A 481,018-nucleotide genomic window follows, 5' to 3' on the forward strand; every position below is an offset into this window, starting at 1 on the left:
AAAAAAAAAAAAAAAAAAAAAAAATGCAGAAAATGCAAAGTGTAGGGTCGGGCACAGTGGCTCATGCCTGTAATCCCAGCACTTTGGGAGGCCAAGGCGGGCGGATCATGAGGTCAGGAGATCGAAACCATCCTGGCTAACACAGCGAAACTCCATTTCTACTAAAAATACAAGAATTAACCAGGTGTGGTGGCGGGCACCTGTAGTCCCAGCTACTTGGGAGGCTGAGACAGAATGGTGTGAACCCGGGAGGCAGAGCTTGCAGTGAGCCGAGTTTGCTCCACTGCACTCCAGCCTAGGCGACAGAGCAAGACTCCGTCTCAAACAAAAAAACAAAAACAAACCAACAAAAAAACAAAGTGTGGTGACTCACACCTGTATTCTCAGCACTTTGGGAGGCTGAGGCAGGCAGATCACTTAAGCCCTGGAGTTCGAGACCAGCCTGGGCAACATGGCAAAATCCTGTCTCTACAAAAGACACAGAAATTAGCTGAGCATGGTAACGCATTTTTGTAGTCCCAGCTACTCAGGAGGCTGATGTGGGAGGATGGCTTGTGCCCAGGAGGTCAAGGCTGCAGTGAGCTGTGATTACACCACTGCACTCCAGCCTGGGTGACAAAATGAGACCCTGTCTCAATAATAATAATAATAACAGTTTTATATTGATTACATGTTAACATTATAATATTTGAGGCATATTGGGCTAAATAAAATATCTTATAAAAATTAATTTCACCTGTTTCTTTTTAATGTGGCTACTAGAAAATGTTTCATTAAATATATGGTTCACAGTCTATGTCTATTGCACAGCTCTGCTTTCTGCTTTCTGTTTTTTGTTGTTTTTCTTTTTTTGAGATGGAGTCTTGCTCTGTCACCCAGGCTGGAGTGCAGTGGCACGATCTCGGCTCACTGCAAGCTCTGCCTCCTAGGTTCATGCCATTCTCCTGTCTCAGCCTCCCGAGTAGCTGGGACTATAGGCACCTGCCACCACGCCCGGCTAATTTTTTGTATTTTTAGTAGAGACGGGGTTTCACCGTGTTAGCCAGGAAGGTCTCGATCTCCTGACCTCATGATCCGCCTGCCTCAGCCTCCCAAAGTGCTGGGATTACAGGCGTGAGCCACCGTGCCCAGCCCTGCCTTCTGTTTTTGAGTCAGTTATTAATATATCTATATACCATGTAGATGTATTAACATCTACATACTCCCTACTCTACATACCATGGCTATGTGAGAGCTAGAATCCAAATAGGATTTATATCTACTATTTATTGGCACTTACTATATACTAGGCACTATGTTTTTTTTTGTTTTTTTTTAATCAAGGCCTAACTCTGTCACCCAGGTTGGAGTGCAGTGGCTCAATTATAGCTCATTGCAGCCTCGAACTCCTGGGCTCAAGCAATCTTCCCACCTCAGCCTCTCAAGTAGGTGAGATTACAGGCACGAGCCACTCCAGCCAGCTATACACTACTTTTTTTTTTTTTTTTTTTTTTGAGACAGAGTCTCCCTCTGTTGCCCAGGCTGGAGTGCAGCAGTGAGATCTTGGCTCACTGCAACCTCTGCTTCCCAGGTTCAAGCACTTCTCCTGCCTCAGCCTCCAGAGTAGCTGGGATTGCAGGCGTGTGCCACCACACCCGGCTAATTTCTGTATTTTTAGTAGAGACGGGGTTTCACCATGTTGGTCAGGCTGGTCTCAAACTCCTGACCTTGTGATCCGCCCACCTTGGCATCCCCAAGTGCTGGGATTACAGGCGTGAGCCACTGCGCCTGGCTTGCACTACGTTTTTAAATGTAATAGCATTTCACAATGTAATCCTTATTGTAACAGGCAGCATATTAAAGAATATGGGCTTTGAAGAAACACACAGGGCCAGGCACAGTGGCTCACACCTGTAATCCTAGCTTTTTGGGAGGCCGAGGAGGGATGATTGCTTGAGGCCTGGAGTTTGAGACCAGCCTGGGCAACGTAGTGAGACCCCATTTCCAAAAATTTAAAACTCAACCGAGTGTGGTGGCACACACCTGTAGTTCCAGGTACTCAGGAGGCTGAGGCAGGACAATCACTTGAACCTAGGAATTTGAGGCTGCAGTGAGCCGAGATCACGCCACTGCACTCCACCCTGGGCAACAGAGCAAGACTTTGTCTCGAAAAAGAAAAAGGAAAAGAAACACACAGTGTTTGTATCAACTCCACCACCTTCACCAGGCAGTGCTTTCAGTCTGAGCCTCTATAAAACGGGTGTGTTTAGCACACCTCTCAGGCTTTGTGTGGCTGAGACAAGCATATGCAATGCCCACCCTGGGCACATAGCATGGCACAAAGTATGAAACTCACTAACTCGGGTTTCTGCCCTTGCAACCCCATGGTTCCTAGCACAGTCCCTGGGACATGAAAGGTGTCAGATCGACGTTTGCTCCAGGAAGGAAGCTGGGGGTGGGAGGCGGGACAGGCAGAGACTGGAGCCCAGCTGGGTTTCAGAACAGGTGAGCGAGCTCACAGACGCTGCACACAGCCAGGATCTGGCCTAGAATAGAGACCGCCTGCTCTGGCTGGATTGGAGCCCCTTCTCGGAGTGACGGGTGACAGGTGCATGCCGTTTGCTCGGCAGGTGCTTGTGGTTGGCAGTGACAACAGAGGCCCAGAGTTGTTGGTTACAAACCCCAGGGAAGGTTCTAAAAACCTTCTCTTCCTCTCCATTGTCCCTGCATTGCACCAGAGGCCTGGAGAAGACCCCATCTAGGACTATCTAATAGCCACTTTTTCTTGAGCATTTATTATGCCTCAGACACTACATCCCACCTGCAGACAACCCCAAGAGGGAGGGACTGTCTCTCTTCCCATGTTACAGATGGGAGAACTGAGGCTCAGAAAGGGGATATTCGTTGCCCAGTCCTATCTGACTCCAGTCTCCTTAGGTTGATCCCTGGGCTGTACTCCACCATGACTCAACTCCCCTATCTATCACCCATATGCCATCACATGGACTCTTTCCCTCCCCCACCAACTCTGACAGAAGCAGAAGAGACTAGTAAGAAACCACACAGGGAGGGGCCCAGGGGAAGTTGGAGGTACCAGTGAGAACTCCTTTACTGACTTTACAGAAATTCAGCTCAATCCAACTTACATCAAAATGTAAATGTATTGGTGCCATTAACAAAAATGTGCAGGAGTTGTGGTTTCAGGTCCAGCTGGATCCAGGTGCTCAACTAACATTGTAAGAAATCTATCTCTCTCTAGGTAGGGTGCGGCAGCTCACACTTGTAATCCCAGCACTTTGGGAGGCCGAGGTGGGCGGATCACCTGAGGTCAGGAGTTTGAGACCAGCCTGACCAACATAGTGAAATCCCATCTCTGCTAAAAATACAAAAACTAGCCAGGCATGATGGCGGGTACCTGTAATTCCAGCTACTTGGAAGACTGAGGCAGGAGAATGGCTTGAACCTGGGAGGTGGAGGTTGCAGTGAGCTGAGATTGTGCCACTGCACTCCAGCCTGGGTGATAAAGCAAGACTGTCAGAAAAAAAAGAAAGAAAAGAACGAAGGAAGGAAGGAAGGGAGGGAGGGAGGGAAAGAAAGAAAAGGAAAGAAGGAAGGAAGGAAGGAAGGAAGGAAGGAAGGAAGGAAGGAAGGAAGGAAGGAAGAAGGAAGGAAGGAAGGAAGACTGGCGCGGTGGCTCACACTTGTAATCCCAGCACTTTGGGAGGCCAAGGCGGGCGGATCACGAGGTCAGGAGATTGAGAACATCCTGGCTAACAAGGTGAAGCCCCGTCTCTTCAAAAAAATAAAAAAATAAATAAATAAAATAAAAAAATTAGCCGGGCGTGGTGGCAGGCAACTGTAGTCCCAGCTACTTGGGAGGCTGAGGCAGGAGAATGGCATGAACCCGGGAGGTGGAGCTTGCAGTGAGCCAAGACCATGCCATTGCACTATAGCCTGGGTGACAGAGCCAGACTCCATCTAACAGAAAAAGAAGGAGGGAAGGAAGGAAGGAGGGAAGGAAGGAAGGAAGGAAGGAAGGAAGGAAGGAAGGAAGGAAGGAAGGAAGGAAGGAAGGAAAGAAGGAAGGAAGGAAGAGAGAGAGAGAGAAAGAAAAAGAAAGAAAGAAAGAAAGAGAGGGAGGGAAGGAAGGAAGGCAGGGAAGGAGAAAGAAAGAGAGAAAGAGAAAGAAAGAAAAGAAAAGAGGAAATTTTCCTACCACCAGCACATTGAGGGCGGGGGATCGTCAGAAGTTCACAGATCAGAGGACTGGATTCTGTCTTTGCCTTGAACCTGGCAAAGTGAGGTAGAGAAAAATAAAATAGGCCCCCAGCCTTCCATGCCTGCATGTCTTGAAGTTTGTGGTCAAGATCACAGCCAAAGACTCACACCAGCTAAGTCACAAAGTTTTGCTCAGCCTGGGGCTTCCTGGAAACCACTAAGCTGAAGAGGTTCGTGAGGTCCCCACAGTTCATTTATAATTCACAACCTTCTCCTATGACATTTTTGTTTCTAACATAGATCTCCCCTAAGGAAAGGGATAGAGCTGCCACAGAGAACAAAATGCTCTTCAGCCCTGAGTTCATCAGTTCTTGCTGTACATAAACGCCTTTTTCCCCCCTGTAACACAGGAAATGCAGGAAACCAGCACCAGCTGATAAAAAAAAAAAGACCCCTCCCCCCACCACCCACACCCACACACCCACCCACACACACACACACACACACACACACAAACAAGCTTTCCAACTTGTCCAGAAAGTTGCCCACAGCACTTCTGGCCACGCTGGGCTGGGCCATTGTGACGTCAGGCCAGCAGTCAGCCAATGGATGAATGGTTCTGACTTTCTCATTTGCATATTGCGGTGGCATTGGTTCAGATTTCAGGGCCATTTGTATTGTGGTGGTTTCTTTATGTTCAAGGTTATCCACACCAGGCAGAGGACAAACGCCACTCCTGGCCTTCCTGCCCAGCTAGATTTAAGGATTGTAACCAGGACAGTGAGTCCCTTCTGGGAAAGGGACCTCGTGGAGGTTATGAAATCCAGCAGGTCATGGAAGGAGAAACGATTGGCAATCCAGACGGGATGGAGGCAGGAGTTGGCTCAGTAACCCCATCTTTCCTATCCACCAGCACTCCCCTGCGCTTCCCAAGTGATTTAATTATCCATTCTTTAACTGCAACTCGGTTAGCCCTGAAATTTGGGTGAAGAGAAATCAGACACAGGTTACTTGAATTACTATGCTTGGTTTTATCTTGTAGACGAATAACTCAGGCATGTGAATTGAACATGCAAATGTGTGCAAAACAACATGCGTAATTTAAGATTCTCAAATTAACAGAGAAGAAACAATTGAGTAACCTCACTGCTTTCTCTGAAGCACAGTTTTCTAAGAATATTGTAACCATTTTTTTTTTTTAGCTGTCTGACAGAAGGGATTGGAAAATAGAAGGAATTTAAAGCAAAAGGGTAGATGTAGCTATCAGTGGCAAGAAAAATGCAGGGAGATTGCAATATTAAAATAGAGTCAAATTTCACCTACTCGGATATCACTGAGTTTGGATTTGGTGTAAATCACCTCAAACTTCCGTTTACTTTGATGCTAACTATAAATACGGTATTGGTGTGTATTAGAGCTCTGGTTCTCACCTCCAAGGTTTGATTAAATAAGTCTGGGTAGAAATAAGGAAATTATAACAAGTGTCTCAAATATTTCTGTCAACAGGGGACTACCACTGAGAAACTCTGCCTTGATTTTCCAAGCCACTTTTAATTTTAAACGTTTATTTCCCCGTGGTCTTCACAAACCATTGAAATATCTCAGCAACTGAAATATTCCAGGATGCAAACTTGATCTCTTCGATTGCCTACCACACCCAAAAGCTGTGCAGAAAGCCCCCTAGCACGTACACTGATTTGGACTGGAAACTGGAGCCGCCATCGCTGTGAAGAGATGTGAAGTGACCAGACTTCCTTGTGTGATGATTAACTTTATGTGTCTACTGGACTAGGTTAAGGGATGCCCAGATGGCTGGTAAAACATTATTTCTGGGTACGTCCGTGAGGGTATTTCCAGAAGAGATTAGCATTCGAATCGGTAGACTGAATAATGTTTGCCTTCACCAATCCAGGTGAGCATCATGCCATCCATTGAGAGCTCAAATAGAACAAAAAGGTTTAGGAAGTGGGAATTCGCTGTCTCTGCTTGAGCTGGAACATCATCTTCTCTTGCCCTCAGGCATCAGCACTCCTGGTTTTGGGGACTTAGAATTCAGACTGGGACCTATGCCATTGGTTTTGCTGGTCCTCAGGCCTCTGGGCTTCGTTGGACTGGAACTACACTACCAGTTTTCCTGGGTCTTCAGCTTGCAGATGGCAGATTGTGGGACTCCTCAGTCTTCATAATTGTATGAGCCAATCCCCCATAATAAATCTCTTTCTCTACATCTACACATTTCCTATTGGTTCTGTTTCTCTGGAGAACGCTGAGTAATACAGCCTATAATAGACCAAGGGCCCCAGACGCTGGCACTGCCATCCCAATTCTGCAGCTCTCGGCCAGCAACTGAGCACATCAGACACACTAAGGCAGCCTGTTCATGGGAGGTGCAGGGCTCCTCCAGTGGTGACTTGAGCTTGAGAATTCTCCAGGGGCCTTCCCAAACCTTCCTTAGACTGCATGGGAGTCCAGGACACTGCCACCCAAATTTCTTCTTTTAAAAAAAAATTTGGTTTTACCCATCATAAACTAGATCCTAACCAACTTTCCCTTCCCTCCCCTCCCCTCCCCTCCCCTCTCCTCCCCTCTCCTCCCCTTCCCTCTTTCTTTTTTATAAGACAGTCTCACTCTGACACCCAGGCTGGAGTGCCGTGGCATGATCTCAGCTCACTGCAACCTCTGCCTCCAAGGTTCAAGCAATTCTCCTGCCTCAGCCTCCCAAGTAGCTGGGATGACAGACCTGCGCCACCACACCTGGCAGATTTTTGTATTTTTAGTAGAGACGGGGGTTTCTCCATGTTGGCCAGGCTGGTCTCGAACTCCTAGCCTCAAGTGATCCACTCACCTTGGCCTCCCAAAGTGCTGGGATTACAGGTGTGAGCCACTGTTCCAGGCCTCCACTCAACTTCCTTTCCTCTCCCCTTCATTTGGGATTGTGTGGCCCTCTTCACTTTCTCTGTCTCCCTCCCTGCTTCTCCCACAGACCTTTCTTCTAATAAATCCTTTCTGCTTTAAATTTCTTTTTAGTCTCTGCTTCTAGAAGAACCATGGCTAACACAAAAGGTTTTGACAAAGAAATAAACAACATACCAAGTATTATAAAGATCATATTTTTGGACCTTCTTTTTTTTTATTTATTTGGAGACAGAGTCTCACTCTATTGCCCAGGCTGAAGTGCAGTGGTACAGTCACAACTCACTGCAGCCTCCACCCCCTGGCTCAATCAATCCTCCCATCTCAGCCTCCCAAATAGTTGGAACTACAGGCATGTGACACCATGTCCGGCTAATTTTTGTATTTTTTGTAGAGACGGGGTCTCGCCATGTTGCCAGGCTGGTCTCAAAATCCTTAGCTCAAGTGATCGGCCCTCCTTGGCCTCCCAAGGTGCTAGGATTACAGGCGTGAGCCACTGCGACCAGCCTTGGACCTTCCTTGATTGGTAAGCCCGTCTCTTGCTTTGTGCCTTGTTCAGCTTGTGTTCTGAGGGAATGTCACCTCCAGAAAGCGAGTATATGGTACAGGGGAGCCTAATCAGACAGCAAGAGGAAGGAAAAGCACTTTCTTGAGGACGTTAGGCATGATTTTCGTAAAACGATTATGTTCTCTTCTCCAGTAAGCCTCATCTATTCATTAAAATAGATCCCTCCACCACTCCTGACACTACTTCCTTTGCTATTATACTTTTGTCCAAGTAATTAAATAATTAATTACTTGGATAATTAATTCATTTAGTAATTAAATAATTCTTTCCAAATACATTCTTTTTTTTTTTTTTTTTTTCTGAGATGGGAGTCTCGCTCTGTTACCTAGACTGGAGTGCAATGGTATCATCTTGGCTCACTGCAACCTCCGCCTCCCGGGTTCAAGAGATTCTCCTGCTTTCAGTCTCCCAAGTAGCTGGGATTACAGGTGCCCACCACCACACCCGGCGAATTTTGTATTTTTATTAGAGACGGGGTTTCACCATGTTGGCCAGGCTGGTCTTGAACTCTTGACCTCAGGTGATCCGTCCGCCTTGGCCTCCCAAAGTGCTGGAATTGCAGGTGTGAGCCATCACACCTGGCCCAAATAAATTCTTGAAAAACATTTTTTAAGTATATGTAATATCTTTGAACAAATAAATTCTATCATTTGGACAGAATGACAAAGTCTTTTAGATTTTCTCTTCTCCCACAGTTCAAACGGGTGAGGTCATTTTTCTGGGTATCATAACCTGAGTGTGAGCTGTGAGCAGTGATGGGGGAGGAGAAGGGAACGAACCTTCATGTTAATTCGTGTCACCTGCTTTCCTCTTGACTCTGATGCTGCTTTGCTCCAGGACTTCTTTGCTATCTGTGTCTTGATTTTTCACCTTATCTCATAGAGATGACGGCTTCCTTCTAATTCTTTCTTAGAATCAGGGAGTTCTTCGAAAGTCCTTTCTGCATTATCTTGGGCGAGACTTTGCAGTCATGGTGTGTTCAGTAATTCCTCCAACTCTCCTCTGGGGTAGGAACAGGGCATTCACTTTGGAGCAATCCTTCTCCTTTCAAGTGGTGAGGCTTGAAAAGGTCTTCCTGTGTGCCAAGGTAGCTGCGGAGAGTGCCTGGCTGGCCATCCATAGTTGATTATCAGCTCAGCTCATGTGGCACTTATGAATGGTAAAGACAGGGGAAGACCTGGGCTATCAGTGCCTCTTCCCCCACAAACCCCCGCCAACCCCCGACCCCCCACCCAGAGGAGGAAGTGGGTTTGGTTTCCCGAGAGGAAACTCAGGGACAACAATTCCCTAGGCCTTCTAGTCGGAAACCATTTGGTATTTGGCATCAATTTCATCTTCCTTATTCCATTTCTGACTTTGCCTTCCTGGGAGGTGCTGTGCTGGTTCATACAGCTCAGGTACTTCTCTTCTGGCTTTAACTTGCTACATTGCACTTGCTGTTTACATGTGTGTCTCTCCAATGGGGTTCAGTGTAATGACTGCTTATGTTCAGGTCACCATTAAATCCCTAGTGCCCAGCACAGCGCTGGACATGCAGTCAGTATTTAGTCAATGTTTGATGAATGACAGTTGCCAAGAGAGATCGGGGAACCTGGTGTTAAGGTTCCAAGCCAATTCATTGGTATGAACATCCTGCTCTATTTCCTGAGGCCAGGTAGACCCAGGAGAGAGAAGGCTACAAGATGCTGTGGATATAGGGTCCTGGATTCGGCCAGTGTTAATCAAAAGCAGCTGTGGGTGATGTACTCAAAGAAATTGCCGTAGGCCGGGCGCGGTGGCTCACGCTTGTAATCCCAGCACTGTGGGAGGCCGAGGCGGGTGGATCACGAGGTCAGGAGATCAAGACCATGGTGAAACCCCGTCTCTACTAAAAATACAAAAAAAATTAGCCGGGCGTGGTGGTGGGCGCCTGTAGTCCCAGCTACTCGGAGAGGCTGAGGCAGGAGAATGGCGTGAACCCAGGAGGCGGAGCTTGCAGTGAGCCGAGATTGAGTCACTGCACTCCAGCCTGGGCGACAGAGCGAGACTCCGTCTCAAAAAAAAAAAAAAAAAAAAAAATTGCCGTGAACCATCATCGAGGAGCAAAGGCAGAGCCCAGTGACACAATTGTGGGTTAGGAAGTGAGGTGTGACCCACTGTCCAGGAGGGAACCACGAGATCACAGCCAACGGTGTGGAATCATAAATCAGTTCAGGGGTTAATATAGGGGTGGGAGCCAAGATACCTAGAAGGCAGTAGGAACAAAAGCCAAGCTAGCTATGTCGAAGCGAATGGTTCAGGACAAAGACTATGAATGAATCGAGTATCAGTGGTTCATTTGTACTGAATGCTGGCTGTGCAGCTGGGGTGAGACCTGCCAGCTTAAAGGCACATGGCCAGGCCAGGCCAGGCCCCATCGACATCTAAACATTAGAACAAGACCAGGAACCAGCCATCCCAGGCCCTGGCACATAAGGCCTAAAATCTCCACCCAGATTGGGAGCTTGGGATTCTTTCCAGGGCAAAGTAGAGCCCGTTAATCAAGATCCAGGTGAACTTCAGACCCAGCCCTAACAGAAGGTTCAATCAGTGAAGATCCAGGTGGGTGGATGGTACAAGAGTCAATAAACAGCATTCATTTCTAAAGAACTGAGATTCGAGACTGGGAACCTGTTGCATAAAGAGGTCATCCACCCATCCATCCACCCATCCAGGCATCCATCCATCCAACCATTCATTCATTCTTTTATGCATTGGGCAAGCGGAGGGAGAATGCAGTATCCCTGTACTCAGGATACTCACCTGGGAACCTAGTTGCTAGCATTGAGATCCTGAAGTGTGAGCAAGGCCAGGTGTAAATCTAATTCAATGCTGGGCCTTTAAAGCCATGGGCTACCATGTCACTCTCAGAACAGTGGCAGGACAGGCCAGAAAGCCTAAGCCAAGACCAAGCTGGTAGGCAGGGTTTTTATGGGACTCAGTTTCCACAGACTGGCTAATGCAGAAGCGAGACACCAGGCCCACACATACACACACGCGCCACCCCTGCTTCAAATATCAGTCTAGTTGACCTTCCCAATATAGACAACTCTTGACTGCCAATGTATGGATTAGCCACCTAATGATCCCACCTAGCAAACCTCCCCCCACCATCACTCAATCTGTGCAAATTAAGTTCTGTGTTAGTCAAAGAAGAACATAATTAGGAAGGTAAATTTGCAGAATTCAAATTACATAATGCATTCCAAAGTCAAATAGAAATTATTATGGATTAGCACAGATAGTGAGAGGGTGGAATCTGCAGGATATGCTCGTTCATGCATTCAGTCACCCGCTCAGCAAATGTTTATGCACGGAGAGGGTGACCAGGGAGAAGGGGCTACAGCCTCTTGGAGTTTTAAGCTTGCTGCCCTATCAGCTTTCTACCTTATTCTGAGCCACAAGTGGACAAAGGGAGGTTGTAAAAATAAGGCCTCATGAGAAAGAATCAGAGGAACAACACACTACAATCTGTTGCGGAAACAAGTGGGCAGGACATGCAGTGGAGTGAAAACCCCAGATCTAGCCAGATGTCAGGGAGTTTGAGCCCTTCTTGTGCCTGCTGGAGACCCATTCCTCTGTCCCCAACATGCCCCAGCCTATTAGGTTGGATGGAGGCACTTCCTCCTCCTCCAAACTCATCTTCCATGTTTCTGGCTGAGCAATGGGACTCAGCACCCCTGTATTCCAGTCCTTGCCTCACTGCAAGGACTTGGGTTCTAAGTTCCTGAGCTTGCCTGGTAACCTGACTCTAGACCCCAGATACCCATGACTTGATGCATTGTTTGGTGCTCACGGCTCTGAACAATCTATGATCAACCCTGCTCAACCAGTCAGGATTACATTTGACTGCCTATAACCAAAACCATTACAGTGGCTAAACACCTAGGGATCTATCTTCTCTCTCAACAGGCATTGTCCTATTGGTTGAGTGGCCTGGTCATATCAGGACCACTGTCTCAGATTTCACCATTTACTTATGATCACACAGTGGCCGCCACAGCTCCAGTCACCTTCCCAACTCAAGGCAGTAAGAGGGTGGCAGAGACAATGCCAGCTGTGAACTCATTTGTCAAAAAAGCAGAAGCTTTCTACATAGATCTCATTGGCCAAAACTGGGTCACATGGCCAGATTGCTTAAATCCATCTTGATCCAACCTCTGAGGCTGGCACATTGCTACTCCAAGCAAAATTGCATTCTGTTAGCAAAGTCGAATGAGGGAATGAATACTGGGTAACTAACTAACAGGATCTATACAATGGTCAAAGCAGCTAAAAGGCAGGCATCAGCTTCTTCTCCAAAGATATCAATTAATAAATCAGTGGTGCTATAGATGAAACAAAGAACTTTTTTTTTAGGGACTACGTAGCATCTATCTCGCCTTCTTTTGCCTGTGGGTGGGGATTAGGCAGGAGGTGGCAAGTTGGCAAGGATAAACATACATGACAATATCTAGCTTTTACTGCCTCCAAATGCTTTCAGTATGTTGTTTCATTTTATTCTGTTAACACCCCCGTGGAGTTGTCTTTATTATCTCCATTTTTCAGATGTAGAAACTGAAGCACAGGTTGCTTCATTGCATCCACATTCCACACAGCCAAGGCTCAGAACCTCCATGATGTAGACATGGTGGGTTTATGAAAAAAGTTGGGAGCCCAGCAAGCCTTTTAAATTATGTTTAAGAACAAGCTTCTGGTATAACAGCATGTTCGAAACACTTCCAGGAACATCTGTGCTATTCCCTTGTACTGGGATAGGGAGGCCCGAGCCCCTCTCAGCATCTGGGCCACTCCCATTTATCCTGCCAGCGAGCTCAAGCTGTTCCTCCAGGAAACTTCAGGAGCTGTACCTTTTGCCTGGACTGATTCATCTTTCTTTCCTGCAAGCTCCTTGGGCCCGGCTCCCCTTCTAAACCTGTTTTTGTTTTTGTTTTTGTTTTTGTTTTTTGAGACGGAGTCTCGCTCTGTCGCCCAGGCTAGAATGCAGTGGCGCGATCTCAGCTCACTGCAAGCTCCGCCTCCCGGGTTCATGCCATTCTCCTGCCTCAGCTTCCGGACCTAGCTGGGACTACAGGCACCCGCCACCACACCCAGCTAATTTTTTGTATTTTTAGTAGAGACAGGGTTTCACCATATTATCCAGGATGGTCTCGATCTCCTGACCTCGTGATCCGCCCGCCTTGGCCTCCCAAGTGCTGGGATTAGAGGCGTGAGCCACCACGCCCGGCCTTTTTTTTTTGTTTGTGAGATGCAGTCTTACACTGTCGCCCAGGCTGGAGTGCAGCGGCGCGGTCTCTGCTCACTGCAACCTCCACCTCTCAGGTTCAAGCGATCCTCCTGCCTCAGCCTCCAGAGTTGTGGGATTACAGGTACCCACCAGCACGCCTGGCAAATTTTTGTATTTTTAGTAGAGACAGGGTTTCACCATGTTGGTCAGGCTGGTCTTGAACTCCTGACCTCAGGTGATCTGCCTGCCTTGGCCTTCCAAAGTGCTGGGGTTACAGGCCACCATGCCCAGCCTCCCCTTCTAAATTTTGTTAAGTTCCCTGAGGACAGGAACCATGTTACTCTTGTTCTCTGCTTAATCCCCACTGTCTAGAATGGTGCTTGGAGCTTAGTAGATGTTCAGTTACATGGCTTCAATAAGTTTATTTTTGTAAATTACTTTAAAACATCAGTGCCTCCAATGCCTACAGAAGTGTCCAAATTACTTAATGTGATACACAAGCTCCTTGCTGTTATTTATTTTTTTAACTCTATTTTATTTTATATATTTATTTTTAGAGTCAGGCTTTTCCTTGGTCACCCAGGCTGGAGTGCAATGGCACCATCACAGCTCACTGCAACCTCCAACTTCTCATCTCAAACGATCCTCTGGCCTCACCTCAGCCTCCTGAGTTGCTGGGATTACAGTCAAGAGCCACCGCACCCAGTCCCCTCAACTGATGCATGAATGGATGAATGAGTTGATTATGAACCGTTTTGGTAAGGCAAGATGATCATTGCATTTTGGGTAACAACATTTGACCTGTAGATAGTCTGCAGTCCCAGAAATTATGACATGCCTGCAAATACTTGGCATTGTTATTTAAGACATCTATTGACAGGGTACTAAGAGTTATTGACCAAGCACCCACCTTGGGTCAGGCACCAAGCTGGATCCTTCATGTATTTTACCTTGTTTAATCTTCCAACAAGCCTATGATCAAGGAAGGCATTTTGCCTTCTGGTGGTCTGATGCAACAGAGTGAAGTGGAAGGATTGGGGGCCGTGAAAGACTTAGACTAGAGAAGAGAGGGAGGGATAAGAAAAGAGTGTTCAAAGATGAAGGTGGGGGCTGGGCATGGTGGCTCACACCTATAATCCCAGAGCTTTGGGAGGCCCAGGCAGAAGGATCACTTGAAACCAGGAATTCAAGATCAGCCTGGGCAACATACTGAGACGTCGTCTCTACAATTTTTTTTCTTTTTTTTTTTTTGAGACAGAGTCTCACTCTGTCTCCCAGGCTGGAGTACAGTGGCATGATCTTGGCTCATTGCAACCTCTGCCTCCCGGGTTCAAGTGATTCTCATGCCTCGGCCTCCCGAGTAGCTGGAACTATAGGCACCCACCACCACACCCGGCTAACTTTTGGATTTTTAGTAGAGACGGGGTTTCACCATGTTGGCCAGGCTGGTCTCGAACTCCTGAACTCAGGTAATCTGCCCACTTCATCCACCCAAAGTGCTGGGATTATAGGCATAAGCCACCACGTCCGGCCTACAATTTTTTTTTTTTTTTAATTTGCTGGGTGTGCTGGCACATGCCTGTAGTTCCAGCTATTCAGGAGGCTGAGGTGGGAGAATTGCTTGAGCCCAGGAGGTCAAGGCTGCAGTGAGCTATGATTGGGCCACTGCACTGCAGCCTGGGTGACAAAATCAGGCCCTGTCTCTAAAAAAAAAAAAAAAATGAAAGTGAGTGAGGGTGAATTATGAAAGCTGGAAGGCTGGCGATGTGGGGCGGTCGCTACTTGGAGGGAACAGGCGGGTGAAACAGGAGCTCTGAGGGTGGAGATTTTCAGGAACACTTCAGTGAGAGCCACTGAGGCACAGCCCAGTTGGCTTTCACTGAGTCAGGGGCTTTCGGTCACAGATGAGGCATCTGTTGTCCAATATTTGTTTTTATTTCCCTGCATGGTTAATTATTGTAGACAGTGGCTGATAAGGCAGCAGCCCTCCTGCCCAGAGAGCCAGGGTTATCTGCAGTTTTATAGCCCTGTCACACAGTAATGAAGCAGATAAACTCCTAGGTGGTGGCTGCTTGGACAGTAATTAAAAACTCTGCTGAAAAATATGAGCAAGAAGTGGGGAATATCTATGGCAGAAAGAGACCAAAGAGATGTAGGAACAGAACTGGGGATTGGAGCTGGTTCAGTGACCCCTGTGCTTCCAGAGCAAGCTGCCTGGGTGGTAGCTTGGCTCCTCTGCCCCTGGAAATGTGAACCCTGCAAAGGTAGAGGCTTCTGCACAGGTGCTCAGCCCACATTTCCTCAAAACAACCCCAAGTGGCAGGTATTCACCTATCCTGCCTCTGAGAAACAGCCTCAAGAGGCCAGTTGACTCCTTTGTAAGCCTAAATTGATGCAAGTCAGGTTCTGTGTTAAGTTATTTCCCATGTTTTAACTCAGGGGTCAGCTGTAATTTAAATTTTGTGTCATTTTCATGTATCACAAAATATTATTCTTCTTTTGATTTTTTCCCTACCATTTATAAGTTTAAAGATCATTCTTAACTCGTAGGCTACACAAAACATGCAAGCAGGCAGAGTGTGGTGGCTCACGCCTGTAAAGCCAATTCTTTGAGAGGCGGAGGTGAAAGGATTGCTTCCACGAGTTCAAGAACAGCCTGGCCAACATAGCAAGACCGTGTCCCTACAAACAATTTTAAAACTTAGGCCAGGTATGGTGGCTCACACCTGCAATTCCAGCACTTTGTCAGGCTGAAGCGAGAGGATGACTTAGGCTCAGGAGTTCAAGACCAGCCTAGTAACACAGTGAGCCCCCCAACTGTACAAAACTTTCTAAAAATTAGCCAGGGGTAGTGGTACATGCCTATAGTCCCAGCTGCTTGAGAGGCTGAGGTGGGAGGAATGCTTGAGTCCAGGAGGTCGAGGCTATGGTGAGCTGTGATCACACCACTGCACTCCAGCCTGGGCAACAGGCCATGACCTGTCTCAAAAAATTTTTAAAAACAGGTAACAGACTTGCCGTCTTTTTGTAATACATAAAAATAACACAAAATTCAAATTTTCATATCCACAAATAAAGTTTTAAACAGATTTGTAGAGGTATAATTTATATACCATAGATTTCTCTTGAAAAGGTCCAATTCAATGATTTTTTAGTATATTTAAGGGAGTGCCAAAAGGCTCAGTATCAAGATAAGTAGTATTTTATTACAATATTTTTTAAAATAAAAATTAATGCCAAAAATTCATGGTGAACAAAGCATCAAGGTCTTAAACAGAGACAGACTCAGTAAAAGTGCCGTGCCAAGGCATACTGGAGACAGAGGAAAATGGAAAAATCCATAACACTGATCCTGTCTTTATTAAAAATTTTAATATTTTGTTCATCATGAATTTTCCCATTAATTTTGATTTTTTTTAATATGGCATTAAAATGTTTATCTTGATTGCTGAGTCTTTTGGCATCACCTTAAATTTTGCAGCCAAAGCGAGTCCTGGGCCTGTGTCTGAGAGCCAGAGGCTGGAGGCAGAGGCATTTAAGGTGAAGGCAGTGAAAAGACAGAGAGGGGAGGGCACAGCAAATTCCTAGAGCCTTGGCTTCCTTGCCAATGACAAATTTTTAAGTTTTCAGTTGAGTTTTTTTTAATTATAAAGATAATAAGTGGTCATTTGAGAAAAATATAAACCATCAAATAGTAAAAATAAAATTCACCCCAAATTCCATCACTCAGAGATAATTACTGCAAACATATTTGGTATTTGCCCTTCTAGATTGTTCTCTATGCATACACACAGAAATTGATCAGTATTCAATTTATATAAATGAGAACACACTGAGCATGCTGTTCTGTAATGTTCCTTTTTATTTGACAATATGTCATCAGCATCTTTCTATTTCAGTAAATGCAGACCCAAAGCATCATTTTTAATGGCTGCATAGTACTCCATCATAAGGATGCCACATTTAGAAAATAAACTCCCTACCCTTGAGCATCTGAGCTGTTTCTGATAAGAAGGGATTTTAAGAGTAATAACTTACTTCAAATCACTCCCAAACAACAGATTTCATCTTCGCCTTCTCTTCCTGCATACACAGGACAGCTTTTTAAATGGTTGATATCATAATGAAATTCCATTCTATATTTTGCAATGCTTCATGTATGGTAAACATTTTTCTATGCTGTTCTATAATCTTTATCCATTTTTTTCTTATTCTAGAGGTCAGCTAACTTTACTTTTTTTGTTGTTCATGTTAGTATTCTTCTAAAAAAAGCCTTTAAAGAAAAAACATTCTTAACTCGCTGGCCATACTTCACATTTTTTTTGTTGTTCATGTTAATATTCTTTTAAAAAGGCTTTAAAGAAAAAACATTCTTAGCTGGCTGGCCATACAAAAACAGGCCTCTGGCAGAATTTGGCCCATGAGTTTGCTAGCCTACATATGAGTCTGCTAGCCTACATATGAGTCATTTTGACACTCTTCTCTCTATGCTGCAGTGAAGGTCTCTGTATACAGCTCTTCCTTCTTTGGAATCATTTCCTTTGGACAACTTCCCAGGAATGAGATTACAAAATCAATGGACAGCATCGTTTTAAATGATCCCTAATATATATTGCTGTATTATAAAATTGTGCCACCCAGCAACTTGTGAACATCAGGTTTCTTTCAGCCTCACCAGCATTTGGTAGTTAAAATTTTTTTTAATGTATCAGTTTAAATTTTATGCTAATTTAGCAGGTATAAAATAATATCTTGTTATCATTGCTATCTCTGTTCTCAAAGTAGGGGATGTTTTCATGTGTTCGACTGCGCTTTATTGAGAATCAACTAAAAAGAAGTGATCTTGAACCCCCAGTTCAAAGATCAGACCCTCCTTTGGCTCTAACACGAGTCTGCATGTAACCCTGCTGTTGCATTCAAATGACAGAGAGAAGCCCATTGCGGCCTTATCGCTCTGTGGCAGAAAAAAAAAAAAAAAAAACACTGGAAAGTAGGTCGAGGAATTAATCCTGCTGGTTCCAGTAATTAGAGTAGACAATGGGGTCGAAAGTTCAGGCTGAGCCTGGAATGCTGCCTGAGTGTCTCTTGCAAGATCTGGACACGTTGCCCCCTGCTCTCTTCTTTATCATGGGCAGTTCCTAAGTGCATTTTCTTTTTCCCCTCTTCTAGTTTAGGGGGACATTTCTGGCTTTTCCTCCCATGTGAAGTCAGATGGACCAGAGGTGGAAATGATCCCACTGAGAAACCTCTTTGCTTCTAAAGGGAACTCTCAAGGGTCTCCTCCTGCTTGTCTTTGGCAACAGGTAAGAAGTGTCAGTTCCTCTCCTTAGATGAGTCCAACACAACACGAGATGCTGCCTTTACTTCCAATGCGGGTTTGCACATCACTCTTTATTTAGCACATTCGACGCATCAAAATGATAGCATCTAATAAGGCTCATAGGGTGGGACTCTGGTAGAAGTATGAGATTTCAAATGTAAGATAAGGGTTAAACTTAATGATAGGGCCTTTCTAACCCTTTCCTAGAAAGCCTGTAACCAGGCTTTTTACATAAAGCACAGATGACAAACTCAACTGGCTAAAGAACTAGACCATTAGAATCCAACTAAGTGGAGGAAGCCATTGGGAGGACAATAGGGAGTCGTGGGGACTGTGGCGAACAGAGAACTGCATTCTTGTCTTCAAAGCATTTACACTCAGCATTTTTTAAAGACATGGTTTCAGCCCAACAAAACATGTTTGCAAGGCTGAATTGGGTCCCCAAGGACCCCAGCTTGTGAATTCTGGAAGAGCCATCAGCCTCTTCCATCTTTTTCACAGCCTCTAACTCCTTGTTTCTCTCTCTCTACTTTCCCACCTTTTCTCAGCATCTCTTTGCTAGGTTCATCTTCACTCCATTGTAAAAAGAGCCAAATCTTCTGCTCTTTTTACAATGAGGGTTGGGGTTGGCAGGCATCACTTCTCCAAATAATCTTATTATGATCTCCACCAGATGACAGCTACGGGCAAAACTGGGGACAGGTGGGCTCGTCTGAACATCTCGAGTTGTAAGGAACAGAGATCCAATCAGGTTCACCTGAGCAAGACAGGATTTATTTCAAAGACACAACTTTCTCAGAAACAAGGGTGAGAAATAAGTAACTGAGAGGTCTCCTGAGAAACTGAGTGACTGGGGTGTGAGAACGGGGAGGCACTGCAGGGCTGTGACAGAGTAGAACTTGAGGGCAGGGAGGTATACGAAAATGAGCCTGTTTCACAGGATTTGGGAGCAAGTATATCATTCATTTAATATACATGAGATTTGGACTGTTTTAGACCGAGTATCCCAGGAGTGCCCACCAGGAATACAACCTACCCCTGAAACTCAGAGAGACACATTCACCCACCTGTTTTCCCAACCTACATGTGGAATTCAACTTTCCACCAAGGCATCAGAGATGAGTTGATGATGCCTCATTAATTAAGTTTAACAAGCTGTGTGACCACCAATTAAGAAATGTGGAAGGATTTCTGCTTCCCTAGTGCTGAATTGGAATACCACAAAATGAGCCTGGGGAGTGAAATGAAACCACCCCCTTGTCTGATGCCTGGCCTTGTGTTTCCAGACTGGGTTCTGGCTGGACCCAGTTCCTGGGATCAGGGCTGGGATGGGCAACCCCAAATAGTGAAGAGTGGAATGAGCCAGAGATGAGAGCAAGCTGAGTCCTTAGAGAGACGAATGATCAGGGACAGTGAAGCTGAGTTGGAACAGCAAGTCCACGGAGAAGAGAGTAGCACTAGAAACAGAAGTCCAAGCTAAAAGAGCTGAAAACAGGAAGAATGGGAACAGAGGAAAGTCATGCTGACATCGGTTTCTTAAAAATGCCAAGCATGGGCCGGGCGTGGTGGCTCATGCCTGTAATCCCAGCACTTTGGGAGGCCAAGATGGGTGGATCACCTGAGGTCAAGAGTTTGAGACCAACCTGGCCAACTTGAGGAAACTGTGCCTCTACCAAAAAACACAAATATTAGTCAGGCATGGCGGTGCATGTCTGCAACCCTAGCTACTCAGGAGGCTGAGGTGGGAGAATTGCTGGAACCCAGGAGGCAGATGTTGCAGTGAGCCGAGATCGCGCCACTGCACTCCAGCCTGGGTGACAGAGCGAGACTCCGTCTCAAAAAAAAAAAAAAAAAATGCCAAGCACGGCCGGGTACAATGGCTCATTCCTGTAAACCCAGCACTTTGGAAGGCCAAGGCGGGAGGAGCGCTTGAGCCCAGGAGTTCGAGACTAGCCTTGGCAACAGAGCAAGACCTTGTCTTTACTAAAAATAAAAATGAGCCAGATGTGGTGGCATGTAACCGTAGTCCCAGCTACTCAGGAGACTGAGGAGGGAGGATCACTCGGGCCCAGGAGGTCAAAGCTGCAGTGAGCCATGATCACGCCATTGCATTCCAGGCTAGGTGACAAAGTAATACCCTGTCTTAAAAAAATAAAATGCCAAGCACTTTCCTGGTTCAGATCTTTGAGTATGTGATTCCCTGACCTAGAATACTCTTCACCTGATTATCTGCATGGCTGATCACTGTGCATGCTTGAGACCCCAGCTTTATTGCCATGTTCTCAGTAAGGGCTTCCATAGTGGATACCATTAATTTTGCATGCTTAACATCCATACTAGTTTTGGAGGTAACAGGATCATTTTCAGTGTATTGGTCAGCTTTGATGCAGTGACAAACAACCCCAAGGTTAGTGGCTTCCAAGAACGAACATTTATTTCATGTTTGTTACCTTTCAGCTGCTACAGCTCCATGCATCTCTCATTCTGGGACACAGTCTAAAGGAACAGCCCCTATTTGGGACCAGCTGTCCGTATGGCAGATGGAAAACAGCAGGTGACAGAACTGAATCACACAATCTCTCTTAAAGCTTCTGGTCAGACTTGGCATTTGTCATATCTGCTCACAGTTCATTGATCAAAACAAGTTGTGGCCAGGCACAGTGGCTCCTGTCTGTGATCTCAGCACTTTGGGAGGCTGACGTGGGCAGGTCAGGAGTTTGAGACCGGCTTGGCTGATATGGTAAAACCCCATCTCTACCAAAAAATATTAAAATTCACCAGGTGTGGTGGCGTGTGCCTGTAGTCCCAGCTACTCAGGAGGCTGAAGTGGGAGAATCGCTTGAACCCGGGGGGCGGAGGTTGCAGTGAGCCGAGATCACCACCCCACACTCCAGCCTGGGCGATGGAGTGAGACCTTGTCTCAAAAAGCAAACAAACGAACAAACAAAAAACAAGTTGTCTCCAAGTCTGTCAGGGTGGGAAAGGATATACCACCTCTGGGAGGCACTGAAATTTACATGACAATGGACAGGGATGTATAATCTCATTACAGGAAGGGGAGCAAACAGTTGGGAACAATAATACAATCTACCACAATTACCTAAAAATATGTTTGGCTGCAAGTAACAGAAGACCACCTGATAAACAATGATTTTAAAAAATAAGGATTTGTTTTTCTCACAAAACAAGAGATCTAGCTCAGGTAATTCCAGAGTTGGTTCAACCCAGCAATACCAAAGTCTGTATCTCCGTGAGTCGCTTGCATTTTCTGTTGTGGTTGCAAGAAAGCTGATGACTGTCATTCCAAGGTTTATGGCCATGTTGAAAACAAGAAGAAGTGAGAAGTGGTGGTACTGGCGACAACTATCCCTTTTATTCAAAAACAAAACTTTTTCCGGAACACCTTCTTCCATCCACAGCAGCTTGTCTCACTGGCCAGACCTGTATAATACACCCATCCCTTGCTGCAAGGGAGGCTAGGAAGGCAAATATCTCGCTTTTTCTAGTCTTGACAATGGAAATTGGCAGAGGGAATGAGGTAGAAATGCATGTTGGTTTGGCCAGCCAGTGGAGTCCATCATGGAACCCCTATTTTCTTCCTGCATTCTACATGGCCTTGGAGCAACTGTCAATCAAGGTTTCCTGCCCTGCCCTTCCCTCCATGCCAAATGAATGAGCCCTTGACCCAAATGAACCAAAGACAGACAATGGCTGACATTGATACGTCATGTTCGTGAGACACTTAAGAGACACTCCATTCATTCTTGCTCCCTACATCCCTAGAATTTGTCTGGTTCTGGACATTCCTTCACCAGGTCCAGTTTTTCCATGGCTTCTGCGAGTCTTCCACATCTTTCCAATAAATTTCCAGCATCATTTTCTGTTGCTTACAATCACAGAACCCTGGTTGATACATCTTTTGCTATGGTTTGGATGTTTGTCCCCCTAAACTTCATGTTGAAATTTGATCCTGCCGGGTGCGGTGGCTCAAGCCTGTAATCCCAGCACTTTGGGAGGCCGAGGTGGGGGGATCACAAGGTCAGGAGATGGACACCATCCTGGCTGACATGGTGAAACCCTGTCTCTACTAAAAATACAAAAAAAAAAAAAAATGACTGTGTCGCAGTGGTTCAAGCCTGTAATCCCAGTACTTTGGGAGGCTGAGGCGGGTGGATCACGAGGTCAGGAGATGGAGACCATCCTGGCTAACACAGTGAAACCCCGTCTCTACTAAAAATACAAAAAAATTAGCCAGGCGTGGTGGCAGGCGGCTGTAGTCCCAGCTACTCGGGAGGCTGAGGCAGGAGAATGCTGTGAACCCGGGAGGCGGAGCTGGCAGTGAGCCGAGATTGCATCACTGCACTCCAGCCTGGGCGACAGAGCGAGACTCCATCTCAAAAAAAAAAAAAAAAGGCCGGGCGCAGTGGCTCATGCCTGTAATCCCAGCACTTTGGGAGGCTGAGGCGGGCAGATTACCTGAGGTCGGGAGTTTGAGACCAGTCTGACCAACATGGAGAAACCCCGTCTCTTCCAAAAATACAAAATTAGTTGGGCATGGTGGCACATACCTGTAATCTCAGCTATGAGGAAGGCTGAGGCAGGAGAATCGCTTGAACCTGGGAGGCTGAGGTTGTGGTGAGCTGAGATCACGCCATTGCACTTCAGCCTGGGCAACAAGAGCGAAACTCCATCTCAAAAAAAAAAAAAAAGAAAAAAAGAAATTTGATCCCAATGTTGGAGGTGGGGCCTAATGGCACAGATTAATATACAGATTAATGCCCTCCCTTGTGGAGAGTCCTCACTCTATTGGTTCCCTTGAGAGTCTGGTATGTCTCTCCTCTCTCTTTCGCCCTCTTCCGCCGTGCAATCTTTGCACACACCAGTTCCTATTTATCTCCCTTTGGGTGGAAGCAGCACGAGGCACTCACTAGAAGCCAATGCTGGCACCATGCTTTTTGTATAGCCTGTGACAGTGTGCACCAAAAAAACTTATTTACAAATTACCTAGCCTTAGGTATTCCTGTATAGCAACATAAAACGGACTAAGACATCTTTCCTGACCACTGTGTTTAAACAGGGACTCCCACGCCACTCTCTACCTCAATACTTTTTTTCTGGAGACAGAGTTTTGCTCTGTTGCCCAGGCTAGAGTGCAGTGGTACAATCTCGGCTCACTGCAACCTCTGCCTCCCAGGTTCAAAATGATTCTTGTGCCTCAGCCTCCTCAGTAGCTGGGATTACCGACATGCGCCACTACGCTTGGCTAATTTTTTGTACTTTTTGTAGAGACGGGGTTTCCCCATGTTGTTCAGGCTGGTCTCAAACTTCTGACCTCAAATGATCCCCCCCCATCAGCCTCCCAAAGTGCTGGGATTATAGGCATGAGCCACTGCACCCAGCCTCTACCTCGATACTTTATTTTTTTAAGCACATGAAATGTTATTGCTTCATTTATTTATATAGTGTCTTTTTCTGAACCAGACCATAAGTTCCATGCAAACAGGGAATGCAACAGTCTTGATGACTACTACATGCCCTGGATCTAATATATGCCTGAATATATTTGAGTATTATTGAATATTTATTAACTGAATGAAGGTCGGCTTAGGCATTTAGAAGTCAGAACTGGAATTTGAATGTTATTTATGATATCAGTTGTTTAAAGCATGCTTTATAGGTAACTTATGGTGGTCTAAAGGTATAAGTTGGGAATGACGTTAAAAGTAGCTGGAAATGTCCGGGATATCGAGATGGGGGACTAAAGCACCCCAGAGAGTAGATTACTGAATTTCCAGATCCTAGAACAGTGGCTCTCAAATGCTTTTGATCTTTGGCTCACCTAGGCAAGGCCAAAGACCCTTCCTCCCATCTGCAGCCACCAGTTCCTGCTTTGTGACTCGTGCAGTAGGAGTTTTGCAGTATTGAAAAGCATCATGCAGGAGCCAGGCTTCCAGAAGAACCCTGTGGCTGAGTTCTCGGCAATTCCCAGTAACACTCTAATTTTAGTTATGACTAGTCAATTGTAGTAACTCACTTAGTAGGTTCCTAGAAAGTGTCACTTAGTCATGCATCAAGCTGGAAATCAACGGGTATATGTGTAACTTGTTCATAAGAACCAGAGGAAGAATGTGACCTTTTGGGATCAGTTGATGGCCTGTAGAAAGGAGCTTAGACCCACTCAGTGGGCTGCAGGCCACATACCAAGAACTGCACCACTAGAACCCAAGGGCTGTAGAGGTGTTGGGGGTTGGGCTCCAGAGTCATACAGCAAGAGTCTGCATACCCAAAGTGCGGATGGAATGGTCCATAGAATGAATAAACAATACCTCCCACGTATAGACACATGAATAATTTTTCAGCACTAGTGCAATTTTTAAAAATTCTTTAAAAGTACATACTAATTCACAGTGGCTTTTGTTGTTATGCCTTTTCTCATGAGAAAACACTCAAGTGCAGGTTGGTGATATTTTTGAAGATTTTGAAAAGGGTATCCTGGCCGGGCACAGTGGCTCACATCTGTAATCCCAGCACTTTGGGAGGCTGAGGCAGGAGGATCACTTGAGCTCAAGAGTTCGAGACCAGCCTGGACAACATAGCGAGACCTCATTTCTACAAAAAATTTAAAAATTAGCTGGATGTGCTGGTGTGGCGTGCCTGTAGTCTCAACTACTCAGAAGCCCAGGTGGTAGGATCACTTGAGCCTAGCAGTTGGAGGCTACAGTGAGCCATGATCACGCCACTGCACTCCAGTCTGGGCAACAGAGAAAGACCCTGTCTCTAAATAAATAAATACATAAATAAATAATAAAAAGGACATCCTGCTACTAAGCATTGGGATAAAGTTGGGAACCACTGGTTTTGTGCCTTCCTCAGCTACAGAAGCCAGGAAAGGAGTTCAGACCTCCACAACCCATTTGGATTGGCACTCAGGCCTCCTCCCTGGCCCTTTGGTTCTGGAGGATTATACCCACTTCCTCATTACCAAGGCAAACATGCAGAGTTGGATTTGCATGAGTTAAATACATGTCTGGTACAACCCCATGTAAATAAGTATTTAGTGTTATATTTTAAAGTTGCATTACAGGCCGGGCGCAGTGGCTCATGCCTGTAACCCCAGCACTCTGGGAAGCTGAGGCAGGCAGATCACTTGAAGTCAGGAATTCAAGACCAGCCTGGCCAACATGGTGAAACCTCATCTCTACTAAAAATACAAAAATTAGCTGGGCATGGTGGCGCACGCCTGTAATCCCAGCTACTTGGGAGGCTGAGGCAGGAGAATTGCTTGAACCCAGTGGCAGAGGTTGCAGTGAGCCGAGATCATGCCACTGCACTCCAACCCAGATGACAGAGCGAGACTCGGGAAAAAAAAAAAAGAAAAAAAAAAGAAAAGAAAAAAAGTTGCATTACAAAAAAAAAAAAGTCACCAGGAGTCCCTCCCTGTCCTCCTCTCTGTTGCTCGGCCTTCTTTGGGCTGGCTTTGTTTGCAGGCAGGGCCTCCCACAGATGGCTGCTAGCAGCTCTAGGCTCACATTCTACCAGTTTAGTAACCCTACCGAGAAAAGAAAGCCTCTCTCCCCACGGTTTCCGCCAAAAAATAGCTGCCATTCATTGAGTGCTTCTTCAGAGCCAAGCCCACCTCCTGGGCACGTTTCTCAATCCTCTCAATTATTCCTCACAATGGCTCTCAGATGTTGTCGCTATTATTATCCCACTTTAAAGTGAGGAGACTGAGGTTACATAAACTTACCCAAGGTCACAGGGCTACTAAATGACAGAACTAGAGCTGATGCTCTTAATTGTCACACTATACTGCCCACCATGACCACGGACTTTCCTGCAGTTATTCCCCAAATCTCTGGGATGGGGCAGGGCTCATATTTAACAAAAGACACTGAGTGGCAGCTCTGCTCCAGCTACTTTATGGGTGTTATCTCACTTTTATCCCCATTTCACAGCTAAGGAAACTGAGGCTTAGGGCTGGGCACAGTGGCTCACGGCTATAATCCCAGCACTCTGGGAGGCAGAGGCAGGCGGATCACTTGAGGCTAGGAGTTGGAGACCAGCCTGGCCAACGTGGTGACACCATGTCTCTACTAAAAATGCAAAAATAAGCTGGGCGTGGTTGTGGGCACCTGTAATCCCAGCTACTTGGGAGGCTGAGGTAGAAGAACTGCTTGAACCCAGGAGGCAGAGGTTGCAGTGAGCCAAAATCTCGCCACTGCACTCCAGCCTGGGCAACACAGTGAGACTCTGTCAAAACAAAACAAAACAAAACAAAAAACAGAAAAGCGGACATCCAGGGAAGGGAAAGAAGCCAAGGAGGAGTGTGAGCATAGAAGCAGAAAAGGACTCTAGTGTCACATCATGGGGAGCCTCAAGAGCTGAGGATATTACACTTCTTAATTCAGGTGGTTCAGGTAGAGAGTGTCAATCCATATGGAGTGAACCTCTGTTTCCCATTTCTTCAGGAACCTGCCTTCCCCCTGCTATAATTACATTTTAGAATTACAATTAGAATTCCCCTAGCTAGAATTAACATTCTAGGCAGGCTCCCAAAGGAATGTGGATGCTGCTACCAGAAGGGGGAGGCACCCTGGACAGAGAAAGAAGAGAGAGGTCGGCTATCATCAAATCCTTCCGCTCATTCATTCAACAACAAATACGTATTGAACATCAACAGTGGGCCAAGCCTGTGCTTGACATAGAGTCATAAACTCTTGGACTACGGAATCTGCCCTTCAATTTCCTCCTTTCCACTACTGGATTCAGCTACCCCCTGCTTGCCTTCAATTGTTTCAGTTCTTCAAGTTTGAATTTCTGAAAGAGGCCGGATGTGGTGGCTCACGCCTGTAATCCCAGCACTTTGAGAGGCTGAGGCTAAGGCAGGCAGATCACTTGATGCCAGGAGTTCAAGACCAGCCAGAGTAACACGTTGAAACCCCGTTTCTACAAAAAAAATACAAAAATTAGCCAGGCGTGGTAGCGCATGCCTGTGGTCCCAGCTACTCGAGAGGCTAAGGTGGGAAGGTCAGTTGGACCCAGGAGGTTGAGGCTTCCGTGAGCCATGACCATGCCACTGCACTCCAGCCCGGGTGAGAGAGCGAGACTCTCTCTCAAAAGTAAATGAATTAATAAATAAATTTCTCAGAGAGGTCTGATTCTCTTGTGTTTTGAGTCTGACTACACAGTAGGTCATGAGCCCAGTCCAATTAGACAGAAAACAGCTGACCATGGCTCCTCATAGCAGAGCACTGCAGGCAGGGGAATTCCCATACAAAAGGAAGCTGGGTGTGACAGACTCCATGTCAACATAACCACCTACAGTCAGAGGGTCATTGCAGCAGATCAGCCACGTCATCATCCTTTACTGAAGCCAGCACATCACTCCCACTAGCAACAGATTCATACCCAGAGTTATCTTTTTTTTTTTTTTTTTTTTGAGACGGAGTCTCACTCTGTTGCCCTGGCTGGAGTGCAGGGGCGCGATCTCGGCTCACTGCAAGCACCACCTCTCGGGTCCACGCCATTCTCCTGCCTCAGCCTCCTCAGCAGCTGGGACTACAGGTGCCCGCCTCCACGCCTGGCTAATTTTTTGTATTTTTAGTAGAGACGGGGTTTCACTGTGTTAGCCAGGATGGTCTCAATCTCCTGACCTCATGATCCGCCCACCTTGGCCTCCTAAAGTGCTGGGATTACAGGCGTGAGCCACCGCGCCCGGCCCGTACCCAGAGTTATCTTGATGGTGCTGACTATAATCCTATACTCAGGACATTGGTTCAGTCACAAAGGTGTGGAAAAATGATTATAAACTCTCCTGATGCAGACAGTGATGATGGTTGGGATGCAAATTATCACTGAGCAATTTTTTTTTTTTACCACTGCATTTGCATTAAACCATTTGAATACTACTGAATGATTTATATGTTGAAAGAGACTCTATTCCCCATTGCAGGAGATGAGAGGCACAATTAGCTCATAATTAGTCATCTCTGAACAAGAGGCATAATGGGCCCAAGTGGGAAAGTAGAAATTCACAGGTTCACCAGGCACGGTGGTGCACGCCTGGAGTCCCAGCTATTTGGGAGGCTGAGATGAGAGGATCTCCTGAGATGGGAGTTCAAAGCCAACTTGGGCAATATAGCGAGACCCTGTCTCAAGAAAGAGAATGGAAGGAAGAAAGGAAGGAAGGAAGGGAGGGAGGGAGGGAAGTTATCTTAGGATTGCACATTGGGTCTGCCTTTCTAAAGAACAATTTGGCAATAGCTATTAAACACTAAATATACAAAGTCTTTTTGATCCAGTAATTCTAGGAATTTGTGGTAAGAACATAATCAGAGTTGTATTGGAAAATATTTCTCCAAGGTGGTTCACTGCAGCATTAATATAATACTAAGCCAGGCGTGGTGGCTCACGCCTGTAATCCCAGCACTTTGGGAGGCCAAGGTGGGTGGATCACGAGGTCAGGAGCTTGAGACCAGCCTGACCAAAATGGTGAAACCCCGTCTCTACTAAAAATACAAAAATTAGCTGGGCATGGTGGCGCGCGCCTGTAATCCCAGCTACTCAGGAGACTGAGGCAGGAGAATCACTTGAACCCAGGAGGCAGAGGTTACAGTGAGCCGAGATCACATCACTGTACTCCAGCCTGAGCAACAGAGTGAGACTCCATCTAAGAAAAAAAAAAACATATATATGTGTGTATATATATAATATATATTGTATATGTGTGTGTGTATATATAGTATATATGTGTATATATGTATGTATATATATTACTAAAAAAATTTGGCCAGTCTCAGTGGCTCATGCCTGAGCCCATCACTTTGGGAGGCTGAAACAGGTAGATCACTTGAGGTCAGGAGTTGGAAACCAGCCTGGCCAGCATGGTGAAACCCTGTCTGTACTAAAAACACAAATTTAGCTGGGTGTGGTGGTGCACACCTGTAGTTCCAGCTACTTGGGTGGCTGAGGCATGAGAATTGCTTGAATCCAGGAGGCAGAGGTTGCAGTGAGCTGAGATAGCGCCACTGCCCTCCAGCCTGGGGCAACAGAGTGAGACTCCGTCTCAAAAATAAATAAATAAATAAATGTTTTAAAAAAAATTAGGAGCAACCTAAATGTCCAATAATTGAGGATTCGCTAAGTAAATTATGGTGTGCCCATGTGACAGACTCAGTGGAGTCCAAAAGAAATTATGTGAAAGAGTATTAAATGACATGAGAAAATGTGGTATTTTAAAAAGCAAGCTGGCCGGGCGCAGTGGCTCTCACCTGTAATCCCAACACTTTGGGAGACCGAGGCGGGTGGATCACGAGGTCAGGAGTTCAAGACCAGCCTGGCCAAGATGGTGAAACCCCGTCTCTACTAAAACTACAAAAAATTGGCCGGGCATGGTGGCAGGTGCCTGTAATCCCAGCTACTTGGGAGGCTGAGGCAGAGAACTGCTTGAACCCGGGAGGCGGAGGTTGCAGTGAGCCAAGATCGTGCCACTGCATTCCAGCCTGGGTGACACAGTGAGACTACAACTCAAAAAAAAAAAAAAAAAAAAGAGCAAGTTATAAAACATTATGAACAATACACCATTTCTGTAAGGTTAGTTTTGAAAATCTTTGGGCGACAGGGTAGAGTGGAGGAATAATATAGTGATTAAGGCCGAGGCTTTGTGCTTAGACAGATAAAAGTTGAATTCTTAGCCCTGGTACTTAACAGCTTGAATACTGTGAGCCTCAGCTTCCCCATCTGTGGAATGGGACCAGGACAGCGACTATCTAACACCTAGGGCATGACACTTATTACACAGATGTTCCTAACTAGAATGGTGGGCAATGAACTGTATGTATGTGTGTGTGTGTGTGTGTGTGTGTGTGTGTGTGTGTGTGTCTGTATGTTAGCTCACTGTGGGTGCTTTCTTGATACATTCAATTCTTTCTGAATTAGGCAGGTATTGCTATTGTAATTACGAACAAAGTCATTAACATAAAAAATAAAAGGCATAATAGTTTAGAGAGGAACCCCAAGAATATTATTCAACATCAGAAATGTCATCAGGACAGAAGGAATGTCAACTGTGTGCTAATTTGCCACGCAAATTTTGCTCTCGGAGTCGTCTGTTTCAAATCATGTTGTGGCATTTCTGTTCCTCTTTTTCTTAAGGACTTGTTCCAAGAATTAAAAAAATTTTTTTTCTTTAATAAAAGAAAAAAGGAAAACCCCCAAACTTCAAGCCATGTGGGTGAGTGCAATTTGCAGAAAATATTTCCAAAATGTTGTAGCCAACATAGGCCATGTTTTAAACCTCATATATCTAAGCAAACATCTAAGTTTTGCTTATAAACCATATGAAGTTTGGTATCACCTTGCTTGTTGGAAATTATCTGGAGGGAAGCTTCCAGGGACATTCATTGGTTTTGCCTGCCAAGTCTCCAATCCCCCTCACCTCCCAATCCCATCATCTGGCATCTGAACCTGGATATTTATCTGGGAAACTACCTCCTTCCATCTAGAACCATGTGATTCAATGGGGCCCACCCATGTCTTGGTTTGACTCAGTTCTGACCAATAAAACTATTACATTGTTCTGGCCACCAGGATTGGCTCAAGGGTGGGCATGTAACCCAAGCTAAGGCAATCAGAGTCAAGGAATCTTAGCCCTGGGATTTTTGCTAGAATTACTGACAAGTAGATGCTCTCTTTCCACTGGGGTGCTAGGTAATGGTGTATGAGGCTGAAACTGCTAGAAACAGTTTTAACACTATTTGGAGAAAGCCTGCTTAAGAATGGAACAAACACAAAGGAAGAAAAGCCAAGAAATGGACACAGTCAGATTCCTGCTGATAGCCTTTAAGCACAGAGATTCAGCCATGCCTAATGCTCGTAAACACTCCTCTCTGTGTAAGCCAATTTGAATTGGTTTTCTGTTGCTTACAACTGAAAACGTCCTGACTACTACAGAAGATCAGTCTGAAGTGGCAAAAACATTAATTCCATTATATGTTCCAAGAGCCGACAGTGTGTATAGTATTTCAGGTGCTAATGACTCATTCAGTGTCTCTTAAGTGGGGCTCCTCCAGAACTGGCTTCAGAGGACACCTAAGAGCCCTTTGTACTTAGCTCATTAAAGGATCTCTGGCAAAGTGGTTGTCAACTTGCTTGAAAACAGCCCAAATGGCTGGGCGCGGTGGCTCACACATTTAATCCCAGTACTTTGGGAGGCCGAGGCGGGTGGATCACCTGAGGCCAGGAGTTCAAGGCCAGCCTGGCCAACATGGTGAAATCCCATCTCTACCATAAATACAAAAACAAATTAGCTGGGTGTGGTGGTGCATGCCTGTAGCCCCAGCTACTCAGGAGGCTGAGGCAGGAGAATTGCTTGAACCCTGGGGGTGGAGGTTGCAGCGATCCAGGATCACGCCACTGCACTCCAGCCTGGGTGACAGAGGGAGACTGTCTCAAAAACAAAAAACAAAAAACAAAACACAGTCATCTTGAGTAGGCTAAGCCTTTCCCTTGCTACCTCGAATATATGATATGGCTTTGCAAAACATTTTTCAGTGTTAGGACAAATATAGGCCTACATTCAACCTCTGGCCCAATTAATACAATTCTCACTAAAATGTTTAACCCTTTATTTGTAATCCTTTTACCCGAACAGAAACAAAACACTGCAAAGAGGTTGTATTTTATAGAGAGTGAGGGAGACCAGCCACTGTTATGCTTCATAATGGGTTCTACGGATAATGGTGAAGCTATTTATATTTCATTTTATTATCCTGTTTCCACTCCTTTTGCTGTGTTTAAGAAGCTATAGATTGCCTCCAAATGCTGAGTTCCTGGGCAGTTGTTCTTTTTCCTTTGTCAAAGTGTTTTAAAGGATAGTCAACAATTGAAGAAGTCAATTCAAGTTGAAACGAGCCTATTGAATTCCCAGTGATCACAGGTCAGGGCCAGACCTGGGGAAGATGAAAAGATGAGGAACCCTAATTCAAGTTTCCTGGAGATCACTGTCTGGTTGGGGAGATAGGAATGTGGTTTAGTGTGGTAGGCCGAGTCTATCTGCATTCAAATCATGGTTCTGTCACTCTAGCCAGGTCCTTGGGCAAGTTCCTGAATCTCTCTGTGCCTCTGTTGCTTCATCTGTGAAATGGGAAGAATAATGATAGTACCTACCTAACGGACATGTTCTGATGACTAAATGAGTTAGTATACAGGAACTTCACAGAAGAATGTCTAGCACTCAAAAAAATGTTGAAATTGTCTTTCTTTCTTATTTTAATCTGTGTCTGGTTTTGATGTTTCCCCAGTACTTCTCAGGTAGACCTTGGGATTAAAACTCAGCATGGTGATTTTTGGCGATGGTCACTGTGATGGTTAATATTAATTCTCAACTTGATTGGATTGAAGGATGCAAAGCATTATGCCTCGGTGTGTCTGTTAACATCTGACTGGGAGAGGCAGACTCACCCTCAAACTGGGTGGGCACCATCTAATCAGCTGCCAGCACGGCTAGGATAAAAGCAGCCAGAAGAACATGGAAAGACTAGACTGGCTGAGTCTTCCAGCCTCATCTTTCTCCTGTGCTGGATGATTCCTGCCCTGGAACATCAGACTCCAAGTTCTTCAGCTTTTGGACTCTTGGACTTACACCAGTGGTTTACCAGGGGCTCTCAGACTTCTGACCATAGACTGAAGGCTGTACTACTGGCTTCCCTACTTTTGAGGTTTTGGGATTCGGACTGGCTTCCTGGCCCCTCAGCTTGCAGACGGCCTCTTGTGGGACCTCACCTTGTGATCGTGTGAGTCAATACTCCTTAATAAGCTCCCCTTTATATATACATCTATCCTATTAGTCTTGTCCTGCTAGAGAACCCTAATACAGTTACATATATCCCAAAATTCCCTCACAAATCCCACAGGAAGCAGCCACACTGGCCATCCATAGATCATCTCTAAATACAGTAAGTCCTGCCCAGCCAGTTGATCCCACGTTATTATTTGGTTGGGAACCAGATGAAGCTGTTTCCTTGTATTTAGAAGTCAAATTGTAGGAGAAATGTTACTCTTTCAATATTGTAAAAACATGTATAAACACTGGACTCCTACTCAGGGCAGCAAAGGGCCACATGGGAAAAGAAGCTGGTGATTCCTGAGACTGGTGAAGGATCAGCCATCTGCAGCTGCCACCCTAACCTCACCCTGGACATGCCCCCATTCCACAGCCTGCAGAAGCAAACTGCCAGTACTCATTATATTATTCTCGCTTTCTCTTCACAAGCAGACATGACTGAGTCCATGTACATTAAAGCCTTATGGCAATTTTCTGTGTTTGTTTGTTTGTTTGTTTGTTTGTTTGTTTTTTGGAGACAGAGTCTCACTCTGTCCCCTCAGGCTGGAGTGCAGTGGTGCCATCACGGCTTACTGCAACCTCTGCCTCCCCGGTTCAAGCAATTCTTGTGCCTCAGCCTGGAATTACAGGCACGCACCACGCCCGGCTAATTTTTTGTATTTTAGTAGAGACAGGGTTCCATCAGGTTGCCCAGGCTGGTCTCAAACTCCTGAGCTCAGGCAGTCCACCCGCCTCGGCCTCCCAAAGTGCTAGGATTACAGGCGTGAGCCAATGAACCCGGCCCAATTCCCTATATTTAATTCTGCTTCTTATTAATACAGTTTGGAAATGGTAGACATCAGGCCACATTTGGCATCTGGGGTTCCCAACCCACTTTTACCTGGTAAAAATGTTAAAAAATATGAGAGCTGGAGTTCCAAGCATGAGACTTGACTCCAAAGCCTGGAACCACAGTTTACCAGGGGGTGACCCAGGGCTGGTCACTTCATCTCCTTCAGCGTTAGTCTCTTCCTATGAAAAAGAGGATCTTGAAAATATTCACCACCGACAGTTGCTGAGAGATGAAGATTAAGTGCACATAATTGTTAGATTTTAAGTGCATTCATAGCCAGGTGTGGTGTCTCACACCTGTAATCCCAACACTTTGGGAGTCTGAGGTGGGAGGAGCCTTGAGGTCAGGAGTTTGAGACCAGCCTGGGCAACATAGTGAGAACCCATCTCTACAAAAAATAAATTAAAAAAAAAACTAGAGGCTGGGCGCGGTGGCTCACACCTGTAATCCCAGCACTTTGGGAGGCATAGGCGGGCAGATCACGAGGTTGGGAGATCAAGACCATCCTGGCTAACACGGTGAAACCCCGTCTCTACTAAAAAATACAAAAAAAAATTAGCCGGGCGTGGTGGCAGGTGCCTGTAGTCCCAGCTACTTGGGAGGTTGAGGCAGGAGAATGGCGTGAACCCGGGAGGCGGAGCTTGCAGTGAGCCGAGATCACGCCACTGCACTCCAGCTTGGGCGACAGAGCAAGACTTCATCTCAAAACAAACAAACAAACAAACTAGAATCGGCAGGGAGTAGTGGCTCACGCCTGCTATCCCAGCACTTTGGAAGGCCTAGATGGGCAGATCACCTGAGTTCGGGAGTTCGAGACCAGTCTGACCAATATGGAGAAACCCCGTCTCTATGAAAAATACAAAATACAAAATTAGGCATGGTGTTGTGCGCCTGCTACTAGGGAGTCCCAGCTACTAGGGAGGCTGAGGGAGGAGAATTGCTTCAACCCGGGAGGCAGCGGTTTCAGTGAGCCGAGATTGTGCCATTGCACTCTAGCCTGGGCAACAGGCTAAAACCACGCCTCAAAAAAAAAAAAAAGACTAGAAAGTGCATTCATGTATTATTTAGTATCTCGACAAACTTAGCATGGTACCAAGGTCTAAGTGAGTCTAAGAGACTAAGTCTGAGGGTTTAAGTCAGTCCCTGACCCCAAGAAGCACCCAGCTATATGGAGATGGTGTCATAGCAAATGCATAATGCCACTATGGTGTGGCAAGCATGATCACCATTATTTCAGAGTACCTGCCAATACTCCAGTCTTTCTGTAACTTCAAATAAAATGATCTGTTTTGTTTTGACAGTTAGTTAATACATGTTTGGACAGCTTCTGTTATATATTTTGGAAGAGAAACACAATTTGGGTTATATATACACTCTGAATATCCATATCCTTCCTAGCCATCATATTAGGAGGATTGACCAGTACAATTAGTCTTTTTAAAAAAATACTTATTTTTTTTAACGTTTTCTTTAGGTTTAGGGGTACATGTGCAGAGTTGTTGTATAGGTACATTGCATGTCATGGGGATTTACTGTACGGATTATTTCATCACCCAGGTAATAAACATAGTACCCAACAGGTAGTTTTTCTATCCTTTCCCTCCTCCCATCCTCTACCCACAAGTAGGCCCTGGTGTCTGTTGTTCCCTTCTTTGTGTCCATGGGTGCTCAATGTTTAGCTCCCACTTATAAGTAAGAGCATGCGGTATTTGGTTTCCTGTTCCTCCGTTGTCTCATTTTGCAGCTCCATCCATGTTGCTGCAAAGGACATGATCTCACTCTTTTTTATGGATGAGTAGTATTCTATAGTGTATATGTACCACAGTTTCTTTATTCAGTCTACCGTTGATGGGCATTTAGGTTGATTCCATGACTTTGCAATTATGAATAGTGTCATGATAAATATATCTATGCATGCAATGAATATATACATGCAATGAATATATACATGCATATGTCTTTATGATGGAACAGTTTATATTCCTTGGGGTATATACCCAGAAATGAGATTGCTGGGTCGAATGGTAATTCTGTTTTAATTTCTTTGAGAAATTGCCATACTGCTTCCCACAATGGCTGAACTAATTTACATTCCTACCAGCAGTGTATAAGTGTTCCCTTTATTCTACAACCTTGCCAGCATCTGTTATTTTTTGACTTATTAATAATAGCCATTCTGACTGGTGTGGATGCTATCTCATTGTGGTTTGGATTTGCATTTCTCTAATGATTAGTGATGTTGAGCATTCTTCTATATGCTTTCTTGGCCACATGCATGTCTTCTTTTGAAAAGTGTCTGTTCATGTCCTTTGCCCACTTTTTTAATGGAACTGTCTATTGTTTTGTTTGTTAATTTAAGCTCCTTATAGATTCTGGATATTGGACATTTGTCAGATGCATAATTTGTGAATATTTTCTCCCATTCTGTAGGTTGTCTGTTTACTCTTGTTGATTTTCTTTTGCTGTGCAGAAGCTCTGTAGTTTAATTAGATCCCATTTGTCAATTTTTGTTTTTGTTGCAATTTGCTTTTGACATCTTCATTATGAAATCTTAGCCAGGGTCCATGTCCAGAACATTATTTCCTAGGTTATCTTCCAGGGTTTTTACAAGTTTTAGGCTTTATATTTAAGTCTTTAATCCATCTTGAGTTGATTTTTGTATGTGGGGTAAGGAAGGGGTCCAGCTTCGATCTCTTCTGGAATAGCTAGCCAGGTATTCCAGCACCATTTATTGAACAAGGAATCCTTTCCTCATTGCTTTTTTTGGTCAACTTTTTCAAAGATCAGACAGTTGTTAGTATGTGGTTTTATTACTAGGCTCTCTATTCTGTCCCATTGGTGTTTGTGTCTGTTTTTGTACCAGTACCATGCTGTTTTGGTTATTGTAGCCTTATAGAACAGTTTGAAGTCAGGTAATGTGATGCCTCCAGCTTTGTTCTTGTTGCTTAGGATTGCCTCACTATTTGGGCTGTGTTTTTTTTCTTTTTGTTCCATATGAACTTTAGAATAGTTTTTCCTAATTCAGTGAAAAATGCCATTAGTTTGATAGGGATAGCCGTGAATCTGTAGATTCCTCTGGGCAGTATGACCATTTTAACAATATTGATTATTCCTGATCATGAAATATTTTTCCATTTGTTTGTGTCATCTCTGATTTCTTCAAGCAGTGTTTTATAATTTTCATCATAGAGATCTTTCACCTTCCTGGTTAGCTGTATTCCTAGATATTTTATTCCTTTTGTGGCTATTGTGAATGGGATTGTGTTCATGATTTGGCTCTCAGCTTGGACGTTGTTGGTGTACAGAAATGCTAATGATTTTTGTACATTGATTTTGTACCCTGAAACTTTGTTCAATCAGTTTTTTTTTTGGTTCGGGAAAATAATTTTGAATGACTGTTCATGATTAAATCAAACAGATTTGTTTTCCACTAGTAAATAATAGTTCATCATTATTGAGTGCATGCTGTGCATATTTTCTATTGAAAAGCGGTCCAGCTTGGCATCAAATGGGCTCTAGCATTTATTAGCCTCAGGGTCTCCTCTGAAAAATGGGCAGGAATAGCAGCTACCTGATAGTGTCAATGTGAGGATTCAGTAGGGTGGCTCGGTACCACAGGAAGTATTCAATAAGGGCAACAATCACCACTATCCTTGCAGAAGAAGCCTGGGCAGGAGAGAGAATTTTTGTGCTGAAAAGACCTTTGTGACTGCTCTGAGCTCTTCAGGGAGACCAGTGGCGTCCAATTTAAAATAGGGGTTATGGCCAGGTGCAGTGGTTCATGCCTCTAATCCCAGCACTTTGGGAGGCTGAAGCAGGTGGATCACTTGAAGTTAGGAGTTCAAGACCAGCCTGACCAACATGGCGAAAGCCTGTCTCTACTAAAAATACAAAAATTAGCCAGGCATGGCAGCGTGTGCCTGTAATCCCAGCAACTTGGGAGGCTGAGGCATGAGAATTGCTTGAAACTGGGAAGTGGAGGTTGCAGTAGGCCGAGATTGTGCCATTGCACCCTAGCCTGGGCAACAGAGTAAGACTCCATCTCAAACACACACTCACACACACACACAACACACACCAACAAAAGAGAGGTTAGATTCTCATGTCAGCATCTAAGGCAAAAATGAATGGGGTTAAATTACCCTTGAAAATTCTCTTCCCATAAAGTAGGGTGTATATGATATTGTTTATAGCACATTCAGGTTAGAGAACCACTGAGTCAGACCATTGAAGGGAGTGAAAGATATGTTTACCTACAGCTGCCTGGGCATTGCAACCATTCTGTCTCTAAGGAAGTAAGTCTCAAGTAGGGGCAATTTTTGTCCCCTGGAGGACATGTGACAATGTCTTGAGACACTTTGATTGTCATTCCTAGAGCAAGGTATGCTATTGGCATCTAGTAGGTAGAGGCCAGCGATGCTGCTCAACATCCTACAGTGTACAGGACAGCCCCCAAGAACAAATATCCAACCTGAATGCCAGTAGTGCTAAGGTTGAAAAGCTCTGCCCTACTATCAAGCCACACTTAGGAATGAGGGATGGGTAGAGTCTGCTAGGATGTTTCTGTTTGTCCTGGGGTTTAATTAGATGCCATATATAAGAGCCCTTAGCACAGGGCCTGGCACACAGTAGGTGCTTAATAAATATCTGCTGGGTTTGAGGTTAAAGCTTGCTTGATGGGGCCTACTACATACACTCTGTTTTTGAAATGTGGTGGAGAAGAACTCACCACCTGCTTCCTGTCTTTCCAAGCAAAGCACTTTCTGTTTCACCCTGTTCACCAATGATCGTTCTCATGGTGGCATCTTCCATGAGAGGCTCTGAAGCCAGAACCAAAATCAGGTGTGATTCTACTGTATCACTAGTACCAAAACTTTCTTGTTTGTTTGTTTTTCGTTTTGTTTTGTTTTTTAAGAGAAGGGTCTCACATCTGTCTCCCAGGCTGGAGTGCAGTGGTGTGATATTATGACTCACTGCAGTCTCAAACTCCTGGACTCAAGAGATCCTCCTGTCTTAGCCTCCCAGGTAGCTAGGACTACAGGTACGTGCCACTACACACCACTAATTTTTTTTTTAATTTTTGTAGAGATAAGTCTCACTATGTTGCCCAGGCTGCTCTCTAACTCCTGGCTTCAAGTGATCCTCCAACCTTGGCTTCCCAAAGTGCTAGGATTACAGGTGTGAGCCACCATGCCCAGCCCTAGTGCAGAAACTTTCTAATTTGGATTCAAAACTAACAACTGTTCAGCTCTGTATGAACAATCTTCTCTTGCACCACATGATTTCTGCAAAAGGAACTGTCACAAACACAAACTCCACTTCCTTCTAACAGGCTGGATCTGAAATGGGAGTTCATGAGTCCAAGGCAAGGGAGTTGGAGGGTGGTTGGCCTGCACAGCCTAGAAAACTCTCAAGGCCCACGAAAGCAAGAAAATTGCTTTTAAATGAAAGAAAGATTTCCATTTCACTTCAATCCCTAATGCTTCACATAACTCTAACATCATTCCTGGTCCAACTGAAATATTTGAATCCAAATAGTCCTTAAGTCATTTGGACCCTATTCAAATGTGAATTCATGTCTTTAATCACTCTTCCTCTTATTTTTGAAATAAAGACTAATATTGAAAGTTAAGAGTCTACTTGTTAATTTTTTTATTTAAGATTTTTTAATATAGGTTTGGTCACCATTGCTTTCTTCCCCATCATTACTTTCTCATCATTGTCTTGAAGTTCCTAAACTTGTCTTTTTCTATTTTTAAAATTTCCCTTCATTTAAGTATTGTGGACAGCAGGCAGACTGAATAATGATGAATATGATTAATATTCAGACTTAATAAGTCTTATGAAAAGACCTTTTTATTCCAAGGGAAGGGATGTGATGTTTTGGCAGCATATAGTGTCACAATGACAGAGTCAAATGTAGAGTAACCCAATGAAGGGACATAGCATGTCTTAGCCATACTTACCCTGAGAGGGAGTCACACATATAACAGCCTATTTAGATATGTCCAGAGAAGGAAAGGGATTTTCCCACAATGGCGTCTTTCTGTCTCACATCTGTCTTGGGAGCTTTCGTGAATTGAAATGCTGACTTGGTGTATCTGTATGAAATGGAGTGAGACACATTATACTCAGAAGCACAGCACCTCCTCCTTGAAGTTCTCCTCCTACTAGAACAGCTATGACAGAAGAGAAGACTATACCAGGATCCAGGAATGGCAAATACACAGACCATCCACCACTCTCCATGGCCCTCCTCACGGCAGACATTACCAGTCAATCACAGCACCCTTCCCCTCCCCACATAGAGAACCGAGACTTGGAGTCACAATATTTGCCCAGAACCGTTCAGGCAGTCACTGACAAGTGATGTCAGGGTAAGCATGCAAAATAGAAATGATTTTTAACCTCTATTAGGTAAAGAAGGATATACTTAGACGAGCACGGAAAGGTTGCCACCACCGTGTTCTTCTCCAGAAAGCTTTTCAGTGCTCCAAATCTCATTCAACTGCCCTGAGTAATTGAGAGCTCGGCCTGCTCATTTGCCCAAAGGTTTGGAAGGGAAGAGGGAGAAGTTGGCTTTGCTTTCTACATGGCAATTTGGTTTGAAAACTTGCCTTGGAGTTACTGAGTGTGTGGAAACATATACATTGAGTGAATTCACCTTTTTTTTTTTTTTTTTTGAGATAGGGGATGGCTTTCGCTCTGTTGCCCAGGCTGGAGTGCAGTGGCACAATCTCGGCTCACTGTAACCTCCACCTGCCAGGTTCAAGCGATCTTCCCACCTCAACCTCCCAAGTAGCTGAGACTACAGGCATGCACCACCACGCCCAGATAATTTTTGTATTTTTTGTAGAGACGGGGTTTTGCTATGTTGCTCAGGCTGGTCTCAAATTTCTGAGCTCAAGTGACTCACCTACCTTGGCCTCCCAAAGTGCTAGAATTACAGGTGTGAGCCACCATGCTTGGTTTAATCGTATTTTTTAATACAGTCTGAATCCATAATTTTAAGCAAAATGTAGATTTTATTTATATGTAATTTTCCTCTTGAAATCATATAAGATACGCCCCTAAATAAAACAAATCAAAAACCCTGCGACTACTGTTTTTCCTCCTTGAATTTCCAGTGTTACTACTATAGGGATTTTTTTTTTTCCAAATAAGTCCCTAGTACCACTTTATCCATGAGGCCTCAGTCTGAGGTGGAGCTTTAAAAACAATCTAGAACTAAAATCAATTTTAACATTTTATAATTTGCTCAGTAAGATGGGGGGAAAAAAGTATATGATTTTCAAGTACTTTCTACATTCTTGACTAAAAACGGCAGTTTTTTTTTTCTTTAAGCAAATGCAATTCTCTGGGTACTTACTGTAAGAGGATTTTAGTCATTGGAGACATTTAAAAAAGATCTCAAGTGAGAATTTTTCTTCACATTTTTTTCAAAGGGATATTTACCCTGGAAAATGCTACATTTAGAAAAATTGTGCCTTAGATGACAACAAGCCCACTGATTTGAGGTTGGGGGGAGGAGAGTGGGGTGGAGGAGGTTGGAGGCTGTGTGAAGAGAATTCTATTTACCCATGAGCCAAGCATGATTTTGGAGTTCATTTTCATTCATTTATTTTCATTTATTCATTCATTCATTCAATCAATCAACAAACACATATTGAGGGTCTGCCATATGCAGAGTGCTGTGCTAGGCAATAGAATTATAGCCATGAACAAAACACTATCTTCAACTTCCCAACCCCTCTCAACCTGGTACTGCCAGAGAATGACACCCTAACGTGTTAAGATGGTAGTTCTCAATGGGGGGGCAACATTGCCCCCCAGGGGACTTGGACAATGTCAGGAAACATTTTTTGGTTGTCACAACTTGGGGATGGTGCTGCTGGCATTTAGTTGGTAGAGGCCAGGGGTGCTGCCAAACATCCTACAATGCACAGGACAGCCCCCGCCATAAAGAATTCTCCAGCCCAAATGTCAGTAGTAAGGACCCTGCCCAGGCCAGGCGCAGAGACTCACACCTATAATCCCATCACTTTGGGTGGCTGAGGCAGGAGGATCGCTTGAGTTCAGGAGTTCAAGACCAGCTTGGGCAACATAGCAAGACCCCATCTCTAACAAAAATTAAAAAATAAAAAATTAGCCATGCATGGTTAAGTTCACCGGTAGTCCCAGCTACTTGGGAGGTTGAGATGGGAGGATTGCTTGAGCCCAGGAGTTGGAAGTCGTAGGGAGCTATGATCACACCACTGCACTCCAGCTCCAGCCTGGGGGGCAGAGTGAGACTTTGTCTCTAAAAGAATAAAAATTAAAACAAACAAATAAAACCACCTACCCTAAGGCATGTAAGGTATGTAATGAATTAATTTCTAGCTAATGGCTCTAGTTAAGCACCATTCTTAGGTGAACAGAGAGAGTAGTAGCTCAATTCATTTTCAGTCAGTCAGGCTTTAATTTGTCATGGCACCCTGAGAAAGGTTGGTACCGTGGCTACTCAGAGCGTGGTCCACGGACCAGCAGCATCAGCATCCCCTGGGAACTTGTTAGAAATGCAGAGTTGGCCAGGCATGGTGGCTCACGCCTATAATCCCAGCACTTTGGGAGGTCGAGGTGGGTGGATCACTTGAGGTCAGAAGTTCGAGACCAGCCTGGCCAACATGATGAAACCTCATCTCTACAAAAAATACAAAAATTAGCCGGGTGTGGTGGTGGGCACCTATAGTCCCAGCTACTCAGAAAGCTGAGGCAAGAGAATCGCCTGAGCCTGGGAGACAGAGGTTGCTGAGCCAAGATTGGGCCACTGCACTCCAACCTGGGCAACTGATTGAGACTCTGTCTAAAAAAAAAAAAAAAAAGAAGATGCTTTGTGTCTGGAGTTCAGCGAGTGAAGAGTGATCAGAGCTGAGAATGATGAGGCCAGCAGGACATGAGGGACTTTATTCTAGGAGCAAGTGGGAACGATTCTGCTGGGCTTGATCCCCAGCCCCTTATCTGGTGTGGCACAGGCAGGGATGCTATTTGTGACCATGGGACAGGGTGAGGCTGTTCTAAGCAGCTGAGAGAACTGGTCAGACCAGGGTCAGAATCCCATGAATGGTAATTGTCCCAGGTGACCCAAGTCTGCCGTGAGACAGAGCAAGAACAATGCTGGTGGGGCCACATGGCTCCCCCACCCCTCTGACTTAAGGCTACAGAGTCATTATGTCAATATATTTTTGTACAGATTTTGTAGTTTATGACACATTCTGGCAACGTTTAGATGCAATTTCAATGAGCCAGAATGTAGTACTGTAAACCCAAAACTGGATATCCCTTAAAGCTGTTAGAATCTGGCAGGAGACCTGCTCCCAATTATAAGCACAGTTTCCAACTTCACTATTCCCATCCTCAAAGCACTGAAAACAAAATCCATTTTTAATGAGGGATTACCAAACACTTTGCATTCTATTAATGTCCCCTTTGGGCTTCCAAGCACCAGCATACCTTACACACAAGGACTGACCCCTGCTAACTGATTACCAGGGCAAGGGACCTTCTGCAGGTTTCCCTCACCAGCACAAATATGACGACTGACTGAATGGGCATTAAGTCATTCTGTTGTCATCTTCTTCAATGTCTATCAGCACATGGATGGCCTATGGGGCCGGGTGGGGATTCAGGTTCAAAAGAAGTCATTTGCTCACACAGACAGTATACATTCAGCTGCCTGTCTCCCTAGCATACGACTCATCTTACAAACCATCCATTATCCACTCGGCAACTGGCAAATGTGAACTTGGCCAATGTCGAAGCAGAACGAAGAGATTCAAGTTAGAAGAAGTGGGAGAAAGTGGGAAAGTACAAAGAGGAACCAGACGGTTTTCCAACCTGTAAGAACATGTTGTATTTACCAGGCCCGGTACAAAAGCCAAACTCTGTTCCTGTTGTTTGTCTTCTGCTCGGGGGCCTGGGTTATGTTTGGTGCAAATAGGACAGTGCACCCCCTCACTTCCATCTGATGATTGGCGTATTGTTTAGAGACGATGAGGGGTAATCTTGTGCTCTGGAGGAAGTTGGCAAGAAAGTTTAATTCTATAAAAAGAAACGCGCGGTCAGGATTCGGTTTCCTATTCTGAGTCAAGGCAGAGAAGAGAGTCAGAAATTCCAACCCAGAGGGTCAGGACGGGCTCCAGGACCTCTTGAATCACATCTGAAACATGTTCCCCCTGCTCCTTTCTCCTCCCTGTTCTTACAACTGGCCAACTGGGATTACACAACTTGCACTAATTTTATCCCACATGCGGCTGTTTCTTATTAGGAGCCTCTACCTTTTTTTTTTTTTTTTTTTTTCCTGTGCCATGTCATCTCTCTTCAATCAGGTGAGTAACTCCACTTCTTAACAGGGAGATTCTGTTCGTTATCTTGGCTGGACTCAAGAAATGTGCACTTAACTTTTTCTTAAAGTGTGAACCTTCATGTTTTTAACCCCGTCATCTGCCTTTCTCTCGCCTAAGTCTTGCTTTCCCCATTCTGAAAACCAGCAACCAACGGAAAAGTGAACATTGGGTGTCAATGAACGAATGTTTTTGGTCACCCAATACCCAACAACTGTTTCTAGAGGGTTTTGTTTTCTCCCCCACCAAACTGGTGCCTTTTTTTTTTTTTAACTGAACTCACCAGATGTTTTGGCAGCGCATAAAACCTGGCTTTCCTGTCTTCCAAGTGGATGAAATTGGATCCAAATCACAGCACGTTGCCTCCGCTTCACCAACCAAGTACTTAATGGTTCTCGAGAATAATGCAAAGATTGAGATCAGTTTTTCTTTAGGCGTTGGGACTATCGGATCCAGGTGTTAGCATTTTCTGGCCTTCAGGGCCTTGCAGTGTTTCTAGGGAAACCCCAGATCCACGAGTATGAGTGGGTTTCCCTACTGTTACCTTTCTTCATCATTTCGATTTTTCTGGCTGTGTTTCAGAAACTGCAAAACCGCACCCCAAAACCCCTCTGTGGAGGGTGAAATGCAACAGTGGAACACGCGCGATTCAGTCACATCTGGAGGAAAACTGCTATGCAATTCCAATTCCGTCTTTGCAACTCCAGGCCTCCCGGAGCCAGAGGGAGAAGCAGGACTCCTTCGTCGGCCTCCAGTCCCCTCTCCCCCATGCCCTGTTTGGCTTAGCACAAGCCTGAGCGTGCCATGCCACCTCGCCAGACCTTGCCAAAATCCGTGAATGGCACAGAACGCACATTAAACAGATGGAATGCAACATACATGTAAAGAAATAAGAGCTTTGCCAGGAAAGTTGGCAGCGGCTCCAGAATGCTTTAAACACTGTGGGGAGGGGGGGTAGGGAGAGGGAGCCCGGAGTCGGCGAGGCTGCCTCCTTCTCCAGAGCTGTTTCTTTTACAGCCATGACCTGTTTTGCCAGTCAAGAAAAATACCGTGTTAAATGCTCCCTTTTACTGGCTCCTAGTACCTTGGCAATGCAGTCTGAAATATGACCTGCTCTCATTGGAAAAATGTCCCTTTAAGTGAGTGGAAAGGAGGTACTCCTAACCAGTTAAGTAGGAAGGTTGTGGATGGCAGAGCATTCTGAACACAGACACACTCGGGAAGTAGATGGAACCGCCATGGAGTCAGTACTGCTCGTTTATAAGCCACTGCCTTTAGAAAGTTCGTCGTAGCCGGGCGCGGTGGCTCACGCCTGTAATCCCAGCACTTTGGGAGGCCGAGGCGGGTGGATCACGAGGTCAGGAGATCGAGACCATCCTGGCTAACACAGTGAAACCCCGTCTCTACTAAAAAATACAAAAAATTAGCCGGGCGTGGTGGCGGGCGCCTGTAGTCCCAGCTACTCGGGAGGCTGAGGCAGGAGAATGGCGTGAATCCGAGAGGTGGAGCTTGCAGCGAGCCGAGATGGCGCCACTGCACTCCAGCCTGGGAGACAGAACGAGACTCCGTCTCAAAAAAAAAAAAAAGAAAAGAAAAAAAAGAAAGTTCGTCGTAGACATAGAGTCACGACTGGGGAGCGCGGAGCTCAATGTCAAGGCTTTTCTGGCACCTTTGGCTTCAGCAGGAACAGTGAAAGGGCAGCCCAGGATGGCTGGCTATTTCACAAGGCACTTCGGGATAGCCACGCCTTTCCTTCAGAAGAAGAAAAAGAACGGTGCTAACCAGGTGCGGCCACAGTTCAACCCACTCAGGCCATTTAGCTTTGCCGGTCCCCACAGTCACAGGACGGTCGTAAACACGGCAGCCACTTGCCGCACGCGTGAGAAGCTAGATGGATCTGCCCAAAAGGTTTGCCGTCACAGCAGACGTTCATGAAACAATTTCTTCATGCCAGGCACATACCAGGCATAGCTAATGAATCATCCCCCTATCTCCCGAGGTAGGCAAAGCACTATTCCTGTTTTCCATACGAAGAACCTGAGGCTCAGAGAGGTTGAGTAACTTGTCCAAGATTTCACAGCTATTCAAGGGGAAGCTGGAATTTGAACACAAGTCTGTCTAGTTGGCTGGGCGTGGTGGCTCATGCCTATAATCCCAGCACTTTGGGAGGCCAAGGCAGGAAGATCACTTGAGGTCAGGAGTTCGAGACCAGCCTGGCCAACATGGTAAAACCTCGTCTCTACTAAAAATACAAAAATTAGTGGGTGTGATGGAGTGTGCCTGTAATCCCAGCTACTTGGGAGGCTGAGAAGGAGAATCGCTTGAATCCGGGAGGCAGGGGTTGCAGTGAGCCAAGATGGAGCCACTGCACTTAAGCCTGAGCAAGAGAATGAGATTGCGTCTCAGGAAAAAAAAAAAAGTCTGTCTACTGTAAATGATTAGACTGTCAGGGCCCCATGCTGGCTTCTACCAAAATGCTCAAGGCACACATGTTGCAGAATCATCTTCTTTATCCTTAGAACTGCCCAGTATAAGCAAGTGGTTGCATTCCCCATTAAAAATGCTATAGGATGTATCAGTTTCCTGGGGCTTCTATCACAAATTATCACAAACTAGGTGGCTTAAAACAACAGACATTTATTCTCTCACAGCTCTGGAAGCCAGAAGTCTAAAATCAAGGCATCAGCATGGCCGTTCTCCCTCCAAAAGGTCTGGAAGAAGCCTTCCTTGCCTCTTCCAGCTTTGGTGGTTGCTGGCTTCTTTGATTTGTGGCTGCATCTCTCTCATCTCTGCCTCCATGGCCTTCGCCTATGTGTGTGTCTTCCCCCCTTATAGTCTCTTATAAAGGCATCTCTATTGGATTTAAGGCTGATCTTAATCCAAGATGGTCTCATCTCAAGCTCCTTAATTAATCATACCTGTAAATATTGTTTTCCTTTCCTTTTGTTTTAGAGATGGGGTCTTGCTCTGTCATCTGGGCTGGAGTGCAGTGGTGCCATCAAGGCTCATTGCAGTCTCGACCTCCCAGGATCAAGCTATCCTCCTGCTTCAGCCTCCTGAGTAGCCAGGACCACAGGCATGCACCACCATGCCCAGCTAACCTTTTTATTTTTTGTAGGAATGGGTTCTCCTTATGTTCCCCAGGCTGGTCTCAAACTCCTGGCCTCAAGCAGTCCTCCTGCCTCAGTCTCCCAAAGTGCTGGGATTGCAGGTGTGAGCCACCATGTTTGGCCTCTTTTTTCTAAATAAGGTCACATCCCCAGGTTCTAGGAATTTGAACCTGAATCTTTTGGGAGGTCATTTTTCAGCCTACCATGCAGAAAGATGCCAGTGGCACATGAGGTGATTCATTCAGTAAGAGTCTTTCCAATTTTGCAGTTCTGCAGGGATCATTACGGAATTAAAAAAAATATTTCCACCATTCCATATCCTTTTTTGAAGCCAAAGAGTATCATAAACAATATTTAAGAAACTCTCACCAAATCTTTCCACTTAGTAAGATCACGTAGTCCTCACAGGTACCCTGAAACAGAGATACTATTCTTCCTGCCGGGCGCAGTGGCTCAAGCCTGTAATCCCAGCACTTTGGGAGGCCGAGGCGGGTGGATCACGAGGTCAGGAGATCGAGACCATCCTGGCTAACACGGTGAAACCCCGTCTCTACTAAAAATACAAAAAATTAGCCGGGCGAGGTGACAGGCGCCTATAGTCCCAGCTACTCGGGAGGCTGAGGCAGGAAAATGGCGTGAACCCGGGAGGTGGAGCTTGCAGTGAGCCGAGATCGCGCCACTGCACTCCAGCCTGGGGGACAGAGCAAGACTCCGTCTCAAAAAAAAAAAAAAAAAAAAAGAGATACTGTTCTTCCTCACTGGACAGGGGAAGAAAATAAAACTAAGAGAGGTTAAGAGCCTTGCCTAAGATCTCACAGCCAGGAATGGGTAAATGTGGGATTAAACGTTCAATCTTTCAGGCTCTGGAGTCTTGAGTTTTTATGCAGGATGCTAAAATGCCTTTTCTTGGAAATGTAGGACTTGGTTAAGAAGCTGAGGTTTGGAAGGAAGTGGAGGTCTGGGGTGATGGGACAATTTATGCTATGTTTAGCCAAGAATTATTCCTGCACAGAACTTCCAGAAAGGCTGAAAGCAGGGTTTTGATTGGGAAGGTAATCCACAAGTTGGTTCACCTGATCACCTGATGAAGCTGAGGATCACTCCCCTCAGTGCTCGTTGTCTGTCTCTCTCTCTGTCTCCCTCTCTCTCTCTCATGGCTGAAACTGGTACCTTCCGGCAGAGACACCAGGAAGTTGGAGGCAAATGAGAAAATATCCATTTTCACTGTCTCACAGATTTCAGTTCAGTAACATCTGCCAATCATATATTCTTATCGCAGGGATATTTCATTTTTGCTGTGCAATCATCTGACTCAAGAGACTGGGTAGATGGAAGGTAAAAACCAAAGATGCTTACTTGAGGACGGCTGCAAATGGCAGGTGACTTCTCCTGGCATCTGGCGACCACATCCACCGATTCAGGCTCCATGGTGAACAAGATACAATTTCTCTTACAGTCAGAGCTGCTGAGGGCTAAGTGCTTAGAGCTTCTCAGCAACCCTGTGAAGTCAGATCAATAATGACCTGATCTGGTACTCAGGGAGGCCAAGTCACACACCCAGAACTGACGAACGGCAAGCGCTAGAATCCCTCCAGGTTGCCTGAGTTCGGAGTCTGAGATCTCAGACTGCAGTATAGTTGCTGCAATACTCTCTCTCCAAGCCCATGTCTCAAGAATTGCCACTGTTTCAATGAAAGCAAATATAGATAAAGGAAATAAGAAAATCACTCATTCATCCATTCATTCATCCATTTCTATAGTGTCTGCGCTATGTGCCAGGAAGGCCAACAGGAAAATCCCTTCATCCATGTGTGTGCCCCTGAGTGTGTGTGTGCCAGGCACCTTTCCTAACTCATAGTCCCTACCTTCCAGAGATTAAGACTGGAATGTATATCAATTAATCCAGGACAGTATGGCAAATGCAAGAGAGAACAAGAAAGAGACGGGGCCACCAAGGATTCCTAGAGAAGACACTTGAGTTGAGATGTGAAGGAAGAGGTAGATGTCAGCCAGAGAAGGAAGGGCTGGCCACATTTTATTTATTTATTGAGACAGAGTCTCACTCTGTTGTTCAGGCTGGAGTGCAGTGGCGTGACCTCAGCTCACTGCAACCTCTACCTCCCGGGTTTAAGAAATCCTCCCACCTCAGCCTCTCAAGTAGCTGGGACTGCAGGCATGCACCACCACACCTAGCTAATTTTTTTATTTTTAGTAGAGACGGGGTTTCACCATGTTGGCCAGGCTTGTCTCGATCTCCTGACCTCAGGTGAGCTGCCCGCCTCAGCCTCCCAAAGTGCTGAGATTATAGGCGTGAGCCACTGCGCCTGGCCTGGCCCATATTTTAGGTGGTGGGTTGATGTTCAGCAGGCTCACGCCAATGTGACTACGCCAGGTTAAATATTTGATTACCTCCATATTGATTGGTAAACAGTGAGGGCCCAGAGCCCACGGAATGGCCCCCTCCCTACCTCCTCTGTCTTGGATCTCTGCCCACTTCACCACGATGCAGACACTAAAGGGTTAACATTTGGCACAGCAAGAAGCTCTGGGACTCTGCCCCATTCCTGCTCTTTAGTCCCTTTCAGTTGGTGCTGGTGCCCTACAGGGTGACACGTATTTTGATTTTTTTAACTCCTGGGCTGGGGAGCAGTTGAGTAAGACGGCACGTAGGCCTGGGACATGCTGGCAGTCACCATGGCTGGAAAACAGGAAGCCACAGAAGTGCTGGAGGTGAGGCTGCAAAGACTCAGAATGAGCCCCTGGGGAAGGACCTTGTGTGACATATGAGGGAGAATAGACTACCTTGAGGATAATGTGGAGACATTGGGGTTTTTGTAAGCATGCTATTTTTTATTGGTGTATAATTATACATAGTATAACAGACTCTTCTTAAGTCTACAGTTTGATGAGTCTTGACAGGTGTATACCCCCGTGTGGCCACCACCCCTCCACAGGTGTAGGTATAGAACATTTCTGTTCCTCCAGAAACTTCCCTCTGCTCCTTCCATGGGAGATTTCAAGCAGAGGAGTGGCATGGCTACACTTTGCGTTTTTCAAGTTTGCATTTGGAAAATTGTTTTGCCCACTTCTTGAGCCCCTCTGGCGTGCTGCACACTGTTCTAGCTGTAGAGAAGAGGGATGGGGCACATTCTGGTGGAGGAGCCCCCTTTTGGGGAAAGGACAAAGGCAGTCAACGGTGTGCAGAACCAGCTTGATGGGCACGCACCCTGTGCAATCACAGGGGCCCCCAGGCTTGGTTTAATGTTCTGCCATCGCCATGTTTAAATTCTTAATAGTTTTTGAACGAGGGGCTCTGTGTTTTTATGTTGCACTGGGCCCCATGAACAAAGCAGCTGGGCCTGATGTTCCAAAGGAAATTAACAGGAGCCAAGAGAAAGAGAGGATATAGACGGTCTTAAAGAGAAGACCCTCTAGGGAAGAACGAGGAAAGAAGTCAGCCAGGTGAAGAGTGAAGGTTGCCAGAAGGATTCGCTTCCCTCAAATTCTCTGTTTAGTGATAAGCATAAGATAGTGGAGACATTTCAGATCTGCTGCTGTTCTTATAACTCTACCCACAGCCCCAGTAAATGTATATGGGCTCAATTAATTACAATGACTAACGCATCTGACAAGCCAAATATTAGCTCGCGAGAACTGAGTACACTTATAAGTATTAAGTACAGATACAAATAATTAACAATAAGCTCTCTGGCGTTATTATCTTCTAATTAACTGTAGAAAAAAATTCAAACCTTAATCCAGAGCAAAATGAAAACAAAAGGAAAGCGAGACCTCTGTCAGCTTTCGAAACGGAGGCGGTGTAAGGAAGAGAGATGGGGCTCGGTGGATTTTCATCTGCGCTGATGATGAATTTCATCAGCCTTCCTTTGCTGACGTCAAAGCCAAAATAAGTGCCTTGGTCTGTGTTTCTCCCTGCTGGGGCCAGATGTCCAATGGGAAGAGTTTGGCAGAAGATAAACTGGAGGTCTGATTACTAGAGGCAGGAGGAGCAAGGTTGGCATTGTCCTGGAGAAATCCATCTCTATCATCCTCAGACAGACCGCTTGTCGCTGGAATTTGGAACAAAGAGAAGTTGAGTTGAAAGGAATCCAATCGTCTCTTGGCAATTGGGTCTTCTTCCTGAAAGGGATCCTGAAGTTGGGCAGTTCAACTAAAAACCCGAAACTAAATGCCTGAGCTGCCATGATATTATTGCCAGTAAATATTTCTAAAGCCAGGGAATCTAGAAACAGTTTTCCTGACTGATGTTGCTTTCCATATACTATTAGGCTGGTGCAAAAGCGACTGCAGTTTTGCCATTACCTTTAATGCAAAACTGCAATTGCTTTTGTACCAACCTAACACACAAAGAAAAGAAGTATTTGCAATTATCCGAAAAACTTGTTTCTAAAGTCTCTAGTTTGGTCTAAATGATGTAGCTTTGCTGCTTTCGGCTCCCTAGTTCTCTGGATACTGTGGAAGCCCTTTTCAGCATTGTGTGAAAGTCTTGTTACCTTTGATGGCCTTTGTAACTCACTGCAAACCACATGGGAACCTTAATAGCTTCTCCCTTGCTCAGTTTCTTTTTAGCTCCTGATCCGCTCCTACAGGGGAACACACTATACCCACCTTGATCATAATTGTGGCTGCCATTATTCTGTACTATCTACATACAGGCTCTGTGCGCAGAGCTCTGCCCCTCTTATCTTATTTAATCCTCCCAACAGGAAACTGTGTTGGCTCCACCTGCAGAATGTATTCAGAACCCGACCACTTCTCAGCACCTCCATGCCACCTTACTGGTCCAAGCTCTCCCATCTTCTCTCACCTGGATGATTGCAGGAGGCTCCTCACTGGCCTCCCTGCTGCTGCCCTTGTCTGTCTGTGGTCTATTTTTCAACACAGCAGACTGAATGATGCATATGAAATACAAGTCAGCTCAGGTCATAAACCTCCGAGGGCTCCCCATCTGGCTCAAAGTTGAATCCAAAACTCCTCCTCTCGCCTTTGCGCACTCTGGTCCAGGCACTCTGGTCTCTTTGCGTTTTCATGAACAGGGCCAAACACTCCTGCCTCAGGGCCTGTGGACTCCCTGTTCCTTCCCCACAAGATACCCACGTGACTTATGCCCTCTCTTCCTCCAGGCTTTGTTCAAATGTCACCATCTTAGTGGAGCCTATCGTGACCGTGCTATTCAAACTTCAGTCTTTAGGCCAGGCGCGGTGGTTCACACCTGTCATCCCAGCACTCTGGGAGGCCAAAGCAGGAGGATCACTTGAGCCCAGGAGTTCAAGACCACCTTCAGCAGCATGGCAAAACCCCATCTCTACCATAAATAAATAAATAGCTGGGTATGGTGGCACACACCAAGACCCCATCTTTACAATAAATAAATAAATAAATAGATAGCTGAGCATGATGGCACATCCCAAGACCCCATCTCTACCATAAACAAATAAATAGCTGGGCATAGTGGTACACACCAAGACCCCATCTCTACCATCAATAAATTAATAAATCCATAAATAAATCAATAAATCCATAAGTAAAATAAAATAAATAGCTGGGCATGGTGGCACATGCCAAGACCCCATCTCTACCATAAATAAATAAATAAATAAATAAATAAATAAATAAATAAATAAATAGCTGGGCATGGTAGCACACACCTGTAATCCCAGCTACAGTCAGGGGATCCCTTGAGCCCAGGAGTTCATGCAGTGAGCGGTGATTGTGCTACTGCACTCCAGCCTGGGCAACAGAGCAAGACCCTGTCTCTAAAAAATAAATAAATGAGAAAATCCAGCCTTTCTCTTGGCCCTCCTGTTCTACCTTTTCTTATAAAACATAACACCATCTGTCTTATAATTACTTATCATGTTTACTGTTGTTTGTTTTATTAAATGCTAAGAATAGCATGGGGCACACCATAGGTATACAATAAATATTTACTGAATGAATGAATAAATGAATGACCCATGAAGTATGTCCTATAATCAGTTCCGCATTACAGAGGAAGAAACTGAGGGCTCATAAGGGTGTACCTAACCCTTTACCTTTCCCAAGGTAAGTTAGTTGCTAGAGTTGGGCTTCAGCCCAGGTCCTACATCCAAAGCAACTTACCTGCTATGTTTGCAGCAATTACAAGTCAGGCCCACTCTTTATCATAGGTTGCTGATCAGTAAAAGCCCATTTCAAGACCCTGCTTACCTTGCAAGACCTGGTCTGACATTCGACCAATTCAGTGTTAATGCCCATTTTGCTAGGAATCATCAGAAGTGTTGATTTTCCACAAGTGAAAAACAGGATTTTTACATGAGAAATTCTGAATTAATCATTTAATTAATGTATTTTGTTTATTGATTTATTTTGTTTGAGACAGGGTCTCACTTTGTCATTCAGGCTGGAGTGCAGTGGTGCAATCATGGCTCACTGCAGCCTCAAACTCCCATGCTCAGGTGGTCCTCCTACCTCAGCCTCCTGAGGAGCTGGAGTACAGGCATGCACCTTCATGCCCAGCTAAGTTTTGTACTTTTTGTAGAGACAGGGTCTTGTCACATTGCCCAGGCTGGTCTCAAACTCCTGGACTCAAGTGATCTGCCCACCTTAGCCACCAAAAGTGCTGGGATTACAGGCGTGAGACACTGCACCCAGCCCTAATTAATATATTTTCACTAACAGCTTCCCCAAATTCACATGTAATAGAAATATTTGGTGCTCTGGGACAAATAGGTGATAGAGGGGAAAAAATGGAAATATTTGGAATACTCTAAAAGAAGTGGAATTTTAGCAGATGATTTTTTAAGTATAGATAAGGTAATTACATAGTAATGATCTTCATCTATGTACTTAACTGCCTAGACTCAGGGGACAGAATCGAGAAACTCAGGGGAAGTTTTTCCCACTCACTGCATGTCCTCTATGGTCAGGAGACGAGGCTTCTGGAACTTTAAAGGCAAATCTTAATAAATTACACATAAAATTACCATAGAACCTCACAGTTCCACTCCTCCATATACACCCCAAAGAACTGAAAACAGGTGTTCAAACAAAAACTCATACAGGAATATTCATAGCAGAATTATTCATGGTAACTAAAAGATAAAAACATCAAAAATGTCCATCACATGATGAATGGATCAGCAAATTGTGGTCTATCCATGCAATGGAATATTATTCAGCCATAAAAAGGAATGAAGTGCAGATACAAGCTACAGCATGGATGAGGCTTGAAAACATGGTGCTGAGTGAAAGAAGCCAGACACAAAAGGCCACATGTTATATAATTTCATTTATATGAAATGTCCATGACAGCCCAAACCATAGAGACAGACAGCAGTTTAGTGATTTTCAGCGGCTGCAGTACGGAAGGATTGGGGAGTGACTGCTTAATGGTCACAAGGTTTCTGTTTGGGGTGATGAGAATGTCCTGGAATGAGATAGTGCTTATGGTTGCTCAACATTGCCAATGTACTGAATGCTAATAAATCACATAATTTAAAGTGGTACATTTTATTTTATGTGTATTTTCCCAATTTTTTAAAAAAGTAAATCTTTAAATTCCGGCCTTGGCCCCAGGACGTTTGAACTTGGTTCTGATTTGGTAGGCAGGTAGCTAAGGATTAAGTCCCTTCATGGCGATTATTGACTAGGAAGAGCTATAAAGTATCAGACTAGGCTGTGTAACAGACTTGCATGTGTGGCTAGATCATATTGCCAGCCCTGTGGAGTCAAGGCCTGATCCTCCCTTTCCTCAGAAACAGTGGTACATCTAGTACAATGCTATTCTGACAAGCTGAACAGCCAATTTCTTCCTTTCTTTTTTTTTATTACCAAAGCCATATACCCTGTTGTAAAACATCTAAACAATATAGAAGGGACATCTCCCCTCTTACCATTTCTAACCTTGGGTTTAATCACCACCATCTACAGCCTGGTGTGTATCCTTTCAGACCTTTCTCTACTCATGTACGAAGATCTACATACAAATGTGCATATCATTGTTGAAGTTTTGGGGTTTCTTACAAAAACGAACTCATACTATATATAGTGCTACAACTACATATACTCTATATACTATATATATATATATATACATATACATATATGTATATGCTTTTTTTAAAACTCAATACCATATCAGAAAAAGCTTTCCACAGGAATACGTATAGATTATCTCTTTCTTCTTAATGGCTACAAAGCATGGATATATGACCATTTATTTAACCAGTCCACTCTTGTCAGATAATTATCTTGCCTCCAATTTTTCACCATCACAAGCCAGGCTGTGAGGAACACCCTGTTCGTATATTCTTGCATACTGGTGGGAGTTTTTCTGTGGGAGTGATTCCTAGAAGTGAAATTGCTGGGCTGAAGTAAAATTCTTTCTTTTCTTTGACTTTTTAACAGCACGTCAGTTCGGGACACAAACGTATATTGTCTCTGGCCTCAGGACAAAAAAGCTAGAACTTTGAGCTTGACATGGGGCTTTGCTTAACTCGGCATTCACCCTGCATCCTGCAACCATAGCTATTTTCATTCATTTTATAAGTTTGTTGTCTCCAGATTGACTCCAGCAGAGGGAAAAGAAATCAGGTCCTTCTGTGCCATTCTTCAAACATTTAGAGGAAATTGATTTTCCACATGGGCTGTAGCCAAGCGAGGGATGCACCGGCACAGAAGTCCCCGTGACAGGCTATTACTACTAACACTTGCAACAATTAGGCTCAACCCAACTTGAGATATTTTATTAGTGAGCATAATTCCTCATCAGGCTAATATTGCAAATTGCCAAAATCAGCAGCAATTCTAAAATAGGATTTCCTTCATAATCCCTTTTAAAGGGACCTTGTGGAGCCTTGAAGTGCTTGGAAAAAGAAAGCTTTTATTCTCCAAGCAAGGACAAAAGCCTGCTGGTCCAAGAAGCTGATAGCTTGCCTTACCTTTCTGCTCTTACCTTTCTTACGTGCTTTCTCATGGCATCCAAGGGGATGCTTTCATCTGCAAAGAGCAGAAATGCAGTTTCAAACTGGCTTCAATAATACAGTAATGTCATGTGCCCCTTTAACCTAGAAGTCTAAAGGTGAGGTGGGTTTAGGGTTGGTTGACTCGACGTCTCAACAGTGACACTGGGGATTGGGTTTTTTCCCAAAGTGATTAAGAACACTGGTTCCAAAGCCGGTATGATATTGAATAGCTAACCTCTTGATAGCTATGTGACTTTGAACAAATTGCATAACGTCTCTGAGCCTCAGCTTTCTCATTTGTGAAAAACAGGATAATAATGACACAACAACTTACATGGTTTTTGTGAGTATGTTCAAGGCTCGCTGCAGCCTTGAACTCCTGGGCTGACATGATCCTCCCGCCTCAGCCTCCAAAGTAGCTGGGATGACCACACCCAGATGATTTTTTATTTTAATGCAGAGACAGGGTCTCACTATGTTGCCCAGGCTGGTCTCATACTCTTGGGCTCAAGCGGTCCTCTCTCCTTGGCCTCCCAAAGTTGCTGGGATTACAGGTATGAGCCACCACGATGGCCAGACTGATTTTTATCTAACCATTTAAAAAATGCAAAAACTAGTTAATGGGCCATGAAAACAGGCAGGGCCATCTCCTGAACTAAAGGAAATCAGACATTTAGAATACTCTCTGACAAGTTCTAAATGCTCAGTAAGTGTTTGTGGCTTTTGTTATTACTACCATCACCATCATCCACTCTGCACTTCCTCTCTCCGTATTGGCTTCATTACCAGTCTGGTAGCAAGACTATCAGACTGCAGCTGCAGCACTTTAAGGAGTGACATCCAGAGAAAGGAGCACTGGAGTGGCATCCAGAGAAAGTGGCATCTGGAGAAAGGAGTAAAAACCTCGGCCGGGTGCAGTGGCTCACGCCTGTTATCCCAGCACTTTGAGAGGCCAAGGTGGGTGGATCACTTGAGGTCAGGAGTTCGAGACCAGCCTGGCCAATATAGTGAAACTCCGTCTTTACTAAAAATACAAAAAGTAGCTGGGTGTAGTGGCACACGCTTGTAATCCCAGCTACTCTGGAGGCTGAGGCAGGAGAATCACTTGAACCTGGGAGACAGAGGTTGCAGTGAGCCGAGATCACACCACTGCCCTCCAACCTGGGTGACAGAGTGAAATTCTGCCTCAAAAAAGTAAAGTGTATATATATATATAGAGAGAGAGAGAGAGAGAGAGAGAGAAAGAGAGATCTATCTCTCTGTCTATATATATATCTTCCAGGGGTACTTCATTAGGAACCAGATCGCTCCCTATCTGCCACAAGTCCCCCATCTCAGTGACCAGAATGGGTCACATGACCTCTACCAGAACCAATCACTAGCAAGGGGAGGGATTATTTTTGACCAATCAGGCCCACTCCTGCAACTGAGGGCAGAGTCAGTTTGCCCTGAGTCCCATTCTGAATGGGGACTGGGTGAATGCCTGACCCAAACAGGGTTTTCGTTTGTTTAGTTGGGTTTTAATTTTTAGGATCTTGCTCTGTCACCCAGGCTGGAGTGCAATGGTGTGATCATGGCTTACTGCAGCCTCAACTTTCTGGGCTCTATTGATCCTCCTACTTTGGCCTCCCAAAGTCCTGGGATTACAGGCATGAGCTGAAGTGTCTGGCTCCAAACAGGGTTTCTGTTAGGACAGGGAGTGGTAAGGCATGGATGCTGGATGGGCAGCTAGCAAGCCAGGTCCACCCACTCTCTCAAACCCCCAAGGATTTATTGTAAGCAAAGGACCCGCTAATCCAGTTTATATATATCATCTCATAACAAGAGCAAGCCTTTTGAGGATTTGGGCTGGGGATCGTTGGCTCTGCTGACCTTTAAGTCTTCTTAAATAACCTCTGTGGTCATAACTCATTGGATTGTAGGAATTCCAAGCAACTTTATAGCACTTTTGAGTTTACTACACACTCTCCCCATCTGATCTTTTATTTGACTTTCACTGTTCTCGGAGGCAAGGACTATCGTCTTCATTCTGCAGAGAAGATGAGATGTGATTTGTCTAAGGGCACATAGTTAAGTCTTTGAACCTTGATTTCTGACCTCCAGATTCTGGGCCCTTTTCCACCCTACTTCCTGGTTGCAGTGGAAGGGACAGTGGCAGCAGTTGCATCCTGGGAAGAGTTAGTGGCTGTGAAGCTAGGTGACAAGGCAACCAAGGGGATTTTACTGAGAGTCAACACAGCCTTAAAAACTGTGCTTGGGCTGGGCGCCGTGGCTCATGCTTGTAATCCCAGCACTTTGGGAGGCGAGGTGAGCAGATCACTTGAGGTCAGGAGTTCTAGACCAGCCTGGAAAACATGGTGAAACCCCGTCTCTACTAAAAACACAAAAATTGGCCAGGCATGGTTGCGCACATCTGTAATCTCAGCTACTTGGGAGGCCGAGGCACAAGAATCACTTGAACCCAAGAGGCAAAGGTGGCAGTGAGCCGAGATCCCACCAGTGCACTCCAGCCTGGGCAACAGAGCAAGGCTCCATCTCAAAACAAAACAAAACAAAACTGTGTTTGGCCAGGTGCAGTGGCTCACACCTGTAATCCCAGCACTTTCGCAGGCCAAGGCAGGAGGAGCCCCTGTGGCCAGGAGTTTGAGGCTAGCCTGGGCAACATAGTGAGACCCCACCTCTAAAAAAAAAAGGAAGCTGGGTGCAGTGGCTCACACCTGTAATCCCAGCACTCTGGGAGGCTGAGGTAGGCAGATCACCTGAGGTCAAGAGTTTGAGGCTAGCCTGGCCAACATGGCAAAACCTTGTCTCTACTAAAAATACAAAAATTAGCTGGGCGTGGTGGCATGCGCCTGTAATCCCAGCTACTCAGGAGGCTGAGGCAAGAGAATCGCTTGAACCCAGGAGGTGGAGGTTGCAGTGAGCCAAGAGGGCACTACTGCACTCCAGCCTGGGTGATTGAGCGAGACTCTATCTTAAAAAAAAAAAAAAAAAAGAAAGAAAGAAAGAAAAGAAACCAAAATGCTAACAGAATTGCTTCTGGGTAGAGAGGTCATGATTTGTCTTTCTACCAGCTTCTTTATCTTTTTTCTCTACTTTCCATTCTTTCTATAATACTCATTTTATAATCAAAGAAAAACATACGGTAAAAGCCAGAAGGGAATTGAGTAGTTTTGCAGGCTAAGGTTTCTTACTATATAGACAGATTCTGGCAATGAAGGACTAAGTGAGGCATAGCAGGGCTGTTTGCAGAGTGAGGGAAGGAAAACCACATCCTGAAGGATCTTCCATCTCTCAAGGTGGCTGTGCAGCCTCAGCACAGCTGACAAGTAGCAAATAGTTGGAGTCCTCCAGGTATACAGTGGGAAGCTCACAAGCTATGTGGTTTTGAGCAAATTAACCACTCTGACCTTCAATGTCTTCATCTGTTACATGAGGATAATAATGCCTCATAATACCTCATACTGAATTTTAAATTTTATTTAATTTGCATTGATTTCGATGTCTCATAACATAGGATTCAAATTCTTTAAATCGTATGACAAATTGACCTAGGGGGCTAGAGATGCAACAGTGACCTAAGAGACAAGATCCCTGATCTTCGACATATTTCATTCTAGTAGAGGGTTAGGGTGGGGAGCTGAGTTGCCAGTCGGAGGAACAGCAAGTGCAAAGGCCCTGGGGCAGACAAAGCTTGGTGCTTTACACCAGAGAGGGGTCTTACGTGCCTGGAGCTTGATGAGTAGGTAGAGAATGGGAACATTTGTAGGCTGGGGTCAGGCCTTGCAGGCCTGGGCAAGGAACTTGGATTTTATTCTAAGTACAATGTGAAGCCACCTAAGGGGTTTCAGCAGCAGACTAGCATGATCTGATTTAGGGTTTATGTCTTAAAAGGGCCACTCTAGCTGCTGTGCAGAGAATAGATTGTAGGAGTATGTGAGACGATCAATACGCAAAAGCACTTAACTTTGGGTCTGGCACAAAGTGTCTTAATAAGTGGTAACTGTTTTTCATTATTATCCTCATTATCCTTATGATTATTACTACTCTTTTGTCTGCCTAGAGCTGGTTTGGGGTTCTTAGACATTTTGCTTCACATGATATTGACAAAGCATTAAAACTAACCAGTGAATTTTTCAAATTTGCTTTTCAGGTGTTTTTATGTCCTCAGAGAGGTGATGGTTAAAAGCCAAAAACAAGCAAAACCTGCAGCCAAAAAGAACAGTAGACAAATTCCTGAATCCAATATGGTTTCATCCTTCAGGGGTAAGTGCTGGTTATCTTGTAGCTCAAAGAGGACTCTGGCTCTTGATTACAAGTTTCAATCTCCACCAAAGTCCTGGCTGAGCATGGACCCTGTTGTGAAATCCAACATATTTGGACATATTTAAAAATACCTGCCTTCCTCTCCTACCAACCCCTCCTTCCTGCAGACTCAGATCAGAGATGACTGTCTCTGGGAAGCCTCCTGTGATCCCAGGCCACACTCCACACCAGAGCTGTGTCCTCCTATGTTCTTGGCGTTTGAACAGGGCCACATAGCATAACCTCACCACCTCAGTGAAGGTGAATTTCCTCCACTAGACTCTGAGTTCCTAGAGCTAGGCTGTTCAATATGCTGGCAGTAGCCATGTGTGGCTATTTAAATCTATGTTGAAATTAGTACAAATGAAATGAAATTTAAAATTCATTTTCTCTATCACGTTAGCTTCATTTCAAGTCCTCGGTAGCTACCAACAGTGGGTACCATATTGGACAGTGCAGATATGGAATATTTCTATGATAGCAGAAAGTTCTAGTGGACAGTGGTGCCCCAGGCAGCAGGAATCATGTTTTGTTTATTAGTTTTGGACTAGCAAGGTGCTTACCACATAGACCTGGGCAGTAGGCACACCTGGGTTTAAATGCCAGCTCCTAATCTTACTAGCTGTGTGACATGGCCATGATCAACTTCTTTGTACCTACCTCACCATGTGGTTGTGATGCTTATATAAATTAAGACATATGGAGGGTTTAAAACAGAGCCTAACAGGGGCCGAGTGTGGCGGCTCATGCCTGTAATCCCAGCACTTTCGGAGGATTGTTTGAGCTCCTGAGTTTGAGACCAGCCTGGGCAATATAGTAAGACCTCATTTCTATAAAAAGTCAGAGAAGATTAGCTAAGCATGGTGGTGTGTGCCTGTAGTCCAGCTACTTATGAGGCTGAGGTGGGAGGATTGCTTTAGCCAGACAGGTTGAGACTGCAGTGAGCTATGATTGCATCAGTACACTCCAGCCTGGGTGACAGAGTGAGACTCTGTCTCAAAAAATAAAAATAAAACAGAGCCTAACACGTAGCAAGCGTTAGCTACTATTAATATCAAATTCATTAAAGTCACCAACACACAGTAGGCCCTGTTAAATGTTTATTGATTGCCTGAACAAATGAATGAAAAAAATGACTGAAAGAATGGCCTTTATTTTTGGCTTTAATGAAAACAGAATATCTCTTTTGAAACCAAATATGATTGCTATTAATAGTAGCTTCTACTTGTTCAGCACTTACTGTATACCAGGCACTGTGCTGACTGCTTTCTACAAATTTCTCCCAACAGCCTGATAAAGGAGGAAGGAGGTTTTGTTGTTAACCACCCCTTTTCACAGATGAGGAAACTGACGCTCAGAGAAATGAAGCAATTTCCCTCCCCAGGGAGAAGCCCAGAATTTGAAGCTATGCCTCTCTGACTTGGCGGAGTTACTATTGCATCTAGATTACTGGCGGCCAGGATTGCTTCTAGAAGTGATCTTGCCTTTCTGGCTCTCTCTAGTTCTTCAGTCTCCAAGGAGTGGGAGGATTGGGGGTGAATACAGGCAGCCGCTGTGATGCGCTCCTTCCTCCCTGACCTTTGGGAAGGGCCTGTGGCTCCCCCATTGTGAGCACACACCTGCAAGGAGGAAGGCAGGCTGCTCAGTTTTCTTTCCTGTTCACAGAAAGACTTTTGACCCTGGTTTCGCGGATTCTTTTCTTCCCCTATCCATCCCCAGGGCACCAGCCCCTCTCCCCGTGCCCACCCCTCTCCACCTCCCCACGCACACCACGGAGCAATGGCGGAGCAGCAGACAAGGGCGCCTTTCTTCAAAGTGGTTCGCCTTCATCTCATAAATTCTCAGCCCCGGCTTGATTGGCTGCACGAAAGGGAGCTAGGCCCCCACTCTGCTCCTCAGATACAAAGTGAGTTGTGTGCAGTCTGCCCACGTGAGGTCAATCACAGGGGCCCGCTCCTCTCAGAAATCCCAAAGGACAAAACACCAAAGAGCCTGGTCACAGGATCAAAATTATCTATGGCAAGACAAAGGAAAGCAGATAGCCGAGAAAATCAAGACAATGAAGAGGCAATGTGAACGAGATCTCCCCCTCATTCCTAACCTGAGGACTTGAAAGATGCTTAACCCTTTCCCCCGCCTAACCTTTTAGCTTCCAGCCAAATAGAGTCTACCCACAGATGAAGACTGTGCCCAAACCTTGAGGGAATGGTCCCAAATTCAACCATTCCTGGTGTTTCCTTTTGCCACTTTCAAGAACTTGCATTTCCCATAGAGCATGATTCCAATGTTTCCAATTTTTAGGCACTAAAATTAGTCCAACTGTGTCTTCTAATTCTGTAGACACAACCCAGCTTGTGCAAATGTCCCTGTCTTCCATTTCTGGGTGGATTTTTGCATATTACAGACTGCCAATTTTGTCGAGTGTTCTTGGGGGAAGATAGAAGTTTAAAATCATCTAGCTGCTTACCGTGAATCAAATACTGTGGGGCCCAAAGTTCTGGTTTAGAGAGAATGCTGCACATAGCACCATCACGAAAAAGAAAAACACAGACAAATGTCCTACATACATCACCACTGCACACATGGTAAGAATATGAACTGTAATGTATTGAACACTTACTATGGACCTAAGCATTTCCCCGGCTTTTCTTTATTTGGCAGAATTTTATTTGATCCTCACAGCAATCCTCCCTCTGAGGCAGATAACATTTTTATCACCATTTCATAGAATAAGAAACCCAGACTCCTCAAAGTTAGGTCATTTGCCCAAAGACGCAATGAGAAATGAATCCTACTGAGATTTGAACCCAGATCCCTCTGACTACAAAGGCTCTGAATTAAGCACTGAATTTCGGTATTAATAAGTAGTAGTTGTTATTATTATCACAAAATACAACATATTATCTGTAAAAATGGAAAGGTATAAATTCAGGCAACAAAATTGCATGTCATCTGTGGTACTTTTTAAAAAAGGATAAGCAGGCTAGGCACGGTGGCTCACACCTGTAATCCCAGCACTTTGGGAGGTTGAGGCAGGCAGATCACTTGAGGTCATGAGTTTGAGACCAGCCTGGCCGACATGGTGAAACCTCATCTCTGCCAAAAATACAAAAATTAGCTCGGTGTGTTGGGACATGCCTGTAGTCCCAGCTCCTCAGGAGGCTGAGGCAGGAGAATCGCTTGAAACTGGGAGGCAGAGGTTGCAGTGAGCCAGGATCTAGCCATTGCACTCCAGCCTGGCCAACAGAGCGAGACTCTGTCTCAAAATAATAATAATAATAATAATAAAATAAAAATAGAGGATAGGTAGAGGATAGCTGGATAGGAGGAAACATGTTAGAACAATCTTTGTCAAAATGTCTAGTGATTTTCTCTTGTGATTTTTTTGCTTTCCAGCTCCTTCCCCACCCCCACCCCCGCTTGGTGCTTTCCTTTGCTTTCCAAGTGTTCTCCATGAAGCATGTACAACTTGTACCATTAGGAAAGAAATGTGTGTGTGTGTGTATGCATGTGTGTGCACACACAATGCATGTGTTCTTTAAAAGAAAAAGGGAATAGAGAAAATGGCAAAACTAGGCCAAAGAAAGCTGGAATCTCAGTTATGTAAATCCTGCCCAAAATGGCAATTTGGGGAAATGTAAAGTCATCCCAAGCCCTGATGAATCAAAAGTCCTAAGCCATCTGCCTCCTAGACCAAGTGCAGCCAGGTGCCGGCAATGTGAGAAAACCCTTTAAACAATGCTCTAGAGAGTGTGCGTTTCCCTAGAGGGGGAAAACAGAGAATGGTAGAGCTCACCTGAGCAAAGAAAAAGGTTTCCTTCCTAACAGACCCTCCCAGGCTATTGCGTTTGCTGCTCAGATCCAGGCAGCCCCAACTTTATCAAGAAACACCAGAGCAGTCAGAGAAGGGGCAGAAAACCTTCAGCCTGGCCCCCAAGACAAACCCCTAAAAGTCTGGCAGGAGGCAGCCTCTCTGATTCCAAGCCTATATTTTTCATTTCTTGTTTTAACAGTCATAAACGCCTTCCGATGCCAAAGCAGAACATGACTTTAATCCAGATAAAATAAAATTCCTAAACCCTGAAAACTATACGGAGATTTACAGGCCAATTTTAAAAAGCGAGAGCCTCAGTCGCTTCCAAGAGCGGCACATTCCACATAGCCGGCCCTGGGCGCAGCCCCGTGGCCCTGCCTCCTGGGGATGAGGTCCCAGGACTTGCCACTCAGCCCTGAAATCCACAGTCTCTTGGCAGAGAGACAGCAAGCAAATGCTGTTGTGTGTGTGGACTCTTCTCAGATTCCCGGGCTCTGGGGTCTCTTGGCTCTCAAGAGTCCTAATATGTTCCAGCTCCCCTCTCTCTGCCTCCCCTCACCCCCAGCTGTTGCAGAAAACCACAGTCAACCTCATCTGGCTCTAAGCAGCCAAGTTTTCTCTAAGTAAACACAGAATGCAGGAGAAGATCAGCTCTGTTCCATTCCCAGCACTGTGGGTTGGGTCAAGGCTGGCCAGGCAGCAACCCTGAGAATCTAGCTAGGGTTGGTTCCAGGGTAACCATGGGCTGCTGCCACTTAGGGGAGCCTTACTATGTGCTAGATGCTTTATTAACATGATCTCATTGATTACTCAGGAGTTGCTATTAATCCCATGAGATTGGACCTTTACCTATTGAATTTAATCTTTTCGCCCCTCTAGGTTCACTCATCCTTTTGTCCTCCTGCTCTAAGCCTTTGGGGCTGAGCTGTTCCAGTTGGCTCCCATGCCCTCTGGCCCCTAGGTGGGTTTGTCTAAGGAGAGAAGAGGCACTGACAGGAGATCGGAGGAAGGAAGACAATGAGTTTGGGACACTTGTCCCCCACACTTCTCCTTTCTATGTTGCCGTGGGCTGGCTGTGCCTCTTCCAAAAGCCACATTTCCTGTTGGGTGACCTTCTTCATACAGCTCCGCCTTTCCAGGTTCGGCAGCTGACCCGTCTAGTCCTGGCAAGCCGAGGGGTAGTAACAGCGCCTCCCTTTGCCAACCCAGGTATCGCACTCTACCCTGTTGATAGTCCTAAATTCTGCCCACACCTGTGCAAATAATCTCTATGTTAAACTCTCCTCAAATTACTCAGTTTGCGCGTGGCCTCTGTTTCCTTCCAGGCTCCTAACCAATGCATGTGTATCGTCTTCAGGTTATAGATGAGGAGATGAAACTCAGAGAATTTAAGTCACCTGCTCAAAGTCGATTTTCTGGGATTTGAATTTGGGTTGGCCTGACTCCAGAGTCCCAGCTCTTAATCTCTTAAATACTGTATAAAAAAATAAAATAAACTATTATTCAGTGCCTACCATGTGCCACACAGTTTGCTAAGCACTCTGTACCTTTATTTCACGATGTCTCGCAAACACCTTATTGTAGGTACTACTTACTATCCCCATTTTACAGATGAGAAAACTGAGGCTCAGAAAGGGGGCTTCACCTGCCAAGTCCACAAAGTTAAAAAGGATCAGAGTCAGGCCAGGCATGGCGGCTCACACCTATAATCCCAACACTTTGAGAGGCTGAAGTGGGAGGATCACTTGAACCCAGGAGTTTGAGACCAGCCTGGGTAACATAGTGAGACCCCATCTCTATAAAAAATAAAAACAAAAAATTAGCTGGGCATGATGGCACATGCCTGTGGTCACAGCTACTCAGGAGGCTGGGGTGGCAGGATCGCTTGAGTCCAGGAGGTTGAGGCTGCAGTAAGCCATGATCATGCCCCTACACTCCCTCCTGGATGACAGAGTGACATCCTGTCTCAAAAAACAAACAAAAAGGATCAGAGCTAGTACACGAACCCAGGGCTGCCCCAGCCTTTTAACCACTTCAAGTTCTGTATTGCAGAGGGGTCAAAAACAGATCTATGCTGCGGCTGGGAAATTAGTATGGGCTGGGACTCCGGTCTTAGCCTTGCCCATCTCCTCAACCCTAGAAGCCATCTTATCAGGGCTGCCCTCTAAAAACACCCCTCTGCACTGTGGTATCCCACAGAAATCCACAGTATACTCTCTGCCTTTCTCCCCAGGCCCCAACCCAACTGTTCCTAAATCACTCGGCTGGGTCCCCTTTCTTCTCCCCTTCACGTTAAAAGGCCACTCCCATCTGTCTGCCTATCATCATCTACTTTATTAGCTTTATTAAGGTATAATAGACATGCAATAGTCTGCACGTGTTTAAAGTGTACAGTTTAATAGTTTTAACTTATGTGTACCCCTGTGACACTATCAGCACAATCAAGATCATTAATATTGGATCACTCCTAAAAATGGCCTCATGCCCCTTTGTCATCCCTCTCTCCTGTCCCACATCCCAGTACCCAGGCAACTACTGGTCTGCTTTCATTCTAGAATTTTGTAGAAATGGAAACATACAAAAGTTTCTTTCATTCGTGTAATTAATTTTAGATTCATCCATGTTTTATGTATCAATATTTCATTCCTTTTTGTGAATGAGTAGTATTGTGTTGTATAGATATACCACAGATTTTCTTCCTTCCTTCCTTCCCTCCTTCCTTCCTTTCTCTTTCTTTCTTTCTTTTTCTCTCTCTGTTTCTTTTTTCTTTCTTCCTTCTCCTTTCTTTCTTATTTCTCTCTTCCTTCTCCTTTCTTTCTTATTTCTCTGTCTTCATTCATCTACCTACCTTTCACTTTTTAGAAGTAAGCCTATTTGGAAAGATGTCCATCACAGTGTCTATATTTAATAGCAAAAATAGATCTAATGACCTACATCTCAGCCTAAGGGGAAAGGAGTAAATAAAGTTTGTTTACACTCACACAATGGAACACTATACAGCCATCAAAAAGAATGAGGTAGTTTTATGTGATATCAGACTACAATGAGCCAAATTGTGGCCAGTCTCAACCAAAGAATCACATACCAAAGAATCACCGTCCTGAATCCACAAAGCATTGGAAAATAATTGACATCTGAATTGAAGCCTCTTTAAGCAATCTGTACGATCCTCAAGTCTCCCTCATTGTAACAGCTACTTCCTTAAATGCTTCTCATTTCCTCCCAATTTCAATGTGGGCTATTATATTCTTTTCTTCAGGCACTCTTTCCTTATGAATTCATCCACTCCTCCCCACTTTTTTTTTTTTTTTTTAATTGTAAGAGACAGGGTCTTGTATGGCCCAGCCTGGAGTACAGTGGTGCCATCATACCTCGCTGCAACCTGGAACTCCTGGGCTCACACTTCAGCCTCCTGAGAAGCTAGGACCACAATCAGGTGCCACCATGCCTAATTTTTTTTTTTTAAATTTTTGTAACGATCACGGTCTTGCTCTGTTGTCCAGGCTGGAGTGCAGTGACACCATCATAGCTCACTGCAAGCTCAAACTCCTGGGCTCAAGTGATCCTTCTCCCTCAGCCTCCCAAAGAGTTGGGATTACAGGCATGAGCCATCATACCTGGCCTTACTCCCTTTTTGATCTACTCTGTTCTACCCCAGGTGGCTTCAGGTCCTTCCTTGTGCAAATTGCAAGTCAATGTACTCACTCTTAGCTTCTCCAGTCCTTGATGGGGCCAACAAAAGGTCTAAGGATTAGGGAGGCAAAGGCAGAATCTTCTTTAGAAGAAAGAATAGGTGAAAAGCTGATAAATAGTAATATTTTCATCCCTGATATATGCATACACACACACACACACACACACACACACACACACGAAGATGCCTATGACACGTTGTTGAGTGCAGAAAACAAGTTGCAAAACACTCATCACACTTATAATACCTCATCTGTTTCCTTCAGAAGCTTGTGAAGTCCCGAAGGACAAACATTGTCCCCTGTAATCCAGTGCCTGGAGCATGGTAGATCTTTAAATATACTGTTTTTATTGCTTCATTAGATATTTTTCAACGTGTTAGCAGTGCATATCACGGAATGATGGAATTGTAGGTCATTTTCACTTGCTCATTAATATTCTTCCATATTGTTTGAATATTTAATGGAGAGCTTGCGTTTCTTTTCCTCTTGCTCTCTCATTTTATCTTATTTATTTACTTGTTAATGTTATTTTTATAATCTGATAAAGCAGAAAGCTTTTTGAATTAAAAAAATGTGAATGGAATGGTGAGAATTTAAGGCATTTCCTTCTAGTAGGGAAGAGAGTTTTGGAGACGTTTGGCACCCATTAAATTACATGCATTAAGTAATACTGTGGGCAGGAAAACAAAACTCAAGTATCACAGTATCAAACCAATCCTTCAAGTTAGCAGAACCTCTGTGTTTACTTGGTGCATGCAGCCGCCACACTGACCCTTTCTCCAGCTTCCCTAACAGACTGGGATCTAGTCTGCTTCAGCTCCTCCTGTTGGTTTCTTACAGCCTTTGGACCTCAACTGATGAACACTAGATACAGAGTCCACTGCGATAGCCAGAAGGGCTGTGCCATTCTTGTTTCATAGATATCCAATGTGCCCTGCCACTGTCCTGGATTCAATGGAAAACTGAAGAAATGGAAAGAAAAATTACTCACTGACACCTGGATAGTATGTTTAAAGTTTCTTTGCTTTGAATAGTTCTGTCTGCCCATCCATCCATCCATTCATCCATCCATCATTCATCTACCCATTCATCCATTCATCCATCCTTTCATCCATCCATCCATCCATCATCTGTCCATCCATCCATCCATCCATCATCCATCCATCCACTCATCCTTCATCCTCTCATCCTTCATCCTCCATCCACTCATCCTTCGTCCTCCATCCCTCCATCATCCATCTTCCATCCTCCATCCATCTACCCATCCATCCATTTTCCATCATTTATTCATCCATTCATCCGATCTCCATCATCCATCCATCTCTCTTCACCTACTGTCTATCTACTCTTCCATCCATCTGTCTATCATCTATTATCTATTTCTTTATACATAGGTTCATTCTTTTCCTTTGACAATCTTTTCCTTGGCCATTGATGCCAATGAGGCCAGTGGATGTTAATATTCTGGTATAGCTGGAAAAAGATACAGATTAATAGTAAATATGATTCTCTGCTAAGAATCTGTTGGTAACCAGGCACCAGTCACAATGTAAAGAAATCAGAAAGTGCTAAGCTCATGGCCTGACACATACAAGTGGGAAAAAACATTCCTTTGAGTTCATTCCCTTGTTAGTGCTTGTAATTACAGATCTTTGCTACTGCTTCAATGAAGCCTCATGCGTTCATAACAACTGGTGTGAAGGGCAGGTTAAGAGGTCTTTCTGTATTAAAGAGACTGTTTAGAATCCTTAAACAAAATGAACCTTTATTCCTTTTGAGTACAGAGGAGACCCTGACAAAGAAAGGGTTTCCAAGTAGTAGTACTTTTCTTCTGCTCTAATCAACATTTAAAACTCATCTGGATTTGGCAGGAATTTATTTGGGTAAGAGTGAGGTGCTAAAAGCCTTACGGCAATTTACTCTTTTGAAGACATGAAACGCACCCTGTACAATCTTCTTGACACGGTTACTGTGGTAAACTTTTCTTCACAGGTAGACTAAAGGTAAACTACAGCCTAGGCCAGGTTGAACTATAACAAATGCCATTATTAGCACAGTTCAAATTAATGAGATTTTCCTTTACTTTAGTTTCAAAAGAGGCTAAAAGCCACTTAGTAACTCGATACCTCTTGTGAATCTCATTACTACAACAGTTTTTAAAACACAGTTTGGTCTTCGGTTACCATAGGAAATTGAAAAGGTCCAATGACTATGTTCCATTTCGGATCCAAGTTTTATGTCCAGGAATTCATTTAAGCTTTGATGATTTTTTAATTTAAAAAATCCCCCACCAATGCTGGAAAAAAAATCTATTAACACACAGTGAACACATGAAAGGGATACTGACCAGTCAAGTCTGTATAAGCTGAAGAAGGGATAGTGACCAGTTTATTGTCTGAGTGCTATGCAAAACCAAAGATGAAAAGTAAACAAAACTTTCAAACTTTACCGTGTTTCTCTCCAAGCTCCTACTGGCCACAGAGGCAAAAGTTTTTCCTTGTATTTTATGTCTGGCAACCTCTTAAATTAAGTTGGATTTGTCCCAAGAACCAAATAACAAAATTAATTCATGAACTAGGGCCCTCCAGAACGTCTTTTTCTTTCATTTTGTTTAGTTACTTTTATAGTCCTTTCTTTCTTGGAAGTAATTTGGATTTGATTGCTTCTTCGTGAAATTCTAATGTCAAGACTGTGTCTAATTTCTGTTTTATGAAGAAATCTGGAAACTATACAAAGGAATGAATTGAGATGCAGAGTCAAATAAAATCTGTAATGTGATAACTCTATCAACTCTGCCTGGAAAGATACTGTATTTCAATTAGATCTTGAGACATGTTCTTACGTAAACTGACAGCATCTGATTGACAGTGTTCATCTTCCTGGAAAACACAATTTACAAGGACAAGGTGGTGAGCTTGGTTCTGTATTCCAAAGGTACATTGGGTTCCTTGCCTCACCTAAGCCAGAATTGAAGTACGACGTAGCAGACAGGCTTGCTCGCACATTAAATCCAATTGCAAACGTATTAAAAATCCCCACCAAAAAAAAAGGTATTTAAAATGTAAAGTAATAATAATGATACTTAGCATTTAAACAGTACTTTACATCTTCAAAGCACTCCATAAACATCGGTTCCAATTCTCCAGGCGTGCGAGTGGTCTTTGATGTGGAGAAGAGCTCCGTGCACAGTGGGGGAGATAAAGCTATATCCAGAAGAACTGGGCCCAATTAGCTAATTGTAACACTTTCATTTCTTTCCCCTGTTCAGTTTCATTTTTTTTCCAACTACCTTTTGTTCTCATTTAGAGCCCTCACAGGGTCACCTATGCAGGCCTACTGGTAGTGACTAGGCTTCTATCCAAACCCATCCACAAGCCCCTTGCCACATTCTTTTCTCCAGTTCACAGTGAAATAGTAATAACATAATAATAATAAAGCAAAGTTCAAATGTATTACAATTTGATTTCTTTTATTCTCGGAGTTTGCCTTTCCAATTTTTCAATGGAGTAAAATGTCCTTTTATTTATAAGATGAGAGAAAGTACTGTGTTTTAAAGATAATAGATTTGGTTTTATTTTGATTTTCGATTCTTTCTTAGCAAGACAAGAAGTTGTCAATCCTGTATCAGTTTCCACAATTCTCTCAGGAGACTGGATGCCTGTAACAAATCCATAATTAGGGAGGCGCTGGTCTTGCTGATTCTGAGCCCCTCAGCAACATGGATTTGATATTCGTCTCCATCAGTAATACTCAATGCAGGCAGGGCTGTGGTGAAGCAAGGACTCCTCTGAAGCAGGTAACCTCCCCCACTCTTGGTGGAAGTATAAATCAGTATCACCTTTTGCAAAAACCTACCAAAATTGCAATCTTTCATGTCTTTTGACCCACAATTCTACTTCTGGAAGTTTGTTTTAATGAAAAACTCATGCAAGTTTGCAAATAAATATGCAAGCTCATGGATGTAGCCTTGTTTGTAGTAGTGAAAAACAGAGGAGCACCAAGGACCCACTAATAAGGAAATGGTGGGGTCAAGTGAGACACACCCAGTAGTGGAATCCATGATGCTGTCACTTGCGGGTTAATGACATGTATCTACTTGCCCTCACGTGGAGGAAGGTCCGTGGGGCTCATTCATCCAACACACATTTATTTTCTTTTTCTTTTATTTGTTTTGCTTTTTCTTTTTTTTTTTTTTTTTTTGAGACAGAATCTTGCTCTGTCACCCAGCCTGGAGTGCAGTGGTGCAATCTTGGTTCACTGTAGCCTCCATCTCCCGGGTTCAAGCAATTCTTGTCCCTCAGCCTCCCAAGTAGCTGGGATTACAGGTACGTGCCACCACGCCTGGCAAATTTTTGTATTTTTTTTTTTTTTAGTAGAGACCAGGTTTCACCCTGTTAGCCAGGCTGACCTCAGGCTATCCGCGTTTCTCGGCCTTGCAAAGTGCTGGGATTCCAGGAATGAGCCACCACGCCAGGCCCCCAACACACATTTCTTGAGCACATACTATGTGCAGGGAATTGTTCTAGGTTAAAAAAAAGATGCAATGGTGAACAAAGGAGACCATGTCCTTACATTCTAGTGGGAAAGATTTCACAAGCAAATAAATACATATTATCAGGCAATATATATTTCTTAGGTTAGGAAATAAAAAGCAAGAGGCAGGGGAGAAACACTTTGGAAAACAGTTTCGTAGTTTCTTATAAATATATATACTTACTCTATGACCCAGCAATCTCACTTCTGGGTATTTAGCCAAGAGAAATGACAAAAAGGTATTTAAAATGTAAAGAAAGGGCCGGGCACAGTGGCTCACACCTGTAATCCCAGCACTTTGGGAGGCCGAAGTGGGCGGATCACGAAGTCAGGAATTCAAGACCAGCCTGGCCAATATGGTGAAACTCCATCTCTACTAAAAATACAAAAATTAGCTAGGCGTGGTGGCATGCACCTGTAGTCCCAGCTACTCCGGAGGCTGAGGCAGGAGAATCACTTAAACCCGGGAGGTGGAGGTTGTAGTGAGCCAAAATCGCCCCACTGACTCCAGCCTAGGTGACAGAGGGAGACTCCATCTCAAAAAAAAAAAAGTAAAGTAATAATAATGACTTAGCATTTAAACAATAAAACTAAACTAACACTAAAACTTGTATGTAGATGTTCATAGTAGCTTTATCTGAAACGTACCAAAACTAGAAACAACCCTAATGTCCTTCAACTGGTCAATGGATAAACAAACTGTGATACATCCATACAATGAAATATTATACAGCAGTAAAAAGGAATGAACCACTGATCCATGCAACAATGTGGATGGGCCTCACATGTATTATGTGAAAGAAACCAGATACAAATGGCTCTGTGCCTTATGATTTCGTTTACATGACATTATGGGAAAGAAAAATTGGACAGAAAATAGAGTAATCATTGCCAGGAGCTAAGGATGAGGAAAGTGATTGATTACGAAGAAGCAGGAGGGAATTTGGGGTGGGGAAGGTGTTAATGGAGCTGTTCTAAACCTTGATTATGGTAATGCTTATATGACTATAGATATTTTGTCAAAACTCAGAGAACTACACTAAAAATGGTGGGTTTTACTGCACGTAAATTACATCCCAATAAACTTAAGGAAAAACAAGGTGCAAAAGGAACATAAAAGATGATTCCACTTTTGTAAGTAATAATAGTAATAACACATGTTAGAATATGTTTAGGAAAAAAATTTAGATTAATATCCTGAATACCAAATTGTTAATAATAGCTATCTGGGTTGGGAAAAGGGGTGTTTCATTTTCTAAATTACATATTTCTTTGATGTTTGAATATTTTATGGAGCATGTATACTTTCAAAATTATAGAGAAAATCAGATTATTATACAAAATTTAATTCCCAGTGCTAGCCAGGTTGCTGTGGTGGGGGCACAGAACTTACTAGAGATACTCAGACTATGATTTGACCCTAATTCTGGCTCGGGAAGCAGTTGTCTGCTTGAGGTGCTGAAGATACAGTTTGACCCTTGCAGCTCCTCAAGAAACCTACGAAACTCCCTCCTCTGTGGTCTGGTGACCCCCAACCTCACCCCAGGTCAAGCGGCAAAGTGCTACTGTCCCCTCTCAGCTGCTGGTGGGAGGTACTGGCCCTCCTGCTCCCACAGAAGTGAGTTTTTCTGGACAGAGGTAGAGTGAGGCTTGGAGTCGACAGGGCCCTCGTCTTCCTGCCAAGGAGAAGAGCTGCCTGTGGCCCGAGGTGGTTTAACACCTCTGATGATAACAGCTTAGCATTTATTGACACTTACTTTATGCCAAGCTCTGGTGGGGGCTTACTGTATAGTACTGGATTATTGTGTATTCCTTCGTTCAGCAAATATTTGTTAAATGCCAGCAACGTTATAGGCATTGTGGATATGGCAGTAAACAAACGGGAAAAACCCCTCAAGACCCTGCCCTCACGGGGTTTACATTCTAATAGATGGAGCAGAAGACAGGCAAAAATATATAAAGATAAATGTATGATATGTTAAGTGACTTTAATCGTCTCTCCATTTTTTAAAATTTTTATTTATTTATTTATCTTTTTTTTTTTTTTTTTTCTGAGACAGCCACCCAGGCTGGAGTGCAGGGGCGTGATCTCGGCTCACTGCAAACTCTGCCTCCTGGATTCAAGGGATTCTCCTGCCTCAGCCTCCCGAGTAGGTGGCACTACAGGTGCCCACCACCACGCCTGGCTAATTTTTTTGTATTTTTAGTAGAGACGGGGTTTCACCATGTTAGCCAGGATAGTCTCGATCTCCTGACCTTGTGATCCGCTTGCCTCGGCCTCTCAAAGTGCTGGGATTACAGGAGTGAGCCGACCACATCCGGCTTATTTTTTATTTTTGAGACTGAGTCTCACTCTGTTGCCCAGGCTGGAGTGCAGTGGCGTGATCTCAGCTCACTGCAAGCTCCACCTTCTGGGTTTAAGCGATTCTTCTGCTCAGCCTCCCGAGTAGCTGGGATTACAGGCACCCACCACCATGCCTGGCTAATTTTTGTATTTTTAGTAGAGACGGGGTTTCTCCATGTTGGTCAGGCTGGTCTCAAACTCCTGACCTCAGGTGATCTGCTCGCCTTGGCCTCCCAAAATGCTGGGATTACAGGTGTGAGCCACCGTGCCCAGCCTAACATTTTTTTCTTTTTTTGAGACAGAGTCCCACTCTGTCACCCAGGCTGAAGTGCATTGGTGTGATCACTGCTCACCGCAGCCTCAATTGCCCAGGCTCAAGTGATCCTCCAACTTCAGCCTCCTGAGTAGCTGGCACCACCAGCATGCACCACCAAGCCTGGCCTTTTTTTTTTTTAATTTTTCTGTCACATGTAAAAACCCATTAAATTTTTTGTATTTTTTGCAGAGACAGGGTCTCACTATGTTGCCCAGGCTGGTCTGGAACACCTGGCCTCAAGCTATCCTCCCACCTTGGCCTCCCAAAATACTAGGATTATAGATGTGAGCCAGTCAGGTGACTCTAGATGCCAAGAGAAAAGTAAACATAGTGCGGGGTGTGAGAGGGAGGGGCATGATGTTTTCAGTGCAGTGGTCTAAGAGGGCTTCTGACATGGGGACATCTGACCCAACAAAGTGAGGAAGGGAGCTGTATGAATGCCCTGGGGAAAAGGGCTCTGCAAGGGACCTGAGTGTGTGAAACAGCCAAGGGGCAATCAGCATGCCTGTAGCAGGGTGTGCACTGGGAAGGCTGGAAAAAATGAGGTCTGAGGGCCAGAGCACAAGGCCTGTTTCCATAGGACCCTGCAGGCCATGGTGACATGTCTGAGTGAGATGGGAGCCATGGAAGAATTTAGAGCAGTGGAGTGACATGATAGGACTTAGGTTTGAACAGGATCCCGCTGGTTGCCATGTGGAGAATAGAACTTAGGAGGGCTGGGGGCAGAAGGAGTGACAGCAACAAAGGGACTGTGGCTTGGGTTTGGGTGGTGGCACATTCTGGATATTTCATTTTGTCCTTCAGTTTGCCCATCTATAAAGAGGGATCATAATAGTATCTACTTCGAAGGGGTGTTGGGAGGATTCAGTAAGACCATGGTGCAAAGTACCTGGCTCAGTACCCAGCACATTTGAAGATCTTAGTAAACATGCCCGTGCTTATCATTATTACTGACTTTCCCGTGAGGTCCATATAATTACGCCCACATTATGGATGAGAAAATGGAGTCTCCGAATGGTAAGGCCACTTAAGAGCGAGTGGCTGCTAAGTGGCCCAGCTGTATTGCTGCAGGCCCCTGTAAGACAACTGGGTGGGGGGTCATACCTGGCTGGTAAAAAAGGCGGAGAACTCAGAACAAGGGGCAGAGAGTGTCTGAAGCACTGGGGGCAGGGGAGTTCTCTCAGCTTCATCTTAGTACAGGAGGTCGTAGTGGCCAAAGTTCATGCTCTGCCTTGTACTTCCAGGGCGTGTGCCCTCGGGCAAATCACTTCATCTCTCTGGGCCTCAGTTATCTCATCTGTAAAATGGGTTCTGGGATAGGACTTATCTCCAAGATAGTTGGGAAGATTAGATGCCTAGCATAAAATGAGCCTGATAAACACACTCAGAAAAGAGCCTCCTGGAAAGATGGCATGATAAGGAGTAGTATAACTGGGTGTGTCTTGGCTAACTAGCTCTGCCAGGAGGTGGGAGAAGAAAGTCTTTCTTCTGTTAGAATTTTGAATAGTGACTGATTAGATTATAATGGACAGGCTCATCAGAAATGCACATGCTAAGTAAACAGTGAACTCCTCATAAAACCACAAATACAGAACAACCCTAAATGTGTTTCGAGTAGTTGCATGGTTAACATGAAATAAAATCTACTCATTGGGAAATCATTTTAGGGGTCTATATTTTTTTGTAAGTGAGGGGAATATTTACCGAGCCTTTTTTTTTTTTTTTTTTTTTTTTTTGGTAGAATAAAGAAGGGGTTTATATGTTCAGTAACCGTTGTGAAACGCCGGTAGCAAATCCCCATAACACAGCTCGCTAACATTTACAGAAGCTGTTGTGATTAAGTGGGAAGCAAGTTACCGAAAAATCTACAACAAGAAGTCAGCAAAGTAAGATCAAGAGACTATAAAGTAAACAATATATAGAGAATGAAATGTAATTTATTTCCTTGGGGAAGCGATCTGTACCGACAGCAGCAACAGAGTGACTCTATACACAAACTCCATTTCCATCCACGATAGACTCTTGCAGTCCGCGCATCTGAAAATAGAGAAATTGTGTTCGCAATTTAAAAAACCAATTGATGATGACTCTCCAACATCCTAAGAGTTTGGCAGTCCACTTTTTTTTTTTTTTTGAGATGGAGTCTCACTCTGTCGCCCAGGCTGGAGTGCAGTGGCACGATCTCGGCTCACTGCAACTTCTGCCTCTCAGGTTCAAGCAATTCTCCTGCCTCAGCCTCCTAAGTAGCTGGGATTACAGGCGCTCGCCACCACGCCCAGCTAATTTTTGTATTTTTAGTAGAGATGGGGTTTCACCACATTGGTCAGGCTGGTCTCAAACCCCTGACCTCGTGATCCACCCGCCTCATCCTCCCAAGGTGCTGGGATTATAGGCGTGAGCCACCGCACCCGGCTTGGCAGTCCATTTTAAGAAGGGAAAACTGAGACCCAAGCAGCAGAGGTGAGCTCCCCTGCTTGCATCACCTTTGATGAGAATTTAGTACCCAAGTGACTAGAGAAGCCCAAGGAACCTGTCACTGGGGCAAAGGGAAGACAAAGGGATGACTTGAGTTTCACGTGTGGTGTTTTGTTTTTCTTTTATTGTTTTTCGAGATAGAATCTCGCTCTGTTGCCCAGGCTGGAGTGCAGTGGTACAATCTCGGCTCAGCAACCTCTGCCTCCTGGGTTCAATGCCTCAGCCCCCGGAGGAGCTGGAATTATAGGCATGTGCCACCACACCCGGCTAATTTTTGTATTTTTAGTAGAGATGGGGTTTCACCATGTTGGCCAGACTGGTCTTGAACTCCTGGCCTCAAGTGATCCACTCGACTCAGCCTCCCAAAGTGCTGAGATTACAGGTGTGAGCCACTGTGCCTGGGCAGGCGTGCTTTTAAATAAAAGATCTGTTGCAGAAAGCAAGATCGGGCCCCGGGGGCAGGGACCCAGCCAGCAGGAAGCCAGTACACCTGTGCTTGAGAACAAGCAATGTCTTCTCGGCCGGGCGTAGTGGCTCAGCCTGTAATCCCAGCACTTTGGGAGGCTGAGGCGGGCGGATCACGAGGTCAGGAGATTGAGACCATCCTGTGAATGATGAAACCCCGTCTCTACTAAAAATACAAAAAAAAAAAAAAAATTAGCCGGGCGTGGTGGCGGGTGCCTGTGGTCCCCGCTACTCGGGAGGCTGAGGCGGGAGAATGCCGTGAACCCGGGAGGTGGAGCTTGCAGTGAGCCGAGATTGTGCCACTGCACTGCAGCCTGGGCGACAGAGTGAGACTCCGTTTCAAAAAAAAAAAAAAAAAAAGAAATGTCTTCTCAGGCCTGAGGACTCAAGGTGCCAGAGAGTTTGGAGGAACTGAGTGTGATCCCTGGAGCATGGTGGCCTTTGTCTAACATGCCAGGACCTGGATGTGGGTACTCAAAGAGGAGTATCGCCAGTGTAGGGTGGCTAGATCAGTTGCCTTCTTACCCATCCGGACCTTGCTGAAGTCCCTAATTAAGGCCACCGTTAAAGAGACATTTGTCTTCCTCATAAAGCCCCTCCAGGAGCCTGGGTGCTTGGACCTGGCCTGGAGCATAGAAAACAGAAAGGGTGAGATGTTCTGACAGAGTTGGCAGAGAAGTTGGCATCTTCCCTACCAGAGTGAGACCCGGCTCAGGGCCACCTGGACAGCCCCTTACTTTCATGAGCCTTGAACTCACACTTACACACCCCTGGAGAAAAAAAGTTAGAGAATCCACACCTCATGAACATTCTCTTTTCTTTTCTTACTTCCTTTCTTTCTTTAAAGACAGAGTCTCATTCTGTAACCCAGGCTGTAGTGCTGTGGCACGATCTCACTCTCTTTTCTTAAAAATGATTTTGTTTCCCTAAAACCTGAGTTGGCTGTTGTACATTGGGACCATTCAGGTTTCTGGTGTGTGTATGCGTGCATGTGTATATATATATGTCTGTCCAGAGAAAGCAGAATTTAGTTCCAGGTGACACATTTCACCACCTGTGATGGCCATAGCCTGCAATGTGTAAGAAACTTTGTGGAGGCCAAAAAAATTATAAATATAGAAATATAGTTCACCCCTTTTTTGGTCAAGCAGCAGCAGTGTCATCAAAGAAAAATATCAGGGGACACTGTTCACAACTTCCTCAGGCTTTATGATGGGCTATTTGAAAGCAGTTCACTGTGGGCTACTAGAATCAGCATTACCCGAGGCAAAGAGGCCTTCTTAAGTGTACAGAAGGTGTAGGCAAAATGCCACTAAATGCAGTTAAATTAATCTCATTGGAACTTCTAACAACTCAAATCATTGCTTAAATTACTTTTTTGGTGGTGTTTCTTGGAGTTCGGCCTCCTCCTTTGTTTTATAAAACGAGCTCTGGAGGTTAATGATAAAGCTAACATGTATTAACACTTACTACGTATCAGGCAGGTACCAAGTGCTTTGTGTACAGTAACTCACTGAATGGCCACAAGAGTTCTAGGAGGCTGGTATGAACATGAACTTGCTTTAGGGATGAGAAAAGCCAGGTACAGAGGTTTAAATCACAGCCCAAGGTGGTCAGAAGAGTAATGGCAGAGCTGGGATTTGAACCAGGTCTTGTCCAATTCTAAAGCACTTGCTCTTACTCATGCCTCAACCAGTGACCTGCAGACACTACCTCTCCAAATCAGCGATAACTGCTGTTGTTTTTACTTCATCCTCTGTACTGTCTTAGGGGAGAGGTTGGAACAATTAGGAAATCCTTAGTGGTTATGAGCAAAACTGTTATTGCCCAAGACAGCATAGCTCGATTGGTATAAAACCATTTAAGAGGAGACTTGAAATGTCTCAAGTTAAAAATTGAATTATGAAAGGGAATGAAAAGTATCAGCCTACCGCATGAAAGATGTTCAGAAAATCTTTATGCAATTGTGGAATGAATTATCTTGTCCATGCCAGGGGAGAGTGACCAAAGACCAGGTTCTGTCATTGTGGCAAGCTTCTTATTGGTCTCATTGGAACTGAACTTGGTTCTCTTTTGTTTGAAGCTGCTAACAGCAAACAACTCAAGAGGAAATGCAAATGGTTGTGATGCCTAAGAGAAGATCAACCTCACTAGAGTTTCAGGGAAAGCAAATGCAGGCTGGGCACGGTGGCTCACGTCAGTAATCCCAGAACTTTGGGAGGCCGAGGCGGGCAGATCACTTGAGGTCAGGAGTTTGAAACCAGCCTGGCCAATATGGCGAAGCCCCCTCTCTACTAAAACAACAAAAATTAGTCGAGCGTAGTGGTGCACGCCTGTAATCCCAGCTACTCGGGAGGCTTAGGTAGGAGAATCTCTTGAAGCCGGGAGGTGGAGGTTGCAGTGACCCAAGATCACATCAGGGCACTCCAGCCTGGGTGACAGAGTGAGATTCTGTCTCAAAAAAAAAAAAAAAAGCAAACAAACGATACCATTTTTTCACCTATTAGGTTGGCAACAATTTCAAAAGATTAGGCAACATCCAAATGCTGGCAAAATTGTAAGGAAGTGTACACTCTTCCTGTATAGCTCCAGGGACTGTGAAATGTGAATTGCTGCAACCTTTGGGGGAAAGTCTTCTGGCTGTATTTATTAACAATAAAAACACACATTTATTAACAATAAAAAAGCAATCCTATTTTGGGGATTTTATTCTACGGGAATAAAACTGTCAGTACATAAGGATATATGGATAAGGCTATTTATTGCACCCTTATTTAAAGTAGGAAAACACTGGAAAATCCCTGAATGTTCAGGAATAGGGGAATAATTGATAAATTATGGCACAGGTGTTCTATGAAACATTATACAACTAATAAAAGAATGAGTTAGATGCAGATATATAGGCCTAGAGGTGTATTTGTGATAAACTATTAAGTGGAAAAAGCAGATTGCAAAGTAATATATGTGACACGATCCCATTTTCATACAAAGTAAAAAAAAAAATTCCCTTAGAAATGTGTCTTTAAGTTGTGTTGGTTGGTATGAGTCTAGAGGAAAGAGAGTGGTTATCTACAACCACGTGTGAAATTTGGTTATCTCAGTGGGGTAGAGGGAAGAGTATTCCCCTTTTCTTGGTATATTTCTATAGCTGGCATTCTGTACTTTTGTCATTTGCAATGAAATAAATTCAATAAAGTTTAGGTTATACAGGGAAAAACTCTTCATGTGATATGACTGGGTGATGCTCTTTCCCGTACAAGAATGCACAAGTGGCTGTGAGGGTTATAATGTATTGATCATCACCTTTGGAGTCAGGCACTGTGCTAAGAACTTTCCCTGAGCTATCGCTCTGGGAGGTCAATGCACAGGAAGAAATGAGGGTCACAGGGGTTAAATGACCTGCTCGAGGCCTCACAGCTAGAGCACAACAGAGCAGAGATTGGAACCCAGGTGTCTCTTATTCTGAAGCGACATTCTTAACTCCTACAAAATGCTCCCACACTGCAGCTGTGGCAGCTTCCTGCGGTCTTTCTAATAGATGGTTCCTCCTCTGGTCATATTTTTGCTTCCATTTTCTCTCTGCCATTACATTTAGTAACCATGAAAGGGAACTAACCTGTCGTTCTAAAACCTGGGACTTCAGTTTCCCGCTGGGCAGCAGGCAGTCTCACAAATGGGGAAACCAAGTCATGAGGATGGTTATCAGGTGCCTTCCACAGAAGGAACTGGACTGCGACATCTGTGAGCCTTGTTCCTTTCTGCTTCCTGTTAGTCAGTTGATGGTTTTGTTTTGTTTTCTTTTAATCTTATCTCCTGAGATTTCTCATCAACTCCCATTGCTTTCTCTATTGAGTGAGAATTCTGTGGATCTTTAGCAGTAATTTCAACTGTGCAGTGTCAAAGAATTTCATTGCTAGAAACGATCTGAAAGATCACCCGAGTTGCTGTTTTCACACACGAGGAAACTGAGGCCCTGAAAGCTTGACTGGCTTGTCCAGGATCATAGGCTGCTCCGTAGTGCATTTGAGACTGCAACTGGCTGCCCTTGGGTTCCCATTCTGTATTCATGGTGTCAGCACAACTACAAGCAGCACTTCTAGTGTTTTCTCTTCTTTGGGGTCTCTGACAGCCAAGAAAATCTTCGTGGATGAGGGTATTTTTCTTTCTTCTTTTTTGTTTTGTTTTCTCTACTTGCTTTTACTTTTATGATGCTATTTGATTGATTACCTTGTTTTCAATTTTATTTATTGATTTTTGTTGTTTATAACTTACTGCACTGAATGGTTATATATTCATTTGGTTATTTTATTTATTTATTTTTGAGACAGAGGCTCACTCCATCGCCCAGGTTAGAGTTTAGAGTGCAGTGGCATAAGCTTGGCTCACTGCAACCTCCACCTGCGGGGTTCAAGCAATCTACTGCCTCAGCCACCCAAATAGCTGGGATTATAGGCGTGCATCACCATGCCTGCCTAATTTCTGTATTTTTAGTAGGGATGGGGTTTCACCATGTTGGTCGGGCTAGTCTCGAACTCCTGACCTCAAATTATCCACTCACCTTGTCCTCCCAGTTCTAGGATTCTAGGATTACAGGCGTGAGCCACAGCACCCGGCCAACATTTGGTTCTTTTAAACAAAGGAAAAAAGAAAATGCAAACAGTACAGTAAAAAGTAATCCCACTCCAACTCCCAGTCCCCCTAGTTCCCCTCCTTAGAGGCAACTAATGTTACTACTAGTTTCTTGTTACCCTTCCTGAGGTATCTCAATAAATAATCTATTTTTGAGATTATTCCATATTAGTGCAGATAGCACTAACTCATTATTTTTAATGGCTGCATGGGGTTAAATTATATTGTTAACTATTCCCCAAATGATGGACATGTTTCTAGTTTGTACCCTACAAACAATGCTATAGTTCATATCCCTGCACTGCATGTCTTTATACACTCGTACAAGTATCTTTGTTGGATAAACTTCTAGAAGTCGAACAGCTGGGTCAAAGGGTGTGTGCATTATAGATTTTGATGCTAGTTGAATGGATATCCAAAGCTACGGTGTTAATTTATATTCCCACCAGCAGTGTATGAGAGTCCTACTTCTCTCTACATTTGTCTAAGCTTTTAAAATACTGTCAATATTTCTTGTGGCTTTAATTTCTGCTTTTTCTTATGATGAGTGTGTTAGTTGGCTCCAGCTGCTATAACAAATTACCATAGACTGGGTGGCTTTAAACAACAGACATTTATTTCACACAGTTCTGGAGGCTGGAAAGTCCACGATCAGGTGCTGGCCATTTCAGTTCCTGGTAAGGACCCTCTTCTTGGTTATGTCTTCACACAGCAGAGAGAGAGAAGCAAACTCCCTTGTGTCTCATCCTATAAGGGCACTAATTCCATCACGAGGGCTCCACCCTTATGCTAATTACCTCCCAAGGGCTCCACCTTCAAATATCTTTACAGTGGTGAGTAGAGTTTCAACATATGAAGTTTGGGGAGGACACAAACATTCAGCCAATAACGAGTGAGGTTGAGTATCATTTTATATACAATCAAGTGTCAATGATGGGGATGCGTTCTGAGAAATGTAACATTGGTGATTTCCTCATTGTACAAACATCATAAAGTGCACTTGCACAAACCTAGGTGAGATAGTCTACTACACACGTAGGCTAAATGGTATAGCCTATTGCTCCTAGGCTACAAACCTGTATGGCATGTTACTGTACTGAATACTGTAGGCAGTTGTAATATAATGGTGTTTGTGTATCTAAACACATCTAAGCTTAGAAAAAGTACAGTACAAGTATGGTATTATAATCTTATGGGACCATTGTCATATATGTGGTCCATTGTTGCCCAAAATGCAGTACATGACTGCATTTAAAAGGTGGTCTTCTCTATTCTGTAAACTGTCCAAGTCCTTTGTTCATGTTTCTATTAGGCTTTGCTCTGAAAGATTTATCATTATTATTTGAGTTTTCGAGAGAGGGTGTCTGTCACACAGGCTGAAGTGCAGTGACAAGATCATGGCTCACTGTAGCCTCAAATTCCTAGGCTCAAGCGATCCTCCTATCTCAGCCTCCCGGGTAGCTGGGACTACAGGTGAGCACCCAGCTAATTTTTTTGTAGAGACGAGAGTTTGTCAGGTTGCCTTGGCTAGTCTTGAATTCCTGGACTCAAGCGATCCACTGGCCTTGGCCTCCCAAAGTGCTGGGACTACAGGTGTGAGCCACTGCACCTGGCCTATTACTATTTCTACTTAAACCTAAACCTGCTGAAGAATGACAATTTGGTCACCGGGTGAGTAGGATAAAACCACCTTCACCTCTGATGTAAATATATGGAATCTGATATGACGGGCATTATACCCTTGAATTGCCCAGGCCTAAGTAACACGGTGTACGTTGACAGAGTGGTTTTTTTTTTTTTACTTTTATCGACAGTATCTTTATTTATTTATTTATTTTATTTTATTTTATTTTTTTTATGGAGTCTCGCTCTGTCACCCAGGCTGGTGTGTAGTGGCGCAATCTCTGTTCACTGCAACCTCTGCTTCCTGGGTTCAAACAATTCTCTTGTCTCAGCCTCTCAAGTAGCTGGGACTACAGGCACATGCCACCACACCCGGCTAATTTTCGTATTTTTAGTATTTTTAGTAGAGACAGGGTTTCATCATGTTGGCCAAGGTGGTCTCGAGCTCTTCACCTCAGGTGGTCTGCCTGACTTCGCCTTCTAAAGTGCACGGATTACAGGCGTGAGCCACTGCACCCGACCATCAACAGTATCTTAACAGAAATTCTCAATATTGGCCTGAGGTCATTGGGTCAGCAATCAGGATCAATTTTTGAAATTAGGAAATGAGGCTCAAAGAGTTAAACTATGTTGGTCAAAGTAATGCAATTAGAGGGATGGCAAAGCCAGCCAGAGGCATCTTTCTAAGGAGCCTCCTGAATTCATGCTCGGGCTCTGGAGTCAGATGGACCTGAGTTTGAGCCATGCACTAACTGAGAGATTGGGGATGTCACTGCACACCTCTGAGTTTTACCTAATTACAGCCTAAGAATAATAACAATATCTACTTTGGGTGGTTGTTCTGCGGATTATGTGAAATAATGTAGGTAAGGACATTTATTGTAACAATATGTTGCATGATAATACACATTATAACATGTTGCTCATGAGTTTTGCTTTAGCAGTATTTGTGGTAGTTCCAAAACTCAATTCACGTGTTTAAGACTTCTCTCCTTTTATTATACACTCTCATCTCTTCCCTGCTTTCTACTCTTCCTCTTTTTTTTTTTTTTTTGAGACAGGGCCTCTCTCTGTCACTCAGGCTGGAGTACGGTGATGCGATCTCGGCTCACTGGGCTCTCTGCAGCCTCTGCCTCCAGGGCTCAAGTTATCCTCCCACCTCAGCCTCTCTAGTAGCTAGGGCTACAGGCACATGCCATACTACGCCTGGCTAATTTTTGTATTTTTTTTTTTTTTTTTGTCGTGACGGGGGGTCTTGCCACATTGCTCAGGCTGGTCTTAAACCTCCGCTAGGATTACCGGCGTGAGCCACTGTGCCAGCCATCGACTCTTCCTCTTTTAGCTTAGTTTAATCTACCTGAAACAGCTGGCTGTTCCATGTTTGGAGGCTTATTAGTGAAGACATTGTTTTCTCCTCCCCCTTTTCGGGGATCCGTTTCTTGAGGACTGGGAGAGCCTCTCTTCATAGCAGCACTCCTCTGGACTCCCAGGCCATATACTCTCAGGAAATGTTGGTTATTGAATGAATGACGCCAGGAGAAAGGGTCTGCTCCCAACACAGCCTTAGCACAGTGCCTGGAAGTTATAACAGATTCTGGCACACAGCAGGAGCTCAGGAAACATTTATGTGATGAATGAATGAATGAATGAGTGCACACAGTAAACTAGGAGTAAGGGCTCAATAAACATTTCTGTATTAAACGCACAGTGCCTGGAACACAGTAAGCGCTCCCTCTATGGCAGCCATGAATATCCCTGGGCGAAGCCTGTGAAACCTTGTCCAAGAGCTTGGCTTCACTGTGCGCGGGTTCGAATCATAACTCCTCTTCCCAAGTGTGCGACCTCGGGCAAGTGACTTAATCCCTTTGTGCTTCAGTTTTCTCCTCTGTAAAAGGCGGACGGCAGCGCGAGCCTCCGAGGACACACTCACCAGAGCACTCGGACCCGCTGCGTGGCTCACATCGCGGCCGCCGCGCCACGCCAGCCGACCTGGGCTGCGAGGGCACAGGCCGGGGGTCCTGCGCCCTCCTCCGCGGCCACCACGGGCGTGCCCAGGACCCACGGTCCCGCCCCGCCACGATCAGTGCACCGCGAGGGGGCGGGGCGGCCACGAGGGGCAGCCCACGGCAGCCACGGGCCGGCAGTCCGCCGCCCGCCGGGGAGCCCGGCCGCCCGCACTTCTTTCTCTCCCTCTCCGCCACCCTCTCTCCCTCTTCCCGGCCCGAGAACCCGGCCGCGCTCGGCTCAGCAGCGCCTCCCGCGAGCCGCCACCGCCGCCGCCGCCGCCGCCGCCACCACTCCGGACCCCTCCCCCGCCCGCCCCTCGCTCCCCCCGCGCGGCCGGCGCCCGTCACGTGACCAGGCGCCAGCCAATGGCGGGCCGAGCCGCGGTCGGCGGCCGCCATTGCTGTCAGAGCAAGCGAGCCCGGGGAGGGAGGAGAAGCGAGGCTGACTGGGGAGGAGGGGGGGGTGGGGGAGGAAGAGGAAGGAGGGGACGTCGCTCGGCTGCCGGGGTCGCCCGCTGGCTTCGTCCGCACCCCCCCCTTCGCGAGTTCGCGCTCCGCGGCGGCGGCGGCTCCGAGGCGGCGGCGGCGGCTCCGGGGCTCGCCTCCCCTCGCGCGCCGGCGGGGGCCGAGGGGGAGTCGGTGGCTGGAGATAAACAAGGCGGCGGCAGCAGCGGCGGCGGCGGCGGCTGAGGAGCAGGGAAGGCGGAGGCGGCGGCCGGCCCGCAGCGCCGGCCCGGGAGGCAGCGGCGGCCCTGAGAGGCGGGGAGGGCGCCGGGCCGCACGGACAGCGCCCCCCGCCGCCCCCCCCCCGACAGAAGGACCCCGGTCCCCGGACCCCCCACAGCCGGCCCGGCGTCCCCGGCCGCCGCCTCCCCCCGGCCCTCCTCCCTCGGCGGGGGGCCCGGCCCCCCCCCCCGGTGGCCCCCCCCGGCCGGCGACTCCGACATCCCCCCTGGCGGCCGGGTCGGAGGATCACGAGGCAGGCGAGCCTGGAGGATTGTCACTCCAACCTCTTTTCGCTGGTGAGTAGCTGGGCTGCGGGGAGGGGGCTGTGCCGGGGAAGGGGGGGGTCCCCGACCTCCGCCGCCGACCAACTTTCTCCTCCCGCCGCCGGGACTTCGCCCCTCCCTCGCGTCTCCCCGCCGTTCGCCTCTCGCCGATTCTCCCCCTTTTGGATCGTCTCTCTCTCGCCTTGGATCCCATCCAGTGTTTATTTGGCTCTTTAAAAATCATTTGTGAGCGCGGCGCTCGGCGTGGAATTTGCATGTGGAAGTCTCGGAGCTGCGGATTCTGGGTCGCACTTCGAACGCCCACCCTCTGTTGCAATCGCACTCCCCTTCTCCTCCCCTTTCCCCCCTTTTTTCCCCCCGTAAATGTGGAAGGCTTTGCCTTGTGCTGCCGCGCCTCCGATCGGCAACCTCTTCTCCCGTTGTCGGATCGGCTGCCTGCCCGCCCGCCTGCATTTTGAATTTTTTTTAAATTCCATAATGACACCTGCAATTTCGCCCTAAAATAGTTGATTGAATGCGATTGTGTCACGAAAGGACTCTTGCACCCGAAGCTCCCGCGATTGTAAACATCGACAGCCGCCTGCCTCTCGGGGCTTACTACGCTGGAGAGCCGTAAAGCCATTGCACCGAGCCGACGGAAGGTGGAGAAAGCTTTTTCTTCTTTCTCTCCTCCTATGTCTTTTAAAAACTGTTTTCTCTATCCTAACAACGACTACACACACACACACACACACACACACACACACACAAAAGCAACAAGCTGGTCGGTTTGATAACATCGCTTTTATCTGCCTTCGCCCCTCTCGCTCTCTCTCTGTCTGATAATTGACAACTTTTCTTCGGATTTGAATCGCCTGCCTTAATCTTGAAGCAGTTAGGGTGTCAATTGTTCTCGTGGAAGCCTGGCACTCGCCGACGGCGTCTAGATTCATCGAAATTAAAAATGTATAGGGCTCCAGCAACTCTTTTCCTGGCGGTGGCAGTGACATTTGGTGGTAAATGCCATCTTTGCTTTTTATTGGGTCGTATTACCTACCTCCGAAAACATTCACGTTGTTAAACCTGGCGTTTAGGCTAATAATTGCAGTGCGTGGTCTTTAAATATGTGCTTTGTGCATGAGTTACTGTATGTATAGCTATGTGCCCAGGAGAGTACGAATTTGTTTAAATATTGAGCAAAGATTTGTAAACAGATGTAAGGCAATTACGTTTCAAGCGTAGAATATAATTGGAAAATTGGCTGAACGGTTTATTTAATTTAGCCTTAAAAACACCCACCTTATTTTAAGTTGTGTACCCTGTTTTTTTTTTAGGGGGTGGTGAGTCCCTTTTGGAGAGCATGCATTTTGGAAATTATTTTCTGTAACCCCCGCTGTAGATAGAAGCATTATTTCCCTCTTAATCCTTGTTTACACTGGATAAATAATTTAGTGTTCAAATTGTAATTAGTTACATTTAATTATGGGTGGCATAGATGCCTTTTTGCTATGAGACTAATGGAGAAATGCAAATTCTCGCCAACTTTTCAAATGAAAGTGTTACTTTATTAAATGTGTTACAATGCAGACCAAAAAATCGACACGTGATTTTTACCTACAAAGACATAGTATCATTGCTCTCACTCTAGTAAAATCAGGTAAATTTTTTTAAATGAAATATTTTAATCCAGATATTTAGTCTTAAAATTCATTTATAAGTTGGAATTCTTTCTCTTAGTATTGTGATAATTTTCCCTTGATTTTTTGGTGTGTGGGAGTAAAACCCCCTTTTGCCTCTTCTTTTTCCCTCCTCAGTCTTATCATTTAGTATCAGTCAGGTTCAGGGACTTTCATAGATTAGCAAACATACTGATCAAGGGGTATTTAAAATGGTTTTTGTGTGGTTACTGGTGACCACATTGACACTTACAGGTAATTAAAATAACCAAGTAGAGCGATCTCCCAAATTATCATATATTATGCTGACTGGTAATGGCTGTGTATATACGGATTCTGTAGACAAATGAAAGTATATGTATAGCCAGTCTTTAGGGTATATCATTTCTTTTGTCTTTTTTTTTTTTTTTTTTAAAAAAAGCTTAAGTAAGGATGATAACGTTACAGAGATAAAATGCTTGAGATTCTTTTGGAGAAGCAATTTTGTAGGAGAGGATTCTGTACTTTGATAACTAACTAAAGGTTTGTGTTTGCGATATTTCTCCCCTAAACCTCTTTAAACCAAGGGATTGATTTTTGAATATGCTTTTTTAAAAAGAATTATTTTTTAAGTAGCAACTTCGAACTAGAGAACCGTAGTAATGCTTAGTTGATTTTTTTTTTAAAGGAACGTAGAATGTCTTCGTTCTCTTGTACATGGAGTGTGGATAAGGTGCTATTGAGGAAATCTAAATTAATGAAACTGCTGACTTGTACATTTTTCTGATTCCAAATTGAGATTTTTTTTTTTTTTGAAAATGCTATACAGCAGCAGCAACCTGGAATATTAAAAATATGTTGCCCAAAGTACATTGTATATCATAGTTATTTCTGAAGGAGATGTAATCCCTTGTTCAAAATCATGTTTTTTATAAGAGCGCTTTATGGTTTAATAATAGCATGCATTTTTTTCTTTTGGCCTGCAGGGTTTTTTTGTTTTTTGGTTTTTTGCAGAGAAAAGTATTTATAAAGAATTTACCTAGATACTCTCATTAGTTAGATTGAAATAAGAGATTAAAGTTCTTTACCATGGTAATACCCACCCAGTTTCCATTACCTTGAGGTGTTCATTATGGCTTACCAAAAGTTGATTGTGCAATCAATGAGACACTTTAAGATTTCTGCTAGTCTTTTACTTATTTTCTGATTTTTTACTGCACGGAATTAACAAACAAATTCGTACTCTCCTGGGCACATAGCTATACATATTAATTTCTTTAATTTTTCAGCATCCATTCCCTTTTCCGAACGTGTGAAAAATGCCATTGTGTATATATGATATGGGTCATTGTATGAGTTTCTTATTCTAACTGCTGTGAGACTTGTAGCTGCTGCATGAAGTGCATGCCTGGCTGTGCCTTTCTGACTCAAAACTATTTTCTTATGCTGTCCATCACATTTCTGGGTGACTTTTTATATATTCACTCAGTTAATCATTCAGTTAAGTGTGTTAAATCTGCCTTTTTGAAAAGTGTAACAGTGCACCCTATGGTATGTGAACTCATTCTTGTGAGAAGATGTAATTTCTGGATGTTAAGTAGATATTTATTTTTCTCGATTGAGTTAATATGGAGAAACTGATTTTGTGCCCTTTAACTAGATTTAAATATGTTCTCTTCGATATGAGGCAGTGATCTCTAATTCTTAGATATTTATGGTCCACTTTCATGTTTTATTTGCTTAGAATCTTCCTGACTATGGATAATTGGGTGATAATCTCAAATTCTTGCTGAATTGAGACACTCGTACACCCGTTAGTACGTAATTCCTATTGAAGACCATTAATTCTGTATTTGAAGTTTTTAAGATAATCTATTGTTGACCTACTTTCTTTTTGTCTTAAGGGGTTTTTTTTTTGCAGAAAGGGAAGATAGTTGTAAATGTAGAAACTCTAAAATTATTATTATTATTTTTTGCCCTAGAACAAAATAGGGTGGACTATGAAATGGAAATTAGGAAAAGGGAATGATTTCTCTAATTTTCAAAGTGCCAAAATACACAAGGTATTTTTTTGTACCAGTTCATTGTGATTTTATAATTTATGTTTAAAGCATTTTTTTCTATGATGGTTCATTTTCTTTGTTTTTATTTTTTATGTTTTTGAGACGGAGTTTCACCTTGTTGCTCAGGCTGGAGTGCAAAGGTGCCATCTCAGTTCACCGCAACCTCTGCCTCCCAGGTTCTAGCGATTCTCCTCCCTCAGCCTCCCGAATACCTGGGATTACAGGCATGCGCCACCACACCCGGCTAATTTTGTATTTTTAGTAGAGACGGGGTTTCTTCATGTTGGTCAGGCTGGTCTCGAACTCCCGACCTTAGGTGATCCACCTGGCTCGGCCTCCCAAAGTGCTGGGATTACAGGCATGAGCCACTGCGCCTGGCTGTCATTTTCTGTAATGAAAATATTTACAATTTGTTAATGTATGTTTTCGGTTTAGCATTTTGTTGTTAGTAGCACATGGTGTTACAGTATTTATATATTTTTAATAGCAATAATTGCCACCCGGTAATAGTTGCCATATTAACCTCCAATTGCTAGTAAATATTTTTAAGTACATAATAGACAGCAATTTAAGGCATAGTGTAGCAGTTTACTGGACCGTTTTAAAGAGCCATTTGTACGTGTGATGAGTTCATAATTTTAAAGAGACAGTAATGTACCTTAGGCCTGTATGCTACAAATATTTTGCTGTGGATGTTGCTTGAAGTACTCATTGGGAAGAAGTTAGGTAGGGCCTATTCTTTGTGAGAAGAATGGGCAAGGGGGTGCGTTTAGGATAGTATGTTTTTATTGAGTTTATGCCAGGTGCTTATATAGCTTATCATTTTTTTTGTTTGTTTGTTTTGGTTTTTTTTTTTGAGACCGGAGTCCCACTCTGTCACCCAGGCTGGAGTGCAGTGGCGAAGTCTCGGCTCACTGCAACATTCAACTCCCGGGTTCAAGGGATTCTCTTGCCTCAGCCTCCCAGCAGCTGGGATTACAGGCGCCTGCCACCATGCCTGTCTAATTTATTTGTGTTTTTAGTAGAAATGGGGTTTTGCCATGTTGGTCAGGCTGGTCTGGAACTCCTGACCTTGTGTTCCGCCTGCCTCGGCCTCTCAAAGTGCTGGGATTACAGGCGTGAGCCACCGCGCCCGGCCAGCCTGGTTTTTAATTGTATTCCTTAACACTTCCAGAGATCTCTCTCACCAGTTTGTACTAGTGCTGTAAATTGTGATAACCAAGTTAATTTTGTTCCATAATTATTTTTGCCTAATAATTTAAAATTGAGATGAAATTCTTATCTCAATGAAAATATGTAAATATTACCATTTACATATTTATAAAATGAGAAACTGTTAGACAACAGAAAAATTGTTAATTTTTTATGAACAGTTAATTCAGCTCTCTCTCAACTTTGAATCAAAGAGTAGATTTTTTTTTGGAACATTCGACTTATTTTTGATTGAAGAAAATAACAATAATAACAATGTTCCCTTTCTTTAAAGCTAGTAGTAAGAGTACTGATTTGTGTGTGTGTGTGTGTGTGTGTGTGTGTTTTTGGAAGTGAATGATACATTTATTTCACAGGAGCTAACCAGTTAGCGAGATTAGACAAATTTTATGAGAATTAGTAGTATGGTTGAATATTAGGTATTACTATTATTATTGAACTGTGCATTGCAACTGTAGAAATGAAAAAAATACATGCAACGTTGTTATTAGTGTCATTTATTTCAGATGTATTTTGTACAGATCTGCTTTACAAACTGTTGTGTGATGTTGGCCACCAGAATTTGTGTTTCGTTGTAACGTTTCTTTTTTTTTTTTTTTTTTGAGATGGAGTCTTGCTCTGTGGCCCAGGCTGGCGTGCAGTGGCGCGATCGCGGCTCACTGCAAGCTCTGCCTCCCAGGTTCACGCCATCCTCCTGCCTCAGCCTCCCGAGTAGCTGGAACTACAGGCGCCCGCCACCATGCCTGGCTAATTTTTTTTTTGTATTTTTAGTAGAAACGGGGTTTCACCGTGTTAGCCAGGATGGTCTCGATCTCCTGACCTCGTGATCTGCCCGCCTCGGCCTCCCAAAGTGCTGGGATTACAGGCGTGAGCCACCGCACCTGGCCTGTCATAACATTTCTATTTTAAGAAATTACATTTAATGTATTTCAAAGTGAGGTAGTTAGGTAGCCTAAAAGTCTGTATAATATGGTAGCACGCGCGCACACACGTATTTGTTTCATAGGACTCGCTTAGAGTTTCAGAATTAGCGAATCAGTATTTGTATGTGTTCTTGGAATGTAGGACATTTTTCCCCCTCTTGAGTCATTTAACTTCTTTCTGAGCTTGTTCAGATAATTTCCTTCCTTCCTTCCTTCCTTCCTTCCTTCCTTCCTTCCTTCCGTCCGTCCGTCCGTCCGTCCGTCTGTCCGATGGAGTCTCGCTCTGTCTCCAGGCTGGAGTGCAGTGGTGCGAAGTCGCCTCGCTGCAACCTCCGCCTCCCGGGTTCAAGCGATTTTCCTGCCTCAGCCTCCCGAGTAGCTGGGACTGCAGGCGCGCGCCACTATGCCCAGCTAATTTTTGTATTTTTTTAGTAGAGATGGGGTTTCACCATGTTGGCCAGGATGGTCTCTATCTCTTGACCTTGTGATCCGCCCGCCTCGGCCCTCCAAAGTGCTGGGATTACAGGCTTGAGCCACCGCGCCCGGCTGATAATTTTCTTTTATAGTATATACTTTCATTGTTTATTTGAAAGATTTAAAGGTGTTAGCTTTGTTGTGTTGGGGGAATTCACTTCATTACATAGGGGAGATGATATTAATCTTAGTAAATATTAACATAAACGAATTCCAAATTCAGACTCATTTGCATGAATGAAATATGTATGCTTGCCCAGTTTTTGTTTAGTATGGAGTCACTTATGTACATCAGCGTTTTCTGTCTTTGCTTTAGTTGATAAAACAATGGAGTAAAGGAACACGAATTTTAAACTATTTTTCTATTACTGAACTTTAAGATTATCTAGCTGGGCATGGTGGCTCAAGCCTGTAATCCCATCACTTTTGTGGGGAGGCCAAGGCGGGCAGATCACGAGGTCAGGAGATTGAGACCATCCTGGCCAACATGGTGAAACCCCGTCTCTACTAAAAATAGAAAAAAATCAGCTGGGTGTGGTGGTGCGCGTCTGTAATCCCAGCTACTTGGGAGGCTGAGGCAGGGGAATCGCTTCATTCCAGGAGGCAGAGGTTTCAGTGAACCGAGATGGTGCCACTGCACTCCAGCCTGGCGACAGAGCGAGACTCTGTCTCAAAAAAAAAAAAAAAAAAAATTATCTGTGGTATAGAATAGATTTTATCCTCACATATTGGCTGTAATAATCCTCCTTTAGGAACTCCTGTTTTTCTTGCATTTATATTAGCATGTTTTAGTTATCTTTGTTGGAGTAGAGTTGTCCTCCTTTTTTTAAGTTAATAAAGTGTTTTTTTAGAATATATTTTGATTCTAGTTTGAAAAAAAAAGAAAAATGCCTTGTATTTTTTCATTGACCTCTTTCTAGGTGACAGGAGAGTCAGTTGTGTCCAAGGCAAAATGTTATTTCATTGAGATTTCCATACTCTGGTTTACTGTGTATATTTCTGAGTGTTTATTTCTCATTCTAGATGAATTGTGGTGTAGAATCTAATTAAGACTGTATTTCTACTACTTTGAAATAGCGCAGAGCCTTGGCTGACAGCTTTCTACATTTTGTACTGTTTTTCAGTATAGTAAAATTCCATTACTGCTTTTCTTTTTTGTCTGTTTTGTTTTGTTTTGTTTTTGAGACAGTCTCCCTGTGTCACTCAGGCTGGAGTGCAGTGAGTTCAAGCAGTCCTCCCACCTCAGCCTCCCCAGATGTTGGGATTATCGGCGTGAGCCGCTGCTCCCCGCCTCCATTACTGTTAAAGGATCCTCTTCAGTTGATTGCATCAGAATTTCATTTGTGTCTTTTTTTTTTTTTTTGCATATTTTAAATTTGTGGCTTTAACTTTAAAAGTAGATTGGGGGGGGTGGGGAGGAGGGAGAGCATCAGGAAGAATAGTTAATGGATGCTGGGCTTAATACCTAGATGATAGGCCGTTGCGGTGCGGTGCTCAGGCCTGTAATCCCAGCACTTTGGGAGGTCGAGGCTGGCCGATCAGGAGGTCAGGAGATCGAGACCATCCTGGCCAACATGGTGAAACCTTGTCTCTACTAAAAATACAAAAAGTAGCTGGGCGTGGTGGTGTGTGCCTGTAATCCCAGCCACTCGGGAGGCTGAGACAGAATCGCTTGAACTAGGGAGCTGGAGGTTTCGGTGAGCTGAGATTGCTCCACTGCACTCCAGCCTGGCGACAGAGCGAGACTGTCTCTAACAAAACAAAACAAAAAACAACAACAAAAAACCTAGGTGATGGGTTAATCTGTGCAGCGAATCACCATGGCACATGGTTACCTATGTAACAAAACCTGCACATGTACCCCAGAATTTAAAATAAAAGTTGATGGGGAAAAAAAATTGATAGAAGAAAAAGCAGGAAAATATTTAAGTCTTCATTAGATCTTTTTACTTAATAAGTCTTAATTTGTATTAAGTCACTGAGTTGAATGTATTTAAGACATTTGATATTAAAATTAAATTGGAGTAACAGACTTGTTTCAAATAAAATATGTAATTGTAAACAAGTTTTATGATATTGAGTAGAAATTTCAAAAATTGGTAATCTAAAAGGATATTAAACTGAATAAGAATTATTGTGATCTTTTTTTTCTCCATTAAAGAACGTTGACAAATTTATGAAGAAGTTTGTTTTTTTTTTGCTGGAGGCAGGGGAGATAGGGTCTCACTATGTTGCTCAGGCGGTTTCAAACTCCTGGCCTCAAATGATCCTCCCGCCTTGGCCTCCCAAAGTACTGGGATTACAGGTGTGAGTATGAGGAAGTATTTTTGAGTATAATACAGGAGGCTTCCTCGTATTTCAGTATTATTAAGTAAGAAGGATGATTAAATCTATCTGAACTTAATATGAGCGCTAATAAGGTATTCAAAAGAGTATAGTTGGTTTGGCAAAACATTTTATGTTGACAATTCTGACTATTGAATTTTCATGTCTTAAAGAGAAATAAGGAAAAACATGCATATATCTAACTCTGGAACATTTGGAAGTAGCTCCTAGTATTTGTGCCTGCGTATAAGCCTGGCACAATCCTACTTAAGTTCAAATGTTACCTCCTCTCACTACCACAGGCAGAACTAGTTACCCTGGCTCCTGATATGTACCTCCCTCTGTGTACCTCTGAAAATCAGATGAGCTTCTGCAGGAGAGTGACCCTGTCGAAATCATCTTTGCTAGGTGCTCATTAACTATCTGTTAAGTGATTGAATTCCTGGACGATTATTCTCCATTCCTCAAGGGAGCTCTTACTGACCATTTGGGTCTTGATCACAAGTATGCTGTTTTTATTTCAGCTTATTTTGATGATTAACTCTGTGTTCTGAATATATTTTATCTAGACTTTATGTACTGTGGCTTGGTAATATTTTAGATGAAGTCTAGAAATTCCTTATTAAAGACAATTCCAACTGATCATGAGACATGTTCTTACTCCTCAAAGGAATAGGAATTCATTTAGTATTTAGATTTTCTGTAACATAGTAGACAACCCATAGATTTTTGAGCCTTCTGGGGATTTTGTTTGGGGGCTTGATCCAGAATTCCTTTACTTTCATTCTTTAAGCTGTATAGCAGGGTTTTTGTTCAACGTTCAAAAGATTATTTTCTATGAGCCCAGTAAAATGGGAAATAAACTGGTAGTAGGGAAACTTGAGTTGTATTAAACATTTTTACTAGTGACTCGCCAGCTTGATCACGTAATAGTTCTGTGCCTCAGTTTCTCCTGTAAACTTGGTGTTAATTTGGAGGGCAGGAGGCGTGAAAAATCGTTTTGAGTACCTTTTAAGGAAAGCACTTTGGATGACTAGATGATGTTCTTTAATAGGAAAAGACCTTTAGTAAATTACAACTAAAGTTATAGAGTAGCCCAAGGCAGTTAACCAGGACATTGAAATGGTAAAATGACTTGTTTTAAGTATAGCGTTTATGTTGTGTTTGTGTTTTTTTCTAGGGAGCGAGGATTAAATTGTTCTTCTGTCTTTCCTCATAAATAAGCCAAGATTGAGCAGAAAAACTTGAAATTCATCTTTAGTTTTTAACAGTTTTTCGTTACAACCATGTATGATTCACAGTTGCACGGTGTGCCTTTAATGCGCTAGGTGATTTTGCTGTACCAACTCTGAGCTATAGCTGGCTGAGATTGGGAATTGAACTGTGGCTCTTATTTGGTAGTTTAAGCTATTAATTCCTTGGCAGCTCTGGAGTGCTCTTTGAACTTTAAATAGCAGTTCTATTAACATTTTGAGATTTGTCTCAGGGAATGTCAGGAATAGTACTTAATAAATATATTTTTCTTCTTAAAGACTAAATCATGTTTTAGTTTGACACGCATGTCACAACCCTTACTGTGTTTTGAACAGAGAGAACTCAGCTACTGGCTAATTTCTATTTTCTGTTTAATAATGTGGCAGTATCTAAAAATATTGTTTAGCCTTGTTGAAGGAAGGAAAGCCCTCCCACAAATCTGTAGCGTTTGTATTAGTCATGTTGAATACGAATAGTGTTTTAAGTTGTATCTAGAGGTTTAGAATTTTACATGTAGGTGGTCTCCTGTGTTCTAAAGTATTAGAAAAAGTTAATTTGTAAGTTTGTTTTCACGAAAAAACTCCTTTCTCTTGCTACAAATGATGGTTAGCCTATTTACCTTGTATATTGTACTTAATTAGGTGTGTTATAAAACTCAAATGCTATTTATGGCAGCATTTTTATGGGAATAAACTTACACTTAGTGTTCTCATGTAGATTGTCAGGAGCACCTTTTCTGAAACTGGCTTAACAGTCCTGGCAGTCAGAGCAGACACTTCTCTGCTGCAGGCAGTGGGAGCTATAGCCCCTCTTCTAGGCCAAGGAGAGGATTGCTGTGTGGAAGAGTGTGGAGAGGTGAGGATGGCGCCCTGTGGGAAGAGCAGCAGTTTTGAAGGCAGATTTTCCTTTCCCTGCTTGTGGGCACCCACTGCTGCTTTCTCTTTGCTGATACTAGTGGCAGGTTCTGTGATGTCATCAGGAAAAGATGCTGTATTTCTTTGCATTTTAGCACTTCCCTTCTCTTTCCTCTCCTCCTTCACTCAGCCCTGGAGACAAGCTTTCTGCTGGCTGTTACATTTGCTAAATGAGGACTTCTGAGATCCAATGAGATGAAAAGGGTATTAGGGCTGAGATTGGATAGGGTAGCCAGTAAACAAATACTTAGAAATGTTAATGTTTTGTATGCCATGTTTGAGAAATTTGAGACGTGTATTTTGGAATAATGTGCATCAGAAATTATTAAAATCTAGCTTGGGTTAACAAAAGGGCTAGACTGAATGCGGAAAAAAGATCTGCATGCACTATTTAATTTCTGCAGAGGGAGAGTGACATGGACCACATAATATTTGATAATACTTTGTAGCCAGAGAAACCCGAAAGGGGAGTTATAAAACTGGATGTTGAAGGAATGGATGGATGTAGCTTGCTAGAGAAGAAGGGGAAGGGCATTCTTTGGAACCTTGACAATTCTTAGTCTTTATTCTTGAGGATCTTTATTGAGGTGGTATGTAGGAGAACACTTCTAATTTATGGTCCTGGTTCTTGGCCTTCTTTTAAAAAACAGTACAAAGACTTATTGAAATTGAATTTTTATTAGGTGGAAAATTTGAAGTGTGGGCAGGCCAATTTAGATTAAGAAATGATGTTAAAATAATTTTCAGTTTTCTAAAATCAGTTCTGAACTTTAAAAAAGTGCTATATTACGCAAAATGCTAATGACTAAAGTGACAAATATTTCAGAAACTGGACAGACGTGAATCTTAAATGAGCAGATGGGATATGAAACTAAAACGGGAGATAATCCAAGACGATATAGAAACTATTATGAGAAGTGAATTGAGGAAAAACAAGTGTGTTAAATGGTATTACATTTAATAATGTGTTTAAAAGCCTTTCTAGGACTGCTCTCTTACACAGACGAATTAGAATTGTTGAACTGTGTAACCCTTCATTGTTTAAATTCTGTGCATTGAAAACAAATTCGATTTTGGTTTAGGATTACTTCTCATGAAGCCTAGGCTTTTAAGTTGTGAAGGTATGGGTTATATGTGCTTTAAATAGACAATCTAATTTGCTTTCTCTGACATAAAAGTAAAGAAATGAAATAATGGTGATTTTCAGAGACAATTGTGGTGAACCTTGAAGGAGAGAGGTGTAAGGAGTGAAAGAGAGGGAAGATTTGCTATTTGGGCAGCTTGGTAGTTCAAATAATTGTATTTGACTGTTGAGAGTAGAATCTCAGATAAGTGGGTTGAGGAATGAATGAATGGCAAGATAAGCCAGTACAGACACTTTTCAGTTCTATCTGTCTGTCTAATCACTCTAGAGATGGGGGTTGGATGGGCAGTGGGATCTTGCTGTGTTACCTAGGCTGGACTTGAACTCCGGGACTCAAGTAATCCTCTTGCCTCAGCCTCTGGAGTAGCTGGAACTTCAGGCGTGCACCATTGTGTGCAGCTTACTTTTAAGTTTGATTCAGAAGGTTGCTTGTGAAGCAAGCAGGAATGGGGGAGTAGGGGAGGGTAAGAGCCTGAAAGGTAGATCTGTGTTTGTTGACTTTGGAGCAACAATAGTGGAAAGACAGAAGGAAAGATGGAAGATACAAGGAAAGTTGATAAAACAAGCCTGGCTGGAGGATGGTTATCAAAAACCCAGCCGGTAGTGTTAGTGCTAGAAAAGATTAAGACACCTCTTAGAAATACAAGATGTGATGATCTAAGAAAGGAATAAGTGTGAAGGAAGTGGGAAACAATCTCAATCTTATAACTTGAGTGTTTTTTGAGTTCAAGGATTAAAAGTAGTGAGCTTGAGCCCGAATAAACAAAATCAATTATTAAAAATTTTAGCTAGAAATTTTCCATTTTGTTAGTTGATTGCAGCAATCATTTTATTTTTGTTACCTTCCTTTAAAGGTTTTAAAGAGTTTTACAGTTTCGCAAGTATAAAACTGATTTTGAACTAGACATATCAGAACTGACACATATCTGCTGAAATGAGAAGTATTGTTCAAAGTAGGCCCCCTTGAAATGGATCAAATAATGTTGCCATTGTTTATAAATTTTTTTGTACTTTTCCTTTGGAATTGCTTTTAGAGACAGTTTAGTTGGCTGCCCCGGAAAATCTTATTTTAAGATTTGCCTCTTTAGTCAGTGTCTTCTCTCTTTGCAGTTTATTATTTTAGTTCTGCTTTTTGCTCTAAACTGCGCCTAAGAGTTAACAGTTTAGTACCCTTCTGATGAGAGCCTTGCTGCTGATGAGTGAAAGCCCAGGGAAAGCTCCATTTTGGGTATATTGGCATACATACGTTGTGGATGTATGCCAGGAATTCCAGCCTTGCTTGAACCTCTGCCTTCTCAGGTTCTCAGTCTAGCGGTTCAATGTACTTTGTTTTCATACAGCTTCAGTGGAGGTGGGTTTAGCAATCCGTTGATTGGCAAGACAGGATATTGGGACCAATTAAGTGGTGGTGGTATTTTTGCTTTTTGAGGATCAAGGCAAATTATCCTAAGGGTAGAGTAGAATTCTATGTTGTGTCTTCTCTCTGTCTGACTAGCAAGAGTCAGACATCAAATTGAGGCTCATTTTAGAGCCTTGGGATAAATAAATAAATGTATCCTGTTGAGATAATCTCTTAAGGTTTAAACTGAAGTTTGGTTTGTGTGATACCCAACTTCTTACCTTTGACCACTTGGGTTGCTTTATTCATTGGAGACTGCCTAGTAAGATAGCTAATAGCTAGCCCACACATGTTGTCTCAGTAATTTCTTCCACAGTTGGAGATTAGCACAATAGAATTTAGAATTATACTTTATAGTAGTCTGCCTGAATAGTTAGTGTGGGAGGAGGTGCAGAGGACCCTTTACCTGTAGTAGGGATGTCTCTACTAGTTGTTTAGATTACAAGTTGCAGTGGCAAGTATTATTTCTGTTTTTCAATTCAGAAATGTAATGAGATTTTTAGACCTTTTCTCAGTCAGTTTTACTTTTTTTGGTCTTCAGATTACATAGTTTAATTTATAATTCTTTTTTAGTTTTTTTACATAATACAAGAGAATGGAAATCCTATCAGAAAGTGTTGTGATGTAATCCTAGAGCTATAGATATTTTAGGAAAATTTAGCTACATAATAGTTATTCTAAACAAATAAGAAAAGGTACTTGAGAAATTTTCAGATTTATGACACCTGAGCCGTTTAGCATTTAGAATTTATATCAGAGCATGAATCTTCATCTTAGCAACTAAAAAGCACAAATATTTGCCTCCTGAGATACAAGTTCTTAACTAACATTTAAGTTACTAAAAACACAGTTTTCAAGGTATGTCACTTTAACCTGCAAAGTGTAATCATCTGCACAGATTGAATCAGGTTTCATGATCCCAAATAGACTACATTCATTAGTTGTCTATAAAATTACTTGAGAGAGATATGTATGAAAATGATATTTTGTTGCTGTCTGGTGATAAGGTTGTGAAACTGAGCTTTGCAACCCAGACAGATGGTGCTATTCTTGAATCTGCAAGATCCTATAACATTTAATTAAACAGTGGAATGATTTTCATGAGAATCCATAGTTTGTTGTATATAAGCTAATAAGCTGGCTTTAGTAAATTGTATAAATTTGATTTGAAGTAGAAGAATTACCTATTCTAGGAAACTTTTCTAATAAATGTTAAGATGAATAGCTTGTGTTAGTGGTTTATATGGTAAACTCAAGGAATATTCCAGATGGAAAAACAAGTGGGACTCACTAAGGTAGGCGTTTATCTTCTAAAGTAACTTTGATTTTGTTGCCCAACTTTCTCATATGGTAGGTGTGATATGCTGTTAAGAACCCACAGAGCTGACTTGAACAATTTCCAGAAAGCTGTGAGAAATTTAGTTATATATGTTAACACCCATTTTAGAAAATATCTATTGATTTAGATTCCTTGTGATCTATCTTATATTTTAATTTTGGAATCGAAAATAGAAATAAGTAAAACAGCCCAGTCTAGTTTTAATATGTTATGTGAACATAACGCTTTAGCCATTTGTAAAAGTTTGAGTTTGGTGGTAATATTATATGACGGAGATGAATGATTTTTTAGTTATATAAATAATTATGTAAATGCTGCAATAATAGACCATACAACATTTTTAGACATAATTGCAAATATTCTTTTATTAAATTTACCTTTTCTTTAATACCTATTTTTTAATAGGTAGAAGATAATGTAATGATTGATGGCCAGATTGAAGGACATGAAGGAGTTGGGAGTTAATTCTGTATGCACAGAGGAATGCCTGAACTGTTTTAAAGAGGATAATGGCATGATCAGATTTATGTTTTAGAGAGAAAACCCATGTGGGCCCTGTGGAGTATGGATTGTCATAGAAAAAAAACCAAAGGCAGGAAGAAGCTCTTAGAACAGTCTAGGTGTGAGAAATAATGCAGGGGCAGTAGGAATGGAGAGAAGGAAATGGATCGAGTAATATTTTGGAGGTAGAGTTGACAGGCTTTGGTGATCAATTATAAATATGCCATAGAACAGGAATCAAGTGATAAATAGATGTTCTTGGTTTTATGGCATTTGCATTCTTGTGTATACAAAACGGGGAGGAACAGTTGGCAACATCTATCTGCTGAAGTTGTTAAGCAGTAGACTTAAGCTTTGATCACAAGTCTGTATATAAGAAAGTATTCATTGAGCCTGGGTTCTTGCTGTTAAACCCTACAGAAATCAAAGTTTTAAAGCAGGGAGTGGTGAAAAGAAAGTGAAAACAAACGTTGTCATTTATAATCTTCCTGTTTCCAGAGGTTTTTTTTTTTTTTTTTTTTTTTGAGACCGAGTCTGTGTTGCCCAGGCTGGAGTACAGTGGCACAATCTCGGCTCACTGCAACTGCCGCCTCCCAGGTTCAAGTGATTCTTCCGCCTCAGCCTCCTGAGTAGCTGGGACTACAGGCACCCACGACCATGCCCGGCTAATTTTTGTATTTTTGTAGAGACACGGGGTTTCACTGTGTTGCCTACGCTGGTCTTGAACTCTTGACCTGAAGTGATCCACTTGCCTTGGCGTCCCAAAGTGCTGGGATTACAGGCATGAGCCACCATGCCCGGCCTACAGAAAATATTTTAGACAATGAGAGTAGGTTTTATAAGGGAAGGGGGGCAGAGAAAAAAGGTGGGGAAGATAGGAGAAGGCAAGTCTGCTGCGATGGGTAGAGTGGGGCCTTTGGCAGGTCGTGGGTGGAGACGGTAGTGATTGGAGGTGTGAATTTTGGCAGGGGAAGATTCATGCAAGTTTAGTTATAAGAAATGGGCATGGAAAAGTCCTAATAGGAAGAAAGAAAAGGTGGGCAGGGGAAGGGTAACCTAACAGCAGTTGGCTCTGTATCAGCCTTTGTTACCTAGAGCATCTACTTTTGATAGTGGTAAGCTCAGAAAGCAGATGCATTTTCCTCCTGCAGATCGCTTTGGGATATTCTTGTTTAATTTTTTTACATGAAGGTTTTGTTTATATTAATTTCAAATCAGCAATATTTTTGCTAAGAGGGTGAAATAGACATTCCCCCTGTTTTCCTTCATGCCTTTGTGGAAATGGCCAGATTTGGGGAACCAGTGGATAGAATAGCGGGGGCATTTGTAGAGACCACAAACCAGTGTTTATCATTGGTATTTATTCCTTACTTTGATTTTGATTTCTTTCAAATTTTTGTTCCTATCATTCTATTCTTTGTTTCTTAGGCACTTAGCTTTCTGAGTGCACAATTTTTTTTTTTGTTATTGAGAGCGTAATTATTATGCCATGTTGTATTTTTGCCTCACATGTTGGAGACATTTTTCCTTCCTCGTTCCACGCCTCTCTCTCCATACCCCCTTTTCCTTTTTTCAGCACATTCCTGGGCTCCTTGTGTTCAGGAGTGCAACCCCATCTGTTGGACTTTTATGTGCATCACCAGTGCTCAGTTAAGCGCTAAAATGGACATAGGCACTTCAGAACGTTTTGATGTAATCTCCTTGGTGTGGTGGGGACCGTTTCCAGTCGTTCTGGGTGCACTTATTGGCACAGCGTGTACTATCCATTGTAGATTGGCTGTAAATTAATTCAGCCTTCATATGTGGGGAGGTTTTTCACTTGGCTACCCTGAAGGTAAAGAGTTGGCTTTCCTGCAGTTGTCATTTTTCTTTACTTTCTCTCCAAGTGAGGTAGTACTAATGAAATACAAAATATTTCCAAGAAATACAACTTCCAAGAAATGAAAACTGTAAAACATTTGCCTGTGTTCCAGCCGCTCCATTAGATCAGATTTACCCCAATTCTTCTTCTGTTCTTGTTAATGTGCACATTTTTGTACATAGATGTAGTCACAGTGTAAATAGAATTCTTTATTCAGCTGTACTCACTAACATATTTTGCATGTGCTTATAATTTTCATAATTACAATTTTAGTAGAAAAGTAATTTCTTTTAAAAATTTAATACAATTTTATGTAATTAGTGTGAGCTTCAAACAGTATGGAAGTGTCTAACACAAAACATGAAAGATCCCTCCCCTCACCTTCAGGAAGGTAACTTCCAGAGGTTTAATTTGTATTATTCCAGATTTTTTTTCTTGCTTTTGTATGTGTCAAAATTGTTTTATTAGATATTGAATAGATAAGAAGAGCATGTGTAAATCACACATAAGGTAGAAAGATTCATGGTACAGTGAACACCCATGTACCTAATACCCAGTTTAAGAGAAAGAACTTTTCACCATTTATGGAGTCCTGTCTGTGCTCTTCCTCTCCCATTCTCTTTTCTCTCCCTTTTGAAGTAACTCTTACTTCAATTTCATGTGTATCATTCTTTAATTTTTAAAGTTTTAATCACATATGTATTTATATGTATACTTTTACATGTTTTTGGACTTTTAATATTGAATCATATTCTTTTGCAAACTGCCTTTAATGTTACGTTCCCACAATTCTACAGTTGTAGTTCTCCCAGTTTATGCATTCTGTTGGTGATGGACAGATTTGTACTTAAAAAAATTACAGATAAGAAATAATTCTCCACCTTTTCCTGCAGTGTGCTTTTTCCGCTTAACATTGTCTTCAAGTATTTTTATGTCAGTAAATTTAGATGTAGTTTACTCATTTTTATTATGTTTTTGAGCAGTTATATCCTGTTTCATAAGATGGATGTACTATTGTTTGTTTAACCATCAACTATGAGAAACGTTAAGATTCTTTCAATTTTTTGCTGTGTAGTACAGTTATACATTAAAATTGGAAAGTTATAGCCATAAACAGTTTAAAAAGATGTGTCAGTTTACATTTCTATGGATAATATATAATGCCTATTTTTTTCTGTCCCTGCCTGTAATGGAACTTACTCATTTTAACTTCTGCCTCTGCAAAAAAAAAAAAAAACCCTCAATATTTAAATTTTCAATTTTTGGATTTCTCGTGAGATTATGAGCATCTTTTCATCTGTATGGGTATCCAGATTTCTTCTGTGAGTTTATTTTTCAAGTGTTTAATCTCTAAAAAGCCTTTCGTTGTTTTTTTTTTTCCTGAGATGGAGTCTCGCTCTGTCGCCCAGGCTGGAGTGCAGTGGCATAATCTCGCTCAGTGCAACCTCCGCCTCCCGGGTTCAAGTGATTCTCCCACCTCAGCCTCCTACGTAGCTGGGACTACAAGTGCGTGCCACCATGCCAGGCTAATTTTTGTATTTTTAGTAGAGACGGAGGTTTCACCATGTTGGCCAGGCTGGTCTCCAACTCCTGATCTGAGGTGGTCCGCCCACCTCGGCCTCCCAAAGTGCTGGGATTACAGGTGTGGGCTATGGCGTCCGGCCGTTCTTTTTCTTTTTATAATAAAGTTTCCAACCACTCACTAAAAGGAATCTGTATTTCAAGTCAGACCTTTACACGTTCTCACCTCAGAGCTTTTGCTGTTTGTAAAGAGTGCTTGCTGCAGGCCTCGCACTGCTTAACTACCAGCTACATGCATTTTCTCATGCTCACAAGGTCCTTTTGAGGTAGATTCTACTATTCTCATTTTTCAGATAAGAAAACTGAAGCAAGAAATTTAAGTAGCTTTTCCAAGGTCACACAGGAGCTGAATCTCTTGATTCAGAGCCTGAACTTCTAACCAGTAGTACATTTGTATTTTATGTTTTTCTTTCTTCTATCTAAATTCTTTTAGGACTTCAATGAAGCTCCTCCTAGCTATTCCAAACATTATTGGTCTCTTTCTTTTTTGAGCCTTTTAAAAGTTAACAGTGTAGACCATATAATTTAGTACAAGTGCTAAGGTAGAAATCACTGGAGCATATAGATTTGTCTGAGATTAATGGAGTGATAATACAGTTTACATTTTTTTAAAGTTTCATCAGAGATTAATGGAGTAATATACAGCCTATAGTTTCTTCCCAGAGATAGGGAAATAGATTTTTTTTTTCTCTTAGACTGTTCCAAATTGAGGAATCATTTGGAAAATGAAAAATTATAAAGATAGTTTATTGTTTTGATTGATGACTGGGGCAAGGTTAAAAAACCTACATAACCATGTGATCTAAAAAATAAAAATGATCACCTCGATAAAAGTCTTTTAGTTTTTTTAAAAGTAAAAGCCAGTTATTAAAATATCAAAATGATTTAGTATCACAATCATATGCTTATTTAAAAATAGACAAATAGCTTAAAAAGTAATCTCTTTTTCTGTACAGGCAGCTTGGAGGCATGCATTTTACAACTGATTTGGTTATCAAGGGATCTGGGCTCTTTCTGTCTTGTTACTACACTGTTCTTAGTTTATGCCATTAGTAGCATATAGTTCAAGATGGCTATTCAGACTCCAGTCATCAGGGTTGCATTCTAGGTTAGGAGGAGGTGGAAATGTGGGAAGGACACACCATCCTTTAAGGAAACCTGCAGGAAGTTGCCTATAACACTTCTGGCCATACTTCAAGGCCTTACTTAACTTCAGGGAGGCTGGGAGATGTAATTCTTTAAGTGGGCATGTTGTTATCCACAGCAGTGTAAAGTGTATGTTACTATGGGGGAAGGAGCCATTCATGTTTGTGTAGACAGTGCCTGCCTCATAAATAATATACGTTTCTGTTTATAGTCTGTTACTGCAGCTGAGAAGCAAACCATCTTAATATCACTAATGAACTTCATTAAATAGTTCAATTCCCAGAAATTTCACAAGAATTCTCTTATAGTTAAGGTTAACAAATACAAATCATTTAACCAGTGTCCTGAAGTAGTCAGACATGAAAATAATTTATTTGAAAATATTGTGTATACTTTCTAAAAGATTTACACTTAACAGGAGATGTGCAAGACGATAATTTGGTTTTATTAAAAGTAGTTTGTTTCGGGCTGGGCATGGTGGCTCGCCTGTAATCCCAGCACTTTGGGAAGCCAAGGTGGGCGGTCAAGAAATTGAGACCATCTTGGCCAACATGGTGAAACCTTGTCTGTACTAAAAATACAAAAATTAGCTGGGCAAGGTGGCGCACGTCTGTAGTCCCAGCTACTCTGGAGGCTGAGGCGGGAGAATCGCTTGAACCCAGGAGGCGGAGGTTGCAGTGAGCTGAGATCAATCCACTGCACTCCAGCCTGGCGACAGAGCAAGATTCCATCTCAAAAAAAAAAAAAAAAAAAGTAGTTTGTTTCCTTTGAGAGATTGTTTACATGGATTCTTCCCATTAATACATACATTTTTTATTATATTTATTGAGGTATACTTTACATCCAATAAAATATACTCACTTTAAGTGTACGGTTTCATAAGTTTGACAAATGTGTACATCTGTGAAACCACTGAAATCAAAGTAGAGAACATTTTTATGATGCAAAAAAGTTCATACATGTCCTTTTGCAGTCAGGGTCTCCCCCTTACCCCTCAGCCTTCGTCCCCTCCAGGCAACTACTAGTTTGCTGTTACTGTAGAATCATTTTGCCCTTTCTAGAATTTTTAATAAATGGAATCATATAGTATGTAATCCTTATTTCTGGTTTCATATTATTGCTTAAGTAGGTTTTTTTTTTTTTTTTTTGCTAAATAGTAGTCTCTTTTTTGGATATGCCACAATTTGCTGTTGGCTGTGAAAATCAATGTACTGCTTTTTGTGTGGGACATATGTTTTTATTTCTGTAAATAACTAGGAGTTTCACTTTATAAAGAACTGCCAAACTTGCAAAAAATGTTTGTATCATTTAATATCCCATGAGTTTTATAGGAGTTCTAATTGCTCTGCATTCTTGCAGCATGTAGTACAATGAATTTTAAAAAATTTCAGCCATCCTTGTGGTGTGTAGTACATGTTGTGAATCTTTTATCTAAAATGCTTGGAACCACAAGTGCTTTGGAGTTTGGATTTTTTCAGATTTGGGCATATTTGCATTATACTGGTTGATCATCCCTACTCTGAAAATCTAAAATTTGGAATTTCCTTTATGTGTCGTGTTGGCATGCAAAAAGTTTTGATTTTGGAGCATTTTGGATTTTTGAATTAGGGATGTGCAGTATGTAGTAACTTATTTCAGTTTGTAATTTTTTTAGAACAAATGAAGTTTAACATCATTGCATGTGCATATTAAGTCATTCGTATATCTTTTGGGAAATGTCTCTTCACATCTTTTGCCCAATTTAAAAATTAGGTTGTTTTCTTATTGAATTGGAAGAATTCTTGGAATATCCTGGATACAAGTTCATTGGCAGACAGACGTATTACAAATGTATTCTCCTACTTTGTGGTGTGCCTTTTCATTTTCTCACTGTCTTCTTTGAAGAACAAAAGTTTTAAATTTTGATTAAGTTCATTACTACTTTTATAAATCTATACTTTTCATGTCCTGAGACATCTTTGCCATCCCAAAGTAAGAAAGTTTTTTTCTTATTTCTTCCAGAAGTTTTACAGCATTAGTTAATTAGGTTTAGGCTTGCAATCCAGTACTTATTTTAAGTTAATTTATATGGTGTAAGATAAGGATTGAAGTTCTGGTTTTGTTTTGCATATGTATAGCAAATTATTTAAACATCATTTGTTGAAGACTTTTCTTATTGAATGACCTTAGAATCTTTGTTAAAAATTAATGGAATGTATATGTGCATTGCTTTTTTCTGGGCTCTATATTCTGTTCCTTTGATCTACATGTCATGCCAGTACTACCCTATGATGATTACTGAAATTTTATGTCTTGAAATTAGTTAGGATAAATTCTCTGACTTTGTTCTTTTACAAATTGTTTTGATTCTTCTGGGTGTTTTGCATTTCAATATAAGTTTTAGGATCAGCCTGTCAATTCAATTTTTTTTTTTCTGTGGGGATTTGTTTGTGATTGTATTGAATCTGTAGATCAAATTGGGAAAATTGACATTTCAACAATTTTAAATCTTTCAGTTCATGAACATGGTCTGGCTGTTCATTTCTCTAGATATTTAATTTTCTCTAGATATTTAATTTCTCTCAACATTGTTCCGTAGTTCTTAGTATATAGATTTGGAACATATTTTTATCAGATATATTCCTAAGTAGGTTGTGTTTTTCAATGCCGTTTTAATGGCTATTATTTTAGAGTATTCCCCCCGACCCGCTTTGGACACAGAGTCTCACTCTGTCACCCAGGCTGGGTGCAGTGGTGCGATCTTAGCTGACTGTAACCTCCGCCTCTCCAGTTCAAGCAGTTCCCCTGCCTCAGCCAGGAGAATCCCGGTAGCTGGGATTACAGGTGTGTGCCACCATGCCTGGCTAATTTGTTTGTATTTTTAGTAGAGACAGAGTTTCGCCATGTTGACCAGGGTGGTCTTGAACTCCTGACCTAAAGTGATCTGTCTGCCTTGGCTTCCCAAAGTGCTAGGATTACAGGTGTGAGCCACTGCACCAGGCCATTTGAGAGTATTTTACTGTTAGTTTATAGAAATGCCATTAATTTTTGGATGTTGATTCTGTACACTGCAACTTTCCTAAGCTTTATTAGTTGTAGTAGCTTTTTTGTAAATCCTTGGATTTTAAAAAATGTACGTGATGATGTTATCTGCAATTATAGATGGGTTTATATCTTTCTTTGTAATTTGTATCTTACTACTTTTTCTTGCTTCATTGCATTGATTAGGACCTACAGGGCAGTATTGAATAGAAGTAGTAAGAGTATACATCCTTACCTTGTTCCTATTCTTGGGCAGAAAATATTCACTCTTCTCATTGTTGACATTAGCTTTGAATTTTCTGATGTCCCCGTAAGGTTGAGAAAGTTCTCTTTAATTCTTAGTTTTTAAAATACCATGAAAGTGGCTGGGCTCACACCTGTAATCCCAGCAATTTGGGAGGCCGAGGTGAGTGGATAACTTGAGGTCAGGGGTTCGAGACCAGCCTGGCCAATGTGGTGAAACCCTGTCTCTACTAAAAATACAAAAAATTAGCCTGGCATGGTGGCAGACGCCTGTAATCTCAGCTACTCAGGAGGCTGAGGCACGAGAATCTCTTGAACCCAGGAGGCAAATGCTGCAGCAAGCGGGTATTGCGCCACTGCACTCCAGCCTGGGTGACAGAGTGAGACTGTCTAAAAAAAAAAGAAAAGCCATGAAGGTGGGTGTTGATTTTTGTTAAATGTTTTTTCTGCATCTATTGAGATGATCATAGGTTTTGGTCTTTTAATGTGGTGAATTATACTGATGGGCTTCTAAATGTTGAACTAAGCTTGAATTCCACAACAAACCTTACTTAAGCTCATGGTATTATTATTATGTGTTGTTAGATTTGATGTGCTAATATTTCATTAATGGTTTTTTCATCTGTGTTTATGAAGGATATTGGCATGTACATTTCTTATAATCTCTGCTTTTGGTATCATGGGTAATGTTGGAGTCACAAAATAGTTTGGGAAATAGTCCCTCCTTTGTTTCCTGAAAGAGTTTGTGCAGGACTAGTGATATTTTTTCCTTAGATGTTCGATAGAATTCACCAGTGAAGCTATATTGCCTTGGAGATTTTCTTGTGGGAAGGTTTGAAACCATGAATTCCATGTCCTTTTTTTTTTTTTTTTTTGAGATGGAGTTTTGCTGTTATTGCCCTGGCTAGAGTGCAACGGCACCATCTTGGCTCAGTGCAACCTCCGCCCCCTCCCCCACCCAGGTTCAAGATATTCTCCTGCCTCAGCCTCCCAAGTAGCTGTGATTACAGGTGCACGCCAACACATCTGGCTAGTTTTTGTATTTTTAGTAGAGATGGGGTTTCGCCACCTTGGCCAGGCTGGTCTTGAACTCCTGACCTTAGGTGATCCACCTGCCTCGGCCTCCCAAAGTGTTAGGATTACAGGCGTGAGCCATCACGCCTAGCCCTCCATGTCTTTAATAGATACAGAGTTGTTCAGATTTTCTGTTTCTTTGTTAATTTGGTAAGGGAATTTTGTTCATTTAACCTGAGTTTTATTTATTGGCACAAAAATTGTCTATAATAATTCCCCTATCGTTTTAGTGTTTTTAGAATGTGTGGTAATGCCTCCCCTTTTGTTCCTGGTATTGGTAGTGTGTCTGTTCTTTCCCTCTTGATTAGCCTAGTGAGCGTTTGTTAATTTTACTAATCTTTTTAAAGAACCAGCTTTTTGTTTTCTTTTTTTCTGTATTATCAAATTTGTTTTATGTCTTATCTATTAATATTTCTTCTCTTTTCCACATTATTTCCTTTCTTCTATTTACTTTTGGTTTAATTTCTTCTTCCTTTTATAGCTTCTGAAGGTAGATGCTTAGACCACTGATTTTATGCCCTTTTATTATTATTATTTTTTGAGACACATTGTCAGTCTGTCACCCAGGCTGGTGTGCAGTGGAGCAGTCACATCTCACTGCAAATCACATCTCACTGCAACCTCAGTGTCCTGGGCTCAAGTGATCCTCTCACCTCAGACACCTGAGTAGCTGGGACCACAGGCATGTGCCACCACACCTGGCTAATTTTTTTTTTTTTTTTTTTTAGTAGAGACAAAGTTTTGTCATGTTGGCCATGCTGGATTTTATGCCTTTCTAATACAAATATTTAGAGCCACAGATTTCTCCTTGAACACTGTTTTATGGACTAGCATATGGTTTTTCTCAGTGAATGTTCCATGTGCATTTGGAAAACAAGTATTTTGCTGCTGTTGGTGTAATGTTTTATAAATGTCTATTTGGTTATTTTGGTTGATAGTGTTGTTCATGTTTTTTTTTTTTTCCTTATTAATTTTATGTCTACTTGTTCTATTGCTGAGAGGAGGCCTATTGAAGTCTCCAGTTATAATTTTGGATTTCTCTTTTTCTTTTTCACATATTTTTCCTTTATATATTTTGAAGCTCTGTTATTAGGTGCCTAGACATTTGAGATTTTTTTATGTTTTCTTGAAGAATTGACATTTTTATCATTACAATTCTTTTTCCTTATTGCTAGTAATAGTACTTCTTTTGGTGTCAACTTTGATATTAATGTTGCCCCTTCAGCTCTCCATAATTTGCACAGTATATGTTTTTTCTGTTATTTCACTCTTAACCTAAATGTGTCTTTATATATGTAAGGTGCATTTCTTGTAGGTAACATGTAGTTGGGTCTTCCTTTTTTTCTTTTTCTTTTTTTTGAGACAGAGTCTTGCTCTGTCTCTCAGGCTGGAGTGCTGTGGCACGATCTTGGCTCGCTGCAAGCTGCGCCTCCTGGGTTCACGCCATTCTCCTGCCTCAGCCTCCTGAGTAGCTGGGACTACGGGCACCTGTCACCACGTCGGCTAATTTTTTGTATTTTTTTTAGTAGAGGCGGAGTTTCACTGTGTTAGCTAGGATGGTCTCGAGCTCCTGACCTCGTGATCCACCCGTCTCGGCCTCCCAAAGTGCTGGGATTACAGGCATGAGCCATCTCGCCTGGCCAGTTGGGCCTTACTTTTAAAAAAAAGGATCCCTCACACCTGTAATCCCAGCACTTTGGGAGGCCGAGGCGGGCGGATCATGAGGTCAGGAGATGGAGACCATCCTGGCTAACACAGTGAAACCCTGTTTCTAGTAAAATACAAAAAAAAAAAAAAAAAAAAAAAAGGATCCATGATGAGAATCTCTGCCTTCTAATTGTAATATTTAGAGAATTTATATTTAATATAATTATGTTGATTTAGTTGGGTTTAAGTACACTTCTTGTTTTGTTTTTGTTTTCCTCCCTATTGGTCCCATCTGTTCTTAGTTCCTTTCATCCTCTGCCTTTTTTTTTTTTTTTAACCCACTTTGGATTATTTTGAGTATTTTTTATGGCTCCGTTTGTTATTTATCCAATAATTGGCTTATTAGATATACCTCTTTCCTTTACTTTTTAGGGATTGATCAAGGGTTTATAATGTACGTCTTTTACTTACCACAGCTTACCTTCAAATAATATTAAACTTCTTTATAATGTAAAAACCTCCCATTTTCTCCTTCTGGCCTTTGTGCTATTGTTGTCATACTTTTTTTTTTCTTTCTATATCTGACATGTAGTCTACAAGGCATTATCATTTTTGCTGTAAACAGTTAATAAGCCTTTAAAGAAATTTAAAGATGAGAAAACAAATTTTTTTTTTTTTTTTTTGAGAAGGAGTCTCGCTCTGTCACTCAGGCTGTAGTGCAGTGGTGCGATCTTGGCTCACTGCAACCTCTGCCTTCCGGGTTCAAGCGATTCTTCTGCCTCAGCCTCCTGAGTAGCTGGGACTACAGGAGCGTGCCACCACTCCCAGCTAATTTTTTTTTTTTTTTGGTAGTTTTAGTAGAGATGGAGTTTCCCCATTTTGGTCAGGCTGGTCTTGAACTCCTGACCTCAGGTGATCCACCTGCCTCAGCCTCCTGAAGTGCTGGGATTACAGGTGTGAGCCACCACGCTCCGCCGAGAAAAAAAAAAAATTTTATATTTATGTGTTACCTATTCCTGGTAATTATTCTTCTTTTGTATACATCCAGGTTTCTATCTTGTGTCGTGTTCCTCGTACCTGAAGAAATAAAAAAAAAAGAAATTATTCTAGTTACATTTATTTTACTGCAGGTCTGTTGGCTTCTGTTCATCTAAAAATGTCTGTATTTTACCTTAATTTTTGAGGGCTATTCGTCTTTGATCTAAAAGTCTAGATTTGGGGACTGTTTTTTTCTTTGAGCATATTTCTCCATTGTTTTTGGCCTGCATATTTTCAGATGAGAAGTCTGTAGTTAATATTATCTTTGTTTTTTCTTACGTAATGTATCTTTTTTTCCTCTGCCAACTTTTAATATTTTCCTTTTTATCACTGGTTTTTACAAATTTTATTTTGATGTATTTTGGTGTTTTTGTTTTTAGTTTATGCTGCATTAGGGTTCACTGAACTCTTTAGATTATAGGTTTATTGATTGCATGAAACTTGGAGACAGTGTGGTCCTTATTCTGAAATTATTTTTGTCCCCCTTCTCTCCCACATTCTGAGACGCTAATGGCATGTATGTTAGATTGCCTGATACTGTGCTGACTGCAGAAGTCACTTTGGCTTGTTTATTATGTTTTGTTTTACAAATTATTTGTTTTTCAGCTTGGATAGTTAATACCGTATGTTTTAAAGCCCTGACCCTTTTTTTTTTTTTTTTTTTTTTTTGGGTAGGTGCTTAATCTGCTGTTAAACCCACAGCAAATTTTTCATTTTATATTTTGCATATTTGAACTGTGGAAATTTTACTTAGTTAAAAAAGATCCCCCATTTCTGTCCTTATGTTTGTGTTTTTCTTTAAATTCTTGACCATATTTATAATAGCTGCTTTAATTGGCTTGTCTGTTAATTTCATCATTACTTTCATTTCTGGGTCTGTTTTTGTTAAGTGACTTTTCTTACAGTCATGAGTCCCATTTTTCTACTTTTTGAATGTCTGGTATTTTTTATTGGTTGCTGGACATTGTGAATGTTGTTGAAAGTCTGGATTTTATTTCCTTCCTTTAAAGAGTTGAATTTTGTATTGGCTAGTAGTTAAGTTACTGGCAGTTAATAAGATCAGCCTATTATTAGTAGTATACTTTTTTCTGAGGCTTGATTATTAGCGTGGGTTAGAATAGACTTTATGCTAGCACTGGTTTCCTCCTTAGGAGGTATGGTCATTTTAGGGTCTCTATTCAGTGCCCAAGGTGTTTAACAATGTTTTTTCTCTCTGGCTGTTCAGAACTTGACTGCCTCCCAGCTTTAGGTGAACTCTTGGAATGATAGCTCCCAGTAGTTCTCTGCCTGACCTTGTTGAATTTTACTGTTTGAATGTGCAGCTTAGTACTTAGGAACAGTTTCAAAAGAGCCTCTGTCAGATCTTTGGAGCTTTTTTCCTGAATATTCTTCTTTCTGGTGATCTGCCTCCACAAATTCCAGCTGTCTTGGCCTTTGTAGGGCCCACCTCATTTGTATGCCTTCTCTCAGGGAGTCTAGCTCTGTACTGCCTGTTGTCTAGTGTCTGAAAACAGTAATTTTATATATTCTGTCCAGTTTTCTGGTTGTTTATAGTTGGAGAACAATTTGGTGCTTATTTATATTTTAAATGTCACATTTGTCTGTGTATGTTATCCTAGCTCAGGTATCAGCAGACTTTTTCTTATAGAAGCAGATTAGTTATTTCAGGCTCTGGGCCATGTAGCCCCACTTGCAACTCTGTGGTTGTAGTTTGAAAGCAGCCACAGACAATATGCAAATAAATGGGATAGTTGTGTACTGATAAAACTTTATTTACAAAAACAGGTGGTTAGCCCCCAGACCACACAGTTTGCTAGCCCCTGAGTTAGTTGACTGAAATACAAATGATATTAGAATTATGAAATCTTATTGTTGGATAGAATCCTTGAGACCCTTATTTCAGGTGTGAAAGGAACCCTTTAAGTCATATTGTTCAATTAGCCCTTTGATATTTGAAGCCACTCTGCAGTGTCCTAATCTAGTATTGACCAGCTTCTCCTTAACCCCCCATATCTATGATTAACTCTCAGTCAGGGATTTATTTCTTGAGGGAGCTCTCACTGTTGTTGCTTTAATCATCAGTTTTTCCATTTGGTTCTGTTGCTACCACTTGGGACTATGCTGAGCAAATGTAATTAATCTTCTACATATCAGCCTTCCATATAATAGAAGACTAAATAACTTCAGAATCATTTTAACTATATATTAAGTTCATTCAGCTGTGTTATTTTTATCACATGGCTTTATTCTTCTGTTTTATTCTTGTTGCCATGTTAATTTGCTTGAAAGGATTGAATGTGCAGCTAGATAGCCTCTAGCCATATGACATGTTTAGATTTCCTCACCAGCCTAGTCTTTCATCTCTTCATTTGTTGCATTTTACCTAGATTCTTCTTAAAGTATGGAGCTAGGAGCTGAAAGCAGTACTGAATAATGACTGATAATTTAGATCTGTTGAATAGGATCAAGATTTTCTACCTTTATTAATGTAGCTTAAGATGGCAGCTACTTTTTAAATATCTACTTCACATTGTTTAATTGTAGTAAACTTATTGTCAAATAAAACCTCTGAGCCCTTATGCTATAAACCAACTTTTAAAAAATCTTTATACTTTTTAGTTAATATTGGTAAACTGAGCAGTGAAAAGAAAATGACACTTGAGGAAAACAGTTATGAATCAGCACATATGCATATGTGTGTGTATATATATGTTAGAAAGCATCTTTTATATATGACCTCATTGTATGGAGGAATACCACATTGTATTTCTCACAACACGGAAATAACCAGTCAGATGGGAGGCCCAGTGTCTCGTCAGCAGCCCATCTACACAGGGAATCCTTGGCCAGCAGCATAGCTATGGCTGAGAAGAATTTGAGCAGAGCCAGATGGGATGGAGCATGCAGCTGGAAAGATGTCTCTGTCCAGCTGGGTTTTAATAGTCTAAAATGGAGAAAAGAAACAGTCAACAACAACACATTATTTTAACACATGGTTAAATAACCTTTTGGCTTTTGCAGCACAATTTATGGGATATTAAATTGTTCTTCAGTTTAGGAATTTGTCTAGAATAAGTCTATAAAGTAGTATAAGTGAGTTCTCAATATTAGTAGCTTTACATTTTATTACCCCATTTTGATTAATTTTGTTTAAATTTCCTTTTTTTTTTTTAAAGCAGAGTTATATACTCTTACAGAATTCAATTAAAGAATCAGATAGTTCTACAAGGTTTATAAGAACAGTATTCTGCTCCTGCCCCTATTTTACCTTCTTTAGAGGCAAACACTCACCCTCTTTTGTTGATTATCTTGGTTCTTACTTAAATGTTTCTAAATACTGAGGTCATAGTTACTTTTAGATTTTTCAATTCTAGATCTTCCACTATCGAAGAGGAGGGTTTAACTCATTCTTTCTGCCTCCTACAAAGCAGATGCCCTTTTAAAAATTTCCTCTCTCCCTCCCTCCCTTCCTTCCTTTCTTCCCTCCCCTCCTCTCCCCATCTCCCCTCCTCCCCCCATCTCCCCTCCTCCCCCCATCTCCCCTCCTCCCCACCTCCCTCCCCTCCTCTCCTCACCTCCCCCACCTCCCTCCCCTCCCCACTTCATTCCCCTCCCCACCTCCCTCCCCTCCCCTCCTCTCCCTTCCCCGCCCCACCTTCCCCTCCCCACCCCTCCACCACCTCTAACTCCTTAGCTCAGATGATCCTTCTGCTTGAGCCTCCTGAGTAGCTGGGACTACATATGTGTGCCACAATGCTTCAGCTATGTCTGTCAGTCTGTATATAGAGACAAGGTCTTGCTGTGTTGCCCAGGCTGGTCTCAAATAGGTCAAGTCATCCTTCTGCCTTGGCCTCCTAAAGTGCTGGCATTACAGACATGAGCCACAGGGCCCAGCCTGCTTACTTTTCTAAAACTTAACTCATCCCCAAAGTTTTTGCCTATTGTATGAAACCCCTTTAAGACTCTCAGATGTATCAGGTGTTTTATTAGTTTCACCTTCCTGAAGAAGTCTTTACGGACCTGTCATAATCTGGATTGGTTGCCCTCTGCACTGGTGTATAGTTGGCAACCTGGAGTCATCATTCGCTGTGATTTTAGGGATTTATTTTATTCCCTCTCATGTTAGGTCTGTTTCCTGAATCTTGCGACTTCTTGGTTTATTCCCTCCTTTTGGTAAGTACACACCTAGTAGCTTCCTGAGAAAGGGTGCTTTTTTTTTTTTTTTTTTGCATGTCTAAAAATGCATTTATTCTCATTTATTTGATAGAAAGTTTAGCCTGGCATAGCCATTTAATATTTAGTTTGGAAATAATTCTTTAGAATTTTGGAGTTATTGCACCTTTGCCTTCTTGCTTGTGGTATTGCTGTTGAGTAGTTAGAAATCCTGATTTTGGATATGTGACCTCTTTTTACTGTATGGAAACTTGGAGGATCTTCTCTTAGTCTGCAGTGTGCTGAAAGTTTACAGTGATATGCCTTCCGCAAGTCTCTCTTAATCAATTGTTCTGAGCACTCAGAGAGCTCTTTCAATCTAGAAATTCACATTCTGTTTTTCTGGGAAATTGTTATGAATTGTTTTATTGGTCATTTCCTCTTTATTTTCTGTATTTTCTCTTTCTGAAAGCTCTTGTATTTGGATTTCAGCTTCCTCGTATTTGGATTTTCAGCTTTCCCCCATTTTTCATTTTTGTTTATTTGTTTCACTTTCTGGGAGATTTCCTGAACTTTATCTTCTAAACATTTTACTAAGTTTTATCATTTCTGGAATCATTATTTAAAAATTTCCAAGAGCTTTTAAAAAATTCTCTCCTGAAATAGCATCCTGTTGTTTTTAAATGGTTGCACCATTTTATTTTTTTGAGAATATTCTTGGTGTTTTTAAAGTTTTCTTCTCCCAATGTTGTCTTTCCTTCTAGTTGCTTTTTCATTTGTTTTTGTTTCCGTAATTCCTCAGTGGTTTTCCTCAATTATTTAGCAATTCTCGGTTGTATGTTCATGTTTAGGAATGGTGGACTAAGAATCTGCTTGGAATTTCTGAGCATGTGACCGACATTTGCTTAACTGTGCACTTCACTGATCCAGGTGGGCTCTTTAGTTGGGGAACCTCTGATCTCAGTATCTTGAGGTCTTTTCTGTGGAGCTAAGATTTCTCAGAGAAGACTTTCCCAAATTCCTTTCTGAGGGATGAAGACTGGCTGCTGGTTTTCTGGGTGCTTAGAGGGCAATGATAGGGAGGGGGTGGTCCTTGGCCTTCATCCTATATATTTCACCTAATGCCCTGTTTTCACTCTGGTTCCCTGCCTTCAGTTTGCCTGTGTCCTCCAGTCCAGGTACCCTGTGTTTACTGTCTCCAGAGAATACATTTGCATTTATTTACTGGGGTGAAGAAGGGACAATAGTTCAGCTCTGTGCAGTAGGGAGGGTACCTGGGCATCTGAGTGCCTTATTTTATTTTCTTTTATTTTAATTTTATTTTGAGATTGGGTCTCACTCTATTGCCCAGGCTGGAGTACAGTGGTGTGATCACAGCTCACTGCAGCCTCAGCCTCCCAGGCTCAAGAGACCTGCTCACTTTAGTCTCCCTAGTAGCTGGGACTACAGGCAAGCAGCGCCATGGCTGGCTTATTTTTTAATTTTTTGTAGAGTTGAGGTCTCACTATGTTGCTTAGGCTGGTCTAGAACTTCTGAGTTCAAGTGATCCTCCTGCTGTGGGCCTGCCAAAGTGTTGGAATTATAGGCGTGAGCCACTGCACCCAGCTGAACGCCTTTTAAGCAGGCTTTTAACCAGTTGTTCTTATTTAATCTCCTCTCTCCCTTTCAACCCTACTTCCAAAATACCTGTATTTAATTCCTGAGGCTGAGGGGGATTCTGTGTCAATTGGGTTGTATCTCTTTCTTCATGTTTAGGATTCAGTTTTCTTAGGTATTGTAAATCTCCTTATCAGAGCATCTGCTTCTTAGCCTTCAGAATTTTGATGCTTTATCCTCTCTTGTTCTACCTGCCATTGTAATTATATAATGAAATAAAACAATTAAACAAATGTTTTTCTTGATGTCTTACAGGGGTTTAGGAGAGAGCAAAAGCAGATGTGTATGTTTATTTTGCTGTCTTTACAGGGAGTTGATTAGTTATGTTTTAACAGAAGTTTTCTATTACATGTGACTTTTTTCCTTCCTCTGAGTTGAGAGGTGACTTAATATGTTTACTGTATTAACCTGCTCTACTGGAGTAGTAACCCTATCATAGGAGGAAGTGAGGTGAGGCCGACTTGGAATCTTCTAATGCATGCTTGTCAGCCTCAAACGATCACAGCTGCCTTTTCTATACACCAGCCTAGAATCCTGCCCAGGATTGATACGTTAAACTAATTGGTTTGTACTTTGAGGACTCTTTCAATAGTTTCCTGAAATGTTGACTATCTTCTGGCAGCTTTTCTGTTCTTGATGGGTAATAAGGGTTCCATCTCATTTACAAGTTGCTTTTATGAGTGGGATGTAATTAGCCTGGGCCAGGAGACTTGAACTCATTTATAGTATCTAGGTCAACACTATCACTTTATAAGTCCTCAATCTGAGGTGCCTTGAGGTACAGTAGATTTCCTAACATCACATAGGTAAATGGTTGAAAAACCAGGCCTTAGAACCTAGACCTCCTAATTTCCAGTCAGTGTTCTTTCCATGATACTACACCATGGGTTCATTCTAATCAACGTCTCTTGATTTTACTGTGTTCCTTGACCACTCAGTGTGGTTTTAACTTTGAGGGGCCATATTGCAAGTATATGCTGTTGGTCACAAGGGATCTAGTTGCTGTGGGTCACTGCAAATAAATAATCTCATTTCCTATATATTGTATGTGAAGAATAGGACACTAGGAATCAATATAAATTTTCTTTGAATCACATTCATGTCAGTTAGGAAGTGCATTTATCCTTGTTTTGTTGTAATCTATTTAATTAGAACTGTTTGGAACTGACTGTAGTGGCCTTTTGGTTAGGCCAGGGGAGTATCTGCCACTTAACCCATTTATGCCTAATGTTCCATTATTGGAACACTAAACTTGTGGGAGTTATTTATATCCTACTGCTCAAGGTCATCGCCAAGGTCTGATTTTTCACAAAAAAATTTGCATCCTCCTGCATAAATAGGTTAAGTTCAATTTTCTGAGAACCTTAATTACCCCTATACCACATGCCAGCCATTGCTGAACAGATTTTCTTCCAGCCTCTCTTGCTATCAGAATAGTGATTTTGTTGGTTCGTTATACGTATTATCTAAGAATTAGTTTATGTAGATACCATCTTATAGTGATAACATGTAAAAGAAGGCATATAATTATCTGAGTGAAATAAAAGTCTATTCTATTCATGGGATGATATGTGGGCACTCTTATACAAGTTTTCTTAATACCTCAGGAAGACTAAAGAAAGATTTATGAACTTTCTTAAATTAGAAAGTGTGGCCATGAGCTCTAGTCATTGCTAAATTGAGTTGATGACAGTTTCTTTGTACTATTTTATAATCCTCTAGGGCTAATTTTTACCATTTGCCTTATAAAGCAGCATGGCAGAATGGAAAGAATTTATACTTTAAATTCAGTTACAGCTTAAATCTAGTTATATTTGGGATCTGCCATTTGCTACCTTTGTGGCTCTGGGAGAATTATTCAACCTTTCTGAGTCCTAATTTCTTTAGCTGTCTGTTGTGAAGTTTATAAATTATATATGAAGTCACTAGTATGGTGCTCGGTATTAGAAATAATATATGAAAACTCTAGTATGGTGCCTGGTATTAAGTAGATGCTTGGTAAATAATGATGTTGGTGGTTATTATACGTAATGTGCATATGGGTTTCCTTCTTTGTATATTTTAATTTCATCGTTTTGGTTCTGTATTTTAGAAACCATGTAGTTTAAAACTTAGATTTAATTAAGGATTATCTTTTTGACAGTGAGAAATAATTGTGTTTGGGGATAATTTTGAATCTAGAATTATTTTAAAGGTTTGCTTTAAAATTTTGAAATCATTAGGTAAAGAATTTTGTGTCGTAGAGAGAAACATTAGTCAGAAATTGAGACAGTATGGCTGGGCGCAATGGCTCACGCCTGTAATCCCAGCACTTTGGGAGGCCAAGGCGAGCGTATCACCTGAGCTCAGGAGTTCTAGCCCGGCCTGGCCAACATGGTGAAACCCCATCTCTACTAAAAATAGAAAAATTAGCTGGGTGTGGTGGCGGGCACCTGTAATCCCACCTACTTGGGAGGCTGAGGCAGGAGAATGGCTTGCATCTGGGAGGGGGAGGTTGCAGTGAGCCAAGATCATACCACTTCACTCCAGCCTGGGCAACAGAGCAAGACTCCATCTCAAAAAAAAAAAAAAAAAAAGGCAATAGAACTTGGAGTGCACTTGATTTTTAAACTATAAATATGATCATGGTCTATGAAGACATTTTACTCTTAATTGAATAAACATCCCTGATTGGATTTTTTTTTTCTTGGACAAACTATTTCAGTATCATTAAGCTGTCTTTTCTCTTACCAAACATTAATTCAAAATTTAAAGCTAAATCTTCGAACACCCATTTTATGCTTAGTTATCTCTTTTAGGCTTGATTAGTGTTTCATTGTAACCTTTTCCGATGAAGACCAGTATAATGATATTTAGTTTTTAACTTTAAAGGAACTGTTTTACTTGAATTAGTTACGAGGTGTTTTAAGTTTGTAGCCTTGCTGTTGTGTCACTTGCATTTGTAAGAAAGATATCACTTGCTAGAACAACTTTGTAAAAAACAGAGCAGTTGGTAGCAGCTTCCCTTTGCCACTGAGAGCATAGATGTACTGATAGGAAGTTAGTGGAAGTACTAGGATTAGGAAACCATTCTGAAACAATGCCAAATATTTTGTCTGCTCTACTGCCGGATATTACAGGTGAAAGTGTTGTAGTGAGTAAATTACTGTGCATAGATTTTCATGGGGACTGACTCATCTGATGTTTAAAGCTCTGATATTAATTTTCTAACCCTTTAAATAAGGTTAGTGTTATTAGATGTTATTAGTGATTCATATTTATTGTGTGTGTGTGTGTGTTTCTTTTTTTTTTTTTTTTTTTTTTTTGAAACGGAGCCTCACTGTGTTGCCAGGCTGGAGTGCAGTGGCTCGATTTCGGCTCACTACAACCTCTGCCTCCCGGGTTCAAGCGATTCTCCTGCCTCAGCCTCCCAAGTAGCTGGGAATACAGGCGCACTACTACGCCCCACTAATTTTTCTGTTTTTAGTAGAGACGGGATTTCACCACGTTGGCCAGGATGGTCTCCATCTTTTGACCTTGTGATCCGCCCACCTCTGCCTCCCAAAATGCTGGGATTACAGGCATGAGCCACTGCGCCCGGCCTATTGGTGTGTTTTTATTACCTTCTTTCTCTTCCCTCATCCACAAGGCTCTTAGGCACAGAATGCTTTCTTTATCTTAGGTGATAAAAGAAGTTAGTCTTCTGCTTTTTGGATTTCAACTTCTTTTTATTTTTGTTTCCTTCTTTGATGTTTAAAGATTGATGTTAGGGTTTCTGATTAAAACATACACATTGCTGTCCGGGCGCGTGGCTGACGCCTGTCCCAGTACTTTGGGAGGCAGAGGTGGGCGGATCACGAGATCAGGAGATCCAGACCATCCTGGCTAACACGGTGAAACCCCGTCTCTACTAAAAATACAAAAAATTAGCCGGGCGCCGTGGTGGGCGCCTGTAGTCAGTCCCAGCTACTTGGGAGGCTGAGGCAGGAGAATGGTGTGAACCCGGGAGGCGGAGCTTGCTGTGAGCCGAGATCGCGCCACTGCACCCCAGCCTGGACGACAGAGCGAGATTCTGTCTCAAAAAAAAAAAAAAAAAGTCTTCTGCTTACCTTTCTGGATTTCAGCTTCTTTTTATTTTTGTTTCCTTCTTTGATGTTTAAAGATTGATGTTAGGGTTTCTGATTAAAACATACACATTGCTTTTATTTGAAGAAACGAAGGAACTTGGCCAGGCGCAGTGGCTCGTGCCTGTATAATCCCAGCACTTTGGGAGGCCGAGTTGGGTGGATCGCTTGAGGTTAGGAGTTTGAGACCAGCCTGGCCAGCATGGTGAAACCCTGTTTCTACTAAAAATACAAAAATTAGCCGGATGTGGTGGTGCACAGATGTAGTCCCAGCTACTCAGGAGTCTGAGGCACGAGAATTGCCTGAACCTGGAGGCCAAGATCATGCTACTGCACTCCAGCCTGGGCGACAGCGAGGCTCCATCTCAGAAAAAAAAAAAAGGAACTTGTAAGATAGAAAAATGGACAAAGGGTGTGAACAGACAACTCAAAGTGAAAGAAATAGTACTACTACTAGTGGTATAATGAAAATATCATTTACGGTTTTTGCTATGTCCCAGACACTGTCTCTTATAAATGCTTCATATGTATACTGACTCATTTAACCAATGAGTTAGTGCAGAGCTGGGATTCAAACCCAGGAATGGTGGCCCCATCTGATCAAAGATGTGATATTGCATACTGATTTCCTCCTAGCAGAACAAGGACTATGTATTAATACAAGTACATACTCTTCGATTCAATTGGCAGATATTTTAAAAGATATGCAATTTGGGAGGTGGCTGTTTGTATTGGGGAGACTATTAATTGAACAGTAATGTGGTAGCACTCATCATGAGTCTTGATATATTCATATTCTTTGGTAATTCAGTATCAAGCAATCTCTTTAAAGGAAATAATCAGGAAAATAACAGTGTTCAAGGATGTTAACCAATTATAGTAATTACAATAGTGGAGATAAAATGGAAGATTGTCCAGTTGTTATGGGATGGCTAAATTATATTTTTTTCCAATGAATAGAATATTATGCAAACATTAAAAGTGTATTTTGAAGAATAATTAGTAATATATAAAAATAAGTGAAAAAAGATATAAATCATGCAATATGGTTCCAACTTTAAAAAGTATATGTACAGAAAAAGAGGAAGGACATATATAGTAGGATGCTAATGATTATTATAATGTGATTATGGTGTATTACTTCTGAACTTTTTATATTGGCCACGTAGTGCTTTTATATTTAGAGGAAACCAAGTAACATATAGGGAAACCCTAAATAATGCCAGTGCCAGCTTTTTACTAAACATATTCATTAAAAATTTAGATTTGCATATCTCAGTGTAAAATATAAGTTACTGAGTTTTAGATATTTTTAGTTCGTATATTATCTTTGTATCTTTTTTGAAGCAAAACCTTTTTTTTGGTTGTTGTTTCTTTTTGTTTTTTGAAACAGAGTCTCGCTCTGTCACCCTGGCTGGAGTGCTGTGGCATGTCACCCTGGCTGGAGTGCTGTGGCATGTCACCCTGGCTGGAGTGCTGTGGCATGTCACCCAGGCTGGAGTGCCATGGCACGATCTCGGCTCACTGCAACCTCCGCCTTCCGAGTTCAGGCGAATTCTCGTGCCTTAGCCTCCTGAGTAGCTGGGATTACAGGCACGTGCCACCACACTCGGCTAATTTTGGTATTTTTAGTGGAGACGGGGTTTCATGATGTTGGTCAGGCTGGTCTCGAGCTCCTGACCTCATGATCTGCCCCCCTAGGCCTCCCAAAGTGCTGGGATTACAGGCGTGAACCACCGTGCTCAGCCTGAAGCAAAACCTTTTTAATTTGGATTAAATGAAAGGTGATTTTTCTTTTTCTTAAATGTGGTCATTATAGTGATTGATTGCTTTAGGACTTTTAATATGTTTCAGTTATGTTAGTAGAAGATACGGCTGTTTTCTACCTAGTGGTACATGTTTTTTTTTGTAAACAACTTGCTAACAAAAATAATTGACCTTGTGGGGAAGGAGATGCATGAGTAAGGATTCAATGCACTGGCCACCTGGGCTGTTTGGTACAGAATTAAATTATGAATCTGTTTTACGATTAGTTTTCAATATGTAGATGTAGTTTATAACTGTTTAAGAAATCTAGCTTTCACTTGTGTTGAAACCTCTTTGAAGTTTAGCTCTTTAAATTTAAGATTTAAGAAATCTTGAAATACAAACGTATGTAATGGAACAAAGATACAGTATCTGTTCTCTGCTGGTTGCAAGTTCTCATGTTTTACAATGTGTGTAAAAAATAAAAGACCAAACTACATTAGGGAATTGTTATAGAAGCAAAGCTTTACTGTTTGCTACATGTTAAAAAACACGAATAAATTGCTGATAACTCTGTATCAGTTTTCTTAATTGCTTCTACCTAAATAGACTTTTGGCATTCATGATGAAACACTCTCGTACTTCATGCAAACTGCTTCCCTAATTAAAAAAGGACTTAAACTGTAGCTTGTGGATGGGAAGAAATTATTTGAAAGAAATTATTTCATATATGCAAACTTATTTTTAGAATCTTGATTTCTAAATATAATTTGTGAGTTGAATATTGAATGATAGCATAGAAAATAGTTTTCTATATAGGCACGTTAGAGTAAATGTTTAGACAAATTAAATGATTCAACAGGAAATAATGATTATCAGCTTGTTTTATTTTAGTATTTAATGTAAAGAGCTATGTAGAAATCTTGATAGAAACTTTCTCCCACCTTAAAATTCAAGAAGATTTGACATACATTCTTCACTGGGAGGAATCTTACGATATGAAGTTTCGTGTAAATATTTATTTTAGCACAATTGCTTTTCTGTATGGAAGACTATTTTTAGTGGTCTGTAAGTAAAATGAGAAAACGATTACAATTTTTTGTCTTTTTCCAGGCTGAACTCACGGGAATCAAATGGCGTAGGTACAATTTTGGAGGGCATGGGGACTGTGGACCCATAATTTCAGCCCCAGCCCAAGATGATCCAATTCTGTTAAGTTTCATCCGCTGTCTGCAAGCTAACCTGCTTTGTGTATGGCGTCGTGATGTCAAACCAGATTGCAAAGAGTTATGGATATTCTGGTGGGGAGACGAACCCAACCTAGTGGGTGTAATACATCATGAACTGCAGGGTAAGGTTTCTGTTTTTTTCTTAAAAATTATTTGCATCATATTTTTTTGAACATTGGTAAATTTCAAACAGATTATTAAGACTTGTCTAAAAGAACGATCTTAAGTATTTCATGGATGTCTCTCTCAAAAGGAACATTCTCACCCCTCTTCCTCCCATCCCTGTTTTTTTTTTTTTTTTTTTTTCTGACTCTTGTCCTTTTCCAGTTATGCTGAGAATCAGAACCTTGTGAACCACTGCTATTAAATGAGAGTATTGTGTCTCCTGGGTGCGGTGGGGTGGAAACCAGGCTAAGATCCACTGTTTTTAAATGATAGTGAATTGTGAGTAACTAACAAGACAGTGAATTGAACAGTTACTGTTTTTTTTCCTTGGACTGTGGTTGTTACAGTTCATTGCCAGCTGAACTCTTTGGTGGAGAATTGGAGAGTGATATAGAAATTTAGTTTTGAGCCTAATTGGACAAAATTGTGAGATTACATTGAATAGTATTTTGAGGAAAGATGAATATACAGGATCTGGTCTGAATTGGGTGTAGCAAATTTTCTTTTGCTTTTATTTCTGCTTTTCATGTAATTTGGTGATTCCAGGAAACATTGGCTCCAGTGTTGCCTGATTTTTAGCTTCAGATTGCATCTGATATCTGGAAACTGAGTTACTATAAGAGTTTCATTTTTCTAAGCTGCTTTATATATTTACCACAGTTCTATAAGCAGGAACTTTTATCAGTTGTCTTTGAATTTCTGGTAAAAATTTTTACCTTTCTATCTAAGTGTTTCTATTTAGTATGCCAAGGGATTTTCTAAAGCAAGACTAATTCTAATCTTTAGTTAGTGTATTAACTCTTTTTGACTTAGTCTCTTAGAGCCATCTTTTATTATCTCCAAACTATATTGTGTTAATCTGTGGCTAAAAAATTTCAGATCGTGTTTGAAATGTTTTGTTACTTGATGTTTTTAAATGCTTTTTTTTTTAAAGGAAGGAGTAAAACTAACATTAATGTATGTTCGAGGCTCTGTTCTAAAGCTTTTACATTTGTCTGAAGGATTTCCTGCCAACTTTTGCTTGACACCTTGCTAGTTTTTCTTGGCAGCCATTTTTTATCTGTGATATCTCCTGCCACAGCAGCCAGAGGGCGGTAAACCACAATGGACTAATTGAACTGTTTACTTTATGGTCCATTTGTCTGTTCCGCTCAAACCTTTATCCTGATATTTTTTAGGGTATTTGGTTTATAAATAAGAGAACCCATTGTGGGTGACATTGCTTGCTTAGCTGGGTAATCAGCAAAATCCCAGAACTTAATGTTCATCTCAAAGCCTGTTCTATGTAGCTAGCAGTTAACTTAGGTAAAATTAGAGTTTCAGAACATCTGGATTCTGTTTATCAGAATTTTAAAAATAAGATGTCACCTAGAAGATAATTGCAACATGTTTGTTTGTCCATTAAAATCTGAAAACATGTTTTTACTTTTTTCCCCATGTAGTAGAGAGGTATAAAGCTTTTTAAAAAAGTGTCTTTCTTATTTTTCATGATTGTTTCTGTCATCTTCTGTTTCTCTGTATTAATCTCTTACATTTTAGCTTTTTGGTCTGCTCTTTGTTAGTGTGGTACATATCATTTTGTAATGATGAGGAAACCAAACCCAACTGCTAATTAGGCTTATTTAGTTGATAATATAGAATAAAATTATTTATCTATGCCAACAAAGAAAATCGTCAGTGTTCTTAGAAATAGCTTATTAAATTATTGTGTTTTCATGGGCTTTGTTACTGAGTTAACAAAAAGGGGTAGGGCGTTTAAATTTTGGGATAGTTGCTTTAGATTGCATGTGTAAATTAATATCTTAAGTATTTTTTGGTAAAGAGTTAAGCAAAGATTGAATTATTTTTTAGATGTTTTTAAAATTGCAGAAACACTACATTTAAGTTAGAAAATTAGGAAAACAGAATCATCATATGGAGAAAACAAAGAAATAAAAATACTGAAGTCTGAAAGAGTTTTAGATGTTTTATGTATAAGTGAAATTGGTACCATACAGTTTTTCTAATTTTCTAATTAAATGTAGTATTGTGAGTATTTTCTCTTGGGAATGATTACTTTTCTTTGGAGTTTGAAAGTGGTATAAACTGTTTATATTTTGTATTGTACCGGGAAAGTATTACAGTAACGGAATAATTATAATTTCATTGAGTGCGTCTCCTCTTTTTAATATGAATTTTGAGCAAGTTTTTAGATCCATTTATATGAAGTGTCCATTTTTGTAGGTAAAAGTAGTTGAAAAAGGTAATATATGGTTCAAGCTAATAACAGAAAATATCTAGCCTTAATTAGAAAAATAAGTCATAAAGACAACTTTGTTTCAAATAAGGGGAGATACAATAGCAGTCATGAAAAACTGAAGGATACAAAGAGAATATTTTAATTGGTGGCCATACAAAGTGGAGATATTTTAGAATCTATTTCATTCTCTAATATATTTGAGTCATTTTATTTTGGGTAAAATAAATTATAGGCCGAGCATGGTGGCTCACGCCGGTTATCCCAACACTTTGGAACGCTGAGGGGGCCTGATTGCTTGAGGCCAGGAATTTGAGACCAGCCTGACCAATATGGTGAAACCTTGTGTTTACAAAAAATAAAAAAAAAATTAGCCAGGTGTGGTAACGTGCGCCTTTAATTCCAGTTACTCGGGTGACTGAGGTTGGAGGATCGCTTAAACCTAGGAGGCCAAGGTTGCAGTGAGCAGAGATAATGCCACTGCACTCCATCCTGGGCAACAGAGTGACACCTGTCTCAAAAAAATAAAATAAATAAATAGTAGCAGAATCCTGTTAGCAGGCTTTAATATTAAGCATGAGATTACCATTATTTGTAACATTTTTAAAATAGGGACATTTTACTGTTTCTTACATTGCTTCTTATTTATGTTATTTGGCATTTCCTGGCTGGTCATGGTGGCTCATGCCTGTAATCCCTGCACTTTGGGAGGCCTAGGCAGGAGGATCACCTGAGTTCAGGAGTTGGAGACCAGCCTGGCCAACATAGTGAAACCCCCTCTCTAGTAAAAATAAACAAAAATTAGCTGGGCATGGTGGTGGGTGACTGTAATCCCAGCTACTGGGGAGGCTGAGATAGGACAGTCGCTGGAAACCGGGAGGCAGAGGTTACAGTGAGCTGAGATCACGCCATAGCACTCCGCTGGGCAACACAGCAAGACTCCATCTCAATAAATAAATAAATAAATAAATAGCAGAATCCTGTTAGCCAGCTTAAATTAAGCATGACATTACCATTATTTGTAACATTTTTTAAATAGGGGCATTTTACTGTTTTTTAAATTGCTTTTTAGTTATGTTATTTGGCATTTCCCTTTGTCTTCATAGTGTACTCCAAATAGCATACTACCAAGAAACCTCACAGTGAAATATAATACCAGAGCAACCATCTTGGGTTTAAATGTATAAAGTATCCCATAAAATGAGAATAATCCTATAGCGTACACACACAAGTTAGTTTTATGATATTATACTTTTTGTTTAATTGCTTGACATATCTCAAATAGTCTGAGAGAAGACTATAACACGTTTATAGTCTGTCCTTGTCACTTGGATAAACACTTTTGGGTTCCTGTCTCGGGAATTGTTAATGCGTGTGGTGTAGTGATTCAGAGCACGGGCTCTGGGTTGCTTGGGTTTGAATGCTTGCATAGTCCCTAGCTGTGTATGCTTGATCTAATTATTTAACTTAAACTGTGCCTCAGTTTTCTCACTGTTAATTAGGTTATGAGGTTAAGAAAAATTAAAAGTACTTAGAGCAGCATATATAGCAGTTAATCTGTAATTGTAACTATTGCTACTGCTACTGTGCAAAGACCTACAGGCTGCAAATGAATTGTGGCAAGAACAGGTTACCTGGGGCTTAGGGTGGGAGTGAAATAGTCTCCCCTCTAAAAGGCTGAGTAGGTGGGTCATAGTGTGGAGTACACAGAACCAAGGATAAGACATTTGGACTTAATTTGATAGATGTTGAGGAATTGAAGGTTTCTGATCAGGAAAGAGATATAATTAGGAAGATTAACTTAGTAATATACGGGATTAATGTGTACAGGAAAACCATAATATTGTGATTTTAAAATTCTAAATTGGAATATAAACTTAAATATTCTGTTCAGGATACAGATGTGTTTAAATTAAAAATACTAATGATTATATACTATAATTCATATTAATAGTCTTTAACAATTTTATTATACCTTTGCTGTTTTGGCTTGACTAAATTCTGCATTTTAATTTAAGTTTTAGAGATTAATACAGTGTGCTGAGTGGACTTCTCCTAATCTACCAAACGAATACTTCTTCCTTTTTTTTTCCCCCCCTTTAGACGGAGTCTTGCTCTGTTGCCCAGGCTGGAGTGCAGTGATGCAATCTTGGCTCACTGCAGCCTCTGCCTCCTGGGTTCAAGCGATTGTCCTGCCTCAGCCTCCTGAGTAGCTGGGATTGCAGGTGTGTGCCACCACGCCTCGCTAATTTTTGTATTTTTAGTAGAGATGGGGTTTCACCATGTTGGCCAGGTTGGTCTCAAACTCCCGACCTCAAGCGATCCGCCCGCCTCGGCCTCCCAAAGTGCTGGGATCACAGGCGTGAGCCACCGCGCCTGGCAACAAATACTTTTTAAATAAACACAATATTCTGGCCAATTCACTGCCTGTTAGTTAGTGGTGGGAAAGACATGCAATCTGGAAAACCCAAAATAGTACAGAGAGCAAGCACATAACTGCCGATTGCTTGCCCCAAAGCATTACAAATCTCTGGTCCAGAAGGAGAAGTATCAGATTCAGCCTAGTCTGTGCTTAAGAATGTTTGTTGAATCAGTTAATGAAACTTATTTTATGAGGTTCTAATGTAGTGCAGTATTGCACTCCCAGAAGATTGACTTATAATAAATGTGTGAAAATTTTTAATGATTTGATAATGCGAGGATATTGAAGCCTAGTTAAAGCATATTATTTCTGGTTTTAATTCCCAAGGGGGTAGACATAGCCAATTTTTTGGGTATATTTTCTACCACAAATATTTAGCACTAAATATGGACTGTCTACAATTTTAAAATTTATGTTGTCTCTTTTTTTGATTATTAGACATATAAATTAAGACTACATCTGTACAACTCTAAAAATGATCGTCCCTATAACAGTATCAGAAGTCTTCTGAATTCGTTTTATTGTCAGTACAGGGGTAGATTGGCAGTTATTACCCTTTGTTGTGAATTTAGAGACATAAATATTGCTTTTTCTATTTTTAAGAGTGCTGCCACCTGTGCCAGGAGGTGTGGGCGATTGTAAAAACGTTAGACATAAGAAAGCCTGGAAAAATGGATCTGTTTTCTGACAGGGACCATGGTGTAAGATAATTTAAGATACTAGTACCGTTGTTTATTAAACTGATTGCAAGTGGACATTTTGTAGGAGTGTGGGAAGGCTGAATCTTTTTAGTTTTATAATCTGTATCTGTAGATTACAGTCTACAATTCTAAATGGTGGGATTCATAAAACCTTTGTTTAGATAACTCCAAGCAAGAACCTAACTTCTCCACTCCTCCTAGCTTTTTATTTTTAAATAAATATATTTACACACTTATATGCATATGCCTCTTTTTTCCACCTAAACAATTTGAGGCAATTTTCAGACTTCACTGACCCTTGCCCCTAAATACTTCAGCATTTAAGTCCTATGAGAATGTGAAACACTTTTTTACATAACCAGAGCACTTTTGTCATGCTCAAGAAATTTAATATCGATATAATTAAATTATCTAATATTTAATCCATATTCAAATTTCCCAGTTTTCCTAGCAATACCTTTTATAGTTTTCTCTCTCTCTGATCCAGAATGCAATCAGGATCACACATTTTTAGATGGCTTGTGTCCTCTCATTTAGAATATTCCTGAAGTTGTCTTGGGGATCAATGATATTGATGTTATTTGAAGGGAGCACTTTAGTTGTTCTGTAAAATATTCCACATTTTGAATTTGTCTAATTGTTTTCTAACAATTAGAGTCAGGATAAACATTTTTGGCAAGAATATTGAGTAGGTGATGTTGTGTACTTTCCACGGCATCACATCAGAAACACGTCATGTCAGTTTGTCTCAATATTGATGATGCTGAGTTTGATCCCTTGATTAAGGTAGTGTCTGCCAGATATCTCCAGTGTAAAGATATCCTTTCCTTTTGTAATTGTTAAGTAAATTTGGGATGAAACTTTGAGATTGTGTGAATATCTCTTTCCTCAAAAGAGCCTAATTTTGAGCCTGTTTAAACCAACCAAAAATTTCCGGAATCACCTGCTTTTAGAAAATCAGTTGAGATCAGATGAAGACTGCATTCTTAAGTCACAGCAGAGTTCAAGAGGAGAAGAGAATAAAAATATTGAAGATCTACCAAAGGCAAATTATAATGGCAATGTCACACTATGAAAATGAATAGCCCCTATTGCTTAGCATACCTAAAAAGAGAAGTGTTGACATTGAGTTTTCCAAAATCATAGACAATAATGTATGTAGGAATATATTACTGTATATCTTAGAGTCTGTGAACTTTCAATTGATTTTTGATGGTTTCTGGTTATCCTTAACTAAATGGTAAAAATAATTTCATCAATATTATATATGAATTTATTATCAGTTGAAATTAAAAAATTGCTTTCTGGAAAAGTCATGACAATTTTATATATAAAATTGACAGGAATAAAATTATTTCTTGTCATTCATTTTGAAAATTTCAAGGAGAAAATCTGATCTTTGACTCATTTTCACTCTGTTTTTCTATCTTTTTTTTTTTAGTGGTATTAAATTTGTGAGTCATTGAAATTAATCCCTGACTGAATTGGAAAGGAATTGTATTTACAGTATTTGGATTTATTTATTTTTCAAGTATGGAATTCTGGTGATTTTGAAAACATGAATGATACCATTTTGCAGCAGCATTGTAGATTTGTAGTATTTTAGATTGGTATCACAGTGCACCTGAAAAAGTAAATTTCATTTTACTTTTTTTTGTTGTTGTTGAGACGGAGTCTCACTTTGTCGCCCAGACTGGAGTGCAGTGGTGTGATCTTGGCTCATGGCAGCCTCCGCCTCCCTGGTTCAAGCGATTCTCCTGCCTCAGCCTCCCGAGTAGCTGGGACTATAGGTGCTTGCCACCATGCCCAGCTAATTTTTTTTTTTTTTTTTTTGAGTAGGGCTGCATGTTGGCCAGGCTGGTCTTGAACTCCTGACCTCAAGTGATCCTCCTGCCTTGGCCTCCCAAAGTGCTGGGATTACAGGTGTGAGTCACCACGCCCAGCTACTTTACCTTTCATATTTGTCATTATTTTGTGGATAATAATGAAGAATACATTTGTACTTCATGAGAAACAAGTACTTTCAGGAAAAACACATATCCAGTGATAAATGGTAGCTAGGTCTAAGTAGTTTATAAAGTATACTTTTATTTTTCTTGGATCTGAATTATTCAAGTTTTGATGTAAATTTCCTGATTCTTTAAATAATTATATTACTGTTCTGTTTTTCTGTTTTATTTGAAAGAATGAGTTTGCCAAAGCTATAAAGTAGTAAATTTTTCATTGTGTGATTATCTGAATGGTTCTAGTGCATACTTATTAAATATTAGACTCAATATGTAATTATATACTTGAAAGAAAAAGTAACATACTTATTGAGACTTTGGTAAATAATACATTCATATTGTGAAATTATGGTAAGATCGTAATCTCTTTCAGATGAAGAATTGAGAAAGATCTAGTGAATTAGATAAAATTAAGGTAAATATGCTTGAAATTGAGAGAACAAGCTAAAGTCTAACTTTTGAGTGTAAGTAAAATCGATGTGTTACCACAGGCAACTTACTGAACCATGTAATTAGTTTTTTTCTATGAAAAATGAGACATTTATACTGAGATTGTGGTAAAATAGCATATAAAGGGCTTATGTTCTAATGATATGAAAATTAAATAATTGGTAAAAAAATTATAATTTTCAGTTTGTTGGTAAGTATAGTTATTGTGGCCTAATGTTTTGCGTTGATATGAAATCACCTACTTATATAAAGTAAACCTGAGTAAAATCCCCTTAAATGAGATGTTAGAGTCACCATTGGAAGAAATAGTGTTGAAAATTGTCTTAACACTAGATTAACTGTTATTTGGTAGATTATATTCTTTTTTAAAATGTGAGTAATTTTTATGATTAATATATTGTGACTGGTAGATAAGTGTTTATGAGTCTAACATTTTTAAGTGTCGCCATGTTTGATGCCCCCCTCACCACTTGTGTATATTTTATTTCAAAAGCTTGTACTTTCATAGAAAACCTTAAGATTTAGAAGAGGTTGTTGTGGCCTGGTGCGATGGCTCATGCCTGTAATCCCAGCACTTTGGGAGGCTGAGGAGGGAGGATCGCTTGAGCCCAGAACTTTGAGACCAGCCTAGGAAACATAGTGAGATCCCATCTCTGTTAAAAAAAATTTTAAAAAGAGGTTGTTGAACGTTAAGATGGCATAGTGATATAGGTAAAGGGTTTTTTTGTTTGTTTAGCAAAATATTTTCTTAGTTTTATTTCTTAGGGAGGCTGAGGTAAGAATCTGAATGTGAAAAATTGAAGAAAAGGTTTAAATATTGGTAGAATTTAGGGCCTAAATAATTCAAGAAAGAATTGTATATTAGAACATTAAAATTGAATGGAGTAGAGCTACACATTTATAGAGAATAACACCTTCTGCTTATAAGAAATTCATTGCGCACGAATATAAATGGCATTAGGTTGGTCGTACTGTTGACATTATTTTATATAGGAGATGAAATAAAAATTCCGTAAAATAAAACTAGGGTTTTCTTAGGAAAGAGGAAGTGGGGAATGGATCTTGGTGGGTCATGAACGAGTGTCCTCTTCTGCAGTGGGACCCTGTCTCTGCAGAAAAGAAAAACAGTAGTTGGGCATGGTTGGTGTTCGCCTTGTAGTTCCAGCTACTTGGGAGGCTAAGGTGGGAGGATTACTTGAGCCCAAGAGTTCAGGGTTACAGTGAGCTATGATTGTGCCACTGCAGTCCAGCCTGAGTGACACAGTAAGACCCTATCTCTAGAAAAGAAAAAAATAAAACCTGTTGTTTAATGTAGCCACCTCATTAATGATCTTAGCAAGATCTTCTGCATAGAGAAGCTGCAGCTTCTTCATCAGCACTTGCTGCTTCTCCTTGTGCCTTTATGTAATGGAGATAGAATCTTTCCTTAATCTTCATGAACCAACCTCTGCTAGCTCCCAGGTTTGCTTCCTCACCTCTCCCTGTCTTGGTGGAATTGAAGAGAGTTTGTGCCTTGTTCTGGATTAGACTTTGACTTAAGGGAATATGGTGGCTGGTGTGATCTTTCAGACCATCCAGACTTTCTCCATATCAACAATAAGCCGGTTTCACTTTCTTATCATTCATGTGTTCACTGGAGTAGCACTTGTAATTTCCTTCAAGATTTTTTTTTTTTTTTTTTTTGCCATTCACAGCTTGGCTTCTTGGCGCAAAAGCACTAGCTTTCAGCCTGTCTTGGCTTTCAACATGACTTCTTCACTAAGCTTAATCATTTCTCACTTTTGATATAAAGTAAGAGATGGGCAGTTCTTCCTTTTCACTTGAACATTAGTGGCCATTGCAGGGTTATTAATTGGCCTAATTTTAATATTGTTTCTAGCAAATAGGCTTGAGGAGAATAAGAGAGATGAGGAAGAGCCAGTCCTGGAGCAGTCAGAACACATACAATAGTGATCAATTGGTTCAGTTCGCAGTTTTATACGGGTGTGGTTTGTGATGCCCCTGAACAATATAATAGTAACATCAAATATCACTGATCACAGATCCACCGTAACAGATATTATAATAATGAAAATGTTTGAAATATTGCAAGAATTACCAAAATGTGACACAGACACAAGAATTGAGCACATGCTTTTTGAAAAATGGCGCTGATAGGCTTGCTCGACACGGGGTTGCTACACACCTTAAATTTGTAAAAAATGCAGCATCTGTGAAGCGAAATAATGTGAAGTGCAATAAAATGAGATATTCCTGTCTCTTATTGAGGTAGTTGATAAGTTGGAATTAAATATCTGCTATCATTAGAGATCTTCTTTCCCCCTTATTTTTTCTTTGTAGAGATCTGTTGTCATAGCCCAGATATTGAAAAATCAGAGATAAATATTAGCAAAAGAATGGGAAAACTATTGGTGAAGCAGGAGGCTACCTTTGAGTTGTTTTATGGTCTCTGGATCTGCTTAAAGTATAATAAACTAAACTGATGTATAGATCTCTCTGCTTAACTTTCTGTGAATAATTGTTTGAAAATGTAATTACAGATGGTTTCCACTTGGTATTGTTTTATGATGGCTGAGCAAATGGAAATTAAAACTTGATATACTCAGCCATAAGTATCATTGGGCTTAAGGTTAAAAAAAAATACCTTAATGGTAGAAATAACAGGTAAATATTTTTTTCGTCTTAAAAAACCCAGATAGTGTAGACATCTGTGGGGTTTTTTTTGAGATGGAGTCTCACTCTGTTTCCCAGGCTGGAGTATGGTGGTGCAATCTCTGCTCACTGCAACCTCCACCTCCGGAGTTCAAGCAGTTCCCCTGCCTCAGCATCCCAAGTAGCTGGGATTAAAGGTGTGTGTCACCACACCTGGCTAATTTTTGTATTTTTAGTAGAGATGGGGTTTCACCATGTTGGCCAGGCCGGTCTCGAACTCCTGACCTCAAGTGATCTGCCCTCCTGGGTCTCCCAAAGTGCTGGGATTATAGGCATGAGCCACTGCTCCTGGCGGAAATCTGTTTTAAGTACTAGAACATCATGAAATTGGATTCTGTTGCTTTAAGCATTTCATGACTGAGCTGCTGTCCGGATGCTACCTGAAGAGATTCTCATTGAATATCATTATGGCCAGTAAGTGTTCCATAATTTTCTTTAAGCTCCATCTATGTAAATATTTTTGAACAATTTTCCACAAGTACAGGGTCACATACCTATTTCTTATAAACCCGACGTTGATAAAATGCACTCTTTGTATAATTGGGTCTTGTTTTGATCCTGGCACTTTCATATTGGGATTTGGCAGTGAGTTCAACAGAATAAGCATTATCCTCTTGAGGCCCATCTAGGATTGAACTAAAGGGCTTCTACAATATCCACATGATCATACAATTAGTTCCCTCTCTCCCTCTCTTTTTTTTGTGCTGTGATAGTGTAACTGAATATGAGCTGGTTGCCAGGGTATTGTGGTAGAATAATACCCTGCAGTAAACAGTTAATCATGCAGCAGAACTGGCTTGATTTAAAAAAAAAAAAAAGAATAAGATAAAAATTAGAAAAAGCTGAAGTGGCTTTGTGTTGAAAAAGATTATATGTATATGATGGTAAAAGGAAGGTTAGAGTGTTCATAAATCTGTCGTCGTTAGTCTTTTCTTCATATTTATATAATGTCATATGCAAAATATTTTCCTTTTTAAAAATTACTTTTATTTTTGACTTTGCTAGCACTTGGGGGAAGTAAGACTTTTGGCTAATCTTGAAGGCTTACTTTCTGACACAAGAGAAAAAAAGTAAATACTTGTGGAAAGACTGCTTGAATAAGGGAAGTGTGAACCTATTCAACATGAGGTCTCTTCATTAAGAGTGTTTTATTTTTCACAGGTGATCTTGAACTTGTTTAAATGTAAGCTGTTTTGGTGTTTGCTACTTTTAATAAGGCATGTTATTCACTTTGAAATATATTTAGTCTAAAGGAGAAAAATTTAGTTACTCTCAGTTAAATTTCAAGCACTATATTTTTTAGCTTACCTTAAAAGTAGCCTAGTAGATATTTATAATGAAAAGATTGCCTGCCTTGGCATCCTTGGACAAATTACATACAACTCTGATTGTTTAGGGAGGTAATAGCATTTGTTGACAATAACTCCTATTTTGGAAACATTTGTCATGCCATTTATTGGTTTCATGAAGGGTATAACAAAGGGGCTCTTGATTTGGGTAGCAGAGGTGGCTGGGAGCAGTTATCCTCATCGCTATGGTAAAGGCTTTATTAACTAGAACTCAGTTGGAGCCCTGAAACAGATTTAAAAGTACCCCCTCATCCCCAGTAAGCACATATCATTTTGTGAAAAAAAGAAGGTTAAATGACTTAAATACAGCAATATCAGTGATTGGTCCCAATATACACAGATATCTATTTGATTCCCGGTATGGTTGAGAAAATGTGCTAACTTAGCAGATAGCAAAAACACTTTAATGGGATGTCCTGGGGTCAGTACTGATTCAGCTCGGTTGCCCACACATTTAGAATTATAGTGTTATGTCCTAACAATCAAATGGTGTACGAGAGGTTGCTTTAAAAGCACTCTTTAAGCTTTATACATGTAAGGTGTGCTGGACTTGGTGGCTCACGCCTGTAATCCCAGCACTTTCGGAGGCTGAGGTGGGAGGATCGCTTGAGGCCAGAGTATCACTTGAGCCCAGGTGTTGGAGACCAGCCTGGGCAACATAGTGAAGCCTTATCTCTACAAAAAATAAAAAAAATAGCTGGACATAGTGGCATGTGCCTGCAGTCCCAGCTACTTGGGAGGCTGATGTGGGAGGATCAGCTAGGCTTCGGAGGTCAAGGCTACAGTGAGCCAAGATTGTGCCACTGCACTCCAGCCTGGGTGACAGATTGAGACCCTGTCTCAAAAATAGAACAAAACAATAACAACAACAAACCCCAAATGGTAAGGTGTTACCATTGTTTTTTTTTGTTTTGTTTTTTTTGTTTTGTTTTTTTTTGTTGTTTTTTTTAATTAATTTTTTTTGCACACAAAAACAATAAACATTTTCTAATAATACATACAAACAAAAAGATGCGTATCAAACATATTAGGAAGGTTGCACATGGGAAGTCGGGGAATAGAAATGGGGGGTGGGAGTTAAAATAAATGAGAGAGGGACTTTATATGGATCAGTGATAATGACTCAATCCTCTATTTGACAAAGAAGAGGGAGAAGGAAGAGGAAGAAAAAGAAAGTGGGATAAAGGATCAGAAAGGGAGGAAAATAGAAAAAATTAGAGTATGACTCCAGGGTAGACCTGTTTTGTTGTCACTGAGTTGGTTGGTTAGTTTGTCTGTTGTATTTTTCATGTTTTGCCATGTTGGCCAGACTGGTCACGAACTCCTAGCCCGAAGTGATCAACCCGCCTCGCCCCCCAGAGTGCCGGGACCACAGGCGTGAGCCACCACGTCCAGCCCCCACATTGCTTCTGGCCTCCGTGGTAGACCTCCGAGACGGAGCGGCCGCCGGGCAGAGGCGCTCCTCACTTCCCAGACGGGGTGGCCAGGCAGAGACGCTCCTCACTTCTTCCCAGACGATAGGTGGCTGGGCAGAGGCGCTCCTCACTTCCCAGACGATGGGTGGCCGGGCAGAGGCGCTCCTCACTTCCCAGAAGATGGGCGGCCGGGCAGAGGGGCTCCTCACTTCCCAGACGATGGGTGGCCAGGCAGAGGCGCTCCTCACTTCCCAGACGGGGCGGTCGGGCAGAGGCGCTCCTCACTTCCCAGACGATGGGTGGCCGGGCAGAGGCGCTCCTCACTTCTTCCCGGACGGGGCGGCCGGGCAGAGGCGCTCCTCACTTCTTCCCGGACGGGGCGGCCGGGCAGAGGCGCTCCTCACTTCCCAGACGGGGCGGCCGGGCAGAGGCGCTCCTCACTTCTTCCCGGATGGGGTGGCCGGGCAGAGGCGCTCCTCACTTCTCAGACGGGGCGGCCGGGCAGAGGCGCTCCTCACTTCTTCCCAGACTAGGCGGCCAGGCAGAGGCGCTCCTCACTTCCCAGACGGGGCGGCCGGGCAGAGGCGCTCCTCACTTCTTCCCGGACAGGGCGGCCGGGCAGAGGCGCTCCTCACTTCTTCCCGGACGGGGCGGCCGGGCAGAGGCGCTCCTCACTTCTTCCCGGACGGGGCGGCCAGGCAGAGGCGCTCCTCACTTCCCAGACGGGGCGGTCGGGCAGAGGTAGGTGTTACCATTGTTAAATGATCTCTTATATTTAGAATTACCACCATTTATTTGAGCCTATATTATGTTGGGTGCTATGTAGAATACAGAAATGAATCAGAAACATTTTTGCGTTTCAGGGGCTCAGAACCTAGTAGAAGAGATAGTATATACACACAGAGCATTGTTAAAGGGTAGAAAGTAAAGTCTCCTATGTGGGGCCCATGGTATTCCTGGAGTTTTATGTAAGAGGCTGAGCCTTGAGGATGAGTTGATTTTTGGGCATAATAACCTTAAAGGGTAGATAGAATTTGGATATATGGCTATGTCAGGGCAAGCATGTGCGTGTAACTGCACATTCAAGGATCTAGAGTAGGGAAGTTTGAGATGTGTATTGGGGAAGAGTTAAAGATGAGAAATTGATTGAAAATGAACATTTGGGCCTGTTGGAGCTTAAACACTAGGCTGAGTAGTTTGGGCTTCATAGGTAGTTGGGATCTTAGAGGGTTTTTGAATAGGACTTAGATAGAAGCTCCTAGCAGATTATAAACTGTATGGGGGTAGGACCTGCATTGCCTTTTGCCCATCATTGTAATTCCAGGACCATCGTAATGCCTGGTACATGTGCTTGCTTTGGCAGCACACATACTAAAATTGGAATGTAATGCCTGGTACGTATTTGTTGAGTAAACCAGTGAGCAGATTTAATGAATGTAATAGAAGTTTGTGTAAAGATTATCAGTCTGGCACCATTGCATGCTAGGAAGACTTCCTGGTGTCCTGTAACACATAGGAAAACATGATGACATGATGTTGTTATAGGATATTGTTTTAAAGAGAGATGTAGTCACATTTGAAAGATTTTCTTGATACATTGAATTCTTTTTTAACTGCATTTTGAAAAAACAGTGATACAATTTTCTTCTCTTTTTGCAGTATCTTATTTTTTATTTTATTTTTGAGATGGAGTTTTGCTTTTGTCACCCAGGCTGGAGTGCAATGGTGTGATCTCTGCTCACCGCAACCTCCACCTCCCAGGTTCAGGTGATTCTCCTGCCTCAGCCTCCTGAGCCGCTGGGACTACAGGCACGTACCGCCATGCTCGGCTAATTTTGTATTTTTAGTAAAGACGGGATTTTGCCATGTTCGGCTGGTTCTGAACTCCTGACCTCAAGGTGATCTGCCCAACCCAGCCTCCCAAAGCTGGGATTGCAAGCGTGAGCCATCACGCTGGGCCTGCAGTATCTTATTTTATAGTCTGTAGTTGAATTTTTTAAATGGAAATTTAAAAAGTTTTTTTAAAATTGAATAATTCTTCATATTTTTTTTAGTATTGTAGATAGCAAGTAGTTTGAGCATTTGACCAAAATCATATTTTGTAATTGTCCCATAGAACAGATGGCTGTGGAAGAGCACTATTTATTGGTTTAAAATGCTTAATAATATTTATGTGTCAGAATCCTTATAAATACATTAACTTATAAATACATCATGGATTGAATGACATTGACTGTCTTATGTAAGTTGTAAATTGCCAGTCCAACACTGGAGTTGGTATTTGCTGCATGGCAATGACAAGTAATATGGCTTAGCTGAGGCTCTCTCTGAGAAAGTCCTGAATGTTTTACTATAGAATCAAATTGACAATAGCTTTCATTGAGCTTTCTATCTTTCACTCTGGAATCCTGAGTTAATTACTAGCTTCTGTAAGTGTCATGGCAACAGACTACATGATAAAATGAGATTATACGATTTAGGCAAACATTTTCAGTGAAATCTTTAATAGTTTTTAGTGTCATTGTACATATTTTGTCCAGTTGTTTATCAAAATAGCCTTTGGGTTGCATCTCCTTTCTAAATATTTAAGATAGCAAGTTAGTACATTGCAAGTTGTATGATTTTAAAGTGGCATTTTTCAAAGATTATTAACAAGGTACATGTTAAACAAGGTGCATCTCCTCCAATGATGCTTGCAAACACACTCACACACATATCTGGAGTTGCTTGAATTCCCTATATTAGTTGAAGTTTTGGTTTGGCAACACCTGAAATGCCGCCATGTTTCCCGGAAGATGCTCAAAGAGTACTTGTATCATTAGTGAGTCAGACTTCCTTGGCCAGGAGCCATCTCTCATTCTCTTTTTCTGTTTGTGAACATAGCTCAGCTGGCATTACAGCATAAGTCGTGGATTTTGGATTACTCCCTTCTATTCACCCTCACATATCCAAAATGGAACAGAGGCCAGGAAGAAATAAATCTATCATTCTTTTGTTATCCTTCGCCTATGGAGAGGTAGAGGTCATAAAATTAAGTGTAGAAAGTAAAAATAAGGAATGGAGTGTTCATACAATGCCACTTCTGTGACGTGTCACTGCAGACAAGACATTTAAATTTGCTTGTCTTCATTCTTGTCTGTACTATGGAAATTATGTCTTTATGGTACAACATGAAGTGAATATGAAAAGCAGCTAGATTTAACTGTTGTGTAAATGCATTTTACAGCTATATATTTTTAAATGAACTCTACTGTCAGAATACTAAAATCTTCATGATTTTAGATGCTAAATAAGGATATAATTTTGCTTTTCATAGTTTTGGCCATACTTTCTACCTGTATAAAATTTGAGTTGTTTTCCACCTAGCATTGTCAATAATAGTCTTAGTTAAATTATATATGGGCATTGGATGTTTTAAAATGTGGCCTTTTATAACTACTTTCTGTCTTTGGCTGTGCAAGAATGATTATAATATTTATGCCCTTGCTCCTTATGGGGATTTGAATAAAAAATAATTTTTCATATTATTTTAAATAGGGATTGTGATCTAATCCCTTGAAAATTAGTTTGATGTCTCTTAATTATCGGTTGATCAGGGTGTTTTTAAACTTTTTATTAGTATCACATAGAATAAGCAAGAATATTTGATTAACAAAGATTATTGTTCCAGATTCATGCTGCGTGATATATAATAAACCTATTTCCTTTTCCACATTTGATTTTTTTGTTTATAGAATAATTTTTATTTGTGCTTGTTGTGCCTAATTTTATAGTACCAATAAACTAGGAATGAATGAAGCTTTGAAAGAATTATATATGAAAATTGGGAACCAGAAAATAATCAAATATTTATGGTTAGTTCATAGGTATTAGGCATTGTGGTAGGTGCTTGGTAATCAATCTTGCAGTGTAAAGTAGTTTTGGATTTATTCTTTCTTTTTGAATATTAACTTGAATGATTTACAGGGAAAATTTTGATACTACTGGTTTTTGTTTTTTTTTTTTTAAAGACGGGTCTTACCCTGTCACCCAAGCTGTAGTGCAGTGGTACGATCACGGCTTCACGGCTCACTGCAGTCTAGACTTCCTGGCTTAGGTGATCCTCCCACCTCAGCCTCGTGGGTAGCTGAGACTATAGGCATGTACGACCACACATTGCCAATTTTTGTATTTTTTATAGAGGTGGGGTTTCACTGTGTTGTCCAGGTTGGTCTTGAACTCCTGGGCTCAAGCCATCCACCCGCCTCAGCCTCCCATAGGGTTGGGATTACATGCATGAGCAACCACTCCCAGCTGCTAATTTGTTTTTGTACTTTCTTTTGTGTTTATTAAACTCATTTTTATTTAATATGTAGGATACAGTTAGTAGTTATCAAATAAGTGGCAGCTTTTACCATATTGAGATTGTTAATTTAACCTAGTTGAACACTAGAGGGACTGCAAACTAATCACTGAAGTTTGAATTCAGTAGTATATGCTTTGTTTAGAAGTGCAGAACCACACAGTGTTTTCCCCCAACTCTGTGGTTTTCATAAGACTAAGTATTATGCCTAAAATTTTACCTGGTAACTTATTTGGTTAATTAATTCTCAGGTTAATAGACCATATATAAAATGTAACCTCTGCCAATATAGGTATATCAAAGCAAAAAACTTTTGTTTATGGCCCCTTTGTTTTGAGACAGAGTCTCGCTCTGTTGCCCAGGCTGGAGTGCAGTGGCACAATCTCGGCTCACTGCAACCTCCAACTCCCGGGATCAAGTGGTTCTCCTGCCTCAGCCTCCCAAGTAGCTGGGATTACAAATGCGCACCACCATGCCTGGCAAATTTTTGTATTTTTAGTAGAGATGGGGTTTTGCCATAATGGCCAGGCTGGTCTTGAACTTCTGACCTCAAGTGACTGCCCGCCTCGGCCTCCCAAAGTGTTGGGATTATAGGCATGAGCCACCACGTCTGGCCCTATGTCCTCTTTTAAAATCCAGCATGTGTATTTTGATGGCCTAAGAGAAGTGGGAATCTGCAAGTTGGCTATGTAAATAATAGTTTTCTCTTAGAAATCTCTGAGTAAGAGGCAATAGAGTTTAGAAGAAGTAAATCTTAATTTAAATAGTAATTCAGATTATTATTTTATGGAGATTTTAATTGATCCCATGATTATTTGGTATGTTTTGTGAAAAGATTAGTTTATAACGGCATTAACAGCTTAAGCTAGTCTGTTACAGCTTTAGTTCATTTAGGCAATGTTACGGATAGTTTTGCTATTTCATTTTAAAAACCGGTAGGCCGGGCGCGGTGGCTCACACCTGTAATCCCAGCACTTTGGGAGGCCGAGGTGGGTGGATCACGAGGTCAGGAGTTCAAGACCAGCCTGGCCAAGATGGTGAAACCCTGTCTCTACCAAAAATACAAAAATTAGCTGGGCATGGTGGTACACACCTGTAATATCAGCTACTTGGGAGGCTGAGGCAGAGAATTGCTTGAACCCAGGAGGCAGAGGTTGCAGTGAGCCGAGATCATGCCACTGCACTCCATCCTGGGTAACAGAGCGAGACTCCGTCTTAAAAAACAAACAAAACAAAACAAAAAAAAAACTGGCAGTTGAACTTACTTTGGTAAGAACTTCTTTAAAAATGGCTTTTGGCATTAAAAGCTTGAATACTTTCTAAATAGGACTTTGGTTCAGTTTTGACATTTCACTCTCAAAATAATTTGGTTTGGAAGTGCTGTATATTTTAAATTTCAAACATTTAAATTAATATGGGTACAATAAATGAATGCTTCGAAAGTTAGGTTTGATGGTGATCCAGGGATTTTAGTGTCCACATTGTGGACATAAACAATGAATTAATCTTTATATTCACATCTCTTTGTAAAGAAATCTTAAAAATCACTTAAGACTAATAAAATTAATGAATTGAGTATAGATGTCTTCATTTTCTTCAGGAATAAATTTATTTTTATGTTTGTAATGCTGATCTAGCTTTAGTTAAAATACTGGAACACTGGTGAAAATAGGCATCTGCCTATCTTTACCTTTAACAGTATGCTAATTAGATTTTTTAAAATGTGGAAATACATACTAATAGCATGAATATAATTTAAATTCTTTATGTTTACAAGTATTCCTCTTTATTTCACTTTCCTTGATTAGATGTTCATAAAATTCCCTATATAAGTTAAGATAAGTCCAGTTATGTACAGAAAAATAAAATTTAAAAAGCTTGTCTCTTTATTATTGACATTCTATCAGCTTCCAAAATTTTTTGAACTGACTAGAATGATGTATATAATTGGTTTTTTTTACCTTGACACTTTTCATTCTAACTTGTAAGAATTTCGGTATAGGCCAGGCGTGGTGGCTCACACCTGTAATCCCAGCACTTTGGGAGGCCAAGGTGGGCGGATTACTTGAGGTCAGGAGTTTGAGAGCAGCCTGGGCAATATGGCGAAATCCTGTCTCTACAAAAATACAAAAAAAATTAGCCAGGTGTGGTGGCACATGCCTGTAATTCCAGCTGCTGAGGTGGCTCAGGCTGGAGGATCACTTGAGACCTAGAGGCAGAGGCTGCAGTGAGCCGAGATTGCACCACTGCACTCTAGCCTGGGCCACAGAGCAAGACCTTGTCTCCAAAAAAAAAAAAATTTACTGCTTGCCTTAAATTGCCTTAAATGCTTTGCTTAATGCTGATAAGCCCTCCTGTTAAATTACAGATTTTGTGTTGGGTTATTTGGAGAAGAAATTTGAAAATGGAGAGCCATTTACAACTTCTTTATCTTTTTTTGAAAAGTTTGATGTTAGTGTCAAAAAAAAAAAAAAATGGTGGTTAAAATTTTTCCCTGAAGACCGAATTTCTGGAGAATGCCAAAAAGTACATAGAGTACTGAACTGTGAGTCTCAGAGGTAGGGTGAAGGGATGTTAGGTATAAAAAGCATGTTTTTGTTGTAAATGTTGGCTGGTTGACATAATTTTAATTGTTGGCATTGCAGGAATCTTTGAGTGTCTGTTGTTTTGAACATAGTTAAAAACTGACCTTGACTTTGTTATATTTAGAAGGAGTGGGCAGTAATTGCCAGTGTGTTAAATATTAGATTTGAAGGTTATTGGATATTCTTCAGAGCTATAAAAAAATCCCATTTTATTATCTTTTATTCTATGTTTTGGCTTTTGCAGAAAGTATTATACGAAGTAAACTTGATCATTGAATGCCTCTGGGTTAAAAAAAATTACGTACTTTGGAAAATGACTTGACAAAAGTTTAATTAGAGAAAGGCTGATTAGATAGTTATGCTATTGAATATGTTATTGAATCTCTTATACTTGGAGGAGGAGGGGAAGTGTATAATTCAGTTCAACAAGCATGTGTTGAATGCTAGACACAACTATGTTGTGTGCTGGGAAAGACATGGTTAGTTACTTCCAGGAGACTGAGGTATATAACTAGTTGCTCATTTTTTCCAGAAACTTAATTAATGCATTTTGAATTTAAGGCACCTTATTTTGGTAAAATTCTCAGGATGCTTATGAGGTTTTAGTGGGTTCTCTTTACTCTTGCTGTGTGTTTTTGTTTATTTAATAATCAGATATTACTACCCTTCAAATAAGGGCCAGGTAATGTGTTAGGTATTGGGCATTCACTGTTGAACTGTGTCACTCAGTTCTTCATCTCACAGAGTTTATCCTTTAATGGGACAATTAGATAAGTAAGCAGGATGGTACAATACAGTGTGATAAAAGCTGTGATAGGGGAAGTACTTAGGATTGGCACAGGTCTGGATGTGGGCTTGGGTCACCAGGCTGCAGTAGAACAGCAGGCTTATTCTCCTGACCTGTCCTCCCCATGCCGTGTTTCACTTGGTCCCTGTGTTCCCACACACCTGCCAGTACCACTTGCATCACTGTTTCCTGCAGATTTTGAAAGTCAGAAAAAAAATATTTATAAAAGCAGTTCTTGTTCCTGCTGCAACATCAGCAGTTTGTTTGTCTTGTTTAAAATGTTTAGCCAATTTTTTTTGACTTTTGTAAGATGTCGTCATTTTGGGATGATACAAACATGGGCCGACATGAACTGTTTTTGTGGGTGTGGGAGGAGGCGGATAGGACTTTTACTAATCTTGTTTGAAACTCAAAGGGATGTAGTTATGGCTCAAGACAGCCAAATTTGCAGGTCTGAAATACAGTTTTTTTTAAAAAATGTGATCAGTCATTTATCTCTGCCAGCTTCCCAAAATTAAGTTTTGCCATGTTGCACCCTTGAATACCACCAGATAGCTGCTTATAAAAAACTTGACTTTGCTCACATTGGGCTCCTGTTTCATTCCCTCATAGGTTGTTATCTTTATCAACGTGGGCGGGTGCTCAAGCACCCTGTTGGTCATGCTCATGTGTCATGCTGCCTGTCTTTCCTGGGTAGAGGTAACTGTCACAGGAGAGAGCACACGTTCCAGCACAATTGGGTTAGGGTCTTCAGTTGATAATTCTATCAAGGTAAAGGGAAAGACTTCCCAAATTACACCAAAGCATTAAAAAAGTCAAAGTATTCAGCAGAACATAAAAAAAGTCAAAGTATTAAAACTTTTTCTTTCTTGAGGACAACAGTAGATTTTTGCTTAAAGTTTTCTGTCCTTAATAACTTTGCTGCCATATATTACTGTGGGGTATTTTTATACATTGATATGAGATTTTCTTGCTAGTTAGATACATCTTTGTTGGAGATTTTCAGTGTCAAATCAAATACAGTAATTTATTAGTCTTTGCTACAGTAGCTAGTTTTCAAACCACCAAATTTCTCTTGAGGAGAATCCCCTATATTGAATAGAATGTTTGTGAATATGGTACACGAGAAAGTGGATTTAATTTCCCACATGGCTTTATGCTTCTTACATTGATCAGTAAAGTGACCTTTCACAGTTTTCCCCCCCGCAGTCAGTACATGTTTAAACTAAACTTGGTGTTCTCTGTGAGCAGCCGTCACTTTGGTTTTCACTTTTTCCAACCACTGTTGGACCTTTGTATACATTTCTTCCAGAAGCATCTATGTCCCCTTCTTTCTTGAGGCAAGCATTGATTCTTGAAGGTTTAGATGCTAGTAGGAGTGATAACTATCAGAAACAGGATGTACTATACTTGTAGTAGGCACAGTAATAGAGCTACAGATAAAGTCCTCTGGGAATTGGGAAGAGTAGAGGTGACCTGTAGATACCAGGATTAAGCAAGTCTTATGGAGGAAGTAGCAGTAAAAATAATGCTTCAGGCCAGGTTTGGTGGCTCATGCCTGTAATCCCAGCACTCTGGGAGGCCAAGGCTGGAGGATCAGTTGAACCCAGGAGTTTGAGACCAGCCTGGGCAACACAGTGAGACCCTGTCTCTAAATAAATAAATAAATAAAATAAATAAATAAATAAATAAATAAATAAATAAATAAAGCAAGCTTCAGAGAGTAAATTAGGACATGTGGGTTTCAGGGGTGGAAGAGAGGAAAGATAGCTCAGTAAAAGTGTCACAAGAGCAGAGACGCAGTGGACAAGTGTAGGTCATAGCTAGAATTTCATCTTGTCTGTTGTAATAAAGAAAAGAGAAGAAGAAGAAAAAAGTTTGAAAAGGTAATTTAATCAGATCGTGGGAGACCTTGAATACTGGGTTAATACATTACCACCATTCAGTAGACCATTAGTGGATCTCTTGAGAGTCTTGAGAAGAGAATTAGGTGAACAGTTGGGAGGATTAATCTGGGCTACAATATGTTAAATAAATTGGGGCTGGGACATTGATGGTGAGGAGAGTATTAAGAGGTGGTTCCATCATTCTTGGGAAGATGCAGTGAGGACCATTAAATTGGTATTTTGTGTATTTTTAATCACATCTGGTGTTTTGATCCTTAAATATTGCACTTTTGTGTGAAAGGAGAGCTTTAATTTATTGGTATTAAAATTAATCAACTTCAGTGTAGGGAAAGGGGCTTGGCTTCATTTTATCTGTTAAACATACATTGAACAATTACTCTTTCCTAGATACTGCGCTAGGCATTATGGATGTAGAAGTAAGGAAGATACGATCCCAGCACTTTAGGTTTTTGTATTTTAGCACAATAGGAGATATTGAATTGGAATCTTAGTAACTCCTTGTGTTCAGAGTTTATAAGATATCAGCTGTGAGAGAGGCAGGTTAAGAGGATGTTTGATGCTGGAAAGATAGAGAGGAACCACACTGTGTAACACTTCTTTGGCTTAATTCCTTAGACAATGGACAAAGCCTTTGAAGGTTCTATGGAATATGTAGTAACGGATTTCTCCAAGACTTCTGAGAAAAATAGGATGTAATATGGTTTTGTCACTTGCGAAGGAAACAAGGAATGTTCACCTAGAGGAGTAGAGGAAGTACGGATTGTCAGACTACTTCATTTGTGGGTGAAAAAGCACAAAGATCATATTATGTTATGCTGGGTTATTGATGGTAACTAAAGCAAAAATAAGATATTTTAGACTGCCACTTCCAAAAAACAAACCTCTTTATTGGAACATTTAAAAGGAATTAACCTACTGCTAGTTTAATTTATGCATATATGATGATATCCTTTGGAATTTTAATGTAGATTTTGATAATTTGTAAATTTAAGGGTGCCCTGAACATTAAGATATATTAGTTGATAGTAGTGATGTGAGACCAGATTGATAGGCTTACATTCTTAAATAGGGTGTCCTGAATTTATCAGTCCAATAAAAGTGCATGTCTGTGAGGCAACAAAGATTATTATGTTTGAGAATTTTTTTTTGGCGATAAAATAGTGCAGAACTAACCAAATACGTTTATTGACCATATGATAGAAACTGCAGTGAGTTTAGGTAGAAGGTTTTTAGTTACAGTGTGAACTGTACTGTTTTTTTGCTTCTGAGCATGTTGAGTGAAGTGATTTTGAGCCAGTCATTCTTACCCCTGTCTGAATTGTTTAAAGGAGATCAAGAGGAAAAAAGCTATTATTGAAAAACTATATTTTCCTTAGACATTGCTGGTGAATAGTGGGAAATTTTGGTATTACATATATTTTATGCAAATTTAGGAAGAATATATAAATATAGTATTAAAATTTTGATTTTGTATTTGATTAGGTTCTTGGTTTATATTTTGAAAATATTCGATTCAGCCTTTGAAATAGGTGTTCTGAAGCTTTTTTTTTTTGAAACAGAGTCTTGCTCTTTCGCCCAGACCGGAGTGCAGTGGCGCTATCTCGTTTCACTGCAAGCTCTGCCTCCTGGGTTCATGCCATTCTCCTGCCTCAGCCTCCCGAGTAGCTGGGACTACAGGTGCCTGCCACCGTGCCCGGCTAATTTTTTTTTGTATTTTTAGTAGAGACGGGGTTTCACCGTGTTAGCCAGGATGGTCTTGATCTCCTGACCTCGTGATCCACCCACCTTGGCCTCCCAAAGTGCTGGGATTACAGGCGTGAGCCACCGCGCCCGGCCCTGAAGCTTTTTTTTTAAACCTTTTTGTCTAAGGGAAGAGAGAAGGTTTCTTAGAAAAGAATTCCAGTTTCACTGAATGGCTCTTGACTTCAAGAACTGAGTTACTGCATAACAAGATGAGTCAGATGGTCCAAGAAGCAGTTTACAATTTTTGTTACCATGACTACAACATATTGGTAGAAGAATGTTATATTTTATAGTTACTGTTTAACCCAAGTTGTCGATGAAAAAGTGAAAAGTTTTAGAACTTTGTATCCAGTGGATTTATTTATATTACTAAGGAATCCTAATTTACTGTGACCTTTTTTTTTTTTTTTTAAGTGAAAGCAAAGCAAGTTTATTAGAGCAGCAGAGTACAGGAAAATGGCTGCACCATGGACAGAGCAGGGCTACCCCACAGGCAGAGTGGCTGTGACTTAAATTGTACTTTTAAAGATACTTCACAGTTTTTCAAGGGGTGCGTGTGTGTTTGTGTGTGTTTTAAGGGAAATCTATACAAGATGGATGTAACACTGTGTTTGCTAGGTATGAACTTTAAATTCTGGGCTGATGAGCAAAGATTTCAGAAAGCATTTCTCAGCTTTTTCTAACTGGTAGCTGAATAATTCTCTATAAGGATATTATACCCCTTGAAATAAAAGGATTCCATATTTGGTAGTGATCAGTATGTGTAGGTAAATTAGAAGCCTCAGATAGGAATTTGGGATAATGAATTACAAAGTGGTAAAAATAAAAAAGAGCTTTTGCTGGATGCGGTGGCTCACGCCTGTAATCCCAGCACTTTGGGAGTCCGAGGTGGGTGGATCACCTGAGGTCAGGAGTTTGAGACCAGCCTGACCAACATGGTGAAACCCTGTCTCTACTAAAAATACAAAATTAGCTGGGCATGGTGGCACATGCCTGTTGCAATCCCAGCTACTTGGGAGGCTGAGGCAGGAGAATTGCTTGAACCTGGAGGCAGAGGTTGCAGTGAGCTGAGATTGCGCCATTGCACTCCAGCCTGGGCAACAAGAGCAAAACTGCATCTCAAAAAACAAACAAACAAACAAACTTTTGCACTCCAGAAGAAACTTGCAAATAATTTTAGTAGTATTATTTTTTACTTCAAAACACTTGCCCTTCCATGCTTGCTTTTGTCTTTGATTTGCAAGCAGTTCAAAAGTAAAAATTTCTGTTACGTTTTTATGCAGCAGGGAGATCCTCCTTCCTTCTTGTTTTCCCTCCCTCCCCTCTTTCTTGTTCACCTTTTCTCCCCACTCCTTCTCATTCCCTCCCTCCCTGTGAAAGGGAATTGGTGGAGAAGGAAACCTTGGTTTATTGGAAGAGTGTGAGAGTTGAAGTTTAAGTTGTAAAAGTTCATCAAGCCGTGCAAATTGGGAGCAGTAGGCTTTATGCTTCATTTATAAGTGGCTTTTCTTCGAGCATAAGACTTTTTAGATGCTAGTATTGAGACTGTAATTGACAGTAGTAGTTTTTTTTCTTTTTAGGCTAGCCATCTGATTGCATAGCAGCATCACAGAAGATAGTCTGCCTTATCTAATGGCAGCATGTCAAGGAGTTACCTTGAGCATAACTCTCCACTTTCTTTTTAGTTTCAAAAGATGATTAATATGTGTTGTAATTCTCTCTGTGTTATTTCTGTTGTAGTTTTGTTGTCAGTAAGGACTATGTATATTTAGGGATCACTTGAGATTCCTGATAGTATTTTAAGCCTGTTGTTTTATATAATTTGATTATTAAGGGTGAACTTGATTTTGTTTTCTATACATGTGTTTTACTCAGAATGTAGGTTAAAGTTTTGTTGTTTTGTTATGTGAGCTGCAGGAGATTAACTTTTAATACTGTATTAGGTTGGAGAAGCATATTTTATTTAACTTGCTCCATATGTGCTGTATTTATGGAACGATTTTAACTATCTGTAATTGTTTGGGCTTAAAAAAATCTTTCTAGTAAAAGGGGATTGTTTATAAGATAGTGTTATAGTATACTAGCTGAAAATAAAATTGTGGGATTGAATTCTCTGATGCTCAGAAGATTTTTTGATTTCATGTGAGAGAGGCTGTTATTCTTGAGTTACTTTTATTCAAATAGGAAAATAATAATACTATCAACCCTTACCATTTATGAAAATTAACTTAATTATCATTGTTAATAGTTAACAACTTAATCTCACGGGTTTGTTTCTAAGAGGATATTATACACTAACTTAAAATTTTAATTACAAAGGTATACAGTGAAACTGTGACTTTAAGTGAAATGACATATAGCAGGTTCTTGAATAATGTCCTTTCCTTCAATGTTGTTCTGTTGTAACATCGATGAGGAAAAAACCCTGATTTTGTTATATGTTATTTCACTTAAAGTTGCAGTTTTCAAAAACCTATCAACAGTATTGAGGACTTACTGTAATATGATTATTTGGTGGATTTGGTTTTCTCAGAAAAAAATGCGATATATGTAGTTTAATAACTATTTCAAAATGTTTTTTTCATTATTTCAACTTATTTTAATAGTTATTTATTAAACTACAGTACTATATGCCTACTCTCATGTTGCTTTACAGCCTTAGTAATATGTCACAATGCTATGAGAAAGTGCTACCCAGCAGAGACATATCTAACAAAAGTGTTAAATGGAATGGAATCAAGGATTAAAATGATACAGGCAGGAGTATACTTCAGAAGTAGACAGCTTTACAAATGTAGAGAGAGGTGTTTGGGACTCGTGATGAGTAGTTGCTTTTATTTATAAGGAAATTTAAGCAAAATCTTTGAACTTTCTAGGTTTATTTTTCCATCCCGTTTTTTTGTCACTTACATTTATCTTGGATATTATAAAAATTATTTCTGACTCCCAAATTCAGCTGCCCTAAAGTATAAATCAGGCAGTTTCAGGATATATCTTCTAGTATTTAGGAGCCTTGTAGGCCGATACTTAGTTTAGAAATGCCCTTGAAGAAAGGTTTGCGTTGTTTTGTTTTCTCTTGAGTTCAGGCCCCTCTGAGGCAGAATCAGCCACCGTTCTGTCTTAAAGGTACATTTTTTTTTTTGTCAGCAAAACTGCCTTCAGTAATAAAATATCAGGGACTTTGACTCTCAAGTTGCAGTATTCAGTATGGTAGCCACTTATCACATGTGGCTATTTAAGTTAATTAAAATTAAATAAAATGAAAATTCAGATCGCTGGTGTCAGAACACATTTCAGGTGCTCAGTAGCTACATATGGCTAGAGGCTGCCTTGTTGGACAGTGCTGGTCTAGGTTTCAGCAATGGTTGGAAAGGTCCGAAAGGCCGTTTTGGGCACCATCTTAAGGAAAGGGACTAAAGGTCTTCTAACAGAAGATCATTGAGCAGAAGTGCAGTGGGAAGTTTTCTTCTGGCTAGTGGCATAATTAGAGTGTCACGAAGTTTCCCTAGATCTCTTTGTAGTCCTTTCCTCCCTCTCTTCGTCTCCTTTCTTCCTTTTTGATATGGTGGTGAATTTATTCATTGTGGTTGGAAACTACTTTTGTTCCTTTTTGCAGGCTTTTCAAGTTGATAGCTTCAGGTGGTAAACCACGAGAGTGCTTTTCAGCATCTCCTGGTGAGCTTTCATTTATAAATGCTGCTCCACTTTCATTAGCTTTATTTGGAAGTTTCTTTATTCATTATCATGCCAGTTTACTACTTACATTTTCACTAAACTCAGGCAGCCTTATTTTGGCACATTTCTGCTTGTGTGCTAAAATAAGAGTGATAGATTAATTATACCAGTTTTGGATTTTGGAATTCTTCATTTGCTTTTGTGTAGTGTATTTGTAGGATTAATGTTAGATGCTGTACAGATCATAACGCATTTTCCCCGAAGGCATGTGGTTGGATTTTAGGGCTCTCTGATACCACTATAGAAATATATGTATATATTGGTTACATTCTAAGGTTGCTTTTGGGTTGGGTTTTTTTCTTTCAAATTTTAGGGAGGTGTTAAACAGAATGCTTATGAGATAGCATATGTATTCCACGAAATAAGGCAATTCATTCAACAAACATTTATTAAATGCTGTCAGAGGTTTGAGAGAAGTAACAATATTATGCATACCATTTGCTCAGTGGTTTTTCTGATTTCCTTTAAGAATGTAATTGTGGCAACATTTCAAAGCAGTTGACTTTCCTTGAATGTAGCTGCAGATCCAGATGTATAGTCCAGTTTATACTCTGTCCTGCAATGATTTCACTGAAGATTCAGATCCTCTGAATATAGTTTAGAGAATATCTGTGTATTATTGTAGTGATAAGAAATTATTTCAAGGTGCCTCTGCTAACTGTGAGTATAACCATTAAGACTTTTCTGAATAGTCCTGCCTTCCCCCTTCCTACAGTGTTGTATCTCATGTCATATGTAAGTTGCAGTGGGAAGGGAGGGCAGCTGAATTGGTCTTGAATTGTTTTCCCTTAAATGAGCTTAGTCTAGTTGGTGTGAATTGACTGCCCAAAACATTAGAAAAATTTAGGGGAGAAATGATTAAGTTTCTTAGAACTTTTAGTAGAATATTTCAAGAGGAAGCCCAATTTTGGTTAAGCCATGATTAAATCTTGAATCCTAACTTATTCTAGGTTAGGACCGCTTGGAAGAATAGGGTAAGACAGAGTAGAGTAGGACCACTTGGAAGTCTTCTGGGCTTTACCAAAGTTTGAGGGCTCTGTATCATTTGAGAAAGTGTCATCTTGGTTTATTTTTGCCTGGGGACTTCCAAGTAGTTCTGAAACAGATCTCACTGTGGTAGAGGGTTGGGCTCTAATAGTTATCTGACCACTCCCTCAGCATTTGGTAGGAAGCAATAAAGAATAATAAGGAAAATACTTAGGAAGGAAAGCATAGAAGAGGATAGATGGGTTAGAATATGTAAACTGAGTGAAAAGCCATGATTTTCGCGGCATTGCTTCAGAGAAGTGTGGAATAGTAATGGTTACTGGGTCAAGGCATCAGAAAGGGCCAGAGATTGAGAATGTGGCACAGTTGTAATAGTCATCTATTTTAAAAAACAAAGGCATGAAGGGATATATGTTCTAGCACGTGTGATTTTTCTGGATACAATTTAAAAGTATTTCCTCACTGTGGCCCTAGGGGTCTCATTTAATCCAAAGTGGAAATTCTTTTAAGGATGTTGAATACTGAGGTACACCTCCTTGTTTTTTAGTTTTTCCTTCAGAATCAAACGTCATAGCTAGCTCTCTCTGTAATGTACGTGCAACATTTAAAGTCCACAGGTAGTGGTACCTAAACTGTTGGCAATTTAAAAAACCATTAGGCTCTGAGCATGCCTCATAATCATTGATGATTTTTGCATAGGTGCATTTTATTTCATCAAAATATATTTATAAAGATATATTAATTGGAATGCACAAAATACAAATGAAGACTTGATGGGGGGCTTTAACATTTCCATTTTTTACCTCGTACTTTGAATCAGGTAATACTATTTCCTTTTTTTTCCCTGATGCTTTATTTATTTTTTCTTAGAGACAGGATCTTGCTCTGTCACCCAGGCTGGAGTACAGTGGCACAGTCATAGCTTACTGTGACATCTCAAACTCTGGGGCTCAAGTGATCCTCACATCTCAGCCTCCGAAGTAGCTAGGACCACAGGTGCACACCACCATGCATGGCTAATTAAAAAAATGATTTTTGGTAGGGACAGGATCTTGCTATGTTGCCAAGGCTGGTTTTGAACCCCAGCATCAAGCAATGTTCCTGCCTCAGCCCCCCAAAGCGTTGGGATTATAGACATGAACGACTGTACCCAGCCAGATGCTTTTTTCTTTATATAGAATATTTGAATTAGTTTTATCTTCTTTCTGCTGTGAGTAGAACAGTTGAATCTTACTTGAGTTATTGAAATGACAGGTGTGATTTAAATAGCATTTGAAGAAAGGTTTTCAGAGAGATGTATCTATGTTAACTTTCCCCTGTGGGGTGATAGTTAACTGTTGCTCCAAAGATGACCTGTGAGTTCCTATTTTTGAATATTATCATGAACCCATGGATTAAAACAAACTGTTTCAATTTATTGTAGTTGTTATCCTTTTTTTTTTGAGACGGAGTTTTGGTCTTGTTGCCCAAGCTGGAGTGCAGTGGCACGATCTCAGCTCACTGCAACCTTCACCTCCTGAGTTCGTGATTCTCCTGTCTCAGCCTCCAGAGTAGCTGGGGTTACAGGTGCCCACCACCATGCCCTGCCAATTTTTTTGTATTTTTAGTAGAAACTGGGTTTCACCGTGTTAGCCAGGCTGGTCTCAAACTCCTGAACCCAGGTGATCCGCCTGTCTCGGCCTCCCAAAGTGCTGGGAGTACAGGAGTGAGCCACCGCGTTCAGCCTGTTATCCTTCTTGATGTTTAAATTTTCCTATCTTTGTCCAGTGGAAACCTATTCAAGGTGACCTCCGAGTAGTTTTGACGTGACTCTTAACTAGTCACTGATACCCTCCTTGCTTTTTGGTGTGACAACATGTTCCCTGCTTATCTTGAACATTTTATGCTCCAGATTTGGAATTAGCCATTTTGATAAGGAATTATGTTTCCTTTAGTTGGGGCATAGTATGTAGAGACCACAATCTGAGCACTGAGGATTCCTATTGCTACTAACTTAGTCATTCTTTTTAGGCCTTTTCAGTGAACAGATCTAGACGCATGTCTTTTTTTTTTTTTTTTTTTTTTTCTTTTTTTAAAACATAAATTACATAGTAATTCATACTGGTACTTGGCAATTCAAGTTTAGGACTATAAAGTTTTTACTTAATATCGTTCTTATATCTGTCTGTATCTTCTTTTTTCCATGCCCAAACTGCTCATTCTCAACATAATTTTTTTATTCACTTTATCCCATGGTATAAATACAGCACTCTTAGAATAACAACACTGCCGTCAATATTACTAGAAATGCTAACTCTTTTTTTGTTGTTGTCTGTTATTGAAATACAGCAATGTGTCGCTTAATGCCTCTGAGAAGTGTCTCTTTAGGTGATGTCATCATTGTGTGAACAACAGAGTTTGCTTACACAAACACAGACAGTATAGCCTACGATATACATCTGGGCTTTATGTAGCTCATAGGCTACAGCATGTTATTGCACTGAATTCTGTAGGCAAGTGTAACACAATGGTAAGTATTTGTGTTTCTGAACATACCTAAACATAGAAAAAGCAAGGAACGGTGGCTCACATGTGTAATCCCAGCACTTTGCGAGGGTGAGGCAGGAGAATCTTTCTAGCCCATGAGTTTGAGACCAGTATGGGCAACATGGGGAGACCCCATCTCTATAAAAGATCTTACCAAAAAAAAAAAAAAAAAGGTGCAGTAAAAATTCAGTTTTATTATCTTATGGGACCACCATCATCTGTGTGGTCCATCTGTTGCCTGAAACGTCATCATGTGGCATATGACTGTATTCGTATACTTAGAGATTTTCTTTGTTCTTAGTGTATAGTTCATTATGAATGTGCCTTTACTGTGCTTTGAAGTCACTCAGAATAATTCCTCTCTGTGGTTTTTGTCACCAACTGGTTACACAGTGAGGTGCTTTTGTTTCATCTTACTTTGGAGTTTTGGGGGGATATGTAAAAAAAATTTGATCGTTTTGTAATTATGAAGTGTAGTTCCAAAGTCAAATCTACAAAACAAGGCATAAAGAAGTTTAATGTTTTCTTATTTAACTTGTAAACAGTGAACTCTGTAGAGAATGCAGATTTATTTTAGCGTTTTATCTTCTTTCAGTATGTTTAAATAGAAACAGATACTCAGTTGTAAATCAGTGCTTTGGTAACTTTTTAATGCTGTGGATCCCTAGATTTAATAATAAGAGGAGGCCAAGTGTTTTAAAAAAAAAAAAGGCTACTTGCTGTTTTTCCCCAACAGGCCCTTTGGCTTACTAATTTTGTATATTGTTACCTTTTATTCCCCCATCTGTAACTTTTCTTTATCCTTCTTCACTGATAGATGTTCATTCATGAAACTGATGGTTCTTAAATGTATTGGTGTAAATAACTTTGCTTCCGGCTCACATTTGAAGTATCATTCCTTCACTGGAAGGAATTAGTAACAGTTTGGCTTTGTTAGCTTATGCTTAAGGTAAGGTTTTAGATGTTCCTATGGTTTGACAACTTCTGAAATATAATAATACCTAAGTGGATCACCTGAGGTCAGGAGTTCGAGTCTAGCCTGGCCAACATGGTGAAACTCCGTCTCTACTAAAAATACAAAAATTAGCTGGGTGTGGAGGTGCATGCCTGTAGTCCTAGCTACTCAGGAGGCTGAGGCAGGAGAATTGCTTGAACCCAGGAGGAGGAGGTTGCAGTGAGCCAAGATCACGCCACTGTACTCCAGCCTGGATGACAGAGTGGGACTCCATCTCAAAAAAAAAAAAAAAAAAAGTAGCTAACAATACTTAAGTATCTCTATACCTGCTGAAGTTAATCCCCAAAAGTTTGGTAGGTTTCTTAGTTTTGTCCAATTTATCATTGCCACTTTGTTTTCTTTATACAAAGGAAGCAAAAAAAAAAAAGTTTTTAGTTATGCAGTGCATTGTAAAGTTTTCACAGCAGAAATCGCTGTATTTGTATTAAATATATTTTAATGAAGAAGTTAATATGTATGGTTATGATTATCGCAGTGGTGAGGAGGCTTTCATTTCCTCAGAGCAGGAAGTTTTATTGCTTTCTCAAGCTCCAGGAATGGCAGAAGATAGATCTGAATGAAAGGATAAGGTAGGAAAATAATTGGAATCATTCAAATGGGTTAGATTGGTGGCCGTTTACCAAAATATACCTTTTTTTATCATTCTGTTTGTAACCCATTTTCTTCTGAATGGACTGGTAGTTCAGAGTTTCTCCCTCCCTCTGGCCAAAAACAGGAGGGAGGAAGAGGACTTAGCTCTTCTTTTTAAAAGACTTTCCCCCCCCCTTTTTTTTCCCTCTTCCTTTTTTTTTAAATGGTAGAACAGTTGAGAAGGTGATTATTGTAGGGAGTGGACCATTGTGCTTCTTTTATGGGGTGGCGAGGGAAGGAATCTTCTATTAAGAACTTATGTCTTTAGTCCCAAGTAGCTGGTGAGAAGAGGACTAGTTCTGTTTGAGTCTCATTGAGTGTAAAAAAGCTAGGAAAAACATTTAAAAAAAATGACTTGAAAAAAATTTGTATTACAGTACCTCTTTTTGAAGTGCCATCTCATTTATCCTGTATTGTTGAAATACATAGTTGAATAGTGTTTTGAAGTGCTTTTGCCATCAGAGCTCCTGGAGCAAATGGATGAGGATAAAATCTGACTTCTCTTTCTCTTTAATAGGCACCATTTTTGTTCACCATTTTCTGAGTTCTGGTTAGGATTTGGCAACAATATGAAGATGAATTTGTGTGTCCCAGAAGGCAAACCACATGAGTAGTTGAGTAAGTAGGAGGCCATGTACAGTTGGAAGAAAGGGTTTATAGTGTTCTAGGTAGCCACCAGAGGAGACAGCAAAGAAGCAGTATTTGTCCCAGCTGTGATCACCACTGACACTACACTGCTGCTTTTTCTTGGCAGTGATTCTATTATTCTTTTATATTAGCCATTTTATAAATTCTGAAAGGGAACACATCTTATTCTTTGCCAATTCTGAAAACTCTGGCCGGGTTAGCTTAAGAAAATAAGATAATAATAATACCTAAGTATCTCTGTATCTACAGATAGGGATCTACAGACAAGACAAGGAAGGTTTAGGATAAAGGGCAGAAGCCAGGTCTAGGGAATACAGTGGGTCAGAACAAGATAGGGGTAGACCAAAGGAGGACACATATAATGAAGAGTGAGATCAAGAATGACCAGATAGCAACTGGAGGAACTTAACAGTGGGGAATGAGACAAGGCATTATATTAAAAGTCATGACAGCAAACACCAGAACACATACTAGAAGAAAGGCAGTTGGTGAAAGGTTTATAATTTAGGAATTAGAACATCCATCTACACTGAAAAATAGGATTGTTTGAAGAATTGCCATGAACTGGCTACAACATGGGTGCTGAGACAGCAGTCTTTTGCTAGCCAGGAAAGTTCTTACAAGTTCTTCCTGGGTAGTAGCTGCTCCTAGCTGATAACAGTCATGGAGTACAGCAGTTCAGTTTACGTCTGGCAGCTCCTGACTCCTGAGCAGCTGGTCTAAATCACTGGAGTTTTATGGCAGGCTAGGTTCTGATAAATTTTGGTCTCTCTCAAAGTGGAAAGATTGCTAGATTGTGGTCTGTAAAACCTTAATCCATATTCGTGTGCAGAAACTTGGAGTTAGGTTGACTTTTGGAAGCAGATCAGTAGCTATTGTGGTATGCCCACCACTGGCATTTCAAGGAAATGCACATTGAAGCCTTCTGAAAGTCCCACTTTTGCAGATACCATTGCGACATGTAATTTTCTTCCATAAAATAAAATTTTTGCTCTGGCTGGCCTATTCATCAAAAATATTTGTGCAATGGGTTTTTATTGTTTCTTGCTAAGCGTATGGTTAACTGATTCAATTCGTAAGTCTGAGTGATTCCTCAATGACTTTTCACCCTTGTCTTTTGTTTTTTTTTTTTTTTTTGGAGATGGAGTCTCACTCTGTTGCCCAGGCTTGAGTGCAGTGGCGCGATCTCGGCTCACTGCAACCTCTGCCTCCCGGGTTCAAGCAATTCTCCCTGCCTCAATCTCCTGAGTAGCTGGGACTACAGGTGCCTGCCACCATGCCCGGATAATTTTTGTATTTTTAGTAGAGATGGGGTTTCGCCGTGTTGGCCAGGCTGGTCTCGAACTTCTGACCTCAGGTGATTTGCCCACCTCGGTCTCCCAAAGTGCTTGGATTACAGGTGTGAGCCACTGCGCCCAGCCTCACTCTTGTCTTTTGGGGTAACTTACACTAGTCTTTCCTTATATGTCTTCACTTTTACCACCAGCTCTAGCACTGGACTGTTGTTTTTTTTTTTATTTTTATGTTTATTTCAAAAAAAAATCAAAACAAAACATCTTGTAAAACAAAAGCTTCAGAAAAGTTACTGTGTTTCTAGCATCAAGTAGAGAAAAATAAACACCACCACAAAGTGATGGTATTACATGTACAGAATGTTACAAGTTTAAGGCCTATTTATTTTGTAAACATTTGCAAGCCTTTTATAAGCAAATCTTGTAAAACCGAATCTTACATGGAACCCTCATATAGAAAACTGTTAACATTCCTGCCTGAAGATGGTGTGGAGACATTTGTCCTGAGGTCTCTGAGGCACTTTGATGAAACTTGAGAGTTCAGAGGAATACAATTTGAAGAACGCTGATTTAATTTGGTCCCGCTGTTTTCGTAGATGAGGAAACTCAGACTAAAAGGTCCTGTGTTGGTTTCTGTGGCAAGCAAGCATAAAATAAATCTGAAAAGTTTTAGCAAAGCCCATTCATCTGCCTTCCAGGTATTGAGTCCTGGTAAGAACAGGAGTGCTTTTGTAAAACTGTGTGATTTCTCTTGTATTCTTCATTTGCCAGATTTTCTTACATTTTTGAGATTCTTCTGACTTTACATTTTCTCCTAAGCCTTTTGTGAGAAGCAGTTTTTAATTTTTCTGAAGCCTTATTGAATAGGAGGACTTGAGTGAATCTGTGGGGAGATGCTGACTGTGAAGAACCCCAGAGGCTGGCAGGGGAAGGAGGTTAAGGGTGGATTTTAGAGGGGAGTTCCTTGTGCATCACAGCCACAGGAGATTTAAAAGTGTGTCAACTGAGGCATGGGGCGATGAAGTAACTTGCTCAGTGTCAGACAGCTTGGTGGTGATGCAGTTAGAATTGCAATTCTAACTGATCTCTAATAAGGCGGTGCTTTTTCAACCATTTCCATTGTACTCTCTTGCCTCTAACTGTTGTCTGGATAGCTATAATATTTGAGTAGATATAGTGTTATATTTCTCAAGCTGATGACATTTCATCCTTAAATTCAAGACTTAGGTCCTATAAATTGCTGTTTTTCTTTATCTTTTAAAAAATCTTAAGTTCTGTAAAATGATTCTGCTTTGAACGAAGGGTACTTATATCTGCCAAAATCATTATTGAGCTTCTCTAGTCATTTATTTTCTTGAAATTGAAATGAAACTTTCTGAACACAGCCTTACTGAATATGGATTTCAGAGCCATAATAATGCTTCTTGCCTCTGCAGATTCTGAATTGATCTGAGTTTGGCAGTGAATTATGTATGTGTTATTTCAGGAATTTTGCACATGCCCTGCTTTAAACCACTGATTATTTTTGTAAAATGCTGTTGTGTGGATTTGGCTCATTCCATTGACGCTGAACTCATCAGATGGCTATATTGTCTTCTAGGAATGTGACTTGAATTGATTAAATGGCATAGGCAGCAACATCTGTTTTGTAAAGCTAGTTTAGTTCCTAAAACTTTAAATTTTCAAATTTACAGCTTACAAAGAGAATGAAGCATATTTCTTTAATGCCATAAAAAGACTTTCATGGAGTTTTGATGATAGCTTGTTTTAACTTTGCCTTTAACTTAATTCTTTTTAGAACTCATTTTCTTACTGTATTATATTGCTCATTTTCAAGGAAAAGACATATTTGTAATGTTGGAAACTTTATAGTCTTATATGGATGGCTCTTAGGTTTTTCAGGTCATTCATCCATTTGAAGACCTGCAGAGAGCTTTGGATGGTCTCCTAGAAAAAAAGCACCCATACACGTGCTCCTAAAACTCTGTACAATTGTGGGAGGTAAAGCTCACCTGTACAGATCCCCCTGAAGCCTCCTGCCTCCTTGATGTCCTTTGCTTCACATGTGCTATTAAATGCATTAGTAATACTGCTGACTGTGCACATAACTTACCTTTCTTTATACACAGGTTATAGATTTGTTGAATATTTGGATCACCATTTTTAAAATCAAATGTTTTATGATGTTGATCTACATGTATCGTTTTTATTTCTCGGGGTTAATGTCTATTTTTATTCATTTTCTCTCATCCTTGTAATTTCTTTTTTAGTTAAGGAAATGTATCCATCTCAGGGTTTCTTCATTTATTATTACAACCCTTATTTGGATGAACTTAGTGACCAAAATTTATATGGTATTACAGTACATAGGTTTACCTGATCTAATCTTGTAGAAGACTTTTCCTGTGTACTTCTTCGTGTAACATTTTCAAATAATATTTTCAATTTGGGATAGAGGACTTTAAACAAAGTTAAGACTTGGGTAAAGATAGATACTCTCATATGACAACCCATGGGCGCTTTTTAAAATTATACTAGTAGATGTTATTTTTATATTCAGTTGATCCTAGTCTTTGTACAGTCAGTTTTCTTTTACAATCTGGAATTTTGCCTATGGTTTCAAGGCCAGCATGGGTATTTACTAAGTAATCTTCAGGATGACTGTTCTTATTTTGTAACCTCCTCTCTCCAGATCTGATCTTTATCTGTTTTAACCCAGAAGATGTGCCCTTTTGCTCACACCATCCCTCTTGTTTTAAGTTAAAAAGACAAAAGCTACCTGATCTACTATGTCATAGGAATTATTATGATATTCTCTACCTCTCCAGCCTTGTATTAAAAAAATTTAACTTGCTGTGTAGTGTTTTTATTTTATAAACTTTTTAATCTTTAAAAAATTCATATTTATTGATTAAAATATAAGTGGAGGCACAGTGAGTCTTTGAAGTCTTTGAAGTGCCCTTAGTATAGACTGAGTGTACTACTGCAGGTTTCATGCACCAGAACACTTTGCTTGTTGTGTTCTTTCTCTCCTTGTGGGCTATAGGCTCATTGAGGACAGTTTACGTACATATTCTTCTGTTAGCACTTTTAACATACTCCTTGTCAAGTAATTCAACAATAGTTGAACAGTTGCTTGGAACCAACCCAAATGTCCAACAACGATAGACTGGATTAAGAAAATGTGGCACATATACACCATGGAATACTATGCAGCCATAAAAAATGATGAGTTCGTGTCCTTTGTAGGGACATGGATGAAACTGGAAAACATCATTCTCAGTAAACTATCGCAAGGACAAAAAACCAAACACCGCATGTTCTCACTCATAGGTGGGAATTGAACAATGAGAACTCATGGACACAGGAAGGGGAACATCACACTCCGGGGACTGTTGTGGGGTTGGGGGAGGGGGGAGGGACAGCATTAGGAGATACACCTAATGCTAAATGATGAGTTAATGGGTGCAGGAAATCAACATGGCACATGGATACATATGTAACAAACCTGCACATTGTGCACATGTACCCTAAAACCCTAAAGTATAATAAAAAAAAATTATGGAAAAAAAAAATAGTTGAACAGTTGCTAATTGAATGAATTCAGAAAGTTTCACAAATTAGACCTGAAAGGAAAGATGATTTTTCTTCACCTGTTTTTCTTGAAGTTTCAAATTATTTTGAACTACAAATGGTGTTTTATTAGTTAAGTGTGAAAATTTATTGTGAATATAATTAATGTCTTGCAATGTGTGATGAGAAAGGTAGCTATATAGTACACTAGATTGTTAACATTGTACACAGTACAAAAGTGCTTTTGAAATGTTGAATGACTGCAGTGTGGCCATTATGACTTTTTTCCTGGTGTAAGAAGGAAATGCGATGATTAAAAAAAAGGCAGGGGATTGGTGGCACTTTATTAAAGAAATCTTATGTTGCTAAGATAATTTAGTCATGTAATTTTTTTAAAAATAGGCTATTTAAAATATGTTTGCTTTCTCCTCCTCCTCCTTTTTTTTTTTTTGAAAAGCATCCTCCTGCCTTGGCCACTCAAAGTGCTAGGATTACAGGCACGAGCCATGACGCCTGGACTTCTCCTCCTTTTATTTCAACCATGACAATGTATTTTGGCTCTCTGCTGATTTAAATCATATTTCCTAGAAAACAGTATAATGTCCAAAACGCTCATATAACCTTGAACTCGAAATTATTTTCCTGAGAAAATTTGTCCTTCTGATTGATGCTCTTTAGTGTATAAAGGTATTAGTTGTAATTGATTGGCTTCTTAAATGTTGGAAGTATGATGTTAAGGCAGATAGATTTCTTTATTTCTTGAGGGGTGGAGATTAGATTTTGATACTGGACCAAAAAATGATTTTTCCTGGTATCGGTTTGAATTAAAAAAAAAGTAGTATTTAAAAAGTATGGATTCCTGGTGTTAACATTTGATGACTGTTTAACCACATGGCAACTGTTTTCCTGAAAGTGCTTTAGGGCAATCAGTGCTAATGCTTTTACATGCTTACTGAAAGAAGAAACCTAGGCATTTGATCAGAGTATTTTCTAAGAGATAGAAAATGTTTAAAGGTTGGATGATAAGCTTGCATAAGCCTCAAGGGTGACACAATTTAGTATTCCTAAATAAGGACTTAGTGTTTCTTGCAGATGAGGATATTGCAGTAGGAAGCTATTTGACATAAAAATAAAGCGTGCGTGAAGTGTGCTGTGTCACTTTTCTGTAAACTCTCTTCTTGATTTTCTTAAGCAGAAATGGCTGAGATTGGATTTACAAAGTCTATTAAAATCAAAGCTTGCTTTACTGCATAGAATAAAATGTGTTTCTCTGACTGACTAGTACTGTATAAAACAGCCCAGCTCTCTCATGCAAAAGCTGATACCGGACAGAAGATGGAAGAGACAAGATAAAAAAATGGGACCAGAATGGAAAGGGAATCACAGAGGTGGCTAGTATTAGATTCCCAGAGCAAGGAGAAAGAACAAGCAAATAACATGGTAACTTTTTCTCTAAATGGATCAGATAGTAACCTCTACTTTATAGTCCCTAATCATTGTGCCCACCTGTAGACATAGAAACTTTAGTGGTTCCTAGGGGCAGAGAGGGTGGGAATCAGGTCTTAAAGAGAGGCAGTAGGAGACATTAACTTTGTGTAATTGCACTCTGATATACTAAGACTTAATGACTTAGGTTCCTTAGCATCTGTATCTTTTTCCAAAGCTGCAGCTGTAATTCATTTTACTATTTCTCCTAAAGAGTGTCCATTCAGTGTTGTTATTATTCATCAAATAGGTTTTGCATGCTTACTATGTGGAGGGCAAGTCATAAGATCTTTAACTGTAAGAGTGATTTCTTGGATCCCTTTCTTTACGGCACTCGTAGTCTAGGGGAGGTGTTAGAGGCAGGATGATGGACACTAAGAAAGATGTAATTATAAAACTGTTAAGTTATGGCAACATTAACTGATAGTCAGGATGCAGTGCTTCCCAGGAGAAACACTGTGCCCCTTTGACCCCATGAATGGAGTTGTCAGAGAAGTCTCAGTGAAGAGGCACGTCTAAACTTCTGTAGGGGGTCAGAGAAGAGAAAGCAATTTATTCAATTTGGGATTGATGAAAATATTGCAAATGTAGGCGGCACTACTGCCTTTAAAGAAGAGTTAGATTTCACCAGGAAAGAAGGAAGGAAAAGGTACTCTAAGCAGGAAACACAAGAAAGGCATGAAAAAAAATTTTTTTTAAAGTATGTGATATGTGTGTGGGATATGTTGAATACCTTTCGGTTGCTTGAAATAGAATTTTGTGTCAGCAGGGGAGAAAAAGGTAGGTTGAGGACAGCTTGTGATACAAGATGGATGGTACAGTTGAGACCTAAGCAAAAGGAAAAGGTGAAATATTTTAAAAAGAATTTTTTTTTTACATTGTAGTTCTCTGGTACTTAAAATATGTATATATGCAGTAAAAATTACTGGGTTCTTGGTGTGTGGAAGGGAAGTAACAACTAACATATCATGTTTTGGTTATCTGCCGTACATAAGCACTATTGATGGTATTTCTTGTCGTTAATGACTGTGCATTCATAGGTGTTTGCTAAATAAGTGTTCTCTGTAAAAATTTCTTTTCAATGGAAATTCTTGCTTTTATATGAGCACGTTAAAATTCTTTTGGCTTTCTATAAAAGAAATGGATTGCTGGGTGATAAATGCCAATTTAAAATGTTACACTACTTTGATTAAAAAATCATAAAGAGTTGCTTTCTGATTTTCATGATTTTTAGCTAGCAGCTGGTGAGTAACTGCTTTTTTTTTCCTTTTTTTCTTTTCTTGAGACGGAGTTTCGCTCTTATTGCCCAGGCTGGAGTGCAGTGGCACAATCTCTGCTCACCACAACCTCCGAATCCTGGGTTCAATGATTCTCCTCCCTCAGCCTCCTGAGTAGCTGGAATTACAGGCATGTGCCACCACATCCGGCTAATTTTGTATTTTTAGTAGAGATGGAGTTTCTCCGTGTTGGTCGGGCTGGTCTTGAATTCCTGACCTCAGGTGATCCGCCCGCCTCGGCCTCCCAAAGTGCTGGGATTACAGGGGTGAGCCACCACGCCTGGCCAAGTAACTGCTTTTGAAGCAGTTGGAGCTCCCATTTGTGTCCCAGAAGAATATCTTACTGATGAAAATAGAGTAGTGGTTGTGCTAAATGACTGAAGAATGGACAGAGATAAAGCAGAGAACAGAGGTAGAGTTCCTTATGGCAGTGGGCCAGAGTCCTACTGACATTTACAGATAACTAAAGAAAGCGTGTGGTGTATATCTTGTGCTGTTAGATAGATGCTGACTGAACCGTGCTAGTTAGGGAGACCAGCCCTTCAGCTGAGTACACGGTTTCATTTTTGCAGTTAGGCTGCAGGACTGCTGCTGTATTTTCATCCACCGGAGCGTAATATAATTTTAAGGATTATGTGGGTGGAGGCTTAGACTAAAGTGAGTGTGCTATTTATCACCAGCAAAGAGTATGCTTTGTCTTGAGAGAGAGACACTGAACTGATGTTCTGTCTTATTGTTTGTGTTTTCAGACTTAATACGGTTACTGTTCAAACTACTATATATCTTTGAAAGATTCCCATTGATATGTATTCCCATCAAAAAGAATTACTAAGTAGATAACTAGATATAAATGCCTTCAAATTTTGAAGACATGTCTGCCTAATGCTAAAATTAATGCAGTTTTATTAATCTGATAGTGCCCCTAAAATACAAAAAACTTTAACCAGCTGTATGTCTTAACTAGTTTAGATAAAACCATCAGATTCTTAAGCTATGTAGCACAGCTGGACCACCAAAAAGAGAGTTAAAATTTTATAATGTAAATGCAGCCTAAATATTTATCAGCATTATTACTTTTCTGACTTTATTTTAAATTTGGAGAGAAAGGTTAAGAGATACTTCTGATTGAATAAATTGTGTTGATGGCAGTAGGTTTGCTTTTTGTTTGTATATTTGGTTTTAGTTAAGAAATACTGTTACTCAATTCTGCAGTCTACTATTCTAGTACTCTTCTACCCCAATCACAGGTTTTATTGCCACAGTTTTGGAAAGAAAGCATTCTTATCTCATGCCTCATTTCTCTGGGTGTTAGAAACTGAATTTAAAGGACTATTAAGTTGCAGCCGAAGCCAAAGACTGGGCCAGTCAGACTTTTTTTGTTTGTTTTTTGTTAATTGCACCTTATTTATTGGCCCTGTTTTCAATTTTGCTCTGTGGAAACACCCAGAGGACCTCTGTGGTGTTCTTGGGTAGCATGTATTCTGTACACAATTTGGCCCTCTAAAGTGAGGTCAACAGTAAAAAATATAATTTAAAAATTAGGCTAGATGAGTTCAACTGGTAATTTTTTTTCTTGCTACTTGAAAGTTAGATTATTCATTAGGTCATAATTTTCTTTGTTATGTTGTTGATCTGGATAATACATGATCCAGTGTAATTTTTTCTTTTCTCTTCTCATTGCCTCTTTGCTTGTTCTGAAACTGCTGTTAAACATATCGTCGAACCTTGTTTTCTGGCCTCCATAATATATCTTTAAAACTTCTTTGCCTCTGCAACTTTCTAGTTAAATTCTTCATTATTATTCTTTAGTTTATTAACTCCTTTTCAATTTTTACTGTTTACATTTTATCTCTTACTCAGTTTTCCATTGCTTATTTTAAAATTATTTAAAACTTACTTTAAGTTAAAATATTCATTCTTTAGCTTTTAAATTCTTTTTCATTTCCACCTAGCCTTGTTTCACTTCTGCTTGTTTTGTGATTTTTTTTTCCCTTTATAAAAGAAATTTTACTCTTTTATAAAAAAGAGTAAAAGAGTGGCTCACGCCTGTAATCCCAGCACTTTGGGAGGCTGAGGTGGGTGGATCGCTTGAGGTCAGGAGTTCAAGACCAGCCTGGCCAACATGGCAAAATCCTGTCTCTACTAAAAATACAAAAATTAGCTGGTGTGGTAGCGCACACCTGTAATCTCAGCTACTTGGGAAGCTGAGGCAGGAGAATCGCTTTGAACCTGGGAAGGCGGAGGTTGCAGTGAGCCGAGATTGTGCTACCCTAGCCTGGGTGACAGAGCCAGACTCCATCTCAGAAAACGAAAAGAGAGATTTTAAGCATACTATTTTCAGGCTTTTCTGTTTCTGTTTTGTTTGAAGGGATTTTGTATTTCAGTTGCTGTGTTTTTATTCATTTTCTTTATGGCATGGTACAGCTTTGACTGGGAAGTCCGCACACTCCCTTCTAGTGGTTTTGCACGTATTCTTAACTGCTTCTCCCTGTTGCCCCCGCCCCCACCAAGGTCTTACATTGGCAGCAGAGGGCACTTGTCTCCCACTGATGGTAGATACACCTGCATCTTTGTTCCAGTTGGCCAGGCAGTAGCAGAGTGTGGCTGAAGCTCTAGTATTCTCACTTTCCTAGGCACTCAGTTTCTGAGAAGACATACTTCCTGAAAGCCCACACAGCTTACTTACCCCCAGGCAGCTGTTAGTAGGGGTTTATTTTCAGCCCCATTTCAGCCTCAGTCCCTTATCTTAGGTGGGCCACTTTTATTACTGTTTCTACAGGATCTGAAACCTAGGCCTCCACTGGTTCCTTCTGAAACCGGAGCCTAGCAGCCCTATACCTTCTGCGCCCTCTCTGTTACGTATTTCTGTTTCATGGTGATGCTGGTCTTTTTTAGTTAGGTAGGTCTTTAAAATTTCTTCTCCGGGATTTTGCCTGTCGTTGCTTTGTATTTGAAACAGGGTGGGTTTTCAGAGCAATTTATGATGCCATCTTGATTGGAAGTTCAAGTAAATTAAAAATTTATTTCTAGCTTATTATATTTCAGTCATACTTTATTTTTAACAAGCTTTTGATTTTTTTAAACAATCTTGTGAATCTTTTCATATTCTCTAGAACATATATATGTTTCCCTTTATGCAGTTCAGCCAAAGTTTATTTAGCATTGTGGGCTTAATATTTTTGTGATGCTTTTGAATGTGGTTAAGGTGAATTTGATCAGATGGATTGAGGATTTGTAGATGAAGTAGTCCTGAATGATTTTTACTATGATTAGGAAATACCCTGTACTTAAAAAGAAGTAGGGGTGGCTGGGAGTGGTGGCTCACGCCTGTAATCCCAGCCCTTTGGGAGGCCGAGGTGGGTGGATCACCTGAGGTTGGGAGTTTGAGACCAGCCTGACCAACATGGAGAAACCCTGTCTCTACTAAAAATACAAAATTAGCTGGGTGTGGTGGTGCATGCCTGTAATCCCAGCTACTCAGGAGGCTGAGGCAGGAGAATCGCTTAAACCCAGGAGGTGGAGGTTGCGACGAGCCGAGATTGCACCATTGCACTCCAGGTTGGGCAAAAAGAGCGAAACTCCTTCTCAAAAAGAAAAAAAAAAAAAGAAAAAAAGAAATAGGGGTGTGGGTATAGACAGGGTTGTTTTTTTGTTTGTTTTTTGTTTTAAATACCCTTCCGTCATCTTCCCTTCTTTTGTCATTTACATCTACCTCTTTTAAAAATGGAGATAGGAAAGATTCTGATTAAGTAAACTTATTTACGTTGCTGGTAAAGTTTTGTAAATTGTTGAAAGGCTGGAAAGTTAATTGGAGCTTTTTAATAGTGAAATTGATCTATGTTAATGTCTTTTTGCTAATTACTTTGATCAGCTTTAACCTTTGACTAGCTTCTCATTGAGTTCATTCATAAAGGTATTTCTTAGGAGACTGATGTCCAGTGATCAGTTTACTTGTGAGTTGCATTCTTTGGACTGGATGCGATTCTTGATTGTGACTCCTACTATTCCCATATGATTTCCTTTCTCTAGAGAAGCAGATATGTGGTTTTCATTTCTTCGTGCTTTTTCTTCTGATTTTGGGAACTCTGATTATTAGTAATTAGAAATTCTTACCTTTTTTTTAAACAAAAATAGCAAGGTGTTAGTGATTATTAGGAGATTTTTTTTTTTTTTCTGAGAGATTTCTACTTTACACTAAATCTTCATCTTGACTAGATTTGACAATGCATTTAGATAAACTACTTGAAAATATTTTTTTGGAAATACTGAAAAATAATTAGATGACTCACATTTCAAGTACTTCTAAAACAATAAGTTAATATGTAGACCTACTCTCAGTTGATATTTGTGCTTGAGTTTAAAGTTTAGATTTTTTGTCCCTAAGACAAAGCATGGACAATGTAGTACTTTTATTACATTGAAAAATATTTTTATTTCTAAAATAAATAAGCTTAAGGTTAAAAACTTAAAATTATTAAAGACAGGATTTTGCTTTGTTGTCCAAGCTGTAGTGCAGTGGCATGATCGTAGCTCACTGCAGTTGCAAACTCCTGGGCTCACGCCATCCTCCCACTTCAGCCTCCCGAGTAGCTGTGACTACAGGAGTGAGCTACCATGCCTGCCTAATTTTTTTTTGTTGTTTGTTTGTTTGTTTATTTTTGAGATGGCGTCTTGCTCTGTCGCCCAGGCTGGAGTGCAGTGGCACGATCTCGGCTCACTGCGACCTTGGCCTCCCCGGTTCAAGCCATTTTCCTCCGTCAGCCTCCTGAGTAGCTGGGACTACAGGCACATGCCACCACGCCTAAGTTTTTGTATTTTTAGTAGAGACGCGGTTTCACCGTGTTAGCCAGGATGGTCTTGATTTCCTGACCTCGTGATCTGCCCGCCTGAGCCTCCTAAAGTGCTGGGATTACAGGCTTGAGCCACGGCGCCCCCTATGCCCGCCTAATTTTTAAGTTTTTTGTAGAGACAGGGTCTGCCTGTGTACAGCCCAGGCTGGTCTTGAACTCCTGAACTAAAGCAGTCTTCCCGCTTTAGCCTCCCAAAGTGCTGGGATTATTGGAATATTAGAAATAAAGTTCAGTGTTTTTTTTATTATTCCTTAAATTGTTCTTGTTATTGTCCTGGAAGTGGAAGAGTCTTGAACTGTCCTGCTTCCTGAGCAGGTTGGTATAAAGACTTTGACGTATTTATGTTTCCGGTATATCTAATGTGACTTAAGGATGCACTGCATCCCTAGAATAAGTCCTGTGATGTTACAGAGAATAAAACCTTTATACTAATAAAGTATATATTGTTAACTGAGATTTTATTTCTCTCTTATTAAATGTGTTTAAGTGAGATTTTAAGTTTCATTTCTTATTAGTTTTGTTTTTGCATTTATATTCATATTATTTTCTCCTTTGTTTACTCTCTTAGATTAAGCAGGTAGAAATCGTGTTACATGTTTCTTCAAAACAAATATAACTAACAGATATTAGACAGTTAAATTTTCTCCAACTATGTTGGCAGTTTTTAAATGTTGAAATACATGCCATGACATTTGGGAGGCAAGAGAATGCTTGGCTATGTAAGGGATGGGGTCTGTTCATGGAAAGGGAGATGTGGATCCAGGGCACTGGTTGTACAAAGGCAAAAGCCACCACCCTTCCGTTGCCCCGAAAGTTTATTTTATTGCTCTCTTTTAATTGTTTTAGTGGGCATTAAATCTTTAAAAAATTTAACTATTATCTGCTTTCCTAGCATTTGGATATTAATATTTTAGCACACTCATTTTAACTACATTCTATCTGTTGTGATTAACTAAGATAATTAATACCATTTTAGGTAGAATAAAAATTATTAATAGTTTGTGTGCATTCTCTTCTTTGCCTTCCCTTTGATAGTTCCTCGGTGATTTGAAAATAATTTGCCTTTTTTACTTTTGATGCTGTAGTACTTTTTAATTAAATGTAGATTTTAAATTAATTAATGAATTAGGGATGGAGTCCCACTGTGTTGCCCAGGCTGGTCTCCAACTCCTGGGCTCAAGTGATCCTCCCATCTTGGCCTCCCAAAGTGCTGAGATTATAGGTGTGAGCCACCGTGCCTGGCAAAATGCATATTTCTGTGCTCTTAAAAAATTCCAATTTTTAAATTTGATAGTGAAAAAGAGATACATGTGTCTGGGTGCTGTGGCTCATGCCTGTAATCCCAGCGCTTTGGGAGGCTGAGGCGGGTGGATTGCTTGAGGTCAGGAGTTTGAGACCAGCCTGGCCAACATGGTGAAACCCCATCTCTACTAAAATACAAAAATTACCTGGGCGTGGTGGTGGGCGCCTGTAATCCCAGCCACTAGGTAGACTGAGGCAGGAGAATTGTTTGAACCCAGGGGGTGGAGGTTGCAGTAAGCCAAGATTGCGCCGCTTCACTCCAGCCTGGGTGACAGAGTGAGACTTTGCCTCAAAAACAAAAACAAAAAATAGATAGATGCATGTTTAAATTCAAAGTTGGATTATTGTTACCCAATACTGATCCTTGAGAGCACCAATGTACTTAATAAACTGTAAATAAATAATAGTTAGAAGGTAGAATTTTGTTTGAAGTATTTGACATTACTGTTACATTCCAAATACTGAGGTATTTGTAAATTACTGTTTCTTGACTGAACCAAGCAGTGATTTTCTTTTCTTTTTCTTTCTTTCTTTCTTTTTTTTTTTTGAGACAGAGTCTCGCTCTTTTGCCCAGACTGGAGTGCAGTGGTGGGATCTCAGCTCACTGCAACCTCCACCTCCTGGGTTCAAGCACTTCTTCTGTCTCAGCCTCCCAAGTAGCTGGGACTACAGGCATGCACCACCACGTCCGACTAATTTTTGTAGTTTTAGTAGAGACAGGGTTTCACCATATTGCTCAGGCTGGTCTCGAACTTCAGACCTCAGGTGATCCACCTGCCTCGGCCTCCCACGGTGCTGGGATTACAGGTGTGAGCCACTGTGCACAGCTCCAATCTTCAAGGTAAGCAACAGAAACATCTCAGGATAGGAAAGTCTCATACTTTCATTGACAAGGTCAAATTGTATTGTTTTCACGTTTTTTAAACAGTACTTGTACATCACAATTTATACTGTAATTAAAACAAGTAAACCTTTAAAAGCATGAAATGCAAAGGAGTACTTAGTTTTGATTAATTGATTTAACAAAAAGTATGAGATTGTTTGACAAGTTGCCTAAATGATAGTGTTTTGGATTGCTTCCTGAAAAAAATAGGGCTTGAAGCTGTTGATGTAAGGCATATGTTGCATAATAAGGAGGAATGTGTTTTAATTCAGATTTGATATAGTGAGCAATTTTTCTATATTCACAAGCTCCATACTTAACAAAAATGCACCTAATTCACAAGCTCCATACTTAACAAAAATGCACCAAAGCAATACTTCATTAATTTCCTTTGCAAATTTTGACAAAATCAAGTTCAGACATCAAACATAATAATCCATTGATGATTATCAAGCATAATCATCCATTCGTGATTTTAAAAACTCTCAGAAAAATTGTAGTGGGAGAACTTGATAAACTTGTATCTATAAAACTTGATAAAGAGCATCTACAAAAATCCTATAGCTAAGATTATTCTTAATGGTGAAAAACTGAAAAAGTTTCTCCCTAAGATCAGGAACAGGACAAGAATGTCCACTCTTGCCATTTTTATTAAATATAATACCAAAATTCTAGCCAGTGCGGTAAGGCGTAAAAAAGAAATAAAAGACGTACAGATCAGAAAGAAAGAAAACTGTCCCAATTTCCAGATAACATGACTGTTCTACATGGAAAATTCCAAGGAATCTATTTAAACTCCTCCCCTCCCCCCCAAAAAACACCTAGAACTAATGAGTGAGTTCAGCAAGGTCACAGGGTACAACAAAATAAACACACAAAAATCAATTGAATTTCTATATGCTAGCAATGACCATATGTACACAAAAATTAAAAATATAGTAACATTTATAATTGCTCAAAAAACCGCTTAGGTTTAAATCTGACAAAGGTCTTATAACTCTCAAAACTACATACAGCTTTTCAACCATTGCTGTTGGAGTGGTTGCACATCCATAGTCCAATGTCTCCTAACCTGTCTCAAACTTTTTGCAAAAGTTTATTCAAAACAAATCACAGACTGAATGGAATAAGTAAACTATAAAACTTTTGGGAAAAAAAAAATCTTTGGGATCTAGGATTATAGTTCTTAGAACTGATACCAAAAGTACAATCCATAAAAAGATAAATTGGACTTTATCAAAATTTAAAGCTTTTGTTCTGCAAGAAACCCCTGTGGGAGGATGAAAAGATAGGCTACAGAGTGGGAAAAAATATTTGCAGACCGCATGTCTGACAGAGAGCTAGTACTTGTATATATAGAGATTTCTCAACGCAAAGTATTAAAAAAAAAATCCAAGTAGTCCAATTAGAAGATGGGCAAAAGACGTGAAGAGATATGTACACATGGCAAGTAAGCACATAAAAAGATGTTCAGCATCATTAGTTTTTACCAAAATGCCATTTAAAACTACAATGAACTATCATTACACACCTGACAGAATGACTAAAATGAAAAATTAGTGACAACACCAAGTGATGGAGAGGATGTTGCTGGAGGGTCTATAAAAACTGTTTGGAGTTTCTTAAAAAACAAAACATGCCAACTATTATTTAGCAGTTGTACTCCTGAATATTTATCCTAGAGAAGTGAAAACGTATGTTTGCGCAGAAACCTATGCATAATGTTCATAGCAGCTTTATTTGTAAAAGCCTAAACTGGAAACAGCTCAGGTCTCCTTCAGCAGATGAAAGGTCAAACAAACGTATATCCATACAATATAATAATACTGGGTAACAAAAGGAACAAATTCTTGATACACGGTAACCTGGATAAATCTCCAGAAAATGATGCTGAGTGGAAAGTAAAATCTCAAAGGTTATATAGTGTGCGATTCCATTTATGTAACATTCTTGAAATGACAAAGATACAGCAAAATTAGTGGTTGTCGGGGTTTAGGAGGGGTGGAAGTGGGAGGAAAGTTGGTGAAACTATAAAAGGGGAACATGAGGCATCCTTGTGATGGAAATGGTCTGTGTCTTGACCATATCAGTGTCAATATGCTGGTTGTGATACTGTACTGTGGTTTTGGAAGAGTTAGCATTGGGAAAACTGGGTTAAGGGTACACTGAATCTTTTGGTATTATTTCTGACAGTTACATGTGAGTCTGTGATTATCTTACACAAGCTAAAACTTAATTGAAAATTAATGTAAGTGAAATTACTTTTCCCCTTACTAGCTAGGGACTCATTTGCTATTTTACCTAGCTTCTTGGCATTTGTATATATTGCTAGGTATGTAAAATTTGAACTGAGATCACCGTCTGTTTCTGTGACTGTTTCCATTCTTTGTAAGTTGTTGAAAATTGAGGATCTTTGAACAATGTATCCTTTAATTTTGGTGTAGATTTCTTTCCCTGTACTTTTTTACATGAATAGTTATGCTCAAACTATTCAAAAACATGGTTTTAGAAATGTAAAATTGGTCTTGTTAGCCATAATATAATTAACTTATTCCTTTATGTTTATAATTTCTTTTCAGGATTAATAATAGCAGCTGTGACATGACAGTGATTTTTTTTTTAATAATTTGTTAATTATGTTATGTAAAATGTAATACTGGTGAGGAGCCTGTAATGTTGCACAGATTATCATAGTCCTGAAAAACCACAAACGAATCCAATGAATGAGTGAGAAAAGTGACACTATTGTTGGCACTCTGGAATTCTGCAGGGACTTACATTGTGGCTAAAATCAACCTTACCTTCTTGCTGTGTTCAAGAGGCTTTTCATTGATTTCTGTTGACAGGAAAAGCCTTTTTTTTTTTTTTTTTTAAACTTATAAAAGAAGAAGAAAAAAAGCAATACTCTCCAGGCCCTGTGTATTATTAAGATCTTTCAGTAGCGAGTTGCTCTTTCTCTGGGAAATTGGCTGTTAAAGTCAGAGGGAGCTCTTAGTAGTTTGTATGGTGTTTGATGAAATGGAACAGTTGGATCAGTACAGATTCCAGATTTAATAGAGCAGAGATTCACTTCTATACATCCCCTATGATTAGCATAGTTATGTCTTCTATATTATAGAAATATAATTTTAGGATATACTTCTATACATTATAAAATAAGCATGTTAGAGAAAACCTGATAAATTGAACTTTTGTGGGGAAAGACTTAAAAATATAACTTCTACATAAAACAGTATGTGTCTCTCATTGTGGGATAGTTTATAGTTCTGAAGTGATCTATTAAACCATGATGCTGGAAGAAATGACAATGATAGACACTGACATAGGAGCATTATTTGGGTGTCAGGCTTTGTTCAAAGCACTTTTTATGTATGAACTCATTTTATCATTACTATGAGGTAGGGACTATACTATGATTTCCTGCTGATTGACAGGAAACTGAAGCATGGAGAGGTCAAGTAATCTCTCAAACCAAAGAACACGTACGTGAGAGAGGAGGGGCTCTGGCTCCATAGTCCTTGGTCTTAACCGCTATTTTGTATTGACTTCCATAGAGAAAATAGACCACATTATAGCTGTAATAAAATGCAAAATTTAACTTTATAGGTAATAGCCTGGAATCGGTGAGCTGGAGTTACTAAGGCAGTTCGGCCAAAACAAAAAACACGGGGGCAAGTGTGGGTAGGAAAGTGCTAGCTGTCTGAGTACAAAGCATTGGGTATTAATAAACATGCTGTGTACGGCATAGCAGGAAGCAGCTGTTTGGAGCTGAAGGTTTGTTTGGGAGAGCAGTAGAAAAGATGGGCTTGATTAGTTATAGAAAGAATTTTGAATGGAAAAGTGTGGACTTGGGAACACATTTTCTAGGTTGCTGTTGAGAGGAACAACAGTGGTACATTAAATATGGACTTTTAGAACTAGAGGAAATTATAAAGGTTATTATTGGATCTGTGCTCTTTAGTGTGTCTGTGTCTACCCTGTTTTGTATTTTAGGTTTTGACCTTTTACTCTGGGTTGTCTAGAGACAGGGTGGTATAGTGAAACAAAAGCAGTAAACCAAGTATCACAAAGCTTGGACTTTAATACCAGCTTTTGCACTTTCCTTACTGTAAAGATGTTGTATGGGTTACTTAACCAGTTGGGGTTTAATTTCCTTGGCTGTATAGTGGACTTAGTGTCACATGCCTACCATGGGATTTCTGTGACAATTAAATATTATATTTTAAGGCTTCTAACTTACTGGATCTAAATTAATTATTCCTAGAAAAAAAAAGTTTGCTGTGTAATAAAGCCCCTAAACAGGAGTGAAAAAGCAGGTATAGAACTTGAGGTGTTTTGTCACTCTCCCTTCCCCAGTGGTGTGTGTAGGAAGACTTTGCTTCTTTCTGTAAATCTGATGTCTGATCTCTTCTGACTTTATGTTCAATCAGTTGATCATTTTCATTCAGCAGATGTGATCGGTTCGCAGGGTTCTCAGTCAAGTAGGATAGAGAAAACATATACAACTAAATAAAATGCTATATATAAAGTGATGTTTTATGAAATAATTATAGCTATGCTATGTTAATTCAACAATTATTGCTGCTTTGGGGAAATGAGAAGGCTTTGAGGAGGAGGTAGTATTTCAAAATGATGAGGTTTGAAAGAAGTATATGATAAAATGTAGAAACGAAGAGGTAGCATATTTGTTTCAGGAGAAGGGAATAGAATGAATAAAAGCATGGAGAAAGGAAAGCATGTGATGGGCTGGGCCCGTGGCTCTCACCTGTAATCCCAGCACTTTGGGAGGCCGAAGTGGGCAGCTCACGAGGTCAGGAGTTTGAGACCAGCCTGAGCAACATGGTGAAGCCCGGAGTCTACTAAAAATACAAAAAAATTAGCTGGGCGTGGTGGTGCATGCTTGTAATCCCAGCTACTCAGGAGGCTGAGGCAGGAGAACCGCTTGAAGGGAGGCGGAAGTTGCAGTGAGCCTAGATTGCTCCACTGCACTCCAGCCTAGGTGACAGAGCAAGACTCTTATCTCAAAAAAAAAAAAAAAAAAAAAAAAAAAGAAAAGCATATGATGAAAAAAATTGATATTTTTCTAATAAATTAAATGTGCCATAACAGGAAATAGATCAGTAAGGTGAAATGAGGCCAGATTACCGAGGGCTTTGAGTAGCATGCTAAGGAATTTTGGATTCTGCATGTTGTTAATGTCATGGTCAGCAGTCTTGTTGATTTTCATCAGGTATTACCTAATAGCAGTTATAGTCTTACAAAGATCTTTTAGAGTCTTGTAAAATTTTGTGCTGGAAATTATACTTCAAGAGTGAATTCGTGTCCTCTCTGAAATGCAGATTAAAAAAAAAAAAGAATGAACTTGTGTTATAGTGATCAAGTAAGTCTTGGTATTCATATTCTAATTAGTATATATTTTTAAAAATAAGAAAGGTGTTTCTTTTTGGTTTTCTTTTGGTTATCCGATAATATTGGTTTCTACTGACCACTTTGTAGGTGAGTAAAGATTTTGTGGTCTTTCAAACCTTGATTAAATAAATCCTGATTTTTACTAGTTACGAATTTTTATCAAATGAGGCACTTCGAGAATAAAGATGTTTGTTAAAATTTCTTGGTGTACATCTTGGATATAATATATGTGGTTTGCTGCCTGTTGCTGTATGAAACAAACATTTTAGATGGTTGGATTTTCTTAGAACGTGTATGATTCATTAACACAGACACTTCCTGTGAATATATTTCTAAATGTATTCTTTTGAAACCCGAACACTGGATCCTTGTGAAAAATTCCACCACCATGCACAATACTATTTCCAACAGACATAGGTCATAAATATTTGGTAGTGATTGTCAAATAAGCCATACACTATATTGAAACTTTAATAGAAATGACTTTTAGTTCTCTTGTAAAACTGAGAATGCCAATTCAAGTGATAAATAGTTAATGGTTTTTAGATATGTGATTTAAATCAAAATAATGGCTTTTATTGATTTTTTAAAATTTATTTTAGTGGAGTGAATATTTGACATCAGAAAAGTAGTTGAAACCTGCAACTTAGAGATCTGGTATAGTTGACATCTCCGTAAACTGTTCACATTCCAGGTTGGATAAATGATTTATTGTTACCTTACTGGCATTTTGAGGATTTGCCACAAAATTTTTTCTTAAGCTATGTTTCTTTGAACAAGCCTAAAGTTTTTTTATTCCTATTGTTTCCTGGAAAACCTCATTTCAGTGACAGATTTGATTTTAAGTGAGACATTGTCTAGTTGCCACTTAGCTAAACATGTCCCTGTCTTCATTGTTGTACAAACTCCACATTTCCTGAAACTATAGTCTCCATTTATGCACTTAAAAAACTTTATTTTGGATACTATCCATGTTGTGTAACCGCTAGTTTACTTCTGCTTTATTTATTTAATATTGTAATAGAATATCATCCACTGAATTTACTGCAGATTGATCGTATTATCCTAAAGTTTAAGGTTTAACTAAAGATTGTGGCAAATTTACCAGAGGGTTTCTGCCTTTCTGAAGTAGGCTTCTTCATTGTGTTCTCTGTAGCTAATGAATAGTATGTTTGTTGAAACCCCATGTTTGTTTAAAATCAGTTCATTGGATTCACCACTGAAACAGTGGCACAGTGAGGATGGATTGTAGGTGGTAATCCTTCTTAAATGAGGCTTAAGGGAAGTTGGCATGGTGGTTTGTAAACTGTATTTGGAGCTTTGCTGGCTTCCACTAAATGTAATGTACAAACCTCAGAATTTCATCGTAACCTGATTATCTCAAAGACAATCATCTATTTGTCAAGGAAGCCACTATCTATATATACACACATTTTTTAAATCTCATTTTACACACACACACACACACACACACACACACACACACCATTTTTTCTACACAAGAATTTATGACTCACTTAGGGAAATAATCTGATGTTGATTTTTTCCCCTCTTGCCTCTAAAAATGCAGTGCTACCTAATTTCATTGAATTCTGTGAAATTTTAAAAATAAACAGATATTGTGAGCATGTTGAAATATTTGTCCTTGAAAAATGACATTTCACCTTAAAGGGTTTTGCTTGTGATACAAAGTTTATTTAACAGTCTTAGTATCAAAATACATGTTTGTTTATAGATGCTAAGAATTGTCAGTTTAGGATTTTATAAGGAGATATTCAGAAATTTGAAATTTGACATTTTAAAACCAGATGTCATTCTTGGTAATTCTAGTCATTTTACTTTGATATGTTTTATAATACTCTTTCATACCTTAACTCAGTTATACAGATTGACATTATAAATTTGTTTCTTTCAAAGTGTAGCTGATGAGTCTGATATTTGAGCGTCACTGAACTGAAGAAGTTGCTCATAGGTGATGTTCTAATTGAAAACTGTATTGTTTATTTAGCCACAGCATGGTTTGTGTAAAACTCAAGTTTTGGCACACATACAATCTGCAGAGTAGCTTTAACCACTATGAATTTATTTCCTAGTATTTTAGACTCAGGTAAGGAGTTGTTATAAACTGCTGTCAGTTCTGGACTTCTGTTGTTTTCAAATTTCTTTCTGATCCTTTTAAAATGTGGCTTTGGTACATTTAAATCAGCTTTTCTCGAAGCAATTTTTGGTCATTTTTTTTTTTTTCAAATTTGTAAACTCTTAAGAAATACATGCAAAAATACATTCATTCTTTCTTTTGATTAACATTCACTGCCTGTCTGCTGTGTGGTTACTAAAAGAGTCTTTAACCTCAAGTAGCTTAAAATCTCAAGAGGGGAGATAAGCTGCATACCTTTGTGTAGTACATGAAGAGCATCGTGTTAGCAGGGTGATCAAAGTGCTCTGAAAGTGTCCTGCAGAAACTTCAGGTGGGAGGTGGGAGGGAAGACTTTGGGTGGAGGGGCATCCTTGAATTGTGGCTAGGATTTTGGGGTGGGGAGAGTAAACATGTAATATATGTTAGAGTCCGTTAGTTTCCAAATTGTGTTTTTTAGGTCTCCGAGTTTATCACCCTTCTAATTTTTCACTTGTTTTCTGTTGGTATTGATATAGTGGAGAGTGAGAAATTGACATGTCAGAGAGAGAGAGAGTGAGAGAGAGTAGAATTGCTGGAGCAGTGTTCTTCAGTAAGCTGTAGGAAATGGGAAACAGTACAGAAGTGTAAGGCATTGGCAACAGGCAACAGCAAGGATATATCTTCTCTAGTATAACAGAAAAGAGAGTATGGAGTACAGAGGCTGATAGGTGGTAGATGTGGAATGTGGAATTTCTCTTTCAGTGGTTTCTGTCATTGAAAAAGGAAGGAAGGTCATCAGTTGAGACCAAAGATAGGAGAAGAAGTGTCAGAGGTTTGTGGAGAATGCCTAAGAAAATGGTTAGTCTTGGAGGAGAGTGGCTAAGGGAAGGGCTTAGGGAAGTGTGATTTGATTTCTGCACAATGTCAAGAGCCCACTTGAGTTGTGGTTATTAAAGTAAGACCAGTTTGAATGGGTTTGGGTTTTTTTCTAACCATATTCAACAGCACAGGTTCTGGCATAGATTAGGTTGTGAGTTGGATTTAGATGAGAGAGGGTCAAGGAAGGTGGGGTCATGTGCACAGGAGTGATTATAATAACTGACAATAGAATTGAAAGAGGGAGAAGTCATGAGGCAAGTGGAGAATAGTGAAAGGTGGTTGGACCTGTGGAGTTTTCCAGTTCCACAGACTTCGCTATGGAAACAGCAGTTTGCAATATGATTTTAGGTCTCAGCATTGGAAGTTGGAGTATATTTAAGCAAGCAATCAAAAGAAAATTTTGTTGTGAGATTCTTGTAGTGCTCCAATTTTAAACAAAATCATAGTTTCAAGAAGTGTAATCTTAAGGTTTCTCCCATTTTGTTCCAACTCACAATCATTAGTTAAAACTTTGATTCATGGCAGGGCGTGGTGGCTCACGCCTGTAATCCCAGGACTTTGGGAGGCTGAGGTGGGCAGATCACCTGAGGTCAGGAGTTCGAAACCAGCCTGACCAATATGATGAAACCCTGTCTCTACTAAAACTACAGAAAAAATTAGCCGGGCATGGTGGCATGTAATCCTAGCTGCTCCGGAGGCTAAGACAGGAGAATTGCTTAAACCCGGGAGGCGGAGGTTGCGGTGAGCCGAGATCACACCATTTCACTCCAGCCTGGGCAACAAGAGCAAAATGCCGTCTCAAAACAAAACAAAACAAAACAAAAAAACAAACTTTGATTCACTTTAAAGAAATTATTGAGATGATAGTAAAAAGTGTTATGTATTCCTGTTGAGTAACTTGCCAGTACCAGATTCCAGTTGGCTGGTATGCAAAGGAAATTTAGGTTTGGTGACGTCCTGTGTGTTCTTGAACAGAAGATTAAATGCTTGAATGATAATTGTTTCTTTTGTAAAACTTGGATTGCCGACTTTTTTTTTTTTTTTAAAGATGATTTATAAATGATGTGTACAGGTTAGATTTCGAGGGGACTGTTTTCTGTTTAAGAAATAACTCATTTTGCTGGGTGTGGTGGCTCACGCCTGTACTTTGGGAGGCCGAGGCAGGCAGATCACCAGGTCAGGAGTTTGAGACCAGCCTGACCAACATGGTGAAACCCCATCTCTACTGAAAATACAAAAATTAGCCTGGCATGGTGGCATACGCCTGTAATCCCAGCTACTCAGGAGGCTGAGGCAGGAGAATTGCTTGAACCTGGGAGGCGGAGGTTGCAGTGAGCTGAGATCATGCCACTGCATGACAGGGCAAGACTGCATTTCAGAAAAAGAAAAAAGAGAAATAACTCATTTTCAAGTTCCTCGGAAATTTCTATCACATATAAACAATGTAATTATATAGTAAGGAAGAACTGTTACAACTTTGACTAGCCATTTAGATTTAATTGATACTTTAGATATCTTACAATATGTATCACTTTAAATAAAAATCTATTGAAACCACTTAATCAAGATTCTACCTTTTTTGTAGACAAGTAGATGCATTAATGAGCAGTTAGAATTGCAGGAACTGTGGCTTTTAGTAGTTGAGGGGGGCAGGATCTCGTGTAGATCTGGAGGGACTTAAGAGCATGGATACTTCATCTCTGCCAGAGTTTCTTAATTCTGGCACTACAAGTTAAGTGTCCCCTATTTGAAATGCTTGGGACCAGAAGTGTTTGGGACTTTGGATTTTTTCAGATTTTGGAATATTTGCATATACATAATGAGGTGTCTTGGGGATGGAACTCAAGTCAAAACATGTAATTTATTTATGTTTCATATGCACCTTATACATACAACCTGAAGTTAATTTTATGCAACATCTTAAATAATTGTATGCATGAAACAGTTTTGACTACTGCAGCCTGTCATAGGAGGTCAAGAGTGGAATTTTTCGCTTGTGGTATCATGTTGGCCCTCAAAAAGTTTTGGGTTTTGGAGCACTTTGGATTTCAGATTTTTGTATTAGGAATGCTCAACCTGTATTGACATTTGGGCTGGATGTTGTTTGTGGCGCTGTCTGTTCTGTGTATTGTAGGTTGTTCAGCATCATCTCTGGCCCCTGCCATTGGATGCCAGCAGTACCAAGACAGTGCCACCGAGCCACAGTGATTAAGGTGAAGTCTTTTCACCTTTTCCTCGTAGCTTAATTAATTGCAACAATTTTGAAATGCAAAACACCACAAAGTAAGTCACTTGGATTGTAGAGATACTCAAATAAAGGAAATTCACATTTATGAGATGTGACCAGCATCTTACTGGTGTTATTTGTATGTCATTGGAATCTTTTACAGTTCTTTCAGGTAGTTACTTACACTCCTTTTAATAGACATGGTCACAGACTCAGAATATAGCTGATTGTATTTGGGCAAACAACTACTAATTATCTAATGAGGCACTGTCCCATAGAGAATGGCCATATCCATCCATGTAGGGTTGTATGTAAGACTTTGCCCTCATCTCTTTAGTTCTCCTCCCTTCTCTTTTTTTCTTTCTTCTATTCTTTTCTCTTGTAACCTATATAAAAAAAAAAAGGTTATTCACTGCTCAGGTACCTGAATGTCCCCATTTTCTGACACCACTATTTGACTTTGAAATACCTTCATAGAGTGTTTGTTTTTGGAGACAGTCTTGTATGTCGTCCAGGCTGGAGTGCAGTGGCATGATCATAGCTCACTGCAGTCTCTGTTTTCTCGGTTCAAGTGCTTCTCCGGCCTCAGCCTCCCAAGTAGCTGGGACTACAGACTACAAGTGTGCACCACCATGCCTGATAATTTTTTTGATTTTTAGTAGAGATGAGGTGTCACTATATTGCCCAGGCTGGTCTCAAACTATTGAGCTTAAGTGATCCTCCTGCCTTGGCCTCCAAAAGTTCTGGGGTTACAGACGTGAGCCACTGTGCCTGGCCCAGATTTTATATTGTAACGTTAATTAAGGAAGAAAAAGATAATCTCTTGTATTTATTGACACCAAAATATTCCCCTTTAAAAAAATTGTGTACATATACACACACACCCAGGTAAATTGTTGAATTTTTAATTATTTTGTGGTAAGAAGTTCTTAACTTTGGGTTTAATTCATTAAGAAGTATAGCCAGAGCTATTCAGTACCTTTCCAGTTTGAATAACTATTCTGCTTTCACTGTTTCCTATTTACTTTTGTTTTATACAGAAGTTATATTTGTGAATATATTTTCAAAATGCAGCTTCAGTGGAGAAAATTAGAATACACTATTTAAAATGGGTAGGGGAAACATGAATTCGTGGCACAAATTCATTCTAATACACTTTGATTTGCTAACAGTGTAACTGTATAATCTTTAATACATTCTTTATATTCAGAGTGTGCTTAAAAAGATGTTAGATTAATTTCTCATGTCAAACTGTCTTGCAAACTCTAAGCAGTCACAATATTTTAGAAGCGAATGAATATTCAGTTCAATTCAGCAAAAATATTTTGGAATTCCTAATATGTGCTGGATACTGCTTAAGTCGATTAAGACACTGTCCTTTGTCAAGAGGCTAGTGGGAGGAAAATAAAGACAGACCTAATTCTTTACTGTGAGGTGAAGACAAGGCAAGTGGGTTGTAAGAACAGTGCAGAAGTATCACAGGATTAGAGTGTCCATTTTGCTTCTAATGAAGATATATTCATGTTCTTCTGTTTGTATGTTGGATACTTTTAACACGAGTAGGGAAATTGCTGTTTTTCATTTTAAATGATTATGCATAGCTTTTCATAGTTATGCAGTTGAACTAAGCTCCAAAATTGACTTTAATTTTCAGAATTGTCTGGTACATAGCTTTCCAGTTCAATTCAAAGAAGAGTTTGCTCCGCAAGTCCTTAGGACTCTGGCTTCTCCCAATTATGAAAAAATTGGAATTATTTGCCAAAGAGTACGAACAGATTTCTGCAAATATTTCAGTATAAAAAATACTTTTACCAGTCTTTGGTTGAGTATCAAAGAGTACTCTCATAGCTAACCATCATATACATAATACATATCTATGGAACTGATGCTGAGAATTCTGTGACTTCTATTAACAGTTGTATCTGGGAGGCTAGGCATGATGTAATCTCAGCACTCTTTGGGAGGCTGAGACAGTCAAATTGAGCCCATGGGTTCGAGAGCAGACTGGGCAACATGGTGAAACCCAGTCTCTACCAAAACAAACAAAAAAAAAAGCAGGGTATTGTGATGTGCACCTATAATCCCAGCTACTTGAGAGGCTGACAGGGGAGCGTCACCTGAGCCCGGGAGGTTGAGGCTGCAATGAGCCGTGATTGTGCCACTGTACACTCCAACCTGGGCAACAGAGTGAGATTCTGTCTTTAAAAAAAAAAATTGTTTCTTGGGAATTCCAAAGAAGGAATTGATATTACAGATTTAAGATTGTTGTTACTAAATACTTTTCCTTACACTGACTTTTTTCTGAGTATGACAGTGAACTCTTTTAATGTGTTACCTTTTTCCTCATAGGTCAGATTTACCTTTTTGTATGTTTTTAATAACAGAATTAACTATTCAGGTAGATAATCATTAATGAAAGAGGCCCATCTTAAAAACAGTTAAGAATAGTATGATTAGGTACCAAGTAAATAATATCAATGTAAAGTGTAATTTTAAAGTTATATAAATAGCATTATTATTTGAGAAACTTTCATGTGAAATGACTGAGATTTAAGGCAAAGTGATGTTTCTTGGTTTACTTAGGGACAGAGGAAAGTATTTCATTGGGGAGACACAGATGAGTAATGGTCAAAATGGACATAAATTATGTGAAATTTGTTTTTACCTAAGAATATTTCTGAGACAGAGACTGAATGCTTAGCTTTGGAAAGATTTTGAATTGCTATGATGGTATTGAGGATTGCTTCTTTGCAAGTGGTATTCTGATTTCTTTTGTATAAAGTTTAGACACAGGCAAAACTAACTTAGGAAAACAGAAGTCAGGATCGTGTATACACTTACTGTGGAGTAGTGCCTGGGAGGGGTCATGAGGGAGGTGACTTAGGGTTCTAGGAAGTTGATTTTGTTTCAAGATTCGGTGTTGGTGGGTGGGGGAGGGGGTACTCGTTACATAGGTGTGTTCTCTTTGTGAAAATTAATTGAACTGTACCCTTAACATACCTGTGCTTTTTTCATATGTGTGTTTTTGGATACTTAGATAAAAATTTACCCAATTAACAAAAATGCAATAGAAGCTAATTTAACCAAGTTATTGCAGTATTTAAGAATTTGAGGATGAGAGAGTGTATATGGAATGGCTATCTTATATTATACTCCAGGCACATAAACAAATTAAGGAAATTTACCTTTTTTTTTTTTTTTTTGGCTGAGTTCTCGATTCTGCATATGTACCACAGGCCAGAGCCATTGAGTTAACTGGTTCCCTCCCCTTCCTCCCCCTTGCCTTTTCTCAATTCCTTCGTGACTTTGTTTTATCTGTTTTCTATTTTTCTTGCCCACTGGCTTCTTTCTCTTGATCCATACCCTTTTGGTCCTTCAGCTGAATTTTTTTCTTTGCCTTTGCTCCTTAAGGCTCTATCGTGTTTCCGTTTGGTTTTCAGAATTCTCCAGAGGTAACTTTTGTTGTTGCCTCTGCTTATCCTCAACCCTTGGCAAGCTCACTTTTATCCTTGCTAACCTACTGAGACTACAGTCAAAGGCCCTGTCCAAGGCCAGTTCTTAGCCTTCATCAAATTCAGCTTACATTCTTCATATCTTCTTGTTCACCTTTTTTCTTTGGTACTCTTCTGTTTCTCTGCCTTTTACTGTTCTTTTTTGATGATGATGATGGGAGCTCATATTTATTGAGCCTTAGTGTAAGTCAGACACTGTTATATGTACTTTACATGTGAGCCTTAGTTTCTGTGATGTTTTACATGTGGGTTACATGAAGACAAAATGACTTAATTCAACAACATTGTACAGGATGGTCTGCTATTATCCCTGTTCTACATGTGAAAAAACCAAAGCACGAAAAGCTTAAGGAACTTGTCCAAGTGCCTTAAGTGGTAGATCTGGGATTCCTTTCCAGGTAGTCTAGCTTTCTTTCTGTTACACAGGTAGTGAGTCCTTATCCAGTTTTGTTCCTGATCCACTTTTTTCTCCTCTCACTCCACTTGATTTTTCAATAGTCTCTTCCACTCCCATAGCTTCCCTGGTTGCCTGTCTGGGATCGAGACTTTTGATACCATCTCTAGCCAGACTGTTTTCTTGAGCTCCATTCTGATACTTTCGATAGTATGTTGGACTCTTCCGTATGAATTTTTCACCATCTCATATTTGAAATGATTTTGTTAATCATCTGCATTTATTAACAACCCTCCTATTATTATTACGCATTACTGTGTTTCCTGTCAAGGTTTAACGGCATCATTTCTCAGTGATTTACCCATGTTTGAATTCCTCCTCCTTTCTTCGCTTGTAATTGTAGTCACTTAAAGTTCTGTCAGTTCTCCTTCTCTAATGTTTAGTATGCTGCTCTGTTTCCTTCTCATATCTGCTTTTCTGGGTCCTCATCAAGGACGTCCTAACTCGTCTCCTTGTTTTTAAGCCTTTTCTGTCTCTAATCTGCATCTTTCAGGTAACCTGAAGAGTTAACGTTTCTTAAAAGTTAAGGTCTCAATATTCCTGGGTTCAGAAACTGTTATACCCCATTTTATTTAGAAAAGTAGAAACTTCTCAGCATGCCGTTTAAATTTTTCTCTTTGTTGCATATTCATATACAGTGTCTTAGTTTGTGTTACCTCTACCTAAAATACTCTTTTTTTAGTCAGAATTAAGCTTTTTAAGAATGTTTTTAGGGTCAGGGAAGGGGGTGTGGGTGTGTTTCCCCTGTGGAGTGATTATACCTTTATAAAAAACCTCACATAGTAGGGGACTCAGGAAATATTTGTTAATATGTATTGAAATTATTTCAAATGGAATTTAATCATGACACAAATCTTGCTTGATTTAAATCTTAACACTTTTGGCGGGAAGGTGCTGGTGTTCTTGGGGTCAATTATATAAACTCTATGGAGTCTTAATACTCTTTTTTTTCTTTAATTATTTTCTGGCAGAGGCAGCAGCTAACATCTTTGTGTGTGAATATATTTATGTATTTTCTTCTCTTTTTTTTTTGGAGACAAGATCTCATTCTGTTGCTCAGGCTGGAGTGCAGTGGTGTGATCATGGTTCACTGCAGTCTCGAACTCCTGGGCTCAAGTGATCCTCCTGCCTCAGCCTTCTGAGACTGCAGGCTCGCATCGCTGCTCCCGCCTAATTTTTAGTTTTCTATAGAGATGAGGTCCCACTGTGCTATGTTGCGCAGGCTGGTCTCCAACTCCTGGGCTTAAGTGATCTTCCCTCTGTGGTGGCCTCCCAAAATGTTGGGATAACAGGCGTGAACCACTGTGCCTGGCTGTGTTTTCATACATATAAGTTTACACATGCATTTTATTTTACATGATAGACCAACATTCACTTAGAAAACTCTAGAAGCTAAATTTGTAATCTGTTCAGATAGGTGTTGGCAGCTAGTAACAACTATCCCATAGAGTTATCCCATAGGTATCAATATTTTAACCAAAATCTGGATTGGAGAAACTTAGTCATGATGGGGCCTATCTGTTAGCAAAATTGAATGGTCAGATATGCTTTGACCTTAGGTTCCTTTAGCCAAACCATTTTTGTTTTTCCCAGTAAAAAAAAAATAACGAGTTCGTAAATACCGTATCTAGTTCTTTTTAGATGTAGCTCTAGCTTTTACTTAGAAAATGGATAGCTTTAATCATTTAAATGAATCAGTGTCTCTCTACCTATTACTCTTTCAGGTGTTTGTGTCTTAGAATTATCATTTACCCTTGGGCAGTTAAATTGAATTTCTTTTAATTTGTTCATCTTATCTATCCAAAAGAAGCCTTACATCTTATATTATGTGATGGCTTCTAATTTCTACAGTTGTGACTGGTACTTTCTCTGCTTAGTCACTAAAGAAACCTTCATCTCTTTCAGTTACTGCATTTTAAAATGTGTAGTACTTCTGTAAACTTTTGCCTGAAAATTTGGGCTTAAGTTTTTGAGTTTTTATTTTTATTAATTGATAGACACAGGGTCTTGCTCTGTAACCCAGACTAGAGTGCAGTGGCATGATCATAGCTCATTGCAGCCTTGGACTCTTGGATTCAAACATCCTCTTGCCTCAGCCTCCCAAGTAGTTGGGACTACAGTGCTACCACAGTGGGCTAGTTTTTACTTTTTTGTAGGGATGGGTGTCTTGTTATGTTGCCCAGGCTGGTCTCAAACTCCTGGCCTCAAGGTGTCCTCTCGCCTTGGCCTCCCAAAGCTCAGATTTAATATACATATTTGCACTGGGTTATCCTGGCTTTTCCATTCTTCTGTTTCTCCTTTATGGTGTAATATGAGAATATTTACCCAGTCGACATTTTATATGGATAGTCCTTTGTCCTCCTGATTCCTTATAAATTAAGGCAACTTATGTGATAGTATAGTGTGATAGTGAATTTTATTAATTTGGTGAGGTGCAAATGAAAACAAAATTGGTTGAATGGATATTTTGTCAGTTGTTGCATGAACTTTTAGAAAATAATCATGCATCTCATATTTCTTGTTTTGTTACTGAGCAAATGCATGCTCTGTAAGGCAGTTGAGGAAAGGAATTGCAGTATGTTAAACATCTCGGATTGAAATGCTTTTACTACCACTGTTGCAAGGAAAGAAGGAGACAAGTTTAATAGAACTATAAAATAAAAATGTATAATTATTTTTCATTATAACACATTTTTCTTATGCTATAAAGTGTCCGTTTTATTGATTTATATACTACCATCTTAAAACAAGACAGTCCTATGCCTTATTAAAATACAGTAAGTCCTGTCTATGTTCTTACCTTTGTCTCTGGGTCACTGCAACATAGTTTCTTGAGTTTGTCTCTGTAGTGGTTTTATTGATACATGGGATAGTTTCATTTGAAGAAAACCTACAGTGCCATACCTGGTCAAGTTATATTTAGCCATAGAAGTTTTTATTTTAAAGTCGTAATGTCATTTTTTAAACATGAGAAAGGAGTTTTTGATTGAAAATATTTTATTCTTAAACCTATACTTTATGTCTTTTTTTCCACGAGTGATAGTTTTTTTAGATTGATGATATAGAATCACCAATTTGGCAGAGTTTTTTTTTTTTCCTGAGTTCTTCTAGTGTGCTGTGCACTTGTATCCTAAAATAAGCAAGGTGTATTTTCTGATCTGTTATTTCACAGTATGTAATATCTTCTGTGACACATCTTAGCTCCTGGACTGGGAGTGACAACTTTTATCTGTTGCATAACACGGAATAGTACTTGTTTTTTTTTGTTTTTTGTTTTCTTTTTTTGTCTTACATGGGTTGGAAGGGAGCATAATGCTACAATGTGGGAGTGCTTATTCCTTGCAAGACACTGTGGCAGGAAGGATGGAAACTAATCGGTATTGAGGACTTTGCTTGTACCAACCAGGTTATGAGGTTATTTTCATATATATAATCTCGATTATTATTCACAGTAATGTTATGAAATATGCAGTTTTCTGAGTCTGTCGCGATTCCCACAAATTGACAGATCTTAAGTCATGCAGATGCAAAGTGAAAGCGTAAGGTCACTCTTTTTTAAGTGGTGAAGAAGCTAGAACTCCAGGACTTTTTGCCTTCAAAGCTTTCCACTATGCTGTGTTGCCTGGAGGTACATGCTTTTAGCATTCCCGATGAAGTAACTAATGTGGAATAGAAAGAGACTTAAGTTGTATAAAATATACTTGCATTTTCTGTAACCATTTACAGAAAACAGGAAGTTTCTCATTTCTAGAGAGTGAAACCTGGAAGAGGCAGTCCTTTCAGATAGTCTGAGATATATGGCCAAAAAAATATCTGCGGCAGTGACATAGCAGGCTACCTGGAATAATGCAGTGGCAGTTTGACATGGCCTTTCTCAGTATAGCTGGCTGGGGTGAATCATATGCTAGTGTTCTCATGTGGTTGAATTTTTTACATCCGGAAATGTGATTCTTTCATTTTATAAAAGAACTCCTGTGTTCTTTTTTAGAGCCATTGGTTAGAAGTAAGCAGTTATGTAGAATTGTAACTTATATGAAATAGGAGTAGGGGATTATATACCTAAGTGGATCTTCATTGAGTTGTTTGAACCAGAATGATGAGCTGCAGTTTTGGGTCACTGGGCTCTCCCTGTAGTTTTATCTCACTCAATACTTGCTGATTAGAAGCAATAACAAAAGTCTTAGATAACGAGAAGTCATTTATAAAATCTTCATGAAGTTGATTAAAAAAATAAAGCTGAGAGGGACAGCGAGTATTTATGGTAGACCCAAATTTCCAAAAGATTATCATTAGTCTGTGTATGTCAGAAACTGGGCAGAATTTAATAGGAATACATGTGAAGTCCTGCATTGAGGTTTTTAAAAAAATTGATTGGTAGATATTGAAGGGGGAAATAGGGCTTCTCAGTACTGTGAGTGCAAAAGAGCTGGATGTTTTGGTATGTGACTAATAAAGCTAACATGGTATCGAGGCTATGTTACAGAAGGATTGTACCCAGATCAGGAAAATTAATGGTTTCAGTTCCCTTTATCTTCATCAGAGATATCTGGAGTGTTGTGCTCATTTTAGAAAGCTTTGTTTTAAGAAGGACTTAAAAAACTGGAGCCATTACAAGAGGAAGGTGGTTGGGATGGGGCTAAATCGGAGGATTCTGTAAATGAGGAATGGTTAAAGCAACTGGATTTGTTTAGCCTAGAGAGGAAAAAAGTGTTGGAGGAAAAAAAAATAGTTTCCACTGTAGGCAGAAATTTATTTCATGTTATTCCATAAGAAGAAGATGTAAGTTATAGGTGAAGTATTTAACTCCGTATAAAGATTTTGAGCTGGCTCCATAAATCCATTGCCCCTATCTTTGTAGCTGAAAGAAATCTCTGTGATGAAAAAGCCGTGTGGCTGTTCCAGGCGTGGCTTTCCAGTGGGCAGATTTCTGTTTGTTTGATAGTCCCTTGACAAACGTTAGGCCAAACAACAACAACAACAACAAAAAACAAAGTATGGTCTGCAACCATCAAGGGAGTGGGGTTGTGGGATGGGTCTTTTAGACCCTTTCGGGAGATCCCACAAGTCAAAAAAAACTTTTTATATAATATGAAGACATTATTTGCCTTTTTCAACTTTGTTGACATTTGTACTGATGATGCAAAAGCAATTAGGGATAAAACTGCTGGTGGTGCCTTAGCACGAATCAAGGCAGTAACACCAAACAACTCTGGTAGTTGTATTCTTCAGAAAACAAAACCTTAGATTTTCCTTAAGAATGTCTGTGATGAAAGAGTAAAAATTTGCCGGCTGCTGCAGCTCATGCCCTGTAATCCCAGCACTCTGGGAGGCTGAGGCATGTGGATCAGTTGAGGTCAGGAGTTCGAGACCATCCTGGCTAACATGCTGAAACCCCATCTGTAATAAAAATACAAAAATTAGCCAGGCGTGGTGGCGGGCACCCGTAATCCCAGCTACTCAGGAGGCTTAGGCACAAGAATTACTTGAAACTGGGAGGTGGAGGTTGCAGTGAGCCAAGATCACACCACTGTACCCTAGCCTGGGCAACAGAGTGACTCTCTAAGAAAAAAAAAAGTAAAAATTATTAGTTGTATGAAATTTTGACCCTTTAATACATGTCTTTTTAATGTTCTATGAGAGAAAATGGCAGGTATACATGAAGCACTTCCCTTGTGTCAAGGGAAAGCTTTCGTGCAATTATTTGAGTTTTGCATTGACCAGCTACTTCTTAAGATGGAGCATCATACTTGAGAGAATGACTGATAAACTGTGATTAATCAGATTCAGGCATTTGGTAGGTGTTTTCTCCAAAATGAATGGTAAGTTTGTCAAGGAAAACCGACAGTATTTGTTGCTTATGATAAAATTTGTGATTTCGTGCAAAAATGAGAGTTTTGGGAAACTTGGCCACTGTGAGCTGATAACTTCTCAATACTTAAAGATCTTTCTGCTGAGATTATTGGTGGCATTAATAATTGTCATTTTTTGATAGTGTTTGGTAAAATGTGTCAACATATAGAATCTGTGTGTAAGTCAGTTAACCAGTGTTTTCCAAATGACCAATGCTTGATAATCAAAGTGTATGATAGATTGTTGGGTTTTAATGTGACAGAATATAGGAAGTTCATTGATATGATTTTTTGTTTGTTTATTTATTTATTTCTTTATGAGGCGGGGTCTCACTCTGCTGCTCAGACAGGAGTGCAATGGAGTGATCATAGCTCACCGCAGCTTCGAACTCCTGGGCTCAAGCAATCCTTCCACCTTAGCCTCCCAAGTAGCTGGGAGCACAGGTGCATGCCATATGCCCTGGTGATTTTTGTTAAAAAAAAAATTTTTGTAGAGATGGAGTCACGTTATGTTGCTCAGGCTGGTCTTGAACTTCTGGCCTTCAAGTGATCCTCCTGCCTTGGATTCCCAAAGCACTGAAATTACAAGCACGGGCCAACACACTTGGCTTGATAGTTTTAGGTTCCGTACTTCAACTAACCTTTTAGCAAATAACCATTTGTTTAGTTTTGGTATAGTGTTAGAGAAAGATATCTGCAATTAACTGAAAAGGTTATTAATGTGCACCTCCCTTCTCCAACTACATACTTATGTGATGCCAGATTTTCTTTGTATACTTCAACCAAAACAACATATTGTTATATATTGAATACAGAAGTAGATATGACGATATGATTGTCTTCTGTTAAGGCAGATGTAAAAGAGATTTGCGAAAATGAAAATCACTGTACCTCTTCTCACTAAATTTATATATGTTATATTAGTTATATTTCCAGAAATCGTTTGATGATTACAGAAGCTTATTTAGCAAAAAATTTAATATGAAAATGTACATGACCTGATTTTTGCCTCATAGTAAAACAGATCACTTGGAGAGGGAACATGGATTTTTCTGCTGAGCAGCCATTATTTATCCTCATTCCTAGACTTCTAATATGATGTTACTATTTGCCTGTATTACCACCATTTCAGTACTGGTTGTGTTGTCCACTAGTTGCCATCTCCACACATACATCACAAAATTCCTAAATGGATCAAATCCTCACAATATTCCTTGGACATATCTGCCATCATTTAGTCTCAGTAACTTCCTGTCTGTAATTTTTTGGACTTAAGAGGATGAGCTTTGCTCATAATGTCTACTCTGTGGGCTCAGAGATATCTTGAAACAGAATTTGTGGCCTCCTTCATACTCCTGCAGTAGGCCTGGTGCTTTGCCTTCCTGAAAATGTTATGTTGCTGTGTAATGGGCTTATTACTGTGTTTAAATGAATTAATAAGTAGATATTAAATTTTTTATTAGTTTTAATTTCCAATATAATAAATGCTGGTAAGTAAACCCATGTGAACAAAAACTTTTTGGAGTCCTCCATAATTTTTAAGAGTTATAAAGGGATCCCAAAACCAAGGAGTTTGAGACCACTTCTTTAGACTAGCATCTTCAACTTTGTAGTTTCATCCATTTGCCCTGGTTTGATCCCGCTCTGGGGACCTGAACCAGTTATCATATTCAGAAGTTGATTTGTATCCACAATGCTTGTTAATGGACAGTGGGGTGGCTATATTTTTTCATTGATTAGAATACTCATTACTTTCCAATACCTCTTTTTCATGGTGTCTTGGTACCTAAGAAGCTAAGCTAGGAGTCAAAAAGTCGCTTGGTGAACACAGGATCAGAGGAATCAGCTCTATCTTCAGAAGCTTTTACTCAGGTTATAAGAAGGCCTGTTAGTGTATTCACGGTAGTGAATTTCTGTGATACCTCTCTCTATTATCTAGTGTTGTGTTTGACAGTTAATAGCCTTTCATCGCCTTGTACCTCTTGTACCTTTTTTTTTTTTTTGCCAGAAAAATGTTTATTAAGCACAAGACACTATTTGTGGAGTTAAATAAAAGGCGTGTTACTTCTATTTAATGCTCTTATCTGTTTGTTCTCATTATTAATTTAGTCTTTCGTAACATATAGTGTTTATAAATAAAAATTTCTTTTGTTTTTTGAACTTTGAAAGGTATATTCATGTGACTCTTTGTTTCATACTTCTGGTAGTCTATAGTACACAGGATTAGATTGGTTCAGTAGGCGATGGTGTTAGGATTGGCACATGTGGCTTAGCTATCTATGAAAATAAAGTGTTTAGGAAAATTGCATGTGGCGAATCACTATAAAGTGTTAAAATGATTTTTTTTTTTTAAAGCTAGCATTTTATCTTCAATATTTCAAATGTGAAAAGTGCTGTCTAGAAAATGTCATTCCTTTGAATAAACATCATTAAATAAACTTGTTTGTCGATTCATATAGATTTGTATTAAATAAAGTCCATCAATTCTAGGCACAAAAGGCCATGTTATAGCTATTAGCATGATCAATACATGTCAAAAGGAAATGTTAGCAATTAAGCAATAATGAAAAAGTCAAGAAAATAAAAATCTAGGTGAAGAAAGACTACACTGGAATATCTACATGGCAGTAGCAGTCTTTCTTAGGGTAGCTAAACTTAAATGGCTACCATTTGAGAATTATAGTTAGGTCTCTCCACAGCACTCATGTCCTAATGGAGTATAGTACACAGAATGTGATGAATTGATTTTTTTGACACCTCAAAGTGATCTCCACATAAAATAAATACTTATACGTGATGGCCCTTACTGAAAGAACAAGATATTTTTAAAGTACAGATATTGTGGGGAAACGTTAAACCTCCAAGTCTGTAAGTCAACATAGCTCTAAAGAGGAAAAATGAATGTTACACAGCATCTACTGGCCTGTCAATTGTTACATTTCTTAAAATAGAGCATTGTATACTTAATAGACTGGCATCAAATCTTTTGTACCCCCATATTTTTTGATCAAACAGTTGTTTAAACTGCTTGTATTTGAGGGATCCTTTTCATTTGTAAAAATAATATTAATCTTGCCAACAATTCCATACCCTAGTATCTTTTTATTGTAACAATAAAATATATTCTTCTCTATAAAACATTTATGCTCTTTGAAGAGTTTCTTTTCTGCCTGAGATTTCTTTTTAATCAATTTTTCTCTCTCTTTATCTTTACAAACTCATCTTTAATCTTTTGTTTCTTTAAAACACAGTCTGGTTTTTAAAGATTTTAGTTTTGAACATCGAGTTTTGTGATATAAATTTATGGGGTCATGTATGAAGAATTTTATCTTCATACTTGAAGTCAAAGGATGAAAAATTTGATCCCTAAAGAGTTCTTTTCACAATTTTTAAATTTCAATAAAATAAAGAATGGTAGGACTGTGATTGAAAAATGTGATACCGGATTTTTCTATTGAATGATGCATATTAATTTTTAAAATCCTTCTCTGTACTTATTCATTCAACAAGTATTTATTAAGTGCTCAGTTTGTGCCAGCCACTGTAGTAAGCACTGGGGAGTAAAAACAAACTTGGTCTGTGCAATCTTTGGATTTAGGTTATTGGCAGGGTAGGAGGCAGGTATTAATAAAATAACACAAATAAAACTGCAATGAAGACAAGTACGATTATGAGCAGTATGGTGCTGTATAGATAATATGGTGATTTCACTTAAGAGGCCAGAAAAATTGTTTATTTATGTATTAATTAATTACAGAGTCTCGCTCTGTTGCCTAGGCTGGAATGCAGCGTTGCAATCTTGGCTCACTGCAACCTCTGCCTCCCAGGCTCAAGTGATTCTCATGCTTTAGCCTCCCGAGTAGTTGGGACTACACGGGCCAGCGCCTGGCTAATTTTTGTATTTTTAGTAGAGATGGGTGTATTAGTCAGGATTCTCTTAGAGGGACAGAACTTCTGCCTGCTATATATTTGCTGGAAGCTGATGAGATTGTGCCCACCAGATTAAGGGTGGATCTGCTTTCCCCAGCCCACTGACTCAAATGTTAATCTCTTTTGGCAATACCCACACAGACACACCCAGGATTAATACTTTGTGTCCCTCAATCCAGTCAAGTTGACATTCAGTATTAGCCATCACAATGAGGTTTTACCATGTTGCCCAGGCTGTTCTTCACCTCCTGGCCTCAAGTGATTCTCCTGCCTCAGCTTCCCAAGGTGCTGGAATTACAGGCATGAGCCACTGCGCCTGACCAGAAGAGTGGTTTACCTGATAAAGTGGCATTTGAACTGAGATCTGAAAGTAGAATATACTTGAAGTAGATGAAGAGAGGAATGACAATATTTTATAGCAGAAAGGACAGCAGCCCTTGGTGGCAGGAGGCATGTTGTATTCCAGGAATGAAAGACCAGTGTAGCTGTAGTGGAGAGAATACCTGAGAGCATGCGATCAGATGAGGCCCACCTGAGGGCAGATGGGGATGGACTAGGCATAGTGTAGCTACAAAAGGGCTTTCAGTTAGCGATAAGGATTTGGGTCTTTATCTTAAAAAGACAAGGAGAATCCATGTTACATATTTTAAGCAGGAATTGAAGGTGGGGTCTTGAGGAAGGTGAATGGTTGGGGAACGAGGCAGGAATGGTGAAACTCTGTTAGTCTACAATGTGCAAGGTGGCAGAAGTGCATGCCAAAAGTGAACATAGGCAGGCCGGGTGCAGTGGCTCACGCCTGTACACCCAGCACTTTGGGAGGCCGAGGTAGGGGGGGGATCACGAGGTAAGGAGATAGAGACCATCTGGCTAACACAGTGAAACCCCGTCTCTACTAAAAATACAAAAAATTAGCTGGGCTTGGTGGTGGGCACCTATAGTCCTAGCTGCTTGGGAGGCTGAGGCAGGAGAATGGCGTGAACTCGGGAGGTGGAGGTTGCAGTGAGCTAAGATCGTGCCACTGAACTCCAGCCTGGGTGACAGAGTGAGACTGTGTCTCAAAACAAACAAACAAACAAAAAAAAGTGGATATAGGCATTCTAGTCAGAAAGTTTGTCTAGTAGTCCAAAAAAAAAAAAAAAAAAAAAAAAAAAGATGGTGCTTTTTTCATTGCCTTAAGCCCATTCTGTCTTGGACAGAACCTCAGAGGGGCCCAGATCTTTTCTTGGAGACAGATTCTATCATGTTTTTGTGTCAGGAGTCTGAATGTCAGTTCTTCCAAAGTTTTCCTGCAGCACTAGTGCTGAAGACTGCTGTACTTCTTTGGATGATTAATACTGACTCATAATCCAAAAGCAGGTACATGAAGACTATAATATTCTTAACCATGTATTGCAGATATGCTTTTGGAAGCTGATTCAAAAAACTTACATGAGTACAAGGTGATCTTTAATTGGTTTATACTCCAGCTACACTTTTTGCTCGTTATTGCTGTGGCAGTGAAAATTCTGACATGAACAAAAGACTGAAAGTAAACATAACTTGAAATATTTATTAGTATAGAGTGGTTCTTGAATTGTATATTTTCTATAGCCTACATTTCAGGCTAAAATTCATTCTATACCTAGGCTTTAACGTCTGTTTCTTGGTGCGTTCTTTGTAACTAGCAATACTCTTAAAAGACAGTGTGACATCGGTTAGCAGTTACATCACCAGTCTGTGATGTGGTGTGTGTAATTGTCAGCGGTCAATCTGTGGTCCTGTGTGAAATTATACTGAAGCTATAGTGGAAAACTAGTGTCCTCTTTCTTGGCAACTGTGACCAAGTGTGGGAGATAAGCCTGAAGCCTTTAACTGAATAGCCATCTGTTTAAAGCGTCTGGTTTTAAATGTAGCAACTCATGTCACATCAGTCAGAAAAGGCTCCTGCAGCTGCAGCAGCCTCTGTTTCGGTTAAATAAATAAATAAAATGTGTTTCTTTTTTGTATTTTGTTATTATGTTCCTAAGTCTCCTTTTTTGTTGTTGGTTTTTTCTTTCATACTTACGGGATTTTGGTTGAGGAAGTTGAATTGTTGATAGGTGGGGTCATCTCATGAGTTAATTATTTGAGATTGTTTAAATACATTTTTATATCTGTCTCTGAAATAACAAAAGTGAAGCTTTGTGGTAAGAAACTATTCAGTTTTTTTATTTGATGTGCACTTTCATGTGTCTTGGTGCGTAGTGCTGATGGGAAAAGAATGAAATATATGATCAAATACTGTGGTCGAAGAGCAGCAAGGATTGAACCCAGTCATAGCTCGTGAACTTGTGAATGGACCTGTTTCTTTTTAAGTATGTGAAAATTTCTGATAAATATTCTGATGAATTTTACATAGGTCATCTCTTACCATTGAACTTAAAATATTTCCCCTTTTCTCCCAAAAAGAACATTTTCAGTTTTACTTCTTTTGTCCTGTGCTGCCTTCAGTGAATGAAGAAAATTACTGCTTTATTCATTTGATATTATGGCATTGAAGTATACCATTATTGTGAATTTGATTTCTTTAGTATAGGCCTAGCAATTTGAAGATATTACTGGGAGATTGGTTTATATTAGGAAATAGTCTCCTTTATAAAAAAAATTCAAAAATGCAATTTCAGCTTAATTCATCTCTAAGCAGTTATTATGCATGATATGTGTACTTCTCTATTTAGAAGGGCTTTACTATGAATTTTTGTAAATACCCTTTTCAATACACTTACAAATTCTTCACCTTGGCCGGGCGCAATGTAATCCCAGCACTTTGGGAGGCCGAGGCAGGTGGATCATGAGGTCAGGAGTTCGAGACCAGCCTGACCAACATGGTGAAACCCTGTCTCTACTAAAAATACAGAAATTAGCTGGGTGTGGTGGTGCACACCTGTAATCCCAGCTACTCAGGAGGCTGAGGCAGGAGAATCACTTGGATCTGGGAGGCAGAGGTTACAGTGAGCCGAGATCGTGCCATTGCCCTCCAGTGTGGGTGACAGAGCGAGACTCTGTCAAAAAAAAAAAAAAAAAAAAAAAAATTCTTCACCTTATAAACAGTGCAATTATTCATGAATTTTTATTATATAAAGAGATATATTTAATGTCATATACTTGATAGGGCTTTTTAACTAATAAGGGTGATAGTGCATTAGCTTATTGATTTGTAAATACCTGCCTCTGGTGTCTTCTGTCATACCTAAAGCTTTGTTTTGATTCACGAATATATTAGGCAGTTTTGTTTGTATTTTGTAACTATTTGAGAAGAAATAGTTTAAGCAAAAGTAAACTTCAGTTTTGCCATTGTCCCAAGTCTTAAAAAATTCTGAAATAATTGTATTTGCATTAAAAATGTCTTGATTTAAACTCGGCATGGTAGCCTGAGTTGTAGTCCCAGCTACTCTCAAGACTGAGGTGGGAGGATCACTTGAGCCCAGGAGTTTGAATCTAGTCTAGCCTAGACAATATAACAAGACCTTGTCTCTTTATTTATTTTTTATCTTTATTTTTAAAAGTCTTAATTTAATAAGACTTTAATGATCAGTTCAACTTGAATTTTTACCAATTAAAATGTTAAGACGTAGTAAAAGAGAAAAATAGGAAAAGTCACTTGACATAAAAGTGTAACTTGCGAGGAATTGTATATACAAATTAGTGGTCAAGGTAACAGATTCATCATATTATATTATTTTCCAAATAGGTTTATTTGGAGATATATGAATTTTATTGTTTCTGAAGTAATTTTATAGTTTCTGTCTAGTACTTAATTCTTCTCAAAACATTGATTAAATAATTTCTAGGTTAAGTTGGGAACATGTGATAACATTAAAAAATTTAAAATGTCTTTGGGCCTGAAAGATTATGCCTTTACGCTCAATATGAAATCCGTGGATGGAGTTTATATAAATAACCATGTAGGCTTACCAGTCCTTAACCCTGTTGTATTAAACCATACTCACATGGATATTTCCATATCCACTTTTACTCTTGTGTCAAAAGACAAAATTAAAACTCATTTAGTTATGTATCTAATTGGCTTTTATTCTTGATTCATGAATTGGTGCAGCCTCCATTCTAGTAGATTCAGAGCTTCCACTGGGCAATGGCAGACTATTGGGTTTTGTGAGGTGGGAATGAGGAAACAGAACAGTGGGGAAAAGAAGCTGATTAGTTAACAATAGATTACTTCAGTTTACTTTTTTTTGTAAGGGTTAAAGCAGAGGGACTTTCTTATTCTGACTCAGGTAGGCTAGAATCTCCTGTTTTTAGGAAAAACTCGTCTGTTTTGGGATCTGCTTTCTTGCAGTTTGATTATATGGCATTTGGCACGAGTGACTCCATTTTGTTAACACTTGAAAGGTTGTTACTCTCATATGGAGTATTCACATGGATGTAGCCATTGTCAGTTATACAAGATCGTATTTCTTTTCTTCCCCCGCCGTCACCTAAGAACTTGTTAGTTATTCCATTTCTTTAAAAAAAAAAAAAAAAGATACAGTGAGTAAAGGGGATAGAGAGCATATGGATAAATAGTGAAGAAGGTTGATGAGGGGAGTGGTTAGGTTAGAAACACAAGGGCATTTACTCAGATTAAAACACTGTCATTTTATATTCAAGCCAATATATATTTGTTTTGTTATCGTTGACGTAATTTTTGCTGAGAAGGCTTTCCTGACCTCTGGTTTGAGTAAGCAGCTCCTCCTATGTGTTTTAGCCAGCACCCTTGGCTTAATCCATAGTAACTTTTGCTTGTTTGCATTGTAGTTGGTTATATCTGTCTCCTATAGCTTGTGGGCTCACTTTGAGGGGGAGAGGCTTTGTTCTATTCATCATTAATCCTCAGGATCTAGCACCTAGTAAATACTCAGTAAATATTTATTAAATGTAATCGCTTTATCTGATTTCTTATTGATATTTTTTGGAGCAGCAGTGTTGTGGGAGGTCATGTTAATTTAATCAAAGTAAAAAGAATTTGGGGGTTAGTACTGGAAGGTGGTTGGGAAGTGTATATATATGTACGTATATATACGTATATACGTATATATATATATATATATATACACACACACACACACATACATATATATATATACACACACACATATATATTTCCAAACTCTTTAGATTTTCAAACTTTGTTCCCCTGAGGACTTAGCCACTTCCAGAACTGTTTTAGGAGCTGCTGTGGGAGAAGGAGGTCAGTGCAGGTCCACTTACGTGGTTTGAATGTGTCCTCCAAAGTTCGTGTGTTAGAAACTTAATCCGTGGTGCAACAGTGTTGGGAGTTGGGGCATATTAGGTGATTCAGTCATGAGGGGTCTGCCCCTATGAATGGATTACTGTCTTTACTTGGGAGTGGGTTAGTTGTAAAGGAGTGTGCACCGTCTCTTGCTCTTCTGCCCTCTACCCTGGGATGATGTAAAATGAAGTCCCTTATCAGATGCAGGCCTCATGATCTTGGACTTCTCAGCCAGAACTCTAAGAAATATGTTTATTTTCTTCATAAATTATCCAGTCTCAGATATTCTGTTATAGCAGCATAAAATAAATTAAGACATCTACTTTTGCCCATTTATACTGGAGGCTTTAGCCAGAATTCTGTTTATAAAGTTTGCAGGCCAGGCACGGTGGCTCACGCCTATAATCTTAGCACATTCGGAGGCTGAGGTAAGAGGATCGTTTGAGACCCTGTCTCTCCAAAAAAAAAAAAAAAAAAAAAAAAACCTGGGTTGTGGTCGTGTGTGCCTGCAGTCCCGCTACTCAGGAGGCTGAGGTAGGAGAATGGCTTGAGCCCAGGAGTTCGAGGCTACAGGGAGCTCTGATCATGCCACCGCACTCAAGCCTGGTGACAGGGTGAGGCACTTTTTTTTTTTTTTTTTTTTTTTTAAAGTTTGGATCCAGTCCAGCCTCTTCCTACAGATCAGAGCCAAGGCCCAAAGGAGCTGAGTGGCTTGTCCAGTTTTGTATGACTTGTCCAGTTCCCATAGTAGAGGCAGATCCAGGTTTCCTGCTACATCGTGCTTCTTCTCCCGTGACTATTGCAGGGCTCTCCAGAGAGTTGGCCACTATCATGATGCATCGTGGCTCACCTAAATGGTTTTGTTTGGACTAAGTTTGTTTATTCAGTAGTGTTGAAATGTATGTTGCGAAAAACAACAAAAAAAAAACGTAGCAGTTAAAAGACCTTATTGCTCAAGAATTATTTACTATTTTTAAAGTGTCAGTTAATTGAATGAACGTTATTTGGGACTTTAAATTCCTTTGTGAAAAAATTTAAATATCTGTCTGTTTCATTGTAATGGAATTTAACCTGACAATATGTTGATAGTTTGAATTGTAGCAGAATTATTGGAAAACTCAGCTGTAAACATGGTATAAATTATTTTTTAGTTTATATTATTTTGTTCCTGTGCAAGTAGTGAAGTAATCTTCATGGAGAAGAAATCACAGGGTCTGCGTAACAGATTCCATATGGCCAGAAGCATGTAGTGAGTCCTTAAATGGGACAAAGAGATGAAATTTTAATGAAATGTACAGTAATCATTGGGACCACATTAGTTAGCTCTTTATTATTTTGTGCTGCTGCTTTGAAATAAAGAGCAGAATGTGGCACATTTATAATTCCTTTCTCTTGAGAATCAGTTATTGTAAAGTTGAAGATTTAATTTAAAAAGCAAGAGAAGCTGTTATGGAATTAAATATGTAGATGTGGCTGATATGATCTGTAAATAACTTTATTCACAAACACAGTGCCACCTTTTTAATTCCATACATTTACATATATCCTTTCATATCTTTTTAATATTAAATCATTTTGACAAATTGTTAGCTTACAAAAACAAGGTATTAGTAGTGATACTTGAATGCTTTTTTCTTAAGATCTCTAAAATTCAATTAAAATGTAAGTTGAAAGTATATAGGAATGTGAACTGTAAGTTAGAGTGATAAGTGAATTATGGTAGATTTTTCTTTTAATTACCTGCTCACCTTTCTAAGTCTAATTATATATAAAAGTAATGAGAGGAAATTGTATTCTGGTGTTATTTAGACTTTAGTAGATAAAAAATAGTGTTCAAATCCATCTGCTTCTTTTTCTGTCCACTTGGTTAAAATGTATTCTGGCATTCTCTGGGCAGACAGCCAGTTCTAAAATAACCACTTCTATTGAAACAGTTTTTGTGATGTCTACATAAACTCTGAGATTGCGACCTTCATTTGTTGGACATAATAATCTCAGAGGCTTTACTTTGATCCTGTAGTATTCAGTGGCACAAAATAGAGAATTCATTTATTTATTTTAAGAGGCTTCTAAATAAATAGAATACTGTTGATCTTTAAGTCTTAATGTTGCCCTTGTTTTAAAACTTAGAAAAACTCAGAAAATCCTTTCCTAGAAAGTTGTGGTGGTGATTTTTTGTTTGTTGAAGTTGTTGTTGAAGGAAGGTAGGATTGAACATATTTTTCAGTTTCCCTAGAGAATAAGATGTTAAGAACTATTGGTTGACTGTTGACATGAGCCATTTCTTTTTAAATTTCTGGATTTGTTACAGAATAGAAAAATATCTAAATACAGTTGAACTGCTCACTAGTCATGTGAGGTTACTTTAGCTTTCTGTGCTTTACTGCCATCTGTAGAATGGGGGATATTAATTGTACCTATCTTGTAAGGTTACAGAAATTAAATGAGATAATATAGAAATTAAGTGAGATAAAATTAAGTGACTGACGTAGTAAATTCCACTATTTGAAAATTATCAACATTACCACAATGCTAGTCACACGAGCATTAATTTTGATTCCTCATCGCCTCTTTTCCTTATTTCATTTTATCCCTAATTTTTGTCTGTCACTTTGTTGGTAGATTTATTTGCAGATACTAAATCTTTTGTGGATATAATCTCACTGGAGTGCATCATATACTGTTTTTCTCTTCTTTCAGATTCTTAGAGTTAATACCATGTATTTTTTAAATATCACCAAATCAGACTTATCTTTGCCTATTACTTCTACAGACGTACACATATACTCCACTACTGTCACCAGCAGCAAATAGGACCATGCTGAGATTGGCTCTGAATTTAAATAGTTGGATTTCTGAAATAGGATATTTTCTTTGAATACTAATTCTGAAGAACCGATCTTCATCCAGAATTCTAATAATTAGTTCATTACTGATAATGTCAAAGTAGATTTCAAATGCCTCAAATGTCCCATCCCATGTTCCCTTCACCTTCCCCTTCATTTCCAGTTGAAGTCATCCTAGGTTTTGAGATAAGCTCTGGCCTTGTCTTACAGTATGTAGAATAAGAGATGACCACAATCTGTTTCTCGATTTTTTTTTTTTTTTTCCCTTGAATTTCTGCTCTGACCTGCGTTCATCTGTTTCCTGTTTGGGTTCTGGATCTTTGCAGCTTGCATCCCTAGACTCCTCATCTGCTGCTTACCTTTCAGTATCCAATTTAATTGTTTTGTTTTTACTCTAGACTGTCTTCTATTCAGAAAATACCAGTGGGCTGTGGCAACCAGTATTCTTATCCTGCCAGGTCTCACCTCCATCTTATATATAATCATTGCCTCTTTGCTCCTACTTGTTGCTGGTGCAAGGGACTTGCCTCACATTGACTTTATGCTTGGGCACTACGGGCTCAGTACTGATAGCTTATCTTTTAAAACACACTGGGATTTTCACCCCTTTCTCCAGAAGTACAGTTTGAAGTTTGAAGAGAATAAAAGTTTGTCTTTGTGGGAACCACAAAAGCACCATAATAATGTAATGTTTGCATTATAAGACTAAATATTGTGGGAGAATGTTGGTGTATTCACGTTTGTGAGAAACAACTTCACCATTCAACAGGTATTTGTGTGCTTTCTGTAAAACGGGGAGGTAGTAGGATGCATAGTGCTCTTGCACTCAAGTAGTTCAGTTATGTTGAGAAGAGGAGACTTAGACAAAAGCGTTGCCAAAGAAAGGAGTAGTGTGTATACTACTGATAGACTTGTATATGGCATTAAGCATAGATTCTTGAGGAGTTTACGGAAGAGGGAGATTAACAAAGGCTGGGGTGCTGAAGGATTCGTGTAATTTGTTCTGTTTTTCAGATATATAGTAGGCACTGTGCTGGTGCTGGGGATACAGCTGTGAAGATAGACATGGTCCCTGTCCTCAGACAGTTTATTTTTTGGGAGATAAGTATATTAAGTAAATCAAGTAAATTCTAGTATAGTGAACTATACTTGGGGGATAAGTATATTAAGTAAATATTAGTGTAGTATACTAGTATAGTGAATATTATGAAAGGCATAGCATAGGGTAGTTAATGAAGGGAAGAATATTTAAATATGGGAAATACGACAATAAAGATGAAAAAGTTTTTTGATTTATGTTTTGGTGGCAAGTGTTGAGGCTGTGCAATCTGGATTTTTAGGATACAGCTTGACTGCTATAGTACAAGTCCTAAAATAACAGCAGTGAATACCAGTTTCTCTCCTTCTCTCTTGCTCTCTCTCTCAATATCCTGAGAGCAAAAGCCCAGGACTATTATGGTAGTTTTATCATGGTGTCAAGAATCTGGGCTCCTTCTGTCTAGTTGTTCTTTCATCCTCAGTGTGCAGCTTCTGTCTTGTACTCCAGCCTTGGAGCCACATTGTGTGTCCACATCACAGAAAAAGGCAAAAGGAGATATTTTGCTCTGCTCTGCAGTTTATGACCTAGGCATAATGGGCACCCCTACTTTAGGGAGGGCTGATAAGAAGTCGGTACTTGTTAGTTATATATCCTCTAATTTGAGGGAACACTTCAGATAAAATATATTGCATTTTCAGAGCTCTGAACTTAAATATTCTTACAAAATAAGGTACACAAAACCTCTTCTGAACTTAAACATTTTCTTTTAAAACTTTGCTTAGTAGTTTATACCTTTGATGCATACTTGTGTGTAAGGAGGAGGTTGGTACTTGGAAACTTGGCCTGCAACGTGCAACATCTTTTCCTTAACTTGCCACTGATGCTAGACTTTGAAATGAACACCCCTGCCTCCCCATCAGATGTATTGAACTTTATTTTGGACTATAAAAGTTTTTTTTTTTTTTTTAAATCGGAGACTTTACATTTATACTGTGCTACCTACAATTCAGTATTCCTTCATTTGTTAATTTGGAGTTAAAAATGGAATCCTAATGGATGTACTCATATCTTATAAGATATGCTTCAGTGGAAAGTTGTAAGTTATAACTTGCTGGAGACATTCATCATATGGTTGGAAAGATATTTATACTACTGCAAAAATAAAAAAAGTTGATGAACTTGAACCTTAACATATTGCTAATAATATTATAAGCTTAAAGAATTTCGTGTTTTTGTAGAAATAAAAACATGATCGTTATTTATGATAATAGCATGAAGTAAAATAAGAGGTTTAAGAAAAACCATTCTAGAGTGAATTGTCTGTAGAAACATGAAAGTAATTGTGCAGAAATTTTTCCTTTATTAAGAAAAATGGAGTATAAATTTATGTACACAATAATGGAAATGATATTTTCTACCCTCCACCTTACTATTTCTAATATCAAAATACATACTGGTCCTATAATTATGTATCTGATTATTTTATTACAATGGAAGAGTGAATAAATACTTGGGACCTAGAATCAATATGTTTAGTTTTTTGTGTTTTGAAGAACAGACACAATTTTTATGAATAACAACAGCAAAGAATAGTTAATATATTAACAGTTTCAAGGTTTTTTTTTTCCCCTTAAATCTTGTTTATAGAAAAGTGTGAACCATACACTCTTTGTTGAAGACTGTGTGGCAAAACGTAACTTCAGCAGTGAAATGAACTCTAGCACTGCCCACAGCGCTAATAGGCTTGGATCAAAAGGTATTATTTTAGTGTTGTAAATGTTTTCATGAGAAAACATGAAATACATATTGTGTGACCAAATTGTGGTATGTTTGCTGTGTCAAGACTGTTGACCTTTCATCGTTAAATTTAATTGATTTAAAAGAAATTTGGCATTTGGAAGTATTCAGAACATTAAAGAGAATATCTTTTTTTTGAGACAGAGTCTCGCTCTGTCACTCAAGTTGGAGTGCAGTAGCATGATCATGGCTCACTGCAATCTGGAACCTCTGGGCTTAAGCAATCCTCCCACCTCAGTTTCCCAAGTAGCTGGGACTTTGGGTGTGCACCACCCACACCTGGCTAATTTTTAAATTTTTTGTAGAGACAGGGTTTTTCTGTGTTGCCTAGGCTGATCTTGAACTCCTGAACTCAAGTAATCCTCCCACCTTGGCCTCCCAAAGTGCTGTGATTACAGGCATGAGACCCTGTGCCTGACCATAAGAGACTATCTTGGCCGGGCGTGGTGGCTCATGCCTGTAATCCCAACACTTACGGAGGTCAAAGCAGGTGGATCACTTGAGGTTAAGAGTTTGAAGACCAGCCTGGCCAACATGGTGAAACCCCATCTCTACTAAAAATACAGAAATTAGCCAGGTGTAGTGGTGCGTGCCTGAAGTCCCAGCTGCTTGGGAGGCTGAGGCAGGAGAAGTGCTTAAACCTGGGAGGCAGAGGTTGCAGTGAGCCGAGATTGTGCCAACTGCACTCCAGCCTGGGTGACAGAGTGAGACTCTTTTTCAAAAACAAAAACAAAAACACCACCACCATCAACACACAATTAAATAAAAAGAATATCTTTATCCAAAAATATTGCTTTAAAAAGTTCAATACTTATTTTCTGTGGTTGGATTTAATACCTAACTTTTCATAGATTTTAAAAAGTTAAGAATATGTGTCTTTTATGCTATGTTGGTACTTGACATTTTATTAAGTTACTAATGTGTCTCTTAAGCACTACTGCCACAAATTTTTCATTCTTAAGTAATAATTATCTGGAACCCTCAGAGAATGTCATTCTGAAACGAGTTTCCTGGAGAAGGTGAGTTTGATCGCACAACATGGGAAAAACAAATCGTTTGCATGGAATTATTTCTTTAAAATAGTAGAGTTTTCCTTTCTTAAAAGTATGCTGACTAGAAATAACTTAATTATTTATTGGGTGGTGGGAAGTTGAATCTATGTTTTCATTGTTAGTGCCACTAATTGCTCTTGGTAACAACAGAGTTCCAACTCCAGGCTTATTGCAGGTGTGTGTGAGGATCCATTCAAGAGAAGCGATGTAGTTCAGTAATTAATAGGACAGGATTTTGGAGTCAGGCATGGGTTAAAATCCTCTCTGTCTCCTGGGTACTTGCTGTTTGACTTTTGTTTTGGCAAACTACCACATTTCATTTTCTTCATTTGCAAAGTGGGGAATTAAGAGTCATAATACTTCATTGAGTGTGAGGATTACATGAGTTAACACATGGAAATCAGTTAGCACAGCATTTCACTCATAGAAAATTCAGTAAGTATAAACTGTTGTTAATGTTACTGCTGTTTCTGCTATTGCTACAAGAGCAGTGCTTCGGGCAGCTGTGATTTTTATTGTTGTTATGCCTACTACTGAGTAGTTCTCCTTTCACCGACATTGATTTGTGTATATGCATTAAGGCCATTTCTGTTTTTAATGAAGGAGTTATTTGTTCTTTTTATCTGAATGTTGTCAGTTTGGGGATGAGAAGAACTTGTGAGGCCATGGTGTCAATAAGCCTTCCGAGTGCTTATCGGAAAACATATTCTCAGCACAAAGGGAGCATTAAACCAGATACACTGTTTGCATATTAAAGTTAGAAGGATTTTCTGTTTGGTTTCAAAATTTCCTGCAGTAAGGGGGAATGGGTTAAAATAGAAGCAAGTGTGTATATATTTGTGTCTAGTCTGTGTCTTTCAAAAGGAATCATTTACTTCCTGTAAGGAGTTGCCATAGGAATACTAGCTATTATTTCTTCCAGGAGCGTGAATTTAACTTGCTTTTGGCCTTTAAGGGGGCACAACACTTAAACTTTAATTCTTTATTGTGTGTGGTTAAAACTGATTTTTGTTGTTAATGACATGTATCTGGTTATTGCTGTTACAGAAATTGCTTCCTGTTCTCTTCTCTGCAACTATTTGTGGTGGTGGGATGGAGATTTGTGGTAGCTATCAGAATGTGCTCTCTGCCTTCTCTTGCTAATGGAGGTGGCACTCTGGCTTCCTTCTTTTGTTCCACATTTTCGCTTTTAGCTGCCACCATAATCTCTTGGCAAATAGACTGAGAAAGGTGAGCAATCTTTTCTTCCAGTTAAACACTCCGCTCCCCTCAGTAAGTTCTGTGTATCGTGACAGAGACTCTTTACCCAGGTCATTCCACCTTCCAGCACGAATGTGGATAGTAATAATAGCTAACATTTATTGTATAGTTACATGTGATGTCATTGCCCTAATTATGTTACACACTAATTTAATTATTGGAGAATTCTGAGCCACACATTACTGTCATTGGATGCAGAACAAGGCTCGGAGAGGTTTAGTAACTTATCTCTGCTCTTACATGTCCTACCTGGTGTGTGTTCTACCTGGGACTGGACTCCAGATCTCACAGACTCAGAATTTTTTTTTTTTCTGCTCTTTTTAACTTCTATTATGAAAAATGTCAAATATATGAAAATCTAGATAGAATATTATACTGAACTCACGTTTACATTTCACCTGTATTTAATACTAGTTAATATTTTATAATATTTACTTTGTCTACTTTTTCTTGAAAGTTTTAAAGCAAGTCTCATAAACCATAACCTATCATACTTTAGCATGCATTTTTAAAAAATAAGGGCATTTTCTTATTAATCATACTGCAATACTCACATTTCATTTAATTATTTCTCCTAAATTTGTTTTCCAATGTTGAACAGTCCTTCTCTCCTTGGTTGCTTTTCCCCCCACACCATTGGGTTTTTGTGAAGACTGAGTCCTGTGATTCCAAATCTTTACCTCTATGCCCCTCTGGTCTTCTGACAGTGCGGGGAAGGTGGCAAGCCGCAGGTGAGTAGGAAATCCCCCAAGGATGATGTGAAATGTACCAGACTGTGGCTTGCATTCTTTGCATGGTAGACATATTCTTGAAGTTGAAGAAACTTTAGCTGCAGACAAAACTTGACACTTTAATCACCTATGTCCAAGCAAAGCAAAAAACCGCCAACAATATCTTATTACCTCTTGTTAGCAGGATATGAACCATTGGCTGCTGTTAAAGTTTATTTAGAAATGGAAACAGTAATATAATTATGGTATAATGAAATTATGCTGAAAATAATTTCAGACTTTAGAAAAACTACTTATTATTCCTCTTTGATTTGGCAGGCATTTACTGAGTATTTACTTTTTCACAGCCCTTTGGGGGCTTTATACAGAGATTCTATCCACAAGGAGTTTATAATCCAGCAGGGGAGAGAGAACCTGTATGAAGCAAATATATTTCCATATAGGATAGAGCCTGCAAATACTAAAAGACAGGATCAGTGAAAATGCTTAGGAGATTATGAAGGGAGAGGGACCACTTTTCGTTGAATGTATAGTGGAAAAGGAAGAGGTTGTATTTGAGGGGTCCAGATAAGTAGGATTTGGCATTCAGAAATTTGTATTTGAGAATCTTGGACAAACCAGAGAAAACATACAGAAGTATAAAGGTGAGAAAGGATAGGGAGTAGAAGTTGAGTGTTGATGTATCTGAATGTCCTTAGATTTAGGAAATGTATTTTTAAAAGACCTACTTTACCTTTTGCCCCTCTGTCTCTGTTCTTTCACTTGGTGACTTTCACCCTTAGGAAGGTTAAAAATAAGGCACTCATTAGTCTGTATGGTTCCCATAGCTGCTATAGGCAGACGGCATCATTTTATTTTTGCACATTATGGCTAATTTTGATTTTCCAAAACTTGCTGTAGATTTATTCCTGCCTTTAGGTCCATTGTAATGTGACTTCTTATTGCTTAGTTTCAACCACTCTGTAGGATCCTTCACATCTGCATTTTTCTAAAGGCCATATGTAATATAGTTTGTGCTGTGTTTTATTCTAAAATCACTGTAACAAAGGAGTTTTATTGTATGCGTTTATTGTTAAATCTCTGTCCTAACACCTTGCTAATGGAGTTTCTTGGTGATACCTTTTAAAATAATTTTCTTTTTCATTGAGGAGGCAATTTGAAGGTAGGATGTGAAGAAACATTTTCACTTAAAGCATTTAACAGTTCTGACATTTCTATAGTAACTTAAGACGTCTTTGATCTCAGCCAATTATATATGAAAATTGACTTCTTTATGAAGACCTCTTATACACATTTATTTTCAATAACAGAAATTCATAACTAAATATCTCCCTCCCCACCCCCAAGAGATTTTGCTTGCTAAAAGCCTAGTTAAGATGAAATTTATGAGACTAGTTTATTCTCTGTAGTTTTCTCATTTCCCCCCCTTAATCTTCTGGTCCTCTGAAGTTTTCCCATTTTGTAACAATAAGATGTTGTGATAGACCTCTGGGGAGTAGGTTGGAGTCGGAGACAAAGTTGAACGGTAGTGGTGGCATCCACGCCAGTCCCTACTGTGGGCCTAGTGTAGTGCTAGGTGCTTTACGTACCATAGCTCTAGTTCTCAGAACATCTGGTAGCGATATATTATAGGTTGCATTTACAAAAGAAGAAACTTAGATTGAGAAAATTAAATGACCTACCTAAGGCCACACACCCAGGAAGTACCATATGTGGGTTTCAAATCTAGACTAAACTAATTTCAAAGCTTGTATCTTTCCATAATTCTAGGTTGCCCATAAATAAAAATAAGTTTTCACTATTTTCTGGCTTAGAGCTGTACAAACAGATAATAATAAGAATGAGGAAATGCCAGATGTGAGAGTGGTGTGCCTCAATTCTGTGGGAGGTCAGAGAAACATAGGTTATCCTAAGTGTCAGAGGAGCTTGCATAGGAACACTTAGTGAAGTTGAGTGGCAGGTGCGGTGGAGGAGTAGTGGAACATGAGACCAGAATCAAGCTCAGACCTGGTTGTAGGAGGTTTAGAATGCCAGCCTGGGGCACTGAGTCTTTCCCACTTCATTGATTATAGAAGTTTAATTTACTAAATTATGACAAGATCTAGATGTTAACAAGAAGAGTAGAAATGACTTATTTTTTGCCTTCTTGGATTTGCTTTCCAAGACTTTTTTTTTTTTGAGACGGAGTCTTGCTCTGTCTCCCGGACTGGAGTGCAGTGGCGCGATCTCGGCTCACTGCAAGCTCCGCCTCCCGGGTTTACGCCATTCTCCTGCCTCAGCCTCCCGAGTAGCTGGGACTACAGGCACCCACCACCACGCCCAGCTAATTTTTTGTATTTTTTTTAGTAGAGACGGGGTTTCACCGTGGTCTCGATCTCCTGACCTCGTGATCCGCCCGCCTAGGCCTCCCAAAGTGCTGGGATTACAAGCGTGAGCCACTGCGCCCGGCCGCTTTCCAAGACTTTGTTGTAATAAAATTTGAGTACGTTGATAAGCTGGCACCACTGTAAGGGAAGGTAGGCTCTGGCCTTAGGCAGACACAAGAGAACTAGACACTTGGTGGCTTGTTACATGTTGTGTGAAGTTAATGTCCAGTGACACAGCCTGCATGGTCAGCCAGAAAAGAGATCTGGCTTAGGGCCATGCTGGTATCTCAGCGATCTCAGCGTCAGCTCTGATTCCAATTAGGTCTTTACAGAGATTCTTGCATTTAGAGCCACTCTTTCGACAACTAAATCTGTCCATGTGTGCATTTATTAAATGTGCATACTTGGGTCTAATTTTGTATTTGATCCACTTCAAGATAAATGAATTTATTCATTCATTAAAAATGGATACATTAAAAAAATGTAACTATCGGAGGGCAAAGTGAAAGAAATATCACACCCTTCTTTTGCTGTCTTCCATTTCTTCCTCAGCCCTTATATGTTATTTTATCATTCATTTATTAAACATTTTTTATTGCCAGCTAAGCTGCAGGCACTATGGGGGCATATGAAAGGAACTTAATGTCCACTTACTCATCTCTAGCCAAACCATTCTCAATGCCTCTTATTTTCTGTGTTTTTATTCATGTTGTTTCTTCTGCTTAGGTCATCTGTATCAGCATCTTTCCTTAATCTCCCTGTTTACTTATTCTAAATGTTACCCACCCTTTAAGGTCTGATTTAATATTGTTGAGAGATTTGGCATTTAGGTGAAATGTAAAACTCTTCTTTCACAAATACCGGATACTGTTTTTTAAGTAACTTGCTTGTTACTAATCGTTTGACTTTTTGGGCATAGCCTGAGCTGTTCTTTTTAAAGCCAGCCTTCTTTGTCAAATGAGAATTAAAAAAGAAAAATGCGGGAAGCATGTTTCACAGGTGGAAGATGAGGTGAATCAATCAAATATATTATCTAAACCATGCAGAATTCCTTTCTAGGGTTGTTGGGGGAATATATTTAACAATAGGTCATGACAGCTGAGCTCTAGACAATTCCTTCTGATAAGACTTTAATCTAGTGGGGTATAAGACTTAACTATATAGCTAACTATAATATATGACAAAATACGAGAAGTTCTAGAATATAAACATAATCGAGAATGCCTTTAGTCAGGAAAGAGGGAAGTTAGTCTACTTGGAGGGAGATGAGGCAAGTCTTAAGGAAAACATGACATAGTAATAAGCAGAGATGGGAGCAGGGTAGCCTATTCTGGGCACATGGTACGGTGCATGAGCAAAGATATGAATACTGGATGTGATCAAAGTATCTCAAACAATGAGTTGATAGTGGATAGGAAATAGAAGGAAGTATACAGAGAAACTGAACAAATAGGTGGGACAAAAATAGTACAGTTATAAGATCATTAGACTATTTTTAGTTAGTGAGTTTAAAAACATGATCAGAGCCATGCTTTAGTAAGGTGACAGAAAGTGGTGAGAAGAATGGATCAAAGGCAATACTGAGGAACAGATCTACATGGCTAATTGAAGACAAGTGAAAGATTTCAAAGTGTGGTTATTGATTGGTTAGATAAGAGTATTACATTCCCCATCTTCTTAAAGTAAAGCCTCCTTTCTTAGGAGGTAACCTAAATTCCAATTATTTCTCGTTTCTTTTATGCTCCTCTTTCCCAAAATAACAAAATCAAGATAAACTACTTATATCTATATCTATATATCTATATATCTATATCTATATATGGAGATATAAATATAAAACAAGCAAAGAAGTTTTTAGTATGGATTGTCAACTTGACATCACTTTTTCAGTGATTTTATCTTTAGCTGGTTGCTATATAAAACACTTCTTTGTCATTGACATGAAAGTTTTTCAAACTTAATTTTTCTCTTTTTCCTTTTTGAGCCACTTGCAGTAGCACTCCTCATTTTGTGGGAGAGAAGTATAATCCCATTTATAAGGTTCACCATCAATAATTATATAAGTAATTTTAATATATGGCTTTGCGTAGTTCCACAAAAATTATTTAATATTGGCTCTTTTTTAAAAGCAAAATATAATTGTAGGAGAGAGAGTTGAGTTATCTGCACACTAAGTGAGAAATTCAGGAAATACTTGAATTTTATTAATCTTCTGAACTAAGTAAATGTCTGTGTATATGTGTATGTTTATATACATGAATGAATGGAAATGAATGACTTTAATACCAAATCAGTCCTAGCTGCTTGAACCACCGCCCCCCTCCACTCCCGCCCCCCTCTTTTTTTTTTTTTTTTTTTGAGATGATATCTCGCTCTGTAGCCCAAGCTGGAGTGCAGTGGCACGATTTTGGCTCACTGCAACCTCCTGCCTCCCAGGCTAGGAGAAGTGATTCTCCTGCCTAAGCCTCCCAAGTAGCTGGGATTACAGGTGCACGCCACCAGGCCCGGCTAATTTTTTTGTTAAAAAAAACCTCATCTTTTAACAGTATATATGATAATTACATGTTAATAATATTATGGGTAGTTTTTTTAATTAGCTTTTTTTAGGATTATGATATTAGCACATGTTCACTGTATAAAAATATTTGAACAATATAAGGATGAATGTTGTAAAAAGTGTAAATACCCAACCGTTCTTCTTGTAAGGTAGAAAAATTACAGTTTGGTATATTAAAGATAGGTTCTTTGAAAACCTGGAAAGAAATCTTTAGCACATCGTGCTGTCAGGATGTCTTTAGCAGAGTTGTTAATACAAGATTACCTTCAGGTTGCTTGTAAGTTAAAGACTGCTCTGTTGCCTGGAGTCACGTTTATAGGTATGGACATATTTCACCATACTTTTTACAGAGGTTGTATTTGGCAAGGATAACAGTAACAGTAAAACAGTTTTGTTTTACTTTTTGTTGCAGCTGATAAAAATTACTCATGATGTGAAGAGTCTGATACTGTAGAACTATCTGGTTATTTCTATAAGTTTTAAATTGAAATTTATAGCCATACCATGAAGAATATGAAATTCTTAGATGCAGTATAATGTTGCCAAATTATACAAGCATAGTGAAGTCAGGTGTTAATATTTTTTTTTTTTACTATTTGAAATGATAAATGATATCAGAGTTTTAGGACATGGTATCCCTGTCATTTGTAATAGGAAAAGCTAAGTAGCTTGACTATCTTTTCATAGTTTGACTGCAGTGTACACTGGATTAGCCACTCTTATAAGCACAGTTTGCACAATAAATATTTGTTGAATATTGGTTAAATGGATATATGTGTTATCTTCTCTGAGGCAATGGGCCCTGGACTATATTTATTATTCCTATATCTCAGTAGTACCTTCTTATGCATAGTAGAGCCACCATAAATATTTGAGAAGTAGTTGTTTTTGTTTTACTACATAAATATTTGATAGTTTTTTTGTGTATACTTAAACTCTTCATGATGAGTTGAGGCTATTTAGAGATTGTTGTTTTTTTATTATTCTTATTATTTTTGAGACAGAGCCTTGCTCTGTTGCCCAGGCTGGAGTGCAGTGGTGTGATCTTGGCTCACTGCAACTTTCGCCTCCTGGGTTCAAGCAATTTTTGTGCCTCAGCCTCCCAAGAAGCTGTGATTATAGGTGTGAACCACCATGCTCAACTAAGTTTTGTATTTTTTAGTAGAGATGGGGGTTTCTTCAGGTTGGCCAGGCTGGTCTCGAATTCCTGGCCTCAAGCAATCCCCCCTGCTTTGGTCTCCCAAAGTGCTGGGATTACAAGCGTGAGTCACCATGGTCGGCTATTTAGGGAATTTAATCAAGATTTAAAGCAGGGTGTCCAATCTTTTGGTTTCTGTAGGCCGTACTGAAAGGAGAATTGTCTTGGGCCACATGTAACATACACGAACTCTAAGGATAACTGATGAGCTTAAAAAAAAAACCCAAAAAAACAAAAAACAAACTCGGCTGGGTGTGGTGGCTGACGCCTGTAATCCCAACACTTTGGGAGGCCGAGGCTGGCAGATCACAAGGTCAGGAGATCGAGACCATTTTGGCCAACATGGTGAAAGCCCATCTCTACTAAAAACACAAAAGTTAGCTGGGCATGGTGGCACACACCCGTAGTCCCAGCTACTTGGGAGGCTGAGGCAGGAGAATCGCTTGAACCCAGGAGGTGGAGGTTGCAGTGAACCGAGGTTGCGCCACTGCATTCCAGCCTGGTGACAGAGCAAGACTCCATCTCAAAAAAACCAACAAAAACAAAAAAACCTCAAAAAAGCTCATAATGTTTTAAGAAAGTTTACAAATTTGTGTTGGGCTGCATTCAAAGCCGTTCTGGGCCTCATGTGGCCCACGGGCTGTGGGTTCGACAAGCTTGATTTAAAGTCTATTTGCTAGTGAATTTTAAAAACTTTTTGGGGGTCACAAATAGAAAAGAATTAAATTTTTCTCGTTTGGTTTATTTATTGCAGAGAACCTGGAACAGTTGCATGCCCCTATGTGTGGGGATTTTTTTTTTTTTAAACTTCATCAGGCTTAGACTAAAAATGTACTTGAGGCCAGGCACAGTGGCTCTCACCTAGATTTAGTTCCAGCACTTGGGGAGACCAAGGCAGGAGAATTGCTTGAGGCCAGGAGTTCAAGACCAGCCAAGGCTACTTAGCAAGACTCTACAAAAATTTTTTAAAAAAATAAATAATAAAAAGAGTTGAGTGTGGTGGCATGTGCCTGTAGTCCTAGCTACTTGGAGACTGAGTTTGGAGGATCACTTGAGCCCAGGAGTTTGAGGCTGTAGTGAGCTATAATGGCACCACTGCACTCCAGCCTGAGTGACAGAGTGAGACCTTGTCTCAAAGAGAAAAGAAAAAAAAGCACTTGAGGCAACTGCTGAGGAACTGTATGCCATTTATTTTAACAACTGTATACAAGCAGGAAAGCCTAGAATTTTAGTACTGGGAGGGACTTTTTAGATGAGCTAGGCCAAGGATCCGCCTCCCCTGGACTCGGTTCCAGAATACCTGTTCTAGGTTGCTTTTCAGCCTGTGATGAGGAAATCTTTGTATGCACACCATGGAGTCCTTTTCGTAAGGATATGTAGTGATGTGCATAGAGATTGAGTATCAGGATTCCTTGTTAAAGATTTCCATCTGCCATTTAGTACTATTATTGGTTTGGTTGACATTGGCATTGCCTTATCAAACAATAGATGGTAGAAGTTTCGCCACCCTATTTGGTATGAGGCAGATATTAATTTGTTGTTCTGAAGGAGATGATGTTGGATAAGCCAGTTTTATTTAAATGGCCATATGAAGAAAATAGGATCATAATGTGAAGACAGTGTACTGACAACAGAGTATGTGCCTATTTTGTGAGATGCACAGATACATGTAATTACCTTATAAGTGGTATGGGATGAATTAAGTGGAGTAACCATGGGAAAGAAACAGTACAGTGGTGCAGTGAAGTGCAACTTGAAGTGGTGTTGTAGCATAAATTTTGATTATTAGATAGCAGACAAGTTAAATTCCTTAGATACGGTAATGTACAGCAGCCAGAGAGAGGTTATTTCATATTGCTAATTGCATATCAGATTCAGTGCCCAGATGACTTACCTTTTGGGAAAACAAAACCCACTCACTTTTATGGAACATACTCTCTGCTAGAGACACTATTTTAAGCACCTTTATATGTTATCTTAGTTAATCTTTAAAAAAGTTTGCATAAAGTAGTTGGAGTTTCAGAAAATGTACTCTGAATTCATAGTAAAAACTACAGTAGGTCAGCTATTGGTTGTATTAGCCACATCGATTAACCACAAACATGGAGAACTTATATGGAGCATGCTTTGAGCAAAGATTTTATGTTTTGGGGTGTGCTTTTTCTTTAGGGAATTTTTTTGTGAGGAAATAGATTTGGGACAAAGATTCTCAGACCAAACTCAGTTTTGGAATCACCCAGAATTTCAGAAATGGGATCTCAGTTCACTATCAGGGTCGAATTGTTGGGAGCTGGGCCCTTTGGGACAGTGAAGGACAAGAGATGGGGGAAATTTGAGGAGTAGTTGGGCACCACCCTTACTTCTCATCCAAAATGAGGATGTGGACTTTATCGGTGATGGCTAAGTTTCATTTAGTAATGAGGAAAGGTTTTTGTGAAACATTCTTTTAAATGGAATCACATGAGTTAATGGTGTGAGTATTTCAGGGCTGTGAATTAAGCTGTTGGGGCAGTGAAATAGGAATTTCTCAGCTCAGTCAGAATCCTTCCTTGTGTGCTGTGTATGGAACACAGGGGCGAAGGAAAGGCCAAGCAAAGAGAAGCTGCCTGTGTGCCTGTTCTGTGGCTCTGGGTAATTACCTGGCTTCTATTAAGTTCTGTAGCATTGGTGAAATAATTGGGGATTTAAAGGAGGTGAACCAGTGTGTGGTCTCTTTTAGCCAATCCGTAACCTTTAAGGTACAAATTGCTCTGATTTTCTTCTTACTTGGAAGTAGTTTTTGTATATTCATTTTACATGATTTAGGATTTGTAACTTTAATATCCTGTCTATGAATATGAACAACCTAGTGAGGTCCATCCTTCTCTAGAGATGTAAGTAATCTCAATTATTCTTCCTTTCTTGCCTTGCCCTGCAGTTTGTTCTCATAGTGACATGTAGCAAGTAGGATCATTGTTTATATCCGTTAGGCCACAAAAGTCATTTAATGGAAAATTTGATGGAAACATTTTAGAAGGGAGTCCCAGAGAATAATGGAAATGAGTCAGCTCTGAGAGGAAGTATAAATTAATGTGATACCAGCTGCTGTGGACAAGCCGGGAACCTAGCTAATGTACTTAATGTTGTTCCTGTAGGACAACAACTTTCTGGATTCCAAATTGTTGACTTACGAGTGAAACTTCGGGACACACCCATTATGAATTGGGATCTTTCTAAGTAGACTTTCAAGAAGCAGGAGCATGCTAAATTTCTGTGGCTTTGGTAATCATTCATTCATTCTTTTCTTTTTCCCACTTTCCCTCTCCTTTTTTTTTTTTTTTTTTTTTGGAGACAAGGTGTTGCTGTGTCTCCTGGGCTCAAGTGATCACCCCTGCCCCGCCTCGGCCTCCCTGAGTGCTGGGATTACAGGCCTGAGCCACTGTGCCTGGCAGGTGTACCATATTTTGAAAATTTCTTGGGGTCCTTTAGTATCTGTATTTCTTGCCCAAATGTTTATTCTACAGTATGTAAACAGTAAAGAAAATAAACCAAATCTGGGCATTTTATAATCAGTGGTTAGCTACTGATGTAGTTCAGAATTAAGCAATCAACACCGATTATAGAGTCATTTGGCTGAAAGCAAACCTGTAATCCTTTCTTTTTTTTTTTTTTTTTTTTTTTGAGACGGAGTCTCTCTCTGTCGCCCAGGCTGGAGTGCAGTGGCGCAATCTCGGCTCACTGCAAACTCCGCCTCCCGGGTTCACGCCATTCTCCTGCCTCAGCCTCTCTGAGTAGCTGGGACTACAGGCGCCCGCCACCACGCCCGGCTAATTTTTTGTATTTTTTAGTAGAGACGGGGTTTCACCGAATCCTTTCTTTCTGAAGCCAGCAGAGCCTGAGCCCATGAAGCTTGTCAGTAGATAAGATAAAACAAAAGTCAGTTTTGAGTTCACCTGTTTGATTTGAATATAAGGAAGAGCTTGGTTGCTTGGAGTTCTAATAATTAACTACACTGTAAGAATAGTTTTAAATTTTAAACGTATAATTCCATCATATTAACATGGTCAATTTAACAAATTTGACTTAACATTGCTTTTAAATTGTGTGTAATATAAAAGTGTCACTTTATTTTTATGCACACATACATCAATTGTGCATACTTGAACTTAGTAGTAAATAAAGTGAAGTTTTTTTTTTCTTTTTTTTTTTTTTTTTTTGGTGACTGGGTCTCACTCTTGTCGCCCAGGCTGGAGTGCAGTGGCGCAATATCGGTCTGCTGCAACCTCTGCCACCCCGGTTCAAGTGATTCTCCTGCCTCAGCCTCCTGAGTAGCTGGGATTACAGGTGTGCACCACTATGCCTGGCTAATTTTTGTATTTTTAGTAGCGATGGGGTTTCACTATGTTGGCCAGGCTGGTCTCGAACTCCTGCCCTCAGGTGAGCCACCTGCTTTGGCCTCCCAAAATGCTAGGATTACAGGCGTGAGCCACTGAGTCTGGCTTTTAATGTCTTTTGTCTTGGATAGAGAACAGCTATAGGACTATTACTATATGCTTATTTGATAAGAGAAATTAGTTGTTCACAAGTATTTGAGTGCTACTATTTGCCAGGCACTGTTTGAGGCTTTGAGAATAAAGTAGTGAAGAAAACAGACTAAAATCTTGGTTCCTGTGGATTTTTAGCTCTGGTAGAGAAGATAGTAAAGAAGTAAACACACAAAATATACCAGATGATGCTGATTAGTGATATGGAGGAAAATGAAGCAGTGAAGGAGGATGGTTGCTATTTTAAGTAGGGTAGTCAGAGAAAGTCTGATTGGGTGGCATATGAGGTGAGACCTGAAAAAGGTGTGGGGATGGATATCTGTCAGAAGAGCATTTCAGGGAGAGAGAACAGTAAATACAAAGGTCATCGGGTAGAGTGTAATTGGTCTGATGAAGGACCAGTATGGCTCAAGTGGTGTGAGCAAGGGGAAGAGTAGCGGGCGTGAAGCTGGGGTAGGGTGTGGGGGACAATTTATGAAGGATGCCAAAGACCAGAGTAGAACCTCTCTCAGAGTTGAGAAGCCATTGAAGGGTTCTGAGCAGACCCAGTTAGCTCATGAGTGAGCTAACTTAACCATTTTAAGGGATTCCTCTAGCTACCACATGGAGAAGACACTGGATTGGGGAGAGCCAGCACAGAAGCAGAGTTCCCACAGGAGGCTATTGTCATGATCCAGGTTGATGATGGGGACGGCTTCCACCAGAGTCCCTGTGGTGAGGGTGGTGAGAAGTGCTCACGTTCTAGATATCATTCTGAAGGTAGAGCTGGCAACTTGGATGTAGACTGTCAAGAGAGTTAGGATAAAGCAAAAATTTCAATACATTTATAGAAAACTGCCAACACTTTTACACTGCTCAATTATTTTATTTATAGAAATAATAATTAAAAAAATCTGGATACAAAGGAATAATTGTATTTGCATATTTTGTTACTGTGTTTTCAGTTCGTTTTGTATATTTTATATATGAAGCTATTTGTGTAACCCTATTTCTGGGTCAGATTTCTATATATGAAAAAAATCAACTTCAGGATTATAATACAGTGTACTGCTGCTGCCACCTAATGTTTGTAGCCCTTCATTTAGATAATTACAATAACTAGTTATGCATAGCTTTAATATTGGTTCGAATACAGAATGTTAACAGATTAATTGTGGCTTATTTAATTGCCTTCATATTAGGTACCTTGTGTGGATATTTAATATGATAACTGAATTGCCTTGTCATAAGGTTGTGGTTTGAAGGTTAATTTTATTGGCATCTTGATCTCTGTGTTGAATTCAGTTCAACACGTATTTATTTGTTGTGCTCAGCCCCGTGTGTCTCTTTGCTCTCACGATTAGAGACAGATTTAAAAAAATCCACACATTTAAACAAATAATGAAATAATTAGCAGTTGAAGGAAACAAACAGCACAACAGACATAGCTGCCCCTTTGGACAAGGAATTTATAGTCTAACAAAGCAGATAAGTATGTAAAAATTAATTAGATTAAATGCGATGACTATCATTTCAGCCACTTTTCCTACAAAGTAGGATGGACTTTAGTTAGAAGCCTCCCTAAGATAACTTCAGTTGTTGCAAGACCTGATGTTAGTAATGCGATGATTTGTAAGTCTGTGCTGAATCCGTTTCTGCCCCAGAGAGATTTATGTTTAGGGATGACTGATTGTTGTTGAAGGTTTTGTTTTTAAACCAGTTTTTGTAATTACCTACTTTTCTGGGTCCTTTTTGTGGTTAGACTTGGATGTGATGATTTGCTTTCTCTAACATATTCCTTTCCCAGTAGCTGCTGTGTTTACGCCTTAGAGATAGCAACATTTCATGAGAGATGAAATAATTTTTGTTTGTATCTATATATGTGTGTGCATACACATACATGCACATATCTGTAAAACATCCTCATTTGTCACTGTGTAACTAGAGCTCTAAAAATACTGCTAGAACAAACGGTAACACTGGTAATGAATCCTGAAGATAGATTCAATAGTCATTGAATGTTAATGTATCCCAGGACACACATTTTGTGAACTGAGGATATAACCTTGAAACAAAACAGGCAAATCTTTACCTTCATTAAGCTTACACTCTAATTGGGAATGGGGTGAGGAGGTAGACAGTAATCACGCATAAATATTAAGTATGTTACATGGTGGTAAATGCTCTGGAAGAAAGTAAAGCAGGAGAATGAGAATAGAGCATGCTGGGAAAGGGGAGGGAGTATGTTTTTGCTCACTTTATGCAGATTTTTCTTTGTGATAATTTTGTTCCTAGGTGAGTTATAAAAAGAAAGTATACTCTTAAAATAGTTTTAAAGGTCCTGTCTGCCTTTGGAAACTGTATTAGTTGGCATTCATCTATTTATCGAGCAATTTTTTTTTTTTGAGATGGAGTTTTGGTTTTGTTGCCCAGGCTGGAGTGCAGTGGCACAATCTCAGCTCACTGCAACCTCCGCCTCCCTGGTTCAAGTGATTCTCTTGCCTCAGTCTCCTGAGTAGCTGGGATTATAGGTGTGTGCCGCCACGCCTGGCTAAGTTTTGTATTTTTAGTAGAGATGGGGGTTTCACCATGTTGGCCAGGCTGGCTTCGAACTCCTGACCTCAGGAGTACTGGCATTACAGGCGTGAGCCACCACATGCGGCCTATCCAGCAAATATTTAAAGCACACTCAGCAAGCATATTGTTAATACCTTTTGCTAGGTACTATATGCAACAAAAGAGATAAATGACATATTCTCTACCCTTAAGGAGTTTAAAATCAGATTGGGAAAATATTTTTTATAATAATATTTTATGGTAACTGTAAGAGGGTCACTTATCCTTTTTCTTAAATGAAGGTAAGTGTAAAACATTTTTAAAGCTTTGATGTTAGGTGACAAAACGTTTCAATTTTGAACTGGGATCACTTGGTGGATTTATAATACTGACCCCTGAAAGGCAATATTTTCTCTAGAGAATGTGATACCCTTCTTTGAAAAAGGAAGAATCTGCATTATAGTGCATTGTTTCCAGGTGAGTGTAATTTAGCGAACCTATGAAGTTTTCATCAATCATCATTGAATTGCTGTGTGTTTTATCTTTTAGTTTATGCAACAGTAACATATAGGACACTGTATAAAGTTTACTTTTTTCAAACCGTGAAATGTTGGCATAGTTAAGATTTAAGAAGCATGCTTTGTGATGTTCTTGACTCAGGGGGTCTTTGCTTAGCAGTGTGAGGGCCTTGCATATAAGTGCATTTATGTTTTTCTGAAATGAAAGCTCAGTGAAAAGCTCAGTGTCTCATCTACAGTCCAGTCTCTTCTTGACCACTTTTATTAAAACAAAGGTGGTAATCATCGTGGATTCAGAAATTCCAGAAATATGTCTCAACTATGTTAGGTTTCGTGGTGTCCTTCATTAACCAAATGTGCGAATCACCCTGAATTTCAGCAGTTAACTAGTCAAATAGGCACTTAAGGGTGGTTTGATTTGAAATCACTTTTTTCTTCCCTTTCGTCTTAAATACTAAAGAGAACATCCAAAGTCAGAGATTTTAGTTATCTTAAAACACCTTGAACTTTACTGGCTTAGAATGATTGGTTAAACAAAATGAAACAAAAAATGCTGCAGAATAAAGTGTTCACACCTTTCACTGTCAATGACTAACGTTTGCTTAGAATTTTCTGTTAGGTCACAATATTGCAGATGCTTTTTGAGGAATTATGACTTGACCAAGGTCAGACATGTGTTAATTGAGCTTCCCCAGATTTGTCCTGATGGCCACAAACAAGTCTGTGGGAAGACAGCAGCAGCTTAATTTACCACCCACCTTACTGAATCATAAAACTCTAGAGCTAGATGGAACCCATAAAACGACGCTGTAGCTTTGTGAGCATTCCAGCTTGGCCTCTGCTTTGCTTGCAGAAAAGAACATTGAGAGAGAATTCCAGGGACCACCCAAGAGGTCTTCAGTTCTTTCACTTTCTTTACAGCTTCAATGTTGTTACCATCCTTCCCTGTCCTGTACTCCAGTCTCTGTACCTAACAACAACAAACCCTGATGTGTAAAAAGTCCTTGAAAATTATTGAAATTACAATTTTTTTTCTCCTAAGTCTAGGCTTTAAATACCTAAAGAATAGGGCTATGTTTTATAAAATTTATTTTGTAGAATATTTAGATCCTTCTAGATTTTAACAAATATAGAATTGAAATAATGGGTTTTAAAAATTTATGTCAGGCCGGGCGTGGTGGCTCACGCCTGCAATCCCAGCACCTTGGGAGGCTGAGGCGGGCGGATTGCCTGAGGTCAGGAGTTCAAGACCAGCCTGGCCAACATGGTAAAATCCCGTCTCTACTAAAAATACAAAATTAGCCGGGTGTAGTGGCAGGCGCCTGTAATCCCAGCTACTCGGGAGGCTGAGGCAGGAGAATTGCTTGAACCTGGGAGGCGGGCAGAGGTTGCAGTGAGCTGAGATTGCACCATTGCACTCCAGCCTGGGCAACAAGAGCGAAACTCCATCTCAAAAAAAAAAAAAAAAAAAAAAAAAAAAATTACATTATTATAAAGGTATAAAAGTAACAAGCATTAATTGAGCTCTTACTGTTTCCAAGGTACAACACCGTATTTTTTAGACAAGTTTATACAAGTTGTCTGTATTCTCAGAAATACCATAGTCTAGATGGAGGCAAAATAACACTGTGGGTGCAGTCTGCTGCTTAATCTTCAATATAAGAATATACTTGGAAAGCTTGTTAATAGATTCCAAAGCCTGTTTCCCTGGGATTTTAATGTCATTTGGAGTACTTCGTAATTTATGAGTACTTCAAAATTATGAGTACCTCATAATTTTTACCCAGCTTTCACATCCTCTGTGATTCTGAAACCCCCTGAGTTTTCAAAGGCCCATACTTTGTTTAATACTAGTGTTACAAAGCAGACGAGAGTTTTCTATTTCTACCTCATTCATTTGTTATCTTTTTGGCCTTGAGAAAATTACATCCTGTTACTTGATTTCTATATCTGTAAAGTGGAGATTATATTTATCTACCTCATAAGAGTATTATGGAGGTGAATTATGTTATTGGAACATAAATTATCACTGAGTAATCGATAGCTGCTGCCATTGTTGTCCTCATCTTTATCATACCACCACCACTACTTCCATTATCACCACATCATCATTCATCTTAGCGACAAGAAGGATGCACAAAATAGCGAACAGTGTCAAGCAGCAGGTGTAAGAATGGCATAGACAATATCTGGGAGTTTAGAGATGCTCAAAATTTGGGCTGCAGTGGCCTGAGATGTTCATACAGGGAATGAAGAATGAAAAGGATTTAGCCATGTAAAGACAAAGTTGTAAGGAGAAGACTATTCCAACACAGAATTATTTCAAAATAACTTATTTTTGGTTTTTAAATTTTTACTGATGGTTTACCTCAATTGTCTTCTGTTTATGTTAACTTAAAATAATTGCTATGGTTCACCTAGTATCTCAAGTTTATTCAGGAAAATCAAATGCTCATGAAAATGTGCATGTAATGTGTTACTATGTTGTGAAGGTCACCAATTTATGTTTACTCTTATTAATGTAAACACTTGATTATATTATGCTTCTAGCTACTATATGATTATAAAACTGAAATGGTTTTATAGGTTAAATATAATCAAAACTCTAACTGATAAAAATACAGATTAAGAGCATAATATTATATGCCACCTGATGTTTACTTGAATGCAGGTTTCTGTTCATAGCAAAAATGTGGTACTGACTTCTTAGAAACAAATCTGTTTAATTTTGGCTTGCCTGTTCTGTGGATGGTGTGATGACTGAAGTCTTCCACCATTTCATCTTGTTTGAAATGCTGTAAAACTTCAGCATAACTTACTGTGGCTTCATTTGGCGTGAATGCATTATTCTTTCTCTCTCTCTCTCTCCCTCTCTGTCATACACACACACATACATACTTATTTTTTGGTCTGTGTTCTCTTCTCATTAGCCTTTGAGTGGGAACTATACATACACACACCGGCATTGAGATTGTATGGTGATACTCAGTTATGAGAAGATCATTCTGATGAGCACAGATAAGCATTAATTTTAAGCTTAAGGATTTTCTAGAGCCCCAATTTGAGAAACACTTATTTGCGTGGTAGATATGAAGGGACCATAGCACTTAGTTCAGTTTCCTCATTAAACATCAGGAGACACACAACAGCCAAAATAATCTTTGAGGCCGGGTGCAGTGGCTCACACCTGTAATCCCAGCACTTTGGGAGGCCGAGGCAGGTGGATCATGAGGTCAGAAATTCAAGACCAGCCTGGCCAAGATGGTGAAACTCCATCTCTACTAAAAATACAAAAATTAGCCGGGCATGGTAGCGGGTGCCTGTAATCCCAGCTACTCGGAAGGCTGAGGCAGAGAATTGGTTGAACCCGGGAGGCGGAGGTTGCAGTGAGCTGAGCTCATGCCACTGCACTCCAGCCTGGACAACAGAGTGAGACTCTGTCTCCAAAAAAAAAAAAAAAAGAATCTTTGAAAAACAGCCCCACTTGAAGCAGCACAGTGGCTTCTGTGTATACTGAACATAATTTCTGGATAACTCATCAAGGATCACAAAACTGATCAGCTAGCCTTTGTGTATCTGATTGACTTATACGAAAGTTTCTTCCTGCTTTAGGGACATGTACTTGCTCCTCTCCCTATTTGAATAGCTATTCCTTCATCTCACGAGCCTGGCTCCTTGATAGCATTAGGTCTCAGAACAAATACTACTTCCTTATATTATAGTGTGATCTTACCACTTGCTCCAGTTATCCATTGCTGTGTAACAAAGCACCCCAAATTTGGTGGCATAAAATGGCAACCATTTCATTATGTTCACAGGTTCTTTAGGTCAAGAATTTGGAAAGGGCATAGTAGATATGGTTTGTTTCAGCACTGTGATGTCTTGACCTTCAGCTGGCAAAGCTAGTATAATTGAATGGCTGGGTGCCAAGATCATCTGGAGGCCTTTTTATTCACATATGTGACTCATGTGAGGGCATGGATGAGCTAGGATTGTTGACTGGAGTCCCTACAAGTAGCCTTTCCATGTAACTTAGGCTTCCTTTCAGCATAGGGGCCTCAGAGGAGTTAGATTTATTACCTCAGGACTTTCAGAGCGAGTGTTCCACTGAATGAGATGGAAGCTTGCATGGCTTGTCTAACCTACCCATAGAGATTATGTGTTGTCACTTGCTTTTTTGTTTGTTTGAGACGGGGTCTCTCTCTGTTGCCTAGGCTGGAGTACAGTGGCACGATCTCAGCTCACTGCAACCTCTGCCTCCCAGGCTTAAGGGATTCTCCTGTCTCAGCCTCCCGAGTAGCTGGGACTACAGGCACATGTCACCACACCCGGATAATTTTTTGTATTTTTAGTAGAGACGGGGTTTCACCATGTTAGCCAGGATGGTCTCCATCTCCTGACCTCGTGATCCGCCTGCCTCAGCCTCCCAAAGTGCTGGGGTTACAGGTGTGAGCCACCGCGCCCGGCCACATGGTGTCTCTTTCATCCTACTCCTTCTTTGAAGCAACCATAAATCCTGTTTTTTAAGGTAAAGAAATACAGGCCTTACCTCTCAATGGGAGGAGTGTCAGACACTTGGGGTCTTGTTTTAAAACTGGCGTATCATCATAAGTAGCATAACATGGTTAACATGCGTTAAAAGACATGTTGTCTTTTAGGTATAAGGTAAAAGACTTAATTGCATTTAACTTGCATTTATCAGGGGTTTGAATAATTTTATATAAGTAAAATTATTACTCTCTGCCTCTCTCAACTAAAATGAAAGTTTTATGAAAAATCTGTTCACTGCTGAATTTTCAGCCCCTACAGTAGTGCCTAAGATATCATATCCATTCACTTGCTGAATGAATAGATACATGAATTAAAATTCAGCCACATAGCCAGTTTGCTTCACTGCTGAGACCATCCTAGAACCCTGTTATATCACCAGGGTTCTTATAAAAATTTTCTTATTAATATGTAATATAAATTGTAAATTCAGCATTTCATTTCACTGAATCTGTATCTTTGTTCATAATGTGCTTACTAAAATGAAATCGGGTGCCTTTGAAATTTAGTTCATCTCTCAGTATACTACTTCTACCTTAATGATTTATCATCCAACACTAATCATCCAGATTATGCTACTGCAAAACTAGTGTGAAGTACTGTAATTTTGTTTTTGTGAATGAGTTATGAATCTACTCTGCCTGGGACAGTGGTTGCACTGGATGTGTATCATCTAATATCAAAACTCAGTAGCAAAAAAACAGTTTATTTTATTATGCCTATGGACTCTGTGGGTCAGAACTTAAGACAGGGCACAATAGGGACCAATAGTTTTTGCTCCAGAATGTCTGAGGGCTCCACTGGAAAGGCTCCAAGAATGCAGTCTTTCTATCAGGCTGGGGCCTGATTGCCTCGGGAGGTGTTTTTATTCACATAGCTGGTAGTTGATGCTGGTTTTTGGCTGGGATGTCAGCTGAGACAGTTGGCCAGAAGAACCACATGTGGCTGCTCCGTGTGGACTAGGTTTCCTTACAGCAGGGTGGTTGCACTCCAAAAGTGATCTTCCTGAGTGCAGATATGGAGACTATCAGTTTCTTACGCTCTGGACTTGGAGACTAAGGTACAGTCACTTCGGCCATATTTTGTTTGTTGAGGCAGTTACAAAGAGCTACCCAGATCCAGGGGAGGGAATATTGATCCTACCACTTGACAGGAAGACTGATAGTGTCACACTGTAAGAAAAGGCATGCAATATAGGATATATTGTGAGCTATCTTTGGAAAATATTGTTTGTCAGACGGGCTGAACTGTGGCCTCAGGGGCCTGTCTGCCTATATCTAGAGGCCTCACATGAGTTACCATGATCCTAGAGCCCGTTAAGACCAGCTTCTGAGCAGAACCAAGAGTTACAGTACCAGCCTGGTCTCCTGTCATGCTGGATTGAGCTCTTCTTCAGGCATAGGCAGTTTCCAGATTGTTAGCACTTCCTGTTGCTCCTCTTACTTACATTAAGAGTCCTACAGGTAGAAGAAAACTCAATATTGGACTTTTAGGCAATGTTGACTGGCAGGGAAAGTGTTGCAAGAGAAAGTACTATGTTTTGTGGGTACAGTTCGGAAATTTTAAACTCAAGTCGGCTCACATAGTAAAAAGAAAACAAACTCTGGTAAAATTGGTTCTCATTTTTTTGAACAGCGCTATTGGCTTTTACTAGTTGGAGATAATTGTGCCCATTCACGCATTTTCCTTCTATCGAATGATCAAAGATTCTTCTCTTTATGCCTGGTGTTATCAGTAGTAAATCAAACTTATAGTTTTCAATTTTTTTTTTTTTTTTTGAGACGGAGTCTCGCTCTTTCACCCAGGCTGGAGTGCAGTGGCGCGATCTCGGCTCACTGCAGGCTCTGCCCCCCGGGGTTCACCCCATTCTCCTGCCTCAGCCTCCCAGGTAGCTGGGACTACAGGCGTCCGCCACCTCACCTGGCTAATTTTTTTTTTTTTTCTTTTTTCATTATTAGTAGAGACGGAGTTTCACCGTGTTAGCCAGGATGGTCTCGATCTCCTGACCTCGTGATCTGCCCGCCTCGGCCTCCCAAAGTGCTGGGATTACAGGCGTGAGCCACTGTGCCTGGCCCAAGTATTATTAGTTTTGATTTTTCCTAACAAGAGAATTGCAACTGTGCAGCAAGTGATACCGTTTCATTCCCTGCAGTTAGTCTGTTTTTCCTCTTTCTTCCTTTCCTCCTTTTCCCCTTCCTTTTGTTTGTTTTTTTTTTTTTTTTGAGACAGAGTCTCTCTTTGTCACCCAGGCTGGAGTGCAGTGTCGGCTCACTCAGCCTCTGCCTCCCTGTTTCAAGTGATTCTCCTGCCTCAGTCTCCCGAATAACTGGGATTACAGGCACACACCACCACACCCGGCTAATTTTTGTATTTTTAGTAGAGACGGGGTTTCGCCATGTTGGCCGGGCTGGTCTCGAACTCCTGACCCCAAAGATCCACTCACCTCGGCCTCCGAAAGTGTTGGGATTACAGACATGAGCCACCACACCCGGCCTGTTTCTTCCCTTTCTTTTTAACCTTGTAGCTCAGAATTAGCATGTAGTGAAATTGCAAGGGGGAAAAAAAAAGCAAGTAGAAAAGAGAAGAAAATCACATTTCCATGTGGAAATAGCATACTTAGTTTGAGTGTAGGACATTTACTCCAAATGCTAATGTTTTGTGGTATCCAATAATAATATTTTAAAAGAGATTTTGTGCTTTAGACTTAGAAAATGGTATTACAGTAGAGTTGCTGCAAAAATGACAAACTAATCCTCCTCTGCCCCATAATTTGAGTACATGTGGCAGGTTCCAGAGATGTGCCAGTAAAATAATGTGGTAGTATTTAATTTGGTACTGATTTTTTTTTTTTTTTTTTGAGACGAAGGCTCGCTCTCTTTCCCAGGCTGGAGTGCAATGCCACAATCTCGGCTCACTGCAGTCTCTGCCTCTCAGGTTCAAGTGATTCTTCCACCTCAGCCTCCTGAGTAGCTGGGATTACTGGCACCTGTTGTCATGCCCTGCTAATTTTTTTTGTACTTTTGTAGAGACTAGGTTTCACTATGTTGGCCAGGCTGATCTCGAACTCCTGACCTCAGGTGATTCGCCCGCCTCGGCCTCCCACAGTGTTGGGATTACTGGCATGAGCCACCGCACCCGGCGTTTTTCTTTTTTTGAGATGGGGTTGTGCTCTGCCACCCAGGTTGGAGTGCAGTGGCGTGATCTCGGCTCACTGCAATCTCTGGCCACCCAGGCTCAAGTGATTCTCCCACCTCAGCCTTCTGAGTAGCTGAGACTACAGGTGTGTGCCACCACTCCAGGCTAATTTTTTTGTATTTCTGGTAGAGATAAGGTTTTGCCATGTTGCCCAGGCTGGTCTTGAACTCCTGAGCTGAAGTGATCTGCCTGCCTTGGCCTCCCAAAGTGCTGGGATTACAGGTGTGCCCAGCCTTGGTACTGCTGTTTCTAAAATGTGATTGCAGTGGGATTTTGAATGATACATGCACACAAACACATATGTATATACATAAATGTGAAGGTTCTTTTTTAACCAGAACCTAAAACCTAGAGAGTTTCATCATAGCATCTGTTAAAGATGACAGGACATTGTGCCCAGCGTAATGCAGAGTTTATTTGATGAGGATTTGTGAAGGAAGTACCTTTAGTATCATTTGTACGCAGTGTTGTGGCAGAGCTGTGAATTTTTTCCTGTTTTGCAAAGAAAAGTAAGCATACTTCTTATGCTGGTTAATGGAAGTTGCCTTTCCAATTTGCTGTGCAACCTGGTGAACAGTTTGCGTGCTGAATCTTTATATAGCCTTTCCTCTCTTTAGTATTATAATATGTGCTTAGCTGGCACATACAATATGGATTATGTTTGATTATTTTGTGTATAATTTCCATAAATAAACAATCTCCTTTCCTTATAATCCCTCCTTTCCCTCCAAAATAAGCATTAGAATTGAACTAGTGGAACTTTAGACTGTCTTCTTCAGTGGTTCTCAACAGGAGAGATTTTCTTCCCCCAGAGGACGTTTGGCAATGGTTGGAGACATTTTTTGGTTGTTGTAACTTCAGATTGTGAAGCCTGAAAACCAAGCCCACAATGTATACTTTTAAAATATACATGCATTTTTCTATATTAACCTGCTTATAAAACTTTAATAAAACATACATTGTTCAAAGGTTTTTCATGTGTGTTTAAGTGAAAATGTCACTTTGAGTATGATATACTTGTTCCTTCCTGTTTATTTTTCTAGTTAATTCTTAGCTTGCTCAGTTTTAAGGTTTTTTGTTTTTTTTTTTAATGGCTTAGATACTTGTTCAGAGCTTATATTATACAATAATCCACATATATTCAACACCTACAGGCTGTTAGAGGACTGCATGCAGCTACTTACTGAATGCCAGTATTGCTTGCATTGTCTGTTGTAGAACTTCTAAATTATCAGTCCCCATACAGTACATCAAAGGAAGTTGGCAGATACAATGATCCATCTGTTATCACACCCATCAAGTGCATTGGCTCGGAGGGAAAAGGCTGCAGATTGGAGCTCAGTGTGTGAGAGAAGTGAGATTCCAAGATGCTTATCATTCTTTCCAGAAAGTCCTTTTTGGCCTTTTGACAAGCTTGACTTGCTCATTTCTAAAACAGCCTTTCAGTTTATGATACCATTACCTTTTCATTAATATTTTTGGAAAAACTAGACATGTTGTCAGAGATACTTATTTTTCTGAGAATGAGGTTTTAGGGTATCAGCTTTTCTTTCTCCCTCCTAGCGGGTGGCTGTGGGGAATTCTTGGTCAGATTGTCATAGAAAATGAGCAGTGGAAAATTGAAACTGCACAATCTGGAGAGTTTTATTTTTAAAATAGTCGTTCTTAACCTGAACTAAAGTAAAGCAAGTATAAAACATTTTTATGTTATTCCAGTGTGGCCAAGATTTTTTTTCTTAAATTTATACGAGTATGATCACTTTCAAAGAAGAGTATGATTTTCATAGTTAATCAAAAATGTTGAGGCAGTTTTTTGTGAGTTTAAGAAACCTATTGGTTTCCTGGAAAGTCATGAATGTTTATGATGTCAAGGGTCCGTTATAGAGCCTCTGAGATCTTTTAGACAAAAGCATTGATGCTGTTCTTAATGGCACTTTGAAGTTTTGGTGACTACCCTCGAGGTAAATGGGTATGTGCTGATCATTTCCTTCTTTCTTTCTTTTTCTTTCTTTCCTTCTTCCTTCCTGCCTCCCTCCCTCTTTTCTCTTTTCGTTTCGTTTCTCTTCTCTCCTCTTCTCGTCTCGTCTCGTCTCTTCTTTCTTTTCTCCTTTCCTTTCCTTTCCTTTCCTTTCCTTTCCTTTCCTTTCCTTTCCTTTCCTTTCCTTTCCTTTCCTTTTTTCTTTTTTCTTTTCTTTCTTTCTTTTTTAGACAGAGTCTCACTCTGTTGCCCAGGCTGGAGTGCCGTGGCACAGTCTCGGCTCACTACAACCTCCACCTCCCTGTTTCAAGTGATTCTCCTGCCTCAGCCTCCAGAGTAGCTGAGACTACAGGCACGTGCCACCATGTCCAGCTAAGTTTTGTATTTTTAGTAGAGATGGGGTTTCACTATGTTGGCCAGGCTGGTCTTGAACTCCTGACCTTGGGTGATCCGCCCACCTTGGCCTCCCAGAGTGCTGGGATTACAGGCGTGAGCCACCATGCCCGGCCTGTGCTGATCATTTCTATCTTGTGAATAGTCTTATTTATACAGAGTTGCTCCCTTGTCAAGGCGTAATGTCTGGTTTGGGTAGGCAAAAATCCACTCCCAAATTAGTGTCTGTGTATTATATGTCTTTGATTTAATTTACGTTCACCTCCAGAGGGGCAAAATGGTTAGAGAAAAAATAAACAGGACAATGTATGACTATTTGAAAGTTAAAAATGGCCTTGCTTTTTCCAGACTGAAGGATACAAAATGAAGACGAATAGTGAATAGTTGTCTAGCTGATTTAAAAGAGCCATTGTATTTCAGTTTCTTCTCTCTTCACCTTCATTTTAATAACTCTCCTGAAAATGGGATTTTTAGTCATCTATCTCAGAGTATAATATTTATTTCATCCTCTAAATATTTCATCTATTTATAAATAAATATTTATTTCATCCTCAAATAGATGAAATAAATATTTTCATCCGCCTGCCTCGGCCTCCCAAAGTGCTGGAATTACAGGCGTGAGCCACCATGGCCGGCCTTGAGTTATACTTTATTAAAAATAATTCTGTTTTAAAAATTGGTGAGAAACAATCACAAAAATGTGATGTATGAATAAGCCAGAGGTACTTGAGAATAATTATATGGAAGCTGATTTTCCAGGAAGAAAATAATAGAAAATAGAAAATCACTAAAACTTCCACAAAAATGCTTCTACAGCATTTTTCCACTTTTTTTGTTTTTTGCATTATGTTCCCCCTCATTCTTGAAGAGAAAATAAAAGATTCCTCAACCTTTGTAGATGTGGCTTATGATAAATACTATAGGGACCTTAGCTCATTGTACCTAATAGAATGGAACGTGGAACACATATGCCTTATTCTTGTTTACATGCACCACATCAATATGTAATACGAATTTAATTTAATATCACTCCCTTTAACTGTGTATTTTGTTATTTCAGATATAATGAACATGACTGATAGAACATTGTAAATTTATAGTGATTAAGAGCCATCATCTGTAATAATAGCCTATAGAGTTGATAAGTAGAATGAATTATGCATAGGAAAGAGAATAAAGAGAGAATTCCATTTCTAAATGTTTCTTATTGGGATAGAAGTTTTATAATTTAAAGTTGCCTGATTTTAAAACATTAAACTCTTAGGAGACCCACTTCATGACAGTAACTACTTTACATTGTGAGTTTATTGTGGTATTTTAATTTATTTTCTTGATTTTTTTTTCCTCAAGAATACCCTTCATTAATCATTCTAATCTTGTTGATTATCAAGGGTTCAAGTAAGAGCCTTCAATTGTCAGTAGGAAGAAAAGCTAAGCCTTTTATAAACGTGTCTGTCTATTTTGCATAGTATAAAAATCCTTAGAATCATATTAGGTTGCATTTTGCTCCACTTTGAATGTTTTCCTCAGGGTCACAATGTTTTTCTCTGTGGAAGGTTCTTTGCAGTATAGTAAGCACACAAGGATTGACATTGCCCTTGTACATGTCGTGCTGACATTCTTCTTTGTGGGTGAGAATACAAGTAGTAAATGAGTAATTTCTTACCGTTGTCTGCTACAAAGCAGTAGATGAGAAAGTGACTGAGTAGGACAGGACTACTTTACATTAGAGGGTCAGGTAGGGAATGCCTCTTGGAGGAGACAGCCAGATACAGGAAAAGGAAGTCACATGTCTTGAGCTCACTTTGTTGGAAAAAAGAAGGCCAGTGTTGTTGAAATGGGTACACAGAGGGAGTTGCAAGAGGTAGACAGAGGTGAGATCAGGTGGAGCCTTGTAGGCCATGGTAAGGAGCTTATTAAATAGATTATTAATTCCATGAGAAGCCGTTAAAATAAGGCTTTAAGAGGCAGGATGCTACGATGTGACTTAAGGTTTGAAAAAGATTACTTTGGCTCTCATGAATAATGGACTTCAGGTGCTTTGAGTGAAAGCAGGGAGACTAAAAAGCTTTGCTTCTTGATGAAGCTGGATTGTAAAAGAAACGGGATGACAATTTCTGTACTTTACAAAGTGTTAGTATATCTTCTGTCCAAACAACTGTTGTATGTTTACTGTGTTTCTTTAGGTTATTTTCTTTATCATCTGAACTGCTGAGTCATTCTGAGTGGGTAATATTGCCTTTGAATATATGTATATTTTAGTTAGAGTGGTAACTGTTTAATGGACTACATAGGGGTACTTATATTTAAAATTTAGTATAAAAAGTTTGGGTAAAGATTTATAGTAATTATAATTTTTGTTTATTCCATTACAGATATTTAAGCACACATCCTAAAAGTTGAGATCATGGTGTATATACAGTTGAACTTTTAACCTATTATCTCTTACATATTTTTTGTTTTTGAATTGGAGTTGAAAAAATGTTTTTAAATTATGAGTTATAACAAACAGAAAATTTCATACAAAAGAAATGAATTATTATATAACAGATCTAATACAGCTCCCAAGAAATACTACAGGCAACCAAAAATCTTTCTGAGAGCTCCATCACTATCAAAACTCTTTTAAAGTGATAAAGTAACTTTTATTGTTGTACTTTTTAACAGCTAGTATTTAAACTATGGAAAGCAGAATTAATATAATCAAGCACCAGTTGACAAACTATTGATAGCCTATATTTCAAAAGATAATTTGTAAGTTAATTATTTGGAAAAAATATATATTTTTTTAACCTATGAAAAATCTATTCTGAATGGTGGGTAGATTCTAAGGCCTGCCTATCAAAACTGATTTAGTCTGTAATGCTTGACCAGTGTTGGTTTGGGTCCTGGGTTTTGTAACTAGAAGGGGTAGGTTGGTTAGGACTTCACTTTATAAACATTTAAAATCCTCAGAATCTATCTTGGAAGGCTTTCCCACATTCTAGTGCAGTTTGTTAGAATTACGCACTTTGGGAAAGAATCTCAAAGAAAGTAAAGATAACTGTAAAAGAAGCAACAGAGCCAGTGAAGTGTTAGCATTGTCCAGTGGCTCAGGCTTTTTGGGTTTTTGGTTTGATTTATTCTTTCAACTTTTCTGGTAATTTGCAAATTCTATCCTCTTTGCAAATTCTTTGTATTTATTTGTAATACCTTTTCAAGTGAACTCTCTGTAGAACTTCCTAAGTTATAATGGCTAAAACTACAACTGGATAAAACTGCAGCTGTCCCAGTTGACTGGAGATGGAAAGGGCCAGAGGGACTCACTGGGGCTCTTGTACAGGACTCTAGTACTCCAAGGACCACAGGAAGAAACCACTGCACCTTGTGTTATGGGAGCCGCCCAGGCCTGCCCTACTCCAGACTGTGCCCTATCCAAAACAACAGTGTCACTTAACTTTCCAACCAAAATGCCATTCTAGCCAAATTTCGGAAGAACATAGGATTGAACTCATTCACACCACTGTGACTGTAAATAACTGACCTTTATTTCCTAAAGGACTTGCAGTTTTCATATTGACTCATTAATGCAAAGGAATCTTGTAGTGTTGAAACACCAACATGAAGTAAAAATATTGGTAGTGTTGGTGTATGTAGGTCATTTATAAATTTTTTGCTTATGAGTTGGAAACTTCTTGGCTTAAGTTTTGGATAATGACATCTTTTCCTGGATATATTTTAACTTAAGTTTTGAAAAACTTTTATTGCTTTCCAATAGGTTGTTTTTGCATTCATAAACAAATTAATTCTGAAGACATGAGGGGAGAATTGTACATTCTGTCTTTTAAAAGTTGAGAATAATAATTTGTGATTCTATTAAGAGCCAGATAATTGTAATGGAAATTCATATGTAAACCATAGTTGTTTATGAAAGTAAAATGTTCTGATTACTAAGAATACATTTAAACTGAAATGTTTTTAAAATAAAAATTTTTAATGTGTAGTGACATGTTTTATACTGATGATTAACTTTGTCTTTTCCAAAAAGAAGACAAGCAGGGAAAGTATGCAGAAGTAATTTGATTAGTTTTGGGGGAGTCATGACTTTACATAGTACAGAAAACCAAAATAAGAGAGACATGGATTGCCGGGCACCGACAGTAGAAATTGTATAGATGTTATCTTCTGTAATAAGACTCATTGTTTGATTTCAGATGATGAAAATTTTAAGCTTGTGTAATTCTAAAATTGTGCGGGACACATAAAAACTTCTCTTCAAAATACACTGTGTTTAAGTGCACACTAGAGTTCAGTGGTCCATTTATAGACATATTAGAGTTAGGCTACACATTTTCTAGTTTCTAACCTGCTGTGGTAGCACAGGTCAGAAAACTCTAAAATCCTACTATTTAAAATTGTTCAAGCATTTTGCTGTTTTACAAAAATTTGTTTGTGGTATGTACATAACTGTTTGCATTGATTGATTGTTTGAGATGGGATCACACTATAGTGCCCAGGCTGGCCTTGAATTTCCGGGCTCGTGTGTCCTCCCACGTCAGCAGCCTGATAGCTGGGATTATGGGCTCCTTCCACATTGCCTGGCTACATAATTATTTTTTGAAAAGCTATTACAGGTTTCAAAGTTTTGTGAACCAGACTTAACTTTTTTTATTATTGGTTAGTTTTGTTTCTTTTCTGTCTTAACAAATTTTCACATGTGCAAATTGTTTTATTTTGTAGCACATTCTTAGTGTAAAAATCAATAGTGTCGTAGAAAGCTTAAAAAAGAGAGTGTTTTTAATTGCTTAATTGTACAGACTCTGCTAACTTTGAAAAAGTATTTTCCAATATTTTGGTTTAACTATGATCTTTCAATTCATGACAAATATTTTTTTTCCTGTCAACTACCAAATTCTCTATAAACTACAACCCAGCAACACACATGTGTAAACCAACAGAAGATTGCATTTGTGTGTATGGAAAGGTGGTTCACTTTTTGAAATTCCTTAAGAAAACTGACTTTATATGTTGTCAGTATAATGTGGCTTATGACCTTTTTCTAATTTAAATTAGGGCCTTTATATTTACAGTTAAAACCTTCACCAGGTGCAGGGATTGATGGGCGTTGAGTGAAATGATAGACTGATTTAATTATTCTACCTTCTTGTTTTTAATCAAAGTTACATTTTAAAAACTGGTATAGTAGAAAGCAGTTTTTTTTCTGTCTTGGAGTAGCATTTTATATTAAGGAAAACAAATTATTATCTAGTAAAAGTAGATAACATAGTGAAGAGAACAAATTATTTTGTTGTAAGATAATGGAAAAAAAGGATACTACTGTTGAATTTTCTAGTCCTATGGTGAAAGAAGTGGAAAGAAGGTAGATCAATAGTCATTACAGTTTCAGTGACAAAAATAATTTTGTAATTTCTGCCTCCAAAAAATTGGATGTATAGAATGAATTTCTGTAAGAGTCTCTTCTGTAATATTTGCCATAGACCGTCAAGCTGAAATAAAAGCCAAGGTACCTATCAGGTCAGGTCTCAAGGAGATGGCACTGAGTTTGGTCTAAAGAAACCTTTGTGCACCAAGTCTTCACAGTAGTCAGTCAGTCTCTCTCTTTCTCTCTCTCTCTGCAGATGTTATTTTTGCTACATTTGCTATTTTAACCTGTCAGTTAAAAAATAATTACTATGTCAGTATGGCTGGCGGCTCGTATAGGAAAAATATGCTGTCTCTTAATCAAAGGTGATTACAGTTTTCCCCTGTCTATAAATGTGCTTGTTGTGTAACGAGAATGCATTAGTCTCAGCCTGATGTACGAAATGAAAGGCAGTAAGAAGCAGCACCATTGTTACCACTCCAGGCGTGTCTAATGAATCGTGTTTCCATGTTCTCTCGGTCACGCCGTAGAGTGCCCTCAGCCAGGGCTAAGCCTCCTGTAAAATGCTCTTTAAGATTATTGTAGCAAGAACAGAAATGCTGGATGACTGGGGGTGGGGAGAGAATGCCAACGAGACAGCTGCATTTCAAACAGTTACAGCTGCAAGGATTACTCATAGTAATAGCAGTGACAGACAACTGTTTGAGCTTCAGTGTAAAAGGCAATTTGGGGACTTGCCCTGTCAGAATTTTAGTAGCAAGCTTCTGTGTGCACGTGTGTGTGCATGTGCGTGTGTTTTTTATTCAAATTAGTTTGTGTCTGAAGAGTGGAAGGAAATATTTTAAATTTTTACTGCTCAATTGTGGTAATGTTGAAATCAATAGTTGAGTCATCTTTATTAAAATCATTGTCCTAGAGGAAGTTTATAAAATGTTTATTTGTAGCATTGATGAATTTAAATGTATATGTTCTAACTGAATCACATGTCTGCTTTTCCGTCTCAAAATTTATCTTGTGATGATTCCTTGTTTTAAAAATATTGGTTTTCCTTGTAATTTCTGAACATACAGCCTTGTTTAATGTAGTAGCCTTATTTTAAAAATTTATTTCAAATATGATGTAAGCTTATAAAAGTAATGCCTGTCATGAAATCTGGAAAATACTCAAAGAGGTAAAGGAGAAAACAATCATTATTCTAGCAGAGATAACTGTTAATTTTAATCCTTCTAGACCCTTGTTTATGCATTCTAGAGAATATTAAGAGCATGTTAATCGTTTTAAAGATTTAAAATGGTAATCATTTTTTAAAATATTTGAAAGAAGTAGCAAATGGGGACAAATTTGGTTTTGAGAAGTCAATAACAGCCATTGTGCAAGATTTCTTTTTCAGTGTGCAGCTATTAAAGTAACATTGCAGCCTGTTTTCTGTAGCAGTTGTCTTTTGAAGACCTTGTACAGTTTATCTCGAAATTTAGTTTTATGGTTTCCTTCAATTTAAAGTTTGCTGGCTTTACAGGGAGTCTTGTGATCCATTGAAATGCTAACTTGGGTCGTGTCTCAACTGCTACAATGCTGTGTAGAAACTGTCATTAAAATTCTGGTTATCCTGCAACTGGCAGAGAACCCATGCTGATTCCTTAGGAAGATACTACACTGTTAAAATTTTGAATCGCAATTGTGCTTCTGTCTGCCAAATATTATCAATATTTGTAATCACTTAAGGTGGCAAATAGTTTGAAATAAATGGAACGTTTTAGTATATATCTTCTATCCATGATTCGTATTTGTTTGATGAATTGACATCGGGAAGGTTGCAATCCATTTCCAACATAGATTTGTTAAGTGATACCGAATATTTTACACTCATGAGCATTCAAGAAATCAGAGCTCTAAATAGGTTGAAGTTGATATAAATAATAAGTCCATTTAGTTATTAATGACTTCAAATATAGATTCTACCAGGCAACTGATGGCAGCATAAATTGATCAGTCAGTGGTGGTGTAGTGTTGTAAGTCATTGGATTTTTTTATGTGTGAAGTGCTATATTTCATAATTAATGTAGCATTGTGCTCCTTTGTTACTCAGTTTCTTTGGTAAGTCAGTTTTTAAGAAAGCAGATACTTCAAAATCGTTTATTTATCTTGGTATCCTTCATTTGCTGCAGTTAGATTAAGTGGATACATGTTTTCTTGTTGTAATATCTGATTAGTGTAGTTTTTGGAAGTAGATTTAATAATTCAGAAGATTTTTTTTTTTTTTTACACTACAATGCGTTTTATATGTTTAAGGTAGAAATTGAAAACAAAGGCAGTGGGCAAATGATAAACCTTGGATTCAGAGCTATGCTGTCTTTAGCCGTGAGTTGCTGAAATCTAACTGGGAAACAATGTCCTTGTTTCCTGTGCCTTCCTTTACTTGTATTTTTGGAGTTTTGAGTGAAATTTGATTTTCAACAATTTTAACGGCTGAATAAGGAGTGCCATCCCTGAAAGTGCCCCTCCCCCACCTCCAATATTTGCAGTGGCCAATGCAGTTGCTGAACTCAATGTTCTGGATAATAGGTTTCATTAGTTTTGATGCCTGAGGTAAAAAAGCAGTAGGTGGGAATAAGAAGTGTTTTTGATGTCTAGACGTTCATTTCAGCTGTTGCTGCAATATGATACATTAAAAGGAAATATGTATCATAGCTCAGAGGAAATATGTATTCTTTGAAAGTAATTCTACTTTTAAACTGTGTAAGGCTGGGTGACCTGAATTCTAAAAGCATGAGCTTGAATTTCTTCAAGGTTTCACAATCTTTATGCCCCTCCCTACCCTATTCCATTCTCTCTCCTCCCATTTTTTTTCCCCTTCAAGTAAAGTATGTCAGTTTCATTTATGGAATTGGAAGGGATATCTTTCCAAGATCTCTGCTGGGAAACACAAAATCATTGAAGTATATGCTGCTTTGATATTTTGCCGTATTGACTTTTTTCCCCCTGAACCTTTTATATGTTTTTTCTTTCAAATAAGCTTATTAATTCTGTAAGGAGCCATGTTTTGTGAAGTTGAAAGAAGTTATATTGCAATTGATGGGGATTTTGAAAAATTATTTGGGCACTAAGCAGTAATTACTACTATTTAAAACTTTTCCTTTATAAACACTCTTTTCTGTTAAAAAACATTTATATACTACTTTTGCAGTTTAAATATTTGATTATGAGGATAACTGTAATAAAAAAGGTTGAATAACAGCAATGTAAACACATTCTGATTATAGCTTTTATAATTTAAGTGAGATAACTTTAGTGCCAAAATAGTTTTTCTTTGTAAATAGGCAGCTGTAGTAGTACTTCATTTTAGTTTTTAATCTGGCTGTAATAGACAAAATAACAGCAGGAGAATGTTTTAATTTAGAAATTCCTTGTTTTGATTGATTGTTGTCACTCATTTATTTTACATGCATTTTAGATCTGTTGGTTCTTTCTCTTTTGAGACCAACAAAATTTTAGGAAAATTCTCCCATTATGCATAATTAGACTCATAAACATAGTCTATAGAGATAGTCTTATTGCTACTTTATATTCTTAAGGTATTATAAGCATTTAAATAGAAACTGGAAAGATCAAAGGAATTAGAAAGGCTTTTTTTCCTTTTTTTTTTTTTTTTTTCTTTTGGAATGGAGACAGCATGCCATGGAGAGATTGTAGGTTTCATAAAGATAGGGTCTTCTTGTAGACTTTCTGGTAGTCGTTTTTCTTCAGTCTACCTTGAAAGGGAGAATGCATTTCATTTGTAGAAACGTAGGCTAACTGCTCTGTCCCTCTTTATGTATTTTCCCCTGAAGAAAATCTTACTCGTGTGTGTGTGTGTGTGTGTGTGTGAGAGAGAGAGAGAGAGAGATTATTTAAAAAAAGCCAAAATGTGGTTTTGTCTGACTTAGCCTTTGAAAAAGTTAACATGTAACTAGAACACATTAATTTTAGGTCCAAATTTTGGAACCAAAGGAAAATTTAACTTCAGTGTTAACATTGCCTTTCTACCCAGTGCTAAGAATAAAAGAATGGTTAAAGAAGGGTTGAGTGAGTGGATTTGCTTAACACTAAGTGTTGTATAGTGGAAAGAGCATGGGTGTCAGAGTCAGAACATTTGGATTTGAATCCCATCTGTACCACTAATCCTCTTTAAGTAGATGTGAGGAAATTTTAGATTGGTGCTAATTTCAATGACATTTTGAAATATACATAATCAAGTCAACTCTATGCATGTTTATGAATATCCAAGAAGTTCTAGCCACAGCAGCTTTGAAAATAAATTGCTTCCCCTTGAGGAATTCAGTTAATGGAATGATTAATATATTTATTATTTGTAACAGTAGGTGTAAAAGCATTTGATCCCTGTATGCTGCTGACTGTAGCTCAGTTTGACTACAAATTCTTAAGACTTCTTAGTTATGTGACTTTGGACAAGTTTTATATATATATATATATATATATATTTATAATTTTTTTTTTTTTTAAGATATGGGGTCCTTCTCTCTTGCCTAGGCTGGAGTACAGGGGCATGCCATCATAGCTTACTGCAGCCTCAAACTCTTTGACTCAAGTGAGCCTTCTGCCTCAGCCTCCCCCTCCCAGGAAGCTAGGACTACAGGCCTGTGCCACCACATTCAGCTAAGTTTTTAAAGTTTTTTTTTTAGAGATGGAGTCTTGCAATCCTATCACTTGATCTTCCAAAGTCGTAGGATTACAGGTGTAAGGCACTGTGCCTTCTTAAGATTGTTAGTTTTCTCATTTATAAAATGGAGCTTAGAATCAACTGTATTCATCAGAGTTCTTAGCTTCAAACTAAGAAAAGGAGTTGATTAAAAGAATATTGGATATCCAACTACTTGGCACTTTTACGATCAGCACAACAGAACTGGTTCAATGAAAAAGCTACTGCTAGCTACCACCAAGCACTAGATGCTGTGGTACATCTGCTACTTTAGCACCAAAAACTTGATATTGAAGCCTCTGTTTCTAGAGCTGTCAGAAAGATATCTCCATCGACTTTCTTTTTGTCCCTGGATTCAGAGTCAAAGGTGTGGACCAAGAGCATCTGGTAGGGGTTAGAATGTATGTCCTTGTCCACATTGTAGGGGAGGATGGAAAAGAGAGAATCAGTATTTTTAGTTTCTGTTAGGGGTGATTATATTTGATCCCAACTAGGACTCTTAATGATAGTGAAAATGAAGAAGCCCGACACTGAGTGACAGAAGTGTGCCAGATGTCTGTTACTCTGTCTCGTAGTGTTGCGGTGAGTAGTCTCCCCACCTCCCCATTTATATGTAGTGCCTAATTCAAAGCTTGGCACATAAAATAAGAACGATTGTTTTCTGGATAGAAAACCAACCCTGATTATATGTTATTTAATTGTTAATTTAAAATATAAGACATTTTATGCTAGTAGCTGTTTTGCAAAGTATTCAAAATAGTTTTTGCTTCCCGGTGGTTTGCACATACATGTGTTAGCTTTTTGAGAGCATTCCTAGTTCTTAGCTTGGTGCTTGACACATAACACGGTCAAGAACTGTTGTCTAGTTAATGTTGATCAAATTGTCTGTTATTAGATTCTAAGCATGTCTTTGCAGATTTAACTTATTTTGAAATTTTAGAGATTTATTGAAACATATGCTGCTCCTATATTTCTGGAAACTCTGATCATGAGAAAAAAAGGATGGTCTGATTTACATTCTGTTTGACAAATGCATGTTAGTGATAGTAAATTGAAAGGGTCAGCAAATTAATGCATTATCCTTAATTTTATAGCCTAAATTGATGGTATTTATTAGAGTGGTTATTGGCTTATAATTTTTTATGATAAATTGAATCTTCAGTATGTAATTTTCAATGCAGTATCTAAGACATAGGAAATTTAAATCCAAACACTGTATGCTTTTTAAATTATCTCTACTGATTTCTATTTAAATTTTGTTTGTTATAATTTATAATTTTCTATTGTTTTCTAAGCTTTAGTATACTTTCCTTAGACAAGGGCTTAATGTAGTATGATTTGTTTTATTTTGTGTTACTACTTTCCTATTTTATATTAACTTAGTGCCCAAACTTTATGTTAATTTATATGTTATATACTTATAGAATATAAAAGAACAGATAAGAATGACCATATAATTATTTTTCAAAATAATTTTTAGCATTTAAAAAATAAAAATTTTGACTGGGTGCAGTGGCTGACGCCTGTAATCCCAGCACTTTGGGAGTCTGAGGCAGAAGGATCACTTGAGCTCAGGGATTCAAGAACAGCCTGGGCAACATGGTAAGACCCCATCTCTACAAAAAAAATAAAAAAGTAACTGGGCATGGTGGCCTATGCCTGTAACTCCCAGCAAGTGGGGAGACTGAGGTAGGAGGATTGCTTGAGGCTGGGAGGTGGAGGCTGCAGTGAGCTGTGATCATGTAACTGCACTCTAACCTGGGTGAAAGAGCGAGACCCTGTCTCAAAAAATTAAAAAAATGCCTTAAGATGTTTGTATTTTGTTACATTTGCATTATATACAGTGTTTGATATGAAGTGAAGAATATAACTGGTACATTGGGCTCTAGGAACAGTTACTTCAGTCTGAATTTCCTTGTTAATTACTCCTTTCTTTTTTGCTTTTAATACTTTATGAATGGAGGTTAATCACATAAATACCATATCTTTTGGATTTAGAAAATGCTTTTTATATATAAATTTAGAGTAGGAGTCCTTTTAATTACCACACTAAGAAGATAAAGAGGTCAATAGTAGCATATTCATGATGGCTTAAGTCTAGAAACTTGGCCCAATGGTAAAATGAGTTTTCGTAATTTAGAACAGTAAAAGATTGTGAGTAAAGTTTACCGTATTTAGTAAATAATACCTTATTTAGTAAATAATATTTCTGTGTGTTTGCATAAATGTATGCAGGTATGTAACTACCACTATAATCAAGATATAGAGTGGTTCCATCACCCCTCAAATTTCCAGTGTCCCTTCGGTATCAACCTGTCTCACCACCTCCATCCCTGGAAACCATTGAGAAGTTTACAGTACCTTAAATTTGCCTTTTGTGAGAATGTCATATGAATGAATCATACAGCACATAGTCTTTTGAGTATGGCTTCTTTTTACTTAGCATAATGAGATTCATCCATATTTTTTCTTGTATTGGAAATTCCTTTTTATTTCTGAGTAGTAGCCCATTGTATAGATATTTCATTGTTTTTCCCACTGTTGAGAGACATTTGGATGGTTTCCAGTTTTTGGCATTTACAAATACAACTACTATATACATTTGCTGTAGTTTGTTTTGTGTTGTGAGAGTACAGTAGGAGAAAAAGAGTTTGTTTTTTCCTAGAACCTTACATCCTCCAAACTTGAGTATATACCTAGAAGGATGTAAGGTTCTAGGGAAAAACAAACTCTTTTTCTCCTACTGTACTCTCACAACACAAAACACTTCTGTGACCAAATGTTGCAGAGGTGGAGAGCAGGTGTTTCCCCTCCATCAGGTAATCAATCAGTTCTGCAGGGGACACCAGCTGGGTGTCCTCTAATTCAATTCAATTCTGATGCTGTCTACCTGGAGATAGCATCCCATCTTACAGGTTGAGGGCTTAGTCCCACAGGACTGTGGGACTTGAGATGCCAGGAGTAAGTCTGGACCTCCAAAGCTTCTGACCAATTGGCTATAAATCTGGGGTTCCTACAGCCCCCTCCTTGGGTTCTGTTAATTTGCTAGAATGGCTCACAGAACTCAGGGGAAAACTTTACTTATGTTTACTGGTTTATTACAAAGGGTACAGAGAACAGCCAAATGGAAGAGACGCATAGGGCAGGTTATGTAGGGAGGGGCAGGAGCTTCCATGCCTTCTCTGAGTGCGCCACCCTCCAAGAACCTCCATGTGTCCAGTTATTTCGAAGCTCTCAGAACTCAGTCTTTTTGGGTTTTTATGAAAGCTTCATTATATAATCATGTAGGTTTGATTCATTAAATCATTGTTAATTGTCCATTAGTGATCAACTCAACTTTCAGCCCTTCTCCCTAGAAGTCAGGGTGGGGGTTGGGGAATAGGGGGCTGAGATAGAAAGTTCTAACCCTCTGGTCACATGATTATTTCCCTGATAATCAGCCCTCATCCTGAGGCTATCTAGGCCACCTGTCATTTCTTTAGCGACTAGTGTACGAAAAACATTCTTAGCGGTCTAGAGATTTCAAGGATTTTAGGAGCTGAATGTCAGGAAACAGGACCAAATATATGTTTCACAATATTACAACGGGATATTGCTGGGTTGTATGGTAAGTGTATGTTTAACTTTACAAAATATCGCCAAAGGCAACTTTTCCAAAGTGGCTGTGCTGTTTTTGCATTCCAACCAGCAGTATATGACAGCTCTGGTTACTGTATTCTGTATGTTAATCAGCACGTAGAATTGTCAGTTTTTCTTTTAAGCCATTTTAATGGATAATGAAATCTTATTGTGATTTTAATTTACATTTCCCTAATGACTAATGAGGTGTCGAGCACTTTTTCGTATACCTACTTGCCATTCATCTAGTCTTATTTGGTGAACCGTCTGTTCAAATCTTTTGCCCATTTAAAAAATTGTTTTTTTTTTTTTGGTAGTTAAGTTTTGAGATTAAAAAAAAAAAAAAAAGAACGTATTCTGAATACAAGTCCTTGTCAGATATGTGATTTGTAACTGTTTATTCCCCATCTGTGGCATGTCTTTTCCATAGCTTAACATAACTTTCCCATATTTTTTGAAGAGCCGAAGTTCTTCATTTTGATGAAACTCTGTTTATCAGTTTTTCTTTTATGGATCATGCTTTTGGTGTCATATCTAAGAAATCTTTGCCTACCCGAAGCTCCCAAAATTTATCTCCTATGTATTTTTTTTTGAAATACTAGATTTAGGTTTTGCATTCAGGTCTGTGAACTCATTTTGAGTTACTTTTTCTATATGGTTTGAGGTTCTTTTTCTTTTCTTCCTTTACTGAATTGACTGAATTGCCTTGGCACCTTTGTTGAATTAAAAAAAAGTGAATTTGTGGCTCAGTTTTTGAACTCAGTTCTATTGATGTGTATCCTTTCTACAGTACTGTGCTGGCTTGCTTACTCTATCCTAATTCATAGTTAACCTAGAACTCAGTTGACGTAAGTACTTCTGTATTTTTCTTTTACCACATTGTTCTGGTGGTTCTAGTTCCTTTGTCTTTTCATATAAATATATAGACTCAGCTCATCTATTTCTATAAAACATCCTGCAGGGATTTTTATTAGAATTGAGTTGATTCTATAGTTTGGTTTGAGAAGAATTGGCACCAAGAATTTTTCTAGTTTGTGGTCAATTTATTTATCTTTTTTATTTCTTTTGTTAGTATTACAGTTTTAGCATATTTTGTAAGATTTATACCCAAGGATTTTATGGGTTTTGGTGCTACTGTAAATGGTACTTTAAAAAATTTCAGTTTCTAATTATTTATTCCTAAATATAGAAATGCGATAGTTTTTTGTCTATTGACCTCGTATTCAGTGATTTGGCTAAACTCAGTTTTAGTTCTAGTAGATTTTTTCTGTTGAATCTTTAGGATTTTCTAATAGACAGTCGTGTCATATGTAAATAGAGACAATTATTTCTTCTTTCTTGCCCTATTGTATTGGATGAAATTCAGGTATAATGTGGAATAGGAGTAGTGAGAGCAGACATCCTTACCGTTCGTTCAGTCTTCTGCCACTATGTATGATATTAATTGTAGGTTTTGGTTACTCTCTTAGGTTTTTTTGTTGTTGTTTGTTTGAAGAAAAAGTCTCTTCTGGGTTCTATTTTAAAATTGTAGAAATCAGGATAAAATTTTAATGGTATATTAAAATTGTGTCAGCTATACAGCAGTTGTGGTAAAGTTGGCATTGCCTGTGCATGCTCATTAATTGTTCAGTGTTCCACAGCGCATGCCTGGAGAGCTGTAACACCTCCGTATTTCAGTTGACAAAGTATTTGAGAATAATTGGAGGGAGTTTGTTGTTTGTATACTTTCCTTTTGACATCCTCTGACAAGGCCAAGGTAACACCAACATTAAAACTTGTAAAATGATGATATCATGAGGAAGGAATTAGATGTGAATATGAGATACTAAGACAGATAACCTGGTTTCTTCACCAAGTCAACTGCATGTTAAAAAAAAAAAAAAAGAAATGGGCTGTCCTTGATCAAAGAAGACTTAAGAGAGAATTGGCAGACCTTGCTTAGAATATGATTTGATGCACACTGAAGTATTTAGGAGTGGGATTTGCCATAAAGTATATCAAAATAAACAAAAAGGGTGGTTGCAGCAAGAGACATAATGTTGATTATTTGGCTTAGGATTGGGACTTGTTATTCTATTTTCTTCTCCCTTCTTTCTCTCTCTCCCCCTTCTGTCTCCCTCTCCCCCCTCCTCTCTCTCTTCTTCCCCCCCTCCCTCCCCTCTCCCTCTTCCCCTCTTCCTCCCTCACTCTCTTTCTCCCTCCCTTCCTCCTTCTTATTTTTTTTGAGACAGGCTTTCACTCTGTCACGCAGGCTGGAGTGCACTGGTGGCATGATCATGGCTTGCCGCAACCTTGACCCTGCTGGGCTGAAGCAGTACTCTCGCCTCAGCCTCTAGAGTAGTTGGGACAACAGGCGTGCCCAACTACACCTGGCTAATTTTATATATATATATATATATATATATATATATTTTTTTTTTTTTTGAATTGTTGAGATGGGGATTGGCTGTGTTGCCCAGGCTGGTCTTGATCTGCTGGGCTCAAGCAATCCTTCTGCCTCAGCCTTGCAAAATGTTGGGATTACAGCTGTGAGCTACCACATCCAGCCCCCTATTTTCAAGTATATTTGGAGATTTGACTATCAGAAGTTTTAAACAGTGTGCCGAATAGGTGTTACCAGTGGAAGAAAATTATGGAAATAAAAGTGGCACACTCTTCACAAGTGCTGCATCACCAGCACTCTTTATGGGACAGAGGATGATTATGTAGGAAGATACTGCACCAGTGACTGGGTTGAAGAGTGATTCGGAAGAGGTAGACTTGGAATATTGATGTAGTTAGGAATTTTTAACTAATTTATTTTGCTTATATTGTCTGTTTTATATATGCATAATAGTGGAATATGATGAACAGGACTCAATAAGTTTAAAGGAGCTCTTTGAATCATTGGAAAGTAAAAACTGTAAGTGATAGGAATGATGTTATAGTTTGTCACCTTCCCCTCTTCTCCTGGTGGTTTGCAAAATAATGGTGTATCTTAAACTTGATGGTGCCTTAGGGTCAGTGAAACACATTAGGAAATAAAAACAAATTAATGTGGGGTGTTCTTTCTATTGAGATATTAGCTCTCTTTCAAACCTAGAAAAGTTCTACCCAAAGGATAAATGTGTCAGAGGGAACATAGATTCATGATACCTGCAGAGCATTGTTGGAAATTTTGGAATGTTCTGTCTTAAGCAAAGACTATCAGTTGTTAGCAGGAATGCTTTTCTGTTTGCTGTACTTTATTTCTCTTGCTATAAATAACATAACTGTTTTAGACAGAGATTGCTTTGGGAAAATTTGGTAAATCAGGATAAGCCACATAGGCAGGAAGACAAAAAGTTATTTGACATAACCAAGAAAAAAAAATTCAGCTTTGTAATTTTCAGAAAGTCTAATAGATAAAAGGCCTGAATGTGTAGTTTTTCAAATGCTGTCTGATTTGAGAATATGGAGATGCATTTTGGTATGTCTACTAGTGTGGTAAAAGCATTAAACATGCCTTGTGGATATCATTTGTGTTTTAATTCTGTCAGAATTTTCTCCTCTGAGTGCTTTTGTCAAGATAACAAGTAAAAGAGAGGAAATTTTCTTCTGTAAATGTTGTTTTCATCCTTCCAATTTTTTGCTACCTTGCATTGAACTAGTGTAATTTAAAAGGAAATTAACTGTCTTCTCTAGGACATTTTGTATCTGTTTATATATTTATGAAAATAAAAGGAATTTTAGGAATGCATGGGGCATTGTTAATACGTGGGATTCTTTTGGTGTTGGAGTTACTTGTGGCTCAATGCTATAACATATTTCAGAGGCAAACAAGATACTTCCCAAAATGTCAAACATTAACAAAATTATAAATTCAGGAAATAAATTTGATGTCCTGGGAAGATGTAATTTCCTGACAGTCTCTAAAATCATGTCCTTTAGACCTTCAAAACATGTAAAGACATTTGTGTAAATCTGACACTTTTGGAATTATTTTCCTCTTGATTTTCCCTCTAAAAAACATAACTTTGCTATTAATTTGTGACATTCTTTTTACCTTTAAATAGAACTTTAACAAAATTAGTCTTTGCGATACTCTTAAATAGATTAATTTGAGAATTTTAAATGATTTTAAACTTTGAAGAAGCAGATTGTAAAGACATTTATGGGAGGAGTGTTGCACCATGCCTCATATTTCAGACTTTAAAACCAAGACACATTACTTTTTTTTGTACGTAAGTATTTTCTAACTTTGGGCAAATACTTAAATTCTACTCTCTGTTTCAGTGTGAGATTATTTAAGTCATTTAAATTAACTCATGAACTTTGCTTTAGAAAAATATTTTAAAAGTTTCTTTTTATTTGGATGTCCTTTTTACTGGTTCTTTTTTTTTCTTTTTTCTTTTTTTTTTTCAGTTGTGGAAGAAGGACTCTGGGAAAATGGCCTTTCCTATGAATGTAGGACGCTGCTCTTCAAAGCTATCCACAATCTGTTAGAAAGGTAAGAGAAGGAACAGCAGACAGTGGTTTGCAGACAACCAAGTATTTTGCTAGATACTGAGCGTTTCCTGTAATTTTCAAAAACTTTTCACTTGCAGTGATTTATTGCTAGCATGAAAATTACATAAATCTTTAGTTTCTCTTTCTATTGATATAATTTGAAATTTAGAGAAGTTTTGGGAACGGTACAAAGAACTCCCATATTCCCTGCTCTTCAACGGTACTTTTTATTTTTGAAATTTATTCCCTAAATCATTTGCATGTTTGTAAACTCAAGATTGATGTTCTTTTTTACCCTTAAGTATTTGGTGTATATTTCCTAAGGACAAAGGTGTATTAGCACAGTATCATAATAAAAATTAGGAAATTTAACATTGATAAAATGCCATTATCTAACCCGTAGTTCAATTCAGATGTCATTGGTTGTCCCAGTTATATCCATTATAGCTTAACCTCCTAAGATTCAATCCATGATCATACATTATATTTAGTTTTCATGTCTCTTTAAATCCAGAGCAGTTCTTTAGCCTTTTTTTCTTTCTTGACATTGGTATTTTTGATGAGTTCAAACCTTATATTGACTTTCAGTTTGAGATAGTTTTCTCATGCTTAAATTCAGGTTATGCTTTTTATTAGTAGTAGGAATAGCATAGAAGTGATGTTGTGTTTTCAGTAGGCTCATATCGTCAGTGTCCCATTATTAGTGATGTTAACATGTTCTGTCAATTGACTGAGGTAATGTTCTGTCAAGTTTCTCCACTATAAACTAATAAGTATTTTGTTAACCATTATCTTTGTCAATTTTGCATTTGTAATTAATATGTAATTTGTGGCCAGATACAATGAGATTGTATAATTATCCTATTTCTCATCAAATTTTCATTTATTTGTTTTAGCCTATATTGGTAGTCCTTGCTTAAATCATTTATTACCATTATGGTTGTAATGTTAATTTTCAAATGCCACCATTCTTTCTACTTTTTATTAGTCAGCATCCTGTTGTAAGGAAGAGCTTTTTCGTTTTCTTCCATTTTATTTCCCTATTTATTTATTTATCTTGCTATGTAAGTTGGGACCCATGGATTGTTATTTTATTCAGTGGATTATGGTTGATTTTTACCATCATTTATTTTGATGCTGAAATTCTTCCAGATTTGGTCAGAGGAAGCCCCTTTGTGATGGCTCGCTCCTATGTCCTTTTGACATGATCCCATCGTTGAAGCATCCCCTTACTTTCTGGCATAACAATATGTTCCAGGCTCTGAATAGTGTTTTGAGGGGAGAAGTAGATGAGAAGAATGGGTTCATTAAGAGCTTGTATGAGAAAAACTTTTTACTTCTCTTCCTGAGTCTATATGTAGTACTTTTGGTAATCAAAGCTGTAAGGACTTTCCAGTTTCTTATCCAAGCTGTTGGCTAGGGTGGTTACCACTATAATACAACTGCTTAGGATACTTGAGCTACAGTTGATATGTTATTTAAGTTACTCAGAAAGACTTTTTTCACTGAAGATTTCTCTATTTCTCATTCTCAACTTTAGCTCCTCTGAGTGCTCCTCCAAATCTGTCTTTTGGAGTAGACCTAGAAATCATCTGTTACTAAGGCGTACTATGCATGTGGAACCATTGATTTAAGAGTTAAGTACTCTTAAGTCTTCCAAATAGTTGGTAATTCTGTTTCCCACTGTAAAACAAAACAAACACAAACTCTATCCAAGAAAATGTGGAAAACTTACTGTTGCCATAATCCTGTACCAGAATAAAGCTCTTGATATCTCTGCAATAATTAACGCACGTTTAAGCACAATTCTTTTTATACAAAGTTACAAGGTATGTGAACAAAGTATATTTTAAAATTGTAGCTCATTGTGTTTTTTTTTTTAATATCATGATTTATTCCTTTCAGAAGAATACGAACAAATGCGAAGATGAATTACATTCTTTTAAGTTTTGTACTGGCAATGGTAGCATGTTTCTTTGTCGAGAGACAATTAGAAGAGCAGAAAAACTGGGAGGGAGGGGAAATGCAGGTAATTCATTTATTTTTGGCTCATGAATTCAGAATTTTTGTTGGAAATTGAAGTCAGGTCAAATTAAACTGTTATTCATAAGAAAATTGTCAGCCTGGGCAACATGGTGAGACCATGTCTCTACAAAAATCTTAAAAGTTAGCCGAGCATGATGGTGTGCTCCTGTGGTCACAGCTGCTTGGGAGGTTGAGGTGAGAAGATTGCTTGAGCCCAGGAGGTTGAGGCTGCATTGAGTTGTGTTCATGCCACCACACTCTAGCCTGGGTGACAGAGTGAGACCCTGTTTCAAAAAAAAAAGGAAATTAATTATGACATATAAAGTTTGGGATAGTTCTAAAGAATTTTGGGTTATTCCTTGGCTTTATTTCAGTGTCTGTTACTTGGACAGTTTACCCTAATCTCACTAAGCCTTAGTTAACATTTAAGTACAGGACACCATGTACCTTGAGCTTTTGCTTGATGATAGATATATATCATGTGTGCCACATAATGCCTCACATACCGTTAATGTCAGTAATTATTTTCACCATAAATTTATTATTTTACATACTTTGATTTGTATTCTTTCAAATTTCATTAAAGTAGTTCCAGAATGCTCTATTTGAGCCCTCCTACAGGAGTTAATTTTGAAACAAATAAAACATCTTTTCTATTAGAAAATAATGATCAAACACAAACCATCTTCATATAGTTTATATGGATGACTTCAGATTCTTTTGAAAAATGGTACTAATCCTGTTGTTCTTTAAGATAATAATTTTCTCCTATCAAACTTAATGTAACTTTGTTCTGTGAATGAAAATTACCCTGTTCATGAGATAGGGAAGCACATTTAAAGATTGTTGTTGGCTCCGTTTATTCATTGTCAACAGAAGTTGGAAGGGCTAACATATGCTTGCTTATCTGTGGTGGTGGATATCATGAAAATTACACATAGCTCCCCCCCCCCCCCCCCTTTTTTTTAAAGCTCAGCTATTGTTAGTGTTAGAGTGTATTTTATGTGTGGCCTACTACAGTTCTTCCAGTGAGACCCAGGGAAGCCAAAATGTTGGATACCTGTACAACCATTTGTTGTAGTCTTTGAAAAACCTGTTTACGATATGAATTTATTGAGAATTTATTTACCATCTTATTCCTTGCAATTTTCTGTTATTCCTTTTCATTTCTATTCAGATAAGATGTGGATTTTGTTTCTGGCTTGAAAGCTAGAACTGAGGAGTTTTTTTGTTTGTTTGTTTTGAGATGGAGTCTCCCTCTGTTGCCCAGACTGGAGTGCAGTGGCACGATCTCGGCTCACTGCAACCTCCGCCTCCCAGGTTCAAGCAATTCTCCTGCCTCAGCCTCCTAAGCAGCTGGGACTACAGGTGTGTGCCACCATGCCCAGCTAATTTTTGTATTTTTAGTAGAGATGGGGTTTCACCATATTGGCTAGGCTAGTCTTGAACTCCTAACCTCGTGATCCACCCGCCTCGGCCTCCCAAAGAGTTGGGATTACAGGCACGAGCCACGACGCCCGGCCAAACTGAGGATATTAAAACAGATCATCAAGGACTTTATCACTTGGAGAGTGTTTGTGTCTTCCTAGCCGTTTTTTCCTTAGTTTGCATGTTAACAAAGTTTGTATTGTGATCTATTATTTCTGCTTTTTATTTTTTAAGCATAAGATAGGTTTAATTAAAAGGGAATTTCATTTACTACCTTAAGAATCTCTCACAGCTAAGCAGGAGCCATATAAATTGACCTTCTTTCCAAAAGGCTGCAATTTCTATTGTATGCAGAATAATGTCGCTGAAGTGAGTTATTGAAAAACAATTTTACTATAGAAATTAAGGAAATTTCTCACAGAATAATACAATTTCATTTGTCATTGCTATTGATTGGTGCCGAGGCAATCTTATATTGATGCTGTGTAGAATATTTTAAATTCTATGGTAATGTGACTTCAAATATTTTCACCTTTCACTTAATTCTCCTGTAACTCTTCAGTATTTGTTGAAACTACATTGTATATATGTAGCTAGGGTCATCTGTCCATTAAAAACACCGAAAAGATCACTGCTACTTACTCAAGAGCATTTTCCGTAACGATATCAGACAGAAGATAACATAGTTAGCTTTAATTTTATGTCTCTTTTTGGGGGTACAGGTTCGTTTAAGTCCTTTTCTTCACTTCCTTCAGAGATAAGAGATATTTTGGGTCTCAGTTCTGCCAGTTAACTGTGTGACACATGCCAGTGACTAAAGCCTGCTGAGCTCCTGTTCCTTCACCAGTAACATGGTGAAGGGTTCTTTGGCTCAGCACAGTACCTTTCTCATTGTAAGAGCTCAATAAATGGTTAACTGTTATTGATACTAGCTAACAGAAGTATTGATATTACCTTTTCAGAGTTGGAGACAAACATTAAAAGTCACATAGTCAATTTACCCAGCTAATTCTGGAATCCCTTTCTATAATATCTTTTTTTTTTCTTTTTTTGAGACAGAGTCTCGCTCCGTTGCTTGGGCTGGAGTGCAGTGGTGCGATCTTGGCTCACTGCAATCTCTGCCTCCCGGTTTCAAGCGATTCTCCTTCCTCAGCCTCCCCAGTAGCTGGGATTACAGGTACCCACCACCACTCCTGGCTAATTTTTGTATTTTTAGTAGAGTTGGGGTATCACCATGTTGGCCAGGCTGGCCTCCAATTCCTGACCTCAAGTGATCTGCCCACCTCGGCCTCCCACAGTGCTGGGACTACAGGCGTGAGCCACTGCACCCAGCCTTATGATATCTTTTTTACTGAATATATACTTTTGGTTAAGTAAGCACAGTTTTCCAAAGAGTTCTTTTTATCTTTAAAGAGTGCTTAGTATTACAAAGTCTTACACTGAGCAGAAATCTGTCCTCCTCTAACTTTCATTTCATTGTTAACTCTGTTCTTTGGGATCATTTATAACACAACCAGTTGTGCTTCCATGTGATGGCCTTTATTGATATCTCGACCCTCCTGAATTTTTCTTTTTTTGTTTGTGATTCTTAATATATAATATTGAATTCCCCACCTTTTCTTGCCAGCCTTCCAGAAGTCCATCCAGTTGGTCCCATTCTCTTCATTTTGGCCTGCTTCAAGATACCATAAGTGTTTTTATGAAGTATTCAGTCAGCTTAGGCTCAGTTATGCTGTAGTAACAGAAGACCTCAAAGATCTTACTAGCTCATCCAATAGAAGTTTATTTCGTGCTCATGTTGCATGTTCATTGTGAGTAATTGGTTATAGTACTATATCGTCTTCCCTCCAGAACTCATGTTGGCAGGGCACCCTCCTGGGTACGACTTGGTGGGCCCATGATAGAGAGCACAGAGCAGTGGCGGAGCACATGGTCGCCCATTAATGCTGTTGCTCGGAAATGGTATATCCCATTTCTGCTCACATTTCATTGGCCAAGACATTCAGCACCAACCTTAAAATCTAATGCATGACAAGGTATCAACTTTCAGTAGGAAGATACCCAAGGTACATGGCCAAGCTTGATATCAGTGGGACAGGAAGGGATAGCATTTATTTATATAGTATACACATTGGGATAGCGTACCTTTGTGAAAAGAATTTATCTACCATACCTGTTAATTGAGTTATCTTCCCCTTCTGTTACTGTAATCTGTCTTCCAGACAGCTGGCCAGTTATGTTACTGAAACATATGTTTCTGAAACATACCTATGGCTATATTTATACATGGTTTTTAAAACTTTGAGTCTTATTGGCTTCTTTTGGTACATTTTTTATTTGTAATTTGTCAGAATTTCAGTATCTGAGAGTATACATTCTGAATTTTATAGTTTTAGATCATGCAATTACACTTATTTTTCCTTGCTTTTGAAAAAGTAAATGTGCTTCCTATTTTCTTAATGATCAGTTACCTTTTTTTGTTTGAAAAATGAGCAGAATGATAAAATGTAGAAAAATGTGCAGAATGATAAAATGTAGTTTTTACTTATGTAGAGTCTCTGCTGGTCCCCTCTACTTCTTTCCATCCTTCCTCCCTTTCTAATAATGCACCAGTTGAGATTGTTCTTCATCAGTCCTCAATTTTGGGAAATTTTGTTAGGTATTTATGATGAACTTCTCAAAGGTTACACTTTGTGTTTTAAGTTCAGACTGCCTTACACTCCTTAGGAAAAAGTACTTTGGCTATCAATAGATGATGGGAAAAAAATATGCAATCATTTTTCAAGAGTTTCTTCATTTGGCATTTTTAGTATTGCAGCTCTAATGGCTGTTACTTTGTTAGGATAGTTAGTATAAGTTTTCATAATACACCATATCCTTTTCACCTAACTGTCAAAATAAAGTGAAATATTGGATGTAAAAGGTTTTAAAAAGCCAGAAAATATGTGCAGTTCAAAAACTTAAAAGAGTTTTTCTTATTGCTTCAGTGATTTGTACCACATATAGGACTTAGGAAAATCTTGCATTTCTAGCTATGTAGAAATACTTAAAAGGTCTGACACAGTGCTGTTAAATTGGCATTATGTGTAGTAGTATACTTTAAATTTTCTTAACTTTTTAGAGTAAAATATATAAGTTAATTTCAATAGAAAGCTCATTTTTTTCTCTAAAATGCAGATGATTGCTTTGCATAGAAGAGAAGATTACTTGGGTCTTTTGAAGCTGTTATGCTTAATCATGTCCATACTTACTTAGGGAGACTTTAATCTGTGGATATCTGACATTTGTAAAACATAATGGCTCTTCAGAGCAGTCAACTGGTGCTGCTGTACTAATGGGTTGTCAGCATATTTACCCCATGGTAGTTTATAACACAACTGTAAAATTGCCTTTGGCCCAGAGCTGCTCTGTTTGCCAAGATTCAGTGTTTAGAGTTAAGATATTTTACTTGGAATATACCATGAAAATAATGTAGGGAAAATTGGAATTATAATTATGATAACAATAGCATTATATTTGTCTATTCCTATCTTTCAATGTGTTGTGTTATTGTAATAGAGGTGATGCAATAGAGGTGATTATCAAAGGGCAAATGAGGCTGCACACATGGCTCACGCCTGTAGTCACAGCACTTTGGGAGGCCGAGACAGCTGGATCACCTGAGGTCAGGAGTTTGAGACCACCCTGACCAACATGATGAAACTCTGACTCTACTAAAAATGCAAAATTAGACAGGTGTGGTGGCACATGCCTGTAATCCCAGCTGCTCGGGAGACTGAGGCAGGAGAATCACTTGAACCTGGGAGGCGGAGGTTGCAGTGAGCCGAGATCACGCCATTGCACTCCAGTCTGGGCGACGAGAGTGAAACTCCGTCTCGAAAAAAAAAAAAAAAAGCAAATGAGCAATGCCCTCCCATGTGGTGGTGAGGGGATTTCAAAGTACCATATTCACTGGAACATGGTGGGATGTACCGCCCTAGTTGAAGAAATCGTGATGTAACATTGTAACATTGAGAGTTGTTGGGTATAATGTGATAACAGGAGCAAGAAATGAGTAATCAATAAATACCAATTTTATTGAAATAACAGTGTTTATTTCTCTAAAGGAAGTAGGAGAATGAGTCTTTAGACTTAAGGAGCATATACTTTAATGAAAGAGACAGTACAAATATCATAGAACAAGTGCCTGAAAGCACATGTCTATTTGTAAATGTGTAGAAAGAAACATTCACCCGGAGACTAATCAGTCTGTGTAGCTATTTAGTGAATATTTTTTGGTCAAGGGAAGGCATTAAGACTTTAAATTAAAAAAACAAAATTGATCTGGGAGCAGCAGCTTGTGCCTCTAAGCCCAGCTCCTCAGCAGGCTGAGTCAGGAGGATTGCTTGAGGCCAGGAGTTTGAGACCAGGCTGGGCAACAAAGTGAGACCCCCATCTCTAAATAAAAATACAAGTAAATTAAAACTAAAGAAATAAAAAATAAAAATTAGCTGATTGTGGTGACGTGCACTTGTAGTCCCAGCTATTTGCGGGGCCAAGGCAGGAGGATGGCTTCAGCCCAGGAGTTTGAGGCTGTAGTGAGCTCTGGTCTGCCACAGCACTCCAGCCTGGGCAACAGAGTGAGACGCTGTCTCTAAACATAAATAAATAAGTACATAATTTTATTTGGTAGTTGGAGAATGAGATTAGACATTAAAAGTTTAAAACTAGAGGAGAGATAAAGTTTTTGGAATTACATTAGAATGGACATTTCAGGTGAGGCTAGGCCTGTAAAAGAGGCTAACCAGACAGGCATGTTAGAAAGGATGTGATTAATAGGGCTTTCCTGGCAAGAGGAGACTATCCACGAGGGCACAGTAGTAGCCTAAAGTAATGAAAATATAGGGATCGCCTGGCGTGATGTCTCACACCTTTTCTCCAAGCACTTTGGGAGGCTGAGGCAGGCGGATCACAAGGTCAGGAGTTCAAGACCAACCTGACCAATGTGGTGAAACCCCGTCTCTACTAAAAATACAAAAATTAGGCGTGGTGGGGCGCGTCTGTAATCCCAGCTACTCAGGAGGCTGAGGCAGGAGAATCGCCTGAACCTGGGAGGCAGAGGTTGCAGTGAGCCAAGATCATGCCACTGCACTCCAGCCTGGGTGACAGAGTGAGACTCCGTCTAAAAAAAGAAAAAAAAAAGAAAGAAAAAAATATAGGGATCACTTGGGAAAGGTTTCTTCAGCCCCTCGATTATGTGGGTTTATTTTATTTGGTTAGGGATCGGGAGCATTGTAGTTTCTAGGAAGGAGACTTCTTTGCATATATATTTGATTTGGATTGGAATGGTGAGCAAAAGGCTTTGAGGCTGGTGGAGATACTCTAGTATGAAGTAATGTAAAATTTAGCCTATGTGAGATGCTCTGTAACTCGATGATTAACAGAAGATGTAATTTTGTTGAGGTTATGGTAGGGAAATCTGTGAAAACTGTCATACTTAAATAATTTGAAGGGCACAGAAAAGAACAGAGCTAGTGGTGGGCTGCCTTCTATACCTCCCAACTGTCTCATCTGGGAAATGGCTTCCCGAGCTAGGCTGTAGCTGCTCTGGTGACATTTGTAATCTTACGTCAGGTCTGCCTGTGGCTTTGGGATTAGAGTTTGGGGTGCCAACTTTGGAATCAGGCTGCATTTGCGCTTAATTATTCAGAGCCATATGGCATGACATAGAAACATTAGGTACACACATATACACAGGCTGATTTCATTTTCATTTTTCGGCAGCTGTTTTCTTTTTGAAACAGTGATTTTGGGGAGGTGGTGGGGGTTGGGAACAGAAATAATTTCCTAGTACTATTGCTTAAAGACCATTTTATAAATCTGGCATCACAATGATCTTGCCAGATAATATTGTACTACTTTACAGCATTATATCATATTTGGATAGTGAAGTCATTTAGAAAATCTGAATAATAGTGACTGAGATTACTGAGTAGAGAACCAGGGTTAATTGATATATAGTCTTAGCACTATTTATGATGATATTGATTTGAAACAGTTTTTGCCTGTTGGAGTATGTCTGCTTGATTTATTTATTTGCAAAGTTAAGTATAAATTTTGATCCTCAAAGCTTGATAGAGTGTAAAAAAGGGGAAATTAGATTTCTGATGTAACTTTTATATCTTAGAATTATCTGTCATTAAAAGATTTGCAATTATGTTCTTTAAAATACATTAAAGCATTTGAGCAGCAGTGCTGGTCATACTAAACATTTTTTAGTGTCTATGAATCTACTATGATTTTAATCTTCAGTGGGATATGATGGGCTATAAAGAATTGAAATATGTAGACTTTTTCCCCTCAAACACCACTGTTGCATTAGTGAGAAGACATACACATAAGAAAATTCAAATAACAGTACAAGACCACCCATGATTAGTGATTATAAACAAGAAAAATGCCAGCATTACATTATGAATAGGAAAATACTCTATGGCATATGTCATTCATTTCTCATATATTTATTGAGCACCTCCCAATATAGAGCATACATTTAAGCATGTTACATAGTGGACACTTAAATATTTGTTTTTTGTTTTTTTTTTTTTTTCCTTGGAACAGTTTTTTTTTTTTTTTTTATTATACTTTAGGGTTTTAGGGTACATGTGCACAATGTGCAGGTTTGTTACATATGTATCCATGTGCCATGTTGATTTCCTGCACCCATTAACTCGTCATTTAGCATTAGGTGTATCTCCTAATGCTGTCCCTCCCCCCTCCCCCCACCCCACAACAGTCCCCGGAGTGTGATGTTCCCCTTCCTGTGTCCATGAGTTCTCATTGTTCAATTCCCACCTATGAGTGAGAACATGCAGTGTTTGGTTTTTTGTCCTTGCGATAGTTTACTGAGAATGATGTTTTCCAGTTTCATCCATGTCCCTACAAAGGACACGAACTCATCATTTTTTATGGCTGCATAGTATTCCATGGTGTATATGTGCCACATTTTCTTAATCCAGTCTATCGTTGTTGGACATTTGGGTTGGTTCCAACTCTTTGCTATTGTGAATAGTGCTGCAATAAACATACGTGTGCATGTGTCTTTATAGCAGCATGATTTATAGTCCTTTGGGTATATACCCAGTAATGGGATGGCTGGGTCAAATGGTATTTCTAGTTCTAGATCCCTGAGGAATCGCCACACTGACTTCCACAATGGTTGAACTAGTTTACAGTCCCACCAACAGTGTAAAAGTGTTCCTATTTCTCCACATCCTCTCCAGCACCTATTGTTTCCTGATTTTTTAATGATGGCCATTCTAACTGGTGTGAGATGGTATCTCACTGTGGTTTTGATTTGCATTTCTCTGATGGCCAGTGATGATGAGCATTTCTTCATGTGTTTTTTGGCTGCATAAATGTCTTCTTTTGAGAAGTGTCTGTTCATGTCCTCTGCCCACTTTTTGATGGGGTTGTTTGTTTTTTTCTTGTAAATTTGTTTGAGTTCATCGTAGATTCTGGATATTAGCCCTTTGTCAGATGAGTAGGTTGCAAAAATTTTCTCCCATTCTGTAGGTGCCTGTTCACTCTGATGATAGGAAAGATCCAAAATTGACACCCTAACATCACAATTAAAAGAACTAGAAAAGCAAGAGCAAACACATTCAAAAGCTAGCAGAAGGCTAGAAATAACTAAAATCAGAGCAGAACTGAAGGAAATAGAGACACAAAAAACCCTTCAAAAAATTAATGAATCCAGGAGCTGGTTTTTTGAAAAGATCAACAAAATTGATGGACCGCTAGCAAGACTAATAAAGAAGAAAAGAGAGAAGAATCAAATAGATGCAATAAAAAACGAAAAAGGGGATATCACCACCGATCCCACAGAAATACAATCTACCATCAGAGAATACTACAAACACCTCTATGCAAATAAACTAGAAAATCTAGAAGAAATGGATAAATTCCTTGACAAATACACCCTCCCAAGACTAAACCAGGAAGAAGTTGAATCTCTGAATAGACCAATAACAGGTTCTGAAATTGTGGCAATAATCAATAGCTTACCAACCAAAAAGAGTCCAGGACCTGATGGATTCACAGCTGAATTCTACCAGAGGTACAAGGAGGAACTGGTACCATTCCTTCTGAAACTATTCCAATCGATAGAAAAAGAGGGAATCCTCCCTAACACATTTTATGAAGCCAGCATCGTCCTGATACCAAAACCTGGCAGAGACATAACCAAAAAAGAGAATTTCAGACCAATATCCTTGATGAACATTGATGCAAAAATCCTCAATAAAATACTGGCAAACCGAATCCAGCAGCACATCAAAAAGCTTATCCACCATGATCAAGTGGGCTTCATCCCTGGGATGCAAGGCTGGTTCAACATACGCAAATCAATAAATGTAATCCAGCATATAAACAGAACCAAAGACAAAAACCACATGATTATCTCAATAGATGCAGAAAAGGCCTTTGACAAAATTCAACAACCCTTCATGCTAAAAACTCTCAATAAATTAGGTATTGATGGGACGTATCTCAAAATAATAAGAGCTATCTATGACAAACCCACAGCCAATATCATACTGAATGGGCAAAAACTGGAAGCATTCCCTCTGAAAACTGGCACAAGACAGGGATGCCCTCTCTCACCGCTCCTATTCAACATAGTCCTGGAAGTTCTGGCCAGAGCAATCAGGCAGGAGAAGGAAATAAAGGGTATTCAACTAGGAAAAGAGGAAGTCAAATTGTCACTGTTTGCAGATGACATGATTGTATATCTAGAAAACCCCATTGTCTCAGCCCAAAATCTCCTTAAGCTGATTAGCAACTTCAGCAAAGTCTCAGGATACAAAATTAATGTACAAAAATCACAAGCATTCTTGTACACCAATCACAGACAAACAGAGAGCCAAATCATGAGTGAACTCCCATTCACAATTGCTTCAAAGAGAATAAAATACCTAGGAATCCAACTTACAAGGGATGTGAAGGACCTCTTCAAGGAGAACTACAAACCACTGCTCAATGAAATAAAAGAGGATACAAACAAATGGAAGAACATTCCATGCTCATGGGTTGGAAGAACCAATATCGTGAAAATGGCCATACTGCCCAAGGTCATTTATAGATTCAATGCCATCCCCATCAAGCTACCAATGACTTTCTTCACAGAATTGGAAAAAACTACTTTAAAGTTCACATGGAACCAAAAAAGAGCCCGCATCGCCAAGTCAATCCTAAGCCAAAAGAACAAAGCTGGAGGCATCACGCTACCTGACTTTAAACTATACTACAAGGCTACAGTAACCAAAACAGCATGGTACTGGTACCACAACAGAGACATAGATCAATGGAACAGAACAGAGCCCTCAGAAATGATGCCGCATAGCTACAACTATCTGATCTTTGACAAACCTGACAAAAACAAGAAATGGGGAAAGGATTCCCTATTTAATAAATGGTGCTGGGAAAACTGGCTAGCCATATGTAGAAAGCTGAAACTGGATCCCTTCCTTACACCTTATACAAAAATTAATTCAAGATGGATTAAAGACTTATATGTTAGACCTAAAACCATTAAAATCCTACAAGAAAACCTAGGCAATACCATTCAGGACATAGGCGTGGGCAAGGACTTCATGTCTAAAACACCAAAAGCAATGGCAACAAAAGCAAAAATTGACAAATGGGATCTCATTAAACTAAAGAGCTTCTGCACAGCAAATATTTGTTGAATATTGTCAGTGAATAAGACAGACACACACCGTCTGTACTCCCAAAGAACTGATAGTTTTATCGGGGAATAAAGCTGTAGAACTTAATCATTACAACTCAGTGGTGAAAGTGCTGATTTGTAGATGTTAGAGTAGTGTGCAGGCTTGATCTGGGACAGAAAGAATGAATAGAATTCAAATTAGAGGAGAAGGGAGAAGAAAGAGATTTCGGGCCAAAGCACGGTTAATAGACATTAGTGTTAGTATTTAATACAGAAATTCAGAGCCAAGGACACGCTTCGTAGTTTACCAACCCTGTGTAATTGTGTGCGATGTTTTGCTCTTCCACACATTTTTTCTGAGGACAGAATTTATAGTGGCTTTCATTAATTTTTGTTGTTGTTGTTTTGTTTTTGAGACAGGATCTCACTCTGTCACCCAGGCTGGGGTGCAGGGGTGCCATCACAGCTCATTGCAGCCTTGACCTCCTGGGCTCCAGTGATCTGTCCACTTCAGCTCCCTGAGTCCTGAGTAGCTGGGACTACAGGTGTGCATGACCGCACCCAGCTAATTTTTGTATTTTTTTTGTAGATACAGGGTTCCACTATGTTGTCTGGTGTTAAACTCCTGGCCTCAAGCTGTTCTTCCACTTTGGCCCCCCAGAGTGCTGGGATTACAGGCCTGAGCCACCATGCCTGGCTCATTAAATTTTTTTTTTTTTTTTTTTGAGATGGAGTCTCTTTCTTCACCCAGGCCAGAATGCAGTGATGTGATCTTGGCTCACTGCTGTCTCTACCTCCTGGGTTCAAGCGATTCTCTTGCTCCGGCCTCCCGAGGAGCTGGGATTACAGGTGCCCACCACAACACCCGGGTACTTTTTGTATTTTTAGTAGAGATGGGGCTTTACCATGTTGGCCAGGCTGGTCTCAAACTCCTGACCTCAGGTGATCCACCCGTGTCGGCCTCCCAAAATGCTGGGATTACAGGGGTGAGCCACTGTGCCCAGCCTATTTTTTTTTTTTTAAAGCTATAGATCCATGACCCCAAAACGTTTGAGAACCAAGGACTTTGTGCCTCTATATAGGCTACTGTTGAGCCAGCATATTCCCTTGTATCAATTAGGTCTTCCTTAGCAAAGGCACACCTTCTGTCTCATTTCCTCTTATAACCATGTGGAAATACTTCTATACTGCCTAATCTTGGAGGGACTGTGTGTGTATCTCCCATCTCTGCCCCAGTGCTTAAAAAACTGAGTAAAAACACTACTTCATGCAATTCTCTGCTGTCATGTTTTCCTTTCATTGTGTGGGAAATCATTGATCACAGAGAAACTCATTAGCAAATGAAAAATCATGTAAGTTATTTGTGACTGTCATTTGGAAACACATGGTTTCAGATTGAAGCATCAGTATTTTCCATGGCTGTTTTGTGTATAACAACCTTTTGTTAACATTGCCTGACGAAGAAATATGACCTGCAGTGGGAACTCAAGAAGCTCTCTTCACACAGTGCTGGACTCTCAGCGTTTTCATAATCCTTTTTGCCTTTTGCTTTTGTCCTTGAGTGGTCTTGACTGTGCACTGCTCTTTTACCCTCAGACCTTGTTTGTTTTTTCTGGAATGAAGTCCAGTATATAGAATTTGTGACTTTTACTTGATAGAAGAACAAATAAACTTTCACACATTGTCCTTTTTAGTCACAGATATTTTATCTGCTTTTATTTCATATTATACTGTCTATAGCCTTGGGTTTTTCTTTCTGTACACTGTAAATTTATGATTTGTTACTGAATAAATGGTTCTTTTGAATTCTGACCTTCAGGACATGAGGAAATGAATATTTTTTAAAACAGTATTTACTAAATGAGGATGTGTGTTACTGGAAGACTGTTCAGTGTTTGACATGACTCCATACCTGTTACGTGCCTTATTGCTTTTATTCTCAGCATTATCAATTTTAAGATATACCTTCAATTGAACAATGGCTTTTGGAGAATAAAGAAACATTATCACGTTAAATAGACCTGTAATTTACAAGGTACATTTGGACTTGAGAAATAAGGAAAGGATTGGGAAAATCTGACAGCATGACAGTTGGTGTATGCTAATTATTAAATGTCCTGGCTCTGTGATCAGATATACCTGGGCTTGTGTGCAGCTCTGCTGTTTATTATCTGGATGACATTCTCACTGTGCCTCAGCTTCTTCATCTATAAAAATTGCCATTGTAACACTTATCTTTTATTACTATTACAAGAGTTAAATGAGGTACTGTGCCTGGTAATCAACCAGGTAGTGGTGGTATAGTGATTCTGGTAGCAGTTATTGATAATATTATTGCAGAAACTTGGTATCAAACACTAGAGTTCTAGTGGAAATATGTTGATATGTACTCTAATAAAAATATAGTTAAGTCTGTTAGCTAGTGAATAAACTGTGGAGATACTTTTTCAGTTTTGCTTCTTGAATACTTCCTCCTTGGGTGGGTGTGCCATATTTCCTATTCTAAATTTAATGGAGTCACAGTCCTTAACCCTGAAAAGCATTTTTTTTTTTTAAACTTATAAGCTTAGGAAAGCAGATTTGGTTACTCTTTCTTCATTGTGAACAACGAAGATCGCAGTAGAAATTTATTTTCAAAGTAAAACCAGTGGAGCCCAGTGACTTTTTGGTACATTGGTTCTCCGAATTGACTCTGCCCAAAAGGAGTTCCATTGTGGTTATCAGAAACTATTACCATTTACTAACCCATCTAACATGTAATGAGTTGGGTGAGGGCTTGAATTGTTTCCATCCTCTTTGATGGTGTGGAAATTACAGAGGCAAAAGCCATGTGCAGAATTGCCTCAATATGGAATAAAGAATTGCTATATAACTCTTTTGCTGGTAGGTAGGACCTTGTATAGAAGAATTACATTCAGTGTTCTGACGTCTTTTCTTACCGAATATGTAGAATTTTATTGAATACTGTTAGCGATAACTGTATTTCACTAGTTCCAAATGTGCATATTTCCCCCATTTCCCCCCACATTTTTATGTTTTTATTTGTTTTTATTTTTATATTTATTTATTTTTTTTGAGATGGAGTTTCGCTCTTGTTGCCCAGGCTGGAGTGCAATGGCGTGATCTCAGATCACTGCAACCTCTGCCTCCCGGGTTCAAGTGATTCTCCTGCCTCAGCCTCCCGAGTAGCTGGGATTACAGGCGTGCACCACCACACCCAGCTAATTTTTTGTATTTTTTGTAGAAACGGGGTTTCACCATATTAGCCAGGCTGGTCTCGAACTCCTGACCTCAGGTGATCTGCCTGCCTCGGCTTCCCAAAGTGCTGGGATTACCAGCATGAGCCACTGCACCCAGCCTCATTTTTATGTTTTTAAAATCAGTTATACTCCTTACAATCCATGACATCCACAGTTGGCCAGGTGGCAGTTAAGATACAGTTGTCATTTGCCTGCACATGAGTGAACTTGGTCATAACTCTCTGTGTTGTCAGTTCAGCTGAATTGTATATGTTATTGTTGTTACAAGAGTTGGGTTCACTTGCCATTTAACATGTCTTCAAAAAGACATGTTAGAATACCTTGTGATTTGACATTAAAATGACATACACAAGTGGCATGGAAACAAGTGGGCCACTGCTTGTATATGAATAAAGCAGATATTCATTATAGAAGACACAATTGCAATTCCTTGTTTCTCACAAAGCCATAATCAAGTGCTTTATTGTGCCTACAAAAAGAAAATACCTAAGATAAAGCTGTGCTGTATTTTTGTCACTGAGATCCTTGTCACGTAAAAAGTATTGCCTATCACATGGAAAGCCAAAAAAAAGAAAAAATTTAAAAAGCCAGCATTAAAACTTGCAAGATGGGCTGGGCACGATGGCTCACACCTGTAATCCCAGCACTTTGGGAGGCCGAGGCGGGCGGATCACGAGGTCAAGAGATCGAGACCATCCTGGCTAACACGGTGAAACCCCGTCTCTACTAAAAATACAAAAAATTAGCCGGGCGTGGTGGCGGGCGCCTGTAGTCCCAGCTACTCAGAGAGGCTGAGGCAGGAGAATGGCGTGAACCCGGGAGGCGGAGCTTGCAGTGAGCCGAGATCGCGCCACTGCACTCCAGCCTGGGTGACAGAGCAAGACTCCGTCTCAAAAAAGAGAAGTTCTGCAAAAAAAAAAAGTACAAAAATTAGCCAGACATGGTGATGCACGCCCATAATCCCAGCTACCTGGGAGATTGAGACAGGAGAATCACTTGAACCTGGGAGGTGGCAGTTGCAGTGAGCCAAGATTGTACCACTGCCCTCCAGCCTAGGCAACAGAGACTCTGTCTTAAAAAAAAAAAAAACAAAAAACAAAACAAAACAAAAAAACTTGAAAGATGGGTGTCAGTGGCTTGGACGAATATCTCTGAAGTTCTCTTAAGAAATGCTGTATTCCTAACATTCTTGATGATGCAAGAATTGAAATTATGCAGAAGTGTGATTTTATTTGAAGTAATTCTGAAGTGTAAGATGTTTTAGAAATACATCAATCAATTTATTTTGCTTACTTTTGTTTACATTTTCTTTCTTACATGGGCATAAGAATCTGTGCCCAGTGTCTGAGAGTTCTTTCAGAAAGTATAACGTAAAAATTTTAAGTGATAAAACATTTTGATAGTTTAATTGGTGTTGTTTTTATTTTTGGTGATGTATCTCATCTGGTGTATTGCTTCAGCGACTTACTAATTTGTTACTGATACTATAAAAGTAATTCTTGATGTAATTATTTTAGGTGCCTAATGGATAAGAACTTCGTTAGGATTGGGAAATGGTTTGTCCGACCCTACGAAAAGGATGAAAAGCCAGTCAACAAGAGGTGAGCCTTTATAATGCTCTTGGCTTTTTGGTTTCTTTGGCCTTGTGGGTGGGAGAACAGCTTATTGATTTATTTATTTCCTAATAATGTTAGTAGTTTAGATATACTCAAATAGATTCCTGGATCACAGTGTTCTTAAATACTATATTATTAAATTTATATTCAATATTAAAGATTGATTAGAAAGGTGATTGCCAATATACTCATGTTCAAGCCACATATTACTATACTATTTGGAATTAAGATACTCTGTTTTGTTATTTTCCATTTTCCTTCCTCATCTTTGACTTTTTTTCCTTTTTTTTTTTTGGAGGCTGTGTCTCACTCTGTCACCCAGGCTGGAGTACAGTGGCGCCATCTTGGCTCACTGCAGCCTCGACTTCCCAGGCTCAGGTGATCCTCCCAAGTAGCTGGTACCACAAGTGTATGCCACCACACTGGCTAATTTTTTGTATTTTTGGTAGAGATGGGATTTTGCTGTGTTGCCCAGGCTGGTCTCAAACTCCTGAACTCAAGCCATCCGCCCACCTTGGCCTCCCAAACTGCTGGGATTATAGGTGCGAGCCATTGCGCCCGGCGTCATCATTAATTTTTTAAAAGTGTTATATGGAGTAAGTTTAAAACCAGTGAAGAGATGGTGACAATTTTTGTGGAATTCTTTGGTGCCCCTTAAAGAAGATCAACACATCTTTGACGATTGTAAAACCAGAACTGTGAATTACTTTCCTAAACAATCCTAAACTTTTAGCCATCATATGTGTGTGTTTAAATGCAGTCCTTGATACTGTACAGACATGGAATTTTAGATCAGTCACACCAGAATCGGAAAACAAAACCCTCAAAATTTAAAATTTACTTTGGCTACCTCTGAATGTAGCATACACATAATTGGAATCATAAGTTGATGGTGAATATTCATTATTGATGAGCATGGTATTCAATTTAGATTTTGTTTTATTATCAGTGTACTTGCCCTAAGTGTCCCAGGTACTGGGTGCAGATTAGAGCCCTTGAAGCCTTACATAGTAGTTTTAAGATTAGGCCTTTTCTTTTGGTTGCAAAATTTCAGCTGGAAACTCCTGCCTCATTAGAAACCTTTGCTTGCTTAACTTTCCTAGTTTCTAGCAGAGACTTAATTAGTAGTCTTCTCACTCAACCTGTCTGCCTTAAATCTTTAATGAAATGGTTGTGGAATCTTCTCATTAACCAAACATAATTTATGAAAATTTTCAAATCAGATAAATTAGGGACCGGAAGTTTTCTTTGTCAAATCACCATAAACTTCTTTGAAGCATTTTCCTTTTCATTACATTCAAAATCCTTTAAAAAGTAGCAATGTGTATGGGTGTGTAAAGGTTTGATTCTGTTTACAGATACTTTGACTGATGAAAGGGGATTTTTTTTCCCTTATATATATGTACGTATAGACTCGGCTTAACTAATGTGTTTCATGGGTTTTTACTTTTATTTATTTTTACTTTTTTAATTTTTTGAGACAGGGTCTTGCTTTGTTACCCAGGCAGGAGTGCCAGTGGCGTGATCTTGGCTCACTGCAACCTCTGCCTCCCGGGTTCAAGCAATCCTCCCACTTTAGCCTCCCAAAATAGTTGGGACTGTAGGCACACACCACCACACCCAGCTCATTTTTAAATTTTTTGTAAAGACAGGGTTTTGCCAAGGCTGGTCTTGAACTCCCGAGATCAAAGCAGTCCACCCACCTTGGCCTCCCAAAGTTCTGGGATTACAGGTGCGAGCCCCTGTGCCTGGCCTTTGGTTTTTACTTTTAATCTTAGCATTCTCCTTAAGTTTACAGAGGACTTAAATTTAACTTTTCTGAGTGGTTTAAATTTGGCTTTTATGTTTATGACTCTGCAGAGTTAAATATGGAGTGCTTTATCCCAGTGACCTTCTTTATCATTCTGAGTACGTCTGTCCATGCCTAACATGAATTGTGTCACTGGTCACTGGTGAGTTAAATGAGCTAATCATAAAATAGCTTTAGATCATAAAATACAGGATGATTTGACAGCCACTTGGGGATGAAGAGGAAATGTAGATATAAAGTAGGGATTGAAGGAGTAGCAATTAGTATGTTAATAGTAAAAAATAATGTTAAAAAGTCAAATATAGTTGTCAGCCTATTTTATATAGAGTTTGTATATCTTTATATCTTTATATACAAACTCTATCTTTATATACAAACAAATGAGCTCATAACTTTAGCAAGCCTGATGTAAATAATGCATGTAATGTATTTGGGAATTTGATTCAGTAGAAATGGGAGGCTGCTGATATCTGAGCACTGTAATTGAATGGATTTTAGACTTTATGTTCATGATTGAATATGGGACTTTGTTTTCCTTCAGTGCAGAAATGTAAATTATTTTGAAACAGTATTTCAGAAAAGCTTAACAATTAGAAAACATTTAAACCAAAGATGAATTTAAAAATTGGCGTTTGCTTTAATAAAACTATATTAGGTATGATGACTTTCCCTCCTTTTATTCTCTGAGTGGAAAATAGAGCCTCTTGGTAGATGTTGAAATAGGATCTCAGTAGTCATGCCTGAGATGGACAGTTTTAAATGGACAGTCATGCTGTGGAGGAGAGCATTTAGCATTAGAAGAGAATTGGGTTCACATCTTATTCTTCTACTTGCAAGTTAGATTTTGGACAAACTGTTTATCTCAGCTGAATTTTTATTATTATTGAGTTGAAAATCATAATGTCTTAGAGGGTTATAGTGATGATTAAATTAGATAATTTATGTGGCAATTTATAATTTAGTTGAGAGAAAGAAATAAGTTAATTTTTCTTAAGTTTAATTGTGTCTTTTTTGGTACATTGGTACAGATCCACTGAGTGACTAATGGAGAGGAAAACCTGTTGCCCAGTGCTAAACAAATTAAATGTACAAATTTACATTTTAGAAAAGCTCTTATTTCTCAGTATAGTATAATACTAGCATATAGTATCTATATATAATGTCTATAATCCTAGCATATAGATAGTATATGTTAGGATTACTAGCATTACTGATTATTAGTATTACTGATTTGTCATAGTGCATATTTTAGATATTCTAATCGTGGTGAAAAAATACTGATGAATGAGTTCTCCCTGTTAGAATAATAGCATATGATTTTTTGTACTGTAATTTCTTTCTGTACTCCTTTAAAGTTCTTGTGCTATGATTTCAGTTACTAATGGACTCCTAAAAGAGTTCTTAACGTTTGATATGAGTTGATGTTCAGGAGAATTCTAAAATAGATTATTTACATATTATATATTAAATATATGTATTTGATTAGGTAGTTTTAGAAACATAGAAATTTATTCAATATAATTTTTTTGTCTATATTGACATCTTTTGTTATTCATATCCTTGGGAAAAGAATAAGTAGAAAAGACAACTTTGGGTTTGCCCAAAAGTTTAGTGGTGACAACTAAAATCAAACATACAAAATTTCCGTTTTCTAAGGTCTAGGTTGAACTTGAAAAAAAGCTTTTGCATTCAGAATATGTTTTAAAACAAACCAGTGAAAATCATTTGGAAATTATTGCAATCATTCAGGTTCTCTCTCTTGGGAAGGCATTTGTTTTCTAATTTAATCTCAATCCACATTTTATTACTGGAGAATTTGAAATCTATACACTTTAGTCTTTGAATGTCATTTTTAGGAAACAGTTTATTGCCCTCAATAACAGTGGGCCTTTGATCTTTTCTGGTATCAGGTATACAGAAGCTAAGTTAACAAAAATAGCAACTTGCTAATTCATTTTCTGGGTTAATTTGCTGTCACTGACTCTTGGGCAAATCTACTCTGAGCTTGGGTGATACTCCAGAGAGCATCACATGTTTTCAGATATTCTAATTACTTTTGTATGTGCTGATAGCACATGTGCACACACCCCCCCACCACACATATACCCATACACACTGAAAGTATATTACTTTCACTATGGTTTTTGTCTTCTCTTCTCTTAACTTCAGACTTTTTGAAACTTCTTTTTTATTTTCTTACATTAGCTAACATACATATTTAAGAAATGTAAATATTTTTTTTGGTTTAATAGCAAAGCGTGTATTTTGTGTAACTACATTATTAGCTCATACCAGAAATGTTTTGATGTGGGAGAACCATATTTAGCATTTTGAAACTTTCCCTTCCTTTCCTTTCTTCATCCTCCCCTTTATCTCGTCAAAGATAACAACCTGCTCCTCCATTTTCTGAATTAATTTGCTATCACTGACTCATGGGCAAACCTGCCCTATTCTTGAGTGGTGTGCCTTCTCTCCATCCTCCTCTTTTTGCCCAGACTCTGTTAGAGCCCATTCATCTGTGTTATTTAGTTTGTAGAGATGCCCAGATAAGAAGGCAGAGAAGGGATCCCTAGTGTAGAAGGTGAGCAGACACTTCAAGTGTGAACGGTAAAGCAAGCCTCTTTTTAGTGTCCAGAAAAATGAGATCAGTAGCTATCTATATTTTTTTCTGTTTTACTCATAAATTTACTTTGCACATGTGGTGCCTATCTGTTAATAAGGGCTTGCTGATGGGAAATCCATAGATAAATATTAATGGGACAATTTGGACTTACATAATCATGCATAATAGTTTTACAGCTTTTTTTTTGTAGTTCTATAAAATATTTAGTCATTTTTTGAGAGTCTATCTGAGGGAGTTACAGTATTCTGCCATTTGAATATATTTGGGGATTGTGTGAAAAGTGAGAAGAGGTATGAAGTTAGAGTTTTGGGGATCATCAACATTTGTAGAATGGGTAGAGAAACAAGAATACATAAAGGAGACTGAAGAGTCAACTGGAAATGAGAACCAAGAGAGACTGGTGTTACCAGAACCATGGGATTTTAAAGTTTAAAGATTGATCAGCTGTGTCTGCCATAGAGGCATGTAAAACATGTACTATAAAGACTATTAGATTTGGCAATTATGTAGTCATGGTGACTATAACATTGGCAGTTTCAAGTGGTGAAATTCAGATTGCAGTAGCTTGCGTTATAAATGGGAGTTGAAGTGAAGATACTGAATGTAGAGCTCTTGCCATATTTTTTACAAGTAGCTTTAAAACACAAAACTGTTGATTCCAGGAAGGGAGCAGACAAACACTTAATAAGGGCATGTGATAAAGCTTAATAGTAGTAGCTATAATTTTAAAAAGTATCTTCCATGTACCAGGTACTTTGCTCTGTAGTTTCATAAACATATATAGGGGAATGTTAAATTGAAAGACCACTTCAACCAGAGGTGATGATAAATACAGCATTTGCTTTCTATCTAACTGTTCTAGTTTTTTCTTTTTTTCTTAATAACTTAAAAGAAGTTATGACTGTTACTTTTTATTTTTCATTTGTGCTATTAGTGGTCTAAACAGTATATGTCAACAATAATTATTGATTTTTACACTTTAAAGTAAAATATATTTAAATATGTGCTATTTTCGAGAAGGATTGAAAATACCTTATAGTAAAAGATATACCTTGTTTTTTTAATTCTTTTTGATAGTTGAAGATATACCTTGTTTTTTAATTCTTTTTTTTTTTTTTTTTTTTTTTTTTGAGACAGAGTTCTGCTCTGTCGCCCAGGCTGGAGTGCACAGGCGTGATGTCAGCTCACTGCAGCATCCCCCAGGTTCAAGTAATTCTTCTGCCTCAGCTCCCAAGTAGCTGGGATCACAGGCATGCACCACCACACCTGGCTAATTTTGTATTTTTAGTAGAGACGGGATTTCACCATGTTGGCCAGGCTGGTCTCGAACTCTTGACCTCAGGTGATCCACCTGCCTTGGCCTCCCAAAGTGCTGGTATTACAGGCATCAGCCACTGCGCCTGACCTATACCTTGTTTTTTAATATACTGGAGAGGTCGAGAGAATACCATTATTGTAATTCCTTTTTAAATTCCTGCTAAATAACTGAAACTAAGCTCGAAACAAATCTCTCCTTGTTCAGTAGACCGTTCATCCGGAAATGTAGATGATCTTCCATTAACTATTTGACCTTGGGGAACTTAGCGAATCCTTTGGGACTTCAGTGTTAGCATTTATTTCTAAATTGTCTTTTAGCTTTCTGATTCTCTAAGTGAAGTAAAGTTGGTGAAGTCTGGACATGTCCTGTCTATGTATGTCTCTGTATATATCCATATCTTTCATTCTTTTTTTCTCTACCACTCAGAGTATGTTTTCATTGTATTTAGTTCTGCTGTAAGCAGAAAGTAACTCTTGTATTCACCACTGCAAGAGATTTGATATAATTCTTCCCAAGAGTTGGAAAATTTTAAAAGAACATGTTTGTAGAGAGGGAAGGATTATGTTAACTTGAGTAACGATACTCATAATCAGATCAAGAAATGGGAGGAGAAATTGTAGGTACCAAATGGGAGTTGAGGTGTTAATTTCAGTTTTTATTACAGAGGTGACCACCTATTCACCTTTGCTTAAGGTGTCTTGGCCGAAAGCCACTTTCCATGTTGGAAACAAAGTCGGTTGAAGCTTCAGAGCATGAATGAATAAAGGTTCAAAGTTTAACCTTTTGGTAGCATGAGGGAAGTACTGTTCGGTTTACTCATATCTCAGCCTCATTTAGGATATTGTTCATGGTATGTTTTTCTGACCAAATAATAGACTAAGCCTAAGTACCATAGAATGATATTGCAGTATATCAACTAGATCATTCTCATAGATTAATGAAATGGATTACTCTAGAATTTGACTACATTTAAAAAGGAATGTTTTATCCTCTGCTTTGTAAATGTAGCTAAATTCGGCATACTTTGCTGAAGTATTTAGAATTTAGAGAAAGTGTAAAAATGAATATGCTGGAAGGTTGTTTCCATTCTTTTTTCATGGCATCTCAGTAACATAGGGGAAATTTTATGGCAAGTTAAAAACAGACTTGTCTGAGGGAAGTGACTGCTCCTATTTTTATGCTATTACTATATTTTTTCATTTCCACATTTATTTTGTATTTACAAAATGAGAAAACAGTTCATCTGTGTAGGCGAGAGGGGAATGTTGTCTTAATTTGGAAAATTTCAGCTGTAGTAAGTATAAATTAATTTTCCAGTGTGGCTTAAAAATTTAAGAATCTTGAGATTATTACTTATGAATTCCTGTTATAGTCTACCATATATTTCTGCCACCTCTATTATTAATCCTAAAAGGATACTGTAATACTTATGGTATGTTTTCAGACTGAACCCATTGGTTTAATAATATCAAATGTTTGTTTAGATGATATCATCCTTTTCATTTCCATTTAGTTTCTGGTTTATATTATTATAGTCAAGATTTAGTGAAAATCACTGGGTGCTGTGGCATAGGCATATAGTCCTAGCTAGTTGAGAGACTGAGGCAGGAGGATTGCTTGAGCCCAGGAGTTCAGGAGTCCAAGTCTGGCCTGGGCAACACAGTGAGATCCCATCTTTATAGAAAAGAATTTAGTGAACATTACTATGGTGTGGACATAAAAGAAGGCAGATTTTAAAAAAAGATTTAAATAACTGGAAAGTGTATATTTTATTTTCGATATTGTCATTTTCAGTTCCATAATTTCCATTGGACCTTTTTTTTATCATTTCCATTTCTCAGCTGTCATTTTGTATTTGTTTATTCATTGTCAGCACATTTTCCTTTATGTCCTTAAGCTGCTTACAATAATTGCTTACAGATTTTTTGCTACTAAAAAAAATCTGGATTTTCTCCATTGGTTGTGTTTTCTCTTGAATATGGGTTAGATTTTTCTTGTTTTTTCATATGTTGAATAATTTTGAATTATATTCTGAACAATGATATAGTGTGGAGACTCTGGATTCTGTTATCTTTGAACGCGTTGTTGTTTTGGCCTTTTCTTTTCTCCTTTTTTTTTTTCTTTTTTAAGCAAGGAGTTAATTTTGGCTGAATTTTGATCCCACCTCCCCTCCCCTCTCCTCTTTTCTTTTCTTTCTTTTTTAAGCAAGGAGTTAACTTTGGCTGAATTCAGACTCCCAACTATTGTCTCTTTTGTGGTGGGCAGAAGCTGAAATTTCTTTACTTCTTTTATCCTAGGGTTTCTCGGCCTTGGCACTGTTGATTCATGGGCTGGATAATTGTGAGAGCTGTCCTGTGCATTGTAGGATTTTCAGCAGCATCCCTGATCTCTCCCTACCTGATGCCAGTCACACCCTCATCCCTCAGTCGTGACAACCCAAAATGTCTCCAGATAGTGCCAGATTTTCCCTGGGAGGGCAAGTCATCCCTGGTTGAAAACCACTGTTTTAGCCTTCCGAGGGCTGTTGAGAGCCTGCACCATGCACATAATTTAGGAATTGGCCAGAGATTTGAGCAGGGTTTGTGTCTCTGATTCTCTTCTTTCCAGAATTTCTATTCTCATTTTCGGCAGCTGTGGTCTGTTTAACTCAGTCCTCTGGTTCTTCGCCTCTAAGAATCAAGGTCGGGTTTCTGTTCAGTTTTAGCTATTGTGGTTCAGTCTGCCCTATGCTACAAACTGTTTAAAAACAGGGGTGGAGGGGTAGGTGGACAACTGTGATGAGAATGAGGATGATTGATTCAGTGCCATTTCCTCCTTCTGGTGGTAAACTCTTGCCCCTCCCCCAGGATCTGCCTGCATTTGGTAACTCAGGTTTTTGCAGATTTTAATATCTTCTTCATAATTTATAGTTGTTATTTAAAGGGAGTGTCATGTTGGAATGGAAGGAACTACTTTGTACTACTGGGAGGGGAACCTGATATGTATTTTAGGATGTAAAACTTGACATTGCGTGCCATCCTTTGTCAAGGAGGGTACCATCTTTTAAAAAATGTATAGACATAAAAGATCTTTATTATATACTTGGAGTTAACATTTATATAAAACCTATTCATGATGCACTTTTAGTGCTCTATACAAATGTTTCTTAACAGCCCTTATGAACTTTTTTTGCAGAATGAGGTGGGATGATGAGAAATGAGACAGACCAGTAAGAGGAAGGAGGGTCTGGGAGGTGACCAAACAAGGATGAAAGGCAGATGATAGGATTGTAAGGGGAATGGAGGTGATTGAGGGATGGCTGCCTGTTTGATTCGTAGTGTGCTGTTAGTAAATGGGGTCCTTTCTTTGAAAAGTGTGATCACGCTTGGTAAAATTTTCTGACTGTGGCATCTGTGTAGCAACTTGGCAGCAGGGGGAAAGCATTATAGATTAGAGTTAGATTTCAGAACATTTCTCTTTCGACAAGAATATTCATTTCTGAAAAGATGGTTAAGAATACAGTTTCATATTTTTGCTTTTGGTTGACTTTACACTTTTTTTCTAACATTTTTTTCCTCATTAGTTTAAGGAAACAATTTAAAATGTTAAGAAACAGATTATATAAATAAATTCTATTAAAATTACTTAAGATTGCCTTTTTTTGTAGATGAATTTTATGGGATTGAATAAGATAGCATAAATAAAGTAGCTAATACAGAACCTAACGTCTGGTTATTGTGTAATGGTAGCTGTTTGCTATTAGTAGTGAAACTGGTGGTAGTAATATTTAGAAAAAATAAGGATAATTTTTTATGATTTTGGTAATTTCTTGTACTAGAGAAAGCTTGCCAATCAAATATTTATGAATCAGTTTTTATATACACAATTTGCATTAAATAAGGTAGGTGTTTCTATTATAAATCTTTCTGCATAATGGCAATATAAGAAATGTCATATTCTATACTGATTTTTACCCCTAAAATGACATCAGCTGTTTTCTAATTTTAAAGAAGTAGTCTTACCAAATGTTTGAAATCACCATGATTTTGGTATGAATTTGAAAATACGGTGTTTACTAGCATTGTGGTTCTGTTGCTATCCTTTTATGGAGTCAAAGGAAAAAATTTTGAAAATGCATAATGTATGTTATAACAATATGACTATTTGTTGTGGAGTGTTAAAGGATATTATAAAAATAAAGCTTTTAAGTATGGTTCGTAGAAATTATTAGATCTGTCTCTGAGAACCTGTTAAGTGTGGCTTGCATGCTTCATTTAGGATTTTATTAACAGTTGTACAAGATTGAAGTGTAATAGCTTGATATTTATGGTTAAAGAATATCATGGGCCGGGCACAGTAGTTCACGCCTATAATCTTAGCACTTTGGGAGGCCGAGACAGGCAGATCATTTGAGGTCGGGAGTTTGAGACCAGCCTGACCAACATGGAGAAACTCCGTCTCTACTAAAAATACAAAATTAGCTGGGCGTGGTGGTGCAAGCCTGTAATCCCAGCTAGTCAGGAGGCTGAGGCAGGAGAATCACTTGAACCCAGGAGGCAGAGGTTGCAGTGAGCTGAGATCGCACCGTTGCACTCAAGCCTGGGCAACAAGAGCGAGACTTTGTTTCAAAAAAAAAAAAAAAAAAGAATATCATGGAAAACTGCTAAATTAAAATACTAAATTTTACGGAAACTATGGAGCTGCCTCCTTGATAGAATGTCAGGTCTGTTTTTGTTGTCTTCTGCCTGTCTCTCTTGACTTGTAGTTTCTTTTGTCTCAGATCACTCTGCCCTTGTATATACTTTGGTTAGACTGCTTTTGGTGAAGCACTCTCCAACAGAAGAACATAATGTGGTGTCAATTGTGTAGGGATCGCCCAAGCGTTGTCTAGCATTTCTGCTCCCCAGCAGAAGCCATTTTATCCAGCAAGAGTTGCCCTTCACAGTTCTAGCATAGTCTAAACTCATTTTCTCTTTGTTTGTATTCTTTCTCTCCCACCCACTCTGTCTTCCCTGGCAATTCAAGTTAAATTCCATCTCTCTTCTTTGAGTTGCTCCCCTGAAGTAACATTTATGTTTCTTCTGGCATTTTACCTCTAAATTTATCAATAGCATGTTTATTCTGCTGTTCTTAATGTCGTGTGTGTCTGTGTGTGTGTGTGTGTATGATTTTAATCTTCTCTTGAATTCATACTATAGAAGATGAGAATTTAGTCTTTCTCCTTTCCCCATTCCTACATTACTCCTAAATTGAATCTTTAATATAAAATCATTTATTTTAGTTTCCAGTGTACATCATAATTTTACCTTTTTTTTCTACTCAAGATCTATAATTCTCAGCACAAAAGGTTGGGTTAAACTGAATAGGACATACTTTTCCTTTGTAAATGTATTTCATGTGCTTTAGGATCAAAATGGTAAATGAGGTTTGAAAAGTAATCTAACATAAAACAAAAATTGAGTTATGTCATTAAAATAGAAATAGTCTCTTCACGATTCTTGATGTTGAAAGATGATCTTTTAAACTATTTTATAATTGGGTTAAGATCTTTGATTCTTATAATTACTGGTTTTGTATGGTTATTTATCCGTGTTATTGATTATTGAGTGGTTTGTTCAAGTCTGAGCAATTAGGCTGTTTGTGACCCTTATTTTAGTATGAGTATTTTTTAATAGAAAGCCTACAGTACTTTTGGACTTTGTCCCGTCATGCTGGATTGTGAATTGCAATTCTTGTAGTAGAAATAGCCTCAACACATTTTGAGATCTTAAACGTGCTTCATATATAAAGTAGGAATTTGCACACAGAGGACCCTAGAGGGAACATTGTTAGGCAACATTTCAGGGATAATTATGTACTCCTGAAATTGAGTAGTATTGTTTCTTTAGTGTTAACTGTTATTGAGAATGTAGAAAAATAAACGGACATAGCAGTATATATAATTGAAAACAGTTGGCTAAAAGTATGTCCATGTTAACTGAGATTTTAAAAAAGTGACTACATATATAGGGGGTACTTATCACTAAAAGAGAATTGGGCTGTTGGCTGGTAAATTTTGGGATTTGTCTCTGTGATTTAAAACATCAATTTCAGTGTAGCATGTCATCTCCACACCTTCATTTCTTTTTCTTCTTCTTCTTTTTTTTTTTTTTTTTTTTTTTTTTGGCAACAGAGTCCTGCTCTGTCACCCAGGCTGGATGCTGGCAGCTCACTGCAACCTCCGCCTCTTGGGTTCAAGCAATTGTCCTGTTTCAGCCTCCTGAGTAGCTGGGATTACAGGTGCATGCCACCACGCCCGGCTAATTTTTGTATTTTAGAATTTAAGCTTTATATCAGAAAATAGTTCACCTCTTTCAAATAACTTTTTTCTGCTAATGATTTGTTGTGTTCTTGAATAAATAATATTTTTGGGCTTTAATTTCACTATTGAAATATCCCACTCAACTAGAATTCTTTAGTGAAAGAAACAAGACATTATGATATCTCTTAACAATATGTGAAAATAGAAAAATTGGGATTGTATATACTTTTACATTTTCAACTTTACCTGCAGCCCTCCATTTACCCCTTCTCTGAGAGCATATACTACTATATATGACTTGAACTATATACTGACTTGAACACGAGTATGCTCAGGTAGTAGAATGAATATGTACTGTCGTGCATTATTCCTTGATCATTTCAAGCATGTTTTGTGGGTTCAAAAAGGTAAGTTACCAAAGGACACTTTAAGAGTGGAAAGGCTCACCCTTTTCCCCAAGCCTTAGAAGCACATGGTGCTAAAAATACACAGTAAAAAATTGATAAAATCATTCAGTACATTTCAAACTAGAGGATTCTTCCTTTGAGGAATATTACACTGGTAAGTTTGAACATGGCTCAGTGTTTGAAGTACAATACAAGGTATGCTCTACAGATGATGCAGAACCAAGAGTTCTGTATTTGTGCTTTGACTTGCTATAAAATTCAATCATTACATGTTTCAGAACTCTTGTAATTCTTCTGGCTACATCATTGTGTAGTCTTCATTTGAGACATTGGCATCCTGTATATATGATCTCCTTTAACTAAGGAGGAATGCAGTACCACTTGTAACTCCTTTAAACACGTCAGGCATTTTCAGAATCAGTTGAAGGTACTGAGGGACCAAGTTATAACTGAGGCTAGGGTGATGCCAGGTAAAGGGAGGCAGAGGAACAGGGGCCAGTTGTCCTGACCCACACGATAAATACTCAGAATTCTAAATTATTAGCTCAAGAATTATGACTTTTTGTATGTGCAGCATTTTCAGGAAGTGATGAACATATGCATTATTACGAGTTTTCCTGATAGATCTGAATTTGCCAACCAGTAGCCTGCTCCTCTGAAAATAAATGACAGAAGTTTCAGACTTTATTATAAATCCCATTCTTAATTATGCCCTTAGTGTGCATAATCAAACTGGTCTACTCACCATATGCTATGTTTCTGCTTCTGTGCTTTTCGTTTCTAAACCCTACTGAATAGGAATGATGTCCACTTTGTTGCGCAGGTTTTTCTTTTTTTTCTCTCTTCCTTGAGACAGTCTTGCTCTGTCTTCCAGGCTGAAGTGCAGTGACGCGATTTTGACTCACTGCAACCTCCATTCCGGGTTCAAGTGATCCTCATGCCTCAGCCTCCTGAGTAGCTGGGCTTATAGGCATGTACCACCACGCCTGGCTAATTTTTGTATTTTAGTAGAGATGGTTTCGCCAGATGGCCAGGCTGGTCTCGAACTCCTGGCCTCAAGTGATCCACCCAACTTGGCCTCCGAAAGTGCTGGGATTACAGATATGAGCCACCACGCCTGGCCTGCACAAGATTAAATGAGATAATAAATGTAAATGACTGAATGAATGACTAGATAAATCTTTGAAAGCCTGTTTCATAAATTTTTCTTGGTTCTCGTAGTACCTTATGCAGTTTTATGAATCAAACTTGTCAACTTGTCAAAATTAAATGATCCTAATTTGGGGATAGTAGTGTGTAACATTTTATTATTCCTCTTTCAAATCATTTGATGTTGTTTACATATATTCAGGTCCATTGTTCTATAAATCATTCATTAAAAGCAGATGCTGGAACTCCCATAACATTCCCTCCCTTAGACCAAATGTTTTCAGAGGTTTGACTTTGGTCTTATATTCATATGTAGTTGTAAAGAGGCCTTTTGACTATTAGGACCCACTACAAGTGTGGTAGTCCATTTTCAATATTTCACACATAATATGGAGTTCTTTTTTATTTTTTTCTTTTTATAATTTTAAAAATGTGGATTGCTTCATGAATTTGCATGTCATCGTTGTGCAGGGGCCATGTTAATCTTTTCTGTAGGGTTCCAATTTTTGTGTATATGCTTCTGAAGCGAACAAGAGGAAGTTCTAAGTAGTGCTGAGCCAAGTATCTTTAATAGTAAGATGAGAGAGCAACTCTGGGTAATAAAGGAGGCAGCTTAGGTGAAAAGCGACCCAGACAGAAGTGGATCCAGAGTCAGTTATCAGGTGAGGAAAGAAGCAAGTTCCTTACAAACCACCAATACAAACCACCAACAGTTCTATATATTTTTTCTCATTTGGATGGACATGATTCAACACATGTAGAGACATATTTACTCATTTGCTTTTTGCTTTGCTTGCTCCTCACATGTTCCTCATAAGTATACCCCCAAAAGTGAAAGTTTTTCCCCTTCTTAGGCACTTGTCACTTCTGTAGCTTGAAATGAAAAGAGTGATCTAGATAAGCATGTTTGACATGAAGTAAAGAAAATTAGAAAGAATAAGTGGAAAATTGAGAGTAAAATAAGTTATTATCTCTATATTTAGTTTACTGACATAGTCTGTCATTGGAAGTAACTAATTATACAAATATTGCCATTTATTCTTTTGTCCTTAGCCCTCTATTTAATGAAGTCCTAAAATGTTTCTTTGGAGGGAATTTAATTCTATATCACTCACTCATTCACTTTTTTAAACTTTCATTAATAGCACTTTTTAAAAAAGAATGTATTCATAGATCATCCCCAACATTTAAACAAGTCTATTGTGTATTTTTCTGATTATAAAAGGATTGAATGTATTTATTATTTTTTTGAGACAGGATCTCATTCTGCTGCCCAGGCTAGAGTGCAGTGGCAGGATCACAGCTCACTGCAGCCTCAACTTCCTGGGCTCAGGTGATCCTCCCACCTCAGTCACCCTAGTAGCTGGGTCTATAGGCATGTGCCACCATGCCTGGCTAATTTTTGTATTTTTTGTAGAGACAGGGTCTCATTATGTTTTCTGGGCTGATCTCAAACTCAAGTGCCTCAGCCTTCCAAAATGCTGGGATTACAGATGTGTGCCACTGTGCCCAGCCTGAATATATTTATTAAATGTTAGAAAATGTTGAAAACCACATGGACTTATAAGATAGTTGAATTATATTCTAACATATAGATATATCCACTATTTTAATACAGGAGTATGTATACAATCTTTTTTTATGCTATATATATTCTTATACATACATTCCTCCAAAGTACTTGGTAATTAGTGAAATCTTTAAATTTTGGCTTTTAAAAATAGTTATTTCTAGATATACTAGAAAAGGACTTCAGCATCCTAAAGTACAGTTTACAAAAAGACAAAATTAGCATCATAATGCAAATATAAAACAAATAATTGCCAAGCATTTTCATAACTCATTAATTAGTGAGGGAACAGGTATGATGTTAAAAGCAGTTTAAGGAGCATTAGACTAGTTAGGACTTTATGGAAAATTTATAAAAGGATATAAGGATAAGATTGCTGAGTTAGTTACAAATGTGGTTAATGTCCTGAGGAGTACCAAGCTGTAATAGGGGCTCTCTCTTTGTCAGGACAGAAACTGTTTCTACTGTCCACAAATCTACAAATTAATGTAAAACCTCACTAAATTTGTGACCTTTAAAGAACAGTGAAATGTGGATTGTGCAAACTATGTTCCCTTAAATCAGAAGTTCCTGAACTTTATTGTTTTTATAGTGCCCTAGGAATACCTTGGTATTCCTGTAGGCCAAAAGAAATACCTAACAGTTCTAGTTACTAAGTACAAATAATAAGTATTTATGTACTGATAACTTAGTAACTGTTTCAACAAATAATGCACATACTGCAGTGAAACAATAAAATTTATTCTTAAATAGCTGCAGTTGCTTGTTAACAGCTTATATATGCCTGTTGAGCACTGCACAACTCAAACCAAAGAATCAGGTTGGAAATCACTACTCTTATTTTCTATCTGCATTGATTTTACTTTGTATCACAGCTACCACCAAAAAACTAGTTTCACAAATATTTGACTTTATTGAAGGTAAGGCAGTACAGTCTAATACTGAAACTGTGAACTTGAGCTAGTAGTTTGCATGTTCTCTGACAAGTGTTACTTTGATTTCCTAAAAAATTTAGAATGTCCTATAGTACCCTTGTGAATTTGCTGCAGTGTTCTAGTGTGCTTTGGTACATGGTTTGGGAACCTGAGGGCTAGATGATCCTCAGATGTGCCTTTCTCTCTATATGGCATTGAAAGGACAAGCTGTCCTCCTTTCACCTTATTTCAAACTTTTGAATAAAATTTCTTAAGTATCTTGGGGAACTTCTAATTGCTATAGTTATTTTTGTCAGATTTTTATTTTAAATTGCATGCTGGATGGTGTTAGTCTCACTGATTGTCCAAGTATGTTCTCTACTCTGTTTATCCAAACCCTGCCAAGTATATAAAGAAGGTCAGCCCCCTGTGCCCAATTGTTCTCGTTGACTAATTGATCATGCCACTGTGTTGCACTCAAGTTATAATATAGCACAAGGATGTCCAACCTTTTGGCTTCCCTGGGCCATATTGGAAGAAGAATTGTCTTGGGCCATACATGAAATACACTAGCACTAATGGTAGCTAATGAGCTAGAAAAAAATACACATCTCAAATGTTTTAAGAAAGTTTATGAATTTGTGTTGGGCTGCATTCAAAGCTGTTCTGGACCACATGCGGCCCATGGTTTATGGGTTGGACAAGCTTGGTATAGCTTATTCTATAACTTTTGGATCTCAGAACACCTGTTAACAAAATTGAGGACCCCAGAATGTTTTGTTTATGTGGATTCTTAGCAATATTTATGATAAAATATTCAAATGGAGGAAATTTGGAAGGCTGAGGCTGTTAAATCGCTTGAGCCCAGGAATTCGAGACCAGCCTAGGCAACATGGTAAAACCCTGTCTCTACAAAAAAAAAATACCAATATTAGCCGTGGTGGTACACGCTTGTAGTCCCAGTTACTTGGGGAGCTGAGGCAGGAGGATCGCTTGAGCCCATGAGGTCAAGGCTGCAATGAGCCGTGATCACGCCACTGTACTCCAGCCTGGGTGACAGAGACCCTGTCGCAAAAAAATAAATAATAATAATAAAATGAATAAAAAGGCTGGGTGTGGCAGCCCATGCTCGTAATCTGAGCCCTTTGGGAGGCCAGGGCAGGAGAATCCCTTGAGCCTAGGAGTTCGAGACCAGCCTGAGCAATATAGTGAGACCCCCCCCATCTCTACAAAAGGTTTAAAAAAGTTAGCTGGGCATGGTGGTATGTGCCTGTAGTCCCAGCTACTGGGGAGGCTGAGGTGGGAGGACTGCTTGAGCCTGGGAGATTGAGGCTGCAGTGAGCTGTAATTATTACCACTGCCAGTCTGGGTGACAGAGCGAAGACCGTCTCAAAAAAACCCACCACCACCACCACCAGATAAAACTGAGAAAAGTTGTGTCTGACTTTTAAAATAATAATAATAAACCCACTGCATGTTAACATAAATAATTATATTTTAACTAAATTAACTATATTTTAAAACAAAATGTAGTAAGAATGACGGCACTGTTTTTGCAAATTTCTTTAATATCTGGCTTAAGTTAATACAGCTGTGTTGTAGTCTTCTACACTTGGAGAAAGAGTGAAAAAGATAAATAATGGCTTGATGTCATTCTGAAATAGTTTTGACCTGCTGCCTGCTTGGAGTGGAGTTTTATATTCTTTTTTAAATTTTTATTCTTTTTTATTCTTTTTTCTTTTGCTGTAGGATACATATCGTGAGATTTTATATTCTTAGACAATTTCAAAGTAGATGTGGTTTGTATGCATTTTACTTTTAGGAGGGGCAGGTGAACTTTTATTGTAAAGGACCAGATAATTAGTATTTTTGGCTTTGTGGGGTACATGGGCTCTGTCAAATCTAGTCAGGTCTCACGTTGTACTGAGAAAGCAGCCATAGATGATATGTAAGCAAAGAGGCATAGATTGTTCCAATAAAGCTTTATTTACAAGAAATGGGTGGCAGGATGTAATTTGCCTTGGGGTTATAATTTGCTGAACTCTGCTCTTAAGAGGGCTATTAGTGTTCAGACAAGTTAAGTCATAAGCTGAGAACCACACATCTACAAAGTCTAGAATCTTGGATTTAAATTCAGGCCTTTCTAGGTTCATAACCACTATTTTTTCAGTTATTTATTCTGCTTTCACTAATAAAGTTAATGTTTATAAATTATATGTAGAAATGATTATGAATTATAAAGTGTTAAAATAATTTATCTCTTTACAAAATTGCATAGAGGCTGGCGTTTAGTATTGCCCAAGAAATGATTGAATGAATGTTTGAGTCTTTATCATAATAATTCATATGCACAGCAGAGCATTTTAATTGTTTTTCTTCCTTTCTTTTTTTCTTTTTTTTTTTTTTTTGAGACAGAGTTTTACTCTGTCGCCCAGGCTGGAGTGCAGTGGTGTGATCTCAGCTCACTGCAACCTCTGACTCCTGGGTTCAAGCAATTCTTGTGCCTCAGCCTCCCGAGTAGCTGGGATTACAGTTAGGTGCCACCATGCCCGGCTAATGTTTTATATTTTTAGTAGAGACCATCTTGGCCAGGCTGGTCTTGAGCTCCTGACCATAAGTGATCCACACGCCTCGGCCTCCCAAAGTGTTGGGACTACAGGCGTGAGCCACAGTGCCCGGCCAATTATTTTATTAATTTACTAAAATATGTATACCTAAAAAATGTTTTCCTTTCAGTAGATAAGCTCTCTGTTTTATCCTATTTGTTATTTGGAATTGAAAATACATGTATATGGTACAAAATTTAGCAGCACAAAACGGTATAGGGTGAGAAAGTAAGTCTTCTGTATCCACTGCCTGGCCACCCAGTTTTTCTTCTAGTGTTAATCCCTATTACCAGTTCATTTCCATCCTTTCAGAGATCAGTCTGTGCATATGTACACAAATGTGTATGTATATATTCCCTTTCTTATACAGATAGTATATCCAGTGGTATACATAACTCTGCCCATTGTTCCATTCCTTTATTTTTACTTAACAGTTACGACATTCAGTCCAAGTATATGTATATATGACTGTCAACTGAAAGCAAGAAGATACTTTATATTCACTGTAAATACTTGTTCTACCTTATTTACTAATTTCCTAATATATTTGTTTTGTTACCTATATTCTATGAGTAGCTCTTCTTACGGTAGTTTTTCACAAAGAAAAACAATCTTGCTTTGGCCATTAGTGGGCATGAGTAAAATAACTTTACGAAGTCCTGCCGAGGAACTCAGTATTATTATGAAGATAAGACGTAAGCATTTAAAGCCATTAGAGGCAAGACACTGTTATAATTAGTATCCTGATTTGTTAAATAGATGATAAGAAGTAAAGGTGAAAACAGGTAGATACTGATATGGGCTGTAGTAAAGAAGAGATATTTATGAAGTTAAAGTGGGCTTTGACACGCCTGTAAGGTTTGGATGCCTTGGGGTGGAATCAAGAGGAGGGAAGCAGCAGTAAGACAGACACATGTCACCATGGTGTCTCAAGGAAAGACTGCACTGACTGGAGAGGAAAGTGCTTGCTTAGCAGCCATGGAAGATAAGAAGAGGTTGCCCTAAAAATAGGACTCCTGAGACCCAGAGAGTAGCAGAGACATTATTTTATGTCCATGTGTGCTCTGCCCTTTGGGCCCAAGATGTATAAAAGATGGTGAATTGCTTTCCCGAATTGGCAGTAATGACTGAAAAATTGGGATAGTTGCTTGTTAGAATTGTGTGATTCCAGGGCTACAGATAAACATGGTTTTGATACTTAAAGATTAAAAAAGTAGCTTTAAAAAACCCTCAAAAACAAGCCTTCTTTTGAGGGCTTAGTTCAGACGTGGCACAATATTATGGTGATTCATACATAACTTCTCCCAATTGCTCTTGACCCCTTGCTTCTGCAGCATTCATCAGTGTGCCTTGGGACTGTTTTTAGTGAGGGCGTTTTGTAGTTTTCGGTTTTTGTTTTGTTTTGTTTGTAAGACAAAGCCTTGCTCTGTCACCCAGGCTGGAGTGCAGTAGTGTGATGATAGCTCACTGCGGCCTCCAGCTCCTGGGCTCGAGCAGTCCTCCTGCCTCAGCCTCCTGAGCAACAGAGACTGCAGGTGTTTGCCACTGTGCCCAGCTAATTTGTGTATTTATTGTAGAGATAGAGTCTTACTATGTTGTCCAGGCCAGTGTTGAATTCCTGGTCTCAAGCAGTCCTCTGTCCTCAGCCTCTCAATGTGCTGGGATTACAGGCATGAGCCACCATGCTTGGCCCCCATTAAGTGCCTTTTGTATTATTTTATTTTGTCCCCTGCCAAGGATTTTAGCACTTAAAATCTTCCGGCTCCTATGGCTCCTGTTAATTTTTTGAGGCTAGAGTGTATCTCTCACTACTGCAATTGAGAAACACCTGAAACCTATTATAGCATATTCTTTATGGTACTATCTGGTGCCACTGTAGCTTCTCTGGATGGATTAAATTACTTGGCATCTTCTTCAAACTTTAAGGGAAGGGGCCAACAGAAGGGAAGTCTATTTCCTGGAGCTTGCAGGTCTAGATGTGTACTCAAAGACAAATTGAAATGGCAGGATCAAAAGCTACAACGTGAAGGTGTTCAGTAGCACAGCTTCAAGTTGGAAGGAAAAGGAACTATTCTTTGTAAGTCAGGACTAGCATTTTTTGAGATACTGTGCTAACAAATGCTTTACATAAATTATTTCCAGTGTTCACTACATACCTGGTGCTTTGTGTTATTTTCTTTGGTTTTACAGCTGAGGAAATGGAGTCCTAGGGAATCATATTACACAGATATAGAAAGTGCTGAGAACACATTTTAAAGGAGAAAGGCAGGACATTTATGCAAACTACTTGTACAGTCTTTATGTCTTGTTATCCCCCACAGTAGCCTTGTGAGATTAAGTGGTAGTAGTAGTGATACTCCTAATTTTAGTTAAAGGAATTGAGATACATGGGGATAAATAACTTGACTAAGGTCACACTGCAAAGGGGCAGCTGCTAGAACAGTCTGATTCCAAGTTTCTTGCACTTAGTCTTAGCAAAGAAATAATAAATACCGTATTTCCCCCAAAAATGAAAAAGGTAAGATATAGTGGTTTAATGTTAAGTGTGAAATATTAAAGAAGAAACAAAAAACAATGGTGATTCTTTTTTTTAGCCTCTGGGTTAGAAAGTTTAATGGCAAACAGTGGAAAAACTATTTGTGGAGACGAGACACTGTAGAGCCTTCTAGGCTTCGAAGAAGATTCCTAATCTTGTTTTTGTTTTAAATGAACCTTGCTTGCACAATGAAGCTCCGGAAGCAGGGTATTTAAATACATATTTGGGAAGAGGAAAATGGTTTCCATCCTTACACATTCTCTGAATTTATATGCAGGGGTCTGCATACTTGCCCAAAGGGGCTAAGCTGGATGCTGTTCTGTCAAGGGCGCCCTTGTGGTAGTCACATGGTCTGTGCCTTCCTCTAGAGCTGTCAAACTGAAAATTTTTAGTATAGTAGGTGTGTCCAATCAATTTGAATCTTAGGGTCAAAAGGATAGAGAACAGGAGTATGGAATGGTGAGGCTTTCTGTCTGCCTCTTGAAGGTTTGCCTGAATATTCAGTGACTGGTGCTTAACAGTAAATTAGAAGATACAATTTGCTTTGGAGGACAGATACATTTCTTTGTAACATTTAGCCAAACTTAGAGTTATGGAAGAAAAAATGTCATTTTTTCCCCTCCTTTATTCATTTTGTCTATTAGGTGACATGAAAGAAAAAGTATTCTTTTAAAACTTAAAAGTTGGGCATATTTTAAATGTTAAAGAAAACTTTGAGTTTTTTATTGTAGTTGTTTTGAGGCAGAGTCTCACTCTGTCACCCAGGCTAGAGTGCAGTGGCAAGATCTTGGCTTATGCAACCTCTGCTTCCTGGGTTCAAGGAATTCTCCTGCCTCAGCCTCCCAAGTAGCTGGGACTACAGACTTGCACCACTACCCCCGGCTAATTTTTGTGTTTTTAGTAGAGACCGGGTTTTGCCATGTTGGCCAGGTTGGTCTCGAACTCCTGAGCTCAACTGATCCACTCGCCTTGGCGTCCCAAAGTGCTGGGATTACAGGCATGAGCCACCATGCCCAGCCAGACTTCAAGTTTTAATGTTTAACAGTATGTTTTATTTAAGGTATGGGATTGGGGAGAAAACTACAATAGAGAAGTACATATTAATAATAAATCGTGAGAAAACGGCTTTGATAACCACATGACCCTGTTAGCAGTCACATAAAGCTGTGAAGAAAAATGCAGCGATACATCTTATTCTTCTCTGATGCAGGATGAATCTTAAGTTGAAAAGAGTTTATTTCATGCATTCAGATCCATCATTAGGGAGATCAGTAATTGAATTCGTATTTAGAGAAAGAAGGTATGATCCATCACTCATTTAGGAAACAGAAGATAGTATCATCCCTCCTACTAGAGGTGTAATTTATGTGTTTTAGAAGATTTCAAAAATTTAATTACTGACATATGTTTGGAAAGCATTCTAATAAAGTCACGTCAAGGGCTGAACATGTATTTATTTACCTTCCTCAATAATAGATTTTGGGTTTTCACCAAGTTTATCTTTTATCTGTTCTCTCCTTTTCTTTAGCAAATTAAACATTTCCAGAACTCTGACAGTTTTTTTTACTATCAATTATTTTGATTACAGAGAAATTAATTTCTACACTCTTTTACATTCATTTAGTTCTTGCTCTTCTTTCAGTGTTTGATGAATGCGCTGAACAATTGAATGAGAGAATAGTAACCTAAGACCAGTAATATAACATTGAGTCCATTGGGATGGTGGCAACAGTGTAGTTTCATTCTTGTTTTCATAAGAGAGCTAGCATGTTGGAACTCAAATAGACTTCCCAAGCTTACAGAGCTAACTGGAGCCAGACTAGAAGGAAGTCTTTTCTGTCCTTTTCTAGTCCAGTAGAAAGAACTTCCTGCTATATTGCATTGCCTTCCATGATTTAAGTACTTTTTTTTAAAATTAGAGTTTAAAAATTATAAAAATAATACATACCCGTGGAAGAATTAGGCAGTGTAAGAGACTGCACATTGAGAAACACAAGTCCCATTCTTTACTTTCTGTTTCCCCTTTTCACCAGACATATTCACAATGAATGGTCTCTAATATATTCTTTCAGAATATTCTCACATTTTATCCATATACAAGTAATTTTACTTATAATCTACCATAATATTAAGCAGAATTAAATACTTATAATTTTAATTCAAATTCCTAGTATCCAAGTGTGGACTTTCAAATGAATGCTATTTTTTAACAAACAAACCTAATTTGTTTTGTTACTGGAGTTAGAAGGACTTGTGAGGTAACATTGCCCATCTATAATAAGTAAGAGGTTGAATGATTTGCGTAAAGCACCATAGTATTTAATTCACTAAGTGATTCCAGTGCTTGGATTTCTGTTCTTCCCACGAATCTGTACTGCCTCTCAGTTAATTTTATTGACTTAAAAGGGAACTGTGGGCCTGGCACGGTGGCTTATCAAGGAGTTCGAGACCAGCCTGACCAACATGGTGAAACCCTGTCTCTACTAAAAATACAAAAATTAGCCGGTCATCGTGGCATGCGCCTGTAGTCCCAGCTACTCAGGAGGTTGAGGCAGGAGAATTGCTTGAACCCGGGAGGCGGAGCTTGCAGTGAGCCGAGATTGCGTCACTGCACTCCAGCCTGGGCGGCAGAGCGAGACTGCATCTCAAAACAAACAAACAAAAAGACAAAATAAAAAAACCTGTGTATTGTAAACAGGCTTGTTTCATGTGTATACTAAAGAAGTTTCTTTAGAAAATTCAATTTGTGAACTAATACATAGCACATAGCAGGCACATGAATATTTGGATTGAAATTAGTCTAATTCTTTACCATTGTTCATCAAGAAAACAAGGGGTTTGGACCGGATCATTTTAAAGGACCTTTCCTACAATAAATGCTTATGACAGTCCGAGATTCAAGCTGTTTTATCTTTGGACTCAAAAAGCAATTGTGTTCAGTGGCTGGTCCTGACTGTATTTCCCTACAGGCCTGTGTCTACTTGTGTACTGTGTTATTTGGTGAACTATAGTGCCAGGTTTCCTATTAATCCTTTTCTCCAGTTGCTTGTTGCAGTTAAAGGGAAGTTTTGCAAATGTGGGAAGTTGCAAAATAGAGCCAGGATTGTTTAGGCAACATCCAATGTGAATAAAAATCTAATCCCATGCATTTTAAATCAGATGACAACTTCTGTATACTTCAGTGAGCTAATTTATAAGCCCATAGTACTTATACCAGGGTAGTATGGCTGGAAATAGGGATATGGAGCAGAAAGGGAATTTAAGTAGTGGTGCTGATGTTGTAATAGTAGTTTGAAGGAGATAGAGCAAGGCCCATATAAAATAATGTTTACTGGCCCAGACTGGATGTGTAGTATGCTAATCAGTTTTGGTGCGCATACATATGTAATGTTTCTGGGAACTCCAAGGTTTTATAAAATTCCTCTAAGTAATGCTTGTTTTGTTTAATCACTAATCATGTAATATGATGAAAATATTCCTTGAGGTTTAGCACTGTAGTTGAACGTAGTGCATAAAGGGTCTTTAACAAGAGTGTCTGCAGAATGAGAAGCCTGCTTGTTCTTTGGATGGCAAATAAAAAACTTGCTTAGAAAACCATTTAAGCATATAATAAAAACTAGTTCTAGCTTGATTAATATTAAGTCAAATAAGGTGTAGAAGCTGAAGACTTTTTCAGGTTAAATTGCCTGAGATATAAGGAGCTATCTCCAGACTGATTCTGAACACTGAGTTACCACAGTATTGGAGTGCTTTTTACTAGTCTGATTGATTTGAGCTCACTCATGATTCAAAATGACAATAAAAGATGTTTAAAGGATCATTTGAAACATTAAGTGTTAATTGTTACTAGTTTAGAACATTGAAAGGTGCAGAAATAGCCTTATCTGCCCTATAAATTAGAGTAAAATAAAGTAATATTAAATCAGCCTTTAGCTTCGATGGTAGGACCTAGAAAGACTTTATAATACTATCAGTGTTTGCCAATTGAACAGGGCTTGAGGGGAAGGGAGAAAGGGGCAGTTTACTTGATTACTTTGTATTTTCCTTGCCTTTTATTGGCTGATGCAAGGCTTAGATTTTGAGATTGGCCTTTGGGGACAGGGGCAAAATTAATGCTGATATAATGTGTTGAAAGTGTAGATGTCTTCTAAATATGTGTTAATGTAAATAGTATTGGTTCTCCCTGAAAGTTTGTTTTCATAAGAGGACTCCATATTTAGAAGCTAAAACATGTTATGGTTGGGTAATGCCTATTGAGTGATTTGGCCTTATCTGTACTGTGGAAGAGAATGAACTTTAATTCCAAGTTTTGTCATTATTTAGTAATCAGTTTGTAAATATATGACTCATTTTAGAAAGTTTAAGTTTTTAAAAACATTTTAGTTGAATTTAGTCAAACGTCATCTGACTGAACTTAGTTTACGTTAAGCATAAGAAGTGGGCCGGGCGCAGTGGCTCACACCTGTAATCTCTACACTTTGGGAGGCCGAGGTGGGCAGATCACCTGAGGTTGGGAGTTTGAGACCAGCCTGACCAACATGGAGAAACCCTGTCTCTACTAAAAATACAAAATTAGCTGGGCATGGTGGCACATGCCTGTAGTCCCAGCTACTCGCGAGGCTGAGGCAGGAAAATCACTTGAATTCCGGAGGCGGAGGTTGTGGTGAGCTGAGATTGCGCCATTGCACTCCAGCCTGGGCAACAAGAGTGAAACTCTGTCTCAAACAAAACAAAACAAAAACAACAACAACAAAAGCAAGTGGAGAAAATTATTTATTATTTTAAAACAATTTTATGTGGAATTAATGTTTCACTTGTTTGAAGCACATTTCTTTCTTGAAACACCTTGACAGTGATTATTTCGGTTCATGAAGTTTCATTAGTTTCCAAAATTGAAATAAAGAAGTCATTTATCTTAAAATGTAATGTCTCAAACTACATTGAAAAGTAAAGCCGATACTGAACTGCTGGTGGTGATGTCATCTTCTCTGTATCCTGGTATTTTTCAGTTTTCTTCAATGAACATTTATTACTTTATTAATTAAAAATACTGATATTTTGAAAATAATAGTAAATTTTATTCTCTTCTGAATCTTTGTATTAGAGTACACTTGAATATTTTCTTTCAAAAATTAATATAATAAGTTTATAATTGAAATTGAGTGCTAAATACTGATAGGACCAAAATATTAGCTGCCAATTATTTGTAAGATTCATTTAACAATGTTAAGAGAAAATCTAGGCACTCATGCTGGGAAACAGCGATTTTTGAAATAGTATGTTGATGATTTCTTCTAAATTCCTAAAGTGGTAGCATTAATTTGTATCTTTAAAGATTTCTGTGCTATGTAAATGTAATCTAGATGTATTTGTGTACTTTATATGCTGTCTCAATCAAGACCATCTTGAAGGGCCTCTAGGGTGCAGCATGCTTGTATATTATTCTGGGCACTGTGTGGTTTATCATAATTCTCATCATTATGTTAGGTGCTAGGCAAGTGTTTTAGATCCTTAATGTGGTGCTAAAGAGCCTGAACTTTGAGGCCAGACTGCCTGCATTCAAATCTTGACTTTGCTGCTTTATACCTTAGAGAAGTAAAAGTTATTTAACCTCTCTGTTTTAGTTCATCTGTAAACGAGAGAATTTAGGATTATGGAGATGAAATGAGTTAATATTAAAAAGTGCTTAGGAGAGTTCCTTGACCTAGTTCATAAGTATCTGCTAATTAAATACCTCATTTAATCCTCCTAACAACCTTGAGAGATAAATGATAGCATTCCCATTTTACAGATGTTAAAAGTAAAGCTCAGAGATTATGTGACTTGCTAAAAGGTCAGATAGCTATTAATGTGGATTTGGGATTTAAATTCTGGGCTTTCAGACTCCAAAATGTGTGTTGGGATTATAGTTAGTTGCCTGTCTTATAATAGGTCCTGCCCTTGGACGTGACCCCTGGCAGTTAATTTATCTATTTTAGCCCTTAATGAATCATGCCAATTGTGAGAGATATTTACACTTTGTAAAACTTGAATGTAATTATAACTGCATTTTGGTGGTTTAATTAAAAATTTTTAAAAAGTACTACTCTTTATCCAAAATGCTTGGAACCAGGAGTGTTTCAAATTTTGGATTTTTTTGGATTTTGAAATACTTGCAAATATATCTTGGGAACATGACCCAGGTCTAAACATTCATTTGCATTTCCTATACATCTTATTCATGTAGCCTGAAGGTAGTTTTATACAATATTTTTAGTGATTTTTGTGCATGAAACAGTTTGGACTGTTTTGGTAATGACCCATTACGTGAGGTCAAGTATGGAATTTTTCATTCGTGGTGTCATGTTGGTGCTCAAAAAGTTTTGGATTTCGGACTATTTTGGATTTGGAGTGCACTACCTGTATTAAAGAGAAAAGCAATAGACTGGTCATGGTAAATACATCAAATACTATGTTCACAAAATACTACAAATGAACACATTCATTAGACCCTAATCTGTGCAAGTAATTGATAGCTAAAAAGTCAGTACCAAAGAATACTCAGTTTCAACCAGTCTTTACAAGAAACTTTATAAGAAAAGCATTCATCTGCCTAATACTTAAATGCAAAGGAAAGCAAATGGAAAGTACAAATTAGCTTTATTAATGAAGCAAAAATAAATAAAATGAGAAAACCAAGGGTTGGTGATACTTAAAGGTACCCACATACTTACCTACCCATTGTTAATACATGTCAGTAAATCTCATCTTCCTAAACAGTGATATGTAAAGGAAATTGACTAGATAGCATCTACTAGGGAAATGGACAAAAGTTAGAATTGTTCTTAATGGGAAGTGAGTTCAGCCAGCCAAGTCTTGGTTCGACGTATCATCTTTAATAGGGCTGCTCATGATTCTTTTGGCATTACCTTCCATTTCTATTCCTGTTTCTGGCGTATAGACTGCTTTTATGGTCTGTTGTGGGGGAGAAGATGTCCACATTGAATGAGATAGAGGCTCTGCGTTCCTTGGGGCTTGAGTTTTCTCAGACACTTTAAGGGAGGCAGTGCCTTTATCATTCTCATGGCACTCGGTAATGACGTTAGTGCTGCATTCTCTTGACTACCTTGACTCTTGGATCCAGTTCATTGCTCAGGTTATAACCAGAGTTCTCAAGTTTTGAACCTTAAATGAGGGACATGCACGCGCCCCCCCCACCCCCACCCCCCACATTAAATGTTAAGGGTGATGCCAGTGGTAGTGTATGGTTGTACACAACAAGAACAGACAGATATTACTACAGGTTAGAATCTTAACAGTTTCAGGGAGAGTACAGATTGGAGTCCTTAAAATATAAATTAAAGGTTCAAATTTAAAACACTGACATTCTGAAAAGCACATGTAGAAAGTCAATTCAAGTTAGTAGGTGGAATTCAGATTTCTTATTCTGAGAATAGCTGTTTCCAATCCTAGGGCAGTAAACAGAGGCAGCAGAGGTCAGAAAGCACATGTATCGGCCAGTTATTCTACCATCCTGTTTCCCACAATCCGTGTCAAGATTTTGCCATCCATACTTCGGTTTGTGCCCAATATTCCTTTAGTTGATCACTTTGGAAATCCTAAACAATATATCAGGAGTGTTTTTATTTAAGAAGTGGTAGTGTTTGATAAATGATAATTAGCAAAATATAGCTCTACAGATCATATTATCAATAAATTCGTATTTAATTGGCATTTGTTTTAAAAGCTGTTATTAAGAAAACTGTCCTGTTGAAATGAGGCTTGCTGTTGTGGAGATTCTTCTGGCCTGTGTTGTTCACAGTGTGCTTTGTTGTCCCATTAGTATCGTCAGCTGTCAGATCCATCTGAGGCTGATTACGGCAGGCACATAGAACTTTCCAGTGCTAGATTCACGAAGAGCCCCTGTACCCTGAAGCTTATGTTAGATAAAGAGGCCAGTATGCTTGCTCATTGTTGGTGCGTTTCCTGTATTTACTCAAATCTATAAGCAGAAATGGGCTTTGGTCTGAGGGTTCATACTGTATTTGTGTCAGCAATTGTGGTATCTAAAAGTGACTTAAGTGAATTAGACTGGTTAAAGTCAAACCCCTTCACATATCATCTTTCTATCTAACACTTTGGATAAGCTAGTGTAATTAAACAGATGAAATAAATTGCCATGAATAATCTCTTTGTTGTCCTTTATTGAGTCTTGTTGTGTTCCGAACATTTGCTGCAAGCTTTGTATATGTGCTTACTCACAGTTCATCCTTGTTTTCGTTCTGCGAAGTAAGGATTGTTATGTTCATTCTATAAATAAGAATACGCAAGTGTCTGGTGCTTTTAATAGTTACTGGCATAGACAGCCATGCTACAAATCCAAGTTGGTCTGACTCTAAAATCTATGCCTTTCACTCCTACAGCATCATTACTCTAATGAATAACTTTGGGGGGATACTTTGTAAGAAATATTTGTTTCATGCTTTTTTGCTTGTTTTGTCAGGTTTATCACAGATGATGATATCCAATGTATAATAAATGTAATAGGGGAGATGAGGCATCTATTTTTCAGTAACATTTATTGAGATCTAACATCTACCATTTTATTTATTTCATCCTGTATTCTGATTGGAGATCTCCAAACTGTTGTGCAAAAGGTCTGTTAAAGTGCAGGGAGAAGAATATTAGAATCTCTGTATCTCTTGTTTGTTTCCTTTGAAAATTCCAGCTTCGTATATGCTTTATAACGTATATAATACATTAGTCAAATACCATACTTCATTGGTTCTAATATGTCTACAGTTGATGTATTTCTTAGATTGAATGAAATACAGAGGTACACATAGAAAATTAGAAAAATAAATATACAAATATTGTGGATGTATTTTTTAATTGATAGGAGTGTATAATAAAAAGTTTTTACATATTTCATTTTCTCTGTTTATAATTCTCTATCTTATAGCTTTTTTTGATCTCTTGTTGATTATTTTTGATTGTGTGTCAGTATATTTCCAGCGTTGCAGGGTTCACTTTGTCCTCCACAGTTATTTCCACTCGCAAAAACATTCATCATTTTCTCATCACCTTCAGTTGTTAAAATCTCTTACTTTGTTGTGGTTGGTTGTACATTTCTTATTTGTAATGCTTTTGTTTGTTAAACTTAATAGAGTCAGTTATTTAAAACTTCATGAAACCAAGCATGAACCTGTCCAACTGTAGAAGATGAAGTAGCAGGTAGTGTTTGAGTGGCTGCATGTGACTGCTTTCACCCGCTGTTGGTAGCTGGTAGAGGTGATGTGCTTTTTCTCTAGAGGTTTTTATTATACAGTTTTGAAAGTTGAAAATTCAGAAGTTAGGGGTCCTCTGTATTTTGTTACAGATAAAAACTCTTATGAGATTCTGTAATTAAATATAAAGTTCTTACATTGTTTATAATCATAGTGTTACAGGATTCTCATACTTTGAAAAATTTAACAGTATAGAAGTATACATTAGATTGGTGCAAAAGTAATTGCGGTTTTTGACGTTGAAAATAGATAAAATGCCCACACAATACCTTAAAGTAGCACAATAATGAAGTTTGAGTAGTGTTTAGAAGAACGTATGATATTTAACAGCATTTTTCAAGCAAGGCTAAAGATGTGAGTCCAATTTCATTCTCTTAATCCCATGAAAGTAAATCACTCCTTCTTGCTGTTTACCTGTACAAGGTGTGATACAAATGAGTTTTCTTTGCATAGAAAGTAAGTTGTTTTCTTCTCTCACAGGCCACATTAAAGAAGTATCACTCTTTATTTTTGTCTTAGCATCCTCATTGAAAAATATTAATGTTCCTCTCAATGAAAACTATTTACCTTTTTTACTTTTGTGTGTCCAGAGTGCACATGCTTTTCACTGTAGCTGCTCCTCAGTCTTATTATTTAGAAGAAAATGGAACTCTGTGTGTGTGCACACATGTGTGTGTGTATGTGTGTGAGAGAGTCAAAGACAAAGACTGAATCTGACTTGATAGCTTTTACAAACGCATTTACAGTCTATCACCTTTGTCCTACTTGTGCATTTACACACAGATTCTGCAGAGTTATGTGCTTGTACAGCTCCTTCTCACACAAGGCAGAGTACTCTACTTAAGCAGAAAAACTACAACTGTTGTACTGTTTTCTTTACTGCATTTGTCCAGTGCTACAGTAGAGCAGCTGTCATTGTTTTGCACAGTTCTGCTTTTCTTCCAAAACTGCCTGTGGCAATTTGTACTCATTCTTTATTACCCAAGGGTTTTGCAAGCAATAAAATAATCTATCTGACTACTTAATGGCCTAATGTGATTCCCTCTTCAGAGAAACAGCAAAGTAGAAGACTTCTTTGATTTTTCCTCTTCGCTGACCATGCAGTATTAGGCCTCTTGGGACATGTCTTTTGAGGTGCTGCCAGAATGCAGTTAGAGATCTTACTGTATTGCAGTCATATTTTCTTCAGAATCTTATAAACTGTTTATAAGTAAAGCTCGGATCTGGTCAGAAGGAATATTAAATGGTCTACATGTAATCTTGCCTTGGAGGGAAATTTACTAATGTGATATTTAATATTTTACATAATTTCTTCAAATTATCTTCAGATCATATTGTAAAAAATCAGTATGACACTGTGTGGTGAAAGTGAAGTGGTAAAATACTTTTCTTTATTTTTGCCATCTATTTATTATACTCAGCATATATATGCATATGTGTGTGTGTATTATTTTTGCTATCCTCCCAGTCCTTATTTAAGAGCATACCATACATGTAAATATTATTTTCAAACACATATACACACACGTACACACTGCATAATGACACCTCAGCCTACTATGGACTGCATATATGACATAGTCCCAAAAGATTGTAGTGCAGCATATGTAGAAACCGGATGTATGGCACTTGATATTGGCATTGCAGATCAAGTAAGAGATATGATTAATATTTAATAATGTTGCTGGGACATTTGATTTTCCCTATAAAATTTTATATAAATAAAAAATATATACCATCTATGTTTGTCTAGGTACACTCTGTGTTGTTTGTACAGCAATGAAATCACCTAGTGATGCTTTTCTTAGAAGGTACTTCCATTGTTGCTTGACTGTGTATACATATAGACACATATATTTATTTTAAAGCTGACTATATGCCACACATTGTGCTAGATGCTGGGGATGTAACAGTGGACAAAATGGATGGGGCCTTGTCCTCACACCATTTATAGTTGAGTAGTGCTCTACAATGTGGAGATCGGGTACATAATGGTGTGACGGGTCTCAGTGCTGTACCAGTGTCAGATGGAAGAGCTGTAAGGAGAAGCTGCTCTTTTGGCAGTATAGTACCGTAGAAGGCTTAGTTGCTTTGTTGTGTGTTTAAGCAGTCTTCCTTGTCTGCCTTCACCAAAGTAGCTCACTGTTAGACTTGCTGAGTATTAATGAGACCCTGGGAACTCCCTTCTCCAGCTGAGACATCAAGTAAGCTGTTGTCAAAGCTTCTTGCTTTCGGTCATGCTTTCTTCCCCAGGCATCTGGGGCCCCAGATTCCAAATTTTTTAGAAACAGAGAAGCTTAATCAAATTGACCTCTTTTCATAGGAAATAAGTATAGCTGGCCCTCCATATCGGTGGGTTCTGCCTCCAAGGATTCAGCCAACTACAGATTGAAAATATTTTTAAAAAGTACGTCTGTACATACTCGGCTGGCTAAGTCTGAGTATGTACAGACTTTTTTCTTGTAATTATTCCCCCAGTAATACAGTCTACTATTTACATAGCATCTACATTGTATTCAGTATTGTAAGTAATTTAGAGATGATTTGAAGTATGCAGGGGGATGTGTGTAGGTCATATGCAAATACTAGACTGTTTTTTTTGAGACGGGGTCTTGTTCTGTCACCCAGGCTGGAGTGCAGTGGCACATTCGTGGCTCACTGCAGACTCAACCTCAAGGTTCAAGTGACCCTCCTACCTCAGCCTCCTGAGTAGCTGGGACTACAGGCATGTGCCACCACACCTGGCTAATTTTTTTTGTTTTTTATTTTTTGTGAAGGTTGGGTTTTGCCACATTGCCCAGGCTGGTCTCCAACTCCTAGAGTCAAGCAATCCGGCCACCTCACCATCTCAAAGTGCTGGGATTATAGGCACAAACCACTGCACCCAGCCCAGACCATTTTATATAAGGCACTTAAGCATCTATGGATTTTGGTATCTATAGGGGGGGCCCTGGAACCAATCCCCCGTAGATACAATGGGATGACTCTACCACTGTTTATATTTTTGTGTTAGTAATATCACAACAGTACCATAATGATACTAAGTATTAGAACAATTTTGAAGGTGTATTTTTTGATAAACAGTTTTTTTCCTTGGAGGTGGTGGGGGTTAAAAAAGGCTTTTGCCTGATGAGTCTTAAGGCTTATAATAACCATTTATCTAGATCAGTGAGAGTCAGTTTTGGAGGTACATAAAACTAGATTATTAATACTCGAAGGAAATAGTGGCTTAGATATCCAAACAATGCTTTTTGATTTTGTTTGTTTGTTTGTTTGTTTGAGACGGGGTCTTGTTCTGTCGCCCAGGCTAAAGTGCAGTGGCACGATCATAGCTCACTGTAGCTTGGATCTCCTGGGTTCAAGGAATCCTCCCACCTCAGCCACCCAAGTGGCTGGGACTAGAGGCACAGGCTACTATGCCCAGCTAATTATTTTTATTTTTATTTTTAGTGGAAATGAGGGCTCCCTATGTTGCCCAAGCTGGTCTTGAACTCCTGAGTTTAAGGGATCCTCTGCACTGGCCCAAAACAATGTTTAATTTTTTTCCTCCCTCAAGCCAGTTATATATGTATTATCTACTATCAGTACAAAAAAGTGGTCTTCTGGGCTGCCCAGGGGCTAACACAGACCTTTCTATTGTGGATGCGACTAGGTGGGGAAAGAAGACAGAAATGCCCTAAATTGGATATCAGATAGCCAGCTGCTGTGCGAAGGACCTGGGTCGGCATTGCAGAGTAAGATTGTTTTGGGCTGTGCTGAGCCTTCAAGAATGATCTTCAACTTATTTTGAGGAATAAAGTAGACAAAAAGGAGGAAGAGCCAGTATTTTGGAAGAAAGCAGCAAAGACACAAAAGCATCTCCACTTGGGTACAGGACATCTTGCACTCTACAGATTTGATTGGCATAGAGAAAGCAGCTTTCAGCCAAGGTCTGAAGACCTCTGGGACTCCATGTTGTGTGCTGGTCTGTGAGGCCATCTCAGTGAAAAAAGCTTTCACTCCAACCTGAGCCACTTTGGTTTTTTCCCCCTCTGTTTTAAAAATATATTGAGGCTGGGTGAGTTGGTCGGATCACAAGGTCAAGAGATCGAGACCATCCTGGGCAACATGGTGAAACCCTGTCTCTACTAAAAATACAAAAATTAGCTTGGTGTGGTGGCGCATGCCTGTAGTACCAGCTACTCAGGAGGATGAGACAGGAGAATCACTTGAACCCAGGAGGTGGAGGTTGCAGTGAGCCAAGATCACGCCACTGCGCTCCAGCCTGGCAACAGAGCGAGTCTCCATCTCAAAAAAAAAAAAAAGCACATACAGAGAGAGAGAGCGAGAGACTATTCATTTCCTATGAAGATAATATTGTTCAATAGAAAACCAATAGAGGGAGGTTGAGGTGGGCAGATTGCTTGAGCTCAGGAGTTCAAGACAAGCCTGGCCACCATGGTGAAACACTGTCTCTACCAAAAATACAAACTATTAGCTGGTCTTGGTGATTCATGCGTATGTTCCCAGCTACTCTGTAGGTTGAGGTGGAAGGATCACTTGAGCCTGGGAGGTGGAGGTTGCAGTGAGCTGAGATTGCTCCACTGCACTCCAGCCTGGGTGTCAGAGCAAAACCCCATCTCAAAAAAAAACAAAAAACTGCACCACAGGCACTACAGGCATGCACCACCACACCCAGAAAAAAGAAAATCAATAGAAGAGAATTGATTCAAGGTATTAATGTTAGCATGTGACTGTAATAGTTTATAATTTGGATTTCGGATTGAATTTTCCTTCCTTTTTTTTTTTTTTTTTTTTTTTGGATGCAGAGTCTCGCTCTTTCTCCCAGGCTGGAGTGTAGCAGCGTGAACTCGGCTTACTGCAAGCTCCACCTCCCGGGTTCACGCCATTCTCCTGCCTCAGCCTCCCGAGTAGCTGGGACTACATGTGCCCGCCACCACGCCCGGCTAATTTTTTGTATTTTTAAGTAGAGATGGGGTTTCACCGTGTTAGCCAGGTTGGTCTCGATCTCCTGACCTCGTGATCCGCCTGCCTTGGCCTCCCAGACCTCGTGATCCGCCTGCCTTGGCCTCCCAAAGTGCTGGGATTACAGGCGTGAGCCACTATGCCTGGCCTTGAATTTTCCTTTCTGATATGTTTTGTAACATGCTTATTTGAACTGTAAAGTTTAAAATCTATTCCCAAACTCACATAAGGTAATTTGGGATGTGCATTGATGAGGGGATGATTTCATTCTGATTTGTGGTGGAGACTGTAATTAATTTTAGTAACTATCATGTCCTGAAGGTTATCACTTATTTTATCTTATTTTATGTTTATATATTTATGCGGTAGGCATTATTATCTTACTTTGTAGCATTGAAAACTGAAATACCGAGAAGTTAATTGACTTGAGGCAGCTTATAATAGGTAAGATGTAAACTCAGTTCTGCCTAATTGTATAACCCTCTGACGTTGCCTTTCCTAGTGTTGAGAAATTGAGAATTTATTGTATACCTTAAAAATAAGAGATACATATTATTTGTAACTACTCTATATTTAAAAATAAAAATGCATCTGATTTAAATACAACAATTTTATAATATGGAATTTTAAAAAAACAGTTAATGAATGTTTATCTTTGAAAATAAATGAGTCTCATGACTTAAAAAAGAAAGTTAAATCTCGTCCTCTACCCACCCAGTTGCTTTAAAATAACTTAGAATGTTCTCACTTAAAGATGAGAAAAATAAATAATCTGTAGTCTTACTAAGTTAGTTTCCTGAGACCTCATAGAGAAGCCTTTAACTTAATGATCAGCTTGTTTATTGGCATGAGTGGAGTCTCAGAGATGGGAGGAGAAGAAGGCAGGAGATAGAAAATAAAAGAAGACACAAATGCCCACATGCCACCATCTCGAGCTTTCAATTTCTCATTTTAAAGATGATGCCATGTATGTGTCATAACTTCCTTCTTATCTTATTGTTTTCACTTCCATTTATCTTTAGTGAATTAATTTGGCAAAAGTCAAAGCTCTGTACAGCAAGTATCGTGTGTGTGTGTGTGTGTGTGTGTGCACTTAAGATAATAGTTGAACCTAAAATTTCCTTCCACAATACAGTCTAATAATTGGCATACATACTGTTGCTCTTAACATCTGAGACCTTAAAATATTTCTCCAATTTTTAATACTAAGTGTTTTTAACCCAAAGTAGTACTTTCACTTAATTGTAATGTGAAAAAAATGTATAGAATCATTGTCTTTTGCGAATTTTTAGTTTTGTTGTTTTTTTTTTTCTTCCCGGAGTCTCACTCTGTCGCCCAGGCTGGAGTTCAGTGGCATGATCTCGGCTCACTGCAACCTTCACCTCTTGGGTTCAAGCACTTCTCCTGCCTCAGCCTCCCGAGTAGCTGGGACTACAGGCACCCACCACAGTGTCCAGCTAATTTTTTGTATGTTAATGGAGATGGGGTTTTACCATGTTGCCCAGGTGATCTGACCTTAAGTGATCTGCCTGCCTCAGCCTCCCAAAGTGATAGTATTACAGGCGTGAGTTACCACGCCTGGCCTGTTTTTGTGAATTTTTCAAAATCAACTTTTTTTTTTTTTTAATTTGAGGCTTATTAGAAATGTGTCTAATTCGAATAGAGTGGCAACTACTTGAGACAGTTTTAATGATCCAGAGAATGCTTCAGGCCCACAGAATGATTAGAGTGTCCTGGGCAGTGTATTGTGATCCCTCCAGGAGCAATCTTGCGCTTAGTTTGCATTCCTCTCACAGTGTACACAGTCCAGCAGTGAAACTGCGTACTGCACCTCTGGTATTACAGAGTTTTTTTGCCCTGCAGTGTAGAAAAGACAAAGATTTTCCTAGCATTTTCTTTAAGGGGTTGTATATCACAATGATTTACGTTTTGTTTCTTATATATTTCAGTTTGTATTATGTAAAAAGTAATAGTGTATAAATCAGATTTAAATAATAATTTACAGCCTTTTTCTCCGTGCCTCCTTTATGTTTTTTACTCTTGATCCATTTTTCTTTTCCATTATTCTTCAAATATTAATTAAATTTAATAATTTATCTAAAAGCATATGTATTTAAAAATATATTTAAAAGCATAAAATACTTTTCAATGTAAAAGAATTATGTAGGGTGGGCGTGGTGGCTCACACCTGTAATCCCAGCACTTCAGGAGGCTGAGGCAGGCGGATCACCTGAGGTCGGGAGTTCGAGACCAGCCTGGCCAGCCTGGTGAAACCCCGTCTCTATTAAAAACACAAAAATTAGCTGGGCATGGTGGCAGGCGTCTGTAATCCCAGCTACTTGGGAGACTGACACAGGAGAATCACTTGAACCCGGGAGGTGGAGGTTGCAGTGAGCCAAGATCGCACCCACTGCACTCCTGCCAAGGTGGTAAGAGGGAAACTCCTTCTCACCAAAAAAAAAAAAAAAAAAGTATAATTTTTTACTGGAGGGTTATTGACAGTGAAATCAAGCTTGTTTAAGCAGGCCAGGCATGGTGGCTCATGCCTGTAATCCCAAAACTTTGGGAGGCCTAGGCAGGAGGATAGCTTGAGCCCAGGAGTTCAAGACCAGCCTGAGCAACACAATGAGACCCCATCTCTACAAAAAATGAGCTGGGTGTGTTGGCACATGCCTGTAGTCCCAACCACTTGGGAGGCTTAGGTGGGAGGATTGCTTGAGTCTGGGAAGTTGAGGCTGCAGTGAGCCATGATTGCATAACTGCACGCCATCCTGGGTGACAAGAGTGAGACCCTGGTCTTAACAAAAACAGAAAAATGTGTTGAAGCAGACTTGTTGTACAGATTGTAAACTTTCATTCCATTAAATCTATTACATATCAATTTATAAATGGAAACCATTATTTTATGTGTTTTTCTTAAGCACAGTATCTTATTGCTTTATTAGTAAAGCGTACATATACTTGTACCATATTTTGACCTCTAATTAACATATTCATATTTTACATATATAGTCATAAGTCAGTCTGCGAAAAGGCATGAAACACTAATGTTTTAGAATACTACTTGAGTGAGGTTGGAGAATATGATAATATAATGCTAAATATAGAAGTCCATAAACCACCGTCTACTCTATTATGCTGTTGTTGTTTTACAGTTGGCTAGACTATTTTTAATTCAGCTTTCCCCATGACTGGTATTCACTTTCTGGGAACACTTATTAAGATTAGCAACTTATCTCTGCAAGAAAGATTTCTTATTGAATCTTTTGATGATCTTCAAAAACGTATTGTGGGAGGTCATATAAATGGTTAAGGTCATAGATTTGTTTATTTTCCATTATGGATAAAGATAGAGATTACAAAATGATAGGTTTTATTGCCAGTTTATGCTATAGTGTAAGCTATTTTTTACTTCAGATCTCAACTTTTATTTTTTGTATGTATACAGACTCATCAGTACAGTAATTACAAAGGCACCTTCAGAATATATAGGAAAAACTATTTTTGAGTTTTTGAAGTTGAATATTGCTTAGGTTGAAATAAACACATGGAAGCATATTTTTTGTGTCCTTCTTTACTACATAAAGTAGGAAATCACATGAGCTGAGAAGGATGTGTGCCTTAAAAGGAATGGCAAACCTTATCCTGATTTTTAGTCTGATGCATTTCATTTAGAACTTTTAAACAGTAAATCATGGTCACTTTTCACTGTAAGTTTGCTAGCATATTCCTTTTCTTCATCAGGAAGAAAGTATGTTTTATGTCTTTTGATGGTCTATAGTTGAATCCTTCTAGTAATTTAAAAGATTTAAAGAGTTTTCTGTTATACATCTTTCCAGAAATAAGTAAATGAATTTTTCGTGATTTAATCCCTGACTAAATGATAAAGCTATCTCAGTACATAACACATTGGATCCTAAAATTTTAAATGAAATAATGTATTTTGAACTACCTGGATTCTATTTATAAATTTACTAGATAGCTCAATGATTTAAAATAAGACTTTATTTTGTAAGCACCAGAAGTAAAAAAATAATAATAATAATCCTAAGTCTCTTTACCAAATTTAGGCATTTTGAATACCAAGTTTTTGAATACCTGAGCACATTTTTTGACCTCTGAGAGTCAACTTTAGTAAGTGAAGGAAACCATCAAATTTTGCCAGATGGAAGTAATGGTATGGAAATAGACTTTAGGGCTGTCTATCTCCATGTGTAAACTGTTTCAGAGACCATAATAGTGACCATTAGTCTTAAGTTTGGGGTAGAATAAGATTATCTGGTAGGCGATGAGTCACAGCATTTCGTAAACAAAACATTACGTCTTTATTTATTAGACCATTGCCTAGAAAATTCTCTCTGGAACCTAAGTGCTGATGACAGAATATTCTGCCATCAGTCAGTCAGAGGGTACCCATCTGTGGATATCATATGGATACTGAACCACCCATAATGCAGCTAATTAGTTCTACCCCAGAAGAAAATAACTAATACGCTAGATAGAGTTTTGCAGTTTGGTTGCTGGAAATTTGGCATTTTCGCTCTGGCTTACTGCTGATCTTTTTGTTATCCTTTTTGTACCTTTTCATGTGGAATGTGCTTCTGCTGTTCCAGGAGGATTATTAATTGCAATTTCTTTGGGACTCCTGTCTGTCTCACAGGACTTTATTTTATGGGCTTGTGTTCGAGCTACTTGGAATACTCTACTACAGTTATTCCTTCAGGTGTTAGCCAACTTCATTTTCTGTTAAATGACTCTACTAGCTTTCTTCAGGGATTCTGCTTCTGATTTAACCTTGTCTCACGCAGTGATACATTTAAATCTTATGAGAGAAAGAGACCATTTTTTATTCTTTTACCAGAATGATTTAGGATCTTATGTCAGTTTGGAGAAAATACAATAACCAAGTATGTGTTAAGTAACTGAAGTATATTCCGTATTTTAGTAAACCTTTTGAGGTAGACAAATTAAAGAGGTCTGTTAAGTTTTAAGGAAAGAAATAAAGATCACAAACCACAGCAAAATTTATCTTTTATCTCTAGTAACTCATTTCTCTCTAGGATCATTAAGAGCAATTTGAATTAGAGCCCAAGATAGTAATTTCTATCCTATAATTGTGCAATCACTTAACAGTAGATAAAAATTAATTTCTTAAAGAATCTTGGAGAATATTATATTCACCTGATTACTTCTTGGAAAATTAAGAGAAAACAAATGAAGGTAGATTGTGAGTTTGTCACCAGCAGTAGTTGGAACTAATTCTTGTACTTAATCATGTCTTAACTAAGGTCCTACAAATGTAGACAGCTATTATGAATAAAGAAATTTTATTTATAAATCAGGCCAGGCACAGTGGCTCATGCCTGTAATCCCAGCACTTTGGGAATTCAGAGCTGGACAGGTTGCTTGAGCCCAGGAGTTCAAGATCAGCCTGGGCAACATGACAAAACCCTGTGCCTGTATTCCCAGCTACCTAGGAGGCTGAGAATCACCTGAGCCCAGGAGGTTGAGGCTGCAGTGAGCCGTGATTGTGCCACTGCACTCTAGCCCGACTGAAAGAGTAAGACTTTGTCTCAAAAACAAACAAAAAACAAGAAAAGAAACTTTCTTTATAAATCATTAGAAAATGCATACATCATTAGGACAAAAATTTTAGTCATTGTGGTGTACTAAAGCCAGATTGTACACTCTTGCTTGTAATCACTGTAGTTTGTTGCTTCCTGTATCACTCAGAATGTGGCTAGTGTTGTGGTGGTGAGGGTCCTACCCTAACAAACTTACCTTTGGGCTGCCAGCAGCTTACTAAACCACCCATGAAATCTTGGCTTTTAACCTCTTCTGCTTATGTACTGTGGTTGTCTGCTCGTGGAGCTTATGGCTATCATCCTTGGTGTTTAGTGAATCTTATTAAAGTCAGTAACTAAGCTCATTTTGGTGTCGTCATGCATGGCATTTTCTCTTTTTTTTTTTTGGAGACGGAGTCTCAGTGTCGCCCAGGCTGGAGTCCAATGGCACAATCTTGGCTCACTGCAACTCCGCCTCCTGGGTTCAAGTGATTCTCGTGCCTGAGCCTCCCCAGTAGCTGGGTTTACAGGCACCCGCTATCAAGCCTGGCTAATTTTTGTAGTTTTGTAGAGACAGGGTTTCACTATGTTGGCTAGGCTGGTCTTGAACTCCCGACCTCAGGTGATCCACCCACCTCGGCCTCCCAAAGTGCTGGGATTACAGGCATGAGACACTGCACCTGGCCGGTCATGGCATTTTCTAAAGGCCTTCCCAGCTGTGAAATGCATTAGTTCTGTAACTCTTCTTGGTAAGGCCGGTTGAAACCATTGTTAAAATCTCGGTCTTCATAGGAGGGATTGTGTACCATTTAAAGAACTAACTTCTCTTGTGAATGTGCTTTGACTCCTCTGTATCTCTGAAAGTAGGGATCAAAAGTTTACATGTTAATATGCTTTTTCTTCTGAGTTGTACCTATTTTAATTATCCTACTTGCAATGGACTTTCTGAAAACACTCATTCTATTGGAACTATTTTTTAAATCTTTTTATTGAAATATACGTTTAAGATGTTTGTACATCATAAGTGTTTAGCTTTATCAACTTTTATAAGGTGTATACATCCTTATTTCTAGCATTCAGATCAAGAAACAGAATATTACCAACTTCTTAGAAGCACCCCTTTTGCCTCTTTTTAGTCATTTCCCCCTCAAAGGGATCACTATTTCAATATCACTATAGATCAATTTTACAGAGTTTTAAACTTTATTTAGTTAATATCATATACTTTATGCTGAGTTTTGTATCTTATTTCTCTCAGTGTTAAATTTCTGAAATGCATTCGTGTTATGTATAGTTGCAGTTTGTTTTTATTTTTATTTAATCCCTTGCATGTTAATATACCACAATTTGTGTATTCTATGGGTTGATATTGATTTATTATTACTTTGGGGCTATTATGAGTAATCCTGCTAAGAACATTCTGGCACATATTTTCTATTGGGTATATAAGGCTATTATAGAGTCATGTGCAAAAGAAAAGTACTTAACATGCTTAAGTTATACTCTTGGTGTTCTAAATAGTAGGTACTCAAAGAGGGTATACAGGTAGAGTGGTGGGAAACTTTGGCAGAGTTCTCACTGATTGTTACATGATTGTTACTCGGTTTTTATTCTGAATATATTTTGGTTTTAATCAAGGTATTACACATATTAAACCAAGAGGAAGACATGATGTGTGGGATATGATATTTTCTGGAGTAGGGTATGGATACCAGAGTATAGAACATGAGAAAATGCAGGAGGAAATGAGGGTAAGACGTACGTGTGTGTGTGTGCGTGTGTGTGTGTGTGCGTAATGGTTGTTAAATTACTTTAGTAGAACTGTTTTTCACATGAAATCTTTGGCAGAATTCCCTTTGTGTTGACGTGGAGCAGAGCAGTGAGCATGGGGAACTTGATGGACAATGGGGCATCATTGCATGAGTCTTGGACTTCATGGCTGGCACACAATTTGTAAGCAGCCTTTCTAATGTAAAGAAGTAGATGTGATGAAACACTGGACTTGTAGGCCAAAGATGAGGTTTGATTATCAGCTGGACCTTTGCCTCTGTGACCCTGGGGAAGTTACTTTAACTCCTTGAGCCTGTGGTATCATCTAAAATGGGGATACTAGCATACCTCTAATGAGCTTTATAGAGGTAAAAAGAACTAAAATGAGCTGATTTAAGGTGAAAGCCTTTTGCTAATAGTTACTGAACTATAACCAGTTTTTATCATGCCATTTCAGTTAAGGTTGTAAAGTTCAGAGCTTTGACAGTGTAGGATCTTTGATTAGTCAGATCTGAAGTATGACTTTGCCCCTTCCAAGTTATGTGACCTTAGGCAAGTGACTTTAGCTCCCTCCCCTTCCTCCCTTCTGCTTCAGAGTAGGGGTAATAATTTAATGCCTACCTCAGAGTTGTTGTGAGAATTTAAGGATGTATTTAAAACCCTTAGAATAGTGCCTGGCAAAGTAAACACTCAAATATTAATAACTCTTAGTATTTCCTTTCCTGGTTAGCCTTCCTTTCTAAGCATCCAGTCTCATATTATCCGAATCCTAAAAGTCCTTCAGGCCCAACTTTAGTCCTAACTCCTCCACAGTGCCTCTTGATTCTCTCAGCCAGAATAAAGTCTTCCTAAATTTTACAGACCTAAGCTTTTCTTCTGGTATTTATGTATACCTTCGATTATACTTATTTATGGTCATATTTTACTTTTTCTTCTAGAAGAATATAAATTCCTTAAGGATAGGGATTATGTTTTATGTTTTACTCATGTTTTTAACTCCCTAATCACTTGTATCTGTGCAATAATTTAGAAGTCATTGAATAAAAAGGAATTTTTTACTTTTTAATAAGAAACTATAATTAGTGCTGTGGTTTTCTTGATTTCTGACACAGTGCATGACACATGGAGAAAATGTTTTCTGTAAATCTTTCAGAAAGACAGATATTTGCATAATAAATGGAATAATGGATTATATATTTTATTTTCTAGAAAATGTCTTAGGCTTATTCAGTGCTTTTGTAAGACGTTACTGATGATGCTTGCCTTACATGACTTACTATTAATACATTGCCCATCAGTTTTACTGAAATGTATTTGACTTTCTCATTTAATCAAAATACATTAAACACTCCATAATTAATGTATGGATTATTCTTGTAAATTCTTCCTTGTTAATTTTTCATACCTGGTTAGCATCTTCTAGGCACCTGGCACCCTGTTGCCTTGCTTCCTCTTCCCAGTCTCTGGGTCTGTCTCAGAGACTGAGTATATAAGCAGTTTGTGCTATTAGCCTAAGCAAAGCAAGATTGGAATGGCTAATTTGTCAAAATGGTGTAATGCAAACCAGAATCTAACACATGATTAGTGATTTTTGTTCATAACTGGCTGACATTTAAGAGTGAATGATGCTTTCCAACTTTTCCCCCACAAAGATCACAATGAATTTAACACTCTTTTAGGATGGCACCAAGACATTTTTCTCAATGGGTTATGAAGAATTAATTTCTACAGTATAGTTCAGTAAAATATTAGAGCAATTTTCTCATTAGTTAATGCTTTTAGGTTCTATCTCCTGCAGAACCAAATAAATTCCTAAAGGCAAAATTGAGATTTTGACCTAGTGAGAGACCCGCTTCTAGCAATACAGGGCTCAGCAGCTCTCCCTCACATCCTTTGTATTTTCTAATGACTTTAATCATCACTTTAGTCTGACCTTTCTGTTTCTCTATCCTGTGTGTAAGGTCATGTCTTTGAGCTAACAAAACATGGGTCACTCCTGGCTTTGAATTCGAATCCTTGCCTCTGAATGACACCTTTGCATTATCCAAGTCATTTAACACTAAGAAACTGTTTTTCTGTTTCTTAGCTGTATAGAATGTTGTTATGTAGTTTTGTGTGTGTGTGTGTGTGTGTGTGTGTGTGTGTGTGTGTATGTATGTGTGTAGGTAAGTACATAATAAACATTAAATTTCAAAAACAAAGCTGGTTGGCTACCGCTGCTGCTGTTAGAAATGAAGGGCAAGCTAGAATTTGATTGTGGCTTTTTGGCAAGTGTTTTCTTAACATCTCTTTAAATGCTAGAAATTTGGTTATGTTTCATCTTATTCCTTGCCTTCGTATCAGTCAGCTTGTCTCCTCAGTGGCTATCTCTGTTCAGTCCAAAATCTGAAATACTCCGAAGTTATAACTTTTTGAGTGCCCACATGATGTCATAAGTGGAAAATTCCATGCTTGACTTCATGAGATGGGTCGCAGTCAAAACTTTGTTTCACAGACAAAATTATTTAAAATGTTGTGCAAAATTACCTTCAGGATTTGTGTGCTTAAGGTGTATATGTAATATAAATGTACATAAGTGAATTTCATATTAGACTTGGATCTCATTCCCAATATATCTTATTATGTGTATGCAGATATTCCAAAATGGAAAGAAATTTGAAATCCGATATTCTTCTGGTTCCAAGCATTTTGAATAAAGGATATTCAGCCTGTACTTGGTTGCCATTTATCATTGCTGTTTGCATATGATCTGTAGCCAACATTTACTCCTCAGAGTTTATGTCTAGGCTAATTAGAATTTTTAAATTATGATTTAAAAGGAAACTGCACAGGCTATTTACTCCCCTTATGGAGAGAATAAAACTGTATTTCCAGTTTAAAAATTATTGAAGTTAAATGTTAATTCATTTCTATTGTTATCAGTATTTTTGAGACAGAGTCTTGCTCTGTCGTCCAGGCTGGAGTGCAGTGGTGGGATCTTGGCGTGAGCCACCATGCCTGGCCTGTTCATTTCTATTATTTTTATTTTCGAAAAATGTTTTATTAAAATGCTATGTAATATTCTTTAACATTTTAATGCTGTGGAAATTGCTTATGGTGTATGAGAATCTATAAACAACCCATTTCCTTAGGATTTGACTTGTAAAATTTGGGCTTCCTAGTTTAGGTATTTTTCCGTATTCATACAGTTTTGTACAATATACATTTAAAGATATGTTGTTAAATGTTTGAAAAATGAACATTTATATTTGAAGAATGTAAATTTCTGGGGTTTTTTTGTTGTTTTTCTTGAGATGGAGTCTCACTCTGTTGCCCAGGCTGGAGTGCAGTGGCATGATCTCGGCTCACTGCAACCTCCACCTCCCAGGTTCAAGCAATTCTCCTACCTTAGCCTCCTGAACAGCTGGGATTACTGGCATGTGCCACCACGCCTGGCTGATTTTTTTGTATTTAGTAGAGACGGGGTTTTACCATGTTGGCTGGGTTGGTCGCGAACTCCTGATCTCACGTGATCCACCCTCCTTGGCCTCCCAAAGTGCTGGGATTACAAGCATGAGCCACCATGCCCGGCCAATAGATGTAAGTTTCCTTATACACTTAAATTAGAGACTCTTGATACCTATAAGTAGAGCTTGTGTAACCATTTAACTTAAAAAAAGAATTACCATCTTCTAAGTAGGGTGTACTTTTAATTCAGGGGGAGAAGTCTTTAGTTAATTTTACAACTTTTCTATTAGCCGAACTTGGCTTCCTGCCACTGGTTATTAGAGTGTCTCAGTGGTTTTCATTTTTAGTTTCACATTCAGTAGATACATTTTATTTCTAGAGTTTTAGTATTGATGGTACCTGTTCCATGTGTACACAGAAAAATGTTACTGCATACAGACATGTCCAGTAAAGTTTTGGTGAAATTGTCATTTCAATTTTAAGATTTTGTGTGCCCTCTCACATATTTTCTAAATGTATATACTGTCCTGATCTGCTACGTTGCCGTTATTGGGATAGCTGTGCTGTATTTTGTTCCACTAAGGAGTTAATTCAACTCTTAGAGTCATAATTTTAACTTCCATGGAGTTGCATCCTAGAACCATCTAGTTATAAATTATGGTTTTGGACTTTAACAGAACATTTTAACAGGCCAGTATAATGAAAAGTCCTCATGTTATTGGGCTGTTAAATTGAGGCTTAACACAATATTTGATCCTTCCTAGAACTTTCCATTTATTTTGACTACATTCAAAGGAATGGATCTTACGTTGCAATGTAGTACATACGTGTTTTTGTATCTCTCATTTCTTAAAATAAGTCTGAAATTTTATTTACATTTTCAATTCTATTTAAGAAATATTGGTTGAAATCTATTAAATTGATTTTATGATTCCTGCCATTTGAAAAACTCTTAGAATTGTAGTCCTCAGGTGTTTTTATAATTAGTGTTTACTTCATTTCCTTCCACTATGTGGTATATGAGGCTAAGTGTTCAGTTGGTCCACCTTCCTAAATTGTTTGAATATTTTGGGCAAGATAAAATGTCCATGCATGTTATATTTTTAGGCTCAATACCAATAATGTTAGAACTGTCTGGTTTGAATGTTTGTAAATCCTTACCAAAAGCATTTCTTCAGAAGTGTAAATTAGAGGTTTTGCCAGTGATTATGAAAAGAAAGTCTTTCCATACTTCGTCTATTTTTTCCTAACTGCAAATGATTCATATATCATTTTTTTCTTTTGCCATGCCAAAATTTTAAGTGCTTCATCTGGAAAAAGGGCTGGTTATAAAAGATGCAAGAAGTCTACTCAGTATTAAAAAAATTATGTGATACATTTAAGAAGATCCATGCTTATTTGTTGTGGGGGTTTTTGGCTAATAAAAATCTGTAAAGTTGTTTTTATTTAAGTCATTTTAATTTCAAGCCTTTTGGCCTTGGGAAATATGTTCATCCGTAATGGTTTATGAGCAGTTATCTCCACCTATGCTTTAATAAGACGGACTTCAACACCGAGCCTCTTCCAAAAGAGACAGTCACTAATGCCTAAAAATAAAGGTGATTTCAGTTGTGTCTTTGTTTTCATCTGGAACAGAATGCCACTGAAAATAGTAACATTCTGTACATGAGATCATGTTAATACTGTTACCTGTTCCTGTCAGCATATATCTAGTAGAAAGGGCTGGTCTTTGTATGAAAATCAGAGACTTTTGTTTGCTACCAAGGCAAAAGAAGCTGGTCATTTTCACTCTGTTAAAAGTGCAAATGTCTCATTGTAGCATACTTCCTTTGTAGTCATAATTATGCAGGGTCTGATATTGAGACATTAGCTGTTTCCTTGGGAACAAGGTTTAAGTAGAGACAGTACAAGAATATTAGAATATCATTGTCTCTCCTTAAAGTAATATTAAAAACACTGATTTTAAAAATGGAAATCAATAATGGTAATGGCTGTCTGTAACTTAGGCACTGCCTCACTTTCCAATTGAAAGGTATAAGAAAAAGTAGCAAGTAAAATATTGATAACTTATTAGTCAATTTTTCTGCCCTTAACCCCGAACTCCAAAGAGTTTTTCTGGATATTTAAAAAAAACAAAATTTCATTCTGATTTATGGATAATTTATTTCTTAAGCATTATCAGCTGAAGAAGGTGCCCATATGGTATCACAAGGTATACTTCTTGGTTTGTCTAGTTATGAAATGTATCCTTTGGTTTCTTTTCCATTTTCACTGTCACATTCTAAGTTTCTATCACTTCATTCTGAGCTATTGCACTAGCCTAATGTTTTGACTCCCCCTTTTATGCATATTGGATAAAGAAAACCCACTTATAAATTAAATGAAAGAAGTGATGTTTCTTTCTCTCAACGAAGTTCTTCAATAAATCTGTAAAGCAGCTAGCTTGATGTTTTTGTCTTTTTTTTTTGTTTATTTATGTTTTTGAAGACAGGCTCTTTTTGTGTCACCCAGGCTGGGGTCCAGTGGCAGTTGTGGCTCACTGTTGCCTTGACCTTTTGGATTCAAGCGATGCTCTCACCTCAGCCTCCCAAGTAGCTAGGGCTACCAGCGTGCACTACCAGGCCCGGCCAATTTTTTATTTTTCTTTTTGTAGCGATAGGGTCTTGCTGTTCTTCTCAGTCTGTTCTCAGATGCGTGGCCTCAAGCAATCTCCCCACTTTGGTGACCCAAAGTGCTGGGATTACAGGCATGAGCCTCTGCACCTGGCCATCTTTTATATTCCTGTGAGATGCCTAACTTGGGTGAAGAGCCTACTTGGCTATCAAGTAAAGGAAGACATTTTCTTTCTTTCTTTCTTTTCCTTTTTTTTTTTTTTCTTTGAGAGGGAGTCTTACTCTGTCGCCCAGGCTTGAGTGCAGTGGTGTGATCTCAGCTCACTGCAAGCTCTGCCTCCCAGGTTCATGCCATTCTCCTGCCTCAGCCTCCCAAGTAGCTGGGACTACAGGCACCTGCCACCACGCCCAGCTAATTTTTTGTATTTTTAGTAGAGACAGGGTTTCACTGTGTTAGCCAAGATGGTCTCAATCTCCTGACCTCGTGATCTGTCTGTCTCGTCCTCCTGAAGTGCAGAGATTAAAGGCGTGAGCCACCGCTCCCGGCCTTTTCTTTCTTCTAAAAAACATTTTTAATTACTTGTACACAGATAGAAGTGAGAATGAAATATTACACTGATTTTGCCTGCTACTAAAATTGCACTACAAGAAATTTCCCTTACAAATTGAAGCAAATATCTTTAATTATATTTTTATGTTTTACCACATATATTGTTAAAATGTTCTCATATATGTGAAGTTGGAGTTGTGCTGAGTGAGTAATGAAGGTAACAAAAGACAAAGCCAATAAATATCCAACATTTCTTTTAAATGGCCATTTCTCCTATTATTTTGGGATGTGAAATTAATTTACATCCATTTGGCTTTAGATTTTGTATCAGAGCATTAACTTTCTCTTTTGTGATTTTTTTTTTAAATGTTTCAATGGATGGGTGTCTTCATATTCCTTATGTTGATAAACATCTTTGTGTTTTTGTTTTTTACACTGGCTATTCAAAATTAGCTGATTCAGCTTTTGAAAATAAAAAAACTCAGCACTCATCAAACAGAACTCCAGTTTCACAAATATCAGAACATTCTTTTTTGTGTGTGTGAGTGACTATAAACCAGCCTACCATATTTTGACTTAGACATGGTATGTTAAAGAGTAGTTACAGAATGATAAGACTGCATTTTAATATTGGCTTTATAAATAAAATGCTAAGCCTGCTTTTTCTTTTTTAAGCATGTCTTTCTCCAGAGTTGGTTTTATGTATTGACTTAGAAATGTCACTTCATGCGTGTAATTTTTATTGATTATCTACTACTTTATTAGATAGTTGGTAATAAAAGAAATACTTTATTATATAAATATATATATTTATCTGTCTAAAATATGTCTTGTTATTGGTGATTTTGAAAGGCTGGTTAAACATTTTTTGTGAGTTAATAATTTTTATTGCATTAATATTTTTCTTTTCCCATTTTACTTGTAACCTGTCTAAAGATGGCTGCTGATACAATAGTAACTCTGAATTGGATCCTGTTTGGTAATCCTAATGTTTATGATGTTATTTAGTTGAAAATTTGGTCTGTTAATGTTGGTCAAATTATGTTAAATGTGAGGTTTATAGCAGAGCATTTTTCACCACATATATACTATTACCAGATATGCTGTGACTCATATTTTATGTCATACCGTAGTTTTCAGTACTGACTGTCCATAGATAAAAGAATTAGTTACAAGTCCACAGGGGCTAGTAAAGGAAGAGCTGCTACCAAATCAGAGGCAGTTAAGGAGCACCAAAGACCCCCATCTAGAAGCCGAGTACAGCCTCTGCTAGCAAGAGGATGGGAGGGAATTGTTTAGAGCAGCTCAGATGGGAGCTGAGCATGAGAGAAGGGCAGTTTGTGGATGTGCTGAGGCTTTCATTTGTTGTCTCAGCCCGGGGGCACTCAGTACTATGTAGGCCCAGGATGGGAATGACCAGATTAAAAGCAGAGAAGAGAAAGGAAAGGAACACCAGTGTTCAAAAGGATTTTAGGCATTTTATTTTCTTGTTTTGAACATACTCTATACTGAATCCAGAAAGAACATGTAATATTTTCCATCTTTGGATTTACTACCTGAGAAAGTCACTGAAATATAAGGATGCATTTTACCCAAACAAATAAATAGAGAAGGAGGGGCCCCCTCTTTTCCTTGCATTTAACTCCTTGGATTTATGTGTGTTTTGTAGTTATCTGTAGGGTCTCTTACTGTGCCCTTTTTTACATATACAGTTTGCATACCATTTGACAGACGTAACTAGACAGAGGAGTATGAATGGATCCACCCAAATTTACCCAGCCACCATGAAAATGACACAAGACTCATCCTGTTGACAGTAGCTTGTTAGCTGGTACGACTTCATATTCTAGGGATGAGATGATTTTTGATGATGAGCTTTGGTTCACTTGTTTAATCTTGATTAGTGGTGTTCTGTTCTATTCTGAGGCTTAAAAAAGAAACAGAAGACTTGGGTTCTTTCCAAATGTTTCTTTGATGTGACTTTTCTGGGGATTAGTGAGGATGACAATATTTTTCTACCTGATGATTATTTGTGGGTCATAGTTGTCTACCAGATTCTCAAACACTGTTTCAGCTCACATTCTCAGAAATATTCCTTCAGTGAGATAATCTAGCCAGGCTTTTGAATCTGTCTTTAGATGCTGTTGTGTGTTCTTAGGAGTTAGGATTATCACCTATAGTATGGCCTCTTTTTTCACTCTTCTTCCCACTAGTATCACAGAGCTGGTCTTAAACTTTGACCATTTGATTTCTCTGTGTTGGTGTGAAGTGAACACAGAGCTAACATTCACTTGCGCTTTCTTCCGTGTGGAGTTGTTTGAACTGGCAGAGCTCCTGAGTCAGCAATACATTCGGGTTATGCCAAGATACAGACTTCACTTTTTTCAGTGCTCAATCTACATAGAAACTTAATTGGTTAATTTTTTTGAAAACACTTACTTATGGAACATTTGAAAAGTGCTTATGTTGGCTTTGAAATTTCTGAAACTAAATCCTGCATTTGTAATCCATGAGGTGGGCACTAGAATACCAACTTGATTTATTCTTGTGATTAAGATCCAGGAACAAAAAAGAGGACCTCCTTCTCTTGCTGTTGGTTAAAATAAGAGCCAGCATATAGTACAATGGCGTTATTCTTAGTCACATGAACTCTTAATGCTTTCTTGACACATTTGTTTAGAGAAAATATTCTTAAAACATGGACATCTGCTTTATATGCAGTGGTAAGAATCTTTAGACTACACATGAATATTACATTGAATTAACTCTATTAATTAGGCTTCTGAGTTGTTCTAGGGAAGGACTCAGCTTTGTGGCAAAGTGCCAAACACATGCCAGTTTGAATAAAATACATGCCTTTCTATTACTTTTCCCCTTCCCCACTGTTTGAGCATCATCAAGTCATTTGCTTTAGGTTGGGATGGAGAAGAATCTGCCAGTGCGTAGGGGTATGGATTGAGCTGAGTGTCTTTATTCCTGGATATCTATTTATACATAGTCAAAATAAATAGATACATGCATGCACACATACTATGAAAAGCCAGATGAAGAGTATAATCTTGGTTCCCAGTTTAAGTTGCCTGCTTTTATTAAGAAAAATGTGACACATGTGCTGATTATGCTAACATGTTTTAGAGCATGTTTTACTTTTTGTATTAGATTTCTCTGATAATGCATTTCTTTTTCTGTTACTAAACATGATTAATGTACCACATAGTGTTAACTGTGCTCTTTCCCCCAAAGACATCAAATGGGAGGCAGCATGTAGAAGCTAAATTATTCGGAGAGGAGTCAGTGATTGATTTAAATATAAAAGGATTAATTGGTCCCTGAACCAGACTATTAAACTGTACTGTGATCTTGACTGAAAGTGGAAAAATTACAAGTGCATTGCGTAGAATAAATTAATACATTTTTCGTGGCTTTAATCCTTTTTTTTCTGTATTGCTTATTGTGGTTTTATGTACTGTACTCTATTGTATGCGTAATTGATTCAGAAGGGATTCAGAGTATCATGATTAAACGGGAGAGAGGGATAGAACCATTCCTGAGGTTTAAGGTGGTACAGTTCTTCTTCCAGGATAGCTGAATGTATCGCCACAGAATGAGTATTTCTTGGAACTCTTACCAGTGATGACCCCAGGCTCAGAAAGAAGTTAAATGTTACTGAATAAAAAAATTAAAAGTTTACGTTCTGTGAGGGCTTTGTTCAACATGAACATCGGCTAACGGCGGGTAAATATAGCCCTTTATCCTTGAAAGAATTGAACTGAGACTTCAGTTCTTGAGGGTAAACAGTGTAATGGCACCATACCCAGATAAAATTTCCTTCTTTTTATAATTATTTCTATTCAAACAATACTGATTTTTCTAATTCCACCTCATAGGCTAATACTTCAGTCAGACAGGATGCTGGGTTTTTTTTTTTACGCTATCAGCCTCATCTGTCCTTTCCAGGGAGAAGAAATGTGTGTTTATTCACCTCTGTTATATTGCTGCTTTTATAAAGAAAGTGTAAATCATGTAAGTTCTGCTTTCAAATAGAACTCCCGGTAATAAAAAAGCAGAAAAGTTTGATTCAGGGGGCTGATTTAAGAATTCATGTATATGTGGCTTTACTAGTAATATAAATTTCAAGTTTTAGAATGGTGCCTTCAAGATATTTCTCTTTACTTTGTCTCACCACATCTCATCTTTCCCTTATAATTTGATGTGCCTTCCCTTCCATTATTCTATCTGCTTCTGAGTAATCAGTCTGTATGGGATATTTTAAAACAGGCACAGCTTATCTGAGAATTGAGATACGGAATCATCAGAATCATAGGACTGAAGGTGCCGTTAAAGGCATCCTGCCCCTCCTCTCTTCCAACACTCAAGTTTCCTTCATTACACTTTCAGGGATAGCCAGGATGGTACCTTTCTTGTAAGCCTGTTTATTCTTTAAATAACCCAGTTAGAAAGCTAGTCTTTATATTGAGTTGAAATCTATTTTCTGCAGTGTCTGCATCAGTGGTACTTGGCTGGTGTGCCTGAACCCTCTGGTATACTATGAAGTATTGACCAGTCTGTTGCCACATTTTGATCAATTTTTAAAATTTATATTTACCATTATTGGAGGAGGGCAATTACTCTTCTAACAATAGTTTTAAAATACGATGCTGAGTAAAATAGGTTTCATGGCACGGTGTACTTGAGTATAACCTGTGCACTGAAAAATCGTTTTTATCTCTCTCCTGAGTTGTCTCCTCTGGGCTAAATTTCTCCATTTCTTTCAGTTGTCATGTTGGGTGGCTTTAAGTTCTTTTGGTCACTCTCCTTTGGATATGGTTTCTTTGTTTTGAGACAGAGTCTCGCTCTGTCACCCAGGTCGGAGTGCAATGGCACAATCTTGGCTCACTGCAACCTCCGCCTCTCGGGTTCAGGCGATTCTCCTGCCTCAGGCTCCCGAGTAGCTGGGACTACAGGTTCTTGCCACCCACACCCAGCTAATTTTTGGTATTTTTAGTAGAGACGGAGTTTCACTGTGTTAGCCAGGATGGTCTTGATCTCCTGACCTTATGATCCACCCGCCTTGGTCTCCCAAAGTGCTGGGATTACAGGCATGAGCCACCGCGCCCAGCCTTGCATATGTTTTACTTTATACAAAGTCCTTTTCAAGTGTGGTATTCAGAATTAAACTGAACATTCCAAGCATGGTCCAGTTAGCACAGAGCTGCAGTAGAACAGATCTCTTCGGGCCTGTATTAGTCCATTTTCGCACTGCTGTAAAGAACTACCTGAGACTTGGTAATTTATAAAGAAAAATAGGTTTAATTGACTCATGGTTCAGCATGACAGAGGAGTCCTCAGGAGACTTACAATCGTGGTAGAAGGCGAAGGGGAAGCAAGGCACATCTTTCCACTGCAAAGCAGGGGAGAGAGACACATACTCATCAAACAGCCAGATCTCCTGAGACCTAACTCATGAGAACAGCAAGAGGGATGTCCACCGCCAAGGTCCAGTCACCTCCTACCTGGCCCCTCCCTCAACACATGAGAATTACAATTCGAGATGAGATTTGGGTGGGGACACAGAGCTAAACCATATCTGGTCCCTTGTTTTTAATTAGTGATTTTAGCATTTTCTGCCCCAGCCTGTCTGATGTATGGAGCACGTGTTCATTAGTAACACTGGCTCCCTACACCTATAGTTTTTAGGGGAAATGGGCTTGAGAAGCACTTTCCCATGGGGTTCTCATTACTATCCCTCTAGTACTAATTCTGTAGATTCTCTACATCTAGGTCAATTGATGCATCGTACGAGTACTCTTGCTTGATATGCCAATCACATGTAGTTGCCTCCTGTTATCAGTTAAAATTCCCTTTCATTGTTTTTTTTTGTTTGTTTGTTTTTTTTTGAGGACTCCTAAACATATACAAGCTATAGTGGAATTTTAGGCCAACTCTATATGCTGTATACTATTCCACTGTGTGACTATACCCTAATTTATTTATTCATTGTAGAATGGATTGATGGGAGTTTGAGTAGTTTCCAGTTCTGATATGAGTTTAAAATCAGGAAATAAGTCCGTCTGAGTCATTCAGTGGGAAAGTGGTAGATCTGATGGAGTCTTTTATTTTTTGAGTAAATGACCTGGCTGATCCAAAGAAAAGCAATGACTACTGAATTCCTATGCCACTTTTATTAGCATTATGAAAGGAGAAACTTAAAGTGGAAATCTCTGAATTTCATGTAAAATAGATTGTGTGATTATTTCATTTATTGTTAGTTACTATTCAGGTTGTGATATTAATCAGATTTTGTAGTTGTGATTACTAATTAGGAAATCCTGTATTCAAATGATAATTTGGTTCAAATAGTATCTTATAACTTCATTATTTGTTTTCAGTGAATTTTCTTACTAAGTGAATTCTAACTTTTTAAATGGAGAAAATATGAATAGATTAGTTTGATTCAGCTAATAAATGCATTAAACTGCCGTTGGAAGTGTGTGTATGCATGAGGTTGAAGGGGAAGCTTCTGTTACTAAAATGAACAAAAAATAAGGGAAAAAACACCACCATTTTCTTTTTTCTCTTTACCTATTGGGAGACATATGACTGAGAGCTATGTGTCATGTACTAGCTAATAGAAAACGTTGTGGCATTTGTTTTCTCCCATCCCCCTTAAAAGGAGCTGATGGCAGTAGGGCACTGGTTGAGCCGTGTCACTTTCTGTGCGTCTGCAGTCTCTCAGACTCACACCTGGGTGCTCTCACTCACCCGATTGCCTTTAAATACCATCTGTAAGGGATATCTCCAAAATGGTGGTATCTCACCCTGACCTCTTTCCTCAGTTCCATACTAACTAATATGTCTTAGCGCCTTCATGATGTCTGTGCTTGAGTGTCATGTCAGCCCTGTTTCTAAAGTACATCATGCTTTTTTCATCTCCACTGCTACCCCCTCATATAAGCCAAGCTTTTCTCTCACCTGGGCTGCCGTCATAGCCTTCTAGCTGTCTTCTCTGCCTCTCCTTTTAACTCCTTCATAATGAATTGCAGCTAAAGTGATCTTCTCAAAATATAAATGAAACCATGGTAATATCCTTGCCTTAAATCCTCTAGGGGCTTATCAATGTATTTAGAATTATCAGATTTATGTTAGGGATAGAGGACTTGGGATCATGAGCAGTGCAGATGGTTGAAGGCCATACTGTGTTTTGATGAAAGAAAAAGAAAACCTGCCTCTGGTGTAGCTCTGTGGCATGGGAAGAGTGTGGAAGACAAATATTTGCTGATCACAGCATTCTACCAAATAAGCATTAGCTCCAATTTTATTTCTCTTTTGCTGGGAAATTGGGGCCTTCTTTGAGTACTAGTGAGTAAGACATTTTGCGACAGTGCTGAGTATGAAAGGCCCTGGTCTCTGGAAGGCTAATGCCAAATGTTGGAAGGCCTTTAAAGAAGATGCCAAGCCACAGTGAGTGCCAGCTGCTAGCTCTGAAATAGTGATCTCAAAAGGTAGATTTCTTTTGTGCTATATTTGTGCTAGGCAGTGCCTTTAAAAATATAACTAGAACCATTACGGTGAATAGACACAGAAAATAATTTTATGTTATACAGTAGTTATATATACTAGCTTCCTTTAAATAAATATTATAGCTTTATCAGTTTTTTAGACAGAATTGGAGTGTGGGGGGGAAGAATATGAACATGGGTCCTTCCCTTCTCTTTTTCCTGCCTCATCTCATTAGAGAAGTATTTAAGGTAGCTTTCATATAGTAAATTTAACAAGGCGGGAAAAAAATAGATGAGGAAATACGGATAGAGGAAAAAATAAGGATGGATGGAAAATGCAATAATAGATTATGGGGAAATAACATTCTATAAGAAAGGCTGCATACCTAGCACCAGTACTCGTTAGCAGGTTTTCCTTTTTTTTTTTTTTTTTTTTTTTTTTGCCGTTTGACCGCGTAGGTAAAGTCCTGCTTGCTGCCGTTCACCTGATGAAGGGCAGCATGTTGGAACTTCCATCTGTTTTACACTCTTTTGGCAGGTCATTTCTCCCACCGTGAGCCAGGCTTGAGAATCTAGGCAGATGTCAGAGGTCTGTCCCTATGTTTCTTTCAAGCTGGCAAGAATTCCACCATGACTGCCACTTGCTCCCCCATAAGTGTCAGAATCTGTCATAATGGTTGGATGTTTTTGTAAAACATAAACATTCCTGATTTTAAGGTGTACAGTGAGACATATTTTGTAATTTGGGAAGGTACACCATTTCAGTTTAGCAATAGGGAGCTATGGAGTTAGGCAGGGAGTCAATAGGATATGTGCAGTCTTGGCAGTATTTCAGTGTCAGTTGATCCTTGATTGTTCATAGTGATATATAATGCCTTCGGATTTAATGAGAAAAACAGTAAAAAAATTTATGTGGTTCCTCATCATCCCCCATGTCTTATACCTTGCTTGTCCCTATCTTTAAAGTAACCTCCAAAACAGATGAAAGGTTTTATATTTAAAAAAAAAGAATTCCAAGCATGTCTTAAAGTAAGCAATAAAAATACTTTGGTGGTTACAGTTTACCTAATATAAATACCACTTTAATCTGTGTGTCCTGTCAGACACACTCCCCATTGAATTCTCAAAGTGCTGTCCAGAGACTGTGACTAGATAATCTGGCTAGTTTAGTAACCTCAGGAGAGATTTTAGTAAGATGACTTTCATAATCCTCAAATCTTACGTATGTTGGCTTCTGGTTTTTTCAAGCATGCATCACTGACTAGAACAGCTCTTATATCTATTTTGGCATCTTGAAAATTATATTAGTTTTTACTACCGGGATGAGACCCCTCAGACTCTTCCAGTCTTTGAATTAAGGACATATTGAGTCACGGCCTCTTCACTGTCACTTGCTCTTAATAAGTGATGTACCCAAGGAGGATTACGTCCCGTAGGCCAGTAGAGCACCATTTTTTCATTAACACAAAGTGTGCTGCTTCTCTGATACCACTACGGTGCCAGGAATGGTACCCTACGGTCTGGAAGAATTTATAATGCACTACCCAAGTGCCAAACTTACTGCCAGAGAACAACTTAGAATTGAGGATAGAAGGGTGGAAAACAGCAACCATGGGGCTTGCTAACTTTGCTCTTATACAGATTGAGTATCTGAAATGCTTGGGACCAGAACGTTTTGGATTTCAGATTTCCTTGGATTTCAGAATATCTGGATATACAAAATGAGTTAGCTTGGGGATGGAACCCAAGTCTAAATGTGCAATTCATTTGTTTCATATATACCTTGTACATACAGCCTGAAGGTTATTTTATACAATATTTAAAAAATATTTTTGTGCATAAAACAAAGTTTTGACTGCATTTTGACTGTGACCTGTCACATGAGGTCATGTGTGGAGTTTTCTCCTTGTGGTATCATGTAGGTACTCATAAAATTTTGAATTTTGGGACATTTCTGATTTTTGGATTAGGGATGCTCAATATGTGTTTGTGTAGGTGTAGGTGTAGGTAGAATGTTCCATGAGTCGCTTTTGTATTGTAATAATGTACTTGGTAGCTTTTTCTCAGAAGGGTAATTATTCATAGAACTGTAATGGTAATTTAGTAGTTATAATACAAGTACTATGCCTCATTTTAGAAAAGTATGTGCAATTAACTTTCCTGGACATTTTCATTGCCTTGTAATCAGGTTTAACTTATAATTGAAAGAGAAGATATATGAAATAGTAAGAGCACCTCAGAGCTTCACAAAATAATTTAATCAAGTCTCATTATGTGGATACTATAATGCCACTGTCTTTTGAAAAGGAGGTAAAAGTTAAGGCCTGTCCGATAAGAGAAAGCTCAGTATACCTGCAAGCAAAGGACCTCAGTGTAGTCTTTGTGAGTGGTGCCAAAGTAAACTACATTTTTAAGGAGAGTAAGTGGTAAAGTAATATTAGCAAAATATTCCCAAATAAGGATCTATATATTGAGGCAAATTGCTTCTGGCAAGAGGCTTGATTAATGGCAGCTATGAAAATTTTAATAGATAAGTTCATACCACAGAAAGCATTTAGATACAATTATCTGAATGCATTTTGCATTGAGAATCTGTTATCAAAACACTTTTACACCGTGAAAAGAACAGGAGTTTATTAACATTCATAATACATTTTGAAAGCACATGTAATAGTTGCATTCTAAAACTCAACGTGAGAAGTAAAAATGTCTTTTTAGAGGATTTAGAATAGTGTAAGAGAATAAAATGATCTGGAACACTAGTCTCTTCTTTCGCATTTATACAAGTCCTTTCCCAACTACCCCAGTTGTAACCCACACCAACCCCTTGTGTTTCTTAAGTAAAAAGTCTTAAAAAATACTTTTTTTAATAGCTAGACATATTATTTTCTTCTATTGATAAACTTCTTTCAGCTTTAAAAATCTTCACTGTGTATATCAACTGTTCTTGTTCTTCTCATAATGAAACTTTCTAAAGAAAAGTAATTTAATCTTTGGTTATGACTGAAACCGCATTCATCTATCCGGTGAATATTAGGTTTTGTGTGCCATGCAGTATGCTAGTTGCTGGGGATACAGAGGGCAGGGGACAGACATGGTTTCTACCCTCATGGAGCTCACATTATGGTGAGGGAGACCATCAAAATAAATGAAATATTAATAGTTGTAAATTATGACAAGCCCTGTGAAGGAAACAAATTGGGCAATGGAAGCATTGGACATATAAATTAAAGTAGTGAGAGATGAAGTTGGAAGGATAGAGTGAAAACAAATTTCTTTCCCTATTAGAACATAGTTTTTGGCTGGGTGTGGTGGCTCATGTCTGTAATCCCAGCACTTTGGGAGGCTGAGGTAGGTGGGTCCTTTGAGGTGATCCTGGGCAACGTAGTGAAACCCAGTCTCTACCAAAAATATAAAAATTAGCTGGGTGTGGTGGCGTGTGCCTGGGATCCCAGCTACTCGGGAGGCATAGGTGGGAGCATCGCTGGATCTTGAGAGGTCGAGGCTGCAGTGAGTCGTGATCGCGCCACTGCATTCCAGCCTGAGTGACAGAATGAGACCCTGTCTCTAAATTAATTAATTAATTAATAAGAATATAGTTTTAGTGTTACTTACTGGACCTTGAGAATATAGAATTTTAGCTTACAAATTATATAGCTTAAGTGAGTTATATGATACTTAATAAATGATAGGAAAATGTATCCTACTACCTCTTGCCTTGCTCCATGAGTTGCAGCCATTCTTTATAGAAATTGTAAAGATTGCATAGTGTACAAACAGTATAAGATACAGCATTATAATTATATATTGAGGGATTTATTGTTGTTGTTTTTAGTGATTTGTTATTAAAGTACAAAATTTTGGCTGAGGTGTCCTACCAGAATTTTTCCCCCTTTATATTTCTGCCTCTTTTAAAGTCTTCGGGCTCTTGCTGTGCATGCCGGTGAGTACCGTAGTGCCACGCTTGTATATTTTTATTTTGAAGGTTTTTATGTAGTTTGCTCAGGAAACTGTAAAATACCTAAGCACTATCTGCTCTTATTTATGTATACATCCCTAAATCTAGCACAGTGTCTGGCACAAAGATAGGTGTGCTTAGTGAATGTTTGTTCTGTGAGTTTCTCTGCTTTTTGTTTTGTTTTGTTTTTGTTTTTGAGACAGTCTCGCTTTTTTGTTCAGGCTGGAGTGCAGTGGCGCGATCTCGGCTCACTGCACCTCTGCCTCCCAGGTTCAAGCGATTCTTCTGCCTCAGCCTTGCGAGTATCTGGGATTACAGGCTGCGCCACCACGCCTGGCTAATTTTTGTATTTTTAGTAGAGACAGGGTTACACCATGTTGGCCAGGCTGGTCTTGAACTCCCAGCCTCAGGTGATCTACCCACCTTGGCCTCCCAAAGTTCTGGGATTACAGGCGTGATCCAGCCTGAGTTTCTCTGATAGTATGGGTGCCCAGTGAGAGGTGAGTACTTTTGGTAGCAGAGAAGAAAGAGATCTCCGTGGGAAGAGGTAATATGAGAAGACTGTATGGAGGAAGTGGAAGGGATGTCTGACTGCTATGCTAGTCGCCTTTCTAGCCCAGAGAATATAGGCTACCTTGGGCTACAAAGAGAGTCAACACTGTATTATTCTCCATAGCTGTCAGGAATGTGCCTCATGCAGGCTCCCTTCAGAAGAATGCTTAGAGAGATTATTCTCCAGGCTAATGATGTGTATCCCCTGGTATATTCCTCGCTGGACTATCAGAGCTTTACGTTTGTGTTCTTCTGCATCTCATGACTCAGAATTCTAGGCTTTATTTATTTCTGAGTCTTCTAGTAAAATGCCAGAAAATTTTAGGGAAATGTTATAATGTATCAGAAACTCTAATGTAGCATCTACCTATGGCAAGCACCATGCTAAGTAAGTACTGGGGTCCAAAATGATAGGTAAGATATGATTCCTATCCTCACAAAATTTAGTAAGATGGGCTAAACATAAACTTATAAAAATCGAAGTGCCGCGATTGAGGTATACACAGAGATGTATCAGAGCATTTTAGTCTGTTCTGGGGCTTTAAAGGTAATTTCATGGAAAAGATAAATAGGGGTTAGATGAACAATAGGAGAAGTTTATTCTAAGCAAAACATCAGCGCAAGCAAAACTGTAGAGATATGAACCAGAGTGGCACTCACAGAGAGCGTTCAGTCTTGAAGTAGTTTGACTGTTTGAGTGAGGCTGGAGAAGTAGCTCATAGAGTGATTGTATACCAGTGCTAATATTGAATGTTTCCGTTTTACACTAATTGCCAGGAGGGAATAGGTTTATGTTGTGTTTAGCTATTCAGCACTTAAGCAGTAGATGGGCTTTCTCTAACACAGTTTCCTGTTATATATATAAAAGGAATATATGTACACACATACACACACACACACTCATGATTCATACTTTAGAGAACCAAAAATATGTTATTTTAAATCCTGATATCTAGGGAAGCTCCAAGGTGAAGTGTAGGAGTGAGGATCTTGTACTACTCACAAACTGACATGACCATATTTACCCAGAGGTACTTTGAAACAATATATTTTGATGGTCTTTTTCTTTCTTTAATTCTGGAAGAAATAGATCTTTGAAGCTTGGAATAAAGAGTTAGAAATATCTGGTGAAACATTTGGAGACATACTTGTAATACATGTGAAATACGAAAATAAGGCAGCCAGTGAAAAGGGTTTTTAACTTGAATAAACTTCCCTAAGTCATGTAATGTACTTGAATTAAGAAGTTTTTATTTTGAAAATAGTTTAACAGTTTTTATAGTGGTTTCCTGTCTTATCAATAGTGTTTGTGTAGGGCACTTAAAATGATGTTCTTGTGAACGAATTTCAGGTATAAGCCCAGGTGTTTATTAGTCAGAAATATTCTAGTATTTGTTTTACTTACTTTTATTCCTCAAAATTTACACGTTGATTTTTAAAAATGAAAAAGGTGGCAAGTGTAAAGCTATGGAACAAACCTCTTAAAGTCCTTAAGATGAATGCTTTCCAGTGCTGTAATTATATTCCTGAATGTGATTTTTTTAAAAAAACAAAACCCAATCAGACTCATACACCACAGTCCCAAGTAGATCCCAGAAACCTTTTTTCTACCCCATCGTCTTCTCCCGCTCTTCCTCTTCTTCACTTCCTTCTCCCCGCCACCCTTTCCTATATTCTTCTTCCTCTCTGCTCTACCATCATTTCCTCTCCCCATCCGTCTTCTTTTCCTTTCTCCTTGTCTCCTCTCCTCCTTCCTGTCACTCTCAGCCTCATCTCCCTTTGTTTCCAGTATGTATAGAAAGAACATAATATAGAGAGAGCCTTATAGTTCGCAAATTGTTTTTAGGTCCACAGAGCACCTGAGCACTGTGGTTAGTGTATCAGTGTGATGAGTGCTATTGGAAAAAAAATAGGGAAGAGACCCATGGCGGGTGTAACTTTAAATTTTGTGGGGAAGAACAGTCTTGATGAGGTGGTGGCATTTAAGGAAAACTTGTAAGAAGTAAAGAGAGGAGCTGTGTTGATATCTGAAAGGAAGAGAATTCTAGGCACAGGGAACAGTAATTTCAAATTGTGATTGTTTGAATAATAGCTTATTAGGCTGGAATGCAGAGAAGAAAGGGGAGAGAGCAATAGGCAATTTGGTTAGAAGGGTAACTGGGGCTGGGTGTTGGGGAATACTGGGCCATTGGAGGGTTGATTTCTGAGTTTCCTGTTCTGTTCCATTGGCCTCTTTGTCCTTGAGTCATTATTATCCTGTTATAATTACCAAGGTTTAATTATAAATAGTGATACTAGCAGGTTGTCTCTCACTTTTTTTTTCTTTAAAATTGGGTTGGCTATTCTTGACTGTGTTCTATGTAAATTTTAGGATCAGCTTGTCAAAAACTTGGGCTATTGATTAGAATTACATGGAATTTTTAGGTCATTTTGGGGAAATTATAATCTTTATGGCATTTATTATATCCAGGAATATGATACATCTTTTAAAAGACTTCATATATTCTTTTATATTCTTCAAACAGACTATTCTATAAATTTCTCCGTGGAAACCTAAGCTGTCTTTTATTGGTTTATTTTCTGGATACCTTACAGTTTTTATTGCTATTGCTAATGGGATATATTTTTCCCCATTATATTTTCTAAGTTTTTTGTAGGAGTACAACTATTATTGAGCTTGTATCTACCAACCTTATCTACATGCTTGATCTCTTTTGTTAGTTCTCTTAGTCTATGTATTGTCTACATAGGATATCCAAGAAAATTATATCCATCTGCAAATAAAGATAGCATCACCACTTCCTTTTTTTTTTGGAGACTGAGTCTTGCTCTGTTGCCCAGGCTGGAGTGCAGTGGCCCAATCTCAGCTTACTGCAAGCTCTGCCTCCCGTGTTTACCCCATTCTTCTGCCTCAGTCTCCTGAGTAGCTGGGACTACAGGCGCCCGCCACCATGCCGGTCTAATTTTTTTTGTTGTTGTATTTTTAGTAGAGACCAGGTTTCACTGTGTTAGCCAGGATGGTCTCAATCTCCTGACCTCGTGATCCGCCCTCCTCGGCCTCCTGAAGTGCTTGGATTACAAACGTGAGCCACTGCACCCGGCCCCTTTTTGATTTTTATACCACCTTTTTTCTTTTCTTGTCTTATTGCATTGACTTGGATATCTAAGGGCAGTGTTGTGTAGAAAAGCAGTTATGTTTGTTTTGCTCCATTTTTTAAAAGGGATTCTTCTAAAATTTTGACGTGACGCAAGACAATTGCTTTATCTGTTTCGGTCAGTTCCTTTTGATTTCCAAAGTTCCCTAAGAGTTTTAAAACTAATTATTATTGAACTTTTTTCTGAAATTTAACATATGCTTCTTTCTTAGGTATTGAGATAGATTCTTTGATTTTTCTTATTAATCTGTTAATGCATTGTATTAGTTTCATAGATTTGCCGATGTTAATTCATCACATCATTTGTTGAAGCTGTTTGAATAAGAGAAATGGGTTGAGCCTTGAAAATTTGGTAAAACCTAAGATGGTATTGAAGTGGGTGGATGGGTTTTTTTAGTTACTGTTTTCAAATTCTTTTATTTTTATAGAAAATTATTTATTTCATATGTATCAGATTTAATCAGCATAAAGTTACTGTATTTATAGTGTTCTTATTGTTAAAAGTGTTCTTCTTTGTTTGTAGTTATTTCCTCTATTTTTGTTCCCAGGATTGTTTGAGCACTTACCTTCCTGCACATACATCTTTCATCCCTCTCCTTAAATCAGTCATACCTAGTATTTTTGTCATCTATTAGTCTGCTCCAAAAAGAAGTTTTATCTTGTTAATCCTTTCTGTTGCTTTTTCCTATTTTATTAATAATACATATTTTTGTCATTATTTTCCTCGTTCTGTTTTATTGTGTTTACTCTTTGCTTTCTTCATTTCTTTTAAGACTTTTAGGCCTATAAGGATATAAATTACTCTGTAAGTACTGTTTCTGGTAGATTTTGACATGTATTACTTTTGTTGTCATTCAGTTTTAAATATTTTGTGATTTCCATTGTGATTTCTTCTGTAACCCATGATTTATTAGGAAGTACACGTTTAAGTTTTGAAACAAAAGGATTTTATTTTAACCTTTCAAAAAAAACTGTCGATTTCTAACTAAATTGCACTGTTGTTAAAGAATATGTAGACTGACTTTGGGAGGCCAAGGGGAGTGGATCACCTGAGGTCGGGAATTTGAGACCACCTAGCCAAAATGGTGAATCCCTGTCTCCACGAAAAATACAAAAATTAGCTGGGCGTGGTGGCGCACATCTGTAATCCCAGCTACTTAGGAGGCTGAGGCATGAGAATCGCTTGAACTGGGAGGTGGAGGTTGCAGTGAGCCGATATCATGCCACTGCACTGCAGGCTGGGCAACAGAGTGAGATTTCATCTCAAAAAAAAAAAAAAAAAAAAAAAAAAAGCAAACAAACAAAACCAAGAGTATGTAGACTATATATCATCATTTCTTTGAAATGTGATACTTGTCTTGTGTCTTGTTACGTATTCAATTTTTGTAGCTCTTCCATGTATTCATGGAAAAAGGATACGTTCTTTCTTTGTGGAAAGCCATGGTATACACTAGAAAACATGTTAAAATATTTATTAATTTTAGATTTGTCAGTTTCTCCTTATTCTAATTTTTTCTGTATATATTTCTGAGCTATATTGCATACTAGTATGGCTGTGTACATGTTCATGATTGATTGTCTTCTTGAGTTTCTCTTTTTATATTTATTGATGAACTTAAGTTTTAAAATATTTCGTTGTTTTATTTATTGTTATTCCTGTACTAGGTTTTTTCTTGTTAGAATTCATCTGGCATTTGATTTTCTACATTTTTTTAACTTTTAGTATAATTTTACTTTGCATGCCTTTTGTGCAATATGTAGATGGATTTATTTCAATTATTTTAGCTACTCTGGTAATCTTTGTCTTTTCAGTAGGTTTAATTACACTAGTTTTTTTTCATTTTCACAGTGATATAGCCACATTGCCTTTTAAAAATGTCTTTAAAAATGGCAAACTCTTCAACTCCATACCTTTGCACTTACAAGTTTCAATTTTTTGTAATGGTTTTTTACCACTTTCCTTTTTCTTATGATTCAAACTTCAGTTTAAATGCTTCCCTCCCCCTTTTTTTTTCAGAGAAGCTTTTCTCTGACCAATCCCTTTTTAGAATAGACCCCAACTCCCATTATTTTCTTAGTTCGTTATTTATTTCTTTTATAATACTTAGAAAAGTTATTTATCTCATTTCTGTGTAGATTATTTAGTGATGATACTAGTATTAATGTCTCCATTTTTTATCATTTTATTTATATGTTAGTTACTTGATATTAGTTGGTAGAGGGTGAAGAAAAGGGTAGCATGGTCAAGAGGAGGTGCTTCAGGGTTGGGTTACCTGAAGCAAATTGAGGAAGACATAAAGATTATTCGTGATGGAAGAGAGTATGTATAGGAGTACCTTCACAGAGAGAAAGGAGTCTCTAGGGAAGGGTGAATTAAGTTTAACTCAGAGATTTTTAAGGTGAGAAAGAGGTTAAACAAAGAATTACTTGAATCAGACCTGATTTACTGAGTAAAGAGTGGAGAATAAACAGAGTTGAGAAGGCATGGAATACTTGTCAAGTGGCGTGCCCCCAAGAGAACAGGGGTGAAGCTCCAATTTTCCTTTGACCTTGCCATGTTTTTGGTTCTGTGTATTCATTTGATAGTATCTTCTGGCCTATAGCAGTAAGGGAGATAATAGAACTGATGCAGGGACTAGTTTAAGTTACATTGTGTCTGATTTATGTTGATGTTGAATAGGGGTGAAGGCAGCATTGATCTAAGGTAGAAAATCTTGGATATACTAAACACTATGTTGAGAAGAAGGACCGGGTTTTTATTCCACCTGTGTTCTGAACTTGCTATGTAACTTTGGGTGCAATCTTGCCTTCCCCCGAATCAGAAAGAGGTTGACCTTAATAATCTCCAAAGTCTCTTAAAATTTTTAATGAAAGTATATGAAATAAATGGGGTGAGTAAAGGTTCAGGTAAAAAAGAGTAATAAGTGATAAGCAACAACATGGTATAGAGCTTGTAATAATGATTTACCTCCTGCTTCTCATGTAACACTGTATATCCTAACATATCTATAATTGTATTCATAGAACCCCTTATCATCAATGTTCATTCTCAAATCTGATCTCATTTTAACAATTTAAAATTTAAGTTGATAGAGAATATAAATGAACGTTCCCACTTATGTACGAGCCAGCTAGTAGAAAGAACATTGAATTTTAAGGCCAATTCCAGTCGTGCATTTAAAAGTGTTATTGGGCACACTAAAGTCCTTTTAGCCCTATTTGTTCATCTGTGAAATGAAGGAGGTTGGACTTTGTATGAAAACACCGGAATTTTACTTACAGGCAGATTTCTAGATCAGAGAAATATGATAGTTGTTTTGTGTCCATATTTTATCAAGACATTTGACATAACCTTTTTGATTATTCTCTTTACAGTAGAATGAGTGAGTGACAACTCACTGTTGAATTTTTAACTTGGAGTTACCTGATGAGATGACACAGGATTCTGTTCTCAGTGCAGTTTTTATTTCACCATTTTTAGCATTGCTTTGGATAAAGATATTGATGGCTTGCTAATCAAGTAACCAGTATGTTGGATTACAAAATCAGGGTCTCAGCAGGCTTTGACTAAGCACCAAATATGACAAATGGAAGCACCACGGATTTCTCCAGAGCACTCCTCTGGTTGGGCCAACAAACAGTGCTGCATAAGGATAGGAGGAAAGGGCTTCCTCGGATCTTGCCTTCACATTGCTTTCTGTGTGACACATGACCCCACATTTCAACAAGTATAAAAGAATATTGTGAATTCTCTCTTTCTCCTTTAGTCATGCCATTTCATTCCCCGAGGGAACCAAAATTATTAGGGATTGTTTGTTTGTTTTGAGACAAAGTCTCGCTGTCACCCCGGCTGGAGTTCAGTGGCATGATCTGGGCTCTCTGCCACCTCAACCTCAAAGCCTCAAGCAATCCTCCTACCTCAGCCTCACGAGTAGCTGGGACTACAGGCAGTGCCACCACCCCCAGCTAATTTTTGTATTTTTTGTAGAGATGGGGTTTTGGCCATGTTGCACAGGCTAGTCCTGAACTCCTGAGCTCAGCGATCTGCCCAACTCTGCCTCCCAAAGTGCTAGGATTACAGGCGTGAGCCACCTTGCCCAGCCATTATTAGGTTTTTTAAATGATCTGTTCAGATGTTATGCCGCATTGCAAATTGTAAGCAAATTGTGTGTGGAAATATTTTTCTCCCCACCTTCCCATTTTATACAACTGGGTGTATATTATTCATATTGTTTTGTACCTTGTTCCTTTTTTCTCATAATAGTCCTTGTTGGAGGTGTTTCCATATCAGTGTGATCATTTCCTTTTACATGGCTGCAGGGCATTACTTTGTAGGTTATATACCATAGTTAACAGGTCCTCTACCGATGGACATTTTAGTGTTTTTCAGACTTTATTACAAGCAGTGCTATAATCTATACTCAATACCATAGTTTTATCTGTGGGATAAATTCTTAGAAGTGCTGTTGCTAGGTCACAGGGGGATTCAACTTTCTAGTGTCAGTGCTGTCATTCCTGTCCTTGTTTTACATGATCTTAGAAAAAATAGAATTTAATAGTTGGGATTTAGGCATTATCAAATCCAGTGATTCTCAAAGTGTGGTCTTTGAGCCAGGAGCAGCAGCAGCATCACGTGAGAACTTGTTAAAAATGCAGATTTATGGGGCCCACCCTAAACCTCCTGAATCAGAGCCTCAGGGGCCCAGCAGTCTGCACTAACAGGTGCTTTTACATATATGGAAACTGATCAGAGTGATGAAATAACTTGCCAAAAATTATATAGTTACTGGTGGCTTCTGTTATATTTCCACTATGACTTCTATTTTTCTTGTTTTCAGTGCCTCTTTTAGAAGGACATTTTGTTTTTTAAGTTATCAATATAAAAGATCCTTGATTCAATTTTGATCTTTTTTATTTATGCTTCTCAACCGTTTGTGTTTTGGGACATAGCAAATGCAAATGAGTACTATTTTGAAATTTTTATAACAATTCCTTAGACTTTCTAAAACCAATCCTTAAATTAACTCCCTGTTATTTTGTATATACGAGTCTTTTGATGTCTCAAGGGATGGCCCCCGACATCCTTTTTTTGACTCCTTTCCAGTCACATCCCACCATTCCAAACTATATCCTTCTCTTAACCACATCTGTTGCTTGCCTCATGTTTTCTCTTTTTCTTTCTACTATTACACCCTATTTTCTTTCTTTCTTTTTTTGAATTCTATTTTAATTTAAATTGACACATAATAATTGTACATATTTATGAGCTACAAAGTGATGCTTGGATACCTGTATACAGTGTGTAATGATAAAATCAGGGTAATTAACAAATCCATAACCTCAAACATTTATCATTTCTCTGTGGTAAGAACATTCTCTGTTTTACCTATTTTGAGATATACAATGCATTATTGTTATCTAGTTACCCTACTGTGCAATGGAATACTAGAACTTATTGTTCCTAACTGTAACTGTTGGCTAACCTCCATCTCTTCCCTTCCCCTCCCCTGCTTCTGATAATCGCAATTCTGCTGTCTACTTATATGATATCAGGTATTTTAGATTCCACATGTGAGTGAGATCATGTGGTATTTGTCTTTATGTGTCTGACCCGTTTCACTTAACATAATGTCCTCCAGGTTCATCCATGTTGTCTCAAATGACAGGATTTCCATTCTATAACTTAATAGTATTCCATTTTGTATTATATAACACATTTTCTTTATTCATTCATCCCTTGATGGACACTTAGGTTGATTCCGTATCTTAACTATTGTGAATAATAATGAATAAGCATGGGAGTGCAGATGACTCTTTGACATACTGAGTTCATTTCCTTTGGATATATCCCCAGTGGTGGGATTACAGGATCGTATGGTAGTTGTATTTCTAACATTTTGAGGAATCTTTATACTGTTTTTCATAATTGCTGTCTTAATTTACATTCCCACCAACAGCATATAAAGTTCCTCTTCTCTTTGCATCCTTGCCAACACTTGTTATTTGTTATCTTTTTGATGATGTCCATTTTAACTGGAGTGAAGGGATATCTTATTGTGGTTTTGATTTGCATTTCCCTGATGAATACTCATGTTGAACATCTTTTCTATATACTTGTTGGCCATTTGCATGTTTTATTTTCAGAACAAAGCAGTGCTGGGGGGATACATCACACTACCTGACTTCAAAGTATACTGTAAAGCTATAGTGACCAAAATAGCATGACACTGACATAAAAACAGACACATAAATCAATGGAACAGAATAGAGAATCCAGAAATAAATTCACTTATCAACAGACACTTCATTTAAAAGAAGGTGCCAACAGCACATACTGGAGGAAAGAATAGTGTCTTCAAAAAATGATGCTGGGAAAATTGGATTTCTTCATGCAGAGGAATGAAGCTAGACCCCTATTTCTCACCACATACAAAACCAATTCAATTTAAAAACTTTAAATATAAGATCACCTCTCCCCTCCCCCCCCCCCCCCCCCCCCAAAAAAGTATGAAACTACTAGAAGAAACCATAGGAGAAATCCTTCTTCACATTCATTGATCTGGGCAAGGATTTTAAAAATAAAACTTCAAAGGTCCAGGTAATAAAAGCAAAAATAGAAAATGGGATTATATCAAAGTAAAAAGCTTCTGCACAGCAAAAGAACTGACCAACAGTGAAAAGGGTAACCCACGGAATAGGAGAAAATATTTGCAAACTGTATATCTGACAGGGGATTAATATCTGGAATATCTAAGGAACTCAAGTCAGTAGCAGAAACCAACCAGATTTAAAAGCGGGGCAAAATACCTGAATGGACATTTCTCAAATTTTCATTTGTTCTTTTCTTCTTAAAGCATTTGTATATTCTAAATTGAAGAAATCACTACTCGTTAGCCTTTCTATGGCATTTTGTTATTATTTGTATGTTTGTGCCTGGCTTTATTTTATTCATGTGCTTTCATATCAGTCTCTTGCTAGTGAATATGCTCCTTGAGGGCAAGGACTGTTTTCTTCAGTGTCACTTCAGGCTCCTTGCACCATTCTTAGCTAAATGTTGGTTGTATTTGTTCTCGTGCACAGTTGGGACTCGGTGGAATAGAGAACATGTTCTGTGGCTATAGTCTATCTACATTTATTTCTCCCACCAGCTTCTTATAAATAAGCTGGTAACTACATGTGATACTGGGCATGAATAGGGATAAGTCAGCTCAAACTCCCTTAGCTGGAATTTACAGCTGAAAAATAAGCCAATCCACAATCAGTAAAACTATATTTTGGTCCTATTTAATGTGCCAGGCATAAAGTTGTATGTAGAAGATGGTGTGTTTCTAGTGTCATTTTCATAAAGGACAGAGTGTTTTTACTATTTATATTATTTTATACCTATAGATGTTCAAATTATGTGCATTTTTGCTTTTGTGAACTTTATAAACTTAGAAGTATGGTATCAAGAGTTTTTAAAACTTTTTTCAAAATTCTTTTAGAATTGTAGTCACTATCTTGAATTTACCCTGTCATGTTAAATACCCAGATACCAAGACTGGGTGTTTCCTACTGGTGAAATGTCATATTTTGGTAAAACAAAAAATGTTACCTAAACATACTGGTCAAAGAAGAATATATATGTGTCACTATGTGATAGAGAAACATTTTAATTTTATTGCATTTTTTCCTTTCAAGCATTATAATTTTGCACTTGAAACAACATTTATTTTTTTTTAGTAGTACTCCAAATGTACTTTATAATATTTTAGAGAAGTTTTGAAAAGAAGCAGCATCTTTGGGATGACTTTTTAAAATTGTGGTTGCTTGGCTTTATTTAGTAAAAGTGATTTTGTTTCATCAGGCAAATGTTCTTACGAGATGTTTTGAGAAATGGAGATATGTTATGGCTATCTTAACGGCCAAAGTTACAATTTTGAAAAAATGTGCTGAGGGATTGCCTTCTGATCTTGTTCGTAAGCCACTTTTTTTGAGACAGGGGTCTTGCTCTGTTTTCCATGGTGGAGTGCAGTGGCTCGATCACAGTTCACTGCAACCTCGAACCCTTGGGCTCAAGCAATCCTCCCACCTCAGCCTCCTCAGGAGCTAGGACTACAGGTACACGCCACCGTGCCTGGCTAATTCATTTATTTATTTTTGGTGGAGATGAGGTCTTATGTTGCCCGGGCTGGTTTTGAATTCTGGCCTCAAGTTATCCTCCTGCCTCAGCCTCTCAAAATGTTGGAATTACAGGTGTGAGCTGTTACGCTGGGTCAGTGGGCCACTTTAAAAAATAAGTCTTTTAAGTGTTTATTCATTTATTTGACTTAACACGTTTTGAGTGCTTGTCATGTGCTAGACACTGAGACAATAGAAAACTATTCCAATTCTTTCTCTGTTCTTAGGTGTTTATAGTTGGCATAAGAGTTAGATTTTATGCAAATGAAACTGGAAACATTTTGTATAGTAACTTACAAAAGTTCTCAATGCAGTATATTCATATTTCCAGATTTATCTGATGGCTTAGTTTGTCAATACTGAATTAGAAGTTTCTCTTTTGCCCATAATTAGAAGTCAGCCTTACTGGACGGTTGATAAAGTAGATCTGTATCTTACCTGTAGTTCCTGTTTCTAGCACCCATTTCCTACCAAAATATAAAGTTGAGTTTCTCATTCTCTCTTTTGTAGTGAGCATTTGTCCTGTGCTTTCACATTCTTTCTGCATGGAGAAAGTAATGTATGCACAAGTGTGGAGATTGCCCAGCACCAGCCAATTTATTTGATCAATGAGGAGCATATACATATGGCTCAGTCTTCACCTGCACCATTTCAAGGTAGGTATTGATGTTCCTGCTCTCCACCCCTATCCATCACCGAGTGGATAACCATGTTGCCCAGTAAAGTTTTGCAGGGTGAGACCTTATCTTAAATGGACATTTTAAAGCTAAGCATAAGGGTCAGATTTTGAAGAAGGAAGAAAAGACTACCATTTCATAATTAAGTAGTAATAGTATGTTAGTTTTTCGCTGAAGCTTATCGCATATATAAGATGGTCTTATGTGTATTCTTTTGTAAGAGTAAAATGTAGAATTTCCTTCAGAACAAAAGAAAATCAATAAATACTTGAAAAATATAATTCAATGAGTAATTGACCAAAGTCACAAATTAAAGGTTTTCATTGTTGTGTTTATTAACAAGGTTTTAGGAATGTAATGGTTTATAGAAGATAAACCAAATACTTAGTATTTGAAATTTCTATCAGAATCAAAGTTCTAGAATTATGCAGTGTATAGTTTCTTCAGCGATGTTCCTAACTTTGTTTTAATTTTAAACTCCATTGGTAATAGGTATTTAGTTGTAATTTAAATGTAATTTATACATTCATATTTTCATTAATTCTCAGCTTTACCACCTAGATATCACCAAAATAACTTCATGTCCTTTTGATCTGAGCATTACAAATTTAGTTTTGTCTTTGGAATTCAGAATTTTCCGTGAGTAACAGCTTTTAAATGTTATAATATTAGATTGAACCATATGGAAACAATCTTTTTTTGGTTCAGTCTAATATGTCATTATTAGAGATGACTGGTTGAAATAGTCTTAGCATATCACACAATATAATTTTTACAAACACTGATATTTTAACTGACTTGACTAAAATATTGTAATTGCTGTAACAACCTATCATGAGCATTTAGCCTCCATTGTATTTATTTTTTGTTTTCTATAAACTATTCTGATCTAATTCAATGAAAGCATCTGTTTCTCGCCCCAAATATAATAAAACTTTTTTTTTTTTGAGGTAAGAAAGAACATTGAATCCACATTTAACTGTGTCCTAGTTTTTAACTCCAACTTCCCTACTGCAATACATTTTAAGCTGTGTAAAGTTGGGTGTTTAGTGTATGAACTACTAGAAAATTCAAAACCCAATTCTTAGACTGTACAGTACAAATTGTACAGTATTTGCAAATTATGGTTTGTCAGAATTTTTAAAATACTGTTTTCTTGAGTGTAAAAGTGCTGAGGACCATCTGACTTCATTCAACATTTTATCACTCAGAATAAAAGCATTTAGTTATGATAATAACAGAGGAATAACTAGTCATGAGGGAAGAGAACTTATTTCTAATCCTCAACATTGAGAACAATAATATTAGGAATACCAAGTCCCTATAGACCACTTTTAATTTTTCTGATTTTTGTCACTGATAGAAGTCATAGAATACTTTTGTGGAGCATTATTTTGCTTATTTTCCATGATTGGTGTGGAGGAAGACCATACTAAGGCAGTTGCTGTCCTTATGGATAATTATGATAAACATAATTATCCAAATTGATGTGGGAATTTCCTGGAAGCATTATTGCAAAACAGTTACCCTTGATTAACTGTGTTAGTTGGAGTCAGTATTTTTATCCCATTTGGATCATTGAGGAACAGCAGAAAGACTCCATGATACATGTGATGTCTATAGCTATCTCTCTCTTGATTGATGTGACATATGATCTAATTCTTTTAAAAAATTAAAAAAAGAAGACATTCCGTTTAATGACCATGCTGAGTTTTTGTTAAAAATTAGAATTAAGAAAAAGTGGCCTTTATCTTCAGAAACGTATTATTTGGAAGATTGAAGTACTCACTCCAAGGCTATGAACTGGCTGAGTAATTCACAGTACTATTATTAACTATATTTTTGTGTCTGACTCAGTGAAAATGACATCAAGGTCAAATACTGAAAGAAGATAGAGGACTTTGGGTCCTTTACTTTGAGTTAAATCAAATTTTACTTAGCATTGTTTTATCAACAGACCTCTAAAACAGTCAAAACAGAAATGATAACTATTATGCTTCAAGCTTTTGTACATTAAGACTTTCCCACTGTTAGAAATTTCATTTATATGTTATTCTTTGATTACCACAGATGTTTAGGGAGTCTCAGGAACCACAAGAGTGTTCAAGTTTTAGGCAGCATTTGGGGTCTATGTGTTGAATGATTTTCTTCTGTTTTGGGAGATTCAGTGTTTACATTGTACAGGCTATTATTAAACAGATATGTATATGCTTCAAAGCATAGTTGTCTGATAACATTGTACTATCCATATTTTATTTCGTTTAAAAATTGTGGGAGGTTGAGAGGTGTATAAATAATAAGAAATTTTAAAACAAGAAACTTCAAAATATCATAGTTTTGTGGCTAAGGTGGGAGCATCACTTGAGCCTAGGAGTTCAAGACCAGCCTGAGCAACATAGTGAGACCCAGTCTCTATAAAAATAATTTAAAAAAAATTTCTTTTAAATCATACTTTAAATACAGTTAGGAAATAAAGAACAATGTACATTAAGTGATACTGTAACCTAACCTAAAATTACCACATATGTAGTGTTGCACTTAAGTAGGAATTATTTCTCTAATGTTTAGCATGTGTTTCTCCTCCCCTCCATAGTACTGGTAAGTCCTTATGGCTTAAATGGGACGCTAACAGGCCAAGCATACAAGATGTCAGACCCAGCCACTCGTAAGTTGATTGAGGAATGGCAGTATTTCTACCCGATGGTGCTAAAAAAGAAAGAAGAATCGAAAGAGGAAGACGAGTTGGGATATGATGATGATTTCCCTGTGGCAGTTGAAGTAATTGTTGGTAAGAGAAAATATTTTGCCTGAAGAACTTTATTCTTCTTCCTCTTCCTTAATTTAAAAAGATAATCATTTAGATTCATCAGAAATAATCTCCATAATTTTCCCATCTTTTTAAAGAAATTCTCTTGACACAGTGGTATATACTGAGTAGTTATCTTGCCTGAAGCACCCTTGGTCTGTGTGTTCCAAATGCTCTTATCATCATGTTGGAACACATGTTTAAACAGTTATTAACTTATGAAAGAATGGAGCCTATCAGCTGTTGACAGTACTTCATGAGCATCTCATTTTCACCATTGGAATCATAAAATTGGGAGTCTTGTATGAATTCTTTCTCAGTCCTGATTCTTTCCTTGTTCTCTTTGCCTATAGGTGGTGTTCGGATGGTTTACCCTTCAGCATTTGTGTTGATCTCTCAGAATGACATCCCGGTTCCTCAGAGTGTTGCCAGTGCTGGAGGCCACATTACAGTTGGGCAGCAAGGGCTTGGTAGTGTGAAGGACCCAAGTAACTGTGGGATGCCTCTGACCCCTCCCACCTCTCCAGAACAGGCTATCCTAGGTGAGTAGGATCCAGGAGTGTCCTGGGGAGAAGAGATCTCAGACAATTGTATAGTCTACCTGCCATGGAACAGGTGAGAAAACAGAAATTCCTGTTGGAAGAGATGGAGGTGGTAGAGTAACGTAAGGATTTTACAAAATGGAAAAGGAAAACTATAAACAAACAGAATTCATACACTTCAGAATTTTAACTCTGTCCACATTAGTCTTTATTGTTATTAAATAGTTTAGATTTTATTAAGGTTTGCACACACATCTGCCCCTTCATGTGTGTATGTGTTCACATATAGATAAAATATAGGGTTTTTTGTTTTTTTTTTTTAATTTTGAACAACTGAAGAATACTAAATCAGAGAATAGCTGAAGCCTCTGCCCCAGTGATCATTGTCAGCCAGGGACAGGCCTTGAACAACTCTTTTCCCTGTTGGATGTAAAGATAGACTAGTGCTTAGTAGCTCTGAATAAATATTTTTCCCTGTCAGTAAAGTGTCTGCATTAATAATAAATATTAATTATATAGGACAGTTTTGACAGTTGGAACTGCCTGTCTTCATGGAAAAATTCAGAAATTGTTTAAATTGGGAACATTTTTGCCTTCTTTATTGAGTAGTATAGTTCCTATATTAACTTTGTTATTGTTGTAGTTGACCTCACTTTAATTAGAACTGTGGTCAGTATGGAGAGGATACTCACCATACTTGAGCTGAAATGAGATTATTTATTTATAAGCATTGAATGTGGGCCAAGCTGGCAGGAACATTAGAGTAAATAAAGCCTTGGCTGCTAAACTTTGAAAATAAACTGTCAAGCCTGATACATACATAATCCTCATGAAAATTACCAGAGTAAGACAAAATTTCAAAGTTTCTAGCACAATGCTTGGCAATTAGTGGGCATTAAATAAATGTTTATAGTTAAAGAAGATATCGGGGAAAAGCATATGCCTTGTGATTGAACGCACCTTGTTGTAAAACCTGGCTATATCGTTTACAAGGTGAGTGACCTTATTTAATTCTCATGGTTTTTCTGAATCTTGGTTATTTTTTCTGATAAATACATACTTTATTGGGTTGTTGTACATACTAGGTAATATATACAAGTGCTTGGTAAACAATAAAGTCATATACAAGTGGTAGCAATAATTTAAAGCAATATTCAAAACTCGAAGTTTAGCACACATGGTCTGGAGGTAATTACTCAGATGTTTTGTGGGAAACATAGAAATGGACATGTCTGTTTTTAAGAGCCATGTATTTGCTGAGATGGTTAAAAAAAAAAAAAAGAAGAAAAGAAAAGTACATCCAACGCCAGGCATGGTGGCTCATGCCTGTAATCCCATCATTTTGGAAGGTCGTGGCAGGTGGATCGCTTGAGCTCAGGAGTTTCAGACCATCCTGGGCAACATGGTGGAATCCTGTTTCTACAAAAAATACAAAAATGAGCTGTGCATGGTGACAAATGCCTGTAGTTCCAGCTACTTGGGAGGCTGAGGTGGGAGGATGGCTTGAGCCCAGGAAGTGGAGGTTGCCATGAGCCAAGACAGCATCAGTGCACTCCAGCATGGTCGACAGAGCTAGACCATGTCTCAAAAAAATAAAAAAGTACTTCTGGCTTTCACTTGGTAGAGCAGAGAATTTGGATGATTCCTTGTGAAAGGATTTGTCATCAATCAACTATATTAAACTAAAAAAGAGCTTTCATAGTCTTTTGTAGTAATCATCATAGAGAAGATATATTAATATAAAAATTAGAATTACCAGTATTTTGAAGTTTTTAATTTCACATCACAATTTGGATTTTTAACAATTGCACTACATTAAGTTATCCACTTTTGTTATCTGTTTGTTTTTGTTTTGCCTTGTACTTAGTGAAATTTGTATTCAACTTGAAATTGAAGGCCTGCTGTGGACATGATGCTTTGACCTCTGGTCAATTCAGAACTCTTAATAGTCATAAATCAGAAACGGGGTTTTTTTGATGGGGGATTTCAATGGGGACTAATTAACTATGGATCTTCAAATTCCTTCCCCTTTAATTCTGTATGCTATTGTGTTAGGCCTTGGATAAATAAATCCCCTGGTGTCGCCTTATTCCTTAAAACAAACACACACAACTGAACAAAAGCTGCCGATATCCTTGCAGTAAAATGAATTTGCCTAAATTTTCATATCATAGGATGTTGAATTACAGGTTAGGAGTCTTAATGCTGTATCAGAGAGTATCCTGGTCAGCCTTGACATTCTATAGTTGAATGCCATATTTTTCTAGATATAGGACAGAATGGGCTACTTTGCCCTCTTAAAAAACAGCAAGGTTCTCCTGGATTAGCAGAGGGCTTAGGAGGGCCAAATAGTATTAGTGACATTACTCATACCTTATTTGGATTGGTATATCCACTTGCCTCCTTGTTTGATATGTAGAGGTAATTGCAAGTAACAGCATTCAACATGTATTTTAACAGATTGGAGTAACAAGTCTTGTTTAATTCCATCTAAGATACCACTCAGATTTTAGTTCAGTCATTTAAGTGCTACTGAAAAGCTTCAACCTAGCTTTAGTCAGAAAATTCTCTTTGGCTTGTTTCTCCCTACTCTTTTCTTTTCTTGGTCATAAATTGTTTCTTTATGATACCATGGGTATAGATCTCTTTAGCTATATCATAGGATGTTTTGGAGAGAAGGTCTGTGTTATCTGCTTCTACTTCTGTTTATTTCTTTAGTTTGCCTAGTTTTATAATTGGTGTTTGAAAAGCAATTGTAAAATTGAAATTAATTCTTTTGCATTATGAACCAAGTTGGGAACTTTTAAAATGTAGCAAAGAAAGTTCAAATTTCTTGTCTCATTTGTAATATAGTAATACTTTTATCGGAAAGAAGAGCACTTCATTTCCTTAGAATATAAGCATTTGGGTCTTTCTTTTAAATAGACGTAAGCCTGACCATTCAGCTTATATTATCATCATCTTTTATTGATAATAAGAATACTTAGTTTGTGTTATAAAGTTGCTTCTTTCTTTTTCATCTTGACTTTCGTTAAGATGTTTTGCATCATAGTTCTATTGAGAAGAAAATCCATAATATATACTTACTAAGTCAAATAGATGAAAGTGATTCAATCAGAATTTAATACTGGAAATTGACTTTAATATTTGTCTTATATAAGATAGAAGTAGTAAAATACTCCAAATGTAAACAACAACCAGTATCATCAATAATCATAATGAACATAGTTGAAAGAAATAGATTATATTCATAACCACTGTATTTGGAAAAACTAAGTGGAGTTACTAGAGAGAAAACAGTGAATTTTTAATCCTCTGAAATAAAATGTCAAGACAACCTCTTTCAGTGTTTTAGTACTAAGTTTTAAATACATAGTGCCAGGCATAAGGACAAACAGTACCACCCACAAATTTGAAATTTGACCTTGTTAAAAGCTTTGTGCCATTACTTTCTTTTTCCTACCCAGGGCACTGTGTGCTGCTGATGTACAGCCATTTAGCTACATGAGTATAAAGCTCCCTCTACTGTTCCCTTTTGCCTTGAAACTCATTGACTGTGTTAAGATTTAAAAATCTAAAACAATCAGTGGAAGTTTGCGCCTTTAATATTGTGATGTATGTACCCTTCCTTCTAAGTTGTTTCCAATACATGTGGAGTAGGAGTGCCTATGTATGTGTGTGCCCTTATGGGTGTGTGAGTGTTCATCTGATTAATTGATTTAGGGAGAAAACAATCATATGGACAGAGTTCCAGGGAAAAAATCCATTCTGATACAAATTTTACTCATGATTATAGATAGTGTTATTGCCAGGGGATAGGGGAAAAGCTACATGTATTTGAGTTTCAACAATTAAAATGCATATTTATGTTAAATAAGATAGCAGTCTATGAAGTAGGAAACCTTTTCAGAAAATCCTAACGTTCCAAATTGCCTTTTTTTTCAGGTGAGAGTGGAGGTATGCAGAGTGCTGCCAGTCACCTGGTTTCCCAAGATGGAGGGATGATAACTATGCACAGTCCAAAGAGATCGGGGAAGATTCCTCCAAAACTCCACAATCATATGGTCCATCGAGTCTGGAAGGAATGCATCCTCAACAGAACCCAATCCAAGTAAGTTTTCTGGATTATGTGTAGATCATAGTTTAGTAACCATCTCCTTGATTGCTACCTGGAAAATGTCAATTACATTGCACTATTGTGTGACCAAACTTGAGAGGTCATCGGATTGGTATTTCATCTTTTTGAATTTAATAGAATAAAATTTGAAATAAAGATGTTAAAATCAAGACATTTACTGTACTTGATTTCATTATCGAGGAAATTTTTGAAGTTCCTGATACTGTACAGATTGGCATGGTGTTGACCTAATATTTTGTATCACAGCTGGCACAGGGATTCACCATGGGTATCAGGACAGTAACCAGTGGGTTTGGTTTTTCCTTGCATATCAATGTATGAATGCATCCCTATTATGAAGGGAAAGAACCTTCCTTGCTGATTTACTATTGTATACTGGCGTTAGTTGTAATTAACAATACATTTTTGAACTAGACTGATGACAGTTGGAGGGGTGTTTATTATCTGCCGTGCTCCTGTTTGTTGATTGGAGAAAATTATGTTCTTTCTTCCCCCACCTAACTTTCCTTCCTTTCCAGTCTCCCTGCCTTTCTTCTTTCACATACTTTTGGAAAAGGAGAGAATTGATTTTTAGAAAGGACTGCTGCTGATTATTTTAATTGCCTAAACGGTAATGACAAACAGGAGTCAATAAGTGCTATTCCACTTACCAAGATTTATGTAAACATAATCAGCACAGTTTCATATCTGTTTTAATATGAGTAGATGTCTACTTTCTTGACTAATGAAAGTAGACAAATGAGTCTTGATTCTCTGAAGCAGAATGAATATGGACATGCATGTCAGTAACATCCAATAACTTCCCTCATTTAGAAGCCAATGAAATGTTTCTTAAGTGACTACTATTCCAAGTTTTTATACAGATTTAAAACCTGTCCTTTGGACCCAGCTTTTAGCAATTTCATACTAAATATTTCTTGGCCAATGAATTGATTCTAGAATAGTCATTCTATTGATGTAGTAGAGAGCTCTAAAATAATTGCAGTGGAAAATCATGTCACGTTCTAGAATTAAAAAGATATCTCTAGTCACTTTAAAATGGTCCTTTCCTTTAGAATAATTGGTACAGATATTTTTACTTCCATCTGCAATGCCTAGATTATTTCCAAGTAAACATTTTCTTTTTATTTTCCTTTCACTTATCATCTTTGATTTTTAATCACCATCAACCTTACACCTCCACAACTCTTAACAGATCATAGTCCCTCTCTCAGCAGTACAGAACAGGGAGACGAGACAACCAGGAGGGCAGTGGAGGGCAGAGTGGGAGAACTCCCCGTAGAGCCACTGCGGAAACATTTTGCAGTATCTGCTGTAGCAAAATCAGCAATCCCAAAATACTGCCCCTTATTGTTAATTTCATTGTATAATAAAGCGATCTGCTTTTTGCTACCAATTATCAGTAATATGTAGGAGATACTTCTATTTTCTATTTCACATTAGGAGTGCTGCTCTTAAATGCTAGTAAATATTTTACAGGATGAGTATCTTATTCAAAGTTCGTGGGACCAGAAGTGTTTGGGATTTCAGATTTTTTTTAGATTTTGGAATATTTGCATGTACATAATGAGATATCTTGGGGATGGGACTTAAGTCTAAGCACAAAGTTCGTTTATGTTTCATGTGCACATAGCCTGAAGGTAATTTTATACAATGTCTTAAAACAATTTTGTGCATGAAACAAAGTTTGTGTACATTGAACCATGAGTAAGCAAGGGTGTCTATCTCAGCCACCCACGTGGATAATCTGGGATTGTTTGGCATCACCATCATTCCTGACTCAGAATTTATATGCTACTGATAAGCAATCACCTCAGCCTCCCAAGTATCTGGGACTACAGGCAAGCACCACCATGCCCGGCTAATTTTTGTATTTGTATGTATGGGGTTTTGCCATTGTTGCCCAGGATGGTCTCAAACTCCTGGACTCAAGCAATCCGCCCATCTTAGCCTCCCAAAATGCTGGGATTACAGATATGAACCATGTGCGCCCAGCCAGATGGAAACATTTTGAATCCTGCTTCCAGTACATAAAACAGGTTGTTTTATTCATTGGTTGCTCTGAACTACATGTCAGCAGGATACCATTACTATGTGAATGAAATGTATTCAACTCTTGAACATTTTTCTCCCCAGGGGTATGGGTATTATGTTCACACATAAGTCACATTTTTAACCCTTTTAGGAGGAGCCAAGTGTCAACTCCAACTCTTGAAGAAGAGCCTGCTAGCAGTCCTGCTACTTGGGATTTTGTGGATCCAACCCAAAGAGTCAGCTGTTCTTGTTCCAGGTAGGTAGTAAAAAAGGCAAAATAGTAATGGATCGAATGATGGTGCATCTTGTTGATTCATCTCCTGGCCTCACAGATCAGTTCTTCCTGATTCTCCATTCTCCTCCAGCAGAGAAGAAAAAGATAAGTTTTTTTCTTATATGCAGATGATACAGTTTTATTGTCAGGACTCAGAGTTTGTTAGACAATCAGCCCTGTTAACGTATTGCTCCCACAACTTTTTTCTGGTTAGCAGCTTCAAAACTAAAGGCATCAGTTTGACAAGACAATTCTTAGCCCTTTAAATGACTTTATTCAACTACTCTTAATTTTAAACTAGAGATACATTAAAAACAGATTGGCTTGAGTCAATAGAATTTGGAGTAAAGAGACTTTCTGTAGGTAATTTGTTTTGTTGCTAGCAGTGGTGTTTTTTAATCGAGACAGGTATTTGGTCACAGCTGCTAAAAGCTAAAACTGTTGCAGTCATGATATCTTGCTTATTCATTTAGTTCTTTGGATACGTCCTCAGATTGCTTTTTTGTAGAAAATTTTTGTATTCTTCGTGGATATTCCATTGACTTACCACTCTTTGTTGTAGTAAAGAATCTTATTGTCATGGATTTTCATTAGGGTTCTTAAATTCTTTAAGCGGGCGTAAGTCTTAACCCCCAGCTCATTTGACAATTAGAAGAAGTGGTGATGATTTTTCACCTAGACTGGGCTATTTTGAGTAGCCCTGCTTCTGAAATATACACTTTCAAATCTGATACTGTTCGATGTTGATAAAAAGTTCAGGTGAGATAAGCATATTTAGAAGATGGCCATTCATGTCTCTGGTGAGATCAGGGCTTCTTAATGTAGCATGAGTGACTTGGCTTCAGGCTGAGGAGGTAGTCCATACGCCCCTTGCATATATGCAGACTGCTGCGTGTGTACACTTAGGGAATAGCTTTGACACCTTTTCCTCTTCTCCCCTGCCCCTTGAATTGATTCTTTTATCAAGCTCTGCCTTGGTAGCCTCTTGTTGAGAGATGTAAGGATAAGCCTAATGAAATTCATTATTGATTTTTCAGGGAGGATGTTTTTGAAGAAGTTGTTTGCTCATTAAGGGTTCCCTCTCTGAGCATGTGAGAGCCTCTCTCTGGTGTTAGTAGGTGAATACCTACTTTACTATTGTCTCTAGGCTGTCGTGGATTGTGTGACAAAAATTATTTTCGCCGTAACTTTGACTTATGGACAGCTCACAGCCAAGTTAAGGCCCACCTTTAGCACATACATAGGATATAAATTGTAGTGTATTTAACTTTTCTTTCATCTTATTTTCCCTGCTCTTTCCTTAGCCCAGATTTTTTCACTTAAAAAAATAACATATTTACTGATTTTTACACATTTTTATTAGCTACCTGGAATTATTTTTGTAACACGTTAAGTTAAATAAACAAATAATGCTTTCCTTTTTGTTTTCTGGAATTATTGCTGTATTTCTTTGCCAAATGCACATATCTTCAGGTTTTTTTTTTATAACCATATGCATTACCAAGGCACCATTCCATTGACTTTCCAACTTCTGTCCCAACCTGACTTTCACATAGTCTTGTATTTTGGGGGATGCCTTTAAGAAAAATCCTTAGTCTGGGTGCAGTGGCTCACGCCTGTAATCCTAGCACTTTGAGGCCAAGGCAGGCAGATCACGAGGTTAAGAGTTCGAGACCAGCCTGACCAACATGGTGAAACCCCATTTCTACTTAAAAAAAAAATACAAAAATTAGCCAGCCATGGTGGTGCGTGCCTGTAATCCCAGCTGCTCAGGAGGCTAAGGCAGGAGAATTGCTTGGACCCGGGAGGTGGAGGTTGCAGTGAGCCGAGATCGCACCACTGTACTCCAGCCTGGGCGACAGAGCAAGACTCCATCTCAAAAAAAAAAAAAAAAAAAAAAAAAGAAAAATCCTTAATTTTTGCCATGTATGCTTCCCTGCAAACCTGGGACCCTATTGTGGTCATTTTTATCACAATTTTCTCTTCCCAGCCTACAGACTTTTTAGATGTAATCTGTCACTGGATTTCACACTGACTTCCTTTGAAATGCCTATTGTAGTCCTTCTCCTTTCCTTGTTCTTTTAGTCATGATCTATTTCTACATGCTTGGGCCCTGCCTCAGGTTTCTTCCTACCACCAGTCACCCATATAGTATGCCGACTTCGTGTGATTTTCCCACTGCCTGCACCAGGTTCCTTTCCTGCTGAGACGTGCTGTGATTCTCTCCTACCTGTACTGTGCATTCCTCATTCTAACCTTTTTGCAATGTAGCTGAATCATTAAATACAGTTGAAAAAACTTACCTTATGATTAGATTATCCACTTTGCAAAAAATCTTTACTTTGAAGAGGGTATCATAAAGCGTCTCTCAAAGAACTAGTATGGGTAAATGCTCTCTGAGAAAAAAAGTCTAAAAGACTTTTAAATTTTAGGTTTTAAAATAAGTACCTTCATAAGATATTGAGATACTTTCTGATGAGACATTCACATGTTACTGTGGTACCATGCTCGTTGGGCTTAAAGACAAGAAGTTCAGGAGTGTTTGATTTATTTTTTTAGAGTAGCAAAGACTTTGGCAAGAGTATTTGCAGATTATCTGCTGCAGGATTACCAAACCCATTATGGTACAGACCACTCCTTCCACTATTTAATGGCCTTATGGAGCAGGGCAGCCATCCTGCTGTCCCACTAAACCATCCCATTATGCCCCACAAATCCGTTTTACTGCTCACTAGGGCATCATTTAGTGCAATGCAGCAGTAATTTAATGCCACCCTAGTGGCCTCAGAGAGTTACTACTACACCGGCAGGAGAGCTCACATTTTTACCCGGGAATGATTTATATATTGGGAGGTACTGGCTGACCTGCAGTATAACTTTGTTGTACAGATTAAACCTTGGCATCATCTAGTGGGCTCTTACTGAGCCATTTTTCACACCCATGCTTGCCAAGAAGCGTGTTAGGATGTGAGCCGACTTGGTTTTTCTGCTTAGATGGTTCAGGTGCATTTGTGTATGTGTGGTGTTAACTTCTGTCATTTTAACATGTGTCTGTAAGATCCAAAGTTGTCTTTTATCCCTTCTTGCCTAGATATAGTGGCACATAAAGTTTCTAGTATATTTATCCTATTAAATGTTCTTAGGATTGAAACTTACTGTTTTAGTTCCACACTTTGAGGCAGAGTAATTGCATAGTTATTTTATTCCCAATTTACAGCACTACAAGCCATTATAAGCCATTCTATATTACAGTTAGTAGAGTGTTATAAAATAGAAATTGGAAGCTTTGTTTTTTCTTGGCAGAGAATCTCCTGACTCTACTCTCATGGTTTTAAGATGCAGTATGAATAGGTTATCTGAGGCCCTCACCAAATCTAAAAGATTTGGGTTTTTTTTTGAATCAGTGATTTGTAGGGGTTAGCAATGTACTTTACATCTTTTGTTATGCCCATTTCTTATCTGCTTAACTTGTATGTGATTGATTCTTCATTTTTCATTAGGGTGTATTATGTTTTTTAGTTATATAAGTATAATTAAAAACTAGAGCTGTTTTATATGTATTAGTACATCTAATGTATGTTTTAAAAGGCAAAATTTTGTCAGAGAATCTCTTTTCTTAATGTTATAATGATGTAATTATTTACTCTCATTTTAGGCATAAGCTTTTAAAACGTTGTGCAGTAGGACCCAATCGACCTCCCACAATATCTCAACCAGGGTTCAGTGCAGGACCATCATCATCTTCATCTTTACCACCTCCTGCTTCTTCTAAGCACAAAACAACAGAAAGACAGGAGAAAGGAGACAAGCTGCAAAAGAGACCCTTAATACCATTTCACCATAGGCCCTCTGTGGCCGAAGAATTATGCATGGAACAAGATACACCAGGACAGAAACTAGGGTTGGCAGGGATAGACTCCTCCTTAGAGGTGTCTAGCAGTAGGAAGTATGATAAGCAAATGGCCGTGCCTTCCAGAAACACAAGCAAGCAAATGAATCTGAATCCTATGGATTCACCTCATTCCCCTATATCCCCTCTGCCACCAACACTCAGCCCTCAGCCACGAGGTCAGGAAACAGAGAGTTTGGACCCACCATCTGTCCCTGTGAATCCAGCACTCTATGGAAATGGACTAGAACTCCAGCAGTTGTCTACTCTGGATGACAGAACTGTCCTCGTAGGCCAAAGACTGCCTCTCATGGCAGAGGTCAGCGAGACAGCCTTATATTGTGGGATTAGGCCCTCGAACCCGGAGTCATCAGAAAAGTGGTGGCATAGTTATCGTCTCCCACCCAGTGATGATGCTGAGTTCAGGCCTCCAGAGCTCCAGGGTGAGAGATGTGATGCTAAAATGGAGGTAAACTCAGAGAGCACTGCGTTGCAAAGGTAAGACAGCTCTCTGCACCACCCACCCATCCACCGTAAGGGCATGGGCTCCCTCCCCATCTCTCCCTGCTAAACTTTCAGGTTCAAAACTGAAGTAGGCGTTTCTTTGTCCTTCTTGACTCTGGATGTGGAAAATGTTTAATGGTCAAATGCTTTGTCCTACTTACAGGTTAGCACACATGTCATTTGACACATGGGCTTATAAAGAACTCTTTATGCCATTTTAGTACACTCCCAATATATTAATACATTTTTGCCCTACTGTTTGTTAGTTAAAGAATATAGCTTTATAAGACTTTCCATATTTCTATCAGTGCCTTCTTTGTATGTTGACATTTTTGAGGAAGGCTTTGCCTGCATTCAGGTGTATGTATCATGTATCTAGTATAATATTTATAGCTCTTTTGAGCCACCCATTCTAAAACTTTACATAGATTATCTCATTTAATCTTCACTGTACCATATTATGATGCTAATTTTATAACTGAGAAACTAGGGCCATGCAGTTAGTAAATAACACAGATAGAATTTGAACTAGGCAGTCTGTCCTGAGAACCTGTGCTCTTAAGTGGAATTGATGAACTGAGAGACAAAAACATATATTCTTGACAAAGTATGCTAATTTTTATTTAATCATGAATATAAACTGTAAAAGCAAATCACTATCTCGGTGAATTTTTAGTTGTTTTTACAAAAAGTGTAAGCTTTGTAAATGCTTTAAGTCATAAATGCTCTTTTTTTTTTTTTTTTTAAAGAAACTCATTTAACTTTGTTTATCTTGTTTAAATTGTCATTTTGTCTTTTAGACTCTTAGCACAACCTAACAAACGGTTTAAAATCTGGCAAGACAAACAGCCCCATATGCAGCCACTCCACTTCCTTGACCCATTGCCTCTATCACAACAACCTGGAGACAGTTTGGGAGAAGTGAATGACCCATACACCTTTGAAGATGGTGACATAAAATACATCTTTACAGCCAACAAGAAATGCAAACAAGGGACAGAGAAAGATTCCCTGAAAAAGAATAAGGTACCATTTAACAGAGAGAGAGTCCAGCATGGTGTGGGTTTCTATCTATGTCAGTACAACATGTGTGGGAAGACTTTGGAGGCAGAACGTTTGAGATAGTCTTGCCTGATTGCTCTGTCCCCATATTCATGCTCTTGGTACTATTGTATTGAACAGCGTATTGTTCCTTTTTATGTCATGGCTCACCTTTGTTTAAAAGTCAGCCGAACATAAATGAAGCCTCATATTTTCCAGGCTATAGCTTGTACAGTGCATGTTTCCTCTCATATGCTAATTCTTGCTGGCCTATGCTCCCTATTTCTTTTAAAATATTATTCCAAAGTACCCAAAATGTAAAGGAAAAAATGTTGGTAACAGTAGGTATACACAATTTATCGAGCGCTTCTTATCCTTACTGTGCTGAGCGCTATACCTATATATTCTCTGCATTAATACCAACTCTACCCATAGACTGTCAGTATTAATTTTACTTGAAGGTTTCATCATCATAAAAATGAGTACTGGTTGTGTCTGCTGTCTTTAATTTTAAATTTTCAGACATTCTAAAATACTGGGCCATTGAAATAGGTATTCTTGAGAATCAAGGAAGTAAGACAATTATAAGAGGCCAGTATAGTTAGGGGAATGCTTTTTAGATTGTTTTATACAGATCTGCCTAGATCCAGAAAGCCAAATCTATAATTTAGCATCTAAAATGTTGTTAAAGGCAGCTTTTAACACCATGGCAGGTCTGTAATCAAATGCCACCAGTACTGCTTAGGCATAAAACACTGATTCACTCAGAATACCCCATAGGATTGAGGGGAAAGTGGGGAGCTCATGGTTCTGTTGAAATTCCGGAGAAAGGACCTATTTTTTATTTCCTTTGGTTGCATAGACCATGGTTTATCATACTTGTGCTCATAACAAGTTCCATTCTACCCTCTAATTCTTTGTGTTCTCCCTCATATTTCACACTTTGGGTTGGTGTTCATGTGTTTTGTTTGGCTGAATTTATTATACAGTCAGAGGATGGATTTGGTACCAAGGATGTCACTACACCAGGTCATTCCACGCCGGTGCCTGATGGGAAAAATGCCATGTCTATTTTCAGTTCTGCTACTAAAACAGGTGTGTACAATGATTATTTGCCTCACTTGGATTGTTGCTAAAATAAAATGCAAAGGAGATGCTTCTCAATGTAAAATTTTATTCTTATTGTAATAAGAATTTCATCTCATCTTTTATATATTTTTCATAGTTTGTTTTTCAGTTCCTTTCAAAACTGATAAACATATTTGGAAATAATTGTCTCTAAATTTAACTAAAACCATAGGGAAAAACTCATAGGCAGGTCATGTTCATTGAGATCCGTGTCCTCTCCCTACTCCTTTGCGCTTGGTGGAGTTGTTTATTCTGTGTCTTTTGCCTCCTTTCCTACAGATGTCCGGCAGGATAATGCTGCTGGCAGAGCTGGCTCCAGTAGCCTTACGCAGGTAACAGATTTGGCACCTTCCCTGCATGACTTAGACAACATCTTTGATAATTCTGATGACGACGAACTTGGGGTGAGTTTGCCATAGCTACATACAGAGAAATTTCGCTACATGAAAGGACTTCATGTCAGTGTTGTAGTATTTCTTTATAGTTTGGTCTCCTGAATTTGAGGGCTCTTATTTCAGGTTCTGAATGTTCTTTATAAATGTCTGTATACTGGAATCTAGTCACGCTGTATAAAGAAAGTTTGTATGCTTGGAAAAGATTGTAAAGGTTATTAGCGTAGTGTATCCACCTCGAGTTTTGTTCATTGAAGGATCTTTTTCATTAGTATATTCCAGTTGTACATATTAAAATCTTTCACATTTATTTTAATAAATTCTTCTAAATATCACAAGACTACTAGAAATGTATTATGTTGTCCCTTAGGTTTGATTTTTAAAGTAATGCCCACATAACTTTTTATTCATCTAATAAGTCATTGTAGGGGAATAGAATTTATATACATAGAAGTTAATACAAGGCAGCATATGATTAAAATGACAGAGAATAATTATTATAATTCTTTGGAGATCAGCAGAACCAAGAGTGAGGAAATGTGTGTCCTCATCCTCCTAACCAACTCTGTACCTTTGGGCAAATACAAGTGCCTGTTTTTTCTGGGAGACCTAGAGATGAGTAAGATAGGCTCTGTTTTCAAAAAGATCAGCTTATTAGTTTATTTTTCTTTCATTTATTCACTTACCTACCTGCCTATTTATCTGTTTTACATACATTTGTTATTAGTTTGAAGGTTAATTCCTTTATGGTGGTACTAAGGCTAATCACTGAGGTTAGAAATATGATTAAATTACCACCCTTATACTTGAGACACTCACAGACGTAAGGAGAAATGGCACATAAAGTTATAATATACTTATTGCTGTGAGTACAGTAATAGACCTGAATCTAAAGTTGCCAGACATTCAGATATGAAGTGACCAAGTGACGGGGAGCAGTGTTTAAGTTAAGGCTTGAAAGTTAAGTAGGAAACATTTCTAAAGCCCATTCTAACTTTAAAATAAAATGTATCTAACAGATATTATACACCATTACTGTTATAAGTACTTAGAAGATGAGGAGATCATAATGGTCTGGGAGAATGGATTGTACTTGAAATGTGGAAAGACGGAGTCATTGAGAGGAAGCGGGGAGGGACATTAGTTTATGTGTGGAATGAGCCTTGATTAAACAATAAAAATGAACTAGATTAGCTTTCAGGGATAAGGAACAGACCATTGGTCTGTTTTTTTGGATTATTAGAGACTGATAGGTCTAGGAAAGTTTTGGATTTTAAACTTTGCCAATATGTGTTCCTCTGAGGGCTGCTCAGTACAGAATTGAACTGGCAGAAGGGCTATTTTTTTTTCCAGTCTGATATGCAGAAAGCAGGAATCCTCTAATCTGGTAACTTTTGTTGGATTGGAACACTGGAATCTGAATTTATACAGTGGCTACATGAAGGAAAGGACATGACAAGTGAAAAACTCTGGTAGAAGAAATGACTCATTTCTTCATTGCTGATCCAGGCATTGAATTTGACTATCCACCGGAGGGAGGCCAAGTGCTGCCTGGGTTTGGTTTTAAAGATACAGAGGGTTAGGATAGGCGCTTTGGCAGTGGTGATGGGAATCAAATATGAAAAGAGGAGGAGGTACAAGTCAAAGGAGGAGAAAGAAAGGAACAGGGCAAGCATTGTGGAGTGGCCTGCCTGATCTGTTCATGACCACCATCCTGGTCATTGTTTCTGCTCTGGGCCACTGAACTTATTCTTTGTATAAATTATGAATTACTACTATTAGGCTTAATGAGGAAATGTTTAACTGTTGGGAATATACTTTTAGTGATATTAACATGAAAAGGAGATTGGACATTTTCAATCAAATTTTCATTTCTCTGAGTGTTTTTGCTTTACTCTGATTTTTGGTCTGGCATTTAATCACATGAGCGGTTTACCTTAGAATATGTTGCTAATCCATCTTACTCGTAAATGGAGTTGGGAGGCTGTTGGCTGAGTTGTCATCTCATGTGTCTTTGAATTTAATTTTAATTTTACATTTCAATGTTGTGACATTGTGTAAGTATAAATAAATAAAAGGCCTTCTATTTGTAAAAATCATTTTTTGCTTTATTTTATATTTTATTTTAATTAATCACTAGTTCATTTAATGTTAAAGATAATCTTGCCCAGTAATGCACTTGGTTTGTTTTTGAATAACAGATCAGAGAAAAACCTGAATATTTCAATAATTTTACAAAATAAGGTTATTTTTGGTGAAGATAAATAGTAACTATAAAAATAGGTACAGAAGATACATAGTTTGTTGTGATAAATGCAAAAAAAAAAAAAAAAAGATTTGGAGGGCTTGAGATTATGCCTTTTAGCTGCCTGCTTCCAAGTATAAGAGAAACCAGACCAATTGTCAATTACTACTGGAGGCACCACCCAAATGTAACATTATGTCACTGAAAATTGACTTGGGAGGGAAGAATTGCTTAAGGTCTACAAGCTCTCCTTTGATGGCATAATCTGCCCTCACAAGATCCATGAAAAAAATTGACTGTTTCTTACACTTGATAAGCTCGTAACCATCTCCTTTGTTTCACTATCTGTTGGTATTTCTAGAGGTTCACCTGGTAAACGCTTATACCAAGAGGCATCTACCAATAGGCATACATTAGGAAATATTTCAGTGCTGCCCTCCTTATATACACGTCACTCTGTTTTAATAACATCATCTGTTCTTAGGCTGTATCACCTGCTCTGCGCTCATCAAAAATGCCTACAGTTGGGACAGAAGACCGACCTCTTGGGAAGGATGGAAGAGCTGCTGTTCCTTACCCACCAAGTAAGTAGAGAAACTTGACTGAGCCATTGTGGCTCACTGCCTATAACTTAGGTATAATATTCTCATACTCAGTGGTGCTTTATCTTTATCTGAAATTCCCCTTCCTTTTGACAGAATTCTAACTGTGAATTAAAACCTATATAAATTGGTGTTCTGAGATGGCAGGCAGCTAATCATATACAGAAACCATCTTAATTTGAATTCCTTTCATTTGTTTTCCAGTTAAGAATTAGCTTTTTATAGCTTAAAATGTAGAAAAACATGTTTTAGGTTTGTTTTTCTAATAGTCCTTTCCTAGTAGAATAAATGCTGCACAAGTGATTTTTCAAACTGATATTCTATTATAAGACTGTGTAAGATGTTTCTGTTTTTATAAATGTAATTCACTCAAGGATATTGGATATTTGATTTCAGTGGTCCTTTTCAAGATGCATACTAAAGTTTTTGTATTTCTTTTGGAGATCAGCTAGTTTTATCATATTTGCTGACAAAGAGATGAACCTCTTTTTTTCAAGTATATTCTTTGCCCTAAGAAACCACATTATTCTACAAGAGGAAAAAAAGTCAGGGTAGCTTATGTGGATACTCTGAAGCAGAAACATAATTCCATTGCAGATCATTCTTTAACACCTTCTCATTAACTTCAGCTGGTAATGAGAACCAATGAGGGGAAAAACCACCATGTCATAGGGATGAGTCAAAAAGCTTTATGAACCTATAAATGTAGTGCTGATTTACTCAAATCTAGAAGTGGGAAGTATACAGAGATTGGATTTTGACAGCTTTAGTGAATCCATAGCTTTTTAAAATATGCAAAGCTTTCTCAAGCATGACATGGGTGAAAATGAATAATGATAGCCAGCCCATTGCTGTAGTTTTTTTAATTAAACATTTTCCTTGTTTTATTACTCTGCACTGCAGAATTTCACAAATATGGAACTTCACAGATTAAAAGAAACAGTATTAAAATAGATACGTGTAGGTCAGATGATTGAGTTTTTCCTCTTTTTTAAATCAATTGATCCTTTACCCTTTTTGACATGACATGATGCGTAGTGATGTGAAATGTTAGAATGTCTGATAACTCAGCCAAGGCTTTTCCCTCACAGACATCCTGCTAGTTAGCGGCATTGCCCAGTGAAGTATATTGTGTGCTCTATCCTTTCTCTCATTTCTATCCAAAAAAGAATTATTTCAAAAAGAAGCTACTCAAAATTCAAAATTGTGTGATAAAGTACATGTTATAAAAATGAATCAATTTGAAATGTAGCACAGACTATTAACACCAGGAAAACCCAGATATGCAAGAATCCAGAGTATCGTTTTAATGTGTACAAAGCTTATATATAAATATGTATTTGTGAGAGCATATGTATTTGTGGGATGGGGTGGGGGAGTGAGGGGAACACACAGTATTTCCTCCCAAGAAATGACAATGAAAATAGCCTGGCAAGATATTTTAATCTCAGCAATAGTTTTCTGGGCATTGAGGTGGGAAGACAAATGTATTATAAAAGTTAATGTCTGGCCTGTAATCCCAGCACTTTGGGAGCCCAAGGTGGGCAGATTACTTGAGGTCAGGAGTTGGAGACCAACCTGGCCAACGTGGTGAAACCCCATCTCTACTTAAAATACAAAAATTAGCACCGCATGTTGGTGTGCGCCTCTAATCCCAGCTACTCGGGAGGCTGAGGCAGGAGAATCACTTGAACCCAGGAGGCGGAGGTTGCAGTGAGCCGAGATAGCACCACTGCACTCCAGCCTCGGCGACAGAGCAAGACTCCGTCTCAGAAAAACAGAAACAAAACAACATTAATGTCTAAACAACACTGTCCAATAGAAATACAAGGTAAGCCACAAATGAGAGCCATATGTGCAATTTCACATTTTCTAGTGGCTATTTAAAAAAAGAAATTAATTCTAATAATATATAGTATTTTATTTAACTAAGTATCCAAAATATTATTTTTACATGTAATTAGTATAAAATTATTGCAGTATTTCACTTTTTTTAATAAAAATGTAATATATAATGGTTGTACATATTTTACTTTTTTTTGTATGAAGTTTTGGGAATACAGTGTATGTTTTATACATGCAACCCATCTCTATTTGGTCAAGCCCCATTTTGGGTGCTCAGTAGCCATGTGTGGTCAGTGGATATTGTGTTGGAAAGCGTAGGTTCCTCATTATTCATTTGTGAATGTAATGCTGAAGACAGCAACAAACAGTGACAAATAGGTTTACTTTAATATCAAGTTTATGTTAAGGTAGTATTGTGTTACAGTAGAAACATGTTTTTATTAGGTTTTATTATTAACCACTTTCTTACGAATTTTCGTGTTTGAAAGCACATCAGTTTAAAGTATGAGTCTTTGAATAGACGAAAGAGTTGGATTTTGGGGTTGGTTCGTTTGTTTATTTTCCAAGAGTCCTTACGGTTTGGACGGGACTTGGGCATGTGCTCTGGGGTGAGGAGAACACTAAGAAATCAGCAGTGCTGCTTTGTTGGAGGTCTTCCATCCTGTGCATGCATACATGAAGTGCTGGGCAGGAGCAGGTGGGTATCTTACGAGTTCCCGCTGAAGTGCAGAGGTCTTGCAGGATAGGCAAGATGGGAGTAAGCAGAGCACTGTGGGCGGCACAGCTCACCTCCAGTCCGTCCTGGTGGCTGTTTCCACCCTTGCTTTAGCCGTTTTCTGGGAAGAAAATTCTACAGACAAATCGTGTTTCTATTTTGGAGGACCAAAGTGTTTCTTGGAGTCTGTGTGTTCTGTCTGCTTTACCCACTTTGAGTCCGGTTCCCTTTGGTCATCTCAAAATTTCTTTATGGTCATATATTTTCAGAAATTCCCGTAACTTGACAGTGGTTCCATCTTTTTCCAATCCAGGTTTGGGAGGGAGAATTAATTTGTACTGACTTCATCATTTGCTGAATGTTTAGATGTTTGTAGCAAAGTGTTCACTTCTGAGCATACATTATCTCAATATGTACAAAAAATATGAAGTAGATATTTTTCCCATTTTACGGATTAGGAGATTGAAGCGAGACAGACTGAGTCTTCCTTAAGAATATCTGATAGTAAGAATGATAAAGACCACTTTATAAAGTGACTCTTCCGGAGGTAGAATTTCATCCCTGCTTTTTTGTGTGTTCTCTGTTTACCTTTGATGAAAATTAACAGAGTGGCCGAGGCTTTGAAAACTGAGATATATGCGTGCGTTCCGGAAGATGAAAGAAGTCAGCTAACACTTAGTGGGTGGAAATGCCTTTATTATGTTTCTTAGAGGAAATGTAAAAACAAATTTAATAGAACTTTTTTTTTTTTTTTTTTTTTTTCAAAATCTTGTGTCATAGTCAGGATGCTTATAAGAAAGGCTATGTTTAAGCTTACCCTTTTAACTTAAGGAGAATATATACAATTTCTATACTTCACAAACAGCTACACTGGCTATTAAGATTTATGGCAATGTGACTGAAGATTTTATGAAGCAGAATTATGTTTTAAAGTATAACTCAAAGTATATTACAGTTTTGTAGTAGCTGTTCTTCGGCTTGGGAGGAGGAATAGGGACTAAAGGTTAAAGGTGATAGATTTATTTCAAGTGTAGATGAACTTTTTTTTTTTTTTTTTGAGACAGAGTTTTGCTCTTTCACCGAGGCTGGATTGCAGTGGCGAGATCTCAGCTCACTGCAATCTCCGCCTCCTCAGTTCAAGAGATTCTTGTGCCTCAGCCTCCTGCCAGCATGCCTGGCTAATTTTTGTATTTATTTAATAGAGACAGAGTTTCGCCATATTGCCCAGACTGGTCTCGAACTCCTGACCTCAAATGATCTGCCTGTCTTGGCCTCCTAAAGTGCTGGGATTATAGGTGTGAGGCATCCCACCCGGCCTCCAGTGTAGACTAACTTTATATTAAAGATCTTGGCTTTGTTTTAAAGAAAACTTACTGATCTGGTTCCTGCTAAATTTTAAGTCCTGTTTTTCCACCTCAGAATGTATCGGTTATGTAGCGTCTCAAATAGCTTTCTGCCAGTTTCTTGTTTGGCTTGGCTCGTGTTTCTACTTCTGTAATTTTGTAAGGTGCCTTGAAGATCAACTTGGGATTTTTAGTTTTTTCTTCTTCTTTTTTTTTTTTTAGAAGCAGCAGGTACTTTTTTGTATAATGAAATCAGATACAGATTCCCATTATAGAAAATAAGTAGCAGTGGAGCATCATTAATGGAAATGAATGTTGGAATTAACAACCCTGCTGATTGGCCTCTCCCTCTCCTTATTTTACAAATAACTCCACAGGCCAAGAAAGGCTAAATGATTTAGGATTATACAGTTGTTTCACTTAGAAACACGGTAAAGATTATGTAATCCAGAAGTTCTCACCTTTTCTTCTGCCTCCATATGCTGAGGTGTTTGAAAGCTTTCCTTGCCCCTCACAAAAAAAGCAAAGCAAGTAGGCCTGTTGAGAATCATCCATTTAGCCCTGCCTTCCCTGTTAGATGAAGGAACCAAGGCCCTAAGGGAGGAAGTGACCTGACCACAGCAGAGCTATGTCCCCAGCACCTGGACTGGGTAGCCCTGAGCACAGCATGGTACAGTTGCTCAGTGTTAATTTCTGATTGGGAGCTAGGAGTCAGATCTTAGTTGATTCAGTGGTTATTATTAGCCTGTTTAAATCTTGAAGTTGTTGGAAAAAGCAATAGGATAGGAAACTGGGACATTAAATCACTGATTTAAAAACCTGTGGCTCCAAACTTAAAAAATTTGCTGCGTAGGCCACCCCCTAGTGGCCAAATTTTACAACTACAACTTTTCAATAGGTCTACTTTTTAAGAATCAGTGCCTTAATGAACTACTGTAGTGATAATTTTTTACTACAGGTGTATTAAAGGAAGTTTTTTTTTAAAAGAAGGAGTTCAGAATCGCTGTTCTAAGTATTTCTTAAAAGAAACTTTGAAGTTTCATTTTATTATCTGTCTGGAAAAAATACGGAACTGTTTCCCCAAAAGAGCAGCTGTGAGTTTCCCCAAAAGAGCAGCTGTAAGTGTAGTGGATTTGTCAAACTAGCTGAATAATCCTCTTACATATAAACCACAATTCTGGCTCCAAACAATTTTTATTTTTTGTAATATTTTATACATACTTGAAAGCAGGGATAGAACTTCAGTAGTGGTAACTATCTAATTGCTTCTACTTTCTGTTTAATTCCTCTCCTTAGACTTTTCAGGGAATCAGTTGTTGGAAGAAAAATACAAGTTATGTAGACTTTGTTCACTTAATTAATGTGAAGCCAGACCATAAAGCATCAAGAAGTTACTGATAAAGACCAAGAAAAGTCCAGGCACAGTGGCTCGCACCTGCCATCCCAGCGCTTGGGGAGAACAAGGCAGGCGGGTCACTTGAGCCCAGGAGTTCGAGACCAGCCTGGGCAACATGGTGAAACCCTGTTTCTACCAAAAATACAAAAATTAGCCGGGCGTGGTGGTACGTGTCTATAGTCCCAGCTACTTGGGAGGCTGAGGCACAAGAATTGCTTGAACGAGGGAGGCAGAGGTTACAGTGAGCCAAGATCAGGCCACTGCACTCCAGCCTGGGAGATACAGTGATACTTTGTCTCACGAAACAAAACAAAACAAGACCCAGAAAAAGATAATTCTCTGCTGATGGCCTTCTTCTTAGTCACTTCCATTATTAATATTCTTTTGTGAACTGATGTGATCATTTAATTAGCACTATTTTTGGTGCCAAAGAACGCGCCTGGCTATAAGCTAGGACTCTTTAGAAGCCCTTCCTATTAAAGAACATTTTTTTATTTCTTATTTTTAGCAGTTGCAGACTTGCAAAGGATGTTTCCCACTCCACCATCTTTGGAACAGCATCCTGCATTTTCTCCTGTGATGAATTATAAAGATGGGATCAGCTCGGAGACAGTGACAGCATTAGGCATGATGGAGAGCCCTATGGTCAGTATGGTTTCAACACAACTCACAGAATTCAAAATGGAAGTGGAAGATGGATTAGGAAGTCCCAAGCCCGAGGAAATTAAGGTAATTGTCAGTATATTAACATTTCCAGGGCAGAGCAGTTTCCAAGTGGATTCACATACATCTGCTTTAAAATGGTATTGTCTGTGTGCCATATATACATAAGTTCCTAAGAATCCTTTTAATTAGAACATGAGGCACACCAGTGAGCATATTAAATAGTGTCTTTTGATTGATTTAACCTTTCTGCGTTAGCATTTTCTAATGATCAAAGGAGAGAAATACTGAAATAGGATCATTTTGGTTGCTGTTTTTATGATAGCACTATGCCACTGTGGTGTGTTCTACAGAGTTTACCAATATTAACACTGACCCCACTTTGTTGTCATAGGACTTTTCATATGTGCACAAAGTTCCATCCTTTCAACCTTTTGTGGGATCCTCCATGTTTGCTCCACTGAAGATGTTGCCGAGCCATTGTTTGCTACCTCTGAAGATACCTGATGCCTGTCTGTTTCGGCCTTCATGGGCAATTCCCCCTAAAATTGAACAACTGCCCATGCCCCCTGCAGCCACTTTCATTAGAGATGGCTACAAGTATGTATAGGGATTGTGTCATTTACTTGCCATATTTGATGCAATTTTTATCTTAATTAAATGTTTGTTAAAAATGATGACAGGGTCTGGGCGCGGTGGCTCATGCCTGTAATCCCAGCACTTTGGGAGGCAGAGGCGGGCCGATCACTTGAGGTCAGGAGTTTGAGGCCAGCCTGGCCAACATGGTGAAACCCCGTCTCTACTAAAAATACAAAAAATTAGCTGGGCTTGTTGTGGGAGTCTGTAATCCCTCCTACTCGGGAGGCTGAGGCAGGAGAATCGCTTGAACCTGGGAGGTAGAGGTTGCAGTGAGCCAAGATCCCGCCACTGCCCTCCAGCCTGGGCGACAGAGTGAGACTCTGTCTCAGAAAGAAAAAAAAAGAAAAAGTGATGACAAGTAGCATATCATTTGAAACTTTCCTTTATTGGTCGTTCATGTTTTTGTGCAAATTATTTTGTGCTGGAAAATGTGCATTATTTTCTAAATGAAATTTTGTATGCAGACAGTCCCTCACTTACAATGGATTTACTCAGGAGTTTTTGACTTTTATGATGATGTAAAAGTAACACATTCAGGACATGCTATACTTCGAGAACCCATACAACCGTTCTGTTTTTCACTTTCAGTACAGTATTTGATAAATTACACGAGATACTCGGCACTTTATTGTAAAACAGGCTTTGAGTTAGATGATTTCCCCAATGGTAGGCCAATGTAAGTGTTCTGAATATGTTGAAGATAGGCTAGGGCCGGGTGTGGTGACTCAAACCATAATCCCAACACTTTGGGAGGCTGAGGTGGATGGATTGCTTGAGCTCAGGAGTTTGAGACCAGCCTGGGCAAATGGCAAAACCTTGTCTCTACAAAAAATACAAAAACTTAGTTGGGCATGATGGCGTGTGTCTGTGACCCAGCTGCTTGGGAGGCTGAGGCAGGAGAATCACTTGAACTCACGAGGCGGAGGTTGCAGTGAGCCAAGATTGCACTACTGCACTCCAGCCTGGTCGATAGAGCGAGACCCTGTCACAAAAACAAACAAAGATAGGCTAAACAATGATAGAATCAGTTTTCCCTGTGACAAATAATTTCTTAATAAATAAAGTGATTTGAATGATAGAAAAGGCCACAAATTCAGATTTCTGCTGTGGTCAGGTAAGCAATATATAGATGAAATGGACAGGGTAAATGCAAAAAAGTTGGTACTACTGATGCTCAGCACCATTGTGCTGAGCTTAAAGAACCAATAAAGCAAATTTGTGGTCCAGCCTCAGCCTCTGGGCTGCAAGTTTGTGACCTGTAAAATCATCCTGATGAAGTTAATTTTAATGTCATAACAAGGCTTCCTGCTTGTGTATATAAAGTCAGTGTCAGAAAGAAAAACTGTGACAGAAAAGTACAGAGGAATCCTAGATTTAGGAAAGTACAGTTGCAGTATTATAAGACTGAAATTCCTGCCTTGCAAAAATTATATGCATGACCTTAAATGACCATTTACCTGGGTCTTCCCTTTAAAATGGAGTAATCCTGCTCTGCCTCCCACACAGGACTTCCACAATGCTTCAACGACTAATGACTGTAGAAGTACCGTGGAAATAACAATACACCAGCAATATAAAGAGTGTGCTGAGAAGCACCCTGAGCGCCTGGCTGGTGTGCTGCTGCTGTGCTCTGATTGTACTCTAGCTTACTCAGCTAGATCCTGGCACAACACACCTAGAACACCTTGGCGCACAAGGAGTTAGCGTAGCACATACAGTTGCTAATAAATGACATAGCAGTTTTAAGAACCCATTCAACAGTTTAATCTCTTTCATACATACAGGTTTCCCCAAAAAGGTCACATGCAAGCTTTTGCTGTATAATCGTTTAAATCTTTTAGGTCATTATTTAGATCTATTACATCTTTCATTTGCCATCCCAAAGATTCTTTGTATTCTTAACTGGCTGTATTATACAACTTTATGTGATGAAGGTTTTGTTTTTGTTTTTTGGGGGGGTTTTTTGGAGACAGGATCTCACTCTGTCACCCGGGCTGGAGTACAGTGGCACAATCACAGCTCACTGCAGGCTTGACCTCCTGGGCTCAAGCAGTCCTCCCACATCAGCCTCCTGAGTAGCTGGGACTACAGGCACATGCCACCACACCCAGCTAATTTTTATGAAATTTTGTTGTAGAGTTTGTGTCTCCCTGTGTTGCCTACACTGGTCCTGAACTCCTCCTGGGTTCAAGTGCTTCTCCTGCCTCGGCCCCCTAAAGTGTTGAGATTATAGGCATGAGCTACTGCACCTGGCATGAAGATGATTCCTGTCTGCACTGTCCACTATGGCAGTCACCAGCTTCCTGCTGCAGGTGTTGACCACTTGAAATGTGTCTAGTGAGACCAAGACTGAATTGTTTTATGTTAATTAATTTAAATTTAGGACATGGGGACTGGTGGCTACCTTATTGGACAGTATGTTTCCAGAGTATTTGTAATCCTGCTGTGGTCTCTGCTCACCATCACCCTGGACTCCTCCTTTGTCACACGCAATACCCCTGCAATCACTTGCTTCATGTCTGCCATACTTGCTTATGAGCCACCTTTTATTTCTCTTTTTTACTTTCGACTATCCAGCTTCTAGCATAGGGTTGCTACTCAGTTCATTTTTATTAAATGGGAAAAATCAGATTACAAGATAAACCATTCTTACTACCCAGGGAGCAATTTAATTCTTTAGGTTTTTCAGTTAGTACTCATAGTTCCTTTTCTGATCTGAACTGCATAATAATTTTAGGGTTTTGTTGAACAAGAAAATTTGAAAGTCCAATTAGAGTAAAGATCGTTATTACACACTTACTATTTTGGTCTCTAAGAGAGCAGTGATTGCCAATCAAGTTTTCTGGGTCATTTTTTTTTTTTAATCTGTACTCAGAGATACCACTGTGCCTCAGATTTAATATTTCTTTACAGTGCCTGATTTGGACTTTTAGACTGGTAGTTTAGGCATAGTTAATTAAAAATCACAAGAAAATTATTTAAAGAGACATTTCGTTATGACGTTCTTCTTTCACATTATAAGTAACTGAATATGTAGTTTATTGGAGGAGCATTAGTTTAAGTACAGTATTAATATATATAAAAGAATATTAAAAATTTTAAAAAATCTCTTTTCTTTTGATACCTTCTAAGTAGAAAGAATGGACTCATGCTAATATACATATATATCTAAAAAGGACAGTTGTCCCTTGGTGTCCTTGAGGGATTGATTCCAGGACCCCCTCGGATATCAAAATCTGAAGATGCTCAAGTACCCTATAAAAAATGGCAGAGTATTTGCTTGTAATTTACACAAATCCTTCTGTATACCTTAAGTCATCTTTGGATTACTTGTAATGCCCAATACAATGTAAATGCTGTATAAATGTTGTACTTTACTGTTTTGATTTGTATTTTTTAATTGTTGTATTTTTATTTTGATTTTCCATCTGTACATGGCTGAAGCCACAGATGTCGAACCTGTGGCTATAGAGGGCCAACTGTATATCAAGAAAATGTTTTATGATAATGAAACAGCAGAACCTTGCAGACAGTGTTTTCTGCTTAGCTGTTCCAAAAAGAAGTCACTGCTTATGAGAAAGTAGATAACATAGCCCAGTCAGTCTTGGGCAACTAAAATAATTACACTATATGCAATGCATACCATATTGAAAAGTGAAAAATAAAGTGCTTACCACCCCCACAGAAAGCTGCTGGAAGCTGGAAACTCTGAAACAGTATGTGTACTTCTGTGCAACCACCTAATTAATACTGAGGCCTCTTAGCCGCATACGTAATATTTCTATTAGTTGTAGTATAGTACTGGTAAATGGGCTACCTAAAATATAATTCCCTCATGGTCACTCTTTACTATAAAAATGTAAGCCTAGATAGGGCTGCATTTTGAACATTAGAAAAATGTTAAATTTTCATGTGTATTTGATTATAACTACTTTGATATGATATATAGATTATAGCCTCAGAGAACAAGTACACTGGCAGACTTTCAATTTCAAAAAAAAAAAATGACAAAAATGTAATTGCAAATTAGATGGAAATTTCATCCTATGGTCCTCTAGCTAATTTAGTGTCTGAACTTAGGTTGAAGTTCCATTTAGTAGTTACAACTTTTCAAATTACATTGACCAAACCCAATGCCATGTTTTCTTATAAAAATAGTAAAAGTTCCTTCAAGAGGTTAGGATGAGGATACTTATATGTGGAATAAGTAGAAGGAAAGTGCTGCATTGAATTATTCTTCATACCTTACTTTCTTCTTCTCTACACACTGCACTGACCTTTGTATCTTTTTTTTTTTTAAGAGAAAATTAAATATACCAGTGTATCCCAGTGATAGCAGAAACAAATGATAAGAAATACGCAGTACATGGCTGGGGTGATCGTGTGTCTAGTTCAGCATCTATGACATGCTGCCCTTCCTTACTTGGTGCCTTCTCTTTTTGTAGTAACGTGCCTAGTGTTGGGAGCCTAGCAGATCCAGACTATCTGAACACACCACAGATGAACACACCCGTGACGTTGAACAGCGCTGCCCCAGCCAGCAATAGTGGGGCAGGAGTCCTACCATCTCCAGCAACCCCTCGCTTCTCTGTCCCCACACCACGAACCCCCAGGACCCCAAGAACTCCCAGAGGTGGGGGCACTGCCAGTGGTCAAGGGTCTGTTAAGTATGATAGCACCGATCAAGGGTCACCAGCCTCCACTCCCTCTACTACGCGGCCCCTCAACTCTGTGGAGCCCGCCACCATGCAGCCAATTCCCGAAGCCCACAGCCTCTATGTTACCCTGATTCTCTCCGATTCCGTGATGAATATCTTTAAAGACAGAAACTTTGACAGCTGTTGCATCTGTGCCTGCAACATGAACATCAAAGGGGCAGATGTCGGGCTCTACATCCCCGATTCTTCCAATGAGGACCAGTACCGCTGTACCTGTGGGTTTAGTGCGATTATGAACCGCAAACTTGGCTACAATTCGGGACTCTTCCTTGAAGATGAGTTGGATATTTTTGGGAAGAATTCTGATATTGGTCAGGCTGCAGAGAGGCGCTTAATGATGTGTCAGTCCACCTTCCTTCCTCAGGTGGAAGGAACCAAAAAACCCCAGGAGCCACCCATAAGCCTTCTCCTCCTCCTCCAGAATCAACACACACAACCTTTTGCTTCACTGAGTTTCCTGGACTACATTTCCTCTAACAATCGCCAAACTCTTCCCTGTGTAAGCTGGAGTTATGACCGGGTGCAAGCAGATAATAACGATTACTGGACGGAATGCTTTAATGCGTTGGAGCAGGGGCGGCAGTATGTGGATAACCCCACTGGTGGAAAAGTGGACGAAGCTCTGGTGAGAAGTGCCACTGTGCACTCTTGGCCTCACAGCAATGGTAGGTGTCCCGGAACACAAATGTACTTTGAGGAGTATCTTGGTATGATCATAACTTAAAAGCTTTCTTTACTGTATTTGACAAAAAATTTTAATTTCATGTCTTTAGGGGGAAAAAAAGAACCTAAAGTGAGAGCTGTATTGATTTCATCCTAAACTTAAGGACTGGGAGAATGTTTTATATTGAAACGCCTTTGGAGAAGAGTAATTGTTTTCTGAAATTTTCCTCTTGTAACTCATAAGTAAGCAGTCCATGTTGGAAACCTGTGACCGCTGAGTATCAGAGTCATCAGGAGCATACAGACATAATTTGCACACTCTTGCATGCTTAAATCCACCATTCTTCCAGATCAAGTTTCCAAGGAACCTCTTCCATGAAGCCTTCTACCCATTTCCAGAGTCTCTTCTCCCTTCTCTGTTTCCCCCCTTTGTTGTATCTCTTATAACAAAATCACATTTTACTTTGCATTGTGGTTACTCGGGCATATAACTGGTTGTATTATTAAAAGCTGCAGTTGACAAACATTTTTGAAGTTGGGCTGTAAGAGTGCCAAGCAACTTGCTATTTCCTTTTCTTATTCATTCACTGCCTAAACTGCAATGCATCATGGGGAATAAAATGGTTACTGAAAGAAACAAGGCACTTGCCCTCATGGACTTTCTAATCTATTCTGGAAGTGGACATCAATTAATTACACAAGTACACATATTATTACAACCCATTTTATAAGTGATAAAAGCATGAGATAGAGGGGGCACTCTAGGCTGAAGGTCAGAGAAGACTTCATTGTAGAAGTAGTAACATTTGCTCAGAGATCTCAATGATGAGTACACATTAACTGAGGAAGGAGAATGGGGACCAAGGCATGTGTCCCAGACAGAAGGTGCTGCAAGTGGGAAAGCCCTTGGTTGTATGGAGCTTGGGGCCTTTAGAAACTGAAGCGAGGTTAGAAGCCAGCAGGGGCTAGATTACAGGACTTTTTAGAGGCATGCTAGGGGTTGCGTCTTCCTGCAAAAAGCAATACAAAGTCATTGAAAGGTTTTAAGAAGAAGCACTGACGTCAGATTTGTGTAGTTAAAAAGGAAAAATAACAACGTGCACTAGCTATAATTCTGGGTATGGATTAGAAAGTGGCAGGAATGGATTTGGGGAGACTAGGAGGTTATTGAGGAAGACCTAGTAAGAAACAGTAGCTTGCCTTAGTGTCCTTGTGAAGAAGGTGGAGAAGAAATACTATTGCAGGACTCAATAATGGGTTGAGTTTTGGAGATAAGGGAAAGAGAGATGTTGAGGAGTCCCAGATTTGTTACTTGTATACCTGGATAGTCGGTGGTGTTCAAAGATAAGACTATATCTGGAGAGAAAGTTTATAAATTGAGTTGTGGAAGTTTGGAAGTTTTAAAGATCCCTTTTGATATATCCAGGTAGAGGTATCAAGTAGACTCTTGGGCCTTTTGCTCAGGGGAGAGGGAGTGGTTGGCATATAGATGATAACTTCAATTAAGGGGGCACAGATGAGCTCATTGAGGAGGAGGAGAAAAGTATAGACTGAGAAGAAGACCTAGTAAGAGCTTAGCTAAATTCTGACAGGTATAGGTGAGGCAGAGAAGCGTGAGCCTGTCAAGGAGGCAGAGAAGGAAGAACCATAGAGGGGGCTTTTGGAAGCCAGGGGTAGCCAGTGTTTCAAGAAAGAGGAAGTGATCAACAGGCATTAAAATGCAAGTGAAGATTTTAAGATAAGGATTAAACACGTCTTCTGACCGTGGTGAGAGCTGTTTCTGTAGAGTGGTGGGAGCAGAGGCCAGACTGGAAAGGTTGTGTGAATGACGGGTGAACCCTGCTTCTGAGCAACTCTCAGTCTTGCAGGGAAGAAAGTTATATAAGCTTCTTAAATACAGTTTGAAATCTGAAATAATTAAAAGTATGTCCAGAGGTCAGTAGCGTATGGGGCGTGATGGGTATTTTCTGACTAGGCCAATCAAGGAAGCTTTCATGGAGGTAGAGATGACTAAGAAAGCATTAAAGGGTTATGCTCATTTGTATAACTGCTTAGGTTCAAGCACAGTGCCTTATACTTAAGCAGACCCTTAATCAGTTTCTACTGAATGAATTTATGAAGTGAAGAAAACGCAGCCTTTCCCCTAAAGAAATGTGGATGATCAGCTTGGGTGAGTCCTTTTACTAGATAGGCCTTCAGACAGAAAAGCAATCTGTGTGCATGAATCAGTGGTGTCGTCTTTTAGGATGAAAAATAGGACATTTTATTGCAGGGGAGGTCTGGGTTTCAAATTTTAAGATGCCTAAAAGTACCAGATAATATAAATGAATGAGATGGGAGACAGATTTGCAAAAGGCCGTGCCTCAAGCTGTCTTTTCAAAACTCACTTTCTATTTTGCAGGCACAGGGATAGGGTTCATAAGAAACATGCTTGCTTTTAGTTTCCTCAAATCTGTGGTTCTCTTGGTCTGTGATTTCCTGCTTTTGATAGAGCCATTAATACAAGAAGTATTCATTGTTGTTCTTTACTATATGTAAAAAGAAGCACTGGCTGAAGATAAAAGGCAATGAACACTGCATCAGACTCAGGCAGACAGCAGGGCAGGGGCCATGAGGTGCCTGAAGGGGACAGCTGCTCCTCAGCCTCAGCAAGTGGTAGTTATGCAGGAATATGGGTCTCCCAGTTGAAGGGAAGCTGGCAATCTAGATTTGTGTATGAAATTTCCTGGAGTGATTTGTTCCAAAGTTTAACAAAATATTCTATGGACCACCACTTTGCTACCTGTGTTTTACTGATTTAAGGACGCGTTTGAAAATGTCTTAAGAATCCTTAATCATCCTGTGTTTCAAATTTAGTTGGCAGATAAATCTTAGATTTCTTTCCATGCCCCTTCCCTAATCAGCTAGAAGGGTAAGAGGGAGGCAAAGTCTTCAGGAATCCAGCTGTGCAGATTCACACCACATCACCTCCAGCATAATTAGCTCTTTCTGCAGACCTTTTTAAGAATCTGATTTGCATGATGAACCCTCCATCCTGAGAAAAAAATACATATGTCCAAGCGTGCTTGCACAGTTTTGCATAGAGTTCAGACAACTTTCAAATTTTAGGTTAAAAATCCCTCCCCAGGGTGACTGCTGGGACTGAAGTCATCTGCATTTAGAAGGCAGTGAGGCTGGGTGCGGTGGCTCACGCTTGTAATCCCAGCACTTTGGGAGGCCGAGGCGGGTGGATCACGAGGTCAGGAGATCGAGACCACAGTGAAACCCCGTCTCTACCAAAAATACAAAAAATTAGCCGGGCATGGTGGCGGGCGCCTGTAGTCCCAGCTACTCGGAGAGGCTGAGGCAGGAGAATGGTGTGAACCCAGGAGGCGGAGCTTACAGTGAGCCGAGATTGCGCCACTGCACTCCAGCCTGGGCGACAGAGCGAGACTCCCTCTCAAAAAAAAAAAAAAAAAAAAAAAAAAAAAGCAGTGAATCCCATCCATGCCTGCAGAGGGCTTTGGTTCTTGAGGGCTTCAGCTGTGTTTCCCCGTGCCTCTGGCTGCACTGAAGATTGGCTTTCTCTTTATGCATTCTGTATTTTGTGAAAATATTTTTACAATTAGCATTTAAAGAGTTTTTAAAAGTTTTTATTTAAGTTCCATTTTTTCCTACTCATCATATAAACAAAACATTGATATTTGCAAATAAAAGTAATATAATAATTAAGAAACTTTTGCAGCTGTCTTATGAAAATCCTTGGAAACAGATTTCCATGGTTTTAAAAAGTCGCACCTATCCGTTTTTCCACTTTTAAACAATTCTTCCATTAAACTTTTTTATATAGAGTAATCCATTTCCCCTTTATTATTTTTGATACTAAATTATCAATTATTTTCTCTAATCTAGTAGAAGAATATCTTTCCTCCTGACTCCTAAGTCAAGTGTTTTAGAATCTACTACAGCTAATAACATCGTTTTTCTGAATATAACTGAGGCTCGAGGTGATGGTGAGGAAGAGGAGGGTGCTAGCCCCCTTATCTTCTCTGTTTCTTCTCACTTCTCTTCCAGTGCTGGACATCAGCATGCTCTCCTCCCAGGATGTGGTTCGTATGCTGTTGTCCCTGCAGCCCTTTCTCCAAGATGCCATCCAAAAGAAGCGCACGGGCAGGACCTGGGAGAACATCCAGCATGTGCAGGGACCACTCACTTGGCAGCAGTTCCATAAAATGGCAGGACGGGGAACCTACGGTAGGGTCTTTGTCCTGTTTAAAATTCCTTCTGAATTCAGTGCTGTTCAGTGAAGAGCAGCATTAGTTACTGTCAAGTCGTTGCTTCACTAACAAAATAGGGGAGTCTTTTTCTTTGACCATTAAGTTTTATAATCTCTTTGTTTTCCTAAAGTTACTTTTGGAGTCAAGTTTCTTAACACCTTTGGCATAATCCGGGTCAATGAGGAAGCTAATCCCTAAAAAGTGCATTTCTTAGATTCTCCTCATCTTCCCAATCCTCATTGCATTTTCATCTGGATGGACTTCTGGGCCAGTTCTGTCTACTTCATCATAGTCAGGATTATAATGCTTATCTTGAAGGAAATGAGGTAGTGCTGCTTGGAAAGTTAATTTTAACTTGTTCTAGTCTGCCCTCTGATCTTACTGAACCTTTTTAAACAAATTCTGACTTAATTAAGAGTCCTCATCAGTGACCATTTAATTATATGATTTGAAAAATACTTTTAAGAATGTCTTGTCAACATGGAGTGACATTTCAGATGCCAGAATTAAGACCAGTGCACCAGGAATTTCAAAATTGTAAGGTTGTGGGAAAAACTCTCTAGCACCTTTCTAAGCTACAATGTCATTTTAGGTTCAGAAGAATCTCCTGAGCCGTTGCCCATCCCCACTCTGCTGGTAGGCTATGACAAGGATTTCCTCACCATCTCGCCATTCTCCTTGCCATTTTGGGAGAGGCTCTTGTTGGACCCATATGGGGGCCACCGTGATGTTGCCTATATTGTGGTGTGTCCAGAAAATGAGGCCTTGCTCGAAGGAGCCAAAACTTTCTTCAGGGACTTGAGTGCTGTATATGAGGTGAGGAGGTTACTGTGAAAATTGCTTTTTATGTCTTGGATACTCTGATTGTTTCTAGTGATGACTAAATTTCAAGACAAATGTCTTGAAAATAAATCTCAAAGAAAATTTGCAAACAGGAGGATGAGGAAGAGAATTAAATTGACCAATTTTTCTGGAAGCAAATTGCTTTCCCATCTTGGCTTTATATTTGTTAGATTTAGAAAACATTCCCCTCCCATTCTTACCACACGTCTTAAAATCCCATCAGTTCTCTCTTCTCCATTTATGTGCCAAAAGTTGAAGAATATTGCTCACCTGGGGAAAGTGTGGCTATGTAGAAGATGAGCTTTACAAAAAGAGCACATCTACTCTTTTTATTTATTTATTGGATGGGTTGAAGGATAGGGTGAGTAGGTGAGAGTTCCTGACAACAGTATAAAAATGGTTGTTTTGAAAATTTCTGAATTGAAACATAAGTTTAATGAATCATGTCCCTGTTGTGTTTTAACATGACATCTTAATACTGAAACTTTGATACTGATTAAAAATATAATTCCTATAATAATGTAAAAACCAGGCAGATAATTTTACATCTTTAGTATGCGAATTCCTGTTGCTTTAAAAAAAATACAATCATGTCTGTCTTTGAAGAATAAGTGCCACATTTCTTATGCCAAAGTATATATGCACTAAGTTCTTTGTATCTGATACATCTAATGTCTTTGTATTCAGCAAAATGAAATTAATATCTGTAAAATATTTAGAACTATGATAGGCATGTAAACATTATGAAAGTGGTTTTAGATAAGATTCCAAGCTGAATTGCAAAATATTCCAAAATGGGACATTCATAATCTGTAAATGTATGAGTAGGCATGGAATAGTAAATTTACGTTGTTGCTACAAAGAAATGAGGAGATGCTAATATGATGTAATGACATCAATTAAGTCACTGCCTTGGATACATTCATTTCTGAACAGTGTCTGGTCAGGGGATATATAATACTATTAAATCATAATTAACAGAAAATTTGTGTAAGCAGTTTTAAAGCCCAGCCATTCCTTTGAATGGAACCTTCAACATAAGTTGCAAAATGTAAAAAGCATTGCCAGATCTTTTTAAGAGGGTACAGACAGACACTCTTTTAAATTTTTCTTAATGACTTCACTAGGGTTGCTTATTCGGCAGTAATTCATACCTCCTTAAGAAGAATATACACTAGAGGATTTTGTCGGGGCTTAGTAAGCCTTCACTTCATCTACTCTAGTAAGGGATAATAATATGGGCTCTCCTGCTGGTGAACAGGTAGTTTACTTTTTGCAGGTTTATTATATTCCCTGCCATAAGCACCCATTTAGCGTCATGGAGATTAATAGCAGAATCTCCTTGTCCTATTTACTTTAAAAAGAAAAAAGCAATCAGCGTACTCACTGCTTCAGTGGCCCCTGCTATTGGTGATCTCCAAATGTCTGTAACAGAACAGATGGCCCATAAAATTTTAATGTTATCTTATGGGAAAACATTATGAGTAGGGATTACTTAGGAGATTTTAGTGGACATATGTCTCAGTCAGCCACAGTAGGCAGGAATCTGCTATTTCTTTGTCTGTTAGCAATCAGGTAGTGTTCAGCAGCCTCCTCTTGTACAGGAGGAATTGGCTTGAGTGAAGAAAGCATTTTTTTTTTAGAGAGCCTAGTCCAAGTTTTAGAGAGACAGATAGCAATTTAAGGGTACATTACAATTTAAGGGTACAATTACAATAAGTTGGTCCCTGAAAGGACCAACTTATAATGTTGGTTTGATTGCATGTGATAACCCTAAAAGAAAAAGGAAAATGCTTCCATATGTATGTTAAAGAATCTCCCTTGCTAACCATTGGTACTGAATGAAGGAATGGCTCCCGTTATAACTAATGATCTTGTCTATGATATCAGATGTGTAGGCTTGGGCAGCACAAGCCCATCTGCAAAGTGCTACGTGACGGGATCATGCGCGTGGGAAAAACCGTGGCACAGAAGCTGACAGATGAGCTTGTGAGTGAGTGGTTTAACCAGCCTTGGAGCGGCGAGGAGAATGACAATCATTCCAGACTCAAACTTTATGCGCAAGTTTGCCGCCATCACCTAGGTAAATGGGAATTTATTTGGCAAAGTAGAATTGGAGAAGTAAAATAGCAAATCTGTCCCATCTTTTATAGATGCAACATTATATTTCTTTTGTCTCAAGTAATGCTGTATTTGTTAAGGTCCAGTTTGGTGTTCTGGGCAGTTTAATGCTAATTTCTATATGGACATACATTTTTTAAAAACTATTCAAAGTTGCCTAATCATGTCTAATTACTCCACATTTTGAAAACTTAGCAGCATGACTTGGTATTAGTTGCTTAGTTTTAACCCATATTCTGAAGAGAATCTTAGAAGCTTGTAAACCTAGGAGCATAATGTCCCATGATGACTGTGGAATATATAGCTTCTCATTTTTTAGGGCAGGCACATGGAATCAGCCTGAAAGGAGACTATCATAAGTGATTGATTTTCTCTTTTCAAACAAGCCTCTTCTGTAGAATTTATAAGTTGCTCCACGTGCATCTCCATGTTTGCAGAATACATAAGCATGACTGTGGAGATAGTATTTTGGGTATTGTAATCAGAGAATTGCAGCCTGAAAGCATAATATTTTTACAAGTGACCATTCTAGATTCTGGTTCAGTCTGACACTGCGGAATATCACTAAAGTCACCTCTTTGCATGTATTCTTTCAGCACCTTATTTAGCCACTCTGCAGCTTGATAGCAGCCTGTTGATACCACCTAAATACCAGACCCCACCAGCAGCAGCACAGGGACAAGCTACGCCAGGGATTGCTGGGCCCTTAGCTCCAAATGGATCAGCAGCTCCCCCAGCTGGCAGTGCATTTAACCCCACCTCGAATAGTAGTTCTACAAATCCTGCAGCAAGTAGTTCTGCATCTGGTTCCTCTGTGCCACCGGTCTCATCATCTGCCTCTGCTCCTGGTATTAGCCAGATAAGCACTACCTCTTCTTCAGGATTCAGTGGTAGTGTTGGAGGGCAGAACCCCAGCACTGGGGGCATTTCTACGGATAGAACGCAAGGGAACATAGGCTGTGGCGGAGACACTGACCCTGGGCAGAGCTCTTCTCAGCCCTCACAGGATGGACAAGAGAGGTATGTTACTCATTAATTGAGACGAGTGGCTTCAGCTCAGACCCTTTCTCTCTTCTGTACCTTTTCTCCCTTGACCTCATGATTCTCTGAATCCTATGAAGTCCTCTATTTCTCTTCTCAAAAGAAAGGGGCAATGGTTGATCTAAAGCTACAGTGTTAAAAATTTGAGACTTCTTATAAATTATTATGAATTATAAACTTTATTATTAAACTTACTATCAACTTAATTAGTAACAACTTTGTACAACATAACCACAGAAAAGAAAGGGGAGTTGAAAAAGGGATCTCCCATTTTAGAGGAGTACATTGCCATTTTCCATCTGCCCTCGATGCTCTCTGGCTTGGTTTGCCTGTATTTTGGTAAGGTGATACCTGTTACTCTTACATTTAATCTGTAAACATTCTTTAGGAAGCCTGTGTGCTCTGAATTGAGCACTTTTGGTTTTCATATTCGTGTAATTTATATTTATTTTGTGCATCTCACAAGTGACTCTCTCTCCAGTGTTACAGAAAGGGAGAGAATAGGAATTCCCACGGAACCTGACTCTGCAGACAGCCATGCCCACCCTCCAGCTGTTGTCATTTACATGGTGGACCCGTTCACGTACTCTGCAGAGGAGGACTCCACTTCTGGGAACTTTTGGCTGTTGAGCTTGATGCGCTGCTACACAGAGATGCTGGATAATTTACCTGAGCATATGAGAAATTCTTTCATTCTCCAGGTTACTGTTTGCAAGTTTATTATTTACTTTTGATGTTATTTTTGTTGTTATGAAAATAAATACAGGCCTATGATTTTTCTTAAAAAATGGAAGTACAGGTTAATTATCCCCTAACCAAAATACTAGGGACCAGAGTGTTTTGGATTTCCAATTTTGGAATATTTGCATATATATAATGGGAGACCTTTGCAGTGGGCCCAAGTCTAAACACAAAATTTATTTATGTTTCATATACACCTTATACATATAATCTGAAGGTAATTTTATACAATATTTTTAATAATTTTGTGCTTTATACAAAGTTTTGATTAAATTTTGACTGCAATACTTCACATGAGGTCTGATAATGGAATTTTCCACTTGTGGCATTTTATTGGCATTCCAAAAGTTTTGGGTTTTGGCGCATTTTGGATTTCGGATTTTTTGATTAGGGATATTCAACCTGTACGTGAAAGTATAAAAGAAAAAATAGTCATAATTCCGTCTTTTACATTCAACCACCATTACCATTTTGGTGTATTTCTAGCTTGTTACTCTATTTTTGTTTACACAGTTGAGATCATACTTTTAATATAACTTATTTTCTACCTAATGTTATTCATAAATTTTCATATTATTTAAATTCTTACAAGCAACATTTTTAATGACTGCATATTTTCCATAGTCATTCCTATATCTCCACTTCTGTACTGTTATAAATAAAGCCATAGGACACGTTTATGTATAATCTTATTTTTCACATTTCAGGTCATTTTTTAGCATGGATTCTTAGATGCTGACAAATATTGCCAAATTCCATTCCAAAAGAGGTTACACTTACTTTCCTTTCATCAGTGAATGAGTATGCTTATTTTCACTGCAACTTTGACAGCTTTATAGTGTAATGATTTTTTTAAAAATTCCATATAGATGAAAAACAATGCTTCATATGTTTGGGTTTCGTTTTAATGTCACTTTAACTGAAGCTATCTTGTAAAATTAAAAGATTGAAATTAAAGTTATCAGAGTACATTGCTGATAGTTTTCCATTGTTGTGAAGTCTGTATCCTAAATGATTAGGTAATAATTCCAAAAAATGCCACACACACTGTGTAATTATAAAAAGGAGAAATATAATAAAATTTTGGGGCCATGGTAATACCTGTAATAAACTGAGATCTTACCTCTAAAATGGGAACATGGTAGTTTCTAAGTGACAGTATAACTTGACCAACATAATCGTACATCTTTCGAAATTGCTGATGATAGAGAATTTTATGTCAGTGGAAGGAATTAGGATTTAATTATATTATGTGTGGCACTGATACATTTTAAGGCTGAGGTTACCTCTCCCCATTGTGGTAAGGAATTCATGCCGTTTCCTTTTTTCAGTTTGCTTGTTAGTGCGTTAGATCTCAGTTTCTAGGTTTTTGTTTTTTGTTTTTTTTGTATTTGTGTCTTTAGATTGTGCCTTGCCAGTACATGCTGCAGACAATGAAGGATGAGCAAGTTTTCTACATTCAATACTTGAAGTCCATGGCATTTTCAGTGTACTGCCAGTGCAGGCGACCACTGCCTACACAGATCCACATTAAATCCCTCACGGGATTTGGGCCTGCAGCCAGCATTGAGATGACCCTCAAGAACCCCGAGGTAGGTATTGGCAGGACAGAAATTTTAGAAAATTTATACTAAAATGCAAGCTAGAAGAGGTATTTTATCTAACCCAGAGATTGGCTGGTTGCTTAGTTGGTCTTTTACCTTGATATGAGAGTTGCTAGGCTGGATATGGTGGCTCACACCTGTAGTCTTAGCACATTCGGAGGCTGAGGTGGGAGGATTGCTTAAGCCTAGGAGTTTGAGACCACCGTGGGCAACATAGCAAGACCCTGTCTCTACAAGTTTTCTTTTAAAAATTAGCCAGGTGTGATGTGTGCCAGTAGTCCTGGCTGTTTGGGAGGCTGAGGCGGAAGGATCACTTGAGCCCAGGAGTTTGAGATGGCAGTGAGTTGTGATCACATAACCACTTCCGCCTGGAGAGCAAGACCCTGTCTCGGGGGAATAAAAAGGAGTTGGCAGGTTTATTTAACTCTTAGGTTTAAATAGAGGAGATACTTCTCTGAACTTTAAAAAATTTTTGAGAAGAGAGGCAAGCAAATTCTTACTGGTTTTTTTTTTTTTTGGTTTTTTTTTTACATAGGACTTTAGGCAATAATAAATGTATCCCTTTTAGTTTTTAATGTTTGAATTTCCTAAATTTATTTTCTTTATTTTTCTAAGCTAATCTGTGTGTTAGATCAGAAATCCTTTGCGTTTTCCAGCTCTGGTCTGTATCCTGGGACAGCAGTTGTAGTTGTGTTTACTCTGCAGGGGTCCCTCATTTTGTGATGCACCTACTTACAGGAAGTTGATTTCTCCTTTCCTTGCCTCAGTGCTTCCGTATATAAATGGATGCATTTTCACTCCATCTTTTAAAACCTGCTTCCTACGGATATGTGTGGATCTCAAAGGGAATTTTACAACACCAGAGCTAAACATGTTTTAAACAAAAGTTTTACACTTCCTTTGTTTTTCTGATCTCTTTATCTTGAAGATAGGTATGAAAAGCAATGTTCAGAATTTTCAAAGCCTTCAAAAATCAGTTCCCACCATTTTATTGCATGAAAAGTATCCCATTAGTAAAAGCCAGCAAGCACCTCTTTACCATAAGACAGCTCCTTAAAACACCAATTGCTATTTTTAGTTGGTAATGTTGTTCTGAACAACTCTATGAAATGCTTGCACTTTTATAAGTAAAATGCTTGGAAGTGAAAAATGATGCAAGTAGCTAACACTGTGTTTGTTGTAACTTGGTGCAGGTCAGCTTAGTCCCAAGGGAGAAAAGCTGCTCAGCCGATGACCTACATTCACTCCAGTGTTATATAAAATTTCTATTTTAGGCAGTTTTAGTTTATTCTTTGAGTTTGAATTTTTCACTTCTACGAGCAATTCATCTCTTTTCTCTATTAAATTTTTCTAGAATTTCAAAAATAAATGTCTCTACTTGTTTTTTATTTTGTTTCCAGAAATTATGAATTATTGCCTTTCTAAAGGTTATTATGCTTAGGCAGAACACCATTAGGAGCTCATAAGATAAAGTGAGGTTTAGATTAAAATAAATGGCAAAAAGACTTCGAGTAATATCCTTTTTCTCCATTTTGCTTGGAACAGGAAGAGAGAAATGATTTTACTTTATTAAAAACAAAAGAACCAAATGTTATAAATATTTGCTGAAGTTTATACATTTTAATCTGCATTAAGGTGATGGTTAGTTGGTCAATGCTGCCTCTGCCTCAGTCTGCAGCTAGAACATTGTGTTTTCATTTGGTAAATATAGTTGAGCATCTACAGTGTGCCAGGTGCTGTATTAGGTGCTAAGGATGCAGGGGTGAACAAAACAGGCCCCTGCCTCCATGCAATTCTCATTCTCTGGGTGACACAGTTTTATGCAAGTTATCACATGTGAAAGAATTTATAGTTTTTATTATGCAAGTTTTCAAATAAATCCAATTGCTATTATCTTTTGTTTTTCATGGAATATCTCGCATCTCAGAACACAGTTTGGGAATCATATTTTATTTAGTGTTTTCAGACACTATCTATTATATCTAAGATATTTCACATTTAGCCTTTTGTTTTATAAAAAACTCCAGGCAAACCCAGCTGGACTTTTCTTTTTTTAGTAACAGCTTTATTGAGATACAATTCACATACCATGAAATTCTTTTTAAAAATTTTACAGTTCAGGCCGGGCGCGGTGGCTCATGCCTGCAATCCCAACACTTTGGGAGGCTGAGGTGGGCGGGTCACCTGAGGTCAGGAGTTCGAAACCAGCTTGGCCAACATGGCAAAATCCCATCTCCACTAAAAATAAAAAAATTAGCCAGGCATGGTGGCGGATGCCTATAATCCCAGCTACTCGGGAAGCTGAGGCGGGAGAATTGCTTGAATCCAGGAGGTGGAGGTTATAGTGAGCCAAGATCATGCCACTGCACTCCAGTCTCGGCAACAGAGTGAGACTGTTTTCAAAAAAAAGAAAAAAAATTGTACAGTTCAGTGGTTTTTAGTACTTCTACAGAGTTGTACAGTCTTCACTACTGTCTAATTTTAGAACATTTTCATCAACCCTCAAAGAAACACAGTATTCATTAGCACACACTACTCATTCCCCACTCCAGTCCTTGACAACTGCTGGTCTACTTGCTGTCTCTATAGAGTTGCCTGTTCTGGACATTTCGTATAGATGGAATCATACAATATATGATTTTTTTTTTCTTTCTTAGACAGGGTCTCATTATATTGCTCACGCTGGTCTTGAACTCCTGGCCTCAAGCAGTCCTCCCCCCAATTTTTTTATTTTTATTTTTGAGACAAGGTCTCGCTCTGTCACCCAGGGTGGTATGCAGTGGCAAGATCACGGTTACTTGTAGCTTCAACCTCCCTGGGCTCCAGTGATCCTCCTGCCTGAGCCACTCGATTAGCTGGGACTACAGGCATGTGCCACCATGCCTCGCTAAATTTTTTTAATTTTTTGATAGGGGTTTTGCCATGTTGCCCAGGCTGGTCTTGAGCTCCTTGGCTCAAGCATTCTGCCCAACTCAGCCTCCCAAAGTGCTGGGATTATAGGCGTGAACCACCTCGCCTGGCCATATGCGATCTTTTATGTCTGGCTTCTTCCATTTAGCATAATGATTTTGAGGTTCATCTATGTCATAACATGTACCAGTACTTCATTTCTTTTCCTGGCTAAATAATATTTCATCGTATGGCTGTACCACATTTTGTGTATCCATTCATTAGTTGATGGACATTTAGGTTGTTTCCACTTTTTGGCACTTGTGAATAATGCTGCTATGAATATTTATGTACAAGGTTTTTGTGTGGACATAATATTTCTTTCTCTTGATAAATACCTAAGAGTGCAGTTGCTGGTCATATGGAGAGTGAATTGATGAGTGTTAGATTAGCTTTGCAACTTTGAGCAAGTCATTGAATATTTCTCAGCCTGAGTTTTGAATCCCTATGATGAATGAATGAGTTGGGTTATATTATTTTCAAAGTCTCTTTTAGCTTTAAAATTCTGTCATTCTGTTACTACCGTGCCTAATGCTGTGTAGTTCAGGAGTCTGCAACTATGGCTTTGGGCTGAATCTGGCCTGCAGCCTGTACTTGAATGACCAGCTAGGTAAGAATGATTATTACTTTTGTGTTTTTGAGACAGGGTCTCACTCTGTCGCCCAGGCTGAAGTGCAGTGGCATGAACCTGGGTCACTGCAGCCTCGACCTTCCAGGCTCAGGCAGTCAGCCTCCCAAGTAGCTGGGACTACAGGCATGCACCATCATGCCTGGCTAATTTTATTTCATTTTTTGTAGAGAGGGAGTCTCACTGTGTTGGCCAGGCTGGGCTCCAACTCCTGGGCTCCAGTGATCCTCCCACTTCAACCTCCCAAAGTGTTGGGATTACAGGCGTGAGCCAACACACTTAGCCAGTGAGTACATTTTTACAAAAAGGAGAATGTGTGACAGCCATAAAAATCTAAACTTTATTCTCTGGTTTTCTTTTTTCTAGAAGTTAGCTGACCCCTGTTGTAGTTTATTAAGTAGTAAGATGTGTATTATGATAGCTGTAAAAAATATGACAATTAAAACATTTTTCACAGTTAATCTAAAATATTTATATTTGGTAACAGCTGTTGATTTGATTTCTAAAATTACATACACAGACGCACATATTAAACTATATATGTACTCAGAAGTACTCAATCATAAATGTAACTGCTTAATGAATTTTCAGTTATTAAAAAATATCATTTAACAAGTGCAAGAAGCAAATACATAACCGGTATCCAGAGCCCCTCTTGTCGCCTTTCCAATCCCTTAAAGATAGTCACTATTCTGACTTCTGACAGTGTAGTTTTGCCTGTCTTTGACCTTGATATAAATTGAATCATCTACTTTATATTCTTTCACATTCGGCTTCTTTTATTCATTGTTGAGATTCATCTGTTTCGTTGCTTATAGTTTTTTCATTCGCATTGCTGTTTAATATTCTGATTCTGTTAACTATATCACAATTTATTATCTCTTTCACTGTTGATGAGTATGTAGATAACTTTCTGTTTGGAGCTACTGTGATTAATACTATTGTGAATATTCTTAGACCTATTTTTTTGGTAAACATATGTGCATTTTGTTGGTTCAAAGGGAATATATGTTTGTTCAGCTTAAGCAGCAATGTATAAAAATTATTGTTGCTCCATATTCTCACCAATATTTTCTCATTTTTTATTTTCGACATTCTGGTGGTTGTATAGCATTATCTCATTGTGGTTTCAATTTCCCACTTGCCTAACAACTAATGAAGTTGGGCTAATGTACTTTCTAAAATAGTAATTTCTTTTAATAAGGAAGTACTGGCGTGATTGAGTTTCCCAGCTTACATGATTTAAACAATCATTTTGTTATGTGTCCTCAGTACTATTTATGTGTCTCTAGAACTGGAGAGAGAGAGAGAAACAATTTATCACCATTACTCCCTGTGGGTCCCCTCAGTGTCGTTCTGGATTTTGTTGTAATCATTAAGTTGTATGGCTTTGTACTGATCATTGATTTTGGTTTTGATTTCAGCGGCCCAGCCCAATCCAGCTTTACTCCCCTCCCTTTATATTGGCCCCAATCAAAGACAAGCAGACAGAGCTGGGAGAGACGTTTGGTGAGGCGAGCCAGAAATACAATGTGCTCTTCGTGGGCTATTGTCTGTCTCACGACCAGCGCTGGCTTTTGGCTTCCTGCACTGACCTCCATGGGGAATTATTAGAGACCTGCGTTGTAAATATTGCTTTACCAAACAGGTGAGAAGACTTGATGTTTGTGGTGCATGTAAATTAATGCTGTACTGTTCCTCAAATATGAATATTTCCAGTTTTCTATGTAAATGAAGTGGATACAGCATGGATAGGTTCTTTGGAATTTCTAGTGTTTGTCTTATAAGTGATAAATAACTCTGATTTATCTAGGGACCCCATCCCCTTCCCCATTTGTTTATTTGCTAGGTCACGGAGGAGTAAAGTATCTGCACGTAAAATTGGACTACAGAAGTTATGGGAGTGGTGCATAGGGATTGTCCAAATGACATCTCTACCCTGGAGAGTTGTAATCGGGCGACTTGGGCGTCTTGGCCATGGGGAGCTTAAAGGTGAGAAATTTTTGAAGTATTTGCAGAAAACAGAGGAAAAGGGCTGAGCTGATGTCATTAACTGAGCTAAGGGAGAAAATGTTTAAATTTGTAGTAAGAATTAAACAGATTCTATTTTATGATTCTTTTATATGTACAGGATAAACCAGTTTTAAACTCTTCTTTGGCAACAAAATAAATATCCAAATAAAATCTTAAATTTTGAGCCCCAATATATAAAACAAAGAGGGTTTTATTAATATAAAAATGATAGTAAATTCACATTTCGAACATTTATTTATATATTGAATCAGGGAGAAGAACTAGTCAGTTTTAAGACAAAAATTTTATGTCAGTGATTATAGGTGACAGTTGAAGTCATATAAAAACAGCCTTCAATTTGTTTGGTGGTTGGTGATGAGTTTTGTGTTTCTTTAGTTTTTTTGGTGGCACAACAGCAAAGAAATCCTGTTTCATGAGGACAAGTAGTTGCCAGTAGAAGCAGTCTTTATTCACATCGCCACTGTCTGATGTTCTTCAGCCTGGAAGCTTACAAGAGCAGATTTTTGAAGTTCAGTCCCCAACTACCACTGCTTATATTCTTTGTCATAAATGTAACAGTCAGTTAGGAAGCACTTTAACTGTAACACAACACAACTGACCACCAGCAGCTGCCTTCCCTGGTGCTGAGCCCAGCCCATTTACTATCCCAGTGTAGCTACTTGTGCAGTTTTGTGTGAGTAGTATGAATAAGCCTAGATTATTTTTAAAGCCTTATTAATTAATGACACATTTGTAAGAAGTTCAATATATGCATTCAGATGGGAGAAGTTTTTTTCCTAAGATCTGCACAAAAGAAAGACTTAATGTCACAGATTAGCTTGGTGGCTTCCTAGGTGCAAATACATTAGAGCAGAGTCAGCAAAGTTTCTTTGTAAATGGCCAGATAGTAAATATTTTCAGCTTTGCAGGCCAGATGGTTGCTGTTGTGACTATTCAGTTCTGCCGTTGTAACGTCAAAGCGGCTCTAGACAAGTGTGGATGGCTGTGTTTTAATAAAACTTTATTTACAAAAACAAATGGGAGGCAGGATTTGGCCTGTGGATCATAGTTTGCTGATCCCTGCATTAGACCATGTACATTTTTTTAATAGGAAATTCACGTCAGGTATTTGTAGAATCCCTAAACAAAAATCACTGGTACAGATATAACTTGCACTGTAGTAATGCCTAAGTGTACCTCGCTTCCTACAATGCAGGTTAAATCTGGTATCAAATTTTCAGGGTTTAACAGTAGTTTATGTAAAATTACATCATATGTATTAAGTAAATGTTTTCTTTGGCATTTACAAATTTTTTTTAAGTAATAAGTTGTACTGTAGACTAATAGACCCTTTTCATTTTTTAAAGGAATATCATAATGAATCTTGTATCAAGAGCCTGGAGGTCTAATACATTAGGGGATTCATCATTTTATTTCTGTCAGAATTTTCTATCTTTCTCCCCAGTCTGCTTTTTTAGTCAGTCTTATTTCTTAAAGGCTTTGAGCTATTCTTAACCCTTGGGGAAAGTTAGACTATAATAGGAAAGAAGAGGGAGGATAAAAATATAGAGTAATAGTCTAGTCACTTGGTATTTTGGGAAATTATTAAGGCCATCTCCTTCCTTTGTATGATTTTTGTAAGGGCACATTCTTCTTCCTTATCTCTTAGTGGAGAGGAATGTGTGACTGGAGGAGCCCATCAAAAGATTGAAAGAAAATGTATGTACAGGAATAAAAACATGGGAAGAACCTAGTGTACAGGAAATCTGTTTACTAATCTACAGCTCCTTCCTTTGGGGATCCAAGGTCTGTGCCACATTGCATCTCCATGGGACGGTGTGCGACAGGAGCCTTAGGTTTCAGAGTCAGCTTTGTGAATTTCTGTTTCTTATCTCCAGAGTTTTTATGATGAAGTACACACTGCCTTTTCTTGCGTACTTGGTTTGAAATATGAAGCTCACATCTGTGATTTTCCATAGTTTTAAAACACACATTCTTCATGTTCCTGGCCACTTTTATTTCAGCCACTTCAGTTTGGGGTTCATTGGGAATATGGAAACAGTTTTCCATTCACTTGCTCTTTAAGGGGAGAAATGGCAGCTTATTAGGGGGAAAAAAGGTGTAGAGGTAGAGCAGCCTGCACTGGTGTGGCATTTTATGAGCAAGATGGGATCCGAAAGCAGGGGTGATGCATAGGAATGGTGCATACTTCATGTGTGTAAGGGAGGTCAGAAGAGGGGACCAAGTGCTTTCCACTTCTCAGAGTAACGTAATCCTCCACAGTCTTCCAGTTAGGTATAATGCTTTTGTTTGGAGGCAATAAACATTAGAAAGGAAATTTATGCCAACTTTTCAATCTCCACTATTAGTGTGGCATCATTTGGAGCACTTCACTCACACTCATTGTGAGCTCTTTTGGGTGTTCTAAGAACTATTTCTCTTCATTTCTGCCCCTGCTTGACTTTCATGGAAATAACTAACCTACAACAATAAACAAAACTCAGGTTTACCTCCACCCACCAGTGCTCTCTTCCAGAGCAGAGTACTGAAAGAATCGGACCTTGAGAAGGAGGAGAAAGGATAGGGCAGCTAACACTGCTATCATCATGGAAGAGCACTCTTAAGTGCCTAAGTCTGGTCTAGGAAGATTAGACTGGATTAGTGCTGGACTCTCAAAGGTCATTTCAGACATGACTTCAGCCACAGAATAGCAGGCCTTTGTTCCTTTGTTAATGAAGTGTAATAGAAGTCGAGTAACATTCTCCTTATAGCAAGGAGGGGAACCTATGTAAAGCTATAATTCCCTTTAGGGCCCAACCTTGGAAATTCAATTACCGGGCAGAACTGCGAAAAAGCTCAAATCTCCCATCAGTATGAATTTCTAAAGACTTTATGACTGCAATATTTGATTTCAGATTGGAGTATCCTCCTTGGAGAATGTTCACTACAGACAATCAGCAAAAAGCTCAAGGATGTGTGCCGGATGTGTGGAATCTCTGCCGCAGACTCTCCTTCTATCCTTAGTGCCTGCCTGGTTGCCATGGAGCCCCAGGGGTCCTTTGTAGTGATGCCAGGTAAATTTCTTCTTGTCATTGTCATTAATGACATATCACATCAATTCAGTCCACTCAAACTTAAGTCCACAGACAAGTATAGAATTGTCATCATTGTATTTATATAAGGGAAAATTGTATTTGGGGCTTAAAGATGGAAAACATTCGATCCCTTCCATGGGGAGTGGTTTGTGATTTTATCATGTTTGTTGACCATAGCTCAGGGGAGAGACTAAGTTCTGAATATCATTGAGATCTCATAGAGTCTTGGCTAATGACTGTTACCTGACCCCAGTTTGTTGTTAGTATATGAAGATCACCCTCCAAAGAACTACTAAAGTAGACACCAGCATGATGCATATTTGAATATCCTTTTGAAGGCATGCATTTGGCAGAATCTCACAGCAGCCTCGAAGGGATATTTCTATAGTCTCTCTGATACGGTTGAAGAATGGGAAGGCAAACAAGGATAAAGCATTTAGCACAGTACACAGTAAGCTCTCAGTAGATGTAGGTGTCATTTGTGGATGGCCAAAACATGTGGCCACAGAATTTCTTAAGAATCTGGCTGGTTTTTGAAAACCAGCAACTAAGCGATTTTATACTTTTATAACCTATGTTTACCATCCAGATATTTCTTGAATCAAATGGGGGACCTTCCCCACTTATTCCTTATAAAAGTCAACAGTATTGTGGTGTGAGAATGGGGTTATTTGTCATCAATCCAGTGAGAGACAGATGTCCTCATTAGACTATAGGTCACCTCTGTTGCCTCTACCACTTGGGCAGTTACATAACTTCTTTGTGCGTTTGTCCTCATCTATAAATGGGGATCATAGTTCCTACCTTCAGATGCTGTGATGATCAAATGCGATGACTTGAATGAAGAGTTTAGCACAAATGCTGGCATGTAGTAAGCATTCAGTAAGTGTTATAACATATATTGATTTTATGGTACTATCTCTATAGGATTGTTAACCATTTAGAACAGTGCTTTATAAATTGTGAACAACCAGAGGAGGAAAGAAAGTAGGGGGTTTATTTTTAGAAATACTTCTTACGTAAGTAATTAAAACATTTAGTGGACTTGATCCAATTTTATCTTAACCTTTTCAGTGTGAAATGAAACTTGGGTTATTATAGATAGCTATGTGCTCTTGAGTCAGTTTCTTTGAAGATATTTAAACAATTGGACTCAATTTTGAATGTGTATTTATCATGGCATTTTCATCAGACTCATACCACTCCAGATCAGGCCCTCTGAAAACCTCATTTCTGGGGTTGTTCATTGATTGATATAATTCTTTGTATTTTTTTCTTTAAAGATGCTGTCACAATGGGCTCTGTTTTTGGCCGAAGTACTGCACTGAACATGCAGTCATCACAGCTCAACACCCCTCAAGATGCTTCCTGTACACACATCTTGGTGTTCCCAACATCATCAACCATCCAGGTGGCTCCAGCCAACTACCCCAATGAAGATGGGTTTAGCCCCAACAATGGTGAGTAGAAGACCTGTATGGATAGTGCTCACCTTCGTGCAGGGCAGAGCCGGAGTATGGAATCATTGGGCTGCCGCATGGCTTTTCTGAGGTGTTGTAATAAACAACCCAGGAACTATAAAGAGGGGATAGAAGGTTTGAGCATCTTTTTGGTCTTAAAGCTTTGATTTATCTGCACAATTAACAAGACCAAATAAATATTTTTCTCTTTTGGGCAATTAACTTTCTTCCGTTTTTCATTAAAGGCAAAAAATAATATCTGCGTGGCAGTATTCTGTACTTCGGTGCCACTCTTTCAATAAATATTTGATGATGTGATTTGAAATGTATGAAGTACTAAGCAATATGAAGAGAACACCTTCCTTTAGCTAGTTGATGGCAATCTAATTTGCTATAGAGAAACCCTTATTTGATTATTGTTAATGGAAATTTTTGAATATCCGTTAAGGCATTTGTTTAAAAAAATGATTATTTATAAACTGTAAAACATTCAACACTATGCATCCATTTGCATTGTTTTTGAATAAATTATAACACCTACCAGTGTTTATTTATGGTAAATGAGATGGGGAAAAGGATACCAAATTTTATATCTAGTATGATTGCAATAGAATAACAAATACATGAGAAAATAAAAGAATCATAGAAAAAAATGGTCATGGTGATTGGGTTCTGGGTGATGGTTTTCACTTTTTATACTTTTCTTTACAAATTTTCTGCTGTGAGTGATATCAGGAATCATTGAACCAGAGGCAGAGGTACAGTGAACCGAGTCGTGCCATGTATCCAGCCTGGCAAAAAGAGATCCATCTCAAAGAAAAAAGAAAACAATGTGCTTTGATTTGCTTTTGAAATAGGTCTCCATTTTCAGGGCAAGTTCACACCCATTAACATGCATTCATTCAGCCTCTGGTGTTTTAGATGCTAATTGGATGCATAGATGGAGTCTACTTTGTTTTTGAATGGTGTCAACTTTAATGATTAAATTGTTGCTTTAGCTCTTTTACCATGCTTTTATGTGCCTTTGGAGGCTATGCAGAGTGTAGGTTTTTATGTTATATTCTTTATTGCATTCTGTTAATACTTTACGTAAGGAGATCATTGGAGAGAGTACAAAATGAAAGAATAATTTGTAATAGCTTACACTTAGTAGGTCCTCACGGAATCTAAGTTATTTACAGTGTGTGTCCATAATAGCCATATGCTAACAAAACATGACATAGGTTAAGTTGGATTATTATGATATTGATATAGACTATCTTTTTAATTTTTGTGCTTTTTTCCCCCCTCTTCCCTCTAGATGATATGTTTGTTGACCTTCCATTCCCAGATGATATGGATAATGATATTGGCATATTAATGACTGGGAACCTCCATTCCTCTCCCAACTCCTCCCCAGTACCCTCCCCAGGCTCTCCTTCTGGAATTGGTGTGGGCTCTCACTTCCAGCATAGTCGGGTAAGGATGATTTGGAGTACGTTGTTTAAGACAACCATAGCCTTCGGGAAGATAATCCACTTGACATCTGATCATCTTGTTCCTACTTGCACAGTTCTTGATGGTCTGGGTCCTTGGTACAAGAGAAATAAGTGTGGGAAACGGACTGTAGTTCCATTTTGAATAGAAGGCAGGAATTTGAAATAAATGTGTTGTTATTTCTGATGAGTATGTTTTATCAGAAGAATAGTCCTATTACAGATGCAAGGGTTTTTATGCATTGTTTTCTTAGCAAAAATTAGTTCTAGTTGCTTGCTGCTTCCCAGTTTTTTTTTAATGTTTTTATTTTTTGCCAAAATAGTGGCTTTTAAGAGATTAGTACAACAACCATACTTATTCAACATGCAGAGTAACTGTGCTGATTGAAGAACACGTTGTTGGTGATGGCTTGTTCTGAAAGGAGCCTGCCATGCTCTTTGCGTGTCCTGGCTTAGTCATTTTGCAGCTGCCTTCTTTTCCAGCTGACCTGCAGGAATGGAAAGAGCCGCCAGGAGATTGATTTTACAGATGTGTCCAGGTTAACGCCAGAGTATTAAGGAAAAAACCAGAGCTTACAACTGGTTTCATCTTTAAATATCTCAGGGATATTGGAGGTGGATGAACAACAGAAGATTTAAGAGTTAGAGGGTTCTGCCACAGCTTGTGGTAACTTTGCTTCAGTTATATGATTCCTGCTGCATCACTGTATTGTACTGCTTATTTAAAATGTTATGAGATTGGGAAGTTAAGACTTTGAAAAATAGCTATGTCTGGTATCTTAGACTGAACAAGCATAAGCAACCTGCTCACACTCATTTATTTAGACACAAAGATGGACATAAAGGACTTCAGTTTTCATCGGGAGGACTTTATTCCCAGCACTGAATTTATTAGACGATGGAGAGAAAAAAGGTTTATAGCTTAGATTAGTCACAGAGCAGGTGAGACCAGAGGAGGGCATCTCAGACTGTTCTATGTTATACCTGCCCCTATTACCCTCTTCTGGAAGAAAGGGGTTTTAAAGGTCTTTGTTTCCTTTGCAGTACTTACCAGTTAATGATAATTTGTTCATGGGAAATGGTTGTGATAGGAACAAAAAACACAAATGTTACATTGTCTGTTTTTTTAAAGTTGGGTTTAATTTGAATTCTGGAGGCAAGTAGCATAGCAGCTAAGAATGCATGCCCCACAGTCTGTTAAAGACAACTCTGAATTGCAGCTCTGGGCCTACTGGCTTTGTGACCTTGGAAAAGCAAACTTCACCTCTCTTAGCCTGAGTTACCTTATCTGTGAAATGGAATAATAGCAACTACCCCCCAGTACCTGTTTTTGTAATTCAGTTTATGCATTAACAAAGAATTGGTCATTGAAGTGTAATGTTAGTTGTGTAAGAAACAGGTATGCTGTATTTCTCCCTTTTTTTTGGAGCCTTAAGCACTAAAGTCTTTAATTCAATGTCATGATTTAGACAGTGCTGTTCTGAAGCTAGCCAGGTGGGCTTTTTCAATCCTGAGCACCTGCAGCCAGGTGACCTCCAAGAGGCTTTCAGCATTTCCTTTTTCTGAATCATTAAACATTCTTTGATATCCAGTTAAGACATCACAGCAGGGAAAAGAATGCGTTCAAAGTGGCAGTAAATTTTTTATTTTTTTAACCAGCTCAGAATTGATACAGTTTAATGTAGTAGCTGCAGATTATTTTTTCCTTCTAAACAGAAGGCTTTTTTTTTTTTTTCCGAGACGGAGTCTCGCTCTATTGCTCAAGCTAGAGTGCAGTGGCGTGATCTTGGCTCACTGCAACCTCCGCCTCCTGGATTCAAGGGATTCTCCTGCCTCAGCCTCCTGAGTAGCTGGGATTACAGGCGTGCGCTACCGTGCCTGGCTAATTTTTGTATTTTTAGTAGAGTTGAGGTTTCACCATGTTCACAGGCAGGTCTCGAAATTCTGACCTCAAGTGATCTGTCTGCCTCAGCCTCCCAAAGTGCTGGGATTACAGGTGTGAGCCACCGCACCCAGCGTACACAGAGACTTTTAAAAGCAAATGGATTACTTATTGCTTGCGTGAAACGTACATTTTCAGTTGTTGAAGCTAGCTAAAAGAATTAAAGATAAGAAAAGTGTCAGTTGCAGCAAAACATAGCCTCTTCCAGGAGACTCTTATTAAGGGGAATGCTGCAAATGAAAACACGGCTTCTCTGTGAGCAGATCTTGCACTACTGGCAGCTCAGGAACTTTTGTGCTGTGCACATACTGGTGTCACATTGTCCTGATCAGGCTGGTGCACTTGTGTGTCTTTGGCTGGTTGCTGGTGAAAGACCACCTGCGTGTGGTAGAGCCTTCTGCTGTCAGAAATTGTAATCTTTCCATTTTAGTTTGTTACCTCATAATGCCATGAAATAGATCTTACATCCCATAGAAAAGAAACCCAAGCAAATAAATCTGTACTTACTTGACTGAGGCTGTCAGTTTTGCTGGTATCTTCTCTGTGTGCAGCAAAGACGATGCTGGCCCTGCTTACCTTTCTCAATCACCTGTTGTCTTCTGTGAGATGCTGCCACAAAGGGGATCACTCACTGCAGTGTGCAGAGTGAACTGACAAAAGTTCATCTTTCAAGCTTTAATGCTGATCATGCTTTTGGGATTTTTGTTTTTCAGAGCCAGGGTGAGCGTCTTCTTTCTAGAGAAGCACCAGAGGAGCTAAAGCAGCAGCCTCTGGCGCTTGGGTATTTTGTATCAACTGCCAAAGCTGAGAATCTTCCCCAGTGGTTTTGGTCATCGTGTCCCCAGGCTCAAAACCAGTGCCCTCTCTTCTTAAAGGTTGGTTTGGTGTCATATTAGAAGTTTGCAAGGAATGAGTGATTTATGCTTAAATTTAATTTTGGTTAGAAATTTCAGTTTTAGGCACCATAATCTTATTCTGTTCCTTTTTTCTCTTGTATCTACTTACACTCTGAGGAAATTTTAATTACAGTTGTAGGTGGAGAGTAGAATTTAGGAGGACCCAAAACCTTATCACAAAGAAATGAATCACAGTAGCCCAAGGAGGAAACAGTGGGGCCCAGAGGGTAAATCTAGGATGGATGCATGGGGTTCAATGTAATGGTCTTTCTCCAGGTCTATATTGCATCACTATCAGTAAAGTTAAGCCTGTGTCGAAGGTATAATAACCAGCCATCCTCTTCCTCCCCTGCCAGGGACTCTTCGCATTCTTCATTAGAGAAGAGTAAGAGTCAGCTAAAAACATTGCACATTTACACTTGCTCCTTCCTTTATATTTCTTGGAACCTTTTAATCCCAATTTTAAGGGTTCAAAACAAAAAATCCCCTACTTGCAGTTTGTGTTAAAAACAATATCTAGAATGAAATCTGTCTCTCGCCCACAGATTGGCAAAAATACAAAGATTTGGCAACATACTGTGTTGGCCAGATGTGGGGAGCAGGCCCTGGTGTTGGTGGGATTGCTGAATGATACAGCCCTACACACTTCCCTTTTAGGGCAGCAATCCCACCTCTAAGGAATAGCCCAAAGGTTCTTTGCCAAAACAGAATATGACATATGTCCAAGACTAGAAAGAACCTAAGCATTATCAGTGAGGGACTGATTGAATCAACTGTGGTGCATCCAGACAGTGAAATATTAATCATCTACAACAAAATGGAGACTATTTCTATGTAATCATTCTGTGGAGTAGAGATTACCATGGAGTAATCTGTGAGATACGCATATTCACACACATACACACATAGCTGCTTATATTTTCAAAAAGAAACGATGGAAATTAAATCAAAAACTTAGACAGTGAAGCAATGTTCTTTTCCTAATGACTTTAATATACTATTATAAAATCAAAGAAAGTTTATAAAAATGCATGTTTATTTTTAATTAGAATTATCAATATGAGCATAGATTTATTTTTCCTCTCTAGAAAAGTATACACACTTTTTTAGCTCTGTCTGCTGAAAAGGCTTAGCAGCAATAAACACCTCTGTTGCCACATTTGTGGTTCATACACACCGTTGTCACTTAAAGGACTATGGGTCTTTGAAGAGATGACTGATTCCAGGTATGAAGCAGGAAATATTCACAATGAACCTGAGGCATCTTATCACACCTAAAAGGAAGAAAGTTACCAAAGATTATTATGGTCCATCAGGGCCTCAGGAGCCATTTTAGAGGGCAGCTCTGTTGTCCAGGGATAGGACGGGACAGTGTGATCATTTAAAAAAACGATGACAGTAATAGAATGAAACAAATCCTTGGTTCATAATTGTGTTGGAAAACAAACAAAAAATCAGTCATCATTTGTAACTGCTAGAGCATCAGCTCAGTCTGAAAATACAAAAATAAAGAGAAAGAAGCATTTATATATTGCCTCTTCTTTACATATAAAGTAATACCAAAACCATTAGGTGAAAAGTTGATGAGGAACTTTATGATGGGTGTAGTGTGCTGGTACCACCTGAACCCAGTGATGAATCATGTTACTTCAAGTGGGACAGTAGACATTTCGTGCCTTTAATCGTTTGTCACATACAGATCATGTTGGCTCATGATTTTAGTAAACCAAATATAAAAAGACATTTTTGAGATAATAAGGGAGCATTATCTTCCTCATTATCCTACAGATGGTGTGATAATATTAAGGAATCATTGTTAACTTTTGTGTGATAATTACTGTTATGTTTAAAGGTCCTTATGTGAGGTATCTACTGACTTTTTACAAGCAAAATAATACAATGTTTGTTTTTTTGTGGGGAGGGTTTTTTGGGGGTTGGTTTGTTTGTTTCTTTTTTTTTGGAGACAGAGTCTTGCTCTGTTGCCCAGGGTGGAGCACAGTGGTGCGATCACAGCTCACTGCGTCCTCATCCTCCCAGGCTCAAGCAATCTTCCAGCTTCAGCCTTCTGAGTAGCTGGGACTACAAGGCACACACCACCATGCCCAGCTATTTTTTTTTTAATGTTTTACAGAGATGGTAATATTTGTGTTTAATTCAGAAAAAGAAAATGAAAACAGAAAAGTGGTGAATACTGATAATTGTTGCATCTTGGCAATATCAATTCATGGGACCTTATTATGTATTACAGTATTTTTGTGTGTGCTAGACTATTTCCATCGAAGAAACAAAATGTAGTAGACAAAAAAAAAAAAGCCCAAAAAGTTTGCTTTTTTTTTTTTTTTCCAACTCTAGGATAAGTTATTTGGGATTACCCTGGGGGTTACTGAGCAGGTTAAAGTTTATAGACTCATAGAAACCCTGACTTCTAAGGACTTTTGGGAGCGTCTGCTTCTGGCAGACATGGCCTCCCTCACTTCTGCACTGTGATTGTCTAGACCAGAGAGGTAACTCTCTTTGTTTTTTCACCAGGCTTCGCTGCATCACCACATTTCAGTAGCACAGACAGACGAACTTCTGCCTGCCAGGAATTCTCAGCGGGTTCCACACCCTCTTGACTCCAAAACCACGTCTGATGTTTTAAGGTAGATACCAACCTAGGCATCAGAGCAGTGCAATTTGAAACGATATTCCTTTACTGTTGTCTTTCCAAGGTGTTTTGATCTAAGTGTGCTATTCATAGAAAAGAAGCTGCCGTTTGTGCAGTGAAACAGTATCTGATGAGTCAGTGAGAGCTGCAGTCCCTCATAGCTGCATGGGACAGGCAGTGTAACACATTGGATTCAGTTAGGCATCGATAGGCATTTATAGTTGCCTTTGCTTCCCGTTCAGAGCAGGCACTTCATGGTGATGAAGAGAGGTCAGATCTCGGGGTGGATAGTTAGAAGACAGTGTCTGGAACTTTTAAAGCACCTCACATTGAAAACGCTTTTTATGCTTCCTGAGATAGATTATGTGTTTTTGTTTGTTTGTTTGTTTGAGATGGAGTCTCGCTCTGTCACCCAGGCTGGAGTGCAGAGGCGTGGTCTCGGCTCACAGCAAACTCCGCCTCCCGGGTTCACGCCATTCTCCTGCCTCAGCTTCCCAAGTAGCTGGGACTACAGGCACCCACCACCACGCCCAGCTAATTGTTTGTATTTTTAGTAGAAACGGGGTTTCACCGTGTTAGCCAGGATGATCTCGATCTCCTGACCTCGTGATCTGCCTGCCTCAGCCTCCTGAAGTGCTGGGATTACAGGCGTGAGCCACCGATTACGTGTTTTTCTAAAAAAAATGGACTAGAACATAAATGACGTAGTTGGGAAATGCATCCCAGAAGTGTGTATTAATCAAGCCACAGGCATTCTTCATCTACCTTGAGAAAATATACAGGCCTTTTCTAATGTTTTCTAACTCTTAAATGGTTAGGAAATGATAGGAAACTATACATTATAGATTAATGTATAATTATAGTTATGGATAAAAATAAAGAACCTGATCAACATAAATTTGGCTTACAGGCCCCCTAGAGCAGGGGTCCCCAACCCCCGTCCATACCTTGTTAGGAACCAGGCCCCACAGCATGCGGTAAGTAGCAGGCGAGCGAGCATTACAGCCTATGCTCCGCCTCCTGTCAGGCAACGACATTAGATTCTCATAGGGGCACAAACCCTATTGTGAACCGCACATTCAAGGGATCTAGGTTGTGTACTCTTTATGAGACTCCTAATGATTTAAGGTGGAACAGTTTCATCCTGAAACCATCCCCCACCATGTGGAAAAATTGTCTTCCACGAAATCGGTCCCTGATGCCAAAAAAAGTTGGAGACTGCTGCTCTAGAGGATCACTGTCCAATAGAAATATAATGTGAACCTCAAATCTAATTAAAATTTTTCTATTAGCCACATTAAAATAGTAAAAAGAAACCGAAGTTGATTTTAGTAATATATTTTATTTAACTCGATATATTCAAAATGTTATTTCAACATGTAACAATATAAAAATATTCCTGAAATATTTTACATACTTTTCTTTTTTTCTTTTTCTTTTTTTTGGAGGCCGAGTCCTGCTCTGTCACCCAGGCTAGAGTGCAGTGGCATGATCTCACTGCAACCTCCGCCTACAGGTTCAAGCAATTCTCCTGCCTCAGCCTCCCAAGTACCTGGGATTACAGGCATGCACCATGATGCCTGACTAATTTTTGTATTTTTAATAGAGGTGGGGTTTCACCATGTTGGCCACCTGGTCTTGAACTCCTGACCTCAGGTGATCCACCCACCTCGGCCTCCCAAAGTTGCTGGGATTCCAGGCGTGAGCCACTGCACCTGGCCCCTAAGTGTTTGGGCTCTAGTGCCTACTTCACCTGCATTCCACGCAAATTCCTACTGGCCTCACTGGCAGAGCTCAGTGGCCGTGTGTGGCTGGTGGCTGCTGTACTGGATAGTCCATGTCTAGAAGGAAGGAGGAACGTGAGACAAAGGACGAGGGAAAGAGCCTGGGGCAAGTTAAAGGATGCCATTGAGACCTCCTTCCTGCTAAGATCTGGAATGTGTTAGAATCTGAGAACCAGCCTTCCCTTCCGAGGCTCACGCCCCTCCTCTGTGTGTTCTCTTTGGTAGGTTTGTTTTGGAGCAGTACAACGCTCTCTCCTGGCTCACGTGCAATCCGGCCACCCAGGACCGTACTTCCTGCCTTCCCGTCCACTTTGTGGTGCTCACTCAGTTGTACAATGCCATCATGAATATACTTTAATTGGAAAAGCACTTGTTCTCTCTGGCTCAGTTCCTTCTCCCTGCAACCTCAGTCCAAGGAACCTGCTACACTCTGCAAATAACCCACATCCTTTTCTTCAGACCACTCTCCACAGTCCTGCACTGTGATTCCTTCTCAGCAGGCACATGTCAATTCTGCAGTGTTCATTACCAGAGTGACTCCTTGACACTTCTCTCATGGACCTGGAAACTTCCATAAGTGGTGACTTTCAGCCAGTGCGGTGGTGTGTGCAGCCCCCAACCACTGGTCCCCAGGAAGTGGTGGTGGTTGGTGGCTTTTCAGCGGGAAACAGAAGAGACAGTGTCCTTTTGCACAAGAGTCTGTGTTTTCAGCCTCTGTATACAATTGAGGGCAGTCTAGCCCTTTGGATGAAATCCTCTAGTTACTGGTGTATGGCCTGTGGGTTACCTGAACTCCATAATCTGGGACTTTTTAAAAATAAGAACCAGCTCAAGTACATGGTTTCACACTGGGGTTTCTGTCTCCCTAGTGCTCCCATCCAGATTGGCATGAGTGCTTTGGTTGACTTCAAACCTGTGTGTCGATGCAGAAGGTCTGGAGACAGCTTCATTTTGTTTATTTATTTTAATTTGTTTTGTCATATGGTTTTTGTGACTTTATTTTTTTAATTCACAAGGACCAGGTACAGTAGCTGAAACCCAATTCAGATCCACCATAGGATTCTTTGACTACATACCTCTGTCCTAGAAGCCGGAAAAGGAGTAAAAACACATTGGGGAGATCATGCCTAAAAGTAATATATTCAAAACCACCCAGCAGTAGGTTTTGTTAACAACAAACCGGGTTTTAAAAGTTCTGCCATGTTAAGTGGCCAGCATTTCATGAAGGATAACATTTTTATACAGAAGGCAGTCAAGCTCAACTCAGAGCCATGGAGGCAAGTACCTTAATTAGTTTTATATAATCACAACGGAAATATATTTTCTAGTGAATTCTTATCGAAAGCCAGGTCTCTCCTCTCATTAGATCAAAAGGGACTTACGTACATACAACAATTGAAAGTGTTTGCTCATGAAATCAGTTATAAATATGGTGAATTTTTTCTGGACCATAGGAATATTATTTCAAAGAAATATTACAACTTAACCATTAAATTAGTACTTGAAGTTGAGCCTTCGTGGTGGGACTTTTTAAAAAAAATGCATTTTTAAAGCATTAATGGCTAATCGAAGTATTTTATGACTCCTCATTCCTGGCCCAGAGGGTTGTCTTTGAAACCCTGTTTCTAACCCTTGTGTTGTGTGTTTCTGTCTGAGGGCAGTGGGTGTGTACTGGCCTCCCGGGAGCCACTGTGACCAGGCCTTTGAGCTCTTGTCATCTGTGGAGAGAATCATGCAAATTTTAAAAGTTCTTCCAAGAGACTTCCATGTCCTGGTTATTAACAAAAAAGGAAAAATGTAATAATTGATATGATTTTGTAAAAGTATTTTTCTTGAAATAATCTAAAGTTTAAAACATTATATTAAAAAAAAAGTTGTGTGGTGGGAATGTGAAAGCAGAGAAATAACTTGTAAATGGATAATTTTGTTCTCTGTACCACCAATTGAGGGGGGGTTGACTTTCGCAATGTATAGGGTAAAAAATCTGATATATCAAACCATTTGTATCTAATGTGTACAGTGTAAAATTGACTTTAAAAATATTGCAGTGCTATTTTTTCTTAATCAGAAAGGAAAATTCTCAAGGCCTTTTGAAGAGCATAAGAAGATGAAGATTGTAAACTTGTATAAAATTATCTTGGTGAGAAGACAAATTGTAAAGTAGATATTTGTAATCTTTTACCACTTTGGGGTTGCTTTTTTCCCGGAATTCATCAGAACTTTGAATTTTTTTTTAAATGGGCTGTTTTTAATGCAGGGGCTTTTCTTCCCTAGAAACCCAATTCTAAGCAGAAAAAGAAAAAAACACACAAAAAATAAAAAACCCCTACAAAAAAACTTAAAAAAAAAATGGCAGCAAAGGGTAGTTTTCATCTGGTGTCTTTTATTTAAGTTTTTTAAGTTAAGAAAAGCTGGTGACATATTTATACGTTTTTGTGCAAAAATAAATGAATGGCAATAGATTTTAAAAAATCTTATTATGTACTTCTGTGTGAAAAAGTCTGTATAATATTTCCCTTAAATATGCATTATTTTACTTGTGAGTTTTTTACTGAATTAATCTGAAATGTACAAGCCCTGGATTTGCTACAGAGTGAGAAGTTATTTTATTTTTTTTTATTTTTAATTTTGGAAATTCTGCAGAAATCAGAACTCTTACCATGGTTTGAACAAAAAAAGGGGAAATGGGGAGGGGAGAAGGGTGGGATTGTCCAGCATGCTTGTATGTATATTTCAGAACCTTTTTTAAATGTAAAAGCTGTACATTTCTGGGAAGTTCTGAATTTCTTTTGTTTCCTTTTTTCCTTCAAGCATTTTGCAGTGAGCTTCTTTTATATATAGCAAACAATTTGAAAGAATACAAAAATATGTGAAGTTCATTTAAAAAAATAACTACAGTATAGCGCTGGTACAGTACACTAAAAGACTTTGATAAAAAGAAACAATAATAAAAGGCCTCCATTTTAAATGTCATTCATATATACCTTGTGGATGAGAGCTATATACTTTTACACACTTTTTTAGAGGAATAAATTATTGAATTACTGAAACTTTGAGTGGCTTTTTTCCCTTCCTCTCCTGCCTTTGTATAAAATTATCTACACCTGTTCGAGAGGTGTGTATATATGGATTGAATAGCCCTAGATTAGTAGCCAGGCTCTACCTTCCAGTCAGTGAGATGGATGTAGAATTTTACCGCCCTGATCACACCTAACAGCTGTTCTGAAATGGTATTCTCATACTCCAGGGCACAGGTACACTCCCCGATCAGTTTTTAGATGCTAACACACACAACACAGAATCAACTGTTGTGAGTCGATGAGCTCTAATGGTGTCTCTCAGCTGTGAGATTGTGGTCAATTCTAGCACAAATGACAAGTCTGTATTTTATATTCCACCGCCTTTCTCTTCACAGTCTCAGCCAGTTTCTTTTTGATGTCTCTTAGAAATGACAGATACATCTCTCTTTGCTGTTTTCCTGATTCACAGGCTGGTGACGGGAGTTTGGCATCTGATACACCACACGCAAGTCCCTGTTGGCTGCACACCATCTACCATGCTGTTCCCTTCTTGGGTCCACCAGCTAGGAAAAGCCACATGTTCTAGCAGGAGTTGCAAGGGTCTATTTCGTATACTGCCCTTGCAAAATCTCTCATTAAAAGCGATTAAACCCCAGGACTTGGCAGAGCTTACAATAAACATTTGAATAAGTGGAAAGGCCTTGCTTTTAATCTGCCTTCATCATTTTAGAAATATACGTTGTTCTGAACCTAACATTATTGGAATCCAGAGATAGAGCTATTGAGACATCTCAGCCTTCTGTTACTTCATCTGCAAATGAGAGATGAGGATGATTACATGAGAAATGCTTTGCAAACTAAAAGGCTTGTGTCCGTGTTACAGCTACACTGTTGAAGAAAGAAAAGTGAGGCCAACTTTTTGGTTAAAAAATAATAGTGATCTCATCCAGTTACTGCCTTACATATATATAATTTTTATATAGTCCTGCAGCAACTAAATAATCAGAACTAGGAGGTACTTTTACAAGCATTCAGTAGCTTCAATGCTTAGCTCATACATTGGGTGGTACTACATTCAACAATTACTGTTGGCTTTATAGTAGGAATGTTATTTTCATAACTGCCCCCACCTGTACCGGTTCAGCAACCGCAGCTAAATCTCTTTGAGGTAGGATAATTATTGAATGCATTTAAATATCTTCCAAGTTAGATGTAGATAAGCCATCAGCCTTCAGCAGTTTGCATCACCCAGATTCTGCTCTTCACACAAGTTCATTCCCTCCAACCATGTGATTATGTAGTTCTTGGTTTTACTCTTCAGGAAGTCATGAGCAAAGGTATTTGTTACCAACTGGGCATCAAAGAACCACTAAAAATCTTTATAAAAGTACAGTTCGTCAATGAGTTTTTAAAAGCAAACCTCATAAGACATACTGCAGAAGCATAAGCCACATATGGAAAACAGTCTTTGCCACTTGTCATTTACAGTCAAGCCAGTATAAAAAGGAAATCGTGCTTTGGAATTCACCGCACGCCCAAATCCTATCAAGATGCAATTTTCACTTATTACCATGTTATTTTGGTGTTAAACGATTCTCTTGTTTATATCCCCTTGATGAAAAGGTCACTTTAGCAGTAATTATTTCATGTCATTAATACCTAATGAGACACCACTAGAAAATTCTGTTGTGCCAGGTAATTAGAGGGTTGTAATGTTTGCCCTGGGCATCCTGCTCTGCCTGGAACCAGATACACCAGTCTTCCTCCACTTTGCTTACAATTCCAGGATCAAGTTTAAAAAAGATTTTTTGACACTTAACTGCTTCTAGCTAGAACGCTAAATCATGAAGCAGGTAAGAAATAGAAGTTGATGAGAAAGAAGGTTTAATCTCCAGGAAGGTTGGACACAACCAAAGTACTGATTTTTCTCTGTAAATGTTATTTCCTCAATGAATTTAAGTTCCCAGGTGACGGGAAGACCCCAAGACAGACATTCCCGTTAGTCCCACTTTTTCTTTGTTTTCTTTCAAACAGGGAAGTGAGGAAAGCACATGTTCACTTTTAATAATCTGCTAACATGGCACTTGTCTGGGCTGTTACCCATATGGATCAAACCACGTCTGTCCTGGAGTGTGCTTGAAATTCACCCAGTGCTCACAGCATGCAGACACGTTGAAATTGGCAGCATCTCTGAGCATTTCTCTGGCTCTTGCAGCCTAGTGTATACCTCGTTTGCCTTGCTGTTGGGTGAGGCATGTTCCAATCTATTTGTTTTATAAGACTAGACAATATTCAGTAAAATTGGACACCCCAGAGCTTAGAACAGAAGCTCTGGGAAAAAAAAAAATCTAACACAAGGAAGTATTCGTTGTGGGGGAATGTCAATTTAAATAATTTAACATGTAAAATAGTAATTGTCTTAATTTAGGCTATAATGTTTTTCAGTAAGCATTTTCATGTTAGCTTCTCTTAAATCTTAGTTTGTTCACTTAGAGGTCTTGATGTTCTTATTAATTTAGATACATTATTTACATATATAATTTCCTGTCTGCTTCCTTTGAAGTATGTGTTTTTTTTTAATCGTAGAAGAGACACTGTTTCTGTAATTATACATACACCAATGTTTTTTGTTGTTGTTATTTCTTGTATTACTGCAAAGCTTAAGAGGTTCTCTGTCTTAGGTCTAGGGGTCAAGGTCACGTTTGCTTCACAAGGTGAACCAAAGAACTTCCCGTCATTTTCTGTGAACCCAAAGAGTTTATCTTTCATGACACCAACTTTATATTGGGCTGAGACTGAATAAAGGACTGAAGTGGGCACTCACGAAATGTTTGTCAAACACTGATACTATTGAAAGAGTAGAATTAGTTGCACCTCAAAAATCTGAAATAATTTACCAGTAAATTCATCAGATCCTGATGCCTTTTGGGGAAGTGGTTTACAAAACACAGGAATTTTTTTTTTTTCATTTTTTGGTTGATTTGGGGTTTCCATTTCTTTTGTCGATTTTGTTAATTTAGATTTTTACAGAAAAAAATGAGTTTTTCAAATGTATTACTTAATGCAATGGTGCAGAATACCCCCTTAATTTTGAAACCTTTTGGTGATGTATGCTCCTTTCCATTTCTAGCAATATTAATGCTTCTATTCCCCCTCGATTGATTTTTCTAGCAGTTTGATTTTTTTTTTTTTTTAGTTTTTGTTTGATTTTTCCAAAGAAACAGCTCATGGACTTAACAGTTCTGCTGTTTGTGTCCTGGCTTTGTCTTCTCATTCTTTTTCCTAGTTTCCTTGAGAGTTGTTTCATTTTCCTTGAATTTTAATTGTCTGCTTAGTTAATTTATTTTCACTTTTGATGATATAGGCATTATAGCCTGGGGGCTTCTGGATGTGTTGGCCCTCCTCAAATTATATGCAGAATTCTTTATGTGCATTTTTTTTTAGGGAGACAGTCTTTGTATCAGATTCTCAGAGATGTCAAACGCTAAAAGGGATAAAACTGCTTTTATCGTTTGAGATGTCAAACGCTAAAAGGGATGAAATCTGGCACTAGATTTAAGTTGATTACATCCTACAAGTCTTAATGCTTAATGTTTTCATTTTTATTTTTATACTCTTGGTTCTTTATTTCTTTTTTGATCGATTTTTGTTAAGGAAAATTCTCTTAAAGTCTCTCACACTGTAATATTCTCCTATACTACAACGTAATCTTGCATTCCCTGAAATCTTCAAAACAAGGTGTGTCCTATTTCATGGGCAGTGTTGCCTAATATAAATGGAATGTGAACCATACATGTAATTTAATATTTTCTAGAAGTCACATTTAAAAAGTAAAAATAAACAGGTGAAATTAATTTTAATATATTTTATTTAACCAAATATATCCAAGTTCTTATTCCATTTCAACCTAAAATCAATATGAAAATTATCAGTGACCTATGTAGCATTCTTATTTTTGCAATAAGTCTTTGAAATCTGTATGTAGTTAACAGCACATCTACATTTGGATGCTAAATTTTCAATAGTTGAAGAAAAATGTAGTTCTACCAAAAAAAATGGAATTTAGCAGAAAAAATACACTGCTTCAGTTTTTAAATTAAATTTAAATTCATTAGACTTACATAAAATTAAAAGATTAGTTTCTCAGTCACGCCGTATTTCAAAGTGATCAACAGCCTCATGGGGCTAGCAGTGCTCCTGTGGGCCAGTACAGCTAGGGTGTAAGATTTGGTAGCAACTAATTGTGTCTTGAGTATTTTTGTTTGTTTGTTTTCTACACCCCATTCGGACCTCAAGCTCTGTCCCAGGCAGGCAGTAGGAGTTAAAATTTCCCACTGGAAGTTTGGTCCTCCTTTGTACTTCCTTATTGGTGCATAAAGGTTTACTGATGTTTATGTATTATATAATTTATCTCTGTATAATCACCCTTTATTCTGTATAATGCTCTTTGCTTTAAATTATCCTTTTAGTACCGCCCCTCTTTCCTTTGATTAGAATTCCAGTGTTATATCTTTGGCCCACCATTTACTTTCAACCTGTGTCATTTTGTGTTAGGTGTACTTCATACAAGCTGTTGTATTTTATTTCTTAAGAGAACAATACTATTTTTATTTGAATAGGGTAATTTTTGCCTTTGCACTTCCTGTTCCATGTTATACTTTGACTTGTCAGCCAATTTTTATAAATACACATACAGATTTATTTGCTTCCTTTAACTCTTCAGTTTTGCCTTTTTTGTGTATGGACTCTGCCATTTGCCTTTATTTTTTTTAACATGTTTTGGAAAGAAACCTCCGTTACCTAAGTCCATTAGTGATGACCTTTACACAGTCCACAGACATCCACCATGCTCTTCCCATTCCGTAGATTCCATTCTAATAAAAACAGCACCTTGGATCCACCCGTTCCAACCCCGTTCTCATTCTCTCGGGATTTAATGGCTGTGAACTCAAACTGTGTGGGGTTCATTTCCTAGGCCACAGGGTAACACCTGCTAGTCAGAGCCAAATTATTTCATCCTTTTCCTTGGACACTGCCCTTCAGTTTTAGGCAACTCCCTTAGTCACAGGCTTCTTCCCCAACAAATGTGGAAGTCAATGTTACTCAGGGACTGTCTTACCATTAGGCACCCCCAGCTGCTGTTACACATAAACGTAACATGTTTGCAGAAGGAATTTGATGATTCTGCTAACAGGTTATGTGCCCCTAAGGTGCCATGCCCCAAGCTCGGGGATAAAGAGATCCCTGAACCCCCAACTCTAGTCCTGTCTTTAAGGTGGAAATCAGTCTAGGAGGTCAGCATCTATGACACAAGGGACTGTCCTCTAAAAAAGCTATGCAAGCAATGGGCGATGTGTGAGCCCTACGGGTCCTCTGGGATGTACCCAGCAGCCTGTTGCTATCACAGGACATACGCGCCTCCCATGTCCAGTCTATCATCATAACCAAGCCATCCATTTCAGCCACTGTCTTGCTGACACTTTTAATTCCTCACCCATTGCTTATTCTGCATCTGTCTTGGCAAAGTCTCAATCCTTGATCTCCGGGAGCTGGTTATTGTTCAGATTTCCAGGCTACCCCAGATCCTGATCCAGTTGGGGGGGGCAGGGCCCACAGTTCTGCATTTAATGCCCTCCCTCCCCAGGTGACTTGGATCCAGGAACTGGTGGCCCACACTTTGAGAAACATCTGTTCAAGTCAGCTTAACTTCTTCTAGGACAGTGTGGATAGGCAGGCAGGTGGTAAAGCAGACAGGACATCCAGCTGCCATTATTGTGTTAAAATTCAGCATGGCCCTTCTATAGTTTCTAGAGACAATCTCGGCCCTTCCCCCATGACTCCCACATCTGTAGCTGTAGATTCAGTATCTCCATCTTCCTACAAGATGCCTCGACCTGGAAGCTCAGAGTCACTCCAGACATAGCCCTGAACCTCTTTCTTCAAACTCTTCTTTCTCCTCCTGCTCATCAACCCTGAAGTCTGTGTCATCTTGAATGTCTCTCTCTCTTCTCCCCTCTTCCCCATGTTTTGTCATTCTCGGATTCTCCATTCTAAAATTCATCAGGTCGTCTCTGGAACCAGGCTTGGAACCACAAGAAATAAGGCAGGCATCATCCCTGGCCTGGGGCAGCGCATAGTCTAGTGAGAGCGGGTGCAGCCTGGTGGGGAATCTGGGATAGGGTGAAGGCAGAGTGCTTACACTCTGGGAAAAGCTTTCCAGAAAAGTGGTATTTTCAGAAGCTCCGCAGAGCCAATGGGAGGCAGCTGTCAGAGGTGGGGTGTGTTCCAGGTGGAGGATACGGCATATGCATAAACGTGAGGCCACAGGAGACCCCTGCAGGTCAGCCAGACACGTCTGAGAGAAATGAAGACTCACGACGGCATTTTAAGCAAGTTAATGATCAGATTGACCCTTTAGAAGAACTATCATCGCTGGAGGCAGTGGTTCACACCTGTAATCCCAGCACTTTGAGAGGCCAAGGCAGGTGGATCACCTGAGGTCAGAAGTTCAAGACCAGCCTGGCCAACGTGGTGAAACCTCATGTCTACCCCAAAATACAAAAATTAGCAAGGCATGGTGGCGGGTGCCTGTAGTCCCAGCTTCTCGGCTGAGGCACGAGAATCACTTGAACCGGAGAGGTGGAGGTTGCAGTGAGCCAAGAATGCGCCACTGCACTCCAGCCTGGGCAACAGAGTGAGATCCTGTCTCAAAAAAAGAGAAAACAAACAAACAAACAAAAAACCTATTACGGCTATCAGAAGGGAGTAAAAATGGAGGCTAGAATAATAGTGGGCCACATCCCCGTATGCATAGTGAAGAGGGAGAGAGGGCTATTGAAAAACAATCAACAGAAAGTGGTTATTGACTAAGTAGGGTGTGGGGTTTCAGAAGTGGGTTGCGGATGCGGGGGGTTTCTGGCCTCAGCAGTTGGACAGCTGTCCTTAAAATGGCTGTGGGAACAAGGCAGCCACTGGTGACCTTGCTGAGAATGATTTCAGTGGGGAAGACAGGGACAGAGGCCAGACTGCAGTGCATGCAGGAACAAAGCAGAGAGAAAGCAGGTAGCCAGAGCAGGACATGGAGGTGTCAGGGGGGCTGGTTGTTTTGCTTTTTAATTTGCTGGGGCCTGGAGCACACGTCAGTGCCAGAACAGGGAAGGACGTGAGTGACAGATGGAAGGGTCCAAGGAGGAGGGACCCGGAAGCTTGGTGGAGAGAGAGCCTTGGCTGATGGCTTTGTTCCTTTCCTTGTGAAGGAGGATGCCAAGGAGCGTTAAATGGAAGCGGTGGGTAGGTCTCAGGATGTGCAGCAGCCTTGGTGCAGATCAGGGATGAGAACCGAGGAGAACAACGAGCGGGCCTGAGACTATGAATTTACAGTGGTACCCACCTCTCTACACTGTTACGAGCTTTTCCTTCTGATAAAGTTTGGCTGTGTCCCCACCCAAATCTCATCATAATTGTAGTTCCCATAATCTCCACGTGTTGTGGGAGGGACCAGGTGGAGATAATTGGAGCATGGGCGTCGGTTTCCCCCATCCTGTTCTTGTGATAGTGAGTTATTTCTCACGAGGTCTGATGGTTTTATAAGGGGTTTCCCCCTCCGCTGGGCGCCCATTCTCTGGCCTGCCGCGCTGCGAAGAGGTGCCTTCCGCCATGATTGTAAGTTTCCTGAGGCCTCCCCAGCCACGTGGAACTGTGAGTCAATTAAACCTCTTTCCTTTATAAATTACCCAGTCTCAGGTATTTCTTCATAGCAGCGTGAGAACAGACTAATACACCTTCCCTGCCCCAGGATGGGGATGGAGAGCGCAGTTCTCAGTCCTGCTGTTCCCTCCGCACCAATATGAGGACACAAAATCAGACGCCGTGAGTGAGTGTCCTGATTGTACAGCTGGAAAAAGACCTCTTCTGGACCTCTCCCTGTAGCTCGGAACAGTGTGTCAAGGTAGCCCCTCGGGCTTAGCTACAAGAGGGAAGATCTCACATCTTCGAGGAGGATGGCAAAAGGATCTCGCAGAGCATGAGGCCAAAGGAGAGCCTGTAGCCAAGGAAGGTGGGAGACGGCACATGGGAAAGAGCAGAGACCAATTTACCTGCTTCCAACTCCGGCTAAACCCTGTCCTTACAGAGTGCCTTTTGCCTAGAATGTTCTTCAGACACCATTTAGAAACCAAGATGGAGGGTGGGGGAACTGGTTTACAGTGCCAAGCACGTTCACTGCCTGCCAGATCATCCCAGGTAGGCATGGATTTGGGTTTTGTCTTGGGCCTTATAGATCCAGGACCCGAACGATTCTTGCAGGTCTCCAATTGCCCCAGGCAGAAACAATGAAGGCATCTAGATCACGACTCCTCCATCACCAAGCCCTGCCGAATGCCACCTCCTATGTCCTCCCCAACTCCATCCCCTCACCTCTTACCCAGATCTCAACGGTGGCCTCCTTGCATGCCCTCCTGTCCGCAGCCTGCCTCTTTCAATCCAATCTCCAAGCTATTAGTGGTGTTAGTGAAGTCCAACTTCCTAGGCAGGGAACCCAACGAGGTTCACCATGATCTGGTCTTGAGCAAGCTTCTTCGGCTAGTCTCCCAAGGCAACACAGTGCGAGACAGGGACAGAACTAGGTCCAGCACCCTGTGACTTCCACCTGAGTTTGTGTTACTGAGAGGAGCAACAGAAATCAACAGAAGAGAGAGCTCGTCTCACAGGAGCCTTGGAAACCCTCAAGTCTTGCAGTCCTTGTTTCCACTTCGTTGACTAAAGCTCCACCTTGCATGAGGCTGACACCTAGAAAGCCGTCTCTGCTTGAGGCACTTCTCGCCCCAGTCTTGGTGCTGATAAAGCCCAAACTCTCTGGTCTTTGCTGCCTCTGAGGAGCCATCTCTAGCTTTGGGCTGGCCCCTCTGTCCCTCCTGGGACTCCCAGAGTAGCTGACGGTCCCTCAGGGCACCGACAACACTGCGTTATCAGTGGACTCTTCTCCCACGGCCCCTTCCTGCCTGGTACAGAGGAGACATTCAACAGACTGAATGGTCAAGTGGAATAGCTGCATGCCCTGAGCCTTGGAGGGATGAGTTCCTTCCTACCATCCTACCTGGTCATTTTTCTGGAAGCTTCTACACTTCCAAGAGAAGATCTGTTTTCTTCAAGTTCCCTCCCTAACATTTCAAAAATACGTGGTTTAGAGCCCGGATGTGCCATCGATGTCCCGGCTCTGCCGTGGCTTGCTCTCCACGGGCCTCCTCTGTGTCTCTTTCCTCGCCTGTAACATGTGACGCTCACAGCACTGCCTTCACCTACTGCAGAGAGGAAATGCAGTGATCCCCGCACGGATGGGACAGGCATTCAGTGCAGGCAGTAGACACTCAATAAAGTTCTTGTTTTTTCCCAGAAGAGTCATGGGAAAAACTTTACCCCTTTACATATTTGGCAAATAGGCATCGGAAACATACATGAAATGCAGTTCTCGATTTTTGCCCTTTATCTGCATCACCTCTGCAGTCCTCTCTTCTTCCAGATGTTGGGTTCCAACCAAAAACCTCGGGGAGACTCCGAACTGATTTCTTCATCACTCTCTGCACCTGATCCATTTGCGTAAACCGTGTGAGCCCCACCTTCAAAACGAACTTAGAATCTGAATTTCTTTATACCACGTCCACTGTTACCACTGCCCTGGGGCCAGTGCTCTGTCACCGGCTGCAGCAGGCGACGTCTCGCCACTCACACCCAGTGCAGTCCATCCTCCAGCCAGCATCTGCTCGCTGGTCTCGAACAAAGGATGGAGCCACTCTGTCCTTCCTCTACCCAGAATCCTCCAGAGGGCAGAAATAAAATCCAAACTGCAGTCCACAAGGCCGGGCATATCTGGCCCCCTTTGCCCCTTTTTGTGCCACATTGCAGCTACACTGGCATCCCTGAGTTTGCCAAACATGCTCCCACCACTGGGCTTTGCACGTCCTGTTCCCTTCACCAGAATTTCTCACTCTGCCCCCTCCTCCAGGCCTGCATTCCCTGTCACTTGCTCTGTAAGGCCTGTTGTTTTTGAAAAGCACAGGCACCCCCCGCCCCCGTGCTGCCAGCCCCTCCCCAATGGAACACACTGCATTCCTTAGTGACTCGTTTTCTTTCTCTTCCCTCCTAGAATGTGAGCATCCCCAGGACATCACTAGGGATTTGAGTCCATGTTGCTCACTGCTGTATCCCCAAGTGCCTGGCATGCAGCAGACTCTCAAATAGTAGCTGTTGAATTCATGAATGAATTGGGTTGGGGGCGGGGGCTACCCTCCCTTACTCAGGTTCCTACTTCAGAGTCATCTCCATAGAGAGTTGGTCCCTGACCCACTCTCTCCCAGCCCCCAGCCCCCAGCCTCCCCCGGCCCCTGGCACTCCCTCACTTTGCTTTGTAGGGGTTGTTACTCAATGCAGACACACCTGCTTGGTCTGTTTGTGTGCCATCTCTCCTACTAGAATGCAGGTTCCACACAGCAGGAACTGTATTCCCAGCATGTAGACCGGGGCCTTCCATATTTGGAAAAAGGCCTGCAATTTTTGAAAATGTTTTATTTTGAAATAATTTTGCACTTACAGAAAAGTTGCAGAGGCAGCACAGAGATTCCTGTACACCCTTCACTCGTCTTCCCCTGGTGTTAACATCTTGCATCGTCACAGGACAAGAATGAGGACTAAGAAATGGACATTTGTGCATCACCGTAAACCCGACCTCAGCCTTCGCTCAGATTGCACGTTTTCCCACGAGGTCGTTTTCCTGATCCAGGGTCCAATCCGGGACCCCACATGGCGTTCACGCATCACGTCTCCTTCGTCTCCTCTGATCTATGACCGATCCTCTGTCTTTCCTTATTGCTTTGTGACTTTGACAGAACTGTTCTCATTTGAGCTCTCATTTGGGTGAACAGCCCGAAACCGACTGGTCAGTTATTTTGTAGTTATTTGGTCTCTCAGCTTGGGTTAGTCTGATATTTTCTAGCGGTGAAATTGTGGTTATGCATCTTGGGACAAGAACACCATGGAAGTGACACGTCCTTCCCAATGCATTAGTGTTGGGAAGGTTCGAGATGTCATCGTGTCCAGTTACAGATGACATTGACCTTGAACCCTTGGTGAAGGCTGCATCTTCTGGGTTTTCTCTACCGAAAAGTTATTTCCCTAGCAAATATTTTGGAATGAATAAATTCTAGGAAATACCGCAGAAGCTCGGATACATATGTGTTATGTCCTAGATTTTCCAGCAGGGGACGACGTTCACTGACAAATCTTAATGGGCAAGCGTCAAGGGATTTGAAAGCAGGGGGCCAAGGCCCTGGGGAGCAGCTCTGGGGGGCTGGTCTGAGTCCACTCTCCCAGGGCAGCCCTCGTTTAGGTGAAGAGCCCCAGGGGACAGATTCCCGGTTGGGCATAGGTGCCAGGTGTAGGGGTGGCTGAGAAGAGCAATCTGGCTTGGCAAATTTATAGTGCATAGAAGACCGAGCTAAGAGGCTGGCAGCTGCCAAGGGGGTGTGTGTGTTTGCGTGCATGTGTGTGTGTGTGTGTATGTGTGTGAGGAGGAGAAGCTTTAACGTGGTACATTCAATACCTGGGCATTCATTAGACTTGAAGAAGCCAAAGCAAATATCCTTCCTGTGATGCCTCCCTGCCCCTGTAAACCCCCACAGACACCTCGGGAAAGGCCCGTGGGCCCCGGGCAGAAAGGGCATGTGAAAAGGCTCCTGGTAGCCTCAGAGATTTTAGGCTTGGACCAGACCCAGGGCATTGGAGATATCATTTCTACTTAATTAAATTTTAATCCAATAGGACGTTTAGAAATAATATAGACTGCAAAAGGGCATGAGGGAACTTCGCAGAGTGAGGGGAACGTCTCTATTTTAGTTGGTGGTGTTGTATTTGTCAAAGCACAGGCAATTATCCATTTAAAATGGGCGCATTTAAAAAATAATTCACTTGTGGTAAAAATACACGTAGTGTGAAATTTACCATCTTAACCGCTTTTAAGTGTATAACTCGGTAGGGTTGAGCAGCTCCACAGTGCTGTGCAAACAATCTCCAGAACGTCTTCCTCTCGCAAAACAAACCCTGTGCCCATCAAACGCTAACTCCCCAGTCGCTGGCACCACTATTCTTTCTGTCTCTGTGATCTTGACTCCTCTAGGCACCTCCTATGAATGGAATCACACAGTATTTGTCCTTTTGTGACCAGCTTATTTCACTTGGCGTAATGTCTTCGAGTTCACCCCTGTTGTAGCAGGTGCCAGAATTTCCCTCCTTTTCCAGGTGGAACCACACTCCATCGCATGTATATACCAGATTTTGTTGATCCCTTCAGGCACCAGTGGACGCTGGCTGGCCTCCACCTTTTGGGTATCGTGACTAATGCTAAAGTGGACATGGCCGTGCACATTTTGGAATTGTTAGATCATAGAGTAATTCTGTTTTTAATTGTTTGAGGAAGCACCATGCTGTTTTTCACAGTGGCTGCACCAAAATGGTGCATTTTTTAAAGAATAGAAATGATTTTAAAAAGCGCACATTTGATAACTCCTGTGGTGTTGTGGGGGAAGGTGTCTTTTCTTCCTTCCCAGTTCATGAGGGCAGGGCTTCTAAATACCCTTCCTAGGTCCATGTAGCTCCAGACTCATTTCTGGCTCTAATTGTGCCCCCTGAAACCAACAGGAAGATAAATAGGCATTTGTTAATGGCTCCCAGGCCTACAGGCCCCCAAACAATAACCAACACCCCCGTCCTGGGCCAGCCCCACACATCTGCCCCACTCTACCTCCTGACTTGTGGACGTTTTTGGAATTGGGCATCTCGGTTGGATGTGGTCTTAAAGACAGCTGGCAGTGAAACCCTGGCACGCTGGGCACTCTGGCTTCCTGGTCCCTTTCCATCCCAGGAGGAAGACAGTGCTTTACAGGAGCAGTGCTGGTCTTTCTGAGGATTTGACTTAAGTAAAAGCCTCCAGGGGCCTGAGCTATCCTGAGATTTTTGGTCGCGTTGCTGGAGAGAGATTCTTGCTTTCTTCCCTTCTGTATTAGTCTGTTCTCACGCTGCTAATAAAGACATACCCGAGGCTGGGTGATTTATAAAGGGAAGAAGCTTAGTGGACTCACAGTTCCACGTGGCTGGGGAGGCCTCACAATCATAGTGGAAGGCAAAGGAGGAGCAAAGTCACGGCAAGAGTGTGCAAGCCTGCAGGGGAATCCCCTTTATAAAACCATCAGATCTCCTGAGACTTACTCACTATCGCAAGAACAGCACGGGAAAGACCCGCCCCCGGTGGTTCAGTTACCTCCCACCGCGTCCCACGTATGACGTATGGGGATTATGGGAGCCACAGTTCAAGATGAGATTTGGGTGGCGACACAGCCAAACCCTATCACCTTCCAGGTAAAGAAGCCTCCACGTCCCTTCAAGTCTTACGCATAGAAGCCTGACAGGTCACTTGTTCCAGAGCCGGTGGCAAAACTGAGCAAGCAGGGAGATTTCTCTGGTAAGGCCTCTGTAGCTTGTGAAGGCTTCTGAGCCGAAGCCAGATCAGCTCTTTCCTCATCTGTATTCCTGACCTTTCCATCTGCCTGTGGACGTCCACGATGTCGGGGAAAAGAGCAATACTGTCCACTGAGCACAAGACCCTAAATCATCCCTGTGCTTTTGCGAATTACTAACACGGTTCCTGAAGGGCAAAAACGTCCTCTAAACGTAGGGCAGAGTTTACAAATGGGTGATCCTTGGGCCTAATACGGCCTTTGCTCCTGCAGGATGGATTTGGACTGCACAGTGTTTTTAAAAAGTTTGAATCAGTAGCCAACATTTCAAAATAGGATAATTCACTTCTTTTTTTCTAAAAAAAAGAAAAGAAAAAAAGCAGATTTCTACCTTCTCTTGAGCCATCACATATCTGGGAGCAAGATCTATATTTCCACCTGGTAGTGACTGACTGGAGTCTGGAGCCATGTAGAAGCCCCCCAGCCCATCCATTTTTAATTCGGACACAGACTGGCCAGTTTGCTGCAATCCTTACCATGCCCTAACGCCTTGCACTGACGTTTGTTTTATTCATTCACGTTCCCTGCCCGGCCCCTGTAGGTGTGAGTGTGTGAACCCTAACAGAGAGCTACATATCTGTTTCCCACATTTATGAGGGGCTCAAATAACCTTTTGTGACCTGGGGTCAGCAAACTACAGCCTGAGGGCCGAACCCGGCCCCCCACCTGTTTTTGTGAATAAAGTTTTATTGGAACACCACCACGCCCACTGGTTTGGGTATTGCCTATGGCTGGTTTCCTGCCACAGTGTGGTTTGAAGAGCCTGCAGGATTTATTGTCTGACCCGTTGCAGAAAAACTTTGCTGACCTCTGATCTCATCCAACTGTACAATCGTTTTTTGTTATTGATGCATGAACTGAGGCCCAGAGAGGGAAGGACGGAGCCAAGGTCATTCTCAGTGGCCAAGTCAGTGGCTGGACTTTGAATCCAGTGCTCTTCCTACGAACCCCATATGGAGGGTTTCAATGTCCCCTTTACACTCCTGTCTCCCACACCGTGAAGCCCGCCTGAGACCCTGAAGGAACAGGCACCTCCAGCTCTCACCTGGCAGGTATTTCTGATTCTGTCAACTACTCCATTGCGAGAAGTCCGCATGTCCCCTTCCCTGTGTCTTTCCCACCCATGAGCTGATGGGGCCGGAGTGCCTGGCTCCGATTGCCACTGATAATTGGCCCTCTGCACCCGGCCAAGGCTGGAGTTTGTCTATAGCCCTGACATCATTAACACCCCATCAATCGTATTGCCCGAGCAGCCGGGAAGCCCTCCATCTGGAATTCAGCCCTGGCAAGGATCAAAGTCCAGTGGTCTGGGGCCCCGGGTTGGGGAAGAGGAGGAGGGCTGGCTCAGCTCTGTGCGCCCATGGGCTTGGCGTGGGGCCTTGTGGACAGAGCGCGGGCCTCAGGGCCTGGGGAGGCTGGGCAGTTGGGTGCCAGCCCCCCCTCGGCAGTGCTGTCACTTTGGACAAGAACTTCACCTCTCTGAGCCTCAGTTTCCACATGTGTAAAATGGGCTGACTATCCCTATCTCTCAGGGAGGGTTCGGTGGGTTTGTAAAGCCCTTAAAAGTTGTAAAGTTGGATAAAATGATGTGATGTTGGGGCTTTGCTTTAAAAGGTGCACAGAGGACATGATTGGGTGCAGGGGATCGAGGGAGAGTGCAGATGTAAAGGGTGGGAGAACCGCCCTCAAATCTGGGCTAAGGGCCCGGGGCTTGTCATCCTTTTTCTACTCCTGTGTGTGCTTGAAGTTTTCCATAATAAAGAGCTAAATTGGAGGCTGGGCATGGTGGCTCATGCCTGTAATCATTACGGCACTTTGCTAGGCTGAGGTGGGCAGATCACTTGAGGTCAGGAGTTTGAGACTAGCCTGGCCAATGTGGTGAAAACCTGACTCTACTAAAAACACAAGAATTAGCCCGGCGTGGTGGTGCGCACCTGTAGTTCCAACTACTTGGGAGGCTGAGGCAGGAGGATCACTTGAACCTGGGAGGCGGAGGTTGCAGTGAGCTGAGATTGCACCACCGAACTCCAGCCTGGGCAACAGAGGGAGACTCCGTCTCAAAAAAAAAAAAAAAAAGTTAAATTGGAAAAAGCTATACAATTCTGTAGAAATGTATGGAGCAGTTTGTCAATGTTGGAAGGTAGCAGAAAGTCCTGAGGATATACACAATACTTCATGCTGCTGGTGGTCTCTGAAGCCTGTGCTTAGCCTGGGGAAGACAGAATGGAGCCGGCCACAGGGTGTGTGTGTGTGTGTGTGTGTGTGTGTGTGTGTGTGTGGTGTTTGCAGGTGAAGATATCTTTCTTGAGGGCCTGTTGTGTGCTAGACCTGAAATAAGGGTGTTCCTCTTATCCAAAGTGATCTTCCTCCCTCTCCCTTCCCTTCTGGCAGCCACTAGCCGGAGCCCTGGTCTTATGGCCTTTCATCTTGTCCTCACTGACTGTCCCTGTGAGGTCAGAGGCAGAGGGGTTGACCCTAGATCCTTGGACACTTTCCCTGAATTGGATCCTCCAAGGGCCACATTTCAGAAACCACTGCTCTGACCACTATGTGCCTGCCACACCCGCCTCCCCAGCAAGCCCGGGCTCACATTTAACTTGGACCTATCTGTCTAGCCACCCCTTCTTGTCCCTTGCTGCAGGTGGTATAAGGTTGCCAGATTTATTAATAGTAAATAAAAATACAGGATGTCCAGTTAAATTTAAATTTCAGAAAACAAATAATTTTTTATATAAGTATTTACCATGCCATATTTAGGACAGACTGATAGTAAAAAAGCATTCATCATTTATCTGAAGTGCAAATTTAACTAGGTGCCTTGCATCTGGCAGCCCTATCCTGGTGTTACCTATCATTCATTCATTCATTTGTTCAAACACCTTCTACATGCCCGGCACTGGCTGGGGATTCAGAGATGATGACAGATGCACCTCGACTTATTATGGGGTTATGTAACAATGAACCCATCGTTAAGTTGAAAACACTCTTATGTAAAAAATCTATTTAGTACACTCAGCCAGTTACCGAAAATCACAGCTTAGCCTAGCTTGCCTTAAATGTGCTCAAGACACTTACATTAGCCTACGGTTGGGCAAAATCATCTAACACAAAGCCTCTTTTATAATATAGTGTTGAATATCTCATGAAATTTATTTATTTGTTGATTGATTTTTGAGACAGGGTCTTGCTCTGTCACCCAGGCTGTAGTGTAGTGTCACTATCACAGCTCATTGCAGCCTTGACCTCCTGGGCACAAATGATCCTCCCACCTCAACCTTCCAAGTAGTTGGGACCACAGGCACATACCACCATGCCCAGCTAATTTTTGTAATTTGCAGAGACAGAGTCGCCATGTTGCCCAGGTTGGTCTCCAACTCCTGGGCTCATGTGATCCTCCCACCTTGGCCTCCTAAAGAGCTAGGATTACAAGTGTGAGTCACCGCGTCTGGCCTCATGGGATTTATTGAATACTGTACTGGAAATCAAAAACAGAACGGTAGTAGGGAGACTCGAAGTAGTTTCTACTGAATATGTACTGCTTTTTCACCATTGTAGAGTTGAAAAATTCAAAGTTGAACCATTGCAAGTCCGGTCCATCTGTAGTTTAGTTCCTGCCTATAAGGATCTTCCCAGACTGTCCAGAAAATCAATCATTGCCAAAAGATGTTACAAATAGAAATCTAAGCAGAGTGCATCAGGAGCACAGGAATGAGGACACCACTGGAGGAGACAGGGCTGGACATGGTGGCATTGATGACAGTCATGACTGTGGCTGATAGGTCTGTAGCAGTTCCCAGGCCATTTTCCATGGTTCATAGCAGGAGGCTGGCCCATGGCTGGAGATTGAGGATTTCCTGAAATCCAACCTCCACCAGCTTCTTAGTCCCTTGCAGACAAGCGGTGTTTGTCCAGCACCACCACGTCCAGGGTGCTGGGGCTGAGGTCCCCGTCCTCAAGGTACATGTAATCTTTAGGGGGATTCATAATGATCAGGCATAGAGTTAAAGGAAAGTATAATTTCAGACAAGGATAAGTGCTATAAAGAAAAGAGAACAAGCTTCTGTAGTAGGGGTGTCTAGGGCCAGTGAGGAGGGCTAGATTCTGGGTGATGGGTGAGTAATAACTAATCAATAACACTTGCGCTGCCTCTCCTATACTCTCAGTTGCAAGCACTTCATGTATACCAACTCACTTAATTCTCACATCAGCCCAAAAAGGTTGGTGCCCTTGTAATCCCCATTTGACAGATGAAGAAACTGAGGCACAGAGAAGTGACATGATTTGCCCTCTGAGCCTCAGTTTCCCCATCTTTAAAAGGGAAGCTCATTAGACTTCTGTGGAATGAAAACAGTTCGTAAACTATGAAGATGTTTACACATCTGTATTTTGCACATCTGCACTTTTACCTTTCATTACAATTAGTGAGCAATTGGGAGCCTCAGTTTCCCCCTTAAATAAATGATCTTCTCCTTTTTTGGACTGTGAACTCCTCAGAGTTGAGATCCACACCTTGTAGGAATACATCCCTGTCTCTCCATGCCTGGACCAGTCTCTGGCACATAGCTGTAGTTCAGCCCCTACTTTTTCCTTTCTCAGCTCTCAAGCATGAAGAATTTCCTTCCAAAGGAAGTATCTTTGGGTACCTGTCAATGTATCTTTACTGTTGGCCCAGCTATCTTCACCTTCACGTCCTGTTCAACTAGGGGGGCTAATTGAAGGCCAGACTCATTCAATACTAAGCCTGGCATATTCCTGCCCCCACTCCCCATTCTGCCAGACCCATCCATGAGCTCAGGGCCCGGCAGTGCTGGGGATGCACCTGGGCATCTCCAACAGTGATGTGGCTTTTTTTCAGGCAACACTGTGAACTACCAAACTAAAAACTTCTGCTTAAAAACTACCTAAAAATTTTGCATCACATGTAAAACCCATCCTTTTAGATGAGAATCTCCACTTTCTGTGTGCCATGACCTTTATGGCAGTCTATGGAAGCCTAGGGATCCCTTCTCAGAATGATGTTCTTAAATGTTTTAAATACGATTATGAAGGAAACAAATAACTGTACTTCACCATAATGTAAATTTATTTTTATTTTTTGAGATAGGGTTGCCTTATGTTGCCCAAGCTGGACTCCAACTCCTGGGCTCAAGAGGTTGTCCTGCCTCAGTCTCCCAAGTAGCTGAGACTACAAGCACTTTAAGTATTTAAAAAAATTCTGATAGAGTAATATATAAACTTTTTTCTTACATTAAGCCGTTTTAAAAATTGATATAGCTCTTCATATTTTGGGGCCACATGTGATATTTTGATATATGTACACAATTTGTAATAATCAAATCAGGGTAATTGAGGTATCCAAAACCTCAAACATTTATCTTTTCTTCATGCTGGGAGCACTACAATTCTTCTCTTCTAGTTATTTTGAATTATATAATAAATTATTATTAACCATAATTTCTCTACTGTACTATTGAATATGAACTTTTACATTAATATATAAGACAAGATTTAGCAGCAGACAATAACAGCCATAACTTTGAACTAAAAGACAAACGTGAGGAAACATTCAGAATGCTGCATAAAGAGACCAAGTGACAGAAAATATAAAAAAAAGAGGTTAAGCAGCTTTAATGATAGAATGAGAAAGTCTGACAGGCAAGTAATAGAAATTTTAGCAGGAGAGAGCAGAGAAAATTGAACAGAGGCATTGTCCAAAAAACGTTTTCTTATAATTAATTAAAGACATGAATCCTTAAATCCAAGATGTCCAATAATATCCTAGCAGGATAAGTAAAAATAAATACATGTCATAATACAACTGTAGAACATAAAAGCCAAAGAAAGATATTGTAATCGATTGAAAAAATCTTAATCAAGTGAAAGGTAAAGAAAGATTACCACCAAAGCCCTGACAGCAAACTTCTCACCAGTAATGACAGAAGATAAAAGTAATTATCTTCAAAGTGCTGAGGAAATAGTAATTGACCACCCAGAATTCTATACCCAGTGAAACTATCACTCAAGAATGAGAGTTGAAATAGTCATTTTCAAATAAACACAAGGTAAACTTTTTATCATCAACTGACATGCTGAAATAACTATCAATGCATGTTCTTGGGGAAAAGGAAATCAAATCCACAGGGAATCAGTGAACTATGAGACAAAATTGTGAAAAAGAACTGGCAAATGGGTGGGTAAATCCAAATGCTCTAATTGTACAAAGCAAGAGCAATGAGTGTTTTTGAGGACATAAAACCATGTGGAAATACATATTGCTACAAGATAATCTGAATAAAAATATTGTAAGTTTTCTTATTTCCAGAAAGGAAGGCATAAACATTGGATTAACTGAATTATCCACAATTAGCCTGAAGTCAAGGGGATACATTAAGAATTTAACTGTAGACACTAAAATCATAGGACCAGAATGTACAGTTTCTGACCCCACAGAAAGGCCAAAGGGGATATAAGGAAAACTAAGTCAATCTAGTAGAAAGTAGAAAAGGGAAAAAAAATGATGCACAGAAAAAGAATGATAAATGATATTTAAAAAGACTCTAGAAATAGATTCAAATATATCAGCAGTCACAATAAATCTAAATATATCAGTAATATCAACAAAAAGCATTGTCTTATGGGATTACAAACAAAAATAAAAACAGCAACTAGCTCTACATTGTTTATAAAAGAAACAGCTAAAACAGTAAAGACTCAGAAAGATTAGAAGTACAAAGACAGAAAAATGTAAGTCAAGCAAATACTGAGAACAAGCTTGTATGACCAAATTGTTGTCAGGCAGAAAAAACTTTAAGGCAAATAGCACTGTCAGAAATAAAGAAGCTTACACCATAATGTTAAAAGATTTAATTAACAGGGAGCTAGAATAATTTTAAACTCGTATGCACTCATCATACCCCAAATCCATAATTACAGTGGAAGATTTTAACATGCTTCTCCCAGTAATTGAGAGCTGAAATAGAGAAAAGGTAAATAAGAACATGGATGATGAGAGTGACACAATTAACAACCTAGATCTAATGGACATGCACAGAACCCCATAATTAGAGACTGCATATCTTTTTCAAGCATTTACAAAAATTAATCACATAATGAACAAGACCAAAAAGCCAGGCTCAGCAGTCACAAAGGCATTGATGCAAGGAGGAAGAGGGAAGAGCAGGGGATCCTGGAACAAGGACAGAAAATATAAGCCAGGCAAATACTGTGCATTTACCCAGGCAAATATTTCGGGTGGTGTCCACCCAAAATAGCTCCCTCCCCACAACTCACAACTCCAAGTAATTTTTCTCTCCTGGACTGAAATAGCTGCTCATAGCTAGAGTCCAGTAGTTTGTGAGCAAGCGTGTGAACAAGTCTGGGGTCATCTGGGATCCATCAGACAGACCGGTTTGTGACTCTCTCTCCTACAATCAAGCAGCATCTGGAGAGTCACAACCTGGGGGCAAGATCAAGACAGCTTTGTATCCTTGGAGCCTCAGTGAGGCTGAGAGATTCCTGCCTGACAGGAAAGCTCCACAACCCTCCTCGAGCCCCTGTGCTTTAACAAATAAAATGCCTTATCTAAGGAAGCCGAACAGCATGGGCAGAGCTCTCAGAATGCACAATTAATGTAATAGAACAGGGGTTGCCAAATAGAACAGGGGTGGGCCACATTCAGGTTACCATCTGTTTTTTATTTGCTTTTTAAAGATTCTATTTTTTAAGAGCAGTTTTAGGTTCACAGCAAAATTGAGAGGAAAACACAGAGATTTCTCATATGCCCCCCACCCCACATGCACAGCCTCCCCCATCATCAACATCCTGCACCAGAGTGGAACATTTGCTATAGTTGATGAACCTACAGTGACACCTCATTATCACCCAGAGTCCATAGCTCACATTAGGATTCATGCTTGGTGTTGCACATTCTATGGGTTTGGGACTGATATGGTTTGGCTTTGTGTCCCCACCCAAATCTCATCTTGAATTATAATCCTCATAATCGCCACGTGTTAAGGGAGAAACCAGGTGGAAGTAGTTGAATCATGAGGGCAATTTCCCCCATGCTGTTCTCGTGAGAGTGAGTTTTCATGAGACCTGATGTTTTCGTAAGGGGCTCTTCCCCCTTCACTCAGCACTTCTTCTTTCTGCCTTGTGAGGAAAGTATCTTGCTTCCCCTTCACCTTCTGATTGTAAGTTTCCTGAGGCCTCCCCAGCCATGCTGAACCGTGAGTCAATTCAACCTCTTTCCTTTATAAATTACCCAGTCCCTGGCAGTTCTTTGTAGCAGTGTGAAAACAGATTAATACAGGGACCAATACATAATGAAATGTGTCCATCATTGTGGCATCATGGAGTAGTTTCACTATTCTAAAAATCTTCTGTCCTACCCTTAATACCTGGCGACCACTGATCTTTTTACTGTTTCCATAGTTTGGCTTTTCTGTAATGTTATATAGTTGGAATCGCATAGCACGTAACCTTTTCAAACTGGGTTTTTGTTTTTTTTTTGCTTAGTAATATGCATTTAACATATAGTGCATGTCTTTTTAGCAGTGAATAATATTAAATTGTCTAGATAGATCACCATTTATTTATTCATGTATCTACTGAAGGTTATCAAGTTTGCTTCTATGTTTTGACAATTATAAATAAAGCTGCTATAAACATCCATGTGCAGCTGCTATGAACATCCAGATGTTTTCAACTCCTTTTTGTAAGTTCCAAGTAATGCGATTACTGGATGGTATCATAAGAGTAGGTTTAGTTTTGTAAGAAACCACCAAACTATCTTCCAAAGTGGCTGTGCCATTTTGCATTCCCATCAGTTGTGAATGAGAGAGTTCCTGTTGCTCCACCTTCTCGCCAGCATTTAGTGTTGTCAGTGTTCTGGATTTGGCCCATTCTAACAGGTGTGTAGTGGTTTCATTGTTTTAATTTGAATTTCCTTGGTGACATAGATGAGGGACATCTTTTCATGTGCTTATTTTATTTGCCTTCTGTATATCTTCTGTGGTGAGGTGTCTGTTAAGGTTTCTGGCCTGTTTTTAAATCAGGTTGTGGGCCAGGTGTGGTGGCTCATGCCTGTAATCCCAGCACTTTGGGAGGCTGAGGTGGGCAGATCACCTGAGATCAGGAGTTCGAGACCAGCCTGGCCAACATAGTGAAACCCCATCTCTACTGAAAACACAAAAATTAGCCGGGCGTGGTGGTGGGCTCCTGTAATCCCAGCTACTAGGGAGGCTGAGGCAGGAGAATTGCTTGAAACCGAGAGGCAGAGGTTGCAGTGAGCTAAGATTTTTCTACTGCACTCCAGCCTGGGCAACAGAGCAAGACTGTCTCAAAAAAAAAAAAAAAAAAAAATCAGGTTGTTTGTTTTCTTATTATAGAGTTTTAAGAGTTCTTTGCACATTTTGATAACAGTCCTTTATCAGATGTGTCTTTGGCAAATATATTCTCCTAGTCTCTGCTTGTCTTCTCATTCTCTTGACAGTGTTTTCCACAGAGCAGAATCTTTTAATTTGAATGAAGTCCAGCTTATCAATTGCTCCTTTCATGGATTGTGCCTTTGGTGTTATATCCACAAAGTCAAAACTGTACCCAAGGTCACCTAGATGTGGTCCTATGTTACCTCCTGAAAGTTTTATAATGTCACATTTTGTATGCAGGCGTGCGATCCACTTTGAATTAACTTGGCAAAGGCTGTAACATCTATGCCTAATTGAAAAGACAATCTTTCCTCCATTCTATTGCCTTTCACAGCAAAATTGAGAGAAAAATTTGCTCCTTGGCCAAAGATCGTTTGATTATAATTAGGTGAATCTACTTCTGGGACCTCTTCCATCACTGGTTTTTACAAATAAAGTTTTATTGGAACACAGCCACTTGTCATCACTCATAAATTTTCCATGGCTGCTTTCTCACTCCAGTGGTGGAATTGAGTCATTGTGACAGAGACCAGATAGCCTGCAAGCTTAATCTGGCTCTTTGCTGACCCCCGAAATAGAGCATCTGGGAGACAGAAGAACATATGAATGAAAAATATAGGCCTGGCGTAGTGGCTCATGCCTGTAATCCCAGTGCTTTGGGAGGCCGAGGTGGGTGGATCACCTGAGGTCAGGAGTTTGAGACCAGCCTGGCCAATGTGGTGAAACCCCGGCTCTACTAAAAATACAAAAATTATCTGGGCGTGGTGACTCATGCTTGTAATCCCAGCTACTTGGGAGGCTAGGCAGGAGGATCGCTTGAACCTGGAAGGTGGAGTCTGCAGTGAGCTGAGATGGTGCCACTGCACTCCAGCCTAGGCAATGAGCAAGACTCCATCTCAAAAAAAAAAAAAAATATATATATATATATATATGCATATAACATACATATAATATATACTATATATATATATATATATATATATATATAAAGGCCACCTAAGGAGGTATGAAAATAGTTCCAAAAAAAGACTTTTAAGTTAATAAAACAGTTTTGGAAAATAGTTTTTAAATATCTACTAAAGTGGAATATGGTGGCTTACAAAAAGAGCACACAAATTCCTCCAATCTCTGTTCTATGATTTGCAGTGTGATTTCTCTAGCTCCTGCCATCAAGAAGTGGAGTTTATTTCTCCACTCTTGCGTCCGAGCCAGCGATGGGTCCCATGTGAAATTCAGTGAAGTGACATAGTGAGCATTCCAAGGCCAGGCATCAAGAAGCCTTGTAGCGTCCTTTCGCAATCTCTTGCTGCCCTGAGACAACCATGTGGAAAACCCCAGGCTAGCCTTCTCAAGAGACCACATGAAAGGGAATCAAATGTCCCAGCCAAAGATCCCACAGTTCTTTGGATCTTCGGAGAATGCTGACCCAAAGAACTGTGAAAAATTATTGTTGTTTTAGCCTATTATGTTTCAGGGTGGTTTGTTAACACAGCAAAGATGAACTGAAATACTAAACAAGTGCAGTTCAACTCCTAGAGATGTAATAAATGAAACTGATGTACCAAGAGACTTGCTAAGCATGTTTATAGCATTATTTACAATAGCTTCCAACTAGAAATATTCATCAACAGTAAACTGTGGTGTAGTTAGGCAGTGGAATATTGTCTAGCTCGGAATATAAATAAACTATAGCTAGATTCATCAACATGACCAACTATTAAAAATGATATTTAGCAAAAGTAGTAAATCACTGAGGAATATATAATTTGAATTCAAGCTGCAGGACAGTCACGCAGAGAGGGAGTGCAAACAGAGAAGAGAGGGGGCTAGACTTCCTTGTTGGAGAACACGTAGAAGCTGAAGAGATGAAGAGGAAAGTTCCAGGGGAAAGAAGAATTATAGGCTTAGTCTCACTTAGAACACTGATGGAAAAATCCAAAATAACATGTTTACCCAGATAATCCAGAATGGTGTTAAAAAATAAATGTGTCATCATCAACTGAGTATCACAAGTATGATGCAACATTGAAGCAATTTACAGATGTAATTTATTTTATCAATATGAATAGATGCACTGGCCAGGCATGGTGGCTCATGCCTGTAATCCCAGCACTTTGGGAGGCTGAGGCAGGAGGATCGCTTGAGCCCAGGAGTTCAAGACCAGACTGAGCAACATGGGGAGACCCTGTCTTTACAAATAATTTTATTACAAAATTAAAGAATAGATGCACAATGATAATCTGCAAAATTCAACAGTATTTGTGATTAAAACATACTTAGCAAGCTAGTATGAGATGAGAACCTGTTTAATCTGGTAAAGAACATCGACCTTGTTATTTATAGCAAACAATATTAACACTTTGTATCCATGATAATAATTGTTCTAACTACATGTCATATATATTATTTAGTTTTCTTTTCTTTCTTTTTTTCTTTTTTTTTTTTGAGACAGAGTCTCACTCTGTGGCCCTGGCTGGAGTGCAGTGGCACAATCTTAGCTCACTGCAACCTCCACCTCCTGGGTTCAAGTGATGCTCCTGCCTCAGCATCCCGAGTAGCTGGGATTACAGGCAGCCACCACCACGCCTACCTTTTTTTTTTGTATTTTTAGTAGAGACAGGGTTTCAGCACGTAGGCCAGGCTAGTCTTGAACTCCTGACCTCAGGTGATCTGCCTGTCTCAGCCTCCCAAAGTGCTGAGATTACAGGAGTGAGCCACTGTGCCCAACCTAGTTTTCAAAACAACCCTTTAAAGGTTCTATCATAATTCTCCTTTTATAGATGGGACAACTGAGTGATAGCGGGGTTATGTAATTTAGCAAAATGTTAAAAGCAAACCCTTTGAAGTCACATGTAAAATCAAGTGTCTCTATTCAACATTGTACTGGTGGTTTTAGTCAGAGTCACTTCAAAGGAATGAGGATTTGAAAAGGGGAAAAAAATTATTTTTCACAAGTTTTCATTTACATAGAAATTCCAAAGGAATTCACACAAAAATCATTAGAATAAAAGAGTTCAGTAATTTTGCTGCTTACAAAATTTATGTGACAAAAAAAAGTCTCTGTATATGAGCAACAAATGATAAGAAAACACAATGAATAAAAAGCTACTTAAAATACCAATGAAAAATTGATAGCAATTTAAGAAGATCTAAAAATATGCAGAGATAGGGCATGTGACAGGAACTATCTTCATCAATATTCCATGTGCTCTGTGCCATTTCCTAGGCTCCCTTGCAGCCGGGTTGGGGCCATCTGACTGGTTCTGGCCAATGGGTTGCGGGTGGGAGGGATGTGTTTCACTTCCACTGTCCTCTCTTCCCCAGCCAGAGAGCCTTGAAAGCCATGTGTTCTCAAACTGTAAACTGCAAGATGGAGCAGAGCCAACTGATGGACATTGGTCATTGTGAGAGCAAGAAACAAATGTGTTAAGCCGTTGATATATCAGGGTCTGTCTGTTAGGATCCCTCTAATACCAACGGGACTATTTTTTTTTTTTTTTGAGACGGAGTCTCACTCTGTCACCCAGGCTGGAGCGCAGTGGCGGGATCTCAGCTCACTGTAACCTCCGCCTCCCAGGTTCAAGTGATTCTTCTGCCTCAGCCTTCCAAGTAGCTGGGACTACAGGCATGCACCACCATGCCTGGCTAATTTTTCTACCTTTTGTAGAGACAGGGTTTCGTCATGTTGGCCAGACTGGTCTCGAACTCCTAACTTCAAGTGATCCACCCATCTTGGCCTCCCAAAGTGCTGGGATTATAGGCATGAGCCATTGTGCCCAGCCACCAACAGGAAGTCTTGATACCATGACAAGATCAAGTCTTCCCGATTATTTTATAAATTAAGTGCACTTCCAATAAATATTGCAGCAGAGAGACAGTGTGTCTGAAACATATCAATCTGACTCCAAAATTTCTTTGCAAGATTGGTGTTAAGACTAGTCAAGACAAGATTTGAAAGGGAAGTCTAAAAAGGAAAGGACTCATCCTACCAGGATGCAGAACTTATGATAACACTGTAGTTACTAAGACAATATGGCATTGGTGCAGGGACAGACAAATAGATCAACAGCACAGAACCCAGAGCCTGACACATAGTGTGCCTGTTTTATGACAACAGTGTTGCAAATCAGTGGGAAAGCCAAACTGAGTCCAGACAGTCCCACACCCAGATAGGTACACATAATTCGTGCTGGGAAATTGGTTGTCCATATGTAAAAAAAAGACAAAATGTCACTTTTGCAGTAGCCTGAGAGGAGTAAGAGCTGTATATGAAAAGCATAACCTTAAAACTGTTAGAAGAAAACAGATTTTATTTTTTTTGGAAAGGGTCTCTGTCACCCTGGGTGGAGTGCAGTGGTGTGATTATGGCTCACTGCTTGGCAGGAATAAGAGCTATATATGAAAAGTATAACCTTAAAACTGTTAGAAGAAAACAGACTTTGTTTTTTTAGAAAGGGTTTCTGTCACCCTGGCTGGAGTGCAGTGGTGTGATTACGGCTCACTGCAGCCTCAACCTCCCAGGCTCAAGCGAGCCTCCCACCTCAGCCTCCCGAGCAGCTGGGGCTACAGGTGTGCGCCACCAACCTTAGCTAATTTTTGTATTTTTTGTAGAGATGGGGGTCTCACTATGTTAACTAGGCTGGTCTCAAACTCTTGGTCTCAAGCGATCTCCCTGCCTCAGTCTCCCAAAGTGCTGAGATTACAGGCAGGAGCTACCACACCTGGCCGAATATTTTTATGATGTTGGAATGAGACTCTTTAAAAAAAGAATATAAGAAGTCAAACTCATAATTAAAAACTTCCAGAGAAAAAAACTTTCCATCCAATGTGAAAAGATCAGCTACAGAGAAAATATTTGCAACACACAGAAAAGACTAAAAATCAGTCTCAGGAATATATAAAGATCTAAAAATCAGCAGGAGAAAAGACAAAATAGCCCGGTAGAAGAATAGGCAAGAGCTATAAATAGCCAATTCAGGGGAAGAAGTCTGATCTGCCAATCAACATGAAAAGACGTGCTGCACATTGAGGAAAGTCACATAAAAAGAACGAGATACCATTTCACTCTCACCCTATTGGGAAAAATTAAACCAAAAATCCAATTAACCTCAAGAGTTGGCCAGAATGTGGGCAAACAGGTTCTCTTAGAATAGTGGGAGTAACACTGGTTCAGTGTCTTTGAAGGATAACTTTGCAGTATCCAACTGCACTGAAGATGGGTCATACCTAGGAGATGTGCGGTAATTCCACTTTTTGGGGTCTTGTCTAAGAAACCTTTATAAAGGTGTAAAAAGGATGCTTATTGCAATGTGTCAGTCATAGTGAACAACCCAACTGCCTTCAGCAGGGAAGTGGTTAAACAAACTGTGGATTATTCATAACAGAAAAAACAACCTTATTGAATGGTGTATTAGGATTCTTCAGACAGACACCATTGCAAGAAGTATGGACTAGATCTATGGATGTCAACATTTTTAAAAGCATGGTGCTAAGTGAGAACAGATTGCAATAGAAAATATGCATTTCAATAGCAAGTTTTTGGGTAAAATTTCAGAACACACAAAACAATGGTACATGTAGTTTCTGGATACTTGTGTATGAGGCAAAACTATAAAAACCTGTGTGGGAATGATAGACAGCAGTGTCAGGAGAGTGGTTATCTCTGGGAAAGAGGACAAGTTAGAGCTTGAAAAAAATCTGGCAATGTTCAGCCTCAGTTGCAATTGCATATATAATTCCAATTACGTGTATCTGTACATATATGTATATACATGCACAGATATATGCCTACGTACATATTACATATGTGTATATACATACATATATGTGTATATATGTATGTGTGTATAATTACCCATGTAGCTCTTAGGGCATGTGTGTGTGTGTATATATGTGTGTGTGTGTGTGTATTAGAGACAGGGTTTCACTCTGTCGTCCAGACTGGAGTGCAGTGGTACCATCATAGCTCACTGCAGCCTCAAACTTCTGGGCTCAAGTGATTCCCCTGCCTTGGCCTCCCCAAATTGCAGGTGTGAGCCATCAAGCCCAGCCGGAATAATATATTCTTGAGTTGCATGTATGCACACACACTATGATATATTATGCATATTTAGTAGGAAAAAAAATATGTCTATATGTTATAAGGAAAAAGTCTAAAGGGAGACACACCAGCAAACTCCTATTCTTTCTGTCTGTGGAGTAGGAATACAGCTGAGTTATTTTCCTTACTACCTCTTTGTATTTTCCTTTTCCCCTTTTTAGAGACAGGTGTCTTGCTATGTTGTCCAGGCTGGTCTGGGCTCATGTTATCCTCCTGCCTCAGTCTCCCCAGTAACTGAGACTATAGGGGTGAGTCACCACACCTGGCTCTTCTTTGTATTTTCTGATTAAAACAAACAAACATATTTTACTTTTTACTTAGCAAAGGCATTTAAACATATTTCCTTTCTGGAAAAAAGTATTCACAGCAGCTCTGAATTCAGGAAGAGATTTTGACTTGATAGGGGCTGAAACAGGGGCATTTTGACTTGATAGGTTGCGGAAGAAGCTTAGAAAAGAAAGCAGACAAAAATTTTGGGGTCATCCAGGCCCCCACCCCTGTGTCTTTCTTTCTGTTGAGCTCAAGTATTTTGTATTCAACTCAACTTGACAGGTCAAGTTATGAGATTCCCAGCAAAGTGAAGGCTCAGCAGCTAACTCAGCTTAGCGATTTTTTTTTTTTTTTTTTTTTTTGAGATGGAATCTTGCTCTTTCGCTCAGGCTGCGGTGCAATGTCATGATCTCAGCTCACTGCAGCCTCTGCCTCCCGGGTTCAAGCGATTCTCCTGCCTCAGCCTCCCAAGTAGCTGGGATTACAGGCGTGCACCACTATGCTCAGTTAATTTTTGTATTTTTTGTAGAGACAGGGTTTTGCCATGTTGGCCAGGTTGGTCTCAAACTCCTGACCTCAGGTGATCTGCCTGCCTCGGCCACCCAAAGTGCTGGGATTACAGGTGTGAGCCACCCCGGCCAGCTTAGCTATTTTATGAGGGCCAATAACCCTAGAAAAGTGACCGACACTGTGGCATTAGAAAGCATCATCCCAGCCAGTCCCTAACCCTTTTTGGTCCTGCCAAACTCCAGGTACTGATTTCCAAAGCACAGCCAACGGGAGCTGGAATTACCCATGTAGTTCTCAGAGTATGCGTTAGTCTCACAGGGCTGTGTAACAAATCGCCACAAACCAGGTGGCTGAAAGCAACAGAAATGTATTCTGCAGCCTAGAAATTTGAAACCGAGGCACTGGCAGGGCCGTGTTCCCTCCGAAGGCTCTAGGGGATCATCCTTCGTGCCTCTTCCAGAACCCGGTGGCTGCTGCACCTTGGTGCTCCTTACCTGTAGCTGCATCACTCCAGTCTCTGCCCCCATCATCACGTGGCCACCTTCGTTCTGTGCACGTCTGTGTCTCTAAGCCTCCTTCTCCCTGTAAGGACACTGGTCATTGAATTTAGGGCCCACTCTAATCCAGTGCGACCTCATCTTAACTTGATTCCATCTGCAAAGACCCTATTTCCAAATAAAGTCACATTCGAAGGTACTGGGAGTTAGGACTTCAACATGTCTTTTTTTAGGGGACATAATATAACCCATATCAGGCATGAGGACAAAAGGGGAAGGTGCATCTTAGAAATTCAAGCCTCAGGGCACTGGCTGGTCCTGCAGGAAAGGCAGGCACCAGGACCAGAGGGACTGGAACAAGTATCCCCTTCTCTGCCCCCTCGGATGGCAGAATGAACCTGGCCGGGTTCCCCTCCCCATCCTGGCTGCACACACCCGCTTCTTTACCTGCTGTATGGTGTGACTCTCATCTCCTCCACTAAATCAGGCCTTCTCTTACCTCAGGCCACTTTCTCCATCTCTAACCCCACTCTTTCAACTCAAGCTCTTCCTCCCAGTCTCTGCTCAGACATCACCTCCTCCAGGAAGCCTTCCATGCTGACCCTGGGGCTCCTCTGGGCTCCAGGCAGAGTCCACAGTACCATGGATGGCCTTGATCTGATTATAGATCCACCGCACTGGAAGCTCCACAGTCCACCCGACTGGAAGCTCCTAAGCCATCACTCCCAGGCTCCCCACTGCCTGCCCAGCACCCTGGAGAAGGTGCTCAGGAAATACTCCCTGAATGAGGATAGCATAGGTGTTGACTGGGCCCTTATCCTGGGCCGGGGCCAATGGGAGTCTCTTCTGCAGTAGGGAAGCAGGTGAAAGGGGCTGAAACAGATCACGTTTCGGGGGAGGGGGTGGGGGGGTCCTGGAAAATAGAAGGGATTTTTAATACTACCCATGGGGCTTTACTCAGGCAGGGGAGCCTTCCTGGGTGGGACTTCTTGTTCTTGTTTTTTTTTTTTTTTTGAGACGGTGTCTTGCTCTGTTGTCCAGGCTGGAGTGCTGTGGCATGATCTCAGCTCACTGCAACCTCCGCCTGCCAGGTTCAAACAATTCTCCCGCCCTGGCCTCCCGAGTAGCTGGGATTACAGGCACGCGCCACCACCCCCAGCTAATTTTTGTATTTTTAGTAGAGACGAGGTTTCACCATGTTGGCCAGGCTGGTCTTGAACTCCTGACCTCACTCCAAAAGTGCTGGGATTACAGGTGTGAGCCACTGCGCCCAGCTGCCTGGGTGGGACTTCTCATAGGGTGGACACTGGTGCTTCTCTGGGCGACGGAGAGAGGAGGAGGCCTTTTGGGAGAAGCCTGCACACACTTTCCTTAAAGAGCCTTTTCCTCAGGGTTAGGATGCTTTTTCCTGGAGGGAACAGGGAGGAGTTCCCCAAAAAAGACAGGGAGGAGTGGGTCCTTCTTAGCCACAGATCCCCATCAACAGCCTGCAGGCTTCCTTCCCTTCCCTGCCATGGCCTCTCCACTCACCTCCCCTAAGAGAAGAAGATGCAGTTGCCCCCTTACCCCTCACCCCCAGCCCAGGGCACAGCCTGATGCCACCTCAAGAATTCAGAGAGGCAAGGGTGCTGGCCCTTTGCGGTCATCCAACCTGAGTTCCCAGGACAGAAGCCCACCCAGCCCTGGCCTGCCCTCTCCTTCAGGCCCTACTCACTCACGTGCTCAGCCATGTGCTCTTCAGCCTTCATTGAGCCCCTACTGTGTGCCAGGCCCTGGCCTGGATGCTGGGGTCCTTGTCTGCTTGGCGCTCACAGTCTAGTGGGAGAGTCAGGATGGGGCTCCAGGAGGAAGAAAAAACCATCCTGCCATAAGAGTCAGTCATTTCCTGAGGGCCTACTGCGCGCCACATGGGCATTCAACTCTCTCCCTGTCTCTATCCCTTAGCCCTACTATGTGCTGTGTCCTGGACTAGATGGAGATGCATAAAAGCTAAGAAACTTACGGCTGGAATTCAAATAGCTGTGGTTTCATGCATTCACACGTTCATTAATTCAGGTCCGGGGTGCTTTGGTGTGCCAGGGGCCATGCCAGGGGTTTGTGGGAGCACACACTTTTAGGCAGAGTCTGAGAAGCATCTGGCCTTCCACCAAAAATTACTGATACATTTTATATGGTAACTACCTTATATACATTTTCTCACCAACACTTTACAAAGTTGCCTAGTAGCTAAAAAGTCGGATTCCAGAGGCTGACTGCTTGAATTTGAATCTCGGTTCTGCCACTTCTTGGCTGAGTGTGCTTGAGCAAGTTTACGCAACCTCTGTGTGCCTCAGTTTTCCTCATCTGTGAAACGGGCATACTAATAGTCCCACCCTTGTAGACTTGGCATAAAGATTGAATGAATGAATGTTTGTGAAGTGCGTGGAATGGTACCCAACGCAGAAAAAGTGTTACATAAGACTTTGTTAAATACATCAAACCATGGGAGGGAGTGAAGGTCACCCCTGCTTTAGAGATAACGAAACTGAGGCCTGGAGAGGGAATTTGACTTGCATCAGTTTTTGCATTTTATATATTCATTTTTCAAATGAGAAATATCTCAATTTTATCACAAAATGACGTACGCACATTGTAAAACAGTCAAATGCTACAGAAGCCTATGAAGCTGAAAGTGATGATCTCTGCATTCCTCATCTCCTTTTCTCTTGAGATTATGGTTGTTCACAAGGTGATGCTTCATCCCTCCAGCTTTAATTAAAATTGTTCATGTTTGGCTGGGCACAGTAGCTCACGCCTGTAATCCCAGCATTTTGGGAGGCCGAGATGGGAGGATCGCTTGAGCCTAGGAGTTTGCGACCAGCCTGGGCAATATAGTGAGGCCTTGTCTCTATTAAAAATCAAAACAATTAGCAGGGCATGGTGGCCCGTGCCTGTAGTCCCAGCTACTTGGGAGGCTGAGGTGGGAGATTGCTTGACCCTGGGAGTTTGAGGCTGCAGTGAGCTGAGATCGCACCACTGCATTCCAGCCTGGGCGACAGAGCTAGACCCTGTCTCAAAAAAAGAAAAATGTCCATGTTCACATATACGTTTACAAACTGCTTTTCTTTCTTGATCAGCACATCACAGGCAATTTTCCATTCTCTTACACATCTATCCCTTTCCTTCTGCACGTGGACACCTTGCGTTCCAGCGTGTGAGACTCCACTGTAATCCACCCAGCAGCCCTCCCACTGGGCGGGCACAGCATACCCCACAGTCAGTTATCAAAAACCAGCTGCAACCTCGCATGCAGCAACTCTGCTCACCTCCTCATCTCCTGATGCTACACCTGGCTGTGGTGGGGCGGGGGGTGGGGTACACTCAACAGCCCAGGGGGCGCTGGCTTCCTCACTCTTCTGGGGAGTGATCCTGGTTCCAGGATGAAATTTTCAGCCCCTTCACGCCTTGTGGCAGGTCGTCTGTGTGCCTCGACTTTTCTTTAAACCTTTCCAGGTAGATTTTTCAATCCACATTCTCTGATCTCTCTGTCTCCTCGCCCTCTCTGTCTCCTTTTCTCTCAGTCTCTCTTTTCTCCCTCTTCTCCTCTTCCTTCTTCTCTGTCTTGCTGTCTCCTCTGTCTTTTTTTTTTTTTTTTTTTTTTTTTTTTGAGGCGGAGTCTCGCTCTGCCGCCCAGGCTGGAGTGCAGTGGCGCGATCTCGGCTCACTGCAAGCTCCGCCTCCCGGGTTCACGCCATTCTCCTGCCTCAGCCTCTCTGAGTAGCTGGGACTACAGGCGCCCGCCACCACGCCCGGCTGATTTTTTTTTTATATTTTTAGTAGAGACAGGGTTTCACCATGGTCTCGATCTCCTGACCTCGTGATCCGCCCGCCTCGGCCTCCCAAAGTGCTGGGATTACAAGCGTGAGCCACCGCGCCCGGCCCCTCTGTCTTTTTTCTTCCACCTCCTCCTCTTTCTCTTCTTCTCTGTCTCTCTCTTGCCTCCTCCTCTTCCTCTTCCTCCTCCCCCTTCTTCTTCTCCTTCTTCCTCTTCTCTTTCTTACACACACACACACACACACACACACACACACACACACACATCCTTCTCTTCCAAAATCAACCCTGAGTTGCCACCTCAGCTTGGGGAACAACCTCCATGAGCGGCCCTGCCTGGAGAAGCCGTGAGTCCCCACCTCCTCCCTGTAGCCTCCCGTGGATCCTTGGCTACCCAATGGAGGACTCTCAGAACTAGTGATCGGGGCCAGTGGAGGACACTCAGAGGCAGTGATTGGGGCCAGAGTGCAGGAGCATGTCTTGGAGATGGAATTGCCGAGAGGTGTTTGAAGGGGGGCCGACGCTGTGCAGATGGCCGGGCTGGGGAGGTGACCACCAGCGGCCTGCTGTGTCTGCCTGGTGTCTCTGTTCCGCCTTTCCCCCGCATGACATCAGAGTGAAGGAAGGAAGCCCTCACCTAAGCACTAATGCATCTGATGTTTGCGTCATGTCAAGTGCAGGGCAGGTGGTGCTGTTTCTTTTTCAAAGGGAGTAGGAAGGAGGTGAGAAGGTGGGGAGGAGGGGAAGAGAGGAGACAGAAGAGGAGAAGGAGGGGGGGGGGGAGAAAAAGGGAGACAGAGGAGAGGAGAAGGAAGAGAGGAAACAAGAAGGAGAATGAGGGGAGAGGAAGAGGATGAGGGGGCTCTGAGAGGGAGGAGTAGAGAAGGAGGGAAGGAAGATGGCAGGGTAGAGGTTAGGAGAGGGCAGGACAGGCTGAGATGTTCTTTTGAGAAGCCCCCTCCCCAAGGACCATTCCTACTTGCCTTATATTATATTAGTGAGGATGTAATAAGTAAATAAGAATTTAAAGACTATGACAATAGCAAATATAAGGGGAAGCTGCTACCCCTAGGGCTGTGATAGAGCCTCCACCAACAGGGCTGACACCCAGACCTTATGGGACAGGCATGGCTATGGTTCAGCAGATGCCACAGAGGTGCTGTGATGCTGTGCTGGTGGAACTTGCTGGAAATCCACCCCCAGGGTGCTGGGGAAAGCTGTTATTGGGAGGTGTCTTACTGGAGGCACTCTGCTACAAAACTGCTGGAAGGTGGGTGGGTGAAGGGGATTGCTGGGGGAGGCTGCTGGATGCAACCTGCTGCCATGCACTGCAGGAGCCGGGGCTGGGGAAGCCTCCTGAGCTACAGGAACGGGGCATTACGGGAGCCCTAAAGAAACCTAGTGAGCTGTGCATCAGCTGCAGAAAGCAAAACGCTTTCATCCCGCAGTGTCTCTCCACCACCATCTATTGGCAAACTTAATATTGTACCATCTGGTAAAGGGAAAAATACTTAAAGGGCCCAGATTCCTTTTTACAGAGAAGGCAAAAAGGATGAATTTGGAATCAAGAGGCAATACGTTGATAATGTCCCTTCCTTTGACTACTCAGCTTTCATATGCACTCCACTGCACACATTTTTATTTTATGGACAACAATAAAACAACTTTATGTTTCTACATAACAAGATAGAGCTATGCTTCCTGCAAGTTAAGTTCTCATCTTTTTCTCCAAAATGAGGAGATACACAGTCCTAGGAGTCATTGTAGCTGTCATTGAATATATAAACCATTCCTGAAATTTAGTCCCAATCCCACTGATATCCTGTTTAGCGTAAAGGCTAAATTGTAAAGTTAACTTCTAAACACTTACCTGTAAAATAAGAATGAGAAGAAAGGAAAAGAAGGAAATGGTTGATGTATACAGACAAACACATGCATACCACAAGCAGGTAGGAAATATGCAAGATCACATTTTCATTCCTGTAATCATGGTCATGAGGTGGTAATTGATATCTACGGCATCTTTCTCCTGCTACTCATCCGTATTCACTCCACTTTCAGTCAGAATGTCAACTGGTTGGGGTTCTTTACTTGGTGGAGTGACCAAAACCTTTGTTTCTGAAGGATCTGAGTTCTTAACCATCCTGACATGTTTTGCTTGCTGCAGTTTCCCCTAAACCTTTACTATTTGGCATGGAAGTACTAAGAGGCATTCAGAGAATTCCCCAGTTCTAGACATGGTCCTCCTTGCTTCTGCTGTGTTGAAGCAATTTGTATTAGTTTGTTCTCACATAGCTAGAAGGAACTATCTGAGACTGGGTAATTTATAATGAGAAGAGGTTTAATTGACTCACGGTTCTGCAGGCTGTACAGGAATCACGGCTGGGGAGGCCTCAGGAAACTTACAATCATGGAGGAAGGTGAAGAGGGAGGAGGCACACGTTACATGGCCAGAGAAGGAGAAAGAATGAAGAGGGAGGTGCTACACATTTTTTTTTTTATTTGAGACAGAGACTCACTCTGTCACCAGGCTGGAGTGCAGTGGGACAATCTCGGCTCACTGCAACCTCTGCTTCCTGGGTTCAAGGGATTCTCCTGCCTCAGTCTCCCAAGTAGCTGGGACTACAGGTGCGTGCCACCACATCCAGCTAATTTTTTTTTTTATTTATTTTTAGTAGAGACTGGGTTTCACCATGTTGGCCAGGATGGTCTTGATCTTATGACCTCATGATCTGTCTGCCTTGGCCTCCCAAAGTGCTGGGAGTACAGGCATGATCCACTGCGCCCGGCCAGTGCTGCAGATTTTTAAATAACAAGTGCTAGAAAAAACAAACAAACAAACAAAACAAGTCCTAGGGAGACGGTGCTAAACTATGAGAAACCACTCCCATAAGCCAATCACCTCCCACCAGGCCCCACCTCCAACATTGAGGATTACGATTCAACATGAGATTTGGGTGGGAACACAGAGCCAAGCCATATCACAACGCAATTTCCCCTTGGTAATCAGCATCAATCACTCCAGCCAATAAATTAACTCCTCCCACTTTTTTCATGTTGGTTCAGTGGCATAAGGAGTCTGAAATGTCCAGGTTATAGGCTCATCTTCAATCCACTAGAACCACTACTGTGTCACTGTGTTGGCTGGATTATACGCCCAAGTTATAGGGCAGCTTGTATTGCAGCCTAAACTTATTGCAGAGCCTTTTCTGTTTCTGTCTCTATTCAAAACTAGCAGCCTTAGGGGTAACTCTCTCAATAGGTCAAAACTGCACACTCAGATGCATTACATATTGCCTCTGGGATCTAGAAAGGCTCACCAATCATCATGTCTTTTTGGGTTTTTGGTGGTGTGAAATGCAGCAACTTGTCTTTCACCTTGGAGGAGAAATTTTGACATTCTTCATAGTATTGAGCCCCCGGCACTTCACTGAGGAGTTGTGCTCCTGAATTTCTGTGGGATTGGTTTTCCACCCTCTCATCTGCATATATTACCAGGGCATCTAAGTACCTGGCTACTCCGCTGATGCTCAGCAGAGCCAATCAGTGTAATATTTTCAGTGCAGTGAGCCAAGAGTTCAGTACCTCTGTGGACTATATTCTGGCAGAAAATAGGAGAACTGGCATTGCCCTGAGGCAAAACTGTGAAGGTATACTGTTGGGCTTGCCAGAAACAAGCAGATTGGGGGACGAACCTTCAAGAACCACTGGTGCATTGGAATAAGCAGTGGCCTGGAAGATTCAGGATATTTGGGTTCCAGTCCTTGGCTCTCCCTCTATGTCAGTATCTGGTTTGGGGCAAACCATATCACTTCTGAGTCTCAGTTTCTTCATCTGTAAAATGAAGATGTTTTAGTCAATATTTTATTCATTTGCAAATACATCTTTGCTAGGCATGGGGAATTCAGTGATGAACAAGAAACATACAGACTGTTTCCTTAACATACAAACTTAGTGTAGCACAAGAAACTCAATTATAGCTTAGATAGACTAGGAGTTTTAAAATATTAGCAAGTCATGGGGCCTTTGTATGTTAAAAACAGCATGGATCCCTGCACAAAGAACAAATATGCAAAATACTTACAATGAAATAGTTGAGACATACCAAAAGTTTGGAGAATAACACAATGATTATTCATGTGCCTCAGCTTAAGAGATAAGTTAAAAAGATCCACTTAAAATTCACTTTCAGGTCTTATTCTCTTCATCCATTCCTCCCTGTCTCTGGAGGTAGCCATTGTACTGTGTGTATCATTTTCATATTTATTTTTATATATATATTTTTTGAGATGGAGTCTCGCTCTATTGCCCAGGCTGGAGTGCAGTGGCGCAATCTTGGCTCACTGCAAGCCCCATCTCCTGGGTTCACGCCGTTCTCCTGCCTCAACCTCCCAAGTAGCTGGGATTACAGGTGCCCGCCACCACGCCCAGCCAATTTTTTGTATTTTTAGTAGAGATTGGGTTTCACCGTGTTAGCCAGGATTGTCTCGATCTCCTGACCTTGTGATCCGCCCGCCTTGGCCTCCCAAAGTGCTGGGATTACAGGCATGAGCCACCGTGCCTGGCCCTATTTTTGTATTTTTATTACGTATTCTGCATCTGTAAGATTTATACACCAGTTGCAGTCATTTATACTTCATGTGAATAAGGTAGATACAGCTGCCTGCAACTTGATTTCTGCACACAAGACTATGTTTCTGAGGTATCCGAGTGGATATGTGTGGCTTCGGTTCATTTACTTTACAGTTCCATGTAGCATTCTCCTGTTTCAAAACAACACAATATAGTCATCCATTCTCCTGCTGATCATTTATGTTGCTTCTACATTCCAAGAGGACTGCAATCAATGTAGCAAGGTAGAAGTCTCTTCTACCTAACTTCTCTAGACGTTTCTCCTAGAAACTTAAGAGTGGAATTGCTAAATCACAGAATGCTCATTTTCAATTTACACAGTCAAGTTTTAATGATATTCATAAGTCAAATGGCCAGAAGAATGAAATGTGTAGCATTTTGTCTATAAGCTTTGTTAATTAAAGTGGATCAGAAATAGTAAGTCATAAAGATAATGACGATGAAGATCTCAAGATGTGGATTAGGATTAGGACTGGCATGAAAATGTTGTGGAATGTATAATCCAAGACTCTCAGCATTTTATGTTGGTTGTTCTTTGGGTCACAGTAAATGCCCATGTGTAAATATCCATGTAGGGTGATCAACTGTCCCAGTTTGCTCAGAACTTAAGGATCTCCTGGGACATGGGACTTTCAGTGCTAAAATCAGGAGAGCCCCAGGTTGCTATTTCTCTAGTTGATACCATCTGTTCTCTTGGCTTTTTGGTGTGGAACATGACTGTTCATGAGAAAAAACACATTCTTATAGAATGAAGGTGAGACATTCATTCTGAGATAAAGAAGAAATAGGCAATGTAAAAGGTGAAAAGAAAAATTGGTGGCTTCAACTAAAGTACTGTTTCCAGACACATGGGTCATACAAAATCACCTGGGTAGCTTGTTAAAAACACATTTATAGGCTCCTCTGGACTTTTCCTCCTTGATCAGAGGTTCTCAATCTTCAGAGGGCATCAGAATCACCTGGAGGGAAGTTAAAATGCAGGAAGGGGCCTGTAATTCCCACGTGTTGAGGGAAGGAAGTGATTGGATCATGGGGGTGGTTCCCCCATGGTGTTCTCGTGACAGTGAGTGAGTTCGCACGAGAGCTGATGGTCTTAAAGTCTGGCACTTCCTCCTTCTCGCACTCACTTTCTCCTGCTGCCTTGTGGAGAAGATGTCTGCTTCCCCTTCGCCTTCCACCGTCATTGTAATTTTCCTGAGGCCTCCCCAGCCAGGTGGAACTGTGAGTCTATTAAACCTCTTTCCTTTATAAATTACCCAGTCTTGGGTATTTCTTTATAGCAGTGCAAAAACAGATTAATATATAAGCCTGCTCAGGATGAATCCTACAGCTTCCTGTGCCTCCTAAAAATTGCAAATCACCTCCATTTTCTCATTTTATCACAGCAGGTTGAAATAATTTGTTTAAACATCAACCTGCCCTTTGCTGTTCACGGGTGGCCTTCATCTTTGTAAGCATATTCCAGCCCCAGACTGCAATACTGGAACAGGGTCTGTGCTTAGTAAACTTTTGGTTTCATCAATCAGTGACTTGGGAGCTGGTTCCGGGCAAGTTCCAGCTGATGCAGATGATGTAGAGGATGGTGGTGGGTCATGTGAGCTCCATCAGCCTGCCTTGGGTGGGTGTGCTTTGAGAATCCTCTTGCAAAAGTTCTGTCCTAGAACTGGGGTGAACCCCTATTACCAAGACAAGTCCTCTGAGCTTTACTTGCCATGAAGATCCTGACATCTCTGTAGCGGTCTAGCTTGGTTTCCTGACTCAATCCCTCTGTGACTTAATTTTTTCCCTGAACAAAACTGGAGCTCAGTGGGGATAGGGATTCATTCCTCTAGCATGCTTTCAAAAGCTCAAATATCTCCTCTGCTACCCTCCACTTATCTCAGATTTCCACCATTATGGATTCATTCCTTTGTGTTTGTCTTGGGGGGCTGGGATGTGGAGGATTGAAAGAGCTCCTGAGAAAGGAAGACTTCTCCAGTCTTCCTGGTCTGGTTAGATATTCTCATAAGATTAGGAGCACCTCAAGGAATATGTCTCATTGCCATTGTGCATTTTATACTTAGTACAGCCCTTGGCACATAAAAGCTGCTTAAGAAAAGTTTGTTGAATGAATAAATGATTCTCAGAAACCCACAGCAGATGTGTCTGTACAGAATCCCTCTAGATCACCACCTCAGTCTATAAAACAGGGCAGGTCCCTTTCCTTCCAGGCCTGTTCCAACGTAACAGTGAGAGCATGGAAGGAAGGTCTCACCTAGTCTCTGCAAACTTCATACCATATCCCACTCTGCTCAAGTTTCCTGGTCAATTTCACTTCCTCCAAATAGCGGGCTCCTTCCTGTCTCCAGGCCTTTGCACAGGCTGGTTCTGATGCTTGGATTAGTTCCACTCCCATCCCATGGAGAGTTTCTTAGCTTCTTTTAAGTTGGCTGGGATCTCCCCACCTAAAATTATTCTGTGTCTGAAAAGGAAATGATGCAACTTGCATTTTTTTCTTTGCTTAATTTCTCTGCCTGAAAGTGCCGGACACCTGGCGCGACACCTGCAGGGCTCATAGTGAGGGGCTGAGTAATCAATGGGCTGAATGGAAGCAGGTGGTGGGAGCGGAGGATGTGTCCTTCCACGGAAGGCCAGCAGGTGTCGCCACAGACCGGGAAGAGGCGACGCGGCGCGGATTCACCTGGCGGCGGCCCTACCTGGAGGCTGGCGCGCTCCGCCTGCCCAGCCCCGCGCGAAGCCGAGAGCCTCGGCGCTGGCGTCGTCCGGGCAAATTGGGAAAGCAGTGCCTGGAGCCACGGGCAGGGGAGATGAAAGGCGGGCGTGGGCGGTCAGCAGCGCCAGGTGAGGCCAGGACCGCGCTGAGTCACGGCCCCCGGGCCGCGGGATTGGGGTGGGGAAGGCCTCGCGCTTGGGCGCCTCTCCTCCCTTGTGCTTGGTCCCCACAAAACTCCCGAGATGATTTTCCGCGGGCCCAGAGTCACAGCGCCCTTCACTCATCAAGCCGTGTATGCCCGGCGTTTGCTATTCCAGCCTCGCGGCCACTTGCTGAGGTCGGTGCTTTGCTTACCTCCGTTTTACAGACGCACCAATAGAGGATCAGAGAGGGGAGGTCACTTGCTCAGGATCACACAGCACCCAGTTAGCAAGTTGTAGACTGGGGATTTGAACCCGGATCGGCCTCCAGAGGCTTAGCTCTGATCCTGGGTGTCCCCCTGTTTGACCTTAAAGTTCTGATCTCCTGTAAGTCATGCCCTATTTTTACTGTAATTTCTATTTTTCTTTATCCATCCCTCCCTCCCTCCCTGCTTGCTTTGTTTTCTAAAATGTTGTGGTAAAAGACACATAGCATAGAGATTCCGATTTTCACCATCTCGTTTGTTTGAGACAGGGTCTTGCTCTGTTGCCCAGGCTGGACAGCAGTGGTGGGTCTCAGCTCACTGCAGCCTCTGCCTCCTGGGTTCAGCCGATTCTCCTGCCTCAGCTTCCAGAGTAGCTGAGACTGCAGGTGCCCACCATCATGCCTGGCTAATTTTTGTATTTTTTGGTAGAGATGAGGTTTTGCCATGTTGGCTAGGTTGGTCTTGAACTCCTGACCTCAAGTGATCTGCCTGCCTCGGCCTCCCAAAGTGCTGGGATTACAGGTGTGAGCCACCGTGCCCGGCCCCATTTTCACCTTCTTAAAGCATACAGTTCAGCACATTCAGTGTTGTGTAACCATCATCACTATCTAGTTTCCCAATATTTTCATTTCCCCCAAAAGGAAACCCTGCACCCCATTCTCCTCTCCTCCCAGTCCCTGGCGACTGCTCGTCTGCTCCCTGTCTCCATGGATTTGCCTATTCTGGATATTTAATTTAATTTATCTTTTGGCTCAATACCCTCATCCTGTCTCAGGCTATCCCCGTGGTATCACAAGAGACCAGGAAGTTGGAATCCTCAGACCAGTGGTTCCCAAACTTTGGTTCACTTTTGGAATCAGCTGGAGACCATTAAAAAAAAAATGGCTGAGTATGGTGGCAGCACCTGTAGTCCCAGCTACTCTGAGGTGGGAGGATCCCTTGAATCCAGGAGGTCGAGGCTGCAGTGAACCGTGATTGCGCTGCTGCGCTCCAGCCTGGGCCACAGAGTAAGACATTGTCTCAAACAAAACAAAGCAAAGCTGTGCTTGGCTTCCACCCATCGACATTCTGATTTAATTGGCCTGTGATTGGGCCAGGACATCAAGTCTTTTGGCACATAGTATTTTTGTTTGCTTTGCATTAATATTATTTTTGATGGACAAATCATAATTATACGCATTTACCCTACTGATGCCCTCTTACCGTTTTCCTGCCTTTCTAGATATTTAACCTCTTTGTGCCCATTTTTTTTCCTCCTCCGTAAACTGAGGGTCTTAATGGTTCCTACTGGTAGGTTTATTGTGCTGATCAACTGAGATTATGTCTGCGAAGTGCTTAGCACCGTGCTTGGGTTATAGCAAATGATATTCATCGATTGTTTTGCATGGGGTGGGCAGGGAGTAGAAGCGAATGGATGCCTGAAAGACCATGAGCCCATTGAGGACAAGGACTGGGATTCTTCTCGCTGCATACTTGGCATTTAGTGTAGACCTTGCCATTTAACAGAAGTTTTTTCAATATGGAAAGAGGCTCTTGGTTGAGATTACACGCTCCTGTCTGCCTTTGCTCAGGCTGGGCCCCTTGCCTGGAATGCCTTTGTCTCTCCTTCCTCCCCCTACCCTCCCACTCTTCAAGGCCCAGGGCATTGGGACCCACTATATCAGGCCACCCTGCAGCGACTGAGGATCCCACTCTTTATACAGTTGTGTGCGTGTGTGTCCTGTTTCTATCACCTGACTCCATTGTTTTAGGAACCAGCCCATGTCTCCTGTACATCTCTGTGTCAGGCATGAGGCTAGGCACACAGTCGACATCTGCTAGGTACCACCTGAGGCCTCGATGACCTTCAGCTCCTGGGGAAGTTGGGGATGGGGATCCTCAGTGCCTCATGCCTCTGATATTCCTCCTTCCCCATAAGTGCATCCCAGGGAAGAAGATTGTTGTGGGCACCCCCCGGCCACCCCACTCTGTGTTTGCTTATAAAATCCCATTGTTGGGGAAAGGACTCTGTTCAACAAATGGCGCTGGGATTGCTGGCTGCCATGTGCAGAAGAACAAAACTGGACCCCACATTTCACCATATAAAAAAACCAATGGAAGGTGGATGAAATATTTAAATGTAAGACCTCAAACTATAAAAATCCTGGAAGAAAACCTAGGAAATACCCTTTTTGACATTGGCCTTGGCAAATAATTTTTACCCATTCACTGGCTGTGGGAACCCATATGACCCAGTTCTGGCCAATGGGAGTCAATGTCAGCTGCTCTGGGAAATTCTGGGAAATGTCCTTTCTCTCCTCTCCCCACTGCATTTAAGAGGCTGACAGTCGTGGCTGGAGCTGAGTCTGAGTTGAAGCCACTAGAATGGCAGTAACGTCAATCCTGAGCTCTGGCATTCTTGAGGTGCAGAAAGCCTTAGATGGCTCACTTCGGAATTATTATTCAGGAAAATCCAACCCCATGGCTGAAGGCACTCATGGTGAGGTGTCTGTTTGCAGCTGAACACTTCCTAACCATTATGACCATTCCCACCCTGCTCTTTCCCTATTTAAAGACAGAAGGGCAGACGCTCAGGGCGAATTTCCTAATGTTCTTCTCATTGATCTTGGAGTAAAAACTCCAAGGAACTGGAAGTACTTAGTGATGTTGCCCTCTAGGGTTTATTTTTTTTTTCTTTTCTTTTTTTTTTTTTTTTTTTTTTGAGATGGAATCTTGCTGTGTCACCCAGGCTGCATGGAATGCAGTGGCACGATCTCGACTCACTGCAACCTCCACCTCCCGGGTTCAAGCGATTCTCCTGCTTCAGCCTCCCAAGTAGCTGGGATTACAGGTGCCTGCCGCCATGCCCAGCTAATTTTTGTATTTTTAGTAGAGATGGGGTTTCACCATGTTGGCCAGGCTAGTCTCGAACTCCTGACCTCAAGTGATCCTCCCACCTTGGCCTCCCAAAGTGCCGCGGTTACAGGAATGTGCCACCGTACCCGGCCACCCTCTAGGGCTTGTGTCCACAAGTAATAATAATATTGATAAAGGTTAATATCTTCAACACTTCCTCTGTGCCAGCACTTTATGTGGATTATTCGATGCTCACTCCTTCCCATAACCATCCCATGGAAGCTGTTTTTATCCTCATTTTTACAGATGAGGAAGCTGAGACTCAGGGAATGTTGGTAATTTGGTGGTTGAGAGATTGTTTTTTGTTTCCTGTTGCAGACAGAGCCTCATTTCCGTTATGAATCGGTCTCCCTCGCATCTCAAACACTCTGGCTCATCTCTTCATCACCCTCATTCCCTGGTGTGCTTTCCTTGCATATGGTAGGGGCTCCACAGATGTCTTTGAGAACTGTCACACCTACTGACAGGTCACCCCCTGTGATTCACCCTCTGCTGTCTTCTGTCACCAGCCATTCACCAATAAGTATATACTGAACTCAAAGGTCTCTTTTAAACGTTCTGTGTGTGTGTGTGTGTGTGTGTGTGTGTGTGTGTGTTGTGGGGTGCAGGTGGAGAAAATGGGCCTTATCCTTAGTAAAAATACCAGCTACCATTTGTCAAGGGCTTGCTGAGGCCAGGCACTGGGCTTTACATCCTTTCGTTTGCTGTTGTTTAATGCCTGCAATAGCTCTGGGAAGTCTTTCAAGAAATCAAGGCTCTGTGAGGACATATGATTTGTTCAGAGTCACCCAGAGTGGATTTGGACCCAGGCAATATGCAGCTGGAGCCTGTGTCTTAACCTGGAGCAGAGGACGTAGCCTTGCATGCAGTCAGCATGTCCCTAACCAGAAGGGAAGCTCCTTCCTCTTTAAGGGAAACTTCCCTGGGGTGGAGATACCTGAGTTGAGTCTTGAAGGATGAGCAGGACTCCCACACGTGGGGGAAGGGAAGAGAAGTTTTCACAAGAGAAAGGAAGGAAGGGCCTGGGCAAATGCGTGGAGGTGAGAAAGTGTGTAGCTCTTTGGGGACTGGGGATTATAACTAGAAACCAGAACAGCTGGTCCCAATGTACTGCTTACTTATAGGAGTTACTGATTAGAAAGTTGGCACCATGGACTGAATTGCGCTCACCCCTGGTTCATAGGTTGAGTATGTTGGACCTTACCCTTAATGTGGCTGGCTTTAGAGATGGCGCTTTTGGGAGGTGATTAGGGTTAGATGAACTCATGAGAGTAGGGGATTTTAAGAACAGGAAGAGATCTCTCTCTGCATATGCACTGAAAGTAGGCCACAAGAAGACGGCCATCTGCAAGCCAGGAAGAGAGCCCTCACCATAGACTGACCCTGCAGACACCTTGATCTTGGACTTCCAGCCTCTAGAACTGTGAGAAAATAAATGTCTATAGTTTAAGCCACTTGGTGTGTGGTACTTTGCTAATGGCTGCCTGAGTAGACTTAGGTGATTTCTGTCTTGTGATGTCATAGGCTTCTGAAGGCACTGCCTAGATGGATGCCAATTCTTCTGGCTCCTTTTAAAGGCAAAACCCATCCCACAGCAGCACAGCTGCTTAGATGAAGCTGATGGCCTCTTTGGAGAGTGGAGGTGGGCAGAACAGCTGTTAATTCTGGGGGATTGATTTCTCTCAATGAGAATTTATTGAGCACTTACTATGTGTTAGGCACAGAGCTTGCCTTTGCAGAACTCATAATCTGGTAGCAGGGGGGCCATGCAAATGATTCCTCATGTCAATATCATCATATGTGATGCCACTTAGCAAGCACCTGCTCTGGGTAATGGTGCTGTGTGCTTTACAAACCTCTATCTCATTGAATCCTTCTGGCAGCCTTAACAGGTAGAGGGTTCAGAGGACTCATGTGACTTGCTCAAGATTCTGTCACTAGTAAGTGACAGAGATGCTGGGACCTCATTCTGGGACTTTTGGGCTCTAATGTTCACATTTTTTTAGGTTCTCTTGTTCTGTCTTAATATCATATAGGCAGGGAAGTGGGATTCCAAAGAGAAAATTTGCCTACATTCTGGGCAGTAAAAAGAAATGTCTGTGAGAAGGAAATTGATGAATAGATGATTATTACTTTAATTGCGGTGATAGCTAACATGGATTCAGTGCCAGTGAGGCCCAAGCTAACCATGTCACACATCCTATTTAGTCCTCACATGCCCTTTGACACAGTAACTAGTATCAGCCCCAGTTTACAGATAAAGAAACTGAGGCTCACAGGGTTAAATATCTTGCCAAGGTCACAGGCTTACTATGGAAGAACCAGGATGTAAACCCACGGCTTTCTGGCTTCAGTCTGAAGTACTTTTGCCTTCTCATGTAATGGTGTGTTGGTAAGCTAGTTGTCTGGGGAGATAAACCCAAAACAAACAACTCTGAATTTTGTGTGTACTGATTTCCATGCTGTAATACCCTCACCATGACTGACTTCAGGGTACCAACAGTTCAATAACCAATTCCCAAAACTGCTATTTAACCATCAGTCCCAGCACACTCCAAGGTCACCTTTCAGTCCAGCCAAGCTGGTTATTACAATTGCAAGAGGACCCTACTCATCTGCAAGATGTCTACAGCCCTGGTGGCTTATGGGGTACCTGGGCATTTCTATCTATTTATTTTTATTTTTATTATTTTTTTGAGATGGAGTCTTGCTCTGTCACCCAGGCTGGAGTGTGGTGGCGCGATCTCGGCTCACCACAAGCTCTGCCTCCCGGGTTCATGCCATTCTCCTGCCTCAGCCTCCCGAGTAGCTGGGACTATAGGCGCCTGCTGCCACCACGCCCGGCTAATTTTTTGTATTTTTAGTAGAGGCAGGGTTTCATCATGTTAGCCAGGATGGTCTCGATCTCCTGACCTCGTGATCCACCCACCTCAGCCTCCCAAAGTGCTGGGATTACAGGTGTGAGCCACCGCGCTCAGCCTGCTCATTTTTTTCTTTTGTGAGACAGAGTCTTGCTCTGTCACCCAGGCTAGAGTGCAGTGGTGCAATCTTGGCTCACTGCAACTTTTGCCTACTGGGTCTAAGTGATTCTCCTGCTTCAGCCTCCAGAGTAGCTGGGACTACAGGCATGCACCACCACGCCTGACTAATTTTTTTGTGTTTTTAGTAGAGATGAGGTTTCTCCATCTTGACCAGGCTGGTCTCGAACTCCTGACCTGAGGTGATCTGCCCAGCTTGGCCTCCCAAAGTTCTGGGATTACAGGCATGAGCCACCGTGCCTGGCCCTAGGCATTTCTTTTAGGAGTGCCATCTCATATGTTGTCCCTCTGAGACTTGATGGACCTTATCTGTGAGATGGATCTGGCCATCCCTTGCCCTTCCTCACCTGTAGCCCCTTGCTTTGCAGCTCAGGTCAGGCTGAGCACCACAGTATCCAGCAGGTGAAGGTGTTCCCTTGTGTGGGACACTGGAAAAAGGCTGGCTGGTTGGAGCTGTCTCTCTGCTCTTCACATCCCCTCTACCGTCAAAAGCTTTCACAGTGATTAGTTCTTCCCATGAAGGGATCTTGTTACAGTTGTACCAGGAAGGCCGCTCTAAATCTCCAATCTGAGATAAGAAGGCCGCCTCTTCTTTAATCTCCCAGCTTAGAGGCTACATGTTAATATGTAAGAAAGTGTTTCCAGGCTTGGGGTGGGATAAGAGGAGAGGTCGTCAGAGCCTGGCTAGATTGGATTTTGAATGCATACATTTATTGAAAGATCCTTCCCAGCTGCACATGGTGGCTCACACCTGTAATCGCAGCACTTTAGGAGGTCGAGGCGGGCAGATCACTTGAGGCCAGCAGTTTAAGAGCAGCCTGGCCAACATGGCAAGACCCTGTCTCCCCTAAAAATACAAAAAAAAAAAAAAAAAAAAAGGCACTAGATGTGGCCCACATCCGTAATCCCAGTAATCCCAGCTACTCAGGAAGCTGAGGCAGGAGAATTGCTTGAGCCTGAGACATGGAGATTGTAGTGAGCGGAGATGGTGCCACTGTACTCCTGCTTGGGTGACTGAGCGAGACTGTCTCAAACAAAACAAAACAAAACAACAAAACACCGTTCCTGCTCATTGAAGCTGTGGGGCCTGATGTCCCTCAGTCATTTCTTTAGAGTGATTTTCACTTGTGCTTGGACCAGGGGGCCCTGACAAAGGGTCTGTGTTTCTGGAGAAACCCAGCTAGGCATGGGGCTGTCTGCAGCACCAAGTCCAAAGACTGGCCAGTGCACATCCCCCTCCCAACCGCAAACACAAGGACCGTTTCAGGCCTGAGTCTTGGCCGTCTCCCCTTCCGTCGGCTGCCATACTCCTGGCAGGACCCAGTGGGAGTAAACATGGGAGACAAGAATCAACACTAAGTGAGCACCCACCAAGTATATGCCAGGTTCCAAGTGAGGAAGGCTGGTCGTCCGGCTGAGCTGGGCTTGACCCTTGTCTTTGCTCCTTAAGTGCTGTGTGTTCATGGGTAAGTCATTTAACTACTCTGAGCTTCTGTTTTCTCCTTTGTCAAGTGGATGATGCGGTAGCTGCTTCACATGGCTGTTTTGGGACCGTAATAGACCTTTAAAGGGGCAGGTGGTAGGTTAGCGATTGGTCTGGCTTTGTTTTGTTTTGTTTTGTTTTCAATAGATTAATCCAAGAAATATATCTTCATTGTAACACTTGCTGGCTGGAACCTGTAGCCACTGTTTTGTCCTGGCCCCGCAGGGAGAGGGCAGGGGAGGTAACCAGAGATTTACAGGCTTGATTCCTGAATTCTTACAGCTTTTCCCAGAATAGTTAAGACTCAGTGAAAGATCAATGAGAGTGTTAATTCCAGTGGTTCCCACATTCGTCAGGGAAAGTGGATTTTCAGACGATATGATGAAAATCTTTGGCCAGAATAAATTGGTTGAGATTTCCTTCAAGCTATACTGCCTTAGAGTCCTCCACAAACAACACTTCTCTCTTGACAGTCACATGCGACGTAATACAGCAAAATAAAAGTCACTTTTCTTGCATTTGGGAAAAAAAGGAAACTAACTGTACACTTTGTTTCTGATCCAGTGTAAAGCTGCCACCTCTCCTCTATGGAGAAGAATATCTTTTATTCTGATGTGGTGTCCTTCTTTCTTTCCCTCTGGGGATTGGCCAGTACCTTCTCTCTCTTATGAAATGATAGTGAATGATGGTTTTATGTTTTTGAAATGTATTTTTGAATAGGCAAGACACACAGATGACTTAAAGGATTCAAAGAGGGTAACAGTTAAAAGTGAGTCTCTCTCCCTCTCTGGCTCCCCAGTCATCAGTAGCACCCCCTGGAGGAGGAGAATCGCCGTTGCCATTTCCTTGCAAATCATTCCTGACCTTGTCTAGCCCATGCATGTACGCTCTCATGAGAAGGCGGCTGGCTGTATCACCCCAACAGGGCAGAACTTGGCTCTTGGTGCAAGGAGGATATCTTACATGCTATTTACATTTTATTTTACTTTTATTTACTTATTTATTTATTTTGAGATGGAGTCTCGTTCTGTTGTCCAGGCTGGAGTGCAGTGGCGTGATCTCTGTTCACTGCAGCCTCCACTTTCTGGGTTCAAGTGATTCTCCTGCTTCAGCCTCCTGAGTAGCTAGGGTTACAGGCACCCACCACTATGCCTGGGTAATTTTTGTAATTTTAGTAGAGATGGGGGTTTCACCATGTTGGCCAGGTTGGTCTCGAACTCCTGACCTCAGGTGATCCACCTGCCTTGGCTTCCCAAAGTGCTGAGAATACAGGTGTGAGCCACTGTGCCCGGCCGCTATTCACATTTTATAATTGTTATATGCATAGTGCTGCTGCCTGTTATATTTTGGCTTTGTTTCAGTCTCACCTTGTCATTGGCCAGTCCACCAGTTATACCATTGTTCCTATGGACAAGCAGGATCTACTTTATTTTTATTTTTTGATGGATGCTATCATTTTTTAGGAGACCTTGGGTGTTTTTCTTTTGTTTCCATAGGTTTTGGGGGAACAGGTGGTATTTGGTTACATGAGTAGGTTCTTTGTGGTGATTTGTGAGATTTTCGTGCACCCATCACCAGAGCAGTATACACTGAACCCAATTTGTAGTCTTTTATCCCTCACCCCCTTCCCACCCTTTCCTCCTGAGTCCCCAGAATCCATTGTATCATTCTTTTTTTTGAGATGGAGTCTCACTCTGTCACCCAGTTTGGAGTGCAGTGGTGCCATCTCTGCTCAGTGCAACCTTTGTCTCCTGGGTTCAAGTGATTCTTGTGTCTCAGCCTGCCGAGTATCTGGGATTACAGGTGCACGCCACCATGCCTGGCTGATTTTTGTAGTTTTAGTAGAGATGGGTTTTCACCATATTAGCCAGGCTGGTCTCAAACTACTGACCTCAAGTGATCCACCTGCTCCTCCCTCCCAAAGTGCTGGGATTATGGTGTGAGCCACTGTGCCTGGCCCCATTGTATCATTCTTTTTTTTTTTTCTAGATGGAATCTTGCTCTGTCACCCAGGCTGGAGTGCAATGGTGCCATCTCGGCTCACTGCAACCTCCACCTCCTGGGTTCAAGCAAGCCTTCTTCTTCAGCCTCCCGAAGTAGCTGGGATTACAGGTGCCCACCACCATACCCAGCTAATTTTTGTATTTTTAGTAGAGACAGGGTTTCACCATGTTGGCCAGGCCAGTCTAGAACTCCTGACTTCAGATGATCCACCTGCCGCAGCCTCCCAAAGTGCTGGGATTACAGGTGTGAGCCACTGTGCTCGGCCCATTGTATCATTCTTATGCCTTTGCATCCTCATAGCTTAGCTCCCACTTATAAGTGAGAACATACAATGTTTAGTTTTTCATTCCTGAGTTACTTCACTTAGAATAATTCTCCAATTCCACCCAGGTTGCTGTGAATGCCATTAATTCATTTCTTTTTATGGCTGAGTAATATTCCATCATATATACACGCACACACATGCATACACACACACACACACACACACACACACACACATATATATATATACACACACCACAGTTTCATTATCCACTCGTGGATTGGGCAGTTGGGCTGGTTCCACATTTTTGCAATAAGCAGCATCTACTTTATAATAAGATGATTGCTTCTGTCTTCGATGCCATCTCTGTGGTCCTTACAATGAGTTGTTTTCTACAGTGAGTGGGTGTTTGTCCCAGCCACCACATTCTCTCTCTGGTATCCTTAGGGCATTTTTTTGTGAGGAGACTTCCCTGTAAGATCACACAGGGCCTCAGAATCCCACTCGGCATAGTGGTCCGGGATATGGGCAAGGGAGGTGAAACCCGTTTGACAGCACTGCTATAATACTTTAGTACAATAGTTTCCAGACTTTGGTATCCTATACACCAGAGTAATTTTTAAAAAATTAGAGGATCTAACATAAGGTTGTCAACTTTGTTTAGATAGAAACTAAAAAATCAAAAACCTTGCCCTGTAAAATCATCTGTTCATTTTTTTAAAAACACATTTGTTAACACCAAAAGACTTGGAAAGACATTTTCAGAATATAGGGTCATGAACATGTTTAGCTTTACTTAAAAACAAATTTTTTTTGGCTGGGTATAGTGGTTCACGTCTGCAATCCCAGCACCTTGGGATGCCAAGGTGGGTGGATTGCTTGAACCCAGGAGTTCGAGACCAGCCTGGGCAACATGGTGAAACCACTTCTCTACAAAAAATACAAAAATTAGCTGGGCATGGTGGCACGTACCTGTAATCCAGCTATTCAGGAGGCTGAGGTGGGAGGATCGCTTGAGCCCAGGAGGTGGAGGCTGCGGTGAATGTTGCATTTCACCCAGTGTACTCCAGCCTGGGCCACAGATCAAGACCCTGTTTCAAAACAAAAAAAAAACAAAAATCAAATTTCTTCCCCTCATTGTTCCCATTTTGCTCTGGACACATAAAAATCTTCTTTGTGAAATGACAACAGCTGGTGGACCACAGTGGCCAAAGCAGTGATAGATGGTGATATGTAGCGTGTCCATCTTCCTCTCTCTAAAGATCACTTTCCATCTTCGAGGTTTGTAAAGACTTGTTTGTATGGCTTCGTAAGTAATTCTATGAAAAGTCAACATCATTACCTTGGTAAATTGAAAACTTACATATCTCAGATCCTACTGGAAGCTCACTAAAAATGACAGTAAATAAATTTTCAAGAGCACAAACCTATAAGTTCAAAGAAAATAGAAGACATTAGATTTCACAGACTGTGACTCTCCTCTTGGGTGGCCTTTCTGTATCCCTCTCTTTGTCTTTTGGTTTATAGTTATTTTTAATTGACATATAATAACTGTTTATATTCATGGGGTACATAGTGATGTTTCAATATGTACGATATATAGTGAACAGATCAGGTAATTCACATATCCATCTCAAACATGTATTATTTCTTTGTGTTGGGAACATTCAATATATTCCTTCTAGCTATTTGAAACTATTTCAGATGTTATTGCTAACTATAGTCATCCTGCAGTGCTGTACTCTCTAGCTCTCCTATTTCCTTGCTGCAATGTTGTGAGATGCCCTAAAGAGACACCCTGGTTGGGAGAAACTGATGGTGGCTTCTAGCTACTGAGCAACTGAGGTTCTGAATCAGGTAGCTCATGAGGAACTGAATCCTGTCAGCAGCCATGTGTGCGAGGTTGGAAGTGGTTTCTTCCCCCGTTGATCTTTGAAATGAGACTGCATCCCAGCGGATGTGTTAGATTACAGCCTGTGAGAGACCAGGAGTCAGAGGACTTGGATAAGCTGTGTCCAATCTCCTGACCTATAGAAACCATGAGTCAGAGTCAAGCAACTGTAAAACAGAAGGTGTTTAAGCCATCAGGTTTTGGGGAAATTTATTGTGTAGCAGCAGATAACTGATGCAGGAGGGATGGGTAAAAAAGCCAACCATGAGCAAACAGATTTGTACTCTTAGCTTTTCAGAGAAGCTCAAAATTTGGAGACACCAGATACTGCTGAGTTTGGGAAGGAGAGACGGGCTGAAAATAGATGAAAAGATACATAAGGGGAGCTGGGCTCTCAGATCCCCTCTCCAACACTGCAAATGCAGGGGACTGCTTTCCCTTCACTTTAGCTAAAATGTGGAGGTTTGTACCTTGAGGATGGGGATGGTACTGACAACAGGAAGATCCAGTGAAAATCTGCATGGTGAACAGAAAGGCCCCTGTTCACTTCCCTCACTTGGCCTCCAACCAGTAGCCAGAGGTCCTCTCTGGGAAGACTGAGCGTCCCAGCTAAAACACCCACAGAAAATGCTTTTTGGGTGTCCCTCGAGGAAGGAGCTAGCTTGTCACCTTATTGCCCTCCCACAAAGCCCACAGGTTGAAAGCTCCACCTAAACAGACTGAACCTTCAATCAGTTTTCAGTGCCTCATATAACAAATGACATGCAGAGGTCAAATCTAACAAATCAGAAGAAAAGTGGAACTCAGAGGATACATAGACAATTCAGAAGGTAGAAAAACGTTTCTATAAACATCATAATATCTTTAAAATCATGAAACAAGAACTGGATGCCATAAAAAGAGCACTCAGAATAACTAAGTGCTCTCAAAAATACATACATGTATCAATACATCAAGAAAAAAACAATAGAGGAATTGGAAGAGAAAGTTGAGAAAAAGTCCTAGAAGTAGAAGTTAAATATGAAGGGATACAAAGTAAAAGTGAAACAATATTAATTAATCCAGGCAGTTCAACATCTGATTAAGTTAAGAAGTTATATGAAAAAGGTACTTGACATGCATGTTTATAGCAGCAAAATTTGCAATTGCAAAAATGTGGTACCAACCCAAATGCCCATCAATCAACGTGTGGATAAAGAAACTGTGGCATATATATAAATGGAATACTACTCAGCCATAAAAACAGAATGAATTAATGGCATTTGCAGCAACTTGGATGGAATTGGAGACTATTATTCTAAGTGAAATAACTCAGGAATAGAAAACCAAACATATGTTCTCATAAGTGGGTGCTAAGCTATGAGGATGCAAAGGCATAAGAATGGCACAATGAACTTTGGGGAAAGGGTGGGAGGGGGTGAGGGATAAAAGACACTACAAATAGGGTTCAGTGTATAGTGGGGGTACAGAATCACCCAAATCACACAAATCACTAAAGAACTTATGTAATGAAATACCACCTGTTTCCCAAAAACCTATGGAAATTAAAAAAAATTCCAGCAAGAAAAAGGAAAAAAAGAGTTGGACGTTATAAAGAAATAATACAAGAAAATAAAAAAAAAACATTAACGTTGACTTTAAAGGGTTTATCTAGTACCTAGCATGATGAATGACAAAAGACCCACATCTAGGCATGTCATCAAGAAATTTTAGAAATCTGTGTTTTAACAAGTTCTCCCAGCAATCTGTTTTAACAGGTCTTCCAGATGATTCTGCCACATGCTTCAGCTTGAGAACCATTGGCCAAAGCCAAGTCAGACCTGCCAGAAAGCAACCTTAATAGATACACTTTTCACCTGCACTTTTCTAAACTCTAGGGCTTTCTCTTTCCATTGTGGGTTCCTTTCATGCCCTCCACCACCCTCATAACACTTATCACAATGTATGATAATGGTTTTCTTCCCTCTACCCCTCACTCAACTTTAGGTTCCTTGTTGACTCACTATGGCATCTGCAGTCTAATCAATGACTTTAGTATCTAGCAGGAGTGACCTATAGAATATGACTGTGACCCTGAAATAGGATAATAATATTTCGTCAAATGTGGTCAGATACTCAGGATCATATTAGCATATCTAATTTTTATTTCAGTCAAATTATTTTAATGAGTATTCAAAAATATAGTCAGCACATCAAATTAAGATTTTAAGGATATTCTTTTTTTCTTAGTAATTTTTAAGTTTTAAATGAAAGCAAATTACTATGTAAATATACAGTGATTTGCAAGTATGTCAAAAATCCTGATGGTTGTTTGTGGTCTACTGATGTTTAAGAAACATTGCTATGAAGGATATTGGTCCTGTCCAGCCTTCCCGATGTCTTTAATGATTGGACAGTGCTGGCTGCCATTATGTCTTCAGTAGATGTCCATGAAATCTTCAAATACTGCATGCTTTATTTTCAGGACCAATCCTATTACTGACACACCTAAAAGTGCAAGACCCTAATGCCTCCATCATAGGATTCTCCTTCCCACCCACCTCCCCACATCCCGAATATGACTCCCTCTCTTACATCTTTCTGCACATGAGCCCCTCTGCTGTGCCCTTTGGAGCATATGACCCATGATCTGCACACTTCTCTACATCCTAAATATCTTCTCTGGAACATCCCCTCAAATTCTTGCTCCAAATGAAAACTGGCTGCTCCTTGAGGATACCTTTCCCCTATAGCCTCTGTATCAAGGCTGTGGTTTCCTCCCAACTCTCCAGGACTCAGTACCTGGAGATAAGGTGGGTGTCCTTCATCTTTCTCATGGATACTTGGAAATCCTCTTTACTCTGTCCTCCTCCAAAATCCCCAGCTAAGGGGATGGCTTGAGCCTGGGAGTTTGAGCCTGCAATGAACTATGTTCGTACCACTGCACTCCAGACAGCGATAGAGCGAGACCCCATCTCTAAAAGGAAAAAAAAAATCCTAGCTAATTTAAAGAGCTTTTGAATAGACTCCTGCCTGGGTTAGCGTCTAGTTCTCTGGCTCCCTTTCCACCATCACTTTTACTATCATGCTCGGTGGCTTCAGCAATGACATGGACGAACCACCCAACACCCTAATGTCTCCGATCCTAGAACTTCTTGGCTCTAATGATGGCTGTATTGCTGCAACTTAACCACCCAAATATATTGCCAAAACTCAGAACTTGACTTCAATGCCACCTCCTCAGAGAAGCCTTTTTTGAACTCTACTCCCTGCAAGCTAGTTACTTTTCACAGAATCACCATGTTTCATCTTATTCCTAACACTAATTAACGCCCAAAAGTATCTCATTTAACTATTAACTTGCATGTCTGTTGTCTTAGATCCAGTTCCCTGAAAACAGCCTGAAATGGGAATGTAATTCAAGTGATTTATTAAGGTGGTTCTTTTGGGGTCGGTGGGGAGCAGTAAGGGAGACAGGATAAGACAGGCAAAAAAGTCAAGCAAGAACAAGAATACAGTCTCAAGCATAAGCAAATAGACCAATGGAACAGAATCCAGAAATAGATTCATACGCACATAACTTTCAACAAATGCCCCAACACCATTGGAAAATGAAAGCCTTTTCCACCAGTGGCACTGGAATGACTCAATAAATATTTGAAAATAATTCTCTACACCTACCTTGCATTACACACAAAAACTAATTTGAGAAGGGCTGTATGCCTAAATATGAAAGTTAAATTACAAAAATTCTAGAAGAAAACATTGGAGACTATCTAAGCCACCCTAGAGAAGGCAAAATATTTCTTAGGAAAGTTGCAAAATTCACTGATCAAAAAAGAGAACTGATGAATTGTACTTCATCAAAATTAAAAATTCTTTTTCATTAAAGGACCCCAATAAGAAAATGAAAAGACAAGGCACAGTCTAGGAGAAATTACTCTTAACACATGTGTCTGTCATGGAATTGTATCCAAAATATATTTAAAGCCCCACACAAATTGATAAAAAGATAAAGAAATGGGCAAAAGACTTGGAGACATTTTAGAAGAAAAGATACATGAATGGCCTGTAAGCATGTGGAAAGCACTCAATATTATTAACCATTAGGGAAATGCAAGTTGAAACCACAGTGAGATATCATTTCACATTCACTAGAATGGGTAAAATTCAAAATCTGATAACACCAAGTGTTGACGAGGATGTGGAACAACTCTAACTCTCACATTGCTGGTGTAAAATGGTATATCCACTTTGGAAAACTGAATGTTTCTTATAAGTTATACATCCACCTTATGACCTAGTCATTCCATTCCTACTCATCTACCAAGGAGAAATAAAAGCATATATTCACAAAAATCATGTGTAAGAATTTTGATAGCATAATGGCTATACATTGGAATAAACCTGAATTTTCATCAATGGAAGATAGGACAGCTGGGCACAATAGCCCATGCCTGTAATCCCAGCAGTTTGGAAGGCTGAGGCAGGAAGATTCAGCACAAAAGTTCAAGACCAGCCTGGGCAACATGGTGAAATCCCTGTCTCTATACACACACAAAAAAGTAGCCGGGTGTGGTGGTGTGTGCCTGTGGTTCCAGCTACTTAGAAGGCTGAGGCATGAGGACTGCTTGAGCACTGGACGTCAAGGCTGTAGTGAGCCATGATCATACCACTGCACTCCAGCCTGGGTGACAGAGCGGGACCCTGTCTCAGAAAAATAAATTGTTGCCTATTTATACAATTGAATACTACTTAGCAATAGCAGATGACTTGCTTCTGGCAGTAAAATATGTATGATAAAAGATGAATCACTGATACATATAGCGTATATTAATCTCAAAGATATTACATTGGATAAAAAGATACATGCAAAAGTGTTCATATTGCATGATTCCATATATATGAAGTTCAAGAAGAGAAAAAGTAAATCTATGTTGATTAAAAATCAGAAAAAAATGGCTATGAAAAAGGTTGGGATGAGCTGGAAGTGGGCAGAAGATGGTGATAGAAATATTTTTGATGGGGGTGGTATTACTGGCAGATATTTGTCAAAACTCATGGAATTTTATATTTCATATCTGTATTTTATGTGCAAATTTTGTCAATTTAAGTAATATAAAGTATCCAAAACAAATGTAATAGCAGGAGATAACTTCAGTCTGATCCCATGGGGAGCTCCAAAACATGAATTGCACCATGGAGCTGGTTCTCCTTTGAGGCATGGGGGCTGGGCTTTTGTACTCCATGCCATTTATTTAGTCTCCCAGAAGGGGAGGGTAGTTTAGCCTTCTAGGAGAGGTGTCTCTGATTTGCCTGAGCATGACAGCTATGAGTTATCAGCCAACAACAGTGCAGATGGGGGACAAGGGCACCTTCCAGTAAGGAGGGTCTGTGTGGGGCACCACCTGCATCTGCTGCAGTCCACCCATTTGCTTCTCACTTAAGTTCACTTTATCCAGGCATGGTTTCCCCAGGATTCTGGTTGGCCACGATTGTGGAAGAAGCTTATGTGAGAAAGGCATGAACTTAGAGGCCCTACTGCTGCAGTTAGCCCAGGGTCATCACTTGTACTCATCATCTCCTTTCTCCAACACTCATTCTAGACTCCCATCTCCTTTTGCTGGTCTAAGTGGCTGACCTAGTGGCCCAGACCCTCATCTGAGAGGGGTCTGAGGTTGCATGTCCTGATCAGGCTGCATTGCCCATTTACAGTTACTTCTAGGCATGAGGGTAGCAAGAGATGCCCAGTGAACCAGCTGAGCGCCATACATGGACCTCCCTGGCTCCATTATGTGGCTGCAGCCTGGCTTCTTCATGATGATCAGGATCAATTGCCTTCACCAGCATAGTGATTACTTTTTTTTTTTTGGCCTTCAGGCCAACTGGCACAGGGGGCCAGCTACCATTTGCGTATAGTGGGATTATTACTTTGTCCTCTGGAGAAGCCTCTTCTCTCTGAGTACTAGGGCTGCTAGACCTACAGAACTCCAGATTGCAGGGATGGAAAGCACAAATCCCCAAGCGAGTCCCTGCAGAGCCATGTAGGCGGGACACTCCTATGCCTGTCTTCCCACCATTAAAATGTCAGGTCATTGAGGCCAGCTGCTATCTGTCTTGCTCACTACTGTATCTTCAGTGCCGAGAATGGTGCCCAGAACACATTAGCACAAATGATTATCAGCCAATATCCAGAAACTAGCTTGATGCTTTGTAGAATGTGTTTAAAGAATATCATACAAGTATTCTGTAAGACATTCCATCTATTTTATGATTACAGAGTTATACATGTTCATCATAAATAAGTTAAAATACAGAAAAAGCAGAAGAAAATAAAAATCACCTGGAGATAACCTGTGTTAACCACTACTATACCATGAACAGTCTACACTGGTGGCGTCAAGCGTGTTCCTGGAGCACTGCAGTTTCAGAGGAGATACTCTGGGAGTTCTCTGGAGAGGAAAGGGGAGAGTGTATCCCTCCCCCACTCCATAACAGGAATCCTTTTACAAGTTTTATTTAAATTTGGTTTGAAAGAAAGAGTTTGCAACAAAAACAAACAGTTGAAAACCACCAGTCTATACCGCGGAGCTGGCAGTTCTCATTCAGCTGACATCCCATTTCATATCACCATCAATGAATAGAGCAGATGGTCTGGGATCCACTATCGTGTGTGGCGGTTGCTGGCATGTGACCAGCCCTTGCTGTGGACTCCCTTCCTCCTAAGAACACTGTGGAATTAAGTGATAGACAAAGGGAGACTTTACTGCAAAAAAACAGATGTGGCTGACTGGAAGAGACCAGCAGTAGTTGAAAACGGAACTATGAATGAGTCATGTTCAATCATCTCAGACAAGCATAAAAGTATATAAAAGATTAGTGCAGAAGAGAATTTATGCCAGTCTTGGCACTGTCTGGGAACATGATTTAGATTAAAAGAAGGAAAAAAAAAACCCATTTCCAAGCCACCTGGAGTGCCATCATCAGCAGGCTTTTAGATTTTTGGATTTCAGTATGTGTCACTGTAAATTCTTAGGCCATTTTTATTTTCGGAAAGGCACTTGGATGTCTAATAGAACAATTAGACTTGGACAAGACTTTATGTGGTTCTGATTCAGGTGATATGTCAAGGAGATGTGACGATTCTGGCCTCCAGACTCAGGGTGCAGGCATGCACCCACCTGGTCTCCAGACTCAGGGTTCAGGCATGTACCCACCTGGTCTCCAGACTCAGGGTTCAGGCATGCACCCACCTGGTCTCCAGACTCAGGGGTCAGGCACGCACCCACCTGGCCTCCAGACTCAGGGTTCAGGTGTGCATCTGCAGCTGAGACAGCACATTCATCCCATACCCCTTTGATTTGGTGCTCAGGCCAAAATATGTGTCTTTATTCAACTGCGCTTGAGTTTATTGTTTTAACTGGGAAAACAAAGCTGGGTGAGATGCCGAGGAGGTAGAATGAAGGGCTGGTGGATTTGCCTGGTGTCTTTGTTGAGATGAAAATGCGATTTGATGATTTGAAGTTTCTAAGCAATTGCTGCTGCTCTTGGTTTCCTTTGGTTGTAATGAACACGGTTGACTTCACACCTAGTAACCTGGTTACCACCCAGCTTGGCTTGATGAAAGATGAACACAAATGCACTATATCCTTACCAACATTTGATATTATCCAACTTTTAAATTTTAGCCATTCTGGTGGGTAGGTAGTAGCCACCAGAATTTGGTGGGTAGGAATTTGGTTTGAAGTGATATTTTCCTGGTAACCAATGATGTTGAGCATTCTTTTCCAGTGTTTACGGGCTGTTTAGAGAAACCCTTTTGCCACATGCCTGTTGACCCCAATGTCCATTAAAGTAGAATGAAAAATGGGGTACCATGGTTCCATCATAGAATATTATACAGCAATGAAAAATGAATCAAATACAATTACTTGCAGTGACATGGATACGTTTCACACACACAACACACATATACACATTTTGTATATATTTTGAGGGAGAGAAGCAAGCTAAAAAAATATGTGCTGTATAGACATTATGGTCAAATGTATAAAATTCCAAAAGAAGCCAAACTCAATAAGGGTGTTAAAACTCAGGAGAGACAAAAGGTTATCTTTGGTTGGAGGTGGAATGGTGGAGTGTTTGGGGGTTGCAGTTGATGTTCTCTTTCTTGACCTGGGTGTTTGTTTTATAATAATTTACTGATCTATATCTGTGTGACTTGTACATTTTTTCTGTATATGTGTTATACTTTACAATTTAAAAAAGGAGAGAGAGATGGCAGGAGAGCGCAAGAGAGAAAGACCCAGAATTGTCACCAGGGAGAGAGACCCCAGGGAGTGGGCCAGGCTGGATGGGGCTGGGAATTCACCCCATGACTGTCTTCTCTGACCATCTCACCATCTGCCCACTGATGTTTTGGGGACATATTTCACATTTTTTTCTCTCATGTTGTCCTAGGCTGGGTTCTCCAGGAAGCAGATGGACTCTGGGACAGAGTTTAGGTTGCAGGGTATTTATTGTGGAGTGCCATGGGGATCTATGCCTGTGGAAGGTCGGGGAAAGAAGAAGCAGGAATAGGCAGATGGGAAAGTCGAGTTGTGATGAGGGTTCAATGACAGCCTCAGCCCAATGACCCCATGGGGAGCTCTGGAGCTGAAGTGGCTCCTTTGGGTTTGTCCCATGTCAGCTGGGAGGGCCAGGCCTTTATACTCCTACATACATTGGTCGTTGGTTGTGGGCCACCGTCTATTAAGCATGCCTTTTCATTCTCATGTTTTCATACCTGGGACCCTTGCTGACTCTGCAGAGACTGCCTCTCCTAAAGCCAGCCAATTCCTTGACAGAGTAAATAAGTGGACTTCAAGTGCAGCTTTCATATGCAAACCAACCAGCCCAAAGCCCACAGGCCCCACCACCTCCTTTATTGGCTCTCACACTATGGGCCACTATCCACCTACCCTAATCACTGCAGGGCCAGGTACCAGACAACTAGGGACAGTGCTATGCCCCAGAACCTACTGAAGTTATTCTAATGAGCCAATCCCAAACCTGCTTACCCTGCCTCACCTGTTTCTTCCTTCAGAAACCGCAATCAAGGATCTTGCCTACTTTTTCACCCATTCCCTCTGCCTCCTGAACATCCCTGGTGCTGCTCCCCTGTGGCCACTGCATGGCATGACAAGCTCCCACACTTGGGATCTGTGAGTAACAATCTATCTTTTTAATATTCAATGGCCTCCTATCTGTTGACTTTGCCATACCTGAATAAGAATAATGAAAACTATAAAGCCTACATTTAAAAACACACCCTAAGGGAGAGCATCAGGATAAATAGTTAATACATGCAGGGCTTAATACCTAGGTGATGGGTTGATGGGTGCAGCAAACCACCATGGCACACATTTACCTATGTAACAAACCTGCATGTTCTGCATATGTATCCCAGAACTTAAAAATTTAAAAAGATAAAAAATAAAAACACACCCTGAGACAGGGTATGGCTTTCTGCACCTTGAGCCATCCCTGGAAAGGCTGATAGCTGTAGGCTGTTTGCTGACAGGGCGTTCCTGACGGGGATGGTCTGTGTCCATCACAGAGTCTTTACCTTAAGGTCTAAATAACCCTTCATTGCAGGGCTGGGATAGGGAGAGACAAGTGAGTCACTGCATGCCCTGAGAGTGGGTGCCTTCTAAAATTTTGCTCCTTACGTGCTTAACTTGCCTTGTCCTGATCTCAGCCCTGCTTCCCTCTCTTTGCTCAGCAGCTAGGGTGATCCTGTGTCTCTCCTCTGTTCAAAACCCTCCCCTTGTTCCCTTCTCACTCAACATAAAAGCCAGAGACCTTCCTGTGCCCTCCAAGGTTCTACAGGATCTGGCTTCCATGACCTGTCTGTCCTTATCTCCTGCTGCCTCCCCCTTGCTCTGGTCCAACCACACTGGCCTTCTCACGCTTCCTCCACAGGCACGTCCTACCCCAGGACACGTTCACTTCCTTTGCCCTCTACTGGCAATGCTCTTCCCCCAGGTCTGCCCTTGGCTCATTCCTTTATGTCCTTCCATTCCAGTCTTTGCTTAGCCACCTACTCTTAAATTCCAGTGCTTCTCCCATCCCTGGCACTTCCTATCCCGCTTCCCTGCTTTATATTTCTCCATGTAATAATACAGTGCATTTGACTTATTATTTCATTGAATGTCTATTCTCCCCACTTGAATGTAAGTTCCAGGGAGTAGAGTGGGGAAGAGGAGGATTTTTGTTTATTTCATTCATTGCTGGGTCCCCATAGCCCAAAACAGGGTCAAGTGCATAGTCTTAAAAAATCATCCACTGGATGACTGCCAAGGCATATGTTTTGCAGAAGGCACTCAGGTTGGCTCCTCTGCAGCTGCCTTGGACCAACTCTGGTTCAACACCCAGGACGTGCAGTTTAAATAAAGATGCATTTTAATTTCGCCATCTCTGCCCGCTCATATTCCTCTTTCATGTCTCTCCCTCCCCTCTTTCATATCCATTTTCTTTCTTTCTCCCACTCCTTCCCGCTTTTTGGTACTTGATGGAATCACATTAAACTAATAAACCTTTCATTACTTGATTGTACCCGTAATTACGCACACTGAGAGCTGGGTTTGTTTTGATTTTCTGCAGACTTTGGGTCGCTGATGCTTTTGAACACTTGTTTTTATTCCTCAGTTGCCACTTGACCTTCCCCCCGCCCCCGTTTTAAAAAGGATGAAAAGCCTAGAAAAACATCAGAAATATCCTTTTATTTTTCCCGCAATGTATTTGGAGGGTTTTGTTTTGATTTTCCTCTTAGAAATGGGGGGTGTTAAAAAAAGAATCACATATTGCTAAACTGGCCACCAGGTTGTAGATTCTGAGATGAGAAGGAGATAAAGTTTCCATTTACTGGGGGCCCTGAAAGAATTCATGTTAAAGGGTAAGTTTGGTGTAATCCCCTGAGCTGCCATTGAGGCTGGGGAAGGTTGAATTAGACCAGGGCCTCTCAACCTGGGCACTATTGACATTGGGCTGAAGACTTCCTTTAAAAAAAAAAAAAAACTGGGGGGAGACAAGGTCTCACTCTGTTACCCAGGCTGGAGTGCAGCAGCAGTGTGATCATGACACACTGCAGCCTCCAAGTCCTGGGCTCAAGCAGTTCTCCTGCCTCAGCCTCCCGAATAGCTGGCATCACAGGAATGAGCCACTGCGCCAGGTGGGGCTGAATGATACTTGTCGTGGGAGCTGTCCTGTACATTTTAGGATGTTTAGCAGCATCTCTGGCCTCCATTTGCTAGGTGTTAATAGCACCTGCCCTCATTTGGAACAATCAAGAATGTCCCTCAGGGGTACAATCACCCCCGGTTGAGAGCCACTGGATTAGATCAAAACTTGTGTGAGAGTCTTCATAGCAGCATTATTCATCATAGCTAAAAGGTGAGCATAACCCAAATACTTGTCAACTGATGGTTGGGTCAACAAAGCGTTGTGTATCCATACAGTGATATTATTCAGCCATAAAAATAAATGAAGTCCTGACCCATGCTACAACATGGATCAACCTTGAAAATATGCTAAATGCAAGAAGCCAGATGAGACAGGCTATTTATCATAGGATTCTATTTATATGAAATGTCCAGAACATGTAAATGTATAGAGACAGAAAGCAGATTGGTGGTTGCCAGGGGCTGCGGAAGTGGGGGTGGAGGGGTGAAAATTTCTGGAACCAGACAGTAGTGATGATTGCACAACATTGTGAATGCATTTAATGCCACTGAAATGCGCACTTTAGTTAAAATGCTAATTTTTATATTATAAGTATTTTACAATTAAAAAAACCCACCAATTCATGTGAGCTGCTTTTGCTGTATGTACAACAGCCATCCTCACACATCAGGACTCTCAAAAGTAAAAAAGATTTGGTCCTTTCTCTCCCCTTCTAGGGGAAGACATCTCCTTCCATCCCCCACATTTTCCTTCCCCCCACCCCAGGGATAAGAATCACCAATTTGCATGAATCAGATTCCAGTATATTGATGGGAGAAATCTTTCTTGGACATGGATATTTAAAGGGAATTATTTCAATCATCTTTTGTTATAACAGGATTACGTCTTTAACAACAACCATTTATTTGCTCACAATTTTGTGATTTGCACAGGGCTCAGCAGAGAACGTTCGTTTCTGTTCTGTGTGGTGTTGGCTGGGGCCACTCTTGTGGCTGCATTCAGCTGGAGGTGTGACAGGCTGGGATGCCCAAGGCAGCTTTCCTCACACATCTAATAGTTGGTTCTGGCTCTTGGCTGGGGCCTCAGTTCTTCATGTGGCCCCACTTCCTCCAATGGTCTAGACCAGCTTCCTGACAGCATGGTGCCTGGGTTTCAATAGAAGTGGGAGCTGAAAATTTCTTAATACCCAGATTCTGGAATTTACTCAATGCCATTTCCACCATTTTCTATTAGTCAAAGCAAGTCACAAGGCAAGCGCAGATTCAAGCAGTGGGGTTATAGACTCTGTTTTGACAGAAGGAGCTTACAAACGACTGCAGCTGTGATTTCCAGAGTCTTCCACAGGGATTAGGACATCAGTGGGTATGGTGTTTTTAGAAGACCCCAGACCCTGTGACCGGGGTGGTGCTTAGACTCGGCTCTTAGAATTCTTTCTTTTCCTTCCTCTTTACACAGCCCTACACTCTTTTCCTTGGGGGGAAAAAAGAATTCTCTGCTTTCTGCTTTTGTTTATCTTTGGCTCAACAAATACTTCTTGAGAACCAGCTTACATCAGTCACTGTTCTAAGACGCTGAGAATGCGACAGTGAGCAGGTCGGTTAGGGTCCCTGGCTTCAGAGCTTCTGTTTTAGCAGGGAGAGTCAAACCATTGACAAGTAAGCAAAAGATTTAGCAAGATAATTAGTGATAAAAGCTCTGCTGGAAATGGAACCAGCCATGGAGGAAGCTTGAGGCAAGTGGCCTTGGATAGAAGCACAAAGTGAGGGGGAGAGAGTGAAGGGGGTTAGATTAGGTGTCAGAGCAAAAGTTTGGATCTGGGCCTATAAGTTGCCTAGGATTGGCTAAAATGCAGACTCTAATTCAGAGGGTCTGGGGGAGGCCTGGGACTCTGCATTTCCAACAAATCCAGGTGATACTGATGCAGCTGGTCCCTGGACCTCATTTTCAGTAGCAAGAATCTAGATCTGGGTCAGCAAACCAGTGCTCCTGGGGTCAATCCAGCCTGCCACCTGTTTTTGAAAATAAAGTTTTATTGGAACAACGCTCTGTTCATTTATTTATGAATTGTATTTGGCTGTTTTTGTGATGCAACAGCAGAGTTGAGTAGCTGCCACTGACACTGCATGACCCACAGATCTGAAGACCGGTACTATCTGGCCCTTCACAGAAAACAGTTTGCCAGTCCCTGATCTAGATTACTAGGTTCTTGAAAGAGTTTGAATTTTTTCTCTGAATGTGATGGAAAGTTACTGGAAGGCTTGAAGCAGGGGATGATGTGGTCTAAATTAGGTTTTAAGATGAACTCCCTGGCAGCTTTGTAGAAAATGAATGCAGGGAACAAATGTGAAAAGAAGGAGGCCATTTAGAAGCAGAGATTACCCAGGAAATGTAGCCCAGCTACAGTCCCTTTATAGTGAATTCTACTCAAACCTCATCTGTTTTATGTTTACCTCCCTTCTTCTCTAGAACATTCTACTTTTTAAGTTATGGAAACTTGAATAATTAGATCATTCTTGGCATATATATTATAATTTCCATGGCTTGTATGCGACCTTCTTCTTCTTATTTTTGATAGAGTCTGTGTTACTCAGGCTGGAGTCCAGTGGCTCAATCTTGGCTCACTGCAGCCTCAACCTCCTGGGCTCAAGTGAACCTCTCACCTCAGCCTCCCAAGTAGCTGGAAACACATATGTGCACCACCTTGCCTGGATAAATTTTATTTTTATTTTTATTTTTACTTTTAGAGACAGCATCTCTCTATGTTGCCCAGGCTGGTTTCAAACTCATGGCCTCAAGCAATCCTCCTGCCTCAGTCTCCCAAAGTGCTGAGATTACAAGTGTGAGCCACCATGCCTGGCCTTTTATTTTTGTTTCAAGGATGATGTACTTGTTAAATCTAAAAACAGAAAGTAAAGCATTGGTTAACAACCTTAGAGAAAGTTCAGGAAAAAGAACCAGGGGCCCAGTTAGAAGGCTGTTGGGATGATCCAGATGGGAAAGGAGGGAAATGATGTGGGGTTGGCCTAGGGTGGCAGCCCTGGAGGGGAGGGGTGTATGAATCCTTGCCTTAGTGGCCTTGATTCTGGAACTTGGGTATAAGGAGTGAAACAAGTAGAAAAGGCTTTGAGTCTGCAGTAGACTTAAGGCTATTGTAGCCAAAGGTTCTTTCTAGGTGGCCCAGCCCTGTTGAGTTGAGTGTAGGAGGAGTCTATGACCACCTTCCACATGTCCATCCATGCATATCATTCCCTCAGGGACCTCATGTGGTCTGGGACAGGATTCCAATATTCCTGAATCTTCTAGACATAATATCATCTGGTTATATTACATTGTTAGTGTTATTTTAAAAATTATTTATTTTTTAATTGACAAAAATTGTATATATTTATGGTTTACAACATGATGTTTTGAAATGTGTATGCAGTGTAGAATGGCTAACTTGAGCAAATTAACATGTGTATTACCTCAGATACTTATTATTTTGTGCTGCAAACAATCTGCTGTCTTAGTGATTTTCAGTAATACAATACATTATTAATTACAGTCACCATGCGTAATAACAGATGTCTTGAACTTACTCCTCCCAAATGAAATTTTGTACACTTCGAACAACATTGAGAGATGTTATTAGTTATTATGTTATTACTAGTATTACATTAATAACCACATTATTTATTAAATTGTTAGTGTTAGATTAGTAATTACATACATAACCCTTATTTTCGACATGCTTCCTATAAATTTTTAGGACACATTCTGATGAGTACAATGACTTAGATAGTGAAATGTTCTGGCTAAGTCAGCAAATAAGGTGATGTCAGCTGGATTCAGAAGGTGGCACCATTATTTCTATTCTCCTGGGGCTAGAAGGTTCTTTTTTTTTTGAGATAGAGTCTCTCTCTGTCACCCAGGCTGGAGTGCAGCAGTGTGATCACGGCTCACTTCAGCCTCAACCTCCTGGGCTCAAGTGATCTTTCCACTTCAGCCTCCTGAGTACCTGGGACCACAGGCGTGTGCCCCACCATGCCCGGCTAATTTTAAATATTTTTGTAGAGATGGGATTTCACTATGTTGCCAGAGCTGGTCTCAAACTCTTGGTCTCAAGTGATCTTCCCACCTTGGCCTTCCAAAGTGCTGGGATTACAGGTGTGAGCCATCGTGACTGACCCTAGATTTTTTTTTTTTTTTTTTTTTTTTTT

General features: G+C 39.8%; 1 protein-coding gene, 1 long non-coding RNA gene and 1 other non-coding gene across 5 annotated transcripts; 2 read left to right on the plus strand and 1 right to left on the minus strand.

The window, feature by feature from the left end:
• The first annotated feature begins 4,895 nt into the window (after nt 1–4,895).
• Nucleotides 4,896–6,428, plus strand: LOC131380862 (uncharacterized). The gene is made up of 2 exons (XR_009209103.1): nt 4,896–5,203; nt 5,704–6,428. It is a non-coding gene; the product is annotated as an uncharacterized LOC131380862 (long non-coding RNA).
• An 81,137-nt stretch (nt 6,429–87,565) lies between these two features.
• On the plus strand, nt 87,566–412,140 carry MED13L (mediator complex subunit 13L). 3 transcript variants are annotated; one of them, XM_032168588.1, is made up of 31 exons: nt 87,566–87,599; nt 127,151–127,388; nt 256,509–256,593; nt 274,532–274,615; nt 347,852–347,997; nt 350,612–350,806; nt 351,178–351,366; nt 355,312–355,477; nt 357,690–357,794; nt 361,468–362,199; nt 363,006–363,231; nt 364,236–364,341; nt 364,654–364,778; nt 367,496–367,595; nt 373,421–373,641; nt 373,970–374,175; nt 378,660–379,597; nt 383,649–383,828; nt 384,444–384,667; nt 386,585–386,777; nt 387,412–387,835; nt 388,338–388,557; nt 390,001–390,189; nt 395,203–395,426; nt 395,628–395,770; nt 398,707–398,865; nt 400,170–400,346; nt 401,647–401,804; nt 404,477–404,638; nt 407,189–407,301; nt 409,316–412,140. In XM_032168588.1, the coding sequence occupies exons 4-31, from the start codon at nt 274,539–274,541 to the stop codon at nt 409,446–409,448; spliced, it is 6,231 nt and encodes a 2,076-aa protein (XP_032024479.1). In that variant the 5' UTR covers nt 87,566–87,599; nt 127,151–127,388; nt 256,509–256,593; nt 274,532–274,538; the 3' UTR covers nt 409,449–412,140. The 3 variants fall into 3 exon arrangements, with proteins under 3 accessions (XP_032024479.1, XP_058280860.1, XP_058280861.1); XM_058424877.1 differs by lacking the exon at nt 87,566–87,599 and having other exon boundaries at nt 127,370–127,388; nt 373,424–373,641; XM_058424878.1 differs by lacking the exons at nt 87,566–87,599; nt 127,151–127,388; nt 256,509–256,593; nt 274,532–274,615 and adding an exon at nt 276,445–276,582.
• LOC116479737 (U6 spliceosomal RNA) lies at nt 288,644–288,750 on the minus strand. Its single transcript, XR_004251055.1, has one exon. It is a non-coding gene; the product is annotated as a U6 spliceosomal RNA (small nuclear RNA).
• Nucleotides 412,141–481,018: the final 68,878 nt, after the last annotated feature.

The sequence above is a fragment of the Hylobates moloch genome, unplaced genomic scaffold (genome assembly GCF_009828535.3).
Source record: "Hylobates moloch isolate HMO894 unplaced genomic scaffold, HMol_V3 SCAFFOLD_12, whole genome shotgun sequence".
NCBI classification, from domain to species: Eukaryota; Metazoa; Chordata; class Mammalia; order Primates; family Hylobatidae; genus Hylobates; species Hylobates moloch.

What these genes read in the sequence shown, in the direction of transcription:
- MED13L (XM_032168588.1), top strand. Translation starts at nt 274,539, where the DNA reads ATGGATAAGAACTTCGTTAGGATTGGGAAATGGTTTGTCCGACCCTAC. An exon ending in GTCAGCTGTTCTTGTTCCAG is followed by an intron (nt 357,795 to 361,467) that starts GTAGGTAGTAAA and finishes CTCTCATTTTAG; the next exon opens with GCATAAGCTTTTAAAACGTT. An exon ending in TGGCCATGGGGAGCTTAAAG is followed by an intron (nt 395,771 to 398,706) that starts GTGAGAAATTTT and finishes ATTTGATTTCAG; the next exon opens with ATTGGAGTATCCTCCTTGGA.